General features: G+C 39.3%; 4 protein-coding genes and 2 pseudogenes across 22 annotated transcripts; 4 read left to right on the top strand and 2 right to left on the bottom strand.

Moving 5' to 3' along the window:
- The first annotated feature begins 28328 nt into the window (after window positions 1-28328).
- Window positions 28329-76241, top strand: WNT2 (Wnt family member 2). Its single transcript, XM_002751776.7, has 5 exons — window positions 28329-28710; window positions 30793-31019; window positions 36235-36512; window positions 54028-54292; window positions 73232-76241. The coding sequence occupies exons 1-5, from the start codon at window positions 28628-28630 to the stop codon at window positions 73459-73461; spliced, it is 1083 nt and encodes a 360-aa protein (XP_002751822.1). The 5' UTR covers window positions 28329-28627; the 3' UTR covers window positions 73462-76241.
- Window positions 76242-99906: 23665 nt separating this feature from the next.
- LOC144578236 (solute carrier family 26 member 6-like) lies at window positions 99907-111185 on the top strand (annotated as a pseudogene).
- A 16200-nt stretch (window positions 111186-127385) lies between these two features.
- On the bottom strand, window positions 127386-434056 carry ST7 (suppression of tumorigenicity 7). 19 transcript variants are annotated; one of them, XM_078343255.1, is made up of 18 exons: window positions 359004-359410; window positions 314784-314836; window positions 313781-313895; window positions 270971-271053; window positions 249195-249354; window positions 237786-237840; window positions 237030-237145; window positions 235370-235445; window positions 233160-233228; window positions 231126-231280; window positions 228822-228919; window positions 188165-188279; window positions 169674-169746; window positions 168119-168221; window positions 148521-148671; window positions 138520-138612; window positions 135703-135842; window positions 127386-127730 (listed from the first exon to the last, which is right to left on the bottom strand). In XM_078343255.1, the coding sequence occupies exons 4-18, from the start codon at window positions 271046-271048 to the stop codon at window positions 127635-127637; spliced, it is 1578 nt and encodes a 525-aa protein (XP_078199381.1). In that variant the 5' UTR covers window positions 271049-271053; window positions 313781-313895; window positions 314784-314836; window positions 359004-359410; the 3' UTR covers window positions 127386-127634. The 19 variants fall into 19 exon arrangements, with proteins under 19 accessions (XP_078199381.1, XP_078199385.1, XP_017830969.1 ...); XM_035254199.3 differs by lacking the exon at window positions 127386-127730 and adding an exon at window positions 133852-134908; XM_078343259.1 differs by lacking the exon at window positions 233160-233228.
- On the top strand, window positions 256234-257859 carry LOC128928431 (uncharacterized; annotated as a pseudogene).
- Window positions 432887-434789, top strand: LOC118143720 (uncharacterized). The gene has a single exon (XM_035254204.3). It carries the CDS (start codon window positions 432887-432889, stop codon window positions 433289-433291), a length of 405 nt encoding a protein of 134 aa, XP_035110095.1. The 3' UTR covers window positions 433292-434789.
- Window positions 434790-457863: 23074 nt separating this feature from the next.
- On the bottom strand, window positions 457864-512520 carry CAPZA2 (capping actin protein of muscle Z-line subunit alpha 2). Its single transcript, XM_002751770.6, has 10 exons — window positions 512370-512520; window positions 485615-485678; window positions 481238-481289; window positions 477913-477976; window positions 472042-472248; window positions 469815-469894; window positions 465893-465971; window positions 463831-463902; window positions 460237-460299; window positions 457864-459367 (listed from the first exon to the last, which is right to left on the bottom strand). Exons 1-10 carry the CDS (start codon window positions 512406-512408, stop codon window positions 459227-459229), a joined length of 861 nt encoding a protein of 286 aa, XP_002751816.1. The 5' UTR covers window positions 512409-512520; the 3' UTR covers window positions 457864-459226.
- Window positions 512521-512841: the final 321 nt, after the last annotated feature.

Raw genomic sequence — 512841 nt, 5'->3', positions numbered from 1 at the left:
ACATTTATTACATTTCTCTGATATATTCAGTAATCTTTTTATCAGAGAACTGTTTTGCACTCCTCTTTCCTCAAACTTCTGAGACCTTCCCACCTCACTCTTAAAATGGTGGTCATGCTTCTTATTTCCCTGGGAAATAGAATCAGTTTTTAAAAAGAACTTGCATACTGGGTTTCCTCTAGTTAAGAGGTCAGCAAACATTGTTTTTGTAAAGGTCCAGATAATAAATATTTTAGACTTTGCAGGACATGTGGTCTGTGTCACAGTTTCTTAACTCTGCTGTTGTAGCACAAAAGCAGTTATAGACAGTACATAAGTGAATGAATGTAGCCAGGTACAGCAGAACTTTATTTATAAAAACAGGTGATGCCTGGATTTGGCCCACCAAGCTATAGTTTACAGACCTATGTCTAATGTCACAGGGTTACAAATGTGAGTTATTTTTTATTTTTATATATTCTCTTTTAATTCTTATATTCTAGACAGAGATTTATCCATTTTCTTAATATTTTTCAAAGAATCAGCTTTTGAGTTTGTCGGTCAACTACATTTTAATTAATTTTCACTTTTATTATTTCCTGTCTTAATTGTTTGGGTTCTTTTTTTTTAACTCAGTTATGTTAAACACACTTGAAATATTTTTTGCGTTCTGAGAAAAGAATTAAAAGTCATATATTCTACATACTGTAATTTCATAATTCATTTTAAAATTATTTTTCCCTATTGTGTTATTACAGTAGCGTATGTATTGACATTTCCCTAGTGTGTTATTACAGTATCTATGTACTGACATTTATTTCATAAATTATTTTTTCCAAATTGCTTTTGGGAAAAAAACACACTGTGACTTCAAACTTACATGTCTGCAACTTTTCTCTTTTGAAAAAAGAAGTATTGCTCAAAAATAAACTGATTATACTGTAAATAACTATTATGGTTTCTTAGGTTCAGGACAGAGATGGACAGATTGCCACTTGAATGCCTAATATATGGCAAGCATTTCATAAATGTTACATTTAATTCATAGGCCAGGTCCATGAGATGTATATTCCTATTTTACGGAAAATGAGTTTCAGAGACTGTTGAAGTAAATTGTTGAAATTCACACTGCTAATAAGAAATCTGGGATTTTAATCCAATCAGTTTAACTTCAAATCCCGTGTTCTTTCCAGCACTCATCCATGCATTCATTCATTCATTCAAATATTTACTGAGCACTTATCATGTACCAGGCATTTTTCTAGATGTTGAGAAATAAATTATCCCTGCCCTCATGGAACTTACATTCTAATGGAAATAAACCAACAGATAAAGCATAAGATAATAGATGTGATAAATGCTATGAAGACAAAACAGGGAAGTAGGAGGTGCAGGGTAGAAGTAGGACTTTGAGTGGTCAGGGAAGACCTCTCAAACTTCAGATCTTTTGAGAACATAAAGGATTAGAGAGTAAGCCATACAGATATCTAGGGAGAAACTATTCCAGATCAAAAACTATGAAGCAAAAATATCACTGCACCAAGAGACCATTTTTAAATGGACTAGAGGCACCGCTGTGGATACTATGAGACTAGTTGGGAGGCTGCTGCGATATTCCAGATGCAAGGTGATGGTAGCTTGAGTTAACATTGGAAACAGTGAAAGTAGTTGAGCTCAAGACACATTTTTAAGATATAACCAGTAGGATTTACTTACAGATTGAATGTGAGTTTTAAGTGAAAAGCAATAGTCAAAGATAACTTCAAGTTTTTTGGCTTGAGCAAGCAAAAGAATGGAGTTGCCATTTACTGAAATAAGGAAGTCTCTGAGAAGACAAAAACAGGAGAGATGAAAAGGGAGTAATTTACAATAAACAGAACATTTGAGTCAGAAATTCAGAGGGGAGAGACACAGGCAGAAGATAAAAATTTGGATGTTGTCACTTTAGAGATAAGAAGACTCCACTGGATCTCTAAGGGAATGATGTAGACAAATAAGGCAACTAAGTCCTAGGGCACCACCGTTAAAAGAAAAGGAGACAGGAAGAATCAGGAAAGGAGATTAAAAGAGTGGGCAATAAGGCTAGGTAAGAGCACGAATCAGCATCCATCAACCCATGGGCCAAATGTGGCCCAGAGGATGGTCAACAGCATAGTCAGTAGGGAAATGTAAATTAAAACCACCATGAAATTCAACACCGTTACACACTCATCAAAAAGACAAATTTAAAAAGAATGACACCAAGTGTAGTAAAGTACTTGAAACTCATATATCACTACTTTAAACCACAGAGTGGAAAAACCATTTTGGAAAAATCGTTTGGCAGTATCTACTAAAACTAAACATGTTTTCCTGATGACCCAGCAGTTCTGAATATATGCCCTAGAGAAATGAGTTCATGCTTCCCCAGAAAGATGTATATAGGGGATGTTCACAGTAGGTTTATTAATAGCCCACAACTGCAGCAGATAAAAGAATAGTTGAGCAATGGAATACTGCATAGTAATAAAAAAGAACAAACTATGACTACACATAAAAACATGGACAAATCAAACAGACATAATATTGAGCAAAAGAAGCCAAACACAAGATTTTGTACATACCATATTATGATTTTATACATAAGTTTGAAATAGAGAAAACTTATTTATGGCAAAACTTAAGAAGTGATGGTAGTGGCTGTGTCTGAGAAGTAGGTATGGACTGGGAAAAGAAGCAAGGATACTGGAAATATTTTATCTTGATCTGACCAGAAGTTGCTTAGATATGTACATAAAATTTCAATGATATGCATAATTTCAAGCCCAAAATCCCAAGACTTCAAGAGGTAAAAAAATTGACATATTGACAGAAGCAGATTATGAAAAATAGAACTATAAAATACCTACTCTACAACCTAAGTTTGAAAACAAGTTCAAATATAGACATTATTTTTTAAAACTGCTAAATTTAAAGAGAAGAGAGTTTTAAAATCTGGTATTAAGATAGTTTTCCTAGATATTTTACTTAAGATAGTAAATTTGGAATTAGAAGAGCATTAATATGAGCAACTTTGTCACATTTTTGGTAAAGAGCAAACACAAGGTTGTAAAGTATAAGAATAAGGTATACTTTATAAAGATTTGCAAATTAAAATATTTAAAATTAGTAAATGCAGTCATGCATCACTTAAAGACAGGGATGCATTCTGAGAATGCATTGTTAAGCAATCCTGTCGCTGTGCAAATATCATAGAGTGTACTTAAACCTAGAGGTATAGCCTACTACACATCTAGGCTATACAATGCTCCTAGGCTACCCTGTACAGCATGTTACTGTACTGAATATTTGGGGCAAGTAAGACAGTGGTAAATATTTGTATCAAAACATATCTAAACATATAAAAGATAGAGTAAAAATACAATATAAAAGATAAAAATGGTACACCTGTATAGGGCATTTACCATGAATGAAGTTTGCAGGACTGAAGGTTGCTCTGGGTGAGTCAGTGAGTAAGTGGTTAGTAAATCCGGAAGCCTAAGACATTGCTGTATAGTACTGTGGACATTATAAACACTGTGCACTTAGCAGCTACACTAAATATATGTTTTAAATACTTTTATTCAATAATAAATTAACCTGAGAGTATGATAACATTTTTACTTTATGAACTTCGTAATTTTTTAAAACAGGTTCTTTTGTAATAACATTTAACTTAAAACACAAAACATATTGTACACTTGTACAAAAGTATTTTCTTTATATTCTTATTCTATAAGCTCTTCTCTATTTTTTAAAGTATTCTTTTTTAAAATTTTTAAACTTCTTTATTAAAATCTAAGACACAAACATACACACATTAGCCTAGGCCTGTAAGTATCCCTGTCTTCTACCTCCACATTTTGTCCTGCTGAAAGGTCTTCAGGGCAATTACATGCATCCAGCTGTCATCTGTGATAACAATGCCTACTGAAATAATTCCTGAAGGATCTGTCTGAGCTATTTTACAGGTTTAAAAAAAAAATAAGTAAAAGGAGTACACTCTTAAACAATGATTTAAAAGTTTAGTAAATATCACCAAGGAGTCTGAGCTTAGACACACCTAACTGCTAAGCTGTTTTGGCATGGGGCTGGGGATATGGTGACAGTGAATCATGGGTTCAAGTGTTACAGTCTCACTGTTCATGCTCGGTTTTAGTAGATTTTCTTGAATTAATGTTTCTGCATTTGTTCTTTGACCTTAGTATATTTTCTAAAGACCTTAAATGGTTGCATGTTTATAGTTTTCTCCAGCTTTGCTTGTTTCTCTGGGGAGTACATTTATGACATTCCTCATACTACCATCCTGGCAGTAAAACTCTTTAATCAGTATTTCTGGGGTATCTGCTTTGTGCTTAGTACAGAGCTTAGCCCAGAATACTGTGCAGGATTCTTTTTTAAAAGCCAGAAACACTAGCTTTTGTATAAGGTTTAAGTTAACACTATAGGATGCTGAAAATTTTAAGAGCACCTAAAGTCTATTTGAAGCAAAAGGAAAAGACCACCTAGGTTTGACAAGAATACATTAGGGCTAGATAAATGATACCTAAAGCAAGGTTACACTGTTAATTTTAAAGCCTTTCCTATGGAAGGTATTTCAAGTAATACCTAATTTAAATGAATAAATTTTAATAAATATGTTTATTAAATATGGGAAACAAGATTTAAATGTCCAAAAGGGTATCAATCCAAAATGAATACAGGTATAGCAGGGGAAAATGGCAGCTAGGAGGCAGGGCTAAATTGCAGCTTCCACTTGTATGGACATTGTAGCATGTGGAGACACACATGAACTTTTGCTCCAAGAACTACCACAGGAACATACCAAGAAAGCCAAGAGAATCCACAGACCCTCTTAAGGAAGCAGCTTGCTGCTGCAGGCTCCATGAGATGTCCAAAAACACTGTGACTGCCCAAAGCGTGAGAAGGGGAATGTCTGCCCCTGAACACACATCCTTACTGGGGAGCTTGAAGGTCCAGATCACAGGAGAAGGATTTGACCTTTCCTGGAGCTGAGACTAATTTTAGGGAACCGAGCAAAATACAGGGGTAGAGGAAGCAGCTGGAAGGGACCTGTGGGCACTCTCAGTCCCCAGGGAAGCCATTCCTGACTGTCTCACAGGGGTTCTTAGGGAGGATGGCCAGTGGAATTGGGGAAAGACCACAGGGAGAAGGAGTCTTCCAGCTGAAACCTTTGTAACAATTTTGACAAAACAGGAAGTTTCCTGAACAAAATCTAGGGGAGGGGGTGCATTGAGAGTACAGATATGAGCACAGAAACCAGGGCAGGTGGAGAAGCATGAAAGGTGAAAGCCCTGCTTGCTTTTTCAGCAGGGAAGCATGTTGCTTGGGGCAAGTTCTCAGCCCTGCTCATTGGCTGCCTGGAAATAAACTTGGATGTGTACAGTGGGAGTTGGACTGACCTTTCAGGCTGCATGGGAGCTGGGTAAGGCCTGTCACTGCTGGGTTTCCCCCACTACCCTGGCAATTTATATGACGCAGCAGAGACAGCCATAATCTCCCTGGGAATGTAACTCTATTGGCCTGAGAAACACACCCCAAACCCCTAAAGCAGCCACAGCAAGCCCCACCCAAGTAGTCTGAGCTCAGACGCCCCTAACCCTGATGGTTTCCTGATGGTCTTCCTCTACCTGTCCTGGTAGCTGAAGACAAAGGGCATAATCTCTTGAGAGCTCTATGTCCCTGCCTACCACCTAAGAAACCCAAATACTTTTTCAGGTCACCCTAGGGCAAGCTTATTTCCTCCCTATACTACCATAGCTGTTGCTGTCTTGAAAGAATCACCTCCTGGCTGGAGACCAACACAAAACCAGTGCACTAAAGGAAACTACAACCAAGGACCCTCACAGAGTCCATTTCACTCACCTGCTACATCCTCTGGAGCAGGTGCTGGTATTCACAGCTGAGAGACCTGAAGACAGATCACATCACAGGACTCTTCACAGGCACTTCTTGGTATGAACCTGGAGCCTGGTAGCTCCACTGGGTGGCTAGATTCAGAAGAGAAATAACAATCACTGAAGTTCAGCTCTCAGGAAGCCCCATATTCAGGGGAAGAGGGAGAGTGCTACATCAAGGGAGCACCCTGTAGGACAAAAGAATCTGAACAATAGCCCCTGAACCCCAGGTCTTCCCTCTGCCATTGTCTATCCAAATAAGAATGAACCAGAAAAACAATTTTAACACCCCCAAAAGAATACACTAGCTCAACAACAATGGATCCAAACCAAGAAAAAAATCTCTGAATTGTCAGAAAAACAATTTAGAAGGTCAATTATTAAGGAACTCAAGGAGACACTAGAGAAAGGTAAATACTAACTTAAATCAAAAAAGTAATACAGGATATGGACAGAAAAATCTTCAGAGAAACACATAGCATAAATAAAAACAATCACAACTTCAGGAAATGAAGGACACACTCAGAGAAATGCAAAATACACTGGAAAATCTCAGCAAGCAAGTAAAAGAAACTTCAGAGCTCAAAGGCAAGAATTTTAAGTTAACCCAATCTGACAAAGACAAAAAGAAAAAATGAACAAGCCTTCAAGAAAGTGGAGTTAAACAACCAAACCTAAGAATAACTGGTATTCCTGAGGAAGAAGAGAAATCCAATAGTTTGGAAAACATATTTAAAGGAATAATCGAGGAACATTTCCCTGGCCTTGCTAGAGACCTAGACATCCAAATACAAGAAGTTCAAAAACACCCAGGAAATTCATCACAAAAAGTTCATCACCTAGGCACATACTCATCAGATTATCTAAAGTCAAATGAAGGAAATAATCTTAAGAGCTGTGAGGCAAAAGCATCCAGTAACCTAGAAAGGAAAACCTGTCAGATTAACAGTAGATTTCTCAGCAGAAACTCTACAAGCTAAAGGAATTGGGGGTCCTATCTTTAGCCTCCTTAAAAAAAATTATCAGCCAAGAATTTTGTATATGGTGGAATTGTGCTTCATAAATAAATATAGGTTTATTTTTTCAGAAAAACAAATGCTGAGAGAATTCACCACTACCAAGCTATCACTACAAGAACTGCTAAAAGAACCTCTAAATCATGAAACAAATCCTCATAATGCACCAAAATAGAACCTCCTTAAAGCATAAATCTCAGAGGACCTATAAAACAATAACACAATGAAAACAAAAGATATTGGGGCAACAACTAGTATGATGAATAGAATAGTACTTCACTTCTCAATACTAACATTGAATGTAAATCCCCTAAATGCTCTACTTAAAAGATACAGAATGGTAGAATGCATAAGAATTAACTAACCAAGTATCTGCTGTCTTCAAGAGACTCACCTAACACACAAGGACCCACACAAACTTAAGATAAAGGGGGTGGAAAAAGATATTCCATGCAATGGACACCAAAAGCAAGCAGGAGTAGCTATTCTTAGATAAAACAGACATTAAAGCAACAACAGTTTAAAAAGACAAAGAGGGACATTATATAATGATAAATGGACTAGTCTAACAGGAAAATATCACAATCCTAAATATATATGCACCTAACACTGGAGCTCCCAAATTTATAAAACAATTACTGCCAGATCTAAGAAATTAGATAGCAACACAATAGTAAGAGACTTCAATGTTCCACTGACAGTACTAGACAGGTCATCAAGAGAGAAAGTCAACAATGGACTGAAACTATACCCTAAAATAAATGAACTTAACAGATCATTTGCAGAACATTCTACCCAACAACTGCAAAATATACATTCTGTTCTTTAGCACATGGAACATTCTCCAAGACAGACCATACGACAGGCCACAAAACAAGTTTCAATATGTTTAAGAAAACTGAAATTGTACCAAGCACTCCCTCAGACCACAGTGGAATAAAATTAGAAATCAACTCCAAAAGGAACTCTCAAAACCGTGCAAATACATGGAAATTAAATAAACTGTTTCAGAATGATCATTGGGTCAGCAATGAAATCAAGATAGAAATGTAGAGTTTTTTGAACTGACTGATAATAATGACACAACCTATCAAAACTTCAATACAGCAAAGTTGGTGCTAAGAGGTAAGGTCACACATTAAATACCTACTACAAAAAGTCTGAAAAATGCACAAATAGACAATCTAAGGTCACACATCAAGGAGCTAGAGAAGCAAGAACAAACCCAAACACAGCAGAAGAAAAAAAATAACAAAGATCAGTGAAGAACTAAATGAAATTGAAACAAAAAAAGATGCAAAAGATAAATGAAACAAAAAGCTGATTCTTCAGATATGCTCAATTAGAAATGAAACAGGAGATATTACAACTTATATCACAGAAATACAAAAGATCATTCAAGGCTACTATCAACACCTTTCAGGATACGTTCCTGGAAATACACAACCCTCACAGATTAAACCAGGAAGAAAAAGAAACTCTTAATAGACCAATAACAAGTAGCAAGATTGAAATGGTAATTACAAAATTGCCAAAAAAAAAAGAGTCCAGGACCAGATGGATTCGCAACTGAATTCTATTAGACATTCAAAGACACTTACCAATCCTACTGACACTATTTGAAAAGATAAAGAGGGAATCCTCCCTAAATCATTCTATGAAGGTTGTACCAACCTAATACTAAAACCAGGAAAGGACATAACAAAAAAAGAAAACCACAGACCAATATCTCTGCTGAACATAAAGGTAAAAATGCTGAACATAAAGGTAAAAATCCTTAACAAAATACTAGCTAACCAAATCCAAGCAGCATATCCAAAATATAATCCACCATGATCAAGTGATTTTCATACCAGGAATGCAGGGATGTTTTAACATACACAAGTAAATAAATGTGATATACAACATAAGCAATTAAAAACAAGACCTCAGTAGATACAGAAAAAGCATTTGACAAGATCCAGCATCTTTTTATGACTAAAACCTTCAGCAAAATCAGCATAGAAGGGATATGCCTTAATGTAATAAAAGCCATCTATGACAAAACCACAGCCAACATTATACTGAATAGGGAAAAGTTAAAGCATTCTCCCTAAGAACTGGAATAAGACAAGGATACTCACTTTTACCACTTCTATTCAACATAGTACCGAAAGTCCTAGCCAGAGCAATCAGACAAGAGAAAGAAATAAAGCGCATCCAAATTGGCAAAAAGGACTGTTACTGTTTGCCAATGATATGACTGTATATCTGGAAAATCCTAAAGGCTCATCAAAAAAGCTCCTAGAACTGACAAATGAGTTCAATAATGTTTCAGGATACAAAATTATTTTACAGAAATCAGTAGCACTGCTATCCACCAACAGTGACCAAGCTAAGAATCAAATCAAGAACTCAGACCCTTTTATAATATCTGGAAAAAATTGAATAAAATACTTATGAATATACCTAACCAAGGAGGTAAAAAGACCTCTTTAAGAAAAACTACAAAATTCCGCTGAAAAAAATCACAGATGACACAAACAAATGGAAACATATTCCATGCTGAAATGAAAATGTGCATACTGCCAAAGCAACCAAAAATTCAATGCAATTCCCATCAACGTATCACCATCATTCTTCACAGAATTAGAAAAAAAATCCAAAAATTCATATGGAACCAAAAAACAGCCCACATAGCCAAAGCAAGACTAAGCAAAAAGGACAAATCTGGAGGCATCCTTTAACTTTAAACTTTACTATAAGGCTATAGTTACCAAAACAGCATGGTACTGGTATAAAAAATAGGCACATAGACCAGTGGAACAGAATAAAGAATCCAGAAATAAAGCCAAATACTTAGAGCCTACTGATCTTCGACAAAGCAAACAAAAACATAAAGTGTGGAAAGAACACCCTATGCAACAAACAGTGCTGGGATAATTGGCAAGCCACATGTAAAAGAATAAAACTGTATCTTTATCTGTCATCTTATACAAAAATCAAGTCAAAATGGATGAAAGACTTAAATCTAATACCTGAAACCATAAAAATTCTGGAAGATAACATCAGAAAAACCCTTCCAGACATTCACGTAGGCAAAGACTTCCTGACAAAGAACCCAAAGGCAAATGCAACAAAAACAAAGATAAATACATGGGACTTAACTAAACTAAAAAGTTTCTGCACAGCAGAAAAAGTAATCGGCAGAGTAAACAAACAACCCATAGAGTGGAAGAAAATCTTCACAAACTAGGCGTCTGACAAAGGACTAATATCCAGAATCTACAAGGGACTCACAAATTAGCAAGAGAAAAACAATCCCATTAAAAAGTGGGCTAAGAATATGAATAGACAGTTCTTAAAAGAAGATATGCAAATGGCCAACAAACATGAAAAAATGCTCAACATCACTAATGATTGGGGAAGTGCGAATTGAAAGCACATGCAATGCCATCTTACTCCTGCAAGAATGGCCATATTAAAAAAATAGTAGATGCTGACGTGGATGTGGTGAAAAGCAAACATTTTTACATTGCTGGTGAAAATGTAAACTAGTACAACCACTATGAAAAACAGTGTGGAGATTCTTTAAGAACTAAAAGTGGATCTACCATGCGATCTAGCAATCCCACTGCTGTGTATGTTTACCCAGAGGAAAAGAAGTTACATGAAAAAGATATTTGCACATGCATGCTTGTAGCAGTACAATTTGAATTTCAAAATCGGAACCAGACCAAATTCCTATGAATCAGCAAGTGTTAGATAAAGGAAATGTGGTATAGATATGCCATGGAATACTACTCAGCCATGAAAAGGAATGAAATAATGGCATTTGCAGCAACCTGAATGGAACTGGAGACCATTACTCTAATTGAAGAAACTCAGGAATGGAAACATCATATGTTCTCATTCATAAGTGGTAGCTAAGCTATAAGGACACAAAGGCGGACTTTGGGTACTCAGGGAAAAGGGTGGAAGGAGGATGAGGACTAAGACTGTACATTGAGTACGGTGTGCACTGCTTGAGTGATGGGTGCTCCAAAATCTCAGAAACCATCACTAAAGAACTTATCCATGTAACCAGATGCCACCTGTTCCCCAAAAACCTATTGAAATAAAAAATTAAAAAGTACTAAGGAAACAGAATGAGAAAAAATGAATCCAGTCACAATTTCAAGGATCAGAATCTAAATTGAGTTTTTTATGGGAAGTTTTGTGCCAATGTTTTCTTGATCCGAACACCATGATAATAGTTAATCTTTCAGAACAGATAACCACGATGACATCTGTTTTGCACTCCAAGTCACTATCACTGATTAATAAATAATCATTTTTAGCTCTGTGAGGGTGGAATTTGGGTGGATATTTTCTTTTTAGCATATCCACTAGTAAGTAATACATTTATTTTAAGTGTCAACAAAAATGTTACACTGCACTTACGTGACACTATTCATTAGTTATTAGAAAAACTAATTATAAACCATTTGAGCAATGCTCTATTTCTTTACCTGTGAGTTCAGATCATCTTCTCAATATTTTATATTAAATAAACAAGTTTTTAATACAGTATAACATTTTTGGAGGGAGAGTAAATGAAGACATTTTCAAGAATGGTACTCATCTATAAAATGAGAATAACAATAATGCCATGTCATCTATGAAACAAGGACAATAATAATTATACTAAAAATAACACCTTTAATTGGACATTTGCTATATGCCAGGCATTTAGCTAATGTAATCAAACCTATATTTTAATAAGCTTATTTAATAAAATATGTAAGGTTGCTATAAGGAATAAGTGAACTAAGCAACATAAAGGATTTTCTACAATACCTGCTACATGAAATAAACTGAATAAATGGTAGCCAGTAAAATTCCTATAGTAGTTATTCATAATATAGCATATGTTATAGTGCCTTGCACTGAAAATTATACTCTGTATGAGAAAATGAGTCAGATTTTTTTAATTCCCATATTTTTGTTTGAGAGAAATATTTTCTATAATATAGTGACATAATTAAAAATACTTAAATTATCTAAACGGGCACAGACATATTCACAATCCACAAGACAACAGTTAATAGTCAAACAGAGAATAAATTATCTGATAAGACGCCCTCTATTTCCTCTCTTTCTCTTCAACAAACTATACCTACTCAAATGCAAAACTGTGCAATCAGTTGCAGGTTAGAAGCAGAAACCTTTGTCTCTAAAGCCAAACTTACTAAACCCTCCTGTGATAACAGAGAGAACTAGAGATTACATTCTTATTTTTCCATAGATGAAGATCAGTGGTAGTATGGAAATGTATGACTCAATCTTGTTCAGACTGTCTACTTGGTACTTAGCCTAACACCTACATACACTTTCACCTCCCTAAGTCACACAGAGGACCTCACCTTCCTGAAACATTTTACTTACCATCATAAGCACCAGAGTTTATGCACTTGAGATGTACATATTTTCTCAGCTTCTTCTTGATTTGAATCCACCTGATTTAAAAGTATTTACTCACTTCAAGTCTATTTGAAAACTAATACTATACACATGGAAAAGCCCAGGTTAAAAGAATTGCTACATAAACTGAAATGCTCTGTTTTAAGCATTGAGACTGCTACTAAATACCTCAAAGCCATAAGATGGAGCCATACACTAAGAACAGTGAGGCAGAAAGAACCCTCCTTGTATATATCCTAGAGCAGCTGCACCAGCCCTGGACAGTCTTAACTCTGTACTTCTTACAGCATGAGAAAAGCAAACCCCTATTTGATTAAGCCACTGTGGCTAAGTTATCTGTCAGTGGTGCGAAAGACACACCCAACTAATATGGGGTTATGCTAATGTTGCTTCATTCTGTTGTTTACTTCTGCCATCAACATGTTTTCAGAGTCATCCATGTTAAAAAGCGAAGATGTAATTAATTCCACATAACTGCTCTATAGTGTGCTATCACATGTTCATCCCATATTTTACCTCTCTATTCCCTACTGATAAGATTTTGAGTTATTTTTCACTTCTTCTTCTCAATAGTATTGTACTATACATACATATATATCCTTATGCACAGCACAATTTCTTTAACTGTATTTAGCACTGGAATAGCTAGTTGTAGGGCACAAATATTTTCAATTCTTTAACTACTGATGTTGCCACTTATCTTCTGTTTGCCCCTTCAGAGTCTCCCTTTCTCCATTCTACCACGCCCTGGGAGGATGACTCTATGAACAACAGCAATGGACCCTCAGCTCCTGGTTAGGTGTATCCAGTGAGGAAGCCCACCAGAATATCTAAGGGAGAGTACAGTGTAGGTATTTATACACCAGCTCCTTCCCACTAGATTTTTTGTGCTGTGTCCCTCAACCAATAATCACTACTTCTCTCAAAGAAATCTCTTCAGGATTTTCCTTTCTGGGTTCCATGAACCGTTACTCCTTCTCCCCTTGTCCCTTTGTGTCTGGAGGTGGTAACAGTTCCTCTGCTCACACCTTCATAGTCTCTTTGTAAGTCAAACCTTGAATTATCCTCCATCTGTTTCCAGGTGAGAGCCCGTCTGCATCACTGCTATATTCCTCTTCAAGGAGCCTATATTAATTTACAGACCTACAAGCAGTGCACAAGTCTGTTCACTACCCCAGCACTTGCCAACACTTAATATTAACTGACTTAAATTTTCTTCTATCTAATGGATTCAACATAGTTGAGTTTTTTGTTTTATTTTGTACTTTTGTGATTACAAGTGAGATTGAGCCCTTTTTCCCCTGTAAATTGCCTTTTACTTTCATTTGTCTATTTTTCTACTAAATTGTCTTTTTCATGTTGACTTTCATTCTTTAAATATTTGAAATACTTATTTGTATAAGTTATATATGTTTAAATATCTCTTATCAATTATTACCTTTCGTCATTGGTGTTTTTGTTACCCAACCCTTTAAAATGTCTACCTATATTTTCTTCTGTTTTAAAGTTTTACTTTTCATATTTTGGTCCTTAATATACCTGAAAATTATTTTTGTGCACAATATGAAATTCATCTAATAGCATTTCTTTCTTTGTAAATACTTGCTCATTAATACTTTTAACTTTTCCATGTAGAATTTCACATCATCTGCAAATAATAAAAATCTTTCTTTCCATTTCTTGTAATTTATATTTCTTTATTATCATAACATTTTAGAATCTCAGTCCCATAGTTCATAATAGTGGTGATAATGGATGTTTGTGTTTTGTAACTTTGAAGATTCTTGTAAGCCAGTTTTCACAGCACCATTATTGAATAATCCATAATTTCCTCTTGATTATAAGTGGTGCCTATTTCCTATACCTAATTTCTAATGTACTTGTGGATCTGTTTCTCAATTTTATGTTCTATTCCATTCAACCATTTGCTACCAATATAGTAAGACTTTATGAAGAAATGGGGTCTTATTGTGTTGCCCAGGCTGGCCTTGAACTCCTGGGCTCAAGCAATTCACCCACCTCAACCTCCTGAGTAGCTGAGACTCCAGGTGCATACTACCATGACCAGTTTATTCTAATAGTCTTGTTCATTAATACCTTTAAGTTTTCCATGTAGCTGTTCACATCATCTGCAAATAATAAAAATTCTTTCTTTCCATTTCTTGTAATTTATATTTCTTTATTATCATAACATTTTAGAATCTCAGTCCCACAGTTCATAATAGTGGTGATAATGGATGTTTGTGTTTTGTGACTTTGAAGATACTTGTAATATTTCATTATTAAACATGATACATTTGCTGTAGGTCTGGCAGATTTCTTTCAATTATTAAAACAGTTTTTGGCCAGTCGCAGTGGCTCACGCCTGTAATCACAGCACTTTGGGAGGCCAGGACGGATGGATCACCTGAGGTCAGGAGTTCGAGACCAGTCATGGTCAACATGGCAAAATCCTATCTTTACTAAAAATACAAAACTTAGCTGGTTGTAGAGGCTGGTGCCTGTAATCCCAGCTACTCAGGAGGCTGAAACACAAGAATTGCTTGAACCAGGGAGGCAGAGTTTCCAGTGAGCCAAGATTGTGCCACTGTACTCCAGCCTGGGTGACAGAGCAAGACTCCATCTCAAAAAAAAAAAAAAAAAAAAAGGTTTATCCTATTGCTCTTGTTAAAAAGGTTTAAAAAAATACAATTCACATCAACTGCTGAATTTTATCAAATATTTTTTCTGCACGTTTTGGAATAATCATTTTTTCCCTTTCAAAAATATTTATATATTAAATGACATTGATAGATTTTTCAGGGTTTTTTTTTCCCTGCAGACACTATGGTGTTTTATTGGCAGATTTTAAAAAATGTTCACATATTCTTGAATTCCTTGACTGTGATTTATATACACACATGGTTTTATCATATTTTATTTCTTATCATTGCATCTAGATTCATAAATATTTTTTTCTTATATTGTCCTTATTTGATTTGTTTAAATGAGTTCAGGGTCTCTATTTCATAGATCTTACTAAATCTGTAATTATTCTCCTTTTTTCTTAGTAGCGTCTGCCTTTGTCATTTTTTTCCATATTTGTCTTGTAAAAGACATGTCTATTTTATTAATCTTTTCAAAGACTAGCATTTGTTTTTGTAGAACCTATCAAATGACTCTGTGTTTCCTATTTCATTACTTTATGTCCTTTTTCACTTTCTTCCTTCTGCTTTCCTGAGTTTATTCTGTTGTTCTTTTTCTAATTTGAGGGAATATGTACAACTCATTAGTTTACATTGTTCATCTTTTCTAAAGTAAATATTTAAAGCTAGAATTTTCATCTACAGGTCACTTTAGCTGTATTTCATAAGTTCAGTTCCCCAATATTTTGTGTTCAAAATATTTTATAATTCCTATATGAATTCTGTTTGATCAATTAATTTTTTAGAAACATTTGAAAAGTTCTGAATATTCTTTTTAAAAAGTTATCTTGTAACTAATTCCTAGCTGAACTGAGTCTTATCCTGAAAATGGGGTTTATGAAAGAGCAGTTCTTTGGTTTTTTGCTGAGACTAGTTTTGTAGTTTTGCATATTATTAATTTTTATGGGTGTATTTAGAGGACAAGTTTCATACCTACAACATACAAAACTTTTTAAATTGTTCAAAACTTCTTATAGCCTTACTAATTTTTTGTCTTCTTGCTCTATCAATATGTAGACTACAAAAATGGTTACAAAATCTTTTCCCTCCTGAATCTATATCCTTGAAATGAGATAGCATCAAAAAAAAAATGGAATCTCTCCCTCCACCCCTTGTGTCCACATTGGTCATGTGACCTTTTTCAACTAGTGGGACATTAGCAAATGTGATAAAGCAAAGGCTTGAAAAGTGCTTGTGCATTAACATTTGTTTCCTTCCTACTTTTCTGATTTTCTATCACATGAACAGAGTCCATTAACTTAATAGATAATGGGATAAATATGGCCCAGTTATCACTCACTTCAGTAAACTCATAGACATGTGAGCAAGGCCATCAAACATGGCCCCAGTTAAGATCAACAGAGGAATTACCCAGATGAACTCAGTTTAAATTTCTGACCCACAATACAATGAATTAACAGGTGACTGCTGTTTTAAGCCTCTTAATTTGGGGGTGATGTATTACATAGCAAAAGCAAACTGATACAATTACTGAGAAAGATAAGTTAAAATTCTAAGATATGGATTTGTCAGTTTAACCTAATATTTCTGTTCATTTTTGGTATGAATATTTGAGACTGCATTGTTAGGTGAAATTAAAATTGTTGTCTTCCAGGTGAATTGTATCTTTATCATTACATCTCCAACCTTTTTGTCTCTACTAATGTTTCTGCCTTAACATTAGTAGAGATTCTATGATAGTTATACTTTCATCCTTTCTGTGTCCTTAAGTTCTAATATCTCTTTGAATAACATACAACTTGGTTTAAAAGGAAACCAATCTCAATCCCTGTCTTTGAACAGAGATGGAAAGTTCAACTAATTCACATTTATTTTGATTATTGATATATTTGCATTTATCTCTATGATCCTTTCTGCCTTCCTTTTAAGCTCTTCTTTCCTACTTTCTTTCCACCGAATGTATGAAGGGTTTTTTTTTCATTTCTTCTCCATTTTTTGTTAGATTATACATTTATATCCTTTTTTAAATTGTTTTGGTGATGATGCTTAACATTTCAACATAATACCAGATGGAAGTCTAAAGAGAAGTAATAGCTCTGCCTTTTTTCCTTAAAATTAGAAACTGAAAAACTTTTATCATTCTCCTCTCTTTCTCATTAAATTGCTTGGCACTTTTGCTGAAAATGAAGTTGGCCCTATACATGGATCTATTTTTGAACTCTTATTAGGTTTAATTAGCCTATTTGACTATTCTTGTGCCATACCACCTTCCCCTAATTATAGTTTATAGAAAGTAAGCTTGATCTCTCATAACGTACATCTCCCAAGTTGTTTTTCTCCAAATTGTGATGACTGTTCTATGCCTATTGCACTTTCATAAAAATTTTAGGATCAGCACCTGAGGAGCCTTATCTGCATTTGTAATTGATTTAGATGACAAGATCCTGCACTTCAAGCCAATGCCATATTGGAGTAAGACGTTAGGGGACATGGGAGAGAGAATGGGTTTATTTTGCCCATGTGGTGGGAATGTGCATTGTTGTGTCCAAAGGGAAGATTGTAGAAGACTGTGTTTTCTAGTGACGGCAACAATATTTCCTATTGCCACATGCTCTCTTTTAGTGTTACTTTATTACTCTCCTATCAAGAAGCAGAGTTGACTTCTCTTTCTCTCTTGAATCTGGGCAGGTCCTGCTACTGCTTTGATGAGACCCAGGTGTAGTTCTTAACTAGTTTGGTAACTTTTACTTCCTCCACCTTGGAGACTTATGCCAGCATGGAAGAAGTCCAGGCCATGAAGAGGATGACAGAGCTGCAAGACATATGAATTAAAAAGCTACATGGGACTCCAGCTCAGTCAATCTTTCAGATGAATCCAGTCCCAGCTGCAACCCCTGAAACAATATGAAGGATCCCAAGCATGAACCACCAAGCTAAGTCTGGTCAACCCACAGAACTGTAAAGACGATAATAAATTGATGTATTGAAGTCTTAAGTTTTGGAGACGTTTGCTATACAGCAATAGATAATTGGAACAGTTATATATTTTGTTATTTTTAGTGGTTACCCAGGAAATTACAATATGTATTCTTGACTTATTAGAATCTATATTTAGTTTCACAATAATGCATTTTTATCCAGTTTTAATATTTTCTAACATCCCTTTAGACATCTTTTTTAATCCAAAGATTATTAGAAGTATATTGCTTAGTTTCCAAGAGTTTAGAGATTTTCCTGTTCTTTTTCTTTTATTGATTTCTCATTTAATTCCGTAATGAGTGTGAAACATACTTTAAGTGATTTTGATCTTTTTATTTGCTAAGATTTGTTTTATTGCCCAGCACATGATCTATCTTAGTGAATAGTTCATATGCACTTGAAAAGAGTGTACGTTCTGGGAGAGGTGTTGTATAACTGTCAGCTAATTTCAGTTGGTTGGTGGTGGTGTTGAGTCTTTCTGTATCTTCCTGATTTTTCTATTTGTTCTGTCAATTACTGAGTGAGAAATGTTGGCATCTCTAATGGTAATTGTGCATTTGTCTGGTTTTTCCTTTCAGTTCTGTCAAATTTTTGCTTCATATGTTTTGAAGGTCTATTGTTTGGTCTATACACACTTAGGGACAGTATGTCTTCTTGGTGAATTGACCATTTTATCATTATGTTATGGCCCTTCATTATCCTAGGTAACTTTTATTTTGTTGAGATGCCTACTTTAATATTGATATATCAACTTTGCCTTTCCTTTGTTCTTTTTATTTTGATTATTTATTTATTTATTTATTTTTGAGATAGAGTCTTGCTCTGTTGCCAGGCTGGAGTACAGTGGCATGATCTCAGCTCACTGCAACCTCTGCCTCCTGGGTTCAAGCAATGCTCCTGCCTCAGCCTCCCAAGGGTCTAGGACTGCAGGTGCCTGCCACCATGCCCAGCTAGCTTTTGTATTTTTAGTAGAGATGGGGTTCCACCATGTTGGCCAGGAGCCTTTCTTTTAATTAATGTTTGTATCATTTATGTTTTTTAGTGTGCTTCTTTTTACCTATCTGTATAATTGTATTTGAAGTGAATTTCTCATAGACAGCATATAGTTTGGTCTTGTTTTTTTTTTGTTTGTTTGTTTTTTTTTGAGACGGAGTTTTGCTCTTGTTACCCATGCTGGAGTACAATGACGCGATCTCGGCTCGCTGCAACATCCGCCTCCTGGGTTCAGGCAATTCTCCTGCCTCAGCCTCCCGAGTAGCTGGGATCACAGGCACGGACCACCATGCCCAGCTGATTTTTTGTATTTTTAGTAGAGACGGGGTTTCACCATGTTGACCCGGATGGTCTCGATCTCTTGACCTCGTGATCCACCCACCTCAGCCTCCCAAAGTGCTGGGATTACAGGTCTTGTGTTTTTATCCATTCAGGCAATCTCTGTTTTAAAACTGTTGTGTTTGCATTTTGGTTGAGTACATTTTAATTATAGTAGTAAACAATATGAATGCATGTGGTCAGAATTTGTAGATTCTGTTAGCTTTCCAAATGATTTTACCACTTTTACTTCAACTAGCAAGGAGTAAGAATTCCATTTCTTCCATGTCTTAACAGTTGGCATTGTCAGGCTGATTGATAAAATTTTAGCTATTTTCTTTGGTAGGTGCTAATATCTCATTTCAAACTGAGCTATCACTCTTTTATTTATCTCCTCTCTTCATAGATTGTGGTTTAGTATTAATGATGTCTCATTGTTCTAACTGCGTTATTACCCATTTTCCTGTTTTTTACCACTTCTATTTTTTAAGCCTAATTTCTATTACCAAATACCACCTACTGCTGTTGTTCCTGAATTTTATGTTTATTATAATAAACACATCAATTTTGAAAAAAATGTGTTTGGATCATGCATATTTTATATAATTATGGGTATATTGGGATTTAGTACCTCATTTTATTACTTGTTTCCTCTGTGTTCTCTTTGTTTTTCAATCCTGTTTCCCCTTTTCTGCATTCTTAAAGAACTGGAAAGGAGTAGAAGAATCTGTAACTTTTATTCAGATATTTACCATTTCTCTTGCATTTCCTTCACATTTTACAGGTTTCCTTTTTATATCATTTCCTTTCTGTCTGAAGAATTTCCTTTAACAAGTCTTTCAGAATAGGTCTACTGACAATGAATTGTCTTTGTTTTCTTTCATCTGAGAATGTCTTTATTTCACTTTCACTCAGGATATTTCCTTTGTATATAGAATTCTGGGTTAATGGTTCTTTTTAGCAATGCTTTAAAAAAATGTGTTCCACTTTCTTCTGCTTCCATCATTTATGATGAGTGATCTAAAGTCGTTTAAATCATATTTCCCTTTGTTCTCCATAAGTAATGCATCATTTGTTTTTGTCTGTTTACAAGACTTTTTCTTTGCCTTTAGTTTTCAGCAACTTTATTTTGTTGTATGTCCGCATTAATTTTTTTTGTGGTTATCCTCTTTGGGTTTGCTGAGCTTTGTAAATTTCTAGGTCTATACCTTTGGCCAAATCTAGTACGTATTTAGTCACCATTGCTGCAGCTATTTTTTGCTGCAGTGGACTGTTTCCCCTCTCTTGGATTCCAGTGACATGATGTTGCACCTTATAGTATTATTATTTCCCAAGGATCTCTTCATTTCTTTTCAGTATTTTTTTCCTCTGCTGTTAAGATTAAATAGCTTCCATTGATCTGTTTTCAAGTTCTTCACACATTTCTTTGTCATCTCTATTTTGCTATCACCCCATCCATTGAGACAGATTTTTCAGTTAATAAATTTTTCAGTTCTAAAATTTCTGTGTTTTCTCTTTACATTTTTTATTTACTGAGACCTTATATTATCCATTCGATTCAAGAGTATTCATCCTTACTTCTTGAAGAATTTTTAGAATAGGTGATTTTAAGTCTTTGATAATTTCAACATCTCTGTCATCTGGACAGTAGTGTCTCTTGACTGTCTTTTTCTATTTGAGTTGAAATTTTCCTAGTTCTTTGTATGTCAAGTAACTTTTATTGTATCCTGGATATTCAGAATAGAATGCTAAGAGACTCTGAGTCTCATTTAAATCCTATCTATGTGGAATGTTGATATTCTTGTTTCAATATATGATCAACCTAATTGGATTCAGGCTGCAAATTCTGACTAGCGTTATGTGGGTTCTGGTTCTGATATCAGTTCAGTTTTCAAAGGCTTTGTAATGCTATTCACGCCTGTCTCGTGTGTAAAACCCATTGTCTTGTCTTGGACTTAGATTGTGATCTGTCCCATAGTTCCATTTACAAAGCTGTAGATGTGATCATTAGGGGCAGATCCACATGTACATAACTTAGAGAGTAAGCACAGGACTTCACATACAACTTTATATGACTGCTTTCCCAATATTGTCATTCTCCCGGACTTCCTTAGTACTTCCTGATTTTCAAGGGCACCTCTTTTTGGTCCTGTGGCTAGAAACTTTGGCTTTAGTCACATCATTCTGCCATACATTTCCTGTACTAGCCCCATGTCTGGGACCACATGGCAGAAGAAAAGAGGGGAAAAAAAGCGATGGAATTTCATCTCATCCTTTTGGGAACACAATTCCTCTGGAGATAAAGTTTCCCATCTCTCAGTTTTAAGCACCTGTGGGCTCTCATGGCTCCTGCTGTCACTGCTGGCAACATTGATATAGGTTTGTCTAGGGGCATGAGATGTGAAAGAATTAAAAGGGAGGAACCCAGGAGATTTCTCCCACTCAGTGTATGTTGGAAATCTCTTTCACACTCCTTGAATCCAGATAACTTTCCTGCATGCCTCTCTGTCCATGTTAGCTCCCACTTCATGGTTTTGCTGCCTTGTGTCCAGGCTGCAGGACAGCAGAAGAAAAGCAAAATGGGAAACTCACCACCCTTCAGTAGTACTTAAAATGAACCCAGATGGAATTGTGGAACTGTAAAAAGGAATACAAATATTGGGAAATGTAAATTAATAGAAAAATATAAAATAGTATTTGCAGTTAAAACAATGATAATAACTTTTGAAGTTTAAAATGTATAGAAGAAAATATATGACATCACTAACACAAAAACTGGCAGGGGACTCTGATTCCATAATTCTGTCTGGGATCATTGTCCTTCAGCCTAAATAACTGCCTTAATACTTATCATCAACTCTGCTAAAAAGGGATTTTCTTACCTTTTGTTTGAAAGCATATTTATTTTGTCTTCATTTTTTTAAGAATCTTTGCAATGACTAGAGAATTCGAAGTTGACAGTATCCTTCCCCACTCCACCTCCTTTTTAAAGATGCCATTCTACCATCTTCTGACTGTTGAAATTCAGCCATATCTTGTGATTTCTTCCCTCAAATTAATGTTTTTCCCCTTCTGGCAACTTTTAATATTTTCTTTTTGCCTTTGTCAGAAATGTATGTGTGATTTGCCTAAACATAGTTTTCTTTGTATTTAACCTGCTACAAGTTTGTAGATTTTTTTTGAATATATGGTTTGATTTCTTCCATCAGTTTTGAAAAATTCTCAGTTGGCAGTTTTTCAAATATTTCTTTAGTCTCATTCTCTCTCTTCTTCCTCTAGATCTCCAATTGCAATTAGAACTTTTCACTCTATCATATTTATCTTTTTCTTTTATATATTTTCTATCTTTTTAATACTCTCTATGCATTAATCTGAGCATTTAATATTGACCTCTCTTCTGGCTTAGTAATCTACTGTTCTGCTGATTACGGTTAGATTCTCAACCCATCTATCTTTTATTTTATTTTATTTTGGAGACACAGTCTTGCTCTGTCACCAGGCTGGAGTGCAGTGGAGCAATCTTGGCTCACTGCAACCTCCAGCTCCCCAGTTCAAGCAATTCTCCTGCCTCAGCCTCCTGAGTAGTTGGGACTTCAGGCATGCACCACCATACCCAGCTAATTTTCATATTTTTAGTAGAGATGGGGTTTCACCATGTTGGCCAGGACGGTCTTGAACTCCTGACCTCATGATCTACCCACCTTAGCCTCCCAAAGTGCTGTGCGATTACAGGTGTGAGCCACCATGCTCAGCCCCATCTATCTAATTCTTAATTGCAGTCACTGCTTCTATTCTCCTCTCCCTAGTTCTGGATTTTTTTGTTAAGTCTTCTGTCTGGATTCCAACTCTGTTAAAATTGTCTGTTCTTTTTATTTCTTTTTAAACATTTTAAATTATTTTGGAGTCCCTCTCAGATAAGTCGGAACTCTAAATTACTGGTGGGTGCATTTCTATTTTCTGTTGTTTTTCTTCCTAGATTTTGTTTTGTTTGGGCTTTTAAAAAATAATTTTTAATTTGCTAAAAATTTGTGGAGACCCTAAATGATATTATGATCCTTTAAGGAGGGTGGGGTGGGGTGGGGTGGGCTGGGTGTGGTGGCTCATGCCTGTAATCCCAGCACTTTGGGAGGCCAAGGTGGACGAAGCACCTGAGGTAAGGAGTTGAAGAGCCAGCCTGGTCAACATGACAAAACCACATCTCTACTAAAAAATACAAAAATTAGCTGGGTGTGGTGGTGGGTGCCTGTAATCCCAGCTACTTGGGAGGCAGAGGCAGGGAGAGTCCCTTGAACTAGGGAGACAGAGGTTGCAGTGAGCTGAGATTGCACCACTGCACTCCAGCCTGGGCAACAGAGCAAAACTCCAACTAAAAAAATGTTTTTAAATGTTTAAAAAGGGAGGGTGGAGTTTTCTTTTGAATAGCAAAAAAAGTACCACTGGGAAATCTTTATCCTGTCTAGGGTTGGCTTTATACTGTATTCAGCTAGCTCTGTTTTCATTTTGCTCTTATTAATGCAATGTGGCTCTTATTCCCAAAGTTAAGTGAAGAAGAAGAAACAAGAGAAGAGTTCCACTTCATTTTCAGAGGGTATTTTCACTGATTATAGGTTTCTATATGGACTTTTTTTTCCCTTTTAGCATGTTAAAGATGTCATTCCATTGTTTTCTGACTTTCATTGTTGCTGGTAAAAAGCCAGGTGTAATTCATATTCTTGTTCTCCTATATATAATGTAACTTTCTCCTTTGGCTGTTTTAGAGATTTTTCATCCATGGCATTTAAATAGTTTGATGTGTGTCAGTGTGATATGCTGAGCATTTAGTCTTTTGGAAATTTTTCACCTTTCTTAGATTGGTAAACTTATGTTTTCCATCACGTGGGCCAAATTTGGGGCATTATTTCCAAATATTTTTTGCCCCATTTTCTTCTGCTTTCTTTCTGGAATTCCATTTCAGAAAGAACAAATTTTGGAAATTAGATAACTGTATTAGTAGGGTTTAGAATTTTCATTTTTTTCTTTTGGCTTCCATTTTTTCTACTGACATTTTCTATCTATTTGTTTATTGTCCACTTGTTCATTCTATTTTCCTTTAAATATCTGAATATATTTATAATAGTTACTTTAAAATTTCTTTCCTACCAATTCCTTTTATATCTGGGCCATCTCAGGGTCAGTTTCTATTGACTGCCTTCTCTTAAGTATAGGTAACTTTTGTGTATTTTTCACTTGTCCATTTTTGTTTGTTGGTTAGTTGGTTTAGAAACAGAGTCTTGCTATGTTGCCCTGGGCTGGATTTGAACTCCTGGTCTCAAATCATCTTCCCTTGTCAGCTTCCCAAGTGGCTGGGACTATAGACATATACCACTGTATGCAGTGTATTAAATTTTTTATTGTAGATAACCCATTGTAGGGAATCTGTATCATGTTGTTTTCTTTTAAGGGGTAATGTTTTATTCTTATACATTTTCCTAGTCCTGTCTGTTTTGTTATTATTCTTTATTAGCATATGTGCTATGGGGAAACAAGATTTCGAATTTTGCTCTAAGACATGCTTTTTAGCCTATTACTTTTAAGGCAAGGCCTTTCCAGCACCTCAGTTGAATGCCTGAAGTGCTCAATGAGGTCTGTCTGCCCTGCTGCAATGGAACTTCAATGTCTCTCAACAATGCACTACATGGAGCAGGTAATCTCTGTTAGGCCTTGCAGAGTCTTGTCATGTCTATATTCAGATTAGCTTTTGGCCAAGGACTGGTGGTGAATCTCCATGTAGACTTGTTGGGGGGGTCCCTTTTCTATAGCTACCTATCTTCTGAAATTTCAGCTGCTTCAACAGCCCAAAACTCCAGTCTCTCCCTCCTTAACTGAAACTACCGCCTTGCCTGTGTTCCACCTTCCTCCATTCTAGAAAAATGTCTTTCTCTTCAGCAAAAAAACTTGGACAATAATAGGATAGTTGTGGAGCAAACCTAATGTGTTTCCCTTCTCTCGAGGATCACAGCTGTGTGCTGCCTACTGTCCAACACCTGAAAAGGAGAGCAAGTCAGGTACTTGTTGCTCTCTCATGGCTGGAAGCAAAAGTCTTCGGTGCACATTGATTTAAAGGCACACTGAGATTTAAATAATTGATATTAGAACGTATGCTTTGGTTAGCAAGTGGCTATCTTAGAAGTCACTGCCTAAGGAAGAAGCCAGTTCAGACTGAAAGACAAATGACTATTTGGTTGAGAAGTAACTCTCGATTTTTAAAGGGTGGAGATGGCTCAGTAGTAAATGACTTCTCTTACTCTGCCCTGGGAGATTAGACAAACAATGGATCTAACTAAGAAAATAGACTGACTCATTTGGCTACAGTGCTATACTGAAGTTACAAGCAAGTTATTAAGCTCCAGAAAGAGAACTGGGTTCTGCATATTGTAAATGAAATTTACAGTCAATTCTGAGATTTCTCATTGAAGAAATAAAAAAATCAGATGTTTGAATTCATAAATCTAAAGGCACTCTGACCCTCTCTTTCCTTACCTCATCATCTGCTATAGCTAGGCTGAAATTATATGCAAGTTACTTCATTACTTATTAACTCTTCTTTAGGATGGTAGTTTTGATTGTAAAAGAAGTGAAGTTTGCTGTAACCTTCTTTCCTCCTAATTTTCTTGAGCATTTCCCAACTATGTCTACTAGTGAACACCTTATCTTCAAAGTGAAGGGGTCCATCCAAAGAATAGGTACAGACAAGGAGGGAGTAAAGGCCTTCTTGGCAGGAAAATAAGTCATACTGGGACTAAGTAATGGTTCATAAGTGAAAGGGGTGGAGAATGGGAGGGAAATGGAATCACAGATCTGGAAGAGACAAGTCACTGAGTCCAGACGGTCTCTAGACAGGTCAGGAAGGGATGTTTGGGTGGACCCTTCTTTCACATCTGGATTTAGCTTTCTTTGCTCAAACCTCTTCAGCCTTTTGCCTTTCACCAAAACCAATTGCTTCTCTGCGAGACATGTTGCATTCCTCCTCTTCCTGCCCCAGGATGAAGTCCTCTGGCGTGGATTTAATTAGCTTTTGGGGATGGTCCATTCCTTTTCCAGGAGGTCTGTTTCGGGTTTAGGTCATTCCATTGGCCTCACCATCAACTGAAGGGCAGGTCTCCTGGCCACTCACTAATTCCCTGGGCGGAAAGGAAGGGCCTGTAAGCTAATGGTCACATTCTGTGTCTATTAACACCCCTTAGCTGTCAGGACACGATGTGCTGAGATGGGTGGAACTTGAGTTGGAGTTTTTTAGCTGGTTTCAAATCTTATTCTCCATGAGACAATCATATGACTGCCTACCTTTCCCAACACACACATCCACACCCCTACTTCATTCATGGTAGAAGTGAAATTTTGGCAATGTATGGTGCCTTGGAGCCAACCACATTTTCTTTCCCAAATGTCTGGACTTATTTCAAGAAACTGAGGGACAAAGGAGGGTAGAGGTAAGCTTCAGTTTACTCCTCTGCTTCATTGGGGAAGGAGGTTTGTGAGCATAAGCATGGAGGTGCATGAAAGAAGTGTTGCTGTTTGGCACCTATCATATCCTCCCCGAGGCCAGCATGCATACACAGTGAGCAGAAACGCTCCCCCGCCCCGCCGCCTACCTCCCCAGGAGCCCTGCCTGCACCTCCCACCCAACCGGGGCAGACCGAGCAGAACTTCCCTGGGTCGCGGCCCAGCGATACGGAGCGGCCCTGGCGAGGAGCCCTGCTCTTCCCGAGTCGTGGGTGGCGCGGTGCTTGTTTCCCTCTCCTCCCTTTCCGGACCCAAACGGGGATGTATCTGGGTCAGCCTGGGAGGGGCCGGACCTGCCAGGGACCAGCGTGGGGGAAGGGGTTTGCGATGACAACATCTTTCAGGTTTTTGGCTTCTCAAAGCTTCGCTTCGTCCAGCCTCTCACTGCGCTCTCGCCAGTCCAGGCCCAAGTGAGGGCGGACGAGAGGGAGAGCCCGTCCTTCCGATCTGGACAGCACCCCCTCCCCCATGCCCTGCCAACAATTCGCCACACACACACACACACATACGCGCGCGCACACTCTAGTCCCCAGAGCACGCTTCTCGGGCGGGCAGCAAGTCCCTCCGCCCCAGGAAAAGAGCAATGGAACAGTTCACGGCCGCCACGAGTTCCTGGTCTTCCTTCCTTTCCGGTGATAAACGGTGCGGCTACAAGCCAGCTACTGCTCAAAATGCTCCACCCACGGGCCCGAGCCCCTCTCTCCTGGCTAGGCAGGGGCCCAGGTCCGAGACCAAGGGTCCCTTAATCTCCCCAAGGTGCACAGGCTGAGCGCCCAGGCGGCGGGAGGTGCAAGGGCACACGCTACGCCTGGCTGCCTTGATTCCTCTTCTGTGATTTTCTGCGCTCCGCAGTGCCGGGGAGGAGCTGGGTGTGCGGAACAACTACGTCCTTCCCGGGTGCTTTGGCAGATACTGCTGGGGGAGGTCCGAGGGGTCATGGAGCCTGCACGTTCCCCTCCCTAAGGGCTCCTTAGATAAGCCCAGCCCTAAGGAATCAAAGCCAACAGGTCAATTCGCCAAGGCCTTCCCCTCCCCCTCTAACCTTGCCCTGCATAGACGCGGCAGCTCCAAATTTACAAATGCTAGCTCTTCATCCCACGGTCAGGGAGCGAAGCGAAGCAATGAGTTGAAAATCATCACTGGATTCTTGTATCCCATGCATAGGAATCTTCTTATCCCGCCCTCCCACCCCTTATCGTTTCCCCGCATTGCACGCTTAGGGACTTGTTTGCCAGCGGATGGCCTCGGCAATCCGGAACGCGCGCTCCTGCAGCCCACGGATGCTCTTTGGCCATCAGCTTCCCTAAAGGTGCTTGTGTTCGCGTGTGCTCGAAGCCACGCAGGGGTGTTCCCCCTTCCCCGCCTCACCTCACCCCCAGACATCTCTTGACATCATTTTATGCACTGCTGTCTAAAACCCCCGCGCTTCTCCCCACCCCCGCCAGGCGCAGCACCCCCTCCCTCAGGCGCAGGGGAGCAGAGCGGACAGGGGCGCGCCTGAGGCGCGCACAGCTTTCGGACTGCAGGCGCTTGTTGCGCCTGGGGAATTGGGCTGTGGGCGAGGCGGCCCAGGCTGGCCTTTATCTCTCGCCGGGCCCATCGTTTGAAACTTTATCAGCGAGTCTCGCCACTCGTCGCAGACGCGAGCGGGGGGCGGGGGCGCGGCGAGGCGCCGGGGGCCGTGACGAGGCGCTCCCGGAGCTGAGCGCTTCTGCTCTGGGCACGCATGGCGCCCGCACACGGAGTCTGACCTGATGCAGACGCAAGGGGGGTTAATATGAACTCCCCTCTCCGTGGAATCTGGCTCTGGCTCCCTCTGCTCTTGACCTGGCTCACCCCCGAGGTCAGCTCTTCATGGTGGTAAGTCCATGCGCACCGGCGCGGGGGGATGTTGGAGATCGGAGCGGGGACCGCACTGGCCACATAGACCTTTCCTGGCTGCATTTCCCCGAGGCCACAGCAATCTCGGGTTCTGGTCCGAACCCTGGCTACTGCCCTCTTACCGCCCCGTGATGAGCCCCTTCTCTTTTTCTGGAAGATCATTTCAGCTTTGACAACTCCAAAAAACCACATTCCCCCTCAAATGAGAGCTCCGATGTTTGGTTTATTTGGATCCAGCTGAGCGACAGCAAAATCAGCCAATTTCTTATCCTGATGAGAGACGGGCTAACCCATCTCCAGCTCTAGCACAGTCGTGTGTGTGTGTGTGTGTGTGTGTGTGTGTGTGTAATTCACCTTGAAAATTATAACCGCCTCCCCCGCCCCGCAAGGTAAATCGACGGGCCAATTCAGGCAGTCAGGAGTTGTAGAGCCCAAAGCGTGTGATTTTGTATTATTTCCCGTCCTTCCACATTCCTAATGCTTCACCCCAATGGGGCGGAAGAACATGTTGCTGCTTCCAGGTAGAGACTATCGCTTTAATGCAAAGCTACAGACCCCGGGATCTAAGACGTTACCTTGTACACAACCGTCCCCGCAGAGTAACTTTGCTGCTTTCCTTTGTACATTGATCTGCAATTTATTTATTTATTTTTGCATAGTGTTGGAATGTTGAACCAGAACAGGTCTTAGCATCGCTAAAAGTCCCAAAGGCAGATTATCTCCCCATCTAGAAACTGTTCTCCATCTGCCGACTTTTGGTCTTGGAAAGAGACAGAGTTGATAGCCCTATAATGTCCTTGCATCTAAAAGTTTCAGAACAGATATTAAAATACTGATTCAGAGAGACCTGTTATTGTGGGCTATTTTCTAAAGAATCTGGCAAACGAAAGGGGTCTCAGCTAAATTATGGACTAGAGTAGGGAAGTTTTTAGGAAGACACTGGAGCTCTTCAAAAGAGCAAGGCAATGTGCTATTGGGAAGAGGGGTTCAATTCCTTCCTAAGCCCGCTTTGAACAGGGAGGCGTTTAGCCTTGACATTGCTGACACAGGATCAAAGATTGATTTATCAGACTGACCATTTTTCAATAAAATGACTATTTCTGTTTCCATGGGTGTATAAACATTATTTATTGCTCAGGCTTTTTGTCACATTGTCTCTCAGCTGTCACTTAAATATATTTTTTGGAAGTCACAGCTGTAACGATTTTATGATCATATAAAATAATGAAAATACAAGAAAAAGACATTCTCCTTGTTTGATCGCTTCAAAAGACACCTATGGCAGCTTGGGTTATATAAAAGGTACCTTTCTAAACATTTCACGACTAATAGAGAACATCTGGGTAGAGATGATGATGTAATTTTTTGTTAAAGTTTCTTTTCAAAAAGTACTTTATGGAGCTATAACACTGTTTGATTCTTCCAAACATTTAGTGTCCTTAATAACAATAGAAAGAATTTTTTCCAAAGGATCTTTATAAAAGTCAAAAGAGCTACAAAATGGAAATATTTAAAAGACTCTTCAGTAAGGAAAGAACAGCCTGTCTGTGAGGAGAGTGTAACATCAGATACCAGCAGGTGTTGATTAGACAAATACAGACTGTCCTTAAGACATTCTGTCAAATAAATGGGAACGAAGAGCTTTAAGGTCAGCTTCCCCCAAAGCCAAGTCCAGACACACTGTGTCACTGAGATCTGAGCCTTCTTGAGAAAAGTCTTCCACACGTTCTCCTCAAGATATGTTGCTTCTTACCCATCGTTCACTCCCCCAAATGCCAACCTTGCCTCTATCCCCCTACCTGGAGCATCATCTCGTGAACCTAGCTTCATGTTCAACAGTTATCACAACATCTTTGGGGTGACTTCTGCAAGATCACTCACTATGTGCCTGCCTTGCCCGTTTCTCCACTAAATTAAAAAGTAAATATCATTGCATTCTAATAACACCAAAAGGATAAGGAATTCATATTTGAAAAGTGCTTTGAACTCTTTAGTCTTCTAGGAACACTAAGCCTCCCTGTTCATGTTGCCCTCACCTCTGTGTCGGTTGGTCCCTCATAGGTACATGGGAGCTACAGGTGGCTCCTCCAGGGTGATGTGTGATAATGTGCCAGGCCTGGTGAGCAGCCAGCGGCAGCTGTGTCACCGACACCCAGATGTGATGCGTGCCATTGGCCTGGGCGTGACCGAGTGGACTTCGGAATGCCAGTACCAGTTCCGCCAGCACCGCTGGAATTGCAACACTCTGGACAGGGATCACAGCCTCTTTGGCAGGGTCCTACTCCGAAGTAAGTCTCCTGCCTTCACCCTGCCCTGTGGCTCTATACTCATGCTCAGCTCCCTTCACTCAGTCTTCAAAGACCCTGCTCATTTCTATTCCACTTTACTCCATCAGAAGTTTGTTCTGATGGATGTAATTGTCCCTGTTTTATAGGTGAGGACTAGAGAAGTCAAGGAACATGTCTGGAGGCTTACAAGAGGTGAATTACAAGGAAGAGGTAGAACCCCAGGCTGTTGTCTTTTCACTCTTTGCTATGTCCATTACTACAATACTGCACAACCTCCAGGTTCAAATTTCGTCTCTAAGAGATGAGAGAGAAGGAGCTAAAAGTCTCTTTTGACTTTTTCCTGGTCTTTCTGGGGCTTCTTCCAGAAGAATTTGAGCAGATCATCAGGATAGAATCTTCAAATCTTTTCTCAGCAAGAGATTATATCAGTATTACAAAAACACCACGTAAGTGTTAAGGAGAGACAAACCTCTACTTACCACCTTTGACCTTCCATTCAGCAATTCAGCCTTGGGTCACCCCGTGTCTAATTTCAACAGTTTTCCTCCCAACAGATTGTAAATTCTATAAGGGCAGAAAATAACCCGTATTCCCTGCATCTTGCCTGGTGCCTTGTGTGTTGCAGGCCCTGTTCATTCATTACAATGAATGAATGGATAAACTTGTAGTGGGTACCTATCACTTTCCAGTTACATTTTAAGCAATAAGGATAACTGGGGGATAGAGGTGGGAAACATGAATATATAGAGGTTTTTTCCTTCCTTAGCAGGAACCTTAAACATTTTCTAATTACATAATAAACTTCTTAAAAGGTCTGGATATGTAAAGTAGCTCTCTAGCTAGTATACAATCAAAGAAAATTAATTGAAAATCATATTTTATTTTCAAATAATACCCATCTGCTAACTTGGCATTATTAGCACTCTCCAAAAAATACCACAGCCCATTTGCTATTAGAAAATCTAACTGAAAACACAGCAGTTTATGTGCGAACCCCCGAAACAGGAAACTTTGTACTTATTTTTTGCCTACCCCCTGCCATTCCTAAGAAAATCATCCGGACTGTGCACTTGGTAATGCTTAACAGAGGGTGTTTCTATCATGTAATCATCACAGCCCTAGGGTTTTATGAGGCCAAATGCATAACTGAATGTCTCTAAAATCCCCCAAGGGCGTAGTACTCTCATTCTTAGAGTAACCCTAAAGTTAATTTACTGCTATATTCTGCAATTTTATTCTCTAGTTTGAGAACTATATTCTTCTGCATTCCTTTTGGAGTTTCAATATGACATCGCAAAGTTTTGAAAGGTTAATAATAAATTCAGCTTCATGGAATTTTAAGACTTCACCTAGATTATCTTGCCAGTGAATCAATTGAAGAAACTGGACCTTGTCAAAGACAGTTTGCAAATATCTAGCACAAGTAATCTTTGGATATATTATGTGTGGCTCTCAGTGTTTAAAATGTATCAGGATTTTTTTTCAAAGTGCTCACAACCATTTTCCAATGATTTCAAATTAGATATACATTTGTGAAATGATCATCTCTGGATCTATTAACATGTCTACATATTTGAATAAAATCTTTAGATCGCATATAGAAGGAAGCAATATTGACCAGTGATCCTAAAGAAAATATATCCACCAAAGCTAGGGATTCATTCATAAAATACTGTAATTTAATATTGATACTTTTCATTTCTTCTGAGCTATAGAATTGCTGAGAGGAAGGAGGTTAGAACTAGAGGCAACAGCCGGGCTCACTCCTATAATCCCAGCATTTTGGGAGGCCAAGGTGTACAGATCACTTGAGGCCAGCATTTGAGACCAGCCTAGCCAACATGGCAAAACCCCATGGGCGTGGTGGCACATTCCCTTAATCCTAGCTACTTGGGAGGCGGAGACAGGAGAATCAGTTGAACCTGGGAGGCAGAGGTTGCAGTGAGCCAACACCATGCCACTGCACTCCAGCCTGGGTAACAGGAAACAGAACTAGTTTGACTTAGTCTGAGCCTCAGAGAAATAAGAGATTCTAATTTGTACTTCCTTCAGATTTTTTTCAGATAAAGCAGAATACTTTGCCAAAGTATTCAGAACATAAACCACTCATGCTACACAATTTCTTTCCATTCTTCACGGAAGGCCAGATTCCCTCCCAGACATTTATGCAAACTCTTGTGATTATCAGTGATGATTCTGTGTTGGTTATAGGAGGGCTGAATTTGGCCTAAAGGAGCTTATACTGGAAATAATCAAGAAATTCCAATGAAGCTATCCAAAGATTCCTACAATTAGTTGCTTGGAGAGAAAGTTACCTCTTAGAGTTGTGAGGAACACTCCTTTGGACACCTAAATATGCTCATAGATAAAGAGGAAAGGCAAAGGGCAAGACCATTTATAAGGAAAACATAAAATTACCAAAATGTCCCATGGTCGTAGAGAAATGGAGAACATTTGCCTGTCTGGCTTTACAGTGTCAGAGTAAGACAGAACAATTTTTATAAACATTTTAAATTTACTCATTCAACAGACAGTTACCAATCACAGGCAGAGAAACAAGGACCGAACTAACAAACCCAAAAGTATGCTTGCAAGAATACACCTCCAAAATTCTCAAATTAGCCTTAGAAAACACAAAGGTAATTAGGTGTCATCCTTGTAAATATTTTTTTATAAAGCAAATATTTTAAAAGAGAGTTGAACAGCCCATAACCTTCAAGAAACCCTAGCTTCTAGAGTTTTGCCTTCCTAGGTAACAGTCTCCCTACCCCAAATAAAAACTGTGCCTATGTACTTAATAAACATTGCTTGATTTATCTCCATATAAAAATTAGAGAAACTTCAATAGCAACATATTAGGAAATATATATTTCACCATTTAGATTTGGATTTTGTTTTATTTTGTGATAGCTTTAAAAAGAATCTTTCTAAGAAGAGGCCCAAATCAAAATTTGCTTTGTTACCAAGCCAGCTCTTGAAATGTGCTACTACTTCACACATAACATTTTAGTGATTCATCTAAAACACTTAACTGAAAACATCTTAGGGCTATATCTACATGGTACCAAACCATCTGGGGTAAAATGAAAAACTAGTCAATGTGCTACATTTTTAATTTAAACAAAGGAACATCTATATAGTAATGTGTTTGAATAATAAATGACAAATATTTAGAAAAGTCATATTTTTGCTTTGGAAATTATTTCTGAAATGAAGCAGATTGTGATTTGTTTTCTTTCAGCCAACAAGTTAATGTACTTGTTTGCAAGTTATACCAGGATGAATTCTGCACCTAGACAATTTATTTCTCTTGTTGCTTTCAAAATACTGTCTGGTTACCTGATATACTATCATCCACATCTTCCATGCCTTTACCATAAAAGACCACCTCATAAAATGTCTCTTCTTTCTCCTTAAAAAATAAAACTAGTGCTACATACTTAAGCATTTGGGAATTTCCTCGTCTATGTGATCTCTCTAAACATGGGCACTGGTTTCTAAATCCCAAACCAAGCTTTAGAAGATAAATGGGGAACTGTGGACAAGGTATTTTCCTAAAGTGTAAAATGGATATATTAAAAATTTTATTTATCTGAAAGCCACTACCTGAGATTAAGCCACATCAGCATGTATTAGTCACCTTCTTTTACAAAGCATCTCAAGTCCACTTAGAATATCTGTGATCTATATCATATAAACGGGGACTCTTTAAAACAGCTCTGATAACCATCATATTCCCCTCTGGAGAGAACTATCTGCTACCTATGGCAAATAGCAATAGAATTCATTTTACCTAACTGCAAAGCATGATTGATTCCCTTTTTTGATGGTTAGAGGTTTGGGGGGGTAAATATTTTCTGAGGGCTGAGGTAAGTGCCATTTAATATGGTGTAGATATGTTTTCCTGATTTTTAATAATGAGACTAGCAGAGCAAATATTGCAAAGGATGTATAATAAATTTTAACACAGAATGACAAACGGAAACAAGCAGGACTTCAATGTGAAAAGGTGGTTTGCTCTCTCAGCTGTGTGGTTCAAAAGTCACACTCCTCTTGACATACTGAATCACCGAATGGTTCTCTGTTTTCGGCCTTGCATTGGCATTAGGTTGTCCAGCTTCTATTTTGATTGTTAATATGTTTGCCGCAGCAACCATTAATAAAAGGGCATGCTAATAACAATGAAATACAGCTCCACTTGAAAAATGAAGTGCACACGGACCCTAAAGAGCCTTATAGCTGTCACTATACCACAACACCGTGTTATGAGTTACTACAGATTATTAAAATAATTTAATGTAGTTATTGCACTGAAATATGTACCTTTCAGCCTGTAAGTGAAAGTAGCCTGTGCTCTAATAAAGAAAAATTCTAAGAAAGCACCCCAAAGGGTTCTTGCCCAAGTCTAATTATAGGCGGTAAATTTGTTTCCTTCCAGAAAAACCAAAGAAAAGCTTTTCACTGTCTTTCACCCAATACCAGTGATTAGTGCAGGTGTTCCAGAAGAAAGTAAATTCACCTTAATAGTTAGACATATAGTATGTAACTCGAGGATATTGCATATTGCCTTCAGCAATCTCTCAATTACGTGTGAAAGTCAATGCCAAGCCAAGCTCTCCAGTGTTGATGCAAGGGGCTGGTTACTGCCAGAATTCTCTTCCCACCTTAGTCCCTAGATTTCTTTGAATTCAGTATTTCATTCTCAATAATTTAAATGCATGTAAATATCTTCAGTAAGTCCTGGAGGTTTGGAAGGATTCTTTGAGGGAAGCTGTGGTGTCATGAGTACCCAAGTATATTATGGAATGATAGAATTGTGGCATTCAGACTCTAAAGTACAGAAAAAGGCCTAGAGATGCTATTCGTCTCTCTTCTAGGGCTTCTAGAGCTCTCTGTTGAAACAGAGCAAGCCTGTTTGAAACTAATGTGAAACCAGGAGCTGAGCAAGGCCATTTGATGCTCTTTATTTAAGAAGAGCTGCCATACAGATATCTAAATTGACCAAAACCTGTATTAGATGGAGGTTCAAAATATTCTTTAATTCATATTAAAGAAAGAGCCTGGGCTCTAGAAAAGAATCCTTCAAGAATATCAGTACCTTGTTGTCTAGTGGCAAAGGTTGTCAGTGACAGAGCAAGTATTAAACAATTACCATATGAAAGTATTCAAAAATAGTGCTACCGAACCACTTTTAAGAAGAGCATTTTTGTTTCAGGTAGTCGGGAATCTGCCTTTGTTTATGCCATCTCCTCAGCTGGAGTCGTATTTGCCGTCACCAGGGCCTGTAGCCAAGGAGAAGTAAAATCCTGTTCCTGTGATCCAAAGAAGATGGGAAGTGGCAAGGACAGCAAGGGCGTTTTTGATTGGGGTGGCTGCAGTGATAACATTGACTATGGGATCAAGTTTGCCCGCGCATTTGTGGATGCCAAGGAGAGGAAAGGAAAGGATGCCAGAGCCCTGATGAATCTTCATAACAACAGAGCTGGCAGGAAGGTATGGAAACGCAATGGTGTTCATTTTGTAGGCCTCATGGCTTTATAAATCACTTATACAGAGCTTATCTTTTCTTAGAATTGATAAAATGCTATGTAGTCACAACTTGCTACTGTCCCCCAGCTTTTAGCTGTTTGTTTGGAAGAATACCAACAACTAGGTTGAAATATTCCCACTCACACTCCACCTTCCTCCCTATAGTAGTTGAAGGAGTCCACCTATTGCATTTGGCATTGTGTTGAGTCAAGTCTTTCATGGTCCCTCTGGACACTGTGTTATTTGGGGGGAAGATATTATCTGTGGGTTAGGATAGTGCTTCATCCCACATAGCGATGGTGCATTGAATGCTTACATCTAAGGGACATGAAGACTCAGAACATCTTTTCTTACATGTATCATGAAAACAACTCAACAAGCATGGTGTCTTGGCTTTTTCTAGATTTAGGGATGCCCTCTTTTGGAACCTGACCCAAGTCTCACTCATAAAAGCCCCACCTTGATTTTCTGGTGTTGGATGAGTAAGTGGACCAGGGAAAGACAAGATCCCCAACGGGTACTCTGGCCCCTTCTCCTCTAGACCTGATTAACTTCTGCACTCCAGTCAGTATTCACCTCCTAACCACCATTTGTTAAGTGAGGAAACTGAGACCCTCAACGTACTCAAGGTCACAAGGAAGTTACTAGAAAGGACTAGAAAGTCAGGTCCCAATACCTAGTCCAGGGGTGCTTTGCCCTAGGATTAAACCATTTCAGTGCCAATGTTCAGATGCATCTATGACCCATGTCATTTGTTACGGTAGTATGACCAGAATAACTAGAGAATCTGATGCTGTACATGGTGCTTTTGTGTGGAAATCATATACCGGCTGGGTAAATCAAATATTTGTTCAGAACAATTCTAGAATAATCTAATTGACAATAGGAAGAGATAACCATAATTTGTCTTTTATCAGCACCACATAAAAATGTGTTCAATATTAATATATAAAGAAAGATCAGCATAAAATTGAAATGTCCCCTGAGGGGCTTTAATAGGAAAAATAATAGAAAAGAATGCTGATCTGTTTGAATGAAACCCCTTTACTAAGGCTCCTAGAGGGAACAAATCTCATTTAAAGGAAGTTGGAAGAACTCTTGCTTAGCTCATGGAATAAGATGAGTGTGACCTGAACTATTTACAAATAGTACCTTTCTTGAACTTTAAAAATCAACATTCCTCATTTTCATGAATTTATGAACTTATAGCCTCTATTGCCAAGAAAATAGACTATGGTTGTGCAATCCTACAACTATTGGTAATTACTGTTTATGCAATGATTTGGATTTTTAAAAATTTACACTGACCTTTGTCCTAACATTGATAATACATGTATAAGTTATAAAGTGTGGTGTCTTTGATAGGAGTGTGCTGCTTAATTGTTCAAACAGGGTATATAGTTAGATTTCTCTATTTGAAAAGATAAAAGCCTATGGACAGACATTGTATCCAAAAGAACATTGACTTATCAAAATAAATGTTAATTTCACTAAATAGGTCAGTAGATATTGAATGTTTCAACTCTTCAAGACAATAGATCATAGCTCTTATATTTTAGGCCCTGAATAAACACAACTTTTAATGTAAATCACATGATTCTTCACCGTGTAGAGGTGAACAGCTGTCAGGCCTCAGATATTCTCCTGCCTGCTCTGCAAAACTTAGGAGGCTACTTTTGATTGGAATAAAAGTGCATACACTGACTTTTTAAAATGTGGCTTTAATTAATGGTGGGTGGGCAGACTTTTTCAAGGAGATGCATGATGTCAGTGAATATGAACTTTAATGAGAGTAAATGTATTGAGATAAACATGCGTCTCTAATTCTCTTCTTGTGGTCATTAGACCCCCAGTCTCTACTCCCCCTTCGTACTAGCAGAAGGTCTGTGGAATCAAAATGAGAACAGGCTGGGCCCGTGTTTGAAGACAGGCCTCCTGAGCTAAGCCTCCAACTGACTTGGCTCTAAAGTTCTAGAAAGCCCCCGCCTCCCAGGGCTGACGGTAACATCAGTCCACTTTTTTCTCATTCGTTGTGCTTTTTAGTATTTTTCAAATTGACTGATAGGAACATCTACTTTCTAAACTGGGAGAGGTAGGAGAGAACAATATATATTATTTTTTTTAAAACCATCTATTCTAAGATTGTTCTGTCTAGCTAATGATAAAAGTCAGAATTCATCACTGCCAGTCACGACGGGCCTCAATTTTTCCCCAATATTTGAATAATTTAGTTATTAGAGTAGTTGGTTAGAGCACCCTCATGTGTCTCTGTACTGTAATATCATTTTAGATCCTCTGTGCTGTATCATTTATTTTAATCACAGTTTCAGCAGAATTTATAATGATTTTTTTCTTCCATGTTTACTTGAATGCTCAGCCTTGATTGAGTCTAGTTTCCTACCTCCAATTAGGATTAGGAATAAGTACTAAAAAGATAAGTCTGCCTTGTTCAAAACAAACATTCTGTCAAGAAGGAAAGTGTATAGCATCCTTCAGCAGCTCTGTTTAGGTCTAAAGAAGCCATGCTATGAAAACTTTCAAATTCTATTTTAAGATAGTTTTAGGTAAATTACAGGCAAAAGATCAATGTCTGCCATTTGTTTCCTTTGATGAGCTTGCAAACAAGCACCTTTTAAATTTGTCTACTCTTCTAGCCTGAGCAACATGGTGGAACCCTGTCTCTACAAAAAATATATATATATATTAGCCAGGTGTGGTGGTGCACCTACAGTTCTAGCTACTCAACAGGCTGAGGTGGGAGGATCACCTGAGCCAGTGAGGTTGAGGCTACAGTGAGTCTTCATTGCACCACAGCGTTCCAGCCTGGGTGACAGTGCAAGAGCCTGTCTCAAAAACCAAAACAAAAGTTAGTTCACTCTTTTTTCTAAGATGAAATAATGAGATAGTCACAACTTCTTTCAATGTTCCTAAGGGAAACTTTATCAAAATAACTCATGTATCCAATCTTACTGCCCTTCCATCACTCTGAACGCTTCTATAAGAGTAAGAGTTTCCATAAGAATAAGAGGAACTCCAGGAAAATACTTTCCTTAAAAGGTCCCTCTAACCATCAAGAAAATAGAGGCACCTTCGTTTTAATCTTACAATACAGTGACTTTGCTTATTGAATCTCAATTTTTCTCATGTGTAAAAGGGCATTTTGTGGTGCTACAGGAAGACAAGTGTAAGGCAGACAGCACAGAGCCTGGCATATAATAGATGCTTAATAAAAGTTCCTTTCCCTTTTGTGAAGTTAAGGTTATTTGTAACTCAGGTAACTAAGGTAGGCAGAAGTCCATCCAGCTGGAACTATTATTTAGGATTCCATCTGATCACTACATCTATCTATAGAGTCATCTTCTGTTCAGTTAACACACTAATAAAATCAAACATATAGTATTTTTTAATTTATAAAATATTGTCAAATGTTTTATAATTTGATCATTCCAAAACCTCTATAGGAATAAAAAATAGGATTCATATTTGTACTTTTCAGATGAGAAACTGGGCCTGAGAGGGATGGAGAGACTAATCCAGGGTCATAGAACCACAAAGTACCGGACATGTGTATTTCCATATTGCCTTTGTTGAGAATTTCTGAGAAAACAAACAATATTTCCATATGTACGGGGGAAAAGCCAGCAGCTACTGCCCTTGGAAGGTAGTTTACTGATGACTTTTTCCTTTGTGTGTGTCTTCACACATTTTCTAAAATGAATGTCTATCAGTTTTTAATGACAAGGAAAAGTTGTTTTAAGTGCTGAAAGTATGACCTGCCAGTCATTGTGAGCAAACTGGAGGCAATGTAGCCTTCTTTTTGGAGGATCTGCAAAATTTCAACAAACGCTACTGCAAGTTTAAGAGCTCTATTCTTATATTTTGGGTCTAAATTTGATTGAACAGATATTTTATCAAGGAATGACTTAGGGAAAGGCATTGGTTTTGGTACTAAATCAATGTGGAAAAGAATAAAACAAAGCAGCCCCTGACCATAAGAAACTAAATTTTAGTCAGGGAGACAAGTGTAATACAATTGCAAGGCAAGCACTGCTATGTGATATAATAAAATAACCAGCCACTAGCTGAGGAGATAATGGTTGTATCATAAAAAGAACTGGGTGTCTGAGCTGGAAATTAAAGATTTCCCATGGTTGAGATAGGGAAAGCACTTTTCCAGGATGACGGGACTTCAAGACAAAGACAGATATTGGAGCAGGAAGTGTATCACAAAGTTGAGGAATGACAAGAACACTAGGGTGGAGTTCAAGACTGAAAGTTAATAGGAACTGAGGCTGAAAATTTGAGGCCCAGCCAGATCTGAAGAGTCCACTTTTTTTTTTTTTTGAGGTGGGGTCTTGCTTTGTTACCCAGGCTGGAGTGAGGTAGCACAAACTCAGCTCATTGCAGCCTGGACACCCTGGGCTCAAGCGAGCCTCCCACCCCAGTCTCAGTAGCTGGGACTACAGGCGCATTCTACCATGCCTGACTAATTTTGTTTGCTTGATTTTCTTTCTTTTTGTTTTTTGGGTTTTTGATTTTTGGTAGAGATGAGGTTTCGCCATGTTGCCCAGGCTGGTCTTGAACTCCTGGGCTCAAAGGATCTGCCCACCTCGGCCTCTCAAAGTGCTAGGATTACAGGCCTTGAGCCACTGCACCTGGCCTGGAGAGTCTCAAATACTGTGCAGAGACATTTGAATGCCACTGGGAAGGCAAGAGGAAGGCATTGAACAGTGGGAGAGAAAATTAAATACTTAAGTTTAATATTCATGCATTTGTTAATTTCTCTAGCGTCCCCTTTGAAAGAGTGATACTGATGAAAGTTCAAACCTTTTGTAATATGTCTGAATTCATGTCTTAAAAATTAGCCTGGCAAAGTGGCATGCACCAGTAATCCCAGCTACTGGGGAGGCTGAGGTGGGAGGATCACTTGAGCTCGGGAGTTTGAGACCAGCTTGGGCAACAAAGTGAGACCCGATGTCAGAAAAAAAAAAATAGATTAACTAGGAAAATTAGGAGAAATTTGCATCTCTCTGAATTTTATGTTTAGCCTTAAATATACATATAAGTACTAATATAGTAAGCTTCTGGATGTTTGTTAATATTAAAAAATTAGCATTTGGCAACTGTGTTGATATTTACATTTTCAACATGATGGTTAATATTATTATTGGCTACTCTACTCTTTAAGAGCTCTCGACTGAAGCATTATGAAGGATAGGACTCTGGAATCAGAAAACTGGCCCTAATACTTGAGCAAAACCTTACACAGTTTACCAAACTAGGGTTGCCATATAAAATAAAATATGTATGCATATACACCAGGCAGTAAGCAAGCCTAGGGGTGAGGTGCCATTATTATACACATTTTGCATATGAGGAGACTGAGGTCTAGCAAGGTGGCCAGAATCAGAAAATATATTGAATATATTTGCTCACTGTAATCAACTAAAATTTAAACTTAACTTGGCATCCTGTATTTTACATGGAGAAGCTCAGAGTGTGAGCGGGTCCAGAATTTCTAGTTCCATTCATTATCCAAACAAGCACCACCCAAGGTCAGTGCTACGGAGCACTGGGGCCTGCCCTGAGCGTGGCCTACCCATTGGACAGAGCAGATACTTCTAAGTTCCACTTTGAAGTTTCTTACTTTGGCTATTGTACTACCTGTAGGTAAAACCTTACAAGCAAGCAAATCTAAATTCTAATAAAGACTTAAATTTTTTTTTTTTTTTTGCAACAGGGTCTCACCCTGTCACCCAGGCTGGTGCAATCATGACTCACTGCACTGAGCTCCAGTGATCCTCCAACCTCAGCCTCCCAAGTAGCTCAGATCAGAGGCATCTGTCACTGTGCCTGACTAATTTCTTATTTTTATTTTTTGTAGAGACAGGTGGTTACTAGGTTGCCCAGGCTGGTCTAAAACTCCTGGACTCAAGTGATCCTCCTGCCTTGGCCTCTCAAAATTCTGGGATTACAGGCATGAGCCACTGTGCCTGGCAAAGACTTTAAAAAATTGGTCCCTTGATGCCACTTAAAATAAATAATAATAAATAATTAATGTGTCTGACCTAAGAGAACTGGGGCATGATGGCAAAGAAATCACACTCTTAGAAAATAAGGAATATTGACCAGGCCTGGTGGCTATAATCCCAGCACTCTGGGAGGCCAAGGCGGGCAGATCACAAGGTCAAGAGATTGAGACCATCCTGGCCAACATGGTGAAACCCCATCTCTACTAAAAATACAAAAATGAGCTGGGCATAGTGGCACAAGCCTGTAGTCCCTGCTACTTGGGAGGCTGAGACAGGAGAATCACTTGAACCCGGAAGGCGGAGGTTGCAGTGAGCTGAGATCACACCCCTGCACTCCAGCCTGGCAACAGAGTGAGACTTCATCTCAAAAAAAGAAAAAGAAAGAAGAAAGTAAGGAATATCAATAGGAAAGAAAACAGCAAAGCCGTACTGAACTGCAGAGCCATGCAGTTTAATACGCTTTAACCTCCTATTCATCCTGACCCCCCCTTCAACAATCTTGAGCATCTTTATGGGACATAAACTCCACTTAGTAAGTATTTGTTTACTTACTGGTCTCCTTACTTCATAAAATGAAAAGCATTTTGAAAAGTTAGATCAGTTCTGCCAGCCTCACCTCTGTCTTTTTGGACCCAAAAATAATATGTGCTTGATATTAGAGATCTTTATTTATCATATGAATCAAAAATGAACCAGAAGTAAAGTCCCAAGACATGGAATAACTCCTAAAAAAATTGTTACAGTTCCATGTAAAGTTCTATTATTAGTGGAAAATGTTTTTGAGACTTGCCTCATTAGTCAATAAGAATTATTATATATATGGTTAGTCAACGGGAATGTTCTTGAATTCCACAAATGTAAATTCCACACCTTATATTTTCTAGCTAAGCCCACCCACAGTCACTGTTTTTAAAAAATGATAGTGCTCAAGAAATCACAGTGTCTTATTTAAGTTAATAAATGTTTGTATAAGCAAATCAACTGAACAGTTTTTAAATAAATATTCCTTTTCTTAGTTCCAGAGTGTGTATGTTTGAAAGGTATGAGTTGGCCCAATTTTCAGTAACTTCTATCTTAGAGATGTGGGCCTGTCAAAAGGATTTAATTGTTAATAAATGTACTTGGCTTCAAGCCAGCATCTGAGAATTAAATTATATGTTTTTAATGAGTGTTTCACTCAGGAAAACTGATATAGAACCAGAAACATATTAGTGACTGTGTAAAATATACCCAACTAAAAAGTGAAGAACTAACAGTTCTTCAAATGCTCAAGTTGAACTAAATAATTTAGTTAAAACACAGTATATGGGGACCTAAAATAAATTCTAACTAGGATTTCTAAGGCAAGTTGTTAAGTTGGCAAATATTTTACACAGCATGAAATGGAATGCCTTCTTTCTGATAGGAAGAAAATCAGTAAGACATGATACAGAGTTCATAAACTTTGCAAAACACAGGTACCTCAAGAAAAGAATCTCATGTTATGCAAAGAAGTTTTACAAAGACAATGTAAGGGCTGCTTGGGCTGCGTCTTCAGAACTGACTTAAGGAACCACAACTTCATTCTCCTTAGGAGAAGTTTGTCTTTATAACTGGCAATATAATTCCTTTTAGTCTATAATTAGATATGCAAACACTAAGTGTAAAAGCTTATAGAACTCACCGAATCCAAGGAACGTGAGCCCCAGAGATTGGCAAATCCTAATATGAAAAACACCAGCGGAGTGATGTCGACTTTGGTGTCAGACAGGCTTGGCTTATACCCCGCCTGCTCAGGTTATCTCACTTACTGCCTGTGAGATCTAGGGCAAGCTCCTCTATCCTGGGTGTTTCAATATCTTTATCTATAAAATGGGATAATAATAGTATATACCTTATGTGGTAGTGTGGACTAAATAAAATAGTGAATATAAAGTGCTTAGCGTGATACATGGTAAGAACTTAATGAATGTGATGCCTCACTATTATAATCTGACACAAAGTTAGAGCGGAGAAATATAAAATAGCATTGTCCTAGCCTACACAATGCAGGTATTTTCTTCTTCCATAGCTCTTCTTTTTAACAGACTTCTGTCTCTGTGGTATAGAATGCTAATATCTAGAAGTTTGTTTAAAAGAAAGAAAGACTGTTAAAAGAATAGAAATTTCTTAAAATTTAAAATTAGAAAATAGCCTCTGCTGGTCAAAGGCCTAAATGCTCAAAATAAAAAATGAAGGGCCACATAAAAAATCTGCTAAGATTTTAGCACTGAAGCAGTTATGAGCCTATTGAAGAATTTTTTGTTGAGAATAGTTATATATTAAGCTAAAAATGGTTTCTATGGAGCTAAACACCAAAAGAGTCCTGCTGTCCTTAGAAGTTATCAAAAAACTACTTTTTTAGAGTAGCCATGTCACATGAGCAAGTATTTATTGGCAGGATGCCACAGAGTAAAACCTAGATGGGATTAAGGCACATGGGGAGGAGTCAAAGCTGATTACGAATTGTGCTGGCCAGTTAGTGATATTAAGAGCCGTGGGGGCTGGGAGAATTGAAAACAGGAGCATATGAGAAAGCTGAAAAAGAAATCTTGACAGTGACCTGCACTAAAAATCAAAGAAGAAGGTAGAACAAGAGACTTTTTAGGAAAGATTCAAGAGACAAAATAGAAACCAGGATGTCACTGTGTCATGGGCTATGGCCTTAAGGTTCTAAAGGAAGCTTTCAGTATCCTGCACTAGCAAGAGACAGCGAATCATTGTAACTGATTTTTATTCTAATTCTTTCTCCTTTCATTGTAAAAAGAGTGCTTGCACATAGTATCAAAAGCAACAGCTTGAGCAGGGCAGAAATGTATATCATAAAATGGGACTGTTTTCTCCTGTCTCCTTCCAGAACATTTCAAAGTGTAAACTGACTCAAGGATGTGAACAGGACATGTCATGTTTCCCCTCTTCCTCCCAAACTTCATTACAACTGTAGTAATGGGAAAAAATGGTTTAAATTGATGCTAAGAAGAATAGGAAGAGAAATGAAAGAGCTTAATGAATTTCTGGAAAGTGGAAGGCAAATGAATAAAGTGTAACTCATAAAAAGGATGGAGAAGCCACAGTCTAGAAGAATAAAAGCAAATGGGGCAACAGCCAACATGGGAGGGAAGAAGCCCTGAGAATGCCTCAGATATTAATAGTCCTGGAGAGAAGATAGGCCTGAAACTGAAAATTCCATCCATGGAATAGGGAACCCCAATGCCTCCCTTCTCCCCGTGATCAGAACTCTGGGGAAGTCTGGCATTTAACATCCTAGGCTTTCTGGAGTTAGAGTCCTCAGCATAAGAGCCAGTGTCCTGGGTGCAAGTGGCACCTGCCTGTAGTCCCAACTGTTTGGGAGGCCGAGGCAGGAGGATCCCTGGAGCCCAGGAGTTCAGGGCTGGCGTGCTCTGTTGTGGTACCTATGAATAGTCACTGCACTCCAGCCTGGGCAGCACAGCAAGGCCTCATCTCAAAAAATAGTCAGTGTCCTGCAAACTCACCAAAAGGCAACATTTTTTGGTTGACAAGCTCCACTTCTACAACTAGAGTTCCTAAATGCCTTTTTACTACTTCATTTTTAAATATGAAGAGACTGTCCAAGGATGATCATATATTTGATTCAATACAGCAGCATGAAAGGAAAAGACAAAAGAAATTTCAGGAAAATGACTCCAGAGAAAAAGCAAGGATGATAAGAGAAATTTTTTACAGCCTAATCAGTCTGTCTCCTCAGAGTGACACAAAATATTAACACCCACAAATAAGAATGGAAGCTTTGAAAAAGTGACAATTAGAGAACAAGAAAGAATTTGGAAGAGAAAGCCAAATAAACTCTCAGAAAATACATCAAAAAGCCCAAAAGATAAATGTTTAAGGAGGTCCATAAACGCCCCTTGCTCTTTTCCACTTGAGTTTGAAACCAACTGGAAAATGGACAAATGGATGGACTAAAAGTGTCAGTTTCGTGATAGAAGAAAATGCTGCCCTAGAGGATGTGGCCTGAAGCACAGTGCCCCCTAGCAGCCCAACCCTGAGCCAAGCAGACTCACCTGTCACAGGCTGGCCCTCGGAGCCCCTGCAGCAAGGGAGCCATGTGCTGGTTGGTAAGAGCTGATCATAACTTATTTCCACAGGCTACCAGATCCTCACATAGAAAGAAACTAGGCACACAAGTCCTGCTTCTTCCTTCCAGTTGGACAAATCACTTCTCTTTCTTTGGGGAGACATAAGTAAGGGGGAGGAAAGAGCCAAGAGTGTTACTCTGGTGGAATTTCTTCCTCAGGAAATCAGGAAGAAAGTATTGAAAACAGATGAGAGAAAACATAAGTGACATAGAGGACCAGTTCAGAAATTGGCAACCGGCTAACTAGAATGCCATTAAAAAAGAAAAAAAAAAATGGCTGGGCAAGGTATATAATGCCTATAATGCCAGCACTTTGGGAGGCTGAAGTGGGCAGATCACCTGAGGTCAGGAGTTCAAGACCAGCCTGGCCAGGAAATGAAAGCCCATTTCTACTAAAAATACAAAAAATTAGCTGGGCATGGTTGTGGGTACCTGTAATCCCAGCTGCTGAGGAGGCTGAGACAGGAGAATTGCTTGAACCCAGGAGGTGGGGGTTGCAATGAACCGAGATCACACCAGTGTACTCCAGCCTGGGCAACAAGAGCAAAACTCCACCTGAAAGAAGAAAAAGTAGAGGAGAGGAAAATATTAAAGAGAATGTCTTAGTGCTGAAGACATGACGGTCCAGATTGAAAGGGTCTGCTGAGTGCTGAACAAGATTAACAGGAGACAATATTATGATATTTTAGAACCCAGAGAATAAGGAAAAGATTCTGGAAGCTTTCATAGGGGAAAAAAATACAAAGTGAAATGAAAACAAGAACAAATTTTTTTCAAAGAATCCACCAGACTTCCCATATCAGACTTCCCATCGGCAACATTAGAAGCCAAAAACCTGAGGAGATATACAAGTTTTTAATCCAGAATTCTATACCCAGCCAAGCTATTAATCAAGTGTGAAGGCTGAAGACATGTCAGACATGCAAGAATTCAGAAAATGCATCCACCTTGAAGGAGTTATTCAACACTGTACTGCGGCAAAAAGGAGGAATACATCAACAGAGAAAACACGGCATCTAGGATACAGTGTGTCCAGCTAGGAGGGCACGGCATTAGATCTGAGCTGTGGAGCCAATCCCGGTCAGAGCAAGAGGATGAAAGACTGTGGATGCCCCCAGGAAATGAGGAGAAGTGATGGAGCAGGTGGAACAATTGTGAGAGTGGAAAACTTGAGGTGACAGTCAATGCAATTGGTAGCAAATACAATTAGAAAACACCCAACTTTACTTTAAGAACATCCTTCATTGATACAAAGGTTTGTGATCTTGGGCCAGAGATAATGAACTGCAATCCTGGCACAGTTCTTGGCTGTGCAGTTAATAACATTATGTAGAAGTTTATTGTCTTAAAATTTTAGAATCAAAATTTACTTAATTATAATTACAGAACAGAGGTCCTCCACTTTAGTCACTCATTCTTTCATCATCCAAATAAAATGTCTCCAGCCTCTCCATCAGCAGCTGTGCATGGGAAACCACTGCCCCACCTCAACCACACTCCTTGCCCAGTGCCTCTGAAGACCCAGGAGGAGTCTCCTGCTGCTATAGCCTGCTGCTCTGGTGTGGCCCACTTATCCACTGATCCATTGCTACTTGGGTTGGACACTGACCACCACCCATCTTTCATTCCCTCTAAAGTAGCACTAGTGGAGATTGTCACTCATGGCACATTTTCCTGGAGATTCCGATGTTTTGGAGGCATAGGGTAAGAAACAATTTCTAGTTAAAAAAACAATTTCCCCATTCTTAGAAATGTAATGCCTGCTTCTGTCCCAGGAATTTTTCACTACTGTAACCCTTCATAGGCTCCAGACTCCCACCACAGCGCACAGGTTTCTCACCTTCTCCTCTGCATCTCTGGGTCTGGATGATTCTGAACCCTGACTGCATATTAGAATCAATCACCTCCAGCACTTTGGGAGGCTGAGGTGGGCAGATCACAAGGTCAGAAGATCGAGACCATCCTGGCCAACATAGTAAAACCCCATTTCTACTAAAAAATTAGCCAGATGTGGTGGCATGCACCTGTAGTCCCAGCTACTCAGGAAGTTGAGGCAGAGGAATCACTTGAAACTGGGAGGTGGAGGTTGCAGTGAGCCAAGATCATACCACTGCATTCCAGCCAAGATGGTGCCACTGCACTCCAGCCTGGTGACAGAGTGAGACTCTGTCTCAAAAAAAAAATAAAAAAAGAAGAATCAATCACCTGAAGAACCACAAGTACCTTGTACCTTCAAGGCCCAGGCCTCACATGTACCTTCAAGGCCCAGGCCTCACATATACCCGAGGTTCTGATTTACCCAGTCTGGGGTGAGGCTGGAAATGATCCTCAGGTGATTTTAATGTGTAGCCAGGAGTGACACACACTGACCTGCCCTATCCACTTGCCAGGGATAAATCCTCAAATTCCTGTTATTTTACTATGTGGAGTAGTTTCACTCTTTTTGTTATCCCCTGTCTTTCCAGCCCATGAAATCCCTCAAACTGCAGCCAGATTGTAAAAGAACATACTTTCCCTTTTTCTGCCAACTACACACACATATGCAGGCCTTTAAAAAGTGGATCATACCATGTATATTGTTCTGCATTTGGCTTTTATCACTTGACTTTTTTTCCTGCCTGTAAGACTGATCTACTTCATTGTTCAGAGACCACATAATATTCCATTATTAAGCATATACCATAATTAGCAATTTTCCTATTGAAGTCATTTGGGTTTTTCTTCATATTTTGTCATTATTAATTATGCAATAGCTGCATGAAGATCCTTGTAGGTGTGTATCCTTCCAAACTTGTGCAGATGTTTCCAGAGTGGAATCACCAGGTCAAGATTATGTACATTTAACATTTTTGCAAGTAATGCAAAAGCACTTTTCATTTAAATGATGTTTCACTATACTCTCCAACCAATGGTTTGTTAAAGCATCTCTTCCCCTGGACTCTTACTAACATTATCAGTCTTTTTCCTGTTTTACTATTTTTTTATTCTTAAAATTTTTTTTAATTGACATTTTTACTATTTTTGCTAGGCAAAAAAAGGTGTATTATTTCAGTCTGCATTTCTCTAATTACTAATGAAATTGAACATCTTTCTGTCCTTTTGTTAGTACTTTGTATTTCTTCTGTGAATTGTCTATTAAATTTGTGATGATTAGTAGTTTGGAAGATGCAATGTAATCCCCCACCATTTCTCTACCTCTTCTTCCTCCTCTGCCCATTATAACAGCTATGTAATATTTTAAGTTAATTCTTGATTATTTGAAAGAATGGATGGGGCCAGGCACGGTGGCTTATGCCTGTAATCCCAGCACTTTGGGAGGCAGAGACAGCCAGATCACCTAAGGTCTGGAGTTCAAGACCAGCCTGGCCAACATGGTGAAACCTCACCTTTACAAAAAAAAAAAAAAAAGCCAGGCATAGTGGCGTGTACTTGTAATCCCAGCTACTCAGGAGGCTGAGGCAGGAGAATCACTTGAACCTAGGAGGCGGAGGTTTCAGTGAGCTGAGATCATGCCATTGCACTCCAGCCTAGGTGACAAGAGCAAGACTCCATCTCAAAAAGAAAAGAAAATAATGAAGGGAAACAGAATGCATGATTCAAAATCACAATATGATTTATAGTAAAATTGTAAGTGTGTTTTTAGAAATAGCACAGATCTGAGAGTCACATCTTTGTTCTACCTCTGAATAGCTGTGTGACTAGAGATTTTACTTTCCTCATAGAGCCCTGGTTCGCCTAATCATAGACGGGAATGAAAACTTTCTTTGCTCATGGTGATAATTAGATAATGTGTGTAAACTACCTGGTGCGGAGCCTGGCACACAGTTAGGCACTCAATAAGTGGTTGTTATTGCTACCATGTTACAACATTTGAATACTGGAGTTGTTCTAAACTAGGAATCCTCATTGTGAGTTTCTTGCTCCCATATCCTTAGTCTTCCCTCAGTTACTCCTGAAAGCAGGCTGCCTCGGCTTACATTCTCTTCCCTCTGCCTCTCTGACTGAGTGCAGTTTTATCCACTTCAAGTTTAAAGGTTTGAATTTTAAGTCTGCAAACTCAGTAGGTAGAAGAAATGAACATAGCCCCAAACTGTGATTGAGCACTGAACACGCTGTGCATTAACAGTGGGTGCTGGAGAAGTGAGCAAGCCCAATACCAGAGAAGCTGTCTCACTTTCCCCCCAGGTTAATTGTCAGATAAAGCCTGTCATTAATCCACAATCAAGAACTGACCATGGTACCTGTTGAAATACTTTCCACCGCAAGTAACAGATCCCAAAGGCACTAAAACAAGAAGGGAAGTTTACTGACTGGATCACAAAAAGTCTGGCGGTAGGGTAGATCTAAAGTGGGCTCACTGAGTGGCTCAGCAGCATCCCCAGAACCCAGATCTTCACATCTGTCACGTGTGTCTGCAACTTGTTGCCTGTCGGGGTTGCTGCCCTCATGTCCCAAAGAGGCTGCTACAGAAAACAGCATCTAGAGATAGAGACAAGGTGTTTCTCCTCATGTGCCTCTTTTATTTTATTTTATGTTATTTTTGAGACAGGATCTCACTCTGTCACCCAGGCTGGGGTACAGTGATGCAATCATGGCTCGCTGTAGCCTCGAACACCAGGCTCAAACTATCCTCCCACCTCGGCCTCCCGAGTAGCTGAGACCATAGGCGCATGCCACCACCTTTTTTCTTTTTTGTAGAAATGGAATCTCATTATGCTACCCAGGCTGTTCTTGAACTCCTGGGATCAAGCGATCCTCCTGCCTCAGTCTCCCAAAGTGCTGGGATTATAGGCATAAGCCACTGTGCCCCCACCTCACATGTCTCTTTTAAAAAGTGAAGAAACATTTTTTGACAAGACTCCTAAGAGATTTTTCCTATCATAGGATTGGCCCAAATTGAATCGCCACATGCTCCAAGCTGGAAAAAAAAATTAGTGTCAGGACAGTAAAATTACTATTAGTGATTTGGACTACTCTGGGGTCAGGAGTCCTTTATAACACAAGGCTAACCAACACCTGAACAAAATGTTAGCAAGGAAGGGAGGACGTTACACAGATGACCCTGTCTGTCACCACATGTTTTTTTAATGATTTATAATGTTATTTTTTAAGATACAATTTTAAATTAATATGCAAATTCTTCAGTTAATTATATAAAAATATCAGCTTTGAAGTTTATGATCTGGAAATTCAGCATCAGAAAGAGAGGGCAGACCAGGTGCCTCGGCTCACACCTATAATCCCACCACTTTGGGAGGCTGAGATGGGAAGATTGCTTGAACTCAAGAGTTAGGGACCAGCCCCAGCAACACAGTGAGATCCCCATCTCCACAAAACATTTTTAAAACTTAGCTGGGCATGGTGGCATGCACCTATAGTCCTAGCTATGCAGGAGGCTGAGGCAGGAGGATCGCTTGAGCCCAGGAGTTCAAGGCTGCAGTGAGCTGCAATCCAGCCTGGGCGGCAGGGTGAGATTCTGTCAAGAAAGAAAGAGAGAAAGAGAGAAAGAAAGAAAGAAAGAAAGGAAAGAAAGAAAGAAAGAAAGAAAGAAAGAAAGAAAGAGAGAAAGAGAGAAAGAGAGAAAGAGAGAGAAAGAGAGAAAGAGAGAAAGAGAGAAAGAGAGAAAGAGAGAAAGAGAGAAAGAGAGGGAGAGAGGGAGAGAGGGAGGGAGGGAGGGAGGGAGGCAGAGAGAGAGATAAGAAAGAGAGAGAAAGAAAGATAAAGAAAGAGGAGGAACAGTAATATTTCCTGTCATTTTTAAAGTGAGAAGTATTACTTATGATTAAATACCTAGATTTAAAAAGAATAAGCTTGGAAGAATGAGCATTCATATCTCATTCCCAAGTACTTGATGTGGAGTGAGTTTTGTGCGGTGCTCTCTAAGATTTTAGGAGGGGCAGCTCTTGGAAAGGTGAGAGCTACATGGGGTAGAGTGGTAGAGCCCAGATGGCACTCCAGGTTGTATATGTGGCAGAAGCCTGCCCTCCAGGCCATAGTGTGAGCCTCCAACCAAACACCCATAATATAAAGATGGGGGCGGGGTGCATGGGGCAGTGTAATTCTGAAGAAGAAGTTCATTCTAAGACATCCTTTAAAGATGCCTGGATCCCTTCAACTGGGAGAGCCAAGCTAAGCACATGCCTCCTGTTCACTTCTCCATCCCTGTGCTCCAGGGCTGGCTTGTGCTGAGAAGGACAGATTTCAAATGTACTGGGTGCACCATCCACAATGGAGCTGGGGGTAAAGTGGGAAAGATACCTAGTGCCAACGCCCGACCCGGGGACAGTGGGAGTGAATTCCTATTACCGAGCTTGGGCAAGTCAGCTGCCTTCCCCATCCCTGGTTCATCATCTATAAAACAGGAAGAGCAATAGATCAAAGGTGTTGTGAGGACCATGAGCGATAATAATCTCTTCACTTGGGTAAGCGAAGGAGACACTGGCCAGGGTGGGATAACTCACCAAATTGCTCTGGGGAAAGTGCTGCTCTGCTGGCTCATGAAGACAAAGCAGAAGCTCCCCTGGAAGTTTCAGGCCCACCTGTCCCCTCTCCTCAACACAAGCCTCACACCCACAGAAAAGGGGTCTCCGTATTGGGAGCCAGCCGAGGTGAGCTTGTCCCAGTTTCCTTTGCTTCCTCTCTAAGAAAGATCAGAGCAAACCCAGCCCTGTCATCTAAGCTGAATCTCCCCAAGCTACTGTCAGCCTCAGGGTCGCTAACTGACTTTCCAGTACAGCCTGGCTCGCTGTGTAACTTTGGGGAAGTGCTTCAGCCTCTCTCAGTCTTGCTTCTCAGTCATCTGCAAAAGAAATATGGTAGCACAGGATTGCTGTCGTACCAATTACTATGATCGGCTTATTGAAGGATTTGGACTTAGCAATTATTTTGTTAATCTAATATGCATAATAGCATGCATTTTTATTTTCTTTTCTTTTAAACTGGACAGCATTAATTAAATAGCATACATTTTTAATATAATAAAGCTCTATTTATTTAGAAAATAATTCAATCCCTCACTCTTCAAACTGGCCACATGCCCTATTCAATAGTGAGGTTTCCATTATACTGATAGCCAGTAGGGTACACAGGCGCTATCCCTCCCCTCTCTACCCACCGCCCTGGTCTGCTGGCATCAGGACAGGGGCTGATGTGGCTAGCAAGTGACAAGCAGTGGATCAACATCTCCCAGGCACTTGCCCCAGGATCCAGCATCCTGAGGGTCACTTCTGTATTGCTGGGAGGTAAGGAGAGTTGTAGCATGTGTCTCCTGCTCCAAGCCACCTCACTGAACTTGCCCTGTCTTTTTTGGCAGTCTGTAAAGCGGTTCTTGAAACAAGAGTGCAAGTGCCACGGGGTGAGCGGCTCGTGTTCTCTCAGGACATGCTGGCTGGCCATGGCCGACTTCAGGAAAACGGGAGATTATCTCTGGAGGAAGTACAATGGGGCCATCCAGGTGGTCATGAACCAGGATGGCACAGGTTTCACTGTGGCTAACGAGAGGTTTAAGAAGCCAACAAAAAATGACCTCGTGTATTTTGAGAATTCTCCAGACTACTGTATCAGGGACCGAGAGACAGGTAAGTTCATACACTTTCTTCATAACACCTAATTCTTTCAACAACTGATACTCCACAATTTAAATGAGATTCTGTATTTTCAGCCTGCACCCTTAAGGTTTGAAGCTCATGATCCTTAACAATCTTATTGAAACTACACAGGGCTGGGCCCGGCAGCTCACACCTGGAATTCTAGCAGTTTGGGAGACCAAGGTGGGCAGACTGCTTGGGCTCAGGAGTTCAGGAAAAGCCTGGGCAACATGGTGAAACCCTGACTCCACCAAAAATGCGAAAAATTAGCTGGGTATGGGGGTGCATATCTGTGGTCCCAGCTACTCAGGAGGCTGAGGTGGGAGGATCACTTAGCCCAGGAGACAGAGGTTGTGGTGAGCAGAGAGCGTACCACTGCACTTTAGCCTGGGTGACAATTTGAGCAAGAGAGAGAGAGAGAGAGAAAGAAAGAGAGGGAGGGAGGGAGGGAGGGAGGGAGGGAGGGAGGGAGGGAGGGAGGGAGGGAAAGGGAGTGAGGAGGATGGAAGGAAGGAAGGGGAAAGAAAGAAAAGAAGTGAAATGAAACTGCACAGAGAGCTCTCCTAAGCAACTGGAGAAATGGGTTGACAGTGCACAGATTCTGGAGAAACAGAAACTCAACAATGTCTGGGGCAAAACATCAAGATACTCAGATTAGCCAAATTCTTCAGCTTGGGCAGATTTCTAATTAGCAGACTATGTACACTAGGGAGAGCGGCCCAGCATCTTTCATATGATCCTGAAGCTGAGAGCAGGATACATTAAATCCCACCTCTGTGACTGTGGAACATGGTCCCAGGGCTTTAAATGTGCTCTTCTGAAATCTGCCCTACTTCACCTTCCCTGCTCTTTTCAATGTGCTTAGAAATTGCAAAGATAAAAAGCAAGCATTTATCATCACTCTCTTGGCTGTAGGTGGACAGTGTATAATAAAGACTGTGTCTGAGGCCCTTCATTTATTAAAGCCACACCATTCCCTTCCAGACAGTGTCTTCTCTATCCCTCAAAGAACAGCTCTGTCAGCTTCAACACCGCAGCTGTTCCACCTATCTGGCTTACATATGCTCATGCTCCACCCCTCACTCCTCCTGATCAACCCTGAACTCCACGTTTAGCTCATTCTTTGTAAAGATTCTAGTGCAAAATAAGAATGAGTACAAGTCTAAGTTCATAGGAGGTGATAGGAGTCAACAGCCCATGTCAATTTCTAAGACTTGGTAGAAAGCAAAGGAATTCATTATCAGAAAAAATAAAAGTCCTCTAATAGAGTCTGAGTCTTTTTTTAAATTCTGAAATAATTGCAGAGGCACCAATAAAACAGTGTAGATGGCAGCCAGCTGTCAATTAGATTGACCAAGAGGCAAGGTTACCAGAAAATGTCACAAGGAGCCTTTTTTCCTTTTTCTTTTTTTGCTCCTGAGTGGTTGAATTGCCTTCATGGTTTGATGAGCTAGTTCTCTGCAGCATTTGAGCAGGTTGCTACACGCAATCCAGGGATTAATGACGATTGAGCAGAGGACCAGATGCTGTGCCCCACTGCATTCCTGACATGCTTTGGGACCTCTAACAAGTCATCCTACCTGTCAGGCCAAAGTTATAGCCGAATCACCATGAAACCTGTGCTTGGATACAGGATTGTCGAAAAGGTCTGTCCCCCCACCAGTCACTAGCTGTTTAACCTCAGTCTCCTCACACCAAGCATGGAGGTGCTGCTGTCTTGATCATTGAAGTCCTAGGCATTGACTTCTGTGCACTGGGTAGTGGGCTGAGATCTTGCACATTTGGTCTTATTTTATCCTTCCAGAAGGATCCTTACAGCAGCCCGATGACATCAATGCATTGAAACTTGTAATTGACCAAAAATAAATAAATAAATAAGAAGAATAAGAGGGTTGGTTCTGGATGACCAACACCAACCAAGAACCACATTCGTATCTTATTTTTTAAGTCAGATAAGCAACCCTAGATACCATCTTCTCCATCGTACAGATAAGAAAAGTGAATGACCCACTCATGATCTCACTGGTAGGAGGAGGTGGATGTCTGACCCCTTGGTTTGATCCTGTTATTACACACTTGCCCCTGCCTGCCTCCCAGGACACATATGTGGAAAGGCCTTGGGGGAAAAAAAAACAAACAACCTTATTTCAAATATAAGAGGCAGTTCTTCCCCAGCACGTCTTTTCTGGTTCTTTGGACTGAAGAAGTCTGCACAGGGAAGCAAGCTGGTACACCTGAGAAATATGTACTGCCTGGGGTGTAACAGGCATGACATTGATTGTCAATGAAATATACACCATATATTTCTTTTACCCCACAGAGGTGATTCTGAATCTAATCCCTGCTGCATCTTCAAGTTACTAACTTATTCTTGTGTGCTCTGCTTTTTCTACTCTTTGTATTAGAAATTCTGTTTCTTAATCCTAAATAGTAACTATACCTGTAGTACCCATCACATGCCAGGGCTGCAGCTACCTTCTCTAGTTGATTCTCAAACAAAGTCTGTAAGGTAAGTGTGTTATTATTTTATGGGAAGAAACTGAAGCTCTGAGGGTTAAAGATTTTCCCCAACCAATTTTGGCTGGTAAGAGGCAGAGCAGGGACTTAAACCTGAGCCTGGCTGTCTTTTCTCTCTTTTCTTTCCCTTCCTTCTCTTTCTTTCCTTCCTTCCTTCCTTTCCTTCCTTCTTTCTCCTTCCTTCTCTTTCCCTCCTTCCCTCCCTCACTCTCTCCTTCTTCTTTTTTCTCTTTCTTTTTTCTTTCTCTCTCTTTCTTTCTTTTCTCAGAGTCTTACTATGTCACCAAGGCTTGAGTGTAGTGGCATGTTCTTAGCTCACTGCAACCTCAGCCTCCCAGGTTCAAGCAATTCTCCCGCCTCACCCTCCCGAGTAGCTGGGATTATAGGCATAAGCTACCATACCTAGCTAATTTTTGTATTTCTGGTAGAGACGGAGTTTCACCATGTTGGCCAGGCTGGTCTTGAACTCCTGACCTCAAGTGATCCACCCGCCTCAGCCTCTCAAAGTGCTGGGATTACAGGCATGAGCCACCGTGCCAAGCTGTGGCTGTCTTTTCAACAACCATTTCACTCTGCCTGTCGCTGCACCAGGTACAAAGCACATAGCCACAGATGCTGGCTTTCTGAAGGAAGCTATATAACTTATTTTCTCTATTAATTTATCTCTCTTCTATCTGAGACAAATTTTAGCTTATCTGACTTTAAAAGATATGAAATCGGTTCTCAGTTGGTGTTGATTTACCAAGATCTACCCTATTCTTTTTTTGTTTTAAGTTGCCAGTTCCAATGTATTGGATCAGATTTCCAGTAAGATTCCTAGATTATTTATAAATTATTTGAACTGTACTTAGTTAATGTAGTTTTTGGCTGAACCTAAGAAAATACCAAAGTTGTCGATGCAAACTTTGCAATATTTCCTTTTAATGCTGTTGACCATCAGATGATTATTTTAGTAAAAATATGATTTAGGATATTCGATATTATATAAGCACAAGTCCAGATTGTTAAAATATTTTCTTCATTGTATATATTAGGAGTCATGTGCAGATAGCCACATGTATGAGATGCAAATTTTATCTGATAAAACCCTCTTCCACACATATGGCTACTGAGGGCCTTGCTCTTGGTTATGTGACCAACAGCCTTTTAAACATGAGGCTTGGCCAGGCACCGTGGCTCACACCTATAATCCCAGCACCTTGGGAGGCCAAGGTGAGAGGAACACTTGAGGCCAGGAGTTCAAAACCAGCCTGGGTAACATAGCGAGGCCCCATCTCTAAAAAATAAAAACTAAATAAAGTTGAGGCTTTATCCTGGCCATTTTTCACTAGAAACTTCTGAAGTATATACTCTAGCAAGTCAGTCACAACAGGTGCAGAAGAGAACACGGTCATCCTGGAATGGCCTCTAACCTCTGTTAGTGGAGGCAGGGGGTGTAACAGAGAATCTGAGACCTGTAAGAAGGGGGCTTTCTGCCTTTAACTCACAGTGGGATCTGGGAGCCTCTCTCCTCTCAAAATGACAGTGTTGGGTCAGTGTGTCATCTTCTCAGTCTGCACTAAAGAGCCACCCAGCACGCACACATAATTGAGTAAGCACACCACTAAGGGTCCCCCTCCCCACCGTGCTGAAATCCCACTGCATTAGGAAAGGCCTGTTTTCTGGTAAATGGAACTCTCACATGTTCAAAATGGGCTGTCATCCTGGGGTAGCCAGACTCCAAAACAAGTCAAAAGTTTGCAGTCAAATTTAAATCAAGTAATTAATAAAGAATTTCTTGTTTTTCGTTTTCTCTTTCAAAATTGGCATTAACCCTTCCTGACATTGCATCACATACTGCTCGCTCTGCTTTGTTGGGGTTATTTGTTCGGTTTTGCTTCTTTCTTTGCTTTCAATCATTGCTTTTGTTTTTAATCACGCACCCTTAATATTCAACTTAGTGGGCACCTTCTACTTGCTGGCACTGGGAAAGCAACGGTGATGAGCAGATTGAATATTATTAGGGAATCAGTATTTGGAACTGACTGGCTTACTCCTGCTGGTCAGCAACTGCTTTCTGTCCAGGGTAGCTTGTTGACTGATTTTGGGCTGATTTTTTATCAATTAGGTTTGTGCAATTGATGTAGTTTACAGGTCTAGTCCACTTTGTTCCAAAGAAAGTGGCTCTTCAGAAACCTATTGAACCAGCTTCTCAGGGAGCTGTTCCTGACATTCTATAAGTTTTTCTTTTTTCATCATTTTAATTTTTTATCATTGCTCTGTTGCCCAGACTGGAGTGCAGTGGCATCATGGCTCACCGCAGGCTCCAACTCCTGAGCTCAAGTGATCCTCCCACCTCAGCCTCCTGAATGGCTGGGACCACAAGCGCTGCCTCTGCAAGCAAGCTTTACAAACTTATACACATCAAAGTTTGAAAAAGTCAATGATTTAGGTAGCCTGTGATTCCTAATTTTTTTCCTAATAATTCCTAATTTTCCCTAAGTATTAGGCAAGAAGAAATTCAGGAATTCAGGGAAACATACCTTTTTTTTTTTTGAGTACCTGATTTCTTGCTAAGGAAAAAATATTTCCTCATTCAAGGAACTCTAGATAAATATCACCCCAAAAAACATCTCCCACCATGCCCAGAGTAAGAGAGTCATTCATTCCCTTTCAGGCCCTGCATCCTCAGGAACCCTCTTTGACTCCAAATAAACAAAATTATTTCAGCCATCAAAGCATTCACTGACAGCAGTTACCAAGTCAGCCTCTACAGAAGTCCTGAAATAATCAGGCTGCAAACTTTGATGAGAAAAATTGCAGAGTTGAGACCCCAGGTTATTCCTGGATGGGGACAAACCTAGCTGGAGATAGCTGATGGGAACATTTACTGAGTTCCTACTGCAAGTCAGGCCCTGCGCTACACACCTATGTGCATATTCTCTGACTTTTCAAGGCAATTTCCTCCATTTATAAAGAAGGAAAGTGAGGTTCCAAAGAGTTACTTAACTTGCCCAAGATGGCATGACCTGTAAGTGGGAATAAAAAAATAAAAACAAAAATCTATACCTTTTTCACTGTGCCACTTAACCTCCTGGGGTGTGTGTGTGTGTGTGTGTGTGTGTGTGTGTGTGTATGGTTGGGGGTAGGTCCTATGTGATGAAGAGGCAGAATGAGGACATGGGAACTTTATGGGGTGAGATGCCCACAAAACAGGAGGTCAAAAGTAATCAGAATCAAGCTTTGCCCACATTTTGGTCAGGTTGCCTTGAAGCTTTTTTCAATTACAAGCCCCTCAAATTTTCCAAAGTGTAAATGTCTTCGATTGCTCCTAAGAAATAGTAAGCTTAAAAAGCAATTAAGGAAGATATTATTATGGCAAGAACAACAGCAAAAGACATTCTTCTCTAGTCTTCAGTTGAAGAAAGTGAGTGCTCTAAGGTTCAACTATAATCACTCCCTCATGCAGCTCTGATCTGAAGAGTATGTACAACTGTGTGATGTTGTGCATGTGACATTTTGCAGGCCAAATTGCAGGCTAGATCTTGGAAGCCGGACTTTCTGGGATGAGTATCCTGGTGGCTCTGTGATTATCTACTCTGGTTATTGCTTCAGGCATCTGTAAATCAAAGAAGCCCTTAAGTTAGAGATAGGTTCATCTCTAACTGAGGAATGCTGCTGCCCTCCTCTCCAGAGAATGTGTCTGCACCTAATCACAGGCCACTTTCACTGGTTATGATGTCAAAACCCCCACCTGGACCAGAGGTCACCCTGAGGTCTCCTCTCCAACTGCAGGAAACAAGCTACCCTCCACCTCTTCCCCAGTCAAGTTCAAAAAACACATGGAGCTCAATGTTGTTTAACTTGTTGCCTTTGGAAAACCCAAAAGCCTAGCTGACAACTCCAGGCTGTGAATGGTGTAAGTGTTGAGGTATCACTTTTTCTCCACATAAATCATATTTGGCAAACAGAACTCAAAACCCACGGGAACACAATCCTAATCATGGTTTTCAGAAACTGGTGTTCTCTCATGCCCAGGAGTGTGGCCTGCTTTGCAGAAGCTCACAAATGCCGGGATTGGGTCCCACCAGCTGATTTTAAAAAAGGGAACATGTTTTTAATGATTAAACATGATTAAAAATATGTTAGCCAATAGCAATGCGTGGGTCTTACTTAGATACTAATATGTGCAGTTCTAACCAGTACACCTTATGTCCCTCATTTCTTCACTGCATAAATATTCATGGACATCCTCCCATGTGCCAGACGCTCATATAATCACTGGGAATGCAGGGCCGAGGAAAACAGACTCAGTCCTTACTCTTGTGGCTTCATCGACTTCATGGTCCTTGAAGCAGTATCCAGGCAATGGGACACAGGCTAGGTGCGGGAACCCTCACACTGGGACAGGAGAGTGGTTTTGTTTAGGTTTCAGTCCTTGTTGCATTGCTCTGTTACAAGGTTTTATCTTATATATGTCATTTTGACAAGGTAAAGAATAAGTTATTCATCTCTTTCTGCTTTGAGACATAGAAATTCATGAATTGATATCTAAAAGGCGTTAAGATAGCTAGACCAGAAGAGAATTGTAGAAAACAATGTTTCACTGAGGCTTATCAGTCACCATTTTCATGGGTAGTTATTGATTATGCTGTATAATTAGTATTAATTACTGCCCATCAAGGCCTCTTTTCAAACTCTTTAGTGGCATATGGTAAAATTAGCCTTTCCCTCCTTCCCAAAACACTCTTATTTCCTTGTCTTCTACAACACCTCACTCTCCTGCTTTTCCTCCTGCTCCAATAATTGGTCCTTTTTTATTTCAGTTGCTAGTTTATCTTTCTCCAAATTTTGAAGATCTTCCAGGCTGTCTGAACCCTTTTGGCTCTCTCTGAACTTTCTCACTAGTTTGGTCTCTCCATTTCTATGGCTTTAAATGTTGTTGTCCCTGTCCTTGTCTGCCTTCTGTAGCATCATCCTGTATCTGATTCCCTGCTTGACGGCTTCACCCAGATTTCACATAATTATATCAACCTGCTTCTGCTCGAAACTGGACTCCTTATTTGCCCTGTCCCCTGAAACTTGCTTTCCCCAAGCCCTCCTCATCTCAGAAAATGGCACTGCCACCCACTTCTGTGGTCAAGTATCAACCTGCCAGTCACTCCTTACACTCCTTCCTTCTCACCTCCATCATTCCGAGTACCACTAGGACCTTTTAAATGTAACAAGGACCTGTCTGCTTCTCCATCCTCACTGCCACCCTCTAGGTCCAAACAGAGCTATGTTCTTTCGTTCATAGCATGTGCCACAGTCTATATAGCGTATTTGTATAAATGGGGGCTTGTGACCTGCCCCTACTATTGGAGCCCACTGAGGATCCTGTGACGGCAGGAACTTTATCTACCTTGCTCACTAGTTCCCCAACTCCTAGCACACAAATATGTGTTGCACTGAATTGAATGACAGATTATGAACAACATAATATAGTTTCATTAGATGAGCTGCGTTCTTAAGTGTGTTGGTGCTGCCTCATAGCTTAAAGATAACTTGGTTCCTTTGAAGGGAAATACTAAGCACGTCTCCACCCATCACTGATACCTTTTAACACACAGCCTATGGAAATTCCCATTTAAGCTTACATGTTCAGTAGAATTTTTCCTCATATTCAAGTGCATTTATGAAGGATTTACGGAGCTTAAGATGGTGCTTGCCTGACTATTTCCCTGGAGATAAAAATTCCCACGTGAACAAATGCATCAGCAGACTATATCTATTGCTTTTAACTGGCAGCAGATACTCAGTTCTTTTACTCTTGGAGGGGTGTTTTTCATTCACTACTATCAGTGGCATCCCTGGGTAGTTCCTAATTCTAGTATTAACATAGCAAAAATACTTTTCATATCCAATGCTCTTTGATGTTGTAGGCGTAATCTATAAATCTGTGATATTTTTCTAAATACAAACAGTAGAATTACTACATTTTTAGGATACACTAAAATGCACCCTAATTTGAATTAATTGACAATGCTATCAGATGGAATTGTGAATACTGAAAAAAAGATATTTTTTCTAAAAAAAGGAAACTTTTCTTTTAGAAAAAAATATTCATTTTCTTAATTGTAATTCTTTGACATAGTTTGAACTACTGACAAATACTTTACCAAACAGATGTCCTTTTATTTTATTTTTGGAAATTGAAAGTACTCTTTCAAATTACCATATTTGCGTGCTGCAAAAGGATGATGTTAAAATACCTTAAAATAAAAAATTTGCTTACTTCATTTAAGCTTTCCCCATGACACCAATTTTGTACTGTTAAATCTTTATTAAAAATATGCAAATTTCATATTATTAAGGAAAGAGCCTGTGTGATCTATACAGAGACTTCAGTGCTACATACACATTGCTATATATTACTATTTCTACTGATTACTAAGTGGACTAATGGGCAAATTAACTTCTCTGGGTCTCTTAAGAAATGGTTGTTTCATCTAGCAATTTCTAAGGTTTCTTTGATTCAGTAAGTAAATAAATTATTAATCGAGTTTAATTCAGTTTGCAATAACAGAACCTTAAATTGATACCGCAAACTCCCTTAGTTGTCATTTTAATTTCTATCATTTAAAAATGTGCCACATTTTTTGTATGTGTTTTCTGTATACCAAGCAAGAGCATTTGAATAAAGCCAAAGTTTAGCTGGTCTGCTGGCACCACGGTGCCTGAAGACTAGGTGACCAGTCCCTGAGAAATGTGCCCTCAGTGGGCAAAAAGAAGGTCAATCTTAATTTTTTTTTTCTGGAGACAGAGTCTGGCTGTATCACCTAGGCTGGAGTGCATTAGTGCCATCTCGGCTCACTGCAACCTCTGGCTTCCGTGTGCAAACGATTCTCCTGCCTCAGCCTCCCAAGTAGCTGGGATTACAGGCACCCACCACTCCCTGCTAATTTTTATATTTTTAGTAGAGATGGGGTTTCACCATGTTGGCCAGCCTGGTCTTGAATTCCTGACCTCAAGTGACCCGCTCACCTTGGCCTCCCAAACTGCTGGGATTACAAGCACGAGCCACCATGCCTGGCCTTGATCTAAATTTTTAAGACACTGTTTTAAATGTAATATTTAATAAGTCAGCACCTATGTGTTGGCCACCTGAGCACTACACAGTATATAGAAGAAAGCATAAGACCAAACCCCTGTCCCTGGGGAGACAAGATGCATGAGAAATGCTCAAATATTTGTAAACAGTGTGTGAGCCATGTGGCATGACGTGCATTGCAGACCTATGAAGGAGGTCAGCCGGGCTTGGGGACCAGGAGTGCTCCATAGAAAATGTTGAAGTAGGCCTGAATTTGAAGGATGGGAAGAGTTCCGAGGGAAGGAGTTATAGGAAAGGGCAATGCAGCAGATGAGAGTAACTTCTTTTTTGAGACAGAGTCTCACTCTCTTGCTAGGCTGGAGTGCAGTGGCACGATCTCAGCTCACTACAACTTCTGCCTCCTGGGTTCAAGCAGTTCTCCTGCCTCAGCCTCCCAGGTAGCTGGGACTACAGGCACACACCACCATGCCCAGCTAATTTTTGTATTTTTAGTAGAAACAGGATTTCACCATGTTGGCCAGGATAGTCTTGATCTTTTGACCTCGTGATCCGCCCGCCTTGGACTCCCAAGGTGCTAGAATCACAGGTGTGAGCCACCGCACCTGGCCGAGAGTAACTCTTATGAGGAAACAGTCTACATGACTGTGACATCAGAAGGTCACCTCAGTGGAATCATGAAAAGATGCCCTGGTTAGCAGGTACGGGAGGAGGACAGTGGTAAATAGCTTTGAGTAGGCTATGCAGTGCCAGATACGGAAAGCCTCACAGAGTCTGCCCATAACAACTTTAATTCCATTATAAGATTTGCTAATTTAATGGAACGTGCTTTCCTGTACCAGTCAAACTTTTCCAGCTTATGAAAACACTGAACCAAATCATCTGATATCAGTGAAGATACTGTCTTCCATAAGTAGGTTAAGTTGTGCAGTCCTAACGTGAGGAAGGGGTGAGCCTGGCCAGTAGATGAATGAGCGGTCTCTAACATTTGCTCTTTAACATACTTTTGTTCCCTCAATAAATCTGTGTCATTAATGACAACGTGTAAGTCAACCAGAGGAGAAGCAGCCTATTGGATGGCAGGCTTAAGTGAATCTTGCTTTATGCCCTAATAGTCAACATATGGGCCTCTGTCAGCCTGGAGTAGCAGGAATTTCCAGACACAGGCCTATCCAGAGAGGGGGCTGGGGAGAGAAGGGGGTGAGGAGGAGAGGGAGAGGTAGAGAGATAGAGAGAAGCAGAGAGGAGTCAGGAGAGAAGGGGAGAGAGAGAGAGAGGCCCTTCCTCCAGGTCCCAGAGGTATGGGTCTGGGAACTATTAGAAAAAGCCCCTCTGTTCCTCCTCTGCTGTCAGCAAGATGCATGTTAGTGGAGACAGAAATGTTTTTACACTGGGAACCCTGACTCCATTATTAATTTTATAGCTCTGGAGATGGGATGCTCAATTCTGTAAAGTTCCCTCGACATTGCCCCACCAAAAGTGTTACATGGTCTCAAACTTATATGATTTAGAAACTTCACTTCTTTTTCTTTTTAAAATCTCATGAATTTGTGAGCTTTCATGCGAGTCAGGATGAGGACAACACATATGGGGAAGCAAAAGGTCCATCTGGCTGGAAGCAGCTCCTTCCCACAGCACAGACGTTGCCAAACCTTAACGACTCTGCCTGGATCTTATAGACACTGGGTCTAGGAAGATGATCTCACCATTGTTTGGTATAAAGATGACAAGAAGTTTCAAGTCTGAGTGTGTAACCTTCTGTATCTGGGGTTAGGCTCTGAATCTAGTCAGGACACACATCTTGGGCACACTTCACAAATATAATGCAAAAGAAAGTCAGAGAAACGAGTTTCCGACTTGTCACTTTCCTCTTATGTGAACTACATAAATCAAACTGCAATAAGAAATGACATTATAAAGGAATATGAATGATTTTATAGAACAAACATGTTAAATGTGAAGCATCCAAATATATGTTTACCCTTTAAAGTATCAATTTGGGAGACTCTAATGAGAGGACTGGTAATTGAGAATTGTTTTAAATGTCTCTTTTGGAGTATTTTTAAGAGCCAGCCACACATGTTTTGTAGATACAGTGTGGTACAAATATTCGTCCTATAAAGATCAAGATGGCTGTTGGAAATGGCTCAGAGAATCTTCAAATGAAGTATGAAGAGTTAGGTAGATGATCAGCCTGAGTAATTATAATCTTGATGAGATACAAATTGATGCTATTGGCTTCCCTGAACCAGAAGGTTCTACTTGGGGGCTACCAGAGGGCTCTTCCTAATGTCCTCAGCCTTGGCCACATCTGTGACAGACATTGAAACCACCTTGAAGGCGCACATGTTTTGGAGACATGCATCCTGGCATCGCAAACAAGTTATTCTCAGTTCTCCAAAAGGTTACAGGAATCCAGTAGGAATATCAATATAGCAAAAATGCAGCAGGAACAACTAACACCACGTTAACCAACCCCCTTTTTAGTTTCTCACCTAGCTTTATGTATTTAATTGTCTGCATCATATCATGAGCTGGAGAAAAAGGCTCTTTCCCCAAAAAGTTACATGTCAGGACTTTTGCAAGTTATTCATTTGATAAAACAATTAGAAGAGAGTGCAGGAAAGATGCCAGCATGCTGGTCACATCCTGTTACAAAGGAGGCTGCTTTTTGGGACTTGGTAGGGCACCAGGATGGGGCATCAGCAAAGAGGCAGAATGTGACAACAGTTAAGCGCTTGAGCACTGGAGTCAGGCAAGTCTGTTTGCAAATCCTGGTGATGCACAGCCTGCCACCAGCTGTGAGATCTCGGGCAAGTTACTTAATCTACCTGAATCTCCATTCCCTCGTTTCCAAAATGGTGATAATAATAGTACCTTCTTTATAAGCTTCTGAGAATTAAAGTAGATAATGCAGGTAAAATGCTTAGCATGGGCCTAGCTCACAGAAGTGCTCCGTAAATATTGGCTCCAGTTGTGAACAAAAGGAAAAGAGAGGGAGTAAAAAGAAGGTAGAAGGAAAGGAAGAAAGAAGAAGAGGGAATGAGAAAAAAAGAAAGGAAAGGATGGATGAACTTTCACTCCATTCAGCTTTGAAAATGTGAAAACTTACCCTTACAGGATTAAGGCTGATAGATACAGCTGGGTTTGTTTCTGCAGTGGTTCCTATTGTAGCCCAAGCAAGGGGGAGTGACTCAGTTAACAAGTTTGCATATCATTTGAGAAAAAAGATCTACAAGTATGTGTCCCAAATATTTAGAACGAAACAAATAGGCAGATGATCAAATTCAATGGCTCCTTTTCATTAAAACACACACACACACACACACACACACACACACACACACACACACACACTTGATTCTATTTTATGGGAAACATAATGGTGATGCTTTCTGTTTAGGAAAGACCAGTGGAACAGTATGGCCCTACTGCTATTGGTAATAGTGCGTCTATTATAATTCATTAAAGGAAAGTAATGCCAGCAATTTTGTTTAGATTCTACACTCTGGAAATGCTCCTTTCAGAGCTTTGATGAAATGGCTCTATGTTCTGCTAAAATGACAGCAAGTGTCAAAACTGCCCTTCTGCCCTGCAGCCTGTCATTAGATCTTATTAGATCCAAACTCCAAAACAGGGCCAATTTGTCCTCCACTGCTAGGTGTCATCCTCCCTTCCAGCTGCAGGGACTGCTCTTCCCTGCCCTGATGGCCCATTTCCTGGTGCCCAGATGCCTCCGGGAGGCCCATCAGAGCTCAAGGCTCTGACCTCACTGCTGTTCTCTCATCAGTGGCTCTCAATCCACAAAAACCCTCTCTCATTTTCTGTCTTCTGGGCCCTCATTACACCCTGTTTGGGCAGCCAGTGGGGAGTGGCATGTTCACTTTGTGTTTTCCAGCCTTTTGTAACTGAGCGTTGCACTGAGACATTTCATCGCCAGAGTCTTTGTTTCCTTTACTGAAACCACTTCTGACTATGTCAATGGTCATAGCTTTGTCTACTCCTCTCTCTGAGTTCTGATGCTGTTGGTCACTTCACTGAGCAATCCTTCTGTTCAGACAGTCTGGTGCAGTTTTCTGCATCTGGGGGACAAAAAACTCCATGACCATTACAGAAGGTTGAGTCAGACCACAAGTTCAAACCTCACTAGACTATAAGCCACTCAGGAAAGAAGGACCACCAAGTTAGATTTCAGTGAAGGGCTGACAACCTGAATCAGAAACGAGACACTTCTCCTCCTTATCCTAGCCTGCTTAAGCCCAAAGCCCTAGAGCAGATAGAGAATTCTAATACACAGCACTGTATTCCCATTTTGATAAATGCAGGTTAGTGGAAGGAAAGAATGTTTACTGGTGCTCAGGGCATATGAACAGCAACAAAAAAGTAAAAATGGAGAATCACTTCTGGGAGGCCAAGTGAGAGTACTTTTCACACCCACTGGGGGGTCTCATTCACACCCACAGCTTCACTTACCACTGCTGTACAAAGATTTCTAAACCTGAGTCTTCATCCCCCACCTCCCTCCTGAGTCCCAGAGAGTTATTTTCAGCAAACATTTCTACCTGAATGGCCCACAGTCATAGCAAACTCAAAATGTTGAAAACTAAACTCATTATCTTTTCTCTAAGGGACCCCTAACCAAGTGTCCCCCATGTCAGGGAATTAACAGCACCAGTAGTCACTCATGCCAGAACCTGAGAAACCCCCTTGACTTTTCTCATCCACCCCCCAGTCTCCACCCAGTCACCATGTCCCACAGCTCCTGCCTCCTCACCTTCTCTTGACTCCAGTAACTGCTCCAATTCCCACTACGACTGTCTTAATCCAGGCCACTCATGTCCCCCCCCAGAGTCTGTATTGGTCTCTAACCTGTCTCCTTGTCCTCACTCCAGCCCCCTCCACTTCATTCCAGCCCCATACCATGGAGATTCTTCTGAAACACAAATCAGAACAGGTCACCCTTTTGTGTGAAAGCCCTTGACAGCATTCTGCTGGCATTAGTCCAAGTATGAGTTTAAACCCCTTGATGATTCCCAATGCAGATTTGCCTCACCACTCCAACCTCATCTCCTGACCCTCTCCCCTCTGAGTACCATATTCCAGCCATGGGGAACCACTTTCCTGCTCCTCACACACTGCAGAGCTTTGCTCATTTCCTGGCCTTGGCACGTGCCACCACCGCCTCCTCCCTCTCCTCCTTTTTCTTCTTTCTCCTCCCCTTCTTTCTCTTTCTCCTCTTCCTTTTCTCTTTCTCCTCCTCTTCCTCTCCCTCCTCTTCCTCCTCCTCTTCATCTTCCCCCTCTTCCTCCTCCTCTTCTTCCTCCCCTTCCTCTTTCCCCTCTTCTTCTCCTCTTCCTTCTCCTCTTCATCCTCCTCCCTTCCCTTCTCTTTTTCCTCTACCACCTTCTTCTTGTTACAAAATATGAAATGCATGCAGAAAATACCCATGTCCCATGTGTACAGCACAATGAATTTTCACAAATGGACACACCCACATGACCTGTGCCCAGATCAAGAACCTGAAGGAGCCCAGTATTCCAGAGACATCTCTCACGCTCTTTTTCTCTATTCCCCAAGGGAAATCACCGCCTTGATTTTAATAGCAATGACAAGTTTTTCCCATTTTTGTACGTTATGTAAATGAAAACCTAATTGGAAATGAAAACCTTGTGCAGATACCTATTGCCGCAAAACATACCACCAAAAAACATAATGACCTAAAACAATTATGAAGCCCCACCTTTGCTCTTAACACCACTCTCGGCTCTACTCTCGTCCTCTTCATCACCAAGTCTCTTGAAAACTTTACCTATACTCGCTGTCCCCGTATCCTCTCCTCCACCACACTCATCTGTATCACTGAAACTGCTCTCATTGAGGGCGCCAGTGACCGCCTTGCTGTGCAGCCAAATGAACATATTTTTATAGTTTTCCTACTTGACACTCCCTCTACTCCTTAATTCAATGAGTCATCAAGTTCTAGTGGTTCATCCTCTTCAGCTGATCATGTGTTTGTCATGCGTGTTTCTTTACTCAGTATCTCTTGCCTGGACTATTCCAACAGCCCTCCTCCCTGCCCCAAGCTATTCTTCCAGGCTTATCATCGCGACATAGTTTTCAGAATTAAAGGTTTAGACAGGCCCACCTTGTACTAAAAATCAAACTGTGGCGTGGCATAAAGACCCATTAGGCCAGTTGTGCGGCTCACACCTGTAAACCCAGCACTTTCGGGGGGGTCAGAGAAGGAGGATCACTTGATCCCAGGAGTTTGAGAGCAGCCTGGACAAGATGGTGAGGCCCTGTCTCCATAGAAGATACAAAAATTAGCCAGACATGGTGGTGTGCGCCTGTAGTTCCAGCTACTTGAGAGGCTGAGGTGGGAGAATCCCTGGAGCCCAGGAGGTCAAGGCTGCAGTGAGCCATGTTCGTGCCACTGCCCTCAAGCCTGAGTGACAGAGTGAGACACTGTCTCAAACAACAACAGCAACTAAAACAGACCCTTTAACCTGTTGCTCCAGCTTCCCTTTCTATGCTCATTGTCCCTAGCACCCTCCCCGAATCAGCAGTCTTTTGTGAACTTGCCCTCAGAGTTTTTGCCAGAAGCTTCTCTCTTCCCGGGATGCTGTTTACCCCATTTTTTATCGGCAAATCTTTGCACGTATCTCTAATGCTACTGCCTCTGTAAAATGTGCAGTTGATGGCTCCTTTTCTGATCCTATTTGCTACTATTAATATCAATACCAAGAAATATCACTATTATAAGATGCTTGGTTCATGCTCTTAGAACATAAGCTCCTTGGGGCAGGATCTTCGTTTTGTTCTCTGATATATCCCAGGTTCCCAGAGTTGTGCCTAGCACATAGCAGTCACTCAATAAACACTTTCTAGATAATACATGGATAGTTAACATTTATTGAGCGCTGATTTTATGCCAGGTGCTTTCATGTATTATCTCATTCTGTTCTCACCAAAAGCTCTATGATGAAAGAACTATTTTTATTCCAGTTTTGCACTGGAGGAAACTGAGGCTTAACCAAGTTTAAGTAACTTGCCCAAGGCCACACAGTTGATACATGGCAAATCTAGGATTTGAACCCTGATTGTCCAAGCTCTAAATAACTTCATCTTACTGTCGCCAAGCTCTGTTTGCTGTGGTGCTTTGCACATGACTGTTCTGTGGGTTACGGTAGGTCCTTAGCAAATGAAACAATTAACCCAAAGTAGTGGAAGTATCTCTTTACATGTTTATCTCTGTGCCACATAGCGGGTTCACTGAGAATAGGAACTTGGTCCTATTTATTTTACTCTCCCTTGTCCCCCAAACCCCAAGTAGCTGGCACAGTGTCTTACAGATGTTTGTGTTCCCAAAATGTTTACTGAATGAAATAATGGGTGTGCTGTGAAGAGGCAGCATTTGGCAACAAGTCCTTTCTGCATAATCAGTAAATTCTGAGGACTGTCCTTATGGCTGCCTGGAATCTGAGCTCAGCTGCTGCCTCTTCTCACCCCATGCTTCTTCAGCATGATGCAGGCTCGGAGCCATCCCTGGCTGACCCACCCTCCACCCTGACCCCCGGCCTTTTGCCATCCTTCCTGTCCTCATGAAGTTCCCCGGCCAGTCTTCCTGCTCTCCGCTGCCAATCATTCTGACCAAGAGCTGCCCCACCCTCTCCTCTTCTTGACCCCGCGCCCTGCTTGAACCTTGCTGCTTCCCTGGTCATCCTGAACAGGCAGGGCAAAATGACATTTCTGTAGATAATTCCAACGCAGAGTGGACTGTGATAAACACAGAGACAGTCACGAGGCATTGTCAGAGCTATCAAGAGGAAGACATTCCTAGTTAAATGATGGAGAAACTGAAAATGAATTAAGTCACTGTCTTTTTCATCCTGATATAAATTGTCTTGTTTTGTTTTTTTAATAAGAGTTTAGCTTCTCGAGGTTTGTCAGTTAGGTAGGATTGTTGATAGCAAGCAGTAGAAACTGGGACAATTTAAGCCACAAGGGGAAGATTCTTATAAGGATACAGAGTCTCTAGGAACTCAAACGTTAGAATGCAGCCAGGCCTCAGGGAGAAATGGAAGCAGAACCAGAAAAATAATTCAGGATCTGAGGAGTATTCTCATTCCATATCTTGCCTTCACTGTCACTGTACATTTGCTTCATTTCTCTCTCTGTGGGCCTCCTTAAGTCCACAGACTTCACCACGGTGTACAGCTGCCAACAGCAACTGAGTTTTTAAGTGGCATAATGACCATCTCTGTCAAAAAATCACAAATCTCCAGGGAATTTACCTGATTGGCCCAGCACAAGTCAGGTGGTTTCCCCTGGTCCAATTATTTGTCACCAGCAAGCAGGGTGACTTTATATAACATGGCTGCCAGGTGCCCGTGCTGTGGAGGAGGAAGTAGAAAGGATCATGATAAGCCCATCATACCCTCCCAAAATGACTAATACGTTTTGTTCTGTTGTCTGATAATGCACTTATAAAAGAATTCTGAGTGCTCCCCCAAGAGTAGAGCAAATGAATAAACTTTCTATCTTTAAAATTCTTTTTTAGACACAAATACCTAAGTATGGATTGCCATTTAGCAAACATCACCCTGATTAACTAAGACAATGTTCCACTGGTAATTCCTAGCAGATTTTCTATGCCAGTTTCGTTTATTGAAAGCCTAGAATCCTGGCTTCACCCAGGACCTCACACACATCTGTATGCTCTGCTAGACTGCAGCAGGGGAGACAGTTAATATGATAAACCTGGCGGGCCCTTCTCCCTCCTCAGGGCCTCGTGCAAATGATGCCCACGCCTCCCCTTCAGAACCAGAGTGCTATTCTCTTTCTAATAAGCAGGTCTAGGGAGATAGCATTTCTTCCCTTTGAGGGCTCCATGCCCTGACAAATTTCAAGAGAGCTAACTATATGGTCGCTGCTTCCTTATTGTGGTTTGAGGTAGGGAGAGAGAACCAGGAAAGATCCTTCTTTTATTTTGATCTGACTCTGCTCAATCAAGGATCCTTAAATTGAAGACTGGGTAAGGATAATCTGAAAAGTCGATCCAACTCAGAAGTAGGAAAGCTGGATTCGGGTTGTCCAAGGAAATCCAAGGTTTCATGTTAACCCTTCTGGGACTCGGCCCTCTCAGCACTACTGCACTCTCTGCAGCTGGCACAGAGGGATTAGCACACACGGCATGGGCCTACAGAACACATACGACAGCCCCAGGTTGTGGGGAGAGAGGGCCAGGGCTCTGTCCTACAGGATGGACCTCGTGACTCCTCCTCCGGAGACATACTGTATTCCACCCAGACCTTTTCAGTAATACTCCCTGGCTTGTCTTCTAGGCTCCCTGGGTACAGCAGGCCGTGTGTGCAACCTGACTTCCCGGGGCATGGACAGCTGTGAAGTCATGTGCTGTGGAAGAGGCTACGACACCTCCCATGTCACCCGGATGATCAAGTGTGGGTGTAAGTTCCACTGGTGCTGTGCCGTGCGCTGTCAGGACTGCCTGGAAGCCCTGGACGTGCACACATGCAAGGCACCCAAGAACGCTGACTGGAAAAGCCCCACATGATCCCAGCAGAGGTCACCATCCACCTTCCCTTCTACAAGGACTCCATTGGATCTGCAAGGACACTGGACCTTCGGGTTCTCTCTGTGGGGATATTTCCTAAGGCATGTGGCCCTTGTCTCAACAGAAGCCCCCTCTTCCTCCCTGGGGGCCTCAGGATGGGGCGGTGGGGGGGGCACATGCTGCACCTAAAGCCTACCCTATTCTATCCGTCTTCCAGCGTTCTGGGATCATCTCCCTTCCTGGTGAGTTCTCTTTGGAAATAGCATGACAGGCTATTCAACTGGGAGGGTGGCGGGCCCAGACCACTGTCTCCACCCACCTTGACTTTTCTTCGTTCTAGAGCAGTTGCCAGGTAGAAAAAAGAGCATCTCAAAGGAGCTTTCTCAATGTCTTTCCACCCACAAATGCTCCTAATTAAGGAATTCCACACTTCTCCCTGACAGGTGCAGTAAAGGAAGCAGAATCAATTGCCACTGAGTTAACTTTAATTTTTGAAAAGACCGAGACTTTCGTCTGATTAAGTGATTTTACAGCTACCACCCCTAGGGGTAATTGGTAACTACCTGGAGAAGGATGGCTTTCAATACATATTTTAGTTTAAAATGTGTATTTTTAAGGCATTTATTGCCATATTAAAATCTGATGTAACAGGGTGGGGACATGTGTCCTTTGATACTATGGTGTGTTCTATCTTTGTAAGAGCAAAACCCTCAAAAGGGATTGCTTTGCATTACTGTCCCCTCAATATAAAAAGTCTTTAGGGAATGAGACTTCCTTCTCACATAGAACCTGAAGGGAATTAAAAAGATGAATGGTCGGGCAATATTCTGTAATGATCGGGCGAATATGGTCGAAAATAATTCAGTGAATGGAATATTAGAAATGTATCTGCACAGATGAAGAGAAAAGGGAGAATCAAATTCCTGTCTGGTGTTATGCATGTGACCCATGGAATTTCATAACTGAAATGACTTTGAGGATGAAAATTTGGGGTATACAAGATTGGTGAACTAAAATGCTGACAGAGAGGTTTCTAGAGCTAACTCATGCCTGGGGCAGCCTTACCATAAGCAGATGTCTGAGAGAAGTCAGCCACGTGCACTGTCAGCTAATGCCCATCACCCTTCAAGCCCAGTTTAAAGACCTGTCATATTTAATTGTATTTATTTGATTCTTACAAGATGATGTGATACCGTAGCCTAAAGCAAATGACACATAGCATTGCTTATAAAGTTGGTAACCCTGCTATATTATATTGCAAACAAATCATAACTTGGAGACTATATTTAAGGGACTCAGCTGTAATTATGGGAGCATCAGTATACAAATAGTTGTTGGCTTCTGCCATCAACCAAAAGATGACATTCAGGGAAAATGGAGAGGCTGCCTGCACCATTTTTTATATTAAATGAAAGAATGGTGAAATAGCTACTTCTAGTGGTCCTAAAAACTTGGTTCTTATTCTGTATATGACTTCCTTACAGCGCTACATTAACAGGATACTTCATTGCATGCATCTGGTATCAAATTGTTGATGCTCCCTCATTCTTTCATACTGTGCAGTAGGTCATTTAAACTGAGGCTTGGGGAAAACAACCTACTGGAATACTTTGTCATAGTTGACATTGGCCTCCAGCCCTCTTAAAAATGATAGAATTCATCCCCTTTCCCTCACTCCCAAACCCCCAAATTATTGTCTAACTTTTCCAAAGTGACCCTTTCCTCCTTTTATTTTATGGATTCAGAAGGTGGGGAGCAGTGGAAAGACAGTAGCTGCTCTGAGCTTGGTGTGAAGGAGGCCAGGCATGTGAGCAGCTGCTCATCTTCAGTTACACTGAATCCTGGTGTGCATGCCTTCACGAGAGTGCAAAGGCACTTTCATGGGAGTCCCACAGCCATCAGCCCTTCATCCTGCTAGATGAACTGTGAAATCATCAATCCAGGCTCTGTTTAGAATTGGAAAGGATCTTAGGAGACATCCCAGCTCCCTTCAGTTTGGGGAAATTGAGACCAGAAGAGGTAAAGGGATTGGTGCACATATCAGCCATTGCCCAGTGCTCCATCACAAATAGGACCACACTCTGCATGTCCGAGATACTGTAGGACTTTATCCATTAAATCAAACTAGTTTCTCCCAGAATTAACTCTGTGGATTTTAAATAATTTTAGCTTCCAATGGGGTGTTTGCTGTTTTTTGTTTTGTTTTTTTTTTTTTTAATGCCTGGGAGGTTTAGATATGACATTCTTTCTATGCTGAGATATATCCCTCCTGGTAAGTAACAAGGGGATGAAGCATATCCACATAGAAACCTATATAAATTGTCCTAATCCATAAGGGAGACTCTGGCAACCATCGCAAGTGGCAATGGGTCCTGCCACTGAGGAGGGAAAACTGAGAGAATGAAATGTTGTTATCCGCTTTTACTTCTGAAATAAAATGTCTATTATTTGGAAAAAAATTAGAAAATAAATGAAGGTAATTTTAAGCTCCTTTGCCTTAGAGCTTGGTAGAGGACCAGTATTCCAGGAACGTGAAATACACCGTAACTCTGAATTATCTGAGGCTTTTAAGGGGACTGCATGGTGCGAACTAGCCGTAACAAAATAACTGGGAAATCCCCTTACAAGTTTCTTCCTTATGAAAATCTTATTATAAATGGAAGTTTTCTAGGTCCAAGATAATGTCTATTAATTTTCTACAATATCTGAAAAAGTTCCTGAAACAGGACATAGACTAGTTCACTGGAGTTTTCTGCAATAAAGATATAATCTGCACACGACTCTGAGACTGAGCATAGAAATTGTTTTCTTTAACAGATTTGCTTCTGTAAGTTGGTGTGTGGTGCTGACTGATATTGTCTGTATTCTTGGAACACACTTTGTCAATGTGCATTCGGTTTCAGCATCCTGGGTAGCCCTCCATGGCCTGAAAGAGTTAATGCTCTGCCTTAAGAGACCAATTTATCCCCTCAAGTGACTTAACCTCAAGCACATTAGTTCCCAGTGCCACGACCACACCAAGCGCTGGCTCTGTGCCCCTCAGGGATGATGGAGGGCTCTGGCAAGTTACTGGACTACAGATGCCTCAGAATGGAAGCGGAAGAGGCTTAGGGCACCCAGAATGCTATATGGTCTCCCTTCACCAGCTGTCACCAGATTGAAATAAACATCTGAAAAGAGGGATCTATCCTGTGTCATCTGGGTGGGGCCAGATGATGGGAGGGGACATGAGAGGAAAAGAACCTGGTGACTTTTGCCAGGTGACTGGCCAAGCTTGATGATCAAGGGTAATGGCTTTTTCCAGGCCGGCACAGTAGCTCACACCTGTAATCCCAGCATTTTGGGAGGCCAGGGCATGTGGATCACTTGAGGTCAGGAGTTTGAGATCAGCCTGGCCAACATGGTGAAACTGTCTCTACTAAAAATACAAAAATTAGTTGGGTATGGTAGCAGACACCTGTAATCCCAGCTACTCAGGATGATGAGGCATGAGAATCACTTGAGCCCAGGAGGTGGAGGTTACAGTGAGCAGAGATTGCACCACCGTACTCCAGCCTGAGCAACAGAGTGAGACTAAGTCTCTTAAAAAAAGCGGGGAGGGGGACAATGGCTTCTGCTTTTATTGATAACCCCCACCCTTCTTCCGGCTGTCATTTCCCTGTTCCCACACCTAGCACCTACTTCCTGAGCCATCGTGAGGCCCGCCAGGCTCAGGGACCCAGACCATGGCTCAGATTGTCCACACCTATCGTGTAGCTCTGTTTTAGGCAGTCAATATTAATTTCAAGAGGTGTTTTGAAACGGTCACAACTATATTCTTTTTTTAACTAGAATTATTACAAAATCTGAAAAAAAAATCAGGCATTGCATTTCTTTTTCAAAGAAGGTAGCTTTAAAGTCAGAAAATCTAGTTTCACATCAACGTTTCTAGGCCATATTAATTTATTAAGGAAGCTCACATCAACTCTAACAGACCTAAAGCAGGGCTGTCTCAGAAGCGGACATGACCGTGCATGCGCTCTCCTGGCCGGCTTGTTCACGCCAGGGTATTGTCCTTACTTCTTGGTGTTAAAAGCTGGCCTGAGGCTGTTGTTGACTTGCTCAGCTGAAAAACATTCAGCTCTCCTCTTGCCGACTCTCAAAATAAAGGCTCAGGCGGTGTCCAATGGACCAGAACCATTCTTTTGTGTCTATTTACTGTACTTCAACTTGGGTTTCCTTATCTTAAGAGCAAGAGTTGTACTCATCAAATAAACCTCCCCAGTTCCAAAGCTGGTAAATAGCTTTTGTCAGGTCTGCACTGAATCTCTGAAAAGCAATCCGCTGGTGCGATTTGACAGCTAAGCCATGAGGCTTTTGACCTTCTCCTTACCTAGGCAGAGAAAATTTTCACTCATCCATGAGAATGTTCTTTACATTTTTCTGGGGATCAGCAAGGTGACAGGTGGTTTGCAAAAACCCAACATGATTATTATTTTTCTAAATCATAGTAGTTCCAGCTGTAGTTTTCTCCCCCCCGCCACATTCACATGGATTTCTGTTTAACCAAACCTCCCACTTGCACAAGCTAATAAAAGTGTCACGCAGATTGTTGCAAAGAACTATTGTTATTTACAAGTCCACGTTTTCTGTGAAATCAAAACATAATAAAGTGAATTTTCAGTGTTAACTTTGTTGTTTTAAACTCATGGTAGTCTTGCCAAACCCTCTAGTGAAAAGATGTCCCTGCAGGTTATGGGAATGATTCCCTCGTCTTTTCTCAGGACCATACTTCAAACAACTCAATTGAGAAGCATCTTTCAAGTTTGTAAAGATGTTCAGGGAAGGCAATTGACTTGCATCACTGACATCTATTGTGAGTTGATGGGTAAGACTTATGTTAAAAATGGAGAAAATGGCTGGGCGTGGTGGCTCACGCCTATAATCCCAGCATTTTGGGAGGCCAAGGCGGGTGGATTACGAGGTCAAGAAATCGAGACCATCCTGGTCAACATGGTGAAACCCCATCTCTACTAAAAATACAAAAATTAGCTGGGCATGGTGGCACGCGCCTGTAGTCCCAGCTACTCGGGAGGCTGAGGCAGGAGAATTGCTTGAACCCAGGAGGTGGAGGTTGCGGTGAGGTGAGATCGCACCATTGCACTCCAGCCTGGGTAAGAAGAGGGAAACTCCGTCTCAAAAAAAAAAAAAAAAATGGAGAAATTACACCACATTTTTCCCCATGTGTCCCTATCTAAGTGCTTGCCCTCTCTCAATGTTAGCATGTTTTGTCAGTGTTTATAAATCCAGTGTCTTTCCCCAGCAGCTAAGTCACTCCATCAGCTTCTCAAATTATTGCGTTCCCTGTAAGTGCTGACTCTGGGCTGAAATGTCATTTTCTCTGCTTGATCAGAAACATGCAGCATCCCTTGCCCGGTTACTGAGATCTGAGCATCCTAAGTTTATGGGCTATTTCCATCAAGCAGTAAAAGCTCAGAAAATGGGAATAAACTCTCCTCTAGAAAAGGAAGTCCACCCTCCCCACTTTTTTTTCCTGGATGAGCTATGTTTTGGGGTGATCTGGCTAATCAAGGCACTGGTTTTGCACTTCAAGCACTGCACTGTAGCCCTGTGGTTACACTGCACCCTGTCCCTCTAGGATTCCACCTACCCATCTAGAAACTCTTACACCTACTTGGATGATCTAAAAAAGAGAGAGCAGTTTTGCTGGTGTGGTGGCTCATGACTGTAATTCTAGCACTTTGGGAAACCAAAGCAGGAGGGTCATTTAAGGTCAGGAGTTTAAAACCAGCCTGAGCAAAGTAGCAACATCCCTCTACAAAAAAAAAAAAAAAATAGCTGGACATGATGGCACACACCTATAGTTCTAGCTATTTGGGAGGCTGAGGTAGGAGGATGAGTTGAGCCCAGGGGTTCAAGGCTATAGAGAGTTATAATGGTGCCACTTCTCCCAAGCCTGGACAATATAGCAAGATCCTATATCTTGAAAAATTAAAATAAAAAGAGGTGGTAGTGAGTCATGTGTCTAGGTATGTTTTTCAAAGGATATCTCCCCCCAATATTTTTGCTCTGAAATTGTCAATGAAATTTTCCGATTTCCCAACTTTTTCTGTGAGAGGCTGTCCTATATATTGTAGGATGTTTGGAAGCATCCGTAGTCTCTCTCCACCCACTATATGAAATTGTTCTCAGTTGAGAACCACTGGTCTAACACTTTGGGTTAAGCCCTCTATTAAAATGCAAGCCACTTTGAGTTAGGAACACCTCATTGGGAACATTAGTTGAATGGGATTGCTTCTCAGTATTAACATATCAGACTCTCTAGGAAGGAATCTTTAGGAAAAGGGGCAGTTGTGAAACCCCTCAGCATCATGGGGCAGAATGAGAAAGGCTAAGACTTGACTGGAAGCTCCCGGAGGCCCGCACTGTGTATCTCTGGAGTCTGTGCAAATGTGAGGCTCCTGGGTTTCTAGGATGGGTATTAACCGAGGGGAATCAGACAAACAATAGAAAGAATAACAAATAGAAACAGTCATGTGGTTTTAGAAGCTGGAGGCAGAGCTCTTAGGAATTCTTCAGTTTCACAATACTCTCAGTGGGAAAAACAAAAACAGAAAACCCCAAATCCCCAAGATATGTATGCCTGGGAAGGTGGAGGAGTGAGAACAGCAGACCTCTGCAACAGGCAACTGAACAATAGGCAAGTTGAGTTTCTCAAGGCAGTCAGCAGAGAGAGTAATAATAAGGAGGAGATCCTGCAAAACAAAGAAAGTCTGGGTTTCAAGCGAAGAGAGAATTTCAAGTTTAAGGTCAGGATGGATCTCATTTGCAGGTTATTCATTGAAACCCCCCTCCTCACTGCCAGTTGCCCCACCACAGGTAGCACAGGTACAGGTACCCTTGGCATGGTCCACCTGGTATTTTAGCAGAGAATAAAGTGAAATATTGTCTAATGTATGCCAGTAACGGGTGGGAAAGGGGTGCATGCTGGAGGTAAAATGAAGTTGAGTGCAGGAAAAAAACCAGCTGGGATGGTGGACAAGAAGGGTAACTCTGGGCCAGGCGCGGTTGCTCCCGCCTATAAAATCCCAGCACTTTGGGAAGCCAAGGCAGGTGGATCGCTTGATGTCAGAAGTTCAAGATCATCCTGGCCAACATGGTGAAACCCCATCTCTACTAAAACTATAAAAATTAACCAGACGTGATGGCACATGCCTGTAATCCCAGCTATTCGGGAGGCTGAGACAGAAGAATCACTTGAATCCAGGAGGTGGAGGCTGCAGTGAGCCGAGATCATACCACTGCACTCCAGCCTGGGCAACTGAGGAAGACTGTCTCAAAAAAAGAAGGGTAAGCCCTGCTGGCTAGAGAATTTAAGGCAGATGACAACTGGCTGATAGAAGTAATCAGAAAGCCTGTCTACACCTTGACAAGTTTTCATGAGCCGAACTGATTTTGTGTTTGATGCTGCCCAACGAAGTACCGATCAGACAAGAACCACTTGGATGAACAAATAGCTCGTGATCCGTTCCTTCATGGTATTATCTAGTTCTAGATAAGAGCATGATTCAAATCTGATCAACATGATCAATTTAACATGTAGACTATTTTTGGATCCTTAACTTGATTTTGTAATTTCCGGGTAGTGACTGACCCTGTGAAAGCCCCTGTAATTGAATCACAGGCCCTGGATTTCCCCAGGCAGTTTACCCAGTCCTCTTTTAATAGCACTGTAGGCTTTCCTAAGTTCCACAGACAAGAGGAATCACATTACTGCCCGTAAACCCAGCTCAAATAATTAAATGACAAAGATGCATCCAGGATTCACTCAGCTGGAATGCTCACACTGGTGACTTCAGCAGAGGCTGGGGGGCACTGTAAACCCATCTGTAAATGTTTAGGTGCTTCAAGTTACAGGTGGAGGTTACCCACCAGTCGAAGAGATAGCAGGAAGTATAGAAAACAAAATCTGAATTGGTGTGTCCAAAAGTCTACCCACCCATATAACTTTGGCATCTGCCCCGGATCATTATTCTCCAATAGTAATGAAGGCTTCGTGAAAGGCCTTGAACCCTGAATTGTCATTTTGGAATCATGCTTAATCAAGACAAATATTCCCAGCCTAAGAGTATGACTTGAAGGAGAAGGGAGTATGGGTTTAATTTTCCTATATATTGCTGTAACTATAAACAATGCCTTATCTTCTCAGCAACTCTCATGAAATAATAAGCACTTGTGTTTTTAAAAGTATTTACACCAGCCCTTGGAGATTTTATTAGAATCATGATTCACAGATGAGAAATTTTCCTCTTCTACAGGATTTAGTAACTTGAGTAAGAATTACTCAGTAGACTGTCTATACAGACAAATGAATTTGAATGCTTCCTCTGGCTATTAACCATTCACTGGCAAATTTCTTTTAATTTTTCTGAACCAACGGAATGACTAAGTCAAGATAATTCCTGTGGTCTGCATATTGTAGACAGATGATTAAATAGTTCCTGAAAATTATTATTGTTCTGTCACATGGATATAGGCCTTCAAGAGAGCAGTGAGGTTACATGATACTTCAGGATCCAGAGAGTAAAAATTCCCAGCGTCACAGAATGTCATCTTTGGAAGGAACGTTGCAGACATTTATTCCAACCCCTGGATGTTATTCATGGGAAAACAAAAGAAACTTCATGGTTCAAACTGTGATATGAGCAAGATACTCTGAATCATCTTCAGGGAAGGACAGTTATTATTCATTCAGTATGGCTGTATTGAGCATCTCCTGTGAGTCAACCACTGTGCTACGTCCTGGAAATGCAAGCGTGATTAAGACAGACATACCCTTCCTCAGGGCCCTCTGGAAGGACTAGCACCAAACGCTCTGTTTTACTTGACAAGCACTTTGTAAAGTATTTGGATTGGATTTGGTGCCTAGAACCACCCTTAAATATAGATATGAGTATCCCCATTTTTTGAGATGATGCAAGTTTCGGATATGGTAATTTGCTGCAGCTCAGAAAAGGCTTGTAAGAGCCACAGACTGGACTCAAGTATTTATCTTCTAACTCTCACTCCAGTGTCCTTTCTGGTACACCAGAACTTTCTGTGGTAGAACTCAATGAGTATTTGTCCAACTGGCTATTGAAAATGACCAGTTCAATGATCATATTCTCTAAACAAAAATGAGGATACGTGGATGGCCAAAAAATTTCTATGATTTCTATTTAATTTATTTGAAATTTAGATAGCAAATCATATGTAGGTACACATTGAACAAAGCTCTACCAGAAAGTGACTTTGGATTATACACAACAGGCACATTTTTTTTTTTTTTAAATAAAATAGGCCAGGCACTGTGGCTCATGCCTGTAATCCCAACACTTTGGGAGGTCGAGGTGGATGGATCACTTGAGGTCATGAGTTCGAGACCAACCTGGCCAACATGGTGAAACCTCATCTCTACTAAAAATACAAAAATTAGCTGTGCATGGTAGCAGGCACCTGTAATCCCAGCTACTCTGGAGGCCAAGGCAAGAGAATTGCTTGAACCTGGGAGGCAGAGGTTGCAGTTAGGCAAGATGGCACCGTTGCACTCCAGCCTGGTGACAAGCGTGAAATTCAGTCTCAAAAAATAAAATAGTTTTTAGATTCTTGCAGAAAATCTGAGATTTCTGGTCATGAGAAATCTGCCTTCTCTGTCATGTAGAGTTAATCCACAGTTGATAATCATTCTAAAATAATATGTATAAATTTAGACAATGGTATGAATCATATTTTAAGAGTTTTCTCCAAGCCCCTGCCTAATGTTTAATTACTCAGGTTGAATTAGCATGTCAGTAATTTAAAAAATACTTTTCACAATAATCTTGCCTGCTCATTCAAGAATGAATAATTTTCTTAGCAGCAATATATAAGAAATAGTTTCTTGGAATTGCATTAGAATGTAATGATGTATTTAAAATATTTTAAAGACACAAAGTACATATAAATATAATATTGGCATCTTTTAACAATAAGATTTTTGCCTCATTTAACATGAAGTATGGGTGTTCTTTCTCTACATAAAGCAAACTGGGAAGATTTGTACAATACTAAATTACTGGATAATGCTTCTAGAAACAAAAGGTAATCTTTCCCCTTCTGATATGGTTTGGCTGTGTCCCCACCCAAATCTCATCTTGAATGATAGCTCCCATAATGTCCACGTGTTATAGGAAGGACCCTATGGGAGATAATTGAATCATGGGGGCAGTTCCCTCATTCTGTTCTCATGGTAGTAAATAAGTCTCATATGATATTTGATGGTTTTATAAGGTTTCCCATGTCACTTGGTTCTCATTCTCTCTTGCCTGCCACCTTGAAAGATGTGCCTTTTGCCTTCCACCATGATTGTGAGGTCTCCTCAGCCATAAGGAACTGTAAGTTCATGAAACTTCTTTTTCTTTAAAAATTGCCTAGTCTCAGGTATGTATTTATCAGCAGTGTGAAAACAGACTAATATACCTTTTAATCTAGAAACAGTCAAGCAGGGATGAATATGGGTTCCCAGCACTGACCTTCAACTGATTTTCAATTGACTGCTCACTTAGTCCAACCTTGTGATTGGGGTTGTTTCTGATGGTGATCAAATTAATAAAAGAAAAATCTCTTCAGAAAATAAAGGAACCAAGGACAAGTCCTCACATGACTATCCGCAGAGTGAAGGAAAGTGAGAGAATCTTTGTATAAATAAAATCTTAAACAAGGGTAGAGGGTAGAAAATGTTTATTACAATTATTCTAAAAGTATATGGAATAGATTAACACTCATGTTTATTCATGATGGGGAAAACACTGTCCCCAGATATGTATTTCAATCTGTGAGAAAGCTGTTAAGAAATGTGAGATCATGAAGAAGGTGGTACTTTAAATAAGTAAATAAAATCTAGGGAGTTTAATCCTGCCTAGCATTTGATTCATTCTTTCTTTTAATCAACTTTTATTGGATTCAAATGATTCATTCTTTTGGAGCAATAAATAGAGTGAGATGATGGCCAAAAGAAATTTTTCTATTCCTTGGACACGTAAGCCTTTTTCTTAACAGCAACTATAACAGAATTAGACCCCTAGGTAGAATATATTAACACTCATGACAGGGAACAACTCATCTCCAAATATCATTTTCCTTTCATTGTCCTTGAACAGTCCCTAAAATTCCCATCCTTACAGCTGCTGCCTTGAGTTAAGAATCTATCTTCTGAAATTTTCTTTTAAAATACATGGATGTTATTCAGCCTTGTTTCTTAATTCAACAATTATTTATTCAACAAATATCTGGTACAACTTACTATCTGCCAAATATTTTTCCTAGTGTTTGGGAAACAGCATAGAATAAGATAAATGAAATAAATGAGACATAAATATTTCTGGTAATATGGCAAACCAAATATCTCTAAAAAAAGCCCCTAGCTACAAATACCTAGAAATTTTATATAAAGTAAAATAAACATCTTTTGAAATGTATAAGTGAACTCTCTCAACTTTTAGTTTCAAATACAGGAAAGCTCCAAAGACCAAAATGAAGAGAAAGCTGAAAAACCAAGATTTGGTACCCTGATAGAAGTTTACTAATTTTTCTATCTAGATGTTTGGGTTTTGAAGACCATGTTGGTGCAGGAAATAAGGTTAAAGTCAGACTCGTCAAAGGGCTATGGATTTAATAAAGGAAAAACATGACCACAACCACAGAGAATCAACAAGTAACTAGTCTGTGGTAAAATAGAATTATAGTAGAGAAAATGTGTCCTCTGACCATTTACAGCTGACCTCCTCTTCTCACCTTATTCTGATGTTAGAATTTATATAACTTGTATGTGCCAGGAATTGTTTAGCCAAGAAATCAACCTTTAAAACTTTCTGGATTGAGCAGACGCAAAGGCAAAACCTCCTTGAAGCTCACATTTTTAACCAGGCTGAAGGGGATTCCCATAGATAAAAATTTCACCAAACCTGAGCTCATACTTCAAAATTACGAAACACACCACAAAATAAGCCACCATGATCAAGAGTCACAGAACAGACAAACTATACACTTAGACTCCCAAGAATATTACATAATAAAATTACTACAGACAGATTATATAAATAAATCTGTTTAGAATAAAAGAAAATTAAAAATGAACAATATGAATGCTGATAGGACTTGGATCCAAGATGGCCAAATAGGAACAGCTCTGGAGCACAGTTCCCTGTGAGAACAACACAGAGGGTGAGTGATCACTCCATTTCCAAACAAGTTTTTACTGCCCACAGACCAGGAGATTCCTGGGCTGAGAAGTGGCATGTGTTTCCAGCATGTCTGTTTCAGCCAGAGCAGCATGTCTCCACACAAAAATTCACACAAATCTCAGTGGATGTTTCAACAGGCACTTGGAATGCCTTGGATACAGAGCCACTCATTCGACTGAAAAAAAGGGGGCTGAAACAGGGAGCCAGGTGATCTGGCTCAGGGGGTCCCACCTCCACAAAACCAGAAATCTGAAACGTTCTGGATTGAGAATTTTGCAGCAAGTGCAGTTGGACCCAGGACAGTCCAGCTCAGTTGGGGGAAGGGAGTCAGCCATTACCAAGGCAGTCCACCACTACTGAGGCAGTCCACCATTACCAAGGCAGTCTGCCATTACCAAGGTAGTCCACCATTACTAAGGCAGTCCACCATTACCGAGGTACTCCACCATTACCAAGGCAATCCGCCTTTACTGGGGCAGTCCACCATCACTGAGGTAAACCGCCATTACCAAGGCAGTTCTAATTGTACCTCTGTAAACAAAAACACAAGGAAGTTCACACAGCAGCTGGGCAGAGCCCAGGGCAGCTCAGCAACACCTCTTCTGGAAGACTGTGATTACACTACCTCCTTGCTGGGCAGGGCATCCCTGAAAAAAGGTAGCAGCACATCAGGAACTTATAAATAGAGCCCCACCTTCCCAGGACAGAGCACCTGGGAAAAAAAAAAGGCAGTTATGAGTTCCACTGCAGCAGACTTAAACATACCTTCCCAGCAACTCTGAATGGAACAACAGAGCTCCCAACTCAGGACATGAGCTCCTATAAGGAACAACTGTCCCCTCAAGCAGCTTCCTGACCCCTGTGTATCCAAAGAGACACCTCATAAAGGAGAGCTCAGCTGACATCTGGTGGGTACCCTTCTGGGACAAAGATGGCAGCAACCCTTACTGTTCTGCAGCTGGCACAGGTGATCCCCAGGCAAGCAAGGTCTGGAGTCAACCTCCAGCAGTCCTGCAGCAGAGGGACCTATCAGAAGCAAAACTAAAAACAGAAAGAAATGGCTTCAACATCATCAGTAGGTAGCATAGCTGAACGGTCTAAGAAATGACTTCAACATCAACAAAAAGGATGTCCACTCAGAGATCTCATCTGAAAGAGACCAACTACAAAGACCACAGGGAGATAAATCCATGAAGATGGGAAGAAATCAGCCCAAAAAGGACGAAAACATCAAAATCCAGAATACCTCTCCTCCTAAGGATCACAACTCCTCACCAGCAATGGAACAAAGCTGGATGAAGAATGAATCTGATGAATTGACAGAAACAGGCTTCAGAAGGTGGGTAATAACAAATTTCTCTGAGCTAAAAGAACATGTTCTGGCAGGGCATGGTGGCTCACGCCTATAATCCTAGCACTTTGGGAGGCCGAGGCGGGCGGATCATGAGGTCAAGAGATCAAGACCATCATGGTCAATGAGGTGAAACCCCGTCTCTACTAAAAATGCAGAAATTAGCTGGGCATAGTGATGCATGCCTGTAGTCCCAGCTACTCGGGAGGCTGAGGCAGGAGAATTGCTTGAACCCAGGAGGCGGAGGTTGCAGTGAGCCAAGATCGTGCCATTGCACTCCAGTCTGGGTAACAACAGCGAAACTCCATCTCAAAAAAAAAAAGAACATGTTCTAACCAATGCAAAGAAAGGAAGAACCTTGAAAAAAGGTTAGATGAAATGCTAACAAGAATAAACAGCTTAGAGCAGAAAATAAATGATTTGATGGAGCTGAAAAACACAACACAAGAACTTCGTGAAGCATACCTAAGTTTCAATAGCCAAATTGACCAAGCAGAAGAAAGGCTATCAGAGATTGAAGATCAACTCAATGAAATAAAATGAGAAGGCAGGATCAGAGAAAAAAGAGTGAAAAGAAATGAACAAAGCCTCCAAGAAATATGGGATTATGTGAAAAGACCTAATCTACGTTTGATAGGTGTATCTGAATGTGATGGAGAGAATGAATCCAAGCTAGAAAACACTCTTCAGGATATTATCCAGGAGAACGTCCCCAACCTAGCAAGGTGGGCCAACATTCAAGTCCAGGAAATACAGAGAACACCACAAAGATATTTCTCAACAAGAGCAACCTCAAGGCACATAATTGTCAAATTCACCAGGGTTGAAATGAAGGAAAAAATGCTAAGGGCCACCAGAGAGAAAGGTCGGGTTACCCACAAAGGGAAGCCCATTAGACTCACAGTGGATCTCTCAGCAGAAAGCCTACAAGCCAGAAGAGAGTGAGACAGTGGGGACCAATTCTCAACATCCTTAAAGAAAAGAACTTTCAACCTAGAATTTCACATCTAACTGAACTAAGCTTCATAAGCGAAGGAGAAATAAAATTCTTTATGAACAAGCAATTGCTGAGAGATTTTGTCACCACCAGGCCTGCCTTACAAGAACTCCTGAAAAAAGCACTAACCATAGAAAGGAACAAGTACCAGCCACTCCAAAAATGTACCAAATGGTAAAGACTATCGACACAATGAAGTAACTGCAACTAATGGGCAAAACAACCAGATAGCATCAAAACGGCAGGATCAAATTCACATTTAACAATATTAACCTTAAATATAAATGGGCTTAATGCCTCAATCAAAAGACACAGACAGGCAAATTGGATAAAAAGTCAAAAACCATCAGTGTGCTGTATCCAGGAAACCCATCTCATGTGTAAGGACACACATAGGCTCAAAATAAAGGGATGGAAGAAGATTTAGCAAGAAAATGGAGAGCAGAAAAATAGCAGGAGTAGCAATCCTAGTCTCTAATAAAATAGACTTTAAACCAACAAAGGTCAAGAGAGACAAAGAAGGGCATTACATCATGGTAAAAGGATCGATGTAACAAGAAGAGCTAATAATCCTAAATATATACACATCCAATACAGGAGCACCCAGATATATAAAGCAAGTTCTTAATCACCTACAAAGAGACTTAGACTCCCACAAAATAATGGTGGGAGACTCACACTGTCAATATTAGATGGATCAACAAGACAGAAAATGTATAAGGATATCCAGGACTTGAACTCAGATCTGGACCAAGCAAACCTAATGGACATCTACAGAACTCTCCACCCCAAATCCACAGCATATGCATTCTTCTCAGCACCATATCACACCTACTCTAAAATCGACCACATGATTGGAAATAAATCATTCCTCAGCAAATGCAAAAGAACAGAAATCATAATAAACAGTCTCTCAGAGCACAGTGCAATCAAATTAGAACTTAGCATTAAGAAACTAACTCAGAACTGCACAACTTCATGGAAACTGAACAACTGGCTCTTGAATGTTGACTGGATAAACAATGAAATGAAGGCAGAAATAAAGATGTTCTTCGAAATCAATGAGAACAAATACACGACATTCCAGAATCTCTGGGACACATTTAAAGCAATTTCTAGAGGGAAATTTATAGCAATAAATGCCCACATGAGAGGCAAGGAAAGATCTAAAATCCACCCCCACCATCAAAATTGAAAGAGCTAGAGGGGCAAGATAAAAAAAAAAAAAAACTCAAACGCTAGCAGAAGACAAGAAGCAACTAAGATCAGAGCAGAATTCAAGGAGACAGAGACATAAAAAACCCTTCAAAAAAATCAATAAATCCAGGAACTGGTTTTTTGAAAAGATCAACACAATAGACAGACCGCTAGCCAGATTAATAAAAAAGAAAAGAGAGAAGAAGCAAGCATATGCAATAAAAACCGATAAAGGGGATATCACCACCAATTTCACAGAAATACAAACTACCATCACGATACTACAAACAGCTCTATGCACACAAACCAGTAAACCTGGAAGAAATGCATAAATTCCTGGACACTTGCACCCTCCCAAGCCTAAACCAAGAAGAAGTCAAAACCCTGAATAGACCAATAACAAGGGCTGAAATTGAGGCAGCAATTAATATCCTACCAACCAAAAAAAGCCCAGGTCCAGATGGGTTCACAGCCGAATTCTACGAGACACAGAAAGAGGAGCCAGTACCACTCCTTCTGAAACTATTCCAAACAATCCAAGATGAAGGAATGCTTCCCAAATCATTTTACAAGACCAACATCATCCTGATACCAAAATCCAGCAGAGACTCAACAAAAAAGAAAACTTCAGGCCAATATCCATGATGAACATAGATACAAAAATCTTCAATAAAATATTGGCCAACTGATTGCAACAGCACATCGAAAAGCTTATCCATCACGATCAAGTAGGCTTCATCCTGGGGATGCAAGGCTGGTTCAACATATGCAAGTCTATAAACGTAATCCACCACATAAACAGAACCAAAAACAAAAAACACATGATTATCTCAATAGATGCAGAGAAGGCCTTTGAGAAAATTCAACAGCCTTTATGCTAAAAACTCTCAATAAACTAGTATCAATGGAACGAATCTCAAAGTAAGAAAAGCTATTTATGACAAACCCACAGCCAATATCATACTGAATGGGCAAAAACTAGAAGCATTCCCTTTGAAATCTGGCACTAGACAAGGGTGCCCTATCTCACCACTCCTATTCAATATAATATTGCAAGTTCTAGCCAGAGCAATCAGGCAAGAAAAATAAATACAGGATATTCAATTAGGAAAGAAGGAAGTCAAATTGTCTCTATTTGCAGATGACATGATTGTATATTCAGAAGACCCCGTTGTCTCAGTCCAAAATCTCCTGAAACTGATAGGCAACTTCAGGAAAGTCTCAGGATACAAAATCAATTCAGCTCCTAATTCAGGAGCGAAGTCCCATTCACAATTGCTACAAAGAGAATAAAATACATAGGAATACAATTAACAAAGGATGTAAAGAACCTCTTCAAGAACTACGAACCACTGCTCAAGGAAATAAGAGAGAACACAAACAGATGGAAAAACATTCCATGCTCATGATTAGGAAGAATTGATATTATGAAAATATATACTGCCCAAAGTAATTTATAGATTCAATGCTATCCCCATCAAGCTACCTATGACCCGCTTCACAGAACTGGAAAAAACCACCTTAAACTTCATATGGAAACAAAAGAGAGTCTGCATAGCCAAATCAATTCTAAGCAAAAAGAACACAGCGGGGGGCATCACACTACCAGATTTCAAACTATACTACAAGGTGACAGTAATCAAAACAGCATGGCACTGGTACCAAAACAGAGATATAGACCAATGGAACAGAACAGAGGCTTTAGAGGCAACACAACATATCTACAACTATCTGATCTTTGACCAACCTGACAAAAACAAGCAATGGGGAAAGGATTCCCTGTTAAATAAATGGTGTTGGGATGACTGGCTAGCCATATGCAGAAAACAGAAACTGAACCCCTTTCTGACACATTACACTAAAATTAACTCCAGATGAATTAGAGACTTAAACATAAGACCTAACATGAAAAAACCCTAGAAGAAATCCTAGGCAAAACCATTCAGGACATAGGCATAGGCAAGGACTGCATGACTAAAACACCAAAAGCATTGGCAAAAAAAAAAGCCAAAATAGACAAATGGGATCTAATTAAACTCCAGAGCTTCTGTATAGCAAAAGAAACAATCATTAGAGTGAACTGGCAACCAATAGAATGGGATAAAAATGTTGCAGTTTACCCATCTGACAAAGGGCTAATATCCAGAATCTACAAAGAACTAAAACAGATTTACAAGAAACAAACAAACCAACCCATTCAAAAGTAGGTGAAGGACATGAACACTTTTCAAAAAGAGATATATATGAGGCCAACAAACATATGAAAAAATGCTCATCATCACTGATCATTAGAGAAATGCAAATCAAAACCACATTGAGATACCATCTCACGCCAGTTAGAATGGTGATCGTTAAAAAATCTGGAGACAACAGATGCTGGAGAAGATGTGGAGAAATAGGAATGCTTTTACACTATTGGGAGTGCAAATTAGTTCAATCATTGTGGAAGACAGTGTGGTAATTCCTCAAGGACCTAGAAATAGAAATTCCATTTGGCCCAGTAATCCCTTTACTGGGTATATATCCAAAGGATTATAAATCACTCCATTATAAAGCTGCATGCACATATATGTTCATAGCAGCACTGTTTACAATAGCAAAGACCTGGAACCAACCCAAATGCCAATTGATGATAGACTGTACAAGGAAAATGTGGCACATATGTACCATGGAATGCTATGCAGCCATAAAAAATGATGATTTCATGTCCTTTGTAGGGATATGGATGAATCTGGAAACTATCATTCTCAGAAAACTGACTCATGAACAGAAAATCAAACACTGCATGTTCTCACTCATAGGCTGGTGTTGAACAATGAGAACACATGGACACAGGGAGGGGAGCATCACACACTGGTGTCTGTCAGGGGGAAATAGGGAGGAACAGCAGTGGGTGGGGAGTTGGGGAGAGATAGCATGGGGAGAAATGCCAGATATAGGTGACAGAGGGATAGAGGCAGCCAACCACATTGCCAGGTATGTATCTATGCAGCAATCCTGCATGATATGCACATGTACCCCAGAACCTAAAGTACAATAAAAAATATATTTTTTAAAATGAACAATAATAAGGAATATAATACTTGAAAAAAATTAAGCTAAAAGATATTTGAAAAAGAACATACAGGGCCATGCGTGGTGGCTCACACCTGCAATCTCAGCACTTTGGGAAGCCAAGGTGGGCAGATTGCTTGAGCTCAAGAGTTCAAGACCAACCTGGGAAACATGGTGAAACTTTATTTTCCTATTAAAAAAAGTAGAAAATCAGCCAGGTGTTTTGGCATGCACCTGTAGTCCCAGCTCCTTGCAGGGGCTTAGGCAAAAGGATTGCTTGAGTCCCAGAGATTCAGGCTGCAGTGAGCTATGTTTGCACTATTACACTCCAGCCTGGGTGACTGAGCAAGACCCTGAAAAAAAAGGAAGGAAGGAAAGAAGGGAAGAAGGAAGGAAGGAAGAAAAGAAGGAAGGGAGAGAAGGAAGGAAACACCCAGAAATTTAAAATACAACCACTGATATGAAAAACTCTGATTTTCTGCATGTGGCCACAATAGAGGAAACACAGTTAAAGTCTCCTCCTGTTTCTGTCATGTCTTATTCAATGTCTGAAAGAGCCCAAAGAACTGCAGAAGCTCTTCATTAAAATAATCATAAGAGATGGAAGAGCCATTTTTGTTAATGGAAAATGCTCACAGATTGTGTGGTAATAAAATATCCACAAACTAAGCATTCTAGAATCTTTAGGTTTGTCATATATGCCACTGTGGTGCAAGCAGATTCAGTCATGAATAGAAATCCACACAAGGTGGAAGAGTTGTGAAATCCATGAGGGATATTTAAAAAAAAATTTTTACCAAAGACCAGGTGCCCAGTTACCTATGAAAAGATCTTTGTGGCACTAAGGAAGACACTGAAGAACAACATGTAAGAGACTATTTTGAGCAGGATAGGAAGATTGAAGTGAAATCATTACTGACTGGGGGAGTGATACGAAGAGAGTCTTTGCTTCTATAAACTTTAGTGACCATAAGTTCATGGATAAGACTGTCATTCAGAAACTACATACTGTGAATGGCCATAACCATGAAGTAGAGAAATCCATGGCTAAACAAGAGATTCTAAGTGCCTTATCTAAGTCAAAGTGGTTCTGAAAACTTTGGCAGTAGTTGTAGAGGTTATTTAAAGGGAATGGCAACTTTAAGTATGGAGGAAACTACAACGGTTGCCACAACTTTGGTGGCAGCCATGATGGTGGTAGATATGATGGCAGTGGGAATAGTTATCATGGTGTTGGTAATGATGGAAGCAATTTTGGAGGTGGTAGAAGCTACAGTGGACAATGGCAATTACAATAATCTTCAAGTTCTGGAACAAAAAAGGAAGGAGACTATGGAGCAGAAGCTCTAGTTCTTATACCGGAAGAACCAATACTTTGCCAAACCACAAAACCAAGGCTTATGGTTGTTTTAGCATCAGGAGAAGCTACAGCAGTGGCAGATTTTAATTACTGCCAAGAAAAAATTCTTAGCAAAAGAGGAAAGCCTAAGAAATAACAGGAAAGCTATCAGTTACAACAAGTTTATGAAATCAGCCAACTGCAGTGGCAGGATCTATATGCTACAGGAAGAGATGTTTTAGAACATACTCCTCTGAGGAAAAAATCATAAGAATAGTATTTGTGACTAACTGTATAACAGGTATTTTAGTTTTTGTTCTGTGGAAAGTGTGAAGCATTACAACAAAAGTTTTATAGTATAGTTATTTTTTGTACACATGTTGTTGATTGCTAAATGTAAGAGTCTGATCTTGATGTTGATTAAATATGTCTTTTTTAAAAAACTCAGTAGATATTTTTCTGCTGAGCAGAAAAAAATAGATTTAGCTAAAGAAAAAGTTAATGACTTAGGAGATAGATTTAAAGAAATTACCCAGGATGTTATCCAAGATATAAAGCAAGAAAAAATACAAAAGAGATTGAGAGACATGGAAGATTGAATGCATAGTTTCTTCATGTACTTCTATTAGAAGTTCCAGAAAGAAAGAAGAGAGAAAAGGGGGGAAATGAGTGTTTTCCAGAATATATGAAATATATAAACCCTGTTTCAAGAAGCATAACTACAAGGTAGAATTAACAAAATAGGGCCAGGTACGGTGGCTCACGCCTGTAATCCCAGCACTTTGGGAGGCCGAGGCGGGTGAATCACGAGGTCAAGAGATCGAGACCATCCTGGTCAACATGGTGAAACCCCGTCTCTACTAAAAATACAAAAAAATTAGCTGGGCATAGTGGCGCGTGTCTGTAATCCCAGCTACTCGGGAGGCTGAGGCAGGAGAATTGCCTGAACCCAGGAGGCGGAGGTAGCGGTGAGCCGAGATCGCGCCATTGCACTCCAGCCTGGGTAACAAGAGCGAAACTCCGTCTCAAAAAAAAAAAAAAAAGAATTAACAAAATAAATCTATAACAAACCATATTGCTGAGACACTGTAGAGAGTAGAAGAAAAAGAGAAGACACAAAAAGTTGCTAGAGAGAAAAGTAAAGTTGTCTAAAAAGGAACAATAATCAGACTAATACAGCAGGCTTTTTCAAAGCACTGATAGAAAGCAGAAGGCAATGGAATCATATTTTCAAAACCTTGAAAGAAATAAATGTCAATCTGTAGCTTTATATCCAGCTGAATTATCATTAAAGAGCAAGAACAAAGTAAAGGTATTTTGAGGCAAAAATCTACCAATAGCATACTCTATCTAGGAACTTTAGGAAAAAGGAAATATATTCCAAAAGGAAGAACTGAGACACAAGAAGATACGATGAACAAAGAAATGTGTATTTGTGCAGTTAAATGTAGACAACAGTGAATATTTAGAAATAATGAGTAGTTACTAATGTTGGGTAATAAAACAAAGTGAAACAAAGTATTGGCAACAATATCAAGACAGAAAGGGAGAGATCAATTTTAAACAGTTTAACTTAATTGTTTAGAAGGGTGGAAGTACTGATAAACTTTAGACATTGTTAAGTAAGCATGCTAAAAATTTAAAGATGGCCGGGCATGGTGGCTCACCCCTGTAATCCCAGCACTTTAGGAGGCCGAGGCGGGTGGATCATGAGTTTGAGATCATCCTGACCAACATGGTGAAACCTCGTCTCTACTAAAAATACAAAAATTAGCTGGATGTGACACAAGTCTGTAATCCCAGCTATTCAGGAAGCTGAGGCAGAAGAATTGCCTGAACCTGGGAGGTGGAGGTTGCAGCGAGCCAAGATTGTGCCACTGCACTCCAGCCTGGGTGACAGAGTGAGACTTTGTCTCAAAAAAAAAAAAAAAAAAAAAAAAAATTTAAAGATAACCAGTATAACAAATAATGAATAATGTCTTATCTCATACAAAGATGAACACAATTTTTACACCTCTTCACTCAACCTAAAAGGAGAGTGAATTTGTAGGTGTGGATGTGGGAAGAACCTACTGAAAGCCGGGAAACTGGTTAGGGTAGTAGAAACTCATGGCACAAACAGAAACACTTAGGAATAAACAATAATTGCTGTGCTGAACTACTAAGAAAGAAACCTCCAAAACTTTAGTGATGAAAATGAGATGCTTTGAATGAATGGAGAGACAATAGACCTAATATTATAAAATGTCAACGTTTCACTCAGATTAATCTAATCTATACAGCTACAATTCCAATACACATTAGCCAAGGATGATCGGGAGTATTTCCTTTAGGCAGGCTACCTCCCTTCCTCCCTTTCCCTACACCAGTTTCTCTTCTCACTTCTCACTCTGGATTCAACGATAAAGTACCCAGGCATACAGCAAGTATTCAAGACATTCATATGCTTTTTAAAATAAATGAATGAATAAACAAAAGACTCAATTGTTTTTCAAGTAATTCTGATGTACACTTTCAAAATAATTCTCATCAAGCCTGGTATAAATTCACACCATAAAGGTAGTACCCAGCTTTGAATCCCTCAGAAGTATGCAAACCAACCTCTTGCCAAGATTGTTTTATAAGCTGGTTAAAATTGGGAAATTATTGTAGGTTTTCTGAGAGCCACAAATAGATTACAATATTGACTTCTTAGTGTTAATCTAATAAAAAAATAACCTGAAACAATTAAAATACAAGAATGGGAGAGCATTAACTATGCTTATCACTTTCAAAACACTTGTTAAAGTCAAGAAAACTCCGATTTGATATAGTAACCAATAGCCTGCTATTTGTCATGTGGCTCAGAAAGTGTCTTTAATGAAGTCTTTTGGTGTATATATAAAGACCTGTCCATGAAAGCATCCGAAACTCAAACACTGATTTCCTGTAGGTGATTAAAAAGATCCCAAAAGCCTAATGATCCCTAAGAGCTGGTTGTCTTAAAACATATTAATATTATCATATTACTAGAATTTTCTTTCCCCATACTCTGTCCCTACTCCTACTATGTATGACTAGCTAGAATTTAAAAGCAGTATAACTGGCATAACTCTCTTTACCAGATTTACACCTTTTCCTCCAATTTACTTCTTGTACATCCACATATCATAATTAGTAGAAATCCAAGATCTCTCTCTTGAGGCTCCCATTGTGAACTGTCCAAGAATCCCCAGGGCTCACTGAATCTAAATGAGTTAGTATTCCCAAGTTTTCTAATGGAAAGCCTCTTCAGCCTACCAGCATTACTGCTTCTGTTACTTACATAGGATCCCATTATTGAACACCAGCCCTGCGGAGTCGCAGGGACTCTAGCTCAAACATCAGGTATACTTTTGCTAATGCAGATCCCTGAACATCTCAAAGCTAACACTTGGGTCCCAAGGGTATAGCTCTTTTATTTTTCACTCACACATTCAGCCATTGTTCTCAGAGTGACAGTATGTCTTGATGGGTAGATCCAGGGTTTCCTCAGCCTCACTTACATGTTTTGCTAAGACTTCTCCTTCCCAAAGAACCTCCATGCTTTTATGTTGAATGGGAATCACAAGCAGACTCTCTCATAATAAATTCCCCTTTGGTGACCTTGAAGTCCTTTCATGCCAGCAGATATTTTTTAGGGCCACACTCTTAAAAACAGATTTGTCTAATTCAATTCTCAGAAAGATGAGGGTGGAGTCTCACACTCATTCCATACTATAAGCCTCCAAGGATCTTTTTGCAAACTGATAAACCACAGGAATTTCTCAAAGGTTCTGCTACATTCTCATCCTAGGGTAAGAAGAATTTAGTAGTGTTCTTATATTAGCACAACTAAGTCTGTGTACACTAATGACTCCTTTCACAATGAGATTCTGCTCTAAACTGATTTCTTTCTTCATTTATACCTAGTATTTACAGTACACAGACTCATTGGCTTAAAAGCCTCCCAATCCTTCAGATAAGATGGAGTAGCCTGGAGAAAGCCAATCCTCCCACTGTGACAATTAGAAAAAACAATTTTCAGAAACTTATTTTTTAAAGACATTGGAGAGTTATAGAAACAACTCAAGCAACTCAAGGGCAAGAAACACTAAATTTCCCTGGAAATTCAGTTTAGTCTTCTTGGGTAGACTTTCTGCTGGCCATTTTCTCCTCTGGTTGCCAATTCCAGGCACAAGTTGAGGTTTGGGCCAAGCAGAGAGTGAAACCAGCAGTCTCACTTTAGGTTTCTATTCTTTCCTCTGCATAACCTACCACAAGGATCACAAGATGTGAGTTTGGTGTTTAATTACATCATACTAAGAATGAGGGGTGATTAGAAGCCATTGACAAGAGAAGTGGTGTACACACACACACATACACACGTAGAGTTTACCCTAAGGACAAAATGATATAGATTGGTGATGCTAATTTAAGGGTGGGGGGGGAGTGTAGGAAAAGTGGGAGGAGGCAGGGATGTAAATACAATCTTCACGCTCCAAAATGCTGGCACCAGCCTCCCCAATGTCAAAGCCGGTGCTTCAGTAAGAGGATTTCAGCCCACCTGGATGAGCCTGGGGTTGCAGGTACAGTAGTCCTCACTTATGCTTAGGTGATATGTTCCAGGACCCCCAGCGGATGTCTGAAACCTCAGGTAGCACTAAATCCTATATATACTACATTTTTTCCTATACAGACACACCCATAATAAAGTTTATAGATTAGGCAAAGTAAGAGATTAAGAATAATAATGAAATAGAAAAATTAAAACAATATGGTAATAACTGTTACGTAAATATGGTCTTTCTCAAAACATCTTATTGTACTGCCCTCACCTATTTTGGGGCCACAGTTGACTGCAAGTAGCTAAAACTATGGAAAGAGAAATCACAGATGGGATGTGTAAACCAAAAATAAAATTCTAAGTCTCACAGCCATCTGAATAGAACCCTTGGCTCAGCAAAATTAGTTCAGGCCATGACGGGACGATGGGGTCAGACATGCCTTGTTATATCCTCCTACCTTTTGGAATTACTGGTAGAACAGACTCTTTTAAGTCTGACTTTAAAAAACAAACATACAAATAAAAAAAAAACATTTACAGTCTATTCTCTCTGAAGCCTGTCACCTGGAGAATTCACCTGCATGATAAAACCCTGGCCTCCACAATTCCTTATCTTAACCTCGTCATTCCTTTCTACGAATTCTAAGTCTCCAGATAATAACTCTTTCAACCAATTGCCAATCATAGAATCTTTGAATCTCCCTGTGACCTGAAAGCCCCCACGTCCAGTCGTCTCTCCTTTCCAGACTGAACCAATGTACATTTCACATGTACTGATTGATGTCTTTTGTCTCCTTAAAATGGATAAAGCTAAGTTGTGGCCCTAACTCCTTGGGCGCATGTTCTCAGGATCTCCTGAGGGCTGTCACCAGCCATTGGTCACTCATATTTGCCTGAGAATAAATTTCTTCAAATATTTTATAGGATTTTATTGACAGGGGACTACTGTGTGCCAAACATGAAGAGGTCCTTAGGTGTGTGGCATGTGTACTGGGGAATTAGCCCCTTCTCTGTCTCGCTGACTTTCAATCTACCATCTAATGTGAGTGCTGTCCAACAAGAAGGTCTTTATCACAAACACAACACTCGTAGCATTTAAGAGACAGAGAGAAGCTGTTGGGGGAGGTATGGGTAAATTACCTCAATGAGCAGGCCTCCCTGAGTGAGAATGGACTGAGAACTTGGACCTGTGCTTCCCTCCGTTACTGTCCAGCCTCTAGGCACAATCTGTCTCTCACTGAGCTCCTTAGCCTTCTAGGTATGAATTTTGTATTTACAGATATTGTTGTTAGATACAAATGGCCCTTTTAAAACACCAACCAACCATCCCTTAAGGGCACGGGGAAGAATAAGCAATGTATTTTAACACTAGAAGAAAAACTGGGTTGAACTGTGGAAGCAGAACTACACTGTCTTCAGATCTTCACAAGGGAATTTCAAGGGTGGTTTGGATTATACTTTAGTACATGCCCTCTGGGTAAACTGGGTCTCAGCTTGCCTTGGACCACCCAAATATAATGTGCTGCCTCTCTAAGAACCACAGCCACATGCATAACCTATTCCTCTCAGAATGCCCATGACACACATAAAACTAGGAAGGTAGAGTCGCAAATTCTTGCTCTTCTATAAGTCCAGTTGAATTTTCAAATGTGTTTTCATTGGTTGAGACTATGAAAAGCCAAAATGCCCTACTGGGCTGTGGCTATACTGGCAAGCAGAGATCTCTTCTCCTCTGGCCCCTTTATCTTGCAAGAGGCCCACACCTTCCTGAATGTGGTAACCAGGTTCTGGGTGAGTTCTCTTGTACTGACAACCCTTAGGCATTAGTGAAACCCTCTGGAGTCACTGAAAATGTATGTGAGAGAGCATTCAAATAGATAACTAGAGAGGCTGGTTTAAAAAAAAAGACTGGGTCCCAGCCACCCTCTCCACCCTGCCCCTTTGGACCCACCCTGGGTTGATGTAGGGAAGACTGGGCCCTATCCCAGAGTAAGTCAGAATTTCTGGAGATGGGCCAAAGTGTTTGTAGTTCTTAAAAGCTCCCCAGGGGATTACAATAAAACCAAAGGTTGAGAACCACTGATATACATTATCCCAATGCATCCTCTTACCCATATTGTTAAATAACTTGGATCAAGTCAAAGCTAGTGAAAAGCAGCAAGCTGGTGACAGTGAAAAACAGCAGTTTCCAATCTCCAAGCACATACTTTCCCTGGCTATACAGTAAACAGCTATCTCTGAATTAGTTCAACTTATCAGCTCTGCTGATGATAATCAAGGGTGAAGCTCAGAGCTTTGGGAATCCTATGCCACAATGATGCGTTAGGGGCAGGGGGCAGTGCAGGGAGACAGAGGCCACATTTGAAAAGGAAGAACATTCCAGAATTCCCAGAAGTTCTGTTTCTGAAGGCAGAATCACTATTCTACTAGTTATCCAGAGCCCCGTATCTCAATCTGAGTCCTACTTTTCATACAATCTCTATGAGCAACCATTTCTGTTTATTTTTTATTCCAAATATTTTCCCTTCCTCTTCTTTCTCATTGCCACCATCCAAACCAAGGCCTGTATCACTTCATTTCTAAATTGTTAAATTTAATGCCCAGTGAGGCTCACTGGCACCAGACTTTCTTCCCTTTGATTCATCTTGCTCACTCTTTCCAAATCACTATAAAAGTGTTTCCATCATTATTCTGCAGTCCTCCAAAATCTTCATTGGTTACTATTGCCTAAAAGGTCCAAACCCCTTACTCTTCCACAATCTAGCCCATACTCCTGCTTCCAAATCTGTTTCCCACGAATCACTGCAGTCTAACTACTCACTGCTGCTTAGACACGCCAAGTGCATCTTCAGCACACACGGTGCATGCTGTGATGGAAAGAGCTTTAAAGTGGGACAATTCTGCGTTCTGATCCCCATTCTGGGTAAGCCTGGAGAGTTATTTAACCTGTCTGAGCTACAATTCCTCCTTTGCCACAGCTGAGTAGCAATAGCGATTTCATAAAGTGATTGTGCGGACTAACGAGTGAATGGGTACAATGATACAAGCGGATGCGGTGGAAATTGTACATGGTGGATATTGTTACTACTCTGCTTAAACAAGCTCCCTAGCTAGTAGTGACCCCATCCCCCTTTCTTCTTGGTCTGGGTGTGCATATACTGTCTCTTATCTCCAAACCACCACTCAGTGCTCAGCTCTGGCCACTTGGCTGAAACTGCAAACCATATTTCTGCTTTGCCAGCCACTCCTTGGTTGGCTCCTCAAGAAGGAGATGTCAGAGGAGACTACAGGCTGGAGGAGGAGACAGGAGGGAATGTGCTCTTTCTGTCTGCTGCAGCCTCCTGTCTGTGTTATTTCAGCAACAGTTCCTCCTGCTGCAGCAGCAGGTTCTAGTTTGCAGTTTTCTCACCCTACAGCCCAGCCTCATTGTGGCTTTAAGAAACATCAACACCATCAAGCCGGGACTGCCACCTTAGCTTCAAGTTTCTAAATTGAAATAATCCCAACCTCTTCCCTTTGTTCCTCTATATCTAAGAGTGCTCGCTGCTTCCTGTACCTTGCATTTCTGCAATAGCTCAGAGTTCCCTTGATGTTCTCCAGTTCTCTATATTAAATTCTCCGTTTCTGTAACTGCTATGTTTCCTGACAAGGTCCTGGCTAGTCCACCTCCTGTCTCCCCTCCTCCGTGGTGGGCATATACTCTGGAGTTGGATACACACCTCCATGCAAGAAGCCCACCATGGGCATCCCATCCTCTGAACTCTACAGACCCTCAGACTTACCATAGAGCTGGCGTGAACCTCAGAAATGAATTTTTTTTTTTTTTGAGATGAAGTCTTGCTCTGTCACTCAGCCTGCAGTCCAGCGGCACGATCTCAGCTCATCACAACCTCCGCCTCCCAGGTTCAAGCAATTCTCTGCCTCAGCCTCCCAAGTAGCTGGGATTACAGGCACATGCCACACACCCAGCTAATTTTCTTATTTTTAGTAGAGACAGGGGGTTTCACCATCTTGGCAAGGCTGGTCTTGAACTCCTGACCTCGTGATCCACCCACCTTGACATCCCAAAGTGTTGAGATTACAGGCATGAGCCACTGCACCTGGCTGAATTTCTAATATGACTCCCTTGTCTTGCACTTGAAGAAGCTGAGTTTCAGAAGCTACCATCAAAGGCACAGCCTCCACCTGGTTCTCTTACCTGACTTCCATGACAAGTTGCCCTCGGGAACCATTCACTAAGAACTCAATCATCTGAGGCTCTGAAGCACCTCCTTAAGTACTGCCTAGAGTATCATCCAACTGCTACTGTTCTGCTAGGCATCTTTCTAAAGGAACTCAACTGTGAGTCACTGAGCCCCACAGAGAACTTGGTCCTATATATACACTGTGTATGTGGGCATGTAAAGAAGACTCCAAATAAAGTCTGGTGAATAAACTATTTGATCCAGAACTCTGAGCATACAGAAGGGATGTCCATGCTCTCATGTGTTCTAGATTATTGCTAGCAAGGACCAACACCTGTATCCAATAACATCGGGGAAGTGTAGTTTTATGACTTCATGGATGCTGAAAAGTCTTCTGAGTTGTTTTCTCTTTAGATGCAACAAAACAGAAGCTTTACTAGAATTTTACAGGAATACATATCCTATTCACTGGACAAGAAGTGCAGGTAAATTCACAGCACAGTTTTATCAGGTGATGTTTCCTCACTGACAGAATTTAATGTTAAAAGTTATAAATAACGTTTTAATGGGGCCAGGCGCAGTGGAGCATGCCTGTAGTCCCAGCTACTCAGGAGGCTAAGGCTGGAAGATCGCTTGAGTTCAGGAGTTCTGGGCTGTAGTGCACTATGCCCATCAGGTGTCTGCACTAAGTTCGGTCCCGGGAAGAGGGGACCACCAGATTGCCAAAGGAGAGGTGAACCAGCCCAGGTCAGAAATGGAGCAGGTCAAAACTCCCGTGCTGATCAGTAGTGGGATCACGCCTGTGAATAGCCACTGGACTCCAGCCTGGGCAATATAGCAAGACCCTGTCTCAAAAAAAAAAAGTCTCAATGGGACAAAACATTTTAAAGAGGTTGTCCACTTTTCAAATTTCCTTCCATAAATTTGGCTGTAATGTGATAACCTCACATTATGCAAAGGGAGTAACTGACCCAATGAGATGTTTTTTCTGTCAGTTACCAGGGCTGTGCAGGGCTGTGTCAGCCTGACCCAGGGACCACGTCCAGGACTCAGATAGTGTGACCTGATCCTTGCCATGGTCCTCCTCTTCTATACATGCCTCCTCTGCAGTGCTCTGCCTTCCAAAGAAGTCAGGCTCTGCCTTGGGATCAATTTGTAAAACTACTTCTATCACTGTGCAGCTGCTGGACGGATGGGGCAGAGTGGGGGCTGGAGGCTGCCACAGAAGGAGGCTGCTCTGCCAGAGGAAGGCAATGGAGGATCCCATGAAATGAGTTAAAATGTAACTTTGGCCTAAGCTTCCTAATTTAGTGATTTGGAAAATTTCATGGAAAATGAACTTGGGGGCTCGTATTAGCCAGATAATTAATTTCTTTCTCTGTTTTATTTTCTCTTTTGAATTGTTGCCAGCCTTAGAATTGAAGAATAAGTGTCCAGTGGATCAGAAAAGCATATGGAGAAAAGATTGAATGCAAACATGTACCAAACACACTGTGTGCCAGACACTGGGGGAAGCGCCGACAGCCCACGGCAGAGGAAGTCACATTAGAGTCACCTGAGGAATATTTTTAAAGACCCAAAGCCCAAGTTACACTCCAAACCAACTAAATCAGAATGTCCAGGTGGAGCAAAAGTTTCTGCAGATCCCCCAAGTGATTTCAATGTACCATGGAGGCTGGGAGCCATTGATCTAGGCCCTAGAGGGAAGGAGAATGAGCTTTGGAGTAATGCAGACCTGGGTTCATATTTCAATTCTACAGCTTCAGGCTGTGTCATTTTAAGAAATTTAAACCTGCCAGACAGTGGCTCACACATGTAACCCCAGCACTTTGGGGGGCTGAGGCGAGCCAGTCACGAGGTTAAGAAATTGAGACCATCCTGGTCAACATGGTGAAACCCCATCTCTACTAAAATACAAAAAATTAGGCCATGCACGGTGGCATGTGCCTGTAGTCCCAGCTACTGGGGAGGCTGAAGCAGGAGAATTGCTTGAATCCAGGAGGTGGAGGTTGAAGTGAGTCGAGATGGTGCCACTGCACTCCAGCCTGGCCACAGAGCAAGACTCGGTCTCAAAAAAAAAAAGAAATTTAAACCTTTTTAGTCTGGCCATCTTCCTTAGCCAATGGGGATATCAATACCACTCTGAAAAAATAAAAATACAGTCATGCATCACTTAACAATGGAGATACAGTTGGAGAAATGTGTCCTTAGGCAATCTTCTTGTTATGCTAACATCGTAGAGTGTGCTTACACACACCTAGAGGGTGTAGCCTACTACACACCTAGGCTGTGTGGTACAGCCTATTGCTCCTAGGCTATAAGCCTATACAGCATGTGACTGTACTCAATACTGCAGGCAATTGTAACACAAGTGTAAGTATTTGTGTATCTAAATATAGAAAAGGTACAGTAAAAACACAGTCTTATGATCTTATGGGACCACCATTGTAAATGCAGTCCGTGGTTGACCAAGATGTTATGCAGCGCATGACTGCGACCATTTACAATTAAAGGCAGAGGCCTTGAAGAACTAACGGTAGGGCAGGACAGGAGACAAGAGGAGCAAGCTAGTTCTGTCCGGGAGCATCAAAGAATGCTCCTCAGAAGAGCAGCCACCGATCTGAGCTCTGACTTACGGGAGCTTTTGGATGAGCAGAAAATGAAGAGAAAAATCTTCCTAACTGAAGGAACAGTAAGTGGAGAGATGGGATGAAAAACAGCAGGTTCAGAAATCAGTGCGGAGACTCCTGTGGCAGGAGCCACGGGGCTTGGAGGGTATGGTGGGGACGTGCCAGGGACACCATGGAGCCCTCGGGTCCCCTCCCAGGAGCTGGGGTCTTTCCCTTTACACAGTGAGAAAACAGTGCAAAGTCAGCAAAGGAAATGGTAGGATTAAACTTGTGTTTTAAGCTTGAAAAGAGGGGAGTTTGGAGGCAGGCAAGCCAGGCAGAGGGTCATGAGAACGGATCAGGGAGGGGACTTAGGCCCTGAATTGCAGAATGGGTGCGAAACTCTCCGGCCATCTGAATTCCTACTGATTCACTGTGGGAATTCATCCGCCAGGGTTTCTGTGTGCGTGGCTGATTGATGATGTCATTTACACAGACAGGGGCTTTTTAGGGGAAAGACACTGAGTTCAGTTTGAAACTGGAGCAAGATACCGGATAAGCAGTCGGAAATGTAGGTCAGCAGCTCAGCAGGGATGGGGTGGCGTCAGGAGTGGGCGGGTGGGAGAGAGTGAAACAGTCCTGGGAGAGCGTGCAAAGTCAGGGGACCCTCCAGGACCACGTGAGAACTTTGAGAGAGGCCTCCATTAATGGTGGCAAAGGAAGACACAGACCAGAGGGCTTGAAGAAAACCCTCTCCAGATACTCAAGAAAAAGAGTGTCTCAGAGGCCGAAGGAGGATGGTTCCCGGGGCTTGGTGGTCAAATTCAAACTGGGAAATGGGTGGTCATCCTTTTCCTTAAAAAAAAAAAAAAAAAAACAAAAGCCGGTCCATAACAGCAAGCTTTGTGGTATTAAAAAAATAATAACAACAACAACAAGAAGCAGGGCCTGTCAAAGCAGAGTTTGGAAGATTAAAGGAGGAATGCGTGAAGAGATAGCAGAGGCAGGGTGACGCGCAGAAGCCCTAAAGAAAAACATCAGCAGGAAGATGCTGAACGGCAGCTTGAGGGAGAAGCAAGATTGAAGAGGGCTGGTTTCTAGGAAAACATTTGGCTATTTAATTAGGTCAAGGAAAAGGGTGTCTGGACCTGGAGATGGTAGAGAAAAAGAGGAAAAATGGATGTGTTAACATTCTGGAGCAGATTGAAGCCAAGAGAGTAAGAGTGCAGGTAGAAGGAGAACGTAGACTTGGAAAGAGACACTGGAGATCAGGGTTCCTTGAAGGATTAGTAAGATATTTTCGGCCAGGCATGGTGGCTCACACCTGTATTCCCAGCACCTTGAAAGGCCAAGGCAGGCAAATTCCCAGCACCTTGGAAGGCCAAGGTCAGGAGTTCGAGACCACCTTGGCCAACATAGTGAAGCCCTGTTTCTACTAAAAATACAAAAAATAGCTGAGCATGGTGGAGGCACCTGTAGTCCCAGCTACTCGGGAGACTGAGGCAGGAGAATTGCTTGAACCTGAGAGGCAGAGGTTGCAGTGAGCCAAGATTGCACCACTGCACTCCAGACTGGCGACAGAGCGAGACTCCATCTCAAAAAAAAAATTTTTGAAGTGACATTAAAGGCCCAACTTCATAAAAATGACATCCAGGTTTGGGAAATGAAGCAGTTATAAGGGGAGGAGTCTATGGTTTGCCTTTGGGAATGGAGTTCAAAAATCAAAACAAAATGAGATCAAGACTGGGAAAGTATTTCCTAAGCTATAAAATACAAATCATTTTTTAATGTATTGTTTTCACTCTTTTTGAAATGGATGGGTGGAGGGACTGTGGGGCTGATGGAGCACATAAACCATCCATGTGGACCCTGGCGTTGCCCGGGATGATGGCAAGGGATACAAAGGGAGAGTTTTCTGTTTACTAGGGAATGTGGAGAAGGGGCCAGATATCAATGGATGACGGGAAAGAGGAAGAGACCTCCCCTGCTTGACATGGGCCTGCAAAGAAGGATGGTTCATAAAAGTGTCACAGGGACTTTTGGGTCGCAGCACTGTGCAGTGAGAGGGAATGCTCACCCTTCTTCCAGGGCTTGGGAGAACAGTCTCCACTTGATATGTCTTGAAGGCAATGTAGTCAACAAGAATGTTCAAGAAGGCTGGGCAAGGTGGCTCATGCCTATAATCCCAACACTTTGAGAGGGCATTTGCAATCCAATCACTTTGGGAGGGTAAGGAGCTTTGTTTGAAGCCAAGAGTTCAAGATCAGCCTTGGCAACATAGCAAGACCCCATCTCTAAAAAAAAAAAAAATTAGTTGTGTGCACCTGTAGTCCTAGCCACTTGGGAAGCTCAGGTGGGAGGACTTCTTGAGCCCAGAATTTTGAGGCTGACAGAGAGCGAGCTATGATCACACCACTGTACTCTAGTCTGGGCAAAAGAGTGAGACCCTGTCTTTTAAAAAAAATGTTCAAGAAAGCCTTTTTTGGTGGCAAGAAAGAGAAAACCACCACAGGGTGCAGTGGCTCACATCTGTAATCTCAGCACTAAAAGGCTGAGGTGGGTGGATCATGAGGTCAGGAGACCGAGACCATCCTGCCCAACATGGGAAACCTGCACAGATTCAGAGGTTTAACTCATTGTGGCTATGTTGCCAGAAGTCCTGGAGCCAGCATTCCCCAGGCATGGCCAGCGGGTTGCCCAGCACGTCTGCCTATAGCAGCCAGCCTTTCTCAGAGCCGGGCTGCTGTTGCATGACTGCTCGTTCCACAGAGTAAGTGCTTCCAAACATGCACACAGAAACAGAACGGGGTGTGTGGAGGCAGGGATGGGCAGAGAAAGGCGCATGGCGATGTAAACGCAGTGTGTGGAAGAAGTGAGGGCTAAGCAGGACTGAGGAGAGACCGGTCTGGAAAATGCACAAAAGGGAACACAATGGTGCTTGAAACACAGTCCATTTCCCAGTAAAAGAGAGCAGAGCTTCTCTTAGGGGCAAAGAAAGTACTAAGCATCTCACAGCTCCAAAAAGCAAGGAAGTGATCAAATAATGGGACATGTCAGAAGAACACAGAGTCAGACATGAGGGCTCATCTGGCCAAATGTGACACAGTGTGAGCCTCAAAACAAATCATGATAGTAACAGATTTTGAATAAAATAGGAATTCATTAGTCCATTCAGATACAAATAAACACATTAAGAAATGGAAAGTTAGGCGAGGAATGGGATATTTACATCGTTTCCAAGTTCCTCCTTACGAAATATTTATTAATTACAAGGGCGGAGAGGGAAGAGTCACCCGGCAGAGACACCTTAATCAAGAGATCAGACTTCATTGCTGGGAATTGTGCAAATCGAAAACATATGTTACCTGATAGCACGCATGGAGAAGAACACAGATTACTTTTGGGATTGTCGTGAGAAAGACACATAACTTGAATCTAATCATGAGGAAATATCAGACAGGCCCAAACTAAGAAGCATGCTACCGAACAACTGATCCTGAATCTTCAAAAAATGTTAAGAATTCAAAGATCAAGGAAAGACGGGGGGTTGGTTTCAAAGTGAGGGAGCGAAGGCACATGACTGCGGAATGCTCTGTGTGATTCTTTTGCTGTGAAAGAACATCAGGACAATTCGAGAAAGTTGCAAGGGATGTGAGCTGTGGAGGGGAGGTCGCGCCTGCTGCCAGTGTCCTGGTTTTCATGGTTGCACTGTGGTTAGGTAGGGGAATGTCTTTGTTTGCTGGAAATGCACACTGACGTAGTTGAGGGTAATGGGGCGTCATGTCAGCAACTAAACAAAAAAAAAGGGTTTTAGGGTTTTTAAACTACACTTACAACTTTTGTTTGTTTCAAAAATGTTTTTAAAAACCATAAAATATAAAAAGGTCAGTGTCTATGTTTTTCCTTAAACAGAGCTTTGTTTTAGAGTGTTAATGGGCTGGATGGGAGGCCCCAGCAAAGTTTGTCCACATCCCCAAACCTGCGAGTGTGAGCTTCTTTGGAAGAAGCGTCTTTGCATATGTGATCAAGTGAAGGATCTCTAGATGAGATCACCCTGGACTATCCAGATAAATCCAGTGACAAGTGTCCTTGTGAGAGACACACAGAGGGGAGGATGCGAAGACCGAGGCAGAGGTTGGAGGGACACAGACTTAAGCTAAGGAATAAGCTAAGGAATGCCTGAAGCCACCAGAAACTGGAAGAGGCGAGGCAGGATTCTTCCCTAGCACCTCTGGGGGGAACATGGCCCTGCTCATCTGTTGATTTTGGACTTCCGGCCTCCAAAACTGTGGAAGAGTACATTTCTGTTGTTTTAAGCCGTGCAGTTGGTGGTCATTTGTTACAGCAGCCCAAGGAAGCTCATATGTACTTTTCTCCTTTCACTTCACTGGAAATATAGAAAACTAGGTGAAAACCAAAACCAAGATGGCTTTGGATGCTCATGATTTTAGGCTGTCAGAGCCAGAGGGAGAACATTCATTCCCCTTCTCAAAGGAGCATGCTGCTCTGTGGGAAAAACCACTTCATCCGGTCACAGTGCCACCAAACACTCCATTGGTATTTGCACCGCTGACACTCAGAGTGCCTAAGCTCTAGGCTTGTTGGGGCTCTTGAAAGGAATGGTCCTCAACCAGGAGTGATTTTGGCCCCCAGGGAACATTTGACAATTTCTGGGGCATTTTTGGTTGTCATAACTGTGGGATGGGGTTTGCTACTGATACTGAGTGGGTGGAGGTTAAATATCCTATAATGCACAGTGCAGCCCCTCACCACAAAGAAGTATCTGCCTGCCCTAAAACATCATTAGTGATAAGTCTGAGAAACCCTGCCCTAAGGGAACAATTTTTTTTTTTTTTTTGAGATGGAGTCTTGCTCTGTCGCCCAGGCTGGTGTGCAGTGGCTCGATCTCGGCTCACTGCACCCTCTGCCTCCCGGGTTCAAGCGATTCTCCTGCCTCAGCCTCCTGAGTAGCTGGGATGATAGGCCTGCACCACTATGCCTGGCTAAATCTCGTATTTTTAGTAGAGATGGAGTTTTATCATGTTGGCCAGGCTGGTCTCGAACTACTGAACACTGGTGATCAGACCAACTCAGCCTCCCAAAGTGATGGGATTACAGGCGTGAGCCACCGCACCAGGCCTGGGAACAACTTCTTTCTAAAAGAATCTTGACACTTCTCTGTCAGGGTAGGAAAACAAGAAAGAAGGAGGCACTCCACAAACCCTTCGGGACTATTTTCTAAAATTATTATTGTGGTAAGAACATGTAAGGTGAGATCTATCCTCAAGCACAATGTCCTACAGACAAACTTACTTGTCTTGCATAACTGACATTTTGTCTACCTCCTCATCTCCCAGAAGAAGTTGCTCAAGAAACAGGAGCGGCTGAAGCTGAAGCAACTGCAGAAAGAGAATAAGCTTCAGAAACAGGAGACCTCCTCCAAGGACACCTCAGTTTCCATTAATGTCAACACCAGCCCGGAAGACATGAGGAGCAATAACGTTGAGGACTGCAAGGCGGTGGTGAGCCCAGGGAATAAGATGGAAGATGCAACAGCCAGTGGTCAAGAAGACTCCAAGGCCCCAGATGTGTCCACCCTGAAGGCCCTGGGCCTGCCTCAGCCAGACTTCCACAGCCTCATCCTGGACCTGAGTGCTCTCTCCCTCATGGATACTGTTTGCCTCAAAAGCCTGAAAAATATTTTCTGTGACTTCCGGGAGATTGAGGTGTACAGTGGTGGCCTGCCACAGCCCTGTGGTCAGCCAGCTTGAGGCTGGGCACTTCTTTGATGCATCTGTCAGCAAGAAGCATCTCTTTGCCTCTGTCCACGATGCTGTCACCTTTGCCCTCCAACACCCGAGGCCTGTCCCCGACAGCCCTGTTTTGGTCACCAGACTCTGACCATGCTGCAACCTGCCTGAGACTGTATACCTCTAAAGGTTGTGACAGGGCACCCCTGAGAAGCCCCTCACCCCTAGGCCACCTCCAGGTACTACCCAGGAGTTCCCTGCATGTACATACACACAACCCAGGGATGGAGGTCCTGGGACTCCAAGTTCAGTGCTCCAGGCCTGGGACAGGGGACTGTAGTCAGGCTGGCACTGGCTGGGTACAGGGAGGGAACTGGTACATGTTTTAGCCTCAGGAATAAAGGTTTGTCTGCTCAAAAAAAAAAAAAAAAAAAGAGCCACATTTACTTCCCCTCCCCAACCTCTGGCAACCACCATTCTACTCTCTGCTTCTATTGGCTTCTTTAGCTACCTCCTATGAATGGTGGAATCATGCAATATTTGTCCTGTGCCTGGCTTATTTCACTTAGTGTAAGGTCCTCAATGCCCATCCATGGCAGGATTTCCTTCTTTTTATGGCTGAATACTATTCCATTGTATGAATATAGGATATGTTCTTTATCCATTTGATATGGTTTGGCTGTGTCCTCACCCAAATCTTATCTTAAATTCCCTCCCACTGGGAGGGACCCAGTGGGAGGTAATTGAATCATGGGGGCAGGTCTTTCCCATGCTGCTGTCTTGATAGTAAGTCTCATGAGATCTGATGCTTATTATAAAGAGTTTTCCCACACCAGCTCTCTCTTTGCTTGCCGTGACTTGCTCCTCTTGCCTTCTGGATGATTGTGAGGCCTCCTGAGCCACGCAAAACTGTAAGTCCAATCAAACCTCTTTCTTTTATCAGTTGTCCAGTCTCAGGTGTGCCTTTACCAGCAGCATGAAAACGGACTAATACACCGTTCATCTGTCATTGGATACAGGTTATTTCCACCTTTTGACTATTGTGAATAATGCTGCAGTAAACACGGGAGTGCAGATATATCTTTGAGATCCTAGTTTCAATTCTTTTGGCTAAACATGGAGAAATGGGATTGCTGGATCATATAGTGATTCTATTTTTAATTTTTAAAGGAAGCTCAAAACTGTTTTCCATAGTAGAAGTAGCAATATACATCTGCACCAACAGCATACAAGTATTCCAATTTCTTCACATCCCCACCAATACTTACTTAAATTATCTTTAATTAAATTATCTCTGGACTTTTTTAAAAATAAGGTCCATCTTAACAAGTGTGAGACGATATGTCAGTATGGTTTTGAATTATGTCTCCCTGACGATTAGTGAGGTTGATATCCTTTTATGTACCAGTTAAGCATTTGTATGTCTTCTTTGGAGAGGTTTTTATCCAAGTCATTTGCCCATTTCTTAATCAGGTTGTTTGTTTGCTATTAAGTTGTAGGGATTCCTTATAAATTTTAGATATTAACTTCTTATTAGATATATAGTTTGCAAATATTTTCTCTTACTCTGCAGATTGTCTTTCATTCTTGTTTCCATTGCAGAGATAGAATCTTCCTAGTTTGATATCATCCTGCTTGTCTATTTTTGCTTTTGTTGCTTGTGCTTTTGGTGTAATACCCAAGAAATCATCACCAGGACTGAAGTCATAAAGCTTTCCCCCTACATTTTGTTCTAGGAGTTTTATAATTAACTTCAATCCATTTCAAGTAAATTTTTATATGTGGTATAAGAAAGGGGTCAAATTTCATGCTTATGCATTTGGCCAATCAGTTTTCCCAACATCATTTGTTGAAGAGACTACCTTTTCCCCACTGTGTATTCTTGGCAATCTTGTGTAAGATTTGTTGACCATATATTTATTGTTCAGTTTATTTAGGGGCTCTATATTCTATTCCATTTATCTATTATATCTGTCTTTATACCAATACCATACTGTTTTAATTACTGCTGCTTTTTAATATATTTTGAAATCAGGAAGTGTAATGCCTTCAGCTTTGCTCGTCTTTCTCAAGATTGTTTCAGCTATTCAGAGTCCTTTGTGCTTCCATATGCATTTCAGGATTGTGTTTTTATTTACACAAAAAAGGCATTGGGATTTTGACTGGGGATTATATTAAATTTGTAGTTTGCTTCTAGTAGTATGCACATTTTAATAATATTAAATTTTTGATTCCTTGAACACAGGGTGTTTTTCTCTTATTTGTGTCTTCTTTAATTTCTTTCATTAATGTTTTCAGCATACAAGTCTTTTACCTCCTTGGTTAAGTTTAGGTATTTTGTTTTGTTGATTGATTGATTGATTCACAGAGTCTTGCTCTGTCACCCAGGCTGGAGTGCAATGGTGCAACCTCTGCTTACCACAACCTCCACCTCCTGGGTTCAAGCAGTTCTCCTGCCTCAGCCTCCTGAGTAGCTGGGATTACAAGCATGCACCATCATACCTGGCTAATTTTTTGTATTTTTTTTAGTAGAGACAGGGTTTTGCCATGTTAGCCAGGCTAGTCTCAAACTCCTGACCTCAGGTGATCTGCCTGTCTCAGGCTCCCAAAGTGCTGGGATTACAGACTTGAGTTACCATGCCTGGCCTATCCTTTTTGATGCTACTATAAATAGGATTGTTTTCTCAATTTTAATAGCTTGTTGTTGACCTTCTGGACTATTTGTATGTCTTCCAGTTCCAGAAGTCTGTGGTTTGCAGTAGGATATGCACTCTGGATGAGGTGCGGATAAACAAGCAAAGAGCCGGGATTTCTTGCCTTCGACCTTCTCTTCTGGCTGGTCTTGCTCTTTCACACTCACAAGTGGAAAGAATTTTAGAAAGTGACTATGGTAAATTGGCTCTGAACACACTGATGAAACATTTCAGTCTTACCTACTGAACCACATTATGCAAACAGTGTCAGGGCCCCAGCCATACACCCTGCAGGCTTTAGTTCTCCCACTAGTCAGCCTGGGGAAGAAAACACCTCTAGAGCTCTAACCATCCCTCTCTCTCTCCCTCCATCCTCCTTCCATTTTCCTTCTGCTCAGCATTTACTGACCACCATCCATGCAAATACTGTGCTAACCACTGGGAATGCAAAGATGAGTATGTTCAGAACTGATAGAAGGAACAAAGAGAGATGCTGACATAGGAAGTGCTGAGTACTATGACAATGGTATCCATACATGGAGAGCTTTTTAAACAGTTTCCTCTACTTGACGGGGCAAATGAAATCAGATTTCAGGATTCACGTTTAGGAGGGGAGAAGGAGAAAACAGCCTGGAAAGATAAAGTTGAAACAAATATCTCAAAGCTTAGTTCAGTTGTCTCTCCTGTGACAGAAAACCAGCTACAGGATAAGTACGCTTCCTCATTTTCAAAAACTCAGTGTGTTTCTTAATATCTGGTTAGACCTCTCAGAATTAAGAGGCATCTAGAGATATTTTTGAAGGCAAATATATGAGTCCTGAAAATCTGCATATATGAAAATATTTCCTAGCAAGACCCAAAAGGAACTTACTGGTCTCAGTGTGGATGCCATAGGACCTCTTGGGTTTGGGGTTTTCAGTGGATATAATCACATTTGTCCCAGGCAAAGACATTAAGGCCTGGGACAGCTGTCATGACTCAAATTCTCTGTTCCTACTGGGATCATGTAGAAAAAGCAGACAGATTTCCCAAAGGATCTTTTTAACTTGTCTTTGGCTGTGGTGGCCAGTGATTACGGGCCAGTCTCATTTGACATTTTGATTAAAACACCTACTTGCCAATACCTTGGCAATTTTTAAATGCTAATATTTTCTAAAGTTCCAAGATCCTAGGCAACTATGGGCAAAGATGCTCAAAGGAGTTGATGAAGAAAAGGGGGGCACTTTGTAGCCCTTGCATATGAAAGCACAGTCACAGTGCCACTGGACTAGTTGATACCCCTTCCTGGTGACAGCTGCAGGCACATCAGAGCTGGGGACTGCTCAGCTAATTGAAGTGCCATGTAGGTTCTTCTTTGCCCTCAGGAACCTCTCTGATAAATAGCTCTTGACCAGCTCCTTATATGGCTACAGACAGCCCCAAGAGGCTGAGATGTATTTTGGACACAATCTGATTCTCATTTGTCAAGGGTCTCAGGCCTTCAGCTTTGCAGCCAAGGGAGACAGCAGTGGGCTCCAGAGACCCTTGCACCCTGGCCCTGTTGCAGTCACTTCTCCTCTGAAGATTCCCCCTTATCTTAAAAAAGAGAGGTGCCTGGGGCTCGTCACACCGTGTTGGGCAATGGCTAAGATAATCAAAAGTATGAGGGGAAATCAGAACTGGCAACGTTGCACAGGAGGAAAGTGGCTCTTGACTTATTCACCTTTGGAGAGCCTTTGGGGCCCACTGAGAATCACTTTATAAGCCCCCTTGGGTGTGACACACAGGCTATTTTTGCTTGTTTACCACTTAGATGAGCCCCAGAGGGAAGGGTTATTGGTGCTGCTTGGCATCTGCCATGTGAGGACTGTATCTGGAGACGGCACAGGAGGACTTTGTCCTAAGGACTGTGGACCTCACCACAGGCCACAAGGATGATGAGCATGTTGGATGTTTTTCTTGATCACTGATAAACTGGATGAAACCCAATGCATAATACATATTAATTGAGTAAATGAATGAATGAAACAAAGAAAGAAGCTGGTGGGTCATTAGAACCTTACGCTTGGGTCCGGCAGCAAATGGAAATAAAACTAGGTTGTCATGGTGAATTCTGTTGAAGTGGCTAAAAGGATAACCTCCCACAGAATCCCTGAAACTGTCTGTTAGTGACCCTACAACAGAGGTGGTCAAGCCCATGATAGCCACAGAAGACGAAAACTCATTTTGATGTTCACGTTGTAATAGGAAGAAGATTTTGGCTTTTTTCCAATGATCTTGATGGTTTCTGGCATCCCACATCCCCTAAGTCAGGGTGTGTACTCATGTGCCAAACCTGTGCCGAACCCTGGAAGACTGCAAACACTCTGTCGAACAGCTGCCACTTCTCACCTCCCCTCAAGAAAACTCTAGACCAAGAATATTTCCTACTTTCCCCAGTTAGACTTTCCTTACTGGAGGGCACATCTTCCCTGAGGAGTACAAAATAGAAGGGGAAAACACTTCCAGGGAAAACAAGAAGCAGGAATGGAATGGCCAACCCTTTCAGGCTCCACTCATGGCAGCCCATATTTAATGTGGAACTGGAACTGTGGAGTGAGAGCTATTCAGAAATGTATACCCAGGAGTGGGCTGAGCTGTAATATATGAACTGACTTTGGAGTAACATGTAATATGCTTAACATAACATTGCAACCAGGGGAACCATTTGTTAAGAATAAAACAATGAGGGAGAATAAATATCATTAATGCAGAATGAGTGACGTGGGAGTTCCCAAGGAACAGGGGATTTTCTCACCCTGACCTCAGGCTATAATTGCGGAGAGACTGTCTTAGTTGTCACTAACCTGTTTTTTAAAAAATAATGTAAAATGTAATTTGTTAGATATAAGATCCAAAGTTCTTGGGGTTGGTGAGAGGGTTTCTGAAAAGCCCACTGTGGGGGGTTTCCACTTGGTCTTGCTCTCAGAGGAGTGGTCATGACTGACTGGTCACCACAGCCAAAAAGCCAGCTCTTAACAGGCGCTCTCAGGAACAGTCACTGGCTTTTTTCTTGGGTGTCTAGAGAAAGAACAGAACACTTGAATTATGACAGCTTCCCCAGCCCTTCATGTCTCCACTTAGTTCTGCTGCGTAGGAGTCATGGGCAGTTAGAAGGCCCTGAGGCCCTCCTGGGGGTCCATGGCCCACATTCAAACCCAGCACCAAGGGGCCTTCTAAGCAGGCAGGGAGTGGGCGCAGAGCACACGATGCCCACTTAGGAAGCACAGCCACGCTTTGCTGTTGGACACAACCAGGGATTCCTCTCCAAGTTCTGTCTGGCAGGCCCCACCTGGTCAGGATAGATGAGACACCCAGAATGACCACACTACATGCCTCGTATGTGGAGCTCTCCTTTTGGTCAGGATTGGTCTAGTCTGATGTTTTCCAAAATAAATGCTGTGAGATGTTTTTTCTTTATAAAAGGAGAGAATGTCCCATGATCTAATTGGGAGGAGATGTGCTAGGTTAAACAGAATTCTTTATTATGAGATTTCTCAGGGCTTTCAACATTGGGAATTTCCAAGAGAATGATAAATGTTGCGATGCATCCCTTAAAAGGTGTTTCACTGGACTAACATTTCTCAAAACCCATTGTGGGAACCCCAGTCTGTATTTATTAGGGGAGCCTCTTCCTGTTTTGAGTCCACAACATTACACTTGTTTTTATTCTTAAATCATCTAATCTAGGAAAATTAGTTCCTGATCTTCTGGAACAACACACATGGCTGGAACATAGAGAAAAATGTCCACTTTGTCTTTTGAGATCTGCTCAGTTCTGCACTTTTCTGGGGAATTTGAGGGGTAGTGTTCCCTGGTGCACCTTCCCAGAGGTCAAAGATCCACTGAAGAGTAATCTGCTTCCAGCTAGAGAACTGGGGAGGCAGGCAGTGGAGACAGGTGGGCAACATCCCACGGCAACCCTGCAACGTGGCCAGGGCCCAGGACCTCAGGGGCTCCTGGACTCCCTGCTTGTTCAATGGCGATGATGGCATTAGTACCAACTTTACAGTGTGCTTTGGAGGATTAAAACAGTTACACACATGTGATGGTTGATTTTATGTGTTAATCTGAGTGGGCCACTGGTTGCCTGGATTAAGCACTGTTTCTGAGTGTTTCTGTGAGACTGTTTCCAGGTGAGATTGGCACATGGATTGGTGGACTCAGTAGGCTGCCTTCCCATATGAGGGTGGCCATCATCCTGTTTACTGAGGGCCTGAAAGGAGCAAAAGTCAGAGCACAGAGGAATTCATCCCTTCTTTCCTGCCTGTGAGCTCAGATGTCCCATCTCATCTTCCCCTGCCCCTGAACTGGGGTGAACATCATTGGCTCCCCAAGTTCTCAGGGCTTCAGCTTTCCAGGGTTTCCAACTTGTGAGCAAAAAGGATGTGTGTGTGTGTGTGTGCGCGCGTGCACACATGCATGTACGTGTGTGTGCATGTGCATGGGTGTGTTTGTGTGTATTAATATCTCCTATTGTTGGTGCTGTGTCTCTGGAGAACCCTAACAAAGCAGATTGCGCACCTTGCACAGTATTAATAATATACGGCTAGACACAATACACATTAACAATTGTCATTTAGGGAATGTGGAATAAGAAGAAACAATATCTCCCAGATAAAACCTTACTGGCAAAGTTTGCACAAAGGCTCCTCACTCAGTAAGCTGTTCCAGGAATAGAATAAATTTCGTTTCATTTTAACATGATTTTTCCCTGGACTTCTGGAGAACAATGCTCCCTCCTGGTTGAGTGCTGCCATCTTTCCTTCTCTTGGGATCTCGTCTGTCCTGCCTGCCTATCAATATTTATTGTGTTATATTCTAGAATAAAGAATGTCTAGTTCTAGGTCATGAGGGAGTGTAGATGAATGCCACAATGTGGAACTCAACTCCCCTGTGGTCCAGAGGAGCAGAGCAGGGGAGAGGCAAGGACACATACAAGTGACGCCCAGTGGGAAAGTGCTACACTGTGAGTTCAGCTGGGAAGATGTGGCCACCACCCCAGCATGCAAGAGGCCCTCAGTACACTTCAATTGAATGAGGGAATAAGTGAACAAGGGAATCAAATTTGCACTGGATGCAAAGGAGGTTGTCTGATTTGTAGGGCATAATATTCGTGAGATGTTAATTCATATTTTCTCCCTTCTGTTTGCTATTTCAAGTAGGATTTTGGAGTTTGCAGCTCTTTATCCCAGAAAGTTGTCAGGGAGAAAAACAGAAGCAGGCTAAAAGAAATTGTGGCTGTGGTTGGGGTGGGGGGGTCATTGTGGGGACTGTCCCCACTGCTGAGACAACCCTAGGTGTCTAGGAGGCAGGCTGGAGAGGTGAGAGGCATAACAGGTGGTCTGTGGGCCTGCAAGTGTCACGCAGACCTCAGAAGAGGTGGCTGGGGACACACATGGGGAGCCAGGCATGGGGGGCCCTGAGGTCCCGTGGCCTGAGCAGAAAGCAGAAAGCCGAGGACTTTAGGGATGTTCTGGGCCTGGATGATGCTATGCTGTCAGAGACATCGAGGATACAGGTGTCCCGAAGGCAGATCCACTCTGGAGGTGGAGAGCAGCCGAGTTAGAACTCAGGTGACATTCCCTGCTGACTTGAGGAGATGGGGCTCAGAACAGGGAGGAGGTGGTTTTAAAAACAGTTTACATATATATATGTATTTTTTTTCTTGCACACCCTAAAATTCCTTGCACACTTCTAAAATTGTAGGCTATGCCCCTTCCCTGAACAAACATACACCAGCTTCAGGCTTGTCTGCCCTTTTACAATTGACTCCAGTTGAACAGAACCAGAGACAAGCTGGAGAAGGAGGAAAGAGAATTTCCTTCTTGTCTTCTTTGTTCCTGCTGAAGAATTATACATATGACTCTAAGAAGAAACAGAGATTCCCTGAGGGTGTCCTGTCCCCCCAGCCCCTCTGGCTCTCCAGAGTATTCCTGATAGAGGGCTATGCTGCCTCTGCTTGAACATTTCCATTTTGGCCAGTTCCTGTCTGCTTGGTCTGCTATCCCAGATCCTCAACATCCAGAACTGCAAGACTGCTTCCTTCACACAGGTCTACACCTCCACCCCTACCCCTTTTAAAATTTCAGTTCCTAGTACAGCCAACTAGAGCCTTCACTACTGCAAAACAGAAGCCAAATAGGTGATGTGCACATCTTAGAGGCACCGCATGCCCCTCATTTTCAGTGCTTACTTGGGGTACTACATCCAGTGTTTTCTCAGCTCTCCAGTGACGCAGCACACAGATTTGTTTCAGCTTGATGAAGTGCATGGTCATAGGACAAGAAGAGGGAGAGGAACCAGGAGAACAGTGGAAGAACATGAACACTTTTGTTGTTGTTTGTTTTGTTTTGTTTTGTTTTTGTTTTTTGTTGTTGAGATGGAGTCTCTCTCTGTTGCCCAGGCTGGAATGTGGTAGCCTGATGTGGGCTCACTGCAACTTCCACCTCCTGAATTTAAGTGATTCTCCTGCCTCAGCCTCCCAAGTAGCTTGGATTACAGGCACCCGCCACCATGACTGGCTAATTTTTTTTCTTTTTTGAGACAGAGTCTTGCTCTGTCACCAGATGCCAGGCTGGAGTGCAGTGGCACAATTTCTGCTCACTGCAACCTCCACCTCCCAGGTTCAAGCATTTCTCCTGCCTCAGCCTCCTGAGTAGCTGAGACTACAGGAGTATGCCACCATGCCTGGCTAATTTTCGTATTTTAGTAGAGACGAGGTTTCACCATGTTGGCCAGGATGGTCTTGAACTCCTGAACTCAAGTGATCCATCTACATCAGCCTTCCAAAGTGCTGGGATTACAGGCTCGAGCCACCTTGTCCAGCCCACAAACATGTTTTAAATATTTTAACTTGCCCCTAAAGTTTCACATGGAAGAAAGATGTAATTTTTTTAAAAAAATTATAGAAAGAGTGACTGAAATGTAGAAGTAATGCATGAATGTGAGGTATCATGGTTTACTGCACTTACAGGCAGGCAGCTGAATACTTAGCTATTTTCATTAGATACTGTAGAGTAACATAAAAAATAAACTCACTGAAGTCAATAATGGAGAAACAATTACTATTAAATGTCCAAAAGTTCACTCCTAAACAAAAATTTCTAAATTTCTAGAAAAGAATGACAAGGAGAACACTTTAATAGCAAAATGTGCAAGACAAGAAAGCTACACTCAGAGAAGGATTTATCAGATTAAGAACCTGACTTTGAGAAATAAAAATGAACCAATTATTCACTTAAGGAAATTAGAAAAATTGTAATTCTTACTAAAAAAAAGAGCAACTAGGAAGAATGAATGCACGAATGAAAGCTGAAAAATAAAACATACAGCAAAAAGAATGCTGGAAGTCAATAGAGAACTTGTTTCTTTTAAAGAACAAAATAGATAAATCTTTTGAGGCAGATTAAAAGAAGAAAAGAGCAAAATTACAGAAAATTAGAAATGAGAAAAGAGAAATAACCATAAATACAGATGAAATTAAATATATAAATTATAAACCCATGTCACTCTGTGAATAATGCATTCAACACATTTGAATCCATTATTTCCTATATAAGTATACAATCAACTGAACATAAAAAGAAGTGAAAAATGTGTGTACAATGATCACCACAGAAGACAGTAAAAAAAAAGTGCTTAAAAATCAATCATTAAACCCTCAAAAATTTGGGTATAGAAGAAAGATACCTCAACATAATAGAAGCCATGTACAACAGACCCATAGCTAGTATCATACTGAATGGGGAACAACTGAAAGCCCTTCCTCTAAGATCTGGAACACGATAAGGATGCCACCCACGTTCACCACTGTTATTCAACATAGTACTGTAAGTCCTAGCTAGAGCAATCAAACATAAATAAAGGGCATCCAAAATTGGAAAGAAAGAAGTCCAATTATTCTTATTTGCAAATGATACAATCTTATGTTTGAAAAAACCTAAAGACTTCACCAAAAAAACCAGAACTGATAAATTTAGTAAAGTTGCAGGATACAAAATCAACATACAAAAACCAGTAGCAGTTCTATGTGCCAACAGTGAACAATATAAAAAAGAATTCAGAAAAGTAAACCCACTTAAAATAGCCAGAAATAAAATTATAATAAATTCCTAGGAATTGACCAAAGAAATGAAAGATCTCTATAATGAAAACTATAAAATACCAATGAAATAAATTGAAAAGGACTCCAAAAAAAAGGAAATATATTCCATGTTTATGTTTGAAAGAATCAATATTTTTTAAATGTCCATACTATCCAAAACAATCTACAGAGTCAATGCAATCCCTATCAGAATACCAATGACATTCTTCACAGAAATAGAAAAAAAATCCTAAAATTTATATAGAACCACAAAATTTATATGGAACCACCAGAATAGCCAAGGCTATCCTATGCAAAAAGAAAAAACTAAAGGAATCGCATTACCTGATGTCAAATGATACTGCAGAGCTATAGTAACCAAAACAACATGGTACTGGCATAAAAACAGACACATAGATCAATGGAATGGAACAGAGAATGCAGAAACAAATTTATACACCTACAGTGAACTCATCTTCAACAAAGGTGCCAAGAACATACACTGGGGGAAAAAACAGTCTCTTCAATAAATGGTGCTGGGAACACTAGATATCAATATGCAGAAAAATGAAACTTGACCCCTATCCCTCGCATATACAAAAATCAAATCAAAATGGATTAAAGACTTAAATCTAAGAACTAAAACTATGAAACTAATACAAGAAAACATTGGGAAAATCTCCAGGGCATTGGTCTAGGCAAAAATTTCTTGGGCAATACCCCACAAGCACAGGTAACCAAAGCAAAAATGGACAAATGGGATCACATCAAGTTAAAAGGCTTCTACACAGCAAAGGAAACAATCAACAAAATGAAGAGACAACCCACAGAATGGGGAAAATATTTGCAAACTACCCATTTGACAAGAGATTAGCAACCAGAATATATAAAAATCTCAAACAACTTTATAGGAAAAAAAATCTAATAAACTGATCAAAAATTGGGCAAAATATTTGAATAGACATTTCTGAAAAGAAGACACACAAATGGCAAACAGGCATATGAAAAGGTGCTCAACATCACTGATCATCCAACAAATGCAAATCAAAAATACAATAAGATATCGTATCACCCCAGTTAAAATGGCTTACATCCAAAAGACAGGCAATCATAAATGTTGGTGAGGATGTGGAGAAAAGGGGACCCTTGTACACTGTTGGTAGGAATGTAAATTAGTATGACCGCTAAGGAGAACCATTTGGCAATTCCTCAAAAAACTTAAAATACAGCTACCATATAATCTAACAATCCCATTGCTGGGTATATAACCAAAAGAAAGGAAATCAGTATATCAAAGAGATACCTGCAATCTTCTGTTTGTTGCAGCACTGTTCAAAATAGCTAAGATTTAGAAGCAACCTGCGAGTCTATCAACAGATGAACGAATAAAGAAAATGTGTTACTTATACAAAATGGAGTACTATTCAGTCATAAAATTGAATGAGATTCAGTAATTTGCAACAACATGGATGGAACGGGAAGTCATTAATGTTAGGTGAAATAAGCCAGACACAGAAAGACAAACATCACATGTTCTCACTTATTTGTGGAATCTAAAAATCAAAACAACTGAACTCACAAACAGATTAGGAGGATGGTTACTAGAGGCTGGGAAGGGCAGTGGGTGTTTGAGGGGGAAGGTGGAGATGGCAAATGGGTACAGAAAAATGGAAAGAAAGAATAAACATACTACTTGATAGCACAACAGGGTGACTACCATAGTCAATAACTTAATTGTACATTTAAAAATAACTGAAAGTATAACTGGATTGTTTGTAACACAAAGAATAAATACCCAAGGGGATGGATACCCTGTTTTCCATGATTATTATGCAGTGCATGCCTGTATCAAATGTCTCATGTACCCCATAAACATATACACCTATGTATCCACAAAAATGAAAAATTTAAAAAATTTAAAAATCCATCATTACTGTCCTAAAATCAGATGTTTCATGTCTTTTACCTAATCCTATAAGAGCAAATCACGTCAGTGTTTATTTTAGGCCATATGAAAATATGGAAATCTTCTCAATTCTTTTTAGGAAACATTTTTAGAGACTGGGTTTCACACTGTCACCCAGGCTAGAGTACACTGGTGCCGTCATAGCAGATGGCGGCCATCAGTGCCTGGGCTCAAGGGACCGTCCCTCCTCAGCCTCCCAAGTGGCTGGGATTATAGGTGCATACCACCATAGCTAGCTAAATTTTTTAAATGTTTTATGTTTTATTTTGTAGTCTTACTATGGTTGCCCAGGCTGATCTCAAACTCCTGGGCTCAAGAAATTCTCCTGCCTCAGCCTCTCAAAGTGCTGGGATTACAGGCATGAGCCACAGTGCCTGGTCTTCTCGATTCTTTTGTAAAGCCATAATAATTTTGATGCTGACAAGTACTGATAAAGGAAGTGTATTGGCCCATTCTTGCATTGCTATAAAGAAATACCTGACACTAGGTAATTTATAAAAAAAAGAGGTTTAATTGGCTCACCATTCTGCAGGCTCTACAGAAATCATAGTGGCTTCGGGGGAGGCCACAGGAAACTTACAATTATGGTGGAAGGTGAAGAGGGAGCGTGTACTTCACATGGCCAGAGCAGGAAGAGAGAATGGAGAGGTGCCACACACTTTTAAACAACCAGATCTCATGAGAATTCACTCACTATCATAAAAACAACATGAAAGGGGGAAATCTGCCCCCAAGATCCAATCACCTGCACCAGGCCCCACCTCCAACATTGAGGATTACAATTTGATGTGAGATTTGGGTGGGGACACAAATTCAAACCGTATTACAAAGTTTAAAAGAAAAACCAAACAAACCTGTAGATCATTCCATTTGGTGATACTGTTTTATTTCCTGTATTCATTGCTAGATTCAGTTTGCTAATACTTAGAATGTTTGCATTTTTAGTCCAATGCACACAAGTTGAGACTAAGGAACATTTACTGTCCTGCTGGAAGGAAGGGTCTTTATAAAGGAAAGCCCATCAGAATGGATTTTGATGCACCCTCACATAGAAATAAAAGCAGAAGGCAGAAGACGACCTGGGTTCCCGTTAGCATCTCCGTAGGAAGTCAGCAACTGTGGATCTTGGTCAGGAAGTGTAAGAACGATGTATTAATGATCATCTTTAAAACTTCTGCTGTGTTATTTGAGTTGCTCTGGCTCTACCTCTCCACATATTGGCATTAAATCCTTTGAAAAGAAGAGGGCCTTAATACTCGTCCTCAGGGGCAGCAAAACAAGGCAAGACCTGGGAAAATAGCAACCTCTCTGGCATCCAGGCCAGGGAAGGCGAGAACTACTAGTGTGAGTTGTGGGTGGGCTCAACAGTTGAGCAGAGTAGTTGAGGAGGGGGCCTTGACTCTGGGACATATGGTGTAAGGTCTAGGAAGTTCACATCATTTGCTTCCCTCAAGTTCAGGGAAGGTGTCTATCTCCTAACCTGATTAAGCCCCTTGAGAGAGTTTGGATATGTGTCCCCGTCCAAATTTGATGTTGAATTACAATCCCCAATGCTGGAAGTGGACACGGTGAGAGGTGTTTGGATCATGGGTGTGGATCCTTCGTGGCTTGGTGCTGTCTTTGTGATAGCAATTCTGGTCAATTAGAAGTATGTGGTGCCTCCTGCTCACTTTCTGTCTGTTGTTCTTGCTTTCACCATGTGATGTGCTGCTCCCACTTCACCTTCTGCCATGATTGGAAGCCTCCCTGAGGCCTCCCTAGAAGCAGATGCTGCCATGCTTCCTGTACAGCCTGCAAAATCGTGAGCCAAGTAAACCTTTCTTCTTATAAATAAATCAGTCCTAGATATTTCTATAGAGCAATACATGAATAGACTCATACATTCCTATTAGCCAATGGACTCATTCCTTCAACATTACTCACCCCATCATTTCGTTCAACAGTATTGCTCACATCTGTCATCTGATTGTGTCTACATGTCACCATCTTTTTTCTATCTGTACTTCCCATTAACTCCTCCTACCCCTCAAAGCCTCACCTCTCCATGAAATGGCTCTGAAATCCTAATTATTAAATTCATTAGGCACTTTTAAATCCTATCTTTCATAACTTTGCTGTATTTTCTGCAACTTGGGTTTTTTTTGTTTTGTTTTGAGACAGGGTCTCACTCTGTCACCCAGGCTGGAGTGTAATGTAATCAGGGCTCACTGCAGCCTCTACTTCCTGGGCCCAAGTGTCCTCCCACCTCAGCCTCCCAAGTAGCTGGGACTACAGGCACATGCCACCATGCCCACCTAATTAAGAACCATTTTTGTGTGTGTGGAGATTGGGTCTTACTATGTTGCTCAGGTTGGTCTTGAACTCCTGGGCTCAAGTAATCCTCCTGTCCTAGCCTCCTAAATTGCTGGGATTACTGAAAACTTGGGGTTTCTAACAACGAAGTATTTGGCCATTTCCACTTCCCACTGCCTCTGAGCTCTTAAACTTTCATTTAAGGCTTATCACAATCTGGAGTTCCAACTTGGGCAGGTCAAAATCTCTTTGGACTTTATTTCCTCCTCTATCAAAGAATTAGATTCTCATTACTTCTTCCTCTGGCTCAAAATTAAAATTCTAAGCCTTCCTTGGTCCTTCTCAGCTGGAACCTGTCTTCCTCCTCTGAATATGGGCCAAAGGCGAATTGTACCTATCATGTATTGCATCAATTCATCTAAGAAATCATTTGCACATCCCCTTTATGTTGAGAGTTGTGTCAGAAAGAGAGGAAAAGAGATAGACCTGGCCCCTGCCACCAAGAGCAGTGCTACTGGTGTGATATATGGATCTTGTCATATGAGATACTCCCTTTAAGAGCTGGAGTTCGCTACATATCCCGTCAGGGCTTCTACAAAGTAGATACAAAGAAGGGTTTGCCAAAAGCATGAAAAGCCCTTGTGCACCTAAATGTTACTTGCTCACCTGACTATGCTCGTGGAGCTAGCAGGAAGTTCCCCGGGGAAGGAGATGTGGCAGGGTGCTTTTCCCGAATACTGCCTACTTTAACACTAGTAGGGAAAGACTTTAGATTCTCAATAAAGGGAAAAACAAGCTATGTAAAGGACAGACCCTTCTTTTTTAGGCACTGGAGTGAGATTTTAAATAGTGGTACTTTTCACTACAGAAAGAGGATTCAAGTTTATTTATTTTTCTTCTTTTGGTTAAGTAAAGCCAGATGCTAAGCAAGGTATGAATCATGTGGAAAGCTTTTAAAGGTGGTGAGGACAAATGATCACTTTGGTTCAGATCACTAAAATACTCAAAAAATGCTCACACTGAAGTATCAGAAATGCAAACATGATAAAAAGTTAAAAACTACCCTGATGAGAAAACATTTTTAAAATGGCAATGACGGTAAACTGGTCAGCTTCTACTACAGACTGTTGGGTCTACAGCTTCTTATCAGAAGTTTTCTCAAAAGAAGTTTTCAAACAGCAAAACCAAAATGATTCCCGGACTACAGTGTTGAATACTATTTAGTAAGCGGAGTCTCTGACCGGAACAGCCTGCTACGGCACACATGTTTTGTTTCACTCATGACTCCAGTGATCCCTCTTACAAGCTGTTTCTGTGCATTCAGCCTAGAAGGAAGGACAGTGTGGGGTTGACAGTGATGGTACTTCTGAACCCAGAAGATTCCATTTTCTAAGCCTCTGACTATAAGGGGTTCTCAGGGCCTGCTGAGATGTGTTCCATCACCACAGAAACCATGATGTGGCATTCAGCAGATCCAGGTTCCCAGAAAACTCAAGGTAAATCCAAAGGTTTATTAGGGACATCAACAATTTTAGGGTTGTAAGACAAAGGAGGATACAAATGATTGCTGCAATACACAAAAGTTTTATTTTTGACTTTTTTCTTCTTTTCTGAAGGCAAAATAAAATAGAACTGAACATTGATGAATTTTGTACAACAAAAACAACTTTTAATATGGAATAGTCCATGAACATTTTAAAATCTCGGAATGGCTTCCCTTTTTCAAAGTCATGCTTTCTTGCGGTCCACAAGGAGTTGGCACGGAGGAGACAGTGGCAGCGGTGGGTGAGGTGAATGGAGGAGGGGGCTTCTCTCAGATCCGTGTTAGCTGGTGCCACAAACTGGATGGGAGGATGCTCTCCACTTTCTCCATGACAAAGTTTAAGGGGGCAAACAAAGTGCTGAGGAACTGCAAAGAAACCAAAAAGACACAGAAGTCAGCAGGGACCTTGTTCAAGACTGTAAAACAAACCTCTCCTCCCACGCTTGCAGCTTAAGTCTCTGCATTATGAAAGTCTCAAAAGGCGACCATTTCATCTTTATGTTTACAGGAAACATCAGCTGATGGTCAAAACTGCATTCCAGTCCTTGGCCCCAGACAGCACTGTTAGATAACAGGGAGAAGTGTCAGCTGACAGCCCCCTCACTCCCCTGACAGGTGGCCCATGGTCCCGAGGTCTTCCTGTTAGTCTTCAGCATCTGCTGGCTGCCATGCAGATGACTGCTGTCATCAAACAGGAATGATGGATTGGCAGCAAGTGGGCATAAGAGTTAAAAAATTGTAACAACTTAGACCAGCTACTCATCTAGTTGAGTATAGAGCTCACTTTAAATGGAAAAGGCAATTTTAAAGATCAAGTGTATTGTGTATGAATTTCTTTGCAATCCCACTGCCTCCCAAACACCAGTGCAGCCTGGCTTCTTTCCGAGCCATGTGTTTAGCAGCATGCCCAGGACCCTGTGGGAAGGCGGCAAACTGGCAATTCCATGGAGGACAGGTCGCTGTTAAGAGAGGCTGCTCCAAATGCACCTCTGGGAACTCTTTTATTTGGTTACTAAATTCCTTTCTGCCTTTTGTGTAGAGAATAAAGCTCATTAGCTAGCTGTGTCTTTTAAGAAAGCCAAATGCTTCACATGAGACTCTTTTTAACATATTCTCAAATCTATTCTAATTCTGTTATTGTGAAGAATCAGCTTCATTCCACAACCCATCCAACAACTGTCAGAAGAGGTGCCCTGTCTCAGGCAGGAAAGAGAGAGGTGTTTGGATGGTTCCATTGCCCTCTGTCTGCCAGAACCCAGGTATTGTCTCACTGGGGTTTGACACCTGGTTCTTGTACTGTGAAGCCCTTTGTCCTAAGCCCTTGTCTGTTACACAGCACCATCTATACCACTAAGAATTTCTTGTAGAAGTGTAGTGCAGCATGTGTGTATATATGCAGAGGGGATCTTAGTTCTGAGGTCAAGCAAGTTCAGTACATTTAATGAAGTTAAATCAGGCTCCTTTACCAGGTATATGTTCTGTGGACTGTGGGTCTTCAAGAATAGGTATGGTAGGCAAGTTTCCCAAATTTGCTGACCCAGAATTTTCCCTGTTTTTTGTTTTGTTTTGGGACCAGCAGAACACACACTGGGAAGGCCTGCACCACATTATAGCCAGATCAAGTGTGAGATCTGTATAATGGAAAATCAAGAGAGCATAAAATCTAGGATCCTTCTCCAAACTGTCTTTTACACCAATTAAATCTATTTATTTAGTAAGGCACTTAAGCGCTGGGTGAAATATAAAGGGGTCTAAGACAAAACTAAGCTCCCACTGTCAGGAATAAAAAAAAAAAAAGAACCCAGTGGGGAAGGGGGCCACATAGATCTGGACCAAGCAAAGTAATAACCAGATAGGCTATGACAGCAATCAGGATAGAAGCCCAAACAAAGCACTGTGACTGGAAAAGGGAGATAATTCATTCTGTTGAAAGGAGCAGGAAGACTTCTGAGAATGTGGCAAGTGAAATGGACTCCAGTGGATGCTTGGAATGTCAAAAGAGAGAGATGGGGTAAGGATGGTAAAGGAAGAAATAGGAGCAGGGTGGGCCCTCTAGGCTCAGTCAACAGCCAGAAGAGAAATGAAAAAGCAACATTATGAGCAGAAGGTGATAAATGCTACGGTTTAGCTAGGATAGTTAGAAGAAGTAGAGTTCAAAAGTGGCTAGAAGGACACTGGGACGGCTCCTGCATGCCACGCTGAATCTGCAGTTAAGAAACAGGCAGCCATGTCAGTGCTTGAGCAAAGAGGAGATGGTGCTGTCCTCAAGTGGGTGCCAGGTACATGGTGGTTTCTGATAACCTTCTGAAATCATCCTTTGCTAAGTTCACAGAGTCACTCTACAGAATAGATGGCCTATCCTTTTCAGTTTAGAGCTGGACTGGGTGTACCTATGAATGCAGTTGGAAGGCATCACGGGAGATAATGGGCCTGGGAATGAGCAATTACTGCCAATGACTCTGAAAGCATTTGTAAAATCCTAGTTACAAGAGGATAATATGGAGCAAGTCTACTAATTGTATTAACCCAACAAGATATAAAATATACACATATATATATACATAATTATATACGTCTGCACATGTGTATATATACATACACAGACACATACATAATCAGAGACCACCAATGCTCCATAAACCACAGCATCTGTCTATAATACTCAACTTCATAAAGAGGAGTTAAAGTGTTACAGTCGTCTGGATAAACCAGAGATTCTGACAGGTGGTGGAAGATTGGGCTCAATAAACAAGGTGATATTGCTGGCAAGGTTATCAGATCCTAAAGACTTGACCAAAAACAGATTTAGAACTGTTGAAGCTGTGGTTGAGCAGGGAAGGAACTGCTGAATATTGAGCCATTGCAGCCACTGAGCTATTATTACAACTGCTGAACGTGAGCCAGTACAGTTAGATAGCAGGCATCGCTCACAGTCTGTACTCAGGTTGATTCACACACACTAAAATGTGGGGACCTCAGGGAGGCTCACCTTGAGTTGCAGAATGAATGAAGATGTAACAGTGCTGGCTTAAAATAAAGGCCTTTTTTGGTTTTTTGTTTGTTTGCTTTGTTTTGGGCACTAACCTGACTTGGATAAAAAGCACAAAAGTGAGGCCTCTGAAAATCAGGAGAAGAGCTTCATCCTGTTTGATGTCCACAATTGCCCTCTTTTCCCACGCTGCATAGCAAAGTACAGTGGTCCCTTTTTTCCTGGATGACACCTGCCCTTCTCAACAAGCTTCCACAAGAAAGCCATAATGCCTCCAATGTATAGAATGATTCACTTCTATTCCTCCTATCTAGAATGTTCTATCCCTGGGAGACTTCACAAAGACTCCCTTGAGCTTTTTCCTAGAGGGCCTAATTTACTCTCTCACAAACCCCAGCTGAGATGTGCTCCCTTCATTACTAAGCCACCTTCTTATAGCATGCCTCCTATCCCACACCCTCAAGGAAGCAGCGGACAATGTAGTGAGGTGTTTGAAGCTGCTAATCCCTTTTACTTAGTAACCAAATAAAGGCTAGTGGCTTGCATCAGGGGGTATTAAAAAAATGTCTGCTTTGGGAGACGGAGGCAGTAGATTATGAGACCAGGAGATTGAAACTATCCTGGCCAACATAGTGAAACGCTGTCTCTACTAAAATACAAAAAATTAGCCTGGTGTGGTGGCATGTGCCTGTAATTCCAACTACTTGGGAGGCTGAGGCAGGGGAATCACTTGAACCCGGGATACAGAGGTTGCAGTGAGCTGAGATCATGCCACTGTACTCTAGTCTAGTGACAGAGCAAGACTCCATCTCAAAAAAAAAAAAAAAAAAAAAAAAAGTCTGGAGGTGCATGACTTGTTTGGGATGCTCAGTTATATTTCTGCGCATGTTTGAAAATTAGTAGTTTTTAGTTGGAGACCCAAGCAATAAAGCAATATACAATGAGAAAACAGCAGTTTTCACTTGACTTAGGGGGAATTTATTGCTGAAAAGTTAAGTCTGAATGAGCAACACCAAGAAAACCTGGAAGAGCTTATTTATCTCAATGCCTAAAACTGTTCAGAAGGCAGAGGTACCTGGTTAAATCTTTAACGAAAATACTCCAGGATCCAATGAGTGTCTTGTAGTGAGAAAAAGCAACTGAACTAATTAAAAAAGAGAGGACACTTCAATTGCCTGATCTTCCTTTTCCTGAAACACCATCACTTAGAAGGTCACGGCTCCCAACAGGCTTCATTAACATTCAAAACACCTCTGCTTTTCTGAGTAAGTTCCAGGTGCCCTACTACAATCAGACAATTGACATTTCACTGTAATCAATATCAGGCTTCAAAGAGGTCGAGGCCTATAAGTGAAGAGAGTCAGAAGTCAGGAGGCTCAGTCTCAGGGAAGGAGAGAGACTAGAGAAGGAAAGACAGAGGGGTCAGAATGCTGACCTTCCCACATTCTGGGAGGAGGTGGGTTTGGAATGATAACGTATTTATATGCAGCCTTATCTCTGTAACTAAACATTCTAGGAAGAGTTAGTCCTAAATCACTGAGGTAATTAGATTAGGGGGAAATGCCGGTGGAAGCTGCTCCTTTCACTATTTCACAGTGGTTCACACTTCCCTGTAAGCTTCCTTATGGGCTGCACATCATGATCACCATGTAAACACACTGGAGAGTTCCCAAGCCAACAGCTGGGGGTGGCAGTGCAATCTCTCTGCATCTACTAAAGGTCACTGTCCCAGGGACATTATCTCAGGGAAGGGCTGAGAAAAACATTTTCACAAGCTGCAAATGGTCACAGGCAGCCTCTAAGGCATTTGTGATAACCTGCGGGGTGTGGGGTGGGAGCTTCGGGAGGGGCCTGATGAAGTGACCAGGGTGAAGATGCAGAGAAGACTCAGGGGGCAGGTCGAGGAGGCGGCGGGAGAAGGGGCTTGTCTCATTCAGGCCATCCATCTTCCTTCCCCACAAAGTCTCTCCAGACGTTTTGGAAACTGCTAGACCTTAATGAAGGGCAAGATAAATGTGATTCTCCAAACAGAGGTTTACATGCAAACTTATCTAAAGAACATTTGAAAACTACAGGGAGCTGACCGAACTATCACACCTTGGTAGAGCAAAAAATAAGAGGACCCGAAAGGCAGATTTATATTTTCTTCAATCATTTGGTCCTATATTTAAAACCAAACTTTGAAAACATTAAATGAGGAAAGTGGCGTCCTGTCCTGCATCCGTAATGAACACCCCTCTCCGATACTCTGGAAGCACAGCTACACAGCCATTCACATTCTAGAGAATGCCTAGGTGTATTCTAGGCACTATCCTTCCCTCTGCATTCCCAGTCCCCTTGCTGGTTAAAGTGGGCTTAGGCAATTACTCATTCCATTCAATACAGTGGTTGTATATCCACATCACCAGCACTTGACAACTCAGGTGGCCATGCTGATCCCAGACCAATTAAGTTTGCGTCGTGGGGGCAGGCCTCAGTAATTTTTAAGTTTCTCAATGATTCCAAGGTACAGCCATTAATTCTTGAAAAGCTTCCACCTGAACAGCTCTGAGGGCACACCACTGCAGCTTCAAATAGGTGCTTGAAGGTTCAGCTTTCCAAACAGTGTCCCTGGAAGGAGACGGGGGAATCCCCTCAATCTCCATCCTTGGAAACTGCTGGGGGCTTTGTTAAAAATACAGATTCCTCCTGCTAATTAATACTCAAGATTTCAGACTTCTGGTGGTGCGGCCAGGTGACTATATACACTAGAGGCTGGGAATCTCTACTGATTCAAAACTCCCACTAAGTGCTATTACAGTTGGTTTAATAAAGAATACTGGACTAATGACATACTTTTCCAAATATGCTCTAGAAATAGTTAACAGAAAAACAGAAAATGTAAAAGAGCAACAGTTGTATTAATGTTGTAAAAATATTATTTTAAATTTTACTAAGTTACACTCAGTTCTGGCAACTACTTTTACTCAGAGATTGGCTAGGGAGTAGAAGACATTAATCAATAGTCTAGGCCCAGAAACTAAGGAACATTCAAGGCAGCAATATGGGTGATAATGAGTGTAGAAATCATGTCATGCACAGAAGATTTAAGGAAATGTAAGATATTCTACCTGGAGGAAAAGCAGGTAGTCGGATAGAGGTGGCCATGAATGAATGAGTGTCCTAAGAATTCACAAGAGAAGGAGGGCTGTTTGATGTACACTGAGAGTACAGAACAGGAATAAGTGGAAACTAAAGGGAGGCAGATTTTCACAGTATAAGGCAAAGTTCTGAGTAATCCAATAATGAAATAGCCTTTGATGTTTATAAACATGTAAGCACCCCATCACTGAAAGTATTCAACATGAGTCTAGGCGACCTCCACTAAAGACTGCTATTAAAAGCAATTTGCTTCAGGTCCCTTTCAACTCTAAGAGAATGTAAGTATAAAGAAGAGAAAATACAATGCTAAGCTGTATCTGATTTTTTCATTGACTCTTTCTGCAGAGACCACTGCCATTTATTTATTTATTTAATAATCATTTATTGAAAACCTACTATGTGCAAGGCACTGTGCAAAGCCTTGGGGTTACAGAGATAAGGAAGACACCATCCTGCTCTCAAGGAGCTCACATTCTAAATGGGGACAGACAAGTTTTCCACAATTATAACACAGTACAATCAATGTGAGAATATACGTATTCATGGAATACTGTGGGCTCACAGAGGAGACGCCTAACTCAGCTTAGAAGCACTTTAAAGAAAGCTGAGTATGAAAGAACAAAGAGGCATTAGTAGAGTGGATGAGTAGGGTGGTGACGATGAAGGGCATTCCATGCATAGCAAACATCATGTGCAAAGGCAGAGAGGTGTGTAAGAGCCTGGTGCATCTGGGAATGGTGAGTGATTCATTATGACTGAAGAGCAGTGACTGTGCAAGAGTTGGGAGAGCTGAGGCTGAGAGGTAAGCAAGGGTCAGATCATAAAGAGCCTTAGATGCCATGCTGAACAACTGGGACTTGATCCTGAAGTGACTGGGAAATCACTGGAGAAATTCAAGCAGGGAAGTGACATGCTCAGAAGTGCAAGTCAAAAAGACCATTCTTGTGTCAGTATAAAAGAAAGATTGGTGGAGGATTTAAGACTGGAAGCAAGGAGACCAGTTAAGACTATGGCAGGAGTTCAGGCAAGAAATGACAAGGACCTAGACTAAGAGGGATGCTTTGGGAAAAGAAGGAGGGAAAGAAGAGGTGAATCACATTTACTGAAGGCCTAGTTGCTTAGGAGCTTAGAACTGACAGATTGCGAAGGCCAAGACAGATGGGATGTGGGGAGTGAGAGAGGGTAGAATTTGGGAGGGCTGCTGAGTTTCTGGCTTGAGCAACGGGGTGGATGGCGGAGGTCAGGAATACAGGAGGAGGAGCAGTTTTGGTGGGGGGGAAGAGGGGTGATGAGTTCAGTTTTGGAAATGTTGAGATTGAGATGCCGGAGGGATTTCCAGTTCATCTTCAACACGCATGAAAATACTCTTGCAATTCCAGTCCCTGAACTCTGCCGAGCAGAAAATGTCAATCATCTGGAAAGGGATTAAATCAACCCAGCCAAGTTAGAAATCATCCTTTCTGATTGCACTGGCCTTGAAATCTGAATGGAGTTCCAGGGAAACAACTGATATTCTTTTCCTTATTCCTTCTGTTTGAAACTCATCTGTGGCAAGATCAGTAAACTTATCCTTAACTGCATGTGCAGGTTGAAATGGTCAGTTTTCAACAAAGAAATAATGGTTCTTGGCTGTCAATGCAGATGGCTTTCCTTATTAAAGCTCCTCTCCCCAAGCTCTTTAAAAACTCTTAATGGATTTCCATATTTCTAAATGTCATTTCAGTTTACTTCTTAATAAGCCCTTCACACCCTCTGTTCATTCCTTAAACAAGCCAAAGGTTTGCAGTCATTAAAAAAATTATTTAAATAATCTCTGAAAACGTAAATCTCATCCTTCACTAAGGAAAGAACCATGATAGCCAAAGATTAGATACAATATCATTCGATTATAGAAAACCAAATAATTTCTCACACATTTTTCATTTGCTAGAATTCCCTAAATCATTCCATCCTTTTGGACCTCCTGCATTTTTTGGAACCTGCTGAGAATTTGTTTTGTGAAACGAGGCAAGACATGCAGTAATAACCTGCACTTTCTCATTTGACCCTTAATGCCTTGATTCCACTGATGATCATGAAAATTAAATGGTGAGCAATGATCTTTGCAGGCTCGTATCCATTTCTGCAAGGCAACCTTGTTTCTCTTACGCTGCTTCCCTTGGCTTTCCCCGACCACTCCCCGAGGCCTCCCTCTGGGCAAACACTCACAGCTTTTGCGAAGACCCCCATAAGTTCCGGGAACTGATGTGTCAGGAGGGCCAGCATGGCTGTGAAGGAACATAATCCAGCAGTAAAGAGAATAAAGAAGGGAAGCTCCTTCTTTGGGTAAACTGAGACTTCATGGAAAGCTGTAGAGAAGACCAAAAGGGAAATATCAGGGCTGGAATAAAATGCATTCTCAGGGATGGTCTATATGATGGCACTGACTCCAGAGCTTTGGAAAGAGTTGGAAGACTATTGAAAATGAACAAAATAGTGCACCTGACAAACCGTAGCCAACATCTGACCCAGCCTTTGGAGGTCCATCTGCTGGTCACACGTGTTCGTCCAACCTTCAGCACTCTAGATTGAGGCAGGAGGGGGCTAATTTGGGGTTGCCTTCATGGGAGGGAAGAGGAGCACTGCCGATGCCTAATGTATAGTATTTCTTTCTCAAAAGCAAACACAACTAAAACAATGGAACTTTACTCAAATTACAAAACATGTGTTCATTGTACAAAACCTGGAAATCCAAAATCAAGTATACATGGTAAAAAAAAGTTCTCCTGTCTATATTTTTTCCTTCCTGTATTTTAAAAATCATTATAATAAGGTGATACTAGTTTCTTCTGTATTTTTTCCTGGCACCCTCTAAGTATGTCAGTGGAGGGTGCCACCCTCATAGAGAGATATCCAGCGAGGACCTCACATGTAGGTAGGTCTATTGAAACTGCAAGAGGGGAAGGTCAAGGCTGCTAGGGTTTTGCAATCATCAAAAAAACAAAAAAAGCTGGTTCTCTTTAAAGTACTCTCTATAACTTTCATATTTCAAACACTGGGTTTGAGAAAACCAAAAAGCTGTGGGACAAAGGTCAAGAGAATCACCTCCTTCTCTGTGCTCATTACATGGCTGCCTGAGAGACTGCCTGGGTAGATGGGGCTGGCCTGCAGGAGGAGAAAGAGCCAGGGTCTGTAAAACTGCACATGAGCAATAGGCCACTCTAACCAAGAGGACCAGAGGATCTCATGGTCCTCAGGGAATACAAGATCTAGAGGCCTTTCCTCTACCTTTCAGCTCCTGTTCCTCAGAGCCTCAACAGTAATCCACAAGGCTGAATGCTTAGGGCAGAGGGGATACAGGAGGAACTCCACACAGACCTACCATGTCCAGGTAGGTCAGCCTGCTGGGATTCAAACACCTGGAACAAGTGTGCTCAGGGCCTCGAGTGGCTATAATTACACTTTGAATGTGCAAATTATGGGTAGCACTTAAAACAACCTACCACCTTCTTCATATCCTCACCCTCAACATCCAACCAAAAAAGATTTTGGAGGGAGACTAGACTTGGAGCACTGCATTCAATTAAATTAATGTGAGCCACAATTTTCTGTTTCGGGCTTATAAAGATTATCCCTATAAGATTTCTTGTAAGAACTGTAATCTTGTTCTAATAACTAATCTATTCCCATGGAAACTTAATTGATCTCGATTGAAACATTTAAAAACACTGTACTTTTCGGAAAACTGCCTTTCTTACCAGAATACCAAAACTTAACAAGGATCTCCCCGAAGGGGGAGTCAAAAGGTAAACTATGTGTCTGTGGTGAGGATTTCTGAAATCAATTCTAATGTTGTGTGAGGCACCAGACTCTCTTCACAATCAAACTCAAACAATGAGGAACACATCAAGGAGATCTCATAGTTCCCTGAGTAACAAATCTCGAACTGGGTCTGGCTGGCAAGGAGGTGAGTGAGCACCTCCTGCTACCTCAATCTGATGACAGCCGTCAAGTTCTACACCCAAATCCCACCATGCTGGAGACTCATGACTGGCTTGATGATGCTGGTGTTTGAAAATTTACTATGCAGCCAGGACTCTAAAGTTACATTGTTCCTCTGGGCAAAGTATTTATATATGTTACAGCTATAAGGTATTGATGTAACTGGAGCTGATGAAAGGGCAGAAATGGCAGGAGAGAGGACAGAGAAGGGAGAAGAGCTAAAATTTGGAGCTTATTATCTGAGGGAGAAAAATATAACCTAAGTCAGGGCCACATGAAGAGCCTGACATGATCCTTGTACACAGTATGATTTGATAATAACCATTTAGCCTGAATTGTCAAAACAATGTTGTATTACAGCAAAGCAAAATAATATTTTCCACATGTGGTATGGGCCATTAGACTGCTAGCAGTGTAAGGTAGTCGAGGGCAGGGTTTTCTTTTGTGTGCTTTCATACAGTGCTGAGGCTGCATGTGTGCTCTGTGCATGGTACTGAGCCACTAAGTGCAACCCACGAGGCGCTCACAGGAAATCCCTCTGGCCAGAGCACTGTCCCACCACAGAGCACACTGCCCTGTCCCGCGACTCCACCTGGAGCTGTGGTGCCAGCAACCTGGTGCTACCCTCCCACTCATGACTCATCTGCAGCTCCCTCTCCATCGGCAGCTCCTCTTCAAACTGGTCTGTGCAGACCATATCTGTCCAGCTGAAGAGCCCAGGCAGAACCCAGCCCAATGGACCAGCCCAGCAGATACCAGCCCAAACCAGGGCCTCTGTGCTCAGGCCAATCAGTACATGGAGTTTCTTCATCTACATTTCAATCCTTTGGCATCTTTCCCTTTGATAAATTTGGAGAGACTTGGAGGAACAGGAAGCCAAACCCACTCACGTAATTCACTTTAATACATATGCTATCAAACAAGGACAGGGGTTTGGAGGAAAGTAATAAAAGACGAGGAAGGTTATAAACATTGATATTCCCACCTCACCCAATCCCACCCTTCGCCACACATCCTCACTGGCTGAAGAGAGGTGAGACTTACATGGAAGCAGCTCTCGGTCTGCTGTTTCTGTACAAATTGGGTAAGGATAAAATAGGTGCCCCTTTTCCAACGGATAAGGGATCATCCGGAAAGCTGAAAAGGAGAAAAAATATGTCAGATATGTCCAAAATTTGTGTCATAACTTTCCAGCTGCAAAAAGGGACGTTTGAGCATTTGTATAACAGGGATCGCTTCTCCAAAGGAGGCAAGGCTTACCCGACCAAGCTATGTGCCAGATAAAATGTCAGAGATGAATTATGATGTATTACTCACACATTCATCTCACACTATATATTCTGGGCAAACCTCACAAAACTGGGTGGGGACAGAGGTGCAGAGGGGTGGGGAAGCCATCAATATCAATGGCCAAGGTTTCATCATCTACTGAATATTAGTAAAATGTTATAGGCACTAATTCAATATAGCTAAACAAATAGTAATAATGCAAACCTGGATTAAAATGCTTCCCCAAGAAGGAAATGTGGATTGACTTGTTGGAGTTTGTATAGATGTACAAATAAGAAAGACCAAGTTGATTTAAAAAATAATGTATAAGTGGATTTGAATTCCAACCAAGATGAATAAAAACAAAAATCTAACAATGTATAACTTGGGAGGCATTTCTAAACTTTATGAAATGTTTAAGTCTTCAATATCATGTGGGAAAATTGATCTGGAGAGATTGATTATCTGTATTTTGGTAATGTTAGGCCACATAAATTCTGCTTTTGTAGCATCAGATGACGTTAGGGCTTACACTAAATTACGGCTTTCCAATCAATCCATCCTTTCCCATGATCAGGCGTGTTACCCTCCCTGTTACAATGTCATCGGCATGTTAGTCTCACTGTTCCTATGAACACTACTCATGGAGGTAATTTTTCTTCAACAGATGTCCTCTTACTACAGCCTGCTATAGATATAAAATACAAAAGCTATACCCTACTCTGGGAATGTCAGATAACAATCCTTGCCTTCGTGTATGTGAGGGATGGTGGCAACATGCAGGAATATTTTTAGTTTTAAATGATACTTTTCAAGGAATCATAGCCACATCCTCAGCTGTGTAACTACCAGAGCCTTCTTAAAATGCTGTCAATGTACATATTTATCTTTTGCATACTTATTTCAAACAGGATTCAGAAACAAAGAATGTTCTCCCTCACAAGAAATGACAAGGTTCCATTGTAACCAGCATCAGTGCACATATGGTATTTATTCTGGTGTCTGAATATTATTTAAAAGTAAAAACATTATGTATGTGATTCCAGCATTTGGAATGCAGTCAATCTACACCGCAGTGGTATCACTCTGAGGTTACAGCACATTGCCACGGAGAATATAAATCACTATAAATGTGGGATTAGAGCAGAGCCAGTTTGCTGGCAGTTTGCTGAGGTAAAAATGTTATCAATTTTCCTCTCATAACAGAAACCTCTTAAACAGAGATTAAAACATTAAAAACACCCCAGACTTTAACTCTGCTTAAAATGAAAAGCTTACCCTAGTTCAATCAGACCTTTTCGTTCACGCAAACAAAGATGACTTTTGCCCGCCAGAACAAGCAAGAGAGGAGTTCTTTGCACAGGTTGTTAACACACAAAGATCATTCCAAGGAAGCAATGTCTCTCTCTTAGACCCAGACTTTCAAGAGAACAAAACACCCCCCACAAAAACAAACAAAAACAAAAATAAGCCTTTTAGTGCCTTTATAGGATACACTAAAATCTCTTCTGGGAAGTAGTGAATTTAAACTTAAACTACATTATGGCAGGATTTTAATGCCATTTCCCATAAATGATGGCTGCTACAAAAGCATCTGAAAAATGTTGAAAAACCTACGTGGGAAGTTTTTCTTTTTTTTTTTTTCCCAAAATCCAGATTCTCCATGTGCAATGGGCTGCTGTAATTAAGAATCTGTTCAAGTTTGTATGATATAAATAAACCCCTCAGTTTTCAAAGTGGCTATAAATTTGAATGCTAAATTTTATTCAAAATTGAAGTCAGTTTGCACTTCAGGGAGTAATTTTTTAAATGAAATACAGGAGTGCAAGATCTTGAGAGTGTTCAACCATAGAAATCTATGGTTGGTTGGTGTCTTTTCAGTCAAATGCTACATACTTTTTACTGTAATATTTGGCATGCATACAGAATTTTGTGTGTCAAGTTGGTCTTTTCCTTTTTCTAATTGGTTCTGGTCTTTTTTGGAGAGGTCAGAGACACAGCACAACTTTAAAAAGAGTGCATGTGTACATACAAGCACTCACCCACCCACACCCTCTTCCCGGATTGCCCTCCACCCCCATGATTATAAAGATGCTTATGGTGCATTTAAAAATCTCTCCCATGTCACTTGTCATTTGCATTGAGCTCATAAAATAGTATTAAGGCTTTTGGCTTCACTAAACAAAAGCAAATACAATTTCTGCTTGCAATTCTATCCTTAACCCACCCTGCAGTGCAGGGCCCAGTCGGGTGTGAGATAAGCAGGAGAGGTCCAGAGAGGGGCCGGGAGAGGCACTGCACAAGCCTTGCCAGCATCACCTCCCACCTCCTGGTCCCTTTCGCTGCTAAGACACGCAACTGCTCCATGACAGCCTTGTGCCTTTTGCCAAATGTCCAGAAATTTTGCGAATCTAAGTATTAAAAACACACTGATTTGCTGGTAGCGACAAGAATAGAAAAAGATCATTTGAACAGATCTACTTTATGGATGAGTACAGGCCTAGAAATCTTTGAGAAAACACAAATTTCAGAGGAATTAAAAAGATACATGTATTGGGTTAAAAACAAAACGAAAAAGCTAGGCCACTCAGAGTGAATACATGGTATATAAATGATATTTCTGCACTTTCTTCTGTGTGCCATGCCCTCCCCTACATTGATTTTGGTTGTGAATTTGTTGAAGGGTCAAAATGAAACTGGGAATTAGTGAAAGAACAGATCATGCCTTCACAATCAAGTCTATGGCATGATGCTGACTTCTTCTATCCCTCATCAGACACATTTTCTAGGTGCCAAGTCTATCAGTGCTGTTTCCATCAGAGATTCTCAATTGACACTGGAGGAGGGGGGAAATCACCAGAACCAAAGAATGGACAAAAGGATGGATATGTGAACAAGTTAATTCTTGATTTTCCCAATGACTTCTAAATGACATCTTCTTACTCTGCCTACTTACCACATAGACAAGGCTAGAATGTACCTGTAGATATTTTATCAGTCCATGATACCTTTCAAAGAGTATCTTAGAGAACTTTATACAGATTATTTGCAATAGAGGAAACTGAGTTTGAATCGCAGCTCTACCTCTTACAGTCAGTCGCTTGTCAAAAGGTGAGTGACTTCTTATTTGATGAGCACAAAGGTGAGTCCAGCACACACTGTCCCTGCCCTTCCCCATCAAGTGCCAGAAGCAGGATCCAATTATCACAAAAGTAAGAGTAAAGGTTTCAACAGTGATGAGCACCTCTAAGGGAGGCATGGTGCTGTGTGTACATAATGGTGGAGCAGCACAAGCGGCATCTAAAGGATGAGCAGGACCTGCCTAGGCTCACTAGTGTATGACTTTGGGTGGGTCATTAATCTGCGTCCCTGTCTCTTAGTCTGTAAAATGAGAATATCACAGGCCTCAAAAGGCTGGTAAAGGAACTAAGTGTAACAGTAGAGGTCAAGGCGTCCACGTATAGTGTCTGGCTGCTCAATAAAGGTTGGGTTTCTTTCCCCCATATCCTTCTCTATTAAACCTAAAGTTCCTACTTTCTCTATGAGGTCATATTCTAGCTTATAAGTAAAAATGCTGCTTATTTGTTAATAATTAGAAATGCAGGGCTGGGCGCGGTGGCTCACATCTGTAATCCCAGCACTTTGGGAGGCCAAGGCGGGTGGATCACGAGGTCAAGAGATCGAGACTATCCTGGTAAACATGGTGAAACCCCATCTCTACTAAAAATACAAAAAATTAGCTAGGCATGGTGGTGCGTGCCTGTAATCCCAGCTACTCAGGAGGCTGAGGCAGGAGAATTGCCTGAACCCAGGAGGCGGAGGTTGCGGTGAGCCGAGATCGCGCCATTGCACTCCAGCCTGGGTAACAAGAGCGAAACTCCATCTCAAAAAAAAAAAAAAAAAAAAAAATTAGAAATGCAAATGATAGAACAGGAAATTATTACCAAATTGCAATATTATGTCCTCACTTTTAAGTTCAATGTAGTTAACTGGCCAGGAAGGCCATCTGTTTTTAGTGAGGCATTTGGGTGCAGCAATAAAGAAAAGTCAAAACGCTGGGTTGGGATCCACATGCTTTCACTACCTAATTATGTGGCCTTGGGAAAAACACTTTCCCTTGGTTGGATTAAATGATGTTCTACTCCGATTTTGAAGAAAAATCAAAGTTAGACTCACTAACTTCTCAGTGACCCTCACCACTCTAATAACTCAGTTCCTACTTTCATGATAGATAGTGTGCATACAAGCACTACTATCTATCTTCCCCTCTCAAAGGAAATACTCTGCCTTAGTTCCCCTAAAAAGCACCACCTTCAAATCTTCTATTATTTAGTGGATTCTTTGGGGTAGGAGATCTCTAAAAAAAAAATAGCCTTACTTGGAAAAGTAGAAAAAATATATACTGTACATGTGTATATACACATTCTCTCTCTCTCTCTCTCTCTCTCTCTCTCTCTCTCTCTCTCTCTCTCTCTCTCTCTCTCTCTCTCATGTTCCTCCCAAAGCATTTCACATTCTTATTCATCCTGATATCCTCAACACAATGTCTGGCACAAAGGAGGGACTCAATAAATGTTTGTTGAATAAAGTAATGAATGAATAAATGGAAATCAAGAAGAGACAGAATTTTCCTTTTAAAACCTCAGGTGGACCCATATGATAGCCAGTCATCAAGACTGAATAAAGGAACGGAGCAAGTTGGTTCTCCTGGGCAGTAGGTGGGGAAGCATCATATGGTATCTGGAGTCTGGCTATTACGCTAATTTAGCTATGACCAGGGATTTTAGCCGGTCATTACTTTCTCCAAAATTACAAAATTTAGCCTTGGATCTATGGAGGAGGGTGGTGAAAGTTCTCTTTAGTATTTCAAAAGGTGCCAGCCTTATGAAGGAAAGGTTTGGTTGAGGAAATGCCTTAAGAACCACATCTTATAGTGAGCAGCATTTGCCATTAGGTTCAAAGAGAATAAATTAGAATCTGAACCTCAGCCTATGCTTCAACAATGGGCCATTTTCCCCTCTCAAAGGGAATACTTTGCCTTCGTTCTCCTAAAAAACACCACCTTCAAATCTTATACATTATTTAGTGGATTCTTTGGGGCAGGGGATGTCTAAAAAGAAAATAAAGAGTCTTACTTGGTCAAGCTGAAAAAAAAAAAAAACAGAAACAAAGAAAGGCTAAGTGATTTACCCCATGGCAGACTAGCCTCCTGATACATAGAACTAGAAAGTTAAAGTTCACAGTTATGGTCGGCAATAAATACAGCCAAAACAGAGCCTTGAAAAGATAAAGATAGGAGGGAGATAAAACCACATCAGTATTAACACAGGTAAAATGGACAATGTGCCATTTAAAATAGGGCCCCAGCAAAAATTAAAAAAAAAAAAAGGACCGCAGAAGGCATAATACCCTTGTAAAGAAGACCCAGTTCAAATGAGAGCCTTCATTTCTATGTTTTTTATATTCAATTCATACTTCCAGTGGTGCATAGTGGTGCATGTATCTGAGGATAGCCAGAACTGACAGTGTTCAAAATAAATATAATTCAGATAAGGTGGCATGGCAGCTGTGTAATGAACTAGAAATATATTATAAAATCTTGTAAATTAAAACTCTTGCCCATTCTTAATTATCTTGACTTTGAGGAATATATGGTGTAATTTCAGGGGCTGGGACCAGTGATGAATCAAACATTTTGGAAACCTTTGAAATGCTGATGTATTTGTGGTTGAAAATTCAGGGTTTTTTTTTTGTTTTTTTAAACCACCATATGTTTCAAACCCAAACAATCTCTGCCATGCATCAGCTGGACTTCAGGACTTTATCAAAAATGGGACGTTTTCTTTTTTTCAGCTTGATTGGTGGAAAACTTACTTAATTCTACTAATTAATGATGACTAATGTTCCAACATAACAAATTCATTAAAAAGTGAAACAGAAACACCTCCACCCCATCCCCTAACACTTTTGACAGAAACTAAGAATTTGTTTTAAATCTCCAAAAATAATTTACTAACAATCATTTTGGAACCCAGTAAAATTAGGTACTATTAACTTCTTCCCTGAATTTTCTTTCTAATGAAAAAGGGAAGTTGGAAGAAAGTTGGGGAATGGTCTTAAATTTCAGAATGAAGATAAAAATGATTCAAAGGAGAAAACCTAAACTATAAGGCTGGAGATGTCAAAAGGCACCACCAAGTGGTGTGCTGGCAGAAGTGCAGCCTCCTTTGCTCTGGCACAGGCTGCCCACACCTGGCCAGCAGACCTAAGAGGGAGCTGCAGCAACTGCTCTGAAATCAGCAATCGGGGGTGGGGGGTGGGGGGGCATGGCATTCAATATAATCAGTGCTTCACAGTTTTTAAAAATTAGTAAAGTATATGCTATTGTAAGTAGCTGAGTCAGAATTCTAATCCAAGTCATTTGATGGAAAATCCAGTGGGCGGAAACTCCCTTTAACTTAGAATGAACACAGATCCAAAAGCTATGTCAAAAGATTGGATAAAATTGTCTTGGTTTGAAGGGGTAATTCTTTCTTCTAAATTTAATGTTGTTTACAGCTTTGCTTTTTAAAAAAGACCAAAAACATCTGTAATTAGATACTATTTTTTAAATATATGTGTATACAAGTATATATGTACATATACATATTTGTGCTTGTCAAAAACTTAACACAAATATGAAGAAAAAAGAAATTATTTAAAATCCACAATTGAGTGGCAATCACTTAATATAGGCTTATTTACTTCCAGTGTCTTTCATTTATTTATACATACCTGTTATTTATTTTATAAAATTGGTGTCATTCAATATTTAAGTAAATACTAGACAACAAAATATAATTTTGTATAGGATGGTTAACTTTCTAAACATTACAGAGAGATCAGGTATAATAAATACATCCTAACTCTTTAAGTAGTGATGTAAATTTCTCTTGCAGGCTTCCAAACAAATGTTTCAGAGATGACTGATCCTTGTATTCTTAATCTGTACAGTGCAGTGAAGGAAAAGTGAACTTGGTTTTATATCCTGGATGCCCAATAGTGGCTGCAATGTCTACAAGGCACTGATTTCAATGAACCTGTTTCCTCTCTTGAAAAACTGAGACAGCCACCTCTGTCTAGCCTAACTCAAAACATTATCAGGGCGAGTGAATGATGTAAATGCAAGCCCTCTGTAAATTACCCAGCTATACAAACACTCTTCAAGGTTCATGGCATTCTCAAGCATTTAGCATATAGTAAGCACTTCCACAGTCCTCTTTTCTAAAATTGAATGTTATGGCTCCATGTGAAAACTGAATGGCAGTGTAAGTGACTTTGGCTGGGATCACCAACACTTCTCCAGAGTGGTTCCTGCTTATTTGTAAGGATCAACTGCAGAATTTTCCTTTCCTATAGGTACCTGGCCATACTGTGTTATGTCTGAAAACCCACTCCCTCTTTTTATCCTAATAAAACATTCTGCCAATTTAATTTGAGAAAATTTAATGCCCATACAACTATCCTAATTGGTTTTGCAACTCCCTGTTTCACTTCACATTTCTCTCAATCTCATTATCCTTCCAGTTGATCAGAGCATCTCCCCACTGTCATCTGACTACATGGATAACTAACTAATTTCCAAAGGCAGTTTCCAGTTATTCTTTGTAGATTATTATTTTTTCTATGGTGATGCCATTTTTCTGTGGTGACACCATGTCTTCATCACTCTTTGTCCCACCCCTTTTTTGGTACTTTCTATAGGACAGGTAACTTTCTTTCTATCAGACCCAATGGATGAGCTTCTATTATTGTTTCCAAGATGCCAATCTACAGATATTTGGTAAGCCAACTTGTCCATTTAATTTCTCCACAACTGACACTAGGTAAGGCCTCTCACGTTCAGTCCTGCTGGGCTTTTCTGTCTCTTTCTCATGCTTAAATAAAAATTTATTTTGTTCCTTCTGATAGAAGAGCTTACATACAACAGGAAGCACAAGCCAGAAGGGATTATGACCATGCTCACACACACCGCGTGGAGTATGGTGTGTTTTAACCCATTTAAATACAGTTGCTGGTGCCACCAGGCCACCTGAAGTATGCTATTGCACTTCCTGAGGAGGGGTGGAAGCACTGATCAAATCATCCTTCAAGTTTTAAATAGTAATTTATAGAAGCAGACCCACAATTAATTTGTTAAGGAAATATTTTCGGCCGGGCGTGGTGGCTCAAGCCTGTAATCCCAGCACTTTGGGAGGCCGAGGCGGGCGGATCACGAGGTCAAGATATCGAGACCATCCTGGTCAACATGGTGAAACCCCGTCTCTACTAAAGATACAAAAAATTAGCTGGGCATGGTGGTGCATGCCTGTAATCCCAGCTACTCAGGAGGCTGAGGCAGGAGAATTGCCTGAACCCAGGAGGCAGAGGTTGCGGTGAGCCGAGATCACGCCATTGCACTCCAGCCTGGGTAACAAGAGCGAAACTCCATCTCAAAAAAAAAAAAAAGAAAGAAATATTTTCAAAACTAAATAAAAATTTTCAATCAACTTTGAGTCCCATCTCTAGCTTATTTTTACACCATCCCATTTCACTCCCCCAACCTCCCTTCCTGCACCAATTTGGATTTCTGCTGGGTTAGGGAAGGGCAGGAAAAGGGAGGAGCAGATTATCAAAATGAAAATGGAAGCCACAAAGATAAACAGAGTGAAAGGATTAAAAAGACACTTGTTTGTGAGGTTGATCAGAGTGAGGGTGAGTTAGGAAAAAACTGTCAGAAGACTCTAATATTTATTGTTTTAGTTTCCCATGGGTGGAAAAAAAAAACCCTATGCTTTACATTGTACTTGTTTTGCTAACATTAATGCTAGTAGAGTGTCAATGCACATGTTGTCCAGTAATTGATAGTCTTGAGCTTTTTTCCTTAATTTACATTCTCTCAAACAGCCCCACCACTTATCATTTCTTCATACAGTCCTAGCTTATAATAAACTTATAATACTGTCCTAGTTGTTCAAGGCTTGGTTCAAATCTCATCTGACTCATAATGTTACCCATGATCACTCCACCCCATAGACCTCTCCCTTCTGAAAAATCAACAGGCAGTTTCCACGTGCTGCTGGTTCCTCTTCCCACATAGATGACACACTTCTCCAAGGCAAGGAGCATGTCTCACCCACCATTACAGCCTCTTCTCCTTACACTGAATATAATATCTATGGAGAACATGCCCACAGATTTATTTATTCCTACATTCATCTACCCAGCATTTATCCATTAATACACGAGTGCTACACCTCTTAGCAAACACTAGGGTTCCATGGCCATTGTCCTTGGTTTGAAGCATAGCTGCCACGCCTTTGGGTGTGGCCAGTCTGGCACCAGTGGAGGATAACTGTGGCTCTTAGCCAATCCACCCAGAAAGGCCATCAAGAAGTGGTCAACAGTGTTTAGCAGGAAGCCTAACCCCATGCCAAAGATTACCATGATGCCATGGGGCTCTCCAAGTTTACAAACAGGTTTTTCAGGATGGCACTCTCTGAAGAACATCTGGATTTACCCCATCTATAAAATAAATTTACCTTTCTGAGCTGTGGAAACAGCCTCACCACAGGAATACCCACCACCACTGGTAGATGGGAGAACCTAATTCACTAACTGTCTTAGATGGGCCATAATAAAACACAAGAGTAATATAGATGTATATCTTCATCATTCATCATAAACACTCAGCGCAAAAACATTTTAGCACCTTTTCATGCTCTTAAAAATGTTTCAAAAAAATGAAAATTACTTACTGCCTTCCCATGTACAATGCAAAAGATTCAAAGCCCCTTCCACCCTCTTCCAGTGTGCAAGATGAAAGAATGCATATGCTATTGCTTCACTGTCTCCTCTCTTCAGGATGTGTTCTGGGGGTAGGATTAAACTTTTCATTTCTAGTAGGTACTGAAATAAAAAAGGCAGAACACAGTTGTGTTAATACACAATAATCTGGAATTCAGTATTGAAAATAGAGCAGTTGATTTCCCTAAAGCAGCCATTTATAAGCATTTCATTAAACCTGCAACCTCGTTACTACATTTGATGGCAATTACTAAAACATCCAGCAATACAAAGTTTGCTGACAGATGATTAGCCTTGTACTAGTTTTCTATAGTGAAGACCTGAGGTTTTCAGGCTAAGACATTCTAATCAAAGAAATAATAAGATTCAAACAGCATAAAGGAAAATGAAGAAGACATGATAATTTGATATAATTTTGGAAGCAGAATGAAATCATATAAAATAGAAACACGAAGGTTAAGAAGTTATGTGGCTAAACCAAGTGCACCAGCAAAATGTGCGATTGAGTAGCACTGCCCATGATTTTTTTCTATATACATCTGTCAAGGAAAAGAACCTTGTCCTATAAAAAGAGCTACCCACAGTTACTCAGGTGCTACAGGGAGTAAGGGTGGCAGTCAGAGCATAGGAAGACCCAAGGGAGGAGAGCATTACAGACCCCAAAGTGTTAACACTGTTTTAGATCATTTCCCAAAGACTCGTAGAGGGTTGCGGCAGGGGGGTCTCATCTTAACCTCTTAACTGCTATCTTCTGCAAAGGGGGTAGGAGTATAGAGCAAGAATGGACATACCTCCTGGGGGCTGAGAAAATATTACATTTCCATTATTATTCTTTTGTTTTACTATAGGATAGAAAGGGAGCAATTTTAGAAGGTTATTTTATAATTACAAATGTTAACCTTTCTTTTCTGGCTGGCATTCCGCCATTACCTTATTACCTCCGCTCCCTGATCCATCCCTGAAACACATACATACACACACACACACCACCACCACCACCAAACACAAACATAACAGCAGCCCATGCAATCTCCTTTAAAATGGAGACTAGTAGACTACAGAGAGATATGGACAGCAAGAGTAAGTGCTAAAAAAGGTGTTCAAAAATTTTAATATCAGAAATAATTGCCTATGTATTTTTTTGTCCATGGAAGTTTATGAAAGACAGCGAAAGGTAGAAGAGTCCTGGTATAGAGAATGGAGACTATTGCACAACTACCAATGTTTCCCTGCATCTAGCTAAGGATCTGTACCCTTTGGGCATCACCCAGTTACCCTTAAACTTCCTCTCCCATTGGCACACTTGGTGTTGAGGTTTATGGCCCAGCAGCAGCCAGGAGAATACATTCAGGCATCTTGGCTCAGTCACTGGAACTTTCCTCTCTCTGGTTCTGATTTTTGAAGAAACCTCCAAGCCTCTGGCCTCAAAGCAGGAAGAGTAGGGAAGTGAAAGAAAGATGCCCAGAGAGTAGCAGGGGAACAGTGATATGGTCATCACACTTGGGAGGAGGTAGGATAGAAAGCCTCACTCGACAGAAAGACCCGGGACCCCTTTCCAGGCTGATCCATGAGAGGTATTTGTTATTTTGGTGGAAGTCCTCAAGCATGAGTTCTAAAAGAACTTTCTGGCCATCTGCCTTTTTGGATTCTACAAACTACTGCTTTCTTCCTACTGCTTTCCTCCCTTTTGTCTTGCACTGTCTTCTTTTAAAACAGTGCGAGACAAATATCTTTTTGGAAGAATAACAATAGAGAATTACCTAGTAATCTAATTAGCACTACATTTATAATGAATATCAGCCTTAACATAAATAGTTATATGATGTGATAGCCATAATATAAAGTTATATTTATATTTATATTATTTGTATTATGGTGGATTTTATGTTCAGATTTACCTGGCTATCCTCTTGTAGTTTTGTTACCTTAATAGGAACCATTAAAATGTACACTGTTCCTGCCAATGATAGTCTTAAAAGACCCCAAGGCTATAAGTCATGAGAAAAATAAATAACTTGTAAAGTATTATGAACTGTATTATATGTAAGTTGGAGAACGAAGAGCATTTGGTTATCCATAATAATCATCATCAGAAAAACAAAGGAGAAGGGAAATTTCTGGCTTAGTAAGAACCCAGGAATAATATTTTGATCTGACTTTCTAATTATTTACAGCCACCACACCTATCAAATAGTCAATTTTTTTTTTTTTTTTTGAGATGGAGTTTTGTTCTTGTTGCCCAGGCTGGAGTGCAATGGCACAATCTCAGCTCATTGCAACCTCCGCCTCCCAGGTTCAAGTGATTCTCCTGCCTCATCCTCCCGAGTAGTTGGGATTACAGGTATACACTACCATGCCTGGCTAATTTTTGTATTTTTAGTAGAGACAGAGTTTCTCCATGTTGGTCAGGCTGGTCTCAAACTGCTGACCTCAGGTGATCCGCCCACCTCGGACTCCCAAAGTGCTGGGATTATAGGTGTAAGCCACTGCGCCTGGCTCAAACAGTCAATTTTTAAAAAAGGATCATGCTATACAAAATTTAAAACAAATAAACTATGAAAACAACTAACTCATGTGTTTCAGGTATACAGAAATCTCCTTAAAGCCCCCGACAATCAGATGGTGGCTAAAAGAATGGTATAAACCACCATTCTTTTCATTTCTATGATTAGAAAAGGCTTTTACATTTCAGTAAGCATCTATGAAAGAACTCTTCTCTTAACCTAAAGCACCTCTGGAATAGGGGCACCCAAGAAGTGGGCCTGGTAGTCACCCACATTTGTGGGTATAAAATAAACTAGTAAGGTCAGGCACAGTGGCTCATGCCTGTAATCCCAGTACTTTGGGAAGTGGAGGCAGGTGGATCACAAGCTCAGGAGTTCAAGACCAGCCTGGCCAAGATGGTGAAACCCTGTCTCTACTAAAAATACAAAAATTAGCCAGGCATGGTGGCAGGTGCCACCCAGCTGCTCAAGAGGCTGAGACAGAGAACTGCTTGAACCTCGGAGGTGGAGGTAGCAGTGAGCCAAGATCATGCCACGGCACTCCAGCCTGGGCGACAGAGCAAGACTCCATCTCAAAAAACAAACAAACAAAGTAGCAGGAGGTAGGACAAGACAACCTGGCAGGGAAGGGGAAGAGTTCAGAAAATTCCGAACAGAGGGACACTATAGATCTGTCTATCCCTGATCAATATGACAGCTTCTACCACATATGGCTATTTATATCTAAATTAATTAAAACCAAACAAAATTAAAAATTCAGTTCTTCCATCTCACTAGCCATATTTCAAGTGCTCAGGTGCTGCATGTGGCTAGTATTGGACAATGCAGGGAATATTTCCATGATCACAGAAATGTCTTTTGGATAGCATTGACTGCTGTAGGCAACAGTTTGTCATCTTTGGATAACTAGATGAATTTTTAACATGAAAAAATTTCAAAGGTGCCCATGATAGGAGTCATCATGGTAGTAGCCACTGACCAAAAATATACAATATGACAAAAAGCTATAATAAATGTAATAAAACAAAAATTCATTTAAAAGCATTGTTGGCTACCAGGGCATCTACATATAATACATTTGAAAAACAGTAGTACATGTCTGAGAGACAGATGGCTTACTCAGCCAGCAGGCTCAATGGGATGCATATGGCCTCAAGGACAACATCCGCAGCCCCTAAGAGGTAATGCTGTTTCTCCTCTAAGCTCTCTCTAATCTTTGTGTATGCGTACTATTCACACGCCACCTTATATTAGTTATCGTGTATCTTGCATCTCTGCTGAATCATTTGACCCCCAAGAGCATGAACCTTGTCATCTGCATCTTAATTTCTCCTCCCACACCACCTAAAGAGCCTTGCACATCAAGGTAATTTTTTGTTAAGTTAAATTAAATTGAAAACTTACTTCTCAAGAAGTCTCTCAAAGTGAACATCCCTGGCCTAATCAGCCTCATGAGGCTAACCAAAGCAACACATCAAGGAAACAACTCTGCCTTCTCATCTTCTCTCTCTTATGGCAGAAATCAGCTATAACTATAAAAGAGATTTATACTCCTTTATAATTCCAAACAAAATGTTGGCCCTAATCAAATGATGAAGACTAATAACAACAATGTGTTATGGTTTTGGCCAGGCTTAAAATGGCTGGCAAGATAAGTTCTCAGCATGTGCAACATTTAAATTAGAAAAGCATGGAACAACATTTCATGCCTTACTTGTCAAAAGAAAAATAAATGGAAGAGGGCAGATCCCCATCCACAAGTATGCAGAAATCAATTAGAATAACTGTAGCTCGCAAATCAGAGAACAAGCTTTATCCATCTATTATAATGCCTCGGTTTCTATTAGCTCAGCCAGCATTCTGTGCTATTTTGCCCACCATCCTGCCTCTAACTTCCTTCCAGGATTCTCAAATCACTCTGATCTTGCAGTGCAGTGCTTCTAAAAATTTCGGAAGCAACTTTTCAAAATCTATTTGTGTCAGCATCCAGCTCCTTACGTCCACTGCAGGAGCATCTAAAGTCAGGGCATATGAAGAGGAGCAGAGGGCTGTGGTTTTTGGGTGTGAGCAGCACCTACTCACAGAGGTATCTGAGCAGAAAACGGCTCATCTGTCAGGGAAGCTGCTGATGAGGCTACCCTGAGTGGCTGGTAATATCCCTTTTGCTACAATCTTAAAATTCTATAATCATTTAAATGAAAATGATCCCACAGCTATCATTCACATAAATGTTAATGCCAAAGAATTAACTCATACACCTCTTTTTTGGGATTTTCAATACCAACAATAGCATAAGTCCTATGAAAATCATTAGCAAAAGTATGGGAATACACAAAATGTGGAAAAAAATAGGTGGCCGGGCATGGTGGCTCATGCCTGTAATCCCAGCACTTTGGGAGGCCGAGGTGGGCAGATCACGAGGTCTGGAGTTTGAGACTAGCCTGATCAACATGATGAAACCCCATCTCTACTAAAAATACAAAAATTAGCCAGGCATGGTGGTGTGCACCTGTAATCCCAGCTACTCAGGAGGCTGAGGCGGGAGAATTGCTTGAACCCAGGAGGCAGAGGTTGCAATGAGCCAAGGTGGAGGTTGCACTCCAGCCTGGGTAACAAGAGCAAGACTCCATCTCAAAAACAAACCAACAGGTAAATTAACTTATATCACAGTTAAGGATGCCTATTAAGTTGCTCCCCAAAACAAGGTAGTGAAAGAATATAGCACAGGGAAATGTTCATGATACACTGCTAAATGGAAAAAAAAAGAAATCCATGTACCCTAAGCATTTATGTAGCAGATTATTATTATTTTGACAAAAATAATAATATACAGGCATTAAAAAACATTGGAAAGTCACAGGTTGAATGTTCTCAGTGGTTAGATACTTGATTTTAATGGGAGATTAACTTCTTTTGTACTCTTTCTGTGATTCCTAAGTTTTCTATTATAAGCATTTTTTTTTAAGGATGGGGTCTTGCTCTGCTGTCCAGGCTGAAGTACAGTGGTGCAGTCATAGCTCACTGCAGCCTTGAACTCTTAAGCTCAAGCGATCTTCCTGCCTCAGCCTCCCAAGTCACTGGGACTATAGGCACGTGCCACCATGCCTGGCTTGTAGTATTTTTATTTTTCTCTCTCTAAATATGTGTGTATGTATATACGTAATACAAATCTATTTTCTAGACTTGCATCAAACACACACATACACACAAAAGAAAAAAAAACTCACACAAACAAAATATAACTGGAGATAGCAATTTTTTTCATGCCTACAATGCTTGGTGCAACTGGCTCTGATGAAATGGACTAAGACCAGAAAAGATGTTTTTAAAACAACAATAAAGAATTCTGAGAATAAAGCTAGTGCTATTTGGGAGAGATGCCACATAGTCTGAGTTTCAATGTTGCTTACTCCCTGAACTCAGTAAGACACAAAGCAAGCATAGGACAAAAAACATGGCAAGTAGCCCCAGCTCACTAAGATCACGTGGTGATGGAGAAGAAGGTATACATCACCAGGATTCCGCGCCTAACCTCCCCTCATCTACCATCTGCCACTGTGAACCACTTACTGGAATCCTGGCTCTACTCTTTAGCTATGAGACTCTAGACATGTTATTTAACTTCTTTGAACCTCATTTACTCATCTGCAAAACTGGAATAGTAAAAACACATCTTGCTGGTTTTAACTTTTGAAGATTTTTATAATATATGTAAAGCATTCATTCACATAGTACTGGCACATAAGTGTGCATTGAATAGTAGATATTTTTCTACCAAAAAAAATTAAATGTTTATATTACTGTAGAGATAATTTGTGTTTTCTGTGTATACACGTCCCACAGATAATTGAGTTTGTTTTTAGGTAAAATACTTTAGCACTTTATTGTAGTAGCAGATCTATTGAAGAGACCTGGCTACCAAGGGTCATTAACTGACCAGTACAGAGGCAAGCATAAAGCAAAGCTGAATTGTCAAATTAAACCTGGTGATTTCAGTACCACTCAGGGGTTCTCATCACAAGGTACCTGCGTCTTCCTGGTTCACTTTCTATTCATTGGTTACTTTGCTTCATTCAAAAAATATGCGAAGGTACACAGTGTATCCCAAGAATATAGATATGGGAGCACCCACAGCCGATCCAAGGACATGGATATGGAAGGACCCTTTGTGTATTCCAAGGACACAAATATGGATGCAACCATAATTTACCTCAAGGGCATGGACATGAATCAGGTCAGGTCCCCACCTTGATGATCCACAGTCTTTGTAGCAATAGAGGATGGAGAGAGAGAGACAGTGGGAGGGAGGACGATAAAAAGAGAATGTATAGAGAAATAATAAAATTCAACACAATGAGTACCTTAGTAAGATGTATAAACTTGGCACTGAGGAAGCAAATGGAGAGCACTGTGTCTGAGAAGGCGTCACAGAAAAATGAAAATATCAATCTTACTAATTAGAGTTTATACTGAAAAAAATGAGGAAGGGGGACTCCAAACCAGCATTAAAGGGCAAAGTAAACCAAAAGCATCAAAGTCTACCAAAAGCAAACCACGGTATCAAAGGACATGATGTGTTTCTAAACTGGTGGGGCCTGAGTACTAACAAGATGGTAATTGCCAACACTGATTACGCACTAACACATGTGCCAAGCATTATCTCAGTAACTCCATAATACCAACTCTGAAGCAGAGCTAATATTATTATTCCTGTTTCACAGATGGGAAAATGAAGGCTTTAGGAAGTAACTTGTTCAGGGTTGCACAGTTGCATGTGGCAGAACCTGCCTTTGAACTCAGGCCACTCTCCAAGGGAGTTGAGTAGAAAAGTAGGCTGTAAAAGGCCTTCATCACCTGCTCTAGAGGGTGCCCTGAACTTCAGTTACTTTCAAACGTTTAGACACAGAATACAGTTGGCTCTTCAACAATATGGGTTTGAACTGCACAGGCCCACTTTTATACAAAATTTTTTTCAACTCAACATGGATTGAAAATACAGTATTCATGGGATGGGAAACCTACATATAGAGAGAGCTGACTTTTTTGCATAACAGGTTCTGTTGGGTTCTGCAGGGCTGCCTGGGAGATTTGAGTATGTACAGATTTTGGTATATGTGAGGGGTCCTGGAACCAACCCCCTGTAGATACTGTGGGATAACTGTAATTTGTACAAAGAGGAAAAAACACACAGAATCTGTGAAACTGATGAAATACAAAGCTGTGGGGAAATCTGAGGAAGGGACCCAAGAGAGGTCTGGAGAACCCTCCTGGCTTTCCTAGGAGGACAGTCTGGAAACCACTGCCATAGGCAATTGGGAAGTGAGTTGTGCAGTTTGCAATTTTGAGAGAAATGGTTGAGTCAGGTGTAGGATAAACAGACAGGAAAGAGATTGAAATTAGTAGAGTCTTAAAAAGCTTCTGTTAGAGTCCAGGTGATGGGGACAAATTGCAGGGTGGAAGAGGAGCTTCTCCAGGACTTGGTGCCTGACTAAATGTGAGAGTGAGGGGAGGAACCAAAGGTGACAAATTTTTGGCATAGGAAACTAAAATAATGTGAGCTCCTTAGCTGGGTGAAGACACCAGAGGAGAAAGAAGCTTAGCAGGGGAAGTTAACAAAAACAGTTAGAAGAACCTGCAGAACATTCCTGGAGAAATAGCCTGAAGGCAGCTGGGTCTGCAGGTCTGGAGCTTAGGAGAGAAGCTGGAGACACAAATTTGGGTATTCTGGGCCAGAGGTGGAAGCTGTGCAGTAGGAGCACCCTAGATCTCCCAAGACAGCTTCAAGCAAGGAGGGAGAGGGCAGTGAATGGAGCTCCCTGGAAAACATGAATGTGTGGCAGGACAGGAAAGAAGTAGGAGGAGAGTGCTGACATGCAGGAGGGGCACAGAGAGAAGGTCTCATGGAATCAGAATGGCCTCAGGACAAGAAGCAGACCGGAGGTAGTGGCTCATACCTGTAGTCCTAGCACTTTGGGAGGCCCAGGCAGGAAAATCTCTTCAGCCCAGGAGTTCAAGACCAGCCTAGGCAACATGGCAAAACTGTCTACGAAAAATACAAAATTTAGTCAGGTGTGGTGGTATGCACCTGTGGTCCCAGCTTCTGTGGAGGCTGAGGTGGAAGGACTGCTTGAGCTTGGGAGGTTGAGGCTGCAGTGAGCCATGATAGTGCCACTGTACTCTAGCCTGGGTGACAGAGCAAGACCCTGTCTCAAAAAAAAAAAAAAAAAAAAAAAGACATAAAAAGCAGTCCATCAGTGGGACCAAATGCTGAGGAGAGATGAAACAGGATGAGATTTGAGAAGAGGCCAACAGATTTAGTGATCTAGGTGGCAGTGGCCTTAATAAGAGTGACCTTCGTAGAGGTGATTAGTCTGGTGGGGGTGGCCTGTATGGAGATAGTCTTAGGGAAAGCAGCTGCAGTGTGTTTTGTTGAAGAGACTTACAAACTTCCTAATCCTGAGAAATGTGGCTAAAAACTGGTTTCTGTTCATTTTCCTCTGGGTCATATTTCCACAATACGTTCTCCTTACTCTAATCCAAAAAAAATTTGGAACAAAATATGACACAATTCATAGAAACTTATATTGAAATAATATTTCTGAAATATGCTGTTGATATATAATATCACAGCCGGTCTGCCAGGGTATTTTGAATTTCGGCTCCCACCCTTCAAGCATTTTAAAATGCTAAAACCCACTACACATTTTGTTTCCTAAATTGGATTAAAAAGCAATTTTATACTCTGTCAATCAGCTTTGCCAAGATATAAGGGAGGATTGCTTTAGTGTTTGCATAAAATAGAATTTCCATCACTATAACAATGTCCTGTAGGTACTCCATTAGCATATACAATTACCACGATGCTTTCTCCCACAAGCCTCTTGAAATCCCCATGAAATTAGAGTTTCTAGATTAACATTAGATGAGCTATCTTAAAAAAAAAAAATAAAGTACATTTTTAATGGGAATGCATTTCTGTCATAACATTCTTCATTCTTTCCTCTCTATTTTCTCACAACTTCCCACACTCCTAGACTTATCATTTGAAAGCTAAATATCTGTTAGGCTAGTTCCTCACCTCCACATTCTGTCAAGCCCAGTCTGCCCGCTGCTGAAATGAGTCTTGGGAGTGTGGCAGCCTCCTCCTTTCGGTGCCCTCAGGGACTGCCTATTGTGCCCTCCGCTGCCCCTTGAGTGGGCGCAGTAAGGAAGACAACAGGCAGTTTACTGGTTCTGGGATTTGGGGCAAGATTAAGATGAAAGCTATCCCCCTTGGTGCTGGTGAATTTTCTTGACATTTTTCCCCTCAGTAGTTCTGCCTACAGCACTCGGATGTGCTAGTGAGATGGTGATGCTGGCTCGGCAGCCCCCTCCCCACTGCTCAGAGTGGGTGTGAGGCCTCTTGCTCTATGGATGGGACCTCAAAAGCTTGTGATTTTCTGGTGGTGATGGGTCACAGACATCTGTTATTTTCTGAACTGTATGCAAAGGGGCCTTGGGGCTACTGGGCTACAGACTTCTCATCCCAGTTTCAACCACAGCAGTCCTACATTTACTTGCTTATTTATTAAGATTTCATGTAAGACTGAATTAAGAGAGTAAAAATGCTTACTGCTTTAAAAAAATTAAAAATCATTTGTTTCTATAGAAGTAAACACTAGATGGTCTAACCACAAGCTGGCCAGTGGAGGCCTGTGTGTGGTGGTGAAGAGGATCCGTGACTTGGGAAGCCCTCCTTGGTGATACTGACCAGGTCAGGCTTTCCTAACTGCAAGGTGGTCTAGGGTCCACCATGTCCAAGGTTTTCAGAGTTGAGAAGGAGGTTTGAGCATTCTGTATACAGCCAGGCTACTCCCCTACCACTGCACACTTGGAGAATGTTTATAACAGCAAAATACAGGATCTGGCTTCTAGGAGTTACAGAGCACCCAGGTTATCTGCCCCAATTCTGACTGAGCCAGTTGCCTTGCTCCTGGGGGCCCAGCAGCATTCTGCCTGCCTCACAGGGGCACAGCCTGGTCTGTCTTCTCAGTGACTGGGCACTTCTTAAGAGTACGCATTATGTTCTGACCAGCGTCCCAGTGGCTGGCACATAATTGGTATTCAGTAAGTGCTAGCTGAATGTGCTGCTGGGAGGGAAAAGAGGACTGTGGTTCAGAATTGTATACCTTTGGAGACTAAAGAAGCTGGGGGACAGCAGCAGGAAGGTTAGCCCCTCCAGGACGAAATAAAGTTTCAGGGTATGTCCTGGTTAGTCTAGCAGAGCAGAGTGATCCTGCTTAAGTAAAAGTAGTTCATATATGCTGTGGTTGACAGGAGACATAGCAAGGTGTGTGGCTTCAGTTGAGGGAGGAAATGGAAGAAATTCCTCTTCTGAGGGCATGAGAGCCTTACCAACTCTGATAATAAGAACAGGCACCAAGCCAGAGGATGCAGGGGCAGGGAGGAAGGAGATATAAGTAATCTAAGCTGGGAGACTCCAAACCTCTCAGGCCTGGTCTGAAAAAAGCATCTGGTGATTTTCAAGTGGGCCCCTACCTCCTCTATGACTGTGGGCACCTGGGACCCCTGACCACACAGCCCACTCTAAGGGAGATTTCCCTGCCACCTCTCTCTCTTCCACTCAGACCGTTCCTCTTTGCCTGGTGGTAGGCAGTAGAGATCATTCCAACAGCCCAACTCCAATTGGTAAGCAGTACTCCTGGGAATGAAACAAATAGCTGCTTGCTTTTTATAGGCTGAAGAAGAAAAGCTTCAGAAAGAGCCAACATTTAATAGAATCCGGAAACATTTTGCTGGAGGAGCCAATAATGATGGGTTCAGTATATGTATGTGTGTATTATGGACTGTTAAGGTAGCCCCACAATCTGGTTACTCAGACAGGGAAATATGACTTATATAATGGGAAGACAAGGGTAGCCTCAGTCTCCCTAAGAGCCGGGACACTTTGATTACACTGTCTCTGTAATTAAAGTAGAAGACACAGTGATGCTTTATGAGGCAACCTCATGCATGCCTAGGACAGGTTTTCAGGCCTGTTCTACCTGAGGAGGCAGGCACACCAGGGAGAGGAAGGGGCAAGTTTCTTACCAGACATGAAGTGAAGTGTTGGGGTGGAGGACCTGATGGGAGTGGGTTGGCAGGGAGCAGGGATAGTACCAGGATTTAATACCAGGGCGCAGGGATAGTACCAGATAGTACTCAGAACAAGAATTTAAGACACAGGTCAGAAATGGGTAACACTTAGCCATAAGCAAAGAACTTACCAAGCAGCTGCAAGCTGCAGAATCCCTGAAGACAACAGCTGCAGCCAGAACATGCTAGAGCCTCCCCTCAAATCTGGAGGCCTAAAGGGACCCAAAGGGTCCTCAAGGCCAAAGGCACTGAGGTGCCACTGTTATACTCTCTTGTCCTTCAGGCTAGAGTGGCCCAAGAAGCACCTGTTAATGCATGTTTCTAGGCAGCCTCTATTTCCACCTAGCCTACAAGCACAGAAATAGAACGGGAAGTGAAAAGGAAGAGATAATAAAGGGGCCAACATGGATTGAGCAGGTACTGAATGAATTCCATGAAGTAATTTCATTTACCTGCCATCAGTTCTGTGAAGCCATTATGTTTAGCCTCATTGTATCAAAACAAGAATGGGCAGGAAGTTAATTAACTCCGTCCTCCCATACTTTACTCCAGTCCTGTGGACAGGAAGTAACGGGAGTCATTGTTCTGAACACTTTTGAGCTTTTTCTCTTTTTTAGAACCAAAATCTCTTTCTTTCAACCAGGCTGTGATACAGTAACACAATCATGGCTCACTACGGTCTTGGCCTTTTGGGCTCAGCCTCCTGAGTAGCTGGAAAAATAGGCACATGCCATGACATCCAGCTAATTTTTTGTATGTAGAGATGGGGTCTCACTATATTGTCCAAGCTGGTCTCAAACTCCTAGACTCAAGCAATGCTCCTAGCTCAGCTTCCCAAAATGCTGGAATTACAGGCATGATGAACCCTTTCAATAATACTTCATAGCTCTGTCTATCTCTAGGTCACTATTCATTGCTGTTGTTATAATTAATATATTTTGCCTACTATTTCAGCAAAGAATAAATACAAATGGCTAACAATGTTCTACCATACCAGTAGTGACAAGGAAATGCAGACTAAAGGAACAAAATTCCATTTGTACTTAATAGGTTCATAAATATTTATTGCTGTTCCCCTTCTTTTTTAAACAAACTGCTCAATGACAGTGAGAATATGATAAAATGGTGAAGAAGGAGTTGTCTGCTGATTTAAACTGCTATAATCGTTTTTGGCAAGTAGTTTGGCAGTATCAAGAGCCTTAAGTGCTTCTACACATGACTTAGTAATTCTCAATTCTTTAAATCTACCCTGAGGAAATAATCCTGACTAAAAAATCTTCTTGCCCAAAAAGGTTCATTACAGAAGTTGACCAGTCATGTCAACTTGCTATCAACTACAGAGGACTCAAGAAGTAGATTAGGCTGTGTGCGGTCGCTCACACCTATAATCCCAGCACTTTAGGGGAATGAGATGGAAGGACTGCTTGAGGCAACAGAGACCCTGTCTCTACTAAAAATTTTAAAAAGCTGGCTGAGTGTGGGGGCACATACCTATAGGCCCAGCTATTCTTGAGGCTGAGGCTGGAGGATCCCTTGAACCCAGGAGCTTGAGATTATAATGAGTGATGACTGTGTCACTGCACGCCAGCCTAGGTGACAGAGTACAACCCTATCTTGGGTCATGGGGTGGGGAGAGGGTAGAAGTAGATAATTATCTTCAAGAAAATGTGAAAGAATGAAATTGGACTGTTATCTTACACCATACACAAAAATCAACTCGAAATGCCTCAAAAATTTAAATGTAAAACCTGAAATTATAAAACTCCTAGAAGGAAGCAGAAGAGGGAAAAACTTCATGGCATTAGTTTTAGCAATGATTTCTTAGATATGACACCAAAAGCACAAGCAACAAAAGCAAAAATAGAAAAGTGGGATTACATCAAACTGAAATGCTTCTGGGTAGCAAATAAACCAAATAACAGAGTGAAAAGGTAACCTGTGGAACAGAGACAATATCTGCAAATCATATATCTAATAAGGGGTTATTATTGAAAACATATAAGGAACTCCTACAACTCAATAGCAAAAAAGAAGAAAGAAAGGAAAAAGTCCAACGATCTGATTTAAAAATGGGCAAAAGACTCATAGACATTTCTCCAAAAAAGACATATGACCAACTGATATATGAAAAGATGCTCAACATCAATAATCAGCAGAGAAATGCAAATCAACAACACAAAAAAATTTTACTTGACGTGCTAGGATGGCCACAATCAAGAAAATAACAAGTGTTGGCAAGTTTGTGGAAAAACTGGAACTCTTGTGCACTGTTGGTAGGAATGTAAAATGGCGCAGCCCCTAAGGAAAATAGTTTGGAAGATTCTCAAAAAATAAAAAATAGAATCACTACTATATAAACCAGTCATTCCTACCTCTGAGTATTCATTCAAAAGCAGTAAAAGCAGGGCCGGGCGTGGTGGCTCAAGCCTGTAATCCCAGCACTTTGGGAGGCCGAGGCGGGTGGATCATGAGGTCAAGAGATTGAGACCATCCTGGTCAACATGGTGAAACCCCGTCTCTACTAAAAATACAAAAAATTAGCTGGGCATGGTGGCACGTGCCTGTAATCCCAGCTACTCAGGAGGCTGAGGCAGGAGAATTGCCTGAACCCAGGAGGCAGAGGTTGCGGTGAGCTGAGATCACGCCATTGCACTCCAGCCTGGGTAACAAGAGAGAAACTCTGTCTCAAAAAAAAAGAAGTGAAAGCAGGATCTTGAAGAGATGTTTGTACTACTATTTTCACTGCAGCATTATTCACAATGGCCAAGAGATGAAAATAACCTAAATGTCCATAGACAGATGAATGGATAAAGATAATGCGGCATATACATACAATGGAATAATTTTCAGTCTTTAAAAAGAAGAAAATTCTGTCATATACTAGCTATAACATAGATAAACCTTGAGGACATTATGCTAAGTAAAATAAGCCAGTCACAGAAAGGCAAATAATACATGATTCTACTGATATGAGGTAGCTAAAGTAGCCAAATTCATAGAAGCAGAGTACAACAGTGCTTGCCAGGAGCTGGGGAGAGCGCAAAATGAGGAGTTGCTATTCAATAGGAATAGAGTTTCAACTGTGCAAGATGAAAAGTTCTGGAGATCTACTGTACAGCAATGTGCATACAGTTAATGATATGGTTTGGCTGTGTTCTCACTCAAATCTCTTCCTATGTGTTGTGGGAGAGACCTGGTGGGAGGCAACTGAATCATGGGAGCAGCTATCTCCATGCTGTTCTCCTGATAGTGAGTTTTCACGAGATATGATGGTTTTATAAGGGGCTTTCCCCCTTTTGCTTATTCTTCTTCTTCCTGCTATCATGTGAAAAAGGACGTGTTTACTTTCCCTTCTGCTATGAATGTAAGTTTTCTGAGGCCTCCCCAGCCCTGCTGAACTATGAGTCAATTAAATCTCTTTTCTTTATAAATTACCTAGTCTTGGGTGTTTCTTTATTAGCAACATGAGAACAGACTAATACAGTTAACAAGATTGTACTGTAAACTTAAAAATTTGTTAAAAGGGTAGATCTCATGTTACATGTTTTTTACCTCACACCCATAAAAAAGAAGTACCCAGTTATAGAAACTGTCTTAAAAGAGTCTGAAGGCACATGGATAAAATACTTGAACTTAAGATGGAGGATAACCTTTTTAAGGTTAAAGAACCCAGAACATCTGTTAATCTTCCCTCAGAAACAAATATACCCCAATACCCAACCATAAAGTCCATGTAAAGAGCCCTATGCTATTTTTTAAATAATAGTAAAGTATTTAAAATGCCTAGGAAAAAAAGGCTAGAGTCTTAAATATGAGTAAATTGTTTTTATACCACTATAGAGCAAAAGACATATCTAATACTGCCCATAACAAACAAATAATTTAGCCCACCTTTCAGAAACTTGGCAGAAAATGAAAATTTAACTTTGGTGCCCTGAAGGAGTTAATGTAACATCTTCCAAAACAAAAATGTGTCTTCTTGCAGTGAAAGGCTTGTGGTGTAGCTGCAGCATACTAAGAGCATGTAAGCTCTGGTTAACTCAGATCTGTGTAGCTGATGGGTCACTGATAGAAATGTCTCCCCTCGCCCCCACCCCAATGTAAATCTCCAGACTGCTGAGGAAGAGCAGGGTGAGCAGAGGAGCATATCGGCAGAAAGAAGGCCCCAAATCCAGTAAACTATAGCAATACAAAGATGAAGGTATAGAATAGGTATGAAGGCAGTTCTTTGTTCAGAATTACATGAATGGAATTTTCTTTAAATGCAAAGCTATTTTAATCCCATTAAACGGAAAACATCCTCTAATGGATTCAACATTTCTTTGTCTTCTTGAGTTTTGTTCTCAGTTGTTGAAAATCACCAAAATCATTAACATCCCCAATTGTCCTCAAAAAAAAAAAAAAAAGGTAAACAGCAAGTATATAATCAATGCATTATAGTGAGAGACCACGGAGGAGAGACTTATTCTGATGAGGAAGAACAAGCTTCCTGATGACTCTTAATGGTAGTAATGGTGGTGAAGGAGGAACAGCATTTCCTCAGAAGAAGTGAAGAAGGAAAGGGAAGAGAATGTTTCTGGAATGATGACAAAACAGTTGCAAGGTGGAAAAAAAAGAAAAACAAGTTGGGTCAGATTATGAAGGGTATTGAAGAATCTCCCAAGGAGTTTATGCCTTTTCCTATGGGAGGTGGTGGCCCAGCTACAGTTTCTCAAGAAGGAGTGACAGTTCTGTTGGTAATGATGAGTCTATGTGTCTACTTCCTTTTTACTAGTTTGCTGCAATCTAATACTTCAGAAAGTCAAGTGTTTCGCATCTAAGTGACCACTTAAGGGGCTCTCCTTCAGAACAGAGACAAGGGGTTTCTTATTGTTCTCATTTATCTCCCAGCCCTGTGATGTGATAAGGAGCAATCCTTCCTCCCTACTCCTCATGTCTGCAGGCAAAGAGAGTTCCTAAGAGTAACCCTCCTAAGGTAAATGACTAGGATTTATCATTGGATGGTGAAGTATTACCTATGTTTCTTTGCTTAATGGGATACCAGATGAAGCAAAGCTGGAAATGTATGGAAGGCAGTTCTCAGTTATTATATTTGGTATTTTTTTCTCCTCCCTCAAAAAAGATGGTAATTACATAATACAGTATGTAGATACTGAAAATTCCTGTGGTGGGCCACTGACAACTTCCTGTGATAGAGAAAAAGAAGCCATGGAAGTCATATCATTTAAGATATCTTGAAGAAACCTGAACTGTCCTTAAATGATTGAATGCCTTGGGAAGCAGTGTGCCTGCCAGCATTTGATGGGTCCAAGCCTAGGCTGGTCTGTTCCTGGTGTGATCTGGGAGGCAGTAGAGGGCAACATTTAAGAGCAGATAACCTAGAATTGCTTCAGGCTCTGTCATTTATTTGCTGTATGACCATGAGCAGATTATTTAACCTCTCCAAGCCGTCAGTATCCTCATCTATGTAATAGGGATAATAACATAATACACCTCATATAGTCATTATGAAAAATAAGTGAGAGGGGTTTATGTATTCCAGTTAGCACTGTGCTTGGCACATAACATTCAAAAGAAACCAATAATAAAAATGATTATCACAGTATCATTATAAGGAGAGTGTCAAGGTTAGGATGGAAAGGTGACCTAGATGATCTTTAAGGCCCTTCTTATGCCAAGAGTCCACAAGTTTATATCCTTTACTGATGTCTCATTAGAACTAAGGCCATTATTATACTCTGCCTCCAAGGCACCAATTGTGCGTGCATGTGTGTGTATTTGCGAAAGTATTAGCAAGCAGCCCAATAAACAGTGCAAACTTGTAGAAGATGTTTAGAGCACACTGCATACTGTATATTAGAGGTTTGTGACTAATTCTTGACAGATGGGGCCAGTGAATCCCAAGACCCATTCCCCATCTGGAAACACATCTCTCCCTCAGCACAATCACCAACAAAGCAACGTGCTATAGAGTCAGTTTACATAGGTAGTTTACCTTCTCTGTTTCATGATTAGAAAGTAGAGTAATCAAATATTTTAAATGTTTCCACTTTTAGAATAACACTATTTTGCAGGTGGAATCCTAGTTAACTGTGTCAAATTCTTCCATGGCAGCTTTAAAGTGTTTCTTAGGGCTTTTAATATTCTTCTAGAGGCCCAAGTAACAATTTCAGACCAGTTTTATAGCATTAAATGACTACTTCCATCAAAATATCTAACCAACAAGTACTGTAGTGACTTTCTGTCTTGTGCCCCAGGATTGCAAGGCTCTAGTTAGGATCACAGTAAAAGATCTGGTTCCTAGATATAAGGAGCCCCCAACAAGTCAAATATCAAAAAGTTTAATAGTTTACAAATAAGTGGTGCTCAGGTGTTTTCAAAGAACTTCAAATATATAATCTCACTTGATCTTTACCACAGAAGATAGGCAGGGCTTATATTTTTATCTTCATTTAAAGATAAGGGACAACTTTGAGCTGAGAGATGCTAAGCCCAATGTCCAATGGCTGATAAATGACAGAGCCAGAAGTGTAACACAAGCTTTTGCCTCAGAATCCAGGAGTTATTGCTCAATACTATTCTAAAAGAGCCTTATTTATGCTTACTGAATAGCTCTGTAGAGAATGGCATTCAGTAAGTATTAATAGATGACCTCAGCTCACCATAATTCAGGATAATCTTTTAATGATTAGTTTTAAATTTTATTCAAAGTAGAATAAATGTTTTTATCTTAGGTGAAAATATTATATAAGAAGATATATTTATAGCACCATATGTACAATACATAAATCTACAAATACTATGTTGGTCATTACCCATTAGAACTAATGAATAAATACATCCTTATGCAAATGTGGCACTTAGTTTCCTGCTAAGTGAAAAAAAATGACCTAGACTTGAGTAAAATCCCAGGAATGATATTAGATCACTTATCTCTGTCACTCTGGATAGCAACAAAATAAAGTAGTTAACTCCATAAATCATCTCCCTCTCTCTCACTCATACCCCCGGACCCTTTTACTATCATGCTACAACACAAGTAAAACAGCCTTCCTTTGTCATTTTTCACCAGTTAGTCTTCATCAGACATTTTGCCAAGAAAGTTACAGTTTGTCATACCTGAGGTAAATTACAATAAGTCTCTTAGAGGTCAAAATGTACTTAAATAGCGAGAGTCAAAGTGCCTCTCAGCTTCATGCCTAACACAGAGCAGGTAGCTAAACATAGGTAAATAATAAATACACGTTCATCTCCTGAATGAAAGATTACAGAAATATCCTCTGCTCTGATCTGACTCCCTTGAAATTAATTTCAGAAAAAAATTGGAAATATTGGGTATTTATAAATTATTCAACCATGTGGTTAATAACCAAGACAAAGATTTTCTACTACATATACTTATTAAAACAGTACTCACAAAGCAAAATACTTTTTCATATTTTGAGGTTTTCTCTATCATTTTCTTGCCAATACTGATTAACTATCATTTATTTATAGAGACATGGAATGCCACATTAGTTGGTATTTTTTTTAACCAGTTTTATTCACAACAACATTTATTTCCTGAGTTTGGTCTATGTAAGACCATTACTGGTGTGAAATTCCTATCAAATGTGTTGACATTTCTGGGACATCTACTACTTTTTGCCAATTTCAGGCTTCCTGGCCTGCCTCAACGAGGTCTATCATTATTTACTCTTATTATGTGAAGTCTGGAATCTGTCCCAAAGACTCTTGAGTGGAGCTTTTGCTTAAAATGAGGCAAATGCCCATATACTATACAGGGCCTCAACATTTGTTGGTTGCAATTCATTTTTTTTATAACCAGTGTACTCGAGATAGGACACCATGGTCAATGAATGCTTTCTCTGCTATCATAACGAGTTCCTGTGGGAATTCCACAGACTCACTTTTGGCACATGAGGATTGAATTCCACAGCTCTATGAATGGCCTCTACCGCATTCATCTCTGCTGTGCTCAGCCCCCGCCGAGATGCAGCCTCAGGAGAGAACCTGAAAAGCAGAAAGATAAAAACCATCCAGTTGGGACCACTGCTTGGGCATCAACCTGAAAGCATCTACTTATCAAGGGCCCATAAAACCACAGCGAGCCAATGGCATGAGCTCTCCAAACTTCTACTGCATGGAACCTCTGAGTGACCCCTCAGACCGAGGCCAGCAAAAACCCCAGCAGGAGCAGAAAGCGTGCTTGCATTCTAATCATGGCAGGAGTTAAATTCAGCTGTCACGTCTCTGTCTAAATAGCTAATCTAAATCTTCTACGAGGTACCTGGTCAGGTCAGGGGAAGAGGTAGGACTGACAAGGGCAGACAGTGTAGGAAAAAGAGAAAATTAGGTTACAGAAGAGGGTACTTGGTTAAAAACAGAACTGGGGAGGATTTGAAAGGAGGCCTCCCACCCAATGTCAGTGCTGCGATGGAGGTTAAATCGTTGCAGCTTCAGCAGCAGGTGAGCCTGCTTGGGGCCATTCCGGCAGGGGGCGTGTGCATGCCCAAACTGCGGGCGAGACACCTGCCCGAGTGAATGAAAAAAACCAGACCATGCAATCTCTTTCTCACCTCACACCCAGGGCTAACTCCAGAGCTGTGCTTGGCAGGCAGACACCACAGGGGAAGCTGTGACAACCCTGGCCCTGCCCTCCCAAGCTGGAGTCGCTGTGTAGGGAGAAAAGATGTTGCAGTAGGTACTGGCGATCTACAGGATAAAAAAGAATGAAAGAAAATTACTTCGATCTTGAAGTGCACACACACTTAACAGCAAACCTGTCTGACACAGCAGAAGCTGTTTCCTGTTCTCTGCTTTCAATGCCACAGAGGGACTGTACCGGGGAAGTGTAAGAGTTTACAAACTCAAAGTAATTAAGCCATCTATGCTCTTTTCACCTGACAGGCATCCTTGGAAGCTTATGAAAATTCTATATGCCATAGTCACCTTCCTGAATCAAATAGGCAAATATCCCATTGAGATGGTAACTCAAAGTTAACAACTCCTGGGTGGGGGGATGGCTAATTTGGAGTTGATATGGCAAAGGATGAGAGATGACCATCCCCTGTGCCACATTTTACATGTGTATGACACTACCCGGTCGTGGACTGCTGAAAGGAGACGTATGTGCAAAAAACAAATAGAATGATGGCATTCTGTGTAAGTCCCAAGCAGGTGTTTTGTTATCTACTGTCTCACACACACAAAAAAAAAGTCATCTCAGAGGCATGGAATTTCAAATAAATCCCTCTTTAGGATTACTTTACACACCCTTATAATACCCAAGGATATACATTCCCTCCTTCTAATAGTGAAAGAAAACAACAGCAGGTTTTGGAAAATGCATGCTTATAAGCAGGGGTCTCATAGACTAAGAGAAACTTCCAGAAAAAGCCCTGAGAGGCAACACATCTTAATTCCAGTCAGGCATTAGTACCACCCAAGTTAATACTCACTTACTTGTCAGAAACAGCCCTTGCTTTGAGCAAAGCAGCTGTGTAGCATATTGTTGCTGACTTTGGTAAGCTTATATCTGTTGGAGAAAAAGAAAGTAGAAACACGTAAGTTTGCAGGTAACCAAGAGCAATAATTTTCAATATACTAGCATTTTAATCACATTTGAGTGCAATAAAGTGTAGATTAAGAATATTTTAATAGATACATTACACAAGAACTTCAGCTATTCCTTACTGTATCAACTACTAAGGGTAGTTTGTATTTTTGTGAATAATTCATGCCCACCAGGCTGACTCTTAAGCAATCACCTTCTATTTTAAATCATGAATTTTCATATGTTGAGTTTGAGCAGAGTATAGCTATAAATATATAAATTTAGATATCACATGAATATCCTTGATGTGAAAGACATGAAAGTGTCTTTGTCCCTTACAAAACTTTCTCAACAGGTGTATGAAATACTAATTGAAGAAAAAAATCTAGATTAAAAAAAGACACATAGCCAAATGAATGATTCTTTAGTGGTCAGAGTTAAACTAAATTTTCTTGGCATTAAGTTTCAAGTTTACATTCAATTTTTAATAGGCTTCTTAAAAAGGTAAAAGTTAAGGTCAAGGAGATATACATATAGATCTAATATATAAATAAATATATATAATTTTTAAAGGACACGTATGAAATCTTTAGAAAACTACATAATTTTTGTTCATGCAAATCTATCATAAATATCCTTTTATATGAAGCCTCACTAGTCACCAGGAAAAACAGTTCATTTCAATTTTACAAAAATTTCAGAAGGGCCAGGGTGGGGGTGGGGTTTACATAATGAGTTTACAGGAAAGTAAAAGCACAGAGTACAAGTGAGAGTAGATAAACTCAAAGAGGGCACCGCTTTGGGTGAAAAATTTGTTCTTAAATTATGATTGCATTCTTTCCAGAACAGGAGTTAGTCTTTAACACTTGGAGCCAAATTTACACTATGACACAGAAATACCTTAAATCGGAACAGGTAAAAATATGCCATTCCCAGATGCTGCAAAATTCATTCTAGGTTAGAGGAACTCTTAGCACCTGGAATGCCCTGCAAGCTTCTTTGCAAAGCTGTTTCCAACTTAGAAAGGATTACATTAAAGTAGGAATGAAAAAGGGAGGTCCCATACTTAGCCAATAGACAGAGGCAGAAGAAAACAATTTCATAAAAGAAAACCAATCTCTCTTTCAATAAAGGGTAAATACTGCCAATTCCAAGGAGATTCCTAAGGAATTTCTCTTTGAGGGAAATTTCAGTGACACTGGTAAAACACAATGATAGAAAATATCAGCACAGAATTGGAAGGAAAAGAGGTCTTTGTATCCTTGATCTCATAAACTATATTCAAGCAAAATGTCACCACCACACACACACTATATAAAATGGCGTGCTTACAACTAAGAAGAAAAAAATGTAAGACACTAATGGATTTGTCTTGTTGCTTTTCCAGCATCTAAACATTTAACAGCTTTCCAGTGTGGGGAATCAATACAGAAACAAAATACCTTGTTTTCTAGGGTATACTCATTGATTGTTATTGAAGCTAATAAAATAAAAACTGATGATACATGGCTTACTTAAAAGTTCAGACTTTTTATTTTAAAATTATCCAAGCCTTGTTTCCAAAAACAATGATCATAATTATTTGAAGGTGGCAGCACAAGAAGGATCGTCTTGTTAAGGACTTAGCTTCTCAACAAGAAAGAGCAAATTGTGTTTGATGGTTACCGAATCAATCAAATGGACCCCTTCACCCGGATAGAAATGCAGACAAAGATACAATTGAGGTGCTCCAGCAAATGACTGGAGATGCCTAATCAAAGGTGATCTTTAATCTAGAATCCTGACCCCCATTCCCACTAGCATAGGCAGGGCATTCACAACTAGAAAAATGCAACAGCATTCAGCAACATTATGACTACAGTACATTTTCTCCATTTTAAAATGTTTGCACCTTCTTCTTTACTAAGTAGTATATGTGCACAAGAACAATGCTTAAAAATAACCAAAAATTTATTTTAATCAATATCAAATGGAGAAAGAGGGAAATGTAGCTCTATGAAAACACCCCATTCCCTATTTGTGGCATGTCATTCTATTTATCTTTTTATGCTAGTAAGTTATTTTGTTCTCACTGATTAATGAAAATAGGGAAATATTCTTGCATAGCTTGTTTATTTAGATATTCTCAATGTTATTTTTTTTCTGTAAAAACATTACATCTATTTGGTAATGGCAATTTGGCTCTAAGGAGGAATGAATCACTCTAAAGAAACTGATCCTAAATTTCCCTTCACATAGAGCGTCCTGTTGTCCAAACAGATTTTGGTTTACAATTTTCATTTTTGAAAATGGTGCATATTTTTCTGCAGAGCACTTAGGCAGTATAAATGAAAAGCTTTTACACTTTGCCTACCCAGCAATTCCACTTCTAAGACTTTATCCTAGGAAATAATCATTAATGTGCACAAAGATTGTTCATCACAACATGGTTTCTTATGGAAAACTGGAATACCCCAATGTCCAATCATAGATTGGTTAACATGCTGTAAGTTCATTCACAGGGTACAATTCCATGCAGTCATTAAATCATGTAGTGGAAAGGTACTGAATGATCTGGAGGAAATAAATGTACTGTGCACCTATCAATAAGTTTATAAGTTTATAAAAAGTATGCTTTAATATTCATTTTTAAAAGCACTTATATGTACAGAGAAAAAGATTGGAATAAGCACCGAATATGGTAGACTCTCCTTATCAGTAGTTTCACTTTCTGTGATTTCAGTTGTCCATAGTCAACTGCAGTCTGAAGATATTAAATGGAAAATTCCAGAAATTAATAATTCATAAGTTTTAAATGGCATGCCATTCTGAGTAGTGTGAGGAGATTGTTACTGTCCTGCTCCTTCCAACCCAGGATGTGTGAATCATCCCTTTGTCCAGCATATCTACACTGTAGATGCTACCCGCCCATCAGTTACTTTGTGGCCATATGTGTTATCATAGCTATCACAGTGCTGTCATAATTATCACAGTGCTAGTGTTCAAGTAACCCTTATTTTATTTCATAATGGCCCCAAAGTGCAAGAGCAGTGATGCTGGCAATTTGCATATGCCAAAGGGAAGCCATAAAGTGCTTCCATTAAATGAAAAGGTAAAATTTCTCACCTTAATAAAAAAAAGACAAAATTGTACACCAAGTCTGCTAAGATCTACAGTATGAATGAATCATGTGCTAGTGTGAAGAAGGAAAAGAAAGTTGTTAGTTTTGCCACTGTACCTCAAAACTGCAAGAGTTATGGCTAGAATGCATAGTAAGTGGAATGACAGGGAGGAGCCACATTCATATAATTTTTATGACATATTGTTATAACTATTTCATTGTTAGTTCTATTACTGTTCTATTTCATTATTAGTTATTATTAATCTCTTATTGTGCCTAATTTGTAAATTAAAATTTATCATAAGCCCACATGAAAAAAATACTGTGTATATAGGGTTCAGTATTCTCCATCATTTCAGGCATCCACTGGAGGTTTTGGAACATCCCTTAAGGATAAGTGGGGACCACTCCATCAGTGGTGTTTATTTCTGGGTGGCAAGATTACAAGCAATTTTTTCTATTATCTGTATTTCCAAAGTTTCCTGTCATGTACATGCAATAACTTTTTTTTCTAACAGATAAAGATGCTAGAGGGAAGAATTCTGTTCTATAATCTGCCTGAAGCAAGTTCATGGGAAAATGCATTGGTGGAGCCAAATACTGACAGCACAGACAAAAGTAGAATATATCATATGAGGTGCTGTCAGCCTGCAGATCTATCAGATGTAACCTTCACATACTCTTGTGAAAGTTAGTGTGTTCTATTTACAGTGTGCCTGCTATAGTACATTTACCTTATTAGCTATATTTTAATCTAATATCTGCCTAACATCCAAACCAGAGGCAGGACCTGATGTTTTGGCTCAGCATTAAGAAAAACCATAAATACTGCCCTTTGGGAGAAATTATTTATGCTGCTTGCCCCACGAGCACCTTCTCTTTCATTTCCACCTCACCCCACAAAAAAAATGGTGAGATTTGGTTACTGTTGCCTGTTACAATTTTTAAACTTAATATTTTGACATAATTACAGGTTCCCAGAAATTTATAAAAATAGCACACAGAGTCTTGTACATGTTTCACTCAGCTTCTCCTAATGGTGACATTTTATATAACTGTAGCATAATATCAAAAAACAAGAAATTGACATTGGTAGACTACTATTAGGTAAACTACAGACCTTGCTCATTTTCACCATGTTTTACATAAAATCAAGTACACATGTCTATGCAATTTTATTTGATAACTACATTTATGTAACCACCACTACCAAGATACAGAACTGCTCCATTACCACAGAGGAACTCCCTGGTGCTACCCCTTTATATTTGTAGCCTCCCTGTCCTTCCTCATACATGTCCCCTGGTAATCACTAATCTGTTCTGTACAGTTTTATCTGCCGGCTATGACTTCATGCTTTTATCACAACAGAAATGGATAAAATGATAAAATGAATAGAGTGGCTGCCAGTAGTGATTGAAATGGTGGCAATAAGAACAAATTGTCTGCTTTGTAATACTGCCTGTAATTTATTCAGAAATTTTATTTTGAGAAAGCAACTCAAAATCATTCTAAGTCTGATTTTGTTTGAACACACTTACTCTGCAGTGCCCTTCTGACTTTTGTACGTGGCATTTAGCTACATTATTAGCTCTTATGAATTAGAATCCAAAGAGGAAACAAAAGGAAAGGAAATAATGAGATATCACACAATTCCATTGCTCATTGCAGAAACAAGGAATGCTAAGTAAATGTTTCTCACTTAGGCAAAGCTGAACTGCTAGCATCAATTTTTATTCCACCTCTTTGCCATCTTATGTTTTATAGAAGTGTTCTGAAAGGAAAAGAAATTAACCCAAACATCTTAGGCATGCAAAATCAAATTGTCATGAAAGCCTTTCATCAAAAGTTATAATCCTGAACTTCACACAAATGGAATCAGAGAGTATGTACTCCTTTTTGTCTGGTTCCTTTCACTCAGCACATTGTTTTTGACATTCATTTATGTTGAAGCATGTATCATTCATTCTTCTTCATTGATGAGTAATATTTCATTATGTGGATACAACACATGTTTATTCTCTTGCTAAAGGACATCTGAATAGTTTTCCCACTTTGGACTATTATGAAGAAAGTTGCTGTGACCATTTTTGTGTAAGCTTGAGAAAACTCATTTCTCATGGATATGTAACTAAAAATGGGATTATTGGATCTGAAGATAGATGTCTGTTTAACTTCACTGGAAACTGTTAGACAGTGTTCCAAAGTGGTTTCATGAAGTTTGCAGAACTAATATATGTGATAAAGGTCAGGAAAGTGGTTACTGCTAGACTGGAGGGCAGTTATTGGGTGGAAGGGAGTATGAGGCAACCTTCTGAAATGTCAGAAAGTTCTGTTTCATTCTGGGTAGCAGTCACATGAGTATATACATAAGTGAAAAATCATCCCTCTCTTCATAAGAGTTATACATGCAACTACACGAAATTTATGCCCCCCGCCCAATTGAGGTAGAGTCTCACTCTGTTACCCAGGCTGGAGTGCAGTAGCACAATCTCCCTCACTGCAGCCTCCACCTCCCAGGTTCAAGCAATTCTCGAGAAATGCCTCAGCCTCCCAAGTAGCTGGGACTATAGGTGCACACAACCATGCCTGGCTAATTTTTGTAGTTTTAGTAGAGACAGAGTTTTACAATGTTAGCTAAGTTGGTCTCGAACTCCTGACCTCAAGTGATCTGCCCATCTTGGCCTCCCAAATGCTGGGATTACAAGCAGGAGCCACCATACCCAGCCAATAAAGAATATTTTTTTAGGGTAAACCTAAAATCTTATGGTCACCTGAAGATATCTTATCTTACCAATCTGACGTCCATAACATTTTACTTGCCTTTTATCATACTGCCCGACTCCATTCTCTCTACAAATCTTTATCTAAAAATCACTTACATCTTCCATAATAAAACAGAATCTGATTATTGTTCGTCAACCTCTCAAGCATTAAGATGGTTTAAATATCTCTTCTATAGCAGTCTTCTATAGGATAAACAACTCCCGTTCCTCAAATGACGTATTCTTCAGAACTTCTCACTTACCTATTTTTGTTATCTGGCCACGGGTGATTTTGAAATATGAGAATTAATATTAGAAAACAATACTCTAAATCCCCCAAACCTGACCAGTAGAGAGCTCAGGGGAAACATGCAGCCTGAGGAGGTATGGCCACTACACGGCTCTGAGTACCAGCTAGAACGGCCCTGGTGTTGAGCAGCTGGGACTCCTTGTTTGTTCCTAGGATTGTGTGGTCAACAACTCCCTCACCATCCAATTCTATTCAAATAGACTTCAGCTAAAGTCTGGCCTTTTCTCCCTTTTATGTAAGCCATGAACATTAAAAAATATATATGAAAAACCTATAGGCAGATTTCACATCTGATGCCATTAAATTTCAAATCTTAAAATTAAATCTGAGCCATTAAATCTTAATAGTTTCAGCACATTATTCCAGCCTATTAGTCATTTTTCTGATTCAAGCTACCGCCCACAGCTTTGTTCCCTCCATACCTTCTTCCCCAGATGATCATTATCATCATCAAAATGACTGCTAACACTAACCAAGGGCTAACTGCCAGGTACTGGTGTTAATCAGTTATATACATTATCCTATTTAATCCTTATAGCAGTCCTATGAGGTAGGACTGTTAGCCCTGTTTTATAGATGGGGAAAACGAAGCAGAGAATGTTTAAGAAATATGCCAATATCACAAATCCAGAACAAATCTCCAGATTTGTCTCCAGAGCACACGATTTTAAACTATGCTATGTTGTTTCCAAGATATGATTTTTAGAAATACTGACCATGGCAATACCAATGAGAGAATCTGGAAAGAGGACTCCAGAGATCACCCTCAATTTGCAACAGTCTGCAATGACATGTCTGCGACCACCTATTAATTAGGTGTTATATCCACATTGCCCCATGGTGCCTGATAGGACAGCATTTAAAATACCACCAAATATTTTGCTTAAATAAAGATGTAAACACATTTATGGTTTTCTCCGCTTTCAGAAACACGAAGAAAAAGGCCATTAAAACTAGTAAGATAAACATTTAAATACTATTAAGAATATCAGTATTTTCACAACCACTATCTCATCTGTGTTTATTTGTCACAATTTTCTTTACAAATCCATGTCAGATCCCCAATTACTTCCTTTTTTCCTGTGGTCAAAAACCACATAGTCATTTCTAGAATCTGGTTTGGACTGACTTATTTGACAAAATTCTTTTCAAAAGTAAAAAATATAAAAGGGAAATATAAAATAGGAATGAATAACTGTACCTCAGTAACATATTAATATGATACTTTCTGCTCAAAACAGTACTACCACAGATACAGACAAAAAACTGAACAACAGTACAGGACTGCCAAGATCAACCTCCCTAAATGTTTTCTTTTATAGGTGAGAAATATGGTCCCAGCAAAGCTAAATGATTTTCTTAAGAGCCATACAACAAATTAGTGGCAGAACTGACCCTGAAATACCATGTCCCTGTCACTATCCCATATTGCTAGTGTGATACTTGCTTCTGCTTTCCCTATCATCATTCTCCTATACTTTCTTCACTGTTTTATTTGGGCAATAGAGTCATACATTAAATCCTACAATGTGTGAGATTTTTGCTTCCTCTGGTCTTTAACCACCCTGAAAACCTGCTTACAAGTTTACACCTGACTTGTATGTATTTATTTAGCTATTTGTCATTCTGATCTTTTCATACACTTTAATCATTTATGTTTCCTTACACCTTTATCCATTGGGAGTAATTGCATTTCAACTTTTAGTCTTCCATCCTTCACGAACCATTTACCTGTTTTAAAAAACACTCTATATCCCCTATGCCAAATAGTCACAGCACAAAGTAAGTTATATTAATTGAAACTCCATTTGTGGGTTCATGTTTATCTTTCCTCTGAATTAAAATAAACAAATAAAAGGCTAGGCATGGTGGCTCACACCTGTAAGCTCAGCACTTTGAGAGGCCCAGGCAAAGGATCACTTGAGCCCAGGAATTCAAGATCAATCTAGGCAACATAGTGAGGCCTCACCTCTACAAAAAAATAGAAAAAAACTAGGCAGCCATGGTGGTTCAAATCTGTAGTCCCAGCTACTTGGGAGGCTGAGGAGGGAGGATCACTAGAGCCTGGGAAGTTGAGACTGCATTGAGCTGTGATCATGTCACTGTATTCCAGCCTGAGCAACAGAGCGAAAGAGAGAGAGAGAGAGAGAGAAAAGAAAGCAAGCAAGAAAAGAAAGAGCATGGCTTTCACTTTTTGCCACTTTTGTTTGTTTCAGATTCAAGGTCAACCTCTGCCTAATGGTTCTTTTTTTTTTTTTTTTTAAAAACTATAGCTACAGCATAACATGGTCTCCTTCTCTTAAGCTTCTTCCTTTTTGGTAAGAATTAAATCCATGATATTATTCTCATGCTTTGTCTACTTTAGTAGCAACTGAAGTAACAACAAAGCAGGAATTTTTCAGATGGTTTGATTTTAGCAAGTGATATTTATACAGTTATTCACATCATGTCTTCTACTATCTCCAAATTCACAGCTTTTATAGAAAATACAGCTGGACATGCCACCTGTTCCCCTCTTCCACATTTTTTCTCCTCATGTCATTGTTATGACTCAGCAGAAGTAGGTAGGCACTGATGGGTTGCATGGGTCCTGGCAGGTTCTTCACCCTTAGTTATACTCCCTCGAAAGATTATCTGTGGGTTATGGTGAGTCTACATAGGGCTCAATTTTCTGTAGTTAAGAGATTATCAAAGAGCAAATGAAATAAAGTGGCTATCGTTTAAAATAAGAAGTTTTGTCACCCAAGAGACAAGTTTCTGCACTAGGATTCCCATTTGTTGCTTAAGGAAGAAAAACAAAATTCTAACTCTTTTATATCAATGTTCAGAAAAGCTCACAAATGTCTCCCTCCAGGACAGAATGTGCTCCACTGTCGTGTCTGAAGTCACCTCACCAGCCCTCTGCAGTGGCACTCCACTCTTCTACACCTGAGTGCTTTCACACTGATCTCTCAAGTACCTCCACTCAAAAGGGGACATGGTGTGTATGTACTGGACCACTCCCTTCACTCTGGGCCTTCCTCTGCTCAAATTGCCTCCAGCCTCTCCAGAGCCCATAAAATAAAATCCAAGCTTGACGCAAAGCCCTTAGAGGTCTGCTCCCACTATGCACCTCCACCCACTGCTAACTTACCCAAGGCATCTTCAGCTCTTCACTGCATCCCTCCTCATCCCTCTGCTCTAAGGGATACAGAAAATTCTCCAAATAAGCCATGCCAATTCTGCCTCTGCACCTTTCAATATGCTTTCCTTGCCTCAAGAACTTTTACTGTCCAGTTCAGACACCACTTACAAAGGGAAGGCTCCCCCCACTCCACCTTGCCGTGAGTGCAGTGCCCCTTCCATCTTGGGTTAAAGTGTATCACTGTCTTTATATTTTTTAACAACTGTTCTCTTATTTCCCTGTCCTATGTACATGGTGTGATTTAGGAGTAAAAGCTGTGCTTCTTCATCACTTTGTACCCACAACAAAAAGTAATGTCTGAAATATAGTTGGTGCTCAGTGTTTGCTGAATGAAATCCTAAATTAATCTACTAACATCTCAAATAGCTTGTGCTGCCTTTGATTTGCAAACATTTACATCTAATTTAGCTCCTGGAAGCTAAAATTGATCAATGTTGTATGTTCTAAAAGGGAGTCAGAAACTTGTTATTTCTCAACATGTGTACTGCATTTATCTTTGCTTACAGTGTTCCAGCAGAGTGCATGAAATTGTATTGGTGCTCTAATCTAGATGTCTATTTGAAACAGCAGTGGAATGAAATTGTGGGGCAGGAAGGAAAAAACAATAGAGTAAAAACTGAAACAAGGTTGAAGAAAAGTAGAAAAACAAGGGAAACCACACCTCTCTGACTCCTTAAGGACCCGTTATTAAAATGAAGCTGCTGAAAGAAAAGGTCATCTTAGGGAGATGACTCTTGAATTTTCAAAAGTCATAAGTGGTTCATAATAGCCAAACTTTAATTCAATAATCTTGGAAGAAATGTCTAATTATGAGTAAAACTATCAATTAGATAGGCCTCGGAAAACTTACAGGGCAAAACTTTAGACAGGATAGAACAGTTTTTCATGATAACTTTTTGACCTAATATCCTTTTGTTCATCTCCCAATAATAATAATCAAGATGTAGTTTTAAAAGGATCATTACTATTCTTATGCATAAGAATAGAACTGAGGGTCAAATTCTCATATATATGATTCTAAAATTTTTTCAAAGGTGGCAGCAAGTAGATATATAAATCCAAAACCATCTCACAAATGAGAACACTATGTCATAGTGAGATCTTATTTACCGAGTCACTCACCAACCACAGATGTTCCCAATGACTACCCTAGGACACAGGGGTTGAGATGAAAGAGGCACAAGCTTGCTCTCAAAGGCTTTCTTTCTCTGCACTCCCCACAGTTTGTTTCAAACAGACTCACTGAGCACTGATTCATCTCGCTTCACCTTAGTGTTTTTTTGGATTTTTGTTTTTTAACATCTTCCTCCACTAGAGTGAAAACTTCTTGGTGACAGAGAATAGAATATATTTACCTCTTAATTCAAAACTCCTAAAAGTTAGTACTTCAACCTAAGGATTTGATAAATTCTTGCTGAAATAATTTGAAAAAAATTAACCTATTTATTTTCTGTTATCCTTTAAGATTATGAAGTACCAAGTATCCCTTTTCTTGCTCAGGCAACAAATTGGTATCATTTCTCCCAGATACACTTGAAGCTCCTATAATCCAATATATTTGGCCTTCACAGATGCTCTTGGAAGCATGAACCAATCAAACAAACAAAAACAGAAAACAAATTTAAACAGCAGTCCATTTCCCCTTCATAACCTGTTTGTGGATTGTGATGTGTTCTTATACTGTGTGATTAATTTCTCAGTTTACTTGTTCATGATATGATGCAAAGAAAACAGAAATACAGGATTCAGTCCTTAAATTTTTGTTGGTATTTTTTATTCCAGGCAGCATGAGTTCTTTTTGCCCCATTTTCAAAAGCCAATCCAAGGTTTCCAAACGGAAAAATTTCACTGAAGAAATAAAAGGGATTGATACACAAGAACCTCAAAAAGATGTGCCACCTGGGAGTTCAATGATTCAATTGGGAAATTCTACACGACCTTAGTAATTTTGGGCAGGGGGAGGGACAGGCAATACACATTCAACTACACCCAGAAAAATTTGTCTTATGCTACAAAGCCAAACACCAGATGTTATTTGCAACTTTTGGACGGGATTACCCTAGAAGTGTCAGAGGGCCCTTCTGTGGCTGGTGCCCTGAGGCTAAACACAATAGTTTCTGTGGCAGTAATGGCTGGCTGGGGAGGGATGTTACCTTGGTAAATTATGATAACTGGGCAATAAGGATTACCAAACCCAACATAAATTTGGAGGGTTTGTGCATGTGCCAACTATGTGGATTACAGATGTATGCATTCAACAAAGGTCTTCCATTATCAGAGACAGAAGTTTGTCGTGCATACAGTCCTCATTAAAATGACATCTATTATCAGAACTTCCGCTCAATGCAATATATAGTTCATCCCCTGACAGTCTATCATTTGTTCTAAAGTAACCTCAAAGGCCCAGCCCTATTGGCAGATCTACCTCTTGGTGTCCAATGTGGTTCGTTTGCCCATCTTTTACACAAGAACTCTCTTGGAGCACTTGACTGGTATCTGTGATCTTTTCCGTAACAACCAGCCCAGGGAAAGGAGCTGAACTAGGTTTATAGTCTGTCACTAGAAACTGATAGCATACCAAATCTACTTTCTAATATGCAGCCTAATTTTGTGGTGGGCATTTTCAGAAGCTGCTTGTGCCTTTGGCATCAAAATTCACATCTATATAGTTGACTGAAAAGTACTGTTTTGGAAGTATGGACAGCCTGACACTTGAAGTGTTTGACAAATACAGATTTTACTCACTGGACATCCAGATATCTCAAATCCTTCCTATTTTTACTTATTCCTCAAACATAAATGGAAAACAGCCTAACCAAAAGACAGGGTATCTAGTAGCCAGTTCAAACAGACTATGATGATAGCTGAATAACTTATGCTGGTTATAAGGCCTTGGGCAATGAACAAGGTTTACAAAATTTTTAGTTATAATTACATGCTGACTCTGCAAAACAGTATCAGCAAAAGGCTTTTTCTCTGAATAGTCTCACGTAGAGTGATTCCCTAATGACTTTCCTTAGAACTTCTGTTTTCAATCTACTGAGATGAAAGTATTTCCTCCAATGTCAGAAACATGTCCTGTTCTAAAAAAGTATACCCTCTGCAAATTACCAGATGGCAGATAATAATGCTAATTTAGGATGGGCTCGATGGCACCAGTAAAAATGATCTTGATATAGCGGTTGCATTTATATAACTTTTGTGACTGTAAGAAAGACCAGCTGTCCCTAGTTCTTTTGAGAAAGAAGGGAAGGAAAGGGAAGTTTCTGCCCCAAATTTAGAGCAATCACTAAATGACTCAATGGAGTAAATATCCAAAAGCGCTTAGATCTTTATTTCCACAAGGACAAACTGTTCAGAGGCTGAAGTTGCTGTGAACCCAAAGAAGTAATTTTTTGTTTAATCAGGAGTAAAAATCACTGGCATTTCATTTTTCAGCTTTCCAAAAATATAGATAAAACTAAGAATTTTCATTCTTATCAGATATCTATTTATATGTCCTATTAGATCCATAATTAATATTAATAACAAGTCATAACACTGTCTTTTTGCAGGGCGCAAGCCTGGGCTCTTATCCTCTCATTGCAACATTTTATATATGGTTTTCCATTTGAACAAGACTAATGAAGAACAGTGGTGAAGTTCAGGAGTGGCACTTTTGGCTCTTTATAATACCAAATAATATCTAAACTCTTATTGTGTGTGCCACACTGTTCTTAACACTTAACATAGATTAAACTACTTTAATCCTCACAACAAATTACCCGCTGTGTGATGTTGGGCAAGTTATTTAGCCTTTCTAAGCCTTGATCTCATTTCCAGAGAAAGAAACCAAGGCTTGGACTATTAGGTAATTTGCTCGAGCTCCCTCAGTTGGTGAAACACAGAGCTGGGATCTGATCCACCTCTTCCCCACCACCCATGACTGCCTTCTGGTATCCCCAAGGATCACTAACTAGAGACAGGCAGAACTAGATGCTCCCAAACATACCTTACAACACTCAGACCTGCATTCACTTGCTCTATGAGATTCTTCTAAAATTGAAATGCACAAATGACAATGAATAAGAAACACACAAATTCTTTTCCACATTCCCACCCTAATCTTCGGGACTTAAATTTTCAACGTAGGTGGCCTATAAACTTCTTTGAAAGGCAATCCAATGCTTGTAACAACTTTTGCAATGGTTTCTAAAAGAAGGTTCTCATGACTTAATGATCTTGAAAACATTGCTGTCTTTATAACAAATGTATGACTGAAGAAAAAGATAAATCTCAAATTAAATGAACACCTTACATCAAATCCCCTTTGTAATTAAAAAAATCAGATACAAGTTGATTGAAGATGGGAAGCCGTATTTTGAAGATAGTTTCAGAAAGACAAGCAAACAATGATGCACTCAGTTCTTAAAGAATGATTAGAAAGAAATTTTAAAAGACAATGTGGCATCACTGAAATTCTGCACCATGGCTTCAGCCCACCTAATTCATGCCTTTGTAAGATGAGTGAGAGAGGCCCAGCACATCACTTTTGGAAGGCTTACATTTATGGAAAACACATGGGATTTAGAGCCAGCTGGATCTGGATTTGAATCCCAGCTCTGCAGTTTTCTAAGAATGTGGTCTTGTAAGTTATTTAATCTCACAAAGCCTCAGTTTCTGCATCTGCTAAAATGGTTAACCCTCCTTGCACGGTTTTAAGGGTAAAGCTAATTCCAAGCTAATAACATGCTTGGCACAGGGTAGGTTCTCAATAAAGTGTGGCTAATACCAACAAGAAGAACAATGGTATTAATAAAAACAAATAAATACTTCCAAGAGCAGAGTGTAAGTGTGGTGGTTAAAGGCATGGGTTTGGAGTCAGACGACCTTGGTTTTAATTCTGGCTTTCCTTTCCTTGTAGAATTCACAACACATTCAATGAAGTTGTTCTCAGTCGATCACTATTCTGTCATAACATAAAACCTATATGACTTTACTTTGATATTATAGGCTCTTCCTGTGAGCAAGTTAATTACCTTCTTTTTGTACCAGTTACCATATCTGCAAAATGGGGCTAACAATAGCATCTACCAAATATGCTTGTGGTTCAAATCATGTCTGATACTGACACATTATAAGAACTCCATAAATGCTAGCTGTTGCTGCTGTTATTTTAGTCACTGCGTGAAGAACATTATAGAACCAGGACCAGCCACCTGGAATAAAACTGCCCACCTATAATGTTGATTCACAAATTGCAAATACAACAGTATGAAAACTCCTGAGGATAGCAAACAGTATTTTAGACTAACACCTGGAATAATAAAACAATAGAAGTTATCTCAATGGCAAAATCAAAATCTGACTACAGACTACAAGGAGATCTGACCAATCAACTGGTAATCCTTGAGGGAAAACAGGAGTATATGATTGTCACTGATTTCCAAACTCAAAGCCAAACTTTTTTTTTAAGGTGGTGAAGAACAATGAGACAAGGGGAATATATTTTGCCTCTCCTCTTTCCCCCAAATACATTCTTCACCACCCCAAGGCACCCCAGTGCCTTGCCATTTTTCTTTCCTTTTTCTTTTTTTTTTTTGAGACGGAGTTTCGCTCTTGATACCCAGGCTGGAGTGCAATGGCACAATCTTGGCTCACTGCAACCTCTGCCTCCTGGGTTCAGGCAATTTTCCTGCCTCAGCCTCCTGAGTAGCTGGGATTACAGGCATGTGCCACCATGCCCAGCTAATTTTTTGTATTTTTAGTAGAGACGGGGTTTCACAATGGTGACCAGGATGGTCTTGATCTCTTGACCTCGTGATCCACCCACCTCGGCCTCCCAAAGTGCTGGGATTACAGGCGTGAGCCACCGTGCCCGGCTGCCTTGCCATTTTTCTAAATCTTTTTACAAAGGTCAGAAAAGCAAAACTAATCCCACTGTGTTCCCAGCATACTACTTAAAAAATTCAGCCACGTAGCAAATGTAATAAAAAAGGGCTGCTGTACCTATAACCCACCCAAAAAACAGCTACCCAACCAGAGCATTCTAATTAGCAAAAATGACATATAATCCTGCTGCTTTGGGTGGGGCTCTACAGAGAGGGATGAGGGGGCTGGGATTCTAAGTGCTGTCTCCAGCACCTCATGGATTAGACATCTGAACCGGGGTGAAGAACAGGATGCCCTAAAAGCTGTCTGTACTCCAAGACCTCTAAAGCACCCACTTCTTTGCCCAGAGCCAGATAAGGAACCAGCAGCTCAGTAGACATCTCCAGGAAAAGCAGCAGGGATGAACTTGAAAGACTCCATTTCATGATATGTGGTGAGAAACAAGAGGCATGTTTTTCCACAATCTCAAGAACAGTAACTTCAGCAGCCACTTCATTATATTTCTACTGTAAATGATACAGGTCTGAGCCAAGTCAGCACCAAAGCTCCCTTCAGAATTCAGTTGGTGTTAGGTCATCTGTACTCTATTGACAACTGCTGAACTCAAAACCCCTAATGAGGCATCTCAGCAACAAGATGTGTCCTGCCACTAATGAGGCTCTTTTTCCATGAATAATGAACAAGAACATCATCTCTGTTGCCAGGTATACAACATAAACAAAGCTCAACACAAGGGCCTTGGTATGGTGAGTCTGTCCATTTGCAACAAAGGAATTTTTCAAAGTGTGAGCCAAGTTTTAGCAGAGGGTGTGACGGGCTGTTGTAACAAATAATGTGAACATATGTTATCAGAATCTAATAAATCAGCTTTTGGTTGTTGTGGAACAGAGGCTGTGCAATGGGATAGTTAGAGACAATGGAGAGTTCCATTTCTTTATTTTACAATCAGTCTTATAATATAAGGCTGATGATTTCTGTAATGAACTGAGATCTTCATGAAAAGGGCCTTAAGAGGCTTGCCATCCCAAAGGCTCTACTCATTAAAGTTTCATTTCTTAAGGTTTGATATATCAGATTGAGTACAGGTCAGCATTAGGAATTGCTAAGGCATTGATGGTTACAGAGTGGCATTTGGAAAAGTGCACTGCCACCTGAACCCATGGCCATGGGACTGAATTCCTTTGTTACTAAAAGACAGTCAACGTATGAGGATACCAGGGAGCCCAACAGTTTAGACCCCTAAACTTGGACCACCGTTTAGCCAAACAGTGAGTGAGATTCTAGCATATAAAGAGAGAATACAAGTGAGCTGACATGAAAGCCCAACAGTCTTTATTTTGTTTACTTTAAAGTGCTCCACAGATACTTTTCTCTATTTCTAAAATCAGTTCCATACTAGGTGGCATATATCTTGTTACACAGGGTACTTACATTTGCACAGGCAAAATGATGCCATCATTGGCTGAAGGCTTTTAGTTTCCATAAATTTGAGCAAGATTTTGAAGAAAAGAAAACAAAAACAAAAACAATCTCATAATGCCTGAGTTCCCCCAATTATAGGAGATAACAACTCTCACCCATGTCAGAGATTCCTTATTTTTTGTATCAAAAATAAGACCCAACAGCCAGGTGTGGTGGCTCATGCCTGTACTCCCAGTGCTTTGGGAGGCCAAGGTGGGAAGTTCACGTGAGGCGAGGAGTTTGAGATCAGCCTGGGTAACATAATGATAACCCGTCTCTACAAAAAAATTAAAAATTATCCAGGCATGATGGCACACTCCTACAGTCCTTGGGAGGCTGAGGTGGGAGGATGGCTAGAGCCCAGGAGTTCAAGGTTACAGTGAGCTATAACTATATTCCTTCTGGGGTGAAAGAGGAAGACCCTATCCCTAAAAAAATCAAAACCCCAAATGGAATAGTTTGTTCTATATGCTCTGTGATCTGAATAATTCTTTTTTTTTTTTTTTTTTTTTTTGGAGACAGAGTCTCGCTCTGTCACCCAGACTGGAGTGCAGTGGTGCGATCTCAGCTCACTGCAACCTCCACCTTCCAGGCTCAAGCAATTCTCCTATCTCAGCCTCCCAAGTAGCTGGGATTACAGGTATGTGCCACCATGCTCAGCTAATTTTTGGTAGAGATGGGGTTTCACCATGTTGGGCAAGATGGTCTCGAACTCCTGACCTCCAGTGATCCGCCTGCTTCAGCCTCCCAAAGTGGTAGAATTACAGGAGTGAGCCACCACACCCAGCCTGAATAATTCTTTAAATGCACTGAAGATGCTTACTAAAGAAAAAATACTTTATAGAGTAAAAAATGATTATATAATATGTAATCACTTTCTATATCCATTTTACAAGCAAACACTTTAGGAAGATGGTTATTGAAATAAGGCAGAATAGTATGAAGTTCTGCAGAGATTTTAGAAACTATGTCATGGCAGGTAATTATGTGGATAATTTTTGTCCAATTAATCCAATAATGAATTAATGGATAACAACAATATGAGAATTAGGGTGTTTAAATATCTAGGATGTACCAGTTTATTTTTCTGATTTCTTAGGAACAGGCAAAATGAAATAAGTTCGAGTGAGTAACCAGAATGGTAAAGGGACTTCAAAGCCTGCCATTAAAAAAAAAAATGAGGATATTCTGCTGCTAATGAGAAGAACTGGGATGAAGGGGACATGATTTCATCTTCCAATATTTACTGAGTTGTCACATGTGCAAGGGATACTAGCTGTTCTACATTGCTCCAAAGGGTCAATGTGACCAATAGGCAGTGGTCACAGTGAACCGATGTGGAGTTATTGCAAGAGCTCTAAGAGTCAATGCTGCCCCAACAGGATAGGTACTGCCTGTGGGGTTCTGGGTAATTGATGACCACAGAGGTAATAAAGCAACGTAGACATAAATGCCTAATGGGGCGAGCACAAGAGGAGTCTGTAGAGAGGGAAGGAGAGGAATGGGACACATGCCATGTCACATTTCTGGCCCTTGCTAACCATGAAAATCTAAGATTCTGCCAAACATCATCATAAAACTGTACGTGAAAATTCTCTAAGAGATGGTTACCAAAGTGCTGTGCTATTTACAATGACCCTTCCAATCTAATCAGGGAAAATACATCGAAAGAGAAATAGTCAAGTAAATAAAAATAACCAAGGACTTACCATCATACTTTGCTAAGACTGCCTGAACATCAGCATATGCTTGTAGTTCCAAAAGAGCTTCTAAAAGGTTTTCATGGATATTGAACATGCTCAGAAGAGGGAACTCCTTCATTAACTAGGACAGAAGAAACCAAGGAATAATTAGTATATATTTCTGATCCTTTTATTGTATATATAACATTTTGATATTTATACACAGTAAAATGATTACTAGAGTTAAGTATCTTAAGAAATAAGCATTTTTTTTGAGATGGAGTCTCACTCTGTCGCTCAGGCTGGAGTGCAGTGGGATGATCTCAGCTCACAGCAACCTCCATCTCCCAGGTTCAAGTGATTCTCCTATCTCAGCCTTCCGAGTAGTGCGCCACCACGCCTGGCTAATTTTTTGTATTTTTAGTAGAGATGTTGTTTCACATGTTAACCTGGATGGTCTCAATCTTCCGACCTCGTGATCTGCCTACCTAGGCCTCCCAAAGTGCTGGGATTAGAGTATTTCTTATTTTTGAAGTATAATACTGAATTGTATTTATATAAAAGTATAATTCAGTTCTTAAAAGTATAATTAATATTGGGCTATAAGTGTTCATATAGATTATTTTGTAAATCATTAAATGCTTCTTGTTTTTCTGGTAAAGTGGGATAAGATTCAAAGAGAGAGTTTTTCATAAAAGTTGAAGAAACTGCTCAATAAAGATAAAATGCCACAGAGAAACCAAACAAGGTAAAGGGTGAAAAATGTCTCACAGGCATTACCAGTTAGGTCACTGGTAACTTTGCCAAGAGCAGTTTGGATGGAAGGCAGACAACAGAAGGGTAAACAAGGGGGCACTACTCTTTCAAGCAGCCTAGTGGCAAAGTTAAGGAGAAATGGTAGAAAAATAGCTAGCAAGTGACATAGGCTAAAAGAAAATTTGTAGGTAGTGATGGGGGTGGTAATAAAGATGAAAGTTTATGAGTTCCTGCCTGATGGCCTCTGTAAAACAGGGGCCAAGATCATCTTCTGAGACTAAGAGAATAGGTGGCAAAGAAGTTTAAAGATGGGGTGAAAGTGAAAAATAGCCACACAGAGGAGAACTGCTCAGGAGGAAAAAAAAGAAAGGATTGCTAAGCTGTCTTGAGGGCCAAACAAACTAGAGACTATGAATTTATAGAAGGGTAATTCCCATGGTTGTCAAGTTTTACCGAGCAGTGGTCAGCAGCCCAGGTATAGTAACAAGATGTCAAATGATAGGTTGAGCCTGGGTAAATTGAAGTAGGTTCAGTAAAAATCAAGGAGCAAGAGACCGGACTATGTCAGTGAACAAATAATTAAAGGAACGGTCCAAGGGTTTTAGACTGAATGAGGATGAAGAGAGGCCCAAAGAAAGTCAAAATATATAATATTGAACTTCACTGGGAAGCAAACAGAAAGAAGACAGACCAAGAATTTCAGAGTAAAATTTTTATCTTCAAGAAAGGTAAAATCTGGCCAGGCATGGTGACTCATGCCTATAATCCCAGCACTTTGGGAGGCTGAGGCAGGTGGATCACCTAAGGTCAGGAGTTTGAGACCAGCCTGGCAAACATGGCAAAACCCCATCTCTACTAAAAATACAAAACTTAGCCAGGTATGGTAACACACACCTGTAGTCCCAGCTACTCAAGAGGCCGAGGCAGGATTATTACTTGAACCCGGGAGGTGGAGGTTGCAGAGAGCTGAGATCGTGCCACTGCACTCCAGTCTGGGCGACAGAGTGAGACTCAGTCTCAAAGAAAAGAAACAAAAGTGAAATCTTATATTAAAAGAAAGGTAACCAGGTTCTTTATAGAGCAAAATCACAGATATATTCTCCTCTAATCCTCTACATGGATAACTGCTATCTATTATAATAACCTCTAAAATGTGATAACTGTTTTTGTGTCAACATATTCAAAGTAATTATGCTGAGAGAAATAATATTCAAAAATAGGCTAATTTACTGCTAAGCAAAACAAATCAGTGAATACACTGCATTAACTATCCAATTCTTCCTCCATAAGGAACATTTACCATATTGTTCTATTTTTTAAAGCCAAGAATCATTTACCATATCTTTAAAAATAATTTTCTAAAGGATTATAAATCATTCTATTATAAAGACACATGCACATGTTATGTTTATGGCGGCACTGTTCACAATAGCAAAGACTTGGAACCAACCCAAATGTCCATCAATGATAGACTGAATAAAGAAAATGTGGCACATATACACCATGGAATACTATGCATCCATAAAGAAGGATGAGTTCAAGTCCTTTGCAGGGACATGGATGAAGCTGGAAACGACCATTCTCAGCAAACTGACACAAAAACAGAAAACCAAACACTGCATGTTCTCACTCATAAGTGGGTGTTGAACAATGAGAACATATGGACACAGGGAGTAGAACATCACACACCAGGGCCTGGGGGGTAGGGGGCTAGGGAAGGAATAACAAGGGGTGGGGGGATTGGGGAGGGATAGCATTAGGAGAAATACCTAATATAGATGACAGGGTGATGGATGCAGCAAACCACCACCATGACACATGTATACCTATGTAACAAACCTGCGGTGAGAACAACCCAGGATTGAAGCTCGCGGTCAATGCGTGGAAGGGGTGAGACAGGGCCGCATTGCCAGTCGGATCTTTGTTGCCCACAGAACGGGGAAATTCCTAGGTATAGAGGAGACACGGAACGCCAGGCAGAGGTTTTGGCGGGCGCAGCTGGCGGCCGGTGTGGCAACGGCCCGCGCTGTGGCGGTGCTACACAGCGGTCCCCACAAAGCACGCTCATCTGGGTGCCCTGTTGGGCCAGCAACTTGAGACTTGGGAGGGCTGAACTTGAGACTGAACAGGACTTGGACAGTGAGCTAGCCCAGGAGATTTCAGGGTGACAGCATTTGGGGTAGCGCAGTGGGACAAACAAAATGGCGATTCCAAACGCTCCCCGTGGAGGGGTTCCCTGAGGCCGCAGCTCCGTGGGGGAGGGGCGCCCGCCATTACCAAGGCAAACTGCCCCTACTGAGGTACACACCCATTGCTGACGCAGCCTGCCATTGCCGAGGCAACCCGCTACAACAGAGAGACTCTGCCTCAGGGCATAGCCCGGGGCAGCAGGGCAGAGACCACAGCAGAAGGGCAGAGACTGCAGCAACAGGGCAAACCTCACACCAGCAGGGCGGAGCCTCGGCAGGCAAATAGTGACTAGACTGCCTCCTAGCTGGGCAGGACAGCGCGGCGGTCACTCACAAGGAAAGCCCCATCCCCCCCCAGACAGAGCATCTGAGAAAAAAAGGGTTTTTTTTATGAGTTATGTTGCAGCAGAATTAAACATAGCAGCCTAACAGCCCTGAATGAACAACAGAGCTCACAGCTCAGCACTTGAGCTCCTACAAAGTACAGACTGTCTCCTCAAGCAGCTCCCTGACCCCTCTATATCCAAAAGACTGACATTTGGCAGGTATCATTCTGGGACAAAGATAGCAGAAAAAGAAACTGGTAGCATCCCTCACTGTTCTGCAGCTGCTATAGGTGCACCCAGACAAGCAGTGCCTGGAGTGGACCTCAGCAGTCGTACAGCAGAGGGGCTAGACTGGCAGAAGGAAAACCAAGTAACAGAAATACTTCATCATCAACAACCTGGGTGTCCACTCAAAGACCCAATCGAAAAGTCAGCAACTACACAGACGACAGGTGGATAAATCCACAAAGACGGGAAGAAACCAGCGCAAAAAGGAGGAAAACACCCGAAACCAGAACACCTAGCCTCCTAGAAAGGACCAAAACTCCTCACCAGCAAGGGAACAAAGCTGGATGGAGAATGACTGTGATGAAATGACAGAATTAGACTTCAGAAGATGGATAATGAGAAATTTTTGTGAGCTAAAAGAACATGTTTTAAATCAATGCAAAGAAACTAAGAACCTTGAAAAAAGATATGAAAAAAGATTCGAGGAAATGATAACAAGAATGGATAACTTAGAAAAGAATATGAATGAATTAAAGGAGCTGAAAAACACAACACGAGAACTTTGCGAAGCATGCACAAGTTTCAATAGCCGAATTGACCAAGCAGAAGAAAGAATATCAGAAGTCGAAGATCAACTCAATGAAATAAAACGAGAAACCAAGATCAGAGAAAAAAGTGCAAAAAGGAATGAACAAAGTCTCCAAGAAATGTGGGACCATGTGAAGAGACCTAACCTACGTTTGATAGGCATACCAGAATGTGACGAAGAGAATGAATCCAAGCTGGAAAATACTCTTCAGGACATTATCCAGGAAAATTTCCCCCACCTAGCAAGACAGGCCAACACTCAAATGCAGGAAATACAGAGAACACCACAAAGATATTCCACAAGAAGAGCAACCCCAAGGCACATAATCATCAGATTCAACAAGGTTGAAATAAAGGAGAAAATACTAAGGGCAGCCAGAGAGAAAGGTCAGGTCACCCACAAAGGGAAGCCCACCAGACTCACAGCAGATCTCTCGGCAGAAACTCTACAAGCCAGAAGAGAGTGGGGGCCAATATTCAACATCCTTAAAGAAAAGAACTTTAAACCCAGAATTTCATATCCAGCCAAACTGAGCTTCAGAAGTGAAAGAAAAATAAAATCCTTTGCGAACAAGCAAGTACTCAGAGATTTTGTCACCACCAGGCCTGCTTTACAACAGCTCCAGAAAGAGGCACTACACATAGAAAGGAACAACCAGTACCAGCCATTCCAAAATCACACTAAATGCTAAAGAGCATCAACATAATGAAGAATCTACAACAACTAACGGGCAAAACAGCCAGCTAGCATCAAAATGGCAGTATCAAATTCACACATAACAATATTAACCCTAAATGTAAATGGACTAAATGCACCAATCAAAAGACACAGACTGGCAAATTGGATAAAAAGCCAAAACCCATGAGTGTGCTGTATCCAGGAAACCCATCTCACATGCAAGGATACACAAAGGCTCAAAATACAGGGATGGAGGAAGATTTACCAAGCAAATGGAGAGCAAAAGAAAGCAGGAGTTGCAATTCTCATCTCTGATAAAATAGACCTTAAAGCAACAAAGATCAAAAGAGACAAAGAAGGCCATTACATAATGGTAAAAGGATCGATACAACAAGAAGAGCTAACGATCCTAAACATATATGGACCCAATACAGGAGCACCCAGATACATAAGGCAAGTTCTTAATGACTTACAAAGAGACTTAGACTCCCACACAATAATAGTGGGAGACTTTAACACTCCACTGTCAATACTAGACAGATCAACCAGACAGAAAATCAACAAGGATATCCAGGGCTTGAACTCAGACCTGGAACAAGCAAACCTGATAGACATTTACAGAACTCTCCACCCCAAATCCACAGAATATACATTCTTCTCAGCACCACATCACACCTACTCTAAAATTGACCACATAATTGGAAGTAAAGCACTGCTCAGCAAATGCAAAACAACTGAAATCATAACAAACAGCCTCTCAGACCATACTGCAATCAAGTTAGAACTCAGAATTCAGAAACCAACCGAGAACCGTACAGCTTCATAGAAACTGAACAACTGGCTCTTGAACGTTGACTGGATAAACAACGAAATGAAGGCAGAAATAAAGAAGTTATTCGAAACCAATGAGAACGAAGACACAACATGCCAGAATCTCTGGGACACATTTAAAGCAGTCTCTAGAGGAAAGTATATAGCAATAAGTGCCCATATGAGAAGAATGGAGAGATCCAAAATTGACACCCTATCGTCAAAATTGAAAGAGCTAGAGGAGCAAGATCAAAAAAACTCTAAACCCAGCAGAAGACAAGAAATAACTAAGATCAGAGCTGTACTGAAGGAGACTGAGACACGAAAAACCCTTCAAAAAATCAATAAATCCAAGAGCTGGTCTTTTGAAAAGATCAACAAAATAGACAGACCACTAGCCAGATTGATTAAAAAGAAAAGAGAGAACAACCAAATAGATGCAATAAAAAATGATAAAGGGGAAATCACCACAGATTCCACAGAAATTCAAACCAACATCAGAGAATATTACAAACAACTCTGTGCACATAAACTAGTAAACCTGGAAGAAATGGATAAATTCCTGGACTCCTGTGTCCTCCCAAGCCTAAACCAGGAGGAAGCTGAAACTATGAATAGACCAATAACAAGGGCAAAAGTCGAGGCAGCAATTAAGAGCTTACCACACAAAAAAAGCCCAGGTCCAGAGGGGTTCACAGCCGAATTCTACCAGACACACAAAGAGGAGCTGGTACCATTCCTTCTAAAACTATTCCAAATAATCCAAAAAGAAGGAATCCTTCCCAAATCATTCTATGAGACCAATATCATCCTGATACCAAAACCCGGCAGAGACCCAACAAGAAAAGAAAACTTCAGGCCAATATCCATGATGAACATAGATGCAAAAATCTTCAATAAAATATTGGCAAGCTGATTGCAACAGCAAATCAAAAAACTTATCGATCATGATCAAGTAAGATTCATCCCGGGGATGCAAGGCTGGTTCAATATACGCAAGTCTATAAACATAATTCACCACATAAACAGAACCAAAAACAAAAACCACATGATTATCTCAATTGACGCAGAGAAGGCATTTGACAAAATTCAACAGCCCTTTATGCTAAAAACCCTCAATAAACTCAGTATTGATGGAACATATCTCAAAGTAATAAAAGCTATTTATGACAAACCAACAGCCAATATCATACTGAATGGGCAAAAACTGGAAGCATTCCCTTTGAAATCCAGCACTAGACAAGGATGCCCTCTTTCACCACTCCTATTCAATATAGTACTGGAAGTTCTAGCCAGAGCAATCAGGCAAGAAAAAGAAATAAAGGGTATTCAAATTGGAAAGGTGGAAGCCAAATTGTCTCTACTTGCAGACGACATGATAGTATACCTAGAAGACCCCATCGCCTCAGCCCAAAACCTCCTGAAACTGATAAGCAACTTCAGCAAAGTCTCAGGATATAAAATCAATGTGCAAAAATCACAAGCCTTCCTCTACACCAATAACAGACTTAAAGAAAGCCAAATCAAGAACGAACTGCCATTCACAATTGCTACAAAAAGAATAAAATACCTTGGAATACAACTCACAAGGAACGTAAGAGACCTCTACAAGGAGAACTACAAACCACTGCTCAACGAAATCAGAGAGGACACAAACAGATGGAGAAACATTCCATGTTCATGGTTAGGAAGAATTAATATTGTAAAAATGGCTATACTGCCCAAAGTAATTTACAGAATCAATGCTATACCCATCAAGCTACCATTGACTTTCTTCACAGAACTGGAAAAAACCACCATGAACTTCATATGGAACCAAAAGAGAGCCTGCATAGCCAAGTCAATTCTAAGCAAAAAGAACACAGCGGGGGCATCACACTACCGAATTTCAAACTATACTACAAGGCTACAGTAATCAAAACAGCATGGTACTGGTACCAAAACAGAGATATAGACCAATGGAACAGAACAGAGGCATCGGAGGCAACACAACATATCTACAACCATACAGTCTTTGATAAACCCAACAAAAACAAGCAATGGGGAAAGGATTCCCTGTTCAACAAATGGTGTTGGGAAAACTGGCTAGCCAGGTGCAGAAAGCAGAAACTGGACCCCTTCCTGACACCTTACACCAAAATTAACTCCAGATGGATTGAAGACTTAAACATAAGACCTGGCACCATAAAAACCCTAGAGGAAAATCTAGGCAAAACCATCCAAGACATAGGAGTAGGCAAGGACTTCATGAACAAAACACCAAAAGCATTGGCAACAAAGGCCAAAATAGACAAATGGGACCTAACCAAACTCCACAGCTTCTGCACAGCAAAAGAAACAGTCACTAGAGTGAATCAGCAACCAACAGAATGGGAAAAAATTTTTGCAGTTTACCCATCTGACAAAGGGCTGATATCCAGAATTTACAAAGAACTCAAACAGATTTACAGGAAAAAAACAAGCCCATTCAAAATTGGGCAAAGGATATGAACAGACACTTTATGAAAGAAGACATATATGAGGCCACCAATCATATGAAAAAATGCTCATCGTCACTGGTCATCAGAGAGATGCAAATCAAAACCACATTGAGATACCATCTCACGCCAGTTAGAATGGTGATCATTAAAAAATCTGGAGACAACAGATGCTGGAGAGGATGTGGAGAAAAAGGAACACTTTTACACTGTTGGTGGGAGTGTAAATTAGTTCAACTACTGTGGAAAACAGTGTGGCGATTCCTCAAGGCCTTAGAAATAGAAATTCCATTTGACCCAGCAATCCCATTACTGGGTATATATCCAAAGGACTATAAATCGTTCTACTATAAGGACACATGCACACGAATGTTCATTGCAGCACTGTTTACAATAGCAAAGACCTGGAATCAACCAAAATGCCCATCGATGATAGACTGGATTGGGAAAATGTGGGACATATACACCATGGAATATTATGCAGCAATCAGAAATGATGAGTTTGTGTCGTTTGTAGGGACATGGATGAATCTGGAGAACATCATTCTCAGCAAACTGACACAAGAACAGAAAATGAAACACCGCATATTCTCACTCATAGGCGGGTGATGAAAAATGAGAACACATGGACACAGGGAGGGGAGTATTAAACACTGGGGTCTATTGGGGGGAAAAGGGGAGGGCCAGCGGGAGGGGGAGGTGGGGAGGGATAGCCTGGGGAGAAATGCCAAATGTGGGTGAAGGGGAGAAAGGAAGCAAAACACACTGCCATGTGTGTACCTATGCAACTGTCTTGCATGTTCTGCACATGTACCCCCAAACCTAAAATGCAATTAACATTAAAAACAAACAAACCTGCATGATCTGTACATGTACCCCAGAACTTAAAGTATAATTTAAAAAAATAATTTTTTGCAGCCCAAAAGAGCATCATATTACTAACAAAAAACACCTATTAAAATTATTATGTGTTCAGTAAGACTGATGGTCTGAACTTCCCTAGAGAGGCCTGAAGTATTTTCATTGTTGATAAAGGAAGTGAATAAGACTATACCACACATTGCTGATGTTCTGTAACCAATAAAAGTATTTCTTGTTCTGGTTCATTTTGATTCTGGTTGATATTACTCTTTGATTTTTTTTCCTCTTTCTAATTAAAGTTGGTTAGAATTAAAGCTTTCTGTCATTCAGCATTTGGTAACACAATAAAGACATTCTCTAAACTGCAACATTTAAACATGTACTGTTTCCAGCCAATTCTTCAGGTAATTATCAAACTTCAAGGACACAAATCATATTCTATAATTAAAAAGTGAAATTCCAAATATTAGTTGCTGAAGCTTAAAAACTGAGTCTTATTAAAACTCAATGAGACCACATATACAAACATGAGGTCTTTCCTGGTTCCAACAGAACTTGAGATAAGATGCTAGGAGATTGAACAGCAGTACTTTCATTGGAAGCTTGGACAGAGTATACTGTGTCCCAAAAAAAAAAAAAAAAATCACCAGTAAAAGGATTTTAAACATGGCAAAAAGTAAATGTTGGAGAGGTCATTGAAGTCATATGACAATGAGCAAATCTAGCTTTCCTAATTTAATATAAACAAGAAGAAAACGTGAACCCTCTGCTGCCTCTATTGCCCTCTCCGGCCCCTCAAACAAGCTATCTTAGAGAAATGCCTGCTACTCCCTAAGCTCAGTTTACCCCTCACTGCTTCACTATGATCTGGCTTGCCTCCCCATAATCTGAATCTGCTTGTCGCCATCTACAGGTAACTGAAATTGCTCCCACAGATACCCTCCGCCATTTTCTTGTTTGACTTCTGCATCATTTGAAAGTCTGATGGTTAGCTGGGTGTGGTGGCTCACACCTGTAATCCCAGCACTTTGGGAGGCCAAGGCTGGCAGATCACAAGGTCAGGAGTTCGAGACCAGCCTGGCTAATTTGATGAAACCCCATCTCTACTAAAAATTCAAAAACTAGCTGGGCATGATAGTGGGCGCCTATAATCCCAGCTATTTGGGAGGCTGAGGCAGAAGATTCACCTGAACCTGGGAGGCAGAGGTTGCAGTGAGCTGAGATCGCCTCATTGTACTCCAGCCTGGGGAACAAGAGCAAAACTATGTCTTTAAAAAAAAAAAAAGTCAGATGGATTTTTCTTTGAAACACTTGCCTCTCTTGGCTTCTTCAACAGCAGTCTCTTCTGGTTTTCATACTTACCTCACAGCTCCATCTCTAGTTCCCCCTTGTCTGTGACTTAGGAATAAGTCTTTTTGCAGATTATATCCCACATCCTCTTATCTTAAACACCCAGATCTCATCAGCACCTACATGGGAATGACTTCCACAATCTAACATCCTGCTCTTGTCAACTATCTTCCTGACAGTTTTACCTTAGTGTCTTAAAGGCAACACAGCTAATACTGAGCTCACAATTTCCCTCTTCCCAGGCCAACCCTTCAAACATCTTCTTCCTTAATCATTAACCTCTTGTCACCCTCTTCTCCCTACAGCCACTTTGGAGGCCCTGCAACCTCCAGTTAATATGTAAAACATGCTGATAGCTTTCATTATGAGCACTGAAAGCTCTGTTATGCAAACAAACACCTAAATAGCATCTGCAGTGGTCCCTTTACCTCCAGTCACCTCTTTCCAATCCATTCTTCAAATGCTGTCTTATACACAAGAGTCCAAAGGCTTTTATACACACAAGTGAGTGCATCATACTCCTGCTTAAAAGGCAATCACTGACATGACAAGACTTATCCCAAGGAAATAATCAGATCTCAATACAAATTTGCAAAGCTGTTTATCATGACATTATTTGTAACAGTAAAAAAAAAAAAAAAAAAAAATGCAAGCAACTTAAAATTTAACCCATTATGAGACATTTAAGTATAATAAACTATAGTCACCTTTTGGGCCATTATATGTTGTCATTAGAAGTTAGTTTTCAAAAAACTTTCAACAGCATGGCCTGGAAAATGCTGGCATACAATATTACACTAGAAAAAGCACAATACAAACTATATTTTGCAATAAAATCATGCCTTTCTTATAAGCCTATGCATAATACTTGGTTAGAAATATACTGAAATTATACCAATATACTAAATTATATTAATATACTAAAATTTTAACAGCAGTTATTTCTCATTGATGAGATTAAAGATATTTATATTTCTTCCTTCCTATTTTCTATCATGTTCTAATTTTTTTTTTCTTTATTTTTTGAGATGGAATCTTGCCCGGGCTGGAGAGCAATGGCACAGTCTTGGCTCACTGCAACCTCCACCTCCTGGGTTCAAGTGATTCTCTTGCCTCAGATACCCAAGTAGCTGGGATTACAGGCACCTGCCACCACGCCCACCTAATTTTTGTATTTTTAGTAGAGATGGGGTTTCACCATGTTGGCCAGGCTGGTCTCGAACTCCTGACCTCATAATCTGCCTGCCTTGGACTCCCAAAGTGCTAGGATTATAAGCGTGAGCCACCACATCTGGACTTGTGCTAACATTTTTAAAAGAAGTATACATTCATTCTATAAATTGGGGAGGGGGATAGCCCTTTAGGAAAACTGGCTTTCCCTTTAGGAAAACTGGCTTCTCGCCGAATTCAAGATATAATCTAAAATGCTTCGCATGACAAACATAGCCTCTTGTGATGAGACCCTGTCTACTGCACCAGTCTCATTTCTAGCCACTTCATACACACAACACACCTGGCATAAAACAGCCTTCAGTTCCTTAAACAGGCTACGTTCACTCATGCATCTATCCTAGCTCCTCCTCCCTGGAGTGCTCTCCCTTCCTGGTCAATCTGGCCAGCTCCTCAACTTCTAAGAAATCTTGGCCCCTGACTCCTGACCTCTTACCTTCATCTACAAGTTAAGTACTCCCGGCCTGAACTACCAGAGTCCTTGTCACAATCATCTACTGGCCCACATTCTCTATGAGTCTGAGAAGAACGTGAGAGCAGGAACTTTGCCTTATTGTTGTATTCTTGGTCAATGACCAACCTATCACAGGTGCTCAACCATAATTCCTGACTAGAATACTTTTTAAAGGCTTTAAAGTTCTACTGCTTTGGGCTACATAGTATATTATTATGTCTGTTGCCACAGCTCTACTTCTGGCCCTTGAGTTACATACCCCTAAACATATTCTTTATCGTTTATAATCTTCCTTTATCTACATCTTGGACAAGGTACAGGTAGAACCTGTATGTTCTGAGTCAATGCACAGAAGAATTTTCTTACAGTTAGAACTGTCTGAAAATGGAATAGAAAGTCTAGAGAAGTCTCTTTCACCAGAACTATTTATATACAGAGAAGCTGGTCATGGGACAGGGATATTAAAGAAAGCACCAAAGATCTTTCAAATTCTGCAATTCCAGAGAAACAATTCCCAGCTCCTAAGTATAACTTTTAAGGCCCTCTCTCAGCTCAAGGCCAGATTCCTCTGGCCTCTCTTATCTTCTGCAGGATTAAATTCTAGCCTTGTCAAACCAGACTATCACACACCATTCCCAGAACCCTTTCTACAGTTACTTGCCACCGTGTTTCTGCTTGAACCGTTTTCACCACCTGGAATACCGTTTCCCCTAATTTACAAGGCAGCCTGTCAAAATCACCCCACCCTCCAAAGCCCAGATCAAATGCCACCTCCTAAAGTCACAGCATCATAGAAAGTGAGAGCCAGAAGAGTCCGTGGCGATCATCCAAACACCCTCCTCACTTTACAGATGAGGTCCCTCCCACCCCCGCCCCACTAAAAAACAATAAAGGCTGCAAGTTTAAGTGATTCAGCCAAGTTAGTGCTGGGATTATGATTCAAACCCAGTCATCAGCACCAAGTCCAAATTTCAACACATCAGAATCCCAGTTTCTGGGTTGCCAAGTCCATAACTAAACCATTTTGCTTATGCTTCTCACATAATACTATCATATCATCTTTGTGATTTGTTTACTTGAATTTAAGAAGATAGCTGTATTACAGAGTAAAGAGTCCTATATTTAAAGTTATTCCTGAATTGAAATCCAACCTCTGCCACTTACTACCTGTATGAGTTTGCACAAATTATTTAACCTCTCTGAGTTTTGGTTTCTTCATCTCCTGGGTCTTAGCTCCTACAGCATCTTCTCAAATTCTCTCTACCTCTCTACCTACTGTCACCACCCACCCCCTCATATCACCAATTTCCATTGTTTCTATCACATTTGGAAATCATCTTATTTATGTGGCTGAATATTAGATAATCCAAAAAGCAAAACTAAAAATAATTAAATATAGGGTGAGAGGTGGGGGTCTAGTTTCATTCTTTTGCATATGAATATCCAGTTTCCCCAGCACCATTTATTGAAGAGATTGTTCTTTCTCCAATGAGTGTTCTTGGCACCTCTGTCAAAATCAGTTGGCTGTAGATATGTGGATGAATTTCTGGCTTTTTAATTCTGTTCCATCAGTTTGTGTGTCTGTTTTGATGCCAGTACCATGCAGTCTGGGTTACAATAGCTTATAGTATGATGCCTCCTGCTTTGTACTTCCTGCTTAGAATTCCTTTGGCTATTTGCGGTCTTTTTTGGTTCCATACAAATTGTAGGATTCTTTTTTCTATTTCTGTGAAGAATGTCATGGGCATTTTGATAGAGATTACAGCAAAACTGTAGATTGCTTCCAAAAACCTCAATGTAAGATCCAAGACTGTAAAACTACTAGAAGAAAACATGGGGGAAATGCTTCAGGACATTGGTTTGGGAAAATATTTTATGAATAAGACCTCAAAAGCACAGGTAACGTAAGCAAAAATAAACAAATAGTATTGTATCAAACCACAAAGCTTCTGTAGAGCAAAAGAAACAAGAGTAAAAAGCAACCTATAAAGCAGGAGAAAATATTTGCAAACTGCATCTGAAAGGGGATTCATGTCCAGAATATACAAGGAACTCAAACATCTCAACAGAAAACAACGAACAATCTAATTTAAAAAAATAGTCGAATTATCTACACAGATACTTCTCAAAAGAAGACAAATAGCCAACAAATATATGAAAAAATGTTCAGCCTCACTAATTACCAGAGAAATGCAAATCAAAACCACAATTTAGTATCATCTCCTCCCAGTCAGGATGGCTATTATAAAAAGATTTTAAAAAAGTAAAAAAAGAAACTCTGGGGAGAATGCAGAAAAAAGGAAATTCTTATACACTTTTGGTAGTACTGTAGACTAGTATAGCCACTATGGAGAACAGTATGGAGGTTCTTCAAAAAACTACAAATAAAATAACCATATGATCCAGCAATCCCACTAGGTATTTCCAGTAGGAAAGGAAATTAGTATATCAAAGAGACATCTGCACCCACATCCTTACTACAGCACTATTCACAATAGCCAAGACATGGAATCAACCTAGGTGTCCAACAACAGATGAATGGATAAAGAAAGCATGGCATATACACACAGTGGACTATCATACAGGCATTAAAAAAAAGAAGAAAATCCTATCATTTGCAGCAAGATAGATGGAACCAGAGGACACTATTATGTTAAGCGAAATAAGCCAGGAACTGAAAATTAGTCACTGCATGTTCTCATTCATATGGAGAAGTAAAATAAAGTTGAGCTCCTAGAACTAAAAAGTAGAACAGAGGATACTAGAAGTTCAGAAAAACAGGGGAAGGAAGGGATAGAGAGAGAGTTGTTAAAAGATACAAAATTACGGCTCGCTAGAAGGAATAACTTCTAGTGTTCAGTATCAGTGTAGGATGACTACATTTAACTTTAATTACAAAAACAGGTAGGAGACTAGATTTGGCCCACAGGCCTTAGTTTGCCAACTCCTGGTTAATAGGAATAAAATGTAAAAGCCAAAATGTCTTCGAAAAAGAAGTTTTATAATAATACTATATTCTAAAAACATAACATCTCTTATACACAGCTGGTTTGGCAGACTGTAGCAAAATGGAAAAAGCCTACTGTACAAACCAGCACCTCTTCTCCCAGCTACATTCCCTAGAGACTGTTTAGTCCACTACCTTGTTTAGTCCACTATTTATGATGGAGTTTTCCTCATCCATAGTGACTATTCCCACACTGGGATATTCACATTGTAAACTGGTGACAAAATAGCATTTTTGCTATTCAACAGAAAAAGAAATGGGTTTAGAACTTAAGATATCTTAATGTGGACAAACATCAAGCACTTTTGTCTTTTTTTTTCCCTTATCTAAAAGGATTATTCATTCAGTAAACATTTAAACATATGAAATCCTTGCTATATGTCAGGCATCAGGACACATAGTTCATTAAAACTGACCCCTACCCATCACATAAAAGACAAGCAATACTTGTTTATTTTCACAGAAGTGGCAAATGACTTGTTATTCTTAAAGGCAATTCATAGAAGTGAGAAGAAATTACATTTAGAACCTCAGTAGTTAGAAAGATAAGATGAATACATAAGGCTGAGATCAACTGCATATACAAGTCCCCAAAATCAAGCAGTTTTCAGTGAAGTACACTATATCTGTCCTAAAATCTGATATAATTAAATCTAAAAATGCACACAAAACAATACAATGTATAGTTTATTGGCTATATTATAGAAATGTCAGAAAACAAACCGAGGGTCGGACGCAGTGGTTCACGCCTATAATCCCAGCACTTTGGGAGGCTGAGACAGGCGGATTAGTTGAGGTCAGGAGTTCGAGACCAGCCTGGCCAACATGATGAGACCCCGTCTTTACTAAAAATTACAAAAATTAGCTGTGGCATGTGCCTGTTATCCCAACTATTTAGGAGGCCAAGGCAGGAAAATTGCTTGAACTTGGGAGACAGAGGCTGCAGTGAACCAAGATCACACCACTGCACTCCAGGTTGGGCAAGAAAGAGAGACTCTATCTCAGACAAAAAGAGAGGGGAAGGGAGAGGAGGGGGAAAGAGGGGAGGGGGAGAGAGGAGGGGTAAAGGAAAGAGGGAAAGGAAAAGAAAAGAAAGAAAAAACAAAATGAAAAAACAGACTCACTGTTGCCTCACGGAAGGTGAATGTGAGTAGTGGTCAGATGAAGGCCACCACCAAGCTTTATATTGTTTTATTTCTTGTAAGAAAAGAAGGTGAAAAAGGAACAACAACAACAAAAAATAAAAATGAAAGAAGGTGAATGAAAAAATGCAAAAATTTTACCTAATTTGTTACTATGTATCACCACTTATTTTAAATTCTAGGTAGTGCAGCCATGATTTTTATACAACATTTTGCATACTGTTTTTTTTTTTTTTTGAGACAGAGTCTCGCTGTGTTGCCAGGCTAGAGTGCAGTGGCATGATCTCGGCTCACTGCAATCTCCACCTACCAGGTTCAAGTGATCCTCCTGCCTCAGCCTCCCGAGAGCTGGGATTATAGGCATGTGCCACCACACCTAGCTAATTTTTGTATTTTTAGTAGAGATGGGGTTTTACAATATTGACCTCAATCTCCTGACCTCCTGATCCGCTGGTGTCAGCCTCCCAAAGTGCTGGTATTATAGGTGTTAGCCACCGCACCCAGCCTGCTTGGTTTTCTTGTTTTTTTTTGTTTTGAGATGGAGTCTTTTGCTCTGTCGCCCAGGCTGCAGTGCAGTGGTGTGATCTAGGCTCACCGCAACCTCAGCTTTCTGGGTTCCACCATCCCTGGCTATGCTATATGTGAACAGTTTTCATTTTTAGTTGTACAATAGATCATAACTCGGTTTATTTATTTTAAAATAACGTACCAAATAAATACTTGGTAACATAATTAGGCTTTCTATTATGAAAAGACCACAGTTCCCATATCAAGCTTTGAATGAAAGCATATGATAAATATAAAGGCCTGTTTTCTATCAGCTAAGTCATTCTAAATAAATCTTTAAACGTGCTCACTATCTAGCATAGTTCTGTTTATTTATTGCCCGCTATCTTCTCCACATTGGTAATTGCTTTCTCCTGGCAGCAAGAAATTTATATGCCCTGTTTTGCCCAAAATATTACAGCTCACATAGAATGAAAATGCTAACTCTCCTATGATTCCTCTAATACCTATGGGGAAGAACATGGGATGGGCCAAGGATAGAATTTCAGTTTCTATTTTACATCATCTGGCTATTGTCAGTTCAAGTTTATTTCAGTGGAAGAATTTGAGGCACTTCTGAGGTTAACATTTATGAGCTCAAATGGGAAAAAAAGCCAGAGTTAATTCACTGGATGTGAAATACTCTATGGACATAATTTAGAACTACGGTCTGTATGCTTTTTCTCAGCTGACTTACAGGATGAACACAACAGTTTAAACCTTTCGAGTTTGATTTGTATCTATTTAAGCATTTTATTAGTTTAGCTATGCATGTATTGTTCCTTGAGTGAGAAAGGCAATGGGACAATTCTTACATATTTTAAGGCAGAGGTAACTAAAAGAGATCCTCAGCCAGATTCCTACTAAGGTCAATGTAAGCTTGGCCTAATTAAAGTTTATAGAATTTGGCCTGTATTATATTCAAAGAGCAGATACTATTTTTTTATAGTTGCAAGTTTGACATTAATTAATTATAGTTTCAAATACAGGAATAAATAGAAAATAAAAAAGACACTCTATATTGCATGATTATTATTTTGTCAGTAATTTTTACTGACACTAAGGGCCATAAACGGGAAGAATGAATTGTTTACCAGAGTCCTCAGAGGCCCAAGAGATTTATACAGATCACTATAAAATGCAGTCCTGAGAGGCTTAAACGTACAAATAAGAAAATGTCATTTTCACAACTAATCTAAAGGCAAATATTAAGCTGCATCTATTGAAAAGAAATGGTCAATACACGATCTGCATGGATAGTTAACTAGTTCACCAGTTATCTAGTTTTTCACTGAACTGAGCACATTATGTAAATGCATCCATCATTGAGAACTAAGGAGAAGTAACAGTTGCAGGCATGCTGATCATCTTCCAATGAGAGTTTAATATCTTCCCAAAGACTCAAAGGGCTAGAAGGTTATCTAAATAATTATCTACTTTTCCTGTCAAAACTGTGATCAGTTTAGTCTAAAAGGAAGCGTTTTTTTAAAAATTAAAATGAATGCTAAAACAAAAATTAAAAAATTTTAAAAATTAAAATGAATGAGACAAGCTTTGCATTTATGCACAGCCCAACAAAAATATTTTCAGTGTAAAACTCTGTTTTCCGTTTGTTTCTTAATCAGACAAAAACAACAAGCAAACCTGGTCAAAACTTGGAAATCTTCAAAGATTGTCCTCCACCTCTACCTGCCTCAGTGACAATTCTTTACCTAACTTTAAGACATCTAAGAATTTTCCAAAATCAAAGTCTGAGAGCCCCACTGTTTAATCTATGTTATTAGGGAGGAAATTTCTGTACTCTAAACTCCATGGCAAACTGCAGTTTCACAAACCCCAGAGTGAAGTTGTTAGAGATGAGGGCAGGAAAGAAGCTGGTCTCATCCTATCTTGGGGAAAAGAATGATTTATACCCTCCTCAAAACTGATGGGTAACTCTGAGTAAAACATTTCTTTCTCATCTTAAACAGCTTAAAATAGGGTTGTGTCCTAGCCCAAAGATCATGAACAAAGCCAAGAAATTTGATGTTTGTTTTCAATGGCTTGTAAGCAGGCCCACAGACAGAGGGCGATAAGCATTCCTCCCTCTCTGTGATGACATGGCACTGCTGTCCTGTGCCAAGAGTGGCCTCAACAAGCAGCTAACCACACTGGCCAACAATTACTGTCAGAAAGGACTTTTTATGCCAAAACCACTATCATTATGTTTGGCAGTCATCCTTCCGCATTCATATGGGTAATAGTAAATAATTCTATTCAGTAGATTAATGCATATGGTTATCTAGGGCACAGTTAACAAATATTCATGCTGGCAGGCATCTCATGACAGGGTCATGCTGAAAGTTAACTATTATGGAAGATTCTTTTATGGTAATAGGCAGAAGGTTGGTACTCCAACCTCTGACACTCATCTTTCACTTTGCCTTCTAACATTCTCTTTGCTCCCCAAGTCTTTCCACTGAACCCTCCTAAAATGAGTCCACGAAATACATATTCCCCAACACATCCACATGCTATTTACAGAACACTAGCCTGAGTTCACTGCTTCTTTTGCAGCTGTTGAGTTACCCTAAAAACCTTTTGCCTATGAGGCAGGATATAGGGCTGCTTCTCCTCATTGTCCAAAGTGCATCCAGATTAATTAATGCTCAGCTCTTGCGCAGTAGTTCTTGCTCCTCAGAAGTTCATGCCATCATGTTCCCAGCACCTGCGAGCATTCTCGTACCATGTTTTCTACCAGGTAACAGACCTGCACACACTGAAGATTTTGGCACCCATCTCCAAATTCTCACTCTTGACCTTAAGCTTTACCCTCCACAAAGATATTTCGGTCTATGTGAACATCCCATCTAGTAACCTAGACTCTTAGTGTTTTACCTTCTAAAAATAAGAAGACCATCTTTCCATTGTAATTAAGCAACCCAAATGATAGCCAAACTCCAGACATTGACATTATCTAGACATGTTCCCCTAAAATTCAACTATGCAATGCTCTGACCATAACATACTACTCTCCAGTTATCTCACACCATTACTCCCACCAAATTTCCTCTTTAATTTCACTGAGACCACCAGTGCCTTGTACTCTCTAATTTTTCGTCCTTATCTTTCTTGGGCCACTCTCATTACTGTAGAAATTCTTTCTTCTTTTAGCCCCCATGTTATCATACTCTCCTGGTTTTACTCCTGCCTTTCCAGCTGCCCCTGCTCAGAAGCCACTGGATGCTTCTCCTCTGTCAATGTTGGAGACCACTGGGACTCACTTCTTAATCTTCTGTCTTCCCTATCTCTCCACATACATGACCCTATTCAACGTCACGGCTTTAAATCCTGTATATGTTGATAACTCCCAAACTCCTCACCTCTGAGTTCCAGGTCTACATCCAATTTTCTTCCTAAGATATCTACCTGGAGCTATAATAGGTATCTGAAACTCGACATGACACAAGCAGAATGCCCACTGTACCATTTAAAACCTGTTCCACTCCTAGTCATCCCTCTTTCAGTAAATGGTATGATCACCACCAAGTTGATCGAGCTAAAAAGCTGTGCATTTTTAACTTTTCCCTGATTATACCATTTCTTTTTTCTGCAGCCAAACCATTCAGCAATTCATTTTACAAATAGTTATTGAGTAGTTGCTATGTATCAGGCACTATTCTACCATAAAAAAAATTCTTATCCTCATGAAAATGACATTCTAGTGAAAGGAAAAGAAAATAGGCAAATAAAAAAAATTCATAGACTGTCAGATCATGATAAATTTTGAGGAGAACAAATAAAGCAGGGAAATTGGTTTGTGAATGCTGGTACAGCACAGGCAGATGTGATTTTTAAATAGAGCAACCAGGGAAGGTAAGATTGCAAAGGTGACATTTAAACAGAAACTGATAATATAACAAGTCATGAGGGTGCCTGGAAGAGAAGCACACTGGGGAAAGGTTCCAGCAGTGTACAGTTTCTGGGGTGGGAATGAGTCTGGTATAGTCAACAAATACAAGAAGGCCAGCATGGCTGGAGCACAGTGAACACAGCAGCTAGACTGTGGACAGCCTTGTAGGCCACTTTTAGAGTTTAAACTCTGAGTGAGATGAGAGGTCCCTAGAAGGTTTGAAGTCAAAGAGTAACATTATCTTACTTATGGAGTCTTCAATGGCTCCATTCTCTGCTATGTGGAGAGTAGAATTAAGAGTAGAAGCAAAAAGGCCAGTTAAAAGGAAAGGCTGTTGGTATACTCCAAGCAAGAGATGATAGATGATAGTTTAAACCAAGGGGAGGGCGTTGAGATATATATGTCCAAATATATCTCAAATCCAACCACTTCTTCACTGCCACTCCCAAATCCAAACCCTCTTTCAGCTCTTGCCTGGAATACTATTAATGACTGCTTAACTGGCTTCTTGCCTTCATTCCTGCTCTCCATTCTTGAGAATGTAGCTTAGAAGATCCCATCTCGCCCTTGTTGTATACACTTCAAAAGCTTCCCACTGTACTTACAATGAAATCTAAACTCCTTACAAAACTGCATAGCCCTAAATGACATGGTTGCTGCTTGCCTTTTCAAATTCATCTCATTCTGACCTTCTCTTCTGTTACTTTGGCCTCCTTTCCTTTCTTGCTAAACTCTTCCCAGTCTCAGGACCTCTGCATTAGTTCTTCCTCTGATAAGACCTTCATGTGGCTGGCTCCCTCTCACCCTTTAGATCTCCATAAAAATATGACCTCCTGAAGATGGCCGACCACTAACAGCTCAGGATTGTAGCTCCCAGTGAAAGCCCAGAGAACGAGACGACGCCACACTTTTAGACGAATTTTCGTCACTCACCGATCAGCTGATTCCCAGTGGAGGAGCCCCACGGGTCGCCAGCGCGACTCTTGTGGCCGCCACAGCGGTTTTACCAGCGTCTCGGCGCAGCAGCTCTTCATGCAGAGCAAACGGGACTGCTTCCCCTACTGACCGGAGTTTGGAGCTCAGGGAAGTCAGAGCCGCTTGTTGCGGACTCAAGAGGGAAGCCAGACCAGAGATTCCCGGGCAGAAGAGCACCATCAGTCTTACCGCTGCTATTTAGGCTGCCACAGTGGGTTGCTCGGATCCCAACACTGGGAATCAATAAGTCGGACGTCGACTCAGAAAACTAATTAGAAAGGCGGTTCATCTACAATGAAGGGGAAAAAACAGCCTAAGAAGGCCGAGTATACTCAAAATCAGAACCCATCAGCAACGGAACAAGCCCTGATGGAAAAGGACTCATCAGCAACCGAACAAGCCCTGATGGAAAAGGACTCATCAGTAACGGAACAAGCCCTGATGGAAAAGGACTGTGTTCCATTATCTGAAGTAGGCTTTAAAAGGTGGATGATAAGAAACGTCTGGGAGTTAAAGGAACTTGTTCTAACCCAATGTAAAGAAACTAAGAACTTGGAAAAAAGGTTAGATGAAATGTTGAAAAGAATAGACAATATAGAGAGGAATACAAATGAACTTATGGAGTTGAAAAATACAACACGAGAACTTAGTGAAATATGTACAAGCTTAAACAGCCGAATGGATCAAGCAGAAGAAAGGGTATCAGAGGTCGAAGATCAACTTAATGAAACAAAACGACAAGACAAGAATAGAGAAAAAAGGATAAAAAGGAATGAGCAAAGTCTCCAAGCAATATGGGACTATGTGAAAAGACCTAATATACGCTTGACTGGTGTACCTGAATGTGACGGAGAGAATGAATTCAAGCTGGAAAATACTCTCCAGGACATTATCCAGGAAAATTTTCCTAATTTAGCAAAGCAGGACACTATTCAACCCCAGGCAATACAGAGAACACCACAAAGATATTCCTCAAGAAGACCAACCCCAAGGCACATAATCGTTAGATTCACCAAGATCGAAACGAAGGAGAAAATATTAAGGGCAGCCAGAGAGAAAGATCAAGTTACCCATAAAGGTAAGCCTATTAGGCTTACAGCAGATCTCTCAACGGAAACCCTACAAGCTAGAAGAGAGTGGGGGCCAATATTCAATATACTTAATCAACAGAACTTTCAGCCCAGAATTTCATATCCTGCCAATTTAAGCTTTACATTTGAAGGAAAAATAAAATTTTTTAGGAACAAGCAAGTACTCAGAGATTTTATTACCACCAGGCCTGCTTTACAAGAACTTCTAAAAGAAGCACTATACACAGAAAGGAACAACCAGTATGACCCTTTCTAAAAATACACCAAAAAGTAAAGAGCATTAACATAAAGAAGAATTTTTATCAACAAAAGGACAAAATAGCCAGTTAATATCAAACGGCAGCAACCCTAAATTTAAATCGACCAAATCTCCCAATCAAAAGATACAGACAAAATCTAACGGTATATCCAAAGATATACATAGACTCAAAATAAAGGGTTGGAAAAAAAAACGTACCAACCAAATGGAGAGCAAAAATAAATAAATAAAAAGCAGGAGTTGCAATTTTCACATTTGACGAAATAGATTTCAAAGCTACAAGGATAAAAGGATTAATGTAATAATAAGAGATCTTAACACCCAGATACATAAGACCCATAATGAGATTTAGATTCAACGAGACAGAAAATTGATAACGATATTCGGGACTGGAACTAAGATCCAGAACAAATAAACTCAATAGAGCTCTCCATTTTAAACACACAAAATATACATTATCCACAAAATCTAACGATATATCTAAAGATATACAAAGACTCAAAACAAGGGGATGGAAAAAAACTTACCAACCAAATGGAGAGCAAAAATAAATAAATAAAAAGCAGGAGTTGCAATTCTCACACTTAATAAAATAGATTTCAAAGCTACAAGGATGCAAGGGTAAAAGGATTAATGCAACAATAAGAGATCTTAACACCCAGATACATAAGACACATAATGAGATTTAGATTCAACGAGACAACATATTGATAACGATATCCAGGACTTGAACTCAGAGCCAGAACAAATAAACACAATAGAGGTCTCCATTTTAAACACATAAAACATGCATTAACCACTTTAAACACTCAAAATATTGATCGGCCATTATTGAAACCCATTCTAGGAATGAAGTAATATTCCTTTTTCCCTCTTTTTCTTTTTTTCCCCTTAAAAAAAAAAAAAAAGAGACAGGATCTCCCTATGTTGCTCAGGCTGGTCTCAAACTCCTGAGCTCAAGTGATCCTCCTGCCTCGGTGGGAGTACAGGTGTGAGTCACTGCACCTGGCCCATCCTTCAGGCCTCTTGAGGGTAAGGCTAGAGCTAGTGTCATCTGCTTTCTGCCCTGACCCTGTCTCTTCTCTGCAGCCTGTGCCTGTGACCTACAGGGCTCCATCTTGCCCAGTTGTGACTCACACACGGGCACCTGCTTCTGCAGAGAGGGCATCTTAGGGCTGAGGTGCCAGGCATGTGCTCAAGGCTCCAGAGGTAGTTTCCCACACTGCACCTCCTGTCCCACCTGCTTCATCTTCTGAGACCAACTCCTGGCTCTGCTCCAGCTGCAACTGGAAGCTATGACCCAGGAGGTGGCCACCCTATGCTAGGGGATGCCTGGTTGGGGTGTTAGGGGCTAGGGTGGAAAAAAAAAATATATATATATAAGCAACACCCTCCCCAGATGTCACTTTCTAATTGTGACAATGAGGCACACTGACAAGAACACAAGACTGGGTGCATCATCCTCCCTTTACCACTTAATTGCTCTGGGGTCATTAAGTAACTCTGGGAGCCTCTGTTACCTCATCCATTAAATAAGAGGGTGCGATCCTGGGGTTTGAGTGAGGCCTAAAAAAAAAAAAAAAAAATATGACCTCCTAGGGAGGCCCTCCCTGAGCACTTATCTAAATTAGGCCATCCTGCTGCAGCCTATTTCGTTTCTCTATAGCACTTACCATTAACTGTAACTGTCTTTATCATCCATGTCTCCCCGCCCCATGCTGGTAGGGATGTTGTCTGTCTTGGTGTCAGGCATTCTATAGTTGCTTGCTTTTAAAAAAGAATGAATCCATCATCCCTTCTTAACCTTCCTCTTCTTTCTCCTTTCACCGACCTAGAGTCCATTGCCCATCGCGTTCCCATTTCCTTGCCAATTCCTCAAGTTCCTGACTTCCTTATGTCTTTTCATTCCACTCAAATAGCAACACCCTGACCCTTGATCAACCCAGATGTCTATCATTTCTGCTCCAACATTCAGGCCAAAGGGTCTAACTATGAGGTACAGAAGAACAACTAAAGTATATTGACCTCTACTGGGCCAAAACTGCCCGGTAAACCTCCAGGATTTACCTCTCTGGTGATTTCTCTCCTGCAAATTCCACCACTCCTGTCATAACCTACTTCCTCTCAATTAACTCCCAGCAGATGACCCTGTCTTCTACCTAATCAAGTAAACAAAAGTCAGCAGGCAAAAACCTTGTCACTCTTCACCTCTGCCTTTTACCTCTCCACTACAGGCCTCACCTGCATGCAGATCTATCTTCCTAGCCACACGGGGAATCCTCTTTGCCTTTGCCTGCTCAGCCTGCTATCAGAGAATGTCACTGTACATCTTGAACAGCAGAAATCTGTTTCTCACAGTTCTGGAGGCTGGGAAGTCCAAGATTCAGGTCTTGGCAGATTTGGTTTCTGGTGAAGGCCCTCTTCCTGGTTTGCAGAGGGCCACCTTCTTGCTGTATCCTTACATGGCACAGAGAGATCCTCTCCTGTCTTATAACGGCACTAATACTATCTGTAAGGGCTCTACCCTCATGACCTAATTAGCTCCCAAAGGGCCCCATCTCCAAATGCCATCACAGTGGGGAGAGGAGCTTTGACATATAAATTTGGGGAGAATACAAACATTTATTCTGTAGTACACCTTTAGTCACTCCTCCCCTCCTGTGCTCCGGAATTCACCACTCCAGACTCCTCAGGACTTCATTCTATCAGTGATCCCCTCTCTTTCATTTGCATGTTTAATTTTTCCCCTTCTCTTCAGTATTTTCCCAGCAACAATGGCACATGCTCAGGTCTTCTACTGCTTCCTGGTTCCCTTCTAGGTATCATCGCCTCTCTCTTTTCCATTTCCATACAAGCTTATTGCAAGAGTTCTACTACTCCAGTAGACATCTGACCTCACACTCAGGAGATAACACAATAGAATCTATTTTATACCCTTTACACTCTACTGATCTTGCTTTTGGCAAATGGCCAATCACTTCTTTGAAGTAAAATGTAATAAATGTTTACTGAGTAATTGCGTGAAAAGTACTGGACTAAGAATTGTTCATATCACATACAGATTTTCCTCTGCAGCATTTGGTACTGTTGATCATTTCCTCCTTCTGAGATGTTCTGTTGGTATGGATTTCATGACACAACAGTGGCCTAAACATTCCTCCTACTTCTCTGGTCACTTTTCAAGTCTCCTTTGACTGATCAATCCTACTCTTGTTTTTTCACTCTACTCACTTTTTCCTCCATAATCTCATAAATCACCTCCCATGCTGATCATTCCCAGAACTTCCTCTAGCCCACATTTCTCTTATAAGCCCAAGGTCTGTATATCCCACTGCCTTCTAAATATTTCCATTTGGATGACCCACAGGTTTAGCAGGTCCAAAGCTGAAATCATTCCTCCTGCCCACCCCTCCCTAAACCAGCTACTTAGACTATAGTCTCAATCCCCATGATGGCAATGTTTTCTGCCCACTTTCCCAGGCAAGACATCTAGACGTTATCTATGACTTATCTTTCTTACTCTCTTCCTCATACAACACCCACCACCCTGAAAGTAAAAAACAAAAACTTAACCAGTCTCCAATTTCTCTTAACTCTACCTCTTAAATCTCTCAAAATGAACCTACAATCCACATGGGGTTGTTCTATTCAAGTGGATTTAGTAACCACTAAATGAAACCCAGAACATTTGCACTGTGTCTCTCCATTAGAAAAATAGAAGGCAGGTTGAAACAGGAAACTATTCAAGACAGGAGTGAAATTTCTCTCTCTCTCTGAGACAGACATGTATTATACTCTGAAGAAGCAGCATACAATGACCTTTGACTCTTCAGCAAAAGATCTTAAAAAATTATCTCCCTAAAATCAGTGATATATGAGAACACCAGATGGAGTTATTTATTAACGCATACACTCTGGATCCACTTGTGAAGGCTCTATACAGCCCACATCACAGCAGTAAAAGAACTCAGGCAAAAGACTAACAAATGCATTTGGAAGACTGAACAAACCTGGCCACTCCTCTCCCCTGCAACAAAACCTATTGAAATTATTAGGAAATGCTATCAAAGGCCGGGTGCGGTGGCTCACGCCTGTAATCCCAGCACTTTGGGAGACCAAGGTAGGTGGATCACGAGGTCAGGAGATCGAAACCATCCTGGCCAACACCATGAAACCCCATCTCTACTAAAATACAAAGAATCAGCCGGGCATGTTGGAGTGGGCCTGTAATCCCAGCTACTTGGGAGGCTGAGGCAGGGGAATTACTTGAACGGGGGAGGCGGAGGTTGAGGTGCACCGAAATCGCACCACTGTACTCTAGCCTGGTGAGAGAGTGAGACTCTGTCAAGAAGGGGAGGGGGGAAGGGGAAGGGGAAGGGGAGGAGAAGGGGGAGGGGAAGGGGGAAGGGGAAGGGCAAGGGGAAGGGGAAGGGGAAGGGGGAGGGTAAGGGAGAAGGGGAAGGGCAAGGGCAAGGGGAAGGGGAAGGGGAAGGGGAAGGGGAAGGGGAAGGGGAAGGGGAAGGGGAAGGGGAGGAGAAGGGGAGGGGGAGGGGGAAGAGGAAGGGGAGGGGGAAGGGGGAGGGGAAGGGGAGGGGAGGAGGAAGGGGAGGGGGAAGGGGAAGGGGAAGGGAAGGGGGAGGAGGAAGGGGAGGGGGAAGGGGAAGGGGGAAGGGGGAGGAGAGAGGGGAGGGGGAGGGGGAAGGGGGAAGGGGAGGGGGGAGGGGGGAGGGAGAAGGGGATGGGGGAGAGGGGGGAGGGAGGGAAAGAAAATGCTACTGAAGGAGATAAATCTATACGTGTGATGAAAACAGCAAAGCAGGCAGGAGGAATGGCTGGCAGAGTCAAGAGATTTTAACAATTTTCTCCAAGATAAACTGTAAGTAGGACTTGATTAAGCCACAGCAGAAGAAGCTATAGCTGTTCTAAGAAAAGCCTCATAAAGGCTCCAAATATGGAGTTGGCAGAGACAGAAAGCAGGAGTGGGTTGTCAGGCAGTAGCCATATGTAATTAAACACTTGACTTCAGGGCAGCTGGGCTGAGCAAGCTTTCTGATTGCCCCGAGTTTAATGGAAATAAAATGACTGACTACTCTGTAATCAGAGAGGTGTTCACTAAAGAAACTAAAGAAGTGTTTATGGTAAAAAAGAGCTTTTAGTACGGGGTCATAATTTTTTTCTTTTTTCTGAGATGGAGTCTCTCTCTGTTGCCCAGGCTGCAGTGCAATGGGACAGTCTAGGCTCACTGCAACCTCCACCTCCTGGGTTCAAGCGATTCTCTTGCCTCAGCCTCCTGAGTAGCTTGGACTACAGGTGCATGCCGCTACACCTGGCTATTTTTTGCATTTTTAGTAGAGACGGAGTTTCACCGTGTTTGCCAGACTGGTCTCGAATGCCTGACCTCAAGTGATCCACCCACCTTGGCCTCCCAAAGTGCTAGGATTACAGACGTGAGCCACCATGCCTGGCCTGAGGTCATAAATTCTTAGTTGAGTACTCTTATCTTGGCTTTTACCAGGATTTGGGGTGGAAAGTGTACCCCTTTACTCCCCATCCAGGCATTCACCTATCCATCCATTCATTCACCAAACTTAATTGAGTACCTATCTATCATTCATTCATTCAACAAAAATTGAGTACCCATCTATCATGTTCTGTGGAAGATGATGTTCCTGCCCTTTTAGAATTTATTTTCTAGTTAAAATGGAGAATACAGATAATAAATGAGTAAATAAATAAATGATTTCAAAAGTGGAAGGGCAATTTAAAAATAAGAAAAAAAGTAGTGTGGTTGGGCACGGTGGCTCACACCTGTAATCCCAGCACTTTGGGAGGCCAAGGTGGGCAGATCACTTGAGATCAGGCATTCGAGACCAGTCTGGCAAACATGGTGAAACACCATCTCTACTAAAAGTACAAAAAAAATTAGCCAAGTGGTATGGCACCCACCTGTAATCCCAGCAACTCAGGAGGCTGAAACAGGAGAATTGCTTGAACCCAGGAGGCAGAGGTTGCAGTGAGCCAAGATCATACCATTGCACTCTAGCCTGGATGACAGGCTGAGACTCTGACTCAATTTTAAAAAAAAAAAAAAGTGTTCGTGTGTGCACATGAGTGTGTGTGCATAGTGCTCCTTCGACGGGGCATCATGAAAAGCCCATTCTAAAGTGCTATTCCAGCTCAACATAAATGACAAGAAGGAGCGAACCAAGAGAGGATCTGAAGCAGTCTATTCCTGTGCAAAGGTCCTATGCAAAGGATCAAGCAAGCTTGGCACACTCAAAAAGAAATCCAGTGTGAGTACAGCCTAGTGAGTTAGCAAAAGAGTAGCATGAGCTGAGTTCAGGAGACTAGGCAGGGACAAGATCATGTGAGGCCTTGCAGACCATGTATGAAGTTTGTATTTTATTCAAAATGCAATGGTAAATCACTGAAGGCTTTTCAGCAGAAAAGTGACAAATGCTGATCTCAGTTTTAAAAACTAGTTTGGGTTACTTTCTTCAGAATGAACTCTAGACGGGCAACAGTGGAAGTCTGGAGACCAACTGCATAGCTGAGATGAAAGACAGCAGTAACCTGAATGAGGATAATAGCAGTGCTGTTGGAAGAGGAGACTAGAGTCTGTATAGACTTTGGCAGTAAAGCCAACAAGGAATTGCACACATTCATTGAATGTTGAAGGTGAGACAAAGAGAGGAATCGAGGACAAATCCTAGGTTTTTCCCATGAGCAACTAAGTAGATGTAATGTGACTTACCAAGATAGTGAAGAAACAGATTTGGAGTAAATGATTGAAAAGTTCAAATTTTTTTTGACATATTGAGTTTGAGATACCTATTAGATACCTAAGTGATGATGTCAGGTAGGCAAATGAATATAAATCTGGAGTTTAACAGAGAAGTTAAGAGGGAGATACAACTATAGGAGTCATTATCTTACAGCCTGTATTCAGAGTCGAGGGCCAAGTGAGATGGCTGGGAAAGGAGTGTCACAGGGAAGAACACAGGCCCAGGCAGAGGCTGCAGCCCTCCAGCACTGAGAAGCTGCAGGCAGGAAGAGCCAGGGAAAAGACTGAAAAGGAGTAGATGGAGAAGCAGGAGAGAAATTACTCAAGTGGGAGACCACAGAGAGCAAGAAAAGAGTGTGTTCCAGGAGGGAAGGAATTGAAAAGAGAAATGCTAAACTGGCCACTTGTGTTTAACCCCTCTTCTTCCAAAAAGCAGAAGAATTTAAAAAAGCATAAATTCACAAACAGAAGAGTCAAGAGAAGATGAAACACTATGAAGAATTTTTAGGTGATGTAAAGCTTATGGAATATGGGTAACTGCATGAGCAGAGTGGACAACATTAGCTCCTAAAATACTTTCAGGAAGAGATGCAAACAAAAAGGAAACAATCCCTCAGGGCCTCAGCACTTGAAGGCATGAGGCACAGAAGAAGCCAGAGAACAAGACTGAGTTTAAGTCTATACCCACATTTGACTAGATACTCTAGTTTCCCTTTCCCACTTCAGACAACCATGAAACCAGGGATATCAGGCATAGTGAGGGACTAAGTGATACCTGGTGCTAAAAACAGAATAATTAAGGTGACAGTCTGGATACTGAATGACATAGCTTCATCTCCCAACCTAATCCCAGAAACAGTGGCAGTCAGGTGTATACTCCACAAGCAAAAGACCTGACAGTCTTTCCATGGAGAAAATGAACCACTACGGAAAAAAAAAAGATCCAGGTACTGATATTTGAGGGGAGTATGTGATTAAGTGATAAGCCAGTTGCCTAGGCAAACAGAAGTAAAATCTATCAGGCATTCAGCCTTAGATATAAACATAGAGCCTCCAAAAACTTTTTGGTGCCTTGGTTTTAAATGTTAACATTTAGCCAAAGATAACCAGACTTCCAAAGTAAGTTCCTCCAATTAAAAAAGAAAAAGGAGAAAAGAAAAGAAGCAGAATCAAGCTTTAAGAAAAACAAACGAACACAAAACCACAGCTAACCATCCAAATTAGAATAAAATGTCAATGGGCTCAAAAAATGATGCTTTCAAAAAAAAAAGGTAGAACAAGGATAGTCAAGGTGATAAAATGAAATACTTACATAGAGCAAAAATTGGAGGGTAAGAATACCTCTACACGCCTAAATGCAAGAGGAGCCTGTCAGAGTAGGAGCGGAGAGCATCTCCCCAATGAAAACTTGAAAAGACTTTCTCCTAACCCTCCAGGGAACAACAAGAAGTCATGAATCAGAGTGGAAAATGGGACAGTGATATATTAAGCTGGAAGGACAGCCCATCTGATCTCAAGAAATGGGTGTTTGGGAAGGAAGCAGGGTGGTAACTGGCCTTACTCTGTTTAGGCAGTAAAAATTTTACTGGTGGCAGAGTAAAGGTGTCCTGCTAGAGCCTAAGCTTGTATTTAAATGGCTTAGTGGGAAGTCTCATAAAGTAGCTTTGTGTATCTGAAGATTCTTGAGTCAGAAAGGTAGCTTCCCCAGGCCCAAGGAGAGAGGAAAGGCTAACAGGGTGCCTGGTCTTAACCAGAAGTAGAGATAGCAGTACAGCAAGAAAAATATGATCAATGCTTTTGCATTGATTATTAAAAAGGGAGAAACCTAGGAGACCCAACTCATTGTCCTCCCTGGTCATCTCATGCTTTGCTGGCTTTGCCTGCTTTACGGTTTCTATTCCTGATAGCCCAGGTCTGCAATATGTCTGATTCCAGTGATCATATCTTTGCTTACCCTAGAAATCAACAACTTTACTGGCTTCTGCTCATAGAAGCAACCCTGTCAGGCCAGCAGAAACTCAGACATCAGTGCTCCCCACACATCTCCCAGAAGGAAAAGCTGTTCACAAATATCCATGGTTGCTGCCTGATTTAGGATGGGAAGCGGGGGCCGCACATGCTAAGTTAACTGTATCATTTGGAAATAATGTATAGATACTAAGAGAGTGATAAGCTTAGTAACTAATCAAGAAACGTAAGTATGGATCTTAGTGAGTTGGGAATATCAGAAGAATAAAACAGAAATTTAAAATGTTGAATCCGTGGAGATTCTTTCAATGGAAGAGAGAAAGTATGACATACAAAACATGAAAGACAGCATACATGCACAAAGAAAAGCAGTAATTATTCTGTTAATCTCTATACACAAATGGGATAAACATGCCAATCAAAAGTATAAAATCCTCAGATCTGAATAAAGACAATATTCATCAAAAATTTTACAGATCCAAATGATCCATCAAAAATTTATAGAAAGCTTGATTATAAAATTTAGACAAAAATAAACCATGCAAGTATGAATCCCAGTGAGCTAGTGGAGCTATTCTTAAGTTTAAAAATTCAAGGAAGAAATATAAGGGACATTACATACTCATAACAACATACCAATAAGTCATAATAATCACCAACATAAATGCACCCAATAATAGAACCTCAAAATATATAAAGGAAAAAATAACTGAGCATGGAAAAAACAGACTAATAAACAGCTGGGGGTGAATATTCTATCACATTCTTCTTAGAAACTGAAGGCACAAACAGACAAAATAAACTGATATAGAAGATTTGAATAATATGGTTTATAAGCTCAAACTAGTAAATACATATGAATCTTTACACCCAACAGGGATTATATTCCTTTCAAACACAGATATAACATTTATTAAACCTGACCATATGCTAGGCCTCGGGAATTGTCCACAAATTCTCCCCAAATCAATATCATATGATGTATGTTTTCTAAGCATAATATAAAGAAAAAAAAATAAATCAATGACAGGGGGCTAAAATATACTATACAGGGTATAAAATTATAAAGAAATTTTAAAATGCTTAGAATCAAATGGTAAAAAGGCAACAAACACAGAGGATGGAGGGCAAGAAGGATGAGGAGAAGAAACAATAATACAAATATAGAAAGAAAAAAGCAGAATAAAAACAAAAAAGTTGAGGAAATAAACAAAACCTAAGTGTTTTTAAAAGACTGGCAAAATAGACAACCTCTGCCAAGACTAATTAGGGAAAATAGAGTAAAAAGAGGCAAATAAAATACAAAATGAAAAGGAAGAAAAATCTACATAGTATTTTTAAATTATGAAATAACATCATGAAAAGCTATGTAATACATTTTTTAAATATATAAATATGTGTATTAAACATAGACTTGCTTGAAGCACAGCCTAGTACTGAGATACATGGGCAAAGCCAGGTATTGCTGGTGAGAATTTAGACAATCAGAGGCAGCCATTCTGAAGAGTGTAATGGCAGGACTCACTGAAATCAAGCACGTGTACAATCCCTCCCCTAGAGGGTACAGCCTAATGAATGTTTCTCACATGTCTACAAAGATGTTCAATGTAGCACCGCTGGGATAATGGGAAGTTGAGAGAAACCTGGAAGTCCTTCACTAGAGGAAAGGTTAAGTAAAACAGAGTAAGAACACAACATGGAATATGATGCTGCAGTTAGAAACTACAAACTAGACACAAGAGGTACACAGAGCAAATACAGGGCTGAAAAATAGTGTTGAGTAAAACAGGAGAAGCAGAGATCTATAGATATGACATTACATTCTATATTCTGCAAGACTGTTAGTCACAGTTTCTCTCAAATCAATCAGATTTTATATTCTTGAGGTTCCTCACCAACTGTATTTCAAGAGAGATCAAATCAAATCCCCCAAAATGCCCAACAAAGCATAAATTTGTCATAGTCCATAAAAAGATCAAGAAGTCACTATTTATGATAAAAGTGAATAGGTGCTCTCTCAAATGTAACATGTTCAAAACTGAACTCATACTTTTCTCTCAAAAAACCTCTTTCACCCCCAGGCTTCCACATCTTAACTGACAGAAAGCCCTTCCCTTTCAAGGCAAATACTTAGAATCGGCCTTGACTATTCTTTTTTCTTGTATTGTACATCTGACTGATTAGCAAATTCTGTTAATCCTGCCTTCAAAATATATCTAGAATCTGATCACTTCACACCACTCCTCTGCTACCACTCTGGCCTGAGCCGCCATTGTGGCTTACCAAGATTAATACAAGAGCCCGCTGGCTGACTCCTTGGCTTCTCCCCTGCCACACAGCAGCCTGTAAAAATTAAGATGAGGCCAGATGTGGTGCTCATGCCTGTAATCCCAGCACTTTGGGAGGCCGAGGTGGGTGGATCACAAGGTCAGGAGTTCGAGACCAGTGTGGCCAATATGGTAAAACCCCGTTTCTACTAAAAATAGACAAAAAACATTAGCCAGGCATGGTGGCAGGCACCTGTAGTCCCAGCTACTTGGGAGGCTGAGGCAGGAGAATCACTTAAACCCAGGAGGCACTATTCATTTTTATCTTAAGTAGTGACTTCTTGATCTTTTTGTGAAGTATAACGAATTTATGCTTTGTTGGGGGCATTTTGGGGGATTTGATTAGATCCCTCTTAAAATATAGTTGGTGAGGAACTTCAGGAAGATAAAATCCAGTTGATTTCAGAGAAACTGTGACTATAACAGTCTAACAGAATGTAGAATAGTGTCATGTGTGTGTTCAATTTATATGTCTATAGGTTGCAGTGAGCCAAGATCACGCCACTGGAGTCCAGCCTGGGAGACAGAGTGAGAATCTGTCTTAAAAGAAAAAAAAAATTAGGACTGGTCATATCACTCCTCTGCTCAAAATCTTGCAAAGCTCTCCATTTCACCCAGAGTAAAAGCTGAAATCCTTACTGTGATCCACAAGCCCTGTTATGATCTCTAAGCTCCCTCCCTTCTCTCCTTGGGCTTATTCAGTTCTATCCATCCAGGATTCCTTTGCTGTTACTTGAACACTCCAGGTATATTGCTGCCTCAGGGCCTTTGAAAATTATATCACATGACCAACTTCAGCATCTCCTTCAGTCTTTGGTCACATATGCCTGATCATCCCACTGAAAAATGTGACTTCCTGGCCTCCACATTCTCTACCCACTGGCTTTCCTCATCCTCCCTGTACTGCGCTACTTTATCTTTTATTCCACAGCATTTTTCACTCTCTAATATACTATAAAAACACACTTATTATGTTTATTATTTTTCATTTATCCTCCCTGACTGAATATAAGCTGTGTAAGAGCAAGGTTCTCTATTCTGTTCATTAATTATACCAATCACCTGGAACAGGGGCTGACATGGAGTCGAGATTCAATATATTTTCATTGAATAAATGAATGGATGAATGGTGGGTGGTTTAGGGCAATGTGGGTATAACTTGATCAAAATCAAGGCTAAAGGGTAAAAAGAATAAGAAAATGTGAACCAGAAAAAAGGCAGTCATGACTGGAGCCACTGAGTGAAACGACGACTGAGTCCTGGGAAGGCGAAAAGCAGAACAGCAGACATGCAAGGGAAGAACTGGTGTAGATATAGCTGGGAAACAGAAACCAAAGATCCATACCTGGAAAAGCAGGCCCAAAACAGGATTTTTGAGAAGGGAAGCTAAATCACTTACTCAGACACAGGCATCTAGCCAGCTATATAAATGCTAGGTTCTAGGGTATACTACTCAATACACTGAACAACAAGCATCCAGCATATGAGAAATCTTGATAGTAACAGCTCAGGCTATCAGTCATGTAAATGGAAATACCTAATAGCAAATAAAATAACACTATTTCCAGCTAAAATTTTCACCCGCATCAGGGGTTGTTTACCACCTGCTTCATTATGCATAGTGAATACAGAGTAGAATGCTGATAAAATATGATTCATCATTACTGATGTGGTTACCATTAGGTAAATCAACGATTGATAAATCTATTATTTGCTCTCATTAGTTAAACCCTTTTCCTTTCTCCATGACACACAAATTGTCAATAACTTACTAAGTAAACTTAAACAATAATATCAGGCAAATCCAGAAAAGCAATTCAGATCAAAAAGAAGGCAGGGGTTGATATAAAGAACTTTGAACATCAGTATGGTTTTATGTCTAGTATCCACTTTCAAGACTCACTTTTTCTTTATTTGTAAGTATAGCAAAGAAAATCTTGAAACATGCCAACAATCATTTCAGAAACACTTAAGAGGAATTAACATATTTCACTGTATACTCTGTCTTTAGTTCGATGCTACACCTGCATATTGTCAAAGCTTTCAAAGTAACTGTTCAAGTAACACTTGATTGCCTGAGGTATTACAGGGACTCTTCTCACTCCCCATCCCCACAGGATGGTCCTTCACTTCTTCAACATTCAAGCTTAACAACATTGAGATCAATTTATCAACCAGGTTACCAATATGATCCATGACAAACTTAAGAAAAAAAAAAGGAATACTGTATACAGGGGAAATACTGTGACTTTTGGAATGGAAAGGCAGAGAAGGAAGGAACTAGGAAACTTAAGAATGAGGAAAAGGGGAAAGAAAAGGCAATAGAAATTACCTCCAAAACATTCATTTCACATTTTTCCTCCTAAAAAGATCTTTGCACCTTTGCAATAAAAACAGAATTTATGTTGTAAAATATTCTCTAAAATATGTTTTACAAACAATTTTGGAAGAGCATAGTATTTCTCTTTTACAAATCATTGATTTCATAAAGATTTTCCCTCATGAACGTAAGTGGGCCCAAACGCAAATCAACAGTACTTAATGTTCTACAGACTTTGATTAGTCTTGGAGGTGTATATTTTCTAAAGTATGCTTTCATTAGACGTGCTCCTCTTCATATATCATTTAAAGGGCATCCTCACACTATCACACTAATTCCCAAAGGTCAATCACCCCAGGTTATCTCTAATGACCTAAAAAGGGTATGTAATGAGCATCAGCAATAATTTTCTAAGTAGAACTCATTTTAGTTTACATTATTTTTTAAATAAATATTATCACTTTCAAGGAAGGTAGACAATCAGAATTAAACCAGCAAGAAAGAGGTGTAATAATCAACAAGAAGCGGGCATCAAAGGTCACAGGTGCAACGCCTTAACTGGGAATTTGTAAGCCATAGCTCTCTGACTTACCAATTCAAATATTTTATTGACTGCCTCTGTCTACAAGATACTGCTCTTTCATACAGGCAATCTATCCCATCCTTATTAGTTTATCCAAACCAGTTCTGACAGTGTATGGCTAAGGGGCTGGACCACGGTCATCCGACCTATGTCATTCCTTCCAAATCTACTCAAATAGGGGCAGGCAAAAACAGAAGGAAAACTTGAGGTTAGCTAAACAGTAGATATCAAAAGGAAAAAAGAAATTGTGCTGCATATTATGCTAAAGAGGCAAAATTACCAACATGAGAGCAAGCAGAAAGACCTTTCCTTAAATTTAATAAAGCAGAAAATGCAACCCTTTTCATTTTAAATAACAACATCTTATATTACAGTGATGTTGACAAGCCAGCATGGAAGGCCAGTAATCCCAGCACTTTGGGAGGCCGAAGTGGGCAAATTGCTTGAGTCCAGGAGGTCAAGATCAGCCCGGGCAACATAGCAACACCCAGTCTCTACAAAAAATACAAAAATTAGCCAGACATGGTGGTGTGCACCTGTAGTTCCAGTTCTTTGGAAGGCTGAGGTGGGGGGATGGCTTGAGCTTGGGAAGTGGAGGCTGTAGCAAGATCTCGACACTGCACTGCAGCCTGGGCATCAGACTGAGACCCTGTCTTAAAAAAGGAAAAAAAAAAAAAAAGAAAGAAAGAAAGAGAAAGCCAGCATGCTTTCTTAGCCCTGCCTACTGCCAAAATATTCCCTTAGCAGTAAGGTGCTGCTTCCATATTTGTGATGGCAAAAGGAAGCTAATCAAAATGAGTTTTTTTAAAAAAAACATCCTGGGAATTCAAAATAATTAATGTGTTGCTTCAAAAAATAAGTGATGAATTTTGATGTTAAGGAGCTGATGTGTTTACTTTATCAATATTTCACAGGTGTATTGCCATGAAAATTTAAGAAATTATCTACGGCTGTCCTTCCCAGAATTCTCTTTCATTTTTTTTTTCAGAATCTCTTACCAATTAAGTTTCCCCTTCCTTAAGGTGTTTCCAGAGAAATTTCTTTAAATGATTCTGCTTTCTACATGGAAGGCATTCTAACTCTGACATTTCTATTTCTACTTTAAAGTCTGCTCTAGGAAAGTTTAAACTCGTGCATATGGGGAGAGGATGGCTGTGTCTTAATGAGAAATTAGATCATCCTGCCTAGACTATCAGCAGGCTGTCTGGAATCTACTGAGCTGTTTTATCAGAGAAAGTCTTCCAGCAAGATGGTTTATGTGCATGCTGTTAAAGGAGTGAACCTCTCAGTGAAGTCGCAATTATCTATGACCCAGGACCAGAAAGGAGCCAAACAAATTAGGCCTTACCAACAACTGTCTCCTGCAAGGCTGGGACCAGCCACAGCTTTAACAAAGAGAAGGGTCCTCAACCTTCCCTCCTCTGTTTGTGGTGCAAGGATTGATAAAAAGAGTCCCTGAAGGAAGGAACACTTTGAATATTTCTCTTTAAAACATATATCTACTATGTCTGAGAGTGTTCCTTACAGGATTGTTACACCAGAGGGCTCACATCTACTGGATGCTCCATAAACTCTGAAAAAGGACCACATGTATTCGTATTCTAAGAATATGACAGATCCAGATGTAATATAAAAAAATACATATATACATATACAAACATGCATAAATATATATGTGTATGCATGTATACACATATGTAGAGAGAGGAGAGAGAGATTAAATAGAGGGAGAGAGAAATTAACTGATCAATTAATTCAAGAAAAATGAATTAGAAATATCATAAAATGTTATCATGAGAATGGTCAAGCAAATGATGACATAGTTACATAATGGAGAAAAACAGGAAAAAAATTGTAAGCATGCCTACTCTATGTCAGGTGTTTACACATTATCTTATATAATTCTCCCCATCAATTTTCCTTTCAGGTAGAATAATTATCTTCAATATACAGAAGACTAAATGAAAAGCCCATAAAAGGTATTAATAAGGAAGTTGCCTTGGATCATGAAGCTGGTAAAGAGCAAAGCTGAGATCCACACCCAGGTGTTTTGATTTCCTGCCCAGTGTTTCTCCCACTGCATCCATCTTTCCCCCAAGATCTGTATGTGAACTAGGTCAGTCAATGGAATTGTCAATATAAAATAATTGTAAACAAAAAGCAAATCATAATGTAGATGTACTGATTTGAATCACATGAAATTTTATATGTATGCACTGAAAATGATAAGCAGGAGACTGACAGAAAAAACTGAAATTAAAATCATCAGAATTTGTTCTTCCTATTAAGTTACTTAAGCACTCAATAAAATCACCAAAATTAGCTCCTCTATCCATGCCTGTTCCAAGCGAATTAAAGTTAAGAAAATTCTGTTAAAGGCTGAATGCAGCTGGGCCAGGTTAAGACAGAGGAACACCTGATCCTTTCTAAAATTCCCAGCTCCTTCAGCACCAAAGTGACTGGTAGAAGGATGAAGTATATCAAAGAATGGAATTTCTTTAAGTCAAAAAGCTTGGAGAGCAAGTTCATATCTTGGCAGAAATCTTCTTTTCTTAAAATGAGCACTTATACCATATAACATTCTTTGAATTCTTCCTTCAACAAAAATAATTTAATGGAGGGAGATTCCTTCTGCAGTGGCTTGGCCTAGAGAGCATCTATCACCTGCAGTTGAAGAGAAATCCTTTATAATCTTCCCTTCTTTTTCCTCTCCCCAGATTTGGGGGCTACACTGTTGTTTAATGGACTGGCCAAAACCACAGCATGAGCCTCACTTGGGCCTTTTCACATACTGCTGTAACTTGCAGAAATAACCAGTGGTGAGCCTTGAGTGTTGGCGCTCCCTCCTCCAAAGAGTAACTGGAAATTCACAAGAATAACTGTCTTTCCAGAGACAAACTGAGAAAAGGTTCACCAAGTGTGCAGTCTTCCTGTGCTCAAATCCATGAGCTGAGAATTGAGCAAGAGGCCACTTTTATCTTGCCCCTTGGTTCTTTCATTTTTATAATACACAGTTATGTATGACTTCTAATTCAGCAAAAGAATGAAATGTTGACAAAGGTTTTCTGAGATTGTTTTTAAAAAGAAAACAGCCTATAAATACAATTCATACTGGTGTCAATTTCTTTATGAAAAGCATTTCCTACTAACAAAAAACATGGAAATCAAAGTTCCCCAACTGGTTTCCCTTAAAACCTCTATTTGTTTTAAAGTTAAATAATCATAACCTCCCTTGGTTCTTTTTTGTTTTAAAACTCCCACCTATTTCCTCTCTTCTTAATTTTTATCTTGACTACTACTAATAAAGTATCCTGGTTTAAGAATCTAGGAAAATGCTTGAAACAACTACAATAGGATTAGCTCATAATATTAAATTTGAGAGTAGTAATTTGACCCATAATTAGTTCACATCTTTCTAACAACTACACAGAAAAAAAAAAATCAGTTAGCTAACATGGCTGATCTCATTATTGACTTCCAGCTGCAGCCCCAAAGGTTTGATAATAAGGACATCTATTGAGATTTTTAAAATAGGTCAGTCACCCTATTAAAAGTGTTGTATGTATTATCTTATTTAGTGCTCAAATCATTCTAAAAAGTAATTGTGAGGACGTTATTGTTGTTCCCATTTTAGAGATGAAGAAACTAGGGCAAAGAGAAGTTGAGTAACTTGCTGGACATAAGTCCTTTATCTAGTAAATTGGGAACTAGAGTCAAATCCCACACAGTCTGGCTCCGGAACCCACAGAACCACCACATCACCACTGGTGCAGACTGCTATGGCCATTCAGCGGGCTCCTATATCTGTAAGCCACTGATCTCAAACACAAACTTTAACTCACATCTCTCATCATTTTCACTGCTTCTCTGGTCCTCCCGAGTCTTCTGGCACACATTGCTAGCCTTCTTTTGATGTACACCAAGACATTGGTGTCTCGTCCTGAAGAGGGAGACATAAAACACCAAAATCAAAAAAAAAAAAAAAAAAAAAAATACAGAGGCCCATTTGCCTTGCCCCCTAAAGGAAAACATCAGAGCATTGACAATTTGTTAATAGTAGAATCAATATAGAGTAAAGTAAAAGTACTTAGACTCCCAAAAGTCAAATCATGTGACTGATTACCTAATCCATGCTTTTGAGTTAGGATGTTAAACATTTGATAATAAATAAAATCATCTGCCAGAAAGTGCTGCGAAAATGAACATACCCACATTGTATTCGGTTTGCAAGCAGGAATTCCACATTCTTCAAGTGTGCATTCTTTTGGTAAAGATGCAGAGGTGAATCTCGGGTTGCATCCTGATGAACTATTTTTTTTTCATTCTTGACATTAAGTCTGGAGAAGCCTCATCTTGAACCTCTGCTTTATATTATTTTTTTTCCCTAACACTAGTGACATCATAATCATCTCCAGGTCCCCAAAGCAGTTGATTTTAGATGGCAATATAACACATTCCAGATATGACAATAGAATATGCAACAAAATGAAAAACTACCCTAGTGTTAGAGAAAGAATTGACAAGCTAAATAGTTATAACAATAGTCAGTAAAATGACTCTTAAAAAGTACATTAACAATTTCTCATCTTAATCTTTTATTTAATTATATGTCTTTTTGGATATGTTTCCAGACCAGTGAGAACATGCATGTGCTTAATCCTCAATAAAATTACCATGTTTGAGAAAAATATGACACACCTGTTATAGATTAGGTGCATGTATAATACGCAGCTATTAAAAGATGTTAAGACTAAAGTCCTAACATTTCAAGTTTTAAACAATGAGAACAAGATGTGTGCTGAAAATCTGCCAAGTACCTACAAATTATTTTTAAAATGTGATTATATTTTTGGATAGATTCAGGCAACAGGTTGAAAGGATTTAATTTAGAGAAGAAAAGAAAGAAAATTTAAGTTGTATTACAGGTTATGTAATTTTACGTATTGATTTCCATTTAGTTCACAAAATGCACATTGATTGACTACAAGTCTGTCTTCAAAATGTATTGCATTACACTAAAATACTTTTTTTAATTAAAGACAGATGATGATTAGAGACTTTATTAGCATACACACGCTACAGAATAAAAATAAAAACCTAGGTATTGATATGGTACAGGTGTGGACATACTCACATATATGCAGGCTATAATGCAAAGATCTTGCTGGCACATTAGTTATGGGGACTAATGAAGTCAGTTTATACACCAAATCCAAGTTTAACATTAAAATTTAATTTTATAATCTCAAATATGAAGGACATACATCCCTACTCTCTAAGTTTTAGGAGGGAGAAACTAAGTGAGAAACAAAATAACTGTGAATTTTGGTTGGACCATAGAAATACTCTCAAATTTTGGTTGGACCATGGAAATACTTACTCTCTTACCACAAGGATTGCTAAATTTCTGTTTAAACAACCAACAAACTGATGAGTTAAGAGGCTCAGGAAATTCCAGAAACAATTTTGTTGTTTTGCATCTATACTGTTCCCCCCTCCAAAATGTCACTGACTTTCAGTTTAGTGCACTGAAGTGAAAGGACTCAGATTTCAAAGTTATCTTAAATTTAAAAGGGTATTTTTTCCTTTTTTCTTGTTTAAAAAGGCATTATTTTTAACAAAAAAGATAAGTAGGAGCTCATGGCTCCTTCTCTCTGGAAGCTTAATACCAATGTTTCTTACATAAGAGATAAATGCTGATACAATCACCAATAACTGTTATGTTCTTAATTGTCCTATTTCAATCCATGTTGTAGAAGATCTGTAAGATAAAATCTTTGCTAACACTATGGCTAATTTAAATCCTGTTTCCCAACTGGGTCTTAAAGTTATGAGCAGAAGCAACTGATGAACAGAAATATGCAAGCATTTGGGAGGGGAAAAGGTTACCATTAAAGGTTACTGCCATTTATTTCTGGGGTTAGGAATCTAAGGGCAGGAAAGAGAATGTTAATATAAACAGTAATGAAGCTATAGGTTAATTATTTACTAACTATACTTATAGGAAAGAAGTATTTAAAAAAAGCAAAAGCCAATATTTTCTCATGTCTAGGAGAATCATATTTTGAATTGGACTAAAAATTTGCTCTGATGAATAATTTTTACAAATCTGATCCCCCAATGCAACAACCTGGAGGAAACCTTACTATGTTGGGCTTCATACTGGGATCCATGATGCTGTAGCTGCTGAGAACGTCGGTAACAGCCATCTCCAGCCTTCAGGGCCTGCTTAAATAGTTTTTCTGCTTCAGCAATGGTTGTTGCTTCCTCTTCAGCCAACAGAATATAAGCAGTTGCACACCTGTTCATTCAGATAATAGCCACCATCAATTACAAAGCCAAGGACATGGTAATAGACTGTGGGAGCTCATGCAGAAAGGCAAGGAGTTACGCCAAAACATGCAGAGTGGCCAACTGGTTCATGCACTTGGTTTGTAGTTGCTGACACAAAATAATGGTACAAAAGAAACGTCTGTATTTCAGCTTGAGAGGTAGGATGCATAGTGTTAGGAGGATGGGGCTCACGTGTGGACTCCACCCTTTATTAGTGTGTCACGTTGGGCAAGTTCTTACTCTGCCTCCCTGATGGAGAACAACATGGAATCTTTGTTCACAGTGTTGTTGTGAAGGGTAAGTAAGGTGATGCATGTAAAGTGCTCAGTACAGTAGCCAGCATGTGGTTAAGTGCTCAATAAATGTCAGCTTGCGATGGTGATAACAGCTGTTATTAAACAGTTCCTTCCAAAACTCAAAGTTAGAGGTGCTATATGCAGGTTTACTTCTGTTAACTAAACACAGATTCTCTTCAATCTATGGATTTGTTCAGATAAGAAATTCATTAAATCAAGTTATTCATTGAAAAAAAAACACCCAGTGCTTCAACATCTCTTTACAGTTAGCACTGACTTTCTGCTTCAGGAAGAACCTACAAGTAGTGTTATTTCTGAAGAGTTCAAAATCTGACTCAGCCACAATAGCTAACAAGAGTTAAATGTCATGCCTTCAATAACAACAACAACTACCACTTATTGCTCAGTATATCTTAAGCACTGTACCAGGCACTTAACATACATCATCTCATGTAATCCTTTCAACAACCCTCTAAAGTATGAAACCAAAAGGATAATTAATGAACAAGGGGAGTTCTTGGGAATTTAAACCTTCCAAAGCATATAAGGAACAATCCACTGCCAAAGAAAGGGAATGTAACAGGGAAGTGGTGAGGGTGTAACAGACCACACAGGTCCTACACTCATCCCTTCACTCTCCTTTTCCACTGCCTCACTTGTGGCCATTTCCCTACTTATTTCCATGAGACCACAAGAGAGAAAATAGACAGAAAGTAAAACCAAATGTTACTTTTACTGTCAGCAAACTGCAATAGCCAGCTAGGAAAAGGAGGCTGAACTTCACAGCTAATGTGAGGTTTGGGGCTACTAGTTAATCTTGGCCTTAAGGAAGGGTCTGTAATTCTTTAGTCAATCTCTCTAATTTCAGGGAGGAACCATCAATGGGGCTTTAAACAATGTGGTGAGGTAGGGAGAAAAATGCCCAGAAAAAAAGCTGTAAAACCAATTTCTACAGATGGCAGCATCCATGACTTGGAAAGAACCATAATGATGCTGAAACTACCCAAGTGATTCACAGGAGAAAATAACTGGGACAGGCATCAGAAGAAATGCTTAAGGCTTCAGATGCCGACATACAAATATGAGGCAAGGGTAATGAAGTGAAAATTGAGATTGTAATACTGAGTGGTAGATACAGTATCAGAGGAATTAGCTATAAGATTGTAGGTGTTGGGCTGGGAACCCAAGAATGGTTGGGGGTAGCTTGCTTGCTTGCTTGTTTATATTTCAAATGGTATTCTTAGGAGGAGAGGCAGAGTAGCCCTACTGGCCAAGAAACATACATCTATGTGGAAACTCATGAGTTTGGGATAGAAACATGCCAAGAGCTTGTGAGTGAAGGAAAAAGGAAAGAGCAATAGAAGTGCTAATGGTTGGGGAGTACAGAACAGACTGCTCAGCTTGATGGAAGATATAGATGATGCATCCTTGTCACAACACAATACACATACAGAAGCAAGAAAGTGTGGTGATGGGGGTGTCAACCATCCAGATATCCACTAGAAGTCTCAATTGGTTAGAAGTAGGGCACCCAACAGGTTCTTGACTTACTTTGGTAACAATTTTATCTCCCAGATGGTAGAGGAAGCAATTAGGGGAACTTCAACTCTGGACCTAATTCTGACCAAGAAGAAAAAAATAGTTGGTAAAATGAAAATTGATAGGAACATTCAGAGAGAGTCACTATGTCATTTCGGAGTTCAGGGTAATCAAAGAGGGGAAGGTAGACTTCAAAAAATTCAAAGAAAAGAGGCATGATTCAATGGCATGAGACTCAGAAGGAAAATGGCTTAAGAGGGTTGAGCAGCTTCCAAATGTTCAACTGTAATTGCAATCACAAATGATCATCTCAGGAAGAAAAGACAGGCAGTACTTAACCAATATGGCCTCACAGAGATTTCTCCCATGTCAGATTTTTAAAGGACACACTTTAAAAGATGGAAAGAGGGCATGTAATGATGGTCTGTAAGAGAGTGGAATGAGCTTATAAGAATAATGTCAGGAGAGCTAAAATTCCAAATTAGCTGAAGCTTGCCAAATAATAATAATAATAATAATAAAGACAAAACAAAATACTAAAGACAACCATTTATTCCCTGTTTTAAAATCGTGTTTAAGCGCTATCACCATCCCCATGTCACAAAAGCAAGTAAGTAAAAAAAGACAAACAACACAATAACATCAAAACAAGGAAGGTTTATTGTTAACAGCAGTAGATAATAAAGAAAAAGCAAATCTCTCTCCCTCCTATTGAGTTCCCGGCTTCTCTATCAAGGAGAATGACTGTCAGACTGAAAAAGGGAGAAGAAATTAAACTCTAAAATGGGTAAAAAGATGTAAGACAGCAAATAATTGATCCATTCTAAATGAATTACTGGACTGGATGGGCAAATCCCAGGAAACCAAAAGACCTTGTAGGCAGGCCATGGAATTGTTCTCTGTGGATAGTTGAGGAATCACAAAGAATGGAAAGGTGCTAGAAGATGAGATGGTAAATGTAGCATAAATTTCCAAAAAGGGGAAGAAGGCAGACTTCCCAAACTACAGAACACAGTGATTTGGAAAGATACTCTAATGGATTATTAAAGGGATGGTCTCCAAGCACTTAAAAAAGAAAGTAGTGACCACTAGAAGCCAGCTTAAATTTACTAAGAGTAAATAAATCAGATTGTGCTAGCTTAATTTACTCTAATAGATTTACTATAAATTTCAGATCCATAGCTACAGTTGGCATTCTTAAGATCCAAATGGAGAAATATGGGCTGAGTCACAGTGTAACTGGGTGGCTTAGTAATTGAGTGAACAATACAAAAGATAGTGATTCATGAAGACATGAACCTGGAGGGTGGTTTCTATATGTCATGTCACAGGGCTCTATTCCTGGCCCTCATATTTTTCTCAGAAACATGGATGACACACAGAAGGCAGGCATATCAAATTTGTAGATGACAAGAAACTGGAAAATAAATACGTTGTATGACAGAATCAGAAACCATAGATCAACTGGTCACAATGGCAGGATTTCCAACTCTAAAGACAATTTGTTTTTTCCCTAAGATCTCTGAAGAAGATTCTGTAACCTTTTTCAGAAAAATCATAACATACTTTAACAATGACTACTTGGCAAGGATAGTGTTGAGGTGATTCAAGCACCAGATGGGTGGTTAGCTAAATGACCTTTAAGGTCTCTGCCAACCCTGAGTTTTTATGACTCCAACTTTAAGAATCTTTCTCATTTTCTGAGATCTCCAGAAGAGATTCCCAGCCTTCCTTGGTAACCCATAGAATGTTTAACAACACTCAAGACAGAATTTCCTCTTATCTTTGTCTTACTCTTGAAATATTTTCTAAAATTTTTTTTCTTTTTACCTTATGTTGTTATTATGTTTTCCCCACTAGCAGTTCTACTAGAAAATGTTATAATGCAGATGAGCATTGTACATCTGGAAAAATTTCCCTGTCAAAATGTTTTAGATATGTAAAGAATTATATTTATTTTATATCCTCATAATATCCTAGGGATAGCCCTTCAAGAATTTAATTTAGGATCATAGCAAAGCCACTCAATTTCTCTCTAAAATGACTAAAACCACCTCCACATGGCTGTCCTTCATTTTTAAAAAACTTTTTTTAATAAAGTAATAACTCCCCAAATAATCCTCCAATTCAAACACAGTTTAAGTATCCTAGCAATGGCAACTAAATATATTCTGCAAAGGATGAGATTTCCTTTTTAATAGCAAGGTTTTCCCCCCACTTACTCATTTATCTCCAAGGCTTCATGAGCTGCAGAAATCCTAGCTTGGGGGTTTCTCTCTCTCCAGGCTTTCTGCATTACTATTTAAGAAAAAGAGAAAAAAACAAGTCAATACATATAATTAGGTAGACTCAGTAGAGGACAAGAGCTAAATTAGGACCTTCAGCTTAAATTACAAGAAAATATTTCATTACTAAGAGGGTTGGCCAAAATCTCCAAAGTCACATTAATGTATTAATTTGCCAATCCACTGTACTTCATCTGTTGATAGCAAAGCTTTTTTGCGCTTACAAAACTACAGGCTAAGCAAATCGAGAAAACGCACTCTAACAGAGATGTTGCCTGTCTTTTGCATATTAATGTCATTTGTTTCTGGGGAGCATACATTATTTTACACATTTTGAGATGAAATAGCTACTAACCTCTTCTTTCACTTATATACAATATAATTGGTCATTTTCCAAAGCACTTAATACAGGCTCTTGGTGACATAACATTCTGAAACCATTTCAAGAATCATGTGTGGATCAGTAAAAAATGTTTAAGCTTTTGCTTAACATGTGTACTTATATCCCAAATTTACCTACAAACCTAGCTTTTATACATCAAAGCAGTTTCTGAACATACTGTGAGAAGCTCAATGTTTGGCAATATTTACTGTATGTTTCTACGAGAGCAAAGAGTACCATTTTTAAAAAGGTTTTTAACTATCTCTTTATCTATTTTATAAATTTGTATTTTATAAATTATTATTTTAGAGGCTGGGTGTGGTGGCTCACGCCTGTAATCCCAGCACTTTGGGAGACCGAGGAGGGCGGATCACGAAGTCAGGAGATTGAGACCATCCCAGCCAACATGGTGAAGCCCTGTCTCTACTAAAAATACAAAAAAATTAGCTGGGTGTGGTGGCACTTGCCTGTAGCTACTTAGGAGGCTAAGGCAGGAGAATCACTTGAAGCAGGGAATCAGAGGTTGCAGTGAGCTGAGAATGTGCCACTGCACTCCAGCCTGGATGACAGAGCAAGACTCCGTCTTAAAAATAAATAAATAAACAAATAAATAAATAAAATTATTTTAGAGTATGTAGAGGTTCCCTTTTAAAAACATTTTTTCACCAATTTACTTTGCATAAGTTTTATAACAAAAAAATTTCAGTTGAATTATTTGAAACTCAACTAATGTACAATGAACACTAAACAATGTATTTGCTCGAATGGAAAAATACATCTGGACTTCAACAGCCAAGGCCATGACGCCAGCTGATGCTAGTGAACCCATAAATATGCAGATAAAAGTCACTAGAATATATTCATTAATCATCTGAATCCAGTGAATTCGAATATCATAAAAGAGATAAGACCCTTCATGCTAACCCAACCAAGAATTTCACTAGCTTCATATAAGATTTATATTTCCTTAAAATATATAAAACCAACTGTGATTTTTTAAAATCATGATTAAAATTATAATGAGGAGACTCATTTCTACATCAATACTTCATTGAGATAAAGGTTTACTTAATTATTTCAGATTTCTGGGTTCTTAGTCAATCAACAATACTTTATTCATTGGCATGTTACAGAGTAGGTATTGTAAAAGCAGAAATCTTGATACTTAAGCCAAAAAAACCCTCCTACTCAGAAGGATGTATGGATTTTTCATACTTGCATCTGCGGGACGCAGATGGTCTGAGTCACAAGTAAAGAATGTCTGGTGGTCTTGGGCAGAGAGATTCATGTCATAATAAGTAAGAGGCTCTCGTCCCGTCACCCAAGTATACCTGCCAAGGTAAAATAAGATGATTAGTCACTTTTGAGAGAGAAAAGCAAGACCTATAAAATACTAAGCTGCAGAGGCATTGAAATATAGCCCATTAACTGAATACTGAAATAGCTTTGCTAATGAATACAAAATATTTTTTAAATCATCTTATTCTCCCTTCAGGAATTATATCAATCAAAAGAAATAAACATTTTCCCCTGTACTTTTGTCTTAAAATTTGCTAGCCATTGCTAATGAAAAACTTCCCTAATTCATATTATGAATAGACACATTCCTAAAGCTATTAAAATTCTAACTTGCCTAATTATTTTGCTAAACTAAATTCCAACATAATTTCTATGACATCTCTATAACCATATAGAGGGAAACTTCAAAATGTTTTGACTGTATAATATATACTGAAAAAAATAACTGTTCCAAGACAAACTCTAAAACTACGTATTTTTGTACATTATCCCAAATCTAGTGCTAATATATTTATAAAACAGAAAAATCAAAACATTTGAGCATAGTATTAAAAAATGGATGCACTAAATAGACTGTTACAATGACCCCTAAATGAACCAGCAAAAACATTTGCTGCTGTCTTTGCTCTCTGAACCAGACCCATTTGTTTCCCAAGCTGTCAAAATGCTTACCGATTATATTCAGCACCCCTAAATAAATTTAGTGGATTTCGCCATACTTTGCATTCTGCAACGAAGAGAAATGCGAAAATGTTACACGTAAGTTCAGTGACACTACAAGCTAATTAATTCAGCAAAACACCCTTCCTGGCCATTTGATAAGATAATTCTATTCTCTATCCTTTAAATGGGAAGCTCTGGGTGGTTAATCACAAAATGTGGCTCAGGCTCTGGGACTTTGGAAAGTTTTGCCTAATCTCTGTAGGCCTGAGTTTCCTTACTTGCCAAATCAAGGTACATGCCAAAATCAGCTAGTTCATAACTTCTATAATTATTTCAAGAGGTCCAAACTGATTCTATGAATTTACTTTCAAAACCTTATAGATAAAACTATAGGCAGAAGTAAAACTACTTTGTTAGTCTAAAATACATCTCACAATAATGTTGTACATGACAAGATAAGCTATAGAGTATAATATGCAAAGAGCCTTACAGTCTTAATTTGGGTTCATGATAACACTGATTTTATGATAATTTACCAGTTTGTTTTCCCTTACAGGAAAGGAATAAGAAAATTAATAAAGTTACCATATTGTAGGGAGACATGCGATGAAAAGAAATTGTTTCAAAGCATTTTAATATCATTTACTTACATAGATACATGTACTAATTATCATACTAATAGCATAATGTTAACATGTACTAATAAATCATATCTTTTCATTATAACAAGACCACAGAAATTTATGGTCTTGGGACTTCAACAAAAGGACTTCAACTTAGAAAAACCAATTATTAGCTTTAAGCCTGTGTAATAATGGTAAGCATACGACTAATAAACTACAATTCTTTTCAAACAGTCTATGATTAAGACTTTCTACTGATTCAGAATACTAGATTTTGGATGAATAAGATCTTATCAGAAAATAAAATCAGTTAATAGTATTCAAAACATCTATGTTTGTGTTTAACCAGCAAAAGCCACATCCAACAACACGTGCTAAAAAGTGAGCAATTACTGTAGAAATCCAAAGGATATTAAAGGTCACATGGTGATTCCTTAAGATTCTACCCTCAGTCCTAGTACATTCAACATCCATCCATCCACTGAGCATTAATTTGAGCACCCACTGGAGGAATTAAGTAAGCCATCAATTTCAGCATAGTGTGATAATGGAGAACACAAAGCACTCTGGGAACATGTGTATAATCTAATATTTGTTCAAATAATAAAGGATATACACATAACAGGAATACACGTTTTCATTTAAAGATGCACTTATTTCTAAATTAGGGCAGGATCCCACTTAAAATTTACTCAAATGTTTATAAATAACGGCCCTATATTTTTTGTCACTTAGCTTAACCTGCCATTTAGGAAATCAGTTTTGTTCACTTAATTTAGCACCTCTGAATTTTGTTCTTGAGAAACTGAGATTTGATGCCTGTCATGTCATATGGCATTAACTAGAAAATGATGCTTCCTGTAATTACTTTTTCTCCCCTTAGAGGAATCGCTAACACTCTGACTCCAGATTATGGCTTGAAACACATTGATGAGCCCAATAACCATAATCTCTGCCCTTATGGATATTATAACTAGCTGGCCAACCACTGCCAACCCCTGCTCAGAGAATCTCTTTTAAAATTCAAAGTGCTCTCCTTAAAGCTTCATGAATATTGCAAGATTTGTATCTAGCATACAACAAACATGAATATAGACTTATGTATAAGGATGCTCGTGGTAGAATTATACTATAAAACAAGGACATTTGGGGAGATGCCTCTCCTCCAATGAACTTCATCTGAAATATTAGTAAAAAGGCTATGGCAAATATTTTGTCTCCAACAAATACATTATTATACTACATGGAAGGATTAGCATTGTTTAAACATCAACTGACAAATTACAAAGAAAACTGTTTTCAATTAAAATTTCAACTCACATATCAAGATGCAACTGAAATTATTTCTAAACAAAAAATAACTCCAAAGAGAAATCATATATACACCTAAAGTATTCACTGAGCTGTATCTAAAGATGCTCTTTATTTAGGAAATGTCACAATGCAGCCAGCAGGGGGTGCAGCAAACATTGTGAAATATTACTTTTATGACTTCCATTAGAGAACTGAACTTAAAAAGAAATCCGTGTTAACATTGGTGTTATATATGTGTGCTATATTCAGTTTTTTAACTATCCCTAAAACCTAGAAAAAAAGTATCTAAGTAATTATAACAGATGTAAACTGTTCTAAGTGAGAATAAAACATGTAAAGAAGTGGTACCTAAGAAATGTCCTTAGGATGCCCTTTAAATACAACGTGCAAGACAGGTATATTTTTCATTTAAGAAACAAGCTACCTAGAGATCAAACATGAACACATGTCAAAGTTGTTTTGCTTTAAATTAGGTCACAGCTATGTTAATTTCTTCTTTGTCACTCTGTTCCATAATCTTATCTTGACTGCAAAAACTCTTAGTCTAGAATCACTCTAGGGAACATACCTCATAAATATCAGGCTGCCTGATGGTTTAGTAATATGGACAACAGATGTAAATGCCAAGCATATTAGAATATGAAGATTTAAGTCAGCAAATTAAACTCAGATCTCCAGAAAGTAAGAGTTTCTTATTTGTTCCTTTAAGGAATAAATTCCTTATTTCAAATCATATTTAAAATTTTACCTCCAAAAGGAATTTTCCATTCTCCATTAACATCAACAAATTTAGTGTCCTCAAGATGCACCAGAAGTTGATTGGGGCTTCATCAAGAGCTTGCTAATATTATTAATAATATAGTTAAAAATATGCCCTTGATACAACAACATGCTCTCTATAGTTCCATACTCAGCAATGCAACTCACAAGCGGTGACAGAAATGTTCCATCCTCAGCACACATGCAAGAATGAAATTTAAGAAAAAGGGCAGCAGCAATTATTGGAATAGCACTTGTGTAGTTCCCAAAGTCTGCAGAAGAGATTCACAACTTTGTTGTAATGAGATCATTACAAGTTTCTGTGCGAGAGACAAAGAACCTAAAGGATAATGCTTACTATCTACAGCTAAGTACTAAATCTAAAAGCAAGCCCTAATTCTTTTTTTTTTTAGCCCTCCCTCTCACTATTTCCCTACTAAAACCTTTCATCACAATCATACTTACTTCATGTATCTTCTTTTTTTTTTTCTTTTTCGAGACCAAGTCTCACACTGCTTCCAGGCTGGAGGGCAGAGGTGCGATCTTGGGTAACTGCAACCCCCAACACCCTGGTTCAAGCAATTCTCCTGCCTCAGCCTCCTGAGTAGCTGAGACCACAGGTGAATGCCACCATGCCCAGCTAATTTTTATATTTTTAGTAAAAATGGGGTTTCACCATGTAGGCCAGAATGGTCTCGATCTCTTGACCTCGTGACCCAAACACTTCGGCCACCTAAAGTGCTGGGATTACAGGCATGAGTCACCATGCCTGGCCTATTTCATGTATTTGCATACTCAACTACTCTTTTAGAATGCCCATCCTATCACTCATAAGACTGTGTGGTTTAAGCATGTATTGAGTGGCTAATTATGCATTAATCTCTAAATCAGGCCTTGGCTTACAAAAAAAAAAAGATAACAGCTTGTCTTAGAGGAACATTTAGCCTTGGCAGAAAAGTACAAAGGGTATTGAACTAACTGGCACCCACCTGAAGAAGCTCCACAGAGGGAATAAATGTTCTGAGAGAACCACAGACTTTTCCCTTTGTCACAATACTCAAGGGAAGAGAACTCAATTCTCATAAAACAAAACAAAAGGCTCTAAAGTCACAGGGCTTTTAATCACACAGAAAATATTGCTCTATATCCAACTTAACTCTGAAAACATGTTTCTAAAATTAAAAAAAAAAAGACAGAAAATCCCTAGTCATAGGCACTTCAAAAGTTATAAACTGCTAATTCATGGCCCAGAAAATTTTCTTATACTAAAAACTTACCACTTCTTCCTAGAATTTAAAGTATGGATAAGTACTTTATGACAACATTATTACAAACAGTAGTAGCAGCAACTTTTGCTGTTGCTACGAGCTTGATTTTCATTGATAATATCTATAAAGGGGCTTAAAGCTCAATTTATCTACATTCCTTACATAAATTAGGGGTATATATTACACCCTTTTTACAAAAGCAAAAAGTACAGAAAAGCTAATTTCCCTAAGGTCCATGATAAATGAGATTAAGGCGTAGTGTCCAGACTGTCCCACTCTTATCCATTATATGCAAAAAACCAGTTAAACCCTGCAACATCATATTTTGAAAATATTCTGAGTCCATCAGTTAGATTTTTCACTAGAGAAACTGTTTTTTTAAATTTCCCTGGAAAAATTTAGAAACTTTTTAATAACACTTTTAAACATTTTAGTTCCAAAGTACAACAAAAAAGGGTGCTAGCTAAAGTTTCACTGGATGTATTATGATAAAATTAACCACAAGCCAGTCAATTTCTGACAAGTGATTATGCATGTATTTATTAGCTTTGATATCTCAGAAATGAATACCCAATTCTCTACATAATTTAGATCAATTTAAAGCAATCATTATGAGTAAAACTATCTATATTCTTAAATAATTAAGCTTTAACTGTTTCATAACTTCAAAATGTTATTTTGAAACAATAATTAGAAGTAATCATTTTTATGATTACTTCTTCAAATCACAAATCACATTTTTGTAGGCAGCTTTCAATTCAACAAATATGTTACTATCTCAAATGCTTTAGGAGATAAGAAAAGATGTAAGTAAATGTGAATTTTAAGACCATTTTTTTGGTCTGCTATACAAGATAATGTACTACATTCTTCAAGAATACTGTTGAGATGGTTAAATCTTTCACAGCATCTTCCATACATTTCTTGTTGGTCATTTTTCACCTAAGTCAACCAATCCTACCAAATAATGTGGAAATTGTGAAATAATTTTATTAAATAAGTGTTGACTATCTTCTAAAACTATTTTAGGTATTATCACCATTTAACTGGAGATCTTATTTGTACTAGAGCACAAATTTTAGTGGCAAAAGATTTTTAAAAGATGTGACAAACACTGGCTAAGACAATCACTTTGAACACATCCATTAGATTTAAGTGAGTTTACCCTCATTGAGATTATTAGAGAGCAGCCCAAAAGGTCCTTGACATATAGCATTTTGCAATTTTGCTGAAGGATATATTTGAAATGCAAGCACTCAATGGCCTGGATATAAAAGAGTCACTCGGCTAATGAGTAAGCCTGGCTAACCACACACCCATACCTCCAAGTGACTGCCATTCTCTACAATCATATTTATAGAGAAATCAGATCATCTGGGCACACTGCCAAATGGCTATCCTCTGACTTGAAATGTCCACATGACCTCATTTAATGCTCCAATGACTCTATGCAGTAGACATTACTCCTATTCCCATGTTTGCAGATTAAGATACTAAGACATGGGAAAGTTAAACAACGTGCCCAACATCACACACAGAAGATTAGGACCCACATCTGTCTGACCCCAGAGCCGAGCTGTCAACCACTGGCAATCCTGCCACTGACCTGTTCCTACATTAAGTCAGGTTAATGTCACTTCAGAAATAACGTCATTCACTGCAGTACAGATTTTTACCAAAATTATTATTTTAATTGCTTAATAATTATGTTAATCTTAGTTTATGGACCTCATAGATGCTCTGGACAAGGTCAATTCAATTTTTTAAAGTGCTTAAGAACTTGGATTGTGAAGTAAGACTACCCAATTATCTGCCATGTGACCCTGGGCAGATGACCACCTTTTTATACCTCAGCTTCCTTAACTACAAAAGAGAGATGATAATAATACCTGCTTCCTGGGGCTATTGTGAGGATTACAAGAGATAATATCATATAAAGCTGATAGTAGACACTAAGAGTGGTAGTTATTATTATTGGAACCAAATGGCTTCCTATGGAGCAAATTATTTGTTCTAGTGTTAATGAGAATTTGGGATCTATAAAGGTCTTAAATATTTTTTTTACTCTACCTGAATTTCTTCATCTCCATTGTTTTTATTATCCATATTCAATCAGTGCTTAAATTGCTTCTAGTCATATATATATATATATATATATGACTAATCTAATCATTAAATTAGATTAAAATGAGATTATTTGTGACAGAAACACAAATGACTATAAAGTTTGTTTAAAGATCCAGTTCTATGCGAGAGGCTATTAAAGTATCTTTAAACTTGACTTTGGCAGGGATACTTTTCATGTGACAGAGCACTCTCCACTTTTCCCATTATCCTGAAGAAGGTAAACACTGCAAACCTTTGTCTTTATGGCATCTTATTTGAGAACGGGGCTGGGCATGGTGGCTCTCGCCCTATAATCCCAGCAGTTTGGGAGGCCAAAGCGGGTGGATCACGAGCTCAAAAGATTGAAACCATCCTGGTCAACACGGTGAAACCCCGTCCCTACTAAAACTACAAAAATTAGCTGGGGGTGGTGGCAGGCTCCTGTAGTCCCAGCTACTCGGGAAGCTGAGGTAGGAGGATCGCTTGATCTTGAGGGGTGGAGGCTTCGGTGAGCCGAGATCATGCCACTGCACTCCAGCCTGATGACAGAGCAAGACTCTGTCTCAAAAAAAAGAAAACAGGGCAAATTAGCAAACAGATGTTCCTATAAACCCAAATTCAGAATGTTTCTGGGCCCTTTTAAATCCCTATTCATCATCAGCGCATAAACTGAGCTGAATTCAGAAATGGTAGTGAGAAACATGGTGATGTGGCAGAATATATAAGCAGGGTTTATTAGAAACTGCAAATTTATGAGGAAAACAGCAGTTTATCTCCCAAATAAAGCAAAACTAGTAGAAAAAAAACAAATGTTAACTTCAGCCAAACAACCTGAAGTTTGACTGAAGTAAGAAACTATATAATTAACTACATTTCTCCACTGGCCCACAGATAAAGATCACTGCAAATTTTAAGCAAGTCTGCATTCAGGCCATTTTGTACAAATTCAGAAGTTTAAAAATATATGCACAATCTGCTTGTAACCATAACAACCCTTCTCACTCCTCACTCCACCACCCCCATCCCAAATCGTTCTTAGGTAGGCCATGTTTTTCAGCTTCTATTCCAAACAAATTATTCCTTAAGGAAAGAGTTCCATTGAATTTTAATATGGAACAATATTTATAAACTGATATTTTCCATGTAGTCTTAGTTTTTTCAAGGATTTACTCAAATAATCAATAAAATACCATTACACTGCCTTTGCCAACATCCATGAGACTTTGTTAACCATGTTGTATTTCATGTACAATTCAGCAAAGGGCCATCTTATGATGCTCCATGAAAAATCAATAGATTCACCTTCTGTTATTAAGGCAATAATCATTTTATTATGAAGGCAATGGGAATTTTTAAACAAGTTTAAGAAAACACACCAATAACCCTCAACTCTGGACCTTCTTGATACTTAGCATTTGAAATGAGACTATGAAATAGAAAGTGATTAAAAGTAGAGATAAATTCCGACAATGCACCTTTTTTTTATTTTTCTTATTCAAAAATCAAAATCACCAAAAAAAAAAAAAAAAAAAAAAAAAAAACAGAAACAGACAATGGTATTATTCCAGTGGTATCTGGCACTTCCAAACTAACATACATGTTTGTTTAGCTGAGTCAGCCAACTATCAGAAGCCCAAATATCAAGTGGGCAGACCAAGACCTAAATATACTTAGACAAAGTTAATTTTCATTTTTCTAAGGATAACTATTATGTTATGATATCAGACAATAAATGCTGTTTTATACAAGAAATGAATGGAAATATAGAATGCATAGTAGGTACTCAGTAAACACTAGTAGATATTAATATTAATTGAATACTACTAGGCAATATTATCAAAATCATAATAATATACAAAAGCTCAGTCTTAGCCAGGTAAAAGATACAAACAAAAGTGAGAATTTCCACAGGTTATCCTCAGTAAATAAATTCATTTCTTCCATGATAATTGCAGAATCTTGTGTCTAACTAGATCTGACCACACCACTCCTCTACTTAAAAAGTATCATTGGTTCCCATTCCACTGATGATAAGGCCCAGATTCCAGATTCCTTAGCACAGCATGAGCTGCTTGCCAACTTTGGCTTCTGTCAATGCAGTCCCTTCCCCATATGTCCTATTTTCTAGTCACATAAAGCCAATTTTTATTTCTTGAACATGCCATGTTTCTCATGACGCTATGCCTAGAAGTCTCCTTTTCCCTTAATAATCCATCCAAATCACTATCCAAATCAAATGTCACTTCCTGGGAAGCCTTCTCTGATAGTCTGTACACTATCTCTCTACTTCCGTGAATTTTTAATATTTTTATCTTTAGCAAGACTTTTCAAATTGCATTGTAATTTTTAAGGCACAGCTTTATCTCTAGCATCTTGCAGTGTCTACTATTTCTTTGAAACTCAATGAATCAAAACATGAGTACATGCAAGGCCTGTCCTTTCTCCCCTTATAAAACAGGTGGGAAGAATTTCCTAGCTCACTCTCTTCGTCAACTCAGTAAACATTTCCTAAATACTTCTTATGAACCTGGTCTTGTATAGGCTTTTATGAATATGATTTTTTAAGGCAAAGTTCTTATCACCATGAAAAACTCTGTCTATTGAAGGAGATAAAGTGATGAGTGCTTTGGGTTGTATGAGGAAAACATACAAATCTATGGAAAACAAAGGAGGAGATTCTGACCCTAGCTGGGAAAAGTGGTTTGCTCCTTGAAGGAGAGAGCACCCATTCTAAAACTTGAAGGGTATAGAAGAAGAAATTTTAAAAGCCATATTAGGTATTTTTCTTCTTCCTCTCTAGAATAACCCATCCACGTTTCATAACTATCTAACCAGGTTATGAGAATCAAGGATCAGTATATATATATATAAATTTTGTTCCAGATCTTAAGTCAATACACTTTTAACAGACTCTGCCAACCAGCCATGAGTAGTACTAGGGACCTCTTGGTACAATTTATTTTATCTTAAAGGGTACACATGTGAAAGATGGCACCACCAGCCAGGTAACAAAAGTTTCTGAGACTGTGTAAACTCATCCACTTTGTGAAAGGAAACGAAACCTCAGCAAAGCAAAATATTACTTTATTCAGCTACTATAATAAATGCTGTTTGTTATTCTAATGAGGAATCTTGATCATTCTGTCACCAAGCATGAGCAGTGGTGGATAACTGCTACCACTTTGCATCTGCTATGAATACCCCACAGATTAAATGTGCTCTTGTCTGACGTGAGTTACTATAGCCTTTGAATGACAAAGAACATCATAGAAAATTAACAAATTGAAAACAGAAAGCATCCTCATTTGAGACCATTTTTATAGTGAATACATTCATATTTTCATTAAAGTCTCCCTTCTCTCTCTACTTGATCTGAATCTCTTGACATCATTTCTCAATGCAATGAAGAGTTCACACCCTTCCCATTGTCACTATTTTGCTGTCTTATTTGATGCCTTGATTAAGCCTTATTCATTATATGCATGTTGATGTTATTCTTAGTGCTGTAACAGCAGCTTTGTTTCAAAGAAATAGTAGACACTGGGAGATGCTAGAGATACTATAATAAAGCCATACCTTAAAAATTACAATGCAATTTGAAAAGTGTTGCTAAAGGTAAAAATGTTAAAAATTAACGGAAGTAGAGAGATAGTGTACAGACTATCAGAGAAGCCTTCCCAGGAAGTGACATTTGATTTGGATAGTGATTGAGATGGATAAATAAGGGAAAAGCAGAATTCTAGGCATAGCGTCATGAGAAACATGGCATGTTCAAGAAATAAAAACTGGCTTAATGCGACTAGAAAATAGGACATATGGGAAAGGGACTGCATTGTGACAGAAGCCAAAGTTGGCAAGCAGCTCATGCTGTGCTAAGGAATCTAGAATCTGGGCCTTATCATCAGTGGAATGGGAACCAATGATACCTTTTAAGCAGAGGAATGATGTGATCAGATCTACTTAGACACAAGATTCTGCAATTATCATGGAAGAAAATGAATCTATTCATTGAGGTTTGAGAAACTATGGACAAGGAAGCTATAGCATCAGGTTTGGAACACTGACCTAAATGACCATTTGCTAAGTCAAATGGGAAAAGATAACATTAGGACAGCACAGTGGCTCACATCTATAGTCCCAGCACTTTGGGAGGCCAAGGCGGGCAGATCACTTGATCACAGGAGGTTGAGACCAGCCTAGACAACATAGCAAAACCCCTTCTCTACAAAAAACAGAAAAGAGGCAGCAAACCATCTGGTTATGTATGCACCTACGCAACAACCCTGCATGACCTGCACATGTACTCCAGAACCTAAAGTAAAATTTAAAAAATATTAGCCAGGCATGGTGGTGCACACCTGTGGTTTCAGCTATTTACTAGGCTGAGAGTTAGGAAGATTACCTGAGCCTAGGAGGTAGAGACCACAGTGAGATGAGATCATGCCACTGCACTCAAGCCTGACAGAGCAAGCCCCTCACATGAAAAAAGGGGTAAAATTAATAAGATAAGCATTTCCTTTCCCTAGGATATTTATACCCTCCTTCTCTAATACAGGTTGTCAACTCCATGGGAAAATGAACTGCATTCTTCTCTGAAGACTAATGTTTGTTTGTTTGTTTATTTATTTATTTATTTATTTCTACCAAAAATACCTGATTCGAGAACTTCTTGCCAACATTTGGGGCCTGGAACTCAATTTAATATGATTTAGAAAAATAGAGAATCTATTTGCTTATTGCTGATGGTAGAAGGTAAAATTTTCAAGGAGTTTAGAATACAGGGAGGTGGGAATAGCTAAGGAATGTGGGAGAAGTGGGATAAAGGAAGAATAGGGTACTTTAGAGAGTTGATGCTGTCGAGTTCAGAAAATACATGAAAATAAGCTGAACTACTTTAATAACTGGTTTTTAGCTGTACTGTTTTGCTTTCTGCTTTAAGACTGGACCACATCATCACTTTATTTATTTATTTATTTATTGAAGAAAGGAGAGAAGGAAAGAAAGAAAAAAGGAGTGAAGGAGAGGAAGAAAGAGGAAGAAAAAGACGGAGCGAAAACAGGAATGTTGCTTTATTCTAAAAATGGTTATTGAAAACCTCTTTTATGCCAATAATTGTGCTTAATAATGGTCGATCAATATTTCATTTAAACCTATGAGTAGGTGTGATGTGGTACTGACAAGAATGTATATTTTGTGATTTTAAAGTGGAGAGCTCTATAAATGTTAATTAAGTTTACTTGAAAAGAAGACTAATGTTTAAATAACAGCATTCTTACTGTCTTAGTATGAGTAACAATAATTTAGTAAGTGTAAGCAAATAATGTTGCAAACTGAAGGAAATTCCATACCTGAGACACTTTGCCTATTGGAATCTGAGTCCCCATTACTGGAATTAGAATTGTTGGAAGAGTTGTTGTCAACCCCTCCCAGAAGGGGGCGCAAGTGGCTTACTGAGACTTGTTCAATGAATGAAGTTCCATACTTGCGAAAATACCACCATTCAAATATCTAGAACAGAAAAATAAGCGTGTTTACGGTCCCTGTTATCAGTTATGACTTCTGTATACATACTCATAAAATATGCTGCATTTACATTATTCTATCCACCTTAAGTACTTAATCTTTATTTCAAAAATTGTTTATTCTAAAAATTAGATTTTAGGAAAATTAATAACATTTAAATTCTTAATGTCATTTTCTCTGCTTAATACTGGTTTCAAAACACTGTAATATCAATCATGGATTTAAAAAAACGCTGTTAAGAACTATTCAATATAACTTTTCTCCAAATTTATATATAATATGAAAATAAAATCACCATAGCTGAAAGACAATTCCAGAAATGTACATAAATCAGTTTTTGAAATATGACTTATGAAATATTCCAGTTCTTTGCACTTCAAATTCTGATAAAAACTATACCTGTATAAAATGCTTAAGAGTAACATTTGTCCAGCTGGGGGCAGTGTTTGGTGAGACCTTCTTAGAAAATCACTGGTTTTACAGAACAAAAGAATGAGGTGCATCCCATTTCCCACATGGATAGCACCCAACCACTGAGGTTCAGCATTATCCCACTTGCAGAGAAGTGCTTTAGAAACACAAGTATCTGTTGTACACCATAATGCTTCCTAGTTCACAAGTCTACTAATTGTTATGTACTGTGAATTACAAAAGAGAAAAGAAATAACTTTCAGTAATGAAAAAACAATGATGCTTACATGATTAGACAGAAGTCAGGGTTTCCTAAGCACTGGAAAAGCAAGTGACCTCCCCCAACCCTTCTTACCCGACCTCTCTGCCTCTCTACAGTGAACACTTCCTACCACTGCTCAAAGTGGCTCTCTCCCACATCCTTTTCTCTCCTCCCTGACTGGTTGGTGGTTTCCTTAGGCAGTCACAAATCATTCCATAGAAGAATTTTAAGAATCAATCATATCCCAGAGTCTCATAGGATAGCTACATTTTTATAACATAAAATGTGCAATTAACATAGAATTATCTTTAGCCTTACTTATTCCATAAAAACAAGATTATCTACTCTGGAATGCACTTTGGGCTATAATTTTAAAACTGATGTTTTCTCTCTTTTATTGTATTAAAGGTTTCTAAAAAGACATAAGGAACATTTATGAATGACCAGAAGGAAGTATCAATCAAATGAAATGTTTCCAATCCTAGAATAGGACATCTTGATTTAATCCCAGGTAGTTACTCTGACTACAGATTATCCCTTAAATGAAATGCTTGGAACCAGAAATGTTTTTGATATTGAATATTTTTAGAATTTGGAATATGTGTATCACACATCACACTGGCTGAGCATCCTTAATCCAAAAATCCAAAATGCAAAAGGCTCCAAGGAGCACTTCAAGTGTTATGTCAGCACTCACAAAGTTTCAGATTTTAAAGTGTTCAACCTGTTGTGAATTATCACATTTAAAAACATTTAAGTATTTTCTCTGGGCAGAGAGGGCTAAATAAACTATCAAGTTAAGAAGGGACAAGACTCATTTGTAATATTTGTAATGACTAGGAATGGGATTTTGCATTAAGGAAGAAAGTTTGGGAATGATAAATTTACACACTATGGATCTAGGGGGGTGTCTATAACCCCTGGTGAGTTATTACCTGAACATCAGTTTCTTCAACTGTAAGTGGAAATCAGATTTATTATTTATCTCAAAGACCTTCAATTTTCATACTAAGCCCATATAAAACACCTAATTCAGTACCTGCTGCAGTTGGTTTTCAAAAGTAACACCAAAGCTACCATTTATGACGTTAATGATGCACATGCCCCCCCATGGGCAGCCCACCTCACATACTGCCATGAGGCACCCCTCTTTATGCCAGTCTACAATTCAGGTTAGTACAGCATTTTGCCTGTTACTAGACAGTTAGTAGAAATTACTGGAAATTATCAGGACAAAGGGTAATACTCACTGTACAGTCCTGACAACTCAACAAAGCCCTAGATTCATGGCTTTGCCTTTATTAAAAGGGAGGTAAGACTCCAAAGGACCCAGAACAGTCTTTGCCCCAAGTGCTGCTGGTGCACCTGCCAGTCCTCAGTTCATTCATTCCATCACACAGCACTACATGTTCCACACCAATCATAAGCTATACTCCAGGATCACAAAGATGTGGCCCCTGCCACTACAAGCATTTGTCACGATCCATAATACCTCTCACAGGTTGCTCCAGGCATGCCTACGCCCATTACACACACACAAACCCTGGGTTTCTTCAGATTTCTCAGTTCCTCTAGCAGAACCATAAAGTGTCAGTGCTAAAAAGGACTTTAAAGGACTCTGCAGAGTCCACTTACAGATGCAGAATGAAGACTACCCATCAAGGTACAATGACCTGACTAAAGTCACATAGCTAATTAAATAGTCACTTAGCCTGAAGCCCCTGTTCTCTGTCACTATGTTACCAAGGCCCTAAAATAAGACTTTCTTTTCTTTTTGGAGACAGAGTCTTGCTCTGTCACCCAGGCTGGAATGCAGTGGCATGATCTTGGCTCACTGCAACCTCTGCCTCCCAGGTTCAAGCGATTCTCCTGCCTCAGCCTCCTAAGTACCTGGGACTATAGGTGTGTGCCACCACACCTGGCTAATTTTTTGTATTTTTCGTGGAGACAAGGTTCACCATGTTAGCCAAGATGGTCTCGATCTCCTGACCTCATGATCCGCCTGCCTTGGCCTCCCAAAGTGCTGAGATCAAAGGTGTGAGCCACTGCGCCCAGCCAACAAGACTTTTTATAGCTCCCTTGTTTCATATAAACAGACAGATGTAACCTATCATTCCCTTTTTCAAATCTTTACTTCCAAGTGCCCTCTGACACTGTCCTTCTGTGCTTTATTAGTTATAAAAAACCAATCCAGAAGTAGTCTATCAAATGGGACCAGATTATTCATCCTAAGGTAAAAATGACTCCTATCAACCAGACATTTGCTTTATAATAGATGATAGACTTTCCACCCAGAATTTCTAAGGCAGTAATAATAGACCTCAGTAAAGACTGGGTCATGCATGCAGCTGTTTGGGAAGGAAAAGGGCGGGGGGGGGTCTTCTCAGGCCTGTCATATCACTGCAATAGTACAGCCCCTGCTGTGTACAGAGAACACAAGTATAAAGATGGGCCTCTGCTGTGTACAGGGGACACTAGAATAAAAAAGGACCCCAATCCTAATATATATTGAATGAACAACTAGGAAAGAAAGAAGGGAAGAACTCAAAACCTTCTAAAACTTTAAACACAGTGTTCTCATCTAGGGTCTTAGCATAAGAATCTTTCCCTTATCCTGAAACATGTCAGGCTTTGGGTAAGCACCTCACAGTATTTTAAAAGAGCTGCACAGATCCAAATGGGCAGATGGTGTTATTTAAGGCGCACATATTTGGTGTCACTTTGAATTCTTTTCCCTGGTACATACCTACAATGTAAACAGCAAAGCTCTCATAAACAAATTTAGATTTTAAAAGTACTTCTTGGACGTGCTAGTAGCTCAGTGGGCCTGCCACAGTAGAACAAGTTTTTAGTATGACAGACAACCAAAAAAATTAAAATATAAATATGCATTTCATAGTCTTAAAAACTTAACCTCTCCTGTGCTTTTTTCCTATTCATGCTCTGCCCCTAAGAGGGTGAAGTAAGATGAGTACTAAAAAGTATCAAGTGTGTTTGGCATTTAGGAAGTCAACAGGGACCTGATCATTTAGTTTAAAGGCAAAACCCCTTTAAACTAGATAGCCAGGCTATGTGATCTTGGTTGCTTTTCTTAATCCTTTGGGGCTTGGTTTTCTAATGTGTAAAATAAGGTCACTGTAAGCAATCGGTTAATGTTGGATAAAGAAATGGAGAGAGAAAGGGAGGAATGACTAGAAGACTGAATGGAAGGATAATTGGAAGGTTGACTGGATGGATGATAAGGGCTGGTCTGTTTGATGTAATGGGAGATTGTCTAAATGAACGGCAGGATCAATAAAAGGTTTTTGTTCATTTTGTTATGAAAAAGAGATGCTCATACATATTTGTGTTAGAGGGAAAAAATCCAGTGGAAAGAGAGAAACTGAAGGTCAAAAAGAGTACAAATAACCAAAAGACATGATGCCAAGTAGGAAGCACATACCATTCTACCTTCACCACTTCTTGCTCTAAGATAGGAAGAAAGAGAAAGAAGAATGAATAGGTGGAGACATTCTATTTTGGAGAGTAGACTGTGATATGAGCTGTTTCCCAGGTTAGAAGGTAACAGTAGGATAAAAACTGGGTGACATTGATCTCAGTGGAGGTGCAGGTAAGGTTTACTTTCTGGAAATAAGGGAGGTGGGGATGGAATTGGGAATGTGAGGGTTGAGAAAGTGGTTTGGACCTGTATCTTACAAGGCAGAAGGGCCAAGAACTATACTCGGGGTCCAGATTATATTTAAAACACCATTTGGCAAAGACCCAGTGACCAACACCCAGAGATCTCCTCCATTATTATTTGACAGAAGCAGAGAAGATAACTAAGGAGCACCGGGGCTGGGAGCTGTGGGCAGAGACCCGTTTCCAGCTGGCCTAAGTCTCAAACTTGTCTCTTGTTTACCTGCAGGGAGCTAAAATCTGACAAAGGTACAATAAACAAGGCCCTTCCATCAATCTTGCAGACCTAAAAGCAGACTGTTTGCTCAAGAAGCCTAGCTTCTTCCTACTCAATAAGTCCTCTTGTTTGGAATTGTATATTCTATATATAAAACACTTCATGTGTCAGGAATTTCTCTATGCCCTATTAACACACTCAAAAATGCTTTCAGATTTCCCCATAGCAAAAGTGTAGTAATTCCACACCAACGCTGTTAAACCCATGAGAAATACGAAGATGACAAAGCTTGAAATTGACTAATTGCTTCTTAGGAATTAAAGTAGACAATGATGTCACAGGAGGATTGATACTGTGATGGTAGAGACTGAAGAAGGAATATGAAACTTTCTGACAGTCTACTCCTAGATAGAAAGATTGCCAAATCAATGCCTACTTTAAGTCTTCAAAAATATATCTGGTGGTAAACAGGTTTTTTTTGGCAAAAGGGGATTTATCTGGGCTTAAGAAGATAAGCCAAGTCAGTTGGCATGTGTTACAGTAATACCTGTAACAGTTTTTGTTTCTTTTTTGAATCCTAAAGCATATCATTTTTACTATATTGACTCTTTCAAAGTCCTTCCTAATTTCTCATGACAGACATCACACTTTCTTTTTACACTCCAGGTTTCTGTATGTTTTGTTTAGGAATATGAAATAGCTACCGAGTAGGTCTTTCTACTTGGCCTCCTGCTTCCTAAATCTCAGCCAACACCTCCTCAGCCACCTGTTCCCCTAAACAGTTGTGGGGGCTATGTAAACTGGCATTCCGCCCTTTCACCTGCCTTTTTGGCCACCTGTTGCCAAGGCTTTAAGAAAACACAGGGAAGTAAGGCTCTCTTCAAGGTCAACAGCCAATGATCCATCCCCACCTCTGTGTCTCTAAGTTCACAGAATGAGTGTTTCCATTGCAGCATTAACTACTGAGGCCTAAAAGGGAGGGTAACTCTCTTGAGCCAAGTCATGGAGACCACTGAGAACTGGGAGAAGCCAGCCTGTGTCATTCATCCCAAGCCCTGCCAGCTATCCTCAAGGTTCCTCCTCTAGAGAGTCTAATTCAGTTGGTTTGGGTGTTACTTGGAACCCATCATTTTAAACAATCTCCCAGATATTTCTGATGCAGTCAGTTAATTCATTTATTCCTTGGATCTTATGTGCATTCACCTGGCATTTTGTATACAGTAATACACAAAAACACAGATATGGTTCCTGCCTTTGTGATGCTTCTATTCTAAAGAGGAATAAGACAATAAATGATCACACAAATAAAATATAATGATAATTGTGCTAGGTATTAGTCTATGTTTTAGGCTGGACAAATCTGGCCTAATCCATGGCCAATTAGAAAAAGAAAGAATGTTTTCTCCAAAGAAGGTTGCAGGCTTCCTCCCCCCTCTTCCACTCTCTTATCTACCTGACCCACTTCTGTGTGTCTGTTAAAATGAAAATATGGAGAGGCCTTTAGGGCACAGTCCAATGAAGAGCAAGCCAGATCGCCAGCTGAGGGGCGTGCTTTATCCTCATGGAATTTTTAAAAATGGTTGCCCCCGGACCTTGTCACGACTACGCCTGAGGCCCTGTTTCATCTCCTTGTGTCCTGGGTGTGGTTAGGCCCTAAGCTGGGAGCTATTTGCCTCTCAGGAGAAAGCCAGGGCAGGGTTCAGCAGGGAATGGTGTGTCTCCACTGCTTGCTGTGCCTTTGACTTCCAACCATGTGGTGCTTGCTAACGAGCAGTGGTCCCAAAGTGACGTGAGAGCCTCAATGCTGTTGTGAAAATGACCAGGAAGAAGAGTTCACAAGTAGCCACAAGATGGCAATTTTGGAGCCAGAAGAGCTCTCCATGCAGAAACAAGAGGAAGTAACCTCAGGAATAGAATTCCTTTTGGGGAAGAAAGAGGCCATCTGGCTGTTAAGAAAAGCATCCCAGAGGAGGAAGAACTGTTATATGTCCTAAAGCCAAGTTGCATCCAGCAAGGAAGGAACACCGAATAGCAGCTTGGGGCAGCCTGTGGCCTGCAGAGAAATCCAGGTGACACCCCAGAGGGGCTAGGAGAGGACACCCTTCTGAGAACAGTCATGGCTCGCTCAGCATCACCCCACTCAGAGACCAGAGGAGGTCCCAGCTGGGGTGACACAGCCCTTCTCCACCCGGGAAGGCCAGCATCCTTCAGAAAAAGTATCCCTGAGGAGGAAGAGGAATCGTTAAACATCTTAAAAGGTTCAGCTTTTTGAGCCTTCTGAAGATAGTCTTGTGAGGAGGGTGAAATGCGTGAATGTGCATAAAACCCACAGACCAGCACCCCAGAGTCTCTAGCCTCTTGGAATTTGTGTCTTCTGCAGAGGAAACCCCAAGAAGACTGATCAGTTGTTCAATTCTAAAACAATGGCCCAGGGTTTGGTGACATTCGCCGACATAGCCATAGACTTTTCTCAGGAGGAATGGGCCTGTCTGAACTCTGCTCATAGGGACCTGTACTGGGATGTGATGCTGGACAACTATAGTAACGTGGTCTCACTGGATTTGGAATCAGCCTATGAGACTAAGAATTTACCTACAGAAAAAAGCCTTCATGAAATACGCATTTCCAAAAGGAATTCAGATAGAAGAAGTAAATCCCTTGGCCATAACTGGATATATGAAGGTACATCTGAAAGACCACAGCGCTCCAGAGGCAGGTATGTCAATCGAATGATCATCAGTTGTGTAAAAAGGCCCACTACTAGAGAAGGCACCCCTCCCAGATCCCATCAGAGACATCCTAAGGAGAATTCCTTTGAATGTAAGGATTGCGGGAAGGCCTTTAGTCATGGCTATCAACTTGGTCAACATCAGAAAATCCGTACTGGTGAGAAACCTAACGAATGTAAAGAATGTAAGAAGTTCTTCCAATGGGGCAATCAGCTTACTCAGCATCAGAAAATCCATACCGGGGAGAAGCCGTAGGAATGTAAAGACTGTGGGAAGGCTTTTCCATGGGGCTCAAGCCTCGTTATTCATAAAAGAATTCATACTGGGGAGAAATCCTACGAATGCAAAGACTGTGGCAAGGCCTTCCGGCGTGGCGACAAGTTCGCGCAGCACCAGAGGTTCCACACTGGGGAGAAAGACTACAAGTGCAAAGACTGGGAAGACTTTTAGCCGCGTATACACTCATTCAGCACAAGAGAATTCACAGTGGGGAGAAGCCTTACAAATGTAAAGACTGTGGGAAGGCCTTTATTTGTGGCTCAAGCCTCATTTAGCATAAAAGAATTCACACAGGTGAGAAACCCTATGAATGTCAAGAATGCGGGAAGGCCTTCACTCCAGTAAATGACCTTACTCGGCATCAGAAGATCCATACCAGTGAGAAGCCCCACGAGTGTAAGGAGTGCAGGAAGGCCTTTCGCTGGGGTTCCAGTCTTGTGAAGCACGAGAGGATACACATGGGCGAGAAGCCGTACAAATGCACAGAATGTGGGAAGGCCTTCAACTGTGGCTATCATCTTACTCAACAAGAGAGAATCCACACGAGCGAAACCCTGTCCAAATGTAAGGAGTGTGGGAAGGCTTTCATTTACGGCTTGAGCCTGGTGAAACACGAGTGAATTCATACCAGGGTGAAGCCCTACGGGTGTACAGAATGTGGAAGGAGCTTTAGTCATGGCCATCAGCTTACACAGCACCAGAAAACACACAGTGGGCCAAAATCCTACAAATGTAAGGAATGTGGGAAGGCGTGTCACCAGCTAAACCTCCTCCGAGAACATCAGAGGATCCACAACAGTTGATGCGCCCTTTGAACTCAGCCGCCTGCTGTTATCCGTGGATTCGCTCTCCACATTTTGTTACCTGCAGTCAACTGCAGTTCAAAAATATTAAATGGAAAATTCCAGAAATAAATTGTAAGGTTCAAATGGTGTGCCCTTCTGAGTAGCGGGATGACATCTCTTGCTGTCCTGCTGCAATCAGCCAGGGATGTGACTTGCACCTTGGTCCAGCACATCCACGCTGTATATGCTGCCATCCTGCTAGTCACTTAGTAGCTGCCTTGGTGGTCAGATCGACTGTCACGGCATCACAGTGCTTGTGCTCAAGTAATCTTTACTTCACTTAACAGTGGCCCCAAAGAGCAAGAGTAGTGATGCTGGTAATTTGGATATGCCAAAGAGAAGCCACAAAGTGCTTCCTTTTTAGTGAAAAGGTGAAAGTTCTCAATAAAGAAAAGGGAAAAAAATGTATACTGAGGTGGCTAAGAGCTACCTGACAATAAGATATTTTGGGAGAGAGAGATATGTTCACATAATTTTATTACAGCATATTTTTACAATTGTTCTATTTTATTAGTTATTGTTGGTAATCTCTTACTGTGCCTAATTTATAAATTAATCTTTAGATATGTTTGTACAGGAAAAAATGTAGTATATAGTATTGTAAAAATGTACAGGAAAAAAACAGTCAGTACTATCTATTGTTTCAGGTATCCACTGGATGTCTTGGAATGTATCCCCCCTCAGGTGATAGGGGGCTTCTATACAAAGAATGTATGACTACATTCTTTCTAGACTACATTCATGCCTTCCTCAACATGAGAAAAATTCATGATACTGTTGAAGATAGGAAAGCCTTCACTGATTTTTTTTTTTGGACACAGAGTCTCATTCTTGCCCAGACTGGAGTGCAGTGGTGCGATCTTGGCTCACTGCAACCTCTGCCTCCCAGATTCAAGCAGTTCTCCTGTTTCAGCCTCCTCAGTAGCTGGGATTACAGGAACCACCATGCCTGGCAAATTTTTTATTTTTAGTAGAGATAGGTTTCACCATGTTGCCCAGGCTGGTCTCAAACTCCTGACCTCAGGTGATCCACCCGCCTCGGCCTCCCAAAGTGCTGAGATTACAGGCATGAGCCATCATGCCGAGCCCACCGATCACTCTTCTGCTTACAGAATATCAGAAGTCATTCTAGAGGCAAATTCAAAGAGTGGAAAAATCACTTTTTCTTAATTCTTAATGACTATGTTTTTGGTGTAAACGTTTTTATTGTGTAGGTTAGTTTAATGAATACATAAAGACTACCAATACCATTCTGTCTTTATTCCGTGGTATCTGTGGAATAACCCTGCTAATGTAACACATGAGAAAGCCTTTAGTCATGGCACCCACTCTACCAGTTGTCCCTGCCATCCCCCACCATCTTCCCTGTGAGACATGGGCTAAAGGCTCACTACCCCTGTGCTCTGTCCGCCACGTGGACACCATGTGCATTATTTGTACATAAGAATAATCACATCTACCCGAGACTACTATTGTGGAAACGGGAAATTAAATGTTTGGTACATGTAAAGTCTTTGAAAGTGTAACTGGAATATTGTGTAAGTTCAGTAAATAACTATTGTTGTTTTTATGATCATTACTACCATTAGTATTGCCATTAGTGAATTTTTGCAAGAAAATGCCCTGTGGGTGCAGCGAGTCTGGAAAAGACTGTTGATCTTCTAGAAGAAACCATTAAGAGATTATTGTTACAACCGTAAGTTACACAATGATTTCTTAGTAGGCAAAACACAGCGGACATAAAAAGCTGTTAGACTTCATCAGCAAAAGTACAAAAATTCTGTTCATCAAATGATGTGGTTAAGATAGAGAAAAGACAAGAAACAGGACTGGAAGAAGATGTTTGCTCTACTACACCTGACAAAGGAACTCACGTGGAAAATATAAAGAATCCCTCATGTTTAAAAAACAAATCAATTTAAAGGGGCAAAAACCTAAGCACATCACAGGAGAAGATCAGCAGATGGCCAATCAACAAGTGAAAATGTATTCAATGTCATTGCTGCTCAAGGAAATGTAGAGTACACACAACGTGCTGACCCTCTAGGCAGAGACCAGAATGATTCCATTAAAGTCACAGTGACAAAGTAAATTTCAGATGTCTCCCCACAGAGAAAAAGGAGAAGGAAGCAAGGTGATGGACGTGTTAAACAGCTTGATTTAATCATTCCACATTGTGTGCATGCATTATGCATTGCAACATGACTCAATCAGTGTAATCCAATTATTTGTCAATCAAAAATATTAATAAAATCAAAGATTAAAAAGTGAAAATATCAACCACTACTCCCTGCTGCTATCCACCTTCCTAGTCAAACCTTATTGAGAGGCAGAATGATGCTGGGGCGGAGGTGGAAATTTAAGTTCTAGTCTTTACTCCATCCTTATCTAGCAAAGTTACGTAGGCAAGTCACAAGTTTTCTGAATGCCTAGTCCTTAGGTCTTTTTTTTTTTTGAGACGGAGTTTCGCGCTTGTTACCCAGGCTGGAGTGCAATGGCGCGATCTCGGCTCACGGCAACCTCTGCCTCCTGGGTTCAGGCAATTCTCCTGCCTCAGCCTCCTAAGTAGCTGGGATTACAGGCACGCGCCACCATGCCCAGCTAATTTTTTGTATATTTTTTAGTAGAGACGGGGTTTCACCATGTTGACCAGCATGGTCTCGAGCTCCTAACTCGTCATCCACCCGCCTCGGCCTCCCAAAGTGCTGGGATTACAGGCTTGAGCCACTGCGCCCGGCCAGTCCTTAGGTCTTTACTGATTTAAAGTGGATTGCTTCTGAGCATCCCTGCCTCAGCACTGTAACTACATGACTTTCAAGTCCCTCAATTTGTGCTAAAATATAAGCTGAAAACCCAAAAAGGCAGTTTTGTCCCTTTATCTGCCATTAGCTCATTCACCTTCTTCATTTTTGCCATATCTGATCATTAATCTGTTCCACTTAAATGCTCATACCTACAATCAGTCTATGACAGGCATCAGTCTACTTTCTTTGCCTGACATGTGATCTCCTGCAGAAGAACATTAACTTTTGTGGTGAACTCAAAAAACTATAATCCAACAAGGCTAAATGAGCCTGTTTCCTCTTATTCCCTGCAGGATCCCCAGTCATCTGGCCCCCACAGCAGCTCTCTCATTCTTTATTCTAGAGTCAAGAGGCAAGGTACTTCAGAGATGACACGGCTTGACATTTATGTACTGCTTCCCACCCCAAGCCCCCAGGAGCCCTTCTAATCAAGTTTCCCTGAGTCTTTTTCCACTCTTTGTTCCAGAATCATCATCATTTTGGGTGATCCATATGTACCTATCAATTAAAGTGCTACCTGAAGTGCAGTTCAAGGTCTTGAGATGGATGAAAAAGAGGTGAAAGGAAACAGCAATCTTCATCTCCACTTCCTTACTTTTGAATAAGAGAGGATGGAAGGCAAGGCCAGAAAGATCCAGGTTCAAATCTCACCATTTACCTGCTATATAACCCTGGCTAAATTATTTAAACTTTGTGTCTGTTTATATTCAGCAGAGTAAAAGCACTGGTACCCACCACTTAGAATTTCAATAAAAATTAAATGAAATAAAATATGCAAAGTGTTAAATACAGTACATCTAGCATGGAGTGGGAACTCAATAAATGGATCTTTTGTTACAACTCATTCCTACTCAATTGTCATCTGCTACCACTTTCCCAAAAACATACTTCCTTTACATTTAATCCATGAACTAATTATTTTATTTACCATTCTGATTTTATCTATTTCCTGTTCTTGATTCTGACTTTTAAAAATTATGTTCTGGATGCCTTTTAAAAATTACCTCTCATACTAATACACACACACACACACACACGTACATATATGTATATCTATATACATATCCTGTATCCCTTTAAAATGTGTATCGATCCATGTATCACTGTTGAAATACATACACACATGCTTTAATAGGAATATAGAAATCTATGTATAAATGTCAACAGAGCATACTGAATTTTATGCATCTATCAACATTTTGAGATAATTAAGGGGAGCATTTTCTGCACATAACCACCTTACCTCTCTCACAAGTGAGGCAAAACCCAGGAATTTTCTCCACTGAAATAAACACTGCCTATAGAGGCTGGGGATGTCTTTGCTAGCAGATAAAAGACTAACTTGGCAAGTTTGGACTGTGATGACAGGTGCAATTCTTGTGGATGGAACTGGAGTGGAATGGGAAGGCTTGCACCAAGCAGACAGAGGGGTATCTTGAAATTAAGCAAGGGAAAAAGCTGGATGGATGGGTATGGGCACAGGAACTAAAAGGGAACAGTGAGTTAGATGGTATAAGAAAGTCATTGCTAGCTTTCAACTTGTGAACTTAGAAGTATTTGTGATATCTAATAAAATATACACCTCTTTATTTTTAAACATGTTGTATATTTGTTCAGTTAATTGACTTTTTCTTTACAGAGGAAATATCAGCGTTTCTGTTTGTTTTTAGCTCTCTTTTCCAAAGAAATCAAATTTAATTTGATAATTTTAGTCTCCAGCATAAAAATCCTGAAGTCCCTAAATAATCAATTTCCCCAAGGTCAGTACTATACGTTAAATGTCCATGGCAGGCTCTTAGAACATTGCTTAGGGGAGAGCAGTTAGGTAATTTTCTTCCTGGGGTTAGGAAGCAAATTGCTAAGCATTTCTATGCACACTGCTATTTTGCAGAGCACCTGATCCTTTACCTCAATGCTGCCTCTCCCTGAAATGCACTCAGCAGAAAAGGATAGTGGCTGAATAGAAACATTACCCTGGGTTCATTTTGAGGTCTGGCAAAGCTGAGTCTCTAAAGGTTAGGCATGTCAACAAGCTCTACAGCAGGAACCTAAAGCTATCAAGAGCTAGTCACACACTGTAGTTACTTAGCTCTCAGTACAGACTAGCATTTTGAGACAGAACTTTCAAAATGTTCCTACATGAGACGTTTTCCTTTGCTCAAAGTTTCCTATCAGTCAGGAGTATCCTCTCCTTCCTGAAAATGCTGCAAGGCAAATATACCATAGCTCAGCAATGATTATTTGGTTCAGCAGGGGCACAGACAACCTCACCAGCCCTGATCTGCAAAGGTGACCATGCTCTAGGGAAATCCCTTTATTGCTGGTGAGGCTTCACCAAACCTGAGTTAAAAAGGAAACCAACCATCAGGTCTAGCTTACCAGAATGAAAGGAAACAACCCACACTGAGGTAATTAATTTAGAGCCTGTGAATCCACACCAAGCTCTTGCTAGAATAAAATCCAGACCTATCACTTTATACAGCAGACTAGAAAAACAGCTGACCACAGAGGCAGTAAAACGAGTGAGAGAATACAGGCTGCCTGCACAAGATGGCCTGGGATCCAATCCTGCTCCTCTATTACTAGCTGTGTGATGTAAGGCAGGTTACTAACTGGCCTATTCTACCTATTGCACTTATGTGTAAGTAAAAGGGAAACAACGTTAGCAATGACCTCGTACTGTGGGGAAGAGTAAATGAGATAGCATGCAAAGTGCTTTAGATTAGTGCCTGGCATCACCTAAGTGCATAACATTCTTCAGTGACCCTCTCTCCTGAGAGATGGAATGTGCAAACAAAAGTCTACCTTTCAGCATCAGAGGGAATTACTGGTTTCAGTATAAAATTGTATCCAGAGAAGTTCTTTTTTTCTATTTGTTTACTTAAAAAATCCTTAAAGATGTTTTAGAAAGAAAATGCTAAAATATTAATGTAAATTTAAATGATAATTATTAGATGGAGACTTGTAATGCCTTCCCCTTCTCTCCCCACCCCAAACATATATGCTAAAAGATTGCTATGTTTTGGGCACATATTTAGTAAGAATTTACCAAGCATGTGACAGCATTTTCCCAGTCTGAAGTTGTCTCATTTTGTTTAAAATATTATGGTAGGTTTTTAATCATAAAGCAATACTGGACTTTGTCAAATGCTTTTTCTGTGTCTATTGAGATGATCATGTGATTTTTGTTTTTAATTCTGTTTATGTGGTGCATCACATTTATTTACTTGCGTATGTTAAACCATCCCTGCATCCCTGGTAGGAAAACTACTTGATCATCATGATTATCTTTTTGATATGGTGTTGGATTCAGTTAGCTAATATTTTATTGAGGATTTTTGTATCTATGTTCATCAGAGATATTGACCTAGTTTTATTTTTTTATTTTGTTTCCTGGTTTGGGTATTAGGGTGATACTGGCTTCAGAGAGTAATTTAGGGAACATTCCCTGTTTATCTTTTGGAATAGGGTCAATAGGATTGGTACCAATTCTTCTTTGAACATCTCATAAAATTTGGCTGTGAATCTGTCTGGTCCTGGACTTTTTTGTTTTTCTGGTAACTTTTTAACTGCCATTTCAATCTCTCTGCTTGTTACTAGTTTGTTCAGACTTTGTATTTCTTTCTGGTTTAATTTAGGAGGGTTGGATATTTCCAGGAATTTATTCATCTCCTCTAGGTTTTCTAGTTTAAGCATGTAAAGGGGTTCATAGTGGCCTTGAATTATCTTTTGTATTCCTGTGGTATTGGTTGTAATATCTCCCATTTTGTTTCAAATTGAGCTTATTTGGAACTTCTCTATTCTTTTCTTGCTTAATCTCATTAACGGTCTACCAATTTTATTTATCTCTTCAAAAGAATTGGCACAGAATTGGCATATACCTTAAGGTAATAAAAGCCATCTCTGACAAACCCACAGCCAACATTATACTGAACAAGGAATAGTTGAAAGCATTTACCCTGAGAACAGGAACAAGACAAGGATGCTCACTTTCACCACTTCTATTCAACATCATATGGGAAATCCTAGCCACAGAATCAGACAAGAGAAAGAAATAAAGGGCATTCAAAATGGTAAACAGGAAGTTAAACTGTCACTGTTTGCTGATGACATATCATATATCTAGAAAACCCTAAAGACTCATCCAAAAACTCCCAGGACTAGTAAATGAATTCGGCAGTTTTAGGATACAAAATTAATGTACACAAACCAGTAGCCCTGCTATACACCAACAGCAACGAGGCTGAGAATCAAATGAAGAACTCAACCACTTTTACAGTAGCTGCAAAAATAAAACATAATACTTAGGAATACTCTTAACCAATGAGGTGAAAAACCTCTATAAGGAAAACTACAAAACATTGCTGAAGGAAATCACAGATGACACAAACAAATGGAAATAATTCCATGCTCACAGATGAAGAGAATCAATACTGGGAAAATGACCATACTGCCAAAAGTAAACTACAAATTCAATGCAATTCCCATCAAAATACCACCATCATTATTCACAGAACTAGAAAAATTCCCAAAATTCATATGGAACCTAAAGAGCCTACATAGGCAAAGCAAAACTAAGGAAAAAGAACAAACCTGAAGACATCACATTACCTAACTTCAAACTATACTGTAAGACCACAGTCACCAAAACAGCATGGTACTAGTAATAAAAACAGGCATATAGACCAACGAAACAGAAAAACCCAGAAATAAAGCCAAATACGTACAGCCAACTGATCTTCAACAAAGCAAAGAAAAACACAGTGTGAAAAGGACAACCTATTCAACAAATGGTGCTGGGATAATTGGCAAGCCACATGTATAAGAATGAAACTAGATTCCTCATCTCTCACCTTATACAAAAAATCAACACAAGATGGATCAAAGACTTAAGTATAAGACCTAAAACCATAAAAATTCTAGAAGATAACATTGGAAAAACCCTTCTAGATGCTGGCGTAGGCAAAGACTTCATGACCAAGAACTCGAAAGTTCTGAAAAACATAGATAAATAGATGGGACTTAATTAAACTAAAAGGCTCCTCCACAGCAGGAGAAATAATCAGCAGAATTAACAGAGTGCTGGAAAATCTTCACAATCTACACATCTGACAAAAGATGAATTTCCAGAAAATGCAAGGAATTCAAATAAATTAGCAAGAAAAAAATAATCCCTTCAAAAAGTGGGCTATGGGCTGGGTGCAATGGCTCACATTTATAATCCCAGCACTTTGGGAGGTTGAGGCAGGTGGATCACCTGAGGACAGAGTTTGAGACCAGCCTGGTCAACATGGTGAAAGCCCATCTCTACTAAATACAAAACATTTACTTAGACAAAACATGAGCTTAGACAAAACATTTCCTTTCTTTCTCCTGTTGGTCTCGATTTTCTCCTCTGAAAAATGAATGTGGCTTAGCACTGAATGACCAAAGTCCTAGCACCTCAACAATCCCTGATTCTCCCCATAGCTTTTTAAGATTGATACATAATAGATGTGCAAATTTTCAGGGTACATGTGATAATTTGATACCTTCATGTAATATGTATAGATCAAACCAGGGTCACTAGAATATCTACCACCTTAAATTTATTTTTCTTTTCTTTGTGCTAGGAACATTCAAATTATTCTCTTCTGACTATTTTTAAGCATACAACAGATTGTTAACTATAGTCACTCTAACAATCTGTCAAACAGTAGGTCTTATTTATTCTCTCTGACTGGTATATTTGTATCTATTAATCAACCTCAGCCATGCATGGTGGCTCACACCTATAATCCCAGCACATGGGAAGGCCAAGGAAGAGTATCACTTGAGCCCAGGAGTTCAAGACCAGCCTGTGCAATGCAGGGAGACCTCCACCTCCTGGGTTCAAGTGATTTTGCTACCTCAGCCTCCTGAGTGGCTGGGACTACAGGTGGGTGCCACCATGCCCGGCTAATTGTATAGTTTTAGTAGAGATGGAGTTTCACCATGTTGGCCTGGCTAGTCTTGAACTCTTGGCTTCAAGTGATCCTCCTGCCTCTGCCTCCCAAAGTGCTGTGATTGCAGACATAAGCCAATGCACCCACCACACCCTGTCTTCCTATAAAAATTAGCCAGGCATGGTGGCACACACCTGTAGTCCCAGCTACTCAGGAGGCTAAGGCAGGAGAATCGCTTGAAGCCATTCTAACTATAATGAGACATAGCTCATTGTGGTTTTGGTCTGCATTTCTCTGATGATTAGCGATACCATTTTTTCATATACCTATTGTCTGTTTGCAAGTATTCTTTTGAGAAATGTCTATTCAGATCTTTTTCTCATTTTTTAAGTGGATTATTTGGGGTTTTGCTATTGAGTTGAGCTCCTTATATATTCTGGTTATTAATCTCTTGTCAGATGAATAGCTTGAAAATATTTTCTCCCATTCTATGGGTTGTCTCTTCACTTTATTGTTTCCTTTGCTGTGCAGAAGCTTTTTAGCTTGATATAATCCCGTTTGTCTATTTTTGCTTTGGTTGCCTGTGCTTTGAGGTTTTGCACAAAAAAAATCTTTGCCCAGTCTAATGTCCTAGAGGATTTCCCCAGTGTTTTCTTTCACAAGATTCATGGTTTCAGGTCTTAGATTTCAGTATTTAATCCATTTTGATTTGATTTTGTATATGGTGATAGAGGTCCAGCTTCATTCTTCTACATATGGTAATTCAGTTTTTCTAACACATTTACTGAAGAGACTGTCTATTCTCCAACGTATAATCTCAGTACCTTTGTCAAAAATGAGTTGGTTGTAAACGTGTGAGTTTATGTCTGGGCTCTCTATTCTGTTCCATTGCTCTGTGTCTGTTTTTATTCCAGTACCATGCTGATTCGGTTGCTATAACTTTGTAATATATTTTGCAGCCAGGTAGTGTGATGCCTCCAACTTCATTCTTTTTGCTCAGGATTGCTCTGGCTATTCAGGGTCTTTTGTGGTTCCATATACATTTCAGATATTTTTTCTATTTCTATAAAGAATGTGATTGGTATTTTCATAGGGATTCCATTAAATATGTGAATTTATTTGCGAGTATTGTCAAATTTATTTGCAGAGTATTGTCATTTTGATGGTATTAATTCTGCCAATCCATGATGAGCATGAAGTATCTTTCCACTTTTTGTGTGTCCTCTTCAATTTTTTTCCATCAGAATTTAATAGTTTTCCTTGTATTCATCTTTCACTTTTTTTATTAAATTGATTCCTAGGTATTTTATACTTTTTGTAGGTATTGTAAATGCTTTCTTGATTTCTTTTTCATATTGGTCACTGTTAGCATATATACATGTTACTGATTTTTGTATGCTGATTTTGTATCCTGCAACATTACAGAATTTGTTTATTAGTTCTAACAGTTTTTGGTGGAGTATTTAGGTTTTTCTAAATATAAGATCATGGTGTCTGCAAACAGGCCTCACTTGACTTCCTTTTTCATGGTTTTCTCTTCTATCACCTGTCTCACTGAAACTGATCTCTCCTTTTCATTACTTCCTCTCATCATCTTCTGTCTACTCCCTGTCCTCTCTGGATATTATGTAATTCTCAATATGTTAATATAGTTTCTTACCGTAGCTCTAAATAGTAAGTATATAGCCTCCTAATGAAAATCCTTTTTAATTAATAAAGTTAGAAACCTTTGGAGTAGGACATTCATTCCCATACCTTCACCAGTTACCAGGAGTTTTTCTGTGGTTTTCTAGCAAAACAGTTTCTGCTGGCTTCCCGCTACCAAACTCTCTCTCAGATTAATTTCCTCTGCCCTCAATCCCCTAGATTGAAGAGATTATCTAAAGCCTTTCTCTTCTCCATTCATTGCTCTAAGTCAGACTCAAATATTTTTACTACTTCCCATTTGGCCAATTTACATTGTTCCTCAACAGGTTAAGTAGAAGCAAATTTTTGAGGTTGTTGTTCTCTTAAGCCAAGAGTTCCTGCCACCCAATAAATGTGAAGTCCAATGTGGGGCCACTATGTTCTTCTTTGCAAAGTAATAATAGTAAAATAACACTACCATACATGATCACCATCATTTCAGAAGGAAATTTTAACATTAAAAAGTAAGGACACAATCTCAGAATAAACTACAGCCCTTACATGGAATAAACTAGTGATCAGCTTTATAGCTTTATGGAGTTGATCTCTGCAGGGTCTTTATTCTTCTCATGCCTCTAAAAAAACAAGGAAAACTTCAGAGACACATACAGGTGACCAGATTAGTATTTAAGAGGTGCCATGGTACAAATTATCACACATACCTTATTTTAACCCATTTTAAGGAGGAAGTTTAATATGCTTCCCCTCAACTTGGGTGGTCTTTGCAGCCAGCACTGGGCTTTCTATCTGGCTTTCTACTTATCCAAAACAGGTTTTTAGTATCAGGAGTGGTTCTAGCTAGAGAAACAGAATTTTAAAGATAGATTTCTTAGTTGGTTTGGGGGTTTCTGGAGTTGGATGCTTAATATAATTAGACCCAAAAATGCTAAGGACTCTACTTCTAATACTATGGAGAACACTGACAGTCCTTGATGTGACCTGTTTAGAGAGTTATGCAAAATAAATGCATTTGATACTCCTGATTCATCACTCTTCAGAGGCAAAGAGTTTAGCAACTCTACACATAGTACCTTTGACCATATGTGGAGAACCAATGAATATAATCAAGTCGGTTGGTTGCTTCTAAGTTTGCTGGGCAAAGTGATGAAAGAAAACAATGAACTCAGGGATTCTGACTCATGTCTCCAGAAGCACATCCTGAGCCTCAAATCTAAGAGTGCCCTGAGTGAGAGTCTTATCTCCTGTAGAGAAAGAGCTGAAATTGTGGGAAAACAGACACAAGCTCTTATCATGTGAGTAGCTGACCTGCAATGAAAGGTGCATGCTCAGCCTTGACAGGTATCTACTGTTAAAGCAAGGGCATTAATTGGAAAAGAATGTGACCCTGCAATTTGGAATGGAGATGTGGGGGGGTAGGTTTAACATCAACTTTAAACATCTCATGTCACTAGTTCAGCAATCCATATGACACAGCAAAGCAAGATGAAACTGGATGTTTTCTGAACACAAAAAGATGCTCCCACACTGCCATCATCCATCTCCTCTGTTTTCAGGTTACTGTCCTGCATACATTTCTCCACCTTTTTACTCTGGCTCTTTACAAACTCAAGCTTCTGAAATCCACCATTATTCTAGGTTCGTTTATGCTCTTTGCTACATATGTTTGTGTCCTTCTCTAAAGTTTTTCTGCTTTTTTTCTGATCATCCATTTTTCTAGACATCAACTCTGTAAAACTTTTCTTGTGCTTGTTTCTATAATAATTAGTCATCACAAGTATATGGGTACAGGGATTAAAAAAACCTTTTCTAAAACATCTTTGCCTCTTTAATTCTATTAGAGTAGTCCCATGAGTTTAGACGGTCCCCATCTGAGGCCACTAAAATTAACTACTTCAGGTATTATGATTTAACAGTTGCACACCTGCAACTGTTACAAAGATAAGGTAGGAGAGCCATACAAATAATAATCATACTGCTTTTTTGCATTTTGGGGATTTTTTTTAAAAGGAAGCAATGCATAAAGAAGTGTAAATTTAGAAAGAAAATATGAAAGGAAAAAAACTTAAAATTGTCACAATCCATCTCAATACATTTAAAGAAACTAAGCTATATTTCTACTGATCTTGATTCTGTACAACATTCCATTTTGATGACTATATTTTTATTTTGAGATTAAGTCTTGCTCTGTCACCCAGGCTGGAATGCAATAGCGCAATCTTAGTTCACTGCAACCTCCGCTTCCCAGGTTCAAGTCATTCTCCTTACTCAGTCTCCCAGGTAGCTGGAACTACAGGCATGCGCCACCATGCCCAGCTAATTTTTTTGTATTTTTACTAGAGATGGAGTTTCACCAGGCTGGCCAGGCTGGTCTTGAACTCCTGACCTTAAGTGATCCACCCGCCTGTAATCCCTAAGTGCTGGGATTACAGACGTGAGCCATAGCGACTGGCCCCATTTTGATCATTATTAGTTGAACTGAGTTGCATTTATTTTATAGTATCTTAGATAGCAAAATTTGACAAAGAATTATGTCTTCCTTTATTTTCCATTTTATTTACATTTGCTTTTTTTTCCCTTTTCAACAAAATAATATATGATTGCTTAAATTTTTTTTTCAAATATTTCAGAAATCTATTAATGGGGTAGTAAAAGGCTTCTGTGAGTCCACTCCCCAACATATAGACATGTGGAAGATAATCACTGTAACCTGTTGGTGCATATCCTTCCAGATTTTTTCTTGTACATACACTAATATACGTATTACTAATCAGCATGTTTTTAAGTGAGAAGGACTCCACCACTTACCAAAATAAGCCCTGATATTAGTGAGGAAGTGCCTGTCAGGGCCACGTAGAACTTCGGTGTTAATGTGTTCAAAAACATGCTCACTGAAAAAGAAAAGAAAGAGAAAGGGAGAATAAGGAATGTATGTCAGTAAAACCAGCTCTTTCATTTTCCTCTCTAGTAAAATCATTTATTTTCAATTATGAGAACTCTTAGAACCATAGTGAGGTCCCATTAAAATTATTCACCAACACATAGGCTCAGAATACTTGGCGTCAAGAAATATACCTTGGGGGGAAAAAAAAAAGCTAAGTATGAGAAAAGAGAACAGTTTTAGTTTCTAACTCTCAAAACAATTGTTGAGAATGGTTTTCATGGATTAAAAACCATGAAAGAGTTTAATCAAATTTGTTTACAAAACTGTTAGCCAAAAAGAGAAGGTGCTCTTACACGTTTTGTGGGACCTGCACATCAGAGTCCTTGATGCACCAACAAGCAGTATTTCAGCCTTAGAATAAATGGAAAATACCTATATTTAATATATTAGTCATTAAAGATTATTATACTATGGTTACCCCTAAGAAGGAAGGACAAATTGACAAGTTGTTAGGTTGGTGCAAAAGTAATTGTGGTTTTGGCCATTGTATGATGAGTACAAGTTGTTTGTTTTTTATTTCCAACTTACTTAAAAGGCTTTTAAACTGATCATTGAAATAAATGGAGTCAATGAAAAAAATGAAAAATAAACCACTAAAAATGAATGTATACTTCCAGGCACCTTCCTTTTTTTAATTTATTTATTTATTTTTTCCCCAAGCAAGTTTATTAAGAAAGTAAATGAATAAAGAATGGCTACTCCATAGGCAGAGTAGCCCAGGCACCTTCTTGACCAAATCCTACACTCTGTTCATATCCACTATTCAGTTAATCTGGTTGCTCACTGATTAGGGTTCACTTATAAATATTTTATATATATATCTAATTCATTGTTATTTATATATAGATACTACACAAAACTTTTGTTATTATCAAATGGGCTTTTTGCAAGAATATTCACATTTCTTTACTGAATCTGTTTGTAGAAGGGAATCACATCCAGTCTGGTTTTAGAAGTAGGGCTTTGATGTCATTAGAGGGAAAGGCATTGGCATCTGTCCTGAGCTCAGCCCAGAAAGCAAAGTAATATACCAAAATGAAAAGAGATCCCAATGGTCACTCATGCAATAAATATTTTTCTCTGTTTATGAATGAGACCATGGGTAAAGAATGGAAGAATGAATCAGACACAGTTCCCACCCTCTTGAAGACCAAGGGCGGTTGAAACACACAAGCAAATGAGCAGCTATTACATAAGTGCATAGATAGTTCTCGGGCATAGGATTTTATGAAAACACATGAGGAATGCATTGCAGACTGGGTGGCAGGGAAGACGTCCAGGAGACGGACACATCTAAGACGAATCCTAAAGAACAAGCAAGAATTAACCAGACCAAAGTGGACAGAAAGAGGGATGGGAACACAATCTAAACAGAGGAAAGGACCTGCCTCAAGGTGCCAAGGAGACAGCATGGGCCTTTCCAAGAAGATGCAAGGGTTAAGGAGGAAAGAAGATTAAGCAACAAAGACATGGACGTAGAAGGGCACACTGGTTCCATTCTTTCATGCTACCTGATCATCCTCTCAATAAGTTCACCTCCCACAATGCAGCGTACTTACTTTTTTTTTTTTTTTTTTCCAGATGGAATCTTGCTCAGCCACCCAGGCTAAAGTGCAGTGGCATGATCTCGGCTCACTGCAACCTCCACCTCCCAGGTTTAAGTGATTCTCCTGCCTCAGCCTCAAGAGTAGCTGGAATTACAGGCTCCTGCCACCACGCCTGGCTAACTTCTGTATTTTTAGTAGAGACAGGGTTTCACCATGTTGGCCAAGCTAGTCTCAAACTCTTGACCTTGATCTACCAGCCCCAGCCTCCCAAAGTGCTGAGATTACAAGAGTGAGCCACTGTGCCCAACCCCACAGCACCCACTCTTAAGTAAATTTGTTTGACTTGAGGTATTTCATTTGCAATCACAAGAGACTGGACTAACACAATATACTCAGTTAATACTTACACCTTGAACTAAATGGACCCCTTCCAAGGAGGCAGAAGAAGGCACAGAGTAGTGATTAGCTTAGGGCTATGAGGTAAGAGGAGGAAGGTACAGCTGAGTTGAGGAGGCTTTACCTGGCCATCCAAAAAAAAAAAAAAACCACACACACAAATATAGTGATACATCATTTCCCATGCAACAGTTTGTGGAAGGAAGGAGGTTTTTAAAAAGGAAAAAAATCAAATACACACAAAACACCCCTAGAGCTTACAACTGCCAGTATGATTCAAAGGTGCTTAAAATTCTCAAAATTTCCCTCCACACTATGAGTGACCCCACATTCCCTGTTATTTTTTTAAAAGTCAGCAGAATATTCACTTTGTCATTCTGTAACTATAAACATTCATATCTATACCATATACTTTTCAGTAGGTTTCTGCAAACAAACAGAGTACCACTGAAATCCATTTGTAAAATAGAGGAAAAGATTTGCCTAAATTAGAAGACTTTTAGTAGCCCTGCTGTTAACTGCCTAGCAACAAAAGCAAAAAGCAATGGAGAGGAAAGATTTTCTGCTGAAAAATCACTGATTCACTGGAGGGAAAAGACTCAAGGTTTAATCAATAATTGATAAAAAAAACAACATTGAGTTTTTTAAAAAGAGATAAAAATAAAGATTCCATTAATTTGATTTAATTTAATTAAGATTATATATCAATAATAATAATTTAAAAATATCCATGTATAAGAAGGTGGCAGAGTTGAGAGAAATAATGGTAGGCATTAAAAGAAATGGAGACACAAACCGAAAACAGAGAAATAGAAACAGAAATACCTAGAGAGTGAGAGACGCCCATTTAATAACCTATTAATTTATAATCTTATTAAATAATCTGACTAAAAACATTCAGACATGGCATGCGGCAATTCTGGACATATGTCAACACTTGGTACTTGCCATTTCAACCTATATATTTATCTATTTGTTTAAGAATTATAACAAAGCATTTCTACAGATTCGAGAAGTTAATTTTCACTTCAGCTCCATGAAATAAGTATTATTATTCACGGTGTCTTGCAGCCAGAGGCTGGGCAAAGACCTCAATGCCAGTCAGCCTGCCCTCAAGTTCATGCTTTTAGCATCACAGGGGACACATGGGAATATTACCAAAAAGCCTTAAGCAAAAAAGGCCAAAAGGAAACTACAGCAGCCTTTCATTAGAAAAGGAGAGGAAGCTCTAACTAAATGATACTATAAGACAGATTCCTTAAACACTGTACTTAGTTTTATCTCTGACTTTTCTACATAAGTCCCCTGTGAGCTTGTCATTTGTGTGTGAAGCACTAGAGTGGAAAGGCAGGAAGGCAACTTGAGAAGGGGAAGAATCTAGTTAAAAATTCTTCTATTAGATTAGGAGGGCTGCAAACTATTGACCAAACTGCCCTAAAACCAAGAAATATCTCGCCTAGTTTCATCAAAGTCATCAGCAATTATTTTTGAAAACATATAAGGGCCTGATAAAGTAACTAAAAATTGGACCAGAAAACTGTGGAGTATGTGCTTTGAGACATAAAATGGATATTCCTAATATTCTATAGACACATCAAGGTCACCTCCATACACACTGGGGCTAGGCAAAACAAATGTTAAAAACCAATATGTAACAACAAATCTAGCTTTGTGAAAATAAACTAATACTTTACTAATGCACTACTTCAATAAATCAGAGGGCTTTTCATCTGACCTGGCTGGGCACCTCTAACAGGTAACTGCTCAAAGAATATTACATCAGTTATCGAAGGGCAGCCTCAGGGAATGCATCACATAGAGTTCTAAAGATGCTGAACCTTCACTTGGCACAGGCTTCTCATTTAATTAATCAGTAAATGTGAAGGAATTAAGTGTGGCACTGAGAAGAAACTAAGTAGGTGGGGTAGGTACATGGACTGAAAATTAAATTACCTCTATGGATCACAGAAAAGAATAGGTAAGAAGATAATACAGCAGGTTCAACTGTGGGAAATGAAGAACCACCCTAGTGAGCAGAGAATTAATACCAGAATGCTTACTCAGGAATCCTGTGGCACAGCCCTTATGAAGCCAGGCCACCTTCTGGCTCTCATGACAGTAATAGCCTTCCACTTTTTCCTTTCTTTTCTTTTCTTTTTTTTTTTCTTGAGACAGAGTCTTGCTCTGTCACCAGGGCTGGAGTGCAGTGGTGTAATCTCAGCTCACTGCAACCTCCGCCTCCTGGATTCAAGCGATTCTTGTGCCTCAGCCTCCCAAGTAGCTGAGATTACAGGAATGTGTCACCATACCCAGCTCATTTTTGTATTTTTAGTAGAGATGGGGTTTCACCATGTTGGCCAGGATGGTCCTCATCTCCTGACCTCGTGATCTGCCCGCCTCGGACTCCCAACGTGCTAGGATTACAGGCTTGAGCCACCGCGCCCAGCCTCCTTCCACTATTTTCTTCAGGTTATGAGCAACTCCCATATTACACTCCTGGAAGAGGCCTCTGTAAAGCAGAGCAGACATATAATCCTGTGTGTTTGACTCCTTACATATATCCCACCTCTCACAAGGAAGCCTTCAAATGAAGAAGGTAAGGCAGCATCAATGCCTTGGAGGTACTGACTAGATAGAACTGAATAAGCAGCATGACAAAGTCCACAACATCCAAAACTATGGGTCTGCTTTGTGCCATGTTCCTTTTAATGCTTTGCTAAAATATGACATGCAAAATTTTAAAAAAAGTTAAAGATAATCAGCAATAATTTAAAGGGTTAAAAAAGAGTCCCTGGGAGAAAAGTTTAGAGAAACTAAGTTATTTAGGCTGAAGAAAGGAAACAACCAACCAACCAAAGGGACTTTATATAAAAGCATTATGCCTAGGACAGAGACCAGGATTAGGAGACCCAGTCTCCAAATGTGAGACCAACTGTGTCATGATGTCCCTGAGAGTGTCCCACGCTCGTGCAGAGCTTTGGTTTCCTATCTGTTTCCCAGAACTGCTCTGAGGCTGAGATGAAATGTGCATTTGCTCTTACCATCAGTTATACTCACTGAGTGCCTACCCTGAACCAGATTCTGGGGACACAACAGCTTACGGAGCACTGCCCCTGACCACAAGAGCCTCACAATCCAATGGGTGAGAGAAGCAAGTAACTGGATAAGCAAATGGGAAAAGACACATGAGGAAATTATAAGGGACAGGGCACCAAATGGAATGGAAGATGAAGAAAAATCCCTGCCAAGAAAAAGCATCTCATCTGATACTTATAGGATGAATAGGAAGTTAGCCAGGTAAAGTTATCTGTGGTTGCAGGGACTAGGGGACAGTAACGAGTAAAGCTGTAGGGCATTCCATGAAGAGTATTACAGCCCTGGGGCCTGAGGGTGAATGTCCAGGCAATGAAAAGGAAGGGAAGTTGAGGCACTGGTGGGAAATTAAATATATGAAATTACTACCTAAGGGGCCTATATACGAATACATGGAATATTGATTGACTAGAGTGAATAGTTAGTCTCAGTTTCCATTGGGATGAGACAAATTAGCATGAATCCAAATAGTACTTCTAAAAATCAGGACAGCTGTTTGGTCTTCTCCAAAATTACCAAAATGGTTTTTGGAGTACTTCTCTCTACAAGTTTATGCAATGCCTATATGGACAATGTGGTCCAACTAAAAAGATAAATAATAGGGAGCTTTGGTTTGCTTACTTTCTCGGTAAATCAAGGTGGGTGAAAATCTCTTTACAAAAAGCATTCATGTACATTTGAGACTGTTTCACTGTCTATAAAATTTAAAAAATAATACCTATCTTGCATGGTTGTCACAAGAACTAAATGTAATGCTGTAGATAAAGTACATAATATGGCAGACCTCATCAAATAATATGTATTATAATTGCTGTTTTGCTTTTGATAATTTGTCCTTTTTTTCCTTTTGAAAAGGAGTCTCACTCTGCTCCCCAGGCTGGAGTGCAGTGGCATGATCTTGGCTCACACAACCTCCCCCTCTTCGGTTCAAGTGATTCTCCTGCTTCAGCCTCCCAAGTAGCTAGGATTACAAGCATGTACCACTACACCTGGCTAATTTTGTAGTTTTAATAGAGACAGGGGTTTTACCATGTTGCCCAGGCTGATCTTGAACTCCTGACCTCAGGTGAATCACCTGTCTTGGCCTCCCAAAGTGCTGGGATTACAGGAGTGAGCCACTGCGCCTGGCCTGATTTGGCATCTTGTATTACTATAGTTGTAGAATGCAGGGGAGACTGAGCTGAATGTGTAAATGCTAGCAGTAGTAGTAGTAGCTGTCATATTAGCATTAACTAAGCATCTTCCATTGCCAAGCACTGTGCTACAGTGTATAGCCCAGGAAGTAAAACATCCACACTGTGATTAGTCCTTATGTGAAATATGTATGCCCTACAAAACAAATGAAGAATCATTTAATAGAAGGGTCCTTTTATCTGGATTCTAGTTACTTGGGGTAGTACTAAACTTGAGGGTGAATTTGAAAGAAGCCATTTTAGAAGGCACAGAAATGTCCCTGAAGTCCACCATGTGTTCCTAAATCTCTGATTACTGCCTTACTAGATACCGTGGGAACAATCAATTGAGTCACTGGCCATATGGGAACCACCTGTGATCCTGTTCATTCATTTTCTTCAAGTCTTCTTATAGCTTATGACATAAGCCATGTTAAAGCCTAAACCATAACCTAAGCATGCTGGTTAGCAAATGTTTTCATTGCAAAGGATGAATATTCAAGGCCACAATACCTTCCAGGCCCAAAGTCTGGACTATTAGGGTGGATTAAGAAATTGTCAGTTTCATGCAAAGCAACATTTCTGACTTAGTTATTGAAAACGTGCTTTTCCATAGAAAGTACATTACGAGACAAGTTAGTCTAGCAGGGATTTTGCCTCAGACTGTTTTCTCAGACCTCCAAAATGAGGCAGGGAACACACTGGAATAGTTTAATCCGTCATTTGTATTTTTCTATGTCATAATAGAGAATATTCTCTTCTCTCATTTCATTGTCCTTTCAGCCTTACTAACTTCTCTCTTCCCTCCTGTCAGCTTCCATTAAGTAAGGCTACAACTTTACTTCTGCTCATTTACCAAAGAGCAAGAGAATGAAAATTAGAAGCTCTAATAGCTTAGTTGATACTCCTGCTAATTTCAAACAGATTTCCAGATTGCAGAGCTTTTAAAATTTAAGAACTTTTCCTCAGAATGACCCTGTGACAGACAAACACTAAAGTGACTCCAACAATCCCTGATCTCCTGGTATTCATAGCTTTATGTGACTCCTTTCCCTTGAATGTGGGTGGGACATGGAGTATGGGACTTCCTTCTTTTTTTTTTTTTGAGATGGAGTTTCGCTGTTGTTACCCAGAATGGAGTGCAATAGGATGATCTCGGCTCACCGCAACCTCCGCCTTCTGGGTTTAAGCAATTCTCCTGCCTCAGCCTCCTGAGTAGCTGGGACTACAGGCACGCACCACCATGCCTAGCTAATTTTTAAGTAGAGGTGGGGTTTCACCTTGTTGACCAGGATGGTCTCGATCTCTTGACCTCGTGATCCACCCGCCTCGGCCACCCAAAGTGTTGGGATTATAGGCATGAGCCACCGCGCCTGAACTTCCTTCTAACAAACAGCTATGTAAGATTCCATGTTGGCAGCAGACAGAGATCCTTCTTACTGGCTTCATAAAGTGGCCACGTGGACAAGCCCATGGAGCAATGGACAGCAGGCAGCCTCTACAAAAGCCATTCAGAAACTCAAGCCCTCGGTGCTACAGCAATGATTACTGCCAACAGCCTGAGTGAGCCTGGAAGCAGATTCTCCCCTGACTGAACTTGCAATTGAGATAGCAGCCTGGTCAACACCTTGATTATAGACTCATGAGGCCAAGAGCAAAAGACCCAGCTAAGTAAGCCATGCCTGGACTCCTGACACAGAAAATGAGAGATAAGAAATGTGTGTTAAGCTTCTTTATTTACGGAAATTTGTTATGCAGTAATATAAAACTGATATCATCACCAATATAATAATTCATGAAAATAAAGATCAACATTGACATCTCATAATGCTAATTCAGTATGCCAAGAAAGGGTGCTAAGATACACCAACTCTATATGCCCCAAGAGCTTCTTTCCCAATCGTTCATAAATAAAATACAACTTCTCCTCTGCTACCATGACATGCTATTTCACATGCCAGCATGTAACTGTCTTCACAAATGTGCTAATACTAAAGTAGACACTGACAGGAGCTGTTTTTTCAATATGGAATAAAATATCTTCATTTCACCCAGTAAATGGTTTTTTTTTCTAGTCATATTATAAATAGACAGTATTTGCATGTTTTTTAAAAATCAGTTATATATCAAAGCAGCACACCAGTTCAATCAAGGATTAAAAGCACAGTGCGAGCACTTCTTTTCCTCATTCGTTGTTTCTGCTGCCCCTCTCCTTGCCCTTGGCCCTGGTCTCCTTGGGCTCTGATAAGGTCTTGAGTTTTTATGCATCGCAATCCCCTTAGTAAATCCCGTGTCATTTCTCCTTGAGGAAAATACATGGAAGTATATTTTTAGATCTATTCCTATGGCAAGAAACCCTCATAAATCATTCTGTCTACTCTTCCCTCCACCCTTGATGTTGCCTGGGCAACTTTACAGGTACACTGTTTCTGCCGTACTGGGCATCTGGCTCTGCTGAGGAGTGGAGCTGAGCACATGCTTTCCTCAGCTGTGATCTGGGAAACTCTATTGGAGCAAACTATATTGGTGGGAACAATGCAGTGTTCATTCTTCATGGCACCTTCTCTCTTGCTGGAGGGAGGCCATCTGTCACCCTCCCTGATATCATGAAGGACCATCCAAAGCTCAGTCACACACAAAGCTGAATAACCCTCAAGGACAAGTGCAGCAAGATATCAGATGATCTGTTCCCTTTTAGTAACAGGAACCTTGATAATGAAATCTCCACCCTGGTCAAGAACAGGGGAAAGACCTGTGTAAGTCTTATTATATTTTTAATTATTTAAAATATGTTTCAATTCACATTTGAAGACTATTTTATGAGTTTTTCTGTTCTCATAAACTATCTAATACCAGGAAGAAAAAAACAAATGTCTGCTTGTACAGAAAGCAAATCTTCCTCATAGTATGCTGAAGAGAAACAGAAACTTTGCTAAGACAGGGTGTTCCAGGCTCTGGGAACCTCTTCCCTACAAGCACACATACTGTGTCTCAAACCTCCAGCAGCCAACACAGAGCACTCAGCAAGAGCCTGGTCCACACAGTACTCAATGTTTGATAAATGATGAATGACTACAAGGGGCAGAGTTCTAGGTAAGAAAGTTATAAACATTTCCCAGGACTTGTGATAATAAACTTTATAAGAAAATATAAATCTAGGTCAGGCGCAGTGGCTCACGCCTGTAATCCCAGCACTTTGGGAGACTGAGGCAGGTGGATCACCTGAGGTCGGGAGTTCAAGACCAGCCTGACCAGCATGGAGAAACCCCATCTCTCCTAAAAATACAAAACTAGCAAGGCATGGTGGCACATGCCTGTAATCTCAGCTACTCAGGAGGCTGAGGCAGGAGAATCACCTGAACCTGAAAGAGAGGTGGTGGTGAGCCGAGATCACGCCATTGCACTCCAGCCTGGGCAACAACAGTGAAATTCCATCTCAAAAAAAAAAAAAAAAGAAAATATAAATCTGACAAAACTAAAAGTCTTTGATGGCAGGGATGTTGCCGTGTGTGTGTGTGTGTGTGTGTGTGTGTGTGTGTGTGTCTATGTGTGTGTTTCTATCCCTAGACTACCTGCACAGTCTGAATTCCACATTAGGAAGACTCAATGACTACTACACATTGATACATTGACAAATCAAGATGGTCCTAGATATATTATCCTCATACAGCAAGACCATGGCTATGTAGAACTCTCAGAAATTAGCCATGTGAGATAGTTATGCTTTTATCCTAGTAAACCAAAGACATTTGTTAATGCAATTTCTCAATGGAATCTTTCCAAAATGCATTACATACTTGACTGCACCCTTAAACAGAATGGCCTGAACATGTTTCAATCTTTGATTGGTAACTCTAAGTAATCAAAACAAATGTAAACTGCAATATCATGTTAGCATAGAAGAAAGCTTTTTAAAAACTGTTGAAGTACTCTAGGTTACAGTCTACCAAAAGTAAGCAATCCCGGACAGGGGCGTTTCTTTTAGTCTTTTGTCAATTGATACACTATCAGATATTAACTATTATTATTTGTTATTGTGTACCTTCTTCAAACTGCTTTTTCTCCTTCATGTACTACTTAAAAATCTGTTGTGATTTCAAAGGCGCATGACCAGCTTTGGTCATTCAATAGATATTTATATTCAATGTGTGGCCAGGCACTAGGTAAAACACTGGTAATACGAAGATGTATGATACATACATAATTCTTATCCTCAAGGAACTCTGGGTTTTGTGGGAGAAGCAGACATGGAGACAAACTGGTAGGCAATTATAATTCTGGTGTTGCTGGAAATATAGAGCTAGTACTCTTAACCCAGTTGTGGGCTGGAGTGAGTGGCAGAATTTGCATATAGGAACATCTCCTTGAGAAGGTTGCTAAGTAGAGCCCTAAAAGATGTGTATTGTAACTATGTAAAATAACAGCTGTGTTTGAGAGCCAAAGGTAAGGCCTCCCCTTGATAATTATTTGATGCTCATCTGTGAGTGCTATACACACTGGCCTTTTATTTCTTACTTAGCCCTTGGTGTTTTGGGGAGTTGAAATGATTGGATTGCTGAGTTCTTGCAAGGTGCAATGTCACTGTCAAGAGCTATAACGCATGCTCTTATAGGGTGGCTGAAGTGAGTGGTATAAAGGACACTTCCATTTGTTCTTGTGTTCACACTGGAGTACTCCAAAAGGCTCTTCACAGCGTCAGCCATGGAAAATGTGCTAGGACTTTTCCATTATCTTGAGGGGAATTTGTTCACTAACTTCTCATTTACTCTTCCTATACTGGAAGTTATACCGAAAAATATTACAGAAACTTTAATAGTTAGATTTGGGAAGATTACATGTTACAAAGCTGAATACAGCAATTTGTTACTTAATGTGCTGGAACCTAATAAAAGGGTTCAAAATACTCACAATAATCAGCTGTTTGAACAGATAATTATTAAATCTAAAATGCATGGAAATGACTAAGAAATGTAAGAATATTAACAAGCATAATGGAATAACTTTGGGTAGTAAATTTCTATATTCTATTCTTTGGGTAGTAAAATTCTATATTGTAAAACGTCTTTCATATATGCTCTACATTTAATAATGCTAGCTAGTTCAATTATCTAAAATATATTTAGCTTATAAAAAATATCAGACACTAAACACTGGGAGGGCAGAAAATAACATGATAACGAGACTGATCCTACCCTTAAGAAGAGAAAATGACATGGCTACACAAATTACACAGAATATGAAACATCTCAGAAGAGAAGTCCAGATAAAATCTAGAGGAAGTAAACATTACTTTCAGCTAGGAGGGTTAGAGAAGGTTAATGAATGGGATATCCTTCCTTCTGGGCTTAGAAAGAAGTATAAGCTTTGAACATGAGATTAGAGAGGAAAGAAGAGATGCTATGGACTCTAGGTAGATATCACAGCATACATGAAGGAACTGGGTTGGAGAACAGGGCAGATGAGGAGAAGCAGTGGGAAAGAATGCTGGCTTAAATGCCAAGCCAAGAAAAGTGGACTTTATATAGCAGACAGAAAGAAGATACTCACCATTCATAACCAGAGATGTGACAAAGACAGATAGATCTGGTATCAATGGGATAGTGTATAAAATGTAAAATGCGCAGCTTTGGGAATTATTTCAGAGGGAAGTGCCTATAATACCACTGGCCAGTGGAGTTGGGCGTATCAGATGTTGCAGACTTATATTCAACAGGATGTGGCTTTTCCCAATGTGGTATAAAGGACAAGAGTCTGGGCATGTTGGTTAAGTGGGGCCAAAGTCAAATTTCAAGTGATTAAAGACAGTGAATAGTAAGGAAATTAAGGCGGCCAACTCAGCTACTTCTACAGGAAGTCTGGCAGTAAAGAGAAGAGCATTTATCATTAAGTGTGACTTAAGTTAAACAAAAGTATAAATGACACTGAATGTAAGTAAATTATGAATAAAACTCAAACCCTTATTCTGCTGCAAGAACAGCCCTTCGAAGAAGTATAATACTGGTCCATTCTTACATCAAACTTTTAAAGATGTACGTGCAGTTAATCATTACAAATGTGTCTCCCTTCTCTGAGATTCTTTTTTATACATGCCTTTAAGAAGAATTAAAACACAGAGAACTTTAACTGGCATGATTTTGAACCTGACACCTACACATATGTATATTCCTGTTTTATCAGCTGAGATTACATGACAAAAAAAAAGCTATTTTCTATTCTGATTTTTACACTTTCTATTAATTTACCTGCTTTGTTTTGAAACCGTCTGCTAACTGAAAACTAAATAATGCACCTCAAAGAAAGATAATATTTTGGGTCAGAGAAGTAGCTACGGGCCATGGGGTAGTAAAATTCAAATCTGATCCTAAGTTAGGTTTTCTTTTCATTATATTCACCAACAATTCAGTAACAATTGACTTCTCTTTTGAGGAGAAAGCTGCCCCACAGAAGGTGGTGTGCTGCAAGCTGTGTTAAGACTGTCTTCCTCTGGATGGGGGTGTGTAACCCACAGAGATAACAAGCTACAGGGAAAACCACCATACGGGCCACATTTTAGTATTCAACTGCTCCAACTGTGTGATTGTCCAAAATAAGCTCTTGGCTTTATCATTTTCAATTCCAGTTAACTATACTTGGCTTTGCATTTACACCTAGTGACCAGTCATTATTCCAGAAGGCAACTAAAATTATCTCCTTAGGTCCTGGGCTGTGAACTGTGGTTAATCACAAAGGCAACTGGCTTTACATAATGTCTACAGGTGACAGTCAATGGAAACTGGAGCACTGATATTTTCAAATATTTGAAAGCCAGTTTAAGATGCAACTAAATTCCAGGTGCTTTTCATTACCACACAAACCTCAAGCTAAATTCATCCCTAATAAAAATGCTCCTATCCTCTATAAATGGCCTTTTCCCCTTTTAAATATCTATTCTTATTATCTCAAATAGTGTTCAAAATGGTCATCCCTCATGATGAATGATCTATTCATCTGTGATGCAGAAGAAAAAAGAAAGAAATTTCATGTTTTTAATTAGCAACTGTCTAATGCTTAGATCCTCAGAACCCAGATGGTGTTTCTTCAAGTGGATCAGTAGTTGGTTAAAACTCAAGGTTAATGAAGCTACAGTCCTAGGTTTGAATGAGTCAGTCAACCTCACACTAAGAAGTCCTGTTCCACAAACTCAGAAGTTACCTCTGGCCCAGCTGTATTAGAACAAGTATTACCACTGGAAGGCCAACCATCATGTTACTATAGAAACAAACAAACCTATATTCCCAAAATGGATGGGGATTGCTTTTGCTTTTCAAAGTGTTTTTCCCAAAACATTTTTTAAAATACGGAAAATTAAAACAACAACAACAAAGACATTCCTCCCTGCCCAGGAAAGAAAAGAAAAGAAAAAAAAAGAAGGAAAAGAAAAAAGGGGGGGGAGGGAAGGAGATGGAGAGGAAGGGAGGAGGAGAGGGAAAGGGGGGAGGGAGGGAGGGCGGGAGAAAAATCAGGACATTGCAAGAAAGATCAGCACAAGTAGTGCTACTGATAAACTGCACAATTATTAGAAATAATTGCTATGAGAAAATCACAAACTAACAAACATAGAGGCTAAAACACAAAGAAATATCCAACATAACTACTCAATAAGCAAATATGGTAAGTGATTTGCAAAAATGCCACCTTTAATAGAATTCAGATCATTATTCAGCCATATTTTAAATACCTGTTTGAATTAAACAAACGCTGTGGAGAGAACTAATATTTACCAACTGACCATCTATTGAGAGCTATTATGTCTGGCTCTGTTTTGGGTGTTTGAGGTATGTATTTTATCTATTGATTGCTACCACAGCCCTGTAAACGTATCAGTTTTCCCCATTTTATGAGAATGAAACCGAGATTAAATGACTTGTCCAAGGACATGCAACTAATAGGTGACTGAGCCTTGATTTGAGCACGGCTCTGCCTGATTTCAACTTCTTTTGGGTAACTGAGAGTGTATCTGAAGGAACAAAACAAAAAGAAATGCTCAGGTTTCAAATTTGCTGTTTGAGGTTTCCACTGTTCACTGCCTCTTCTGAAATGGCAATCTGGGGCCTGCTCGTAGGCTCTATAGCTGGCCTCAGAGAGCCCTGTGGGCCCTGACAGCAAGGGGCTGCCCTAAACCACAGCCTCACTCTAGGGCACAGGGGCCCTGGAATGATTTCCTCTGGATTTGAGGGTGAAGGGGATGGTGGCTGATTACTGAGCCATTTTTATTACCACATGTTTAAACCTCAAGCTAAATAGCTGTGACTCTTCTCTCTGAAGGCTATCATTAGCAAGAAGGAAGACATCTGCATATTCCAATAGTTGTTTTAGTCTGTCTCTTGTTTATCTTACTATGTGATCAAAATAAAACCCAATGCTAGATATTTCACACCAAAACCAGCAGCACCATCTAATGATCAGGACAGAAGCACAGACACTGAAAGATCTGGTTCCTTTCTCTGATTCCTTGTGGGGCACCACTCATTCCTCTTTATTGAAAATTACTGTGTGAACATTTTCTAATGCCATCAAATGCTCTTTAAAAACATGATTTTGGCCAGGTGCAGTGGCTCACACCTGTATTCCCAGCACTTTGGGAGGCCAAGGTGGGCAGATTACTCAAGGACAGAAATTCTAGACCAGCCTGGCCAGCATGGCAAGACCCCATCTCTATTAAAAATACAAAAAACTCTCCGGGCATGGTGTCACAGGCCTGTAATCCCAGTTACTTGGGAGGCAAAGGCAGGAGAATCACTTGAACCTGGGAGGCGGAGGTTGCAGTGAGCTGGGATCACTTGACTGCACTCCAGCCTAGGAAACAGAGCAAGGCTCTATCTCAGGAAAAAAAAAAAAAAAGAAAAACAAGCCAGCAAAAACATGATTTTAATGGCTGCATAATAATATTCCCTCTTGAAGACTTTGAATAATTTATGTAACCACTTGTGTAATTGGAAATGTAGGCTGTTACTAAATTTTTTGTTATTTCTAATGTTATTATAAATGACAGTGACTATCTTTACACATAATGCTTTGATGGCATCTCTATTTCCTTAGAATTAATTCCTGGAAGTGCTATTAATAAGTGAATGGTTACAAGCACTTTATTTTCTTTTTTTTTAAATTTATTTATTTTGAGATGGAGTCTCACTCTGTTGCCCAGGCTGGAGTGCAGTGGCACAATCTGGGCTCACTACAACCTCTGCCTCCCAGGTTCAAGTGATTCTCCTGCTTCAGCCTCCCAAGTAGCTGAGACTACAGGTGCATGCCACCATGCCTAGCTAATTTTTTGTATTTTTAGTAGAGATGAAGTTTCACCATGTTGCCAGGTTGGTCTTGAACTCCTGACCTAAGGTTATCCACCTACCTTGGCCTCCCAAAGTGCTGGGATTATAGCACACGAGCCAGTGTGACTGGCCAAGCACTTTAAAGTCTTAATTCACAATGCCAAATGACTTTCCAGAATGGTTATGCCACTTTCCACTCCCTTGGTATTTGAAAGCACCTGCCTCATCAAATTGAGAAGTTCATTTACCAACATAGGGAAAAAAGAAAAAACAAGAGAGGACGGGAGAGAAGGGAGGAAAGGGAGGAAAGGGAGGAAGGGAGGGAGGCAGGGAGGGAGGGAGAAGGAAGGAAGGAAGGAAGGAAGGAAGGAAGGAAGGAAGGAAGGAAGGAAGGAAGGAAGGCAGGCGAGGAGGGAGTGAGGGAGGGGAGGGGGAGGGGGAGGGGGAGGGAAGGAGGGAGGGAGGGAGGGAGGGAAGGAAGGAAGGTAGTTAGTTTGGTTATTTCTTTGATTACCAGCTATGCTTAAAAATTTTATGTCTATTTTTTCTACTTTTTAATGCTTTGGGGAATTACTGGTTCATGTTGTTTGCCTTTTTTTCTATTGGAATGGCACTAATTTATAAAAGCTCTTTAGTAAGTATGTTAACCTCTTATCTGTCATAATCGATGCAATTTTACCATTTTCTTTTAATTTCCTTTCTGAGTTTTATTTCCAGAATTTTAACACTTTCTATGTAGAAATTGGGAGGAAGAGATTACTAGAACAAAAACCTTTACATATAATTTGCTAGAAAGTAGAATTTACTGGAATGTCCCTTTCTATCTTCCAGCTATCTTTGATGCAAAAAGCAGAACGGACACTTTGAGAGTACTTGCTAGCATGTAGAAAAACAAAAAGAAACTACTCCATTGAAAACATGGAGTTTCACAGTGCTCTAGGAAATTGCATAGCAAATAGTCATCGCACACATGCACACAGACACTAACCATAAATACTGTTTGCTAATAGAAGGGAGAATAAGCAGAGAGGCATGTCATTACATGAGATGACATGACTACTAGTTTAAATGTCTCCCCAAGAGTGGAACAACAAAATATAGGGAGGGGAACATCACACACTGCGGCCTATCAGAAGGTCGGGGGCTAGGGGAAGGGTAGCAGGTGGGGGGGGGGGCTAGGGGAGGGATAGCATTAGGAGAAATACCTAATGTAGATGATGGGGTGACAGATGCAGCAAACCACCATGGCACATGTATACCTATGTAACAAACCTGCACATTCTGCACATGTACCTCAGAACTTACAGTATAATAAAAAAATTTAAGTCTCCCCAAAACTGGAAAACAGACATAAAGCAAAGAAATCATTAAAATGAGATATTTCTCAACTTCCATCACAAGCAAAACCAGATATAGAAATGATGGGAATGTAACATGAGACAGACCAACAATTGCAGAGGAAATAAAACAAGAACCTAGCTGATGAAAAGAAATATTCAAAAAAAAAATTACAGCTTGCAGAGTATTGGAGAGAGTATGGTTTTACTACAAAGTCTACCTCAGTGTAGTATGAAACGTAACCTTTTTCTCTTCTGTCACAGAGCACTAGTGACTTTTGGTGTTTTCCCCCTTCCTTTCTTCTTTTTCTTGTACAGAATCAATATGTATTCACCTATTATTTTCCCTTTCTTAGGAACAACCACCGGGACTTACGCATTACACAGATAGACACACCAAATTACAGAGAACAAGTATCTACTGCTCTAAAAACCAGGAAATAGAAAAAATGACAACCTAAAATTGATTTGCTCCTACCACTTTTGAGGAAAGCGAAAACAAAAAATATAATTTTATTCTCAAATTAGGATAAAAAATAGAATGTTTCCTGGTTCCTAAGAAATTTTTTAAAGCTTTCATATAGTCACAATTTGTAATGGTTGAAAATTATTATTGGTACTTGAACTTTACTTCATCCCACAAATAATAACAACAAATAATAATAATGGCAGCAAACACTCATAGACTCTTCATAAAATAACCCGCAATGGGCTAAATGCTTTACATTGTCTTAGTAAATTTTCTCAACTTTGTTATTATCCTGCTCATATTTAGAGATAAGAAGTGAAAATTCAATCACTTCAGTCACTTGTCCAAAGTCATGCAGATAGTGGCAGACTCAGGATATGATTTCAGGTACAACTGGCTCTGAAGCCTGAGTTCCTAACCATTGTTCTAAGGGCTTCTTACACTGGAAGGATCCCACAGCAGCCTTCACTTTGGGTTCACATAAAGCCTGTACCCAAGCATGTGTTCACAGGTGTTTCCAGTCAGATCATTCTTTCCATCTGTGCTGCCCTCAGTGGTCCAATCTTCCTTTCTCTTACCTGAATGATCATATTTCCCAACCTGTCTTCTAGATGCCAGCTCTCGGCACTCAGCCTAACCCATCCTCTACACTGCCACCTGAGTCAACTTTCTAACACACTGAAATTGGTATGCTCCAGCTTAAAGATCACTGACACAAGGCATGACTAAAACAGATGAAGAAACTAATACCTAAAGATGGTAAGTGCTATTCCCTAGGTCATTTTTCTAGGGGTTGGAAAATCTGCGGATTTCTTAGCTTGTGCCTGAACTATAATTTACTATACAGTGTTAAAGAGCAGCATTTTTGCTACTGAATTTAGATCTCAAACTCAAATATGTGGATGTTTATGATATTTTACCAAATGCCTATGTCCTCTACATACATGCTCAAATAATTCTACAGCTTCCTCTTTCTCTTATTATTGTTGATTGTTAATAAGGAAAAGATGGGGGGTGGAACCAAAGCAGGAAGTTGGCAACCACCAGCAAGCCTGACAGTGCTGCCTCCATATGCTCACAAGGAAATCTCTGCACCTGGCCTAGCTTCTGTGCTGAGCCACAAAACAAACACAAATACTTACTTTTTTTTTTCCTTTCTTGAGAACTGAGAGAATACGTACTTTTTATGCAATCATATATAAAACATGTCATAACTCTATATTATTTGCTAATAGTTTTATATATAACAGCTTTAATCCCCTAATAAGATTAAACACTAACATATTCCTATACTTTTTCTAATTATTCTATGTTCTTATTAAAATGGCAGAGCACATTGGCTGATGCCTATAAATCTCAGCACTTTAGGATGCTGAGGCGGGCAGATCACCAGAGGTTAGGAGCTTTAAGACCAGCCTGGCCAACATGATAAAACACCATCTCTACTAAAAATACAAAAAATTAGCCCGGTGGCAAGTGCCTGTAATCTCAGGAGGCGGAGACAGGAGAATCACTTGAACCCAAGAGGCAGAGGGTGCAGTAAGCCAAGATTGTGCCACTGCAATCCAGCCTGGGTGACAAGAGCAAAACTCCATCCAAAAATATATATATATATAATATATATATGAAATATTTATATATATATGTGAAATATTTATATATTATTTATATATTATAAATATATTTTATATATAAATATATATTATATACAAAATACATACATTTTATATATATATATGTGTGTGTGTGTATATATCGGTCATGATTGTGGGCACCATCTGGAATCCCAGCTACTCTGGAGGTTGAGGCCTGAACTCCAGCCTACATGAAAGAGCACTCTGTCTCAAAATAAAATAAAATAGCAGAAAAATGGAAGGTATTCAATAGCTGACCAGTTCCTAGCTTTCTAAATTGACCTGAAATGTATTCTGTCACTAGATATGTATGGTATTACATGACTATTTAAACCAACACACCAGACCTGTCAGGGATAGGAAAACGCAGCCTGCAGGCAAAATCCAGCCCACTACCTGTGTTAGTAAATACATTTTATAAACACAGCCATGCTTGTTAGTTTAGGTATTGCCTACGGCAGCTTTCATACTACAACAGCTAAGTTAAACAGTGTACAAACGGTACAGCCTGCAAAGCTAAAAATATTTACTATCTGGCTCTCTACAGAAAAGAGTTTGCTGACCCCTGGTTTACCTTAAATAAAAGCAATCCTTCTCTGATATTTTCTACTAAAGTCCTTCTAACGGCAAAAGAAAATAAGAATATATTTCGGGGAGTTATGAGACCCGCTTAAGAAGCAAAGGTTTAAATGACTGTTTGCCCCTTTACATAATTCGGGATGTCATCAGTATCCCAGTGACGCTGCCATTTCTCAAAACTTTATAAAAATCGTAAATGTAGCCTAGCATACTTTCTTTTCAATATTCTCAACTCTGGTAAATATTAGTATTTCAAAGGTAGATTTTTACTTTTAGTAACATAGAAAATTTGAATAGCCCAAACTAGTACCAGCATTAAGTAGCCAAATTGGGTATTTCTGGGTTTATTCATGGATAAATTATGACTGCCTATTAATGAAATGGGTATTTCTATATGACCATTGAACTGGTTCAGGTATCAAGTGTGAGGGTAAAATTTTGTGTCAACTTGTGTAGACTACAGCCCCTAGTTATTAAATCAAACACTAAGTATTGCAGTGAAGGAATTTTGTAGATGTGATTAAAATATTCAATCAACTGACTTTAAGTAAAGATTATCCTAGATAATCTGGGTGGGCCTGGTTCAATCCATTCGAAAGCCTTAACAGCAGAGCTGAGGCTTCTCTGATAAAGAAATTTGACCTGCAGACAGCCGCTTCAGCTTGCACACGAAAGTTCCAGCCTGCCCTTCCTGATTAACGTCCCACCCTACCCATTTCAGACGTGCCTAGCCAGCTCCCCAAATCCTGGAAGCCAACTTCTTGATTCTCCATGTCTCTCTCCTTCCACCCCCACCTGCCCCTGACACTCCCACTGTGTGTGTATAGCCTACTGATTCTGTTTCTCTAGTGCAACCCTGGTATATCAAGTCTAAAATGTTTCAAAAATAATTTTAGTCATCTTTTACAATTGGCATTTTAAAGAATACCAATTCCTTGGATTAAAAATAGCTAGATATGAAACTCATTACAGTACAGTCACTCCCTATTACATCTGAATTCCTCATTTCACTCTGGCAAACATAAATTCTAAAAGAATAAAATCATGTTAAACAAAAACTACTTGAAACCATAGAGTACTAGTTTCATTTCAGGTGTCATTTAAGTCATAAAAATCATTATGTCTCACATAAACTACAGTAGTAAAAAGATGAATGAACTATTAAAATTTCTGCTACAGGTGTGCCAAATCACACTTAAAATAATTTCTATAAAAATTCTAAAGAAAATGATTAACACATTTTAAAAAATTAATAAATTGTGGGGAGGCATCCAAAGGTTTCCTGGGTCTAAAACATCAAAAAGATGAATAATTTGAGAAGCATTTATAATTGAAGCATTCTGACCTGTCGTGCATATGTTTTTATCCTGGCCTTAATGAAAATTAATAAGAATGAGAAGCAGCTCCTAGGGCCATGTCAGGTACCTACTATGAGCTCACGAAACAGTAGCTATTACAGTTTCTACATTTTAAAGTCAAAATTTTATTATAATCATATAACTGTTGTTCTAATCAACATTTGAGGTAGTATCCTTTTACATTTTCAAGTTTTGATAATTCTTTTGCTTTTATTTTGAAATAAAATAACCAATATAATTTATTTTCTCTTCCTAGAGTGAGGTCAGCTAAAAACAAGAAAGAAATTTAAAGCATCCAGGGAAGTCATCATAACCTTTTTCTCCAAGAAAATCCAGTTTTGCTTGTTTCTGTGTATCCCACAACACCTGTGTTTGACTGTATTTTTCACTTTGGATTTGGATTTTGGTGTGATATACACAGTTCCAAACACTCAATGGATATAAAACTCAGTGATATAATTAAGGGTGGTATTAAAATATGCACAATAGGATTCCTCTACACAAATACGCTGATTATTAACATATATTTAGCCAAAATATTAAAGTACTTGAATGCAGAATGTTTAAAGGGTAGAAGACTATTTAAATTAAAAGCCTGAAGTTTGGAATCTTCAGATTTACTTGCTAACGTTATTCTAAAAATCTCACGGGATCTTGCTCATCCACTTATCAATCCTACAAGTTTGTACATGTGAATTGAGCATATTTTTGTTGTTGTTTAAAAATCAGTACACATGTGGGAATTTAGCCTAAGGAGATAATAATAGTTATGTACAAATATTCACCTTCAAGAATATTCAGCAAAAATATATCTATATTATTTGCAAAAAAAAAACTAAATATACAACAAGAAAAATTGTTAAATATTAAATATCTGTAGGATAGGATAGTATGCAACTCTTAAAAATCAATTTATAAATGACATGGGAAAATGATCACTCCATGCTTTAAACTCCATGCTTTAAACTCCATTTTAGTTTAAAAAGCATATTATATAAATGTGTATAGTTTGACATCTTTTGTTTAAAGTATATAGATTATACATTAGCTATCTGTATAGATACATAAACATATACAGTTCCCGTAACATGTACATCACGGGAAAATGGAAGGACAAATGTTCTAATAGTGCTCACTTCTGAATGGAAGACTTATGAGTGATTTCTTTTCTTCACTACAGACTTGAAGTTTTCTACTATATGTGCTAGTGGTATATTTTAATCAGTGGGAGAAAAGTTTTCTAAAACATGACATAAAACTAGAATCCATTAATTACCTTTGGAGGACAGAATTACCTGGAACTTTTATGTTACAGTTTTTTCTTAAATATTTTTACACACACTTGTTTTATTTTGGTAACAAATAAAAGTACATATAGCTTTAAAAACAACCAATACAGCCTATTTTCTAAAGCAAAAATTTAGGGAAATTTTTAAAAGAACATTTCAATTTTATTTTAGTTAAAAAAAGATATTTAAGAATAAGTTGACAGAATAATAGCAGCAACAACATCAAGAACAAAATGCTTCTATCTTAAAAAGTTTTTCTAAAAGAACCAATGAGAAAAAGTATTTATATGTTTATATGTATTCTGAATTCTAGTTTTAGAAAGATGGTACATGAACATGAAACAATTTTTACTGTTTGCTACAATCACAAAATCCTGTATGAAATTATATTTGTTGCTCAGTATCCATGGAGGACAGGTTCTAGGAATCCCCTCACTTTGTGGACCCCAAAAGCAGAGGATGCTCATTACATAAAATGTCATAGTATTTGCATATAACTTATGCATATCCTCCTGTATAATTTAAACCATATCTAGATTACCTATCATACCTAATACAATGTAAATGCTACATAAATAGTTGTTTTACTGTATTGTTTAGGTAATAATGAGCAAAAAACAAACGCTGCAGATGTTTAGTATTGACTCAGCCATGCATTTTTTTCAGAATATTATTTTCAATACACCAATGATTGAATCCACAGATGTGGAGCCTGCAGATACAGAGAGGGATGGCATTTGTTTCAGTTCATTTATTACTATATATGAATAACACATAGATTTATTCAAGAACCTAAAAGAGAAATGAGAGCCACTTAGGAAGACAGCAACTCTGATTTACTATGAGCAGAATGCACCCAAGCACTATCCTCGATCCATCAGTGTCACCGTGAGCTGGTGTTATGACTTAATTGCTGAGTTACAGCTAATTATAAGGCAAATGAAACACTAAAAGAGAATTCACCCCAACCAATTAACTAAGAGTCGTTATTAATTGTACTGGAATGTCCTACATATGCTAATTCAATCTTTACCATCCATAAAGACATCCATATAACCATGACTCATTTTGTTCTATCCTTTTTCAAGCTTTATAATGATAGAAATGACCCTGATGCAGAGCAACTATCTTGCTACCACATAGCTGACATTCAGCTGTGTTCAGCTGTGTCCAGCTGGACATAAATGTCTATGCCTCACTCTCGGTCTTAAGCAGTTCCTTAAAATTGCATGATTACTGCATAGTAACAAATTGATAATAGCATAATAATTACATTAGAAAGAATGAAACTAACATGTTAACTTGGATTCACAATGCTTATTATAATCCAATACATGCTATTAATCTGTTTCACCAGATGGAAGGATTAATTAGCAATTAATCAGCAATGCTCCTAAAATTAAGGTTGTAAAAATACAATTACAGTGTTTGAAATCTTTGCTTTTCTATTCTACTGTTAAATTTTTAAATGACCAGCTGTACTTTCTCACATCAAGGAGTTACAAGCTATGCTTTGGATTTAGTGCCAGCTGTATAAAACTACCACATGAACATGGCTGCAACTATGAGTTTTTCTCTCTGTCCTTCAGTCCATTCTAGCCACATGGAACCTATTTCCTAGAAAAGATCTAGGGGTCAGATTTGCTTTCTCTCGGGCTAATAGCTTAATGTCTCTGGGTCAATTTTTCTTACCTATAAATTTAGAGTTTTGGACTACAAGGCTCTTTTCACCTCTAAGACAAATGACAAATATAGCATAGCATTTAAGCAAAAAATCCAAAAACTTTTGCAACTCACATCACAAAGGGCTAATCTCACTAATAAATAAGAATTCTTAGAAATCAATATTGCATTCCAGCCTGGGTGACAGTGCAAGACCCTGAATCAAAAAAAAAGAAAAAAAGAAAGAAACCAATATCTCTTTCACAACAGAACTCAAATCCACACTGATTACATTGGCAGAATTCCAAAAATTTGATAACATATGCATTTTTTCAGGTTTGCTTAAAATGAGGCAAATCCACATGCTGCCTGTAATAACTATTATTACCACTACTAAATATTGCCCATTCTAAATGGTTATACTCCATGAAATTCTCATCTGGAGCTATTTTGACTTGTATTATAACACCTATTTAACACAATGTCTGCAACAGCATAAAAGCAGAGTTACTGGATTCCTAAATGTAACTCTTTCTCTGGTTCAAGGACAGTCCTTTAAGATGTCGAATAAGTTTGTGTGTTAGCCGTACCTTGTCAGAGATGTATGATGTTATACTTCCACCTTCTTCTAAGTGATGTTATTGAAAATAAAACAATACTTATAAATCACTCAGAATTCCTAATGATGGGGCCAGGAGGCAGAGAAATTCCAGGCAGAAAAGTGCAGGTCCATGGCGAAGCCCCACCCTCAAGCTGAAAAACCTAAAACTATGACCCAAAATGAGAAGTTATATCCCTGTTTTCCAACTTAAATGTTGCCTTTTCCTAAACTGCCCATGGTCTGCCCCACCTGGCATCCTGTGCCTGTAAAAACCCCAGACTCAGCCAGGGGGGCGGGCGGCGGGGGGGGGAGAGAGAGAGATAGGAGAAGCAGCTGGACATCAAGAGGCTATAGGTGGACATTGGAGAGAAGTGGTTTAACTTCAGAAACACAGCTTGATGACGTAACTTCAGAGACGAATCTGGCTGTCTCCAGCCAGACACCAGGGGAAGATTACCTACCTCTGTTCCCTTTTCTGCTCCCCTTCCACTGAGAGCCACTTTCATCGTCAATAAAAATTCCCTTAATTTACCAGCCAATTCATTTGTGAAACCTCATTTCTCCTGGATGCTAGACAATAGCTCAGGAGCCATGAGTGCAGATATAAGAGGCTGTCACACTGGCCCTTTGCCCTCACTGGCAGAGAACAGCCACCTTACACAAAAGGGTGGAGGGGCCTGTGAACTGTTAACACTTAAGCTATCCATGTACGGCAGAGCTAAAAGAGCACTGCAACATGCCTCCTGGGGCTTCAGGAGTAACAGGCCTGGATGCTGCTGCAGGGCCTGCACAGAGTTCGCTCCTGCCAGTGTCCAAAATTCTCGCTCCAGCTCCTGTACCCACTCACCTGCATGCTCCCTCCCACAAGGGTGGAATGCAGTGGGTCCAAGTGAGTGGAGTTTGATCTTGCCGGTGCCCAAGTGGCCAGCTGATTCCAGTGCTCATGTACTCCAGTTCCCACCTCATTTGCTCACACACTCCCTCCCACCTCCCTGAGGAGTTGAGAGCAGTGGGCTGAGCAAACAAGGCACCCCATCGTGAGTCCCACAGAAGAGTCAAGGAAACATCCTACCTCACTAATAAGAAATACTAAGAAGTTTTGGGTGTATGTGTATACATGCACATATACTGGATTGGCTAATTTGTAAATTGGTATCTGATCAGCTAAACCCCAAATTGATAAGCTGGAAATGAAATATCTACTTTCAGTTTCACCACAGATTTATCAAGATACTTTCTGTACCTTTGTTTTATAATCTATTTTTTAAATTGTTACTGAAACACCAGAGGTTTGGTCTATGTCCTGCTGCTTGCCACACAGAAGCCAATCACTAAGATGGCAAGTATTGCCAAAGAAGATGGTTTTAATCAGGTGCTGTAGCTGAGGAGACAGGAGCTCAATCTCAACTCCATCTCCCTGACGGACTAAAACCAGGAGTTTATATAGCAGGCAAGCAATGTAACAATGTATAAGAAAACAGGAAGTTGGGAGGGGCAAAGACGCAAACATGGTGAATAAGGGAATCTCCTGGCATATGGTGTAGTGATCTGGTTTCAGTTCTTTGACACTTTTGTGAGAGGCCTAAAGGTCGTTCCTTGAGTAAGGAACTCACAGAAATTAAAATATAAGTTTCAACCTTTTTAATGCTGTAAGGGTCCATTTCTATGTTTATCAAAAAGAACAGTCTATGGGGCAATTGGGCTGTTTTCAAAATGAGATATCTTGAAATTCTCTCATTTCTAAGGAAGATTAGGATAAATTATTGAGTTACAGGAATGTCCTGCAATTTATGAAGCAATTGTTCTAGAAAACCCTAAAGGCTGAGAGATGAGAGGATATATGTTCTTCTCCAGCTCCCTTTTTTCACACTGGTTCAGGCCTCACACAGACAGGCCTGGGAGCAGGAAAAAGTACAGTGTGGAGGAGAGTGAAGAAACACCTCTTTCCTTCTCTTACTTCTTCCCAACATCCAGAGGCATGGACAGCATGAAAACAATGGGCTATGCTGAGAGGCTGAACTTCTTAGTCTTCCAGTTAGTCCAAATACCTTAATTTGGGAGCAAAGAAATGTGTAGCCCCTACAGGATCTAGCTCTACCTCCTATTCTAATCCTTCTCTACCTAGCTCCACTCCTTTATTTCTATAAGTACAACTTCTACCACGGAACAAAGTAAAAATTGTCACTATGTTGAGTTCAATGGCATATAATATATATTTAAAATAAGAAAAAAATAAACCTTTGAACTATGAGTGCTTATATACTTAGGTAACATTAAGGATATTGGTCATTAGTATGAATTTTCATGAATAGGATATATTCTAATAGATTTACAGTATGTTTTGGAGTAATTATTTTCATCTTTATTCCTTACAAAAATCCTTAGGAAGGGATAAAAATTATCCTCACCATATTAGCATACCACTGGTATCACTTATATCACCAAAAGATAATTTTTAATATTTAGTTACTTGGATTTAAGCTAGAAAGGATGAACTGCACTCAAAATTACTAAATTCACCCACTAATCCAAATTGTGATAGCATCACATAGTTCAGCTGCAATACTAATTTAATTTGAAATCATTCTACGAGATTGTATCTCTGTACCAAAAAGAGTACAAATACAAAAAAGGGCATTATTCACCATAGCACCACTACTTACTGGCAAACAGTCAACTAACTACAGCTCAATGTCTTAGAGAAGCCAATCACATCTAACTGTGCAGGGGTTCTAAATAGAACACCATTGCTTATGTTCTGGAGTGGTGGTTTCCTTAACTTTACCTGACAGAATTACAAAGATTTAGGAGGTTTAATCTCTCCAAATCTTATTAAAACAAATCCTATTTACTCTGTCTTATTATTTGAAGTCACAATATATCTAACGACTTTTCTTTTTCATGTACTAATCAGGCCTGGCCACCCACAGATATTTGTAAATTGCATTATTTCCTTTCTAACTAGCTCACAGTGTGTGGGGTAAGGGGGATCGCCATAAATAGTTTTGCTGTGATTTACTTTTCCTAACTGCCAAAGCACTGTCTATGTGGGGGGAAAGACCAGTCTCTAAACAAGATAGCAGATTGTTTTCATTTTTTTGTTTTCTGTTTTTGAGACAGGGTCTCACTGTGTTGCCCAGGCTGGAGTGCATTGGCACCATCTCCACTCACTACAATCTCCACCTCCCAAGTTCAAGTGATTCTTCCGCTTTAACCTCCCAAGTAGCTGGGAGTACAGGTGTGCACCACTACACCTGGATAATTTTTCTATCTTTAATAGAGACAGGGTTTCACCATGTTGGCCAGGCAGGTCTTGAACTCCTGGCCTCAAGTGATCCACCCACCATGGCCTCCCAAAGTTCTGGGATTACCATGTCCGGCCTAGATTAATTGTATATAGGAAATCATATAACAATATCTACTTTCTATATCATTAGAGCACAAATGTATAGAACAGCCAGTTTAAAGTAACTAGTGTAATTTTTTTCTTAATTTCAAAAGGATTGAGCTCAAAACTCCAATTCAATGATCTGCTGATAAGAATTTTAACTATTATTTTTTCCACAGTGCTTGTAACAATACTTTAAGAAATGCTCAGTGTTCCATAAGACCAACATCCACATGAGATGAAAAGAAGAGTCTAAGGTTAGTTCCTGACAAATTCCTGGAAGCTGACAAAGTATGTATTTTATTTGTGTATTTGCTTAACAAACATTTATAGGGTTAATTATAGGCCAGATACTTTTCCACAGATTTTTTAAATATTATTATTACTCAATTCTCATAACTACCCTCTGAGATATGCACTACTATTGTCCCCCTTTTACAGATGGGAAACAGGTATAGAGAAGTTAAGGACTTACTCAGAGTCATGTGAGTAGTCAGTGGTAGAAGCAAGATTTAAAACCACGTAGTTTGGATCCAAAGTTTGTGCCCCTAACCACTCACACTGCCCTCCACAATAAGCTGCCTCTTTTCAGGAGTACCAGAGACATGTTGTCATTTTAGGCAGTTACTATTCAATAATTGTGGACCTTCCTTGGGATAGATGAATGAAAACAAAAGGCAAACAAAGTATATCTGTCCCTGTAAAGTATGCCTAAGGTGTTTATATCATTCATCTGAACAAAGTTCTACATTACCACATCCCAAAGTTCCTTTCACTACCATGTTATGTAATATACTATGATTTGAATTTTCCTTAATATATCATGGATGATTTTTTATTTCTAAATCTATCTCATTCATTTAATTCTCCACAGTATTAGATTGTATGGAGTCCTACAGATATTGTTAAACAGTCTATGAATGTCTTCCAGTTGTTATTACTGATTTTCTTCTGCCCTTTTTTATAGGTCTCATTCCAGTAACTGCTTAATATCCCACCTGTCAGTCTTATTCTTCAAAGACTGAAGCCCAAAGACTGAAGCCCAGCCTCTGACTGAAACCCAGCCTCAATGCTTCCTGGTGCCAGCACAGCTTGCCTGTCTGAAAATTGCAAGCCCTTCCTCCTTGCTGGTCACCATGCTCCCCCTTTCTTTGTTGAGACTCCCTCTTGCATGGTTTACCAGGCGCCCTTATTGCCCCTCATGCTTTTGTGCCACTTTGGACTTCATCTGGCACATTTAGCTTCCTTCATCCACACCTGAAACTGGACAAGCTGAAGTGACCGCGTCACTTTCTCACTTCTGGCTCCTGCCCACCAGCCTTGCTCTCTAGGAGGAATTAGCTCTGCCTGGCCAGAATCCAAGAAGTGACGAATCAAACTTGCTCAGTAGGTGGTAATTAAACTTCTGGCTCTAAAGCCCAGAATAGGTTGTCAATGGGATTGCACAGTGGCTCCCTGACACTAAGCAAGGATGTAGTTTTACATCTAGTTTTAAATCATAAACTCTAATAGGATTCTCAGAGAAGACAGTAAAGAGTAAGGCCAAAAAAAGTTGTTATAAGAGGAAAATGGCAGTAAGTACAAAAGATAATCTGGGGAAGACCTGACATTTCTGAAATCAAAACATCTGTTACTAAGTGGATCATGACTGCTTAGTTTCTAGGTGAGATGAATGCAGATACTAACTGAACAATGATGTAGGTCATTGTCAAATCTAATCTACTTGATTCGCTTTTTTTCCCCATCAGTCTTGAATCTTTAAGTAAGCCATTCAGAAGATGTGATACTATAGAATGATACCAACTGAGGAATAGAGAGGAAGGACTGAGGATGACTTCAGAAAAAGGCTGCAAGCATGAAAAATGTTGATCTCACTCACTGATCTATGCTGTATTTAAGAATGTACTAATACAAATATGCTTTTTCTCCCTACGTCCAATCCCTATTACTACATCAAATACTTGTTCCTCTAGGAAATGTGCAGTTGAAAAAAATTTCCCCATTAAATGAGAATTATTCAGCTTTAAAAATAGGAGGCTGTTGAGTTAATCATTTGAGTATATTAAATAAACTGTAGAAGAGTATTATCCTCCTGGAAACCTCTTATCCCTCACTCTCATACCACGAGGGATTGCCAGTTGGGTCTAATGACCAGTAATATACATAGCTATATGTAATCAGAAGAGTTTCTGGTTTCTCTAATGTGGAAAACAAATTGCTGCCAAGGCAAACCAAACAGCATAGAGTTTTGTATGATCTGCCTCTAATGCTTCTGACAGGCCAAACATGCTAACTAATGGCATCTGAAGAACAGGTTACTTCATGCAGCTTCCCCAGTGATAACTTTTTAAACACCTTGTTATAGATGTTTATCCAAGGGTATAACTGAGTTACTGCACTCCTCAGCCCTAAGCCACCTTGTCGACTTACCCCAGTGTGCCATACAATTATTGCTTTCTGTACATGCCATGATGTGGACAAGTTCACAAAGGCCTGAATTAATCTTTATCAAAAACCTTACTTTGGCATGTCCCATATTTTAATATGGTGTCTTTGAAGAATAAAAACATATTTGAACTGGAAAGACCTCAGACCACTTTTTCCCAAACGGGATTCCTTCAAGTATAAGTTCCATAGGATATTAAGAGATATTAAATTAATTGGGAAAAGAAATTTGACAAAACTGGGTTAAAGTTTAAAAGATTTTTTTTTAAGTGCAGGATGTCTAAGACATTTGGATGTACTGAATGCATTCTCTAGGAGGAAGGTGTAATACAAATTTATATTTATTTAAAGATGGAGCTTTTAGAATATAGTTTTTAAATTGTAGTTAAATGCACATAACATAAAATTTACTATCTTAATCATTTTTGAGTGTACAAATTACTAGCGTTAAATATGCTCACATTGTTGTACAACCAATCTCCAGAACTTTCTCATCTTGCAAAACTAAAATTTTATACCCTTTAAACCACAACTCTCCATCTTCCCCTCCTCCCATTCCCTGACATTCACCCTTAGAATATTTCTTGCAAGTAATCATTCACAAACCTTACTTTGGAAAATGGTGCTTTATATCTTACGGTTCATCCCCTCATTTTACAGATGAGACACAGGCCTGAAGATGTTAATAATTTGTATAACATCACAAGTTAATAATGAACCAGGTCTAGAACTCACTGGACTTTCAGTCTGGCCTCTTTTCATAACAGTAAGAGTAGAAAGCTGAAACAAGCTGCTAATTAACCAAATTCTACCACCAATTGTCCTGAAAGTTCTTTGTACCTATCAGTTCCATTTCAAAGAAAGGACTAAAAGAATTTTTCTTAAAGCCATGCTAAGTCCATGATTCTCCAAAGCAGGTACACATAACATCAAGAAGCCCCAATTTAAATATGCCATGCCTTTCTAAAGCATCAATTTCACTTGGTGATTAGAAAATTAACTATTTTATATTAAGGTAATCATGGATATATTGCAGGGTAAAGCGCAAAATCAACCTAATTTAAAAAGGACTTTAAGGGTAAAGTGTTTCAGCAGTAAGCTGCTTTTGCCTGTGGTCCAGCTGCCAAGGACATCCATTCCCATCTCTGTCTCTAGGGCTTTTGAGAAGCACTGAACTGAAGGGAAAAGCCTAAATTACACAGTAGGACCTGGGGCAAAGCTCAAGAGGGGCACTATGGTAACCCATACACCAAACTGTGCTTCCACACATACCTGGGTAGTTCATATCAATTACTAAAGCTCTTAAGTACTTGTCTCTCCATGAGCACTCAAAGTCTCCACGGAAGTAACAAGTTAGGGGGATCTTACAGTTAATAATCAACCAAAGGAAAACAAAAATGAGTGCTACTGTCTCATGCTAGACATCAAGTTTATAATGTAATGGGGCAATTGACAGCACAGGAAGAAAACTGAATTATATATCAAGCTCCTATCTGGAACATCCATTGGAAGATGGCATTTAAATTCCAGTATTTACTTCCTCTTTCTGCAAATCTACATCCAGAAAACTTAAAAGTTATACTATATGCCCATTTAAATTCATTGTGCAATGTACTTATTAAAATTTGATTATATCTAATCATACTAAAATAAAAAGTAAAAAAATATTTTCCCCTGTCTTCTAAAAATTGTCCAAACAGGCAAGCCACAATCTTTTAAAAATAATTCTGGCTGGGTGCGGTGGCTCATGCCTGTAATCCCAGCACTTTGGGAGGCCGAGGCGGGTGGATCACGAGGTCAAGAGATCGAGACCATCCTGGTCAACATGGTGAAACCCTGTCTCTACTAAAAATACAAAATTTAGCTGGGCATGGTGGCGCGTGCCTGTAATCCCAGCTACTCAGGAGGCTGAGGCAGGAGAATTGCCTGAACCCAGGAGGCGGAGGTTGCGGTGAGCTGAGATCGCGCGATTGCACTCCAGCCTGGGTAACAAGAGAGAAACTCCGTCTCAAAATAATAATAATAATAATTCTGCAAAAGGAGGAAGGCTATATTTGCCTTTTAGATCATTAAGTTTTAAATTTTCATCTACAGGCTACTGTCAACATTCTAAGCTTTAGAAATTACCAGCAGATTTTCACATACAAAATATATAGTGATAATATCCTTTCCTTCATTTTAGCTGTGCTGAAGCAGCTGGCTTGAAGCAGCTGGCAATCCGAGAGCAAAACCCAGCAGAATGAAGCCAAGCACCTCCTTGACTACTATCACGTGCCAGTGCAAGATCTGCTTTGGTTCCACTTGGCATTTCCTTTTAACCTGCCTCAAAAGATCCCTTCTCAGAATATCTGCATCAGTATGTTAATCCTGGCACTGGGTTCTGGGTATTCATTCTTTCCGCAGCTGCTCTCTGTTTCACACCCTCTAAAATCATGGCTCCCCACGACAAAATGAAAGGCAAAACGGCATATTAATTAAATACACAGAGAATGAGTGCCATGTACGGTCAGAGGCATGTGCCATGAATATTAATATAACCCAAGCAATTACAATCATTTGAATCTACTTCCTGTGATAAAAGCCTATACAATGAGAGCTGGCACACCACGTTAGTTGCTCACTCCACAAAAAAGGATGCAGTTAACCTTGGTGAAGGTTAGGAAGCTCTGTTTTAGTCGCTAAGAGGAGGCCTTCATTTTTCTAATAGCATAAGGAACAAATCTGGATTATCAACTCCCCACGATAGCCAGTTACTTTCAGGAATACTGCTCAATTATAAAATAAATTTAAATTACATTAATTGAAGATATATAACATATTGCAGATAGGTGGTAGCAAAATAGAAAATATTGGATGAAACAGTTTGTGAGAAAGTTTAAGTCATTCTTAGCCATTGCTGGTTAATTTGTAAACAAATTACTCTGTACCTCAGTAAGCGAGATAATATAATAGTAACAAAAACAGCTTCGTTAGATCAGAGCCACTATCTACCCTGAGACAAAAAGGAAATGCTTCTTATAAAAGGAAATAATAATAAAAAAGAATTAATTATTTTTCAAATATGCGTTTATAATAGAAACAGTAATTTACCAAAATGAGACCAGGTATCCTAAACTGTGAATCCTACAATAACATATGATGTTGCCCTTTACTATTTATAGCATAAATGAGGTTTCCAGAGGCCTAAATTATCAGACTTGCCAAATCTTTTCATGTAGATCTAAAAGAAAAAAGAAAAAGAAAGAAACTAACAAACACTAATATGTAAGCATGAAATAGAAAATAAAGCAGCTTTGACAGCTTCATGAAATTTCTCCATAGGCTATATACCAGCTCATCCAACACCATGTCAACAAATATCCACTGGATGTGGAATGAAATGTCACTGTGTAGAATTTAAGGGAAATTAAGGAAAGCATCCTTGCTAATAAAGTTGAGACCAAAGCACTATACCTAGATTGCCTGTTTGGGGTATGACAAAGAATGTGTATGTCTTTGACCAAACTTTAGTCAGGCTCCTCAAAATCCTCTTCCCAAATAGGTCTCAACTTTTAAACTTTGTGTCCATCTTTGCATCATCCAATTAAAAGAATCTTTTAGCCACAATCTCCCACCCTTCTGGTCACCCTCAATACTCACCAAATTCCCCAACCCTCCCCCAGGAGATATCTAATCACTCTGGACCACCTTCAGCCAGAATCTTGTTAGGTCATTTTATCTTCTCAGTAATTCTCAATCCACTGACACACACATATTCACTCTGCTTCCTGGCTATAAAGCCCCCATTTTGGCTGGGCGCAATGGCTCATGCCTGTAATCCCAGCACTTTGGGAGGCCAAGGCGGGCAGATCACAAGGTCACGAGATCAAGACCATCCTGGTCAACTTGGTGAAACCCCGTCTCTACTAAAAATACAAAAATTAGCTGGGCATGGTAACGCACATCTGTAGTCTCAGCTACTTGGGAGGCTGAGGCAGAAGAATCACTTGAAATCGGGAGGCAGAGGATGTAGTGAGCTGAAATTGTGCCGCTGCACTCCAACCTGGAGACAGAGTGAGTCTCCATCTTAAAAATAAAAACAAAATTTTTCTTTGTCGTATTCAGAATTGAGCTCAGCTCTATACTGGGGTCTCTTTTCCCCTCCTGCAACAGTCCTGAATACAATCTGCTTTAACTGCTTTAAATACTGTCAGGTTTTCTTAGTCATTGTGCAACTTTGGAAAACAGGTTGGCAGTTCCTCAAAATGTAAATAATAGAGTTATCACATAATCCAGCAATTCTGCTACTATACACTCATGAGAATTGAAAATACATGGTCATGTAAAAACCTGTACAAAAATGTTCTTAGAATTATTGTTCATAAAGCCAAAAAATAGAAAAAACCCAAATGTTCATCAAGCAAAGAATGGATAAATAAAATATGGCATATCTATATAATAAAATAATAGAAATAAATAACAATGGAGCACTGATACATGTTACAAAATGGATGGAGCTTTGAAAACATTAGGCTAAATGAAAGAAGCGATTCACAAAAGGCCAAATGTTACATACTTCCATTTATATAAAATTTCTACACTAAGCAAATCCACAGAGACAGAAAGTAGATTAGTGGTTTCCAGAGAATGGTGGGAGTGGGGAATGGAAAGTAATTGCTAATGGGTATAGAGTTTCTTTCTGGGATGATGAAAATACCCTAAACTTAGATAGTGATGGTTGCACAACTCTGTGAACATACTAAAAACCACTGAGTCTCACTTTCTTTCGAGATGGGAGTCGCATCACACAGGCTGGAGTACAGTGGTGTGATCTTGGTTCACTGCAACCTCCACCTCCTGGGTTCAAGAAATTCTCCTGCCTCAGCTTCCTGAGTAGTTGTGACTACAGGTGCACACCACCATGCCCAGCTAATTTTTGTATTTATTAGTAGAAATGGGGTTTCACCATATTGGCCAGGCCAGTCTCCAACTCTGACCTCATGATCCACCCACCTCGGCCTCCCAAAGTGCTCGGATTACAGGCGTGAGCCACTGCCCCCAGCCTAAATCTCACATTTTTCTTTTTTTGAGATGGAGTTTCTCTCTCGTTGCCCAGGCTGAAGTGCAATGGGCACAATTACGGCTCACTGCAACCTCCAGGTTCAAGAGATTCTCCTGCCTTAGCCTCCTGAGTAGCTGGGATTACAGGCATGCACTACCATGCCCAGCTAATTTTGTATGTTTAGTAGAGATGGGGTTTCTCCATGTTGGTCAGGCTGGTCTCAAACTCCTGATTTCAGGTGATCTGCCTGCCTCAGCCTTCCAAAGTTCTGGGATTAGAGGCATGAGGAGCCACTGTGCCTGGCCAAATCTCACATTTTTAAAGGGCAGATATTACTGTATATAAATTACATTTCAATAAAACTATATTAAAAAAGAATAAAGTCATTGCTACAGGTTCATTTGTTCAATACCTATTTTTTGAGGGCCAACTAAGTGCCAGGCACTGGAGCTATAGCAATACATAAACACAGTCTCTGCCTTCTTATAGTTTACGGTTTTGTGGAGGAAACCTGGGTTTAAATCTTGTCTCAACACTTGCAGGAATCTGGGCAAGTATTTTACTTCTTCCTCTACAAATAGGATTTAAAGACAGCTGATTGGCATACTGGAAGAACTTGCTAAATGTTATTATCACTAAATGAGTATAAAGGCAAATTATAAATGTGAAGGGAGGGGAAAAAACATGAATAAATCAGGGGGACTTAGTTTAGGAGGTAGGAGAAGGTATTTCTTCAGGAAATGACATTTGGGCTGAAATCCGAAGGATCAGTTGGAGGGAGTCAGAAAGGAACTTGAAACCTGCAGACAAAGGAAAGTGTAAGTGCAAAGGTTCCAAGGCAAGGAAGAATTTAAGATATTTCAGGAACCATGGTCAGATGATACTAAGCAAGTGTGGGAGAGGTAAGCAGGAGTCAGAATGTGTTGGGTCTTGAAGACCAAAATAAGTACTTTGGATTTTATTCTAAGTACAATGGAAAATCACTGACGGTTTTTGAACAGAAGGACGGCATGATTCAAATTACATTTCAAAAAGATGACTGGCTGCTGAGAGGTGAAGAGCATAGTACAGTCAGAAGGCCACTGCTGTGCTCTAAAGGAAAGATAATCATGACTTGGATTATGCTATCATAGAGATTCTAACAGCCTTCACAGATACACAGCAATAAAAAACAAGGACTTGAGGCAGAATTCCCCCCATTCTGCTCTATATATGCAGCCTCCACTGGATAGAATACAAAACAAATAGTGAATTGGTATCAAGTGTACCATAAAAGACTTTAACCAAAAAGTCCTCAAATTCCTAGTTTTATTCCCAACTTGCTATGGAATCATGGCAAATGATTCCTCACTGATCCTCAGTTCTTTATCAGTATAATTAGAATAATAGCTTTTCCTCAAAAGTTACTCTAAGACTTAACTGTCTAAACATATATGAAAGTGACTGCAGAGTTGCAGGCAGTATGCTTATAAGTGTTAATCAATTTAAGGGATACACCCTAAGGAAAACAAGATACACATTGAGATTAGTTACATTTCCCCCTTTAAGGTCAAAGATGTGTTTTGTTTTGTTTTAATGAGGATAAATTAAGCTTTTTCAATATAGATGGCCTATAGATAACACAACAGGGATCCATCTTCTACTGTTCCGTAGTACTTGCTAAGAAACTCTTAAAATTTTTGCAGGTGAAGGTCCTCTCCCACAGACACATCTCTGGGAAGCAAACAGTATTAAGAGAAAGTTTTCCTTAAAAAAGCCCAGACCAGGGAATGCAGAGACCTGAAGAAAAACAGTGTACATTAAGAGAATTGATTTTAAGAGATATTTTGGCAAAGTTCTTGACAAAATTATCTGTATTATAGCGTTAAAATTTGACCAAAATAAATAAATTACAGCCAAATTTCACCTGCAAACCACAACACTTTGGACTTGCTGCCGGAAGACACCAGTATACACATTATAGTCACCATTTCTCTGAAACATGTTTGTAATAAGGGTACACTTGGGAACTTTTCTCAAGTTAATTAAACAGTTGTGAAAAAAGCAAATTCTTTTGAGACTTTTTTGGAAGCCCCTGACAGGAGCCTATAGGGAAGTAGTTTTTTAATTACCTTGATATTTCATTAATGTTTTTCTGACTTTTTATAATAATTATATCACATTTATTAAATTTTTTTCTAAGAAAGTATTAACTAGAAGAAAGGCAAAAGAATATATGTTTATTTTCTAATATGTTAAGTATGATAATGTAAAAGAAAAAAAAAAACTTGCCTATGTATATTGTCCCATAAATTTTAATCTTTTTTCTTCAACAGAAAAAGGTAGTTTTTTCTTGTTGAATAAAATGCCATATTAAAAAAAAACCAAAGGTAACAAAATAGAAAATGCCTTTAAATAAACTGCTATATTATGTTGCTGTGGCTATTATTTAATTACTGAAGAAATGTGAGGAAATCTAATTATTTCCCTAAATAGAAATTTAATGTTCTGAAAATTATTGTGCTTCAAATCTTATACAAGAACACTGATACACATTAGTATAAATAATATCTGTTGGGAATTGCTATAAATGGCACATATAGGTATTAAATTTCATCCTCTGAATGTAGTACCAAAGGTATTTTCCAAGTTAGTGTATGTTTTTAAAAATTCAGCTTCCTTTAAAGAAGCAAATAAACTATGCTTCTACAGGAAAAGATACAGAACCGAAAAAGCAGCAGATGGAATTTTATTTTGAGATGGGGTCTTGCTCTATCAATCACCCAGGCTAGAGTACAGTGGCCCAATCTCAGCTCATTGTAGCCTCACCCTCTCAGGCTCAGATAATCCTCCCTCTTCAGCCTCTCAGGGAGTTGGCACTACAGGCGCACATCACCATGCCCAACTAATTTTTGTATTTTTACAAATATAAAACTGGTCTTGAACTCCTGGGCTCAGACCAGTCTTGAACTCCTGGGCTCAAGAGATCTGCCCATCTCAGCCTCCCAAACTGCTAGGATTATAGGTGTGAGCCACTGTGCCTAGCCCTGAAATATTTTATACAAACTTAAATGTAAAAATCTTTCTCCATGCCCTATCAATTGAAAGAAAGAAAAATGAACAGAAAGAAAACCTTTATCATTGCAAAAACATTTAATCTTTGTCCTGGGCTTAAAGTAAAACAAGAATTGGGACTATATTTTATAACTCACATAAAATCATCCGTCAAATTATTTAAAAACTCTTATCACCCAAATTTCTAATTTAATTCTGTCTAGGACCTCAAAAAAGAATACAGTGAAATACAAAAACAAAAGCAAAGAAACAAGAAAGCAAACAATATTCTATTTCCGGTTTTATCTCCAATTTTGATTATTTTTCTATCTACAGGACAATGTCCCTATGCTTAAAAAATCAGTTCTTTTAAATATCATTATAGATTAATGAGAACATCTGCAAATGTCAAAACCAAGGGATTTCTTAACATTCTCTTTTCTACTACTTCAAAGATATAAAAAACTAAAGGAAAATTTCCAGCATCCTGTGCCACTGTATCTGACTATGTGGGCGGATCAAGTCACTAATAATTCTAACTAAAATGACAGAACTAACCCATTATTTTGGCACAGAATAGATAAACTGAATTGGTCACAAGGAGTGCTAGCCAAGTTTAGGATGTACCATTTTTTCATCCAGTGTTTGACATACAGAGTAGATGAACATAAACATTCACTTTTTTCCTACCAAGAATCTAAATTTAATTTAACTATGATAAAATATTGTATTAATGATTATATCTTTTGAGGAGACCTCACATACTTATTGTATCTTAGAAAATGTTAACATGTATTAAATATAATAGTCCAGGAAAGGAAAAGGAAAAAGAATAAACACATGAACTGCACTGCTACTGCTGCTTAGCAGTCTACCAGGCTAGCTCACTGAAATAAATTCCATAGACTACTATGAAAGTCTGAATTTCATATCACAATGTGAAAAGATTAGTAAGCTACCACTTTAATCAAACAATACTGACTCTGATCTTCATGACAGCACATGTGCTACAATTAGAATGAGCTCCCTGCTTAGGGGCTGAAAAAGTAGAGTACCTGCTGACAAAATTACCATCTCTTATGGACTGAACTGCATTCATCCAAAATTCTTACATTGAAGCCTTAGCCCCCAGTGTGATGGGATTTGGAGATGGGGCCTTTGGGAAACAATTAGAATTAGATGAGGTCATGAGGGAGAGGTCCAAGGGACCCTCATGATAGGATTAGTGTCTTCATAAGAAGAGACCCCTGAGAGCTTGGTGCCTTCCTCTCTCTCCCTCTCCCATCTTTCCCTCCTCACCCTGTGAAGACACTACAAGAAGGTGGTCTTCCGCAAGCCAGCAAGAAAGACCTTGTACCAGAGAACCAAGTCAGCTGGCATCTTGATCTTAAACTTTCCAACCTTCCTAACTCTGAGAAAGAAATTCCTGTTGAGCCACCCAGTCCACGAAATTTTGTTATGGCAACCTGAGCTGCTGATTCATATACCATCAAATCAGTTATGCACAAGTTATCCTTTTGAATCAGGACAAACCAGAAATTTTATCTGAAAATGTGCTTAGATTCTTAAGCTTTGTCCCACATATTAATTTTCCATGTGACGACCAATATAAATATTGTTCCTCTTCTTTTTCTGGCACAGTAATGGCTACATATTTCCTTTTAGTGTCAGTATCCCTCTCTATGAACCCTCTTATATATAATCCTCCATCTTTCCTATGTCTGTGGATTCAGACCTTCCTTTAATTATTAATTCAATTTCTATTCTTCCCCTGTGCCTTTACAGATGTAAAATTCAGGACCTTTGACTGGTCTTCTAAAAAGTAGAACATTAACATCTAATTTTTTCTTATTACTGAGCCTGGGATTCAGATAATTTACATAAATGTTCTTTGGGTATCTAATTATTTTACATAATAAATAGTTTGCACCAAAACACTTGTAAAAACATCATAAATCATTCCTGCTCCCCCTCCACACGAACACAAACGTGTAGAAGGTAAGGTTCCAAGAAGTTTAAGCAAGCTGGTGGGTGAGACAGGTGAGCCAATGGACTTGAATCTTGTAAGACTTGCTCTTCCTGCTTCCCCCTTTAGTGTAGGAATCCTTAGAGTTGAATTGTGGTTGAGACTGCAGGAAAAAAAAAAGCCAAATGGCCAATCTGACTCCCTACAGCCCATACAACTCAGGGAGCTAAAACTCCTTTTAATTGTCTTTAAAAGGGCAGGAATTAGATTTATTTTTCCATTTATTTTATGAGAAAGGCAATATTATATTTTGTTTTTACTGAGACAGAGTCACACTCTGTCACCCAGGCTAGATCGCAGAGGATCGATCTTGGCTCACTGCAACCTCCGCCTCCCGGGTTCAAGTGCTTCTTCTGCCTCAGCAACCTGAATAGCTGAGACTACAGGTGCCTGCCACCAGGCCCAGCTAATTTTGGTAATTTTAGTAGAGGCCAGGCTTCACTATGTTGGTCAGGCTGGTCTCAAACTCCTGCCCTCAGGTGATCCATCTGCCCTGGCCTCCCAAAGTGCTGGGATTACAGGTGTGAGCCACCACACCTGGCCAGGCAATATTAAACATTATTTTATATCATGGTAATCACAAGATTAAGAAAAAAATACATATATATGAAAAATATTATTTTAATTGTTTTAGAAACCCTGCAAACTATCATTTTAATAGAATTACTTTATTGACAATTAGCTTTCACACAAATTTATTATCCTTAAAATCACACTGTAGGTTCTATTCTATTTAACATTATACCTTAAATATATTTGTCAAGCATTTAGTCTTCAGATTTTTCATTGTAATGACTTGACAAGATTATGTCATGTTGATGTAGCATTACTTACATACCAGTTTCCTTTCAATGAACATTGAAGTTAAACACTAGGGTCTGATCATCATGTGCACACATATTTCCTTGGGATAAATCCCTAGGGATGAAACTGCTAGACCAAAGGGTCTGAGAAATTATTTTTACTTTTCCTACATTTTGCCTTTTTCCCCCAAGAGAGCTGTACCAATTTTCTTCAACAGCAATGAATGACCCTCCTGGTTCCTCTTTAAAGTAAAAGTATACAAACTTTAGTACAACTTTACCAACATGAGATGTTCTTTTTTGTGAAAGGAGGGAGATTACCTCAGCAACTGTAAAATTATATCTGTGTGCTATAAATTTAAGCATGATCTTTAATGAGGACTTATATAATAAACTTTTTTGATGTTCACTTTACTAACTGTATTTCTCCCTTATGAATTACATGTCATTTGTCCATTTATCTACAAATGTTAAATGAACAAGATTAAATGTTTGGTAGATTAAAATGAACAAACACTGGTTCCTCAAAAAATTAAAAATAGAATTATCATACATATGATGCAACAAGTCTACTTCTGGGCATATACCAAGAAGAATTGAAAATGGGGTGTCAAAGAGATGTTTGTACACCCATGTTCATAGGAGCATTATTCACAGCACCTTAAAACAAATTTTAAACCCAAAGTTCTATCAACAGATGAATAGATAAGCACAATGTGGTATGCATACACAACAGAATAGAGCTTGACTTTAAAAGGAAAAATTCTGATGTAGGATACAAGATGGACGAAACTTGAGGTTCACTTATGCTAAGTGAAATAAGCCAGTCACAAAAAGACAAATGCTGTATAATCCCATTGATATTATGTAGTTAGAGTAGTCAAAATCACAGACACAGAAAGTATAATGGTGGCTTCCAGAGTCTGGGGGAAGGGAAAATGGGGTATTATCAATTAATGGGTACAGAATGTCAGTTTTACAAATGACAAGTGTTACAGAGATGAATGATGGTGATAGTTGCATAACATGATGGATGAATTTAATATCACTGAACTGCATACTTAAAAATGGTTAAAAGATGGTAAATTTTATGTGTATTTTACCACAACAAAAAATATACTTAAATGGCAAAGTATAGGTGGTGGCTATACAGGTATTCACTGTGTGAACCTTGAAAGAGCTAATCCCTCAAAATAAATCCTGAGTCACTAACTGGGCCTAAATTCAATTAAGAGCCAGGAGACCATTTATTGACTAGAGGTCACACATGTACTCTGAGTTCATGGGAAATCTACATGTCTACTTAGCTGAGACTTTCATAGGTGCCTGTTCCTGTTTATGTCACCTGAACCAACCAATAGGCTGTGACCTATGTTAGCCAATCAGAACTAAGGAAGTTTGAATTCTTCATTTGCATAAGTGGACCTGAGTGCAAATCTGGACAGCGACTTTCTGTATAAAAGCAAACCCTCCCTTTGTTCTACAGAACTCACCTTCATTTTACACCGAAGGCTGCATCTCTCCAGTTTGCAAACTGATGGAATAAAGTCGCTTTCCTCTAAATTCCTTTTCAGATGACTTTTGTTCACAACTGTAAGACTCCTTCAACTTTGTTGTATGTTTGAGGTTTTTGTAATAAAATGTTGGAAAAATTTTCAAAAAATGAACAAGGACTTTACAATTCATAGATAAGATTTTTCAGTCATGTTGGTGCAAATCTATTTTCCCACTTTGCTACCATTACCATCCTTTTAAAAACTTACTGAGCATACATTTTGAATATTTTTTAAATTTTCTTCCATTCACTCATTTAAAACTAAAAGAGAGATTCTTTCACAGTCCTATTATATATTCTATTCTATTTTATGTTGTTCTGTCCAGAACATGATTTTTTTTCATTAGTTTCATTCACTCATTAATTTCCAATTTATATTGCTATATAGTAAAAGATATTGACATAACTAACTACTTAAAAAAAAAAAAAAAACTGCTACCTAGCTTCCCAACACCACTGTAATCCTTCCTTATTGGGAGAAAACACATTTATCCTATCAAGTGCTTATATATTGTTAAATATATTTCTAGACTCAAGTATTGTTCCACAGATCTGTGTTTATACTTATTCATCATTATTACCCATTACTCTTTTCAGGAAAGGTTCTTAGGAACCTCCCATGTTCATTTTTCCATTAGATCATCCTTTCAAGCTCCCTCCAAATTCCCAAAATGATTTTAACTGAATGGTATTACATTCACAAATTAACTTTGAAAATATTTACATAAATTAAAACATTACACATATAGAATAGCATTATCACATATATTTCTATCATATATGTGATAGTTTCACAGCATTTTGGCTTTCTAATACTTGTTCTCAGAATAAAGAAGCTTCGTGCCGGTTTCTTCAAACTGTTATTGTTATATAACAACTTCTCTGTAATGCTATTTCCATGTCCAGTCTTTACTTAAATCAGAACATACTTAAAAACCCACCTTTTCTTCTAGCTGCAAATAAACCTGAAAAGAGGCAAGGTTTTCCACCTAAGCTGGAATCACAAAAGAGGTAGAGGTAAATTAGTTCCAGCCCATAATTATAGAAACATTTCCCTTATACAATGGTTCTGCAGTCATGAGTTACCTGACACCCTGCTTGCCTTCTCCATACTTCCTAATACAACTGATTTTGCTACTTATTCGTAGCTCTCAGGCCAATTTTGATCTCCATTACCCATAGACTCTTATTCTTGGCCAGCCAATGTCTAGCCCCACCCAAGGTTTACATGCTTCAGCTACCTGCAGACTTTCCCACCAAAATATCTCACTGCACTTGTGTCAACTGGTTACATTGATCAAACAATGTAAAACTCCAGAACAAAATTTTAACACTTAATCAGACAAATCCTAAATATGGTGGAAGTTAAGGTGCAAGATCAGAAATATATTAAAAGAAAACTAACAATTATTTGGTGCGTAAGAATTTGATTGATTTTTTTGAGACAGAGTCTTGCTCTGTTGCCCAGGCTGGAGGGGGGTGGTGCAGTCTTCATTCACTGCAGCCTCAACCTCCTGAAATGAAGTGATCTTCCACCTCAGCCTCCTAAGTAGCTGGGACTACAGGCACACGTCACAACACGTAGCTAATTTTTTTTCCCTATTTTTTGCAGAGACAAAGTCTCACCATTTAGCAGAGGCTAGTCTTAAACTCCTGGAGTCAAGTGATTTTCCCACCTCAACCTCCCAAAGTGCTAGAATTACAGGTATAAACCACCATGCCTGGCCAAGAATTGGATTTCATATTAAGATCCACAATACTTCTAACCAGAGGTAGTATTTCTATGAAATATAGTCTCTGAGGGATGATGTAATTCTCACCTCCAGAACAATTTTAGATCCATATCTCTAAAATATTCATATATATCCATAAATACGCCAGAAATTCCATATATATTACACACATATATACGTTCTCACATATACATATGAATGAATAAAATTTTGCCTTTATTTGTGTCCATTCTAGCACATAAGACAGGCAAAGACATATTTATTACCTTGACCACTATTATCTTTTTAAATAATAACCGGTTTAAGGGACGGATCCAAGATGGCCAAATAGGAATAGCTCTGGAATGGTTTCCAGAGAGAACAATGCAGAGTGTGAGTGAACACCACATTTCCAAATGAGTTTTTACTGCCCACAGACCGGGAGATTCCTGGGCTGAAAAGCACCACAAGTTCCCAGCATGGCTGTTTCAGCCAGTGCAACAGGTCTCTGCACAAAAACTCACAGAAATCTGGGCGGTCATTTCAACTGGCGCCTAGAATGCCTGGGAGACAGGGCCACGCATTCAACTGAGAAAAAGGGGGCTGAAACAGGGAGCCAAGTGATCTGGCTCGGCAGGTCCCACCCCTATAAAGACCAGCAATCTGAAATGCTCTGGACTGAGAGTTTCACAGCAAGCACAGCTGGACCCAGGACAGTCCAGCTCTGTTGGGGGAAGGGTGTTCACCATTACTGAGGTAGTTCACCGTTACTGAGGTAGTCCATCATTACTGAGGCAGTCTGCCATTACTGAGGCAGTCCTCCATTACTGAGGCAGACTGCCATTACCAAGGCAGTTCTAACTATACCCCTATAAACAAAACCTCAAGGAAGTTCACACAGCAGCTGCGCAGAGCCCACAGCAGCTCAGCAATGCCTCTGCTGGGAGACTGTGACTAGGCTGCCTCCTTGCTGGGCAGTGCTGCTCTGAAAAAAGACAGCAGCACATCAGGAACTTATAAATAGAGCCCACCTTCCCAGGACAGGGCACCTGGGAAAAAGGTGGTTTTGAGTTCCACTGCAGTAGACTTAAATGTACCTGCCCAGCAGCTCTAAACAGAACAATGGAGCTCACAGCTCAGCACTTGAGCTCCTACAAGGGACAGACTATCTCCTGAAGCAGCTCCCTGACCCCCATATATCCAGAGTCACCTCATAAGGGAGAGTTCAGGCTGACATCTGGCAGGTATCCTTCTGGGACAAAGATAACAAAAGAAGAAACTGGCAGCAACCCTTACTGTTCTGCAGCCACTGCAGTTGATCCCCAGGCAAGCAGAGTCTGGAGTGGATCTCCAGCATTCCTACACCAGAGGGGCCTGACTGTTAGAAGGAAAACTAAAAAACAGAAAGAAACAACTTCATCATCAACAGTCCACTCAGAGACCCCATCCAAAAGTTACCAACTACAAAGACCACAAGTAGATAATCCTTGCAGATGGGAAGAAATCAGCACAAAAAGGATGAAAACACCCAAAATCAGAACGACTCTCCTCTTCCAGGGGATCACAACTCATCACCAGCAAAGGAACAAAGCTGGATGGAGAATGAGTCTGATGAACTGATAGAAACAGGCTTCAGAAGGTGGGTAGTAACAAACTACTCTGAGCTAAAAGTTTCTTTGCATTGGGTTAGTGTTCTAAGAACCTTGAAAACAGGTTTGGCAAAATACTAACAAGAATAAACAGCTTAGAGAAGAATATAAATGAATTATTTGAGCTGAAAAACACAACATGAGAACTTCACAAAGCATACACAAGTTTCAATAGCCAAATTGAACAAGCAGGAGAAAGGATATCAGAAATTGAAGATCAATTCAATGAAATAAAATGAGAAGGCGACATTAGAGAAAAAAAGAGTAAAAAGAAATGAACAAAGCCTCCAAGAAATATGGGATTATGTGAAAAGACCTAATCTATATTTGATAAGTGTACCTGAATGTGATGGAGAGAATGACTCCAAGCTGGAAAACACTCTTTAGGATATTATCCAGGAGAACTTCCCCAACCTAGCAAGACAGGCCAACATTCAGGTCCAGGAAATACAGAGACCACCACAAAAATATTCCTCAAGAAGAGCAACCCTAAGGCACATAATCATCAGATTCACCAGGGTTGTAATGAAGGAAAAAAATGCTAAGGGCCGCCAGAGAGAAAAGTCAGGTTACCCACAAAGGGAAGCCCGTCAGACTCACAGCAGATCTCTCGGCAGTAACCCTACAAGTCAGAAGAGAGTAAGAGAGTGGGGACCAATACTCAACATCCTTAAAGAAAAGAACTTTCAACCTAGAATTTCATATCTAGCCAAACTAAGCTTCATAAATGAAGGAGAAATAAAATCCTTTACAAACAGGCAATTCCTGAGAGATTTCATCATGACCAGGCCTACCTTACAAGAGCACCTGAAAGAAGCCAGCCACTCCAAAAATGTACCAAACGATAAAAAGCATTGACACAATGAAGAAACTGCATCAACTAATGGGCGAAACAACCAGCTAGCATCTAAATGGCAGGATCAAATTCACACATAACAAGATTAACCTTAAATATAAATGGGCTAAATGCCCCAATCAAAAGACACAGACTGGCAAATTGAATAAAAAGTAAAAAACCATCAGTGTGTTGTATCCAGAAAACCCATCTCGCATGCAAGGACACACATAGGCTCAAAATAAAGGGATGGAAGAAGATTTACCAAGCAAATGGAGAGCAAAAAAAAAAGCAAGAGTTGCAATCCTACTCTCTGATAAAATAGTCTTTAAAACAGCAAAGATCAAAAGAGACAAAGAAGGGCATTCCGTAATGGTAAAAGGATCAGTGCAACAAGAAGAGCTAACAATCCTAAATATATACGCACCCAATACAGGAGCACCCAGATACATAAAGCAAGTTCTTAATGACTTACAAAGAGACTTAGACTCCCACACAATAATAGTGGGAGACTTTAACACCCCATTGTCAATATTAGACATATCAACCAGACAGAAAATTAACAAGGATATCCAGAACCTGAACTCAAGCCTGGACCAAGCAAACCCAATAGACATTTATAGAACTCTCCACACCAAATTCATAGAATATACATTCTCAGCCTACTCTTAACTTGACCACATAGTAGGAAGTAAATCACTCCTCAGCAATTGCAAAAGAACAGAAATCATAACAAACAGTCTCCCAGACCACAGTGCAATCAAATTAGAACTCAGGATTAAGAAACTAACTCAGAACTGCACAACTTCATGGAAACTGAACAACTGGTTCTTGAATGTTGACTGGATAAACAATGAAATGAAGGCAGAAATAAAGATGTTCTTTGAAACCAACGAGAATGAAGACAAAACCTATGGGAATCTCTGAGACACATTTAAAGCAGGGTCTAGAGGAAAATTGATAGCAATAAATGCCCATGTGAGAAACAAGGAAAGATCCAAAATCGACACCCTATCATCAAAATTGAAAGAACTAGAGGAACAATATCAAAAACACTCAAAAGCTAGAAGACAAGAAATAACTAAGATCAGAGCAGAACTGAAAGAGATAGAGACACAAAAAAACCCTTCAAAAAACTCAATGAATCCAGGAGCTGGTTTTTTGAAAAGATCAACACAATAGACAGACCGCTAGCCAGATTAATAAAAAAGTAAAGAGAGAAGAATCAAACAGATGCAATAAAAACAGATAAAGGGGATATCACCACCAATTGCACAGAAATACAAACTACCATCAGAGATTACTACAATCAACTCTATGCACACAAACCAGTAAACCTGGAAGAAATGGATAAATTCCTGGACACTTGCACCCTCCCAAGCCTAAACCAGGAAGATGTCGAAACCCTGAATAGACCAATAACAAGGGCTGAAATTGAGGCAGCAATTAACATCCTACCAAACAAAAAAAGTCCAGGTCCAGATGGGTTCACAGCTGAATTCTACCAGACATACAAAGAGGTTCTGATATCACTGCTTCTAAAACTATTCCAAACAATCCAAAAAGAGGGAATCCTTCCCAAATCATTTTATGAGACCAACATCATCCTGATACCAAAACCCAGCAGAGACTCAACAAAAAAAGAAAACTTCAGTCCAATATCCATGATGAACATAGATGCAAAAATCTTCAATAAAATACTGACAAACCGACTGCAACAGCACATCAAAAAGCTTATTCATCATGATCAAGTAGGCTTCATCCCGGGGATGTAAGGCTGGTTCAACATACGCAAGTCTATAAATGTAATCCACCATATTAATAGAACCAAAAACAAAAAACACAGGATTATCTCAATAGAGGCAGAGAAAGCCTTCGACAAAATTCAAAAGCCCTTTATGCTAAACACTCTCAATAAACTAGTTATCAACAGAATGTATCTCAAAATAATAAAAGCTATTTACGACAAACCCACAGCCAATATCATACTGAATGGGCAAAAATTGGAAGCATTTCCTTTGATCTCTGGCCCTAGACAAGGGTGTCCTCTCTCACCACTCCTATTCAGTATAGTATTGGAAGTTCTAGCCAGAGCAATCAGGCAAGACAAAGAAATAAAGGGTATTCAAATAGGAAAGGAGGAAGTCAAATTGTCTCTATTTGCAGATGACATGATTGTATACTTAGAAGACCCCATCGTCTCAGCCCAAAATCTCCTGAAACTGATAGGCAACTTCAGCAAAGTCTCAAAATATAAAAGCAATGTGCAGAAATCACAAGCATTCCTATACACCAATAACAGACTTAAGGAGAGCCAAATCAAGAACGAACTGCCATTCACAGCTGCCACAAAAGAATAAAATACCTAGGAATACAACTAACAAAAAATGTAAAGGACCTCTTCAAGGAGAACTACCCAATCACTGCTCCAGGAAATAGGAGAGGACACAAACAGATGGAAAAATATTCCATGCTCATGGTTAGGAAGAATCAATATTGTAAAAATGGCCATACTGCCCAAAGTAATTTATAGATTCGATGCTATCCCCATCAAGCTACCTATGACCCTCTCACAGAACTGGAAAAAAAATACCTTAAACTTCATATGGAACCAAAAGAGAGCCTACATAGCCAAGAAAATCCTAAGCAAAAAGATCAAAGCTGGGGGCATCATACTAACTGACTTCAAACTATACTACAAGGCTACAGTAATCAAAACAGCATGGTACTGGTACCAAAACAAAGATATAGACCGTTGGAACAGAACAGAGGCCTCAGAGGCAAGGCCACACACCTACACCATCTGATCTTTGACCAACCTGACAAAAACAAGCAATGGGGAAAGGATTCCCTGTTTAATAAATGGTGTTGGGAAAACTGGCTAGCCATGTGCAGAAAACATAAACTAGACCACTTTCTGACACCTTATACTAAAATTAACTTCAGATGGATTAAATACTTAAACATAAGGCCTAACATCATAAAAACCCTAGAAGAAAACCTAGGCATAACCATTCAGGACATAGGCATAAGCAAGGATTTCATGACTAAAAATACCAAAAGCATTGGCAACAAAAGCCAAACTATACAAAGTGATCTAATGAAACTCCAGAGCTTCTGTACAGCAAAAGAAACAATCATTACAGTGAACTGGCAACCAACAGAATGGGAAAAAATTTCTGCAATCTACCCATCTGACAAAGGGCTAATATCCAGAATCTACAAAGAACTAAAACAGATTTATAAGAAAAAAACAAACAAACCCATTCAAAAGTGGACAAAGGACATGAACAGACACTTTTCAAAAGAAGACATGTATGAGACCAACAAACATATGAAAAAATACTTATCACCGATCATTAGAAAAATGCAAATCAAAACCACACTGAGATACCATCTCACGCCAGTTAGTATGGTAACCATTAAAAAATCTGGAGACAGCAGATGATGGAGAGGATGTGGAGAAACAGGAACACTTTTACATTGTTGGTGGGAGTGTAAGCTAGTTCAATCATTGTGAAAGACAGTGTGGCGATTCCTCAAGGACCTAGAAATAGAAATTCCATTTGACCCAGCAGTACCATTACTGGGTATATATCCAAAGAATTATAAATCATCCTACTATAAAGACACATGCACACTTATGTTCATTGCAGCACTGTTTAAAACAGCAAAGACCTGGAACCAACCCAAGTGCCTACTGATAATGGACTGGACAAGGAAAATGTGGCACATATACACCATGGAATACTATGCAGTCATAAAAAAATGATGAGTTTGTGTCCTTTATAAGGACATGGATGAATCTGGAAACCATTATTCTCAGCAAACTGACAGGAGAACAAAAAAACAAACACCTCATGTTCTCACTCATAGGCAGGTGTTGAACGAGAGCACAGGGACATAGGGAGGGGAGCATCACACACTGGGGTCTGTTGGGGGGGACTAAGGGAGGAACAGCGGGTGGGTAGGGAGGTTGGGGAGGGATAACATGGGTAGAAATGCCAGATATAGGTGATGGGGGGATGGAGGCAGCAAACCACATTGCCATGTATTTACCTATGCAACCATCCTGCATGTTTTGCACATGTACTCCAGAAACTGTTCAAAAGCAGAAACTATATCTACTATTTCTGTTTTATTTTTAATTTTTGTGGGTACACAGCAGATATATATTTATAAGATACATGAGATATTTCAAAACAGCCATGCAGTGAGTAATAATCACCTCAGGGTAAATGAGGTATCCATCACCTCAAGCATCTATCCTTGGTGTTACAAACAGTCCAGTTATACTCTTTCATTTATTTCTAAATGTACAATTAAATTATATTTTATTATAGTCACCCTATTGTGCTAGAAAATACTAGGTCTATTCACTCTTTCTATTTTTAACCATCTCCACATCCTCTATATCACTACCCTTCCCAACCTCTGGTAACCATCCTTATATTCTCTATCTCCATTACTTCAACTGTTTCAATTCTTAGCTCCTAAAAGTAAGTGAGACCGGTGAAGATTCTCTTTCTGTGCCTGGCTTATTTCACTTAACATAATGACCTGCAGTTCTTTTGCTGCAGATGACAGGATCTCATTCTTTTTTATGGCTGTATAGTACTCCATTGTGTATATATACCACATTTTCTTTATCCATTCATCTGTTGATGGATACTGAGGTCCTTTCAAATCTTGGCTATTGTGAATAGTGCTACAATAAACATGGGCGTGCAGTATATCTGCTATTTCTTTGATACCATCACACAGTAATTGTTGAAGAAATATGACCAATCTATTGACTTAAAAGCTGAGTAAAACTTTTCTACATTGCAATTTCTCATAAAACACAGGATGGATATAAAAATAGAATTTATAATCCTTAAGTATTTCCCTTTTTTTGATAACAAGCTTCCTCTTAAGAATTATGATGCTCAATTTTACCATAATGAACTATGAAATCAAAACAAATTCAGTTAAGTAAAGCAGCACCATGTCCCTTCATGAAAAAGAAGTCTCCATAACAACCAATAGAAAAGATGTAGCAGATGGTATTAAATAGAACATAGTCATAGTTTTCCAGATCAAGTGTTTTTTTATGCAAACTGGTCATTAATTTCCAAAGACAGATAAAGCTTTTAAAAAATCTTATTTATATTTCACTGGAAAATAAAAATAAAAACTTCCATCATGCAAACTTTATGGAAAATAACTGCTTTGTGCAAAAAGAAAATGTGTTACTGAATTTTCTCTTATTTAGATAAATAACCTGACTGGCTAAGGAACAATTGAGTGCCAAGAGGCAAAAACATGTGTTTCCAATTACTCATTCACCCAGGTGAATCAATATTCCTGATTCTCTTGACATCCACTAATAAATATAACAATAAAGAATTAAAAAGTAGAAACCGGTGAAAAATTAGTTTGCTTTTTAATGATAGCATATCTAAATCCTGACATATGTGGCCCCCACACAAGAAACAGTCATCGTAAGTCAGAGGAGTGAAATCAACTGAGGTTCTGCAAAACATCCCACTCAGATAGAATCACTATAGCTACCAGACTTAAAACGTAGAAAGGGATTTTGATTTTTAACCCTTTTACTTTATAGCACAAACTGTTAGTCCCAGAAAATTAATATGACAGGCCTATGTTCACATACTACATAGTCAAAGGAACTCAGGTTCCTTGACTCTTTCTACATTCCGATCTCTTTCTACCTCACTAGCTCTTTTCCTCAATAAAGAAGTTTCTTATACTATATACAAATGAATGATTTAGTATGGGTCTGAAATATCTTAATATCTAATAATGTTAGACATCTTCAATGGGGCAATTATTTGTTGTATTTGAACACCTGAAGTCAACTAGCCAAGCATAAACATGTTAGCACATAACTCAATCATATAATCTCTTGTTAGGAGAAGCCCTAACTCACAGCATGTAAACAAGTATCTTACAACTTCCTAAGACTTATTTAGTTCTTAATTTTAAATATTCACATTGAATCAACAATATGGAAAGAGTATCAATTATATGCAAAAGTTGAGTACCATGTGAAAAACAAGGTAGTAAAGAAAATAGTCCCTGACCTAAGAAATTTTCAAATCTAGTTTTAGTTTTATACCGAGTTAGCTATCACTCACAGATGTAGGCAAAAGAAAGTCCCTTTTCATATATAAGAATAAACTGAGTTATTCTTTTTGAATACATAAGTATAATGACATAAATTTGGTAGAGAAATACAGCTCTAAGAATGTATATGAAAACCTTTAAATCGGCCACAATTTAAAATAATTACATTTTAATAGTCTACCTTTCAAAATCATTAGAGAAAAAATATAAAGACTCAATGAAAACAATCTAAAGCTTTAGATCATCCACAAACAGATAAGCACCCACTGTGCTTATGTAATCTCTTATATGTGTAATTGAGCATCATAATTCTTAAGAGGAAGCCAATTATCAAAAAAGGGAAATAATTAAGAATTATAAATCCTATATTCATATCCATCCTTTGTTTTATGAACAATCACATTTTACTCAGCTTTTAGGTCAATAGATTGGCTACACGTCTTCAAGATCCTTGTGTAAGGATCTTGTGTAAGATCCTTTCTACTTACACTTTCTTCTCTTTATCTTCTTTAATCTCATGTAACTCTCACAACTCTGGGCAAGAAATATCAGCAATGCACAAAAACCCTTTTATCACCTGGCACAGCATTCCCATCTCACCTAGTGTGATTGTTAATGCTTGATTGGATTAAAGGATGCAAAGTATTGATCCTGGATGTGTCTGTGATGGTGTTGCCAAAGGAGATTAACATTTGAGTCAGTGGGGAAGGCAAACCCACCCTTAATCTTGAGGGCATAATCTAATCAGCTGCCAGCGAATATAGAGCAGGCAGAAAAACATGAAAAGACAAGATAGGCCTAGCCTCCCAGCCTACCTCTTTCTCCCATGCTGAATGCTTCCTGCTCTCAAATATCAGACTCCAGGTTCAGTTTTATGTCTCAGACTGGCTCTCCTTGCTCCTCAAGCTTGCAGATAGCCTATTTTGGGACCTTATGATCATGTAAGTTAATACTTAATAAACTGCCCTTTATATATATGTATATGTATATCTATCCTATTAGTTCTGTCCCTCTAGGGAACTCTGACTAATTAAGCTGGAACAAAACGTCCCACTGCCAGTTTCAATAGAAAGAAAGAAGAATACCAGAAAGGGGGAGATGTGTAATTTACCCAGATATGAACACCAAAAGCACCTGATATTTTATCAGATAAATAAATTCACACTACCCAAATAAGCAAATAAGGACTTACAAAGGTTAAGTACAGTGTAGTGGTTGGAGCATAGGCTATTGGTGACAATCACCTGAGTGCAAATCCTGGATCCAGCAAAGAAAAGTTGTGCAATCTGGGATTATTCACTCAATTTATCTGCACCTAAGTTTCTTCATGTATAAATCCAGGGATAATCCCAGCACTTTGGGAGGCCAAGGCAGGAGAATCACCAGAGGTCAGCAGTTAGAGACAAGCCCGGCCAAATGGCGAAACCCCATCTCTACTAAAAACACAAAAAATGAGTCTGGTGTAGTGGCACACCCCCGTAATTACAGCTATGTGGGAATGTGGGGGAAGAGAATCACTTGAACTCAGGAGGCAGAGGTTGCAGTGAGCCAAGATCACACCACTGCACTATAGCCTGGGCAACAGAGCAAGACTCTGTCTCAAAAAAGAAAAACAAAAAAAAAAAATTAAGAAGAAAAAACAAATAAATAAATTGGGGGGTAACAATGGTACCTACATGTTACAGAGGATTAAATCAATCAAACTGAATCCTTGGTATAGTGAGTTACTTCTTAGTAATTGACCAATTACTGGATGACTATTAATCACTAGTGTACATAATTCTGATTACTTCAATTAAACTGTCCAAGACCATGCATCTAATAAGAAGTGGAGAAAAAAATGTTAACTTAGGACCAAGGAATGCATGGCTGGGGTCCCTTATGCTACATTACCACCACATACAATGTGTAATATTCCTAATTCATCTGCTTTTCCCTGTGTGCAGCCCATATTTCTTCATCTTTGTAAAGAAATATCATGAGATGGATGTATTACTGAAATGTAAATGTATTTGCTGCATTTTCCTGGCTTGTCCAGCAGAGAGTTCAATAACAAACATCTGTGAGATACTGGTTGTTTTTTAAAAAAACAATGTGCTGGGGAAATGCTCACATAGAACTCAGCAGGTGAAACTGTTTTGCTCTCCACCCATGAAGATCTATTAGTCAAATTACCAAATAAACCAAAACCAAAACCCACATTTAAAGCACAGCACATTTATAGTACAGACAAAGTGTGATAAAGGAATAGCCTAACAGAGGCAAAATTTACTTATATTTTGTGTTCATGGGGTCCTGCTAAGAAGAAAAGGAAAACACAACAATAAATGTCACCTGCTAAGTAGATTACCAGCTCAAGTGTATCCACCTACACCTCAGGATGCATGTGCGATGTATTGTGTCACAGGCATAGCAGTAAGGAGGAGCGGTTCCTGATCGCTGAAGGATTTTATGAGACTTGAGCTGCAGCACTAGAGGACCAGCTTGACAATTCCAAAAATGGAGAAAGCTGGTAGAAAGTCACAACCTTACTGAACAATGCCTCCACTTCACTGGCTGTGTTCTTTTGTGGTTTCGTTTTAACATAAGCAAAGCATACCTAAAGGAGTGTGTGCACAGGTTTTAAAATACAATATGTAGAGAGTGCTCAGAGTGTGGGAAAGCTAGCTAAGGTCAAAACTGTCTAGATGGCCAGGCGTGGTGGCTCACACCTGTAATTCCAACACTTTGGAAGGCCAAGGTGGGCAGATCACTAGGTCAGGAGTTTGAGACCAGTCTGGCCAACATGGTGAAACCCCATCTCTACTAAAAATACAAAAATTAGCTGGCCCTCATGGCACATGCCTGTAATCCCAGCCACTCCGGAGGTTGACACAGGAGAATTGCTTGAACCCAGGAGGTGGGGGCTGCACTGAGTAGAGATCGCACCATAGCACTCCAGCCTGGGTGACAAAGCAAGACTCTGTCTCAAAACACACACACGCACACAAACTGTCTAGACCTCTCCTTTAGTACATCACTCTCCCACACCATACATAACTATATTCCCTCCCATGTAATTACTTCCCACCCATGATAAACTACGAGAGCAGCTGTATCTGACCATTCTATTCCCAATATCTGGCCAGTTTCTGGAACTTGGAAAGTGCTCTATCAGTTGCTGACTGAAGGGTGGCCAGAAGGAGGTGGCCTGCTGCGACCCAAGGGACTGCCACAGTGGAGGGCTAGGATGAAGATAAAGCAGTGCAAATTTGGCAGCTCAAAGCTATGATAAGAGGACTGTGCCTCTCTCCCACTAGCTCTAGTCATTGTTGCAAGGCAAGATCCAGAAGTGCAAGCAGCAAATGGAAATACAGAGAAGCTTCAAAGGACCAGGGCAAAGATCACCGTGAGTAACAGAGCTGACCTCCCTAGCAAGTGTGGTCCATGTATAATTCCGGCACCTTCCAGAACATCGAAAAACACTGTAAGAGTTAAGAGCCCAGAAATGGCTTCCCAGGAGACGAGGGTTTTTAGTGCAATTGATCTGATGCCCCGATCATTCTTCAATAGCTTCCTGGAGTAGACAGTGGCTTTTACAAATTATTTGGGTTTGAGTAGAAAATTTAGTTTCTTTCATTAAAACAATGTGCTCTGTAAAAACTGTGTGGCTTTTTTCCCTTAATTTAAACTTTCTCTACAAAGAACAACAAACAACCTAAATGCTCATCAACAGTAAAATGGTTAAGTATTCCATGCAATGGAATATTATATAGCCATTTAAAATGTTGTCTTTGAGTAATAGTTGATAAGATATAGAGAAGAGTAAGAATACTAGGTAGAAAATGGAGGATATAAAATTGTACATAAAGTATGAAGCATCACACTGACTATATTTTTTAAAGACTGGAAGAAAATATTACTTCTTGGCATTGGGATTGTAAGTGGTTGTATACAAATTCTGTACTTTTCAATTTGTCTACAGTGAAGATATTTTATTTATGATAAAAAAGTTATTATTAAAAAAATGATACCTAATGAGACTAATCACTTTCCTGAAACAAGTAACTACCAGTATCAGACTGAAAGTTGCAAAGGTATAACTCCAAAATCCTTTCTGGTGGTGCATAGGGGGAAAAAAAAAATCAGCTGAAAGCCAGACTTATCAATCAATCTGTTTAGTTTCCTATAAATAGGGTTCGGGCGCTAGTACAACAGGTCCTGGAGGAAAGACAACCTTTGCAGTTGAAATACACACCTACAAAAAGGAGAGCGATGCTGGGGATGACTTACTTATGGCCCTTTACACAGCACCACAGCAACAAGTGATGGAGTTTTTTTGTTTTTAAATCTTCCCTTTCATATCTGTCCTGTGAAATAATTCTGGGAAACCAGATCAGAATCACAAGGCCTTGGACACTAACGCTTTTACTTGAGAACAGTGCATAAATTATTGATGATACAGAGGCTGCACTGTGTTCAAAGAGTCTGCAGCAGATGAAAAGCTTTTATTTTGGTAAGAAGCAAGAGAAAGGGAATAAAAACATGTGGGTGGCTAGACTCTGAGAAGGGTTGCCAACCTTCAAATTTCCTTTGGCTTTGTTTTATGTTCTTCTCTATTTCCTTCAGATAATTTACGTTGGTTAATGGCACTCCCATCCACCCAGTTCCTCAAGCTAGGAACTTGGGACTCATCCTTGATTTCTCTGTCTCCCTCACTCCCCACACCCAACCCAACAAGTTCCACCAGTTCTACCATCCAAGTATGCTCTGAATGAATCCTCCTCTCTCCCTCTCCACCTTGACTATCCTAGTCCAGACCACCATCACTTCTCATCTTACACAAGGAATTCCTAGCAGTCTCCTGCTTCCACTCCCGCTCTATTCCCTCCAGTCTACTTTCATACAATACGAACAATGGACCCTACTGAGTTTTAAAGTTCTTCAATGTCTTCTCATGCATTCAGAATTCAGATTCCATGCCATGGATATGAGCCCCCATGTGACCTGGCCCCTGCCTCTGTTTCTTTCTGAACGGGCAAAGCTCAAGTTCTTTCCCTCTCAGGGCCTCTACACATGCTGAGGCCCTCTCTGTAACGCTCTTCCCTCACAAGCCTGACATCCTAGAAGCCTACACCTTAAATCTCAACTCCTCAGAAAGGCTTTCTCTGACCACCTTATTTGTGTAGAGACCAATTAGCTTCGATCTCTGCACCCTATTAGGTAAATACATATGTGTTGCTTATTTGTTCATTGTCTCCTATAACCATTAAACTATAAGTTCCATGAGAGAAGGAACCATTTCTGTCTTGTTCAATGTTATATCTCTAGCAGCTAAACACAGTATGTTTTAATGAAACGAAGAATACTTTGTTTCATCTGTAATTTGTGGTATTTCTACAAGTATAGTTGACCTTTGAAACACAAATTTGAACTGTGCAGGTTTGTTTATACAGGAATTTTCTGCAATAAATATATTGGAAAAAACTTGAAGATTTACAACAATTTGAAAAAACTCAAACCGCATAACCTGCAAATGTTTTTAAAATTTTTAAGTTAGGTATGTGTCATGAATGCGTAAAATATATATGGAAACTAGTCTAATAAATATATCATTCACTATTATAAAAATGTTTTATCGAAAGTTAAAATTTATCAAAACCTTCACACACAAACACAGACCATACATGGCACCATCTGCAGTCAGAAGAAATGTAAACAATTGTAAAGATGCAGTGTGAAATCAGAACTGTATAAAATTAACTGTAGTACATGCTGTGCTATAATAATTTTAAATAATATAAAAATTAACTGTAGTATATGCTGTGCTATGTAATAATTTCGTAGATATTCCTGTTGCTATTGAGATGCGTCTGTTTGGAGGACTGGCTTAAAACAACATGTGACACTAATCATCTCCATGGGAGCAGTCTGTCTCTCCAGTGAATTGCTTATCATAGCAATAGGTAAACTCTAACAGGTCTGGCATATTTTTCATCATGTTTAGTACAATACTGTAAATTATTAATAATACGATGGAACCCATACAAAGTGCCACCAGTGATGCTGGAAATGACCCCAAGAAGCAGAGAAAAGTCATGACGTTACAAGAAAAAGTTGAATTGCTTGATCTGTGACTGAGGTATGCAGCTGTGGTTGCCCACCATTTCGAGATACATGAATCTGGAGTAAGTATCATTGTAAAAAATATAAATAAAATGAAATTTGTGAAGCTGTCACTACAGCTATGCCAGTAGGCAGAAAAAAAATATACGCTTTGCAAAATATCTTTTTATCTTCTATTGAAAATGCAGCTTTTATGTGGGTGCAGGATTGATTAAGAAGAGCATACCTGTGGACTATAGTATGATTTGAGAAAAAGTGAAGTCATTATATGACAACTTAAAGCAAAAGGAAGATGAAGGATCTAAAGCTGGGGAATTTAATGCTAGCAAAGGACAGTTTGATAATTTTAGAAAGAAGTTTGGCTTAAGAAATGTCAAGATAACATGAGAAGTTCTGCCAACCAAGAGGCAGCAGATGAGTTCCCAGGTACCATTAAGAAAATCGTTGAAGAGAAAGGATACCTGCCTCAACAGGTTTTCAATGTAGACAAAAGTGCTTTATTCTGGGGATAAAAATGCTACAAAGGACATGAGTAAGAAGGAGAAGGAATCACCAGGATTTAAAATAGGGTTAGGTGAATTCTACTGTTTTGTGCAAATGCAGTTGGGTTTATGATCTAGACTGCCCTTACCTATAAAGCGGCTGATGGCCAAGTCTTGAAGGGAAAAGATAAACACCAGCTGCCAGTTTTAACTTTACAACAAGAAGGCCTGGACAATGAGAACCCTTTTTCTGGACTGGTTCCATCAACGCTCTGTCCTTGAAGTCAGGAAGTACCTGCCAATACAGAACGGCCTTTTAAAAGTTCTTTTGATATTGGACAATGAAGTGGTCTACTTACCTCCAAACACAGTGTCTCTAATTCAGCCTCTAGATCATGGGATCATAAAGACCTTTAAGGCTCATTGCACACAGTACTCTCTGGAAAGGACTGTCAGTGCTGTGGAGGAAAACCCCAACAAGGAGAACATAATGAAAGTCTGGAAGGATTATACCATTGAAGATGCTATCACTGTTACAGAAAAGACAGTGAAAGCCATCAAACCTGAAACAAATTCCTGCTGGAGAAAACTGTTCAGATGTTGTGCATGACTTCCCAGAATTTACGACAGAGCCTATCAAGGAAACCATGAAAGAGACCGTAGATATGGCGAAAAAGAATAGGTGGGGTGGGGTGGCGTGGGTAAAGGGTTTCAAGATACAGATCTTAGAGAAATTTAAAATCTAATAGACATCACACCAGAGGAATTAAACAGAAGACAACTGGATAAAGATGAGTGCTTCCGAACCAGTGCCAAATGATGAAGGGGACATAGAAATGCCAGAAAACAAACTGACATTAGATAATCTAGCAGAAGACTCTGATTATTCAAGACTGTTTTTGGCTTCTTTTACAACATGGACCATTCTATGATCTGGATGCTGAAACCTGCAAATTGGTACCATATACAAACATTTTTAGGTAAATGACAAAGCAAAAAATCAGAAATTATGATGTATTTCTGCAAAGTTATACAGAATGTGCCTGCCTCTCCTTTCACCTCCTCCCTCTCTGCCACCCCTGAGACAACAAGATCAATCCTTCCTTTTCCTCCTCCTCCTCAGCCTCCTCAATGTGAAAATGATGAAGAAGAAGAAAACCTTTGTAATGATCCACTTCCACTTAATAAATAATGGTAATGGAAATATCTAGGGATTTAGAATTTAAACAAGGAAGAGTAAACATATTTTCTCTTCCTTATGATTTTCTTAATAACATCTTTTCTCTAGCTTATTTTATTGTGAGAATATGGTGTATAATACTTACTTAAAAAATATGTGTAGATTGACCATTTATATTATTAGTAGGGTTTCCAGTCAAGTAGACTACTAGTAGTTAAGTTTTGTGGGAGCCAAAAGTTATATGCAGATTTTTGACTGCACAGGTATTAGCATCCCTAACCCCTGCATTGTTCAAGGGTCAACTGTATATTAATAATGCAAGACAGAAAATAAATCCCTGACTTCTAAGCTGATTTCTGAAGTCACTGTTTACTTCTGCATTTGATTTCTCAACATGCCCTCTCAGGCCAATTTCTAGAATAAAAATTTGGCATGGAGACTTATAATCATGAAAAACATCCCCAGCCTCCAAACACCTGGTATTAAGCTAGCTAACCTAGGCTCATATGTCACAGACTTCACATTACATCTATTTAATCCAAATCCTTTAATTATTGCCAGCCCAGGAAGCTATCTGACAACGCACAGTGCATAAGCTGCCAGACACTTGATTAATGTAAAACTGGATTACAGCTAGACATGTACATTTGCATGGTTCTAAAATTTTCCTAGAGGACTCTTTAAATATAATTCTATCATGTGAATACCATATCACAGGCCCCTCCAGACAGAATCTGGATATGATTCAGTTCTTACAATCAAATGCTCTATTTGGTAAAACAATCCATTTCATAAACAATACTAAGTTGTCACTAGCTATAATTAAGTTGTTCCGATGAAACATACAATTCCCAGGTTCCAACTGTTTCCTCTGTCATAACCACTATTTCTAAATCCTCTTTGCTTAAATGTTTAAAATTTTCAAATAATAACTTCAAATGGGGCTTTACCTAGGGAAAAAAGATGAGTGGTAGGAATCATTCTGAAGGATGAACCCATGAGAACACCAAAAACAATGGGCTTCCCTGGTTTTTAATGACGGATGTCCTTAGTTTAGTATTTTGTTTAATGTTTTCAATGCAATTTAGATCCAAGACTATGTAGTACAAATACTAACTCCTCCAGAAAACTTTGCTGTAATTGTATATATTTACTTAATGTTCAATATGCAGCAAGCTCTGTCATTAAATCCTCCTGGCAACACTCTTAGGTGGGTACAATATTATCCTCCATTTCATAGATGAAGAAGAGGCCCAGAGAGATAAATAATTTAAAATTAAAATTGCAGTAAATATAAGGATGGGGTTTTGAACCCATTTAGTCCATGCACTTAATAACTACTTTATAGTCATGAATACGTGAATGAGTGCTTCATCTACAGAGAATTCCTGAGGTGTCATCTAGACTTTTATCAGATTATACCTGTCATTCTTCCTTGTTTAAATTCTAAATCCCTACATGTTTCCATTACCCATTATTGCACAATCGCCATTGCATCACAAGATAAAGACACATTTACTTGGCATATGGTATAGTCTGGGTCCTGTCCTGGGTACTGGTTAAAAAAAAAAAAAAAAAAAAAACGGAGAAAGCCCCATTTCTGGTAGACTAACTAGAACACAGTACAGGAATAACAGGTGGTACTGTGTGGGAGCAGCAGTGACCAACTATGTCCCTGAGAGAAGCTAAAAAAGGCTTCATGGAAGTAACACATGAGCTGGAATGCAAAGGACAAGCACAGATTTACCAAGCAGAAAAGGGAAGAAAAGGCATTTCAGTTAGAGGGAAAATACTTTGCAGAGGTGTGAAACTGCAAGCATATGGTCTTTTAGATGAAAAGCAAGACTTAATAGAGAAGTTGGAGTTGGCAGTGTCCCAGAGTAGACAGAAAAACTAAGGCTTGCCAGACAGGCTGAATACAGACAGGGAAGGGTCCTGCATGCTGTGAGAAGGAAACAGGGCTCACCCTACAGGTGATGGGGGAGCTGTTAGAAAAGCAGCATGACATAGGGGGAAAAGCAGACAGATACGGGTCTGACTCTTCCTTACACCACTTACAAGGGGCTGGTTTTCAGCAAGGTACATAATTTCACTAAACCACAGTTTTCTCACCTGCAAAACATAAATAACATATTCCTCACGGGACTGGTGTAAGGTATGAATGAATATATTATCGATCTACATAAAACAGCTGGTACAAAACAACTACTCAACACATGCTGGTTGCTTTCACCACTGGCTGTTACAACCTCTTTAGAACTTGATTTCCCTTTAACTGAAAGGTATACAACCTAAAAAGGTAGAATCCACTAGAAACTTGAAAGCCAGAGATGGTCCCTGTCTCCCTCAATCTCAGCACAGAGCTTAGTATTTTGTGAATAAATTCATTCATTCCACAGATTTCACTGGTCAGCAATAATGTGCCAGGTCTTGACCTAATGCCAGGCATACAATGGGCCAAGCAGATTAAAAACCCTTGTCCTTGTGGAGCTTTCATTTGGGAATGGGAGGCTAGAAAGTGGGGAAGATAGATGATGTGCATTAGTAGGTAAATTGTATGATCTATTAGAAGGTAATAAGTGCAGGCCGGGCGCGGTGGCTCAAGCCTGTAATCCCAGCACTTTGGGAGGCCGAGGCGGGTGGATCACGAGGTCAAGAGATCGAGACCATCCTGGTCAACATGGTGAAACCCCGTCTCTACTAAAAATACAAAAAATTAGCTGGGCATGGTGGCGCGTGCCTGTAATCCCAGCTACTCAGGAGGCTGAGGCAGGAGAATTGCCTGAACCCAGGAGGCGGAGGTTGCGGTGAGCCGAGATGGCGCCATTGCACTCCAGCCTGGGTAACAAGAGTGAAACTCCGTCTCAAAAAAAAAAAAAAAAAGAAGGTAATAAGTGCAATGGAGGAAAATTAAATAGGGTAAGAGAGATAAAGAGTGCTAGCAAGTAGAATGCTCAGGGCAGGCCTCATTTGAGAAGGTACCATTCGCTCGAAGACTTAAAGAAATAAAGGAATGAGCAATGCAGATATGGAGAAAGAGAATTCAAGAAAGAGGGACAACAAAGCTCAAAGACCCTACAGCAGCAGTGTACCTGGTGTATCCAAGGATAGCAGGCAGGCCTATGTGACTACAGCTGACTAGGAGGAGGGAATATTATGGAAGGTAACATCAGAGAGGTAGCATGGCCAGATCTGGTAGGGCTCTAATTCTGAGGGTGATGGAAAGCTACTGGAGGGTTTAAGCAGAAGAGTAACAAGGTCTGACTGGAATTAGAAAAAGCTCTCTCTGGTTAATGGGAAGCAAAAGTGAAAACAGTATCACCAATAATAAGACTACTGTAGTAATCCAGGCATAAGATGTTGTCTTTGACCACGGTAGTAATGGTGGAGGCAATGATGACACATTTGAAGGTAAAGCCAACACCACTTACTGGGAGTGCATGTAGAGTGTCAGAAATAAAGGAGTCATGGATAACCTCAAAGTATTTGGTCTCAATAACTAGAAGGATGGAGCAGTCACAACCTGAGAAGGTGATGAGTGGGTGAGTAGTAGGTGGGAGAAGCATCAAACATCTCACAAATAGAGGTATTTGTGGGACATCCAGCTGAAGATGTTGCCTAGACCACTGGATGAGCAGGTTTGAGTTCAGAGAGGCCTAGACTAGAGATAAAAATTTGGGAGTTGTCGGCAAATAAATGGTATTTAGAGAGGTAAGACTAAATGAATGAACAAACATTAACTTTGAAATCATGGAACCCTGAGTTTGACTCTTGGCACTGACAACTGTTGAGTAACCTTACAGAAGTATCTTTAAAAATGTTTTCTGAATTCCTTTTCCCCTGAATGAAGTAGTATGATAAAACCCTATCTTAGGGGCCAAGGCAAGCTGATCACTTGTGGTTCAAGAGTTTGAGCAGCCTGGACAACATGGTGAAAACCCATCTCTGCTAAAAATTTTTTTAAAAATTAACTGAGGTGTGGTGGCGCACATCTGTGATCCTAGGTACTCGGGAGGCTGAGGCATGAGAATTGCTTGAATCCAGGAGGCAGAGGTTGCAGTGAGCCGAGCTCATGCCACTGCACTCTGTCTCAAAAAAAAAGAAGAAAGAAAGAAAGAAAAGGAAAGGAAAAAACCACCTACTTTAGGGATTTACATGCATACACAAAGCACCTAGAAGGTATCTATTACATGTCAAGCTTTCAAATGGTGCTGACTTTATCAGGCTTTTAAGCAAATGAGTGATGTTAACAAATTTGTTAGAAAAATATCCTCATGCAACCCAATTCCTGCCACTAAAATGAAACATTCCATCGGAAATGTAAATCAAACCTCCAACAATCCCCTTTCTGTTCTTTATGAAGCCAAAGAAAAAAGACATCTGAGAGAGAAGGAAAGGGAAAAGGTAAGTGTTAAAGAACCCATCCCAGGGATGTGTACTGAGAAAGAACAACATATGTTGAAAACTAAATAACGACAAAAGGCAGAGTGGTTCAAGGGGCAGAGTAAGTCCTAGTCTTAGAGTCTCTGATAAGAGTGTGTCCTCTCAAATCTCTTTGACCCTGAAAAATGGAAATGTAATTAAAGAAAACTGGCTAAGAAGTTAAGAAATACATATCACCATCTTCATCCTCAGACACAACAGGCATTAATACCCAATCTCTGCAAGTGAATGGATATAACACTTGCTATCTCACAGGGGTGTGGTAACGTTATTTTACAAATTTAGACTTAAAAATTAATAGCACTAATAACAAAATCTGAGGAACTGAAGTAACATTTATTAAACAATCTGAGAGACTGCAATGAATAGCAACATCTATGCCTTACGATGGTGTAGACAATCACTTCTTCACCTTGGGAGATGAGGTCAGGCTCCCTTTAGACCTCATTCATGACAAGCTTTCATTGGTTAAAGGCAATTAAACAATACAGGAAACTCCCTGACCTTTTCTGAGAAGGCTTGTTGACTTGGGAATACGAGGCAGTTATCATAAAAGTAATAAGTTTAATCAAGTAAATATTTCTTGACCTGAAAATTTAATTTGTCTCAAACATACATGACTTCTTCAAATAGCAGATAGAATTTTCTTAGGCTACAATGGAAAAACTGAAAAGGAATAGTCTCAAAGGTCCCAACAACACATACCAATGCTTGCTTCATCAGTCATTATTTTCATCAACACCAATTTCTAACAACAACTCTTAACACTATGAAGCATAAATAATTCATATTTATTCCTCCACTGGGAGGCTTTAAGTCAAAATAAAAAATTACTAAGACTGAATACATTTGCCTCCCCCAAATTGCCGTAATCAGACATGAGGAAGTAGAGAGCGAGAAAATATCAAGGTATTCTAAAGATTATTAATAGCATGTGTTTTGTGATGATTCAATGAAAATTCATTCTTACATATCTATTTAATCCTTTATGGATTACTACGTTAGTTCTAAAACAAAAAGGTGAATTTTTTTATGTGTTGCAATGATGGTTCAAAACACTATTTAATCCATTCTTAAACAATTATATTAAAAATTTCAAGTAAAAAAAAATTATGAGGCTGGACATGGTAGCTCACACCTGTAATCCCAGCACTTTGGTAGGCCAAGGTGGGTAGATCACAAGGTCAGGAGATTGAGACCATCCTGGCTAACACGGTGAAATCCCGTCTCTACTAAAATACAAAAAATTAGCTGGGCGTGGTGGTGTGTGCCTGTAGTCCCAGTTACTTGGGAAACTGAGGAAGGGGAATCACTTGAACTTGGGAGGTGGAGTCTGCAGTGACCCGAGACTGCACCACTGCACTCTAGCCTGTGGCCAAGGCGAGACTCCATCTCAAAAAAACAAAATTTGTGAATTATAATCATGATGAAAGAATATATACAGTGTGGAACTATGCTAAAATATATTATACAGTTAACATTAAAGACCTAGAGATTATGTCAAATCTCATTTTAATATTTAACTACATGAATTTTCCCTAAAAAAAGGAAAAAAAAAACCTCTAACTGGATCAAAGTTTCAAAAGTAAAAAAGGAAAGTATAAAAGTTCTAGAAAGAAATATAGGAGATCTATATATATATATTTTTAATTTTGGAGACGGCAAGTCACAAAACAAAAGCCATAAATGAAAAATTTATAAATCTGACTATATGAAAATTTAAATGCCTACAAGGGTGAAGAATGCCATAAAGAAAAAAAACAAATTGAAGAACTCTACTGGCAATCAAGCAACCATGTTTGGAATTATACTAAATAGGGAATAAAGACAGAGTGACACTCTGTCTAATCTGTGTCTTTTAATATCTTACACTTCCCACTTCATTGTAATTAACAATCAAGGTACGCTCTAGTCCAAACAGAGGCTATAAAACAGTATAAATTAGATGACTTTTTTGGAGAGTAATTTAGTGATTTTACCCTTAAATTTATAAACTATCAACTCCATTTTGGGGAATTTTTGCTGGAAATATATTTGTGTATATTCACAAAAAATTGTAATAGCCCAAACTGAAAACAGCCTAATAGTTCCATAAATAGAGAATTATTTAAATAAATTATAATATGGTCATACAAAATATGACTATGAAGCTGTTTTTAAAAAGAAAGTAATCAATCTAAAGATAGTCTCTACATCTTGTTTAAACATTTGCTTTAAAAAGCAAAAACTCAAATAATATAAAAGGGTGGAATGTAAACTCCTGTTTGTATAATATAAAGAAGAGAAACTACATATGTGTATCTATTAGGCAAGAATATTTCTGAAAGGTTATATAAGGTCACCCACATTCCTTGGCTTGTGGCACTCTCTTTCCATCTTCAAAGCCAGCAAAGCCAGGTTGAGTTCTTTACATTTAGCATTACTCTGACCTCTTCTTCTGCCTCCCTCTTTCACATTTAAGGATCCTTGTGATTATACTGAGCCCACCGGGATAATTCTGCACAATATCCATATTTTAAAATTAGTCTGTTATCAACCTTAATTCTACCTGGTTTAAACCCTTTGCCATTGAATGTAGCATATCCACAGGTTCCAGAGATTAGGACATGGACATAGAGATCTTTGGGGGCCATTATTGTGTTTACCAAAGGTATGGGTACAGAGTTCAGAGAAAGGGGCTTTCTAGTTTTTCTTTAAAGCAAAATATGCTTTATTGAAATACCCTATACAGCTGTTTTAGGAAAATAAGAATACATGTATGCAGAGAGAAGGGGCATTTATATGTGAAAAGTGATCTTATATATGGATATGTAAGATAGATGTAATAAAGCAATAGGAAACAATTTTTGGGAAAACATTAAAAAGAAGGAAACATTCCACTTAGCACCAAGCATTAATCAAATAATTTCTCCCAGTAGCAACCACTTAGCAGATCTTCATTCTTTGCTAATATTAATTCTTTAAAAATATCCATACCACTGCCTTATAGCTCTGGCTAATTTAGTGACTGTAATATGATTTTTTGGCACTAAACATCTCTAGACTTTACTGGAAGAGAAAAGCAGAACATTCCAGTAAGAGCAGAACTTGCAATGAATAACCAATCAATCTGCTTGCTTATCTACTAGAATTACGTTCATTCTCAGTGTAGAAAAATGAACATGCAGTAAAGATTCAATTCTAGGTTGCCAGGTGACACGTCTCTAAACCCTTTAAATGAAAATCAGCTGATATCTTTGCACAAACATCACTCAGCCTCTCTTGTTCATGTTCAGAGCCTCCACACCTCAAGGCAGATACAGCCCTGAAGGGCTGTTCCCCAGAGAAATCCTTAAACATTCTAGAAACCACCATCTACTAATGGTAACTTTTACTCAATCCAGAAAAAAGGAAAGCAAATTGGTAGGCAGTGTAGGGAGTAGGCAAGAAGAGGGGCAAAAAAAAAGGTGAATAATAAGGTTTGATGGGATGTGTATGTGTGTAGTTCCATGGAGTAAGTTCTATAGAATGAAATTAGTACAGAATATTCTTCAAGATAGACTAATTCAGAGTTAATTTTAGACCCTCTTGGCAATGATATTATTGCATAGACTATTTTTTTTTTTTTTTTTTTTTTTTTTTTTGAGACGGAGTTTTGCTCTTGTTACCCAGGCTGGAGTGCAATGGCGCGATCTTGGCTCACCGCAATCTCCGCCTCCTGGGTTCAGGCAATTCTCCTGCCTCAGCCTCCTGAGTAGCTGGGATTACAGGCACGCGCCACCATGCCCAGCTAATTTTTTTGTACTTTTAGTAGAGACGGGGTTTCACCATGTTGACCAAGATAGTCTCGATCTATTGACCTCGTGATCCACCTGCCTCGGCCTCCCAAAGTGCTGGGATTACAGGCTTGAGCCACTGCGCCCGGCTGCATAGACTATTTTAAATGCAAAAATGAAACCCTAAATATATCAGCAAATTGTCCTACCAGTAATGGTTTTGCCCAAGAGGAATTGTACCAATCATCACTTCATTGTGACAAACAGGTACACCTAGACCCACTGGTAAATAAATGAATTGCATCACTAGATGAATTTTTAAGAAGTTTTACCTATGACCATCCCCTAAATAATTACTATGAAGCAAAATGCTCAGTTGAAATGTGCCGCCCAAAGACGGTATTTACTATGTGAAGAACAAATATATACCTACCCACTACCTGACTGAATTTCTTACAATGAACTCTTTTCATGAGCCAGCATGATGACTCTCCTTGGGCTCTTCTAGCTTCCATGACAGATTATTTCCCGTGGAACACCTGTCCAAGATTTGCAAGATCCTTCACCAGGCAAGACAGTCTGGTTTGTGACTAAAGAAGAGGTGGGATAACTGGCCCAGAATGAGTTCACGTCAGACTTAACAAAATCACAGCCTAAGCAAGGGTGCTACCCACCCCACTGAGAAGTACTGAGGTGCAGTGTAGGGAGGAAGGATTTGTTTTCAGCCACCTTACCATACCACCTTACCAACAAATTTTTGAATATAAAATCAAAATATATTTTTCCTACATAAAAGGCAGAAAAAGCAAATTATATTATTGCATTCTTCCATGTCCTTACAAATTCTAAGTTTGCATAAAATTTTTTGTTGTTTTTGCCAACAGGTTCTCACTCCGTCACCCAGGCTGTAGTTCAGTGGTGCCATCAGGGCTCACTGCAGCCTTGACCTCTCAGGCTCAAGCAATCCTTCCACCTCAGCCTCTTGAGCGGCTGGAACCACAGGTACATGACACCATGCTCAACTAATTTTTAATTTCTTTGTAGAGACAGGGTTTCTCTATGTTGCCAAGGCTGGTCTTGAACCTCTGGCCTCAAGCAATCCTCCTGCCTTGGCCTTTCAAACTGCTGGGATTACAGGCATGAGCCATCATACCCAGTTCAATATTTTAAAATATATAGCAAGGTAGTATAAATTTTCAACATGACCTGGTAATAGGAACCAGGTATCTTAAACTTTGGCAAACCTTTTGTCCTCCAATTCTAGTTCCAGGAATGTATCTTAAGGAAAATAGCATGGCTACGTGCAAAGATTTAACCATAAGAATCTTTGCCACATCTATTTATAGAGAAAAAAATGAGAAAAAACCCAAATAACCACTCATAAAGGATTAGCTAAAAAAATATGTTTCAAACTACAACGAAGCATTCCGTGGCTATTAAATTAAGTATTATGGCAAAATATTTATTAAATATTATTAAATGAAAAAAGGTAGACTGCAAGTAATATATAAAAAATAATATCCTTTTACACAAATCACTCAAAAACTGTAAGACATATTAAAGAAGATATCATTGAGTGGAAGGATTTGGATGTTATTAATCATTTCTTGAGCAGGACAGTCTGCTTTAAACACAGAGCTAGAAACATTCACTATATTTTATACACACACACACCCCCCTTTACATATATCTGTATATAGTATAAATCCCCTAATACACTGCCTTACAAGTGTTCAGTACATGTTTATTCACATTTATAGTTATATAACTACGCATTCAACACTTACTATATGTGAAGCACTGTACTAAGAATATACTTACATAGCTATCTCATTTACCTTTACAGCAAGTTTAAGGGTAGGGTATTGTCCTCAATTTAAAGATAAAAAAATTGGGCCGGGCGCGATGGCTCAAGCCTGTAATCCCAGCACTTTGGGAGGTCGAGGCAGGTGGATCACGAGGTCAACAGATCGAGACCATCCTGGTCAACATGGTGAAACCCCGTCTCTACTAAAAATACAAAAAATTAGCTGGGCATGGTGGCGCATGCCTGTAATCTCAGCTACTCAGGAGGCTGAGGCAGGAGAATTGCCTGAACCCAGGAGGCGGAGGTTGCGGTGAGCCGAGATGGCGCCACTGCACTCCAGCCTGGGTAACAAGAGCGAAACTCCGTCCCCCGCAAAAAAAAAAGATAAAAAGTTGTGCAAGATCACTAGCCCAGTCAAGGACAGAACCAATCAATCCCAATCTGTCTGGCTTCACAGTTCGAATAATTCTTTATCTTCTTCCTTCCTTTTTTATTGGTATTGTTTAAGACATCTACAATGAAAATGAACTCTGACATCTTAAAAAAAATTATTTCAGACACTGGAAAGATTAAAATGGTATTGTGTTCTAAAAAACAACTCTCACCCTAGCCTTAAGAAATGAAAGCATCATTAGGTGTCAATCAATATCCAACAGAGAAAAAGTAGTATAAATAAGGTAGACTAAAACTGGCCTGCATAGGTTAATGCAGGAACCAAGAGTGAACAAGCCTTTCTAAGCAGTAGGAAATGTCACAAACCCTACCATTTGCTGTGGTCCCCTTTACTGAGTGCACTGGGAGTTTTTGCCATTAGCTTGGGAATGATCTTTGGCAATGAACATGACTCCAGGTAAATTACAGAAAATTTTTCTTTCAAAGGTTATCACATTGGATCTATCATCAGATATTTTTCAGTTAAGTCTATAGAAATAGAAAGTCCAGCCCCTTCCCCTACGCACTCCCTTTTAAAGAACACAGCTTATATCGAGATATCAGTCATCAACATCTCCACACACTGAGCACAATTATCTGGACCAATTATTTCACCACAGATTTAAATTATTTCCCGAAGCATCCATTTGCCATTGAGTAAAGAGCTTACACGTTGGGAAGCGATGAGCTAAACCATAATGTCAGATATTGCATTCAATTCTATCCAGAAATAATTTAACACAATTCAAGACGACGCTATTTGCCACATAATCAGAAGTCTCATTTGATCCCTCACACATTCAGAAGCATAGGCTAGCAGTAGAAGACCTTGGGGAACACAAGAACAACAGAAAAAATAATCTTTATGTGCAACACAATGTGCTGAACACATAATGGATCATTTTAATAGTTTCATGAAAACTGAATAAAACATATTCCCACCACCTCTAACAGGAGAATGTGAAAGATCACAGCACTCCCCTCTCTTGATTCTGAAAGAAAAGGTCTATATGTAACTCAGGTTACAAGGTGATGTTAGATGCCCCGGCCAACCTTTTGGAATCAGTCTTTCACCATTCCCTCATATGTTTTGTAACTCATTCTAATTGATTGCACTTGACTGCCTTCACTGTTTAAATGGCATCATAAAATCCTTTCCTCATCAGCCTGAAATTTCCTCTCCTTGGGAAGCTTTTGTGGTAGGACTGTGCATTAAGGGCATAACATAAAAATGTAATGCTGCATATTTTCATAAAAATACAAGATCACAAGACCTTCCTCCCAAATGCTAAATTCTCCTAATCACCAGTATAAAATACCAATGTTTAGGGGAAGGCTGCCTCACAAAATGTGGTCAGGGCAATTGCTACGGCTGCCCATGCGACTTCCATGGCAGCTGTTCAGGGCAGAGCTGCTCTCTCCATTTGTATTGCCAGCATTCCTAGAGCCACAATGCTGGGTCCAACCTGTGTTTTTTTACTTGTGTTAGGGAAGGAGGAAGCTTATTATGAAGCACACCTGCTCAATTCTGTAAGAGGCCTTTAGGCTGAAGTGCTGAAAGAAAAAAAGTCTGAAACTGTTATCACACCTACTGGTACCCCTAGGAAATGATTTGAAACTGAGTTTAGATTGAGAGAGTCAAGCAACTGGGGCTTTCTACCAAATGCAGGGCATTTTATTTTATTATGCAAATATTATCTCGTTACACCAAATGGGCAGCCAAATCCAAAAGTGTATGATATCATATCAAATCATATGATTATGACATATAGCTACCCCAGTGAAAGACAACTGCCACCTAAATACCCCTGTCCCTGCTTCCTTTCTCTGTACATGGTTGTCCCAGAAGGGGCCTTAAATTATTATATCTCATTTGCACAGTGGATGGATAGTGAACAAAAAGTGCAGAGCCTAGCACTGCTGTTTACCCAGTCTTATTCCTAATGTCAATTCTCAAAAGCAAATAAATAAAATAAAAGCCCAGTCAGCTAAATGGGTAAAATATTCAGTTATTTCCTGACCAGATTAACCAGTTTCACTGATCATAATAAATGTCATGTTATCCCTTATTCCAGACATTATGTTTTTCAGAGCCACACACATTACAAATGATAAAATATTCTGGATCATTTAGACTACCAGCCAATCTTGTAGCAGTAACCTGATTCCCTGCAGAGGACTGGTCACTGTTAGTGGGTAGCTCAACTGCATGAAAGACAAAACAGAAATGTTAGTGCTTCAGGAGCAAGGAGTTCTAATAAAACACAGGAAAGTCAAATCTTAATATGTAGAATGATCTTGTCAAACAGTAATAAACAATTCTCAGGGAGATTTATTAAACAGCAAATAACTATTTTACTTGTCAGTCTCAGACTCCACAAATGCACCCCAGGTCAGAAAAAGAAAAACCAGTTACCTAAGGCTTATAAAGCTAATATCCTAAGAAACCTCCAGAATCAGCTGTAAAACAGTAATAAAGCTATAAACTTCTTGTGTACCTCTCAAGGAATTCACAAGAATGCTGGTCATTCATATAATCAGCAAAAATGTATCGATTCATATTAGATCCTGAACTAATACATTCTTTAAGAATCATCTATTCTACAAAAAAAAGTATTCACTCAGATTTTAAAAAGACTAATTCTAATGTTTTTAAGCTACAAATTAGAGTGCATTCAATGTCAAAGAAGAGGAGAAATTAACTCTATAAACCTAATTCAGTTTTACCTACTTAACAATGTCAGGTAGAGAAAATTCTAAAAAATATTCATGAAAACCAAAGTCCTCCTGCTGGCAGCAGTGGTTACAATGGAGATATTTCCCTTATTAAACATGAAAAAGCCTTTTAAAAACTTTAATCAAACTGCTGTAATGAGAATGGTTCTGATAGCTATGAAATTTACTGACTCAGTTAAAATTTCCACTATATATGTGTGTTTTACTTTAAACAAATTACAGGTACCAAACAATGTGAATTTGCAGATGAATTATTTGCTTTTAAAAGAAATCTGCCATCTCTCAAAAAAATTAAAAATAGAAAATGTTTCTTCCATTCATTTGAAACAATGTACTGACAAAAGAAATCAATGCACAATTTCAGGAAACAAAGGCGAGACATATTTTGCATCCCTGAATTATTGTTCCAGCCTGACACCCCACACAGCTGGTGTTACTCAGACTCTAACTTCCTCAACAAGAGTGGCTGGGAAAGGTCAACTTAATATTAAAAACAAACAGTCTATAGTCAGGTGTGCAGCTGGGTAATTCCAGAGCAGATGAAGAACCAAGCACTAAGGGACCTGGGTATTTTATATCTTTAAAAAAAAAAAAAAAAAACTATCCAGTTTTCCAGTCCTCTGCATGGAATCAAATGTAAACATGGTCTTGGCTTCGTGAAAGTCTGAAGGAAAATTATTCACATTGCAACACCACAGAAAGTTTTTCATTCTATGTATAAGTACTGGAGGGTAGAAATACCATTTCCTGATCCCCCTTACACAACTAAACAAAACATCTTGGATGCATGTTAGTATAAATCCTAAAAGAAACAGACCAGAAAATAAACTCTTAGGTGTATTATTTCCCTTCTTACATAGTGATAACGCTGTCTATCCCAATTAAAAGTCAAAAAGGGTTTATCAACTTCTTCAGAGGAGAAAATGCCACTTAATTCATTCAAATTGAGATTAAACAATGCAAAGCATGCTATGACATCTATATCAAAATATCATAAAGCTTTTTTAAAAAAGAATTACAAATATGCACGACTTAAAAATCTAACAAAGCTACAGACATAAAAAGTAGATAAACTAACGAGTGATTATTAGTATTTGAAGTCTTCTTAAATATTGTTTCAGTTAAAATATAATACCATTACAAAGGTATAACTTCCATTCACATGTCAGACATTTTCATGAAAAGGTTATTGACCTTATTGTATTTAATAAGCAAGACACTCTGAGAGATGATATTGACTAAGTATTAGGTAAGGTGAGCATAAAACCTAGAGCCACTGATATTCTGTCTTTAAATAACTTTTAACCCCTCACACATCATAGCCTTTTGATATAGCAAATGTTTAAATTGACATATTGAATGCAATTGGAAGGATAAAGCAATAACATAAATGACTAATATAATATCTAATAACAGTAGGTAGCATTCATTGAGCCTTTACTAGGCAATAAAGGCATTTAAAACTCAAAACAGGCCAGGCACAGTGGCTCACACCTGTAAGCTCAACACTGTGGGAGGCTGATGCAGGAGGACTGCTTGAGCCCAGGAGTTCAAGACCAGCCTGGGCAACAGAGCAAGACCACCTCTACAAAAAATAAAATATTAGCATGGCATAGTGGTGTGCACCTGTGGGCTTATATACTTGAGAGGCTGAGGTAGGAGGATCGCAAGAGCCCAGAGATTGAGGCTGCAATGAGCTATGATCGTGTCACTGCTCTCAAGCCTGGGTGCAGAGTGAGGCCCTGTCTCTAAACAAACAAGCAAAAAAAGAACAACAACAAAAACCACCTCACAACAGCCCCATGATACCTATTTATAAGCCTACTTCACAGGGTAAGAAACTGAAGCCAGAGAAGTTAATCTATTCAAGGTCATTCAGCTAGTAGAATGAGGATTTTAGTCGACTGACTGACTCCAGATCATATAAACCAGAAGAGATGCTCCCTCCATTATAAAGTACAACAGAACGTTAAAAAATGTTGGATGAGGATAGGTACGGTGTCTCATGCTTGTAATCCTAGCACTTTGGGGGCTGAGGCGAGTGGATCACCTGAGGTCAGGAGTTCGAGACCACCTGGCCAACATGGTGAAACCCTGTCTCTACTAAAAATACAAAAATTAGCTGGGCTTGGTGGCGGATATCTGTAATCCCAGCTACTTGGGAGGCTGAGGCAGGAGAACTGCTTGAACCTGGGAGGCAGAGGTTGCAGTGAGCTGAGATCACACCACTGCATTCCAGCCTGGGCAACAGAGCAAGGCTCTGTCTCCACACACACACAAAAAGGCATATGTGTACAAATCAAGTAGACACGCATGAATTAAAATTGTATTCATCTTATCCCCTTAGAATGTAAACATCCAGATAGCAGCAACCAAACTTAATAAAACTTCCCATTTAAAACAGTTATTTCTCATTATTTGCCATTTGTACATTCAATGCTGACATTTCTATCCTAGCTCATACTTTATATCAAATATATACACAGTTTGATGCCGCTATGTGATATGTTCCTGGTATGGAAAGCTTCAAAGATAATTAACATATCAATGGCTTATCATGTGCCATTAAAGGTTTGCCATTTTACTTATTCCATTTAAGCATTACAGCAATCCTATGAGGTTAATATTATTCCCATTTCACAGATGAGCAAATTGAAGCTAGGAGATAAGATTCCCAAAGCAACACAGTAAAACTAGACTCCCTTATCTGCCTGACCCAAAGCCCAGGTTCTTAAGCACTGTGCTATAGATTTACAATAACAATAACTAACGAAGTATGCCTGCCTGGAACTATCTTAGAAAAAGGGTAAGAAAGTCAGCTTAGATGTATCTATAATCCCTAAGTATATTCACCGTTGCAGCCTTCAGAAGACTACACTAAGTAGGGAGTATTAGAGGATTACTGTCCTATAAGCTGCCCAAAACAAAGGTAGATAAATGTGATATTAATTGTTTTGAAGATGAAATATGTTATAGATTCATATTTATTATGCATATACATAATAATTGACCTGAAACAGGTCAATTCAATCTCTATCAAATGTGACTTCAAGTTTAAGGAGTGAAAATTACTGCAAGTAATATCAAATAATTAGAAAAGGGTCTCAAAAAATAAATTCAAATTAAATTTAATTTTTAAAGGTGACAAATGTCATCTGAATCTATTTTTAGAGAAAGGTTTGGTTTCAGAACTCTTGATCATGAGGATCCATAGATTTATTAGAGTCCCAAAAAGGTCAATAATCCAACAGGACTACAGAATCGGCTTAATAAGAAGGGGAATCCTGTTTTTGAATATAAAAACTCATAAATTCTGACCTTTCAAATTAAAGAAATGTGAATATTTGGCAAGAACTGAAGTATATGTAAATATAATAAAGTGATTTCCTAAGATATGACAAACAAGAGGAAGAAAAAGCAATTCATCTTGTTGAGAGAACAAGTGTTTTAAGGGCCATAAAACTAGTATTTACATAAACATAATTTTTAAATGTTTAAGTACAAACTATTCTTTTTTATTTTAAAAAATATTTTAACTAAGCTAGGCACAGTGGCTCATGCATGTAATTCCAGCACTTTGGGAGGCAGAGGAGGGCAGATCACTTGAGGTCGGGAATTTGAGACCAGCCTGGTCAACATGGCGAAACCCCATCTCTACTAAAAATACAAAAATTAGCCATGTGTGGTGGCATGTGCCTGTAATCCCAGCTACTTAGGAGGCTGAGGCACAATAATCGCTTGAACCCAAGAGGTGGAAGTTGCAGTGAGCTGAGATTGCACCACTGCATTCCAGCCTAGGTAAGAAAGCAAGACTCCATCTCAAAATACACACACACACACACACACCGACCCACACACACACACATATTTATTTTAGGTTCAGGGGAAAGTGCAGTTTTACTACATAGGTAAACTCATGACTCAGGGGTTTGATGTAGAGATTATTATGTCACCTCGATACTAAGCATAGTACCCAACAGTTTTTTGTGTTTTTTTCCTCAACTTCTCCCTTCTCCCACCTTCCTCCCTCAAGTCGGTCCCACTGTCTGTTATTCCCCTCTTTCTGTCCATGTATTCTCATTATTTAGCTCCCACTTAAAAGTGAGAACATGCAGTATTTGCTTTTCTGTTCCTGTTTTAGTTTGATAAGGATAATGGCCTCCAGTTCCATCCATGTTCCTGCAAAGGACATGATCTTGTTCTATTTTATGGCTGTATAATATTCTGTGTTGTATATGTACCATATTTTACTTAGCCAGTCAATTTCTGATGCACATTTAGGTTGATTCCATGTCTTTGATATTATGAATAGTACTGCAATGAACATATGAATGCATATGTCTTTACAATAGAACAACCTGTATTTTTTTTAGTATATACCCAGTAGTGAGGTTGCTGAGTTGAATGGTAATCCTGTTTTTAGTTCTTTGAGGAGTTGCCACACTGCTTTCCACAATGGCTGAACTAATTTACACTTCCACAGCAGTGTATAAGCATTCCCTTTCCTCTGCAACCTTGCCAGCATCTGTTACTTTTTGACTTTTCAATAATGGCCATTCTGACCCGCATGAGATGGTATCTCATTGTGGCTTTGATTTGCATTTCTCTAATGCTTAGTGATGTTGACCATTTTATCATATGCTTGTCGCATGTAAGTCCTCCTTTGAAAAGTGTTCATGTCCTTTGCCCACTTCTTAATGGGGTTATTTTTTGCCTGTACATACAAATAATTCTTATCTATTTGTTAAAACATACTCTAAAAGACTCCTTCATGACAACATTTGTTTAGAGAAATCTCACTTTCCAGGTTATTTAAGACTTTTACAAGTGCAAATAATTCCTCCAAATTCAAATTAATGATGCTTTACTAATGCCACCACTTTTACATTTACTATATGTTCTCTAGAAATATATATTCAGTGGGTAATAAGTTACTCCACACCAAATAAGTATTCTTCTATCAATGAAAAATATTCTGGCTATTCTTTTAATTTCATAACTAGTTTTACCATTGCTGAGAGAAATTAAAAACCTAAATTAAAGAACAAATACACCATGTTCATGAATTGTAAAACTTAGTATTATTAAAATGTCAAATCTCTCCAAGTTGCTTTAGAGATTAAATATATGCTCTATCAAAATCCCAGCAGTTCTTTTTGTAGAAATTGACAAGCAAATTTAAAAATGCATAGGGATATGAAAGGATGAAGTATAGCCAAAAGAATTTTGAAAAAGAACAGACTTGGAGGGTTTACACTACCTGATCGTAAAGCTATACAATAATCACAATTATGATATTGGCCTAAGAATAAACATACAGATCCCCAGAATAAAAGATTAGAAATAAAGTGTGAATTGACTTTTAATAAAGTTGCCAATTCAATGGGGAAATGACATTCTTTTCAACAAATGGTGCTGGAACAAGTGAATATTCATTTCACTAAAAACAAAAAATAAGTAAACATTTACCATTACCTCATATACAAACAAAAATGTACTAAAGATGGATCACAGCACACATAGAAGCAAAACATATAAAACATCTGGAAGAAAATACAGGCGAAAAATATTCTGATGATAACATAGGCCAAATATATTTACACAGCACAAAAGAAATTGATAAACTGGACTTCATCAAAATTAAAAACAACATTATGAAGAAAATAAAAAGGAAAGCTACAGACTATAAGAAAATATTACCAATACATATACCTGATGAAGGATTTGTATCAAAATATATTAAGAACCTTCAAAACTCAATAATAAAACAACCTCATTTTTAAAACAGGCAAAGGAGAGGATTTGAACAGACACTTATGAAGATATACAAACAGCAAAAAGAACATGAAAAAATGTTCAACATAAGAATGAAATACAAACAGCAAAAAGAAAATGAAGATATATAAACAGCAAAAAGAACATGAAAAAATGTTCAACATAAGAATGAAAGACATGCTAATTAAAATCACAATATAGCACTACAAACCTGTGAAATTAGCAAAAATTAAAAAGTTTGACAATACTAAATGTTGGCAAGAATGTGAGGCAAATCAATTCCCATTCGTTGCTGGTGGGAATGTGGCAGTTTCTCAACAATGGCAGGCCTAGGTATTTACCTAAGAGAAATGAAAACATATGTCCACATAAAGAAATACATATGAATGTTTATACATGCAGCATATATATATATATAGCTATATATATAAAACATACAAAATATGTGTTAATCATCCATGTTATCAGTAAGGTTTACAGCCAAGAATAGGCTAGTAATTACGTTTTCAGTGGTAAAAAGTCATGTGCATTTTCAACTGTGCAGGGATCAGAGCCCCTAACCCCTGAGTTGTTTCAGCGTCAACTGTATAAGCATTCCTGCCGACAACCCCAGCTGAGCCCTTAGTCAACAGCTAGCCTCGACTGACAGCATATGCTAGAGCTATCCTGGATATCCAGTTCAGGTGAGCGTTTAGATGACTATAGCACTGACAGAAACCTAACTGCATAAGACCCTTCATGAGAACCACCAGTGAGGTCCAGGGGGTCCAGTTAACCCACAGAACTGTGAAAGATAATAATATATAATTGTTCTAAACGACTATGTTTTGAGGTAGTTTGTTTTGTAGCAATAGGTAACTGAAACATCATTACACCAACACAAGTCTAGGAAAGTTTCAGATGAGAAATACAGATTTCTGAGACAAGTCCAGGCTTGGATCATACATGTACATCACCAGGCCAGATGCTACCAAGCCTCCCGCTGAAAACTAGGTGTTCTAGAAGAAACCAGAGGTGGAGGAGGTAGTAAAGAATATTCCAATGGAGTCACTGTGATTTCCTAATCTATATGCATTCCAGTTGGGCTTGCTGCTGCCCAAAATATGCCAAAAATCCTGAATCTTAACAGTCTGAAACCCTCAAGAAAAAAAGGAAAATAATTTTTCTAGTTCCTGAAATTACATCAGTATTGCAAGCAAACAATTATCAATTTTCATGCTGTATATAAACTGATGACTATTAGTAACTCATTATTTTTACTTAAACTTTAAGAATGATAAGGGAACTTAGATTAGACATAGTCAACTTATCAGTATATGTCAAATTATCAGTATATGATAGTCTACCCACCAAAAAATTTGGGTTTAGTAATAAAAGTCCATATGCTATAATCCTGTTTGTGTCATTTGTTCCTGCTCTGAGGGATGACAAGAGCTGGTTACTGGCATGTTTCTGACATGTCCCCGTTCTGTGTGAAACTCCTTAGCCTAGAAAATTTTATTAAACTCAATATTAACACCCTACAAGTCCACACATCATATTTTCAATATTATCTTAATCCACAGCAGATTCAAATTTTAAAGAACATGAGCAGTTGATATATGCTAGGTACCCTGCTACACTGGGGATTTACCATCAACTGGTGTAAATTTCATTCAGAAGAGCCCAGGGGTGGCTCTGAATCATTAACACATTGACATTACTGAGAACCATAATGTGACACAGACTGGTGTGTTTATTTTATATCATCCATTCATTTTAGAGACGGGGTCTCGCTTTGTTAACCAGGCTGGTCTTAAACTCCTGGGCTCAAGCAATCCTCCTGCCTCAGCCTCCCAAAGTGCTGAGATTACAGGCATAAGCCACCACGTCTGGTCCAATGTCTAAAGGAACATTTCTGGAACATCTTTAAGATTCTTCATTTTATTCTTTTTTTTTTTTTTTTTTTTTTTTGAAGAAGGAGTCTCACTCTGTTGCTGAGGCTGGAGTACAGTGGTGCTATCTTGGTGCACCACAATCTCTGCCTCCAAGGTTCAAGCAATTTTCCTGCCTCAGCCTCCCAAGTAGCTGGGACTATAGGTGTGTGACACCATACCTGGACAATTTTTATATTTTTAGTAGAGAGAGGGTTCACTATATTGGCCAGGCTGGTCTCAAACTCCTGACTTCGTGATCCGCCTGCTTTGGTCTCCCAAAGTGCTGGGATTACAGGCATAAACCACCGCGCCCATTCCTTAACTTTATTCTTAATTTGGTAAATATTTTTACATTTACGTATTTATCTATATGTCTATTACTCATACTAATGTGGAAAATACTTGCAATGATACGGTGTACTGAGTGGAGAACATTCCAACCTTTAGTAGCTGAAGCTATTCCTGCAGTGCTATGACCAATCAATGATGCTTGCCAAGGGGCATTTGGCATTTGCCAACCCTGACCCATTTCATCAGTTTCATACAGTCTCCTCCCTTCAAACCTCCTCTTGGGTCCCTTCAAATATTCCCATGATGGAACTTCCAGTCTTCACCCAGCCTTCCACTGCTGGACTCTACTCTACACAAATATCCCTTGATAAACCCTACCCTGGCAGATATCCAGGCCCCCAAAGGCCAATTCCCCTTACACAGAGAGTTCATTGGATAAGCCACACTTTAAGCTTAGATGGTAGATGGTTACACCCTGGTAGCACATGGTAGAGCCATGACATGACTTCAGGCAAGTGAAAGCCAGAGTCTCTGCAATTAGTTGCTGCATTTGGCATGTGGCTGCTGCCATTTCTACAACATGCATCAAATTGCATATTAATTTTTTCATTCATAATTACCTACATTAATTACTAATATAAGTAAAATATACTGAAAATATTACAATTTACTATTCTAGCACAGTAAATGGGATCTTCTAAATAAGATAACATTTGTGCATTTTCTTGTTAAAAACTTTAATAAGTGTCTTAATTACTGCTTTACATCAACCAGGAAAAAAATGAAAGGATATCAATACTCTTCAAACAAGAAAGAAAAAATGACTATACAATTTATAGTCTGTAAATGACTATACAATTATAATGTCCCATATAGTCTCATATTGAAAGTTTAACAGTATTTGAACATAAATCAATGCAGTGACTATTATTAATGTTTAAAAAAATACTCATGATCAGTGACTTTTCCAGCTCAGAATCCATAACAACAATGAATCCTATTCACATCCTGTGTAACTCCATCGGGATGCTATGGGGAAAGTTTCCATATATGGTAATTTTCCCCATAGACTCCCTACAGTTTACACAGGATATGAATCTGGTCCATTGTGACAATGAAAACAACAAATCACTGAAGACTCATATGTAATTTTTTCTGAGCAAACTACAGACTAACAATTAGAAAGACCAATACTGAAGTGAAAATAAGAAATCTGAGGATTTAAAAATAACCATTGCATGTTTTTATTCCATTTATGTACTAGCATATAAATATCTAGAAGAAAAAAGTCCTTATTTACTTTAAAATATCCTCTTGATACTAAAAATTACAATGTCAACTACTAACAGCCAAGGAACTCAAAAGGAAATTTCATATCAGAATGTGTGCTGTCAGAAGGAAAGAAAAAATGATACGGTAAGATGAGTCAAATATGTTATATAAGCTTTAGTTCTTTAAGCTCCTGTATGACTATGTTCCAATATAATGCCTATAATCCATAATTATTTTTCCATGTTTGTGACTTCAGCAGTCTGTGGTTTTCTACTTATCTAAAGTCATGTAATGATATTTTTCTTTTACATTCAACGCTCTAAGCATAGACTTAGAGATGCGTTTTTGTGCATATACTTAAGTATTTCTATTTTTGTTTTAAGACAAAAGCATCTAAAATCCAATGCAGCTAAATCTAATAACCAGATTAATGTTGTGGGAAAGGAAAATGGCTCATGTTCCTAAATTACCTAGTTGCATCTGACAAGTAATAATAAAAAAGGAAAACCAAACAGTACTAAAATGTCAAACATACAGCAAAAGCAGAGGTCTGACACAATTATTTAATAATAATAGATGCTTATTTTGAGAAATGGTCCAGTTGTGAGCAGCTATTTTTGAATGATCATAGTTACTATTCAAATCTCAGACAATTCACAGAAGTTACACACCAAAATGATAGGCCCAAGTTTAATCTCACATGTGACCAGTTATCAAGAATGGCCTAAGATGTACATAAAAGAGTACGACTCACTTGTTTCTTTATCAAAGAGATGTCTGTTTTATTACAGTATCTTGGTGATTCAATATTGCTATGGTATTACTCATTTGACTACCTCTCACACAACGGCTCAAAATTTGAGAAAATTACCTAGTTCTTGGTAACATAGTACCACACTCCCTATTAAAACTGAGACGCTGTCAGTTTTGACTTAGTGCACTCATCAGTAATGAAAATAAAAGGCAACCACTGAACTTTTGGTACCCATCAAAGACAAATCACATGGGGTATCCAATGTATCCCAAATCCTTTCCAGTATCTGGCTGCCTACCCTAGGTTATGTAGCTATCCAGAGAATGGCAAAGAAGATGTGTGGACCAGCCACACCAGAGCTAAAGAGGACTCCTGATCCCCCGACACACCTAGCCACTAGTTTCTCATCTCCACTAAGCTCAGGTGGGGGGATCCTACTAAAGCTTTATTGGTTCTTTGGTGATTTATTTTCCCCCTCCACAGATGCTCTAGATGGTCTTTTTAATTATTATAACTATACCAAAAAAATTTGGAAGAAGGATAAAATAATGCTATTTGCCCCAGGGACACTCCATTTCTCAGCAGGTAAGGTGTTGCTCTCTTCACTGGACTAATAAGGTAGGTGCTTTGGAAGACCAGGTGTTAGACCAGGGCTAATTCCCATCACAGTACATCTTAAGTGGTACCCTTGAGAACTGAAAAAGCAAAACATGGGAGGGGAGACAAGAGGAGAACTGAGTCCAATAAATGTTAATTAAATAATTCATCACACTTAAAGTATCTACTCTTTGAAGAATAATTGGCTCTATCAAGGAGGATGTAACCAAATGTCAGCAGTGCAAAACCAGTTTTCCTCAAAACCAGTTACTCCACAAAATGAAAAGATGGAATTTTTTTCTCCCTTTCTCCCTAAAAATATTTTCTCCTCTTATAAAATGTTAAGAGAAAAGTTGTTAATTTTGAGGAATTTAATCACTTTATTTTAAAATATATCATTAAATTGGATGGGCACAGTGGCTGACGCCTGTAATCTCAGCACTTTGGGAGGCCATGACGGGCGGATCACCTGAGGTCAAGGGTTCAGGACCAGCCTGGCTAACATGGTGAAACTCTGTCTCTACTAAAAAAAAAAAAAAATATATATATATATATATACATACATACACACACACACACACACACACATATATATATACACATACATATATATACACACACACATACACAAACACACACACGAAAATGAGCTGGGCGTGGTGGCACATAACTGTAGTCCCAGTTACTTGGAAGGCTGAGGCAGGAGAATCACTTGAACCCAGGTGGTGGAGGTTGCAGTGAGCTGAGATTGTGCCACTGCAATCCAGCCTGGGTGACAGAGCAACAGAGTGAGACTCTGTCACTAAATAAATAAATAAATAAAATTAAGATCTCCAAATATACATTTCAATCACCCACCTCCTCAAAAAGCTTCATAGTACTTTCTTCTTACACCTAAATTATTTTGACCACAGAAATTAAAATTGTATTTCTTCAAAGCAGTTAAAGAGCAGTCATACTACTCCCATTTTTAGACATGGGAAATTTCAGTAAAGGAAAAGCTCAGAGAAATACATCAAGATGGTAACAAATGGAATTATAGAAGCTATATTTCCTGCTTTGTGATTAGTCTACATATACTATAGAATGCCCATTTCAAAGTGAGCCCAAAATAGAGGGACTATGGCCAATCTACACAACTGCGAGAGATTCAGATTCACTAAATCAAAGAGATGAGACTAGTATCCTTGGAGATATTGACTAAAGCAGTGTCAGGCATAAAAGAACATTTATTAATTCTATTGCCATAGTTGTGCGAGTCTTTAACTCTGAAGAACTAGAGTTTACTCTTCCACATAAATTTTTTGGCATTTTTAAGGCTTTTTTTGTGTCTGTTTTTTTGGTGAGGGAAGGTGCAAGTATTTAAAACCATATTATTTCAAAAAGACCGAACATGCTATAATGTGATATCCAGGCTACTGTAAATTCCTGACCTCAAATGTCTGAAACATAAAATCAACTTAATCCAATATTTGAAAATGAAGACATTTCCTTCTCTTATAGGTAAAGAGGAAGGGGAGATAAAGACTGAATGCAGACTTGGGGTATCATCTCATCTAAAGAAGGCAATTCATTTTCAACACAATACCCACTGACAGTACAAATCTACCTATGATCCTCTAGTTATAAGTAATAAGCAGAAATTAACACTCACAAAAGACAAAACATGTTAAAAACCTGTATGATAGTATTCTGTCTTCTGAAGGATATTCTATTCTCTTCAGTAATCTGGTAGCTATGGAGACTACAGCAACCAGCAGTTTTCAGACATACCATACGGCGCATAGGTGATATTATCAAAAGTTCAGGTTGATGATCAGGAAAGACTGTGCTTGGTAAAACTAAGCAGACAATGTTAGAGTCCCTAGTCCAAGAACCAAAGACTTCTGCACTGAGTTTTAACTTCCATGTTTAGCTAAAGCAAGTAATAGGTCTAATTTTCCTTTAGCATATAAATATTTCTGTTCATACATAGGCTACTACATAAACAAAATTCCATGACTGAAATGAGACTTTGCCACTTAGTAATCTATTTCTATTTCTTGGAATAAATAAATCTAAATGTACCATTAAGTGAATTTTAAAAATTATGTCTAAATTATTAGAAAATAATACTGTCACATGCTGAATGGGACATTACATGTCACTGTTATTCTATGACTTTGATTAGGCAATGTGGTAGTCTGAGAGACGCTTCCACAGTGAAATATAAGTAATTAACCCTTTTAAAAAGCCAATCAAGAAATGAAAGAACTAAGAATTCTTACCTCTCTTGAAATGCTACTATTCTACAATAATCAGCTATGCACAAATAGTCACACTTAGCACCTGAGATCAGAAAACAAGGTCAAACTACAAGTTCATAAGAAATCGGTTTCCTAAATTCCTACCCTAAACCCCTTCTCCCTGGCAAAGATAGTGCCTTGCCAATATTTAATGATCTAGCCAGCATGTTGAGAGTCTCTTTAGAAATTCTTTTCTCTTTTAGAAATTCTTAACTGTCATCTTTGCTAATAGACGATAACAAAATATTCTGCAGAGCCTGTATAACTGCATAGACGTTATATTTCTATATCTGACACTAAATAATCCTCACATAGGTTGTTTATAATTTTTAAAATATCAATTGTAGCTGTCTGTAACTGCTGTCCTGCCTAACCCATTGTGCAGGGCCTTCTCTGCACCAGAGCAATTTCATTGTATAAGTTTTTAAAAAGATATAATCCTGCTGGACTGTGATGCTAGCCAGCATATCAAAATTGAAGCCATTGTGGAAAAAAAATTCATTCTCAAAAATATAGCTATTTCTTATTCATTTTTCATCTACACAAAATGTCTTTATGTTTTATAAAAATATGGAAGAGTATATAATGATACCTATTTATCTCCTTAGATGAAAAATGTAAGCCTTTCTTTCCTTTCTAATAAACACTATCATCTCAGATCCTCCCAGTATCTATTTTAAGGTTTAAGCACCATTATGGAGCCTACAACAATAGATCAGTGACAGGCCTGATCCCATCAATTAACACATTCTAGGGTGGCTGTATGGATTCTGTTCTTTCTACCTCCCACTTAGAGGCCTGGTTTTGACACATTGACATCCCTGGACTTAAGGATGAATAACCCAGTTAAGGGGAGTTCCTTCCCTGAAACCAATTCCTTTGTAATTAGAGCCAAAATACAAAGGTTGTTAATGACCTAAGGCAAAGTGATATGAACTCCAAGCCAATGAAACCATGACAGCAAGCAGATTTCTAAATAGCAGAGAACTGGGATCCATTTACTTACATGAAGATTCAGTGCCAAACATGGCTGGCTCCAGAGGCTGCTTTTTAAAAATTAGAAGAAGAAAGGGAAAAAAAGAAAGAAAATGCGAGGAGAGTGTACATGTGAGAATGAAGAGATGAGCCGACTACACAGCAGGGGTCATGAAGCCAGACAATGCAGTCCAAGCTGTGTCCAGCTGCCAGATTCTCCTCTTACGAGCTTCAGTTTTCTCCCGTGTGATGGAAATGCAAGGTCTCTTAACAGCACCAAAAACTGAAGAGCTGCTTTTGAAAATCCACTAGGCAAAGGAAGGCCGATGTGGCTCTTCTGGGATGCAGTGAGACTGGACTAGGTAGCAGCAGGGGCAGGACTGGGAGCAGCAGCAACAGCGGATACTGCAATCCCCAGCCCTGCTGTAGCAGTAAGACAATAGCAAGGCTTATGCATACGCTGGATGACGTCAGGGACACTGCACAGACCGACTGCGTCGCTTGAGCCAGAGGCTCCAGGGGCTCCAGGAGAGCAGCGTGATTCAAAGGGGAATTCCTTTGTCACAAAATGCACAAGACCGAGAGCCAAGTATATATTGCCCTCCTGTGCAGCTCTTCATCCCATGATACCAGTCAGTAAAAGAGAACTCAAAGAAATTTAAATATTAGCTTTATAGCAATTAACCACAAAGACATCATATATATTAGGCTTCTTGGTTTTATGCAGCATATAGAACTTTTCAAGGGAATTAAGAATATCAGAAATGAGAAAAATTATTTGCCTTAAAAAGTAATTAAATAACAGTTCATTGTCATTTTCTCTAAGCTTATGGTAGATTGACAGATCAAGGACTGTACACTCAATCACAAGTATGTGAAAATATGTAAACTATTATACATATATTCTAGGCATATAAATACATACAAATGTAATGGTAAAATAGTAGTCTTGAGTACTTAGAACACCGCTTGGCACATGGTGAGTACTCAAATGTAGGCAACTGCATTACTAGTTATTTTCCAACTATTATTCAAATGTGAAAAATGCTGCCCTAGGACTATATTTACATATATGTATTTCTATTTCTTCATCATGCCTTTAATGAATTTCTGTCATTTTCTGGAGCAACTCAGTCATTTTAAGGCTGTGTGCACATACCTGTATATACCTGTGTATGAGTAAGCATGTGTGACCAACACATTTCTTTTTGACCTACCCAAAGAAATAATAGAAAATATTTTATCTCTTGACTCACTGGAACAATAAATATCTTCCTGCATTACCATGTTCTTATAAATCTGTTTTTAAAGAAAAAATACTAGAAGTATATGAACTTTCATTAGCTATCCAACACAAGCCAAAAAAAAAAAAGTTTTGTTTCGGCCGGGTGCAGTGACTCATGCCTGTCATCCAAGCACTTGGGAGGCTGAGGCTGGCAGATCACGAGGTCAGGAGTTTGAGAACAGCCTGACCAACATGGTGAAACCCATCCCTACTAAAAATACAAAAATTATCTGGGCATGGTGGCGTGTGCCTGTAATCCCAGCTACTCAGGAGGCTGAGGACAGGAGAATTGCTTGAACCCAGGAGGTGGAGGTTGCAGTGAGCCAAGATTACGCCACTGCACTCCAGCCTGGGTGACAGAGTGAGACTCCGTCTCAGGAAAAAAAAAAAAAGTTTTGTTTTAATGGTTGAAAAATACTGAAATGCACAAAAAGTAAATATACATATACATATATAGGTAACCCCACAATCCCACACTTTTAAAAATCATGTATAGTAGGAAGTTCAAGAGTTCAAGTCTTCTCTCCACCCATTCATCCATGGTATATACCTTTTCTAATTAATTTCTTATGTTTTGATCTCAATGCAGTTTTTAAATATTAAATTCTGCTATGAATGTGGAACCACATATTACTTTAACACCTAAAAATATTATTAGTACCTTTTCTGGTCAGTGTATGTAGGATCTACCTCATCCTTTTAATGTCTGCGTAAGATTCCACTGTATGAATGTACCATAGTTTATTAAAGGTAAGTTGATCTTTTTCTTTTGGAGATGGAGTCTCTCGCACTGGCCCAGGCTGGAGTGCAGTGGCACAATCTCAGCTCATGGCAACCTCTACCTCCCAGGTTCAAGTGATTGTACTGCCTCAACCTCCCTAAGTAGCTAGAATTACAGGCACCTGCCAGTACACCTGGCTAATTTTTTGTATTTTTAATTAGAGACAGGGTTTCACTATGTTGGCCGGGCTGGTCTCATGATCTGCCCGCCTCAGCCTCCCAAAGTGCTGGGATTACAGGTGTGAGCCACTATGCCCAGCCTTGATCTTTAGCTTGCTAAAAATGCTGAGCCATTAAGAAGAACATTTGATGATGCTACGTAAGATAAACAACAAATCATCTGTCGCAGGAAAGAATAACCACAGCTAATATTTACTGAGTGTTTACTATGTGCCAGGCACTATCCTGGGTCCTTTACATGTATTAACTCATTGAATCTTCATACTAACCCTACAAGGTAGATACCACTTTCATCTACATTTGACAGATGGTTGAATATTTTGTCAAGGTCACACAGGTAGTGAATGATATACTGGGCTTCAAACCCAGGGATTCTGGTTCCAAAGCAATACTCTTAACCATTCTGTGATAGTGCCTCTTGAACACTGAACAATCGTCAAAATTATATATAAGGATTTAACTGAAATTAAGGGAAAATAGAAACCAACTCAAAATGTGAAGGGAAAAAAACCTCTTAAAAGAGAAAGGTCACCAGAGAAAACAAACAAACAAAAAATCACAGAAAATTGTAGGAATAAAAATGTATACCTTTAAAAATAGGTCAACAACCAAGGGAGAATATCAATAATGATGTTGAGATATAACTGTAGGAAGTGGAAAAGGATACTATAGTTCGAAAGGATGGAACCTTAAAGCCAGAATATTGTTTTACATAGATCTATTTTAAATTGCATATGAGGTGCTGTCTCATGACTAGTCACTCAAAGAATGGATGGATGTGGCCATCAGAAAGGCAAGAGGGAAAGGAGAATGAGAAAATGGTCCCTGGATAAGAGATATTTTCAAACAGATGCCATGGTCTACACGTAATAACTGCTTTGCCAACTCAGTTATGTTGCTCCTTTTGTTGGCTCATACATGGGAGGGTGTATATATGTGTATGAAAATGCATTTTTCTGAGGGCCTATATTTACTTCTTGGCACAGGCTTCTATGAGTTAAAGGCTGTGATATTTTTTAAGTCTACGTTTTAGACAACTGTAACAGGATCAGTATGCTAAAAACATTAGGCATCTCACTTGCCAGGAAAACTGGACACAAATCACACCTTCTGACTCTGATGAAGATTTATGTTACACGGAGGCCTGAGGCATTTCTAAACACTTTAGAAGGTTTGGATGCACATTGCTGAAGACCCATCTTTGACCAAAATGATTCCAAAAGTTTAGCTCATTCCAGTTCTCTCCTCTGGTCAGCTCAGAGAAGGAACACAAAGTTTTATGTGTTGCCTAAAGAAAACATAAAAATAAAGGATAAATAAAACTGATATCCCTCACTATCCCCCCTCCAAAAAAAAGTCATATAATACAATCCTAGACCAAAGTGATCTTTGGATTATCCACTCTGTCTGAATATTCCTGCCTGCAACCTTGCCCTTCCTTCACAGTAAAGACAGTGCTGTTAATATCAAGATAAAGTTAGCAATGAAAGGAAAGGTAACATTCAAAATAGTTCAGTGGTCAAAATAATAATTAAATGAGAATGCTATTGACAAAGGACAATTATAGCAAAAACCTTAAAGTCAGTCAATAGTCACTTTTAAAGAAAACCCTATCATGCATTCACTCAACAACTACTTTCTGGGAGCCTACTGTTCTACACTCTAGGCATCAGCCATGAACGAAGCCCCTCCCCTATGAAGCTTATATCCTAGTGGGTGAGACAGAGAAACAAACACATGATATGTCAAGTGATGGTATGTGTGATGAACAAAGATAAAGAGGAATTAGAGGATAAGGAGTAATTGAATGAGAAGATTATTTTAGGTAAAATTGTCAGGAAAGGCCACTCTAAAAAGGTGACATTTCAACAAGACCTGAAAAAACCATCTGGTTAGCATAAAAACCACATGGAAGGAAGTGTATTTCATGCAAAGGTCTTGAAAAGAAGTGTTTTGAGTCCCTTAAATTTTTTTAAATAATAAATCTATTCATGAATCATCAAATATCAGTTTTGAATATCCCCTTCAGTGCTATGATGATGCCATTAGTATAAAACTGTGCTAAAGGCAAAATAAATTCTCTTTTCTAATACAAAAAATCATTCTGCCATGAACTGAAAACATGAGTTGGTCTCTTCAGAGTTTAATGGACTAAATATAACTATCTTTGCAATAAATGTGTAAATTTTTATAAAAACCACTATGAAAAACAATATTCAAAAGAATCTCCCACCACATCAGACAGATAATTTAATTAAAGTATTTATGAATGTGGTAAGAACCTAAGCTATATTTTTTCTCTACAGTACACAAAACTAAATTTGAAAGTGTTGTATCTGAGAATTTCCCTAAAGTCACCTCCTTTACTCATACTAAAATTCTTCATTTCTTAGTATTCTCTTGATGTCTGTTTAGAATGTTAAAGCTGTATGCCTGGAAATACCAACTATACATATATGAAGTATTACTTAATAAAGAAATGTTTTAATGGCAATATATAAACTATAGAAAAACGAAAGAATTCATCAATGATGGTGTTTTTTGTGGGAGGAGGTATAAATTTATAACTAAAAGCATATTCATAGTAAAGCTCTATGGTAGGATTTTACAAATTTGATTTCTTTGCATATGGCTACAATGTGTTCCTTCCTGCTTCAATGTAGTACCACACATAAAGTGAACCTTCTAAAAAGGTAGGAGCATTTTATTTCAGAGCCGTAGACCAAAAATTCTGGCATGCTAATCTTACAAGGAAAAGAAAATCAAAATGCACATACAAGACACAGATAATGGTTATACTTGCTTTAAAGAAATCCCAGATAGAAAACTAAAGATTTATAAAACAAATCTTTTGGGGGCAATTGATTGCTTTAAAATGTTGTATCTTTAAAAAGTATCTACCATGGAAGTCCTTTAAATAGCAAGCTCCTAAAAGCTACATTTTAAATGATCAATTTCACAAAACTTTTATTTGCACACCTATAATTGTCTTGCCAAAGATCCACCTACAGGTATAAGTTATAGATACTATGTAAGTATAGTTCAATCTGGATGCACACTGGAATTTTTATTACACTAGGTATGAAGAGTGGGTCTCTGCCCTAGAAAAAAAAAATTCAATTCTTTGTTCTTTAGTTTAAAAGTAATCTATTGGTGAACAATGTTGCCATTACCCAAAACTTCAAATTTAGGGTAATATAATTTTGAATTGGTTGCACAAATTTTGGGCAAAGACTCATGTCCTTACCTGATCACTGCTTCACCTCCCACCCACACTTTTACCCTACCAGATGTAAGGGAAGCCTCCACTTACTCATCAAGCCACCACCCATCCACGGTTAATCTACCCTTATTTCTAAATATGTACCAATTTACCACTCAGAGAAACTAGAAATTGAGAATTAAGGCTATGCAACTTAAAAATGGAAAAGGTTAGTTATCCGTCAGAAAGATCTGGGCACATTTATACTCGGAAAATTTAGGATAAAAACTGAAATTCTCCAATTCACTTCATTACATTAACACCATCTAAAAGACAGAGCCCATACCCAAGCACAAAACCACAACCATAACACCAGAAACTCTTTGTACACTGTGTATGTATTTCATTCACTGTGTGGAATAATCTGAACTCAGATGTTTGTACTTTAAATCCTCTGGCCTAAGAGGGGAGAAATGTGGATTAATTATGGGTTGCAGTTTAAGTCTGTTTAAGTATGATCCAACTGAAATAGAAGAAACAACAAAGGTGTGCCTCAGAAATTCCCTTAAGTGCTTATCCTAAATTAATCACAATTTGTATAAAACAAATTCGTACAATACTCAGGAATAAACTAATACATATTTTTTAAAGTACTCACACAATCAATATCATTTTTAAAATATAAATTCAAAACATTATTTTTAAAGTAATTTATATAACTGAAAAATATTTAATATTTACTTTTACCTGTATAATCCATAATGAAGCAGTAAGCAGGAAACTGAATATTTTCCAAGTACAACTCTATCAGCTAGAAAATGAAACGGCTCCCTGGACTGACGAACCGTTCTGGGGAAGCCTCCTGCCATGTGACATTAAGCACACCCACACTTCTGCTTATCTCTCTCGAGCGGCAACGGCTGGGGCTCTGTTCTCCTTTGCCTGTTCCTTTAAATTCGTCCTTAAAAATGTCTCTCAGAAAATAACTTTTACTCCCATTTAATTCCTGTATTAATTATGAGGTTAAAACCAAATTTTGGTTTTAGATGAAAACTCTAAATAAATAGAGAAAAAATAAATTATTTTATTCCTGTAAATTAAAAGGACACAAAATATCCATATTTCATCCTGGTTCTCAATGATATGAAGCCACATAACCTGAAAGGGGTCAGGGTCCAAATTTTTAATCACAATTTTGTCATTACATTCATTCATTTGATAGTACATATGTACATTTTATCCATTTGTCCATTTGAAAATACATTGAACTAATCTGAAAACAAACCTAATAAAGGTGATGCCAGAACAATCCTTTAAAGCATATCTAAGACCTCCAACTCATTTATCCAAGTCCTAAAATAGACATCAGCTGGTAAGGACATATGGTCATTACTGAGACACACTCTGCCTGATGTAATCTTTAATGTCACATTGCCACATACCCTGAACCATCTTTTCCTCCATCATTGCCAATTGATTCAATCTTGAATATATCCTTGCTAACACTTCAAATAAACTTTAACAATAGCTACTTCATCTTGATACAATTCTTTATCTTGCCAAAAGACATAACATAAATAAATAAATTATTACATTTTTTATCCTTTTTTAAAGCCACCTGAATGATTGGACCATTTCCAATTTAGAGTTATGTCAAATACCAACCCCTACCCTCCACCACCACCAAAGTGCAACCACTTTGAAGAAGATGAGGTACTGGCTGTTTAGAATGGTTTTGCTGGAGTAATGAGGTGTTTTGTCTTGCTTTTGTTACTTTTCTTTCCATTGAACAGGTTTCTCCATAAGAAATTATAAAGTTGACAATGCTATAAAATGTGATTTTGAATTTTCAATACAATATCAAAAGTGTATAATACAAATTCTACAAACTGTAGGATGACTATTATCACTTAACAGATCTCTTCAATAATTTTATTTATTTATTTTTGAGACAGAGTCTTGCTCTGTCACCCATGCTGGAATGCAGTGGTGTGATCTTGGTTCACTGCAACCTCCAGCTTCCGGGTTCAAGCAATTCTCCTGCCACAGCCTCCCAAATAGAGTAGCTGGGACTACAGGCATGCACCACCGCACCCGCCTAATTTTTGTATTTTTAGTAGAGACGGAGTTTCACTTACTGGCTAGACTGATCTCAAACTCCTAACCTTAGGTCATCCGCCCTCCTCAGCCTCTCAGTGTTGGGATTACAGGTGTGAGCCACCTTGCCCAGCCATTTCCAATAATTTTATAAAATAAATAAGAAGGCACCATTTCACTTAGTCGTCTAATTGATGCTTCGTTACCATAAGCAAAGCCCATTATACTACCAGTCTGCTACAGTTAAAAGCTGTTAATTCTCATCAACCTTACCTGTCATTGTTGCTAAGTGAGCCTATCACATTTCTTGGGCCTTAATTCTCTTTATCTTAACCTAGGGTACAGGTTGGGAAGCTTTCCACAAGCTGTAACATTTTGATATAATTTCTTCCTGGTAATTAAGATGTGCAAATAGAACATTCATGTCATGATTGTTTTAAAATAGTAAGTTCAAAATGCCTAATAATAACTACCTAAATTTACACAAAACTTACAAGTGTGTGGAAACACTGATTGCCATTATCAAATATCACACGAAATAACATTTTATGCTTTTTACAATTTAGTAGTTAGCATGGATTTTTGAAGTTCTTATCTAATTATTTGAGTAGAACTATTTTAAGGCTTATTTTTATGCTATATGTTTTATAATTCTTAAGAGACAGATATATTAAGAAAATGTATTTTATTAACAGAATGAGAACATAATGAAATATCTACATCAGAAAGTATAAGACCAATACATATAAGTAGATAGATATAAAACCTACAACCTACTTACAGTTAAGTGATTTGCCATACCTAAGAAATCCAGCAGAGGGGTTAAGAGCCAGGCTTAACAGACAGAAGAGCCAGGCTTAACAGACAGAAAAGCCAGGTTTAGTCAGAGTAGATTCAGCTCCCACCTTAGCCACTTAAGCAAGTTTTTAAATCTCTCTGGGCCTCGGTTTACTTATAAATTGACAAAAGGCCTAGATGAATGCTTGGAATGAATAACAGCTAATATGTAGATAGCACTTTATGTATACCAGGCATTGTTCTAATTCATGTATTAACTTATTTATCCCTTAAAATGACCCTAGGAGGTATTATCCCCATTTTATAGATGAGGAACTGAGGCATGAAGGATAAATAACTTATCAAAGGTCACAAATTATAATTAGCAGAGCCAGAATTCAACAGGAGTAGCCGCTAGCTCAGAATCCTTGTGCTTCACCAGTTCACAATACTGCCTGTGTAGAGTAGGTGATCATAATAGTAGCCAAAAACAAAAATCATTTCAAAAACTAGGTTCATTCTTTCCATTAAAACCAAATGTAGAGTGGGCCAAATATTTGAGTTTCAAATTCATAAAAATTATTTTTATATTCTATGTTCAATTCCAACGTACGAAAACATTAAACAGAGAAGTGAAATGAAAGGGATGATGTTTAGTCACTGTGACAGCTTAAGATGAGAGTTGTATTCCCCAGTTAAGCAGAAATAAGTAGTCAAGTGCAGAAAGCTACAACCATAAAAGGACCTGTCCTACCCAAGGCACACTCAGCAATCATTAAGTCCCACTCTACTTTTCAGTTCTCCAAATATCACAGTAGATACTACTTGCCTGGACTCTATAAAACACTGATTGCAACTTCAGAGCTCAACAGGAAAGCTTTCAACTAGGTCCCTCCACCTACCTCCCAAAGAATTGTCTCTATCTCCATCTCACTCTCAGGAAGAGAGACTTGCTGATATGCCTAGACACCCCCTCCTGAAACAATCACATCCTGGTCCTGGACAAAACATGCAACATTCACCTAAGCCAAAAGTTCTTCTTGGGTCACCTGTTCCAGGGACCACTATCCTAACTACAACTTCCTGAGGCAATAGTGTGTTATACTTACTTCACTCTGCACCCCTGAATCCCATACCAGAGTCCTGCTACAATTTAACCCTTCATGATCCAAGTTGGAGAAAGAATCATTATTGAATCAAGGGACCTGGAGTCTAGCCAACAGTACCAATTATTACCTCTCTAATCTAAGAAAAATCCTAGAACCCCTGTACGTGTCTGTTCCCTCATTGGTAAAATGAGGAGGCTGAACTGGATAATCCTTAAGATCTAGTCCAATTTTAATAATCTAAGATTCTGCCTTAAATCAATTACAGTCAGATGAGAAAACTCAAAGTAACTCCTGCTAATACCTACTCCTTTTTGGGTTCCCACCATCCCCTCTTCTGTCCTGCCAGGGTTTTAGGAACAGCCCCTCCTCAAAGGAGCCAGGGTGTATTGTCCCAATCCAGTGTGTTTATGTTGGATGCTAATGTTCAGTGGAGCCTCCTGCTGTTTACAGGGACACTATTCCTTTCTAGACAGACCCCCAATAACTCAGCCTGGTGGTAAGTAGACAAATACATACATACACACACACACACACACACCATACTCAAACTGTTGGAGGGCCTGCCTACTAGGGGGTTGATGATTCATGGTGGGTCACACCTCTTAGGACAATGCAGCCTGGGTGCCAGCAATAAAGCTTATGAGGGAGACCCTTCTTCCAGGACCTGATTGAGACAGCTGGACACAGAGTATGAAGCTTTCCATAGATAACAGCTCAGGGGCTGAGACATAGCTCTCCTCTCTTTCTCTCTCATGGCTTTCCTCCCTGTCCCTGAAGTAGTTCCTGCCACATGAGTCCACAGTCCTCTACCCTCCTCAGGAGAACAGGCATGGCTCCCACTTCACTCTTCCCTCTTAAAACAGAAAATCACAACTTTATCATCATATCTTCCATCACATCTCCAACTTATACAATAACTCACTTGGTTACTATATATGTTTTTAAACTCCAGGGTTGGATTATAAATGTTCACTCTCTTTTTCTGCATATCAGACATGAAAATAGGGGATTTTCCCTCTAGTCTCAATTTTCATCAACATGTCAAAGCTAAGTCAAAATGCCTTAAGGTTATGTCGCATCCCAACTTCCCCTTATTACTAAGTCAGAACAAACAGTATCTAAGATCTCATCTTGCTGTTCCCCCCGGCTTCTTACCACCCACTCTAGCCTGCATCTGCTTCAGCCTCTCTGTTTCATGTTGCCATCCTCGTTGGCTTTGCTTACTGAGCCTCAGGTCTACTTCATGGTCTGTCTCAAAATGTGTGAAGACTCAATCGTAAAAGGATTCTCTACATGCAGAAGATTCCTAGAGAGTATGCCCAGCTCCTCCCATTAGTGGGCTTTACTCCCAAGACCTCAAAACTTATGTAAGCTAAGACAAAAGAACCACCCTGTGAAATGAGGAGGGAATCCAGCTACTCAACTCAGTATCATGGCCCAGACCAGTGCTCCACATTCTCCATAACACTAACCAAACTAGTTACTAGCCACCCTAGAACCAAGGCAATGGTTCTGAGGAATCGTCAACTTCTTTCACAGATAACAATCATCCTCAGTGGGCACAAAAGCATAATGATGACCAAAGACATTAGTAAAACATAATAGAAGATCTGCTTAACCAAACTCCAAACTTTTAGATAAGGGCTCTTTCTGGATACACAACACCTGTTTTGTTGTTATGCTTTAAAACAACATCCTTTAAAAGGATGGTGGCAATGACGGCAGGATCCCCAGTTCTCAGCGGCTGCAAAGCACACATCTCTTATATGGCTGTAGGGCCACTCCCTTCTTACAGGGGCCTCAACAGAACTAAAATCAAGTAACCACAGCTGGGAAAAGGGGGTAAATAACTTTTATAAGAGATGTTATGTGGTCTCCCAATCACTGATGTTTAACTCTATCAGAAGATGACTATAAAAAAGGACACTGGGTTTATGTGTTTAAGGTTAACCAATAAATATATATATCAATTAATCTTGATGTATAACTAGGAGTCATGAGAAACATTACTAAAGTTACTAAAATTCCTGATAAAAATAAGGATTAAGATTTTCTTTCTATAAATATGAATCCAACAATAAATATGCTGATTCATTTTACACCCTGACAGTGATGGACATGTTATATACATTTGAATCAAAGTTCTAGTGTAATGATCAGAATCAAACTATAAGTTTGTACAACAAATAGGGAGGTACCCAAGCCAGACATATCCCTCTAGAAAAGCTTCTTTAGGCAAACCACAGACCTTCCTGTGTGGTTTTGGTCTGTTCACATGATTGGCAAAAGGAACCACTGGAAAATGAGCAAAGAAAGTCATAAAAAATAGTCATGAATGGACTAGTGTGGGTTGTCCCAGAGGCAAAAAAAAAAAAAAGGAGAAATTCTTTAAGGAATATAGTAGTCTACAGCTGCAGTTCTAGGTAAGCAAAGATCACAAATTTCCATGGTGCTCCAAAATAAATCATTCTCAATGTTTACCTGTAGGAGTTGGCAAGTTCTTTCTATAAAGGGCCAAATAGTAAACAGTTAAGATTTTGTGGGCCCATCTGGTCTCTGTCACAACTACTCTACCATTTTAGTACAAAAGTAGCCATAATACATAAACAAATTAGTATAGCTATGTTCCAATAAAACTTTATTTATAAACTTTGAAATTAAATTTCTTATAATTTTCACATATCACGAAGTATTATTCTTTAGAAACTTTTTTAGTGATAAAAATGTTAAAAGAAAACATTGTTAGCCTTTTAAACAATGTTACAAAACATTGTTTAAAAATGTTAAAAGAAAACATTGTAAGTCACACAAAAACAGGCAGCCCATGGGCTACAGTTTGACAACTCCTGTTCGACAATATTTACCATAGTTGATTTGACCCTTCTCTGAAAGAGCTCTAATCTTCAGTTTGGTCTCTGCCATTGACAAGATTCACAAAGATAATGGAATCCATCAACAACTGCCTAATTGCATCAGGGTTAGAAATTCAAGAAAATTTTCATCCCAATTTCCCTCATTTCTAATGATACTATGAACAATACCTCATTCCCTATCACATTAGAATTGGTGATATATGTTCAGTTAACTTCTGAGAAATCATCAACTACTTCCATAGACAAGAAAAATCACATACCTCCAATCCATATACATCTCTAGCCTTGCAGATGATATAACAATGGAAATCATGGGCTAAGATTTCCACATCTCCTCAATTATAGTATAAGCCAGGAAGACTTTCTATAAAACATACTCATAGTGTAGAACAAAAGTAATAGCTAGTTTGTATGAGAAAATCTGACCCTGTTTACCAACAATAGCTAAAAGAAAATTATTGAGAAACAAGAAACAGACTACAATCCTAATTGCGCAGTTAATTAATTTGGTTGGACATTTCACAACAGTATCACTTCATTTATGAAATGAAGAAGTTGAAATTATTTCTGTGTTTTTTTTTCTAGCTCTAAAATACAACAATTCTGTAATGAGCTATGCTGATCACGATACCTAACCTACACCTCATTAAGGGTTTCGGCATATTTCTATTAAAGTCCACATGATGACATTTTTTTCTTTTGTCACTAGCCTTCAGATAAGAGGCAGATAATTTCCTCTCTGCTCATTTGTCTCTGGTTTTTTGAAAGGCTATTAAAAATATATTGCTAACCAAGACAACTGGTACATTCTTACCATTTTAACACAGATTCTTACAGTTTTAACACAGATATAGGTGATTGTAAGAGAAAATGTAGTGAAGTGTATTACTTGGAAAATGTTTCTGAAGACAGACATTTGTGCCTGTTGCAAGCTCAAGTTGTGGAGCTTCCCTACCACAAAAGCATTTAAGTCAGATCTATAAACTACTACAGACATTAGTCTTCAAGAAAACTGCTTCACTTTTCCACAATAATCACACTCTTGACCTATCCAAACTGCACTACACTCTAACTCTAGAATCAAGCATGCCTGGACTTAGTTCCTGCCACTGCTACTTATAAACTAAAAGTTATTCACTACCAAGCCTCAGTTTCCCCATCTGTAAAATGGGAATGCTATAATGAAGATGATTTATACATAATGGCATATAAATATTGACATGAGAAAGTGTGTACAACACATTACTAGGCAAGAAAAATAATTTACAAAGTAAAAGGAATAATAATGGTAGATTTGTAGAATTTTTTTTAAAAGCATACAGTGGAAAAATGAAAGGAAAATTCTGAAACATGCTACAATATGAATGAACCTTGAGGACATTATACTAAATGAAATAAGCTAGCAAAAGAAAGACACATACTGTATTATTCCATTTATATGAGGTACCTAAAGCAGTCAAATATAGAGAAAGAAGTAGAATGGCAGATGCCAGAGGCAAGAGGAAGAAGAAAATGGGGAGTTGTTTAATGGGTACAGAATTTTGGTTTCATAAAATGGAAAGATTCTGAAGACTGGCTGTATAGCAATGTGAGCATGAGATCCTAAGAAGACAGTCAGCCTGTCCTGTGAAGCTTGGAAGCCAGGCATTGACTTCTCTCCAGCTATGAAAGACGTAGATGGCATCTTCCTCCAATATAACACTGTTTCATCTACGCTGAAAATCTGTTGTTTTGATGAAGCCACCTTCATCAAGTATCTTTTTTTTTGTTTGTTTGTTTGTAGAGATGGAGTCTTGCTCTGTCACCAGGCTAGAGTGCAGTGGCACAATCTCGGCTCATTGCAACCTCCGCCTCCTAGGTTCAATCGAATCTCCTGCCTCAGCCTCCTGAGTAGCTGGGACTATAGGGCGTGCCACGCCCAGCTAATTTTTGTATTTGTTTTTTAGTAGAGACGGGGGTTCACCATGTTGGCCAGGATGGTCTCAATCTTTTGACTTTGTGATCTGCCCACCTCAGCCTCCCAAAAGTGCTAGGATTATAGGTGTGTGCCACCGCGCCCAAACCTTCATCAAGTGTCTTAGTTAGACTTTCTTGATAATTTGCTGCAGCTTCTACATTAACACTTGTGCTTTACCTTGCACTTTAATGTTATACAGATGGCTTCTTTCATTAAACCTCATAAACCAACCTCTGTTAGCTTCAAAGTACTCCTCTGCAGCTTCCTCACCTCTCTCAGCCTTCACAGAACTCAAGAAATTAAGGAGAGTTAGGTCCTTACTCTAGATTAGGCTTTGGCTTAAGGCAACATTATGGATGGTTTGATTTTCTATCAGACTACTCTAACTTTCTCCATATAAGCAATAAAGCTGTTTCACTCTCTTATCATTTGTATGTTCACTGTGTGTATCACTTGTGCGTTCAAACTGGCACAACAGGCCTAGCTTCTGGCCTATGTCAGCTTTTGATATGCCTTCATCATTAAGCTTCATCATTTCTAGCCTTTGATTTAAAGTGAGAGACATGTGACTCTTCTTTTCACTTGACCACTTATAAGTCATCATAGGGTTATTAATTGGCTTAATTTCAATATTGTGTCTTAGGCAATAGGAAGGCCAAAAGAGAGGGAGAGAAACAAGAGATGGGTGGGTCAATGGAGCAGGCAGAACACACACACACTTCTCAATTAACTTCTGTCTTATATGGATGTGGTTTATGGCACCCCAAAATAATTACAATAGTAACATCAAAGATCACTGATCATAGCTCACCATAACAGACATAATAATAAAAAGGTTTGAAACATTGCAAGAATACCAAAATATGAGTCAGAGACATGAAGTGACCACATGCTGTTGGAAAAACAGCACGATAGACACTCAATGCAGGGTTGCCACAAGCCTTCAATTTATAAGAAGTGTAGTACCTGCAAGGCATAATAAAGCAAAGTGCATCAAAACAAGTTGTGCTTCTATATGATTAGGGTCAGAATAACTGGCTAAAATAATTATAAAAGTTTGGTAAAAATTAGGTATATTTCTGTTCTTACATTTGTTGAAAAATATTAACTTTAAATGGAAATTATGCAAAGCTTACACAAATTTTAATTGTGAATAAAAAGACATGAAAAGATAAAGAATAAACATTGTGCTGTTAAATCAAATGCTCAGCAATGCTTGTTGAGTCAACACAATTGAACTAGCTTGAGTAGATAGCAACTCCTGAAGTCTAAGAAAGGGTACAACTCATTCAGAATAGATGATCATTTTACACTGCTACTGACTGGTGATAGCATTGTGAAAACACAAGGATGGTAAGAAGGAAAGAGTCAATTGTTTAAACTTTTAAGATGGAAGTAAGAGGATGACAGATTCATAATTGCTCTCTTTTGAAAGCTTTACTATTTCTAATAAGATATGGACACTGTTCTTTTAAAAGGCACATTAACTCTATTATAAATCAGGCATGAAAAAGGTATGAGGTGGAAAAAGTACTGAATTAAAGCAAAATCCACTTTGGAGCCTTCTTCATGCAATTCTGTGCCTCAGTTTTCATAGAAATGAGCTGTGAATTGCTGTAAGGGTCATGTGAGATACTGGTGAAAGCACCCTGTCAATGTTAAAGTGCTAGGAGTTAGCATTATTTATTACTATTAATTTAATTACTATTGTTAACTGTCTCTCAAACTATCTCTGAAACATTTCCATTTATGATCTATGTATTTATTTATGTCTAACAAAATGTATTAGCTTTTTGAATGTGAAAAAATGCCTAATTAAAGATAAAAAAATAAATACCTCCTATAACTTGGCCACTCTTTTATATGGTACTCTTATCTTCTGAACTCAATTTAGATTTTTTTTCCCAGGACTTTTTTTTTCTTTTTTAAGCAGAAACATGCCCTGCATACTTTTCATGAGCAGAATTTATTTTTAAGTTCATGTCTGGGAATTTGGCATACTACATCTTAAAACAGTGCTCCATGGTAGTCATTGTTTCCACAGTCCATCAGCACTTGGGCAGGAAGTGTGGCAGGGGAAGAAGAAACTGAATCTCTTGGGGTCTATTAGTAATGTCCTTTAGCATTTCATTAAAACCTGACACACAAAAGTATTTGTAAAAACTGGAAATATTTTTACATTAATAGTAACCAGTATGAAGGCAGAGAGGAAAACAGGACATCTGGGGCTTACCAACACAGGAGATGGCTGTAAGTGAAGTGGACTGAAACTGGGGCTAGCCTCAGAAAGAACAGCCTTTAGAGTTTCCTGCTCTGTACAATGTTAAAATAATGTTAGATTTTAAACTTAGAAAATCGGACTTGTTAATATCAAAAATTTGTTCCATAAGTCACAAGAAATGATGATAAATAAAATGAAGAAAAAATTTTAAAGTTATTTTTGGCAGTATTACAATATATTGACAAATACATTGCACTTCTGTAAAATTAGATTTGACAGATCTGTCTTGTCATTTCATTGGAAATGTTAAAGATTCTAGGAATGATATATGTTTCTTTCAACAAAAAGTAGTGCATTGAGAACAGCTGATATCATAAGGAACAAAATACAGAGGCTCGTGGACTTCTAGGCATTATACTATAGCAATATATTTAAACATAGCCATATTTTTAAAATAGCCAAGGAAACAAAAACATAAAACATGCTACGTTCCCACATACTATTCACGTAAAGTATTCCTAATTCCACTTGAATCAAATCTTCTTCATACAAATACAGATTAAAGCATCATAAATGTTTTGTTCTATCCAAAAATATTCCATGGAAGATAAATTATGTTTGTCATCATTTCTGTAACTTTTTAGAAATTTTTAGAAACTTATTAGAAAACTGTAATTTTAGAAATTAGGTACAATTCTTAAATTATTCTAAAGCATTTATCTCTAGGTATTACAAGAGAAAAATGAGAGTTTATAGTCATTTATTTGTTTGTTTATTTTATTTATTTATTTATTTTTGAGGCAGAGTCTTGCTCTGTCGCCAGGCTGGAGTGCAGTGGCACAATCTCGGCTGACTGCAACCTCCACCTCCCAGGTTCAAGCAATTCTCTTGCCTCAGATCCCAAGTAGCTGGGACTACAGGTGCCCACCACCACATCCAACTAATTTTTGTATTTTTCATAGAGACAGGGTTTTGCCATGTTAGCCAGTCTGGTCTCGAACTCCTGACCTCAGATGATCAGCCCACCTCATTTATTTTCAGCATATACAGCATTTTGTGAATTAAGAGATTCAACAAGCTGAACATTTCATGCTTTCTCTCCAGAGACTTGCCCATGATGAAATGGTACAATTCTGAGCCAAGTGGATAATACGAAAGCAAGGTCAAAGAACTCTGTAGCTATTATCTTACATCTCTGATTATCAATGTCCAAGAAATTATTTTCAGAACATGGGATTTCTTCTCCATAATTTAACAATTTTACTGTCATATATCCAAAAGACAATCATTTTCCATCTGGATCAACTCAACATAGTTTTCTGTCAAAACCATGTTATACATACTAATTGGCATTCATCCATATCAATGTAAAAAACCTTTAAAAAAAAAAAAAAAGAAAGAAAGAAAAAACCTAAATAGGATTTTTAATGGGATATAAAATTTAGTCTTTTCCATTTAAAAGGTAGACAACAAACAATGGCAGAGAGAATAAGAATTTCTCATTCTCATTTCGAGAAATTCTGACCTCAGTATTATAGAGACAATGGAAAACGAAGGAGAGATCTCTGAACAGATTGTAGTCACCCTGCAAAGATTACCCCAATGAGATGTGAATCATATCAGCGGCAATTGCAGCCTACAGACAACTCATTCAAAAGTTGTCTTTTGAATAACTCAAAACCCCTTCCTGTGAAACTTTTTCTTAAAAGCCCTTCAGTATACCACAGGAAAAAGATAGGCACATTCGTCAGATTTGGTGGCTCATGCTCTAATGCCAGCAGTTTGGCAAGCTGAGGAAGGAGGAAAACTTGAGCCCCGGAGGTCAAGACCAGCCTTGGCAACATGGCAAACCCTGTCTCTGCCAAAGATATACAAAAATTAGCCAGGTGTGGCCAGGCGCAGTGGCTCACACCTATAATCCTAGAACTTTGGGAGGCCAAGGGGGATGCATCACCTGAGGTCAGGAGTTCAACACCAGTGTGGTCAACATGGTGAAACCCCATCTCTACTAAAAATACAAAAATTAGCCAGGTCTGGTGGTGTGTGCCTATAGTCCCATCTACTAGGGAGGTTGAGGCAGGAGAATTGCTTGAAACCGGGAAACAGAGGTTACAGTGAACCAAGAACACACCACTGCACTCCAGCCTGGGCAACAGAGTGAGACCGTGTCTCAAAAAAAAGAAATATTAGCCAGGTGTGGTGGTGCATACCTATAGTCTCAGCTACTTGGGAGGCTGAGGTGGGAAGATCACTTGGGCCCAGGTAGGGCTCATGACACTGTACTAGAGCCTGGGCAACAGAGCAAGACCTTGTTTCCAAAAAGACACACACATTCTAAAAAAGTAATTCAGGCCTGCCACAGTGGCTTACACCTGTAATCCCAGCACTTTGGGAGGCCGAGGTTGGTGGATCACCTGAGGTCAGGAGTTCGAGATCAGACTGGCCAACATGGTGAAACTTCGTCTCTACTAAAAATACAAAAAAATTAGCCAGGCATAATGGTGGGCACCTGTAATCCTAGCTACTCAGGAGACTGAGGCAGAATTACTTGAACCCAGGAGGTGGAGTTTGCAGTGAGCCAAGATCAGCCATTGCACTCCAGCTGGGCAACAATAGGGAAAATCCATCTCAAAAAAAAAAAAAAGAAAAAAGAACTAATTTCAGTACATGCATCTAATTTTACGTTATCTTAATCACATAAAATCATAAATAGATTTTGTTATTAATTTGCATAATTTTTTCATTCAATGGTTCATAGTGAAGAAATTCTGCCTTTAACATCCACACACACACAATACACACACACAGCCTCAACCGCAATGCTTAGGAGGTTACCAGAGATTCTATATACCTGATCAATTTGAAACAGATTGTGTTGAAAATATATCATGCTATTAACTGAAAGTAATTAATGAAGCTTACAAACGTTAACAAATGCTGTATAAAAACAATAATATTGTATTGGAACCTTGAAATCTGAAAATAATAGATTTAGTTCATCTCCAGCTAAACTTATTCAAACAAACTTTAGTGTTTAAGAGCACATATTCGTAAGACTGGGGATGGTGTTGCATTCTTATAGTCCCAGCTACTCGAGAGGCTGAGATAGGAGGATCACTTACGCCTAGGGGATCAAGACCAACGTGGACAGCACAGAGAGACCCATCTCTAAAAAGACATAAAATAAATAAAACATTTTTAAAAGAAAGTATGTTCATATAATGTAAGTCTTGGCCATGTACTTTCCCATGTACTTTTATTATATTTTGTCTTTAGACAAAATAGACATCAGATTATATTTGTTGAAAAATACAAGGATCCTGCCATTACTATGGCATTGAAGGGAAGAAAAAGAAAAATCAAGGGCCCGGTGCGGTGGCTCACGCCTATAATCCCAGCACTTTGGGAGGCTGAGGTGGGTGGATCATGAGGTCAACAGATCGAGACTATCCTGGTCAACAAGGTGAAACCCCGTCTCTACTAAAAATACAAAAAATTAGCTGGACATGGTGGCACGTGCCTGTAATCCCAGCTACTCAGGAGGCTGAGGCAGGAGAATTGCCTGAACCCAGGAGGCGGAGGTTGCGGTGAGCCGAGATGGCGCCATTGCACTCCAGCCTGGGTAACAAGAGCGAAACTCTGTCTAAAAAAAAGAAAAAGAAAAATCAGTCACTTTTCTTTTTTTTAATATACTCCCTGTACTGACATTAATGCAATTATCAATCAATCAACCATAATTACAAATAAAAAGGATATAACACTAAACTGTATCAAAAATGTTCTCCGGTTACAATGACAATTACATAAGATATACTTGCTTCCAAGGTTGGCCCAGGAGCAACCTCAAAGGTTTGTGGGCTCTGTTGACAGCCTGCAGTGATTGCTTCTGAAAGTATCATTACCTGATCCTGCAATTTTATCACCTTACTAACTACTGGTCCTTTCTGCAACTCACACAGACATAACCCCACCCCCGTTTCCAGGTCATTTATCAAGTGAAAGGTTCCTTTCCATGAAAATGGACACCTGAGCTCCAGGGACCACAACAGAAAACAGCAGGAAAACCCTTCAACTATACTTAGTATTGGTAGTTTCCTTTTCTATGTTCTTTCAGGGGAAAGGGGGACTTTAAATTTGGAAATTTATTGCAAAAGACATACATTTTCTACATAATACTACAAGTAGTTTAATTTGTCTTTTAAAGTGGAGACAGGTGAAACCTCTTAGATGAGGTTTCAGTTCGCAATGATTAGACTTCCTCCTTTCTTCCCTGCTTTGCAGCAGAGCAGTTTTTAAATCATCCACACGGATTTTTGTGCACGAGATAAGGTGCCAGTTTCATTGCTGCTGCTCATAACAAATGTCAATAGCTTCTTCAGTGTTATCCAACAGCAACATTTAGAAGAAATAATTCTTTGACCTCTGGACTTTCTAAATTTTAATATAACCCATCAAAAAGACCCAATAATATTCTCAATGAGGGCACTTCTGGTATTTTAGGCAAGATAATATTACAGTTAATATCCTGGCCCTCCAGGTATTATGACCAGTAGCACTAACAAGTCATTGTGACAAAGCAAAGCCCATGCCCACATTTCCACATGGCAGTACTGCCACTCAACCTTCAAATGTATTTCCCTGCGATCTTAAGTCACACAAAGATCTGAAAAAGCTTCTCCTAATAATGCAATTACTTTGATAGAGTATAGAAGTAACTGGAGATGCAAATAAAGATGGTGTGGGATATAGGCCTAACCTCTAAAAAGGCTCTCGAACAAGCTGCTTCAAAGTCTCAAAGATCACTTTGCTTTTGGGTCTCTTGTTTCTCCCCTCATCAAGGTATTAAAGTTATCTCAAAGCCTGTGCTATTCAATATGGTAGCCACTAGCTATAAATGGCTATTAAAATTAAAATTAAAAATTTACTTCCTCAGTCACACCAGCCACTTGAGCTCAACAGACACTGTATTACAGAACGTTTCCATCATTGCAGAAAATTCTATTGCAAAATGCTGCGCTAAAAGTTTCCTAAGCATATGACCTGGCATCGCCTCATTGCCATCTTGAGGGTAGTTTGCAGCAAAGATAGAATTCTTCCATGGCAGTAACAGAAAGTACTTACACAGTCCACAGCTCACCTCCAAATTCTTTTTAACATTTGGCTGTGAAAGAAAATTCTAGGCACAAGCAAAACTAATAACAGAAATGTCAATATTAGACCAAGTTATTTAGTGTCTATAGAACAGATCAGTTATTTTACAGTATCTTCTAAACAAACTGCCATAAAAGATACTGTTGATAAGTGAAATGATACTAGGAACATGCCTAACCTTTCTTTCTCTTCTAGATGACATGTTCTAAGGGCAAAACTTTGTTTTATTAACAAAAGAAGAATGTCCAGTGGTGGTATTTCTTCATTCACAATTCTCTGTGTAGCCTTTTGGGGCCTCAGAGGTATGACGTCTACTTGCCCCTCCCAAATTCAAAGCTGTTCCATTTTCTTTTCTACTACTGGATACTTTTCCTCATAGGGTTTGTTGTTTGCACACTTAATAAACCTTGGAATTGTGCCTAAGGATAGGCCCAGAAGGCTGAACTCCAAATATCTAAGATGTTTACTATATAAGTTCTTTGGAAAGTATTTAATAAAGCTGTAAAAGTATTTTTCTACCTCTCTACTATCTGAAACTCTAAGATGACAGCAGTAATTCTAATTCTGTTATAATTCCTTGTATACCAGAATTCTCCAATTTCGTGTACCTAAGCTTATTAGTAGGCCTGCTATCGAAAAAAGTAAAGAATATTTCAATCTCAAGCAATTTGGAAGGCAGTATAGCATGAGCATGTCTGAGTTCCATCCACGTTCCACCACAAGTTGACACACTCTAGTATTTTAGACCGGTTGCATGGTAAGCCAAGCTTCTCAACTGAAAAATGAATTAATAAAAAAAATTGTCATGCAAAACGTCTAGCACACAGTAGGGACACAAATTTTGCTAATGTTCCTTCTGCCTGAAACAGTTTTTCCCTGATAGCGCAGATAGCTTGTTCTCATTCTTTAGGTCTCAGTCACCTCCTTAGAGAGGACTTTCCTAGCTGGGCGCAGTGGCTCCCACCTGTAATCCCAGCATTTTGGGAGGCTGAGGCGGGTGGATCATGAGGTCAGGAGATCGAGGTCAACTGACCGACATGATGAAACCCCATGTCTACTAAAACTAGAAAAATTAGCCGGGCGTGGTGGCACACACCTGGAGTTCCAGCTACTTGGAAGGCTGAGGCAGGAGAATAGGTTGAACCTGGGAGGCAGAGGTTGCAGTGAGCTGGATCATGCCACTGCACTTCAGCCTGGGCTACAGAGTGAGACTCCAACTCAAAAAAAAAACGAGAGGCCTTTTCTGCCCACTTATGTTCAATATGTGCCCATTATTCCCTATCACAGCTCCCCGTTTAGTTTCTTCCCACTATTTACTCATGATGTATAAGAAAATTACATATTTGCTTAGTTCTCCATTATAGTTTTTCTCACCAGAACATAAGTTCCATTAGGACAATATGCACTGGGAGAAAAGCAAAGTATCTGACACATAGTAAATGCTCAATAAATAATTGGCATATAAATGAATGAATCAATTTCTGGATTAAACAAAGTTAACTGTTGCTATACTACAGGACTCCTCATTCTTTTCCAAGCAAATTTGCCTATGTCATATGGTATGGAATATTTCTCCTACTGGCTATCGAATCCTTTTCTTACAGATCTTCTTGTCTCCAGAACTAATGTTTTATGGACACAAATTGGAAAAACATCAGCTATATATGTCCATTCAGTTGTATACTAGAAAGTGTAAAGTGTATCTAAATGTCATCTATGCATTTTTCTCACCTACTTTGGCAAAAGGGAGTTATTCATTTGCACCAGGAAAAAACACTGAAACATTTAAATCAGACCAGGCAACTTTCTGGTCTCTCTGCATATTAATAAAGAAGAATGCATCTATTCAGAAAACGACAACTAATAGAGTGGAGCAAAGAATATAACAGATTTATATACTGCCTAGTTAAGAAGAGACTGTAGCTACCTAAGCAAGCCTGGTATGATGAAGCAGCACTGACAAGTTCATATCATCTATCAGCAGATCGGCTTCTCTCAGAATTGACAGAGGTGTTAGCTCTGTTTCCTAGACAGTGTTTCCCAGAGTGCATCCCACGCATTTGGATACAACTGTTGAACATAAAGAACTGGGAATATGCAAAGTTAATACCAGAACCAAAAAGTGGAAGATATATCAGTTTGTTGAACTCTAGTCTGATCCTATGAAGTCACCAGGAAATCTAAGATGGCCATATAGCAGAGGTCAAAAGCTGACAGCCCACAGGTCGTATCTTGTTCAAACATGTGTCTTTTGAGCCCAAACACAATTTTTAAAATTTTAATTAGTTGGTGACATTTGTAAATTGGGGAACTTCACATAAAAATTAACGTCTTCAACTTTCCTTGAAAAGTTAGAAGACATGATCCACATTCCCCTACAGCAACAACTGACTGGAACAAATGACTCAAACCTACTGTAGGCATCTGAGTTTGCAACTCCTGGAGATACTCAAAGTTATGATCCGTATCAGGAGTTGAATACCAGGAATGGGGAAGAGGCAAGCACAGTCAAATCAAGAAAAACTAGACATTACAGTCTGCAGCGCCATCTACCCCATTCTGTGAAACAGCTTCCTTTTTACTAAGGACTATCCAAGGGCTCCCAATTAGTGAGAGCCCTGGCCATTTAAAGCTTGTATGTCGCCTCTAGCCCATCATATCACCTCATCAGGAAGGGTTTATTCCCCTCACTTGGTATTTCACACTGGTGATGAATAAAATAATAATGTCTTTCAGTAGTGGTAGTGTTTAGCTTTCAGGTAAACTTAGATATGTATATATCCACATAACCACAAAACCACCGTAGGATAGGGAGGGTCACTATTCCTCATTTGTCAAAGGGCAAAAGCACAGATTATTTTGTCTTTTATGAGTAAGAGGAGAGACAAGACTAATATCCAGATCTCTTGGGTTGGTGATTCTTTCCTCTCTTCCAACTATTTACTAGATTTTGTTATGTGTATTACTTAGGTCATAGCAGAAAGAAGACACCACACCCAGAAGATTTTGAAGAGAATCTAATAAAGGTATAAAAGGGCACAGGCTTTGATGGAGGAGCACAGCCAGATAAGTCACTCTCCTTAAGTCCCTCAATCTCCTACCAGGTTTACACACATAGGCTAAATAAACCCAACCAGAAGACAGGTATGCAAGACATCTAACTGAAAAACTCCATACTGCTTACCTCCCAGAATAGAAGGAAACAATAAAAAGGAGTGAAAAGTACGTATGAAAGAGCAAACAGAAAAGGACTGGTACAGCATGCAATCTCAAAGCATTTATTTTAAATTAAACATACTCCCTGCATTAATTTCCCAACAGAAAAACCGCTGTTAGCACTTCATCTTCCAGAACTAAATACTTCTCTTATTTACTATGGTCTCTAAGAAAGAACTCCTCCAATGTCAAAGTATTCCTTCTAATGTTTAACGAATTCATTTTTAATAGTCTTGACTATAAAAATATCACTAAAGATTTTGTTTTAGCAGGGCCAGTGCTATGTGCCTGTAGTCCCAGCTACTGGGGAGGCTGAGGTGGGAGGATCGCTTGAGCCCAGGAGTTCTGGGCTATAGTGCCGCTATGCCAATCAAGTGTCCACACTAAGTTAGGCATCAAAATGGTGACCTCTCAGGAGCAGGGACCACCAGTTTGTCTAAGAAGGGGTGAACCAGCCCAGGTCAGAAACAGAGCAGGTCAAAACTCCTGTGCTGATCAGTAGTGGGATTGCGCCTGTGAATAGTCACTGCAGTCCAGAGCCTGGGCAACATAGCGAGATCCTGTCTCAAAAATTAAAAAAAAAAAAAAAGATTTTGTTTTAATCTAAAAACATTGCGTCCATTGGTTTATCCTTGTTTGGAAGTAAATATACCCTCCCAGACACATTTAGTAGATGCTATCATAAAAATCAGATTTTCTTTTTTCAAAGAGTTATAGTTGTTACCTTAGTCAATGATTTGATTATTTATTGTGCATAAAAATCACTGGTTGGCTGAGCATGGTGGCTCACGCCTATAATTTCAGCACTTTGGGAGGCCGAGGTGGGCAGATCATGAGGTCAGGAGATCGAGACCATCCTGGCTAACACGGTGAAACCCCCATCTCTACTAAAAATGCAAACAATTATCTGGGTGTGGTGGCACACACCCATAGTCCCAGCTACTCGGGAGGCTGAGACAGGAAGAATCGCTTGAACCCAGGAAGTGAAGGTTGCAGTGAGCCAAGATCACGCCACTGCACTCCAGCCTGGCAACAGAGCGAGACTCTGTCTCAAAAAACATAACAAAACAAAAGACAAAAAACAAATCACTGGTCAATTACATATTGTATATTCTGGCAAATAATTATGCCTTTAAGTTTCTTTGATACTTTTGGAAAGATGTTTTTGAATCTCAGAGAGTGAAGTATTTTTTATTTATTAATCAACCCCAAACCATCCTCCAGTCTATTTGCTTCAACAGAAAATTTAGAATCTTGAAGACATTATACTAAATGAAATAAGTTGGTCATGAAAGGATAAATATTACATGGCTCCTCTTAAACTAGGCTTCAGTGTTGTCAAATTCATAGACACAGAAAGTAGAACGGTGATTGCCAAGGGTTAGGAGGAAGGTGGATTGAGGAGTTGGTGTTTACTGGGTACAGAGTTTGAGTTGGTGAAGATAAGAAAGTTCTAGTGATGAACGGTGCTGACTGCTGCATAACAATGTGAATGTACTTAACATCACGAAAGCGTATACTTGTAAAATAGTCAAAATGGCAAATGTTGTTGTATATATTTTACCATAATTTAAGAAAGAAAATTTAGAAATTAGGCATCTACCACTCAATATCTACTCTATACTAAAGCAAAAAATTCTTTTAGTATCTCTGCTAGCTGCTTTTCTTATACAATATAATTAAATATACTTTATACAATATAATCAAAGTATACTACTGATTCCTTAGCCACATTTCTGTCTTAAAGTATTAAGAACCCCTCTTATTGCTGGTTTTGAAGTTTCCACATAATGAGTCTCAATTTCAACGCTGATCCTTCTAAATAAACTCTATTTTCCCTAGCTCTGGTAGCTATTCTGAGAATAAAAGCTGATGTGATCCCTCAGAAATAGTCTTTTGATTATTAAGCTCCTAACCCAGGCAAAACACTAAAGTTCCAAGATGATTAAGTCAAGATTTCTGTTATCAAGGAGCTCTATCAGTGGAGAATGCAAATATGGCTTGATATGGTTTGGCTCTGTGTCCCTACCCAAATCTCATCTTGAAGTGTTCTCCCATAATTCCCATGTGTTGTGGGAGGGACCCAGTGGGAGATAATTTGATCATGGGGGCGGTTCCCCCCTACTGTTCTTATGGTAATGTACAAGTTTCACGAGATCTGATAGTTCTATCAGGGGTTTCCGCTTTTGCACCTTCCTCATTTTCTCTTTCTGCTGCCATGTAAGAAGTGCCTTTTACCTCCCACCATCAATGTGAGGCTTCCCCAACCATGTAAAATTGTAAGTCCAATTAAATCTCTTTTTCTTCCCAGCCTCAGATATGTCTTTATTAGCAAGTGAAAACAAACTAATACAGTATATTGGTACCAGTAGGGTGGAGCATTGCTGAAAAGATACCCGAAAACATGGAAGCAACTTTGGAACTGGGTAACAGGCAGAAGTTGAAACAGTTTGGAGGGCTCAGAAGAAGACAGGAAAATGTGGGAAAGAAAGTTTGGAACTTAGAGACCTGTTGAATGGCTTTGCCCAAAATGCTGATAGTGATATGGACAATAAAGTCCAGGCTAAGATGATCTCAGATGGAAATGAGGAACTTGTTGGCAACTGGAGCAAAGGTGAGTCTTGTTATGTTTTAGCAAAGAGACTGATGGCACTCTGACCCTGCCCTAAAGATCTGTGGAAATTTGAACTTGAGAAAAATGATTTAAGGTATCTAGCAGAAGAAATTTTCTAAGCAGCAAAGCATTCAAGGGTGACCTGGGTGCTGTTATAAGCATTCAGTTTTAAAAGGGAAGCAGAGCATAAAAGTCCAGAAAATCTGCCACCTGACAGTGCAGCAGAAAAGAAAATCCCATTTTCTGAGAAGAAATTCAAGCCAACTGCAGATATTTGCAAAAGTAACAAGAGCCAAATGTTAATCCCCAAGACAATGGGGAAAATGTCTCCAGGGCACGTCAGAGACCTTCGTGGCAACCTCTCCCATCACAAACCTGGTTGTCTAGGAAAATGGTTTTGTGGATAGAGGCCAGAGTCCCCAGGCTGTGTGCAGTCTGGGGATTTGGTGCCACAAGTCCAAGCTGCACCAGCCATGGCTGAAAGGGGCCAACATAGAGCTCAGGCCATGGCTTCAGAGGGTGTAAGCCCAAGTATGGAAGCTTCCATGTGGTGTTGAGCCTGAGAGTGCACAAAAGTGAAGAAATGGGGTTTGGGAACTTCCAATTAGATTTCAGAAGATGTATGGGGAAGCCTGGATCCCCAGAAAGAAGTTTGCTGCAGCGACAGGGATCTCATGGAGAATCTCTGCTAAGAGAAGGGAAATGTAGGGTCAGAGCCCCCACATAGAGTCCCTACTGGTGCATTGCCTTGTGGAGCTGTGAAAAGAGGGCCACGGTTCTTCAGACCCCAGAATAGTAGATCCACCTAAAGTTTGCATCACACACCTGGAAAAGCCACAGACACTCAACGCAGCCCAGGAAAGCAGCCAGGAGGAGCAGAGCTGCCCAAGACCATAGGAACCCACTTCTTATATCAGCATGACCTAGATGTGAGACCTGGAGTCAAAGCAGATCATTTTGGAGCTTTAAAATTTGACTGCCTCACTAGATTTCACACTTGTATGGGTCCTATAACCCCTTTGTTCTGGCCAATTTCTCCCATTTGGAATGGCTGTATTTACCCAATACCTGTACTAGAAAGTAACTAGCTTGCTTTTGACTTTACAGGCTCATAGGTAGAAGAGACTTGCCTTGTCTCACATGTGACTTTGGACTGTGGACTTTTGGGTTAATGCTGAAATGAGTTAAGACTTTGGGGAACTGTTGAGAAGGCATGATTGGTTTTAAAATGCGAGGACATGCAATTTGAAGGAGCCAGAGGCAAAGTGATATGGTTTGGCTGTGTTCCTACCCAAATCTCATCTTGAATTGTACTATCATAATTCCATGTGTTGTGCAAGGGACCCAGTAGGAGATAATCTGAGATAATTTGAATCATGGGGGTGGTTTCCCTCATACTGTTCTCATGGTGGTGAACAAGTCTCACAAGATCTGACGGTTTTATCAGGGATTTCTACTTTTCCATCTTCCTCATTTTCTTTCCACCACCATGTAAGAAGTGCCTTTTACCTCCCACCATGATTCTGAGACCTCCCTAGCCATGTGGAACTGCAAGTCCAATTAAGCCTCTTTTTCTTCCCAGTCTTGGATATGTCTTTATCAGCAGCATGAAGACGGACTAATGTATGGCTGGACAACACTTCCACCCCCCACCCCCAAATTCAAGCAGAGAGTCCTGCTTAATGCCTCAAAGGAGGTATATGTCAGGGAGGAAAAAGCAGTAGGAACCTTTCAGGCTTTTTCAAAACAAAATACTAACTATTCATAATGGGTCCAACTGGAAACCACTCAAATATACATCAAAAGTATAATAGATGAATAAAATGTGATCATACAATGGAGTGCTATGCAAATCAATGCAATGAGAACCAGCAACCCTTTGAGGAGGGGATTAAGTCAGGGTCAGTGATAGGAAGTGGCATATGGAAGGCCTCTGAGTACTGGTAATGTTTTGTTTCTTGATCTGGGACACAGTAATCAAACGTATGTGTCACTTAATGAAAATTCATCAAGCTGTAAACTTAGAATATCTGCTCTTTTCTGTATGAATGTTACATTAATTTTAAAGTCTATTTTTTAAAATTTCTATTCTCATTTTGGGGAGAGAAAGACATTCATACAGTATATAGTGTGTTAGATGATGGTAAGTGAAATTTAAAAAAAATAAAGCAAGAAAAGGGAACAGTTGGTGCCAGGGAATATAGACAGGTATTGAAGGGGATTTACAATTTTAAAGGGTCGTGGAAGGCTGAACCTAGAAGGTGACATTTAATTAGAAACCTGAAAAAAGTGTGAGTATGCAGTTTTCTAGAGGACAGTACACAGAATAGATAGTTCAACCTATGCTTGTATATTGCAATTTATATCACAAAGAGAAAATGGTCCACCTATCTTCTACCTCCCTTTATTTTTTCAGTGGAATTATAACAAGCTAGATCATTGTAACATTTTTTAAAATGTTGTTTCCCCTGTGTGCATATGACAGAATAAAACAAAACAACAAGCCACGAGCTTCATGTGGCTACTGAGCACTTGAAATGTTGCTAATGCAAGGAAAGATGTGCTAGAAGTGTAAAGTACACACTAGATTTCAGATTCTTAATACCAAAAGCAACCTGTAAATATCTCATTAATAATTTTTATATGCAATACATTTTGAAATATCTTGAAATATGGGGTTATATAAAATATTTTATAAAAATTTCATCTCTTTCTCTTTACTTTGTTAATGTGTCTTCTAGAAAATTTGAAATTTCATATGTGGCTGGATCATGTGTGACTTATGTATTATATTTCTATTGGATATCACTATGCTAGATCATACATTCATTGTGGACAAGAGTTGTATCTAAATCGTATTTGTGTCCTCTAGGGAGCCTAGAGCATTATAAACCCTCAGTAGGTATTTGCTATTTGCTGAATTTTAAGTATATATATATATATATATATACGTATATATATACGTATATATATATATATATACGTATATATATGTATATATATACGTATATATATATACGTATATATATACGTATATATATATATATATCTGTTTCACAGCATTAGTGTCCAAGTCTGTCATGTTAAAAGCGTGCATTTTGGAAGTTCAACCTGAGGCAAGTTGAACGTCAATTCAAGTAACAACGTCTCCATTCCTGTATTTTGTTGATTATTTAAAGTATATTTGGTATCCTTTATAGATTATGATTTACACTTCCCATATTTAATCAGAACACAACAATCATTTCAATCACTACCTTCAATTATTTCAATATCTATGATCATACAGATTTCAAAAAGCGAGAAATGAAAAAAATCTTCTGCTTTATCTTCTAAAGAGCGCCCTCTAGTGATCATATTAGAATACATTGGTTTACAAAGATCATTTGCTTTATAAAACTTAAAAAACAGGTGAGCCGAGATCGCGCCATTGCACTCCAGCCTGGGTAACAAGAGTGAAACTCCGTCTCAAAAAAAAAATAAAAATAAAAAATAAATTTGATTATAAAATCTGTACATAACAATGTTAAAAGACTCTCTGAAAAATATAGTAAAAACTAAATGCAGCAGATAGCTAAGATATTGGCCTCAAATGAACCCAGTTTAATGAAAGAAAGCAGAAGAGAAAATATCCCTCAGTGTCATTTTTTTAAATATCAAAAAACATCTATTTTATAAAAGTGGGTAAACTCACAACCTAATTTTCTACCAATATTACTCCAAAGAGTGACATAAACACTCTGACCAAGTTCATCAAAGCAACTAATGTAGCTGAGGTATGGGCTGATTCAGGAAAATACTTAGGAGGCCTCCTACAAAATTATATAAATGTTTCAAGCAGTTTGGATTTTTACATGTAATAATAGGGATTAAATAGCCAGTACTCCTGAACTAGCAAAGGCGAACAATGATTCACTATATTAGGACTAGCTAGGAAATTTTTGGAAGAAAAGAAAAGGTAGGCCGGGAGCTATGGCTCATGCCCGTAATCCAAGCACTTTGGAAGGTCGATGTGGGTGGATCACTTGAGGTCAGGAGTTCAAGACCAGCCTGGCCAACATGGCAAAACTCTGTCTCTACCAAAAATACTAAAATTAGTAGGGCATGGTGGTAGGCGCCTGTAATCACAGCTACTCTGGAGGCTGAGGCAGCAGAATTGGTTGAACCTCAGAGGCAGAGGTTGCAGTGAGCCAAGATCACGCCATTGCACTCCAGCCTAGTCAACAGAGCAAGACTCCATGTCAGAAGAAAAAAAAAGTGGGCGATTTCTGGTACCAAAGAGAGATTGATGCCAGAAGTGAACAAGAGAAGCCCCTGGTAACAGGTTTCCTGTGAGGTATCTGTCTGAGTCAGTAATAAGGTCAGAAATTACTCTGCAGAAATGCGGCCAATATAAGTGAAGGGTTTGGTGCTGAGAGCAATCTTAAGGAAAATCTGTAGGTATGAAGTTCACGGGAAGATGCAGAGTTAGAAACCAAATCAGGGGCTGATTTTTAGTGACAAGAATCTGGGACCAGAAAAAGATCAACAAAAGAACAGTTTTCTTGCTGCAGCCTTGAACAGCCCAGCTAGTGATGCCACAGCAGGCCCAAAGGCCCAGGAGGCTCCATGATAGGATGTGTATAGCCAATGAGTCTACTCCTGAGCCTCCAACACATCCCAGTTCATGGGGACTCGCTCAGAACCCAGTTAGATGCTTAATGATGAAAAATGCCCAGCCTATGTAGATGGCTCTATATGGCATGCTAGTACTCATTTACTGCTTATACCCCTTCTTTGAGGTGACTGAGAATAACGAAGAAGGGAGAGTCTTCAAATAATACATCTTCTTACTCTGTCTGCCAGAAGGAAAGGCATAGGATCAGAATCTATATAAACTCCTGTGCCATGGCCAATGTCCTGCTGAAAAAGCTGGACTGAAGGATTGTGGCTCAAAGGTTGGAGATTAAGAATGCAGATAGGCGGACGATGTGAAAGGGCTCAGAGAATTTGGATACACACATGAATTCTCACTTAAAGGCCCAGCAGCAGAAGTTATTTTTTTAATTATTATTATTATACTTTAAGTTTTGGGGTACATATGCAGAACGTGCAGGTTACATAGGTATACACATGCCTTGGTGGAAAATCTTCAACATATGATGTTGACATTTCTTTCTTTTTTTTTTGAGATGAAGTCTTGCTCTGTCACTCGGGCTGGAGTCAGTGGCGTGATTCAGACTCACTGCAACCTCTGCCTACTGGGTTCAAGCAATTCTCCTGCCTCAGCCTCCTGAGTAGCTGGGATTACAGGCACCCACCACCACGCCCAGCTAATTTTTGTATTTTTAGTAGAGACGTGGTTTCACCATATTGGCCAGGCTGGTCTCAAACTCCTGACCTTGTGATCCACCCACCTCAGCCTCCCAAAGTGCTGGGATTACAGGTGTGAGCCACCACGCCTGGCCCACAGCAGAATTTCTTAATCATCCTTCTCAGTCTCCTTTGCCAGTTCTTTCTCCATCCCTTTTGGGTTGGAAAGCCCCACGATACAATTTAAGGCCTCTTATGTATACTCATTTCTTTAGTAACCACATCTAATCCCATTACTTTAAATCTACCTATCTAAAATCTCTCTCTCTCTCTACCTCCAGACTCATATATCCAACTACCTACCTGATATCTCAATTTGAATATCTGAATCTCTTCCATTGACATCCAAAACTAGTATTTCCCCCAAAACCTGCTCCTTTTTTCCCTCACACTAGCCTTCCCCATTTCATCTGACATCAACTGGCATTGGTACTTGGATGCACTCTCCAAAGAATATGGTATTCGGCAGTGATTTTTTTTTAAATAATAAAATTTAAAAACTGAAGTAGCTGGAATTCATTTATTCTTACAGTGGCATCCTGAGAAAACTATTAGTTCCTGCTACTTAGATCCCTGAAAATGCTCTTGACTTTGTCCTTTCTGAAATTAAATTCTTCAGCTTTTAATTAGATTCTGAAAATTTTCACTTTTCCTTAAAACAGCCAGAGTCAGCTTCTGTTGCTTACAAATAAAACCCCTTACCCTACGTGACCAACATTTCTCAACTCATTGACTCTGCTTCAGCACCCCTCAACTCTTACTTAACCACTGGCCCATCCCCTCTCCTCCTTTCCACTTAGTTAGAATGAAACAGCAGAATCATCCCACTTTCAACTAAAATAGACTCTACTCACACAACCCAGAACTGCTCTTAGTGTTGAGAAATTCTGAAAATTAAAATTATCACATGGTGGCTCACATCTGTAGTCCCAGCACTTTGGAACGCTGAGGCAGGTAAATCACTGGAGGTTAGGAGTTGAGACCAGCCTGGCCAACATGGCAAAAACCCATCTCTATTAAAAATACAAAAATTAGCCAGGCATGGTGGTGCATGCCTGTAATCCCAGCTACTTGGGAGGCTGAGATGCGAGAATTGCTTGAACCTGGGAGGTGGAGGTTGCAGTAAGCCAAGATCACAGCACTGCACTCCAGTCCCAGCAACAGAGAGAGATCTGTCTCAAAATTAAAATAAAATAAAATAAATCAGCAAAGTATTTATTTCCAAACTGGTTATGTCAGCTATTTGTGGAAAACACAGAGTAGGAAATCTTTAGCAGGGATCTCCTTGCATCTCATCTAAAATAGTTGCATAACACAAATTCTGACCATCCTTCCTCTGATCCCACACGATCTCTATTATACCAGCTAACCTCAGTCAAACACACTTATTCCGAACTTCATGAAAGAAGGAACCATGTCTCAGCTCTGTATCCCCATATGAGGCATGTTGAATTTGCTTGAATTTTTTCAGAAGGTAAAACAAAACTCGTTTTATATTTTTTATGTTACCATACTTCCAATGGTGTGCACTATGAGTTGCATGTGATGTTGATTATCCACTACTAGTACATCTGAGTATGAAATGTCTGCTAAGCTTTTCTGTTCATATTGAAATATCAAGATGGAATTATATGGGCCTAAAGATTGCTTAATTATCTTGATACTTTTAACAAATTCACGAACTAGCCTAGGTCCAATTTCACACACATTTCAAAAAGGCAAATACCATATTACCCACATTAATTCTTTTCATCTTGTCCTTTTTTTAAAAGTAAGTATCTTATATTTAAACTTAGGAATTGGGAATTATATGGGTAAACAAAACTATCTAAACTTAAAATTTCCATCAAATTTCTGCCCCTACCCTAAATTTTAACCTTAAAAACATCTCAACAAGGTGAACATGAGTATCAATACCACTATACAATTCTCAAAGGTCAACAAGATGTATTTTACCCCCAAATAATGTAACTTTATATAGGAGAGCCTCATAAATATATGGACAAGCACCATCTAGTGGCAAAAAGAATTACTCTGGCTAAACAGTTACCATTGATGGTACAGCTAAATTACCTGCCAAAATCCAAATCATGGGCAGTTCTTATTCAGGACCCAATTTTATTAACAAATTCAATAATCATGTCACAACTAAATCAAGGGTAATGCCAGTTTTAGGGTAAATATTAAGTCTGAATGGTCATGTGAACAGTCCAGATTCAGCTATTTTATTAACATCCTTGCATGAATCTCTTAACTTGCAGTAGAGGGAAGTGAATGCCTATTTTGAGCACTGAGTCTGCACATGTGTTGGGCATATTTACGTATGTTGTATCTCATTTAATCCTCACATCAACAGGGTAAGACAATTATTAAAATCCTCACTGAAGAGAGGGGAGAAGATGGCGCTGTAGGACCAACTCAGGATTGCAGCTCCCAGTGAAAGTGCAGAGGGTGAGTGGACGCTGCATTTCCAGACGGATATTTATTGCCCACAGACCAGGAGATTCTCAGGTGTAGGAGCCCCAGGGGCTGCCAGCGCAGCTGTTTGGGCCAGCGTGGCTGTTCGGGCCGGGGCCGCAGCACAGTGGCACTACATACAAAATACACTGGTTTGGTTGCCCTGTTAAACCGGCAATTGGAGATTTCGGAAGGCAGATTAGCACATTCATCTGATTAAATGGGACTTAAGCAGAAAGCCAGGCCAGGGGATTCCTGGGCAGCAATGTTGCTTCAGCTGGCACAGTGGGTCGCTGCACGGGAAATCATACAGATCCCGGCACCCTTTCAGCAGGCGACTGGAACACCTGGGAGAGAGTCAACTGTTCAACTTAAAAAAAAAAAAAGGGGGCTCTGAGGCAGGGAGCCAGGTGATCGGCGGGTCCCACCCCCACAAAAACAAACAAAACAGCAATTGGAAACGCTCGGGGTTGAGAGCTTCACAGCAAGCACAGCTGAACCCAGGATGGTGCAGCTCAGTCGGGGAGGGGCGTCTGCCATTACCGAGGCACTCGACCCCTACGGAGGTACTCTGCCATTGCTGACACAGCCTGCCGTTGCCGAGGCAACCCACCATAACAGAGAGAGTCCGCCACTACAGAGGCAGGTCATCATCACCACGGCAGTTCTAACCACACCCATATAAACAGGACTACAGGGAATTACACACAGCAACAGGGCAGAGGCCACGGCAGCCCAGCATAGCCACTACAGGCAGGCAGTGATTAGACTGCCTCCTTGCTGGGCAGGACAGTACAACAGATACTCATAAATAAAGCCCTAACTCCCCAGGACAGAGCACCTGAGGAAAAAAACGGGCTTTATGAGTTCTGCTGCAGCAGACTGAAACGTACCTGCCTAGCAGCCCTGAATGAACAATGGAGCTCACAGCTCAGCACTTGAGCTCCTATAAAGTACAGACTATCTCCTCAAGTATAAAGTACAGATAGTCTCCTCAAGCAGCTCCCTGACACCCGTATATCCAAAAAGTCACTTCACAAAGGACTGATCAGACTGACATTTGGCGGGCATCATTCAGGGACAAAGATAGCAGAAGAAACTGGCAGCAACCCTCACGGTTCCGCAGCTGCTATAGGTGTACCCCAGGCAAGCAGGGCCTGGAGTGGACCTCAGCAGTCCTGCAGCAATGGGGCCAGACTGTTAGAAGGAAAACTAAGAAACAGAAATACTTCATGATCAACAATCTGGACGTCCACTCAGAGACCCAACCGGAAAATCAGCAACTACTCAGATGACAGGTGGATAAATCCACAAAGATGGGAAGAAACCAGCACAAAAAGGAGGAAAACACCTGAAACAAGAACACCTTGCCCCCTACAAGGGACCACAACTCCTCACCAGCAAGGGAACAAAGCTGGACGGAGAATGAGTGTGATGAAATGACAGAATCAGACTTCACAAGGTGGGTCATAAGAAACTTCCATGAGCTAAAAGAACATGTTCTAAATCAATGCAAAGAAACTAAGAACCTTGAAAAAAGATTCGAGGAAATGATAACAAGAATGGACAACTAAGAGAGGAATATGAGTGAATTGAAGGAGCTGAAAAACACAACAAGAGAACTTCACGAAGCATGCACAAGTTTCAACAACCGAATTGACCAAGCAGAAGAAAGGATATCAGAAGTCAAAGATCAACTCAAGGAAATAAAATGAGAAGCCAAGATTGGAGAAAAAAAGCGCAAAAAAAGAATGAACAAAGTCTCCAAGAAATGTGGGACTATGTGAAGAGACCTAATCTATGTTTGATAGGTGTACCTGAATGTGACGAAGAGAATGAATCCAAGCTGGAAAATACTCTCCAGGATATTATCCAGGAAAATTTCCCCAACCTAGCAAGGCAGGCCTATATTCAAGTCCAGGAAATACAGAGAAGACCACAAAGATATTCCACAAGAAGAGCAAACCCAAGGCACATAATCATCAGATTCACCAGGGTTGAAATGAAGGAGAAAATGCTAAGTGCAGCCAGAGAGAAAGGTCAGGTCACCCAAAAGGGAAGCCCATCAGACTCACAGCAGATCTCTTGGCAGAAACCCTACAAGCCAGAAGAGAGTGGGGGCCAATATTGAACATCCTTAAAGAAAAGAACTTTCAACTCAGAATTTCATATCCAGCCAAACTGAGCTTCCTAAGTGAAGGAAAAATAAAATTCTTTGCGAACAAGCAAGTACTCAGAGATTTTGTCACCACCAGGCCTGCTTTACAAGAGCTCCTGAAAGAGGCACTACACATAGAAAGGAACAACCAGTACCAGCCATTCCAAAAACATACCAAATGCTGAAGAGCATCAACAAAATGAAGAATCTGCATCAACTAATGGGCAAAACAGCTAGCATCAAAATGGCAGTATCAAATTCACACATAACAATATTAACCCTAAATGTAAATGGGCTAAATGCACCAATCAAAAGACACAGACTGGCAAATTGGATAAAAAGACAAAACCCATCGGTGTGCTTTATCCAGGAAACCCATCTCACATGCAAGGATACACAAAGTCTCAAAATAAAGGGATGGAGGAAGATTTACCAAGCAAATGGAGAGCAAAAAAAAGCAGGAGTTGCAATCCTAGTCTCTGATAAAATAGACTTTAAAACAACAAAGATCAAAAGAGACAAAGAAGGACATTACATAATGGTAAAAGGATTGATACAACAAGAAGAGCTAACGATCCTAAACATATATAAACCCAATACAGGAGCACCCAGATATATAAGGCAAGTTCTTAATGACTTACAAAGAGACTTAGACTCCCACACAATAAGAGTGGGAGACTTTAACACTCCACTGTCAATATTAGACAGATCAACCAGACAGAAAATCAACAAGGATATACAGGGCTTGAACTCAGACCTGGAACAAGCAAACCTGATAGACATTTACAGAACTCTCCACCCCAAATCCACAGAATATACATTCTTCTCAGCACCACATCACACATACTCTAAAATTGACCACATAATTGGAAGTAAAGCACTCCTCAGCAAATGCAAAGCAACTGAAATCATAACAAACAGTCTCTCAGACCATAGTGCAATCAAGTTAGAACTCAGAATTCAGAAACGAACTCAGAACCACACAGCTTCATGGAAACTGAACAACTGGCTCTTGAATGTTGATTGGATAAACAATGAAATAAAGGCAGAAATAAAGAAGTTCTTCGAAACCAACGAGAACAAAGACACAACATACCAGAATCTCTGGGACACATTTAAAGCAGTCTCCAGAGGAAAATATATAGCAATAAGTGCCCACATGAGAAGAGTGGAGAGATCCAAAATTGACACCCTATAGTCAAAATTGAAAGAGCTGGAGGAGCAAGATCAAAAAAATTCAAAACCTAGCAGAAGACAAGAAATTACTAAGATCAGAGCAGAACTGAAGAAGATAGAGACAAGAAAAACCCTTCAAAAAAATCAATAAATCCAAGAGCTGGTTTTTTGAAAAGATCAACAAAATAGACCACTAGCCAGATTTATAAAAAAGAAAAGAGAGAATAACCAAATAGATGCAATAAAAAACGAGAAAGGGGAAATCACCACAGATTCCACAGAAATTCAAATCATCATCAGAGAATATTACAAACAACTCTATGCACATAAACTAGTGAACCTGGAAGAAATGGATAAATTCCTGGACACTTGTGTCCTCCCAAGCCTAAACCAGAAAGAAGTTGAAACTAAGAATAGACCAATAACAAGGTCTGAAGTTGAGGCAGCAATTAACAGCCTACCACGCAAAAAAAGCCCAGGTCCAGATGGGTTCACAGCCAAATTCTACCAGACACACAAAGAGGAACTGTTACCATTCCTTCTGAAACTATTCCAAATAATTCAAGAAGAGGGAATCCTTCCCAAATCATTTTATGAGACCAACATCATTCTGATACCAAAACCCAGCAGAGACTCAACAGGAAAAGAAAACTTCAGGCCAATATCCATGATGAACACAGACGCAAAAATCTTCAATAAAATACTGGCAAGCCGAATGCAACAGCACATTAAAAAGCTTATCCACCATGATCAAGTAGGATTCATCCCAGGGATGCAAGGCTGGTTCAACATACGCAAGTCTATAAATGTAATTCACCACATAAACAGAACCAAAGACAAAAACCACATGATTATCTCAATTGAAGCAGAGAAGGCCTTTGACAAAATTCAACAGCGCTTTATGCTAAAAACCCTCAATAAACTCAGTGTTGATGGAATGTATCTCAAAATAATAAAAGCTATTTACGACAAACCAACAGCCAATATCATACTGAATGGGCAAAAACTGGAAGCATTCCCTTTGAAATCTGGCACTAGACAAGGATGCCCTCTCTCACCACTCCTATTCAATATACTACTGGAAGTTCTAGCCAGAGCAATCGGGCAAGAAAAAGAAATAAAGGGTATTCAAATAGGAAAGGAGGAAGTCAAATTGTCTCTATTTGCAGACGACATGATAGTATATCTAGAAGACCCCATCGTCTCAGCCCAAAAACTCCTGAAATTGATAAGCAACTTCAGCAAAGTCTCACGATACAAAATCGATGTGCAAAAATCACAAGCATTCCTATACAACAATAACAGACTTAAAGAGAGCCAAATCAAGAATGAACTGCCATTCATAATTGCTACAAAGAGAAGAAAATACCTAGGAATACAGCTCACAAGGAACGTAAGGGACCTATTCAAGGAGAACTACAAACCACTGCTCAACAAAATAAGAGAGGACACAAACAGATGGAGAAACATTCCATGTTCATGGTTAGGAAGAATCAATATCGTGAAAATGGCCATACTGCCCAAAGTAATTTACAGACTCAACGCTATCCCCATCAAGCTACCATTGACTTTCTCCACAGAACTGGAAAAAACCACCTTAAACTTCATATGGAACCAAAAGAGAGCCCGCATAGCCAAGTTAATTCTAAGCAAAAAGAACACAGCTGGGGGCATCACACTACCGGACTTCAAACTATACTACAAGGCTACAGTAATCAAAACAGCATGGTACTGGTACCAAAACAGAGTTATAGACCAATGGAACAGAACAGAGGCTTTGGAGGCAACACAACATATCTACAACCATACAGTCTTTGATAAACCTGACAAAAACAAGCAATGGGGAAAGGATTCCCTGTTTAATAAATGGTGTTGGGAAAACTGGCTAGCCATGTGCAGAAAGCAGAAACTGGACCCCTTCCTAACACCTTACACTAAAATTAACTCCAGATGGATTAAAGACTTAAACATAAGACCTGGCACCATAAAAACCCTAGAAGGAAATCTAGGCAAAACCATTCAGGATATAGTAGGCAAGGACTTCATGAACAAAACACCAAAAGCATTGGCAACAAAAGCCAAAATAGACAAACGGGACCTAATCAAACTCCACAGCTTCTGCACAGCAAAAGAAAGTCACTAGAGTGAATCAGCAACCAACAGAATGGGAAAAAATTTTTGCAGTTTACCCATCTGACAAAGGGCTGATATCCAGAATTTACAAAGAACTCAAACAGATTTACAGGAAAAAAACAAACAAGCCCATTCAAAAGTGGGCAAAGGATATGAACAGACACTTTACAAAAGAAGACATACATGAGGCCAACAAACATATGAAAAATTGCTCACCATCACTGGTCATTAGAGAGATGCAAATCAAAACTACATTGAGATACCATCTCAAGCCAGTTAGAATGGCGATCATTAAAAATTCTGGAGACAACAGATGCTAGAGAGGATGTGGAGAAATAGGAACACTTTTACACTGCTGGTGGGAATCTAAATTAGTTCAACCATTGTGGAAGACAGTGTGGCGATTCCTCAAGGACCTAGAAATAGAAATTCCATTTGACCCAGCAATCCCATTACTAGGTATATATCCAAAGGACTATAAATTGTTCTACTATAAGGACACATGCACACAAATGTTCATTGCAGCACTGCTTACACTGCAAAGACCTGGAACCAACCCAAATGCCCATCGATAATAGACTGGACTGGGAAAATGTGGCACATATACACAATGGAATATTATGCAGCAATCAAAAACGATGAGTTCGTGTCCTTTGTAGGGACATGGATGAATCTGGAGAACATCATTCTCAGCAAACTGACACAAGAACAGAAAATGAAATACCGCATATTCTCACTCATAAGCAGGTGATGAACAATGAGAACACATGGACACAGGGAGGGGAGCACTACACACTGGAGTCTACTGAGGGGAATAGGGGAGTGACGGGCAGGGAGCTGTGGAGGGATAGCATGGGGAGAAATGCCAGATGTGGGTGAAGGGGAGGAAGACAGCAAATCACACTGCCACGTGTGTACCTATGCAACTATCTTGCATGTTCTGCACATGTACCCCAAAACCTAAAATGCAATAAAAAAAATCCTCACTGTACAAATGAGAAAACTGACCCTAATTTATCAAATAATGTATCCTAAATCATACAGACATTAAGTGATAGAGTCACCTCCCCATCTATGCCCCATCTAACTATTACTGGTCCTTGGGAAAATATTAAATAATACAAATGGTGACATGCACACAAACTCACTGAGCACTTAGTTTAGGGCACACATAACTGACCTGTAATCCCACCTGCTCGGGATGCTGAGGCAGGAGAAACACTTGAACCCAGGAGGCAGAGACTGCAGTAATCCAATTGCACCATTGCAATCGGGCAATAAGAGTCTCAAAAAAAAAAAAAACAGAGAGAGAGAGAGAGAAAGGGGTAGGAGGAGAATCAATCATAAGGTAGGCCCACATCCTCTGTCTCTTCCCCTTCCTAAATAGTTCTAAAGTCATAAGTGGGGCCAAGTGAGGTCTGCCTATACCCTATGCCTAGGTGAAGATAGATAGTGGGGGTTTGTGGGAGCACTGAGATTCAGCAAGGTGAGGAATGCATTGATGCATGGGGCAGCCCTGCTTAGGGTGTCATGAACCAAGCAGAGGAAGGAGGGTATAAGAACAGGGGGCAGGATGCACGTGGTGTCAGAGCCCAATGTGTGTAAGGAAGCAACTCCTAGGGGAAAGGGGAAGTATGTAGAGGATATTGGATGCCGGAGCCCAAACAAATGAGTAGGGCCTCTGAGGAGGATGCTCAGCATGTGGTTTCAAAGTCCAAGCATATGATATCAGAGCCAGAGTGAGGCTGAGAGGGAGTATTAAAAGATACTGGTTACATACAGATGGGTTAAGCAAATAAACAAATATATTAAAGATAACGGGACCTAGGTTTCTGATTTTAAGGAAATAAACAAATATGAAAAGAAGGAAACTGGAATGAACCCTGAAGAGATTAGATGAGAATGTAAGGTATCAAAATGAACTTATAATTTCAAGAGAGATAGATAGGAACTAGATATAAAAACAATATACGTGGCTGGGCGCAGTGGCTCATGCCTGTAATCCCAGCACTTTGGGAGCCAAGGTAGGCAAATCATCTGAGATCAGTTCGAGACCAGCTTGGCCAACATAATGAAACCCCATCTCTACTAAAAATACAAAATTAGCCAGGTGTGGTGGCACATGCCTGTAATCCCAGCTATTTGGGAGGCTCAGGCAGGAGAATCGCTTGAGCCTGGGAGGCAGAGGTTGCAGTGCCATTGCACTCCAGCATGGGCAACGAGAATGAAACTACAACTCAGAAAAATGTGTGTGTGTGTGTGTGTGTGTGTGTGTGTTTGTCTGTAAAAGTGCATAAATCTATACATCTATATATACATATATTCCCTTACTTTCTCCTGAGAGTACTGGGAGCAGCAACACCTCAATGGTAACAACATCACCTTGTGCCCAGATCTTCACTTCTAAATATTTTTCTCCACTAAAAGAAAAAAGGGATCCTCAGAGAAACTGCTGATTTTAAGACTAGAACAGGAAAAGTATAAGATGAGACTGGGACATCTTAGAAAGCAATCAAGTCCTCAAAGAATAACAAGGACATGCCAAAAGGATACAGAAGTTAGCCTTAAGAGGCTTCCATGGGCCAAATCTAGGATAATTTGAGTATCACAATAATTACAGGCTGGGTACAGTGGCTCATGCCTGTAATCCTAGCACTCGGCGAGGCCAAGGCAGGCAGATTGCCTGAGCTCAGGAGTTCAAGACCAGCCTGGGCAACACAGTGAAACCCCTTATCTACTGAAACACAAAAAATTAGCCAGGCGTGGTGGAGTGCACCTGTAGTCCCAGCTGCTCAAGCGGTTGAGGCAGGAGAATTGCTTGAAACTGGGAAGTGGAGGTTGCAGTGATCCAAGATCACACCACTGCACTCTAGCCTGGACAACAGAGCAAGACTCCGTACTCAAAAAAAAAAATTATCTATATATATGGATATATATAAAAAATAGGCTATATCCCACTGAATACAACAGAAAAGCGGGAGTCCACATTGGTTTAAAGAAATAAATGAATACAGTCATGAACCATATAATAACATATCTGTCAATGACAGACCACATTAAACAACAATACAAGAGTATATACCAGAAGATTAAAATAGAACTGAAAGAGTCCTATCACCTAATGATGTCGCAGCGATTGTAACATTGTAACACAACTAATTACTCACTTTCATAACCTACTGCACAATCTACTGTGCTGCCAGTTAAAGTATAGCACATACAATTATGTTCAGTACATTACACTTGATAATGAAAATAAATGACTATATTCCTGGTTTATGTATTTACTATACTTTTATCATTATTTTAGAGTGTACTACTTATAAGAAAAATGTTCACTGCAAAACAGCCTCAAGCAGGTCCTTCAGGAGGTATTCCAGAAGGAGGGCATTGTCATTAAGCAACACATGACTGTACATTTAAATCTGATAAAGAATTTACACAGTTTCAAAGCATATCTCCAAAAATACTTATCTACAAAAGAGAACAGAATAACTTAAAATAAAGAATCCTCACAGACACACTCTTAATCAAGTAATCGCAATGAGAATCATCAGTAACAGGACCAAGAAAAATCATTTGCTACCTGATAGGATTCTATGAGAAAAACACAGCATCGCCACAGCCAAGGATACTTGTATAACCTGAACTCAATCATGAGAAACCACTGAGGCCAGGTGCAGTTGTTCATACCTATAACCCTGGAATTTTGGGAGGCTGAGGGTGGAGCATCACTAAAGCCCAAGAGTTTGAGATCAGCCTGGGCAAAATAGTGAGAACCCATGTCTATAAAAATTACAAAAAAAAATTAGCTGGGTGTGGTGACATAAGCCTGTGGACCCAGCTACTTGAGAGGCTGAGGGGGAGGATCCCTTGAGCATAGGAGGTTGAGGCTGTAGTGAGCCATGATCGTGCCACTGCACTCCAGCCTGCGTGACAGAGCAAGAGTGTCCAAAAAAAAAGAACTTTTGAACAAATTCAAATTGAATGGTATTCTACAAAATAACTGACATGTAGTCCTCAAAAGTATCAAGGTCAAGGTCATCAAAGTCAAGGAAAAATTGAGGAACTGCTGCAGAAAAAAGAAGTCTGGAGCAACACAGCAACTAAATGCAAGGCATGATTGCGAACTGGATTCTTTCGCTGTAAAGCACATTATTGTAAGCACTGGTGAAACTTGGATGGAATCAAGTTTCCATGGTGTCCCTATACCAATTTCTGATTAATAAATCTAATTAATTTCTTATGTTGATGGGTGTACTATGGTTATTTTGAAGAATATCTTTCTTTGTAGGAAATATACACTGAAGTATTTCAGAGTGGTAAAGTATCACATCAGCATCTAATGATTCTGGAAGAAAAAACTGTACTGTACTTTCAACTTTTCTACAAATTAGAAATTATTTTAAAATAACGATTTTAATTTAAAATAAAGGTGAGTGAGGAATGCTAGAGAAGCCTCCATATAGACTGCCAGCTGTTCCTTGTGACAACATCAGCTGGAAGGGCTCAGCCTGAAGAAACATGCACCGAGGGGAAAAGACCCAGAGCATGTCAGAGCCCAGAGGCTTCCAAGCCAGGCTGCACTGTGAAGCAGGAGTAACACTCTGGAGGGAAAAGTGAACCACCTGTGAAGGAGACACAGGACAGGGAGACTAAGGAGCCAATGTGGTATATTGATTATGTGTGACATTTACAATGTGGGATATTTAGAAGTGTTTGGACTCAGATAAACTACAGGTGTCTAACTTGCAGATGACTCGTCTGGCCTCCATGACAACAAAAGTGAAGAATTTTAAAGGTGATCATGAATATGAGTGCTGGGTGCAGTGGTTCATGCCTGGAATTCCAGCACTTTGGGAGGTCAGGAATCAGAGACCAGCCTAGCCAACATGGCAAAACTGTCTCTACTAAAAATACAAAATTTAGCCGGGCGTTGTGATGGGCACCTGTAACCCCAGCTACTCAAGAGACTGAGGTAGGAGAACTGCTTGAATCCAGGAGGCAGAGGTTGCAGCAAACCAAGATCATGCCATTGCACTCCAGCCCATGTGACAGAGTAAGACTGTCTCAAAAACAAAAGAAAAAAGAATATGAGCATGATAAATACGATAGAGTTACATTTAATAAAGTGTACTCTGAATGGAGCATGGTGTATGAAGGAAAGCAGTGAATATCAAGCCAGATACATGCAGTGGTGGTCATGGTAGAAGGCCTAGGATATTAGCTTTAGGTGTCTCTATTTTATTTGCTAGGCAATAGAAAGACACTGAAGAATTTGAAAGCAATATCCTAGTATACAGGATAGATTAGGAGAGATTAGAGGCAGGAAGACCAGTTGGGAAATTAATAAGATTATAAGGGTTAAAATAAAGGCAGAAGTAGGAAGCAAAGAGAGATTAAGGCAATACAAAGTTAATGGGATTTACTAACTAAACATACACAAAAGAAAGAACAGATGAAGATTATTAAGAGCCTTGAAGAGAAATTGCACTGTTAGAAGGAAGAGATGGAGCTAGTAATCCATGCCTCAGTAAAAATATACAATAGGCAACTGAAAATGCAAACCTGGAAGTTGGGAGAGGTCAGAAAGGAGAAAGATCTGAGTTTCATTTACACAAGCTTATTGAAACACACAGCATAAGAAAAGAAGACTGCTGTAAATGGAATCTTGAAAAATGTCTCTTGTTAGGAAAAGAGAGAGTGAAACAAAAAATATTTCAATGAATCAGAGAAAATGTCTTCTGCTAATTATTTTCCATTTGTCCCTCCCCTTCCACTTTCCCTGCTGCTTGTCCTAGGCTTCTGGTTGGGTTCAGCTAATGAAAGACCCCAACAGGGGATCAACAGCGTGGGAGAAGAATAGGCACAGAGCATTTTCCCCAGGCTCCCAATGCACAGATTGGCTGTGTCTCTCCACTGAAGGCCACAGCCTTTCCACATGGCTGCCTCCTCAGGTTTTCAGGCCGTTGCTTCCCTTTCCCCTTCATGCCCAAGGATGGTCATGGCTCCCTTCTGCTGCTTGCTCCAGGGTATTGTGCTATCCTTTGTTACCAATAAATCACTCTTTATTATTATCCTGCTGACTTTCGTAGTCTTTTATTGAATTCTCTTCAGTTGCCACTTTGAATGCATGAACCGGGCCAGGCATGGTGGCTCATGTCTGTAATCTTAGCACTTTGGAAGGTCAAGGTGGGCAAATCCCCTGAGTTCAGGAGTTTGAGACCAGCCTGGGCAACATGGCAAACCTCCATCTCTACTAAAAATGCAAAACATTAGCTGGGCCTGGTGGTGCATGCCTGTAGCCCCAGCTACACAGAGGCTGAGACATGAGAATCGCTTGAACCTAGGAGCTGGAAGCTTGCAGTGAGCCAAGATCACGCCACTACACTCAGCCTGGGCAACAGAGCAAGACTCTCCAAATAAATAAATAAATAAAAATTAAAAAATGAATGTATGATCTGTTTCCTGCTAGGACCCTCATTTGAACATAGTGCCCTATCTTTGACAGTCATAATAATCTCCATAATATATATCAAAGCATTTAATTTCTCCCACTATCCTTCAAGTTCTAGTCAACAGCCTTTTCTAGAATGTAATTGGTCCATTCTATCTTTGATTTCTTCTGTTGTCTTTCAAGATACTGGATTCTGAAACATCAGAAGTGGAATACATCCTCAACAAATCCTGTGGAAGCTGGTGCCTCCTGGGAAAAGGAAATCTGAGGACATCAAAAAACTTTACACCTGCAGGTCAGGAAGCAACCTGTTTCTCATCTGGTAAGAAAGACACTGTTCCACATACACTGGCCCAGCCTTCCTGAACTATGGTTCTTCTCTGAAAATGTCATGTTAAGTCTCCATGTTTTACCAAAGGATATGAGGATGGTCCATGGAATGACTCAGCCAAGCTCAGCTGAGCAGATGAGAGTGAGGATGGTAAAAGCCCTGCTGACCAGGTACAGGAGACAGAAACTGAGAGAAGCGAAAGATGAAAGCTAGAAGCCAAAGGAGCACTCTGGAAATGTTACTGGGGTTATAAATCGTATCCCCTGTAAGATATAACAGTGTAGAATGAAATTCCTTTTCAACTTTTATTTATTTTGGCAAGTATGGCCTGTGCTTCTTTAAAAATACCACCACTCAGGCCAGGCGCTGTGGCTCATGCCTGTATGCCCAGCACTTTAGAAGGCGGAGGCAAACAGATCATAAGGTCAGGAGGAGACCATCCTGGCTACCACGGTGAAACCCCGTCTCTACTAAAAATACAAAAAATTTGCTGGGCGTCGTGGCACATGCCTGTAGTCCCAGCTACTAGAGAGGCTGAGGCAGGAGAATAGCTTGAACCCAGGACTCAGAGATTGCAGTAAGTCGACATCGCGCCACCGCACTCCAGCCTTGGAGACAGAACAAGACTCCGTCTCAAAAAAAAATAAATTAACTAAAAATGCCACCACTCTGGGACTGATCTGTCTGAACCCAGCACAAATGAGATTATATTTACAAGGCAGAAGCCCTGTGGGTGCCTTTCTTCCTTCCCACCCTCTCTCACCTGAATGTAGCTCTCCAGCAAGACTTGCCTCCACATCAGAGGAGTCCAATAAACAGGAAGCATTCTTCCCAGAGAAACATACCACATATCCATTTATTAAAACCCAAAACATCTGCATATTTTGCAATACAGTCACATTTTTGCACGAGTAGTTTGGAATATGATGCCTACACCTTACTTACTCAGCAGGTTCAAATTAGACTGTTACATGGAAAGAAAATTATGAATGCATCATGGACACAGAATCAGAAAGTTAAAACAGGGCCATTGGAGAACAGTCTGGACATTTTTAATGGTCCTCAGAATATTTGATATTACATAAGCAAAAGAAAAATCAGTTGGTAGCCAAAGTGTGTAATTAATTATAACTATCATTATCGCAGATTCCAAATTTTAATTTTCCTCACAAAAAGCCTCCCTATTCTAACTGAACTTTGAAGTGGAGAAAAAAACTAATAATTTAAAATGAACATATAGTATTTGAAAAGACCTACATAATTGGAAATGAAAATTAAAATAACAATGTCATTTAACACTCACCAAACTAGCAAAAATGTTAAAGTTGGGTAACATCGAGACTAGTGAAGATGTTGAGAAACAGGAGCTTGCATCTATTACTGGTGAGGTATATAACAGTATAATTATGTGGTAAACGGAATCATTATTCATGATTCTTCACATCCTCCCTGTACTAGAATTCTAATCCACATTGGTGCCTGATAACTTTGCAATACCATTCAGTAGAATAAACAGAATATATTCCCTTACCTCACGGATGTTGGGCTTGGCCTTGTGACATGCTGGGGTCCATGAAATGTGAGCAAAAATGACAGCGAGTCAGTTCTATGCATGGCCCATATGAGGTTTTACATATTTCTACTCGGTTTATTTTGCTTCTGCCTCTTTCCATGGGAAAAACATGTCATAGGTAGCGGTTAGTCCAAGGGAGTGAGAGACATGGAGCAGACCTGAAAGCAACCTCAATCTGACCTGCAGACTGGAGCCCAGAGCCTGAAGTCTGGAATCCTGCCCAGCTAATTTTTGTTGTAACCTACCCAAAGGTTGATAGAGAAAATAAATACACATTATATTAAACCACTGAGTTTTGAACTTGGGGTCTTTTGCTTTTTTCATTTTGAGAAAGAGTCTTGCTCTGTCACCCAGACTGAAGTACAGTGGCACAATCTTGGCTCATTGCAACCTCTGCCTCCTGGGTTCAAGCGATTCTGCACCTCAGCTTCCCAAGTAACTGGGACTACAGGTGCCCACTATCATGCCCAGCTAATTTTTTGTGTGTTTTTTAGTAAAGACAGGGTTTCACCATGTTGGTCAGGCTGGTCTCAAACTCCTGACCTCAGGTGATCCACCTGCCTCGGCCTCCCAAAGTGCTGGGATTACAGGTGTGAGCCACCATGCCCAGCCTTGTTTGTTTTAATGTAGTATCACTACAGCAATCTCTGAGACAACCATTCTGTAAAGGCATCTGGCAATACACAGTAAAGCTGAAGATGTTCATATGGCCCTGCAAAGGGCAATTCCAAGTAAGTGTCCTAAAGCAGTGGTTCTCAAACCAATCAGATCTAACATGTCCTTTTAAAAGGAAATTATTTGAAATACTCTCTTTCTATTCCATAAAAAATGTAATAGATAATCTACCTACCACCCATAAATTTCAAAAAAAGCTGAGCGTGGTGGCTCATGCCTGTAATCCCAGTGCTTTCGGAGGCCAAGACAGGTAAGTCACCTGAGGTCAGGAGTTTGAGACAAGCCTGGCCAACATGATGAAACCCTGTCTCTACTAAAACTACAAAAATTAGCCAGGTGTGGAAGCAGGTGCCTGTAATCCCAGCTACTCAGGAGGCTGAGACAGGAGAATCACTTGAACCCAAAAGGTGGAGGCTGCAGTGAGCCAAGATCATGACACTGTACTCCAGCCTGGGAGACAGAGCCAGACTCCATCTCAGAAAAAAAATTGTTTTTAAAATAAGCCTATAATATCTGATATGGTTTGCTGTGTCCCCACCCAAATCTCATCTTGAGCTACAGCTCCCATAATCCTCACGTGTCATTCGAGGGACTTGGGAGGTAATTGAATCATGAGAATGGGTTTTTCCCGTGCTGTTGTGACAGTGAATAAGTCTCACAAGATCTGATGGTTTTATAAAGGGCAGTTCCCCTGCACAGGTTCTCTTGCCTGCCACCATGTAAGACATGCCTTTGCTCCTCCTTCGCCTTCTGCCATGATTATGAGGCCTCCCCAGACATGTGGGACTGTGAGTCCATTAAACCTATTTTTCTTTATAAATTACCCAGTCTCAGGTATTTCTTCATAGAAGTACAAAAATGCACTAACACAATATCCTAACTAAAATATGAAAAAGAAATAATATAAAATATTATTTATAAACAGGGCAGAACTGAGATGAGGCAACCAAGGTCCTTAGGGTGCAAAATTTAAGGAGGCAAAGTTGTGAAAGTGCTGAACCTGTACTTGCAGGACTCTTGCATTTGTGAGTATCTCCTGAAATTTTGCACCTAGGCAACCTCACTTGCCTCACCTTAGTCCTGGCCCTATTTAGAATAACATGATTACATTAAAAATGCAAATTTTTTCATGACTTTGGTAGAGGATTTAATGAAGTAAACAGACATTTGCACTCCTATATACAGCGTCATCATGAATGCAAAACCTACAAATGCAGGACAATACAAGTGTGTTACTTTGTTCAGTTACTTGAAAAGTTCTGAACAAAGTAAAATTTTCCCTCTATGTACATGGTAGTTTAAATTCCTAAAAAAAAAAAAAAAAAGAGAGAGAGAGAGAGAAAGAAAGCATATACTAAAACCATGCCAAAAAAATACTTTGGTTTTATATGCAAAATGAAGGTTCTAGAGTCAGATCATCATACAAAGAATTTTTAAGTACAAGAATACCTATGGGGGATATCTAAAAATTATCTGGGAGAAAAGCAGACACACACATCACAGGTCATCATACCTCTCTCAATGTCAATAAGGCTCTCCTAATCAATAACTGAAAATGTCCCTCTTGTTGGCATTTCTTGAAGAAAAAAGAAATATTTAAAAATTTAAAAAATAAAATGTCCCCCACAAATTTCCAAACATTCCTTAGTTGATCCCATTATTATCGATAACACTTTCCCTTGAGAAATCAAATACATATTAACAGAGGTCCATGCAGCATTAATTTATCTATTTGTGATAAAATGGATATGCCATGGTATACTCATGTGACGAAATACTATATAACAATTAAATTAACTATATCTACAACATGGGAAGATCTCATAAATAATATTTGATAATAGAAACATGCTGCAGAAGGGTACGGGCAGTAGTCTATCATGTAAATTTTTAAAACTCAAAGTAATTACATATTGTTTGTGAACACATTAAATACATGGGAACAATACCAACTTCAGGACAATGGTTATTAATAAAGAAGGAATGAGGGGAAAGGGATGTAGGAGTAGCTTTACCCATCTAGGTAACAATTTATTTTTAAAAACAAGAGAGGCCAGGAGCAGTGCTTGCACCTATAATCCCAACACTTTGGGAGGCCAAGGCAGTAGCATCGCTTGAGCTCAGGAGTTCAAGATCAGCCTGGGCAACCTGAGGAGACCCCATTTCTACCAAAAATTAAAAAGTAGTCTGATGTGGTGCCACACACCTGTAGTCCCAGCTACTCGGGAGGCTGAGATGAAAGGATCACTTGAGCCTGGGAGGTCAACGCTGCAATAAGCCATGATTGTGCCACTGCACTCCAGCCTGGTTGACATCACAAGAAAATATTGACCTTTGTAGTCTTCCTCCCAAAAACTCATAATCCCAGAAAATCATAAGAATATCAAACAAATCTCAATTAACTGACAGTCTCAATCAATAAAGAGAGGGAGAGAGATGGGATGGGAAATATACAAGACGAGCCTAGAACATCTTGCAGTGCTGAAAGTAAGGAAATTCTCAAAAAAAAAAACACCTACTATCATGGTAGTATGTCAAAGGAACACAGAAGCCAACCAGCAGAGCTCTCAATGGGCTGAAACGAATAATTTGAACAATGAAATAAAGCAGTATTGGATTATAACCTGTATAAAATAAATACCCATGTGTCCATACTGACAAACAAATGAATGAATAAGTGAATATATAAATGGGAAAGAAAAGACAAATCTCCCATGCAGAAGAATTTTAAATAATTGATATGGAACTCTACCCTTGAGGTGGGTGAAAGAGTGAATATACAAACAGGTAATGGCCAGACCATATATAAAAATAGAATTCTGACTCACAAACCGCAATCACCAGTCCAGAAAGCCAAACCACAATGCTGTGGGTTGAATATTTGTGTCATCCCAAAATTCATACATTGAAGCCTAGTCCCCAGAGTGATGGTATCTGGAGGTGGGGCTTTTGGGAGGTAATTAGGTCCTGATAGTGGAGTGCTCTATAAATAAGATTAGTGCCCTTACAAGAAAAGACATGAGAAAGCTTCCTTCCTCTTTCTGCTCTCCTCTATGTGAGGACACAAGGAGAAAAAGGCCATCTGCAAACCAGGAAGCAAGCCTTCCAGACACAGGATCTTCCATCCCCTAATCTTGCACTTCCCAGGCTCCAGAACTGTTGAATAATAAATGTTTGTTGTTGAAGCCACCCAGCCTATGGTATATTTATTAGAGTAACCTGAACTAAGCACAAAACCTATGTAACAATGGGCCCAACAGTCAGGACTTGACCAGTAAATAACAGCTTCCCTAATTTCTATACCCACTTTTAAGTTAAGACTGGCTGGAGAAAGCAAAATATGTACCACTAATCAATAACACAGGATGCTCCTCCCTCTCCATGTCAGCAGCCTCCAAACAGGGCCTAACTGAAGCTTCCCCTTTTTCCTTCAGTACAGCTTTCCTACTCCTCTGATTGATGGCTGCCTCCTTTGTTATAGGAGGCTTTGAATAAATAGCCTTTACTTGTTCTCATTTAGATAGTCCTCATTTATTTCCACAAGGGGAAACAAAACTACATTCCTTAAGTGTGGCCTGTGCAAAACGAACTTCTTCCCAAAAGCACAGTCTGAAAGGAGGAAGTAAAGGATAACTTTACAATGAGGAAACCAGAACAATACTATCTCTGCCAGGGGATCAAGGTCAATATCAACAGTGATAAGTCAAGTTGATACTATGACGTGACAAAAATGGCACTTGAACTTTGTAGTCTTCCTCCCAAAATCTCATAATCCCAGAAAATCATAAGAATATCAAACAAATCTCAATTAAGTGATAGTCTAAAAAATTCCTGACCTGTACTCCACAAAACTGTAAATGTTATCAAGAACAAGTAAGTCTGAAAAACTGCCACATCCAAGAGGATTATAGGATATGATTCTTAAATATAATGTGGTATTCTGGATGGGATCCTGGAATAGTAAAAAATAATAATAATAATAATTATATACATACTAAGATAATACGAATAAAGTATGAACTTAAATTAATAGTGAATCCGTATTAGTTCATTAATTGTAATAAATATACTAATGCAAGATGCTAATAAGGGTGTCAGTTATATGAGAACTCTTTATACTAGCTTCATAATTTTTCTGTAAATCTAAAAGGGTTCTAAAAAACAGTTTATTTGAAAAGGGATAGAGAGAAAGTGGTATAAGCACTTATGGCAAAATTTAACAAACATTAAATATGGATGATGGGTCACCCATTATTACTATTTATCATGTTATTTCCTATCTTTTTCTATAAGGCAAAATATATTAGAATTTCAATTACTGTTAATCCTTCAAAATGAACTCCAATTTAACCCCAAGAGATTCCAGCTTTTCTTTTTCACCCTCCCATCTGTCACACTGGCAGTTTTCTGAAGGGACCAAGCAGATGCACATTCTCACATTCACCAAGCAGCCTAGGAATTCCTAAAGTTATTCCAATAACTACCACTGTGATTTGAAAGCTTTCTCTCATCACCTTGTTTTGGTATTTATTTCTCCTTTGTGCTCTACACATTTTGCTTTGTATTAGAGTTGATTTTGTGCCTGTTTTTTTTTTCCCTGAGTGCTCAGTATCTCAAGATATTGAAGACAGGGACCATGTGTTGGTCATCATTCCATTCTTCTACACCCGCACCAAGCACTGTGACTTGCTAATAGTACGACTCAATGAATTTAGTATGTGATTGTAAGAGCAAAGAGATTCAACACAAAGTCCTTTTCTAAGCCAGGCATGGTGGTGCACACCTATAATCTAGCTACTCAGGAGGTTGAGACAGAAGGATTACTTGAGGCTGGGATTCCAGTCCAGCATGGGCAACACAGTAAGATCTTGTCTCAAGAATAAGAAAGAAGGCCGGGCGCGGTGGCTCAAGCCTGTAATCCCAGCACTTTGGGAGGCCGAGGCGGGTGGATCATGAGGTCAACAGATCGAGACCATCTTGGTCAACATGGCGAAACCCCATCTCTACTAAAAATACAAAAAATTAACTGGGCATGATGGTGCGTGCCTGTAATCCCAGCTACTCGGGAGGCTGAGGCAGGAGAATTTTCTGAACCCAGGAAGCGGAGGTTGCGGTGAGCCGAGATCGCGCCATTGCACTCCAGCCTGGGTAACAAGAGCGAAACTCCGTCTCAAAAAAAAAAAAAAAAGTTCCAGGAAAATTATAAAAGCAGGTAACAATACAAAGAGTTAAGGAGTAAAGTTAAGAAACAGACAATATAAGCTTATTCATTTAGATCAAGAGTGGAGCTTCTCACACTGCTATCATATTTCACCTCGAACTTGAACGGAAACAGAAAACATACAGAGGACATATATGTAACTATGAAAACAGAACAGATGCATTCAGTCTAAAAACTGACTTAAGAGAAAAAGGTGATTGAGTTAGACACCAAGAATTACAAAACAAAGTCGGTATTACAGTAGGAGCCACAACAGTAAACTACAACTAAATATCTAAAATGTATTGAGCACTAAAACATGCTGGCACTGGTTAAAGCTTTTTTCATAGTATCTCATGTAATCCTAACACTCCCATGAGGTACTCATCATATTATGCTCAGTTATAAACATAGTAACTAGTGATAAGATCACAGAACTGGTACATGACTACTGACCTTTTTTGCTAGAATGTGGTAAGGGCGCCATTGTTTTTCATTGCAGTTCAGTAACTCAAGAATGGAAAGGCTGGATACAATTAGAAGAAAGGTCCACTGGGACTGGACCAGCTAGACCTGCCTCTGGGACGCTGACCTGCACAGGCTGCCTGACCAAATTCACTCCTTAATGTCCAAAACAATAGGAACTGGTAAGACAGGAAGAGAAGACAGTGATCCTAAGCACCAGGAACCAGAAGTGAGAGTAGTGTAACTGGAGCACTCACAGGTAGGAGTGGTCATTAATGGCTACCACTGCAGGTATGTGAGCCCTACTGAACTCTTCAGAGGAATGGGGTTTTCCAGAACAAGCTCAGAATTATTACCTATTCATACCAATATATCCTTCGTCCTATACATCCAGGAGAATATCACTTGAAAAACCCAGGTTTATATGAGTTGGTTTATAATTGGTGGCCAAAAAAAAATAGAAACCCACAAATAGCAAATTGAATTGTTTGATATTTTGTAACAGTTTTATCACATACATCAAGGGGTTTGATATCCTAACCTCCATTTTTATTTCAAAGTAACAAGTAATACATTAATTTTTTATTGATTTGAAAATTTTACATCCTATTTTGGATAATTTGTTACATCCTGTGGTAAGTAAACTAGGACAGAGAATCACAAGTATACCACATTGTGCTCCAAGAGGCAATAGTTACTTGTTCTCCAGTGCCTCTAAGAAAAAAAATGGTGAAAGCAGTGTGCCAGGGCTAGAAGGGAACTGCTTTCAATTAAATGCAAGGTGAAAAAATGTCATTTCACAAACAGCTGGGCTTCCTGCCTAGGAGGGTACATGAACTTTGCTTAACCTACTTAAAATCTCCAGGAAGCAAATCAATTTGAAAGTATTGACACTGCCTGTCTAGCTGCCACATTTTAATCTTCTGGGTGACTAGTCAATACTAAAAAGAGATTTCCATAAAGCCAAGTGTCAATAGCATTTACTTATAAACATCATGTTTTTAATGAAATGCAACATATATTATCAGCTGGGCACAGTGGCTCACGCCTGTAATCCCAGCACTTTGGGAGGCCAACGCAGGTGGATCACCTGAGGTCAGGAGTTTGAGACCAGCCTGGCCAACATGGTGAAAACCTCATCTCTACTAAAAATATAAAAATTAGCCAGGTGTGGTGGTGCGTGCCTGTAGTCACAGCTATTCGGGAGGCTGAGACCAGAGAATTGCTTCAACCTGGGAGGTTGTAGTGAGCTGAGATCTACTGCACTACAGTCCTGGCAACAGAGGAAGACTCCTATCTCAAAAAAAAAAAAGCAACATATATTATGGAAATAATAAATGACTGCAACAAATAAGTGTAATCCACTAAAAAAGGTACTGTCTTAACATCTACATGTTTTTGCATCTTCTTTTGTTTTTACAGGTGTTACAAACAGAAGAAAACATGTTAAAATGGACCTTCTATTTTACTTCTAAGTCATGTTTATTTCTAGAAAGTGAGCTGGGCATGAACTAACAGCTAGCAGAACCAATGAGCCATGTTCAAGACATGATGGGAAAATCTCTTGCCTGTGACCACCACTACACCACTACATTTCCCTGCTAGATCCATCCTGCTAATCACTACACTTATAAATATTATTTAAGTTTTCTCTTTAGACTGAGCAATAATAAATCTTTGTTTTCTCTTAGCAGCTGACCATATTTCATGCAAACTTTGAATTTAGGTCCTCTCTAGCCCCAACAATAATGTGTTGTCTTATCTTTCTCAAATATCTTATTACTTTTCTTCATCACACTTATTCTTATAGTTAAAACTAAAAAGATTCATTCAAGAATCATAGTTCCTTTAACTGTGCTTTAAAAGCTACCAGAAATTATTACATTATTTTCTATAGACAAGCAACAACAACAAAAAGACAGTGTAAAAAACAAGCATTTATGGGAAGACTTTTTGTGTGTGTGTGTGTGACGGGAGTTTCACTCTTGTTACCCAGGCTAGAGTGCAATGGCGCGGTCTCGGCTCACCACAACCTCCGCCTCCTGGGTTCACGCTATTCTCCTGCCTCAGCCTCCTGAGTAGCTGGGATTACAGGCATGCGCCACCAGGCCCAGCTAATTTTTTGTATTTTTAGTAGAGACGGGGTTTCACCATGTTGACCAGGATGGTCTCGATCTGTTGACCTCATGATCCACCCGCCTCGGCCTCCCAAAGTGCTGGGATTACAGGCTTGAGCCACCACGCCCGGCCAGGAAGACTTTTTAAATTTTTATTATACTTGAAGTTCTGAGATACATGTGCAGAATGTGCAGGTTTGTCACATAGGTATACATGTGCTATGGTGGTTTGCTGTACCCATCAATACATCATCTAGGTTTTAAGCCCCTCATGCATCAGGTATTTGTCCTAATGCTCTCCCTCCCCTTGCTCCCCACCCTCCCGATAAACCCTGGTGTGTGATGTTCCCCATGTGTCCATGGAATACTTTTATAGCCTTAAATTAAGTCTGCATGTCTTTGGTCTAACTTAAGTGATGTTATCTTGCCATCACTTCCGTGCTTTCCCTCCAAAAACAGAATTTGATTGTTCAAATAATGTAAGAGAAAGAAAAGGTTTTATGTTAGATAATAACTTTAATTGGTTATATTTGCTAAAAGATTTTTAAGATTACATTTTCAGCCTTTTATTGAATGATAATGCATATACAATTTCCAGTTTGGGAAAAGAAGGAATGGGCAGCAAATTTCTAATATTTCAAAATTGTAATTTAGCCTTTCATGCTTCATCTTTCAAATGTAAGGGTACAATTTAAAATACTTTCCGTAAAATGCCTTATGAAAACAGCCAAATATTATATTTCTGCAACATAAATAAGCTAAGACAAAAATTCTCTCTAAATCATGCCAACTCTGGGCCTGAAATGAGAAAAGTATAATTTGTTTTATTTTTCTTTAAATAAAAGATACCAAATGATACAGGATAGGAAGTCTGTCCACACACACAACATACACACACTCCCAAACGCAAGCCCCAGGGAAAAGTGCAAACCAGATCACGCTAGTTCTTATTATGTAACACTATGCAAATCTAAACACGTCACAGAAAGAGAATCAATTGAGTTGAGTGGGTGTAACAAATTGCGAAACACCCCTAGAGCATTATTTTATTAGTTCTATTAGGAATGTTCAATAAGTGGTGTTTATCAAATAAATGAAAAGACCCAATTTGTAGGGAAGTAAATTTCATTCTATTATTCCCAAGACCAAGTCTAGAAAGTGGAAAAGTTTAGAACTGTAAGCATCCTACTATTATGTATTGCTAATAAAATAATACTTCTTAACAGTGGACCAAAATAAGACAAAACTCTAAATCAAGGTCATACAATAACCCCAGATACAAGCTGCATATATGTAAAAACTACTTCCCTTTTAAAGACTGTTTTGTACCTCAGAGTGTTTCTACTGTTTGTGCCGTTTTTAAATGTTTTTTTAAATAATAAAACAAATAGTCCTTCCTCACTGATTTAAGAGATTCCTATAAAGTCCTTTAATGCTCTACAACCTTGCTCAAAATTTCTGAAAGACTGATATTTAACCACAATCTTTTATTAGATGTGGAGGTCAACTTAAGAACCAAAGTTAGGGTTCTCCACAGAGTATAAGTATAACCAGTACACTTTGAGTTTGCTAAAATTCAGAAGGGGAAAAAAATGCTTTCTCAAATAAATGTTGCTTTATTTTGCTGAGAGAATTTAGTAACTGCAATTAAACAGTGACACCACAGCCACAGCAACATAAAGTGTTGCTACAGCTAACTAACTGAGCCTGTCAGTTGCTTATTTTAGCACAGTAGGTAGTACAGGAATGCCTGCTACTTTTAAATTATGTGTAATAGTAACACATTCAGCAACTGTCTGGCTTCACTGTAACATGAAAAATGAGTTTTATTACAAGTTTCTCTTTTCTGGAAAATCCAAAGCCCTTTACAGATATCTTTACAAGAACATCTTAAATACAATAATGATGTTGGGAGATATTATTCCACATTTACAACAAACAGACAGTCAGTAGTATGGTTTCAAACAATCCAATAACTCATTATCTTGCTTGGTAAGGTTCTAGAAAGAATATCCAGGATAAAATAAATTGTATTATATAGTTTAACCTGTCATTTCACTGTGAGAACCAAGCCTGTAGAATATAGCCTTCTTAGGAAACAACCTACTACAATGCCTTGGATTTAAATAGTATTTTACAGTCTACAGAGCACTTTCTCATTCATTTTACAATCTCTTATGAAGATTGCATTCTAGTCAAGGGACCAAATTTATCATCAAGCTGGAAGGCCAAAGTCAGTAACTATCCCAAACACGCAGATATTTATAGAATGCCCAAGCTTCCAAATAGGAAGAGAGGAAGTCAACTATCCCTGTTTGCAGACAACATGATCTTATATCTAGAAAACCCTAGAGTCATCTAACTAAAGAGCTTCTGCACAGCAAAAGAAACTTTCATCAGAGTGAACAAGCAACCAACAGAATGGGAGAAAATTTTTGCAATCTACCCATCTGACAAAGGTCTAATATCCAGAATCTACAAGGAATTTAAACAAATTTATAAGAAAAAAGCCAAACAACCCCATTAAAAAGTAGGCAAAGGATATCAACAGACACTTTCAAAAGAAGACATACATGTGGCTAACAATCATATGAAGAAAAGCTCAACATTACTGATCATTACAGAAATGCAAATCAAAACCACAATGAGATACCATCTCACACCAGTCAGAATGGCAATTATTAAAAAGTCAAGAAACAATAGATGCTGGTGTGGCTATGGAGCAACAGCAACGCTTTTACACTCTTGGTGGGAATGTAAATTAGTTCAACCATTGTGGAATACAGTGTGGCAATTCCTCAAGGATCTAGAATCAGAAATAATACCATTTGACCCAGCAATCCCATTATTGGGTATATACCCAAAGGAATATAAATCATTCTATGTTTATTGCAGCACTATTTACAATAGCAGAGACATGGAACCAACCCAAATGCCCATCAATGATAGACTGGATAAAGAAAATGTGGTACATATTCACCAGAGAATATTGTGAAGCCATATAAAGGAATGAGATAATGAGATCATGTCCTTTACAGGGACATGGATGAAGATGTAAGCCATCATCCTCAGCAAACTAACACAGGAACAGAAAACCAAACAATGCATGTTCTCACTCATAAGTGAGAGTCGAACAATGAAAACAAATGGACATAGAGAGAGGAACAACATACACCAGGGCCAGTCAGAGGGTTGGGGGAGCTGAGAGGAGGGAGAGCATTAGGACAAAGAGCTAATGCATGCAGGGCTTAAAACCTAGATGATGGGTTGACAGGTGCAGCAAACCACCATGGCACACGTATACCTATATAACAAACCCCACATTCTGCACACATATCCCAGAACTTAAAGTAAAATTAAAAAAAAAAAAAAAAGAAAGAAAATCCCATAGTCTAAGCCCAAAAGCTCCTTAAGCTGATAAACAACTTTAGCAATGTCTCAGAATATAAAATCAGTGTGTAAAAATCACTAACATTCCTATACACCAACAACAGGCCAAGAGCCAAATCAAGAATGCAAACCTACTCACATTTGCCCCCCAACATACACACACACAAACAAAAAGATAGGAATACAGCTAACCATGGAGGTGAAAGATTGCTAGATGGAGAACTACAAAACGCTGCTCAAAGAAATCAGAGACGATACAAACAAATGGAAAAACATTCCATGCTCATGGATAGGAGGAGTCAATATCATTAAAATAGCCATATTGCCTAATACTGCATAAAGCAATTTATAGACTCAATGCTATTCCTATTAAAGTACCATTGACATTCATCACAGAACAAGAAAAAACTGTTTTTTCTTGTTCCAAAGTTCATATGGAAGGAACCATAGAAGAGCCCAAATAGCTAAGGCAATCCTAAGCAAAAAGAACAAAGCTGGAGGCATCATGCTACTCACTACTCGACTTCAAACTATACTACAGGGCTACAGTTACCAAAACAGCATGATATTGGTACAAAAACAGACACAAAGACCAGTGGAACAGAACAGAGAACCCAGAAATAATGCCGTACATCTACAACTATCTGATCTTCGACAAATCTGACAAAAACAAGCAATGAGAGAAGGATTGCCTATTCAATAAATGGTGCTGGGATAGCTGGCTAGCCATATGCAAAAGATTGAAAGTGGACGGACCCCTTCTTTATAGCATATACAAGTTAACTCGAGATGAATTAGAAATTAAAATGTAAAACCTAAAACTATAAAAACTCTGAAAGATAATCTATGCAATACCACTCAGGACCAGAGAATGGGCAAAGATTTAATGATGAAGATACCAAAAGCAACTGCAATAAAAGCAAAAATTGACAAATAACATCTAAAGAGCTTCTGCACAGCAACAGAAACTAACAACAGGGTGAACAGAAAACAAAAAACAGAATGGAGAAAATTTTTGGAAAACATGTATCTGACAAAGGTCTCATATACAGCATCATTAGAGAATTTAAACAAACGTGCAAGAAAAAAACAACCCTATTAAAAAGTAGGCAACGGACATGAACAGACACTTTTCAAAAAAAGACATATATGTGGCCAAAAATCATATGAAGAAAAGCTCAAAACCACAATGAGAACATTCCACACCAATCAGAATGGCTATTATATAAAAGTTAAAAAAAAAAAAAAAAGATGCTGATAAGCATTGCAGAGAAAAAGAACACTTATACACTGTTAGTGGGAGTGTAAATTAGTTCAACCACTGTGGAAGACAGTGTGGCAATTCCTCAAAGACCTAAAACAGAAATACCATTTGACCCAGCTATCCCAATATTTGGGTATATTACTGGGTATATACCCAAAGGAATACAAATCAATCTATTACAAAGACACTGAGTTCTCTATTCTGTTCCATTGGTCTATTTTTGTCTGTTTTTGTACTAGTATCATGCTGTTTTGGTCACTGTAGCCCTGTAGTATAGTTTGAAGTCAAGTAATGAGTAGCATGAGGCCTCCAGCTTTGTTCTTTTCACTTAGGATTGCCTTAGCTATTTGGGTTCTTTTATGGTTCCATATGAATTTTGAAACAGTTTTTCCAAATTTCCACATGTATGTTCACTGCAGCACTATTGACGATAGCAAAAACATGGAATCAAGCTAAATGCCCATCAATGACAGACTGAATCAAAAAAATGTAGTATGTATACATTATAGAACACTGTGCAGCTATAAAAAATAATGAGATCATATCCTCTGCAGATCATATCCTCTACACGGATGGAGCTGAAGGCCATTATCCTTAGCAACATAAGGCAGTAACAGAAAACCAAATACTGCATGTTCTCACCTATAAATGAGAGCTAAAATATGAGAACATCTGGATACACAGAGGGGAACAAAACACACTGGCACCTACCAGAGGGTGGAAAGTGGAAGGCAGAAAGTGGGAGGGAGAGAATCAGGAAAAATAACTAATGAGAACTAGGCTTAATACTTGGGTGACAAAATAATCTGTACCACAGACTCCCATGACACAAGTTTACCTATATAACAAAACCTGCACATGTACCCCTGAACTTGAAAGTTAAATGTTTAAAAAATCAGAAAAAATAAGAATGCCCAGGCATGTGACTATTATGGGTTATTTAAGATATGTAAACACTCTTTAAGTTGTGGTATTTGTACAATTGCACTCTATCAATACCATTTCGGCCCCACATCTAGACAGTCATCTTTACACCACACTATCCTTTCTTCTCCTTATGTCTCCTGCTCTGAATTTCTTCATCAGTCCTACCTCAAGCAACCATCTCTGAATATAGAGCAATATTCTTTTCCCTCCCCTTTCTTTGGACTCCTGCATCACATACCTCAGGAGAATCCTTCTCTCTCTCTCTCTGAATTTCCAATATAAGCCAAATAATAAGCCCAGTCTTGAGAGCTGAATATTTGCAAAAAGAGAAAAATATTAGGTGGGCCGGGCACAGTGGCTCACACCTATAATCCCAGCACTTTGGGAGGCTGGGGCAAGTGGATTGCCTGAAGTCAGGAGTTCGAGACCAGCCTGAGCAACATGGTAAAACCCTGTCTCTACTAAAAAATACAAAAATTAACCAGGTGCGGTAGCAGAGGCCTATAGTCCAGCTACTCGGGAGGCTAAGGTGGGAGGTGGAGGTTGCAGTGAGTCAAGATCATGCCACTGCACTCCAGCCTGGGCAACAGAGTAAGACTCCATGTCAAAAAAAAAAAGAAAAATATTAGGTGAAGAAGTGAAATTTTTATAAAAAGACCACCAGTGCCACCAATCATGGAAAGTCTTAAAAACACCCAAAGTAAGTCATGCATTCATCTTGTTATGTGTCATCACCATCAGCAATAACTACATGACGGAAATACAAAGATGAAAAAGTCACAATCGTCACTCTCAAGCTCTACTGAGTATACTAAGGAAATAATCCCTTCCAGAAGTACTCCAAAAATCTCCACCAAGTTCTCATTTTCATTCATAGGGTAAGCTGCTTTCCCAACAAAATGCATTTTTAAATGTGTTCACTTGTATTATCTAATAGGACAACTAGTATGAAAACAGCACTAATTTTGTTTTAAACAATTTCATTCCACATATACAAAGAGAGCTTCAGGTATATTATGGGATATAGACAGACTTTTGTGAACAAGCCCATACAGCCTAACAACCAATGATGGTAAAGCAGGCAGCACACTGCCCGACTACTATAAGAACTCAATAAAAGTTATTTCTCAGCCTGGTGTGGTGGCTCACACCTGTAATTCCAGTACTTTAAGAGGCACAGGCTGGCAGATCACTTGAGCTCAGAAGTTCAAGGCCACCCTGAGCAACAAGGCAATACCCCATCTTTACAAAATTAGCTGGATGCGGCAGCACACACCTGTGGTCCCAGCTACTTGGGAGGCTAAGGTGGAAGGATCACTTGAGCCCAGGAGGTCAAGGCTGCAGTGAGCCAACATTATGCCACTGCACTCTAGCCTGGGCGGCAGAATGAGACCATCTCAATATTTGAAAAGAAAAAAAAAAAAAAAGAAAGCCAGGTGCTCACATCTGTAATCCCAGCACTTTGGGAGGCTGAGGTGGGCAAATCACAAGGTCAGGAGATGAAGACCATCCTGGCTAACATGGTGAAACCTTGTCTCTACCAAAAAATTTTAAAAAGTAGCTGGGTGTGGTGGCACATGACTGCAGTCCCAGCTACTCAGGAGGCTCAGTCAGGAGAATCTCTTGAACCCAGGAGGCAGAGGTTGCAGTGAGCCAAGATCATACCACTGCACTCCAGCCTAGACGACAAAGACTCCATCTCAAAAACAAACAAACAAACAAACAACAACAACAAAAAAAACTTATTCCTCATGCCTTTCTAGTTAAAATCAATAGATTTATACTCAAACTTATTTTAAAGTGTGACTTCTACTGTGCATGGTCCTTGTTCATAGGGAGAGAAACACACCTGGAGGCATTAGTGAACAAAACAGTATTCTACAGGATGCTAACTGTTCAACAAAAAAAAAAAGTGCAAAAACTTGGAGGAATATAACTGACACGAGAATGTGTGTTCAAATAATAACTGACAGAAATAATACAGCTTCAATTTTACAGGCACCTGCCTCTCCAAATGAATGAATAAAGTAACTAGTAAGTGAACAAACCAATGAATGGACATAGAGTCACTAAAATGGACTAGGAGATCCAGGTATACAAATATGGTTTCTAATATTACTGATGTACTATGCTCAGGGCTCAATACTAAAAGCTATCTTATTTCAACTTCAAAATAAACCTATGAAATAGAGATTACTGTCCTCATCTTGTAAATGAAGAAAGAGGCTTACAAAGTAATTTGTCCAAAGTTACTCAATTCATGGAAAACTAATTTGAACTCAAACCTTCTGATTCTAAATCTAATGGTCCTTTCACCTCATCACATCTGGTATTTATTTCTCTCAGTAGATATATTGTATTTTGTGGAAAAACAAAAACTCCAGTAAAACTGGTTATAAAGCAAATTTCCATAATGCTAAAACAATTTTCACCAGAAATGGTTTCTATAGTTACAGGGAAGAGTATGCAAACACATAAAATTGTGCTGAAGTATTTCTAATCACTTTAAGTTTCAATTCTGTCTGTTAAGTTTCATTTTGCCTGCCAATATTATTCTAAAGAATTTCCCAACTAAATCTTTCTTTTCCTACTGTATCATTGTTCACAGACAACCATTTTTTCCATGTAGATAGAACCCTGGACTCCATCCATATAGATAATATGAGGCACTTAACTCTGTATGTCTATGTTTGAAATACAAGTTTCTGTTACAAAAAATCGGCTCTCCAATTCATCAATTTTTGACTTTTAACATTCTTTATATGAAATTTACTTTACAGACTGGGTACAGTGGCTCACACCTGTAATCCCAGCACTTTGGGAGGCTGGGCCAAGAGAATCATGAGAGTACTGGAGTTCAAGACCAACCTGAGCAACACAGGGAAACCCCATCTCTACAATAAAAAAATGTTTAATTAGCCAGGTATGGTGGTGCATGCCACCATAGCTACTCAGGAGGCTGAAGCAGGGGGATCCTTTGATCCCAAGAGTTTGAGGCTGCAGTGAGACACGATTGTGCCACTGCACTCCAATCTGGGTGACAGAGTAAGACTTCATCTCTAAAAAAGAAAAAAAAAAAAAACTTACAAAAAGGATAGCCTCCTTCAATTCTACCTCCAAAGGATGATTAAAATATATCAGTATTTTGATATAGTAAACATTTTAGGATAAACTAGAGAAAGTAAACACAATTCCCATCCTCAGAAATAACTACATGTGGCGTCCTAAGTCATTGTCTAACACAATCTTGCTAATGAGTCACCAGAACTGACATAGTTTTTTATTCATTCAACAAACACATTCTGAACACATGTTAGGCCTATACATTTACTGTTCTAGAACCTGGGGATATACAGTAAGACAGACAAGACAAATGAGATACCTACTCTCATGGAACTTACAGTCACATGGGAGACAATGCAATACACTGATTTAAAAACAAGTATTACATTAAACAGTGCTAAGTACAATGCAGAGAATTCAAATCTGGTGACATTACAGTTACTGGATGATCATTTTGGATTGAGGCATCCAAGAAAATCTCTCAAAACAAGTGAATTTAAGCAGAGATGTGAATGGCAAGAAGATTACCATTCAAAAATCAATTAGAAAAGCATTCCAGGTGGAGAGAATAGCTCATGCAAAAGCCATAGGCAGGAAGAAGCTAGGCATGTTTACAAATAAGAAAGAATCTCAGGCCAGGCATGGTGGCTCACGCCTGTAATCCCAGCACTTTGGGAGGCCGAGGCAGGTGGATCACGAGGTCAAGACATGGAGACCATCCTGGCCAACATGGTGAAACCCCATCTCTACTGGGAAAAAAAAAGTAGCTGGCCCGTGGTGGTGCCCCACTGTAGTACCAGCTACTCGGGAGGCTGAGGCAGGAGAATTGCTTGAACCTGGGAAGCAGAGGTTGCAGTGAACCAAGATTGCGCCACTGCACTCCAGCCTGGTGACAGAGCGAGACTCCATCTCAAAAAAAAAAAAAAGAAAGAAAGAACCCTAGGCCGGCACAGTGGCTCACACCTGTAATTCCGGCACTTTGAAAGGTCAAGGAGGGTAGATGACTAGAGGCCAGAAGTTTGAGACCAGCCTGGGCAAGATAGCCAACCCTGTCTCTACTAAAAATACAAAAATTAGCCAGGCATGATGGCATGTACCTGTAATCCCAGCTACTTGGGAAGGTGAGGCAGGAGAATCACTTGAACCCAGGAGGTGGAGGTGGCAGTTAGCTGAGATCTCTTCTCTGCTCTCTAGACTAGGTGACAGAGCAAGACTCTATCTAAAAAAGAAAAAAAGAATCCCAGCATATCTGGATGGTGGTGATCTAGAAAAAGAGAGGTGGAAGTTCAGATTCAAGGGGTAGGAAAGAGCCATATCATCAGACTTTGTAAAGGAAGGTAATATATTTAGATTTTACTTTCAGTGCAATGGAAGCCACTGAAGGGAGTCACATGAAATCTGGACTTGTATTCACTAAGAATTAAAAGTCCAAACTGTAAAAATATATATATATACATACACTCATTAAGTCCATGAATTTTCTTGGTGCTACACTTCACACTCACTGAAATTCATCCTAAGACACAGAATCCCATAGCTAGAAGGAAACCTAATGAATGTAAAGCTATTATTTTATAGATACAAAAACTCAAGGTCAGAAAACAACACATCATTTGGATTGCTTTATTAATGGCTGAGAAAAATATCCCCCAAAATAACTAAGGGCAACTAAGATGTCTGGAATACGTTCTAAACTCAAAGCTGACTTTAATCAAAAAATTGTCCTTTTATACATTCATAAACAGAACCACCATGCTCTAGATGATGCATATGAGCCATCATAGAATATAAGATTTTGTAACAGCCTCTGACCACAATCTAAAGCTGCAAACTTAGGTGGGACACATACTCTGTAATGGGTTTGAGCAACTGTATTGTTCCAATCCCAGCTCACTAATACACTATAACTTGAAGACTCAGTCATCCAGTGAATAATAAGGACCTACCTTGTACAAGGAGTTACACTAGAAGATGAAGAACTAGAGTCTAGAAGAAGTGATAAAACATACATATACTAAAAAAGATGCATATATACATAAACACTGATCCACATATATTACACACATATACCATAATTCATGTAAGGTAAAGTAACTGCAGGCACGGCATAAACAGCAAAATAATCCGAATCAGAAGTGAATCTTTAAAATGTGACTGAATTGTTATAATTCCCTGTAAAATTTGAAAGGATGAAGAACTGTTTCTTGCTGATGAGCAAAGAGTTTTGATGAAGAACTGTTTCTTGCTGATGAGCAAAGTTTTGAGATAGAATCTATTCCTGGTGAAGATGCTGTGCACACTGTTGAAATTACAACAACAAAGGATTCAGAATATTACATAAACATCATTGATAAAGCAATGGCAGGGTGATAAAAATTACTCCAATTCTGAAAGAAGTTCTATTGTAGGTAAAATTATATTAGATGTGTCACATGTTACAGAGAAATCTTTCTCTGGAAAGGAAAGCCAATCCATGTGGAAAACTTTATGGTTGACTTATTTGAAGAAATTGCCACAGTTACACCAACGTTTAGCAACCACCACCCTGATCAGTCAGCAGCCATAAACATCAAGGCAAGACTCTCTACCAATGAAAAGGTTATGTCTTACTGAGACTCAGATAGCATTTTTTTTTTAGCAATAAAGTAATTTTAAATTAAGATATGTACATTGGTCTTTTAGATACAATGCGATTGCACTCTTAATAGAATACAATATAGTGTAACTATAACTTTTATATGCACTGGGAAACCAAAAATTTCATAGGACTCACTTTATTGTGGTGGCCTGGAACCAAACACACAGTATCTCCATGGTATGCCTGTCTTTTCTGTAGCTGAAAGGATCAGAATGCAGCATGCCAGGTGGTCCTTGATGGATGGGTGGGATTTACAGATAGGGGAGAATATTTTAGACAACAGGCACAACAGGGACAAAAGACCTATGTAAACTGCAACCAGACCCTCTAGAAGGGAAATCCAATTTTAAGTAAATTAAAATCAAAATGTTAAGTAAATTTAGAACAAAAATTCTCAACATGGAAAAATGCCAAAACTGAGCTGCACCCTAAGTTATATATCATGTCAACAATATAAGAGTTTTACATCTGTATTTATCAGTTTAACACAAAAAGATTTCTAAATAACTTGGCCAGGCACAGTGGCTCACACCTGTAATCCCAGCACTTTGAGAAGCCGAGAAGGGCGAATCACAAGGTCAAGAGATCAAAACCATCCTGGCCAACATGGTGAAACCCCCTCTCTACTAAAAAATACAAAAATTAGCTGGGCGTGGTGGCTTATGCCTGTAGTCCCAGCAACTGGGGAGGGTGAGCCAGTAGAATTGCTTGAACCGGGGAGGCAGAGGTTGCAGTGAGCCAAGATCGCACCACTGCATTCTAGCCTAGCGCCTAGAGACAGAGAAAGACTCTGTCTCAAAAAAAAAAAAAAAGGCCGGGCGCAGTGGCTTAAGCCTGTAATCCCAGCACTTTGGGAGGCCGAGGCGGGTGGATCATGAGGTCAAGAGATCGAGACCATCCTGGTCAACATGGTGAAACCCCGTCTCTACTAAAAATATATAAAAAAAAATTAGCTGGGCATGGTGGCGTGAGCCTGTAATCCCAGCTACTCGGGAAGCTGAGGCAGGAGAATTGTCTGAACCCAGGAAGTAGAGGTTGCGGTGAGCCGAGATCGCGCCATTGCACTCCAGCCTGGGTAACAAGAGTGAAACCCCGTCTCAAAATAAAAAATAATTAGCCATGCGTTGTATGCATCTGCAGACTCAGCTACTAAAACTGAGGTGGCAGGCTGACACGGGAGGATTGCTTGAGCCTGGAAGTTGAGGCTGCAATGAGCTATGATTGCACTACGGCACTCCAGCCTGGGTGACAGAGTGAAACCTTGTCTCCAAAATAAGTAAATAAATAACATTAAGCCTAGGTCAGGCTATTAGATTACATTTGTTTTCCAAAAGGAACAAAATCGGATTTCAAAGATCTTTGAAAACTTGTTTTTCAGCAAATAGAAAAAGAATTGGAAAATCACTTACACTGCTTTTTGTAAAAGTGGCAAAGTTGCCCATTGTAGGAAAAGGTATATCTTGCAAGGTGTTTAAATTCAGCAGCAAAAACTTTATAACAAAGGGTAGATGAGAAAATGCCATCAACACCACTCTATAAGTTATGGTGCTATTTTTTTAAGACTCATCTATTTTAATAATATCCTGCATGACTACTCCAATATACAATTAATTTTCTGCCTTTTTGGAAAAGTATTGCTTTATAATATTAACTCACTTGAAAACTCACAAGTAATATAATTTGGGGTCTTTTAAAAATCTTGTTAAAAGTGCATTCTATTTTCAGTAAATCATAAAACTTAACACTCTTCTAACAAAATCAAGAGTCTCAAAAATCAGTTATCAGCAGCTAGGCATGGTGGCACATACCTGTAATACTAGCTACTAGGGAAGCTGAGGTGGGAGGATCACTTAAGCCCAGGAGTTCAAGTCCAACCTAGGTAACATACTAAGACTCTTAAACAAACAACAGAAAAAACTATTATCAAAGTTAACCACTATGTATTATTCCTATTACATTCGTTTTCTCCCTTTTCTTTTTTAAAATTCATTTTTCATTACAAGATGTGGTTGCCTATGCAAAGGTTTCTCTGTATGGTTTAATAGAACACTGTGGAATTCCTTCAACTATATCCCTACCCTAAATGGCACTGGCTCAACACAATGAAGACCACACAAGCCAAGCTGGTGGGAATGGGGAAGTAGTACACCTTAAAAACAGCATTCAAAGCATTTTTACTTGGAAAACTACACACAACATAAGAGCTAAAAATGGCATGGTTGATCATCGAAGTCCTTTTTATTGTTTTAGATTAAATTCCACATGATCCGCAGTTCTCTGAATCCGACCTGCACTTTCACAGCTTTGTGCCCTTGTTTGGGAGGTCCACCTCCGAGTCCTGGATCATGGAATTCTCCTCATCCTCTCAGGCTCAGTTCAAAGGAAGCTCTCACAGCCTTGCCCAGCTCCGCCTTGCATATGGGAAGTTGTATTCATGTTGTAAACTCCTTATTTATCCTGGGTTTTACAAACTCACACATCTTTCTTACCATAGCACCTGTTACAGTACATTAGGAGGCATTTAAGAAATTAAAAAAACAAATCAAGTTAAGCTCATTCACCATAAAATATGATCGAATGAGGATTAAAATTGTCACAGATGGCCAGGTGCAGTGGCTCACATCTGGAATCCCAGCACTTTGGGAGGCTGAAGAGGGTGGGTTGCCTGAGCTCAGGAGTTCAAGACCAGCTCGGGCAACATGGTGAAACCCCATCGGTATTAAAATACAAAAATTAGCCGGGTGTAGTGGTGTAACGGCATGCACCTGTAGTCCCAGCTACTTGGGAGACTGAGGCGGGAGAATTGCTAGAACCATGGAAGCAGAGCTGAGATTGCACCACTGCACTCCAGCCTGGGGACAGAGCGAGACTCTGTCTCAAAAAAAAAAATAAAAATTGTCACAGATGGTCAAGATATTGAGAAGATACCAAGCAGATATCCAAGAATGACTCCAGAACACTTTTACCAGATTCCATCCCCCTACAGGTGCAGAGCTGGGCCTACGGAAACCCTGGCTCCTGGCTGCCTGATTGTGATGGGGTCGTGGGCTTCCTTGAGAAGGGAGGCCTGTGCCATCTGCAACTCCCTCAAAGTAGCTCCAGAGTCAGTGACCTCTCCAGGAACACACTTGCCTTCATCACAGAGAGTAGGCACTACAGGGCTTAAGAACAGCAAAATTGGTCTCATTAGAACAGTTTTAGACCTCCCTGTAAGACGAGTTAGACCAGGCTAGTGCCTGACTCCCTTCTTTGGGGTGCTGGCTAATGACTTCTTTAGGCCTTCCTTGACAATAACTTCAGTACATAAACTTTTTCCCAAAGGGGACGGGAACTGGCAAGGAAAGGAGGGAATTAAGTTGACAACAACCTTTTGGCAATTTTCCCACTATAACTTCTCACTGTTACTTAAAAGGGAAGAAAATAGGCCTCCAATGTCTGCCACTGTCTTTTGAAAAACCTCAACTGTTCTGGGATGGTTTGCAGCTGTAATTTCATGTCTTAAAATTAATGCCAAAGTCCTCCTCCCACCCCAAATCCTGCTACATTCTCCTAAATACAGCAGAGAGGTGAGTGCTCTCTGTGCTTTTCCTTTTATCTTCCTTTATGACTAAACTGATTATGAAACCACACTGAAAAGTCCAGCATCACCAGGAAAAGAGCCTCAGGCTCCTTCTACCACATGTCTAACAAGGTACAGCCTGGATGGGCATGTTCACCTTCCTATTTTCTCTATCTCTTAGAACTGCCCCTACACAAATTAACAAAGGCATCTGTGAGAAATGCTAGATTTAAAGTTGCTAGGAGAAGACCTACCAACGTCCTTCCTTAACAACTACAGATTTTCCCAGCAGGTATTTTGCTTCTTGCCTGATCTGTCCAGAGCACTGGTATGTGATGCTTGCACATATACATGGATAATTATTTAACCTAACTGATGAAAATGTGATATACAAATGTATATTATGAAATAAAAGTTTTAAATGTGTAATAATGAGAAACATTAATATTTTTTAAAACTCGTGTGTTCAAAACTTAATCCCAAGTGCAAAAGTGTTGAAATGTGGGACCTTTGAGCAGTAATTAGGTCATGGGGGCTCTGCCCTCAGGAATGAATGAATTTTGTTATTGAGGGAGTAGGTTATAAAAGTGAATTTGGACCCCTCTTGTTTTCTCATGTTCTCTTGCCCTTCCACCTCCACCAAGAGATGACAGCAAGAAGGCCCTCCTCAGATGTCAGTCCCTTGATCTTGGACGTTCCTGACTCCTGAACTGCAAGAAATAAAATCTGTTCTTTAAAAATTACCCCATCTGTGGTATCCTGTTACAGCTGCACAAAACAGACTGACTGTTACCAACAAATACATAAATCCATTACAACATAAATTCAAACTTCTTAAAGGTATAGAACTTTGAGACCAGAAGGTATCCTGGAGACATACTTGTCTAAAGCAAAGACAATACTGCAACAAGCAGCCACTCAAAAAGATGAAAAGTCAGAAAGTCATGGTCTTTCCGAAGACAGACTCCACGGGACTGAGCAGCACCTATTCAAATGGTGAGACAATTCTATAGTGCTGAATCTTATCCACCTCCCAGGGACACCATCCCGAGGATACCACGAAACAAATGAAACATGAACAGAAGTTCAAGTTAGTAATCAAGATACTTAAGTTCTATCTGAAAGGAACAAGTTTCCTAACAAAATGTGTACATTATCTCAAGCGTTTTAAAAAGCATTTTAATGCAGCTAAACTCCTGAGGAAAATGCATTTCCTGACCTGCACTCCCAGAGTATGGAGATTAACAACGTGTAATGTGTATGTATTTATTTTCAGGACTGTATGAATTTCCCAGAGTACTGTGAAATTAAAATTTTAAAAATTTTAAAACTCTACCTTGGAATTTCCACATTTCAAGGATTGTAACAGTTCGAAATACACTTTGTGTTTTGGAACTCTCTGGAGCGTTAGGGCTGGCGTGCTTTCTTTGCGGGTGTTTGTTAACGACCCAGTGGGCTGGCTGCAAGTTTGTTAGGATCTTGTTTTAATTACCACCTGCATTAACCACCGACCATGGATGGGAAGCACGCGGCACTTGCTTGGCATATGTAGCTTCAGAGGGAAGGGAGACCAGCAGAGATCACTGAAAACTGCAACCGAGACCCTCAGAAATTCCAGCTCTCCGGTCTCCCCTCCGGTCCCTTCGACTTTCCGTCTGGTGACCTGCCACGTCATCCAAACACTCCTGAGAGTGCCTGCGGGAACCCCTCTCCCCACTACCCAACCAGAGAGGCAGACCCAAGCCAGGCAAGGCGCAACTCCGGGCCGCGGAGGTCGCCGCCAGGACAGCGCGGCCGGGTCAGGGGGCTTCGCCACCGAGCACCCTCGGGCCTCCGCGGCCGGGCTGGAGGGCGGCTCTCGACTACACTTCGGCCGCTCGGCACCCACCGGCCGGAAGGCCGTGAGGGAGGACTCGGTCTAGCGCCGTGGAGCCCTCGGAGTTACAGCGCAGACACCCGAGGGGGTGTCCCCGGGAACTCCTTCGGCCGTGACATCCGCCCTTCTGAGGCTCCTGACCCCAGCAACGCGGCAGAGCGGCCGCGGGCCCGGGCCCGCCTAGCGGTCTGTGAGCGGCGCAGCTCTTTCTAAGGGGGGCCGTGAAGGCCGCCGGCTGCCCCCGCGCGCCCAGCCGCCCGGCCCCGCCGCCTGAGCCGCCGCGTCGCTGGCGGGTGGCAGCGGGCGTCCGGTGCGCGGGCCCCGGCGCGTCCCCGAGCGCGTGCCCGGCCGCCAGCCGCCCGCCCCCGTCGGCCGCGGCCCCGCGCGAGTTGCACTAACTTTCCGGGGCGGGGGAGGGGCGGGCGCTGCGGGCCCGGCTCCCCGGCCTTACCTGTGCTTAAATTATCGTTGATTTTCAAAGGCACTCGCAGGATGTAGACCAGGAAGAGCACGATGAAGAACCACACGGTCCACAAATACGTCCAAGACCAAACTATGCAGGACTTGAGCTGCTCCAGAAAGCCCGTGCCCGCTTCAGCCATGTTTCGGCGCTGCTCTCTGCTGCCGCGGCTCTCGGTGTCTGCCGGGATGATTCACCGGCCCTGAGGCGCAGCTCGCGCCGCCGCCGCCGCCGTCGCTGCCGCCGCAGCGGCCCGGGCGCCCCCGGAGCCCTCCCGCCAGGGACGCGGGCGCGGCGGGAAATCGCGCGGGCTGCGGGCGTGCCGGCTTTTCCTTCTCCAGCCTTATTGCTAACTCTCTAAAGGCCCCTACAAGTGGCTTTCGTGGAGCGATCACGTGGCCTCTGCCCCCTCGCGTTCTGGGTCCATTTATATTTATTATGCTAATATTTAGAAAGACAAGGCCAAATGGCTAGCAGAAGGAAACTGCTCAGGCAGTTACAACCCGCATAGGTTGAGCGTTTACCACACGCCGGGCACTGCTACACGCTCCGTGCAGTCTCATTTAACCCCTGCGACAATCCCCACTATGATCCTCTTTCCATAGGCGGGGAAACTGAGGCTCAAAACAGCTGCGTAGTTTACCTTAAGGTAGAGCCAAAATTCAACTGCAGTGATGTATTCTGGGGCATGAGGTCTTAAACCCTACACTCAGGATTCAGGTTCAAGGAATGAATAAACTCAGGACAGCTAGGAAAAGGGAGGAGGTGCGCTCCTCTCGCCAGCTAGCTGGCCTGCAGATAAATCACTCTATTGAGCAAGATTTGGGTGGCAGATACTATTTAGCTTTGTTCTCTCTCTTTGAAGCAGCACAGGGATTTTCCATAGTAATCTTGACAAGCTGAATATCCTCCAGGTGATTACAAGTCAAACTATTCTCAGCCTGTTTTTAAATATAAACAATTCTCTGGGGTAATTGTGGCTGACTGTGAACTGGACACCTTTAACAAAAATTCCATTTGAAACATTGTTTTGTTGTTTTTGTTTTGCCTGTGCTGAATAAAATCTGTTTATTTTATTACAAAATGTTTTCTCAACCGAAATTTTCAAGTCTGTTTCTATGTATTAGACTTTCTATGTATTAGATGGTAGTGAGGCAATTGCAGGTTTTCCAGTCTACAGCTATTTTTAGAATTCTGAGCATAAAAAATATTTTATTATAAATTTTGTTTTGCTTGTATAATAGTTACCTCCATAATTACATAAGCTCCTTTAACTTTTCACATATAGGGCCCATTATGGCAGACATTATGGATGGAACTACTCTTATATTTTTACTGATTCCAGCTTCTCTCAGCTACTGTTTCTTCCTCACTTTTGATCTACTACGGTGAGATCCAGGCCAGGATAAGTGAAATTGGCACACACATACTTTATAGTTATTTATGGCAGCACATGACCAAATGATTTTTGTGTCTAACACTGATAAATGAATTGTCAGTAAAATAAAACAACATTGTCACTGGTAGAGGGTTGTGACTGAATTGGACAAAACACCCTGCAAAGCGACAAAAGAAAAAAGACAGGGTGTATTGAAAACGAAAGTATGCTCCACATTGTGGGAGCGGGCAGAGCAGTGGCTCAAGGGTCTGGATACAGAATCTTCTTGGGTCCAAGTACCTCCTAGAAGTGTCCCAGTGGCCACTTCATGCTCACCTCATGTAAATGAAGGTAGCCCACAGTCAGTCTGATTGGTTGCAGAAAGCAGCCAACCAGAAACTGAAATGAAGTTACAAAGGTAATACTCCTGTGCAAACATTTGATTGGTTGCAAAAAAACAAGTAATCAGAGTCTGGAATGAAGTTACAAAGTTATAACTCTATGCAAACAAAGACTCGCCCGCCCGCAGTCTGGTTGTGGAGAGCAATCATTCAGAGGCTGGAGTGAAGTTCAGAATGGAGACTGGACCTGCAATCAGTCTGATTTGTTGCGGACATCCAATTTCCCATCTGCTAGGCAGAAAAGGTCAAAGGGAGTGGCCTCTGGTCCTTTAGTTACTTAGGTCTGGAAAGTTAGGGTTGTCCTTTCAATTTAGTTCTAGGAAGGACTTCCTAGGTCCCCCGCCTCAACATGAGTACATGAACCACCTATTTTATATGATGATTAAATAATCCACCAGATTCTCTGCAAGTCACTGAATTAGGATATTGACTACTTACTTAATTTAAATTAACATCCAGAGGCCTAGCTTTTTCTGTCAATGAACCTCATTTAATGGACATGAATATGACTCCACTGAGTTAACAATCTTTTGATTCTCTACTAGGTGCTCCTGGGAAGTCAGCCCTATATTACTCATCATTGCCTCTCCTGGTGTGCACCCTGGCATGCAGCAGAGGTTGTACACATGTCTTTGTGCTTCAAAACAGAAGTAAGTAAGCATAATCTCTAGCAAATTGTGGCTGCTTCAGAAGAGCTGGAGTGCAGGCTCTGCAGAGTGGTGTAGGTAGAAACAAGGCTGAAGATACAGGCCTGAGTCTGATTTTTAGGGCCTAGTAGAAACACTAAGGTGTTTGTAGTTATGGGGCATTGCACACTCCAATCCAAATGACCAATTCAGAGATTTATTTAAGTGAAAATTTAAGAAACATTAAAGAAGTAGGTGGTTCACGCCTGCAATCCCAAACTTTGGGAGGCTGAGGTAGCAGAATCACTTGAGTCTAGGAGTTTGAGAACAGCAGAGGCAACATAGTGAGACCTTATCTGTACAAAAAAATTTTAATTAGCTGGGTGTGGTGGTGTGTGCCTGTAGTACCAGCTACTCAAGAGACTGAAGTTGGAGGATCACGGGAGCCTGGGAGGTCGAGGCTTTAGTGAACTGTGATTGTGCCAGTCCCTCCAGAACAAAATCTTGTTGGGGGGGGCGGATGGAGAAAAAGAGAAGAAAGAAAAAGGAAGGAAGGGAGGGACGGAGGGAGAGGATGGAGGGAGGTAGGGGAGGAGGGAGGGAGAAAAGGAGGAAGGGAAGGCGAATGGGGGAGGGAAGGGGGAAGGAGGAAGGAAGGAAGGAAGGAATGAAGGAAGGAAGGAGGGAGGGAGGGAGGGAGGGATAGGCAGAACTGACAGGCCTTGCTGACTGATAAGACAAGCAGAAGAGGCCAGGTGCGGTGACTCACACCTGTAATCTCACACTTTGGGAAGCCAAGGTGGGAGGATTACCTGAGTCAGGAGTTTGAGACCCACCCTTGCCAACTTGGTGAAACCTCATCTCTACTAAAAATACAAAAGTCAGCCGGGCATGGTGGCACATGCCTGTAGTCCCAGTTACTCGGGAGGCTGGGGCAAGAGAATCGCTTGAACCCAGGAGGCGAAGGTTGCAGTGAGCTGATATTGAGCTATTGCACTCCAGCCTGGGTGTCACAGTGAGACTCTGCCTCAAAAAAAAAAAAAAAAAAAAAGACAAGCAGGGCAAAGATAAAGGGGGCTCTTGAGTGGGACTATTAATGAAATAATGACACCCAGATATGCCTAACTACCTCTTGACAAGCTGCCAGTGGAATGACACACAGCCACCGCAACATCTTCACATGCAAAATGGAATGCATTACTTCTTCACCTCACATGTTCCTTTTAAAGTTCCATCAAGGGGAGCACCATCCTTCCAGTTTCCTAATTCAGAAATCTGAGCATCATGTATCTCCTTCCTCTCTACATTCAACTGTGCGTCAAGACTCAGACTGCCACTTCTCTCAGCCTTTGGTGATAGCCTGATCATCACTCATGGAGAACAAGGAAGCAGGCTCCCTGCCTCTAGTTTCACCACCGCCAGCACCACCACTGCCTTCTTTCATCCACTTTCCACACTTCTCTGCCAGTTACCTTTTAAAGTACAAATCCAATAACTTGCTTCTCCGTGTTTAAAATTATTTAAGGCCCCATCTTTACTGCACTCTTACTTTTATCCCAGTGTCTACCTAAAGGATGAAATCTAGGTGGTATCCAGGCTTTCTGCAAGGGCATGTCTGCCTACCTCAATTGCACAAGCATTTTGGTAAACATGCTTTTCTCTTTTACACTTTTGGACCTGCTCCCCACAACCTCCCTATAATATACTTCTCTGTGCTTCTCTTCCCTGACTAACATTCTTTTCCTGCCTCAACTGCCTGATAACAGGTTATTTAGAGATGCACTTGAAATACCACCTCCTTTGTGACACCAGATCCTCCACACCACCAACCCCACCCTCTGAGTTCACTGTCTCTTCCCTAGGAGATGCAGCACCAGGAAGTTTATGGTAGGTCATTAAAAACCAGGCTTAGAGTAGACACTGCTGGGCTGTCTTCCTGATCCTGCCATTCACTAAGTGGGTGCTCTTTGGCAAGTTGCTGAGTTACTTCATCTGTGCGATGGGTTACACTTACAGATTTTACATACAGTTTTTGTGAAGACTGAGTGAGATGCATACCAAAAATGCTGAGCAGAACACCTTGTCCATATCTCTCCTCTCTGTTATTAAATGGTGGCCTTTAATATTAACTAATTTGTTATTGTCATGGTTAATTTCAGCCCTCTGCATTTTAATCTGGTATAAATTGTGCGGTGTTTGACAAAGGGTGCATGCTCATAAATACTGAGCATTATATTAAAAAAAAGAAAAATCAATTACATGAAAAGAAATTCCAAATCTTACATTTCACGAACACAGACATAAAGGATACTATTACTAAGATTTAACTCAAGGGCAAAAGTTAAGATTTGGCCAACACCACATGGTAAGCTTTCTTGAGAGTTTATTTCTAACCACCTTTGGAATGGATAATAGTTAAATGACCATTAATTTATAATAACTATGTCAAAAACAATATGCTCCTAAATTCCTCTTAAATTGGTTTATATATTTGGTTAAAGTATACACCTTAGTCTGATAAAATATCTGAGCTGAAAAGGAAACCAGTATATAGCAAAGAATTTTAAAAGTTCTTTAAAAGTATTTCTCTTTTGTTTCTTGTTTTGTGATATTTGGAAGGACATATGCTTATATTGGCTGTCATAGTCTTTAGTCTTATACTTTGTTATAAGTTTAAGAATCTACTTTTGTAAACAATTTTCAGAGTTCATCTGAAATTTAAACACAAGCAATAATTGTTCTGACTTTTTGGGTTTTATTTTAAAAATCTCATCCATGTTCACTGGTTGGGTTTTTGAATTGGTCAATATGCTATACTAGTGAATAACATCCTATATAACTGATTATCCTTATTTAGTGACTTACCTAGACCCAAATAAGTGCAACTCCAACCTGTTTAGTTTAGACATCTAGTAAGAGCAGAAAAACAGGTTTGGAAGGGAATTTGCCACTTCTAATTTTTTCAAGTCAACACACTCTCTCACGAAATATTGAAGAGAAAGAATTTCAACAACTTGTATATAGTTGAAAAGATGAATTGGGTAGCAAAAAGCTTGGGGAGAAGTTCACTAAGATATAATTCTGCATTTATAAGGGGTAATGCATTTCCATAATCAACATACACTGCACATACATCTTAATCTGACAGTGAAAGATTCACAATGACCAAGTTCAGGCATTATATAATACATTATTATCACATTTACCTTTTGTTTCGCTATTCCTTCCAAAGATACCTAGTTTCTATATAAAGCCTTTCACAGACATGTCAACACTCAGTGACGTTCCTTAGCATCACCGATTTGTTTAATAATAAAACAAGCTGTATTGATATATGGAATAATTCTAATAGCAAGAATACAAAATAAAACAGTCAGGCTGGGTGTGATGGCTCCCTCCTGTAATTCCAGCACTTTGGGGGGCCGAGGTGGGTGGATCACCTGAGGTCAGGAGTTCAAGACCAGCCTGACTAACATGGTGAGACCCTGTCGCTACTAAAAATACAAAAACTAGCTAGGCATAGTGGCCCATGCCTGTAGTCCCAGCTACTCAGGAGGCTAAGGCAGGAGAATCACTTGAATCAGGAGATGAAGGTTGTAGTGAGCCGATATCATACCACTGCACTCCAGCCTGGGTGACAAAGCAAGACTCTGTCTTCAAAATAATAACAATAAAATAAAAATAAAACCATCAGAGCCTTGTATAAAAAATCTAAAAGCGGCCGGGTGTGGTGGCTCATGCCTTTAATCCCAATACTTTGGGAGACTGAGGTGGGCAGATCAGGAGGTCAGGAGATCGAGACCATCTTGGCTAACATAGTGAAATCCCATGTCTACTAAAAAAAATTATCTATCTATCTATCTATCTATCTATCTATCTATCTATCTATGCGTATATATATATATATATACACACACAAAAATTAGCTGGACGTGGTGGCAAGTGCCTGTAGTCCCAGCTACTGGGGAAGCTGAGGCAGGAGAATCGCTTGAACCTAGGAGGCAGAGGTTGCAGTGAGCCAAGATCACACCACTGCACTCCAGTCTGGGGGACAAAGCAAGACTCTATCTAAAAAGTAAAAAAAAAATGAAAGCATCCTAATGTCATAACGCCATCTCCAACCTAAAAGCCTGCCCCAGGCAATGAAAGATGTTTTCTTATTTTCAAAGAAAAAGATAAAAGAAAATTTCTTTGGAAAGAAGTAGAGAAATGAACATAGCCTCTCCTTCACACTGCTAAAATATAATCAGGAGAAAAGACTACAGGAAGATGGATGAGATTTTTTAAAAAAAACTTTAGCGACAACAGGGAGGTCAGATGTGTTCAACTAAAAGACCAGAAATTTATGTTAAAGACCCTCTAAAGTTCTGTGGGTCTCTTGCTTCTTAGGCTAACTAATCCTGAAAGGTAACAATAATACCCACTTTCTTTACTTTATTTATTCTTTCCTACGGTACTCAGTCTCTTTACTCTTGGGAAAATACTCTAAGATGTGGCAGTTTTGTCATTTGCACTTTAAATAGTGTGGAAATATAATGGTATACATTTTTTAATTTATTGACACACAAACCCAAAAGGTTTTATTTTTTATTTCTATAACACTTTTTATCAAAATAAAAATCCATTGTCTAAAATAGCCTATATATGCAAAATATCAACTATGCCAACTGTATTACTTTATTTTATGTATTTATGTATTTATTTTTGAGACAGTTTCACTCTTTTTGCTCAGGCTGGAGTGTAATGATGCCATCTTGGCTCACTGCAACCTCCGCCTCTGGGTTCAAGTGATTCTCCTGCCTCAGCCTCCCAAGTAGCTGGGATTACAGGCATGCGCCACCACTCCTGGCTAATTTTGTATTTTTAGTAGAGACAGGATTTCTCCACGTTGATCAGGCTGGTCTCAAACTCCCGACCTCAGGTGATCTGCCCACCTTGGCCTCCCAAAGTTCTGGAATTACCAGCATGAGCCACCACACCCAGCCTAATTTATTTTAAAACTGCATTTTTGGGCCCATAATTAGCTAAGATTTCAGGGACCAAAGCCACATCTAGATACCACTTTGAAAAATTACATGATTTCAAAAATACCTGGCACAAGTGATAACCATCACATTAAATGATTCCAAGCCAAATACAAAAATTATGTGCTATCTATTTACTTCTCATGTGCATAGCATGCTGTTTTCTGGTTTTGGCTTCCAATTTCAAGTTCATGCATACGAACCTCCAAAATGCCTGATAGATTTAGATAAATTAATTAAACAACCTTTTGCATTAAAAAAATATCAGAAAGCAGGTTAAACTGATGCGATAGAATTATCAGTAGAATTTTTTTTAATCTGCTGGCCATGATGTAAGCTTAAATTTGTTTCTATTGCTACAGAGCATTTATTCCTAGATTTCTGAAAATTCATTCTATTCTCTTAATCAAGATGTATTCCCTTACACTTGATCACTTATGTTTCATTTTTTTCTCATTTCGAATTCGCAAGACTATATTTAGGCACGTAAAGTAGAAATTTCACAGTCATCTGTTATATTTGACCACTGCAGAAACCTAATCAAAAAAAAAGGAAAAAAGAAGAGCCACATTATTTTATCTTAAAGTACATTTCAGGCTCATGTTAAGAAAAGTGATTACCCACTCCAACCGAAATTAAGTGTATTTTTAATATTAATTGTAGCCTCTCTTCTTTACTTTGTATTCCAAAAATCACTCTAGGTTTCTGTTTCATTCTGCATTGCAATGCCATTGCATACCTGCTGAATTTAGCACCTTATGCACATTTAACCATAATTGGTTTCACATCCTTGTTAATAACGATAGTTAGTGAATATGAATTATACTTGTAGCTGTGGCTTCCCTGGAGTTTTTCTTCCCTCTCAATATTGTCCTTTGTGTTTCTTATTTTTAATTTCTTGAGACAGAGTCTCACTCCTGTTGCTGAGGCTGGAGTACAGTGTCGTGATCATGGCCCACTGCAGCCTTGAATTCCCCAGGCGCCAGTGATTCTCACCTCAACCTCCCAAGTATCTGGGACCACAGGCACATGCCATCATGCCTGGCTAATTTTTTGTATTTTTAGTAGAGAGAGGGTTTCCCTGGGCCGGGCGCGGTGGCTCACCCCTATAATCCCAGCATTTTGGGAGGCCGAAGTGGGTGGATCACGAGGTCAACAGATCAAGACCATCCTGGTCAACATGGTGAAACCCCGTCTCTACTAAAAATACAAAAAAATTAGCTGGGTGTCGTGGCGCACGCCTGTAGTCCCAGCTATTCAGGAGGCTGAGGCAGGAGAATTGCTTGAACCCAGGAGGCGGAGGTTGTGGTGAGCCGAGATCGCGCCATTGCACTCCAGCCTGGGTAACAAGAGCAAAACTCCGTCTCAAAAATAAATAAATAAAAATGTAAAGAGAGAGGGTTTCCCTATGTTGCCCAGGCCTGTCTCGAACTCCTGGGCTCAACGGATCCACCTACCTCAGCCTCCCAAAGTGCTGGGATTACAGGTGAAAGCCACCATGTCCAGCAGCCTTCAAAATTATCTTTGCAATACTACATTTACAGTACAATTTTGCCTCTTTGAATAAATTTGTCATTTACCCTTTGAGCTGAAGATGTCCACATAATCAAGCCAATTTGAATTAACTTGTCAAGTACAAGTGATTGAACAAACCAGAGGAACTTATAGCAAACTATTGCGAACAGCTGGCTGCAGTCTGGATTTAGTTATCCACACCTCTATTTCTTATATTATTACACTTTTATTCCCCAAGAGGCACTATTTTGGGCTACTATGTTTAGACTGTGTTTATCAAATAGTCTTTCTAGATTTGTTCATTTATCCATTCTCTGTATTAGATCCCCTCCTGGGCCTAGCACAGGTACTATGTGCTGAGCTAAATTGAAATGAATATGCAGTCTATGGCCATACCACCGTCAACAGGCCCAGACTCTTCTGATCTCAGAAGCTCAACAGGGTCAGGCCTGGTTAGTACTGGGATGGGAAATGAATATACTTGAGTTGGAGGGAAGAAGAGATATGGTTATTGTTTAATTTTTTTTTGACCTTTCAGCAAGTTGATTTTTTAGACTTACCAAATAGAAGTCCGATGTGATTTTCACATGAAAAGGACCAATGAATGTAAATGAGATGGGAAAATAGTTCATTTTGAGACAGAAGCATCCAATAGAAATAATATCTAGTTTCCCATCACTGAGAATATTCTGACAGCGGTTTGGCTGACCACCCAACCTCATCTGTAAATTGGGAAAAATAACAGCCTATGTGTTCATGTCAAAAGGTGTTCTTGCAGAGGGTAGGAGGTTGCAGGACCAACTCATCCTGGTTTGCTGGGACGTTCCCAGTTTTAATGCTGAAAGTTCCCTGTGCTCAGAATCCCCTCAGTCACAGTGGGGCTAAATGACTTCTGAGTTTTCTTTCAACTCTTAAGACTCTCATTTGCAGGGTCTGCCTCAGGCAAAACTGGGAGGTAGGAGGAAGTTTATTTTCTGTGTCTTTTAGTTGACTTTCTCCCTTCTTTAGCTGCCTCAGGCCTTTACTTCCTTCCCTTATCTACTGTCAAAATCTGCTTTTACAACTGTCCATTTATTTTTGCCTAAATAATTTGTTATTCTTCCAAGTGCTATTAACAGGTACCAGACAGCAGAGCCATAAAACAAAATAATCTTCACAAGTTTTCGCAGGCATCAGCATATCTTGGGAATCAGGGAGACCTTACCAAACCTTTACCTGACAAATTTAATTCCATCAAAAAAGGTAAGAACAAATATATAAGTATATCATACATCTGCAATAAAAAAAATCACAAATTAGAGCATGTATCTGTAAAAAAAAAAAAAAGGCAAAAAAGCTAAAAAAAAAAATTTACCTTACTGCTTCTTTTATTACTAACTAACTACTTATTCATCAGTTTTATTGTTACAAACACACTCGAAAACAAATAGCAACAATCAGCAAAGATTTAATAAAAATGTGTGGGAAATAACTTTGAGAAAACTATTCTATTTTCTGCAAATGACATTGCCATTTTAGTCCAGTTCACGAAACAAGGATTTGTAAATGAAAAAAACTGAGGAAACAGTGCAACTCCAAACTCTGTGGCAAGATTTTATTCATGATTTAGTAGATGAAACATGGAAGTTAGTAAATAAATATGTAGGTTTAGAAAAAATGGGCTCCAAACATTGTCCAGCAATTTAAAAAAAAATGTAAACTTACTTCCGAAAGATGCATACTAATTTGTAAGTTAATATATTCTGCAATACCAATATACTAAGTACATGGTGTAAAATAAATATATAGGCATTTCAAACATGAGTTAAACATAAACATAGATTTTAGCATTTCCTCCCTAAAATCTAGTGAATTGTCTACATACTCTGGCCTGCCTGAACTCCACTTTAACGATTAGTGAGTTGGAGAAATTATCGATTAACTGTTATTTCATTTATTGCCAAGTTACCTTAAATTATATAACAACATTTCTGCCTGTGGTAGCTAATTCCCAAGTTTGGAAGGAGACCTCATTTTGCTGACTCATCTATGCCCTCTGAGGATGTCATGTAATCCTCACAGCTTCCTTGCAATGGCTTCAGTTCATCAGTATGTGACTGCTAGTGTCTGAGCCTCGACAGTGGCTGTAGGTGTTTAGGAGCCTCCTTAGCTCATGTCTATATCACTGGATGCAAGATTGTTACTCTACAAAAGTACACATATGTTGTCTCAGCTCACACTCAGCAAGAACTTTCTAAAAATGTAATACTACTATAATGGTAATTTACTTTGGCTTTAGAATTACCTCATTCTTTTTTAGATTTCAGTTCTTTAAAGGGTAAGAAATTCTGCATCCTTTTATCTGCTATCTCTTTTTGTCTATTTATTTATGAGATGGAGTCTCTCTGTCGCCAGGCTGGAGTGCAGTGGCGCTATCTCAGCTCACTTCAATCTCCACCTCCTGGGTTCAAGTGATTCTCCTGTCTCAGCCTCCCTAGTAGCTGGGATTACAAGTGCATGCCACCACACCTAGCTAATTTTTGTATTTTTAGTAGAGACAGGGTTTCACCATGTTGGCCGGGATGATCTCAATCTCCTGATTTCATGATCCGCCCATCTTGGCCTCCCAAAGTGCTGGGATTACAGGTGTGAGCCATCGTGCCCGGTCTATTTATTTATTTTTGAACATATTAATCATAGTTACTTTCAACCACATTATCTGTTAACTTCAACATCTGGATCACCTGAGGATCTATTGCTATCGTTTATTTGTTCCCCCCCCCTTAGCTTTATTTTGATAGTTCTAAGAATTTTTTTTTTTCAAACAGTCTCACACTGTCGCACAGGCTAGAGAGCAGTGGTATTCTGCAATACCAATATACTAAGTACATGGTGTAAAATAAATATATAGGCATTTCAAACATGAGTTAAACATAAACATAGATTTTAGCATTTCCTCCCTAAAATCTAGTGGATTGTCTACATACTCTGGCCTGCCTGAACTCCACTTTAATGATCAGTGATTTGGAGAAATTATAGATTAACTGTTATTTCATTTATTGCCAAGTTACCTTAAATTATATAACAACATTTCTGCCTGTGGTAGCTCACTGCAACCTCTGCCTCCCAAGTTCAAGAGATTCTCCTGCCTCAGCCTCTCGAGTAGCTGGGATTACAGGCACCTGCCACCATGCTCGGCTAATTTTTGTATTTTTAGTAGAGATGGGGTTTTACTATGTTGGCTAGGATGGTGTTGAACTCTTGACCTCAGATGATCCACCCACCTCGGCCTCCCAAAGTGCTGGGATTAGAGATGCGAACCACTGTTCCTGGCCTGATATTTCTAAGAGTGTTTGAATGAATGCTGAACATTGTTTATTTAAAAAATGGTAGCGTCTACAGATGATGATAACTTCTACCAGAGAGGGTTTACCTTTTCCTCTGCTAGGCAGAGCAAGAGTATTAAAAATGAGTTTTCATTTATAAAATTAGTGGAAGTCAAGATATGAGATTGGCTAAAATACTTTAAAGATACCATGTCCAGTGTACCAAAAAGAAAAAAAAGGAGGCTGGAGGAGGACAGTACAAAAAGCATGATTCCTAAACATTTCTGGAACTAGATAATAATTGGAAGTTTTCTGACTTCCTCCTGCCAACTGTACAGATAACTGAGTCCTCATTCTTTCATGCAAGGGTGGCAAAGCACCTAAAATTTCAGAAAATGGGCCTTCATCCAACTTGCAAAACAAGTTATATAAATACTATTAGGATCTGTTTCTAATAAATGCCTGAGCACATGTCAGAATTTGGTCTGAGACTTCCTTTCATTTTAAGGTATTACCTGGTAGCAAGGATGTTAAAGCTCTAGAGGAGAGGGGAAAAGCCTATAGCTCTCTCAGCTTGATGTAACTGCACTGACCTTTGAACAATGTGGGATTAGGAGCAGCAACCTCCACACTGTCAAAAATCCATGTATGACTTTTTTTTTTTTTAATTGACAGAGTGTCTCTGTCACCCAGGCTGGAGTGCAATGGCATGATCCTAGCTCACTATATCCTTGAACTCCTGGGCTCAAGCAATCCTCCCACCTCAGCCTCCTGAGTAGCTGGGACCACAGTCATGTACCACCATGCCCAACTAATTAAAAAAATTTTTTTTAATTTTTGTAGAGACAGGGTCTCGCCATCTTGCCCAGACCGGTATGTACCTTTGTATAAACTGCCCAAAAATGTAACACTAACAGCCTACTTTTGGCTGAAAGCCTTACCAATAACATAAACCATTGATTAACATATATTTTGTATATGTATTGTATACTATATTTTCATAAGTTAAGCTAGAGAAAAGAAAAAATGATATTAAAAAAATCATAAGGAAGAGAAAATATATTTACCATTCATTAAGTGAAAGTGGTTCACCTAAGTCTTCACCCTCTTGTCTTCACACTGAGCAGGTTGAGTAGGAGGAAGAGAGGGGTTGGTCTTTCTGTCTCAGGGGTGGCAGAAGCAGAAGAAAATCCACATATAAGTGGATCTGCACGGTTTAAGCCCAGGCTCTGTTGTCCACCCTGGAGTGCAGTGGTTCAGTGGCGTGATCTCAGCTCCATGAGGCCATGAGTTTGAGACCAGCCTGGCCAACTTGGTGAAACCTCATCTCTATTTTGTAAAACTACAAAAATTAGCCGGGCACATATGGATAATTGCAGCTACTCCAGAGGCTAAGACATGAGAATCACCTGAACCTGCGAGGCAGAGGTTGCAGTGAGCTGAGATTGCACCACTGCTCTCCAGACTGGGCGACAGAGTGAGACTCTGTCTCAAAACAAAACAAAATAAAATAGAACTAAATAAAATAATAAATAACATAAAAATAAAAATCACTCCTCTGTGGCTAGATAGGAAATGGACTGGAGGGAAAGGAGAGTAGATGTTGAACTTACAAACAAACAAAAAAGTTAGATTATTCCCACAGTCCAGGCAGTCTGTATTAGGGTGATAGCATTAGAAATAGAGAGAAGCATTAGAAATAGAGAGACTTACCTGAGATGTATTTTGGAGGTAAAATGGACAGAACTGGCTGTCAATTGAATGTGGTTAGTGAAAGAAAGGAATTGAGAGAAACACCAAGGACTCCGGGAGCCAAGCCCACCGCCACCTCAGCCTTTGCAGAAGCTGCTTCCTTGCGGGGAACACTGTCCCCCATGTTTTCTAACTTCCACTTCCTTCTCATATTGGTTTCATGCCATCTTACAGAGCCCTTTCCCCTGTTTTCTTTATACCTTTATCACTATCTGGCTTTTTGTTGTTGTTGACTTACTTAGTGCCTCTCTCTCCCCTAGTGACTAAGGCCTTTTACTGTCTCATTCACTGTTGCGTTTACAAAGTACCTAGTAGTGCGTGGAACCAGGAAGAGTTGGAGGAAAGTTTGTTAAATGATGAATTGTGTTGAAAATAATATAACAGTGGAGGTCTGCAACACTGTTTTCTGTAAAATGTGTGAACATTATTCAGTTCAAGAGATACTGGATTATAGGGACCATGAACTCTAATTGTATGAAGTGTGTGTGTGTTTCGAGTTACGAGAGAAGACAGAAGAATGGCAATGCACAGACCGAATGCACTTTTCTGAGAAAAGAGATTACAGCTTGCTTCACATTTACAGACGAGTCTCTAATTTCAAGGACAGTCAAGAATCCCTGTGTTCTTGGCTTGAATATAGTCAAACTTTTCTACAGGTGTCAGCGGGCAATAGATACCTAACTTACCACTGTTTCCGCATCCTAAAGTTTCTTTTCCAGACCAGCAGTGCCCTTCTGCTGAGTAATAGCCGAATCCTGAGCAGCGGAGATGCTCCAAGGGGTGGGTGGGACACAGGATGTCCTTGGCCTCTTTTCTCCGCTCAGCATCTACCCGAACTGCGATCAGCTTGAAATGCGAACAGTGTCCCCTGCTGGTGATTTTCAGAAACTGCAGTCTTGTCCATTCCTGTCGTTAATTTCAGAAACAGGATCTCATCCCACTCCAACATAGGCTCAGAAACACAAACCGTTTTCCCTTTCAAGCAGAACTTTGAAACACTTAGTGAAACACATAGTGATAACGTCTTTAACCACGAAAGATGCCAAACACAAAATTAAAAGATAAAGTTAGGCCTAGTGCAACGGTTCACACTTGTAATCCCAGCACTTTGAGAGGCCAGGGCGGAACCCAGGGGGTTTGCTTGAGCCCAGGGGTTTGAGACTAGCCTGGGCAACATGGCAAGACCCCGTCTCTACGGAAAAATAAAAATAATTAGCCGGGTGTGGTGGCGCGAGTCTGAAGTCCTAGCTACTCAGGAGGCTAAGGCGGGAGTGTCACTTGAAGCCAGGAATGTGAGGCTGCAGTGAGCTATGGTTGTGCCACTGCACTCCAACCTGGCGATAAAGCAAGAGAGCGAGAGCCGAGCGAGTGCAGATGGAGAGGAAAAAAAAAGTTTGCAACCATTTCTAAGGGGCTCTCCCATGAATATTATTCTGTAGAATATTTAACATATTCTGCGGCCAGAATATGTTAAATGTGTTGGGAGGAAAAATCTGTCAATATTTTCCTTTATAAATGCTGAGTTTTGTTGACTTTATAGGAAGATTTTTCTGTAGCTTAAGATTCTTAGTTCCAAAATATTCACTATTTGGTTTGACCAGATCTTTAAGCCCATATGAATTTGTTTTTTGATAGGATGAGGTGGAGAGTTAGGATCTAAGTTTTAAGATTAGGTTTAGCTGCAGATGACAACAAACAAAATAGCAGAGGCTTAAACAAGATAGAAGTTTGTTTCTCTATAACGCGATCGAGACAGAAAAAAAAAGTTTGTTTCTCTCTCAGGTAAAAAGCTAGGTATATGTTTGAGCTGGTATCGTGTTGCAGTTTGAAGGAGAGTGTTCAGTTCCATTTGTGCCTGGACCTGATGGCTCAAGACGGTGGCATCAAAGTTTCAAAGAGCAGGATGGAGGCTGAGAGATAAAAGGGGAGTACACAGGTTCTGATCCCGAGGGCAAATCCCAGGAGTTACCCTGCAACACTTTCATTTATCCCATTAGCCAGAATTTAGTCTCATGGCTAAAAATAAATATTGAAGGGGCAACTACCAATTTCTGTCACAGATTACCGCTTTTGATTTAGGTGAATACATCCTCTTACTACACACAGAGGAGTATATTTACCCCCTCCCCAAGGACCTATCCCTCACTACAGTCAGCTCAAAGTCCAAGATAGCAGCAGGGTGAATACCCAATTCTCATTACCAAAAACAAATGCATCTCATCGTCCAGCAAACTATAAATTAAAAGATGTTATGTGCCCCAACACTCTTAATATACAATATAGGAACAGAAGAATTGCAATTCAGAAATGAAACAAGATCTCCCTATTCTGGTAGCAGGTTTATGGCTTAGTTCATAAGAGAGCCCCTGATTCTGCTTTCTGAGAAACACTCCTTATCCATCATTCCCAGGGAAGTTTCTTCGCTATCCATTATCTTTCCTAGCTACAACTGGGGCTGCACAGCTTTCAAAGTTCACTGTAGTTGATTAGGGTGACCACACATAGCAGTTTGTCCAGAATAGTTCCTATTTACACCTGTTATTTCAATGTAATAATTAAGAGCTCTCTTTTCTCTCAAAAATATTGTGGTTTGGCCAACAAATGACATAATTGCTCTATTCCAAAATTCAATTCACAAGTAACTGCCAATACAACCATATAAGCTTGGAAGAGGAATCCAAGCCTCAGATGAGATTGCAGTCTTAACCATCACCTTGATTTCAGCCTTGTGGAACTATGAACAGAAGACCCAGCTGACATGTGCCTGAACCCATGAGAACTGTGAGTTAATAAGGTTGCATTGTTTTAAGACCTAAATTTGTGACCACTTGTTACACAGCAGTAGAAAATGAATACACTTTATAAGACAATGGGCTTGGGGGAAGGGCAATACCCTTATTTCATCTCTGGTTTAACTTCATCCTGGTTATCACTTTGGACCTACAGTCCACAAATGACAAGTGAGAGAAAGAAGGATCTTGACAGTCTCAGTGGAATTGGGAACATTTTAATTTTTTTATTTTTTTGAGATGGAATCTCATTCTGTCGCCCAGGTTGGAGTGCAGTTATGCTAACTCTGCTCACTTAACCTCTGCCTCCTGGGTTCAAGAGATTCTCTTGCCTCAGCCCTGAGTATCTGAAATTACAGGCGCGTGATACCATGCCTGGCTACTTTTTGTGTGTTTTTAATAGAGAAGGGGTTTTGCCATGTCGGCCAGGCTGGTCTCAAACTCCTGACCTCAAATGACCCTCCTGCCTCAGCCTCCCAAAGTGCAGGGATTACAGGTAGGAGCTGCTGTACCCAGCAGGGTGATCCTTGCAAGATTTGATGTTGCAAGAAGTTCTGCGGGGCTCAAATTTCTCCTCAAATAACACAGACATGGGAGGAGGAATTCAGTATGGCTGCTAACTCCTTTCTTTCATCCTGAGTCTTCTCTGCCATCTTTCCTATTGTCATGTCAATCTACTTGTTAAGGTACTCAAGGCAGTAATTTCAGTGTTTTATCATGGCCTAACAAGGGTCACCAGCTTTCCAGCCTGCAATATCTATGCTCTACTAAATCCCCCTAGTCACTGGAGTCATATTCCCTTCCTCTAGGGCATTATTTTTCACTGTCACAAGGATTAAGAGGTGTCACTGGCATTTAGTGTCTAGGGGTACAGGAGAACAGTCTTGCACGTTGTGGTGGACTCATATGTCAGTAGAACCCCTGTTGACATACGTTGCATTTAACCAATGCCACACTTCAGATTTTGACACTTGTAGGATCCTATTTCTGGTACTAAATGCTGTATAGGATGAAAGGCAGGGGTGACAAGAAGTAAATTCCAAACAGCAGTGGCTTAAATATGTTTGTTTCTCAATAGAGGTCCAGTGAGGAAGTCCAAGTCTGGTAAGGCTCTCCATAATGTCAGGGGCTCAGGTGTCACAGGCACTGCTTTTCAATTTTCTTTTCTTTTTGAGATGAGTCCCGCTCTGTCACCAGGCTGGAGTGCAGTGGCACGATCTCGACTCACTGCAACCTCCGCCTCCCAGGTTCAAGTGATTATCCTGCCTCAGCCTTCCGATTAGCTGGAACTACAGGAACACACCACCACACCCACCTAATTTTTGTATGTTTAGTAGAGACCATGTTCACCGTGTTGGCCATGATGGTCTGCATCTCTTGACCTCATGATCCGCCCACCTCTGCCTCCCAAAGTACTGGGATTACAGGTGTGAGCCACTGTGCCTGGTCAATTTCCTTCTTTTTATAATTTAGTATTTTTTTTTGTAGAGACAGAGAGTTTCATGATGTTGCCCAGGCTAACTGTGAACTCCTGGGCTCAAGTGGCCTTTCCACCATTGTCTCCCAAAGTGCTGGGATTACAGGTGTGAGCCACCATGCCTGGCCTGTGCTTTTCAATTTTCTATTGGACACAATTTTCTAGTGTCCAATAATACTCTTGCGTTATTCTGCTGTAGGTGCTCATTAGATGTGAGAAAAAGTAACCATCTATTAAGTTGCAAATGTTTTCCCTTGTGAGTGATGCCTTCTGACTGTTTAGATAGAGCATTTTAAGCTATGTGGAAAATCTTTTTTTTTTTTTAGACGGGGTTTCACCATGTTGGTCAGGCTGGTCTTGAACACCCGACCTCAGGTGAGCCGCCCGCGTTGGCTTCCAAAGTGCTTGGATTACAGGAGTGAGCCACCATGCCTGGCCTGAAAATCTTAATTTTTATGAAGTCAAATACATTTCTTTTTTTAGGTGGAGTCTCACTCTGTTGTCCAGGCTGGAGTGCAATGGCATGATCTCAACCATTTCTTCAAGAACAGTTATCTTTTTTCTTTTCCTTTTCTTTTTTTTTTTGAGACAGAGTCTTGCTCTGTCACCCAGGCTGAAGTGCAGTGGCACGATCTCAGCTCACTGCAATTTCGGCCTCCTGTGTTCAAGCCATTCTCCTGCCTCAGTCTCCCAAGTAGCTGGGATTACAGGCGCCCGACACCACACCTAATTTTTGCACTTTTAGTAGAGACAGGGTTTCAACATGCTGGCCAGGGTGCTCTTGAACTCCTGACCTCAAGTGATCTGCCCACCTTGGCCTCCCACAGTGCTGAGATTACAGGCAGGAGCCACTGCTTCTGGCCAATGGTCATTTTATACCGTTAAATCTTTGGTCCAATTTTACCTTGGTGTAAGGAATGAGGTATACTTCTCCCATCCAACTTTCCTCTCCCATCTGGCTACCCTGTTGTCTCAGCATCATTCATCTGTTGCCCCACTGATTTGAGATGCTGCCTTTAAAATCAGGATTAGGGACTAAATTTTATCAAATACTCTAATATTTTCTCACAGGATTATAATTTTCTTCTGTAATATGCTAATATCAGAGGGTAGAGTACTAGATTACCTAACAGGGAACAATCATTGCATTCCAGTGATAAACCATACTTGATCATGATCTAGTATTATTAATGTACTAAGGAATTTTACTTTTGACTGTACAGGGAAGTTTCATCAGTTTTCTGGTTTTGGCTATTCTTATTTAAGTTTGTAAGTCAGTCTCATAAAATAGATGTCCATCCTTTTCTACTATCTAAAATAATTTCTGTAACAAATTATTTGTATGTGGTAAGTTGGATAAGATTATCTGTAAAATAATGAGTCTAATGACTTTTTAAAGGGTATTAGGAAACTTTCTATTCAATTTATTCTATGGTTATGACCTGTCATTTTTCTACTTTTGCCTGAGTCAATTTTTGTATATATTTCATGTGAAGTTATATGTCAGCGTTTACGTTGTAAATTTTTAAAACAAAACTGACATTAAAAAATTAAGATTGTTGTAATGAACAGCTATATGCCTATCATCCAATTTTTAAAAAGGTTACAATCCCTTTATGTCATTCCCTAATGCTATTCCCTTATGTTCCTCCTCACACATGTATTATCCTACTTTTTTTGAGAGAAAGGGTCTCACTTGGCTGCCCAGGCTAGAGAGCAGCAGTATGATGATTAAAGCTCACTGTAATTTGAACTCCTGGGCTCAAGGGATCCTCTTGCCTCAACCTCCCGAGTAGTTAGGACCACAGGCACACATCACTGTGCCCAGCTAATTTTGAAATTTTTCTAGAAATGGGGTCTTGATATATTGCCCAGGCTGATCTTGAAACGCCTGGGCTCAAGTGATCCTCACAGGTTGGCCCCCGAAAGTGTCTGGATTACAGGCCACACACCTGGCCTGATTTGGTGTTTTAATCCATTGTATGTTTACACACTCACTACAATGATAAAATATTTGTATTATGTATTTTTTACTTAAGTATACTTTTTTGCAACTTGTTTTCTCTCAACAGTGTTTTTATAGTATGTTACTATATGAATCTCTGACTCACAAGTTTTTAAAAGCTGTATGCTCTCCTAGTGTTAACAAACCACAGTATTTGTACTCATTCACTGTGGTTGGATATTTAGGTTGACTTATGGTTTTGCCTTTTCAAGTCTCTGGAATGACATTATTTCCTTAATTTTTTTTCTACCCTTTAAAGCCCCAAAGGGGAAAATGAGTGCATATGGGCAGGATTTTCCTTACCTTGCCTATTCTTCATTGGAGATAAGCTTTCAGTGTCCTGCAACACTGATCTCCTGTATTTTGCTCTCCTTTCTCAAAGAACAAGTCTTCCCTAAGTCCTTAACTTATACTTAAGAGAGCTATTGCTCCTGGCTGTCTCTGTAGAGTTCATTCTTTTGTTTGTTTTGTGTTTTGAGACAGAGTCTCGCTTTGTCACCCAGGCTGGAGTGCAGTGGCGCAATCTCGGCTCACTGCAACCTCCACCTCCTGGGTTCAGCAATTCTCCTGCCTCAGCAGCCTGAGTAGCTGGGACTACAGGCACCCACCACCAAGCCCAGCTTATTTTTGTATTTTTAGTAGAGATGGGGTTTCACCACGTTGGTCAGGCTGGTCTCACAACTTCTGACCTCAAGTGATCTGCCTGCTTCAGCCTCCCAAAGTGCTGGAATTACAGGAGTGAGCCACCATGCCCAGCCTGAATAATTCTTTGAAAATTTATTTGGTTAAAGAGCTGGGCATTTTGCAAATTTTCCCAGAAGTCATCTATCTTCTAAGATACGCCAACTGTACTTCCTTATCAGTCTTCTACTAATCAGCGTATTTTAACTGCAGATTGTCCCACAGCTCATGTTACAAGAGTCAGTGGCTGATTTGGGATCTGTGATGTGTGTTTTCTAGCAAGTTTGTGTGGAAAAAAATCTGTTTTCTGATAGTCACACTGCAAAAATGGAAACTGACATTAACTAGTATATTTTTGTTAGATTATACCAAAACTAGAGACAAAACATCTTATTAGCCATACTATAGTTTATAAGAACACTTATTTTTAACTTTACTGTTATAATTTCATTTTGTACTGTGCTGTTTTAAAAAGTCAGGTTTCTTTTTGAACTGGATGACATTGTGACCCATGATATTTCTTTACCAGAAATATATTATCTGCATAATAATGCTTCATTGAGATACAAGAGGATTTCCCGCCTACCAGTGGCATGCATACTTGCCAAAGCAGTTTAAAACTCATCCTTTCTGGAAAACCTCCCTTGGCCTGACATCTCTTTAAAAGCTATCTTAGGTAAGGCTTGAAGTTAATCTTATAAACGGTCTGTTATCCATGGCACATTTTCCTAAACAGGTTTAAGGTGTGTCAAGATGCTGATCTTCTTAACTCTTAAAATTGGCAGGCAGCCTTGTCCATCTCCTGCAGTACGCTGTGTGTGTGTGTGTGTGCATAAAGTGTGCCTTCATGTATTTTTAGACAAGGTCTCACTCTGTCACCCAGGCTAGAGTGCAGTGGCAAGATCACAGCTGACTGCAGTCTCAACTTCCCCAGGCTCAAGATGATCCTCCTGGCTCAGCTCCTGAGTAGCTGGACTACAAGCGTGCACCACACCTGGCTAATTTTTGTATTTTTAGTAGAGACAGCGTTTCGCCATGTTGCCTATGCTGGTCTTTAACTCCTGGACTGAAAGGTTCCATCTGCCTCGGCCTCCCGAAGTGCTGGGATTAGAGGTGTGAGCTACCGTGGCTAGCCACAAATATTTTTTATGTACGTTGTGATGTGACAACGGTTGAAAAACACTGTTGTTCCCTGACTAGTTTGTAGATTCCTTTAAGAAACAGTTTTCCAGACTCCACCATGTCTAGAACAGTCCACCAAATAATATGCTTAATTGTGAATGACCTAACATTAATTTCTAATGCCAACTGAACCTTAAAGTTTAATTGGCTATTTTAATCTTAATCTGTGAATATTTTGCATATTCTCCAATAGCCAGCACTACTGGCCAAACTTACAATAAAGCTTTTGCATAATAGTGAGAATGTTAAATTTGGAGATGCCTACACAGCATCTGCCGTTAAGACGGTCTCAGTTTCAAGCCCCCAATCTACACTTTATTTTGTATTTTATTTGAGGTGGAGTTTTGTTCTTGCTGCCCAGGCTGGAGTGCAATGGCGCCATCTCGGCCCACTGCAACCTCTCCCTCTGGGGTTCAAGCAATTCTCCTGTCTCAGTCTCCAAAGTAGCTGGGATCACAGGCTTGGGCCACCGCACCTGGCCCACCACTTCTTACATCTCTTTTTTTTTTTTTTGAGACAGAGTCTCACTCTATTTGTATTTTTAGTAGAGATGGGGTTTCACCATGTTACCAAGCTGGAGTGCAGTGGCATTACCTTGGCTCACTGCAACCTCCACCTCCCGGGTTCAAGCGATTCTCCTGCCTCAGCCTCCCGAATAGCTGGGACTACAGGTGCCCACCAACATGCCCGGCTAATTTTTGTATTTTTAGTAGAGATGGGGTTTCACCATGTTAGTTTTGATCTCTGACCTCGTGATCCGCCTGCCTTGGCCTCCCAAACTGCTGGGATTACAGGCATGAGCCGCCACACCCAACTCACTTATTACATTTCTAAATCATTCTTTCTAATCCCCCTACTTTAACACACCTATAATCCACCGGTTGTACCACATTTTCTCTATCCCTCCCCTTGTCTTAAGCCTTCAATGAAATTCCACAGACCATCATTATACCTTGACCCTCTTCATGTGGTCACTCATTCACTCTTGGCAAAACCATAGCCTTGGTGAAATTCATTTCATCTACTCTAGGCCTGCACCCATACAGCTTTACACGGTTGAAGAAAAACACGCAGCCATGCTCATCATTGGTCTCATTTACTTTAAATTCATTATCACTAACCTTGAGGTCCTTCGTCCTATCTGCCTGTAAAATTGTTCCCCAGGTTCATTCACTTTCCCATTCTTCTAGCGCAGAGCTTTCTTCTGGTTCCCGTCTTCTGTATCTAACTGCTACATGAGATATTTCTCCTTTGAACAGAAAACAGATCCTGGCCAGCCTCCTTCCCCAAACCAATCTCTTCCTTAAATTACTTAAAATTGCTCCTGCAATCTTCCTCAATTTCTCAAGCCCCAAACATCCCTGATGGTTCCCTTCATCTCACAGTCCACGACCAATCTCTCCCCAAGTTTTGCTCATTTTACCTTCTCCAGACCTCACTGCTTCATACCATCTCTACAACCACCACCTGGGTCTGAGCCAGCATGCTCTCTCAACTAGATTACTGCGGTAGTCTCCCAGCTGTTCTCCCTGATTGTGCCTTTGCCATCACACTTCAGCCTACTCAGCAAAGCAGCCATAATGGCTCCTATTAAAACTACATCCCTAAGCTACAGGATACTGATTTCTACTTTTCTTTCACTTTAATAAATGCCATTGTTACACTATAAAAAACTAGTCTACTCTGTGCAATCATTTCAGACTGTTCTAAATTATTTTTGATAGACCTTCCATCTCACAAGCACATCACCTTAAAAGCAGTTGCATATATTTTCAATAATGCATTCCAGACTAAAAAAGAGACAAGTAATTGATGACCTTCATGGGATACAAACTCATGATAGCCTAACTGATACAACTAAGCTTACCAATTAGTCTAGTATTTAGTTCACCATCATCAAACTCTCAAATATATATATTTTAAAAAGGAACTGATAATTAATGTTACCAATTCATTTACTTTAGGAATCCCAATGTGCCAAAACTAATTTTACAACTAAAGAAAAGATGATTTAGCCAAAAGATCGTAATTTCATATTATATTCTCAATGCTTTCAAAGCCCAACAGTGACTTTAAAAGGAAATTAAACATGCTTTCATTGAGAGAATTTTAAAAAACCTATACAATTCAAGCTAATGAAATATTTTATCATACATAATAAAAGTGTTTTTCTTAAAAAAAAGAAAAAAAAAATCCAGGCCCAGATATCTGCAGGAGTATGTGAGGAAAGGATTCCACTCAAGTATAATAAGCAATACTCTATTGAATGAAACCATAACTCCACTTTACTCCCTATGGTAAATACTAACATTCACCACAGGCTTGAAATTCCTGTAGTATCAGTAGAACTATTTTTTTAAAATATTACAAACATGCTTATGATGCATAGGAGGATGAAAAAATTTAGACTGTAACCACACACCATATGTAATCCCAGCTTTTCTAATTTACAACCAGTTAAGAATTACAATATCCAAAGAAAGTATTTTAAAATATATATGACTCACTGGTAAGTGATTTTCTACTCAAATAAATAGGAAAATTTGTATTTCAATGTCACACTGAATTTCAGTACTTTTCAATCGAAGAAAAAAAAATAAACTGAGACATGGTCATGAGTTCAGGATTATATATATTACAATTTGCCTTGTTAATACACTTGTGGCTTTATGATAAAAATAACTCAGGGACATATGGAATTCAAGCTGATTTGCGTAACTGTCACAAGAAAAAAGCATTAAATGCATTTCTGAAATAAGTAGTTTCATTTAATTTCAGAATCTCAAAACAGCATTAGACCTTGCCTTGTTTAAAAAAAATTTAGTTAAACACTAAGCCAGCTAAATAACCTTCTTGAAAGGTTTAAACACAATTGATATAGAAAATGTTTTCCCTCTAATCTCAACCTTACATAAATGGAACAGGTGAGGAAGAAAAGGTAGACAATTTCTTTAGCAGCATATATGGCTAAATCCATCAACCACCTTAATCTAGAATGTCCATTATTGACCCCATTAAAAAGAATTGGGGAAATATCAAAATTACCCATTTCATAAACCAAAAGACAACAATTTTAGGATTACAGTTAGTAAAATATTTTTGAAACACTTTGAAAACTTTTAACCATAAACTAGAAGAATCATCTCTTCATTGTAAGAAAGAAAGGCCTAACAGAAAGACATTTAAACTGATTTTCAATCCTCTTAGAACAAACAAAATGAAAAATGGTTGATTAGCTAAGCCTTGTGCTCTAATCAAACTAATTAATTACAGTGATTTTAAATGGCAATAGCCCATCTGACTGGGCAGCTTGACAGTTCAGAATACTTTTGCAATAATTTTTTAACGCAAAGACACTAAAATGATCCGGTCATGCAATGTTCATCTTATGCATTCTGCATCTCTTTGCCAATCTTGTAGCTAAGGATCTTGTTCCAATCAATCTTAGTGCGTGTAACTGGCAATTGTCGACGTAAGGCTTTGAAAGTAGTGTCCGACATTGTCTGATAATTCTCACTGATGGCAGTCTATGAAAAACAACAGAAGTTTAAAGTAAAGCAAAGGCACAGAACAATTTATAAAGCACACAGATGTTTTCAGAACAACTTTTATTTAAGCAGCCTAGTGAAACAAAATTATAAATTAGATTTAATATTTGTGTCCTCATTTTGAATTTAGTATCTCAGAACAATTTATAGATTACTATTTTTAAGAAGCAAAAACTTGTCCAATTCACAAATTAAATGCTTAAATTCAGGAGTGTAGTTTACAATCTGATAAATAACATAAGAAGTAAAATACAAAATAAATGTGATCTAAGCAGATAACACATATTCCAAATGGTACAACACAGCCTGAATTAAAATTTCCAACCAGAAACAAAATAGCCATTTAAAGTCTGGCATATTTTGACTGATACAGGTTAAGCATCCCTTCTTGAAAAATCCAAATGCTCCAAAGCCTGAAACTTTTCAAGCGTCAACATGATGCTCAAAGGGAATGCTCATTGGAGCATTGATGAAGATTTCTAATTTTCAGATTACGGAAGCTTGACTGGTAGATATACAATGCAAATATTCCAAAATCCAAAAAAAATCTGAAATCTGAAACACTTCTGGTCCCAAGCAATTCAGATCAGGGATACTCAATCTGTACTCAGAAATTATAGTTGGCTAAAACTTAGTCTTAGTATACAAAATATTAATGGAATTCAATTTATTTGCCACTCTTTCTGCCTATACCTTAGTAAGTCTGTCCTTGTGTTAAAAGCAGACATACAATAAAAAGACTCTTAACTTATGCAATGGAAAAATTCAGGCTTATGGCTGAAAGTAAAATTTCAGTGCCATTAATTCATACGTCAGTGTAGCTTATATAATATTTTAAAAAATCATACCTGGTATTCATTTTCTGCAGCTTCTACAATCTTTATAAATTCTTTTGCTGTCTGCACTTCATTCTGAATAAAAAAACAAAATAAAATAGTAATTTAAAACTAAACCACTATTATTTAAAAATATACAGTATGGCTGTTATAATAAATAACATAGATGAAAATTATATCAAAGCAAAATACTGTAAGATCAATTATTCTAAGACTAAAGGGGAAATAGGTAAAATTATTTTAAAAGTCTATAGAATAAGCCTGGTTTCAGTGTTAAGCTGGCTAAGGAGAGTGAAATCTGAATGATAAACACATTGATGAAAAGTTCAATTTTAAACACTGCACATGCATTCCAACAGACAACATTTATAGGTAAGAAGTTTGGTACAGATTTCTAACTGGTGATTCTTTAAATACTGCTAAATATTTACAGAACATCACGTAACAGAACAGTGATAACAAAAAATAAAATCACTAATCAGGAAGAACGTATTTTTTCTGGATTTTTTTTTTCTAGATTTTATTTTTTCACGTGTCAATAGATGAATTTGTTTGCTTTTCCTAATAGTAAAGTTAACAGAAATCTGAATTTTAAAAATAAAGTGTTAATGTAAAATTCTTGAATACCTTACACTTTATATATATGGTGTAAAAATATGAAACAATGAAAACCTCCTTAGAGTAAAAATGGTTATTCCTAAAAAAAACTGAGCACAAACTGGCATATTAGTCAAGTTTAATTACTATCACCATCTCTCAAAACCACACATTTCTCTTAGAAAGCATCTTTTTTTTTTTTTTTTGAGACAGGGTCTCACCCTGTTGCACAGGCTGGAGTGAAGTGGTGTGATCTCGGTTTACTGTAATCTCCGCCTCCCAGGTTCAAGCAATTTTAGTGCCTCAGCCACCCGAATAGCTGGGACTACAGGTGTGTGCCACCACACCCCTCTAATTTTTGTACTTTGAGTAGAGACAGGTTTTTGTATTTTTAGTAGAGATGAGGTTTCACCATGTTGGCCAGTCTGGTCTTAAACTTCTGACCTCAAGTGATCCACCCACCTCAGCTTCCCAAAGTGATAGGATTACGGATATGAGCCACCACACCCAGCCAGGAAGCATCTTTGTTCAATGCCAAACTCCCCAAATAAGACGGCACCCAAGTAACCTTGTTATGTGAATAATATTGAATGCAGTTATTACATACAATATATAACTATATAGAATAGAACATCTCATAGAAAACCAGACATTAGTAAGTTTTCTTCACTGGTAAATTTTGCAAGGAGAGTACCAATTAGGTCAAAGCAGAAATCACTTAAGTGCTAATGAAAAATTTTTAAAAATATAGCTTCAGGGGCTGGGGGTGGTGGCTCATGCCTGTAATCCCAGCATTTTGGGAGGCCAAGGTAGAAGGGTTGCTTGAGGCCAAGGTTTGAGACCAGCCTGGGCAATATGGTGAGACCCCCATCTCTACAAAAAATAAATTAGCTGGGAGTGGTGGCACATGCCTGTAATCCCAGCTACTAGAAAGGCTGAGGCAGGAGGATTGCTTGAGCCCAGGATGTCAAGGCTGCAGTGAGCTGTGTTCACACTACTGCATTCCAAGCCTGGGCAAAAGTGAGACCCTGTCTCAAAAAAATACATACATGAATATATATGTTTATATATAAATATATAGCTTATCTTCTTAGGTAGCATCTGGCTTAACACATTCATACATGTTTCTTAAAATTAAATGCTTGAGTCAAAAATACATTTTTCTTTAATATTTGTAAATTAGCTTATTTTGTATATAAGCAGTTGATGTTTATAATATGGATACTTTTAGGTACATGACACAAAAAGATGAGAAAACGTCACTGTTAAGGTTATACTGTCAATATCCATAGGGCAAAAAAAAAAACAACAAAAACCAAACACTTGGAGGCCAAGGTGGGTATCCTGCATGAGCCCAGGAGTCCAAGACTAGCTGGGCAATATGGTGAAACCCCATCTCTACCAAAAAAAATAAATTAGCTAGGTGTGGTGGCATGCCTGTAGTCTCAGTTACTCAAGAGGCAGAGGCAGAGGCAGAGGCAGAGGTGGGAGAATAGCTTGAGTCCTAGAGGCAGAGGATGCAGTGAGCTGAGATTATTATGCCAGCCTGGGTGACAGAGCCAGGTCCTGTCTCAAAAAAAAAAAAAAAAAAAAAAAAAAAAATCAACAAGGAAACAATTGCACATACAATGGAATGAATGTGTGAAATAATTCTGTGGAGAAATAAAACCAAGTTCAAAAATTCCTAAATTTGAAAGATGAGCTTAAAAAAAACTTCATTTAATCATGATCCAAATAGCTACTGAAATGAAAAGGTACGATACAATTTAAAAGTTAGGTACAAGGTCACACACCTAAATGTAAGACTAAAATATAATACTTTTAGAACATGGGAGTCTTCTATTAAGAACACAATCTTAGGTAGGCAATAGTTTCTATTAATATATCAAATCTCATGTGACAAAGAGAAATCAAAACCAAAATCTTCTGTTTTGCAAACAATATCAATAAAGTAAAAAAAACACCACACAGAAGGATGAAAATATTGAAATCACGTATGTGATACACTGGACTTGTATTCAGAATATATGAACTCAATAATACAAATATGAATAATCAGGAAATGGCCAAAGGATCTGAATAGGTATTTCCCCCTAAAAGACAGACAAATGGTCATGAAAATAGACAAATAGCACATGAAAAGATGCTCAAAATCATTAGCATCAAGAAAACGTAAATAAAAACCAAAGTAAAACACTACTTCATACTGACTAGGATGGCTATCATCAACAGGACACATTTTGGAAAAAAAAGTTGAAAAATGGAAACTCTTATACACTGCTGGTAAAACTATAAAATGGAAAAAAGTCGGGCAGTTCTTCAAAAGGTTAAACATAGTTACCACATGACCCAGCAATTCCACTCCTATGTATATACCAAAAAGAAATTAAAACGTCTATGCAAAAAATAGTACACATAGCAGCAAAAAGTAGAAAACAGTAATGTCCACCAACAGAAGAAGGGATAAAATGTGGTGTGTCCATACAATCGAGTATTATTTGGCATAAGAAGGAAAAAAGTACTAATACATGCTCCAAAAAGGATGAACGTTGCAAACATGTTAAATGAAAGAAGCCAGTCATGAAAGACTAAATATTATAATTATATTTATATAAAATGTCCAACACAAGCAAATCTACAGAGCCAGAAAGTAGATTAGCCAATGCCTAGGGCGGGGTAAGGGCTGGGTAGAATGGAGAATGATTGCTAATGGTACAGGGTCTCTTTTAAGGAGCACGAAAATGTTCTAAAAAATTGTGGTGACTGCTGTCCAACGCTGTAACATACAAAAAAAATGTGAAGCTTATACTTTAAATACGGGAACAGAATGGTATACAAATGATATCTCAATAAAGCTGCAAAATAGTTACGTACAGGTTTACAATTACTTTAATCTATCAGAAAACACTTTAATCTGAAACAGAAACATAACTTAAAATGTTCATTCCAAAATTGTTCTGGTTTCACAGAGGTATTAGGTTAAATTTTATTGTGGAATTAATTACTTACAGACACTGTTAGGGAATCTTGTATATCTTTATGACTCACTAGCTGAACATTACCATCTTCATAATAATGAACCTATTAGGAAAAGAAATTACAGAAACCACATCACAGGAATGAAGATGCTCACTGCTTCAACAAGCATATCGATGCAAACTGACTACAAATTTCAGCTCTAGTCTAGACTTCTCTGCTGAGCTCTAGAACTTTTGAACTCCAGCAAGACTCTCCCTGCCCTCAGCCTAGTGAGGAAACTAGTTAGAAATATTCCTGTAGTTATTCAGGCAAGGCTTCTATTGACCTGACTGCTGAACATTTTTGTCTCATGGTCATTCATTCTACTAGTACCTAAAACCAAGATGTCCAAATTTGAGCTGACAATATTCCCTCCCAACCCTGCTCCTTTTTTGTTTATTTCCACCAATCATTTAATTCCCCAAACTCAGACACAAATGTACTCAACAAACATTAACTGAGTGGGTGCTATAAATACTGCTACTACATAAGGTTATGAGGGTACATGGCTTTTAAAAAGACACAGTCCCTGATCTCATATTTCAGCACAACATGGTAAAGGTTAAGAAAAGTATGTCAGCAGTACTCCAGATTCTCTCTGAGGGTTAAAAAAGAACTTCAGCATATTTCAGAAAGGACTAGAGGTATGTGAAGTTGAGGAGAGTAATATAGCTGGAGAAATATATACAGGGAGCAAACCAGTCAAATCTGGGCCTTGTATGTCATGCAAGTATGTCTGGACGATCTGGTAGATGACAGTGTACCACTAAATGGTCTTACATAATCAAGTAACCTATCCACATTTAAATTTTAAAAATTATCTTTTTGACGGCAGTGTGAATGTCAGAGTCCAGCAATTCAACAAAACAACAATCATATGCTAGGTACTATGCTAAATGCTGAAGATCGTACTGTAAACCAGACAATCCTTGCTCTCAGTAAGCTTTGGCCCTGCAAGGGGCATTATTTTAGAAACTGCTGTAATTATCCAGGTAAGAGCCACTGAGGCCTAAGTAAAGAAAGAATAATGCTGACAAATAATGACTACCATTCATCGAGTAGTTGGTATCTGTCTCTGTTCTAACCCTTTTAGCCATATTAACTAATCTTCAAATAGTCGTATAAGCTTTTTAATTTTTTTCTTCAAAGATGAAGAAACAAAAAGACTTCCTGATGTCACACAATTATTAACTGGCAGAGCTGGGACTCAAACTCAGCAAGTCTGGTTTCAATATCCACACTCTTAACTTCTATTCTCTCCTTCCTAAGGGACAGGCACCAAGACGAAAAAAAGCAATGGGATATAAGACTAGAAATCTATAGTGCAGTCAGATGCCTAAGCAACAGTCTGATTCATTCTTATTCCTTTACAGCTGCTTAGCACAGTATCTTTCATGATAGATGCTCAATAAATGTACTAGACAAGTAAGTGAACCAAAGCATAAAAATATTAGTCAATGTATTCCTCTAACTTATTTAGTAATACTTATATTCAGATTCTTGGTCTTAGTTATCAAACATTCTTCTATATAAACATCTAAGCTTACATGAAGAGTCAAAGAATCCAATTCTAGTAGGCTTCATGTAACAAGCCAAATATGAATACAGAAGATATTTAAAAGATGTATGTAATAAGTAATACATACACGTTAATACACCCATGTAATATATATTTATACAACTACACACAAGCATATATATTATTATACTTCACCAAACTCCACCTAATTCAGAGGAGAGAAAGTACACAACTCAAACTCTGAAGATGCCTACATGAACAAACTGTATCTGAAGAGCAGACCAAATGGCATCATCTAATTTTAGCTGTTTTATAATCTGTCAGCTATCCTTGCAGATTTCTGATGACTAGGGAATGAACTGCAAGCTTATTTAAAAGATTTAAAACAGCACTACTCTTTTCCCCATTACCCCAAAACAAAGACCTAGAAAAGAAATTTATATGATGTACTATGAAAATGTAAAGTCAGGAATTAGTTGCTTCTCTGTTCAGAATCATCTGAAGATTAGTGAACAAATTCTTTTTATTTCATACCTGAATTTTCAAGATGCCAACCACTTGAGTGGTTGAAGGAGTGATTGTAAACTTCCATTCTGACCTCCAACGACCATTCCTTAAAAATAAAAACAGCAGCTGTAAATAAGGTAGGGAAAATAATTTGAATGAATTTTAAGTTTTAGATTTATTTCATGCTACAGTATGAGAGAGTGTGGGGGATAAACACGGGACATTAATTTTTAATCACTTAAAAAGAATCAAAAGTTTAAGTCCAGTTATGATATATATTTAATTTAATCTTCACCCTTACAGATAAAAACTTACATAATGGATTTAATGCCAGAATTCTAAATCTAAGGCTTAAAATACAATTCAGGCTGGTGTGCCTGCAGTGCTGTTTGCCACTAACTGATCACAGTCAGTTACAGGTTTCTTTGTTCCTTTTCCACTTGACTAGCCTTAAAACAAAACAAAACAAAACAAAAACCAATACAAAACTCAATTGAAAACTACTTTGGAGAAAAATTTTGAGCTATTTCTTCAACTGAATCACTTGTATTTCCAACATCAATGGAATAAATGTTTAGATTATCGTTCAGTAGATGATACTGATTTTATAAATATACTCAGTGTAGTTTAACATCTACGGAACGTTACAAAATACGATACAATGTAGAAAGACTAGATAGTAAATGTTATACAACACTCTAAAGAGGTTTTGGTATCTGGAAATAAAGGGCTACAGTTACTAACACGAGTTTTTAAACATTTTCCAATTTTATATTTAAAGTCTCCAGATAAAAGGAATATCCACCTTCTCTGCTCCTGAAATGATTTTTGGCATTATAAATACATATTCATGGTTTGAAACTGAGAAATTACGAACCACTGGTATGTTATTAATTTTTGTCTACCAGTGAATTTTTTATCTTATTTTTAAAATAAATTCTGGATGAGTAGTTTAGCTTCTGACATTCTATTTTTCTGACAAACTTTCCATGGTAACGTTTTTTGGTCTCTGCTCTCTGCACACTAAGGACATTCTGATATGTTAGCTTTTTTCAATAGTATGTAATACTCACAAGGTAATGAATCACTATACAGGCTTTTGCTAGACAATGATTTCTGAGTTCACTATTCATGCAGTCCACCCAATCATAAAGCCTACAGAAGTTGAGTCTTCCTAACCCAAGAACCTGAAATGCTTCAAAATCTGCAACTTTTTGAGCACTGACACAATGCTCAAAGGAAATGATTATTGGAGCATTCTGAATTTTTAATGTTTGAATTAGGTATGCTAAACCAGTATGATGTAAATATTTAAAAATTTGAAATACAAGACTTCCAGTCCTAAGCATTTTGGATAAGAGATACTCAATTTGTATTCTCATACTTAAAGTTACACTGAATATTTGAAAATTATTATTAGAACAATGTATATGTTCTACAAAATAAAAGATAATTTTAGAACATGTCTTGATTTAAGTGACTCATCCAAGATTTTTCAAAGAAGCTTGGTTGGAAAAATAACATGGAGGTTTATTTATTTTTGTTTCATGATCCTAAAAGAAGCATTCCTTTTATTGAGGTATTAGTACCAAGCCAACTAGTGAGTTATAAGCATATACAATACTGATTAAGGTAACATACACTTATATCATCATGGATTGTGAAAAGAAAAGAAAAAAAGAATTCCAAACCAAGAAGGGTACCAAATTGGGAACTATTTCAAAAGACTCTTCCAAAGGCATCAATTACTATTGTAACAGTAAATGACACTGAGTAGATAGTAGTCTTTCACTGGCAGAGTAAATGGCCAATATGTCCTAGCCTTTACTTATACTCTGCCCCTCTTTCATGAACTCTGTAATTACAAATACGTATTCACTCAACAAACATTTAATATTAAGCCCCTAATACTGCTTGAGGCTGGAGAAATGGTAGAAACCAAGAAAAGAAGGTCTCCGCTGAAATCTAAGAAACATCCAAGACTAGTTGCTTCTGATTTTTACTCTACTTATATTTTAGATGAACTAAATATCTTTCTTTTTTTTCTTCTAGAGACAGGGTCTTGCTTTGTCACCCAGGCTGAAGTGCAGTGGTATGATCATAGCTCACTGCACACTTGAACTCCTGGGCTCAAGATATCCTCTTGCCTCAGCCTCCCAAGTCGCCAGGACTATAGGCACACACCTTCATGTCTGGCTAATTTTTTTTTTTCTAGAGATGGGGTCTTACACTATGTTGCCCAGGCTTCTTGAACTCCTGGCCTCTGGTCATCCTACTGCCTTGGTCTCCTAAAGTGCTAATATTACAGATGTGTAGCTTGAAGTATAGTTCTTTGTATTTAGATTTTACTGAGACTATTGTGACATGATATTATCACTGGAAAAATCCTATCAAAGCATATAAAATATATTTTTTCCAGAGAGTGAAAGTCATTAACTGAAGTGATACAATGCTCATAGTGATGGTTTAGGAAAAATTACCCACGTAAAGTGAAATAGTGAGAACAGAAAACTCAATGACAAGTCAAGCACAGTGGTGTGAACCTGTAGTTCCAGCTACTCGGGAGGCTGAGGCAGGAGGATCACTTGAACCCAGGTATTTGAGGCCAGCCCAGGCAAGATAGCAAGACTCTGTCTCTAAAAAGAAAGTAAAACTCAAGGACAGACATTTTCTTTTTTTTAATATATGTTAAAGCTCAAAGGAATTATATTTTAAAAAGACAAATTTGTAAATTTCTTATAACATCTCCAATGTATTATAAAGAAAAATGAACAACAGTTTTCTTCTAGCAGTAGTTCCATCTCAACAAGATTGATTTTATTATGTATTTCCTGGCAAAATAACATAAATTAGCAATAATTTTATAAATATTGATTGCTTCAGGATTCTAGCAGATTAATGCTACGAGATTTTAGATATACCATAGAGAAACTACACTTATATTAAGTCCATAAAAGGAACTCTACATGCAGGAACCTTTAGGGAACTTTGGCTTGTCATTAAGGCATATGTTTACATATGGGATTGATTCTCCTTCAGTGATGATAAATCTGACTTCCTCCAAATATTCTTGGTTAACCTTGCAATCTTGCATTTATTTCTGAGATGGCTAAGTAGTGGAGCAACCTTGGGCCATGAACCCAACTGGCCCACAGAGGTTATCTGTCACTTTATCCTTAATAGCACCACCAACTAACTTGAGTCAAAGACTAATATACTAAAATGTAAATTTTATGACTATACTTATTTTGGTGACCTCAGCATGTTAAGGAGGGATAAAAAGACTTCATTCAATTGTGAACTTGTGAAGTCTCAAAGAACCTCAGAATTTTATAACAGATGCTGTCTCAGAAATAGTCTTGCCTAAGAATAAAAAGGATCAACAACTCGTCAAAGGTCCAAGATTAGTAGGGTAATCAGTGCTCCTGACAACTTGATGTTTATAAGGAATAATGGAATGATTTGTATACAAAATTAGAAGGCATGATTGTAATCTGCCTCATTGTATAAAACATGTCATTACTTCCTCACATTGGGTAACCAAGTACAAAGCAATCCTCTATTTCAGAGTCACAAAGTTCACAAAAGCAGCAACATTTTTTGCTCTATAATTACCTCTGTTCTCCTCCTCCACATAAGTTTCATTCAGGAACAGCCCCTTCACAGAATGAGCATATGGACTGCCAACTGGTGTTCTCACAGGCACACATGCTCCCTCAGGATGCTGTTTGCTAGTCCCACACTCTCTTCACTGACTGTCAATGGATTTACCACTACCTTTAATGATTAGGCTGTTGGACCATATTTACCATCCTTATATCAAAAGGCTAAAATTTTATATCATGTCTAGATTGTTCTTAATCATAAACAAACAAGATGTAGCCAAAGCAAGAACTACAAAGATTTAAATCAATGCCCAAACTCCCCAAAACCCAAACTTTTAACTTACCAAAAGTTTTTTGCTTGGAACTGATGGCTTTCTATGCATGCAATAATGGTTTGCTGTCCATCTATTTTTTTGCCATATACCTTATTGGCAAAGAAAAGAAGCATAAGAGTGAATTTAGGGCCATGGAATGCCCAATTTGAAACATCTATAAAATACTGCAAATTGTACAGTACTTTGACAAGAACACATAAAATACAAAGTAGGCCACCATTCCAATATAGTAGCTAGAAAAACATGTTCTCAAATACTCATACCTAATCAAATTATTAGACCACAAAAGAGGACACTAAATGAAATATAATTTATTAAAATTAGTTATACTCTAAAATATTTATAAACATTCTAGATAATCTACTTTCGTAAGTAGATAATTTATTTTAAACATACAGATGCTAATCTAGCTGTTTCCATGCAAGTAAAAACTGGACCTGGCTTGTGATTATCATCTTTGTTGACTTCACAATATTAGGGGCTACTGTTTCTCTAGTCATTTAAAAGTATTGGAACAAACGAATTTACTTATAACTAAGAAAGGTTGTTAAGAGAATGCCTGTGATGTATCACAATGTTATTTCACCCCCCCGCCTACTGCTTTAAAAGTAGTAATTTGTGCCTTTCAATCCTCTAGAACAAATGAGGACTCTCTAACAAGTACTCTCTTACTCTTGTTGAGTTATTCCTCCAAAACAATCCTATGAACAAGTTATAATGCAAGTAATATATAAGATATTTAAGGTTAGGGTGCAATCTCTCTCAAATAATTAGAGTTAGATACTTAAGCAGACCATATCAATTTCTGTCCTAAGAAACTTCCAAGAAAGAAATGGGATATGCTATTGGTGATATTAATAATGTTGAGAAAGCACATATAAACTGGGATATGTGGTAGTGTTAGGTTGGAGGGGTAAGCAGAGGTCACATGCACAGGGTCTTTAAGCCACCTTCAAAAGCCTGGGCTCTAAGTGCTATAGGAAATCTCTGAAGGATTTCAGGCAGGAATTTTGATGAACTGATTTGCATTTCAAAAGATCACTCTGGTGATGGAAAAGGCCACGGATGAAGCACAAATTGGGGGTGCCAAAAAAGCTTGTCAGGGTACAAATAATATTATAAAATTAAAAAAAAAGAAATTTATTCCTACTACCGTATGTTGCATTTCTTTCTTTCTTTTTTCTGAGTGAGACAAGCAAGGTCTCACTCTGTCACCCAGGCTGGAGTGCAGTGGCACAATCTCAGATCACTGCAACCCCTGCCTCTTGGGTTCAGGTGATTCTCCCTGTCTCAGCCTCCTGAGTAGCTGGAATTATAGGTGTCCACCACCACACCCAGCTAATTTTTGTATTTTTAGTAGAGACGGGGGCTCACCATATTGGTCAGGCTGGTCTCAAACTCCTGACCTCAGGTGATCCACCTGCCTTGGCCTCCCAAACTGCCAGGATTCAGGCATGTGCCACTGCACCTAGCATGTATTTTTTGAAAATATAAAAATAGGCTGAACCTATGAAAGAACCACACAAAAAAAACACAAGAAATGTTAAGTGTAAAATACACAGGCTCACATCTGTAATTCCAGCACCTTGGGAGGCTGAGGCAGGTGGATCATGAGGTCAAGAGTTCAAGACCAGCCTGGCCAACACAGTGAAACCTGGTCTCTACTAAAAATACAAAAATAATAGCGGGGCGTGGTGACGCATGCCCGTAATCCCAGCTACTTGGGGGGCTAAGGCAGGAAAATTGCTTGAACCTCCAACTGGGAGGTGGAAGTTGCACAGTGAGCCAAGATCACACCACTGCAATCTAGCTTGGGCTACAGAAGGAGATTCCATCACCAAAATAAATAAGTAAATAAATAAAATAAACACATAATTTTACTTCCAAGTAATTTTGTTTCTGTAATTTAATAAAAAAAATTTGATCTAAACTTAGAGATGAGTCATGAACGTAAGATTACATAATCTCACCATATCATACTCCTTTAATCAATGTATTAGAATTTCTACATGGATTTAAATCAAGGTACAACCATTTCTCCATTTTAAGCCATCCTATTATATTTATTTATTATCCAGAATTTCTTGAAAAAACATTAAAATTCTTAGAAATATATACTTTAAGAAAAAAACGACAGATTATACACTGTCAATTCTGTAAGTTACTGTAAATTTTGGGAGATATTAGAGTCACATTTACATAAAACACACACACAAAGCTGGTACCAATGACTTACAGTGCAGACTCCATTCGGGTAATGTTCTTTTACATAAGCTCGCAGAGCAGTTTCTACTGAAGTTCTCCATGACTCAATTGCATTTTCTACTTCACAGGGTCTTGGATCAGTTGCCTCCTTTCTTAAGTGATCAAATTTAAAACAGATTCTGTTCTTTGGATCCAAAAACTTTCCATTTCCCAAGTCTCCATGTTCTGTTATCAATACCTTTGATGATGGAATGAATTTGGGAAACAAAATAGTAATACAGCATTTCAGTACTGATACACCATGATACTCATTTAAGCTTCTTCCTTAAAACTATAAAACAATCCTACTCCAAGCATATATTTTAACCATATAGTATGACTATTAATACTTCAAATGAGTTGATATACAATAAGGTTACTCTCACCTAGTGCAGATGAGATTTTCTCGCAATGTAACTTCTAGCTACTGGTGAAAAAAAATGCAACCTCTAAAAACACTGTTCAAGTTGGTTTGCTGCTTTGAGAACTCTTAACAGTTTACAATGTCTGATACCAGACTCCAGGTCCTCAAACTGCAGAAGTTGTAAGAACCTCCAATCTAGGTGGTTATATGAATGATTTTAGTCTGGTGTGAATCCTCTTCGGTGTGTCCCCTGCCTTACTCCTGGGCCCACAATCTTACCTACTCTGAAGTATCTGCTGCTTCTTGCCTCTTAAAAACTACATTGACAGCTGTTTTTAATTGACTTCTAAATATTTAAAAACATAATTCATTTATGTAAATTTAAATTACACATCCACAAAGCATAATGTGTAATCTGATATTCTGTGCTTTATTTTTAAAATTTCCCCTTTTCTTCTTTTGCAGTTCTCTCAGTCTTTAACTCCTTAGCATAGTGGGACTTATCCATTCCTCTCATGTAAATCATGCTAACAACACAGGATATACTCTTCTAAATTTTTTTCCTGGTCATAAAATCTTACAGATAAAGATATACCCATGCCTACATTTGTACACACACATAGTTTTTTGGTCATTATTTTACTACACTTGATCTTAGCTAAAAGGCCAAGAAGCAATTGGTCATTATTTTACAAGAATTGGATGAAAATGTGTGTGTGTGGCACATTTAGTCTGTTGGCATGTGCCCGTAGTCCCAGCTACTCAGCCCAAGAGATTGAGGCTGCAGTGAGCTGTGATCATGTCACTACACTCCAGCCTGGGTGGAGTACACACACACACACACACACACACACACACACACACACACACACACACACACTCTCACTCTTCTCTGCATCTGGCTTCTTTCAACATAAACATCCTATGGAAATCCCTCAAAAATCAACTGATATATTTCTCACCATTTTTTTAAATGGCTGCACAATGTCCCATGATGTGATTAGAACATAATTTAACCTGCCAATCCACTACTGATGTTCCAGCTCTCTATTTCTGGGCTGTTTCCTTTTTGGGGGAAAGGAGGAACACATTAAAAACGGTGAAATAAGACCGAGCGTGGTGGCTCGTATCTGTAATCCTAGTGCTTTGGGAGGCTCAGGTGGCAGGATGGCTTTAGATCAGGAGTTTGAGACCAGCCCGGGCAACAATGTAAGACCTCATCTCTACAAAAAAACTTTTAAAAATTAGTCTTTTGTGGTGGCATGTGCCCGTAGTCCCAGCTACTCAGCCCAAGAGATTGAGGCTGCAGCGAGCTGTGATTATGTCACTGCACTCCAGCCTGGGTGACAGAGCAGGACCCTGACTCAACAACAACGAAAAAGGTGAAATAAGAATTGCTGTATATAGCCGGGCGCGGTGGATCAAGCCTGTAATCCCAGCACTTTGGGAGGCTGAGGCGGGTGGATCACGAGGTCAAGAGATCAAGACCATCTGGTCAACATGGTGAAACCCCGTCTCTACTAAAAATACAAAAAATTAGCTGGGCATGGTGGCTCGTGCCTGTAATCCCAGCTACTCAGGAGGCTGAGGCAGGAGAATTGCCTGAACCCAGGAGGCGGAGGTTGCGGTGAGCCGAGATCGCGCCATTGCACTCGAGCCTGGGTAACAAGGGCGAAACTCCGTCTCAATAAAAAGACAAAAAACAAAACAAAACAAAACAAAAAAAACAATTGCTGTATATATATTTTAACATACTGATGTTTTTATTTCTACTGGATACTTTTATTTCTATTGGATAAATTCCTAAGCAGTGGTGGTGGGGACAGCAGGTCTTATAATTTGTAATATATACTCCTGTGACAATCCAAATTTCTACACATATATGAGAATGTGTTTTTATCCATATCATCACCAATGATAGACATATAGCTCTTTTTTTGTCTGATGGGTAGAAAATGTATTATTTTAATTCCACTGACTACTGATAGAACTAACTCTTTTCATATTTGTGGGTCATTTGCTCTTTTGTGAGCAAATATACTAAAATATTTTTTATCTAGTGTCTTTTTCTTTTCAATTTATAAGAGTTCTTTGTTGAGCACCAGGAGCTCACCAACTGAGCTAACCGGCTGCCCAACTAGAGTTCTTTAAGACATGTTTCATTCTACAGTTGAAAACATTAATGTCCATTTTTTATATTTTCTGGGCACAAAGTGTTATTTAAGATGGTCCCCCTACCCCTATATTGCACATGTAGACTGATATTTTCTTCTAAAATTTTAGTCATTTTTCACATTTTTAAACCACTTGAAATCTATTTCTGTATACTGTATGTGACAGAGGTCTAATTTAATTTTCTTCTTGATAGAACCAGTTATGCCAATATTTGTATAAAATATTTTGTATATTCTGAGACTATATTCTGGTTCTCTATGCTGCTCTACTGATTTTTTGCCTACTCTATATACCACATTTATTTAACATTGGCTGTAAAGCAACTTGTACTAGCTGGTAAGGCAATTCTCCCTCACTGTGCTTAATAGTTTTTTCATACACACACACACACACACACACACACGCGTATTTTTTTTTTGGTTATTTCAAGCACGTATTTTTTTCCACATAAATTTTATGAAAAATATTGACCAATTAGAAAAAGTAATCAGGATTATAATTCAAATGGCATCAAATCCATATATTACTTTTAAAATAATTTAGTTTTCTATTTAAGAATGGAATTTAGTACACCTTTCCATTGGTCAGATCCTGACTTGTGTCATGCAGGTGTTGCACTGATTATTTCATCACCCATGTATTAAGCCTAGTACCCATTAGTTATTTTTCCTGATCCTCTCCTGTCCTCCCATCCTTCACCCTCTGACAGGCCCCAATGTGTTTTGTTCCCCTCTAAGTGTCATGTGTTCTCATCATTATCTCCCACTAATACGTGACATGTGATATTTGGCTTTCTGCTAAGATACTGTGTTAGTCTGCTAAGAATAACGGCGTTCAGCTCCATCCATATTCTTGCTAAGGACATAAAGCTTGTTCTTTTTCATGGCTGTATAGTATTTTATGGTGTATATATGCCACATTTTCTTCATCTAGTCTATCACTGATTTTTAGATTGAGTCCATATCTTTTCTATTGTGAATAGTGCTGCAATAAACATATGCACACGTTTCTTTACGACAAAATGAATTTATATTACTTTGGGTATATGACCAGTAATGGGATTGCTGGGTCAAATGGTAATTCTGTTTTTAGGTCTCTGAGGAATTGCCACACTGTCTTCCACAATGGTTGCCGATGGCAGTGTATAAGCATTCCTTTTGCTCCATAACCTCACCAGCATCTGTTATTTTTTGACTTTCTAATAACAGCCATTCTGATTGGTTTGAGATGCTATCTCATTGTGGTTTTGATTTGCATTTTTCTAATTATCAGTGATGTTGAGCTTTTTTTTTCATATGCTTGTTTGGCCTCAAGTATATCTGCTTTGGAAAAGTTCATGTCCTTTGCCCAGTTTTTAATGGGTTTTTTTTTTTCTTTTAAATGTAAGTTCTTTATAAAAGATGCTAGATATTAAACCTTTGTCAGAAGCATATTTTGCAAAATTTCTCTCCCATTCTGTAGGTTTTCTGTTCACTCTGTTGATAGAATCCTTTGCTGTGCAGCTCTTTAATTAGATCCCTTTTGTCAGTATGTGCTTTTGTTGCTTGAGAAGATCGTCATTATTTTCTGCATAATCCTATGCCTTTTTTTTGTAAAGCTTATTCCTATAGCAATATATAATTTTTACCATTATTTTAAATGGAATTCCCTGCCCCACTTTGACCCCCACCATATCTAGTTTCAGGTACTTACTTGCTGTAATAAAGGACAGCAAATGAATTTTGTAACCTGACCATAAATTCTGATAGCTTTTTTTTTGGTTGGGGATTATATTACTAGAATCTCTTGGTATTCCTAAATACATAAGCCATGTCGCAACGAAGTTTTCTTTCCCAAATTGTACAAGTTCTCAAGTTTTTGTCTTATTTGCTACACCTCCATTTATGACAAATGATAATGCTGGTAAGCAGGCATACCTAGCTAATTTTACATTTTAACTAAACTTGTTTTAGTTTATGATATTTACTATGAACTTTTGTTAAAGTCTATTATCGTTAAGAGGTTTTCTTCAATTCTCTACCAGAATTTTTGTTTTTAATGAGAAAATGGTTACTGAATTTCTCAAATCCCTTTTCACGGTCTATTGATACATCGTAAGATTTTAGTCTTTGATTTGTTAATATGTAAGATCAGTGTACTGTCTTACATAGAACCATTTTTGCATTTCTGTAAAAATTCTATTTAGTTTTGGTATATTATTCTTTGGATATATTTCTAAATCCTATTTGTTAGTACCTTACTTAAAGTTTTAAAATCTATAGTCCATGTAAAGTTAGTATACTGTTTACCTTTTTGTTTTATATTTTTAGGTTTAAATATTTAATTTAAAATCATGCTAGGTTCATAAAGTGACTTTGGAGGCTATCCAACATTTTTAAAAGATCCAGCAAATTTTCTTATAGGAATTTACTCCAAAAAATAATTGTTAATATAAGAGGTATAAAGATGTTTAATATGGCATAGTTTATAGTAGGTAAAGCAAAAACAAAACAAAACCCAATTCTTCCCAGAGATAAAATAAATTTTGAGATTAATACATTGAAACACTATATAGCTTTATATATACATACACATTCTATACATAAGCTTAAAATTTCCTTCAGTTACATGCCACCTTCTAGCCTAGTTTTTGCTTGTCCCCCATAACTATGACTACATATTACATAATGAATAATGCCAAACAAAAGCTTTGACATGTTTAGCTACTAAGAACTTTCTGTTATGTTCTTTCTTAACAACTTTCGCTTATGTTCTACCTACCAGTTCTTCTTCATGGTGTTTTACATAAACTGTGCTTTATGCAAGCATAATATGCATTCACACAATAACTATTTAGAAACTCAACCAAAAAAAAAAAATGCTAGTGACCTTTTGTGGCCTTTCTTAGCTTAGCAAATCTAACTTGTATTTTGGAAAGAAGATGCTTAATAATTACTAAGTGCTAAATTACTCACATAAAGAAGGGTAGAATTCCAGAGCAACCAAATTATGATATAAATCTACTAACATATATCCTAGACTTTGGATTAATATAGAATTGATTTTTTCCTATAAAAAATAAGAACATAGATTTAAGGTAATTATTTACTAAAATCTTAAATGAATTACATCTGAGTATTTCTAAAAGGGATTTTCTGCTAACAGTATTACTGGTATCAACAAAAGAAAGTAAAACTTCAATTACTTTGCCCATAAGTGGTTACGATTAAAACATGAATGATTTTTTTTATCTTGAAGCATACCACTTCACAGCTCTTGCAGGATACATCAAAGGTTACAAACAAAACCAAGAATAGCCAGTTACTATGCTTATGTGAAACATACCTGATCTTCATAACCTTCAATTTTTACTGGTGTAAACTGATCCAAGTTATACTGTGCAAACGCACTAAAAAAAGAAAATGGCAATTACTTAAAATTATATATTTAATGCTTTTTAAAAACAATGGTCAAAAAATTCACCCATCAATATAAAGTCTCTTCCTATACTGCACATGGCAAAATAAATAAAATTACAATAATGCTTCATTATTGAACTTATCCTAACTACAAATATCCACATGGCTATTTTAAAAACTGATTGATGATGTCCAGCTTTCAATGTTTAGCAAAATAAAATCAAATCAGTAAATAGTTTCAACTGGCCTTTTCCTTCAAGACCCTGAAAGCAAACGTTATTGTTAAGACACACTTGGTAATTATTCAAGTACATATTTAGTATACCAGGAAACAGACTAGGTGCTGGTAAGAGATGCAAAGAATACTTAGATACATTCTCTGATCAAAAGGCTTGTGAGTGAATAAAGGAAATAATGAATAAACATAATCATAACACAAAGTAGAAAGCATCATAAGAGAATTACCAATGAAGCACAGCAGAGAACGCTTTAAAAAAAATACATTCTGTTGAGGCAACAGTGAGAAGAGAATTGGGGTAATTTCTTAATAATTGTGATACTGAAAAACTGAATAGGCTCTGGTTTATGGAAATTGGAGGAACAGGCAGAAAAGAGCAGAGGTACTGTATGAGCAAAATGCCTGAGAAAATATGTTAGGTCCAACATCACAGAAAGCACCAAGCTCAATGCCTGGCACATAACGGGTGTTCAGTTATATTTACTGAAATGAACTGAAAGGCTCTGAATGATGGAATAATTACTTTATTTGGGAAGCAGAGCAGAGTCACAGAAGCTTTTTGAGAAAGGAGAACACAGAAGCACTTCTAAAGAATAATTTGGCAGCAGTATATACAATATATTGGGCAGTGGAGCAACTAGAGCGAGAAAAAGCAGTTAGGCAGTTGCTAAGGTTAAAAACCGCAGAGTGTGAGCTACGAAATGGTGACGAGATGGATCCAAGAATAAAGCTACTCTCTTTCCTAAGAGTAAAGAATAATACATTACCATATATATGTGTAGAAAAAATTCTCAACAGTATAAAGTATTACCTAAAAATTATGTTTTAAAATTAAAATCTATAATCTGGGAAATCACTATCACTTAACACAAAAGATACTGAGTATTCCAAAACTCAGAAATATATCTCTAAACTGAATCTACTTGGAAACATTCCAGATCATTCTGGATGGCCAGGTGTCCACTGAATTTTCAGGTCTGAGTCTCCTGAGTCTTGTATAGAAAAAAAAGCTTGGTTGAACAAAGCATTATTGATGAGTTAATAGGAGACTAGTAAATATAGACATGGCAAAGCAGAGTAAACTGTTAGCTGGCAAATTCTTGACACTGCATGTTCAAAAAAGATGGAAGTGAATACCGAAGTGCATGAGGGTCAGAAAGAAAAAAGAAGCTATTTACTTCTGATTTTCCTAATTCATAAAAACTGTAATTTTCCTAAGAATAAACTCAATACAGCCAGGGCATTATTAATTCTTAAATGATTTATCTCAAAAGTATGTTTTTTTTTTTTTTTTTTGAGACGGAGTCTCGCTCTGTTGCCATGCTGGAGTGCAGTGGTGCTATCTCGGCTCACTGTAACTTCTGTGTCCCTGGTTCAAGTGATTCTCCTGCCTCAGCCTCCCAAGTAGCTGGGACTATAAGTGCATGCCACCACGCACAGCTAATTTTTGTATTTTTCGTAGAGACAGGGTTTTACCATGTTGGCAAGGATGGTCTCAATCTCTTGACCTCGTGATCTGCCTGCCTTGGCCTCCCAAAGTGCTGGGATTACAGGTATGAGCCACCATGCCCAGCCCCAAAAGTATATTTTAAACTAAATCACTTAGAATTTTGGATTCATTTTCCAGTAAGGTCATATTTAAGTAAGTTTAAATATTTAAATAGTAATTTGGTCCCAGGCTGGAACAAAAGCCTTATATTGCCCATAATATAAAATGCCATCCACCTCAAACTTGGGAGGAGGAGATACAGGAAGAATTGGAAATCTGAAAAGGAGATAAAGAATATGAAATAGGTAGAATTTTACCTTAAAGGCTCAAAACAAGTTAAATGGTGACAATTACACAGTACAGTGGAAAAGGTATTCACCTAGGAGTCCTTCATAAAGGTCATATTACTGATTTTTTTAAAGCCTTCAAATGGTCTAACAATAAAGTCAGAGAAATTTTTCCCATTAGTCAGGATTTTACACATTGGGTATTAGACTAGCATGAAAAGTAGCTGATTGGATGCATACTAAACATTCTTTGTAAGAAAAAATACATTATTTTATCATTTTCAAATGAGTGGAGAATTGTAAAGCTCTCAGTCTCCAGACCATATTTTGGGAGGAGAAGCAGGGAGAGAATCATTTTTTTCTCTGAAATCCCAGGACAGCTGCGAAAAGTCACGACTGGGGTCACTGGTCCAAAGACGATGTATTAAGATTTAAAATTGCCTAGTTCTTCAAATCACTCAAAAAGTCAGTGAGCAGGTGTCAGGTACTATGTTAGGCATTAATGAGTAAATAACTCTCCCAACTTTAAAAGGTCTCAAAAGCTATTAGGGTCAAACATATAAGAAAATGCAAAGTCTACATAAAAATGGTAGCAACCATAATTTCAAAATAATTTTTTCCAACTTTGCAAATGTCAAAATGTAATGTTAAGTGTGTAAGCCACTGCTAGAGATACAATGAATAATTTCATGTCATAATTGTACTTCTAAGTCCTTCTGTGATATAAAATATTTTTCTTCTAGCCTAGTAGATATATATATATATATGTGTGTGTATGTGTATATGTAAACATATACATTTCAACTTGATGTGCAAATATCTCTGTCAGATATATAATACCTATGTCAGACACATTAAAAACACTTTTATGCCAGGCACTGTAGCTCATGCCTGTAATCCCAGAACTTTGCGAGGCCGAGGCGGGCGGATCATAAAGTCAGGAGTTCGAGATCAGCCTAGCCAATATGGTGAAACTCTGTCTCTACTAAAAATACAAAAATTAGCCAGGCATGGTGGTGTGTGCCTGTAGTCCCAGCTACTCAGGATGCTGAGGCAGAAGAATCACTTTAACCCAGGAGGCAAAGGTTGCAGTGAGGTGAGATTGTGCCACTGCACTCTAGCCTGGTTGACAGAGTGAGACATCGTCTCAAAACAAAAAACAAAAAAACACACTTTTAAAACATCTCTCATTTTCCCACGTCATTTTAGTTAGGTTAGTATAATAAATAATACTTACTGGGCTGCTCCTTCCCTGAGAAGATTGTCATTATTAAGCAGTAACCGAACATCTGCAAAACAATCATGTTTTCTAAATTATTAGTTTTATATATTTCAAGAATGTAATGAATGCCGATTGTTTTGGTGATGTATTAACACCTCCCACCCCAAACACAAGCAAGATCAAAATAACACTCTGATGACCAAAATAACCACCACACACCATAATATTAAAAAAAAAAATGTAAAAAAGTTTTGGTCAGTAAATAAGAAGGAGAATGAAATAGAAATACATACTCCTTTATTACCTTAATAGTTGAATACAGGCAGACTGTCCAGGACGGCTTTAAATGTGGTCCAACACAAATCCGTAAACTTTCTTAGGACTTTATGAGACTTTTTTTTAAAAGCTCATCTGCTATTGTTAGTGTTAGCATATTTTATGTGTGGCCCAAGACAACTCTTCTTCCCAAGTGTCCAAAAGGTTGGACACCCCTGCTGTATGTAGTATCATCTCCAAGGAACTAAATGGAAGATAAGCTACACTGGAAATATGTATGGTATGTTAAAGTCTCCAGAAAAGATTTAGGATTATTCTTATTTTTACTGAAAAATCCAAGCACTTTGTAAAACATAAAAGAAAAAAAGTCACATACAGCTCTCTCCAAAAAGGCAAAATTCTTTTCTAGTCTTAGTGTATTTTCTTTCATTATTTTTCCTAAGCACCTGGCTATTTTACTTAGTTGCAATTATAAAGCACATAAATAAAATGTATCCTAATTTTCATTAGAAGAAAGTAACACAAACAACCTAAATATCATCCATTAAGAAACTGGTTAAATGTAAAAAGACTACAGTTCTTATATAGAGTGTGAAACTAGGCAGCCATGAAAAATAATGTACACATATTTATCAACATGGAAATACATTTGTAACATAACCAGGAAGGGAAAAATTTGTTAAGTATAGTACCATCATATTTATGTATTATTAAATATACTTGCCAGTTGAGAGATGTTTGAAGTAATTCATTTGAACAATGGGGTGTTTAGATTCTTTTTTTACTTTGGAAAGTTTAGAATGACTAGGAATCATTTTTACAATAAAGCCATTTCAAAAGAAAAAAAAAACCCACTGCCTATTCACATACCTCACCTCTTTTCAGCAACGGTTCCTTATTTAAAAAACAGTATTGTTTGCTAACCACTGAAAGAATACTATTTTAATTTTGAAATTAACTGATTTTAAACAATGGATGCTTCTGCCTAAAAATCATAAATTTATAATTACTATTATTTTTATCCCACAAAGTGGGAAGTTCTATTTGATAAATATGATTCTTTTATCATCAATATTTTAAACATAACAATGAACAGTGGTATTGCATGAACAGTATGTCTATTCTAGTTCCAAATGGGTAAATGATTGAAAAGCAAGATCTATTTGATCACTCAGCTCTATTCTGGAAAAAAATAATAAATCCATGCTTTTATCTTAAGAAGAGAAGAAATAAAAAGAGAATAATGTGAATGAAATAAAATATTATTCTTAAAGAAGAATCAAGCTCTGGTTCCAAGCCAGGCAACACATAAACCACAGGGTGGAGGACAGGTTTAAGGAATATAGATTTTGGATCCCTCGTCCAGATCTATGACTACATGTTTGAAAATGAAGACCAGAAATCCATGTTTCAATAATTCCAACACAGCCTAGGAAACAGCATTTGGGAACCATCCAACCATTAAGGTTTTATTAACTTTGTAATTCTAAAATTTTGTGGTGCTTCTTGGAATCATTCTGACAGACACTGTGGTTTTCAATAAAAATAGAAAATAATCACATTCACAAGATATTTCTCTTCAAATATTTAATTCTTTTCTAACTTTTCTTTTTTTTTGTGACAGAGTCATATTCTGTCGCTCCAGCTGAAGCGTAGTGGCGCGATCTCGGCTCACTGCAACCTCTGACTCCTGAGTCTGAGTAATTCTGCCTCAGCCTCCTGAGTAGCTGGGATTACAGGCATGCACCACCACGCGGGCTAATTTTTGTATTTTTTTTAAAAGTAGAGACAAGGTTTCACCATGTTGGCCAGGCTGGTCTCGAACTCCTGACCTTAAGTGATCCACTGGCCTTGCCTTCCCAAAGTGCTGGCAATATAGGAAAGAGCCACCGTGCAAATATCTTTGGCCTTTTTCCTAACTCTTAAATATTCTTTCAGTTAAAATTCTATGGATAGATCCTATTCAAGCTTCTATAAACAGATAAATCTTATATCCCCCACTTCTATGCCACAGCTTACCCTCTACCCAGGCCTATTTAATAAGTTCATCCTAAATGCCCAAATTTACTACAATGCAACAGAGAATATATTAATTCATTGTCAATTTCAAATGAGACTTAGGAAAGCAATTTCTAGGATGCATACATTCTTTTAGGACTTTCCTGATTAAATATGCAGGGCATTTAACTCAAGGTAAGAAAAGTATGTGGAAAACTTTTCTCAAAATTCTAATTTATTCTTGACTCTGTGAATTGTACAGTTTAGAGGCTACTGACTTTAGTGTAGTCTCACCATTATCAATTTAAGTTACCTGCCACTTTTTGACCCCAAGGAGGAAGAGACTATCTTCTTTAATTCCCAACCATCAAATGTATTAATGTACATGTAGGTTACAGAGGCTGAATATTAAAAGAGAAGTTAAACCTTACAGGAAATAGAAATACTTCTGAATTCTCTCCAACTCCCCAGTTCACTACATGAGGTTTTGTAGTTACATTAAACAGATTTTAATTTCCAGTTTGTTTTTTTTTACAATGTCAATTTTCCATTCTGCCTTCTAAGTACAGGTCAGTGGTTAAATTTTAAAACGCACAAGAACTGCCATATGTAACTGTATGCACTAAATCATATACTATTGTAGTTTGTGGATGACTTCAGGGATTTCAAGGGTAATTTTAACTATATACAACTTTTGCCTGACCTTTGCCTTTCAAAACTAATCTTTCCTGAGGTGAGATTCCATTAATATCCTTTTTTCGTTTGGTAGAGATGGGGGTCTCACTATGTTGCCCACGCTGGTCGCAAACACTTGGCCTCAAGCAATCCTCCTGCCTCATCCTCCCAAAGTGTGGGGATTACAGGAGTGAGCTACAGTGCCCAGCCCTAGATCTTATACTAAGAATAAAAGAAATTAGAATTCTTAAAAAACATTTAACTAGTTTATTCTAGAGTAGAATACTTTAAAAAATGAAGCTGAAGAGCTCTGTGTTAATTCACTTTTAAGACATTGTAAAGTTCAAATATATAAGAAGAAGAAACAACAATACATTTATAGATAGCACTCAAAAATAACGTATTCTTCTAACTACTTAAGTTTCATAAAGACATCACTACAGGGGCCATTTTTCGTTCAAGGATGCTGTTCTTACTGTTGAAGTGCAGCTATTGTTATAGTCTATGGCAACCAGGAGAACTTTGTAGCAGTTTAAATTTCAGATCTATGGGTGAATAATTATAAAAAATGTCTGCCAGTGAAGTTTAAAGAAAGGCATACTGTGAAGTGATTTACAAGACATCATTTAAATAACAAATTGTTTTTACATGTGCTTATGCAGGATGAAAATGTTTTTCCCCCTTTTCTTTTGGCTATTCATACTGATCTCATAGGATTTTCTTCAAAAGAAATACAAAAATTCTTTTCACAATTCCAAAAAAATATATGGTTATGATGAAACATTTGTTGTCTTTGTCTGTTTGTTCTGAGACAGGGTCTCACTCTGTTACTCAGGCTGGAGTGCAATGGTGTGATCTCGACTGTCTGCAACCTCCTGGGCTCCAGTGATCCTCCCACCTCTGGGACTCAAGTAGCTGGGACTACAGGTGCATGCCACCACACCTGGCTTATATCTATATATAATATAAATATTTTTGGTAGAGAGAAGGTTTCACCATGCTGCCGAGGCTGGTATCAAACTCCTGGCCTCAAGTGATCTGGCTGCCTCATCTTCCCAAAGTGCTGGTAATACAGGCATGAGCTACCACACCTGGACTGTTGTCTTTTTAAACTAGTTAAGGGTTCTACTGAAGAAACATCTACATGTGCTTATAGTTTTACTTAAGTAAAACAATTTACCAAAAATACTCTCCTTTCCCAGAATAAGGATATATTCTAGTCAGTGATATGAATAAAATTTTAGTCTTTAAAAGGGTTAATTTGCTAACAGAATTATCATATATAAATGTTATAGCCATTACAATATACAGATTAACAAATTTTCATTGTAATTCAGAAAACATGGATTTTTCTGCATATTCTCCTTGGCTTATTTTGATTATTTTGGTTTTCTTTAAAAAGGAGGACTTGATATATCAAGCCTAGTGTTATCAAACACTCACCGTTAAAAACCTCATTAAATTCTCCAGGAGGGGCATGAATGATGAATTTTGCTGCTATACGCACCTAAAATATAAAGAAAGATATATATGTTCCATATCATAGACTTCTGCTAAAATAAGCACAAAACATGCAAAAATATACTAATTCAAAGCTCTACGGAAAATGACTTAAGAATTTAAGGACAGTGACACTTGTTTACTCAATCGCCTTAAGATTACTACTGTTTCAATAATTTAATATAATCACAACATACAGGTTGAATGCATATAAAATATATAATACAGTTAAAGATTCAAGGCTGCTAGTGGATAAACAATTTTATTTTTATTTTTTCTTTTTTGAGACAGAGTCTCGCTCTGTTACCCAGGCTGGAGTGCAGTGGCATGATCTTGGCTCACTGCAACCTCCACCTCCCAGGTTCAAGGGATTCTCCCACTTCAGCCTCCCAAGTAGCTGGGATTACATGATCATGCCACCATGCCCAGCTAGTTTTCTGTATTTTTAGCAGAGATGAGGTTTCACCATGTTGGCCAAGCTGGTCTTGAACTCCTAATCTCAAATAATCCGCCCGTCTCAGTCTCCCAAAGGGCTGGGATTACAGGCATGAGCCACTGCACCTGGCCCATTTTATTTTTTGGAGGCAGAGTCTTGCTCTGTCAGCAGGCTGGAGCGCAGTGGTGTGATCTTGGCTCACTGCAACCCCTGCCTCCTGGGCTCAAGCCATCCTCCTGCCTCTGCCTGTAGGGGACTACAGGCATGTGCCACCACACCCAGCTAATTTTTGTATTTTTGATAGAGATGTGATCTCACTACGTTACCCAGGCTGGTCTCCTGAGCTCAAGGGATCCTCCCATCTCAGCCTCCCAAAGTGCTGGGATTACAGGCGTGAACCACTGCGCCTGGCCAACAATTTCTTATAAGCAATTTTATTTCATCTACAGTAAAAAAGAATCAATCACAAAATTTTATATATGTGAAAACAAGACGCATTTAGGTATATATAAAATGAAGAACAATGATATACATATTTGACTACAAAGTCACAAAAAGAGAAGAAAAGTCTAAGTTAAAAGTTTTAACATGAGAACTGACTAGATCTTAGGAAATCTTAGTTCAACGATAAGTAGAAGATTAAATATCAACAGGTATGCTAACAGGCATATATTAAGAGAATAAAGCCTATTTTGATAGAGATTAATCACTAATGAAAATGTATCTGAGAGGTTAAATGATGGGCATAACATAATATTTTAGTGAAAGCACCTTACCTATGTATAAAAGCCATCTAATCACACCATTAAAAGGTTCAATAGTACCAAATATAAAACGCATTTAATAAAGATATATTCCAAACAGGCTTTGTGTGAGCAACATGGCTGTTTATTCACCTGGGTGCAGGTGGGCTAAGGCTGAAAAGGGCGTTAGCGAAGGGCAGTGGATAGGAGTTGGTTTTATAGGTTGGGGCAAATTTTGGGGGGAGGAGGCAGGGGTGTTACAGAGTAAAATCAGTTACAGTGGTGTGGGTAGGGGCAAGGAATATACATTACCACAAGTTCAGTTACAATGCCAGGTGGGGTAAGGCGTAAGAGTAGTTAAGATGACAGGGTGGGGTGAGGAGTATTCACATTATCATAATAAGATGGCATGGATAATGGCGAATGCAGGCATCGGGGTGGGGGGTGATCAGCTGAGGTAGGCAGGACTTTAGACTTTCTGAGTCCGGGCTTGCACATGAAGGCCTGACACACACTACATGGTACCTCTGAATAAGTTGAGGTAGTGTCCCTGAAAGTGTAGTCCTCAAGCAAGCAGTCTCAACAGCATCTTGTCAAAATTGCACATTCATTGGCCCCAGACCAAGTGACTGAATCAGAATCTCTGGGGACAGGTCCCAGGAAGTACCATTTAAACATTTCCAGATGATTTTTATGCACATTCCAGTATTCACTGTATGAAGGGATCATCCCTGGCAAAAACAAAGCCTTGATTTATTTTTGTATCTACCACGTTGATAGCACTATCACTGCTTTGATGTAGAAACTAAAAATAATGGAAAGAAAAGGAAATGGCTGTATATGTTTGTATTGTGAGAACCTGTTTTCTGCCAGCTAAAACTAACTCTCCCTTTCCCAAACTAAAAGCTGTCCAGGCTTTAGGTTAGCTTCTTGAGCCGGACAGACTCATCTTGGCTTCTTCGTTTTAGTTGTTTTCTCCCCATTGAGTATATAACTATAGCATGAAGGGGGCTGACACTGGGCACCCAGGAATGCTTTTGTTGGTAAGAGGCTGAGTGAAGTGGTATCAGCAGAGCCTGGGAATGTGGGTGCAGTGAGCGCCCAGAGCCCCATTATCTGTAAGTTGTATCTCTTTCATGATAGCTTTACCCCTTGCACCTGGCAATGTTTCATTTCTTATGTATCAGTTTTTCTTTTAACTTTTTTGCTTACTCTGCTTTTGTGAAAACTTTGTTTCAGCTAAGTTCCCCCCTCCCTGTTAAAGCTAGTGTATAAAAGACCACCTAACTTTTTCTTTGGGGGCCAAAAGAATTTTGGGTGTTAGTCACTTTCAGTCGCTGGCTCAATAATGGACTCATAATTCAATCTCGGAGTGTGGCACATTCCTTGACTTGCTCAGGTACAACAGTATAGGTGTTATATGTGCATTTACATGCATCTAAGTACACAGAGTTTTAAGAGGAGAGAAACATGAAAAAAAGGTATACAGATGGCTAGAATTAAGATGTTCCTAGTTAGAGGTCACATGTATGACAAGGCCTTCAAAAGATTTAAGACAAAAGGAATTTTTGTAGTTAGGAACTTGAGAAGGAGCATTTTGTAATTAATAGAACATTAGGTTCCGGAATCAGACTGACAGTTACCTGACCTCGTCTGCCTCAGTTACCTCACCTAAAAGTGCATATAAAATAGTAACTAGCTCATAGAATTGTTGGGAAGAGTAAATTACCTCAAGCACTTGGTAAGCACTAATTTAAAATACTATTTTTGTTACCATCTTACCATCTTTTTGTTATCTATTATCTGACAACAACCATAGGTTCTGCTTCAAACTTCTTAGTGTTCCAAACTAATGTTGACTGAAAGCTTCAGGGTGCGGGGGAACAAGATTAGAGGGCTGGGACTTTTGACCCACCTCCTAACCTCCACTCCAGGGAGGGGAGAAGAGCTGAAGGTTATGCTGATTATCAATCGCCAATGATTTAACCAATTATGTCTACGTAATAAAGCCTCCATAAAAAGCCATAAAAAGGGTTTGGAGAGCTTCGGAACAGCAGAACACATGGAGGTCCCTGGAGGGTAGTGCGCTTGGGGAGAGCATGGAAGCTCTGCTCCCCTCCCGCATACCTCATCCTATGTATCTCTTCATCTGTCACCTTTGTAATATTCTTTATAATAAACTGGTAAATATAAGTAAGTGTTTCCCTGAGTTCTGTAAGCCACTCTAGCAAATTATTGAATAAGAAAAGAGGGTTGTGAGAATCTGGATCTATAGCTGGTCAGTTAGTAGTACCAAATGCCTGGACATGTGACCAGTGTCTGAAGTGGGGGAAGGAGCAGTCTTGGAGACTGAGCCCACTACCTGTGGGATCTGACTATCTCCAGGTAGCTCCAGGTAGATGGCATTGGAGTTAAATTAGATGACACCCAACTGGTGTTCACTGTAGAACTGGTTGCTTGATTTATGGTGGAAAACCCCTACCCCACCACCAAACACTTGTTCACAGAAGGCTTCTGTGTTGATGTTGTGCTGAGTGAGAGAACAGAAAAAAAACATAGTTTGAATCTGTGTTTTGTCCATACACAGACATGAAACCAAAACCATGATCCTTTAAAGAAAACCCACAAAACTGATAAACTGGACTTAATCAAAATGTAAAACCTGCTCTGTGAAAGACTTCTATTAAGAAAATCAAAAGACAAGCTACAAACTGGAGAAAATATTATCAAATTACATATTCAATAAAAAAATTTTATTCAGAATATATAAAGTACCCTCAAGATTCCAACAGTAAAACAGTAAGCAAAAGACTTGAATAGACACTTCACCAAAGAGAATATATGTAAGGCAAATAAGTGCACAAAAAGATGCTCAATATCATTAGTCAGTAGAGAAATGAATATTGAAATAATGACATGCCTAGTAGTATAGCTAAAATAAAAAGAACGTAATAACACCCAGTGCTGGTGAGATGCGGAACAACTGGAGCTCTCATACGTTTCTGCAGGAATGCAAAATCATTCAACCAGTATGGAAAACAGTCTGGCCATTTCTTATAAAATTAAGCGAGCACACACAATATGACACAGTAATCCCACTCGTAGGTATCTACCATTCAGAAATGCAAACTTAAGTTCACATAAAAACTTACTCATAACTGATCAAAACTGGAAACAATCTACCACCTAAATGTCCATAAATGGGTGAACAGACAAATAAACCATGGTACATCTACACAAAGAAATATCACTCAGCAATAAAAAGGAACAAACCACTAATATGTGCAACAACTGGAATGAACCTCAAAAGCATTTATGCTGAATGAAATAAGCCAATCTCAAAAGGTTACACAACAATTCTACAGAATTCCCTGTATATGAAACTCTCAAAGAATATTACAACAATGAAGAACAGATGGATGGTTGCCAGGGGTGTGGGGAAGGGAAAGTATGTGACTACAGAGATAAGTGGCGGGGGTGGGGGTGGGGGTGGGCAACCAGGGAGTTTTGGGGTTAATGGAACTGTAATAGTATATATTTAGATTTTGGTAGTGGTTACATTGATCTATACATGAGCTAAAAATCATCTAAAAAGAGTACTTACTGTATGCTAACTGAAAAAATAAAATTTTAATGTGTCTTCAAAACATATTGCTTCTAAAACAGTTAAGAGTACTATTAAAAGCTAAAATACAAATAACAATTAATTTTAAAAAGGCAAGAATAGAGTAGGTTATGGGTGACTGTGCGTGCCAAACATACATCGGAGTCTATTATGATTACATAAATATCTTCATTTCTTTATTCCCTTTCTGCCCCTATCTGCTTCCTATTGAGGTAAGGAGTTGTTAGGAAGCATTTAAACTAAAGTCTTGATCACTACCACAAAGCATTTAAACTAAAGTCTTGATCACTACCACAAGCAAGGTATTAAAAATTTGATAACATGTTAATAAATAGAAACAAATGCCTTTGAACACTTTTACAATTTGGAGGTATTTTTAACACTCCTAACACCACCACCTATAAAACTGGCTAAACTGAATTTCAGATAGCAAGCAGTATACACATAGGATATTTAGTAATGCATTTAGTTGAGCTTTAAAAATTTTAGCTGTTTCCAAAAAAGGCAATATACCATTTAGAATTTTAGTCAGTTCTATTTTGGGTTTTCACCAAGAAAGCAAAAATGATCTGTACTGCCTTTTTATGCTATGAACTTATTTGCCCTTGCTGTTGCACTAAATGTATATAGTAACCAAAAGGTGTTACTGGACTTCCACAACATCCAAAGTGAACGGTGGGTCAAAAGTACCACTAAGGGTTGGGAGGTCAAGGGAGCAGACTGGCTGAAAACCCCAAACACAACTTGGATTAAACCAGCTATGCCTAAAATACTTTAATCTGGTTCTTTCTGAATTTCAAAAGGTAAGAATGTGACCTTTGGATTTCTGAGGCCCTAGACAAAAGAAAGTGTGTCTCTCACAGTAAAGGTCTGACTGTCTTCCTAAGATATTGTTTAATCATTCAGGTATTTTCTATCCACTGCTACAGACTCAACATTCCTCCTAGTTGACTTTAATTTTAAAAATTATTTATTCTAGCTCATTTCTAAATCCAAAAAAGAAAAAAAGTCATACAAGTTAACAAGAAGAGGTCCCAAGAGTAGAATTTCTGAAAATAATTACAAATGTATTTCCTTAAAGTTTATCTAACAACAAACATGGAGGGTAAATACATTCTATTTACCCTTGGGAATTACAATTTTTTTGAGCAGCCTAGTGAATTATTAGATACATTTCTAGGCACTGCTACATCATTTTTCCCCTTAACTACCATCCTCCTCCATATGTTATTCTTCAAAGTCAATTCTGGACAAACTGGAGTCAAAATCACGAAAGAGTTATTACTTTTATTGTATTTTCAAACTAATTCTGGATTTTGGAGGCATAGTTTTGTTGGGAATCAGTGGCTATAGGTGGGAGATTATCCCTCCATGATAAAGTCTCTGGCAGCTGACAGGCATACCTCATAACAATCACATCAAGAAATATAGAGTAGTTTTCAAAGTTAACCTATAGAGCCTTCAAGTATAACCTGAGCTAAATGCTGAAATTATATTATTTTCTTTCTGTTGGTTCCAAACATTATGTGGTATCAAACATACACACAGGTAATAAATATAACATAAAAAAAAGTTCCATTCTATTCTTGTAGAAGAGCACACATCACAAGTGACTATAAAGTTACCTATACAGAAGATAAAAGTGGTGTGTTCAAAAAATACCCAAAATACATGTGAGCGCTGAGGAAAAAAAATAATTTCTGCCCATCAATTGTCTGAGACAATACAAATGTATTACTAACTGTGAAACGTTATTTTTTCGTATTTTGTTTTTCTTACAGGCTTACATTTTTGTAAAAAAAAAAAAAAAATTCTTCAAGTAACCCATTACATAATGATGGTAATGAATTGTAATCCATAGAACAAGACAAGAATCTATGAGTCCAGACTGGCATAAAGAAATAAAGGAACAAATGGGGGAAAATGAAAAGCTTTCATTATAGAATTCCAATTAATAAATGTAAAAGGAGTGACTGAATCAGAAAAGTCACCTTGGGTGACCACCACAGTAATTCCTGCAGGCGGAACTCATCAAGGGAGGCTAAAACTGGTGGGAAGAATAAAACAACAGGATATTTACACGGTTTCTAAGTATTTTTCCATGTGACATTTAATTACTAAAGAATAGTAATTTTACATTGAGAAAACTTGCCATACACCGCCTTTACCAAATGATCAAAGTTATCAACAGTAATAAGAAAAACTGAGAAACTGACATCATGTGCCCCCGAGAGTATATACTGAGAACACAACATTACTTCTGTGACACTTCTGCCAAAAATTCATAGGCTGAATCTAATTAGCAGGAAACATCAAACAAACTAAACTTGAGGGACAGCCTACGAAATAACTAGTCTGTACTCTTTAAAAGAGTTAGGGCTATGAAAAATAAACAATGATGAGAAACTGTTCCAAATTAAGCAAGACCGAAAAATTACAACAAAATTCAATGTGATTCTGGTTTAGATCCTGAACCCAGTGGGTGGAGGGTAGGGTGCATTAGTGATGTAATTTCAGTGACAACTGAATAGAGTCTGTAGATAACAGTATTGTATAAATGTTTAATTTTTCAAGTTTGAATAACTGTACTGTAGTTATGTAAAAGAATGCCCTGAATACAGTCAAGTATTTAAAGACTGGGGAAAAAAATTCCTGTACTCTGAGGCTGGGGTAGTTTCCTCCTATTTTCTAACTTTAAAGATTTGGTCTCTGTATTTAGTTCTTCAATCTGCCCAGGATGGATTTTTGTGTCTGATGTGCGATGGGGCTTTTATTATTATTATACTGTTATATGGATAAATAAAACATTCCAGTACCATTTGCTAAAGTATATTTCTTTTCCCCTCTGGACCAAAGAAAAAAAGGATCTTACATATTTAGTCCTATTTAAAGAATATAAATTATTTTTTGCCAGAGATATAAAAAACACATCTTATGGTGTAGTAAATCCCAAAAATCCTTCTGTTAAGTATCTAAAGAAATTAGCAGTCATCACTCAAGTAGTAACTCTAAGAACGTGACTTCCAGCCAGGCGCAGTGGCTCACCCCTGTAATCCTAGCACTTCAGGAGGCAGAGGCAGACGGATCATGAAGTCAGGAGATCGAGACCATCCTGGCAAACATGGTGAAACCCCGTCTCTACTAAAAATACAAAACTTAGCTGGGTGCAGTGGCAGGCGCCTGTAACCCCAGCTAACTTGGGAGGCTGAGGCGGGAGAATAGCTTGAACCAGGGATTTGGAGGTTGCACTGAGCTGAGATCGAACTACTGCACTCCAGCCTGGCAACAGAGCAAGATTTCATTCCAAAAAAAAAAAAGTGACTTCCTCAAGAAAGTACTAAATATTCAATAATATTAGCAGGCAGCAATTCGTGATGCTATTCTAGAATTTAATAGAGGCTTTGGTTAACGCTAAGAAAATGACAATGTAAGTAATGTGAAAGCAAATGAATATTCTAATCCTCCTCACCAACTAAGTTTTAAGACTTGCCATGGCCAGGCACAGTGGCTCACACCTGTAATCCCGGCACTTTGGGAAGCCAAGGTGGGCAGATCACCTGAGCTCAGAGGTTGGAGACCAGCCTAGCCAACAGGGAGAAACCCTGTCTCTACTAAAAATACAAAAATCAGCCAGGTATGGTGGTGGGCACTTATAATCCCAGCTACTCCAGAGGCTGAGGCAGGAGAATCACTTGAACCTGGGAGACGGAGATTACAGCAAGCCAAGATCACACCATTGCACTCCAGCCTGGGTTACAGAGCAAGACTCTGTCTCAAAAAAAAGAAAGAAAGAGAGAGAGAGAGAGAGAGAGAGAGAGAGAGAGAGAGAGGGAGGGAGGGAGGGAGGGAGGGAAGGGAAGGGAAGGGAAGGGAAGAGAGAAAGGGAGGGAGGGAGGGAGGAAAAGGGTGGGTGCGGTGGCTTATGCCTGGAATCCCAACACTTTGGGAGGCTGAGGCAGGTGGATCACTTGAGGTCAGGTATTCGAGACCAGCCTGGCCAACATGGTGAAACCCAGTCACTACTAAAATATGAAAATTAGCCAGGCATGGTGGCAGGAGCCTGTAATCCCTGCTACTTGGGAGGATGAGGCAGAAAATTGCTGGAACCTGGAAGGCAGAGGTTGCAGTGAGCCGAGATCACACTACTGCACTCCATCCTGGGCAACACAGTCAGACTCCCTCTCAAAAAAAAAAAAATCCTAGTAGACATCCTGCAGTTCACAATGAGTCAGTATCCCCTTAAAGACAAGTTAAACAATTTTGGATTAAATATAGGATTCTAATTACTTGAGTTCTGATTAATTAAAATGTAATCATATCTACTTTTGTTTGTTTACAGTTATTTGAACCAACTCATGATTTTGGAAACTCAACAACAAACTGTTCTAGTTTAGACTTTATAATAAAGTAAGACAAATGAGCACTTTTTTGATATATCATCTATGGTTAAACCTATTTAACTTAATTTACTTTTAAAATACTGGCCCACTTTCCAGGCTCACTGCTTTCCAAATCCTCAAAGTTTAGCATGGCTTTAGTCTGGGAAGAAAAAAAAAATCAGAGTGGGAGAAATTGCCTATATACTGCCAGATCAGAGTACTTAGAATGGTGCCCGGCAAATAGCAGAACCCTCAAATATTAGCTGAATAAACATTTAATCTCCCTTCAAGGCAGAATCTGTTTCTTCTGCTCCATACTCTGTACACAGTAGTTACTGATTACATGTTGAATAAATGTATAAGCAAGAATAAATTCCCATTTATTTAAAATGGTTAGAGAATGTAGTATTTCAATGAAATGAACATTCTGAGAATTACCACTTATGCAGTTCTGTACATCAGGGGTCCCCAACCCCCAGGCCGCAGACCGGTATCAGTCTGGGGCCTGTTAGGAACCAGACTACACAGAAGGAGGTGAGGAATGGGCAAGGCAAGCATTATCACCCGAGCTCTGCCTCCTGTCAGATCAGTAGCAGCATGAGATTCTCATAGGAACACACACCCTATTGTGAGCTGTGTATACGAGTGGATCCAGTTTGTGGGCTCCTTATGAGAAACTAATTAATGCCTGATGATGTGAGGTGGAAAAATTTAATCGTGAAACATTCCCCCATCCATCCCCACCCCACTAGCCCCTGTGGAAATATTGTCTTCCATGAAACCCATCCCTGGTGCCAAAAAGGCTGGGGACTGCTGCTGTAGACAGTTAATTTTCAAATAATTTACATTCAAAAATCACAAAAACTTATGCTAATATAAAAAAACAGTTTGGTATAGTGGTTTATAGTATGATCTCTGGAGCCAGACTGACCAGGCTGGATTTCAAACCTCTACTAGTCATTAGCTATGTGACCTTGAGTGAATAAATAATATTAGCTTTTATATTTATTAGCAATAGCAGTAGATAAGAAGTATGCCTGCATTAGCGCACTCCTAGGATTCTAAAATATAGATCTAGAATACAGACATTTTCAAATGAATAGATGTTAGTTTCTTTGTGCCCTCCAGTGTTCAAGGGTGGCATATGCCCATGTATTTCTGTGTTGTCTGAAGTGCGTTCACTTCCCATACATTAACATCCTTTCTTCTCATTTGGGATACCATGCTTCCCCCTCCACTTGACCTTGCTAACTTCAAACATCAGTAATAGCAACACGAGAGAAAGATGGTGACAATGTGCAATTAAGATGTGGAGCTTTACATAAGTAAAGGCAAATGATCCATAGCCAAGATTTTGTCTTTAACTTCTGTAAATCAATTTTCAAAGGTAAAAACTAAAGGAGATGACGTGCATCATTATTTCTCAACACTTCTATACCTCAGGCTCTAATAAATTATCTGTGATTATTTTGATATAGCTGATATTAACGCTTAATTTATGAAAAAGAAAGCAGAGATCCAGAATTAAAATTTGAATGAAGTCTCCGGATGAAGTCCTAGGCTTTTTATGTAGTTGATATGGCGTAAACCTTTTATGATGATTCTTTCATGAGGAATAAAATAAATCTCTAGGTAATCTATTTTCATTGCTTCCATCATCATCATCATCATCACACAGTAACTCTCAAATCTACACACCTATCGTAACCTCACTCAAGATAAAGATCCTTTACCTAACTATAATTTGTTTATTAGAGATCTCCATCAAAATGCCTCAAAGATACCTTGAGTTTCTCATTCAAATGTATTGCCTTCTGTTCCTGATCAAATTATTGCCACTACTTAGAAATCATTCCACACTTCTCTCCTACAGTCAGTCACATGATCAGTGGGTATTTGTCTCTTGCTCAAATCCATTCCCTTTCTTTTATTCCATTCCATTTTACTCAGACCCAGGCACTTTGTTCCTGGATTGTTATAAAGCTGTCCTGTCTCTGGCCTCATCCTTTCTCCAAAATTCATTTTCCACCTTGCCACCAGACTGGTATTTTTCAATGCAAATTCTGATGTTTCTTCCCTGTCTAAAATCACCCAATGGTCCCCCACTGCCAACAAGATTAACTTCAAAGTCATTAGCATGATACATAAGGCTCTTCTAAGGCTGTAAAGTATTAACTGTTAACAGCATAAGCTCCTAAATAACGTTAAGCAAGGATTCAGACTACAGCTCTACTGCTTACTACCTGTATGACCTTAAGCAAACTAAATTCAGTTTCCTCTCTAGCAGTAAATGAGATAATACACTTAGAAAAGTGCTTGGTACAGAGCAAGCACTCAAACAATAGCTATTACCTTTGTAATCTTTCTGCCACGTTCTAGCTCCTACAACCTATCCATTCTTTCTCATTCCACATATCCATATACTGGAGCCTTATCACTCCATTAGATCTCAAATCATGTATATGAAGTGGAATGGTGACACTTGTCTTTCCTGTCACCATTCCACTTCATATACATGATTTGGCCATCTTTTATCTACTGTGATAAAACTGCACACGGCAGCAGAATATCTTAAACCTTGAAAAGTATCAAAAGAAAAGGTCATATGGAGGCTGGGCATGGTAGCTCATGCCTGTAATCCAAGCACTTCGGAGGCCAAGGTGGGTGGATCACCTGAGGTCGGGAGTTCAAGACCAGCCTGACCAACATGGTGAAACCCCATCTTAAGAAAAAAAAAAAAAAAAAAAAAGGGGCATATGGAAAGGAAAACTCTAAGAGCAAATTACACTAATAAAACTTCTTGATATATTATTTAGTACAGCAACCATTAGGAAATACCTTTGGTAACTGGCTAGCCCTATTTAGACCTATGCTTTAAGGCCTAAAATTAAGGCTCAATGTCACATGTGGGAAAATGGGAGAGCCTTGAATGGCTTAACTGCAAATTCTCCTCACTCTGCTCCCACACACAAAGTCCCCTAGCCAAACAATCTTTTATCACGGGGAACAGACACAACTCCTTCTTATCCCTGAGTAGCAAGCTAAGTCTGGTTCCCTGCCAATTATCAAACAATGAATGGATCACATCCTGAAAACCAAGGATCACTCCACCCTCTTGATACTTACTAAAAACCGGCCTCCTACAGCCTGACTGTTCCTTCTGTTCCCAAGCACAACTCCCATGTGGGCCTGCATGGTGTGCTGTGACTCCTCTCTTGTGCTGCTGAGTATCTGTGATTAATAAACTGTTGTTAATTTCATCTATCCAATGTCATGTGTATTTGTTTTATTTTGTTTTTTGAGACAGAGTCTCGCTCTGTTGCCCAGGCTGGAGTGCAGTGGTGTGATCTCGGCTCACTGCAACCTCTGCCTCCCGGGTTCAAGTGATTCTTCTGCCTCAGCCTCCCGAGTAGCTGTAACTACAGGAGTGCGCCACTATGCCTGGCTAATTTTTGCATTTTCAGTATAAATGGGGTTTCACCATATTGGTCAGGCTAGTCTCGAACTCCTGACCTCGTGATCCGCCTGCCTCAGCCTCCCAAAGTTCTGGGATCACAGGCATGAGCCACCACACCTGATCCAGTGTCAGGTTTTATATGTTCTGTCAACCCCACAATTCCAGGTCAAGAATCCCTCCCTAACCAATGGAGTGAAGAGGAGGCCATTAAAACAAGATACCACTTACCGGTGAAGCTTGAATTTAAGATACGTAATTGGGGATATATCAAGGCACACAGGAAGCAAAGAATTCAGATACTTAAAAATATGTTTTAAGCAAGAAAATAAGCTGACATATAGTCCAAGCATTAGAAGGGCATGAGATTCTTCACAGATCATATTATTTTTATTTCAGACATAAATTTACAAGTGTGGTTATCTAGTTTCCTATTAGCCAATGAATGTGAAGGGAGGAGAGAAGTGGCTGACATACAGGATCTGAGCCAGTCTGAAGGCTGCAGAAAACAAAGTTCCTTTATAAGAACGAAAAAATTACAAACTGAGCCCTGAAATTCAGAAGCCAGTCAAACCTCTTGAGTGCTCTAAACTTCTATAACTAAATTTTACTGAAGAATGCAAATTTACATCAATAAATACCTCAGATGAAAACAATGATCAGAACTTTGAGATATGGGATAACAAACATTTTAAAACTTCCAATTTGGCCAGGTGCCATGGCTCACACCTATAAAATCCCAACTCTTTGAGAGGCTGGGATGGGAGGATTACTTGAGGCCAGCCTGGTCAACACACTGAGACCATGTCTCTGCAAAAAATTTTTTAAAAAATTAGCCAGGCATGGCGGTGAGCACCTGTGGTCCCAGCAACTTGGGAGGCTGAGATGGGAGGATCACTCACACCTGGGAGGTCAAGGATACAGTGAACCACGACTGCGCCACTACACTCCAGCTTGGCTGACAGAGCAAGACCCTGTCTCAAAAACAAAAAAAAACCCTCCTATTTATTGCAAATCTACTAAAGACTTTGAAAGTGATCAAGTAACTGGGAAAGATTTTGTGGATATTGCTAAGTGGAGTAAAAGAAAATGACTTAAAAGCTCTTATATCAATTATAGGCAATTCCCCTTCACTCTTCTCTACTCCTCAACCTGTAGAGAAAGAACTCCTTATTAGTATACAAATCGGAAGATAAAATTTATTAAATAGTGAGAAATGGTCTTTGATGGAGCAAATTAGAAGACCTAAAATGGCCAACCTAAAAAATGAACACTTTGCCATTTGGTAGTTTGTGATTCCATTCAACCTTCTTTGGAATCCCTGGAAGACTCTGAAGAAAGTGAACAGAATTCAGCCCTGGTAAGGGGGGAAAAAAAAAAAAACCCAGGATATTCATCTTTCAAAACCAGGTAACATTGATCCCACTATTTATTTATTTATTTATTTTTTTGGGGGGGGGGTTCCTCTCGCTGTGTTGCCCAGGCTGCAGTGTAGTGGCACCATTCCCTCTAACTGCAACTTCCACCTCCTAGGCTCGAGTGATTCTCCTCCTCCCTCAGCCTTCCAAGTAGCTGGAATTACACGTGAGAACCACCACACCTGGTTAATTTTTAAATTTTTAGGAGAGATGATGTTTTACCATGTTGGCCAGGATGGTCCTGAACTCCTGACCTTAAGTGATCCCCCAAACTCAGCCTCCCAAAGTGCTGGGATTACAGGCATGAGCCACTGTGCCCAGCCTGATTCCACTATTCTTAAAGAGAATTCTCCAGTACCTTCCCCAGGAGAGGAAGAAAAGAATGCTATTTTCTTCATCAAATAAAAGCACAGTTCATTTTGACAAACCCCACAGGAAACTGTCTTCTGCTTTCCACAAAGTACTACTTTCCTTTTGTCAAATGTCAGCAGATGTTATTTAGGATCAGAAGTGTCTCAGACTGCAGTGAAAAACCCCTTGTGCTGATGCTTGGACACTGCTTGCCATACATTGTTCTTGATGTGCTTCTGGCAAAGACAGAGATCCTGATACCCTCATATTGTATACAACATGCCTACATCTTGAATCTGAAAAGAAAAATCAGCTTCTCCACATTCTTTCCAGCATGATCAAGAGGCCAAATAAAGAGCCAAGGTAAATGATACTAACTGGTGTTATGGCGTTCACACATCATGTTGGACCAATATGTGCAGAAGCCAAACATTTACCACAGTGGTAAGAAATGGTGACTCACAAAGACCCAGAAAGGATACTACTGTGGCTAAATCCTTTCCTCAAGAAGTTCCTAACTCCCTGGTCCTCCTTAAATGGAAGGTAAGGCATATTTGGTATGAAAAGCTGTGATCAAAAGCCTTGGTATCATTATGGGATATCCTGATGAACCAGGCAGATATCAGCAGCTTTTTGAACTGCTGCTTCTGGCCTTGGGTGATACCTCAAAAAGAGTAGTGAGTGCAAAACATCTACTACCTCTAATGGCTTATGATACTTGGAATATGGAATTTGGAAATGTACAATCTTACACCTACACTGTTAAATAAGACTGAAAAACTTATCAGGAAAAGAGAACAAAGGGAAGGAGAGCTGGGTGAACATAAGCTTCACATAGATCTTTCTGCCTTGTAATCAATTGTGTCACTCTGTGCTTTAATGATACAGATTGTACCTTTCTCAAGCAAAGACAAGCTCCATGGTGAAATGCCACAGATAGAGGTGACTGGGTTCCTTCAGCCTATGCCACATCTTCAAGATATATTTATCCCTGGAAGTCACAAGCAATTGGTAGGGCTACTTCAGTTTTATAATTATCATCTAGAACATGAGGGTACAACGTGACAGTTTACTGTGGGTTATCAATAATTACAACAATTACAGAAATAGCTGGCAAAGTTAATGTTACTTCCCCTGCCTATATCCATGGATTCTCCAGATTTTTCTAGTGCCTTTGCTGAACATTTGGCAACATGTTTTCTTTCTTTCTTTTTCTTTTTTTGAGACGGAGTTTTGCTCTTGCTACCCAGGCTGGAGTGCAATGGCGCGATCTCGGCTCACTGCAACCTCCGCCTCCTGGGTTCAGGCAATTCTCCTGCCCCAGCCTCCTGAGTAGCTGGGATTACAGGCAAACGACACCATGCCCAGCTAATTTTTTGTATTTTTAGTAGAGACGGGGTTTCACCTTGTTGACCAGAAAGGTCTCGATCTCATGACCTCGTGATCCACCCGCCTCAACCTCCCAAAGTGCTGGGATTACAGGCGTGAGCCACCGTGCCCAACCCCATGTTTTCAAACACTAAAGTAAAACCTGAGTTCTACGAGATTTTAAAATTGTCTGAAGAAAACAATTCCTTAATAGGAAATGGAGTCCTCACCAAAGCAGCTATAAAAATGGTAAACTGACAAAAATTTAAAAATTGTTTTAAAGCTTAAGTGAAAAAATAAAGAAAGTATAAAAAGCAGACGTATGTGTGTGAGAGCACATAGACATACATGTACACACATACACACCACCAAAAAAACAAAACAAAACAAAACCCCCAAATAGCCATCTGGAGCCATAAAATTTAGAGGCAAAGGACCCTGCACTCACCAGCAGCCTGAAGGTATACTTATCATGGGAAATACCTATACTAAAAATGACTCACCATTTAGCTTAAATTCAAATTTACTGAGGCATTGGTATTTTATCTGAGAATCCTACCTACAGCCCCTATAATTTCCACATGCTGAACAGCATGCCACATAGCTATGGGCCAACATCATCAAGGAAGGAGATATTAAGGTAGGAATTATTCAGATATAGATGGCTGTCAGACTCACCTGGTAAGCTTGAGAAAAATACAGCTTCCCACCCTCCATTCCAGACTCAGTGAATCTATCTCCTGAGAATGGGGATCTAGAAATCTATATTTTAGAAAATCTTTCCAGGTGATTCTGAAGGGTAACCAGATACTCCACCCATACCCTATAAGGGACCTCAGATGTAAAATTTGAGGTGTCTAGTCTTCTTGAGAAATGAATTATAGGTTTTACCTGATTCTCAAGAAAATGTAACATCAAAATGAGTCACTGCTTTAGACACTAGTAGTAAAATTAAAGGAGCTATTGATGCACTTTTCCACTTCAACTAAAAGAATTATTTGAAGCTGTTTTCCACAACTCTCTAAAAAATGACTACGTCTTCTTGAGAATTAGAGGTAAAACAGGAGGGAAAAAACCCACTTTTTTGAACTTTATGACATTTAAATAGTTTATGACCGAGTGATCACTATTGCGTGTCTGTGTTTAGGTGAATTTATTTTAACATGGGTACACTTAAGAGTGGTTATTTGTTTTAGTAAGTTTTCCTTAAAATTTTTTTCCTTTATAATTATCATTTTGATTGGTAATTAAAAACAGGGCTCATAGCACTTAACCTAAAACTGGGTCATCTACTGAATTCAACATTGATTCTTCTTTAAATATGCTTTTACCATTTATTTAAAATATGAAGAAACCCATGAATCCAAAGTAGGCATTATCATCAATTGAAAAAGGATAAGGTATGTAAACTATTCTTTAGCTTACATTTTCAATTTCCTTTTCCCCTCTGAATCATTTCCCTGATATACCCTAAAAAGTATCCTTAAAATGAAATAGCAGGAAAAAATTGAAGTAATACATATTTTTCTCTTTTGTTTCACTACCAAATGTTTTTTCTAGAATAATTTGTACTTACTGTCTCCACTCATCTTTTAGTCAACATTTATTGAGCCGTTAATACAGTGATACTATGTGACTCACATTCAGATCACCTGGGAAGCTTTTTAAAAAACAAAAACCACCAACAACAACAAAAACAAGGAATTATAGACACTTCAGACCTCACCCACAAGAGGAGCCTGTGCATTCATTTTGTTTATATAGTCTTCAGGTGATTCTAATGTGCAACCATAGTTGAAAACCACTTATCTAATACATGCTAGGCGCTCTACTGAAATTACAAAGATGATGAGACATACAGCCTGGCCCTGAAGAACACAGGAAATAAGGACAGCAGGTAAATCTATTAAAACTGGTAAACGTTATAAGAAAGATAACTACAAATTGCTTAGGGAGCAGAGATAGGTCAGAATAGAAAAGAAGAGGAGAAAGTCCGTGAGTCTGGTTATCCAAACATGAGTAGTTTACAATGCAGACAAGATTGAAAGGCCGTTTCTGGAAAAGGGAAAACACATACATAATTTTTATCACAGACCCCAGTTATCTGGCTTATGTCTCTCCACTCCTTGCTCCAAAGACTAGTAAAACGGTTCTCTTGACGGCCACTAATCCTTAGTCCGCCACTTAAATAGTCTTAATCGTACCAGTTTCCTATCTGGAAAATGAAGATAAGAACAAGGTTATTCTGACAATTAATAGAGAGAATACATGTTGAAGTTCCCAGCACAGAGTAGGTATAATTTATTTCTTCTTCCTTTCTCTTAAATCCAAAGGTTTTTTTCAATCTCATAGGCCTTAATCTCTGCAACACTAAGCACTGCTTTTTCTTGAAATTCTCTTCACATTCTGTGAACTGAGCACCTACTCTGTGTTAGCAATCAATAGGTAACACTTTGACTTCAAGGGTTTCTCCACACCTTATGTCTCTGTCTTCCTCTTATTCCTCAATTCAAAGTATTAAGTATATGCTTCCTGCCCTCTCTTTCCTACGTCTAAGCTTTTTGTCCTAAAGGGCTTATCCCATCTCGCTTTAAGCCACGAAAAGGATTCTCAAATCTCTATATAATCTCTGAAGCTGACCTCTTTTCCAAGCTCCGTTTCTCTAACTCCGTATCTGCTAGGCATTTTCACATAGACATTTACTAGCATCTCAAACTCAGTACAACCAAAACTAAATTCACCATTATTCCTCCCAGCTGTGTATCTTCTTTCCTGTGTTCTCTAGTTGTTACCAGTGGTATCAATTCCCAGTCATCCAGACCTTAACCTCTGACTCACACCTTATCTACCAAGTCTTGCTGATTCCAACTCTAAAATCTATTAGAAATCTTTTTTTCCCTCCATTTCTTGTGGGATGATTTTAAACCAGGTCCTAAAGTCCATGTAAGCCAGGTTCTCAACTGTTCTTGCTAGATCTAACTTATCCAGACCCATGGGTCTCAACCAGGGGTGAATCTGTCCACCAGGAGACCTTTTGGATTGGTAAACCTGGGTGGTAGTAGTCACGTATCACGTGCGCCAAGGATGTTGCTAAACATCTTACAATGCACAGGATATCCACCTGCCCCACAATATCTGGCCCAAACTATCAACAGTGCTGAGGTTGAAAAACTCTGCCACTGAGCCGTTAAAAAGCAAAATTCACCTTTGCATCTCTTATTTTAAAAGTACCAAAGATAGACACCCAATTATTTAACTGCTTTTTTTTTTTCTGTTTTTGAGACAGAGTTTTGCTCTTGTTGCCCAGGCCTGAGTGCAACGGTGCGATCTCAGCTCACCATAACCTCTGCCTCCCAGGTTCAAGTGATTCTCCTGCCTCAGCCTCCTGAGTAGCTGGCATTACAGGCGTGTGCCATCACATTCAGCTAATTTTTTGAATTTTTAGTAGAGACGCGGTTTCTCCATGCTGGTCAGGCTGGTCACAAACTCCCGATCTCAGGTGATCCTCCTGCCTCGGCCTCCCAGAGTACTCGGATTACAGGTAGTAGCCACAGCGCTCAGGTTAACTGAATTCTTTTTACACAAAACTCACTGCCTGCTCGTTCCCACTTTTCTGTTATTTTTCCCTATGTTGTGCTCTGTGGTATGAGCTTGACCCCAACTGATGTTTACCACACCCCTAGGCAGAGGTAACTTTTCTGTCTTCTAAATTTTTAGACCCAATATAGTATGCATGCTATGTATGTCCAATTCATCTGAATCTACGGTTGTGCACTGTATCTACCTTCCAGGTGATCGCTACACTTCAGTGAATAAAAAACTTAATCTGTGCTGTCATTACTGCTATTCACAAATATTCCAATTCTCCTCTTCTTCCCTGACCTTTCTGAACTTAGGTCTATGCATGTAACTTGCTTTAACTAACTGAAATCTGAGCAGAAGTAACAAGAGCTCCTTTAAGGGGACCATTAAAAACCAGTGTGCAATTCATTCCATTTTCTTCCCACCACTGCAGTGACTGAGAAAAAAGTTTAGATGGAAGCTCTCTAACTGGTTGGAAGGCTGACTTCACTGAGCAGGGCTCTCTGCTGACCCATACTACACATACATGGAATGAATGAGATGCAGTATAAAGTCCCTAAGTTCAACACTCTTGTGCTGAGATTTTAGGATGTTTGTTACTGAATTATTTCCTTGCCTATCCTGATTTACAACCAATATAAGATGCATAACTTTATGTACCACTAACAAAGGAAAAATGCCTCCAATGAAATATCACAAGCCATTGATTGTACAATGCAGCCTGATTTCAGAAATCTTAAAATATAAAAAAGTATCAATACTGAAATCAGTGAAATACAGTATATCTGGTACATAAATGGAGATAATTGGTTTTCAAAAGTCATTTTCAGTAGAAACACTGTGAATTAGAATGTTTAAGTTCTCAGCCATTACACGCATAGTCAAACATGTAAATATGTCATAAGAGCAGGAATAAAACTACACTTAACTCTCAAAATAAAATTTATGAAATACTCCTCTTTTGACAACAACCATGAGGATTTTTATGGAACTTGTTCGAAGAGTCGTTTTGAGAAGACAAAGACCTCATTGTCTTTGATATGCATTAATCTCTTAACAAATTATTGCTATAATCACTTTAACAAATTTTTGCTTCAGGTGACTGATTAGGCTTTTAGGTCACAGCATGGAACCACGGGTCAAGTTCTGCCATCATGCTTTTCAACCTTAAAAATTATTTTAGATTATCTGCTCTGTTTTCCTATCTGTGTTCTCACACTAACATGCACTATTCCATCTATTCAACTACTCTTATTTTACACAAAATGGCTTCCAAATGCACTGAAAATTTACTACAAATTTACTTTAATGTGCAAAGTCTGAAAAACTCCACTAATGTTATAGTTGCTATCAAGTTCCTGTCTGCAACAGGAATTTTTACATTTTACTGGTGAAATAACATCATTCATCTACAGAATGTAATTAGGAATGAATATTGTCCACATAATAGCTTACTGCTTGAGTTTACTTTCTCATTAATTAATAACTTTTTTTTTTTTAACTTTTTGGGACAGGGTCTTGCTCTATCACCCAGGCTGGAGTGCAGTGGCATGATCATGGCTCACTGCAAGCTCCGCCTCCCCGGTCCGAGCCATTCTCCTGCCTCAGCCTCCCAAGTAGCTGGGATTACAGGTGTGTGACACCACACCCAGCTAATTTTTTGTATTTTTAGTAAGAGACATGGTATCACCATGTTGGCCAGGTTGGTCTCAAACCCCTGGCGTCAGGTGATCCACCTGCCTCAGCTTCCCAAAGTGCTGCGATTACAGTGCTGGCCACAGTGCCCAGCCAATAAGAACATTTCTAATTTTTCATTAAATATTATGAAATACAATGGCAGCTTACATAGGTTTTACATACACAAAATTTCTGAAGCCACTGAGGGAGAAGTATATAAACTGCAGACAGAGCCATCCTATTCATCACACATAGAGTAATGATATATGCTAAAGATGACGTTATTTCTGCACTTAGGAATTCCAATAGAAAAGGGAAAAGGGGTAAGCAAATAACCATTATGTAAAATTGTATTTAATACTGATGATGTCTTGTAGAGTTCAGATGAGAGACTAAAGTAGCTGTGTAATTTAGGCTAAATCTTGAGGAATGACTGAGATTTTCATGTTTCAAAAAAGGGGACACACCTGGGAGCAATACCAATACTCAAAGTAGATGAAAAGTCACTAGTAGAGAAAAATAACTACTAATTTTATTGTGTGCTTATTACATGCCAAGCCCATTTAGACTTATAACAACTTAATGAAGGTACTTACTACCACATTCTAACATTGCAGAGCAAACTGAGGCTGAGAGATTAAATAATTTACCTGAGGTGCTAGAAATGGACCGGTGGCTGGACGTGGTGGCTCATGCCTATAATCCCGGCACTTTGGGAGGCCAAGGTGGGCAGATCACCTGAGTTTAGTTCAGACCAGCCTGGGCAAAATGGTGAAACCCCATCTCTAGTAAAAACATAAAAAAATTAGCCAGGCATGCAGGCATGTGCCTGTAGTCCCAGTTACTCAGGAGGCTAAGATAGGAGAATTGCTTGGGCCTGGGAGGCAGAGGTTGCAGTGAACCGAGATCATGCCATTGCATTCCAGCCTGGGTGACACAGTGAGAATCTGTCTCGGAAAAAAAAAAAAAAAAAAGAAAGAAAGAAAGAAAAAGAAAAGGACTAGTATGCAGATCTCTAAAGTCTAAATTCACAGCATAATTAAGTAACAATATATATTGGAAATGTCAGAACTATTTATTGGTTAAAATGGAATACAAGGCCATGAACCATTTCAAGAGCTGGGCTTCCTTATAAAGACAATGGAGGATCCAGGCACTAAAATTTTGAGGGTAGAGAAATTACATAATAAAGCATGGCTTAGATACAGGAAACAGGAGGGATCAGTCTAGAAACTTTCTAGTAAAAGCCTAACAGTGGCAAATATAATGGAAGGGAAAGAACAGATGTGAGACACTTTTCTTGACTTCTTAACTGTTGGCACAGAACGAGCATAATCAAGTTCCACTCTGTTTGTATAGTGAAATTTTGTTACCAAATATTATTTAATAATCAGGTTAATGCAGAGATAACAAACCAAGTATTAATATAAATGAACTAACTTTTCAAGCAATAAATAAGTTATCTGTATAATACATACACACTTTGATTATGGAAGTGACAAATTTTACCAATCGATTGTAAGGTATGGGGACAAAAAAAGTTAGAATAAACCCGAAATTAAAAACCAAGATGACTGGAATAATGGGAATAAAGATATAAAGAGAAAAATGAGCAAGAGAAGACAGACTATACTCCCCTTTGTGTGAGAGGAAAGAAGGGAGTTTATAAATTTACTTTTAGGCAAGCTCCATTTGAACATATCTAATTAACCATCTCCAGTGAACATGACTAACAGATAAAAATCTGACCAGTAATCAGGAAATAAGTTAGTGCTACAGCTGTGTACCTGGGAGACATCTGCAAATACCTAAAAGTTGAAGCTACTGGATGAATTATTCTGATTACTGCGGTAAAGGGTTACAGGAAGAAAAAAATATCCTTTCCTATCAGTAACTAAGTAAATTCCATCTGGAACTTGACTTTCTCATCCAGAGAGAGGTTTCAGAATGGTTCTTTTCATTTGAGCCTGACACCACAATTTCATAAAAATTCAAATTCACAAAATTGTTTTACTGTACAAGACAGCTGACCCAGGAATGAAAATAATTTTGGCCTATGGTTTCTTTATGTAAAAAAAAGTCTATGGGACACACTATAGCAAGTTAAGAGCTTTAAAAAAATTCATTATGCTTCTTCAGCTAAATTGATTTCCCATTAACCCAGTGGCCAAAGGAGAAAAGGTTATTAAACTTCATGGTGGTACCCTCAAAAAGCAATTGCATACGATTTTAAAAAGTAAAGCTATTATTCTACATTAATTTCTAAAATGCTTCCTACCAGTAGCATAAAACATTTAAATGTGTTAAGAATAAGCTTTATTCTAAAATGATCAAGACAAAAATTTAGAACCTAACACTATTTGGTATTTACAATATTTACTTTTAAAAAAAGGGCCAGGAATAATGGTTCATGCCTGTAATCCCAGCACTTTAAGGGGCACAAGTGGGAAGACAGCTTGAGCCAGCAGTTTGAGACTGGCCTGGACAACATAGTGAGGCCTTGTCTCTGTAAAAAAAATTTTTTTTAATTAGCTGGGTGTGGTGACATGCCTGCCTGTACTCCCAGCTACTTGGGGAGACTGAAGTGAGAGGACTGCCTGAGCCCAGGAGGCTGAGGTTGCAGTGAGCTCTGATCATTACTGCACTCCAGCCTGGGTGACAGACTGAGACCCTGTCTAAAAAAACAAACAAACAAACAAAACAAGTTAGAACCAATGTTTCTCCTTTTTCAAAATAAGCTGTCAACAAATTAAAAACGATGAGACAAAACCAGAAGAGGTTCTTACCAATTCTGTTTAAGAGAGGATAATGTCACAAGAATATCAACCTCGGACTAAGACAAACTTTACATACCACCTTCATCTTGGGCAGGCACTGTCCTTGAGTAAACTAAAAGCTTTTTTTTTTTTTTGAGACGGAGTTTCACTCATTACCCAGGCTCGAGTGCAATGGCGCGATCTCGGCTCACGGCAACCTCCGCCTCCTGGGTTCAGGCAATTCTCCTGCCTCTGCCTCCCGAGTAGCTGGGATTACAGGCACGCGCCACCACGCCCAGCTAATTTTTTATATTTTTAGTAGAGACGGGGTTTCACCATGTTGACCAGGATGGTATCGATCTCTTGACCTCGTGATCCACCCGCCTCGGCCTCCCAAAGTGCTGGGATTACAGGCTTGAGCCACCGCGCCCGGCCTACTAAAAGCTTTTGAACTTCACTCTACTCATCTGTGAAATGGTAGTAGGACAACTACCTCTTAAAACAAATTAAGTAATGAATGTATCTAACTCAGCCAAGCATATATAAAGTATAGTACTAGATACATCTTAACAGCTTCCCTTTCTTAGATTTGCAATCTAGAATGGAAATTTCGAAAACTTAAAACTTATTATTTTTTAGAGATGAGGTCTCACTATGTTGCCCAACTGGTTTACAACTTCTAGGCTCAAGCAATTCTCCGCATTTGGCATCCAGAGTAGCTGGCATTACAGGTGCAAACCACTGTGTCCAGCTTGAGAACTTATTTTTGAAAATTACCAAAAAGACGGTAGAAAGAGAAATATTAATATATCACTTTCAAGTCCTCTCTGTTTCTGATCCCATACTGGACACATCCTCCACCCCAAAATGAAAAATACCTTTAGATATCTAAAGTGACAAGAACGTTAAAATTTCACTTAACTGGTTACTTGCATTTACCCCAAAAGTTCTGTCAGTTTTTTAATTAGTAAATATAGTGATGAAATTTATATGTATAATATCTACAGAATATTCTTACAAAACACCAAAAATCAAATTAGAATTTTCACTAATTTACCCATAAAACATTTTGCTAGTAGGCGGCGCAAGCTTGAAGACACACAACCTCCTCACTCCTCCTCATGAAGCTTAGTGCCCTGAGACTGCTGGATAATAAGGAATTTTGTAAACCCATTTTTTAAAAGCTTTTTAATTTTAGGCCTTTACAACACATGGCAGGTCTATATTAACTCCCACACAGTATTCTCTCTTCAGCTAAATTTCTAGCCACTTGAGCAACTACTAATTACGACTTAAGAATGGTAAAATAAAAACGTGACAATCTCTTTTTAAACTTTTTAGCACAACTCAATTTTAAATATGTGTTTGTGCACTCCAGTGCATTTTCGGACAGCTACTTTGGGTTATTTACCAAGACTGTAGACGTGAATACTGCACAGCAACTTTTCTGGATACAGGGATCTGCCTACTGGGGGTTATGGAGATGTTGCTCACCCCCATTTTGTTGCTGTATTATCACTTTCACCAAAGAGCACAAGAGGAAAAAATATTTCCAAAATAAAGATGAGATTGACTTCTGCCCATTCACATCGGGAATGGGACGGAACCTTCTCTTTCAGTGCAAGAATACAGTATATAAAAACATCTAGAGCAGAGGGTCCAAATTGAAAATATCCTCAAACTTACGTGAGGATCTGTTAACCACCACAACGTACCTAAAGGTACTTGTATTTTCCTGCATTGGCTATACAGCTTTGGAACTTAAAAATGAAGCACACTTTAACGAAGAGTTAAAGAGCATTTCCAACCCTGCAACTAACTCATTCGTGTCTGTCAGTTACTTCGGGAGTACTTCTAAGTTTGAGAAACCTCAGGTTCCTTTCCGAGAAACTGTCAAAATTAGCAGAGTTCTCCCCTACCCCACTACCCTCGGGAACCGGACGTTCGCAAAAGCCAAAGGAAAGGAGAGTGTAAAAGAGCAACAGTTCAATGAATTATTCGATTTCTCGTTTTAAATATCTGAGAACTTATGTCGTTCACCTGGTTCCAGTGTTGTCACAGCATCTAACATACAGTAAAAGGACTTGCACAATTTCCCCTCTTCGGAAGAAGTCCTAGCAGGAAGGTAAGGTGCCATCAAATCGCCCCCCGGGGGGGCTGCTGCCAACGTGGATAGAAAACAACTATGGGGAGGGGGTCGTCTTTTTGTGAGCAACTCCACTGCCTCTTGAGGAACATGGGAGCTGCAAAGCCTAAAGCTAGAGCCACGAAGTGAGAGGGCGGGCGGGCGGGAGAGAGACAGGCCTCCATGGGGAAAGGAAAAAAAAAAGCATAAAACGTAGAGAATCAGAAAAGGAAGCATTTTGCTTTGGGGAGGGGGAAGTAGAAGGGAGAACTGAAGGTCTGCTTCCTAAGCAATTTTTCCCTTCCCCTCACCCGCCGCTACACTCACAGGCCAGGCTGCCGCTCTGGGCACTGCCCTTGGGCCGCTCCCAAGCCGGGACGCAGACCCCTTTGCGCCCCCGGTCCCCGGTCCCCGGCCCCCGGCCCCCAGCTCCCGGCGCAGGCCCCGCGGCCGGGTAACAGGAGAGGGTCCCGGGCGGCCGCCGCCCTCCCCGGCGCCCGCGCCCCCGCCCCCGCCCGCCGCCGCCTGGCTCCCCTTTCCTATTTTCGGAGCACACACCCTACAAGGAGCGGAGTGAGTAGGCCTGGCTGAGACCTGCCCCCGCGCGGGGCCTCGGGTGACGGACGGGGGCAGGCACTGGGCGCAGTGAGGAAGGGGGGAGGAAGGGCAGCCGAGGGCACCGCCCGCTGCGGGCCAATGCTTCCCCAGCGACCCGACTCCGGGCGCACAAGCCAGGGCTGAGCCGGCTCCTGAAGGCCCGCGCCGCCGCCCCCGCGGCTCTTACCTTCTCTTCATCAGACAACTGCTCCTCCAGATCCGCCATCTTCCTTCTAGCGACAAACCGCGGCGGCGGCGGCGGCGGCGGCGGCCACCTGACTTCCCCTTTTCCGTGCGGTCCTCCGCGCCGCGCACCCCCGCTAAGGGAGGGGCCCGCCGCTCAGGCCGCCGCGCACGCGCCCCGGGAGCCCCGCCTCCCTCGACCGGCCCTCAGAGCCTGAGCGCGGCTGTGCGCGTGCGCGTGCGCGGGCGCCTGGTGGCCCGGCGGGGGACGGTGTCTCCCAGGGCCACCTGCATAGGTTTGCTAGCTTTCTCTCCCCACCAGTGACCATATGGGCTCAGTCTGCGATGAGTACATTCTGAGCCCTTCGTTATGTTTCCATCAAGTCCTGAACTCTGCTAGCTAAAATGTGAAAAGGTGTGCAATAGAAGCTTTTTAAACATTGGTTTTTCAAATATTAGAAAAAATAGTCGGCTTT

The sequence above is a fragment of the Callithrix jacchus genome, chromosome 11 (assembly GCF_049354715.1).
Source record: "Callithrix jacchus isolate 240 chromosome 11, calJac240_pri, whole genome shotgun sequence".
NCBI classification, from domain to species: domain Eukaryota; kingdom Metazoa; phylum Chordata; class Mammalia; order Primates; family Cebidae; genus Callithrix; species Callithrix jacchus.
Note: the sequence above shows the minus strand (reverse complement) of the source record. Positions and strands in the feature narration are given on the sequence as shown.

Excerpts from the sequence above, each read along its gene's own strand:
- WNT2 (XM_002751776.7), top strand. The coding sequence starts at position 28,628 with ATGAACTCCCCTCTCCGTGGAATCTGGCTCTGGCTCCCTCTGCTCTTG. Across the intron at positions 36,513-54,027 it reads ACAACAGAGCTGGCAGGAAG|TCTGTAAAGCGGTTCTTGAA; the intron begins GTATGGAAACGC and ends CTTTTTTGGCAG. Across the intron at positions 54,293-73,231 it reads TATCAGGGACCGAGAGACAG|GCTCCCTGGGTACAGCAGGC; the intron begins GTAAGTTCATAC and ends CTTGTCTTCTAG.
- LOC118143720 (XM_035254204.3), top strand. The coding sequence starts at position 432,887 with ATGGGAAGCACGCGGCACTTGCTTGGCATATGTAGCTTCAGAGGGAAG.
- CAPZA2 (XM_002751770.6), bottom strand. The coding sequence starts at position 512,408 with ATGGCGGATCTGGAGGAGCAGTTGTCTGATGAAGAGAAG. Across the intron at positions 469,895-472,041 it reads ACCCGAATGGAGTCTGCACT|GTATATGGCAAAAAAATAGA; the intron begins GTAAGTCATTGG and ends TTTGCCAATAAG. Across the intron at positions 463,903-465,892 it reads TTGGCATCTTGAAAATTCAG|GTTCATTATTATGAAGATGG; the intron begins GTATGAAATAAA and ends TTTTCCTAATAG.
- ST7 (XM_009002742.5), bottom strand. The coding sequence starts at position 433,847 with ATGGCTGAAGCGGGCACGGGCTTTCTGGAGCAGCTCAAGTCCTGCATA. Across the intron at positions 249,355-270,970 it reads TAATATCAGGGCTTATTTTG|ATATTTGAATGGTGGTATTT; the intron begins GTAAGTGGTGGA and ends TTTCTGTTCTAG. Across the intron at positions 228,920-231,125 it reads CCAGTATGAAGCCCAACATA|GACGAGACACCAATGTCTTG; the intron begins GTAAGGTTTCCT and ends CTCCCTCTTCAG.